The sequence below is a fragment of the Phyllobates terribilis genome, unplaced genomic scaffold (genome assembly GCF_046119375.1).
Source record: "Phyllobates terribilis strain yellow unplaced genomic scaffold, ASM4611937v1 Scaffold_1__5_contigs__length_1240528914, whole genome shotgun sequence".
NCBI lineage: Eukaryota > Metazoa > Chordata > Amphibia > Anura > Dendrobatidae > Phyllobates > Phyllobates terribilis.
This window is the reverse complement of record NW_027362761.1, coordinates 808,300,999-808,877,714: the sequence shown is the minus strand read 5'-3', so window position 1 is coordinate 808,877,714 and position 576,716 is coordinate 808,300,999. Positions and strand designations below refer to the sequence as shown.

Genomic DNA, 576,716 nt, shown 5'->3' with positions numbered 1-576,716 from the left:
TGGTTTTTGTTAAAAGTGATTAAAAAATATTATGTGCCTCAAAATGGTACGAAAAAAATCTCCAACTTGTCCTGCAAAAGATAAGCCCTCATACAGCATGTTTGCCAAAAAATAAAAAAGCTACAGCTCTAAGAATATGGTGACGAAAAAAAATACTTTTTATAAAACAGGCATTTTTACTGTGTGACAGCAGCAAAACCTAAAAAAATAACATATTAATCTGGTATTGCTGTAATCGAACCGACCCGAAGAATAAATCTGCTTTATCACTTATACCGCACGGTGTGCAAAAATAAAAATAAGGACTATTCTTCTACTGCTGTCCATTTGTTCATTCTACCTCCCAAAAATCAGAATAAGGCTCGGCTCACATTTATCCTGTGCTCTCCACTGAGGCTTACGTCTGGATTTCCGTGTAAATTCTTCAAAACCGTGATTCAGACAAAACCCCCAACAGAAGCACTCACTTATGAGGCAGATGGAGTCACTGTGGACTGGTCTCTGTTCCGGCAATGACCCATCGTTTTAGGCTTCTTTTTAGCACACAACTGTGGGTGACCACAGTTCTGTGAATGCCTAAAAAGATGGATACCACCGGAGCAGATGCCAATCAGACTCCAAAGTGTCTCCATCTGCTTTATTATGAAGGGAGGTTCCGTCTGGGGTTTTGTCTGAATCACATTTTTGTGGGATTTACTCGGAAATCCTGAAGTAAGTGCTTAGTGTTGAACATGAGAAGGTGATCCAGCCTTATTCTGGAAGGGATCGAAAAATGTTATGTACCCCAAAATGTTACCAATAAAAATCCTAATTTATCCTGAACAAAACCAGCCCCCACTCAGGTCCGTCATCTGTCATTGGAACTATAGCGGGTCCCACGTTACTGATAGAACAAAGACTCTGGAAAAGCGACATGGCTCTAGCCCCTTCCAATAAAATCCAGTGAATTCTGAGCTCCCAAATCCAAATGCCCACCTCATTCTGAGCCCCTCTGTGCCTAAACCATAGTAAGCGGCAACATGTTTGGCATTATTGTAGTGGGGAGAGAGCACTTAACAATTTATGGGGTGTGTATGGCTAGAAGCACAAGCTGGGCACAATGTATGGGGGCGCTACAATATATGGGAGCATTTCACTGTAAGGGGGCACAATGCATGGGCAATAAATGGGCATATTTGCAATTCTCCAGAATAAAGCCTGGCATGGATGTTACAAAATAGTCACTGCAGCCGTAGATTAATTCATTGAGAAGTGCAATTTCTACAACAGGGTCACTTTTGAGCTCCGCAAATGTCGCCCGCAAACTATTCTAGCAAAATCTGTGTTCCAAAAGCCAAATAGCTCTCCTTCCTTCGCAGCCCTGACGTGTGGCCTAACAGTAATTTCTGGCGACATGTGGGGCATCACCGCGTTTGGGAGTAAGTGAACAATAAATGATGGGGTCCAGTTTCACCTATTTACGCTTGAGTACCTGAAAAATTTGCAGCAAATACAATAAGTACATTTTTACCACTAAAATGTCATATTTCCATATCTCAATATTATAAAATTCTGTGAGGCACCCATGGGTTTAAAATATTCACTACATCCCTACATGAATTTATGACACAGTGAAGTTTCCAATATGGGGTCACCTGGGGGGGTGGGGGGGTTCTGCTGATCTGTCACCTCTGGGGTTTGGCTAATGGAGCCCAAAATTCATTCAAATGGAATTTGCATTCTGAAAGCCAAGTAGCGCTCCTTCCCATCCGATCCTCGCCATGTAGTGTACAATCACATGGTGTATTGCCATATTTGGGAGAAATTACATAAAAAGTGTGGGGTCCAATTTCTCCCATTACCCCTCATGTAAATTAAAAATTTGGTGCTAAAATAGTATTTTAGTGTAAAAGAAATTTTTTTTCTCACATCTAAATGTTATAAAGTTTTGTGAATCACCTGTAGGTTAAAAATGCTCAGTACACCCTGTTATGGAGACCCTCTTTGCTTTTAGGGAGAACTTTGGAATAGACAGCAAAGGGTCTTCACATTGCCAGTGAGATTCAAATTAAGATACTTCATCGATGAAGGAAGAGAGACAGAATACATGTGACATGCATTGTCAGCAGGTAGAGTCTTCCTCGTGTGGCAGCAAAGACTCGCCATATTTATTAGCTAGACAGAACAGAACTTCATTGTTACAGAAAACCGAAATAGACTTATTAGTAACAAATTTCCCTTGGCTCAGCATAAACCTTCTTGTCAAGGACTTTTCAGGAAACAAGTATCTTTGTCAGACATTCCGCAATGTAAAATTAGAAAACACTCAAGCAGACTTCATACATAGCAAAAATATAAATTGTTTTTATCTAAATTAATAATGATATCTAGATATTAAAAAAATAACCACAACAATTCCTCCCTTTTTATTATTTTACAAAAACAACTATAAAAGCCTGGAGGGGACGAATCCCGTTCACTGACAAATATCTTGCTTGTAAATCTCATCATATATGTTTATAGGAGAAGTGGCATTATATTTTGCAGGCCTGTGATGCTAAATCTTGTGTGTTTTCTTGCATAATCTCTTAATAGCAAATATACTAATCCTGGCAACTATATACACTAGTAATATAAAAATCCCTATTCGTAGAATACCTTGTAGGATACCCATTAGCCATCCACCTATATAATTGAACCAATTGACAGGATTAAGAAATGAGAAAGTGTCACTCCACCAGGAATCTTCGTTGACATGATGTTCTTGGAGCCCCGCATCCCTCATTTCTCTAACTATCTCTATCTTGGTCTTTACCTGGAAATTTCCGGCAGGGTCTATGTAGTGGCAAGAGGTAGGGCCTATTATCTGACACATCCCGGACTATCTAGCAGTCAAGTAATCTAGCACTATGGAGTGTTGGTTAGTAACTGCAATTAGTTGTTTCTGTACAATATTAGATGTATTGAGAATGTCAAGAATCTGGAAGATCGGGTCATCTAGATAATCTACAAACTTATCCCACATTTGCATTATGAATGGGTAAATGAATAAAACACTAAAAAAATTGTTAGCCACCCCCATTTCTACAAGATGTGGTTTACCATTTGGTCTGGGCTTTTCGTCTGCTGCTAGTCTGTACAGTTTGTGTAGCGGGATTGCTTTAATGTCTACTCTTATGTGTGGTACTATAAAAGTAGAAGGTGTCAGAAAGGCCAGTGTGCAAACTCCTGTGAAATTGTTGGGTAACCACTAGTGTTGAGCGAGCACTAAAATGCTCGGGTGCTCGAAGCTCGGGCCGAGCTCGCCGTGATACTCGGGTGCTCGACCCGAGCAACGAGCCCAATGTTAGTCTATGGGAGACTCGAGCATTTTTGCGGTGGCACCCCCGGCAGTCTTTTAAAAGCCTAACAAGTGCCCAAAACGATAGTGACAGTGCTCAAATGACATGGGGACAGCATGGGAATCGCCCCAGGAAGCATTTCTGACCCCCAGGTCACTGCTGTCAACAACGTGGTCAGAGGTATTAAGCCACTTTTACAGGCTCACAATAAAACGAAAGTGAAACTTTTTTCCTGTGAAATATGTTAAGGAACATCCTTTCCAGGGAAAAGACTTGTGTATAAGTTAAAATAAATGACCAAAAACAAAAATACTCCTCCACACCTTCGGCTATGTTCACAAGTAGCATTTTTTATGCGTTTTTGCACTTTTGTATTGCTTTCAACTATGACAAATGCATTCACCGGGAAATGTCATTTTAACATTTTACAACCTTATCTGGCCATGTGCTGTGTGACACATGCATAAAGTGCTGAAAAGACATGGGAACAGCATGGGGAAGACCCCTGGAAGCATCTCTGACTCCCAGGTCACTGTCTAAAAGTGTGCCCATCATAAGTGATCCTTGCCGCATCAGAAGATGCAGACTTGCAACTATCCCCATGCAAGTTCTAGTCCCAGGGCAGTGTTCAATTGTACCTCCCCCATTCCTTGCAATACAAGCGCAAGTATGCAGCCTGCCACCCACCCACCCCCAGGCTGCAATACCATACTGCTTGCTTGCTTGAACTTGAAATTGGGCCTTTTAGGCATGTGGAGGCGGAATCTGGCCACCATGTCATGGCTGTGTTGGCGGCCTGGAATCCATACTCAGTCCCCAGCCGCCCGGCGGCCGGGTGTCCATACTCAGTCCCCAGCTGGCCCGCGGCCGAGTGTCCACACGGTCCCCAGCCGCCTGGGGGCAGTCGGGTGTCCATAAACGGTCCCCAGCCGTCCCCATTTCTCCTTGGAACATCCCCCCACACACTTTTCTTAGCCCGGCCTGCTTTAGGCAGCATTGGACGAGCCCACCAGAGAACCAGACTCCTCCGGTGGGCCCTGACTTCTCCATCGGTGGAGTTGAGAGTGCCAAGGTGAGGAGCATGATGATGATGACAGAAGTTAGCATCTGCTATGTTTTCTTTTAATGCAAGTGTAAGTGTGCAGCCTGCCACCCACCCACCCCCAGACTGCAATTCCATACTGCTAGCTTGCACTTGAAATGGGGCCTTTTAGTTTAGAGGAGGCCGAAGCTGGCCACTACCTCATGGCTGCTTCGGCAGCGAGGTATCCATACTCAGTCCCCAGCCGCCCCTATTTGTCCTGGTGTGCCTTATACATAAGATTAAGCGCGTATACCAAAACATTACTTGTGCCCTCCCCAGTGCATTTAGTGGGAAGGAGAGCCTATTCCGCTGTAGTGTGTGCATGCCAAACCCCTGTTCATGGTACATGCGAAGATGCCTCCCACCTTGCACCTGTCGTTGCAGACTTGCAACTATCCCCATTCAAGTCCTTGTCCCAGGGCAGTGTTCAATTGTACCTCTCCCATTCCTTGCAATGCAAGCGCAAGTATGCAGCCTGCCACCCACCCACCCCCAGGCTGCAATACCATACTGCTTGCACTTTAAATTGGGCCTTTTAGGCATGTGGAGGCGGAATCTGGCCACCACGCCATGGCTGTGTCGGCGGCCTGGTATCCATACTCAGTCCCCAGCCGCCTGGTGGCCGGGTGTTCCCGCCTGCTCCCCAGCCTCCAGGGGGTGGCCGGGTGTCCATACTCGGTCCCCAGCCACCCCTATTTGTACCGGTAACCTTTCCCACACTTTTCTTAGCCTGGCCTGCTTTAGGGCAGCATTGGCCGAGCCCACCGGACTATCAGACTCCTCCGGTGGGCCCTGGCTTCTCCATCAGGGGAGTTGAGAGTGCCAAGGTGAGGAGCATGATGAGGATGATAGAAGTTAGCATCTGCTTTGTTTTGTTGTAATGCAAGCGCATGTATGTAGTAGCGGCTAGGCCTGAGGAGGTCAACGTTTTGGCGCATATCCTACCTCCTCCGAGGATTGCTGGATGTTTTCCTGCTACTATCCAAGTTCTATGACTCCCGTTAAAACAAAGCTTCAGGTGATAAATGATGGATGAGGTAGTGGCAAAGGAGAAAGAGCAGGAGGAACAGGGACCATTCACATCAATATCAGGCCAGTCAACCAGATATGTCTTGTAGGATATGTTTCTGTAACAAAAGGAGCGGTTCGGCTACACAGTTATAGGGCATACAGTGAGTGCAATGCCTACCAAAAATTTCGAGGCACTCCAATGCCCCTTGGAAATGACATGGAGGTCAGAGGGCGTTAACTAAACCTTTTTTTCCATTTATAGCAACTGGGTCTCCTGTGCACTGTTGGCCTAAGCAGTGAATGGAAGGCTTTCCAAAAATTATGAGGTACTGCAATGCCCCTTACAAGAGGCATGTGTGGCACCCCAGGGGTCTGGTCACCACAGTAATAGAGATTACGTCGGAGAGCAAGTGGGAGGTTTCCTGGTCAGGATCCCTTAAACATGCAACATCCTCCTGCCCCAGTCCTGGGAGGGGAGAATTCTGCCCTTATAAACTGGATCTGGGGTGGGGTTGAGTGAGTCAGAGAACAGAGAACAGTCAGAGTGAGAGCAAGGAAAAGTAACAGCAAGGAGCTCTGTAGGAGCTAGGAGCTAAAGACGAGGGGCTGGAAGCTGAGCAGAGCTCGCCCTGGCAGAAGACAAGAGGAACCGGACACAGGAGTCCGAAGCTGTGAGTACTTATATATCCAGCAGCAGAAACCAGCCGGCAGGGGATTTCAGGTCCTCTGGCCATAGAAGCCCGGAGGCTCAGTCACAAGCAAGGGACCAGCACCGCCGTCGTGGAGCGGAGGCTAACAGAAGGCCCCAAGTCACAAGCCATACGGGTGAGCACTACACGGTACACTCAGGGACGTGGGCTACTTCTACCCACTTACAGCAAGGTAGCCAGGAAGAGTGCAGACAGACGGGGAGTCCTACAACTCCACCTGGCCAGGGGAACTCCTGCTTGCTCACAGACTGACCAGGCCTCTTATGCTAGCCAGTACTCCCGGGAGGGTCTACCTTATAATCATCAGTAAAGACCCTGAACTGCACTGCAAAGACTGTGAGTCGTTCCTGCTGCACTCGTGCACCATCACCCCCATCATCCACACTCACTGCCCTGAGGCTATACTCCTCCCGAGGGGAGTTATCCCATTTTATGCTGCGCACACAACACCAGCCTCAGCGGTCTGCCTCGCAGCGGTGGTACTCCCTGACCGCAATCCACGGGTGGCGCAGTCGGACAATTAACCTCAAAACCTAAGAAAGATTGCCACTTGTTTGACCAGCCTGAGCCACGGGACCGGGTCACCGCCACGGAGACTACAGACCCCAGAGACCCGGCACCGGGTATCCCACACACGTGTACACACGGCCCAGGGGGCGCGTCACATGCAGTACAGCATATTACAAACATAAGTCCCATTATTGGGGAGTGGGTGTCCCATAGTATTTGCTTATGCCTTGCAAGCAAAAGCTGCCAAAAATTAGGACGGAGCAACTTGCAATGCCCCTTACAAGAGCCATGCAGTACAGCATATTACAAACATAAGTCCCATTATTGGGGAGTGGGTCTCCCATAGTATTTGCTTATGCTTTCCCAGCAAAAGCTGCCAAAAATTAGGACGGAGCAACTTGCAATGCCCCTTACAAGAGCCATGCAGTACAGCATATTACAAACATAAGTCCCATTATTGGGGAGTGGGTCTCCAATAGTATTTGCTTATGCTTTCCCAGCAAAAGCTGCCAAAAATTAGGACGGAGCAACTTGCAATGCCCCTTACAAGAGCCATGCAGTACAGCATATTACAAACATAAGTCCCATTATTGGGGAGTGGGTGTCCCATGGTATTTGCTTATGCTTTCCCAGCAAAAGCTGCCAAAAATTAGGATGGAGCAACTTGCAATGCCCCTTACAAGAGCCATGCAGTACAGCATATTACAAACATAAGTCCCATTATTGGGGAGTGGGTCTCCCATAGTATTTGCTTATGCTTTCCCAGCAAAAGCTGCCAAAAATTAGGATGGAGCAACTTGCAATGCCCCTTACAAGAGCCATGCAGTACAGCATATTACAAACATAAGTCCCATTATTGGGGAGTGGGTGTCCCATAGTATTTGCTTATGCTTTCCCAGCAAAAGCTGCCAAAAATTAGGATGGAGCAACTTGCAATGCCCCTTACAAGAGCCATGCAGTACAGCATATTACAAACATAAGTCCCATTATTGGGGAGTGAGTCTCCCATAGTATTTGCTTATGCTTTCCCAGCAAAAGCTGCCAAAAATTAGGACGGAGCAACTTGCAATGCCCCTTACAAAGAGCCATGCAGTACAGCATATTACAAGCATAAGTCCCATTATTGGGGAGTGGGTCTCCCATAGTATTTGCTTATGCTTTCCCAGCAAAAGCTGCCAAAAATTAGGACGGAGAAACTTGCAATGCCCCTTACAAGAGCCATGCAGTACAGCATATTACAAACATAAGTCCCATTATTGGGGAGTGGGTCTCCCATAGTATTTGCTTATGCTTTCCCAGCAAAAGCTGCCAAAAATTAGGACGGAGCAACTTGCAATGCCCCTTACAAGAGCCATGCAGTACAGCATATTACAAACATAAGTCCCATTATTGGGGAGTGGGTGTCCCATGGTATTTGCTTATACTTTCCCAGCAAAAGCTGCCAAAAATTAGGACGGAGGAACTTGCAATGCTGGCACCCTGGTGGTATAGTGGTGGTGGAGGCTGAGGATAAGGAGAAGAAGATTAAACAGCCGAAACGAGGAAGCGTATACCCATGTGTGGGTGTGAAGCAGTGCATGTGAATACACCTCCCGAAATAACACAGTGGAGTTGACTTTATGTTACTCTGCTGTCATTTGGTGGTGATGAGAAGTCTGGCCCAATCCAGCCCTTGTTCATTTTGATAAGGGTCAGCTTGTCAGCATTGTCAGTTGACAGGCGAGTGCGCTTATCAGTTATAATTCCCCCAGCGGCACTAAAAACACGCTCCGATAACACGCTAGCGGCAGGGCAGGCCAGGACCTTCAAGGCGTACAGAGCGAGTTCATTCCAAGTGTCCAGCTTGGATACCCAATAATTAAAAGGCACAGAGGAATCACGGAAGACGCTGGTACGATCGGCAAGGTACTCCCTCACCATCTTTTGAAACTTTCCACTCCTTGTGAGAGTACACCGCGCCTCAGGGCCTGTAAGCTGGGCGGGTGTCAGAAAACTGTCCCAGAACGTGGACAGTGTTCCCCTGCCTATGCTGGATTGGAGTTGCATCTCTCTCGCCTGTACGCCTTGGTTGGGCAACGAACTGTGACCTCTGCCACTAGCGTGTTCAGATGGGAATTTTTTTAAGAGTTCTGCAGCAAGGGCCTTCTGGTATTGCCCTATTTTTGTAGACCTCTCCACCTCAGGAATAAGAGAGTGAAAGTTCTCCTTGTAGCGGGGGTCTACAAGTGTCACCAACCAGTAATGACTGTCACCCAACATTTTGACAACGCGAGGGTCACGGTTAAGGCAGCGTAACATAAAGTCAGCCATGCGTGCCAGACTGGTAACGGGGAAGATTTCCGTGTCCTCACCAAGATGACGACTGACCATGCTCTCCTCCTCCTCCTCCTCTTCCTCCTCCCCCCTGTCCTCAGGCCACCCACGCTGAACCGACGGTATGACACTTGTACAGGTACTACCGTCTACAACGCATGATAGCAGCTCCTGTTCTTCCTCTTCCTCCTCCTCCTCCTCCTCTCCCTCATTGTCCCCCAATGCACGTTGGGATGAGATGAGGCTGGGCTGTGTGTAATCGCCCGCTACGGCTTCTTGATCCATCTCATCATACTCTGGCTGCAATGCCTCCTCTTTAATTCTCTGCAGAGAGCGTTGCAAAAGACAGACAAGTGGGATGCTGACACTATTGATGGCGTCATCGCCACTCACCATCTTGGTGGCCTCCTCAAAGTTTGTCAGGATGGTACATATGTCAGACATCCAGGTCCACTCCTGAGGTCTTATGTGTGGAGTCTGACCTGAATATCGACGGCCTTGTTGCAGCTGGTACTCCACAACTGCTCTCTTCTGCTCACAAATCCTTTGCAACATGTGGAGGGTAGAGTTCCAACGTGTGGGGACATCACACACCAGTCGGTGTGCCGGAAGCTGCAAACGCTGCTGCAACACAGCTGCAACACAGCAAGGGCGGCGGAAGCTGTAGCCGACTTGCGAAAATGAGCTGACAGGCGGCGTACTTTCACGAGCAGATCTGGCAACTCGGGGTACGATTTAAGAAACCGCTGAACCACGAGGTTAAGCACATGAGCCAGGCATGGTACGTGTGTGATCTCACCTCGCCTCAGAGCCGCCACCAGGTTACGGCCATTGTCACACACGACCATGCCGGGATGTAGGTTCAGCGGTCTCAGCCACAGATCTGCCTGCTCTTTCACAGCTGTCCACAACTCACAAGCAGTGTGAGGTTTATCACCTAAGCTTATGAGTTTCAGCACAGCCTGTTGCCGCTTGGCGGAGGCAGTACTGCAATGCTTCCAGCTTGTAACTGATGTGGTGATATCTGAGATGGAGGCTGAACATGAGGAGGAGGAGGAGAAGGAGGATGCGCAGGAGCTGTACACTGTGTGGGCAACTCTGACTGACATAGGGCCCGCAATCCTCGGTGTGGGGAGGATGTGTTCCGTCCCAAGGTCCGACTGGGTCCCGGCTTCCACTATGTTTACCCAGTGTGCCGTCAGAGAGATGTACCATCCCTGGCCACAAGCACTTGTCCACGTGTCCGTTGTCAGGTGGACTCTTCCAGTAACTGCGTTGTTGAGGGCACGGCAGATGCTTTGGGACACGTGCTTGTGTAGTGCGGGGATGGCACACCGGGCAAAATAGTGTCGGCTGGGGACCGAGTACCGAGGGACGGCCACCACCATAAGATTGCGGAAGGATTCCGTCTCCACCAGCCTAAAAGACAGCATTTCCAATGCAAGCAGTCGTGAAATGTGCGAATTTAGGACTGTGGCCTGTGGGGCGTTAGCTGCGAATTTCCGCTTTCGTTCAAAGGTCTGGGATATGGACAATTGAACGCTGCGGTGGGACGTGGACGTGGACGTTGATGCTGTTTCTTGAGAAACTGCCATAACAAGTGAAGACTGAGAGGAGGGGGCATCTTTACATGCAGTATGGACAGGGGATTGCCTTGCACACACAACAGGGGGTTCTATTGCACGCACAACAGTGGAAGAAGCAGTGGTGACACCCGCTGACACTGGTCGTGGACCCTGGGTTTCGCCCCACAAAGTCGGGTGCTTTGCTGCCATGTGCCTGATCATGCTGGTGGTGGTCAGGCTGGTAGTTTTGTCACCCCTGCTGATGCTGGCATGGCAGGTGGAACATATGGCCTTTTTGGGGTTATCAGCAGAGTCTTTAAAAAAATTCCAGACTCTGGAAGACCTACCGCTTGTACTGGCAACGTCCCTCGTGTTGGTGTTACGGGGAACGGTTGCCTGCCTTCTGTCTGCGGCCACCACACTGCTTCTTCCTGCCTGTTGGGGTACTCTGCCTCCCTCCCCCTGTGTACTGCTGGCCTCACTCTGCATGTCCTCCTTCCACGTTGGGTCAGTTACTAGATCATCCACCACCTCCTCCTCTTCCACTTGCGCACCACGATCCTCCTCCTCACTTCCTGGCAATTGTGTCTCGTCATCATCCACCTCTTGTGACAGATTGCCAACGTCGACTTCCTGTGGCCGTGGCTGTTCAAATATTTGGGCATCGCAACATGGGATCTCCTCTTCCACCACTTCAAGCGTATCAGGCGAGGGGCCCAAATATGGAAATGGACCAGTGAACAGCTCTTCAGAGTGTCCAAGTGTCGGATCACTTGCTGTCTGACGACACTCGGCATGGTGGGAGGAAGGAGCATCAGGGTGAGGAGGAGTATGCGGTCGAGACTCACGGCTACTAAGAGTTGACCGTGTGGAAGACAGACCGGAGGTGGTGGTGCCCAGGTAACTGGAAGTATTGTCTGCTATCCAATTAATAACCTGTTCACACTGATCAGTTCTCAATACTGGTGTTGTTCTGTGCTTCCCTAGTAATTCGGTCAAGAAGTGGGAGCGAGAAGATGTGGCTGTTGGTTGTGGCACATTTTCACCTTGGCCACGGCCCCGTCCTCTGCACGAACCATCACCAGAACGTCCACTTCCACGTCCCTTGCCACGCGCCTTGTCCATTGTAAATGAAGTAAAATAGCTTACACTTGCACTATCAATGGAAAAAGGGTAATAAAGAGTAGATTAGAACAGTGGAAGAGGAAAACCACAGTTATTGTTTACTGGGGTATACCACACTTTTTTAAATAGAGATATTTGCGGCTGAACAGTGAGCGACACACTCAAACTGCTTTTTTTTTAGATACCAAAGGCCCAAAACTGGATAGTACAGCGATTTGACCCGTGGAACTGCGAAACCACACTGGGATGTCGGGCCTACACAAGACTATTTTCAACAGATATATTTTTGTGTCACAACAGTCAAGAGACACTACTGTTTTTCTTTACGGAAAAAACTACCAAAACCTGAAAAATAGAGATTTTTTACCGTGGAACAGCAAAACCACAGTTATAATTTACTGGTGTATACCAGGCTTTTTAAAACATATATATATTTGCGGCTGAACAGTGAGCGACACACTCAAACTGGTTTTTTTAGATACAAATGGCCCATAGAACTGCAAAACCACACTTCTATTTCTCTGGCCTACACCAGACTATTTTCAACAGATATATTTGTGTCTGAAAAATCAGAGGCACACTTTTTTTTGGGGGGGGGGGCACCAAAAGGTTAATAAGATGGGTATTTGTACATTGTGAAGGAGGAAAAAAAAAAGAGGATTTAGATAAAAAAAAGGATTTTTCCTGGCCCCCGGGACCTGGAGCTAAGTCCAGCAATTTCAGCAACAGGAGCAGCACACAGGACTGTAATACAGCGTTTGCTGGTATAACCACTGCGTCTCCTATACAGCCTGCCTGCCTGCCTGCCTGATATACCTGGGATGGATATTAGTCCTGAGAAGGACTGTTTGTTTGATCTGGCAGCCTTTACAGACCCTACACTAACTATTTTGCAGGATATATCTCTCCCTAAATCAGCAGCGCTGTCCCTACACTGTCTGATCCGGAGCGACTGTGTCCAAGATGGCGGCGCCCGGTTTTAAATACTCGAGGTGACGCTGTGCGGCCAGCCAATCACTGTAATGCCCACAAACAACATGGCTGCGGCATTACAGTGACTGGCTGGCAATCCCTGCATGTTCATTGGCTCTGTAAAGAGCGCCAAACATGCAGGGCGGAGACCCGAGCTCCCGCCCGAGTAACCCGGAAATGCTCGGTGCTCGCCGAACATCCCGAGTAGCGTGATGCTCAGGCGAGTACCGAGCAGTGTCGAGCATGTTCGCTCAACAGTAGTAACCACTTCTAAGCCTGATGTCCACATACAATATATAAATTCTCTGGTGCTCCAACAGTGTTGTTGAACAGACTAGCAATCCATTTAGATAACACGGTGGTGCTTAATTTTTACAGAATTTTTCCCTGATACTGAGTGTCATTTGAGGTAAAACCTGATATTAGATTTTGCAAGGTGACATTTACACAATGAAGCTTAGGATTGAGAGTGGCATCAACCGCTATACACTGCGTAGTAGTGGTAGCAGATCCATTACACTCCGAATAGCCAGCTATAGAGAAAGGAAACCCTCTGGATTTTATCTGAATACAGCTGCAAGAGGTAAAGTTCGGATAACAGGAGAAGTCGACACGACTGGTCGCCCAAGGCATTTCAGTCTGACTTAGAGGTGGACCACTCCTGTTAAACAACAACCATGGCTCAGTCACCCAAGCAGCTACAGTTAGACCTACAGCCTTCTTTTTCTTTGTTGTTCTTAATCTAATAGGAAAAGTGTAGTTACTTAGGTAAAACATTTCATTCAAAGTCACTGGAATAGCTACAATGGTGGCCAAAAGTATTGGCACCCCTGCAATTCTGTCAGATAATACTCAGTTTCTTCCTGAAAATGATTGCAATCACAAATTCTTTGGTATTATTATCTTCATTTAATTTGCTTGCAAGGAAAAAACACAAAAGAGAATGAAGCAAAAATCAAATCATTGATCATTTCACACAAAACTCCAAAAATGGGCCAGACAAAAGTATTGGCACCCTCAGCCTAATACTTGGTTGCACAACCTTTAGCCAAAATAACTGCGAACAACCGCTTCCGGTAACCATCAATGAGTTTCTTACAATGCTCTGCTGGAATTGTAGACCATTCTTCTTTGGCAAACTGCTCCAGGTCCCTGATATTTGAAGGGTGCCTTCTCCAAACTGCCATTTTGAGATCTCTCCACAGGTGTTCTATGGGATTCAGGTCTGGACTCATTGCTGGCCACCTTAGAAGTCTCCAGTGCTTTCTCTCAAACCATTTTATAGTGCTTTTGGAAGTGTGTTTTGGGTCATTGTCCTGCTGGAAGACCCATGACCTCTGAGGGAGACCCAGCTTTCTCACACTGGGCCCTACATTATGCTGCAAAATTTGTTGGTAGTCTTCAGACTTCATAATGCCATGCACACGATCAAGCAGTCCAGTGCCAGAGGCAGCAAAGCAACCCCAAAACAACAGGGAACCTCCGCCATGTTTGACTGTAGGGACCGTGTTCTTTTCTTTGAATGCCTCTTTTTTTTCCCCTGTACTCTCTATGTTGATGCTTTTTCCCAAAAAGCTATACTTTTGTCTCATCTGACCAGAGAACATTCTTCCAAAACATTTTAGGCTTTCTTAGGTAAGTTTTGGCAAACTCCAGCCTAGCTTTTTTATGTCTCGGGGTAAGAAGTGGGGTCTTCCTGGGTATCCTACCATACAGTCCCTTTTCATTCAGACGCCGACGGATAGTACGGGTTGACACTGTTTTACCCTCGGACTGCAGGGCAGCTTGAACTTGTTTGGGTGTTAGTCGAGGTTCTTTATCCACCATCCGCACAATCTTGCGTTGAAATCTCTCGTCAATTTTTCTTTTCCGTCCACATCTAGGGAGGTTAGCCACAGTGCCATGGGCTTTAAACTTCTTGATGACACTGCGCACGGAAGACACAGGAACATTCAGGTCTTTGGAGATGGACTTGTAGCCTTGAGATTGCTCATGCTTCCTCACAATTTGGTTTCTCAAGTCCTCAGACAGTTCTTTGGTCTTCTTTCTTTTCTCCATGCTCAATGTGGTACACACAAGGACACAGGACAGAGGTTGAGTCAACTTTAATCCATGTTAACTGGCTGCAAGTGTGATTTAGTTATTGCCAACACCTGTTAGGTGCCACAGGTAAGTTACAGGTGCTGTTAATTACACGAATTAGAGAAGCATCACATGATTTTTCAAACAGTGCCAATACTTTTGTCCACCCCTTTTTTAGGTTTGGTGTGGAATTATATCCAATTTGGCTTTAGGACAATTCTTTTTGTGTTTTTTCATTGAAGACAAATTAAATGAAGATAATAATACCAAAGAATTTGTGATTGCAATCATTTTCAGGAAGAAACTGAGTATTATCTGACAGAATTGCAGGGGTGCCAATACTTTTGGCCACCACTGTAAATAAGGCATAGTATTGGAGGATATTGGACTATGGGTGCATATCCAACAGTTCTTAGGACGGTCATTAGAGTTCATGTCTTGGAGTAAGACTTGGTGTTGCTTTATCAGTTTGTTATCCCAGTTCTCTTTAAGTACTTCATGGAGAGTTAGGGCAAAGGGTACGGTTGCTATCACCATAGTCCAAACGAACAGGGTCATCATCTTTGCCGCTGCTGGGGTTCAAAATCTTTTTACAATGGCTGGCGTGGATCCAAGTGTCCTTGCCTTGAAGCTTGACCGAAGTGGCAGTGGTTAACAGCACTTGGAATGGTTCACTGTATCTGGGCTCCAGTGGTCTCCTCATATGTCTCTTTACCATGACCCAGTCTCCTGGTACCAAAGTGTGAGTGCCGCTGAGGCAATTGGGGTCTGGGATAGAGGAAAGAACATGATTATGAGTAACAGTCAAATGTTTATGCAACTCCAGAACATATTCAGTGAGAGAACCATAGGAGGCCTGCAGCTGCTGTGGGAAATACAACCCTGTCTTAGGGACACTACCAAACAGTATTTCATATGGGGACAGCTTCTCCCTCCCCCTTGGGGCGGTCCTCACTGAATACAATGCTATGGGCAAACAATCTACCCAGGACAAGTGTGTTTCTTCCATGCACTTTTGAATTTTTAGTTTCAAGGTACCATTGAGACGTTCCACCTTCCCACTACTTTGTCGATGATAGGGAACATGGAAAGCCTGTTCTATCCCAAGAGTGACCATGATTTGTTTCATTAGTTCCCCAGTAAAGTGGGTTCCTCTGTTACTTTCTATAGTTTCGGGCACCCCATATCTACAAACCACTTCACTGATCAATTTTTTAGCAGTAGTTTTTGTGTTTGCTTTGTCACGGCCCAAGCTTCTGGCCACCCAGAGAAAAGGTCAGTGCATACCAGGGCGTATTCATAATTACCCACCTTAGGTAGCTAGCTGTATGTAGTCCACCTGCAGTCTCTGAAATGGGTAATCTGGTTTTGGTGTGCATTTTCGTGGGACTCGAATAGGCCTACCAGGGTTATGTTTTGCACAAACTAGACATTCTTGAACATACTTTGCAGCCGTATTCAGGAACCCTGGGGCACACCAGTTTTGTAGCACCACTGCACACATAACACCCTTTGAGTTATGCACTGGAGAATGTGCAAGGGCAGCCATCATGGGGATCAGGCAGCGTGGAAGGCAAATACGTTTATTTACCTGCCATACCCCTGACACTGACTGTACGGCGCCCACTTTGACCCATGCATTCTGCTCTTGGGGGGGGGAGCCAGGGTCTGGAAGACCTGCAGTAGTTCGAGGTCCATGGCCACTGGGACCGGTGCAGGGGATGTCTCCTTATTTGAAAGGGGGCTTCCTGCACTCCCTGACTCTGAGTCTCCTGGGGTTCCCGCACTTGCGATAGCCAGTATCTCTGTCAGAGGTAATCGTGCTGCTTCCTTAGCCGCCTGGTCAGCCAAAGCATTCCCTACTGCAAGGGGAGTTTGTTCCCGAGTGTGTGCTGACACTTTGACTATGGCTGCCCTTCGGGGAAGGGTGAGTGGTGTGAGTAGCTTCTCTACCGCTTGCGCATTCCTTATAGGTTTGCCAGCAGAGGTCAAGAAATTACAGCTTCGCCAAATGGCACCAAAGTCATGTGCAACACCATAAGCATATTGCGAGTCAGAAAATACATTAATTTCTTTACCTTTTCCCAGATTACACACTGCAGCTTGCGCAGAGCAGCTGGAGGGGAGTGGTTTTTGTATCACTGCCTTACCATTGTGGACTACTGCATACCCGGTGATGAATCGTCCTTGTTCACTGTCCCAAGCTCTGGAACCATCTACTAAATACTCAGCAGTGGGGTTAGTGAGTGGCACATCAGTAATATTAGCCAAGCCCTTTATTTCAGCTTCCATCAATGCCTGACAATAATGTTCATGTGCCATATCAAACTGAGCTTCCTCATCTGCTAATTTGAAAAACAGGGGCAAATCTTGGCTCATGGTCTCTCCCTCTTCCCCATCCTGATACTTTCCTCCCTTTTCTAAATCCACTGGTAGTAGTGTAGCTGGATTTAGAACATTACAGCGTTTGATAGTTATATGGGGAGGAGGAAGGAGTGAGACTTCACATTTTGTCAACCTTGATGCTGAGAGGTGACGGGTCTGAGCCTGTCGAAGTATTTCAGATACAGCATGAGGAACTTGAAGTGTGAGGGGGCTTCCTAACACGATGTCCTTTTAACAAGTTCTGAAGCAGCTGCCACAGCTCTAACACAAGTAGGAGAACCCATAATGACTGGATCAAGGGTTACAGAGTAATACCCTAGAGGGCGCTGCCTACCACCATGTTCTTGGGTAAGGACACCAGACGCATGTTCAGCGTGTTCGTGGCAGTACAAAGTAAAAAACTTGTCATAATTCGGTATACCTAGAGCTGGTGAGGTAGAAAGAGTGAGCTTGAGGGTGTGAAATGCATCAGTAGCCTCAGAATTAATGGTGAAAGGCTCAGCTTTGAGGCATTGAAACAATGGGGCCATAATACTAGAGGCATTTCGTATCCAGAGACGGCAGTACTGGACTAGGCCCAAGAATAACCGAAGGGACTTGGTAGATCTAAGAAGGGGTATTTTTAGTATAGCCTCAATCCTCCCTGGGCTGAGATGCTTAATGCCCGGAGACAGGCAATGCCCAAGGAAAGTGACTGTGGACTTGCACAATTGGAGTTTATCTTTTGAAGCTTTGCACCCATTTTCTGCTAAGAATATCAGCAGAAATTGAGATTCATTGTGGCATATCTGGTCAGTGGTGCAGCAAAGGAGAAGGTCATCCACATATTGTAAGAGTATGGTGGATGAATCAAAGGAGCACCAGTTATCGAGTACAGTCTTTAGGGATGTGGAAAATAAGGAAGGGGAGTTAGAAGCTCCCTGAGGAAGGACTGCCCATGCATACTGAGCACCTCTGTGGGTGAAGGCAATATAAGAGGTACACTCCACGGACAAGAAGACAGAGAAAAAAGCATTGGCCAGATCAATCACTGTGAAACAGGTGGCTGTGGAGGGGACCTGATTCAGGAGAGTATGGGGGTTGGGTACAAGTGGAGTATCCACTATAGTTACTGCATTAACTGCCCTAAGATCATGTACCATACGATAGGCTACTGGTTGTCCAGGTGGGGTTTTCTTTTTGACTGGGTACAGGGGAGTGTTAAATGGGGAGATTATAGGAATAACTAGACCTCTTAACAAAAGCTCCTGGACATTCTCATGTATTGCTGCATCCTGAGCAGCACTTAAAGGATACTGCTTTATACAGGGGGTTGGGCACCTGGTTTAAGTTTTACAGTCACCGGAGGGATGGCTAGTTTTCCCACATCAAGTAAACTGTACATGACTAGTGGTCCTCATGGGGAACAGAGGCACCCTGGGTGTTGTCCCTGGGTGTGAGGACCCACAGGACCTGCAACTATTAACCCCAGGTGGATTCTGATGACCACAATGTCTACAAGTCCATGCCATTGACCCAGCATAAGGCGGGGGTGCTGAAGGGGGTGCAGAATTTACATCAGGTGCAGAGACTACAGGGGTTTGAGAGTTTTTCAAACTATCATAGATTACATAGACAGTTCCATGCCTGGTTTCTTCTGATTTATGTTCACTCATTGAGAGACGTTTTGCTACTTCTAACCACATCCTAGCCTAGTCTAGTTTGTTTTTATCTTTCAACCATCCTTCCGAATTGCAGATATATTTCTCCCATTCCTTCTCCTCCAAATTTCCCCACTTTCCCATACCAAATTTCCTCAATATTATTTCACATCCCTCTACTGCTTCTTTCCCTTTCAGTCTCTCCACTATCTCACATGCTGGGACTGGGGTCACGCCCTTTAGGTTAGTCAATTCCTTACTGTTGCCAGTCCCCATGACTGCAACCACTGTGCCAGAGTTCACGCAGAACTCTCTTCAGCACACCTAGAGCCTCTCAGACTCTAAATTTGATCCCATCCCAGTCTCCTCTGATCCTCGAAAGACGGATCTGATCCTGTCCCAGTCTCCTCTGAGCCTCGGAAGACAGATCTTTAAGGAAGTACTAACACCGATTTTCCAGCCCTGTGAGCTAGGGAGATTCTTACACACTACCAAACAAATAACAATACCAAGCCTTCTGCTCCACTTACTATTGCAATTATTTCTACATGATCCCAGTTCAAAGGTTTTCCTTCTACACCTTATAATTGTCATGCAGTGCCTTTACATCTGCAATAAGTGTTATTTTTTATACTATATGTTTCCCAGTCTGGGTATACAGGCTAAGCAAGAACTTCAGCTACTATGATTTTCCTTCTCTTGAGCTTACACAAAACAGAACACAGACACTGAGGACAATGATTCTGATTAATCAAAAACGACTTAACAATACGTCAATCATTCAATGCACACTGCACAATCGCTGATATTAATCCCCCTGCTTTATTTGGGCTAAAAACTGCATTCAGTTACCCCTTTCTTGAGGGTGCCCTTATCAATTTACAGGGGAATTCAATACACTCAGAGTACTACCTTACCATGAAGGATTCCTCTGTTATAGGCAATCACACTTCCCTGATCATCTTACGGACTGATTTTCCTCTCAACCACATGTGAAGGAACACACCTAATGGGATCCCTTATCAAGCAGAGACCGTAGTCCCTTATTGGTCAATCAAAAATCATTCAGTCCCATATTCAAGAATCTTCATAGTTTACAATATCATACCAGACATTTATGACGTAGACAAAACAAACAACATAAAACAATCCTCCGACTCCTGAAATATACAGAAGAACTGCGGAGGTGCCTAATCCCAACACGCTGGGCAAGGTTGATTACTTGTCGCTTCATTCAATTATCATTCAACCGTCATTCAATCGTCAATCATACATTGAAAAACCACATTGAAACATATAAGACAACAAATTCAATCACTGGCAAGGGTTCAAAAATGATTGTCTTGTTAGGACCACCAATTACCCGTCCTGGAGCCCTCTAGGTAGTACTGAATTAGTAGTAATACAAGGGATTACTTACCGCGGATTTTATTCAGTAATTCCCAGAGAGATCCTTGTTGACGGGTCCAGAGGAGGTCCGGTTATGACAATCCCAGGTTTCAGGCACCATGTACTGTTATGGAGACCCTCTTTGTTTTTTGGGAGAACTTTGGAATAGACAGCAAAGGGTCTTCACATTGCCAGTGAGATTCAAATTAAGATACTTCATCGATGAAGGAAGAGAGACAGAATACTTGTGACATGCATTGTCAGCAGGTAGAGTTTTCCTCGTGTGGCAGCAAAGACTCTCCATATTTATTAGCTAGACAGAACAGAACTTCATTGTTACAGAAAACCGAAATAGAGTTATTAGTAACAAATTTCCTTCTTGTCAAGGACTTTTCAGGAAACAAGTATCTTAGTCAGACATTCCACAATGTAAAATTAGAAAACACTCAAGCAGACTTCATACATAGCAAAAATATAAATTGTTTTTATCTAAATTAATAATGATATCTAGATATTAAAAAATTAGCCACAACAACCCCTATATGAATTCCTTGAGGGGCCCAGTTTCCATCAAAGTCTGCATTCTAAAATGTCACTCCTTCCTTTCCGAGCCCTGCCATGCGCCCAAACCGTAGTTTTCCCCAACATATGAGGTATCGGCATACTCAGGAGAAATTGTACAACACATTTTTGGGTCCATTTTCTTCTTGTACCCTTGTAAAAATAAAAAAATTGAGGCTAAAAGTTAATTTTTTGTGGGAAAACTGTGATTTTTTTTATTTTCGAAAAAAACCTCAGAATCACTTGGATCCGTTGAAGCGTTCCAGACTTATTACCTCATAAAGTGACACTGGTCAGATTTAGAAAATTTGGCCTGGTCATTAATGACAAAATTGGCTCCATCACTAAGGGGTTAAACCAGATAGTTATACCACACAAAATAGTCAATAAATAACTTTCCTATATACAGTATCTACTTTATATCAGCCTCATTTTAAAACATTTTTTTGTTAGAATGTTAGAAGGGTTAGAAACTTTACTAGCATTTTTTGTTTTCTTTTTTTTTCAAAGAGATTATGAAATCCTATTTTTTATGGACCTATTTAGTTTTGAAGGGACTTTGAGGATCCTATATATCAGAAAACCTTCAGAAGGTATACTATTTTAAAAACTGCACCCCTCAAATTATTCTAAACTGCTGTCAGGATAAGTTGAAGTTTTAATTGGTAGCATTTTCGGGAACATAATGTATTTTTGATCAATTTCAATATAAGGCTAAGATCATATCAATCCTGTGCTGCATACTGAGCACTAACTTAGGAGTTTCCATCTAAATCCACAAAAAATGTGAATCACATGAAACACCCAAAGGAACCAACTCACTATACAGTAAGGCCACGCTCGCACAATCAGTATTTGGTCAGTATTTTACATCTGTATTTGTAAGCCAAAACCAGGAGTGGAACAGAGGAAAAGTATAATAGAAACTCGTGCACATATTTCTGCATATATCACCCACTCCTGGTTTTGGCTTACAAATACAGAGGTAAAAAGCTCACCAAATATTGAAGATGTGAACATGGCCTAAAGAGTTGGATACCGCCAGAATAGAGGCCTAACGAAGTCCAAAGTGACTCAATCAGCCTCATAATATTGAATGGTTTCATCTGAGTACAAATTTTTTATGTACTGCTATTTTTGCACACTAAAAATTATTTTTTTTATATTAAAAAACAGTTTTTTCGTTGCCATATTCTAAGAACTATATCTTTTTTTACTTTTGGCCAACTGAGCTATATAAGTGCTTTTTTGAGGGACAAGACAAGGTTTTTATTGATCCCATTTTGGGGTGTTTGAACTTTTTTATCTCTTTTTATTCAGTTTTTTCGGATGAAGAATGAGGATAAGGCATTAAGTTATTGTTTTTATTTTTTACACCATTCACTATGCAGTAAAAGTGTGAAGACAGATTTATTCTTCGAGTGACTACGATTATAGCAATACCAGATTTATCAATCTGATTTAGCATTGCCATATTTTGAGACCTGTTACTTTTTTACTGACAGAGCCATGCAAGGGTTTGTTTTTTGCAGAACCAGTTCACATATTCATTCATCCTATTTATGTACGAGGTTTTTTTTTAGCACTTTTTATTCCAATTTTTGTGTGTCAGCATGATGAAAAAGCTATATTTTACATATTTTTTTATGGTGTTCATTGTATGGTTTATGGTACAGTTTTAAAGGTTGGGTCGCTGTACGGAATAAATAACATGACAGTTATATAGTTTGAGTTGTCCTGGATGTGGCAATACCAATTATGTGTAAGGTTTTTTTTATTTTATTTTTGCATAAAGGTTTATTTTTTAGTGGCAAAACAGCTTTCTGTGATTTTTGTGCACTTCATGGTGTTTTTTTTACATTTTTACAAATTTTATTGATTACTTTTGTAAATTTTTTACTTACTCCTACCATGGGACATGAATAGTTTTACTTTGATCGCTGGTCTCATGCACTGCGGTACTATGTTCCATTAAGCCTGGCCATTTTTAAAAAAAAGTAGCAGTGTCAGTACAAGAGGGCCTAAATTTTTGCACCAGTGTGGCTTGTGCAAAAGTCTTTGACTTTTTAAGCCACGTGCACACGTTCAGTATTTGGTGAATTTTTTACCTCAATATTTGTAAGCCAAAACCAGGAGTGGGTGAAAAATTTAGAAGTGGTAACATGTTTCTATTATACTTTTCCTCTGACTGTTCCACTCCTGGTTTTGGCTTACAAATATTGATGTAAAAAAACTCACCAAATACTCACCGTGTACATGTGGCCTTAGAGAACAAAATGAAATAAGACATGTTGGTTCCTTATCTTCCCTGAAATCATGTGTCGAGTGAAGGGTTTGGAGCCTGCAGACACATTAGACTGTCATCCAAACCTGTCGATGTGTATGGGGGCCTTAACAATAAAGGTGGTTGTCGAAGGCTATTATTCTGTTTTATTCATTACATTTAGGCCGTTTCACACATCCGCATATCTCCGGTACCGGAAAAACAGGTACCGGAGATACCCGTGTCCCGTGTGTCACACGTGTGGCAGCCATGTGCCTCATCAGGATCACACAGACCGGCACCTGGGAATCAGCGGTACAGTTAGCGCTGTTCCCAAGCACCTAGTGCTGAACACTGCCCTCATCATGGTTCCCTGCTGGCGCTGCAATCAGCACCAGCAGGGGCAGTGATGAGGGTAGTAGTAGTCTGCTCCCGGTGTCCACCTGTGTAAAAATAATAATAAAATAATAAAATCCATATACTCACCTCTCCTAGGTGTCCCCCGCTGTATCCATGCGACCGCAGAAGCCGAGGTGCCGGGGGGAATAGAGCTTTTTAAAATCCCATGGCATTTTCATCAAATAAGCCATACAGTGGCAAATACAGTTCACACATAAAAAAGTCCTCATTGGACAAATTGCAATCCAGCAAATGGATACATGAGATATCAAAACAAGGCTCTTCCAAAATTGTACGGGGTCAGAATCCTGAGTATCTACTACCACATATGTTTTGACTTAATCATTGATAGATATATGAAATAAACACTTTGGATGACACAAAGCATCTAATTTTTATAAATATGAGCACCATTAGCATTTTTATGCACTCTTCTTTTTAACTAATTAATTTTCTGTGTAAATTAAAATATGACCATGGAGCAGTTTTTTTTCCTTTTTGCTTCATAGCATGTTGAATGGTTTGTTTTTAGTAATGCTCTTTGTGTTTCCTGTTTGACAATCATTTAGGCTCTTTCAAAAAAAAAAAATTGGTTCAAAATAAAAGAGGCAAATCCTAAATGTGTGGTTTATCTTTAGAACACTTGAAGCTCTTTCCTGAGATATTTATTTTTATACGCTTTATTTCAGATTGATGTCATAGATACAATACTTACATGGGTAAACAGGAAGGCTTTTTACCATGTAACAAATTCACTAATAAAAGATAAATTCTGCTTTAAAAAAACGACTTCTTCATTGTGACCTTCTTCTTAAAAGGATGGTCCGAAACTAATACTGATTTAATCCTAAATGTTTATCTACAGTGGGGCAAAAAAGTATTTAGTCAGCCACCAATTGTGCAAGTTCTCTCACTTAAAAAGATGAGAGAGGCCTGTAATTGACATCATAGGAAGACCTCAACTATGAGAGACAAAATGAGAAAACAAATCCTGAAAATCACATTGTCTGATTTGTAAAGAAATTTTTTTCAAATTTTGGTGGAAAATAAGTATTTGGTCAATTACAAAAGTTCATCTCAATACTTTGTTATATATCCTTTGTTGGCAATGACAGAGGTCAAATGTTTTCTGTAAGTCTTCACAAGGTTGGCACACACTGTTGCTGGTATGTTGGCCCATTCCTCTATGCAGATCTCCTCTAGAGCAGTGATGTTTTGGGGCTGTCGCTGGGCAACACGGACTTTCAACTCCCTCCAAAGGTTTTCTATAGGGTTTAGATCTGGAGACTGGCTAGGCCACTCCAGAACCTTGAAATGCTTCTTACGAAGCCACTCCTTTGTTGCCCTGGCAGTGTGCTTGGGATCATTGTCATGCTGAAAGACCCAGCTACGTTTCATCTTCAATGCCCTTGCTGATGGAAGGAGGTTTGCACTCAAAATCTCACGAAACATGGCCCCATTCATTCTTTCATGTACACGGATCAGTCGTCCTGGTCCCTTGGCAGAGAAACAGCCCCAAAGCATGATCTTGCCACCCCCATGCTTCACAGTAGATATGGTGTTCTTTGGATGCAACTCAGGATTCTTTCTCCTCCAAACACGCCAAGTTGTGTTTCTACCAAACAGTTCTACTTTGGTTTCATCTGACCATATGACATTCTCCCAATACTCTTCTAGATCATCCAAATGCTTTCTAGCAAACTTCAGACGGGCACGGAAATATAATGGCTTAAGCAGGGGGACACGTCTGGCACTGCAGGATCTGAGTCCCTGGCGGCGTAGTATATTACTGATGGTAGCCTGTGTAACGTTGGTCCCAGCTCTCTGCAGGTCACTCACTAGGTCCCCCCATGTGGTTCTGGGATTTTTGCTCACCGTTCTTGAAATCATTTTGACCCCACGGGGTGAGATCTTGTGTGGAGCCCCAGATCGAAGGAGATTATCAGTAGTTTGTATGTCTTCTATTTTCTAATTATTGCTCCCACAGTTGATTTCTTCACACCAAGCTGCTTGCCTATTGCAGATTCAGTCTTCCCAGCCTGGTGCAGGGCTACAATTTTGATTCTGGTGTCCTTTGACAGCTCTTTGGTCTTCACCATAGTGGAGTTTGGAGTGTGACTGTTTGAGGTTGCGGACAGGTGTCTTTTATACTGATAACAAGTTCAAACAGGTGCCAGTACTACAGGTAATGAGTGGAGGACAGTGGAGCCTCTTAAAGAGGAAGTTACAGGTCTGTGAGAGCCAGAAATCTTGCTTGTTTGTAATTGACCAAATACTTACTTTTCAACAAAATTTGAAAAAAATTTCTTTCCAAATCAGACAATGTGATTTTCAGGATTTGTTTTCTAATTTTGTCTCTCATAGTTGAGGTCTACCTATGATGTCAATTACAGGCCTCTCTCATCTTTTTAAGTGGGAGAACTTGCACAATTGCTGGCTGACTAAATACTTTTTTGCCCCACTGTATTTATTGTAATAATCTACTTGATTTTCTAGTATACTTTAATTAAAAATTCCTTATTCTTTCCTCACTACTCTAACGGTTTTTTCCTTACCAACTTCCTGTTTGATTACATTTTCTTTGAGAATCTCCTGTGAATGTTGGGATACTCAAACGAAACATCATCAGGGTTAAGAGGCTGCAGTTACAATTACAGCCTCTGTCCGCACACTGAAACGAAGCATCAGTGGTGTCAATTTCAGGGGCTGGGCTAGTCCCTGCTCTACTGCAAATATGTCGGTTGTCAATTCCAACGCATGCTCCATAAGATTTTGTCACTGTGCAATATTCTTTTTAATGCATAGTGTCAAGGATGACACCGGAGAGATTGCGCAGAATTCCACCGTTGCCACCAATTTGTTAAAGATCGCAGCCAGGGGAGTCCTTCACTTAACCCACCTCGCTGTTATCTTTGGAGCGAACAGCTCTCTGCTGCCCCTTATCGTCTGGACAAGTACATGATTGGCCGACAATTAACGAAGGAGGCCGCAGACTGTCACCACTACTAGCATGGTTATTGGGAAACTAGCAGTCAGCGTATGGTATATACACCTCAATTCCAACTCATGGAATATATGTATATACACCTTGTACGGCAGCGCTTGTCATCATCCTGGGGGTTACTCGCTTCGCTGCGTCAATAAATGCACACCTGCAATGTCTCTACGTTTTTCTCACAATACAGCAGTTTATTATGGCACTTCATAAACCGCTGTTCACACACATAATGTCCATCTTAGTTTGTCACCGGCATGTTTACACACTTAACATCCGGGAGTCTCTCAAATAGCAGACAGGCCCAATTGGCCCAGGACACAGCCTTCAACAAGGTAATACTATCAATGACCATAACACAGTCCATGTAACAAAGTGTATTACCTTTGCCGGGTTTAGTTGCTGCAGTCCATTTAATCCGCCACCACTGTGGCTTTGTGGCTTCCCAGTTAGGGGTCTCCAGCCGTCGTTCCCTCAAAGGCCACTGACATCCACACCGGATCCAGGCTCTGCCTTTCAGGACTCTTCCTCAAGCCTCTGCCTTCCAAGGCCACTAGCATCCACACAGGATCCAGTCTTTGCCTTTCAGGCTGCCAGGCTTCACTCGGCCTCACTAGGCCTCTCACAAACGGTGTCCCACACACACGGAGCACAGGCCTCACGCCTCACACTGAACACACCTGTCTCAAATTAAGCAGGGTTTATATATGCATCCCGTGCACACACACACATACACATACTGACTGGACCTTTACTGTGTGCATCAGGAACTGTGTGATGTCACGGTCATGTGACCAGTCAGTTAAAGGGGAAGGTACATGGTCCGGTAAACACATCCTGGACCATTTACAGTAATGCTAGCAAGCTGCTGCATTACATATCCCCCCCTCTGTTCAAACTTGTGGGGTTGAACACATAATATACACAATAACATTATAACCCCCAGCTCACATAGAGACCATGTACTTTACAATTGTGCTACTCAGCCCCTGGAACCTTAGTCAATGACATTAGCCCATTCCTTAGGGACCCATCATTTGTCACTGTCACTGACTTCGTCAGGCCACCTTTCCGGGTCGTAACCTTGTCAGGTCTCCCCCGCTCCCAGCGGTCAATCGAAACCCTGTCAGGTCTTCCCCGCTCCCAGCGGTCAATACAGCAGCGCGACTCACATGCCCTGGTATCTAAGGTCCGGTTCGACTCCGTACTGTCCCGTCCTCTATTGGGTCGTTTGTATGGGCTGCTCAAACCTGAGTTACTGGAGGTCTCACTACCTCTAAACCCACGCCCACTACTCTCAGGACATCTTGAAAGGTCCCTAACTTCAGCTGTAGCTGTTCTGTTATTTAGGGGGCCCTTTTTCTGTCGGGTCTCACTATTTCTAGACGGCTTCCATCTTCTGCTGCTCAGATGATGCTGTCTATCTACTCGCAGTCTAGCGAGATTCAATTGTTCTACCTCCTGCAGGTAGGTCACTCGGTACTCAATCAGCATGCATATATATTCTAGGCTTTCTTCTGTTCCTACAGCGGAGAAGGACACCATGCCGTCTTCGTCTGGTATCCAGACCTGATGATCACGTGGACTGCTTACTTTCACCACACCAGACTTCTTGACCATCATCTGCATGGCTCGACCGCTTCTCCCAATGAGCTTTCTCACCAGAACATGAGGCACCCGGATGACCTCTTCACGCATACTGTGAGCTTTCCTCCTAAGCTCCAATGTGCCCACTCGGCTCTCAATAGCCAGTCTCTCACGCTTCTCTTGCTTCCACTGGGTTTGTAGCAACTCCTTGAGCTGCTTGATCTTGGCTTCGACATCCACCGAACCCTCCGAGCCCACATCACTCGAGGAGGTATCTGCTTCATACCTCCCATCACCAGCGGTCAACTCCTGGCCCTGGTCTGTGGCTTTTCCGATGGACTCCTCCATCCTCTCTCGCTCAGCTTCCATCTTGCTGACTGTTTCCTTAAGGTACGTCTTCGCCTTCTGGAGAGTATCACAGGACATCTGTAGCTCCTTCACCTGAGCTTCCAGATCTAGGGTCTTTCCCCGGAGATTATCATTCTCCTCACGGGTGTCTTGCAGAGTGGTCTCAACCACTTGGCGCACTTGCTCTGCACCCGCCTTATCCTCCTCTAGTTTTTTCTTCACCTTGAGGAGATCCTCATAATCCCTCTTACTCTGTTGCAGTTCCCTACTGCGTTCACCACACTCCTTCTTGGAGTCACACAGCTCCCGGTTGAGCTGTTTTCGCAGTCGTTCTAGGATTTGTTTGCGTCCAGAAACACCATTCTGCCGCGCCTCCTTCTCAAGCTTCAACTGCAAAACCTCTTCCTGGATTTTGCGGCGGTCCTCCTTAATTGCGTAGAACATTTCCTTCCACTGGTTAATTTCCTCATTGCTTCCCTTTAGATCTCGCTGTAAGTTCTTCACAAGCTGGTGTATTCTCTGCTGTTCAGACTCCAGGATCAACTGGTCTGAGGACACGTTCCCCAGGTTTTCACATAATTGCTGCCCGTCACTCTGACCCTGCTGGCCGATAGGTTCCAGCTCTTGGTCACGACTGGCCGCCTCCTCTTTCAGGGCTGTCAGATCCTTCTGACTCGGTACCGTACCGGAGGTTGCTACTGGCAACGTCACCTCCTCTTCTACCTCTAATGGAGGATCCACACTTGAAGCAAAGGCACACAGTACTACCCTCTCTTTATTTTTATTTTCAGCCAAGTCTACGGGAGCAACCTTTTTGTGGCCCTTGCGCCGTCTACGAGATGGGGACTCTCTCACCTCGTCTAGCCCCTCCTGACTGACCTCTCCTTCTACTTTCGTAGTGTCACCGTCAGCTACGGGGTCTGTGTCACTCCCCATGGTGTTGTGGACTAACAGGTCACCTCCCATTTTGACGTCACCCCCTTCTACTGGAGTTACCCCGTTATCAACGGTCACATTGTCATTTTTAGGAGGCACCAACCCACCACCAGTAACAATTTTCAGTTTTCTACACTCCACACTATTGTGAAAATCCGCCCCTTTTTTAGACTCCGTCCCCTTTTTAACAACCACACCGGCAGGGTAATTTTTACACAAAAAATCAGCAGTAGTCTTAGGACTCAGTTCACAACATCTCTTACCACCTCCCCGGGCACTCTGGGACAACACTGGCGCCCCCGGAGAGTCCATAGAATGGTCCACTGCCGCCATTCCATATGGTGCCCACAGCTCCTGCGGTTCCTGCACCATGTCCAGTAAAAGTTTCCCAAATACCTGCTCTGGTCCCAACCGGCCCTTCAACCGCTCAATAGCTCCAGACAGATCTGCTGCTTTGCTCACAGCCATTGCGGTACGCTGTTCACACTAGAACTTCACCGCTCTCCCGGAAAAAATATTCGTGGCCTCGCCGAGCCACCGCAAACCAGGTTTGAGTGCGACAACAATCTTCGCAACCCCGCCGAGTTGCCGCAAGATGCTTTAAACTTCGTGAGCCCCGCCGAGCCACAGCAAACCAGGTTTGAGTGCGATGCCAATCTTCACAACCCCGCCGAGTTGCCGCAAGATGCTTTATCCACACTCGTCGTCCTGTGCCGTTGACGCTAGCAACCGGGCTGTCGTTGCTGCTAGCAACCGGGCTGCCGTTGCCCGCATCCTCGAACCATATGCACGGCAGCGCTTGTCATCATCCTGGGGGTTACTCGCTTCGCTGCGTCAATAAATGCACACCTGCAATGTTTTTACGTTTTTTTCACAATGCAGCAGTTTATTATGGCACTTCATAAACCGCTGTTCACACACATAATGTCCATCTTAGTTTGTCACCGGCATGTTTACACACTTAACATCCGGGAGTCTCTCAAATAGCAGACAGGCCCAATTGGCCCAGGACACAGCCTTCAACAAGGTAATACTATCAATGACCATAACACAGTCCATGTAACAAAGTGTATTACCTTTGCCGGGTTTAGTTGCTGCAGTCCATTTAATCCGCCACCACTGTGGCTTTGTGGCTTCCCAGTTAGGGGTCTCCAGCCGTCGTTCCCTCAAAGGCCACTGACATCCACACCGGATCCAGGCTCTGCCTTTCAGGACTCTTCCTCAAGCCTCTGCCTTCCAAGGCCACTAGCATCCACACAGGATCCAGTCTTTGCCTTTCAGGCTGCCAGGCTTCACTCGGCCTCACTAGGCCTCTCACAAACGGTGTCCCACACACACGGAGCACAGGCCTCACGCCTCACACCGAACACACCTGTCTCAAATTAAGCAGGGTTTATATATGCATCCCGTGCACACACACACACACATACACATACTGACAGGACCTTAACTGTGTGCATCAGGACCTGTGTGATGTCACGGTCATGTGACCAGTCAGTTAAAGGGGAAGGTACATGGTCCGGTAAACACATCCTGGACCATTTACAGTAATGCTAGCAAGCTGCTGCATTTCAACCTCCAATAATGTCACTGCGAATTCCACGATAACTCAAGAAAGATTATTAGCTGCCACCACCAGAAGAGTTTTATACAGGCTGACTGGAGGCCTGGTATGTAGCGTATGGCTTCGACACATGGATTACAGAACAAAAGGAACTGAACTTTTAAATTTTATATTTAATCGAAAATGAGGCAGTGTTTCTGAAAAATATACAAAAGATTTTACAAAGGGGACAAAATACAGCTACATAAAATAAAATAGATAAAACAAAAGAAACTTACTACGCCGCTCACAGAGATAACTCAGCTAGCGGAAGCAATCCGGTTGAAAATGTCTTGTTAACGGGATCAAGCCTACACTGACATGTATCTTTATCAGCATTGAACACAGATCATAATTTGCCCTGATATATTATGAGCACTTGAGTTACACCCACACCTCTCCCCCCGTGATGACTTCACGTCGTCCCGATTGTGGACTGTCCTCAGCCCTTCAGAATTTTATGAAAATCCCAACTTATGCGATAACTCCTCTCTGGATGATCACAATAGTGTGAGATTGCCACATATTTTTTATTGGGATTTTACCGTTACCCGGAGACCCAACATGACCTGGCTGTTGTCAGCGGTCTGTCTACTATTGATTTGTGGCTTATAGGCAGGGATTACAGTTATGAGAAAATATGCATCTTCTTCCCTGGTTCGCACGGACGCTAAAAATGTATTTCTCATCACTGTCGGATTTATACAAACTTCGATATTCAACATTCTGTGGTGATAGCAGGAGTTAAGGAGGCAGGCAGTGTATGTGGCAGACAGCAGTGCATGATAAAGCACAAGAGGGTCCATTGAAAGTCCTGTTAGTATAGGTATTCCACAACATATATATATATCCATCTGAACTAACAGTCCTTCTGAGGACCAATCCAGCTGCATATAATCAGTGCTAGGCAGGAGTTAGGCAGGCAGGCAGTGTTTGTGGCAGACTGCAGTGCATATTGCGCAAGAGGGTCCACTGAACGTCCAGTCTGCTGCTGCTGTAATAATTACAGATATTTGTAGACATAGCCCCAGATATAAGGGGCCAGGGCAAAAAATTTTTTTTATCTTAATCCTGGTTATTTGCTTAAAAAGCAATCCAGAGTACACCATTTTTCTGCTCCATTTGCTTGTTCTCACTGCAGAATAAAGCCAGATCTGTTCCATATTTCAGCGATAAAAATCCAGAAATTTAAACTGAACGTGGAAAATATTGGCCTCCCTTTCCATTCTGTTGCAGTGTGTCAGTCAAGCTATTCACACTAGGTGTCTGTGAAGAATAGTATTAGCAAATTACAGACCTGATGTTTAAAACCATGGTTCTCTGTCAGACATATCACCTATAAGACTGTTCCAAAATCAGACATTTCTTCCATTTCCATTCTATTGCAGAGTGTCGGTCAAGACATCGAGTCTAGGCTGGCTACTGTAAATATAACCCCGTAAAAAAACCACAGTGTCACCTGACTCCAATATGCATTTCCTGAAGATAAAAGGGTTTCCACTGCTGTGTTTATGTGTAAACACCTGTACCTTATTATTGTCCAACCCTTTGAAAAGACTTCCCCTGTCTCAATTACCTGTTCAAACTATAACTCTTTTTCTATGCACAATAGACATCCTCATTAGTACTGACTGTTTATTAAAAAAAAAAAAAAAAAATTCTGGGTGGGGACTCTGCATGGGTCATATGACTGGGGATCGCTTTCTCTGAGTCATAACATGGCATCCACACCTGTACGGTACCTCTCTAGCCTTCTGATTAATTTACGTATATATTAATTCAGTCACTTTGTACCTTGGAGTTTTAGGGATTTCATGTTCACTATTCAGGTTCCATGTGCATAAGAACTAAAGTTATAGCAAGAAGGGCTTTATAGCACTGCATCTTTAGTAATAAATATGGTTATTGTTTATTGTATAGTGATATTTTTGGTTCAAGTACAAAGCTACTATTCAAACTACTCTCCAGAAATGCCTGAAGCAGACTATATCTTTTATAACAAAAGTTTAATAACAATGTTCCCTAAAAAAGTAGAAAAATGTATGGCCCAGTGAATCAATCTATATAATTGGTTATATTTTATAGCTTTTTCTTTTTTCTGTTTCATAAAGACTTTTATGTCTTGTGCCTAAATATCATGCTGCCTAAATATCCATTGGTGTTAAAACTTTCTATCTTCCATTCATACACCATAAAGCACAGCTATTGTGGCTTCTAGTTTTATTAGAACTATAAAATATAGCATTTCTATATGTAGCCTAAGGTGACCATAGATCTCATATACACTTTTAAGAAAAGCTTAACTTGGTTACAAGTCCTATTTAAAGGGGTAATTTAACTATAAAGGTTAAAAGAGTTCTCATGTGACTTGTTGCTACCCATTGATTTGAGCTGTAATCTGATGAACATATTTTTCGGCCCTTATATTTTCAGCTTTGATGACTAGATCGGAAGACTATTAGGCTATGTTCCCACGATGCGCTTTTGGTGCGTTGACGTTGCAGAATTTCTGCACCTATTATTTAAATTAGGTTACTTTCCTTTTGTATTGTGTTTTTGTGTGCGTTTTTTTAACATGCGTTTTTATCGTACTTTTCAAACTGCTGTTTTAGTCTCTTGTTGGCATGTCATGCTTTAAATAAAGCGGCTTTGTTTTTGATACTTCCTGGCATTTGGCTTGGACAATACTTTATTTACATACTTAGGTTTATTGACATACTTCCAACACGAAAACGCACTAAAAACCAATGTTGCGTTTTTTACCTGTGGATTTTTCGCACCTAATGCAAGTCTATGGGGTAAATCCGCACATAAAACTCAACATACCCACAAGAAAAATGTAAAATGTAAATATAGCAGTGTCAAAAACGCACGAAAAGCTCATCGTGGGAGCACAGCCTTATGATCAGAAGACTGCCCTATATTAGTTAACCATGCCCTAATCGGCATATACAAAGATGTCTCTTCTATGACTACAACGTGCGCTTAGATACACATGAGCTATTGTCAATCTTGTACTTCAGCTTTCAGCTTCATTTGATATCTTAAAAACTATCATCCTCAGTTAAATGGTTCAGGAACATCCAAACCTTGGCATCACCAGCAGAAAACATAAAGTTGTCTATAGATCAGGGGTCTCAAACTCAGCTGGGCATATGGGCCGCACACGTAAAAACATTTAATTTGGGGGGCCGCATTATTTGCATGACAAAGTGACATTTTTAGTGATACCATTTTATTTTCTATACACCTTTTGAACTGGTCCTCATCTTGCAGACATGGTCTCCCCTCCAGGTCCCCCATATTGCAGACATGGTCTCCCCTCCAGGTCCCCCATATTGCAGACATGGTCTCCCCTCCAGGTCCCCCATATTGCAGACATGGTCTCCCATCCAGGTCCCCCATATTACAGACATGGTCTCCCATCCAGGTCCCCCATATTGCAGACATGGTCTCCATATTGCAGACATGGTCCCCATATTGCAGACATGGTCTCCCATCCAGGTCCCCCATATTGCAGACATGGTCCCCCATCCTGGTCCTTATCTTGCAGAAATGTCCCCCATCCAGGTCCCCCATATTGCAGACATGGTCTCCCATCCTGGTCCCCCACATTGCAGACATGTCCCCATCCAGGTCCCCCATATTGCAGACATGGTCCCCCATATTGCAGACATGGTCTCCCCTCCAGGTCCCCCATATTGCAGACATGGTCTCCCCTCCAGGTCCCCCATATTGCAGACATGGTCTTCCCTCCAGGTGCCCCATATTGCAGACATGGTTTCCCCTCCAGGTGCCCCATATTGCAGACATGGTATCCCCTCCAGGTCCCCCATATTGCAGACATGGTCTCCCATCCAGGTCCCCCATATTGCAGACATGGTCTCCCATCCAGGTCCCCCATATTGCAGACATGGTCCCCCATCCAGGTCCCCCATATTGCAGACATGGTCTCCCATCCAGGTCCCCCATATTGCAGACATGGTCTCCCATCCAGGTCCCCCATATTGCAGACATGGTCCCCCATCCAGGTCCCCCATATTGAAGACATGGTCCCCCATATTGCAGACATGGTCTCCCATCCAGGTCCCCCATATTGCAGACATGGCATCCCATCCAGGTCCCCCATATTGCAGACATGGTCCCCATATTGCAGACATGGTCTCCCATCCAGGTCCCCCATATTGCAGACATGGTCCCCCATATTGCAGACATGGTCCCCCATCCTGGTCCTAATCTTGCAGACATGTCCCCCATCCAGGTACCCCTCCCAATCTTGCAGACATGTCCCCCCACCCAATACTGCACACAGGGTCCCCGTCCCCCCCAATACTGCGCACAGGGTCCCCGTCCCCCCCAATACTGCGCTCAGGGTCCCCGTCCCCCCAATACTGCGCACAGGGTCCCCGTACCCCCCAATACTGCGCTCAGGGTCCCCGTCCCCCCCATACTGCGCACAGGTCCCCTGTGGTGTATTTCACATGACAGAAAAAAAAAAAGATTCTCACCTGTCCTCCGTTCCCTCGGCATCCTTTCTGCACCTGTGGCCCGCAGGCACAGACCCCGTAACGATCGCGGCTCTCTCCAGCAGCCGCCGACATCAGCGCTGTAGTGCAGTGTATTGCCGCGCAGAGACCGGCTCTCTGCACAGCAATACCAGTGTCAGCCGCCGGCCTATCAGAGGCCAGCAGCTGACATCTGCGCATGGCAGTGACGTCATACGCTGCTGCGCTGGGACGCAGGTGTCAGCTGCTGGCCTCTGATAGGCGGCGGCTGACACTGGTATTGCTGTGCAGAGAGCCAGTCTCTGCGCGGCAATACACTGCATTACAGCGCTGATGTCAGCGGCTGCTGGAGAGAGCCGCGATCGTTACGGGGTCTGTGCCTGCGGGCCGCAAGAAGCAGCCGGAGGGGCCGCATGCGGCCCGCGGGCCGCGTGTTTGAGACCCCTGCTATAGACTAAAGACTTAATTTCCTTTATGGGATCTCTGATTAACATTTTAAATTAAATCCAGTCTTTCAATTCTAAAAATGGGAGTGTTATTCATTTTTTTATGGTTTTTCATTGCCTTATCTAACTTCATAGAAAAGTTGGTGGCAAAAGAAAGATAAAAGACAAAAAAAAGAAAATTGACATGGTGTAGATACATACATACATACATACATTTCCATACCATCCAGGGCTGTGGAGTCGGTAAGCCAAATCTCCGACTCAGACTCTTCAATTTCCATGACTCCAACTCTACGACTCCGACTCTCTCATACATGGCTCATGTTTAAGTGATAAATTTACTGTAGCACAGATTCATCTCAGCTAAAAGTCTAGACCCTTAGATCAGGAATAGGACAGACATTTATAGGACATGTCATAACTTTCCCAAATTCTTATGAAAAAAATATTCCCCACAAACTGCATTGAATTACTGTACCCAATCTATATATATATATAATTGTCTTATCCCGTCTATCTGTCTGTCTGTCTCTCTGTCTGTCTGTCTGTCTGTCCAGGAAATGCCGCGTCGCTCATTGGTCTGGCAGCGGCCAATCAGCGCCGCGGGATTTCTGAAAAAAGATGGCGGCCGTTAGCGGCTCATCTGCGGGACGGAGCTGAGCGGCGATGCAGTCGGGAGATGAGCGCCGCGAGGCGCTCATCTCCCGGCCGGCAACAGCAGAAGGAACCCGACCGCCGGACCCATCTGCGGGACGGAGATGCAGCCGGGAGATGAGCGGCGCGAGGCGCTCATCTCCCGGCCGGTATCAGCGGAAGGACCGCCGGCGCCGCTGCAGGTCGGGATACTTCTGCTGCGAGCGCCCGCTATGTCCCGGGTTCTCGCAGCGGAAGTAACCGCACAGGCAGCGGCGCTCCCCGGTCCTCACCAAGACGATTCGATGATTGGTCGCGGTCTTCGGACCCGACCAATCACTGATCTTAGCGCAAAACTTAAACACCGCTGTGCTGATTGGTCACCGACGCTGCCCGCGACCAATCACGGATTTGGGCGCCACATTTAAATATCGGCCGCGAACAATCAGCACAGCGGTGTTCAAATGTGGAGCCAAGATCGGTGATTGGTCGCGGGCGATATTTAAATTTGGCGCCCAAATCGGTGATTGGTCGCGGGCAGCGTCCGCGACCAATCAGCACAGTAGTGTTTAACTTTGGCCGCAAGATCAGTGATTGGTCGCGGGCCAAGTCCGCGACCAATCAACGATTTGTGCGGCACATTTAAATAGCGGCCGCGACCAATTGGACCCGCAGCACCGCTCCCCGGTCCTCCCTTCACGCCCTAGCCGCATGGATGTCAGCGGCGCTGCCTGTGCAGATACTTCCGCTCCGAGAAGCCGGGACATGAGCGGGCGCTCGCAGCAGAAGTATCCGGACCCGCAGCGCCGCTCCCCGGTCCTCCCTTCACACCCTAGCCGCTGATGTCCCCACAGTATCTGCATGGTGTTACAAAGGTCCGGACATTTGTGTTAAAAATCGCTGATTGGTCGCTGGCGCTGCCCGCGACCAATCACCGATTTGGGCGCCAAATTTAAATATCGGCCGCAACCAATCACCGATCTTGGCTCCACATTTAAACACCGCTGTACTGATTGGTCGCGGACGCTATTTAAATGTGCCGCCCAAATCGGTGATTGGTCGCGCACAGCGTCGGCCCACCAATCAGCAGAGCGGTGTTTAACTTTAGCGCCAAGATCACTGATTGGTCGCGTGCGGAGAGCGCGACCAATCAGCGAATCGTATTGGTGAGGAGCGGGGAGCGGAATCGTATTAGTGAGGACCGGGGAGCGCCGCTGCCTGTGCGGATACTTCCACTCAGAGAAGCCGGGAGATGAGCGACTGCTCGCAGCAGAAGTATCCCGACCCGCAGCGCCGCTCCCCGGTCCTCCCTTCACACCCTAGCCGCTGATGTCCCCACAGTATCCGCATGGTGTTACAAAGATCCGGACATTTGTGTTAAAAATCGCTGATTGGTCCCTGGCACTGCCCGCGACCAATCACTGATTTGGGCACCAATTTTAAATATCGCCGGCGACCAATCACGGATCTTGGCTCCACATTTAAAAACCGCTGTGCTGATTGGTCGCCGACGCTGGGCGCCACCAATCACCGATTTTGGCGCCACATTTAAATAGCGTCTGCGACCAATCAGTACAGCGGTGTTGAAATGTGGAGCCAAGATCGGTGATTGGTCGCGCCCGGTCATGTCCCGGCTTCTCGGAGCAGAAGTATCCGCACAGGCAGCGCCGCTGACATCCATGCGGAAGGGAGGACCGGGGAGCAGCGCTGACATCCATGCGGCTAGCGTGTGTAGGGAGGACCGGGGAGCGGCGCTGCGGGTCCGGATACTTCTGCTGCGAGCGCCCGCTCATGTCCCGGCTTCTCGGAGCGGAAGTAGCCGCACAGGCAGCCGCTCCCCGGTCCTCACCAATACGATACGCTGATTGGTCGCGCCCTCCTGACGCAACCAATCAGAGATTTGAACGCTGAATTCAAACACACTGTCCGCTGCTTAGGAACACGGCGCGCGACATTTAAAACCTGCTTCTATGATTGGTCGCGGACGCCGCCCGCGACCAATCACAGATTTCCGCGACAAATTTAAACACGCTCTCCGGCCAATTACCGCAACATTTCAAATATCTACGCCACGTACGGGAGATAGCATGGTTAACTCCGCCCATGTGGTCATGTGACTCACAAAATGCTCATAACGTACTGAGCAGGTTTTCTCTGTCACACTGTGCGAGGGACTTCAGTCAAACTGTGCGAGGGACTTCAGTCAGACTGTGCGAGGGACTTCAGTCAGACTGTGCGAGGGACTTCAGTCAGACTGTGCGAGGGACTTCAGTCACACTGTGCGAGGGACTTCAGTCACACTGTGCGAGGGACTTCAGTCACACTGTGCGAGGGACTTCAGTCACACTGTGCGAGGGACTTCAGTCACACTGTGCGAGGGACTTCTGTCAGGTTTACTGAACACGTTCTGCCAGTGACAGCACGCTGAAGAGATACTTCTTTACGCTTCCTGTTTTATAATGGGTCGTAAGCGAAAATACGCCATGGAGGAAGACAGAAAAGCAGCAGAAGCAGCAAGAAAACGACAACGTCGAGAGCAACAGACACCACAACATACTGCCGCCAGACAAGCCCAGGATGCAGAAGCTCACAAAAAACGCCGGGAACAGGAGATACCGCAACACACTGCCGCCAGACAAGCCCAGGATGCCGAAGCTCACAAAAACCACCGGGAACAGGAGATACCGCAACACACTGCCGCCAGACAAGCCCAGGATGCGGAATATTACCAAAAACGCCGGGAACAGGAGACACCGCAACACACTGCCGCCAGACAAGCCCAGGATGCGGAAACTCACCAAAAACGCCGGGAACAGGAGACACCGCAACACACTGCCGCCAGACAAGCCCAGGATGCGGAAGCTCAACAACAACGCCGGGAACAGGAGACACCGCAACAAACTGCCGCAAGACAAGCCCAGGATGCGGAAGCTCAACAAAAACGCCGGGAACAGGAGACACTGCAACACACTGCCGCCAGACAAGCCCAGGATGCCAAATCTCAACAAAAACGCCGGGAACAGGAGACACCGCAACACACTGCCGCAAGACAAGCCCAGAATGCGGAAGCTCAAAAAAAAACGCCGGGAACAGGAGACACCGAAACACACTTCCGCCAGACAAGCCCAGGATGCGGAAGCTCACCAAAAACGCCGGGAACAGGAGACACTGCAACACACTGCCGCCAGACAAGCCCAGGATGCGGAATCTCACCAAAAACGCCGGAAACTGGAGACACCGCAACACATTGCCGCAAGACAAGCCTACGATGCAGAATCTCAACAAAAACGCCGGGAACAGGAGACACCGCAACACACTGCCGTCAGACAAGCCAAGGATGCAGAATATCGCAAGAAACAACGGGCGCAGGACACACCGCAACACACTGCCGCCAGACAAGCCCACGATGCAGAATCTCAACAAAAACGCCGGGAACAGGAGACACCGCAACACACTGCCGTCAGACAAGCCAAGGATGCAGAATATCGCAAGAAACAGCGGGCGCAGGACACACCGCAACACACTGCCGCCAGACAAGCCCAGGAAGCGGAATCTCACCAAAAACGCCGGAAACAGGAGACACCACAACACACTGCCAGCAGACAAGCCCAGGATGCGGAAGCTCACAGAAAAATTCGGAAGCAGGAGACAACACCACACACTGCCGCCAGACAAGCACAGGATGCAGAATCTCAACAAAAACGCCGGGAACAAGAGACACCACAACACACTGTCGCCAGACAAGCCCAGGATGCGGAATCTCACAGACAACGTCGGAAACAGGAGACAACACAGCACACTGTCGCCAGACAAGCCCAGGATGCGGAATCTCACAGACAACGTCGGAAACAGGAGACAACACAGCACACTGTCGCCAGACAAGCACAGGATGCGGAATCTCACAGACAACGTCGGGAACGGGAAACACCGCAACACACTGCGGCTAGACACGAACACGATGCAGAATCCCATAGACAATGTCGTCTGAATGAATCTCCAGAATCCAGGACACACCGAGAACAACACGATCGACAAATTTATCAAAAAAGAATGCTCTACCAACTAAGGCAAACCCAGCAGAACATTCAACAACTTGCACGTTACGTAACAGACAATGAAACTATCATTATTCAACACTACTGTGGGAAGATGAATGTAGTTTGTTCAAAATGCGAATCTATGAATTTTATCGAGGAAAAACCATCTGACAATCAGTTTACTCAATGCTGCCAAAAAGGAAAAGTGATGCTACCAAGATGTCACTACTCAGATCTGTTTGAGCAGTTGATGAAAGGAACGCATGAACACAGTAGAAATTTTATGGAAAATATCAGAAGTATCAACAGTTCTCATGCGTTTGCTTCATTTGGTGCCAACATTGCACCGCCCCCTGGATTCGGACCGTATTGTTTTAAAATTCATGGCCAGATCTACCACCGTACTGGAACACTTCACCCAGAACTAGGACAACCACCAACATTTGCACAATTATACATCTTTGATCCAATTGAGGCTACAGAACAAAGGATGAACCGAAAAGAAAATGAAAAGTGTAATGCAGAACTGATGAACCTAATTGCCGTACATTTACAAACAATCAGCCCATTTGCTGCCGCATATCGCATGCTAAAAGACGTTGAAGCTGAGGAGGAACAGAGAGCTATACAAAATGGGACGGAAATGCCTTCTATTATCATGGCCATTAAACAAGAACGTCAACAAGATCCCCGATGTTACAACAAACCACGTGTAAGTGAGGTCGCAGTTGTTTTTCAAAACGATGATGGAGAGCCTCCTTTTCAAAGAGATATATTAGTCCATCTTAAGCCAGACAAAAACAACCCTTTCATTCCTAAAACACAACGGATTAGCATTTTGCACAGCAACCTTGATGCTCTTCTGTATCCGCTATTCTTTCCAAGCGGTGATCAAGGGTGGCATGAAAACCTACACCAGCAAGGAACTTCAAGAAGAATTACACAACTACAGTACTACAGTTTTCTTCTGTCTGTGCGAAAATACTTCAATCCTATTTTAAACGGTGGGAAACTGACACAACAGTACTTAGTAGACGCATACGTTAAAATTGAAGCAAATAGGCTCAATTTCATAAGAAGAAATCAAAAACAACTTAAAGTTGAAGACTACTGTGTTCTTCAAGAACATTTGCAAAAACAATCCATTCAAAAAGGAATTCCAATTGGAAAAACAGTAATTCTCCCGTCGTCCTTTGAAGGTAGCCCCCGTAACATGCAACAGCGTTATCAAGATGCAATGGCAATAGTAACAAAGTATGGAAGACCTGACATTTTTTTAACAATGACCTGTAATCCTAAATGGCCGGAAATTACAGAAAATCTACAACCCTAGCAGCAAGTTGAACACAGGCCGGACTTAGTTGCACGTGTATTTCGACTAAAACTCAGCAGCCTTTTTGAAGACATCAAAAAAGGCCTTTTTGGAACAGTCGTAGCAATGGTACACGTCATAGAGTTTCAGAAACGAGGTCTCCCACATGCGCATGTACTAATTATTTTAGACGCGAATTCCAAGTTTCGCACGGAGGATGAAATTGACAACATAGTGTGGGCTGAAATTCCTAACCAAGAAAAGTATCCTGAACTGTATAATATTGTAATCTGTAATATGGTTCATGGCCCATGCGGTGTAGCAAATCCAAAAAGTCCATGCATGGAAAACGGAAAGTGTACAAAAGGGTTTCCAAAGCAGTTGAAACAGCACACTGTTAAAGATTTGGACGGCTACCCATCCTACCAGAGACAACTGATTGATAACATTGTACACAACAAAAAGATTATAAATAACTCATGGATAGTTCCATCAACCCGTACTTATTAAAACGCTACAACTGTCACATCAACGTTGAAATCTGCGCTTCAATAAAAAGTGTTAAATATCTTTTCAAGTACATCTACAAGGGGCATGACAAAGCTAACGTCGAAATCCAACAAAAACCAGTCAATCACGATGAATCATCAAGGTTTGTTGACTCAAGATATGTCAGTGCTCCAGAAGCTGCTTGGAGAATATTTGCATTTCCAATGCATTCACAGTCCCATGCCATTATACGTTTAGCTATTCATTTACCAAATCAACAGCAGCTTTATTTCTTTGAAAATGCTCAAGTCGAAGATGTCTCCAAAAATTTAAGCACAACGTCAACATTAATGGAATGTTTTTTGCTGAACCAACGTGACGAAAACGCAAGGCAGTATTTGTATCGAGAGATTCCAGAGCATTACGTTTGGAATAAAACTTGGAAGCCAAGACAATGAGGACTTAGCAGAATAATTGGACGCATGTATACTGTTAGTGTCAAGGATCAAGAAAGATATTGCCTTCGGCTGTTACTACTGCATGTCAAAGGAGCTAGAAGTTACGAAGATTTGAAAACAGTTAATGGAGTATTGCACGATACATTTAAAGCTGCAGCTTTGGCTTTAGGACTTCTATTGGATGATACTATGTGGACACTTACTTTAGAAGACGCAGTTACTCTACATATGCCTAAGAAACTTCGTGAATTGTTTGCCTACATTTGTGTCTTTGGACCGCCTACAAATCCGGCTCAACTTTGGACAAATTTCAAAGAACATATAATTGAAGATTACTGCTTACGTCTTCACAACAAAAGTGGAAATTGTCACAATTGCGAATCTTATGCCATGCAAGATGTCCAAAATATCCTACTACTGCATGGAAAAACGTTTTCAGGCTTTAATTTGCCACAGCCTGCAAGTCAAGTTGCACAAATTCAAGAGTATGACGAAGCTTATGAATTATTGTTGGCAACAGAGAAGAAAAACTTCTTAAATCAAGAACAATGGATTGCATATGACACTATTGTGAGCGCTGTAGAAAACCAAGCCGATCCAACGCCAAAATGTTTCTTTATTGACGGTCCTGGAGGCAGCGGTAAAACATACCTCTATGAAGTTTTAATGCATCACGTTAGAGGGTTAGGAAAAGTCGTATTGCAATCGGCTACAACAGGTATTGCAGCAAACCTTTTACGAGGAGGTCGCACTATGCATTCACTCTTTGGGATACCAGTTCCGGTCAATGAAATCTCCGTTTCCAGAATCAAACAAGACACATTTGCAGGAAAACAGCTGAACAGTGCAAATCTTTTGATACTTGATGAGTGCACCATGGCGCCCAAATATGCTTTGAGCTTAATTGACAGACTTCTGCGTGAAGTTATGACTACAAATATTGCTGAAAAAAATTAAATTCCTTTGGGAGGGAAAGTTTTTGTCCTTGGCGGAGATTTTAGGCAATGCCTTCCAGTTGTACCGAATGGAACAAGAACAAATATTATCGAGTCAACCTTAAAAATGTCAGACATTTGGAAAGAGTTTAATAAACTACAACTAATTAACAACATGCGATCTTCTGACCCAGAGTACAGCAACTGGCTTCTTAAACTTGGTAATGGTGAACTGAGCAATGAATATAACCTTGGAGAAGACATTATTGAAATACCAGAAGACATGGTGTGCACTGACTGCATCGTAAGTGATGCTTTTGGACAATGCGTTGAAATAGATGTAAACGACCAAAGCAGTGTTGAGAGGGCCTCTTCCTATGCAATTCTCTGTCCCAAGAACGATGACGTAGCTCTGCTAAATTCCCGTGTGATGGATAGAATGCCTGGGGAGTATAAATTATACAAAAGTGATGATTCGGTGGATGTCGACAATGAAGATGAACGAGAGCATTATCCAGTTGAATTTTTAAATAGTGTTACGCCATCAGGAATGCCATTCCACAGACTACAACTTAAAGTTGGAGCAATCGTAAAGCTGCTTCGGAATCTAAATACAAGAAATGGTCTATGTAATGGAACTCGCCTTATTGTTACTGGACTCCATTCCCACATAATTCAAGCAACAGTGATCACTGGATCTGCAAAAGGAGAGGAAGTGTTCATTCCACGCATTGATTTATGTCCTTCAGACACCAGTCTTCCATTTAGGCTTCGACGTCGACAGTTTCCAGTAAAACCAGCATTTGCCATGACAATAAACAAGTCACAAGGTCAAACTCTACAACGTGTTGGCATATATTTACCGGAGCCCGTTTTTGGACATGGACAACTCTATGTTGCATTTTCAAGAGTTAAAATGAGATCCAATGTCAAGGTGCAAGTTTTGGATACCCATTTATAAGGAAAAGTTGCTTCCAGATAGTCCAAAAGTATTCACCAAAAATGTCGTGTACAAAAATATTTTAGGTTGATATTGTTAATAAATAAATTATAGGGTCGTACTTCTTTTGTCCGATAATTTATTGTAAAATATTGCTACATATTCATGGAATGGTTTATATATTTTGATCATCTGTTTAATAATTTTGTTCCGTTGTATTAAGTTCTATAACCAATAATAGTTAATAAAGTATTATTCTGTGTATTCATTGTATTATTGTTAAATCTTCATAGCGGCATCTGCAGCATGTGCTACTAAAGTGAATGCAGATTTGTGCCTCTCCACGCACTTAGTCCCGGCGTGGAAAGCAGCGAATCTACAGACAGCAGCTAATCACAGCAGTATCTGAGAGCGCGTGCTGTGCCTCACATCCTGCGAGGAGCTGCTGAAAACAGGACAGACAGCGCTAGAGCAGAGAAAGGAAACAAGGGGAGGATTAGGGTTTAGTTTTTGAACTGTGCTGTAGAGATGGGGGAATGAGTAGGTCATGCAAAACCAGGATAAGGGGGCCATACAAGCTAAGATGAGGAAGGCGTACAATCCAAAATAAGTCAGCCATACAAACTAGGATTAGAGGAATGAGGCAGCCATACAAACCACATTGACAGACCGCGCTGTGGATGCTGGATGTGACACGATGACGGATAACCCCGGCCACAGCCCGTCATTCACTGTGGTGTGCGGAACAGCAGACCCCTGGCTGCAGCCGCAAATAGTCGTGATGTAAACTGAAGCAACATGCGGCTGCAGGCGGGAGAATTACGTGCTGGCTGTGCGTCGTCAGCGATGTTGTCACAAGCAGGATTGACAACATGACGTAATGACAAAATTCATTAGGGGCACCGAGGGGATACATTGTGAAGTTAATTAAAAGTAGTGCACAACCCATTTAAACACTGCTTCGCTGCTTAGTGGCGCCCGGTCAGCCGCATGCATATTCTAGATTACCCGATGCATTAGAATCGGGCCACCATCTAGTTTATTATATATTTTAGGTGTTGGAGTCGGTCCATTTTATACCGACTCTGACTTCACCAAAATGGGCTCCAACTCTGACTCCACGGGTCTGACTCCACAGCCCTGATACCATCAATGCAAAAGATAACCTGTACTGGCTAAAACCACCTCAACAATGGGCAAAAACCCTGATGGTAGAGAAAGCTAGGCCTTCATTCATATTTGTGGAAAAAAAGCTGTCATGGGATTAGTCAGAGGCATGGTGGCAAAGAATGGCAAAAGGGGGAAAGATTTACTTACTTTCTGTGGATTGAGATATTCCTGTTTGTATTTAGAGGTTGAAGATGTAAAGGCGTGCATTTGGTCTGGGCAATCCTCTGTGAGCTATTGCTGTCAATACCTTCTGTACTGAGTTTGCCTTAGCATGGATACTACACATTAGTCTAGAGCAGTGGTTGCCCCAATCGTTTTTAGTTTGAGGCCACAGCCCCACTATCAGTATTTGGTCAGTATTTTTTCTCAGGAGTGGGAGCCAAAACCAAGTGAGGAACAATCAGAGAAAAGGTATAATAGAAACACGTCACCAATTCTCCATTTATCACCCACTCAAGGTTTTGGGTCCCACTCCTGAGAAAAAATACAGACCAAATACTGATAGTGGGGCTGTGGCCTAAGGCCACGGCCCCACTATCAGTATTTGGTCTGTATTTTTTCCTCAGGAGTGGGAGCCAAAACCAAACAAATACTGAAAGTGGGGCCGTGGCCTAAAAGTCACATTCAGCTCTGAAAGATGGATGAGCCACAGTATTTGCAGAGGAATCGTAGAAGCCCCCTGTGTGCCTCTTTGAAAGTTGTAATCCCTCGAATATCCCCGTTAAATAATAATACTTCAAATGCCCCTTTATAAAGTCATAATGCCATGAGTGAAGTCTTATAAAATAATAATGGCCTAAGCCCCCCTTATAAAGTACTGGAGCCATTAGTGGCACTTTATAAAACAATAATGCCAAGTGTCCCCAAATAAAGTAATAATCGCCATATTGCCCCATTATAAAGTAGTAAATCCATGAGTTCCCCTTTGAAAAGTAATAATGCCACTTGTGTCTTATTTGAAATTAATAACGGCCTGAATGTCCCTTAGAAAGTAATAATCACTCCCAAGTACCCCCTTAAAAATAGTAGGGATCAAGCTTAGAGTTCCTTCTCAGAGTTGACACTATGGCCGTTTCGCCTCCCACGTGACCTGTAGTAGCTGTAGAAGCGTCACTTTGGAGGTGAAACGACCATAGTGCCGACTCTTTGAGAAGGAGCCCTAAGCTTGATTGCCCTTATGATCATGGAATCTTTCAATATAGAATAAAAGCGATACGAAAATTATCAGGTGAGCGCCATATATATTTTCTGGATTTCTATTCTATATGAGGATCTGGGTCTAAAGCACAGCAGTGACCAATAAAGAACAGTGTATTAGGCCGGGGTCAGATGAGCGTGTATACAGTATACCTGTCCAATTTTCATCCAGAAATCCATATTGTCATCCGTGTACCATGCATGTGTCAGTTTTTTACATCTGTGTGGCATCCATAATTATACATCAACATTTTAAAATGTAGATGATGAAATTCAAATTCTTAAGGTAATAATGGAAATGTATCCATAAATATGGGATGGAATACTGATAATCCTTAAGGGATCTGATTTCTTTGCGCACAGACTTGAATGGGAATTTCTAATCTGATATATGGAACAGAATAGTGAATGCTGCGATGTTTCTCACAAGGACACTGTCACCTGTGTAATCCCTGAGAAAGTGAAATTACATGTGACTCGCCCCCTGGGCCGCGTGGGGAACCCGGAACCGGGCCTCTGGTGGGATGCTAGGGGTGGTAGTCTCAGTGTGGCGGCGACCTGGTCCGTGGCTCAGGGTGGTCAAACCAGTGGCAGGCTTATTAGTATGATAATTGTCCAACTACGCCACCCGTGGATTGCGGCCAGTGGGGACCGCCGCTGCAAGGCAGACCACTGAGGCTGGTATTATGTGTGCAGCTTAGAATGGGATGACTCCCCACGGGAGGAGTATAGCCTCAGGGCAGTTAGTGTGGATGATGGTAGTGATGGTGCACGAGCGTCCCAGCACTGGTAGTGCTGGTGCGGCAAAGAAGCACAGAGACGTGTAGTGCAGTTCAGGATCTTTACTGGTGTTATAAAGCAGACCCTCCCGGGAGTACTGGTTAGCAGTAGAGGCCTGGTCAGTCTGTGAGCAAGCAGGATCTCCCCTGGCCAGGCGGAGTTGTAGGCCTCCCCGTCTATCTGCACTCTTTCCTGGCTACCTTGCTGTAAGCGGTTGCAAGTAGCCCACGTCCCTGAGTATACCGTGTGGTGCTCACCCGTATGGCTGGTGACTTGGGGCCTTCTGTTAGCCTCCGCTCCTGGATGGCGGCGCTGGTCCCTTCCTTGTGACTGAGCCTCCGGGCTTCTATGGCCAGAGGACCTGGAATCCCCTGCCGGCTGGTTTCTGCTGCTGGGTGTATATCAGTCCCCACAGCCTCGGACTCCGGTGTCCAGTTGTAGTGTCCTCAGCCAGGGCGAGCTCTGCTCAGCTCCAGCCCCTGGTCTTCAGCTACTGTTCCTACAGAGCTCCTGATGTATCTTTCCCTCTCCAGGCTCTGACTCTCCTAATCCCGCCCCAGACCCAGTTTATAAGGGCAGATTCCTCCCCTCCCAGGTCTGGGCGGGCAGTGTTGCATGCTTAGGACTCCTGACCAGAGAAACCTCCCACTTGCTCTCAGACATAATATTTCTATTACTGTGGCAACCAGACCCCTGGGGTGCCACATTCCCCCTAGTAAATTTTAGTACTCCGGGACTAAACACATTTTTAAAGAAACATAAATGCAGGGTATAACGAATAATACACTAACATATTTACAAGCAGCTTTAGTTGTTAGAGGTCACGGCGTGTCCGTAACCGGGTGTCCATATCACCCAAGGTGAAGTTTTAAGCGAGGTAGGGGACCTATCCAAAGCAAACCCCTTGCGTTGGCCTTGGGCGTGGCTGCAAGGCTGAAGCTAGCTACTTTGGGCCGCAAGGAGGCCACGCAAGACAGGTTTTCTCTTCCGCGGCCGTCTTCGCAAGAGGCACAATGTGCAACTATCTACAAAATTGTTCCGGTTATCCAGCATCCATAACATGTTAGTCCAAAGAACCCTGCAGGGTAACTGAGAAACATAATTAATAACAGGCAACAACAAAAACCATCAACATTTCTCAATAAACAGGTAAATTTACAGTGCATTACTTTATATTTTCCAGCGAGCGGGCATCTGACCTCTAGTGACTCTAGTGGACCTACGGAGCTCACTAACTGGTTCTGCACTACAGGGTGTAGGGGATGTTATAGGTAAGCTGGGCAGCTGTCTGCGCACTCTTTGGCTCACTAGGGGCACGGCAGGCTCACTACTAGCAGAGGGTTGATTCTCCTGGTCTGCTGGTATGGATTCTTCTGCCTCCTGGGCCGGCTGCTCTTCCAGCTCTACCTGGTCTTCTGTAGGCACTTGAGGGGCTGGCTGGAGAAAGGTGAGGACGGGCACCACGATAGCATTGTTTACTTGTGTCCAGGACCGGGGAAAGTCTCCGAGTACGGTGCTGATCATTTCCTCCTTTTCCTCTATGGGTTGAGGGTCTTTCTGATCTTCATCCGTGCTTTGCAACTTCTCGGGGCACTTTTTCAGGTTGTCTCTGGAGACAGTGGCTGTGGTCTCTCTTCCATCCTTGCTGATGACGTACACCTTTGGATTATTGTGGCTTGAGGGCAGTACGGTGTACGGGTCCTTTACCCACTGGTCGTCCAACTTATGGAGCCGCCTTTTTCTTTTCAAGACCTGCTCTCCAGGTACCAGGGGAACAGCGGGAGCATGTTGGTTATAAGTCCTCTCCTGCCTTTCCCTTGATTGACAGAGACTTCGCTCGACGCTCTCCTGTACTTTCCGGTACTGCTGCTGCCGTTCTGTATCCCAGTCTGCCTCTGGCGAGGTGTCCTCGGGTGTCAGGACTCCCATATCCAGGTCAACAGGCAGCTTACCAGGTCTTGCTCGCATTAGGTAAGCCGGGGTACAGTTGGTGGAACCTACCGGGATGTGGTTATACAGGTCCACCAGATCGGGCAGTTTCTCAGGCCACAGACTGCGTTCTTCCAGGGGCAATGTTTTTAGCAGATCTATCACCACCTGGTTCATCTTCTCGCAGAGTCCATTGGTTTGAGGGTGATAGGGCGTTGTTCTTATCTTCTTGCAGCCATACAGGTTACAGAACTCCTGGAAGACCTCCGCTTCGAAGGCTGGTCCTTGGTCTGTTAACACTTGCTCCGGGTACCCATGTGGACGGCAGAAGTGCTGCTGGAAGGCTCTAGCTGCTGTTTGAGCCGTTAAGTCCTTGACGGGAACCACCACCAGGAACCGGGAGTAGTGATCTACGATTGTGAGGGCGTAGACATACCCAGATCTGCTTGGAGCCAGTTTCACATGGTCCAGGGCTACCAGTTCCAGTGGCTGTCTGGTGATGATGGGCTGCAGGGGAGTCTTCTGGCTGGCACGGTCCTTTCTTCTTAGGTTGCACGGGCCACAGTCTCTGCACCACCTCTCGATGGCTCCTCTCATGCCTACCCAGTAGAACCGTTCACGCAACAAGTACTCCAGCTTCTTCCATCCAAAATGTCCTGCTCCATTGTGGTATGCCTCCAGAACCATAGCCGCGTCTCGTCTTGGGACCACTACCTGCCAGGTCAACTCATGTGTTCGAGAGTTAACCATTCTCCGGCACAGCATCTCCCTGTAGAGAAACAGCTTACTTTTCTCCTTCCACAGTTGCTTGGTCTCCTCCGGAGCGTCTGGGTCAAGACGGGCATCAGCCTGTGTCAACATTTCCTTCACCAGACGGACTGCGGGATCACTGTCTTGCGTTTCCGCCCAGCTGTAGTGGGGCAAGGGATTGAACGTCACAGAGCGCCTGTCCTTCACACGGTGGGAATACAGGGTAATCCCATGACGGTGGAACGCAGGGAGCTCGACTTCTTCCAGATCTTCTGGATCTTCCCCTATGTCCGGTAAGTTTGGCATTCTAGACAGGGCATCCACGTTGGCATTTGAGCGTCCCGCCCGGTATTTAATGGTGAATTCATAGTTGGACAGGCGGGCCACCCATCTCTGTTCCAGGGCACCGAGCCTTGCAGTGTCCAGGTGTGTCAACGGGTTATTATCCGTGTACACGGTGAACTTGGAAGAGGCAAGGTAATGCTTGAAACGTTCGGTCACTGCCCACACCACTGCCAGGAACTCCAGCTTAAATGAGCTATAATTCTCAGGGTTCCTCTACGTGGGCCGTAGCTTTCGGCTGGCGTAAGCGATTACCCGTTCTTTCCCCTGCTGGATCTGGGACAGTACGGCTCCTAGCCCGATGTTACTTGCGTCCGTGTGGAGGATAAAGGGCTGGCTGTAGTCAGGATATGCCAGGATTTCATCCCCCGTTTGGGCCATCTTCAGCTGGCAGAAGGACTCCTCTTCCAGCTTTTCCCACCTGAAGGGCGGCTTCTGGTTTTTAGCTTTCCGAGATTGACCTATCAGGAGGTTCTGCATAGGGGCTGCCATTTTGGTGAAACCGGGAATGAATCTTCGGTAGTAGCCTACCAACCCGAGGAACTGCCGCACTTCCTTTATGCTGGAGGGTCTTGGCCAGTCCTTAATCATGGTGATCTTATCAGGGTCGGGAGCCACTCCGTCAGCACTCACCACGTGTCCCAGGTACTGCACCTTTGGTTTCAGTAGATGACACTTTGATGGTTTCACCTTTAAGCCGTAGTTTGCCAGAGCTTCAAACACTTCGGCCAGGTGTTTCAGGTGGTCCTCGTAGGTCTTGGAATAGACGATGACATCGTCCAGGTATAATAGGACCGTCTCGAAGTTCCGGCTAAGGACTCTTCTATCCTTGGTAACGGGTACGCATCTTTGTGTGTGATACGGTTGACCTTCCTGTAGTCTACACACATTCTCATGGTGTTGTCTTTCTTTTTCACTAGGACTAGTGGAGCTACCCAGGGGCTACAGCTGTCCCTAATTACCCCAGCCTCCTTCATGTCTTTTAACATCCCCTTGGCGTGCTGATAGTGTGCAGGGGGTACGGGTCGGTATCTCTCCTTTATGGGAGGATGGTCTCCCGTGGGGATGTGATGTTCTACCACCTTTACTCGCCCGAAGTCTAGCGGGTGTTTGCTAAACACTCTTTCGTACTCCTGAACCACCCGGTAGACTCCCTGTTTTTGGTGTGAGGGAGTGGAGTCAGTACCTAAATGCAGTTGCTGGCACCAGTCCCCCATTTATTTCTTAGAGCCGTTACCTTCCTCTGGTTGAGATGGAGGCAAGGGTTACACGGCCTGTACAGAGTTCTGGTTTATGGTGAACAATTTGGCTAGCGTGGCATACCGGGGCAGGTATACTTCTCTCTCCCCGATATTTATGATGCAGACGGGCACCCTCCCATGGCGTACATCAACCACCCCCCGTGCTGTCAAAATGGTGGGCCTACAGTCTGAGTAGACGGGTTCTACCATTGCTTGGTAGTCTCTACCTCTTAGACCAATAGCTGCCCGGCACCAAATCATCATCTCACTTTTCGGGGGCATGGCAATAGGGAACGGGTCACACATTCTCACGCTACCAATCTCACCACCAGATAGTTCCACCTGTTGCCGTTTCATCAGTGCCCGGATCTCTTTTTGGAGGACACGCTGCTGGCTGGAACTGGCGTCCTTGGCAACCTGTTGCAAAATAAGAATCACCTCTGCAAGACAGTTTTCGATTACGTTAGTACCTAGGGTTATTTTTGGGTGACTCTCGCGACGGTCAATGTCCACAATGATCAGTCCTTGTGCCGGCAGTTCAACCTTACCGACCTTGATGGTCACCTCTTTAAATCCTATCTGTGGCACGGGCTGACCATTGCTGGCGATAATGCTCAGGTCGTCATCTGGGTAGCGGGTTATGTCCGAGTCATTCCAGTACCGCTTGAAGAGCACGTACGGGATGGTAGTCACCTGTGACCCAGTGTCTAGTAGGGCACTCATAGGAATGCCATCCAGTACCACAGGCAAGACCGGACGTCCCCCTACGTATTTATCACGCCAGTTCAATGGGCCTGATGATCTTATGCCTGGTGGTTGGCCCTCTACCCCAGGTTGTGCCCGTTTAAACTGACAGTACCTTGCCATATGTCCGGGTTGATTGCAGCGGCGGCAGATGGGTCGTCCGTCCTCGTTGTACCGGTCGCTGGGTCTTCCTCTGGCCTGTGGGGTCCTCCTCAGTGGGCGCCACGGGACGTTCTCCGGTCCGGATGCCAGCTGGATCTTTCCTGGAGAAGAGACCTGTAAAGACTGCACAGTTCTGGTTAGCGCGGCAACGCTCTTAGTCAGCTCTTGGACCTGATGGTGCAGGTCTGTAGCCGGCTTATTGTTCAAAGCCTGCGCATCAGCTCCCACAGGCCCTGCAGACAAGGGCGCCGCGTCCTGGTGATAAGTGATAGCAGGGCGCCTGTGGGTCACAGCGCCACCTGGTGCCGGTTCTCGGAGCACCCGGATGGCTCTGTCCTTGAACTGTGCAAAGTCCAGGTCAGGGTCCTGTAAGGCCATTGCCCGCAACTGGGTTCGGTGGGCGTTGCACAGTAGGCCCTCAATAAATTGTTCGGTCAACAGCTTGTCTTCATTCCCCACGCTGTCAGGGTCTGCCTGTTTAATGGCTCTCAGGGCCTCTTGTAAGTTTAGAGCATAGTCCCTTATACTTTCATGTGCCCGCTGTTTGCACCCGTAAAATCTGAGCTTTATTTCGGCTGAGGTGCGGGTGTCAAATGTGTCTTTCAGCCGGGCTAGTATTTCTCTGACAGTCCTCTTCTTCCCAGGTGACCAGGACTTTACCTCCCTTTGGGCTGCCCCGATTAACTGGGCCACCAGGATGCTCACTTTTTGCTCTTCCGTGAGGGGGTATACCTGGAAGAGGCTATCCAGTCTTTCCCTAAAGTCACTTAGGGTATGTGACTCCCCTGAGTACTGGGGTAGCCAGGTTGCCCCCGGGATATAGGGCATGGTGAATGGCATGACCGCTGCAGCGGTTGCGCTGGCGGCCGGTGTGGCGGTGGAGCTCCCCTCGGTATCCGACATCCTTCTACCCCCCTAGTGGACCGTGGCCTACCTTGCGATGCTCTTCTTCCGTAGGCCGTGGCTCCGCAGTCAATCATTGGGGTAGGGGAACTGGCGTCGCGCTCCGATGACGTCAGCGTCGCTCTTCCTCCCTTCCAGGACCTTGCGCAGCGTCAGTGCGTGGGGCGGAACTTCGTATCTCGCGCGCTTTCGGCGTCCACGCCCCTCTTCTTCCCGCGCGGCGTCCTGAAGATGGCGGGAAGCAGCTGCGGATGGCGGGAAGACGGCAGAAGACGGCGGGAAACGACCCAAGATGGCGCCCGATAGCGGGAAACGACTCCGGACGGCGGGAAACTTCGCCACAGGTAAGTACAAAAGTCTTTTTCAGGCACGCAGTACCCGGTGGTTGCGGGCACGAAATCCTGCCGACTACGCCAAAGTTGACTCGCCCCCTGGGCCGTGTGGGGAACCCGGAACCGGGCCTCTGGTGGGATGCTAGGGGTGGTAGTCTCAGTGTGGCGGCGACCCGGTCCGTGGCTCAGGGTGGTCAAACCAGTGGCAGGCTTATTAGTACGATAATTGTCCGACTACGCCACCCGTGGATTGCGGCCAGTGGGGACCGCCTCTGCAGGGCAGACCGCTGAGGCTGGTATTATGTGTGCAGCTTAGAATGGGATGACTCCCCACGGGAGGAGTATAGCCTCAGGGCAGTTAGTGTGGATGATGGTAGTGATGGTGCACGAGCGTCCCAGCACTGGTAGTACTGGTGCGGCAAAGAAGCACAGAGACGTGTAGTGCAGTTCAGGATCTTTACTGGTGTTATAAAGCAGACCATCCCGGGAGTACTGGTTAGCAGTAGAGGCCTGGTCAGTCTGTGAGCAAGCAGGATCTCCTCTGGCCAGGCGGAGTTGTAGGCCTCCCCGTCTATCTGCACTCTTTCCTGGCTACCTAGCTGTAAGCGGTTACAAGTAGCCCACGTCCCTGAGTATACCGTGTGGTGCTCACCCGTATGGCTGGTGACTTGGGGCCTTCTGTTAGCCTCCGCTCCTGGATGGCGGCGCTGGTCCCTTCCTTGTGACTGAGCCTCCGGGCTTCTATGGCCAGAGGACCTGGAATCCCCTGCCGGCTGGTTTCTGCTGCTGGGTGTATATCAGTCCCCACAGCCTCGGACTCCGGTGTCCAGTTGTAGTGTCCTCAGCCAGGGCGAGCTCTGCTCAACTCCAGCCCCTGGTCTTCAGCTACTGTTCCTACAGAGCTCCTGATGTATCCTTTCCTCTCCAGGCTCTGACTCTCCTAATCCCGCCCCAGACCCAGTTTATAAGGGCAGATTCCTCCCCTCCCAGGTCTGGGCGGGCAGTGTTGCATGCTTAGGACTCCTGACCAGAGGAACCTCCCACTTGCTCTCAGACATAATATTTCTATTACTGTGGCAACCAGACCCCTGGGGTGCCACACATGCACCTTGACTCCAGTTCTGTAGTGTTTGGATGATGCCTTATGTTACAGTGATTTTCCTATTTCGGGATAAACCGTTTCAAAGAGCTGTTAGGTGGGAACTATTCTAATTTGCACTTTCTAGTCTCACCGTCAGATCAGTATTTATTTGCAATAGTACATAAACTACATTTATCACAAGAGATTGAATAATTATGGTTATAATGCTGGAAATTAATTTACCATGAACTTTTCAGTTGCAAAATGATGTGCAAACAGGTAAGTGTTTAACGATTGAACTGGAAAGAATGAAGAACTGTTAACAAAATATTTCAAACTAGTTTTCATATATGTTTTTCCTATTCAGCCAGTCAAATACATCAAAACCAATGGGATAAATAAGGCTATGTTCATATGTTGCGTTTTTGCGCATTTTTTTATACTATTTTTATGCAAATTAAAAGCGGATTTTTACAGTACCAGAAAAAGCTGAGATTTCAGAAATCTCATGCACACGATTGCTTTTTTTCTCCAAAATGAATTGGAAAACTGCTGCTTTTTTGAACACTTCAGCATGTCAATTCTTTCAGTGTTTTTGCAGTGTTTTTCACCATAGAAAGCAATGAGTAAGTGCAAAAATGCAACCAGGCTTTTTTGCTGCTTTTTTTGGTGTATGAAACTATCTTTACTAAACATATACTGTAGACAAATGACACATATAATCTGTACCAAAAGTGCAGCAAAAACTGCAGGTTTTGGCTACAGAAAAAAAAAAAAAACGCAGCAAAAAAGCAACATGTGAGCCTCATTTTTGTATCTATTACTCAGGTATTCAATGACCAAAACAATTTTTTCAGTAAAAACAATATCAAATTAAATAATAATATTATTATTATTATTATTATTATTATTAATAATAAATCATGAGAGAAAAATGAGGCTAAAATAGTAATTCTGGCATTGGTTTTAAATCAATAAAAATAAATTAGACTTTCAATTACTTTTTGCATTTAAAAAAAAAAAAAACACACACACCGCGGTGAATGAGTCCTAAGCACAGACAGAGCAGGACTTCACTGATGAATTAAGTGGACTTGTTCCCTTTTGAATGCATCTGGTAACCTTGGTTACTGGTATTTAATGGGTTAATCCACAAACTGTCTCTGTGGTTTGAGCTAGGAACTCCATAGTGAAAGGACAGGAGGAAAGAAGGAGGGGGAGGGTGTCAGTGTTGTACACATACTGGCAGGTTATGCAAATTCTTACAGAAAAAAAAAAAATTAATTCTAAACTTCCTGAGACTTAGATACTAAAAAGTCAAATAAGGAAATAATGACTTACAAAATACTGGGACCTCCGGCAAACATTTGCAGGTTAGTTTACATGCATTCCTTTAAATAGTAAATTGACATACATACTGTATTTAGACGGAGGAATCCTGCAAGTATGGAGGATGTATTCTCATAGCCAATGTACAACTCTACACCGTATACAAGTGCTTCTCACTAAATTAGAATATCATCAAAAAGTTAATTTATTTCAGTTCTTCAATACAAAAAGTGAAACTCATATATTATATAGAGTCATTACAAGCAGAGTGATCTATTTCAAGTGTTTATTTCTGTTAATGTTGATGATTATGGCTTACAGCCAATGAAAACACAAAAGTCATTATCCCAGTAAATTAGAATAATTAACAAAAAACACCTGCAAAGGCTTCCTAAACATTTAGGCTGTGTGCCCACGTAGCATTTTTCAAGCGTATATGCTGCGGAATTTCCCGCAGCGTAAACGCTTGAAAAACGCATGTATATCCGCACCCCATGGTCCCCAATGGGATTCCGCAAGTTCTATGCACATGCTGCGGATTTTTCCGCAGCGTTTATGCCACATTCAAAAATCCGCAGCATGTCATTTAATTTTGCGTTTCCGCAAGCGGAATTGCCTTTGTCCAATGCATAAAAAACGCAAGGCAATTCCGCATGTGGAAAACGCGTGATAAATGCGTGCGGAATTCCGCATGCGTTTTTCCGGGAGAGGACTTGCATTTATGCAGCAGAAATTTTCTGCTTCATAAATGCAACGTGGGCACATAGCCTTAAAAAGATCCCTTAGTCTGTTTCAGTAGGCTCCACAATCATGGGGAAGACTGCTGACTTGACAGATGTCCAGAAGGCAGTCATTGACACACTCCACAAGGAAGGTAAGCCATTAAAGCCCTGAAGGAGAATGTCCGGCCATCTTTTCGTGACCTCAAGTTGAAGCGCACTTGGGTTATGCAGCAGGACAATGATTCAAAACACACCAGCAAGTCCATCTCTGAATGGCTTAAGAAAAACAAAATTAAGACTTTGGAGTGGCCTAGTCAAAGTCCTGACCTTAATCTGATTTAGATGCCGTGGGATGATCTTAAAAAGGCGGTTCATGCAGGGAAACCCTCCAATGTGGTGAATTACAATAATTCTGTAAAGATGAGTGGCCCAAAATTCCTCCATAGCGTTGTAAAAGACTCATTGCCAGTTATCTCAAACGCTTGATTGCAGTTGTTGCTGCTAAGGGTGGCCCAACCAGTTATTAGGTTTAGGGGGCAATCACTTTTTCACACAGGGCCCTGTAGATTTGGATTTCTTTTTCCCTTAATAATAAAGACCTTCAGTTAAAAACTGCATTTTGTGTTTGTGCACTGTCAATGTGACGTCAGCGCCACAGTCAATGCCAGAAAATGTGAGTAGTGGCGTATACTCCCCGGTGGACCTGTAGACTGTGAGCACAGTGTGGTTTGTTTGTTTTTTTTAAACCAAATTGAATCCAGAGATGAAAACCCATTTCATTTGTGCCAAAAAAACATGTTTTTCATGCTTGCATCACATTTTTTTGTGTTTTAGACACATTTTCAACATGCTAGGAGTGGGGTCATGGCATCATAAAGTGGACAGAGTCTAAATTGCGAACCTGTGAACTAGATCCAAAAATCTCCAAAAAATTGTTGAAACCTTGTAGACCAGAGTAAACTAATAAATGGTGTAAGCTTAGACTAGACCAGATTTACCAATCAGCATTAGGGCAGGTGCAGACTACCATAGATTCTTTCATCCCAGAGAATCAGGCAGATTATGCAAATGACACTGTGCTCAAGCTCTGATCAGAGTGTGAGCAAAGTGTGATCTGATTCTTTCAGGATGAGAAGATGGAGAAAAGAATTTCTCCATCTTCTCCAATCTGTCAGTCCGTGGAAATCGAACTGTACTCGGATGTCATCCGAGTGCAGTCCGATGGTTTCCATGGACTCTTGACTTGTATGGCCGAGTGCAATCCGAATATCGGATGAAACGCGGGCATGCAGCAATTTTTACCTTGGACTGTGCACGGCCCCACAGACTAACATTGGTCCGAGTGCGATCCGATGTTTTGTCGGACCACACTCGGACCGAAAATACAGTCGTCTGCATGAGCCCTTATACACTTTGATAAGTTTGAATAATTTTACAACTGTGTAGTCTAGGATTACACTGTCTAAAAGTGAGGTAGTTTTAGTATCAGTGCCATTTTAGTTGCAGTAACAGGTTGGAGTGAGTCCCTTATTACAATTGTGTTCTGTGATGTAAAATGTTCTGTATTGTGAAGTGTCATTGTGACACAATATGAACCATAACTACAGGCTGCACAGAAGGGTTTATTTTCTGTGACTGGTCCTCAGATCAGATGGACTTGGGCAACCACAATCGTTGGTCGACGATGAGCAACAGTTGCTCAGATGTAGCCGATAATGGATGTGACAGGCACTACTGTCTCTTAGGCTACTTTAATTATAGGCTACTTTAATTATGCAAATTGCCTCTTCAGAGAGGAAGAGGACTAGAACTCTAGTGCCACCTATAGGAAGTAGCAATCCTAAATGTCAATATCGACCCTTTAGCGAGTCTTGCCACAAAGGCCAAACCAGAATCTCAATTTTCAGACAGTGTTTCGGGGTGCTGCCCCTCATCAGTGTAAAGTGCGAGATCTGGTTTGGCTTGGAGAGAGGTGTCTGACTCGGATCCAAAGGGTAACTTTCTCCTTATGGAGAGTGACATGCCAAGCCTGGCATGCCAATGTGAGGAGACTTTTAAGCCTTGCAATGTTCCTCTGGGAAATTAAATATGCTAATTGCCTCTTCAGAGATGAAGAGGACTAAAACTCTAGTGCCACCTATTGGGAGTAGCAATCCTAAAAGTCAATATCGACCTTTTACCGAGCCTTGCCACATAACTTAGGATAAATGCCAAACCAGAATCTCAATTTGCAGACATTGTAGATCTTAGGCTACCTTCACACATTCATGTATTTTTTACCAATCTTGACAAAAAGACAGTTTTTTTTGTCATATATCATTCGTATTGCCGCCATGTGGCATGAGAATCTGGCTTTAAAGTTTATTGTAAATGAAAGGAGATGTTACCAGTGTAAGACATGTAGATCAGGAGAGCAGACTGTCAGTCATTACATGTCAACACACAGGTAACTCCCCCTTTTATTTAACCCCTTTACCCCCGAGGGTGGTTTGCACGTTAATGACCAGGCCAATTTTTACAATTCTGACCACTGTCACTTTATGAGGTAATTACTCTGGAACGCTTCAACGGATCCCCCTGATTCTGAGACTGTTTTTTCGTGACATATTGTACTTCATGATTGTGGTAAAATTTCTTCGATATCACTTGCGTTTATTTGTGAAAAAAACTGAAATTTGGTGAAAATTTTGAACATTTTGCAATTTTCAAAATTTGAATTTTTATGCCCTTAAATCAGAGAGATATGTTATACAAAATAGTTAATAAAAAACATTTCCCACATGTCTACTTTACATCAGCACAATTTTGGAACCAAAATTGCTTTTTGTTAGGGAGCTATAAGGGTTAAAAGTTGACCAGCGATTTCTAATTTTTCCAACAAAATTTACAAAACCATTTTTTTAGGGACCACATCACATTTGAAGTCACTTTGAGAGGTCTTTATGACAGAAAATACCCAAAAGTGACACCATTCTAAAAACTGCACCCCTCAAAGTGCTCAAAACCACATTCAAGAACTTTATTAACCCTTCAGGTGCTTCACAGGAACTTTTGGAATGTGGAAGAAAAAAATGAACATTTAACTTTTTTCACAAAAATGTTACTTAAGACCCAATTTTTTTTATTTTCACAGGGAGTAACAAGAAAAAATGGACCCCAAAATTTGTTGTGCAATTTCCCCTGGGCACGCATATACCCCATATGTGGGGAAAAAACACTGTTTGGGCTCACGGCAGGGCTCGGAAGGGAAGGAGCGCCATTTGACTTTTTGATTGTAAAATTTGCTTGAATAATTAGCGGACACCATGTTGCGTTTGGAGAGCTCCTGTGTGCCTAAACATTGGAGCTCCCCCACAAGTGACCCCATTTTGGAAACTAGACCACCCAAGGCACCTATCTAGATGCATAGGGAGCACTTGGAACCCCTAGGTGCTTCACAAATTGATTCGTAAAAATGAAAAAGTGTTTTTTTTTTCCACTTTTTCATTTTTACGAATCAATTTGTGAAGCACCTGGGGGTTCCAAGTGCTCACTATGCATCTAGATAGGTGACTTGGATGGTCTAGTTTCCAAAATGGGGTCACTTGTGGGGGAGCTCCAATGTTTAGGCACACAGGGGCTCTCCAAACGCAACATGGCGTCCGCTAACAATTTGAGCCGATTTTCCATTCAATTTGTTAGCGGACACCATGTCGCGTTTGGAGAGCCCCTGATGTGCCTAAACAGTGGAGCTCCCCCACAAGTGACCCCATTTTGTAAACTATACCCCTCAAGGATTTTATTAAGGGGTATAGTGAATATTTTGAACCCAGAGGTACACACAGAATTTGATAACATTAGGTCATCATATTGAATAAGTTATCATTAGTCTTGAGCGCAAGTGCTCGCTACTTGAGTTTTCATCGAGTACTCAGGTATGCACCATGTACTGCGTGTGCTCGAGTGACATGCTCGACTCCCTGCCCCGCATGTTTCACGGTTATTAGACACCCAAAAAAAACCATGCGGGGATAGCTCGTGCATGGCAGGCAATCCCCGCAAAGTTTTTTTTGGCCGCGAAGCAGATGGGGCGGAGACTCGAGCATGTCACTCAAATACCCACGATACTCAATGCATACCAGAGCACCCGATGCAAACTCAAGTAGCGAGCACTTGCGCTCAACACTAGTCGCCATATCGTCATCTTTTTTTCTTACTTTTGAAAAAAATCCCAACCCCATCACAACCCTAACCCCAAACCTAACCCCAACCCCAGCCCTAACCCTAGCCCAACCCTAACCCTAGCACAAACCTAACCCGAGAGTTTATTTTTTACGCCGTTCCTCGTGCGGTATAAGTGATTAGACGACTTTATTCTTCGGGTCGGTGCGACTACAGCGATACCAGAATCATATGGGGTTTTTATGATTGACAGCTGTCACACACTAAAAGACGCATTTTTTGTAAAATCTAGTTTTTGCATCACCATATTTTGAGAGCTATAATTTTTCCAGATTTTGGCAGACAGTCATGTGACAGCTTGTTTTTTGCAGGATGAGTTGACGTTTTTATTGGTGCCATTTTCAGGCACGTGACGTTTTTTGATCGCTTTCTATTCCGATTTTTGGGAGGCAGAATAGACAAAAACCAACAATTCAGGAATTGTTTTTTTGGGGTTTTTTTTATGCCGTTCCGCGTGTGGTAAAATTGATAAGGCAGCTTTATTCTTTGGGTCAGTGCGTTTACAGCGGTACCACATTTATATCGTTTTTCTATGTTTTGCACTTTTACACAATAAAAGCAATTTTATAGAAAAAATTATTTTTTAGCATCGCTTTATTCTGAGAGCTATAACTTTTTTATTTTTCGGCTGATGGAGCTGTATGGTGGCTTGTTTTTTGCGGGACGAGATGACGTTTTCAGCAGTACCATATTTATTTACATTCGTCTTTTTAATCGCGTGTTATTCCATTTTTTGTTTGGCGGTATGGTGATAAAGCATTGTTTTTTGCTTCGTCTTTTATTTTTTATTTTTACCGTGTTCACTGAAGGGGTTAACTAGTGGGACAGTTTTATAGGTCAGGTCGTTCCGGACGCGGCGATACCAAATATGTGTACTTTTATTGTTTTTTTTTTTTTTTTATAATAATATTTATTGATGGGTACATTATATTTTTATTTTTGGTGGATTATTTTTTTTATTTTTTTTTTTTATATTTTTACAATTTTTTTTTTTTTTTTTTCACTTTATGACACTTTTTTACTTTGTCCCACTATGGGACTTTCACTTTTTTTTCTCTGATCGGCTGCATGGCACAGGAATACAGCACCATCCCTGTGCCATGCAGGCTGTCAGTGCTGGACAGGGAGAAGATAGTTTGGAGATGCACTGCGCATGTCCAAAAAATCTTCCTGCTGTCTGGTGACCCAGATGTTGTCATGACGACATCGGGTCGTCATGGCAACATCCTGGAAGCCGCGGCAGACATCGCTGGAGGTCGGAAGAGGAGGTGAGTATCGGCGATCACCTCCCCTTGCCACCGCAATGCTGCGATCGACTGCGATCAACTTCGATCGCAGCATTGCGGGGGTTAATGTTCTGGGAGCGGTGCGGACCGCTCCCTGCACATAGCCCTGGGTGTCAGCTGTGACAATCAGCTGACACCCGGCGGCGATAGTGCCCGCACAGCCTGTGTGCGGGCGAAATCGCCAGGGCGTACTAATACGTACCAGGTCCATAAGGCCCAGGGCACAGATACGTACTAATACGCCCTAGGTCGTAAAGGGGTTAAAATAAGCTCTAGAGGCAGATTCTCAGGGAGGTCTATGTCCGGCCCATAGATCTTAACAGGTCATTTACAGAGTAAAAAAAAGTGAATTTCTTTGGAATTAGACATTGGATCGCAGATTCCTATGACCTGCATGCCCATATAGACTGCTTGGGAGGGTTGATCCTACTGACAGATTTCCTTTAAGAAAAGTTGTTTTCAGTTTCTGATGATATAGACAGTTAGCAATTAACTTTGTTTTCCTTCTCAAAATTGCCCTCTTCAAAATTACGCTTATTGAGCCTCTCTATGGTCATTACTGATGGCAGGATATGCTAGTTGATGTCCAGTGGAGACACCGTGTACCATATCTAAATTTATGAACTGGCATAGCATATGAGTGGCAGCAATGACAGATTCATTTTTCTCCCAAGACAGAACATAAGCCCTAGAGCTTTTGTGTCTGTACATTTCTGTGGGTCTGAAGAAATTTATTTTATGCGATCAGTCAATAAATGTTTGAGGATAAAACACCTTGAAAAGTGTTAGTATGAGCCATCTCTCCAAGTAGGTAATGATGGATTTGACATATAGAAATTGCTATTTATGCAGTTCTCTAAAATTTGATGTAACTATAATATGAATAACATAATGTGTACATTCTATAAATCTGCTAATAGTCAATTGGGAATGTGGTCATTCTGGATCTTCATTATTATATTTTAAAGGGCACTTGTCAGTCGACTCACGCGGCCCAAACCATGGCAGCATGAATCAGAGCCTAGCTGCACGATCACAACTAGGTATGTTTTTCTCTGCAACACTCCGACATTTCAGAGAAAACATAGTGCGGTCTTGTGACAATAGGAATAGAAGAGACTAGCCCAATGCCATTGCCGGCCAAATTCTCCCGGCACCGCTCCAGGTGATTGATAGGTCTTTTCCATGTGTGTAGATCGGAAGAGATCATCAATAAACTATTGCAGTTTGGGGAGAAGCCGGCCGGGGATGGTGGCTGACTAGTCTCATCTATTCCTATATTCAAACAATGCTAAATACTTTGATGCAATAATGTAGCCAAGCTCTGATTCATGTTGCCCATGGCTTGGGCAGAATATATTGACTGATAGGATTCCTTTAAAAACACATTTATGTACTGTATTCCATATACAGTACAGACCAAAAGTTTGGAGACACCTTCTCATTTAAAGATTTTTCTGTATTTTCATGACTTTGAAAATTGTACATTCACACTGAAGGCATCAAAACTATGAATTAACACATGTGGAATTATATACTTAACAAAAAAGTGTGAAGCAACTTAAAATATGTCTTATATTCTAGGTTCTTCAAAGTAGCCACCTTTTCCTTTGATGACTGCTTTGTACACTCTTGGCATTCTCTTGATGAGCTTCAAGAGGTAGTCACCGGAAATGGTTTTCACTTCACAGGTGTGCCCTGTCAGGTTTAATAAGTGGGATTTCTTGCCTTATAAATGGAGTTGGGACCATCAGTTGTGTTGTGCAGAAGTCAGGTGAATACACAGCTGATAGTCCTACTGAATAGACTGTTAGAATTTGTATTATGACAAGAAAAAAGCAGCTAAGTAAAGAAAAACGAGTGGCCACCATTACTTTAAGAAATGAAGGTCAGTCAGTCCAAAAAATTGGGCAAACTTTGAAAGTGTCCCCAAGTGCAGTTGCAAAAACCATCAAGCGCTACAAAGAAACTGGCTCACATGAGGACCGCCCCAGGAAAGGAAGACCAAGAGTCACCTCTGCTTCTGAGGATAAGTTTATCCGAGTCACCAGCCTCAGAAATCGCAGGTTAACAGCAGCTCAGATTAGAGACCAGGTTAATGCCACACAGAGTTCTAGCAGCAGACAAATCTCTACAACAACTGTTAAGAGGAGACTTTGTGCAGCAGGCCTTTATGGTAAAATAGCTGCTAGGAAACCATTGCTTAGGATAGGCAACAAGCAGAAGAGACTTGTTTGGGCTAAAGAACACAAGGAATGGACATTAGACCAGTGGAAATCTGTGCTTTGGTCTGTTGAGTTCAAGCTTGAGATCATTGGTTCCAACCACCGTGTCTTTGTGCGACGCAGAAAAGGTGAACGGATGGACTCTACATGCCTGGTTCCCACCGTGAAGCATGGAGGAGGAGGTGTGATGGTGTGGGGGTGCTTTGCTGGTGACACTGTTGGGGATTTATTCAAAATTGAAGGCATACTGAACCAGCATGGCTACCACAGCACCTTGCAGCGGCATGCTATTTCATCTGGTTTGCGTTTAGTTGAACCATCATTTATTTTACAACAGGACAATGACCCCAAACACACCTCCAGGCTGTGTAAGGGCTATTTGACCAAGAAGGAGAGTGATGGGGTGCTACGCCAGATGACCTGGCCTCCACAGTCACCAGACCTGAACCCAATCGAGATGGTTTGGGGTGAGCTGGACCGCAGAGTGAAGGCAAAAGGGCCAACAAGTGCTAAGCATCTCTGGGAACTCCTTCAAGATTGTTGGAAGACCATTTCCGGTGACTACCTCTTGAAGCTTATCAAGAGAATGCCAAGAGTGTGCAAAGCAGTCATCAAAGCAAAAGGTGGCTACTTTGAAGAACCTAGAATATAAGACATATTTTCAGTTGTTTCACACTTTTTTGTTAAGTATATAATTCCACATGTGTTAATTCATAGTTTTGATGCCTTCAGTGTGAATGCACAATTTTCATAGTCATGAAAATACAGAAAAATCTTTAAATGAGAAGGTGTGTCCAAACTTTTGGTCTGTACGGTATGTAGCAATAATATCTGAAACTATATAATGTAAGAGAAACAGGTAAGCTGTGTAATTTGTACCCGCATCATTTACATGGAGAGATAGGATGACAGTACTAGCTGTACTAAAATGATTTATGAGGAAATGCTAGTACTAGTACAACCCCTGGCAAAAATTATGGAATCACCGGGCTCGGAGGATGTTCATTCAGTTTAATGTTGTTGAAAAAAAGCACATCACAGACATGGCACAAAACTAAAGTCATTTCAAATGGCAACTTTAGGGCTTTAAGAAACACTAAAAGTAAAACTAAAATCAAGATTAAAAATGTGGTACTCAGTAAGGGTAATGAACATCTTCCAAGCCCGGTGATTGCATAATTTTTGCCAGGGGTTGTACTTGTACCTACAGAATTTACAAGATGTGTTACCTTTCTAGGATTCAGCGCTGGACACTGCGTACACTTCCTGAGGCTGGCTTGCCATGGCTATCAAACGGGCACTTCTGACAACATGCCCTATATACAGCTGAGTATTCAGGTAGCTGATGTCCTTGCTACTACAGGAAACTGCTATCGCAGATCAGTTTTACTCACTGCTAAGGGACAAACTCAGTGTTGCTACCTTGTTGGGGTTTGCAACATTGCTCAAGTCTGCTATTCATCTATCCATTGAGTCTCCTGGCTCACCAATCTCTGCTATTTTGCTGGGCTCTGTTTTACTGCTTACCACAATTTCCCAGAGGGATCCATGACATACTCTGCTCTATCGCATCGGTAAGACCTCTCTATTGTTCTGCTACTTTGACTCTGCCTCATCAGTCTCCCTATGCTAAGACTCCGGCTTCCTTGTGGTCATCTACTCAACTTCTTCAGTTACCGACCAGTCTCTACAGCTTCTGTTTTTCCAACCTGACCATCCCGCTGACATAATGACTTTTGTGTTTTCATTGGCTGTGAGCCATAATCATCAACATTAACAGAAATAAAACACTTGAAATAGATCATTCTGTCTGTAATGACTCTATACAGGGTCGGACTGGGCTGGCGGGATACCGGGAATTTTCCCGGTGGGCCCCGCCCCCTGCTGCAGAGGAGAGGGGGAGAAGAGAGCAAAAAAAAAATCCTGCGGTTTTAAGGGGCACGGGCGTTCATTACCTGAACCACCGCGGCGCACGTCCCTGTGAAGTAGCTGAAGCTGCGCGTCTCCCTTCGCTGGCCGGCTTATGACGTCATCGTCATGCGCCTGCTGTGAAGGAGGCGCGCAACTCAGGAGAAGGAGGACGGCGCACGGGATCGCAGGAAGGTAAGAGGTGTATGTGTGTGTGTGTGTATGTAATGGTCTGGGCCCCTGGCTGGACACACAAGGGGGGAATCCCAGCTGGACAGTGGACAGACAAACAAGGTGGGAAGCCCAGCTGGACAGATACACAAGGTGGGGAAGCTCAGCTGGACAGACACACAAGGTGGGGAAGCCCAGCTGGACAGACACACAAGGTGGGAAGCCCAGCTGGACAGACACACAAGGGGGGAAGCCCAGCTGGACAGACACACAAGGGGGGAAGCCCAGCTGGACAGACACACAAGGGGGGAAGCCCAGCTGGACAGACACACAAGGGGGGAAGCCCAGCTGGACAGACACACAACGGGGGGAAGCCCAGCTGGACAGACACACAAGGGGGGAAGCCCAGCTGGACAGACACACAAGGGGGGAAGCCCAGCTGGACAGACACACAAGGAGGGAAGCCCAGCTGGACAGACACACAAGGGCGGAAGCCCAGCTGGACAGACACACAAGGGCGGAAGCCCAGCTGGACAGACACACAAGGGGGGAAGCCCAGCTGGACAGACACACAAGGGGGGGAAGCCCAGCTGGACAGACACACAAGGGGGGAAAGCCCAGCTGGACAGACACACAAGGGGCGAAGCCCAGCTGGACGGACACACAAGGGGGGAAGCCCAGCTGGACGGACACACAAGGGGGGAAGCCCAGCTGGACGGACACACAAGGGGGGAAGCCCAGCTGGATGGACACACAAGGGGGGAAACCCAGCTGGACACACAAGGGGGGAACCCCGGCTGGACACACAAAGGGGAACCCCGTATGGACACACAAGGGGGGAACCCCGTATGGACACACAAGGGGGAACCCTGCCTAGACACACAAGGGGGGAACCCTGGCTGGACACACAAGGGGGGAACCCTGGCTGGACACACAAGGGGGAACCCTGGCTGGACACACAAGGGGGGACCCTGGCTGGACACACAAGGGGGGACCCTGGTTGGACACACAAGGGGGGACCCTGGCTGGACCCAGGCAAAGGGGGGGTGGGCAGGATGGATATATGGGGGGGCAGGCTGGACTCATGGAGGCCAGGATGATATATGGGGGGCAGGCTGGACATATGGAGGTCAGGATGGATATATGGGGGGGCATGCTGGACACATGGGAGGCCAGGATGGATCTATGGGGGGGGGCAGGCTGAACACATGGAGGCCAGGATGGATCTATGGGGGGGCAGGCTGAACACATGGAGGCCAGGATGGATATATGGGGGGGACAGGCTGGACACATGGGGGGCTAGGATGGATATGTGGATAGGCAGGCTTGATACACGTGGGCTAACATAAATATATGGAGGGGCACGCTGGATATATGGGGGGTGTCAGGATGGATATATGAGGAGGCAGGCTGGACACATGGAGGCCAGGATGGATATGTAGGGGGAGCAGGCTGGACACATGGATATATGGGTGGTGCAGGCTGGACACATGGAGTCCAGGATGGATATATGGGGGGGCAGGATGGATATATGGGGAGGTGTCAGGATGGATATATGCAGGGGGGGGGCAGGATGGATATATAGAGGGTAGGCTGGACACATGGAGTCCAGGATGGATATATGGGGAGGCAGGCTGGAAACATGGAGGCAAGGATGGATATGTGGGGGGGGGCAGGCTGGCAACATGGGAGGCTAGGATGGGTATATGCGAGGGGGCAGGCTCGATACACGTGTGCTAGGATAAATATATGGAGGGGTCAAACTGGACAAATGGGGGACAGAAGGGATATATGCAGGGGGGTGTCAGGATGGATACATGGAGTCCAGGATGGATATATGGAGGGGCAGGCTGGAAACATGGAGGCAAGGATGGATATGTGGGGGGGGGGCAGTCTGGCCACATGGGGACTAGGATGGATATATGGAGGGGGGAGGGCAGGCTCGATACATGTGGGCTAGGATAAATATATGAAGAGGCCACCCTGGACATATGGGGGCCAGAAGGGACATATGGGGGTGCCTGGCTGGACAAGGGACTTAATTACTGTTTGGGGGCCAGATTGAGGAACATACTTTATTAGTTTATGGTGGCCAGTGGGGAACATTATTACTTTAGATTCCAATTATTATTATTACATTATTACTTCAGTAATATAATTTACTTTTTAGGAAACTGTTTTCCATGGGATGGGACAAAAGAGGAGTCCTGTTACTGTGCTGGATGGCACTATGTTGCTTTTTTTCTTCAACTGGTGTAGTGTAGAAGTCGGGGGGGAGTGGGAATATTCTCTAGAAGAGATCAGTTATTGATAACTGTGTGTTATTTTCTGCATAGTCGATTCCTGGCTGGAAGAAGTGATGGCCGTCTGTGCCTGATGAAGAAGAAAAGCGAAGATGAAGGACTTCACCTAGAGACGTCACTGGTGAGTCAGTGTATTACATGTACACTTACACTACACACGTGGTCAAAATTGTTGGTACCCCTCGTTTCATGAAAGAAAAACCCACAATGGTCACAAAAATAACTTGAATCTGTAAATTACAAACTTTTGAAAATGAACAAATGAAAGTCAGACATTGCTTTTCTGCTTCCACAGAATTTAAAAAAAAATTAACCTCATGAAATCGGCCTGGACAGAAATGATGGTTCTTCTTAGCTTAATATTTTGTTGAACAACTTTTTGAGGCAATCACTGTAATCAAAGGATTCCTGTAACTGTCAATGAGACTTCTGCACCTCTCCACAGGTATTTTGGCCCACTCCTCATGAGCAAACTGCTACAGTTGTCTCGTGTTTGAAGGTTGCCTTTTCTACGTTTCAGCTCTTTCCAAAGATGCTCAATAGGATTTAGGTCAGGGCTCATAGAAGGCCACTTCAGAATAGTCCAATGTTTTCCTCTTAGCCATTCTTGGGTCATTATCCTGTTGCAAGACCCATGACCTGTGACTGATACCAAGCTTTCTGACACTGGGCAGCACATTTCTCACTAGAATCCCTTGATAGTCTTGAGATTTCATTGTACCCTGCAGAGATTCAAGACACCTTGTGCCAGATGCAGCAAAGCAGCCCCAGAACATAACAGCCTCCCCCCTGTTTCACAGTAGGGACAGTGTTCTTTTCTTGATATGCTTCATTTTTCTGTCTGTGAACATAGAGCTGATGTGCCTTGCGAAAAACTTCAATTTTTGTCTCATCTGTCCATAGGACATTCTCCCAGAAGCTTTGTGGCTTGTCAACATGTAGTTTGGCAAATTCCAGTCTGGCTTTTTTATTATTTTTTTTTTCAACAATGGTATTCTCCTTGGTCGTCTCCCATGAAGTCCACTTTGGATCAAACAATGACAGATGGTGCGATCTGACACTGATGTTCCTTGAGCTTGAAGTTCACCTTTAATCTCATTAGAAGTTATCCTGGGCTCTTTTGATACCATTCATATTATCTGTCTCTTTGATTTGTCATCAATTTTCCACGTCCAGGGAGGTTGGCTACAGTCCCATAGATCTTAAATTTCTGAATAATATGTGACACTGTAGTCAAAGGAACATAAAGCTGCTTGGAGATGGTCTTATAACCTTTACCTTTAACATGCTTTTCTATAACTTTCTTTCTAATCTCCCGAGACAACTCTTTACTTTGCTTCCTCTGGTCCATGTTGAGTGTGGTACACACCATGTTACCAAACAGCACAGTGAGTATCTGTAGCCCTATATACAGGCCCACTGACTGATTACAAGATTGTAGACACCTGTGATGCTAATTAGTGGGCACAACTTGATTTAACATGTCCCTTTTGTCACATTATTTTCAGGGGTACCATAATTTCTTTCCAGGCCTATTTCATGAGTTTAATTTTTTTTTTAAATTCTGTGGAAGCAGAAAAGCAATGTCTGACTTTCATTTCTTCATTTTCATAGATTTTTAAATTTATTATTACTTTTGTCAGATTCAAGTTATTTCTGTGACCATTGTGGGTTTTTCTTTCATTAAACGAGGGGTACCAACAATTCTGATCACTTGTGTGTATAGTATATACAGAGCTCCTGTGTATGTCACTGGTGATCACTGTATTACGTATACACTATATACAGAGCTTCTGTGTATAATGTCACTGGTGTCCACTGTATTACCTGTACACTATATACAGAGCTGCTGTTTATAATGTCACTGGTGATCACTGTGTTACCTGTACACTGACACTATATACAGAGCTCCTGTGTATAATATCACTGGTGATCACTGTATTTATTACCTGTACACGAACACTATATACAGAGCTCCTGTGTATAATATCACTGGTGATCAATGTATTACCTGTACAATGACACTATATACAGAGCTCCTGTGTATAATGTCACTGGTGATCACTGTGTTACCTGTACACTAACACTATATACAGAGCTCCTGTGTATAATGTCGCTGGTGGCAATAACAGTGTTGTTAGTATTGTGGTTTGTATTCATGATCAGTATTGTAGTATTTGGTCACTTTGGGGTGGTAATATGTGGTCTGGTCATGGTGTGGCAGTATTTGTTCCTTGTATGTGGTATTATTCAGTCACTATGTGATGGTAATATGTGATCTAGTCATGGTATGGCGATATTTGTCCCTTTTGTATGTGGTATTATTGGTGTTGATATAGTGAACTGTGTTGTGTATGGCGGTCATTTTGTTCTTGCTGATATTAACTAGGAAAAGATTTTTTTCCATTAGGCCACAGCCCCACCATCAGTATTTGGTTAGTATTTTTTCTCAGGAGTCGCTGCCAAAACAAGTAGTGGGTGATAAATACAGAATTGGTGACTTGTTTCTATTCTACCTTTTGTCTGATTGTTCCTCATCTAGTTTTGGCTCCCACTCCTGAAAAAAAAATACTGACCGGATACTGACCAAATACTGATAGTGGGGCCGTGGCCTTAGAGATTACATACTTGAACCAGAGCAGCAGAGATGCACTTACAGGGGTTCTCCGGTGAAAACAAGTAATCACCTCTCCACAGGATCAGTGATAATATTGATTGGTGGGGGTCTGACTGCTGGGACACAATTGGCAGAATGTGGAGTTTTTCTCCCCATTAGACTGGGGCTCATGTGAGATGCGACCACTGATCCATTCATTCCTAAAGTGGCTGTGAGCGCTGCTCTTTTTTGGAAGCCCCCAAGAGAATGAATGGAGCTGCGGTCAGACGTCCCACCTGCCGCTGCATTTTAAAATGGGGATAAGTGTCCTGTCAGGGATAAAACTTCCCCATTCTTCTGATAGGTGCGTTTTCCAATGTTCGGACCCAAGCGATCAATAAGTGATCACCGATCCTGTAGAGCCCATGGATCGGTGATAACTTGTTTTAACCAAAGAAGCCCTTTAATGCAAACTACCGTAATTGTACATCCCAGTTAGTGTCGCACAGTAGATGTGCAGGAGCCGCCAGTCAATGCTCCACTATAACAGGGATAGCGAATAACAGATATTTGCATATGGCTGTAGGTGGGCCCCTAGAGTCAGTTCTCCCTGTGGGCCCCAGACACCCCAGTCTGAAATTAATTAACTTTTTGATGATATTAGAATTTTGTGAGAAGCACCTGTATGTATATATATATATATATATATATATATATATATATATATATATAAATATATATATTGTAAGGTGGCTAATGGTCGCGTAGCCAATGGGTGGTATGTATCACAGAGATGGCTGGTCTCTGATGTAACCCGGGGTATTTTCTCTAGTGCATGCGCGCACTAAGAAGACTAATTGGTGCATCTGGGACTGGGTTACGGGTAGCTGTGAAGAGTTGGGCGGGTCTAGCTACCCACATACCTCACCTCGGGGTGTGGTTAACAGCCTATATAATGGAGGCTGTTTGTCACATGGTCTGTTTCGAAGGAGAAGGCCTCCTGTGTGTTGTCTCCAGACTGAGCTGTGTGCTGGATATGTACCAACCTGTGTGATCACAGGTCCGGTTTACCAGAATCTTTGCTAAACGGACGGTTTTCTTTAGGTTTTTGCTTGCCCTAAAGGCTGTTTGTTTGTCTTTTACTTTCTGACCGATTTATAAAGCAAATAAACATCTCTGGACATTTAAAGGAACATGCCTCCTATTTGCCTCACATCGCAAAAGAGTGAGTACAATCCCTACAATTGGTGGAGAATGCAGGCAGCGTTCCCAGCAGACACGTGTGACGGCTTTAAGAAGGATTGCATGTCCTGGCTGAAGTCTGCTATAAGTCAGCAAGTGACAAAATGGAGGACCTGCTGAAACATCTGTTACAGGCGCAGCAGACACAGCAAGCGCAACACCAGCATATGCTACAGCAACAACAAATGGTGCAACAAGAGACCACTAAGCTGCTGACGCAGCAGATTCAGCTCCAGAAACAGCAGCAACAGGATCAGCATCGTCAACAGCAGGAGCAGATCGAGTTGCTTGCAGAGGCGGTCCGTGGCACAGTGACAGCTCCGACAAGGTCAGTGGGCGACTTTTCCATCCAGAAGGCAGTAAGGGTAGCCCTGTAGAAAATGACCTCGGGGGATGATATAGAGGCCTCTGACGGTGTTTGAAAGGGTCGCTGAGAGAGAGACTTCCGCCAGAGCAGTGGGCGGAAGTGTTGGCACCATACCTGACAGGGGAGCCCCAGAAAGTGTATTATGACCTAGCTTTGCAGGACTCTAAGGAGTATGGCAGACTAAAGACTGAGATTCTGGTGCGCTTGGTGGTGACAATGACTGTCAGGGCACAGCGGGTACACCGCTGGGTGTATTACCGAGATAAAACCCCCCGCTCCCAAATGTTTGACCTATTGCACCTGGTCCAGAAGTGGCTGCAGCCGGTGTCCGCTACACCTGCGCAGATCGTGAAGCAAGTGGTAATGGACAGATTTGCTCACTCCCTGCAGAGATCAATACAGACTTGGGTTGCCCAGGGTTATCCCCAGGATGCTGATAAACGAATTGGACTGGTCGAGAGATACCAGGGGGTTGAGGGGTCCTAGGGAAGGCAGCCCACTCCATACTGGGATCCCAACAGGGGGTGGAGGCCCAAAAGGGGGTGGAGCGTCCAAGGTCCAAAGGTCCACCCTTCGGGTGATGTCATTTGCTGGAGGTGCCACGGCCCAGGCCACATAGCCGCCCGTTGTTCCCTGACCCCCGAGCAGATGGACTGCAGCATAGGTTGCCGCTGTTCGTATTACGCGTATCCAGCCTACAGTGTGAACTGTCCACCCAGCAAGGGGCCACAAGCATGTCCCGTGAAAGTGAACAGGCGGCAAGTAACGGCATTGCTGGACTCCGGGAGTCTGGTGACCCTTGTGAGGGCCACTCTTCGACTCCAACTGATCCCGGGGGAAAAAGTCGGCGTACGGTGCATTCATGGCGATGCTAAGGACTATCTTCTGGCCAGAATGGACCACGGTACTGAGTCCCACGAGTTCAGGACTTGTTGCACCCTATCATTATAGCCCGGGACTTTTGTTTATTTTGGGATCTGTGGGGGAAGGGTTCGCTGGCGCGGTGAAGAAACCAGGTAATCCTGAAGAGGTATCACCACACCCAGAGTCAGATGGGTTTCCCTTTTGTGTCCTTTGGAGGGATGAGGAGGTAGTGTCCCCTGAGTCTGACATTCCTGAGTTAAGCTATGTGCCCACGATGCAGAAATGCTCCAGATTTTTCCTGAGCGTTTCTGCATCTCCCTGGCAGAAAAAACGCATGCGGATTTTACATGCGTTTTTTTCAGCCAGGGACAATCGTTTGTCATGCATTTTGCACATGCAATTTCGCATGCAGGTTATCAAGCGCTTTCCAAGCGATTTTAGCATCACTTAGAAAAGTGATTGACAACTTGGTCACACTATATAAATCCATGCAACCGGCATGGATTTTATATAGTGTGACCAAGTTAGTTAAAAAAAAGAATAAAAATGGTAAAAAATAAAAAAAAAAACATTATACTCACCTTCCGATGGCCCCCAGTCTCCTTCTCCGATGCGTCCGGTCTCCCCGGTGTTTCGCGGTGGTGTAAAAGGACCCTCTATGACGTCATTTAGTCATGTGACAGGTCACGCGACCGCCAGGCGCCAGCAGTCGCGTGACCTGTCACATGACTGAATGACGTCATGGAAGGTCCTTATACTGCATCACGAGACACCGGGACACCGAGCCAAAATGTACCGGATAGAAGAACGCGGGCCATCAGAAAGTGGGTATAATGTGTTTTTTTATTTTAAATTTTTATTTATTTTTTTACTGGTACTATGGTACCCGGGTCTTGATGAGAGTCTCCTCTTCTCCAAACCTGGGTACCATCCGCACATTGAATCGCTTAATATCCGCATGTGCACATGTAGTCATGCGGATATTAAGCGATTCAATGCAAGTCAATGGCGGCGAAAATGCCGCGATTACGCAAAATAATTGCTAGTGCTGCGGATTTTTCCGCAATGATAATCCACAGCGGAAATTTCCGCATGATGTGCACAGCACATGCGGATCATCATTGGGGAACATAGCAGACCTACTAACAAGCGTTTTTTAAGCGTTTCTGCGCCGGAATTGCTGCTGCGGAAATGCTTAAAAAACGCATAGTGGGAACACAGCCTTAGGGGTGACCAGTGAGAATTTTGGGTCTGCCCAACATAGGGACCTAACGCTGAAGGAAGCCTACTGTTACGGATCCGGGTATTGGAACCTCTGTGCTGTAATGCAAGGAGGGACTAGAGGGCGTAACTAAGTGCCTACCCGGACCGACCCTGGCCACACGGTGGCTTAGTCGACTCCGTGAACCAAGGAGGGACCGGGAAGGTGAACCAGGTGCCTCTCTGGGATCGACCTTGTGTGAGAGCAGGCGACTCCCACGGGACTGATGGCTGAGGCCGACAGGCACAGCATATGAGCACGGCTGGTAGACAGGCAGGTGATGTGGGTAGACAAGCAGGCAGGCACGGCAGGTAGACAGGCAGGCGGGCACGGCTGATAGACAGTCTGGCGGGCACGGCAGATAGACAGGAAGGCGGGCACTGGAACCTGAGGGCTGAGGAAAGTGTTAGCACACAAACAACAACCTTGCACAGGCACCTTCATTTTGGAGAAGGTGCTTTATATAGGAGCAGTCCTCCGGCCATTGCCAGGGGACTCTTTAGGACGGCGCACACGGCCCCTTTAAGAGGGAGGGAGCGCACGCGTGCATGCCCTCAGTACAGTGCCCAGGGAACTGCGCATGGTGCGCGCACCCCGGGCAGATGCAGCAGGGGAGCCGGAGGACGCCGGACCGGGACCGCGGCGGTGAGGGGATCGGCGTCTCTGCCCGGAAGGAGGCAGAAACGCCGATGCTACAAGACCCCCCCCCTTTACATCTCCTCTTCTTTAGGCCCACAAGAAATTTTTCTAGAAGACGAGGAGCATGAATGTTCGCCCTGAGCTCCCAAGACCTCTCCTCAGGACCAAACCCCTTCCAGAAAGTCTTTCCTCTTACCCTCTTGAGGGCCAAAATGTTCTCTACTTCAAAGACGTCCTCAGCGGAGACTGGAGCTGGAGTGGTACCTGGATCATCAGAAAGGATTAAGGACAACAGGCTTGAGGAGACACACATGAAAGGAATTGGGAATCCGTAAGGAGGCAGGGAGTTTCAGCTTGTACGCCACTGGATTTATTTGGTTCAGAATCTCGAAAGGACCGATGAACCACGGGCCCAACTTGTATGATGGTATCTTAAAACGGACATATTTGGAGGAAAGCCAGACCTTGTCTCCCGGACGAAATAGAAGAGGGTCCAGACGTCTCTTATCAGCATGCTTCTTCATCTGCTCGGAGGACTGAAGAAGCGCAGATCTAGTGTCTTCCCAAATCACCGAAAATTCACTGACTAGAGACTCCGCGGCAGGATTGTCCACTAAAGAGGAGGCGGGAAACGGAATTCAGGGGTGTCGACCGTAAACCACAAAAAACGGAGACTTAGCAGAGGACTCACTCGGCCCAAGGCATAAGTTCTACCCAATCGCTATGGTGAGCATTGACAAAGTGCCAAAGAAAACTGGTAAGTATCTGATTAATACGTTCCACTTGACCATTGGACTGAGGATGATAGGCCGAGGAAAAGTCCAAAGAGACATCCAGCAGCTTGCACGTGGCTCTCCAGAAGCGAGAAGTGAACTGAACTCCTCGGTCCGAGACAATGTGGAGGGGTAAGCCGTGGAGACAAAAGATGTGACGGATGAAGTCCTTAGCCAGCACAGGTGCGGACGGAAGACCAGGCAGAGGCATGAAGTGAGCCATCTTGGAGAAGCAGTCAGCGAACACCCAAATGGCGGTAGAACCGGAAGATACCGGAAGATCAGTGATGAAGTCCATAGCAATGTGTTGCCAAGGAGCAGAAGGGACGGGAAGAGGAAAAAGACGACCAGCTGGAAGGTGCCTAGGTATCATGTTACGGGCACAAGAGGAACAAGCCGCGACAAAATCCGCAACATCCTTGGGCAGGGTGGGCCACCAATAATGTCGGACAATGAGCAGAAGCGTCTTCTTCTGGCCGGCATGACCAGCCAGTTTGGCCGAATGACCCCAGAGTAAGACCCTCTTCCATCCTGAGCCGCTACAAAGGTCTTACCAGGAGGTAGATCAGACAGGTCAAATGGAGCAACAGTCATTATTCTGGAGGGGTCAATGATGTGTAGAGGCTCCTCCTCTTGGTTGGTAGACAGACAAGAGCGGGATAGAGCATCAGCTTTAATATTCTTGTCTGCTGGGTGGTAATGGAGAGTGAAGCTGAAACGAGCAAAGAACAAAGACCATCTGGCCTGACGCGGATTTAGTCTTTGGGCGGTCTGCAAGTAAGCGAGGTTTTTTTATGGTCAGTGTAGATGACCACCGAGTGCAGAGCCCCCTCAAGCAAGTAGCGCCACTCCTCCATCACTAATTTGATGGCCAGCAGTTCTTGATCTCCTATGGAGTAATTGTGCTCGGACGAAGAAAAGAGTTTGGAGAAGGAGCTGCAGGTCACCATTCGCCCGGACGAGGATTTCTGGGTGAGCACTGCTCCGGTCCCGGAGGAAGAGGCATCAACCTCCAGGAAAAACTGTTTATTGAAATCAGTACGATGTAGCACTGGAGTGGAGAAGGCTTGCTTAAGAGAGACAAAAGGCATTTTCCGCCTCGGAAGTCCATTCCATGGGATTTGCTCCTTTATGGGTGAGAGCAGAGATGGAAGCAGTCCGGGAGGAGAAATGAGGAATGAAGAGGCGGTAATGGTTAGCGAATCCCAGAAACCGCTGAATAGCCTTCAATCTCTCAGGTCAGGGCCACTTTAAGATGGCAGACACCTTCTCGGGATCGGCAGTCCGGTCTCAGAGATGATATACCCCAAAAATGGTAGTGAGGTCTGCTCAAAGAGGCATTTCTCGTACTTAGCATACAGGCGATTCTTCCGGAACCGCAGTAGTACCTGATGAATATCCCTCCGGTGAGAGGGCAGATCAGGGGGGAACACCAAGATATTGTCCAGGTACACCACCACGCAGGAATACAGGAGATCTTGGAAAATGTTGTTTACTAACTCCTGGAAGATGGCTGGAACATTACAGAGACCGAAGGGCATCACGCGGTACTCGTAGTGACCATCCCGAGTGTTGAATGCCGTCTTCCACTCATCTCCCTGGCGAATCCGGACCAGATATTACGCCCCACGAAGATCGAGCTTTGTGAAGATCTTCGCGCCTTTTAGGCGGTCAAACAGCTCCGAGATGAGAGGCAAGGGGTACTTATTTTTTAGTGTAATCTGGTTTAGGCCCCTATAGTCGATACATGGAAGAAGAGAGCCGTCTTTCTTTTTGACGAAGAAGAATCCTGCTCCAGCCGGAGAGGTGGATTTCTGGATAAATCCCCTAGCAAGATTCTCTTCTATGTATTCAGACATAGCACGGGTCTCGGCCAGCGACAAGGGGTAGATTCGCCCACGAGGAGGTGAAGCACCAGGTATTAGGTCGATGGGGCAATCATACGGCCTATGAGGTGGTAGTGTCTCTGCCTCCTTTTTATCAAAGACGTCCGCATTTGACCATTAGGGTGCCGGCAGGCCAGGTAGGTTAGCTGGAGTTGACGGAGGTCAAGCAGGACGAACCGGAACCAGACAGGACTTATGACATTCCTGACCCCAACGGAGCACCTCACCCGAGCTCCAATTCAGGACGCGCTCATGTCTCTGTAACCAAGGCAGGCCAAGCAAGAGGGGATAAGAGAGACCGGACAGCACGTAAAAGGAGATGTTCTCCGAATGTAGCATTCCCACCTGAAGAGTTACAGGTTCAGTGGCAAACAAGATGGTCTCAGAGAGAAGCTTTCCATCCACAGAGGAAACCGCTAAAGGATCAGCCAGACGTATGGTAGGAATCTGATAACGCTCCACAATGGCCTGTTGAATGAGATTCCCAGCAGCTCCGGAATCCAGATCAGTCTCGAAGAAGCGGGTCTCATCACCGGTAACTGAAATGGACAGAGTCAAGGGCGGAGAGGAAGAACTCTTGCCTAGGATGACCTCTCCGAGCGGTCCTGGATACTGGAGTTTCCCGGTCTCACCGGACAGGAGCAGATTTGATGCTCTAAACTGCCACAGTAGAAGCAAGTCCCCTCGGCGTGGCGGATCTCCTGACGAGACTTGACCATGTTAACTTGGTCTATTTGCATAGACTCTGGAGAAGACACCGGAGGGGATGCTGGTTGCGAGACTGGCCTTTTCTCACGGGTCGCCTCCTTAGAACGCTCCTGAAAACAGATGTCGATCCGTGTAGCTAATGACACCAGGTCGTCCAGAGAGGGAGGTATGTCACAACCGGCTAGCTCATCCTTAATCCGTACAGGAAAGGCGCTCCCAAAAGGTGGACACCAGAGCCTCATTGTTCCAGACAAGTTCAGATGCGAGGGTGCGGAAACGCACGGCATACTGTCCCATAGAGACACAGTACAGTGCCCGGGGAACTGCGAGTGGTGTGCGCACCCCGGGCAGATGCAGCAGGGGAGCCAGAGGACGCCGGACCGGGACCGCGGCGGTGAGGGGATTGGCGTCTCTGCCCGGCAGTAGGCAGAGACGCCGACGCTACACCTTCAATAATGTCACGGTCATAAATGGGGTGGCACAGGAGCCCGGGGCTGACACCAGGTTTCCCTCTTTTATGATAAGTGGTGAATTGTTGTACCAGGTCACGAAAGTGAGGGAAGAGCTGGTGGAACAGTTAATAGTGCCGGGTCATTATAGACGGAAGATGTTGGACATGGCCCATTCGTTTATCTTGGGGGGGACATCTAGGGGTGAAAAAAAACACAGGAAAGGATTATGCAGAGGTTCTATTGGCCCGGGTGTCACCGGAAAATAATAAAGTATTGCAGGTCCTGCTCCAAGTGCCAGTTAACCGCCCCCACCTCTCACTTTTGAAGCCCCCTCGTGCCATTGACCATTATTGAAGTGCCATTTGAGAGAATGGCCATGGACTTGGTTGGTCCCCTGGTTAAATCTGCTCTTGGGCATAAATATATCTTGGTCATCCTGGACTATGCCACACGCTATCTGGAAGCAATTCCCCGGTGAAACTCGCCCGCGAATTGGTCCACTGTTTTTCCCGGATAGCTTTACCAAGGGAGATTCTGACCGACCAGGGAACACCTTTTATGAGTAAGGTGATGAGGGAGTTATGCAAAGTCTTGAAAATCTCCCAACTGTGGACTTCAGTGTACCATCCTCAGACAGATGGCTTGGTGGAAAGATTTAATAAAACGCTGAAGAGTATGCTGAGGAAGGCCATAGAAAAGGAAGGTAGAGACTGGGACTGTCTCCTCCTGTATCTGTTGTTCTCCATCCGAGAGGTTCCACAGGCCTCTACAGGGTTCTCGCCATTTGAACTCCTGTATGGCCGACATCCGCGAGGTCTCCTGGATGTAGCAAAGGAAACCTGGGAAACTGAAGTCACACCCCACAGGAGCGTCATCGAGCATGTCACTCTGATGCAGGAGAGGATTGCGAAGGTGATGCTCATCGTCAAAGAACATCTTCTCCAGGCAAAAGAGGCACAGGCCAGGGTCTACAACCGCTCAGCCAGACTGCGGCAATTCAATCCTGCTGACAGAGTCCTCGTTCTGATACCTACCGTGGAAATCAAGTTCTTAGCCAAGTGGCAAGGACCGTATGAGGTGGTGGAAAAGGTTGGCGAAGTGAATTATAAGGTTCACCAACCGGGACGACATAAGCCATACCAGATATATCACGTCAACCTCATCAAGCCATGGCAAGACAGATGCAGTGGAAGCTCTGTGCTTGCTGGTCATACCAGAAGGTGAAGTTGGAGGGGTTGCAATAGCGGAGACGCTAACGAAGGAGCAAAAATAGCAGTGTCGCGAGTTGCTGCAGAAGAACAGGGACCTGTTTTCAGAATTGCCAGGCTGCTCAAGCATCATAGAACACGAGGTTCTGATGGAGCCACATATGCGGGTGAATTTGAAGCCCTATCGGATACCTGAGGCCCAACGAGAGTTGATCTCTAAAGAGGTGGCTCGTATGCAGAAACTCGGTGTTATTGAAGAGTCCAAGAGCGGTTGGTCGAGCCCGATTGTACTGGTCCCAAAATGCAATGGCGAGTGGAGATTCTGCAATGACTATCGGAAATTGAATGAAGTCTCCAAATTCGACGCGTATCCGATGCCGCGTGTCGATGACTTGATCGAGAGACTTCGGCCAGCAAGGTACATAACCACCTTGGATTTAACAAAGGGATATTGGCAGATCACCATACACAGGGAGCCAAAGAGAGGACTGCATTTTCTACGCTGGATGCTTCCAGTATGTCCGGAAGCCGTTTGGACTGCAGGGGGCCCCTGCAACCTTCCAGAGAGCTATGGATCGTATCCTTGCACCCATACGCTGCCGTGTACCTGGATGATATTGTTATTTTCAGCCCGGACTGGGAGAGGCATCTGGAAAAGGTCCAGGCGGTGTTTGATGCTCTAAGGAAAGCGGGGTTTTCAATAAACCTGAAGAAATGTGCCAAGGGGAAAGAAGAAGCCAAATACTTGGGTTATGGAGTGGGGAGAGGCGAGATCAAACCCCAAATCAGTAAAGTGGAGGCAATCCAAACCTGGCCGAGACCGCTGTCAAAAAAGCTGGTTAGAGCCTTCCTGAGGATTGTGGGATACTACAGGAGGTTCATTCCAAACTTCGCCATGATGGTCGCACCCCTGACTGACCTCGTTAAGGGGACGAAATCAGCTATGGCCAAGTGGACTCCAGAGGCGGAGTCGGCCTTTCAAGAAATGAAGGTGGTGCTGTGGTTGCCCCCGACTTCAAGAATGAGTTTATACTCCAGACAGATGCCTCAGATGTTGGTTTAGGAGTAGTCCTTTCCCAGGAGATACACGGGGAGGAGCACCCTGTCCCCTACCTGAGTAGAAAGCTGTCCTCCTGTAAGAAAAATTATTCGGTCATAGAGAAGGAGTGCTTGGTCATAAAGTGGGCGGTGGACACCTTACGGTATTATCTGTTAGGTCGAAAATTTAGATTAGTATCCGACCATGCCCCACTCAGATGGATTAGGGAAACAAAAGGAAAAAATGCCAGGGTCACCCGCTGGTTTTTAGCCCTACGGGACTTCAACTTCCATGTAGACCATAGAGCAGGAAAGCTACATGGTAATGCCAATGCCCTCTTGAGAATCTCCTGTCTGGTAGTAGAAGGGCCAAGCCCCACGGCTTTAGGCAAAGGGGGAGGTATGTAAGGTGGCTAATGGTTGTGTAGTCGATGGGAGGTATGTATCACAGAGATGGCTGGTCTCTGATGTAACCCGGTGTATTTTCTCTAGTGCACGAACGTACTAAGAGACTAATTGGTGCACCTGGGACCGGGTTACGGGTAGCTGTGAAGAGTTGGGCGGGTCTAGCTACCAACATACCTCACCTCTGGGTGTGGTTAACAGCCTATATAATGGAGGCTGTTTGTCACACAGTCTGTGTTTGGAGGGAGAAGGCCTCCTGTGTGTTGTTTCCAGACTGAGCTGTGTGCTGGATACATACCAACCTGTATGACCACAGGTCCAGTTTACCAGAGTCTTTGCTAAAAGGACGGTTTTCTTTGTTTTTTCCTGCTCTAAAGGCTGCTTGTTTGCCTTTTACTTTCTGACTGGTTTATGAACCAAATAAACCTCTCTGGACATTTAGAGGAACGTGTCTCCTGTTTGCCTCACATCACAACTGAGTGAGTACAATCCCTACAATATACAGTGCAGACCAAAAGTTTGGACACACCTTCTCATTTAAAGATTTTTCACAGCATCTTGCAGCGGCATGCTATTCCATTCGGTTTGCGTTTAGTTGGACCATCATTTATTTTTCAACAGGACAATGACCCCAAACACACCTCCAGGCTGTGTAAGGGCTATTTGACCAAGAAGGAGAGTGATGGGGTGCTACACCAGATGACCTGGCCTCCACAGTCACCAGACCTGAACCCAATCGAGATGGTTTGGGGTGAGCTGGACCGCAGAGTGAAGGCAAAAGGGCCAACAAGTGCTAAGCATCTCTGGGAACTCCCTCAAGATTGTTGGAAGACCATTTCCGGTGACTACCTCTTGAAGCTCATCAAGAGAATGCCAAGAGTGTGCAAAGCAGTCATCAAAGCAAAAGGTGGCTACTTTGAAGAACCTAGAATATAAGACATATTTTCAGTTGTTTCACACTTTTTTGTTAAGTATATAATTCCACATGTGTTAATTCATAGTTTTGATGCCTTCAGTGTGAATGTACAATTTTCATAGTCATGAAAATATAGAAAAATCTTTAAATGAGAAGATGTGTCCAAACTTTTGGTCTGTACTGTATATGTATATATAAATCACCCCAAGAATGCAGCGATGACTCATACAAGAAGTCACAAAAGACCCCTTAACAACATCCAAAGAACTGCAGGCCTCACTTAAGGTCAGTGTTCATGAATCCACCACAAGAAGAGGCTGGGCAGAAATAGCATGGCAGAGTTCCAAGATCAAAACCACTGCTGAGCAAAAAGAACATAAAAGGTCGTCTCAGTTTTGCCAGAAAACATCTTGATTATTATCAAGACTTTTGGGAGAATACTCTGTAGACTGACAAGACAAAAGTTGAACTTTTTGGAAGGTGTATGTCCCATTTAATCTATAAAACAAAGTAGAATAGGGGCGCAAATGGTGCTGTTGCCCAATGAAACAATGGTTGAATAATAAAAAGGACGCTCACCTTGTCGTGTTGTGATGATGCACAACACATATAAGAGCTAATGTGGAGAGCTGCAGATAACACTAACCCTAGCAGGGTTTCCATTTAATCTGGCGTAGAAGTAGCACAACATACCAACAGTAAAATATGGTGGTGGTAGTGTGACAGTCTGGGGCTGTTTTTCTGCTTTAGGACCTGGAAGAGTTTCTGTGGTAAATGGAACTATGAATTCTGCTGTCAACCAAAAACTTCTGAAGGAGAATGTCCGGCCATCTTTTCGTGACCTCAAGATGAAGCACACTTGGGTTATGCAGCTGGACAGTGATCCAAAACACACCAACAAGTCCACATCTGAATGGCTTAAGAAAAACAAAATTAAGACATTGGAGTGGCCTAGTCAAAGTCCTGACCTTAATCTGATTGAGATGCTGTGGAATGACCTTAAAAAGGTGATTCATGCACGGAAACCCTCCAATGTTGGCTGAATTACAAAAATTCTGTAAAGATGAGTGGGCCACAATTCCTCCAGAGCGTTGTAAAAGACTCATTGCCAGTTATCTCAAACGCTTGATTGCAGTTGTTGCAGCTAAGGGTGGCCCAACCAATTATTAGGTTTAGGGGGCAATCACTTTTTTCTCACCTGGCCCTGTAGATTTGGATTTTTTTCCACTTAATAATAAAGACCTTCAGTTAAAAACTGCATTTTGTGTTTACTTGGGTTATCTTTGTCTAATATTTAAATTTGTTTTGTGATCTGAAACATTTAAGTGTGACAAACATGCAAAAGAATAAGAAATCAGGAAGGGGGCAAACACTTTTTCACACCACTGTATTATATATATATTATATATATATATATATATATATATATATATATATATATATACACAGCGGGTGAAATAAGTATTGAACGCATCACCAATGTTCTAAAAAAATATAGTTCTAAAGTTGATTTTGACAAGAAATTCACCAGATGTCGAGAACAACCCATCCAATCCACACATGCAAAGAAATAAAACCGCAGATGTCCAAAAACGGCTTCCGCAACTCCTGCTTCTGCTGTTGAAACTGTTGCTGCTGCTGAAATTGGATCAGGAGTTTGTCAGTCTCCTGTTGGGTCTGCTGCTGCTGGACTAATTGCTTAACAAGCTCCTCCATGCTTTCAGACTGTGTTCGCAATGCTATAGCTGCCTTTACCCAGGACATTCAATTTTTACACTGCAATTGCCTGTGCTCTCTGGGACTTAACACCTGCATTACATTCACCAATTGTAGGGTTTCACTCCCTCTTGTAGGCTTTAGGCCTTAAGTAGCGTTCACATAGGCAATATAGTTTTGGTCCAAACACGTGCTTTTTCTATTGCTTTCCACGAGTTGCACAGAACCAAAACAACAAAATCAAACATAAATCCCTAGCCTTGTCCAGGGGCTAACTAAACAGTATAGACCCTGACAACTTCAGACACCACTGAGCTAGCCTCAGTTCGGTCAAACAAAACTGCTATCATCCATCATTAATCACTGATACTTGCAGTTTGGTGCACACGGCTGTGCAGTCTCTTCTCAAAGAGATTCTGACTTGTTTCTTTCCTTAACTTCAAGACACCTCCAGTCTGCTCAGCTTCTCCCAGCAGATTAACTTAGATAAACACCTAGCCTGTATATATGCAGGGCTAGCCAGGTGTACTAATCAATGCCTGCAGAGCTAGGATTTAACCCTAGCCTAGCTGGCATTGCTACAATATACAGTCATGGCTGAAAGTGTTGGCATCCTTCAAATTGTTTCAGAAAATGAAGTATTTCTTCCAGAAAATTATTGCAATTACACGTTTTGTTCTACACATGTTGATTTCCTTTGCGTCTATTCGAACAAGACAAAAAAAAATGGAGAAAAAAGTCAAATTGGACATAATTTCACACAAAACCCCAAAAATGGGCCAGATAAAATTGGCAACAGGAATTGACTCAGGAATGTATCCTCCAGAGGTTTTACTGCCTCGGTTGTCACCGAGAAATCAGGAACTATTGTAGGTCTTGTCCCACCTGCCAGCTGACCTCCCCGGTGACTCACTTCCGTATTCCCTTAGTGCCGTTACCCATCATCAAGGTCCTGTTTAATCGCATAGCAATGGATCTAGTGGGACCCCTGGTCAAACCCGCCAGAGGGCATCAGTATATCCTGGTGGTCCGGAGGCCATTCCACTATGAAACTCCTCCGCTAAGTGTATAGCTCGGGAGTCAGTCCATATCTTTTTCAGAATGGGGTTGCCTAAGGAGATCCTAACGGACCAAGGGACTCCATTTATGTTGAAGGTGATGAGAGAGTTGTGTAGAATCCTGCAAATTACACAACTCAGGACCTAGGTGTACCATCCACAGACGGACGGGCTGGTCAAAAAGTTTAATAAAACCTTAAAGGCCATGCTTAAGATGGTCGTAGAGAAGGACAACCGAGACTGGGATTGTAACTGCCTTACCTGTTAATCTCCATCAGAAAAGTCTCACAGGACTCCAACGGTTTTCACAGTTTGAGCTTTTGCATGGCCGACACCCCCTTTGACTCCTGGATATAGCAAAGGAGACCTGGGAAGCAGAGGCTACACCCTAAAGGAGAGATTTAGTATGTCACTCAAATGGAAGCAAGAATTGCTGAAGTAATGCCCATCGTGAGAGGACACCTCCTCCAGGCGCAAGAGGCGCAGTCACTGGTGAACATCTGGTCGTTGTTCGGTAAGGGTGAGACAGTTCAGCCCTGGAGACCAGGTGCTAGTACTGGTACTAGTTTCTAGTTTAGTACTAGTTTCTGGCCAAATGGCAGGACCCCTTCAAAGTGGTCGAAAAGACTGGTGAGGTAAATTATAAAGCCCACCAAAGGAAGCTCTGCCAGATATACTACATCAATCCGATCAAGCCATGGCGAGATAGAGACCCCATGGAAGCTCCAAGTTTTCTGGAGTTATGCGAAGATGGACATATGCAAAGATGACGTGAAAGATGTCAAGGTCGCAGAGACACTGACACCTGCCCAGAAGCAGCAGTGTCAGAATTGCTTCATTGGAATAGAGACCTGTTTTCAGAGTTGCCAGGTTGTAATCAGATCACTGAACAGGAAGTCCTCACGGAGCTGATCGAGAGGTAATCTTGAAGGAGGTGAAATGAATGTTGAACCTAGGTGTCATTGAAGAGTCCAAGAGAAGCTGGTCCAGTCCCATGGTCTTAGTGCCAAAACCAGATGGAGAATTGCAATGACTACCGAAAGCTGAATGAAGTCTCTAAATTTGATACATATCCAATGCCCTGTGTCGACGAGCTCATTGAAATTCAAGGGCCAGCCTGAAACATTACCACTCTGCACCTCATGAAAGGGTATTGGTAGATTCCCCTCTCCAAGGATGCCAAGGAGAAGATGGCCTTTTCAATGCCATATGGTTGTTTCCAGTATGTCAGCATGCCATTTGGGTTGCAAGAAGCTCCAGCTACCTTCCAGAGAGCCATGGACCCGAATCCTAGCTCCCCACAAGAAGTAAGCAGCAGCCTACCTGGATAACATTGTGATCTTCAGCCAGGATTGGGGAAGCCATATAGGCAAAGTCCAGGTGATATTTGATGCTTTAAGGAAGGAACGGTTTTCCATCACCCCGAAGAAATGTGCCATGGGGATAGAAGAAGCCAAATTCTTGGGCTTTGTCGAGGGCAGGGGTGAGATCAAACCCCTAGTGAATAAGGTTGACGCAATCCAGAACTGGCCACAACTGCTCTCAAAAAAGCAATTCACAGCATTTCTGGGCATCATGGGTTACTACTGTCAGTTGATCCCTAACTTTGCCATGATAGTGGCACCTCTGATAGACCTCCTTAAGGGTATAAAGTCAGCTATGGCCAAGTGGCCTCCAGTAGCTAAGACAGCGTTCCCGGAACTGAAGCCAGTAAACAGCCAGTGTTGGTGGACTTCTCCAAGGAGTTTGTGGTCCAGATGGGCGTATCAGATGTCGGATTAGGTGAAGTTTTGTCTCAGGAAGTGAATGGCAAAGAACACCCGATAATGTACCTGTAGCATCGGCGTCTCTGCCCCTTGCTAGGCAGAGACGCCGTCCCTCTCACCTCCCCGCTCCTGGCGCGGCGTCCTCTAGCGCTTCTCTCCCCGCTGCTTCCGGCACGCGCTCCTTCCCCGGCTGTGTGCTTAGGGCGCGCGCGCGCGTGCTCCCCCTCTCTTAAAGGGACCGCGCGCGCCATCCTAAGGAGTCCCCGGCCAATTGCCGGAGGACCTCCCATATATAGGCACCTCCTCCAAAATGGAGGTGCCCAAGCAAAGTTGTTTGCACTGTGTCTGATCTGTGCTTCAGCCCTCAGGTCCCGCTGCTAGCCTGACTTCTCGTCCTGCCTGCCAGCCTGTTATCTGCCCGTTACCTGCCAGCCTGCTCACCTGGAGCGCTCACCTGTTACCTGCCTGTTACCTGCCTTGGCTATCTGTCCGCTCACCTGGGAGCATCCGCCTGCCTTGTCTGTCAGACCGCTCACCTGGGAGCGTCCACCAGTTACCTGCCAGTTACCTGCCTCGTCTGTCTGGCCGCTCACATGGGAGCACCCGCCTGTTACCTGCCTCGTCTGTCTGCCCGCTCACCTGGGAGCACCTGCCTGTTTCCTGCCAGCCTGCCTGGAGACCCTGTCGTCACTTGCTGTGACCACCTTCCTGGTAAACCTAAAGACTGCTACTTGCCCTGCTTTCTCGAACTGTGACCACCTGTCTGATACCAGAGACTTCCGCCTGCTTGCCGCGTCCATCCGCCATACCGGTCAGTCCCAGCCATCTGACCCGTGGGAGCCACGTGCTCTCTTACAAGGTCGTCCCCAGAGTAGCACCTGGTCCTTCAGCCCGGATCCTCCCTGGTCACGGTGTCGTTTGCTGCCGTACGACCAGGGTCGGTTCTGGTGGATACTTAGTCATGCCCCTCTGGGTCCTTCCTTGCACCTCGGCACAGAGGTTCCACCACCCGGACCCGTAACAGTACCTGAGTCGGAAACTGTCTCACTGTGAGCAAAACTAGTCTATGGTGGAGAAGGAGTGTTTGGTCATCAAGTGGGCGTTGGACACTTTAACATGCTACCTATTAGGCAGGTAGTTCAGGTTAGTTTCAGACCATGCCCCGCTGAGGTGAATGCGGAGGTAGAAGGGTACAATGCCCGAGTGACCAGGTGGTTCCTAGCACGTCAGGATTTTAGCTTCCATGTAGAGCATAGGCCTGGAAAACTACATGGAAATGCGGACGCACTGTCAAGGGTCCACTGTTTGATGGCGGAAGGTGCCAAGCCCACGGCTTTAGGCGGGGGGATGTAAGATGGCATCTGGACAGGTCACCGAGGGGAGATATGCATCATCGAGGCTGGTAGCCTCTGTGATGTAAGCCTGGAAAAGCAGGTTCCAAACATGTATAGGGCGTGTCAAGGGCTGGGTTTACGAGCAGTCAGAGAGTTGGGTGGGATTGGCTGCACACATATTCCCACCCCGGGGCGTGGTACAGCAGATATAAGGAAGTACAGCTGTATCATTAGGATACAACGTGCGCAAGGTCTCTGCTAGAGGCTGAGTGAATGGCTGACATTTAAATGGGTGAGCCCGGGCTATACATGAACTGTTTATTCTCCGTTTTGGTTCCGTTATAACTTTTGAACCCAGAGGAGTTTTTGTTAAGATGGACGGTTTATGGAAATGTAATAAAATGCATGTTTGTTCTGAACCAACGAACTGAATCTTGTGTGTTCACCAGCTTCTACCAGAAAGCCCATCAAATAAATCAAATTTCCAATACATAGAATGTATAAAGTGCCTTCAAAGGAAGAGAAAAATGCAGTATCAAATAGATAAAAATCACATGAGGCTCATAAGCAAACGTGCATATAGTTTAAATTGATCCCACATACAGTTGTGCTCAAAAGTTTACATACCCCGGCAGAATTTTTCCTTTCTTTGCCTTGTTTCAGGAATATGAATGATAACAAAAAAACTTTTTCTCCACTCATGGTCATTGGTTAGGTGAAGCCATTTATTGTGGCTTCACCCAAACTACTGTGTTTTCTCTTTTTAAATCTTAAAGACAACCAAAAACATATAAATGACCCCGATCAAAAGTTCACATACCCTGGTGATTTTGACCTGATAACATGCACAGAATTTGACACAAAAGGGTTTGAATGGCTACTAGAGGTAACATCCTTATCTGTGACCTGTTTGCTTGTAATCAGTGTGTGTGCATAAAAGCTGAGTGAATTTCTGGGATCCAGACAGACTCTTGCATCTTTCATCCAGCCACTGACGTTTCTGGATTGTGAGTCATGGGGAAAGCAAAAGAATTGTCAACGGATCTATGGGAAATGGTAGTTGAACTGTATAACACAGGAAAGGGATACAAAAAAATATCAAAGGAATTGATAATGCCAGTCAGAAGCATTCAAACTGTGATTAACAAATGGAAAATCAGGGTCTCTGTAAAAACCAAACCACGGTCAGGTAGACCAACAAAAATTTCAGCTACAACTGCCAGGAAAATTGTTCGGGATGCAAAGAAAAACCCACAAACAACATCAGCTGAAATTCAGGACTCTCTGAAAACTAGCGGTGTGGTTGTTACAAGATGCACAATAAGGAGGCACTTGAAGAAAAATGGGCTGCATGGTCGAGTCCCCAGAAGAAAGCCATTAATGCGCAAATGACACAAAGTATCTCACCTACAATACGCCAAACGGCACAGAGACAAGCCTCAAAACTTCTGGAATAAGGTAATTTGGAGTGATGAGACCAAAATTTTTGGCCAAAACTATAAACGTTACATTGAGAGAGAGGTCAACAAGGCGTATGATGAAAGGAACACCATTCCTACAGTAAAGCACGGAGGTGGATCACTGAAGCTTTGGGGATGTGTGAGCTACAAAGGCACAGGAAACTTGGTAAAACTTGAAGGAAAGATGAATGCAGCATATTATCAGCAAATACTGGAGGCAAATTTGCACTCATGAGCCTGGAAGTTGCGCATGGGACGTACTTGGACAGTCCAACATGACAATGATCCAAAACACAAGGCCAAATCGACCTGTCATTGGCTAGAGCAGAACAAAGTGAAGGTTCTGGAGTGGCCATCTCAGTCTCCTGACCTCAATATCATTGAGCCACTCTGGGGAGATCTCAAGCGTGCAGTTCATGCTAGACAGCCCAGGAATTTACAGGAACTGGAGGCTTTTTGCCAAGAAGAATGGGCAGCTTTACCATCTGAGAAAATAAAGAACCAGCTCCACAACTACCACAAAAGACTTCAAGCTGTCATTGATGTTAGAGGGGGCAGTACACGGTATTAAGAATTGGGGTATATGAACTTTTGATCAGGGTCATTTGGATGTTTTTGATTGTCATTAAGATTTAAAAAGAGAAAACACAGTAGTTTGACAATAAATGGCTTCACCCAACCAATAACCATGAGTGGAGAAAGTTTTTTGTTATCATTCATATTCTCTGAAACAAGGCAAAGAAAGGAAAAATTCTGCCAGGGTACGTAAACTTGTGAGCACAACTGTACATAGGGAATAATATAAAGTGCTTAATGCTCACTTCTCTCTTTCTGACCACAACCTACATACATTCTCTTCCGCACAATCCCCACTCCACAAACTTGCACACCCTTGCAGAAAAATCAAACACCTTGACCTACACTTACTCCCTAAATCCCTTCTCCCTCTTACAGACATTAGTCTCTTACACAATGCAGATGTTGTTACTGCATTATATAACACCACAGCAGCTGCAGCTCTCAATTCGGTCACCCCCCTCACACATAGCAAAGCTCGCACATTCAACAGGCAACCCTGGCACACCAACCTGACTAAAGAACTGCGACGGGCCTCCTGGGTTGCTGAGCGAAGATAGAAAAGGTCCCACCCCAACGAGCACTTCATCGCATTCAGACAGTCCCTCACTACTTTCAAGTCCACGCTCTCTGCAGCAAAACAAACATACTTCTCATCTCTCATATCCTCTCTGTCTCACAACCCTAAACAACTATTCAATTCTCTCCTCCGTCCTACAGCGCCTCCTCCCTCTCCTCTCATATCTCCGCTTTGCCTCTTTCTTCAAGCAGAAAATTGACTCCATCAGACAAAGCTTTTGCCTAAAATCACCACAGCCCCTCCTTATATCTACTCAACCCTCCTCCTCCAAAACCAGCTTCTCTACCATTACGGACGATCAACTTTCCTCTTTACTCTCCAAATCACACATCACCACCTGTGAACTTGACTCAGTCCTGTCCCACAACTGGTGTGTTCCCCTCATGCTTCAAACATGCCTCGATCACACCCATCCTCAAAAAGCCCTCCCTTGACCCATGCTCTGCGTCTAGCTATCGCCTCATATCACTTCTCCCCTATACCTCAAAACTACTGGAACAACACGTCCATTTTGAACTGTCCTCCCACCTCTCCTCCTGTTCCCTCTTTGACAGCTTACACTCTGGATTCCGACAGCACAATCCCACTGAAACTGCCCTGACTAAAGTCACCAATGACCTACTAACTGCCAAATCCAAGCAACGCTACTCTGTCCTCCTCCTCCTGGACCTGTCATCTGTCTTTGACACAGTGGACCATTCCCTCTTACTACAAATTCTCTGATCTCTTGGCATCACAGACCTGGCACTATCTTGGATCTCCTCATACCTAACAGACAGGACATTCAGCGTTGTAACATCCCTGGCGGCGTGCTTGCATGGTGCACCACCTCCCACCATGCAAGACCGCAATCTTACCTGTCAGTCCATGCTGCACTCTTTGCTCCAGTACCTGCTGTGTCCGTGTCTTGTCTGATTGCTTAGGGCATCGGCGCAGCTTTCTGCTTGTTTCTTATAGCTACCGTGTGCACAGTCCTAATGCGTCCCCAGCCTATTGCTATGAGTCACTAGATACTTAAACCCCCTCCACCCAGTAGGAGGGTCCTGAGCAACACTTTCACTCAGTTTGTCTTTTGAAACTGAGTTGCCAGGTCCTGTCCTGTATCTAGTCTGTTCTGCCACCCTGGGGGCTGAGTACCCAGGGCCGCTACCTGTACCTCTGACTTTTAGTCTGTTTCCGCCACCCTGGGGGCTGAGTTCCCAGGTTCGTTCCTGTATCTTGTTCCCGGTTCAGTTCCTGTCTGAACAGTGTCCTAGCCCGTTACTTGTTTCTCTCTATGTCTGTACCTTCCCTTTTCCTGCAGTGTCTGAACCTGCATCTAACTCCAACTCGTTGTCTCTGTACTTCTGTTTGTGAGTTTTGTGTCCACTCGCTACTTCATTGTAAGTACCTTGTGTGTATCTGGTTCTGCTTGTCCCCTTTCCCTGCCTCCGTATCTACCTCCTGTGTTCTAACCATCTTCCTGTATTTTCCAGTCTGTTCCATGTGAACAGAGCCCTGTGCCGTCTGCCTTCACCTTCTGCTCTGTTCTGCTCCGCTTGTTTACCGCACCTGCGGTTCTGTTCTGCTCTGCTTGTTCACCGCTCCGGCAGTTCCGCTCCGCTCTGCTTGTTCACCACACCTGCGGTTTTGCTCCGCTCTGCTTGTTCACTGCACCTGCGGTTTTGCTCCACTCTGCTTGTTCACCGCACCTGCGGTTTTGCTTCCCTCTGCTTGTTCACCGCACCTGCGGTTTTGCTCTGCTAGTCCACTGCACCTGCGGCTCTGTTCCTGTATCCCAGTCTGTACTGGTCCCTATACAGCCTGCGTTCATACCTGCCAGTATCTGCTTGTCTGCATTCCAGCCATGCCTGTCAGCACCCGCCTGTCTGCATACCAGCCATGCCTGCCCGTAACCCACCTGCCTTCATAACAGCCGTGCCTGCTAAGTACCCACCTGCAGTCATACCAGCCGTGCCTGCCAGTACCCACCTGTCTGCATACCAGCTAACCTGCCTGTTCCTGCATTCCCCGGTGTGGGTCAACAGCAGTGACCGGGGTCTGACCTGGAATAGCACCTGGTCCCTCTGTTCGGTTCCTCCCTGGTTCACGGAGTCGACTGAGCTGCCGTGCGATCTTGGTCGGACCGGGTTGATACTTAGTTACGCCCCTCCAGGCACTCCTCGCTTCATGGTCCAGTGGGATCACTAATCACGCTCACGCCAGTCAGTCCGGGCGCGAGCGTAACAGTTTGCTCAGGCCATGGTTCCCGTTGAGCCCCACAGCCCTTCGCTCTCAGAGACATTTGAATCCTTGTCTGGCGAATACGTGCACCAAGAATAATTTTTTTCTCAAGCTGAGGTCCAGGCGATTTACGCACCAGCCCAAATGGAGCTATCAGCACTCGTTCCTGCCACGGTATTATGGGGATCAAAAACAAAGCCCTGCGTTTGTGGAGCAATGTATGCTGCATTTCAAATTCTATGCTCACTATTTTCCCACTAATCGGGTGAAAGTAGCATTCATGATGTCCTATTTAGCGGGTGATGCCTTGAATTGGATCACCCCCCTATGGGAAGCATGGGATCCTAGCGTCTTTGAACTGCAGGCCTTCCTGGTGGCCTTTCTAATGGTCTTCGATGACCCTAACCCTGAGGCTTCTGCTAATGCTTCCATTCCCAGTATCCCGGAGCAGCCCCGATGGGTTATGTGTGTAGGTAGCCTACCAGTTCTCCAGCCTGAAGAGACTGCTGCCCACACAGAATCCACACAGGATGACAATGCTCCACAGAATACTTTCCTTCCCAACCTCAAGAGGCAGTCCAGACGTGCAAGGTGTAGAGGTAAACCGTCACGCCATGTTCTGTCCTCCCAAAGACCTCCTGTTCCCCAGCCTGTAGAGGCAGCTCTCCACACAGAATCCATGAAGGATGACTATGTTCGTCAGGCAAAGCAGAGGCCAGAACTCAGTCACAAAATCGGATTGCGGTCCCGCTGCGGTTGTTTGGGACCCCCTGACGGTCTTTGTCCAGCGAAGGTTGGAGAATCCCAAGACATTACGCCTGTAGGAGAGGCTGCCCTTGGCATTAGTGTTTCCTCTACACAGATGACCATGACTGTCTCCGTGGCAAGTGAAGGCCTCGGATTAACCGGAAGTTTTGGGCTTAAAGCCTTGAAGAGTCGGTGTTTGATTCCCGTCCGACAACTCCAGAAGCCGGTTTGGGCATTGTCAGCGGAAGGACGAGCCCTACTCAGAAACAGTCAAAATATGTCTGTACAAATTAAGCTCCAGATTGGAGCATTACACATGAAGAAGTTCACATTCCAGGTGCTGTCTGGTTTACCCACAGGTCGTCCAGAGCCGAGAGATCTAGTGCCCGCTCAGGTCTGGAGATCCTGCATTATGTTTCCTGGGGAACTGCTGAGGTGTAAGGGGTGTCCACTCCCCATATCTGCAGCACAGTCAGCAGTTTCTTCTTCTTCTTCACAAGATCTGCTAGTCGCTGACTCGCTGTGCGCTGAACTCTCCGAAGGAAGGGAAGCGGAGGCATTGTCCCCACACAGTCTCGACGATTGTACCAATGATCTGGCTTTAGGCACCGCCCCGCCTCGCAGACGTGTCATCTCAGAAACCAGACTGAGGTTGGTCCCTAAGCAAGGATCCTCCATCTCTAACAAATCTGGCAATAAGTCCATCAAGGCGGTGGCTACCTCCAAGTCTCTGCACCCCTCCAACCTGGTGGAGGACCTCCAGTTGTCCCGTGAATCCTTTTGGGTACTTCCTGATGATAACAAATGGAAAGAGACTTTTCTGCACCCTGTACCTGGTACTTCGCCCGCTTCATCCAGTAAGCTTGGCAAAGTGCATGTCAAGGCGGTGGTTTCCCCCGAGTCTCTGCACCCCTCCAACCCGGTGGAGGATCTCCAGTTGTCACGTGAATCCTTTGGGGGTGCTACCCGATATTAATAAGTGGAGAGAGACTTTCCTGTGTCCTGTTCCTGGTACCTCGCCCACTTCATCTGTTGCTGAGGATGGCCCGATGGAAGGAAGCATCCTAGTTACCAAGATGATGAGACTAGCTTTGTTCCCTCTAGTGGACAGAAGAGGAAATCTTCTTAAGGAGAAGGATCGGCCTCCAAATTCTCTGCAGAGAATCATTGCTGGCTGGAGGAAGAGGGGGCGTAAAGGGGGGGGGTACTGTAACATCCCTCGCGGCGTGCTTGCATGGTGCACCACCTCCCACCATGCAAGACCGCAATCTTACCTGTCAGTCCATGCTGCACTCTTTGCTCCAGTACCTGCTGTGTCCATGTCTCTTGTCTGATTGCTTAGGGCGTCGGCGCGGCTTTCTGCTTGTTTCTTATAGCTACTGTATGCACAGTCCTAATGCGTCCCCAGCCTATTGCTGTGAGTCACTAGATACTTAAACCCCCTCCACCCAGTAGGAGGGGCCTGAGCAACACTTTCACTCAGTTTGTCTTTTGAAACTGAGTTGCCAGGTCCTGTCCTGTATCTAGTTTGTTCTGCCACCCTGGGGGCTAAGTACCCAGGGCCGCTACCTGTACCTCTGACTTTTAGTCTGTTCCCGCCACCCTGGGGGCTGAGTACCCAGGGCCGCTACCTGTATCTCTGACTTCTAGTCTGTTTCCGCCTCCCTGGGGGCTGAGTTCCCAGGTTCGTTCCTGTATCTTGTTCCCAGTTCAGTTCCTGTCTGAACAGTGTCCTAGCCCGTTACTTGTTTCTCTCCATGTCCGTACCTTCCCTTTTCCTGCAGTGTCTGAACCTGCACCTAACTCCAACTCGTTGTCTCTGTACTTCTGTTTGTGAGTTTTGTGTCCACTCGCTACTTCATTGTAAGTACCTTGTGTATCTGGTTCTGCTTGTCCCCTTTCCCTGCCTCCGTATCTACCTCCTGTGTTCTAACCATCTTCCTGTATTTTCCAGTCTGTTTCATGTGAACAGAGCCCTGTCCTGTCTGCCTTCACCTTCTGCTCTGTTCCACTCTGCTTGTTCACAGCACCTGCGGTTTTGCTCCGCTCTGCTTGTTCACCGCACCTGCAGTTTTGCTCCGCTCTGCTTGCTCACCGCACCTGCTGTTTTGCTCTGCTAGTCCATCGCACCTGCGGCTCTGTTCCTGTATCCCAGTCTGTACTGGTCCCTATACAGCCTGCGTTCATACCTGCCAGTATCTGCCTGTCTGCTTTCCAGCCGTGTCTGTCAGCACCCGCCTGTCTGCATACCAGCCGTGCCTACCAGTAACCACCTGCCTTCATAACAGCCGTGCCTGCTAAGTACCCACCTGCCGTCATACCAGCCGTGCCTGCCAGTACCAACCTGTCTGCATACAAGCTAACCTGCCTGTTCCTGCATTCCCCGGTGTGGGTCAACAGCTGTGACCGGGGTCTGACCTGGAGTAGCACCTGGTCCCTCTGCTCGGTTCCTCCCTGGTTCACGGAGTCGACTGAGCCGCCGTGCGACCTTGGTCGGACCAGGTTGATACTTAGTTACGCCCCTCCAGGCACTCCTCGGTTCATGGTCCAGTGGGATCACTAATCACGCTCATGCCAGTCAGTCCGGGTGCGAGCATAACAAGCGTCTCCCACTCACACACCACCATCTCATCTCGCCCCTATCTGTCGGTGTCCCCAAATGTTTAGTTCTTGGACACTGCTCTTCTGCATCTACGCCTTCGGCTTGGGACAGCTCATAGAGTCCCATGGCTTTCAGTATCACCTCTATGCTGATGACACACAGAGCTACCTCTCTGAACCTGATATCACCTCCTTTCTTACCAGAATCCCACAATGCCTGTCCGCCATCCTTCTTCCCTACTAGATTTCTAAAACTTAACATGGATAAAACTGAATTCATTATCTTTCCACCATCTCACTCAACCCTCCCATCTGACCTATCCATCATAGCCAATGGCTGCTCGCTCTCTCCAGTTCCACAATCTCGCTGCCTCGGGGTAACCCTGGACTCTAATCTCTCTTTCAAACCACATATCCAAGCCCTTTCCACTTCCTGCTGACTCCAACTCAAAAATATCTCCCGGATCCACACATTCCTCAACCATAACTCTGCAAAAACACTAGCGCACGCCCTCATCATCTCACGCCTCGACTACTGCAACCTCCTGCTATGTGGCCTCCCCTCTAACACTCTCGTCCCTTCCAATCTATCCTAAACTCTGCTACCCGATTAAATCCACCTGTCCCCCCGCTATTCCCCAGCCTCTCCTTTCTGTCAATCCCTTCACTGGCTCCTCATTGCCCATAGACTCCAGTTCAAAACGCTAACCATGGCATACAAAGTCATCTACAACCTGTCTCTGTTAGAACCCTCCTGTTAGTTTTTTCTATCTTGTGTTTTGCGGTCACGTGACCATCTGCCTATATATTCCAGCTCCGCCCTTCTGGCTTTGCTGGACTTCAGTGTTGTTTGACTGTCTCTCTAGCCAGGTGCTTCGGTGCCTATCTCTGTCTAGTTCGCTTGGTCCTCTGGGACCTCTAGTACTTTTTGTCAGTTTGTCTTTTGTGTTCTGCAGCAACTTCTGTTAGGAGGTGTCCCATTTTTGTCCCAGTCCTTAGTACTTTTAGGGACCCCTCCCTTATTTCTATAGGTCTTCGTTCAGACTAGCCGAGGACAAAGGCGGGTCTGTTCACTAGTAACAGGCAGCCCGCTACATCGTAGGGATTCAGCTTAGTCTTACTGTAGGGACAGCTTTCCCCTATCTTTCCTTAGTTTATGTTGCAGATCATAACAGTCTCCTCCATACATCTGTGACCTCGTCTCCCGGTACTTACCTGCACGCAACCTCCGATCCTCACAAGATCTCCTTCTCTACTCCTCTCTTATCTCCTCTTCCCACAATCGCATACAAGATTTCTCCCGTGCATCCCCCCTACTCTGGAACTCTTTATCCCAACATATTAGGCTCTCGCCTACCGTGGAAACTTTCAAAAGGAACCTGAAGACCTACCTCTTCCGACAAGCCTACAATCTGCAGTAACCACCGCTACATCATACTGCTGCATGACCAGCTCGGCCCCCACCTACTGTATCCTCACCCATCCCTTGTAGATTGTGAGCCCTCGTGGGCAGGGTCCTTTCTCCTCCTGTACCAGTCGCTGACTTGTATTGTTCAAGATTTGTACTTGTTGTTTGCTATGAATACCCCTTACACATGTAAAGCGCCATGGAATAAATGGCGCTATAATAATGAATAATAATAATAGTGCAATGAACAGACATGATAAGGGTCTACTACTAGTGAAGTACTGTAGTAAGCATGATTATAATCGTCAGTAAAAACCCCACATTGCATTGTGTCATTGCATTATATCGCCCAATTGAGGGTGCGCCTGAATCCTGATTTGAGGGGGCTTCAGGCGGAACCACCAAATGCACTGCAGAAACGCAGTGAACAGGGCCAGAAGTCTGGATTTGTATGGAGCAAACACGCGCTGGTAACTTACAGATCCCTCAAACTAGGTTCACACCATGTTTTAGCCACACGTCAGTGACTCTGTACGTGCTTCCGTCTGAAGTCTTGGAATACAGGATTCAGGCGTATCCACCAACAGGAACTTTGACTTAAATGCAGCAGACAGTCACTTTGTGCCCTATGTAACCTCATTTCCAACAAAGTTCGTCTTTTTTTGGAGGGCACAATAACGTGGTGGACTGTGCTTTTGTGCACATCAGAAAGACGGAATTTGCTGAAATTGAGGCCAAACAGAGCACAAGGTGTCTCCGTCTGCTTCATTAAAGTCAATGGCCCTGCCGGTGGGTAACATTTTTTCAGTTTCAGACGGAAGCCTCGAAGGAGTCACTGGCAAAGACTTAATGTGAATTCAGTCTGAGATGAAGTAAACACTGAAACATGGCATCTAAGTGGTCATGCGACAGGGTGTCCTCTGTCCATTGAGCGACTTCTAATGACAGTCACCTTGGAGGACCAGACGTACCCTCTTGTTAGTCAGTGGTGTGTTGGGTACCCCTGTGGTATGGCGTGATACATTTGGCTCCTATTATAACTGGAGGTCACAATTTAGATGTTTACACCGTCCGAGTAGATTTTCTGCTCAGAATGCCAGGAAAGATGAGAGCAGACCGCCCCTAATGAATTATATAGGGGCATTGCGAATATATCGTGGTGTATGTCATTTTTCTAGGAAAAATAGTGCGTCATAAAACAGATTCTGCCACGGAGGCTCCTAATGTAGATGGGCACATAGCGATATTGGTCGTCTAACTTTATTGAGCGTTACAGGATGGCACATTCCAGGATTGGGGATGCTTGGGGGGGCACATAACATTACCATGGAGTACAGTCCAGACTGGCATTCCAGGAGCCATTGTGCCCTGACAATACAACAAAGCAGAGAGGGAAGTGACCATCCATTCTCCTCTGCTGCCAGGGGAGCGACATAGGAGCCAGGCAGTGTCATCACAGCGGAGGGGGAAGGGAGGGACGGAGGGAGAGGGAAGATCTCCGACTGAGTCAGGAAGAGGGAGGAGGAATAAAGATTAAAAATGGCCACCAGCAGCTGCTGGCAATAGCAACAACTCCTGACTTTCCGGGATAGGCAGAGTGGCCGGGCAGCACTGATGGAAGGGAAGAGGGCAGAGAGCTGGCACTGATCTGCGGGCACACACTGGATCCCAGGCAGCCTCAGCCCCATTCCTTTCTCTCCTCACCTTGACACTTGGATGATCGCATTGTTTCCTTCTGATCAGTACATTGTACCCGCACTGGCACCCGGTACCCGTGGATTTACCTAGGAAGAATCGGTGGGCATGAGCATGCCAGGAGGAGCAGCAGCCGGTGCACTGCATTAAAGGAGGAGGAATTAAATAGCCCCTCTCCATCCTGTGCCACCCTGCACTGAGGTGAGTGGCCGTGCCATGATGAGTGCTGCCCAGTAGTCGTGTGCCATCCCTGGAGACCTGGGCCTGCTACAGGCAGGGCAGCAATGACTGCAGCTTGGTGTGTTGTGGCCTCTGCAGATCTGGGAGCCACTCAATGCTCATGGCTTGTGTGCTTTACAGCATCCATTGTCACCTGTTCTGGGCTACATGCCCCCCTAGCCCACCACTGCTGGGTATAACATCCTGTCCCCAGTGCTCTGATGATGACCCAGCATGGTCACTAATGAGCAGAAGTGGGATTTCATGCAGAGCATTTCCCCATCAGATCTGCTCTGTCTGGATGAATAGGAATGACCAGTTATTACAGCACCAATGGGAGTTGTGATCTGGTGCAGCATAGACATCTGGAGTGGTGGGGAAGCGGGCACCCGCTCATGTCATGGCTATAGAATCCATGTCACAATAGTGCTGGTCTCCACTTGTGAACCAGACAGCTCAGGATGAACAGTGCTTTTGGTTCTATAGAGATGGGAAAATACAGGATATTTTAGGAAGATTGTAAGGTGAATTGATTCTGCATCCATAACTGCCGTTTGATAAGGCGTCTTGTTATCTAATACACCAGGCATACAGATAAGTGGGCACATTTTACAACTGGCAGTGTCACAGATCATGATCTGGTCTCCGTCCTATGATCTGAGAGTCGCCAATAGCCCACCTACTATAGACTGGTATCAGGAATCCTATTACATTGCTGGATGGCATCATTGGTATGTTGCCCCCACTGGATAGGGAGGAATGTGATGTCTTGGTGGAGAGATTGTGCCTTGTTCTCCATTTATTCTTTCTAACTTTTGCCTGATCAGTCGTGGGATTTATTAAGGTCTCCCCTTGTTTTTAAGCTAAGCAATAAGGAGCAGACTGAATGTAATTTATTACCGGCTATTAATATAGCACCAACATAGCCTAGAGCGTTGTCCAGAGAATGGGCTCTATAGGGGAGGCTGCAGACTGTAGGTCATACAATGGGAGGAGACCACCTCAGACCTGTCCTAGTAGCCTGGAACACTGTACTGGCACTGCAATATATATAATGCATTAGTAATTTTTAACCATTTGCCGTCTGTGTAGAAGCCTGGCTTGATGCTACAGAGGGTATGGTCTTGGCCGCTTTCCCGTCAGAGCTTGACCTCCTCTAATCTGCTGAGGTGCATTGATTGTGTGGATGGATCATGTGATGCTGCTAGTTCCTCTGAGTTCCATTAGGCTTTTTCTTTTCCCAATCCATCTGATTATCTCTACCATGTGGTTCTATATCAGGCCTATATGATGCCTACTTACTGCAGTCATTAGTGCCGGAAGGGTCTTCTGGTCACATATATCTGACCCTGGTTTATAAGGTTATACTAGGAATCTATAAGGGAATTGCCCAATCACAATATATAATGGTATTGATGCAGCACTCGGGTGATTACATTCAGATCTGCTGGGAAGTCCACGTTGTCCTGCAGATCCGTTATTTGACTCGGCAGTTTTATGACATCCTGTGGCCTGGAGTCCATTGACAGATCTGCAGCTTGACATGGTTGTTCTGTTTTAAGACCTCATTCAGATGTAAAGTTTTTCTTGTACTTGCATTTGAATGAACCCTAAGATTGCCTATACAACATCGAAAGCCGTTAAAGGGGTTGACCGGCCAAAGGGTACAAGTCTACTTTCACCCTATGACTGCTGGCATCGGAAGTGGATGGTCATGTAACCACAAAGTATGTATACTTCGGCCACATTCCTACTAGACATGTCTGGCTTTGCTCAATACAGTTGCATTGAGTGAGGCTGTGCACATCTAGTTGGCACGTGATCGCATTTATGCGAATCATACTTGGTCACACATCCGCTGCTCTCAGTGCCGGCGCCAGAGAACCCTCATGGTGTGCAGTATGAGTGATGTGAGGATGCAAAAGTCTGCAGTCACATAGACTTGTACCCTATGGCTGGTCAATCCCTTTAAGTCTCATTCAGATGTCTGTGCAAATTGGTCCGAGATTGGATCGCAATGCACAGACTGTCCACAGGTGTGACACCCATTTCTCCCACCTCCTATACACATGTATGCTAGACTAGGCCAAACCTGCATATGTTCTCAGGAGTAAACCACCCCGGAGGATTAGGCATGTTCAATTTCATCAATGCCAAAAACTCTCCTTTGCTTCTACCATTTGCCACTGGGGAACTTGGAGATTTGGGACACCTCCTACACATTACATCAGGGGTCTCAAACTCGGCTGGGTATATGGGCCGCACACGGAAGAAAATTTAATTTGGGGGACCGCATTCTTTGCAGGACAAAGTGACATTTTTAGTGATGCCATTTTTTTTTCTATACACCTTTTGAACATTTTTGCTGTTTATTTTTTATAGCTTGGGTCGTTATGGATGTGGCGATAATAAAACATGCACTTTTTTTGGTTACTTTAGTTTAGATATAAAGCAGCATTTTTAGTGGCAAAATATTTTTTCATGCTTTTATTTTGAAGTTTTTCTGCCAAAATCTTGTAGTAATGTGCCCCACCCTGGTCTGCATCTTGTAATGTCCCCCATCTTGTCGTAATATTCCATACTGGTCCCTATCTTGTTGTAATGTCTCCCATCCTGGGCCCCATATTGTCGTAATGTCACATACCGGTCCCCATATTGTAGATATGTCCCCATCTTGTAGTAATGCCCCATCCTGGTCCCCATCTTGTAGGAATGTCCCATCCTGGTCCCCATCTTGTAGGACTGTCCCCAGCCTGGTCCCCCTCTTTTAGGACTGTCCCCAGCCTGGTCCCCCTCTTTTAGGACTGTCCCCAGCCTGGTCCCCCTCTTTTAGGACTGTCCCCAGCCTGGTCCCCCTCTTTTAGGACTGTCCCCAGCCTGGTCCCCCTCTTTTAGGACTGTCCCCAGCCTGGTTCCCCTCTTTTAGGACTGTCCCCAGCCTGGTCCCCCTCTTTTAGGACTGTCCCCAGCCTGGTCCCCCTCTTTTAGGACTGTCCCCAGCCTTGTCCCCCTCTTGGAGGACTGTCTCCAGCCTGGTCCCCCTCTTGGAGGACTGTCTCCAGCCTGGTCCCCCTCTTGGAGGACTGTCTCCAGCCTGGTCCCCCTCTTGGAGGACTGTCTCCAGCCTGGTCCCCCTCTTGGAGGACTGTCCCTTGTGCTGTTCTACACATACAAGAGAAGAAAAGAAAAAAAAAAAAGAAGATTCTTCTCACCTGTCCTCCGTTCCCTCGGCGTCCTTTCTGCACCTGTGGCCCGCAGGCACCATAGACCCTGATCGCGGCCCCGTCCAGGAGCTGCCACATCTGCGCTTCAGTTCAGTGTATTGCCGCGCAGAGACCGGCTCTCTGCGCAGCAATACCAGTGTCAGCCGCCGGCCTATCAGAGGCCAGCAGCTGACATCTGCGCGTGTCAGTGACGTCATACGCTGCTGCGCTGGGACACATATCAGCTGCTGGCCTCTGATAGGCTGGCGGCTGCCACTGGTATTGCTGCGCAGAGAGCCGGTCTCTGCGCAGCAATACACTGAACTGAAGCGCAGCTGCGGCAGCTCCTGGACGGGGCCGCGATCGGGGTCTATGGTGCCTGCGAGCCGCATGCGGGCCCCGTGTGTGAGACCCCTGCATTAGATGATGAATTGGTCTGATATTCATCAAGTGTATGGCCACCTTAATGGAGCATTTAAAAATATATATTTTTAGGGAAGTGTAAGCCTCTGTTAACATATACGTCATGGTTTCCATTACATGTAGAAACCACGAGACTGTGCTGGATCTGTTACTTTTACAGGAAATACAAATGTGTAGGGAAAAATCATGTGGCCGACCAACAAGCTATGAGAAACCCCACACCATATGCAGTGTGGGTAGCACCGCATGATAGATGTATGAGAATCGCTGGATGCCCAGCTCTCTGAGGGCACATCAGCCAAGTGCTGGAAGTTGCCTTCAAGGTGGAGATAATAGTAGTATGCCCTTACAGCGCAGGCTGTTTGTGTACCGGGATGTCCACTAAGGAGAGAAAAGAAAACTCTTGTGGTTTGCCACCGATTTGTCCCTTTCTGCCACTAGTGAAATTGTGTAACCTTTAGTTCCATGTAAGATAACAGACTGTGAAGCATTAACATAGGATGGATATTAGTGTAAGGAGCAATCGTATCTATGAATATTGCATATAATAAAAAAACAAGAAAATGTGAATTCAACATTATTTCACTTTTACCAGGGATGTAGGTATTGTGACTGCTACCTCTGCGCTCACATTTGGGCTTGGCGCCAGTCTTACTGTAAAATAAAAAGTATACAGCCCTCTGTATATGAAATAACAATATTTTTTACAGTTAAATAAATGGGATAGGCTAAAAGAACCCACTGTTGGCCTCCATCTTGTAAATGGAGGTCTAACGGAACCCGCTGTTGGCCTCCATCTTGTAAATGGAGGTCTAACGGAACCCGCTGTTGGCCTCCATCTTGTAAATGGGGGTCTATTGTAAAGTATACTCCTGATAAAGCTCCCAGTGTATACTATAGGCTAAGCTCCCAAACCCAGTATGCGCTCCGCTTTAAGCAGGATTCATGCAGCCATGTTTTGTGGTCTGAGTAGAGACTGCAATGTGCGGACCTACTGTGGGTCTCCTGACCTGAACTCGACCGCTTAATACAGGGGCTTGTGAAAGTATTCACCCCCTTGGCATTTTTTTGTGTTTTGCTACCTCATAATCTGGAATTTCACTTTTTTTTGAGGATTTGCATCAGTTCATGTAGAGAACATGCCTACACTACAACTGTGAACATCTGGTTTTCTTTTTTTTGTGAAGCAAACAACAAATAGGGCAAAATAACTGAAAATTTCAGTTTGCAGAACTATTCACCCCCACCCCACCCTAAAGTCAGTACTTTGTAGACCCTCCTTTTTCAGCAATTAAAGCTGCAAGTCGCTTTGGATAAGTCCATATGAGCTTGCCCATTCCTCAAGGCAAAACTGCTCCAGCTCTTTAAAGTTAGGCCTCGAGGTTCAAATAAACTGAATTCTTTTCCAAAATACATCTGTTGCATAATTGCAAAGGGAAGAAGAGGAGCCTGATTTATTATGGGTTCCATCAGGGTTCTGTTATGTGTCCGCTTTTAGAATAGAGGAAAAAACGCATCATGCAGAATTTTCCAGTCTAAAAACTAATGCAAAACAGGACCCAGACAGAACCCTTAGGCGACGGCCCCACTATCAGTATCCGGTCAGTATTTTTTCTCAGGAGTGGGAGCCAAAACCAGGAGTGGGTGATAAATGCAGAATTCATGCACTTGTTTATATTATACCTTTTTTCTCTGATTGTTCCTCACCTGGTTTTGACTCCCAGTTCTCAGAAAAAATACTGACCAAATACTGATAGTGGGACCGTGGCCTTAGTTGGTTTCCTCTGGTGAATAGCAATCTTCAAGTCTGACCACAGATTCTAAATTGAATTATTAAAGTCTGAGCTTTGACTGGGCCACTCCAAACATTTACACGTTTCCCCTTAAACCACTTGAGTGTTGCGTTAGCAGTTTGTTTTGGGTCATTGCCTTGTTGGAAGGTGAACCTCCGTCCTAATCTTAAATAACTGACAGACTGAAATAGGTTTGCTCTAAAATACCCCTGTACTTCACACCATCCATCTTTCCCCTCGACACGGACCATTTTCCCTGTCCCTGCTACCGAAAAACATCTCCACAGCATGATGCTGCAACCACCATGTTTCACTGTGGGGATGGTGTTCTTGTAGTGACTAGCTGTGTTGGTTTGATACCAGACATAATATTTACTTTGGTGGCCAAAAAGTTAAATTTTGGTCTCATCTAATCACTGGTTGTAATGTAAAAGGGGAGGGTGAATACTTTCGCAAGCCACTGTATATGCCTATAAGGCTGTCGAGTTTCGGTCCGTACATCACGGTCTGTGCTCGAACCACGAAATCTGAAGGTCTGAAGCCGGCTTAAGACTGTAAGTATTTTCATAACAACCAAGGACTGTATATTTGCGGCGCATGGCTGTGGGCTTTTATCATGTGCAGTTGTAAGTTTATTGCACAGGGTTAAAGGTGATGTCCACCTTCAGTAAAGTGGTCACAATAGTGTGTAAAATACATAAAATAAATATCTCATCATGTACTCGCCCTTCTTGGGTCCAGCTCCGGTTTCCCATCTCTGCAGAACATTTTCCCAGAAGGATTGTTGTTTGTCAAGGTGTTCATTGGCAAAGATCAGTAGTTCCTTTTTATGTTTTTTCTTCCGCATTGTTTTCTTCCTTGGCCTTCGCCCATAAAGCTCTGCTTGGTTTAGTGTGCAGCGTATGGTACTTGTTGAAACCATGACCCCAGACTGTTCTAGATTGGCTTTCAGGTCTTTGGATGTTTTGACGTGTTTTTTTTTTTTTTTTTTACACCATTCGCACCAACCTTCGAAGACATCTCTTGTCAATTTTCCTCTTTCTCCCACGTTCAGGGAGGTTCTTGACGGCTCCTTGCCTGGCAGACTTCTTAATAACATTGTGCACTGTTGAAACTGGGATACCACGGTCTTTGGAGACCTTATACCCTTTGGAAGTCTTGTGTTTCTAATAATAGCAGTTCAGATATCCTCAGACAGCTCCTTTTGTCTGCACCATTATGACAAAGGAACAGGGCCTACCATGTGACTGGTTAAAACAGTGAGGTCATCATTCATTGGCTTATTCATGTCACATGGGCACCGACCATTAATCACAGGTGAATCTTTGTGATTTACCACAGGCAAGTCAAAATATGTTTCCATACTAAATTAATGTAAAGGGTGCCAATACCAGTGACACAGCAAGCTTTATGTTTTTCTAGTTTTCCCTCCCATTGTTTTTGGTTTTAAATGATTGTTTATCATTTGCTCTTTTGTATTTAACAGGAGTGCTCTATACAAAAAAACTGTTTCCCTTGATTCATTTTTTTCTGGATATATATTCCACATTATGTAGTTAAACTTCATGGGTGCCAATACCGATGAGCAGAACCGTAACATTGGTAAAAAATGAACAGCACATGGACCAAACAGAGAAAGCACTAGGACCAAAATTACGTTTGTTTGACCCTGCCCTGAGTTTTTGGAGCAAAAACTCTACAGTCAAATCTTGTGGTGTTTCTGCTCTAAAAGCTCAATGTGAATTCACCCTAAGGCCTGGACATTAGGGAGTTGAAGAACCGAATAGGTTGGCAGCCTTGATATTCACTTCTAGATCAGTCTGGTTCATGCGGTTTAATTATAAACTGAATCTGAACAGTATTAAATCAGTTATTGGTTGGCGTACTTTGTAGCAGAAGCATGCTCCACAATGTTCATCCATTTTGTGGTACATGGTGTTGCGCATTAGGCTACACCCCCTTAGTCAGGCAACATGTAAAAAGTATCTCAAATATAAAATTAATATGATGCAAGTCGTGAAACACAGAATATTAGTGAAATTTGCCCAATACACCAATGTGTCAGTTTCTCTTTAAAGCACTCTGTCGGCAGGTTTTTACAGTGTAATCTGATCACCGTAATGTAGGGGCAAAGAGCCTGATTCCAGTGATGTCTCACTTATTAGTCTGTGTCTTGCTGTTTCAATACAATGAGTGTTTTATCAGTGGGAGATTATCACTACAGGACAAGCTGCCTTGTGCCTCCTGGTCCAACCAAGCCTCCACCACAGATTAGCTGCTTTCTGTCACTATACAATGGACATGCAAAGCTGCCAATCAGTGATGTGGGCGGGTCTGCTAATTCTGCAACAGAGAAAACTGTGACTCTATCATAACTACAGTAAACTAACATAGCTGGAATCAGGGTCTCTGTTTCTTCATCATGCTCCTGTCAGATTCCCTGTCTGGTTTACACTTTTGTCCTGAGAAACACACTTATATGCGAGGGGTTCTACTAAAAAGGTATCTTATGTGTCTGTACCCAATGTCAGTAGTATGTGTTTTGCATTAAAGCGCACCTGTCAGCAGGATTGTGCTCAGTAAACTACACACAATGCCAGGTGGGCGACATTACACAGATTAATATGATACCTTGGTTGATGAAATCAGTCCTGTGGTTCTTGTGTAATCTTTACATTCAGTTTGGAGATAATGATGTGCTTGTGCTACGGGGCGGCCTGTGGGGTGGGCTCTATCTGGTGCTCTGCTTATTCATCTCCAGTCTAAGAGCAGAAAAATACCAGCACCTCTGCACCATTCATAGCCCTTGCAGCATACCAGTATATCTGTGGGATTCTTTTACACACCTCCTCCCATTTTTAACCTGGTGCTATTGTCCCTGTTGAAGCGCGAAACGGCCATCGTCCCAACAGTGTATCACATGCTCCCCTGCCTATCTGTTTTTACTATGGATCAAGAATAAAGGAGTGTTTTTTACATTTACCAGTGAGTGCTATTTTTTTTTTCTCTTTTAAGGCCCTTACATATTCATCTGTATGCTCATATGGCAGCTCACTGTGCCTTTACTGACCTGCCTCCTATTTTACATAATGAATCTAGTAGTGTGGGGCTAGGTAAGATAGGAGGCAGGTCAGTGAGCGATCAGTGAGCTGTCATAAGAGCATACAGATGAATATGGAAGCAGAGCACCAGATAGAGCGCCCCCCACTGGCCACCCCGAAGCATGAGCATATCATTATCTCCAAACTGAATGTAAAGATTACACAAGAACCACAGCACGGAGTTCATCAACCAAGGTATCATATTAATCAGAGTAATGTCGCCCACCTGATAGTGTATGTAGTTTACTGAGCACAATCCTGCTGACAGGTGCGCTTAAATAGGTTTGAAATTGCTGATGTTGATATGTTGTGTTGGAGGATATATGTGTTGCTACTTAAAGAGAACCTGTTCGCTTAATCCAGGTCCCCCAAACCGCCACCATGTATTTGTTGATCCTTTTTACTCTCCCTAGCAAGCCCCCTTTTTGTGCCTTACTGATTTCTGCATATACCTAAAATCCGTTTTATAACTGGACTTGTGATATGCTATTTAATGGGTGACTATTTAGAGGGGGGGGGTTGTTTTCCCCAGACTAATCGACCCTCTAATTGTGTTCTCACACCCACAGTGAGTGATCTGATGCAAGAGCGGCATCAGCACTGTCTCTTTTGAGGATCTCTGCCTCTCTGACCATGCGCAGTGAAGCCTGGTGTGCACACCCCGGCTTATCGGAGCACTGCGCATGCATAGGGAGGAAGCGGTGACATAGGATTCAGCCAGCCATTACCGCTGGCTCTGGAAATCACATGGGTGGCTGAGTCCTGCTTCCCTGGCCATGCGCAGTGCGCCGATGAAGCTGGGGTGCGTACACCTGGCTTCGGTGAAATGTCAAGGTGACAGGTGTATGTAAACGGCCAGCAGTGATGTCGCTCTTGCAAATCATGTCACTCATGCCCACAGGGGCGTGATAACATGATTATTCTGGGGAAAATGGCCTCCCCTACGACTAGTCACCCGCTAATTACCATATTGCCACCGCAGTTATAACATTGGTTTTAGGAATATGCAGAAATCAATATTCCACTGAAAGAGTCTTTTTAGTAATGCCATAAAAGGGATCAATAAATACATGGTGGTGGTTTGGTGAAGCTGACCAGTTCCCTTTAACAACAAAAAAGCTCTAACCGTAGTCTTAAAAATATGAATGTACTCCAATGTCCTGCACTATAAGTATTTTTCTATTGAAACTGTAGGTTGCCATGAGGCTATGTGCCCACGATGCAGAATTGAAGCAGAAAATTTCCGCAGCGTTTCTGCATGTTCTTGGCAGTAAAAACGCTTGCGGATTGTACACGCGTTTTTACATGCGGATTTGACTTGCTTTTTTCAAATGCATTGTGACCTCAAATCCGCATGCGGAAACGCACAAATAATGGACATCCTGCGGATTCCGCAGCATGTGCACAGAACATGCAGATTTTCATTGGGGATCATGGGGCACGGATTACCAAGCGTTTTTCAAGCGTTTACGCTGCGGAAATTCCACATCAAAAACACTTGAAAAACGCATAGTGGGCACGCAGCCTCAGATTAGGCTTGTAACTCGGTCAGATTTCTGCCAATCAACTATATACCAAGTTGATCGGTCTATTTCAGAACCTTTTTATATGGGCTGATATAAACTATACCTGGACAGAGTGTGTTGTGTGTTTTTTTTTTTTTTTTTAAATTGAAAACACTATACAGCATGGATGGTGTCGGCAGCATATGTACTGCCGACAATGATGATTCATAGGTTTAAATAAGTGATCGAAATAGCCAATAAAGGTGCATTTTGCTCATTTGCTGGCTGATTGGTGGGATGTTTACATGGGCTATTGATTGTGGATGAGTGTTCTTATGAATGCTCATTCAACCAATTTATTGGACTGTTAAAGGACCTCACGGAAGCTACTTATATTATGTTATGGGCTTACCTGGGGAAGTGGATTCTCTAAGCTGTAGGTCAGGGTAAGCAACATTGACCAAAGACGATGGAGCAGCGGAGCGGGATGGCACATGTATTAGTGTTGAATGGGACAACATGGTATGCAAGGTGACAGGCTGACAAGTGGAGCAGGAAACACCATAAGACACGGAGCCAGGAATGTGTGGCTTTACTCATGAACAGTAGATCAATAGTCTATAGCAGACAGATGGTTAAAAGCAGAGTTGTATGTTATCAGCAGACAGATGGTCAATCCCCGAGACGTATGCAGTCAACAGCCGTGATGCACAGGTCCAGTGGCTACTTGCATGCAGAAATGATTACACACTATTGCAGCAGAGTTGTGTGCATAGCTCCAGTATTTGCAGGGAATAGTTTGTTATGCTTACAGCAGACTAATGGTTAACTGCAGATCTGAGCTAGGAAGTAATTGCAGATGGTGATAAACTAGCAGAAGTTCACTGAAGAGATTATTAGCTAGCTGAGTGAAGTGGATGGTGAGGCAAACTCCTAAAAGTACACGTGGTAACAGAATTCCATGCTTACTGAATACTCAGCACATAGCTCTTGGAGTTTGGCTTAAATAGTTATTTCAAAGGTGGTTGTTGGGAGACTACAATAACCTGTCAGTAACAGACTTACACAAAGGAAACTAGCCCCATGGGTTGGAACCAGAAGCCTGAGTTAGAACAGGCGAGTAACCTTTAGGAACCAACTTTACATTGTTCATGGCCCAGTCATGAAGTACCGTACTTCCATGTGTATCAAAGAAAATCTAAAGTTTGCCGTATAGATTTATTTTGTGTAAGTCTTATGGCAATACCTGTTAGGAAATGAATGAGCTTGTCTTAAATGTTGATGTCAGATTTCCTAGCAAGTCTCTATGGAATGAAGTTGCAGCAGAAGAGTTTTACAAGGAAGGCTTAAATATCTGGTCACATCGCCTCTAGGGTAATGTTGTAAACTAGACATGAGCACATTCACACGCCTTTCATTTTTGCTCTTGTAGAAAGTGGAAGTCATGCCATGGTTTACTAAATGGTGTATCCTCAAGGGTCAAATTCATGTTTTGTACAGTGTATAGACTGCATTCTGCATATTGCTATCTTTATTAAGGGGAATATGTCATCAGAAAATGACCTTATGTTTTATATCTGGCTTTTTTGTTCCATTTACAATACATTGTATCCCCAATAGAAAGTACTCTCCTCGGGAGAAGTTTTTCCTATTGTGATAAATATCTATTTTCATGTCCCCATTTCCCGACAAGTGTTCCAGTAGTTAGAACAACTGCACTCATTTTATCAGTGGCTCGCTTTATAACTGCACTACAAATCTCTAGCATGAAAAGTTGGATGAGTGCTATGGATTTAGTGTTCCATCCTGTCCTACAATGGCTATTGATTTACATCATAACCCTTTAACTCAGTCTGTCTGATTAGGATGATCACCATTATATCACACATCCAGATTCTAGCTGCTGCAGCATAGTTAAAAATAAAAAAAAAAGTTAAATGGGTTATCTAGGTTTGGCACAAAAGTCTGCAGACAGTGACTGTCGTGTAGAAAAAAAAATCATAATAAGAATCATTTCAGAACTTTTTCAACCTTTTCTGTCACCTAGGATCTGTACAAATCAATTGAAAAACAAACTGGAATTTTTACAGTTTCGGGTGGCTAAAATATTGTGGTTGCATAAATATGCACCTTATTTAAATGAATCCTTTTTGAAGTAGCCTTTAAATTTATGACAGCATTCAGTCTTTTTGGGAAGGAGCCTATCAGCATGGCATATAGAATTGTCAGTCTTTGCCCACTCTTCCTTGTAGTAGCGCTCTAAATCTGTCAGATTGGAAGGGCATCTCCTGTGTACAGCACGCTCGTCAGGTCAACACACAGATTTTCAATTGGATTCAGGTCTGGGCTCTAGCTGAACTTTTCCAATACTTCAGTCTTCTTCTGGTGAAGCCATTATTTTATTGATTTGTGCTAAAAGATGAAGATAAAGAAGAATTTTACATTTTAAGCAGAAGCCTGAAGGCTTTGATGCACAATTACTTGATATTTGTAACTGTTCATAATTCCCTACACCTTGACTAAAGCTCCTGCTGAAAAACAGTCCCAAAACATACTTGCATGCATACACCATGCTTCACTGTGGGTATGGTCCTCTTTTGGTGATGGGCAGTGCTGGCTTTGAGCTAAACATACAGTACAGACCAAAAGTTTGGACACACCTTCTCATTTAAAGATTTTTCTGTATTTTCATAACTATGAACATTGTACATTCACATTGAAGGCATCAGAACTATGAATTAACACATGTGGAATTATATACGTAACAAAAAAGTGTGAAACAACTGAAAATGTCTTATATTCTAGGTTCTTCAAAGTAGCTACCTTTTGCTTTGATGACTGCTTTGCACACTCTTGGCATTCTCTTTATGAGCTTCAAGAGGTAGTCGCCGGAAATGGTTTTCACTTCACAGGTGTGCCCTGTCAGGTTTAATAAGTGGGATTTCTTGCCTTATAAATGGGGTTGGGACCATCAGTTGTGTTGTGCAGAAGTCTGGTGGATACACAGCTGATAGTCCTACTGAATAGACTGTTAGCTGTTTTTTTCTTGCCATAATACAAATTCTAAGTAAAGAAAAACGAGTGGCCATCATTACTTTAAGATATGAAGGTCAGTCATTCCGAAAAATTGGGAAAACTTTGAAAGTGTCCCCAAGTGCAGTTGCAAAAACCATCAAGCGCTACAAGGAAACTGGCTCACATGAGGACCGCCCCAGGAAAGGAAGACCAAGAGTCACCTCTGCTTCTGAGGATAAGTTTATCCGAGTCACCAGCCTCAGAAATCGCAGGTTAACAGCAGCTCAGATTAGAGACCAGGTCAATGCCACACAGAGTTCTAGCAGCAGACACATTTCTTCAACAACTGTTAAGAGGAGACTTTGTGCAGCAGGCCTTCATGGTAAAATAGCTGCTAGGAAACCACTGCTAAGGACAGGCAACAAGCAGAAGAGTCTTGTTTGGGCTAAAGAACACAAGAAATGGACATTAGACCAGTGGAAATCTGTGCTTTGGTCTGATGAGTCCAAATTTGAGATCTTTGGTTCCAACCACCGTGTCTTTGTGCGACGCAGAAAAGGTGAACGGATGGACTCTACATGCCTGGTTCCCACCGTGAAGCATGGAGGAGGTGGTGTGATGGTGTGGGGGTGCTTTGCTGGTGACACTGTTGGGGATTTATTCAAAATTGAAGGCATACTGAACCAGCATGGCTACCACAGCATCTTGCAGCGGCATGCTATTCCATCCTGTTTGCGTTTAGTTGGACCATCATTTAGTTTTCAACAGGACAATGACCCCAAACACACCTCCAGGCTGTGTAAGGGCTATTTGACCAAGAAGTAGAGTGATGGGGTGCTACGCCAGATGACCTGGCCTCCACAGTCACCAGACCTGAACCCAATCGAGATGGTTTGGGGTGAGCTGGACCGCAGAGTGAAGGCAAAAGGGCCAACAAGTGCTAAGCATCTCTGGGAACTCCTTCAAGATTGTTGGAAGACCATTTCCGGTGACTACCTCTTGAAGCTCATCAAGAGAATGCCAAGAGTGTGCAAAGCAGTCATCAAAGCAAAAGGTGGCTACTTTGAAGAACCTAGAATATAAGACATATTTTCAGTTGTTTCACACTTTTTTGTTAAGTATATAATTCCACATGTGTTAATTCATAGTTTTGATGCCTTCAATGTGAATGTACAATTTTCATAGTCATGAAAATACAGAAAAATCTTTAAATGAGAAGGTTTGTCCAAACGTTTGGTCTGTACTGTATGTTATATGATTTATACCGACTTCTAAATGTGATTGGCTAGTTTTGAACATAACCACACATTCAATTATAAGAGGGTATTCACATTTATGCAACCACAAATTTGTTATTTTTATTCCCCCCTCACCACCCTCAAAATGATTTATTTTTTCAAATTTTTTTACATGCCATTTTGACAGGCGTGTAGATTTTTACAGCCACTGTATATGATTTGTGTTTTTTTTTTCCTCTGTGCGTAGTTTGTAATGCTATCAGAAAACATTCATACTATGGATCTGTTCTGCATCTGATGGCTGGCTTAAAGGAGTTTTCCGGTCCAAATTGAGTCTGCAGTCACTCTGTGTGACTGCAGACTTATGAATACCCCCAGCGCACGTGATGTTCGCTGCGGGGGTTCGCCGGTTTCAGACCCGGGACGAGGGGGTATGTATGAGTTACACATACTCCAGGCCAGCGGGCGCGGCCTTGCTCCATACACTTATATTGAGCGAGGCTGCACCCCGTCTAGTGACGTGGACGGTCAGTGGGCGTGGCCAACTAGAAGGTGCGGCCTCGCTTAATACAAGTGTATGAAAGTGAGGCCGCACCCACTGGCCGGGAGTATGTATAACACATACATACCCTTCTTTCCTGGCTCGGAAACTGGCAGATCCCCACAGTGCCATGCCATCACTTTATTATTAAGATGTATCCAATGGCACTCGTGCTGATACTGGGGATGATATGTTTGTAGCTCTACTTTAGTGCTTCATCACCTTTTATCTCCTCTTTTTTTTCTTACCCAGGGATTTCCAGGGCACAGTCTGTGCAGTGAGCTGCAGCGTGGTACCATGCAAGTGAATAGGGCTGGCTGCAATTCCCTGCACAGCTTAGTATCCGGGAGCCCTACTCTATGGGGAAAAATTACAAGAGTATTCAACACTGCAGCTACTTTATACTCGGGACCCACAGAGAGCAGTGGAGGTTAGACCTCACTCCACATATCCTAAAGTGATGGCATATCCTAGAAATATTCCACCATTTTATTAGATGGGAATAACTCTTTAAAACTTATGTCTTTGGCTCATGTAGGGATAGGTTGTCTTGTACACTTCACGTATAGAAGATGGCTGTGCAGATTTTGTAAATTGGATTTCCATGTTTCTCAAGGCTTGATAAAGGATCGATATTGACTTTTAGGATTGCTACTTCCTGTAGGTGGCACTAGAGTTCTAGTTCTCTTCCTCTCTGAAGAGACAATTTGCATATTTTCCAGAGGATCATTGTGGCTTACAAGTCATCTCACCTTGACATGCTTAACATGTCACTCTCCGTAAGGAGAAACGTTACATTTTGGATACCGATCAGACGCCTCTCACCCAGCCAAACTATATCTCACACTTTGCACTGACGATGGGCAGTACCCCAAAACACAGTGTCTGCAAATTGAGATTTTGGCTTTGGCTATTATCCTAAGTCATGTGATAAGGCTTGTTAAAGGGTCGATATTGACTTTTAGGATTGCAACTTCCTATAGGTGGCACTAGAGTTGTAGTTCTCTTCTTTTCTGAAGAGACAATTTGCATGTTTCTCAACAAATACACCCATAACAACTCTAAATCTGGCACATACTGTATGGGAAAGAGAAATGATCCCATAATCCACAGGTCTTTTTTAATTTTATTCTTGGTCAGTCTCATAGGATATTCACGGCCGCTGAACGTGTATTGTGTAACTCGATTCACGTTGCAGGATTTTTCCCCTCTTCGAAAACTGAATATCCTGCTCTGCCCCCATTAATTACAATGAATTAGCAGACGAGTGCAAGTTCTGGAAACCTCAATCCCGGTCAAGTAGTAGAAACCACATTATGCTACATCTATCCACCTTGCTATAGAGAACAGATGTACGGTCTGCTGTACAGCTGTGCAGCTGTGCCTACTGAAGCTACATAGGTGGGGCTGCAGTAGAGGATTGGGGGTTTTTGGAGGGTATGAGCGACGTAGCCTCTGATGTTGAAAGTTCAGAGAGAATCTGGAATGTTGTCCATATTTTTATCATCAGGCTTCAGAGAAACTAATCTCGAAAAGCTTATTACTCATTGTACAACGAAATGGAAGATGTTATCTTATATTTACCATGAAGCTCCAATTTTCGGAAGTCGATTGTAAACATGGCGCACACTGGCCAACCCTATGCAGATGTTGGCCGGGTCAGATTTTACCCACCTTGCGCCTCAGATGAGTTTTCACACACTCAGGAAAGACTTCAGAATAACAATCCATTTTCTATATTGCACCTCACACTGTAAATCACAGTACTGATTTACAACTTGGTCGAGGAGCCATAAAATGCTTTGTCCTGCTTCTTGTGCAGAAATGACCTTTGATTCTCAAGTTGCAGTTTTTTTTAATGTATAACAAGACCTATTTTTGCTATTCCCTGACGATCCCCCTAGTGCACCCTGCCTGCACAATCCAATTTTTCCAGTCTTCAAACTTTGCATGTTATACGCACTAGACCGTGGCTACATGACAACTTTGGTAAAGATTACTCTATGCTGCTGCTACATCACAGCATAAAACAGGTTAATGAGGTCGGATTGTTACCCACAGGGTGCTGCCAACCCAGCTAGCAAGTAACAAAAAAAAAATGCAAGTCATGTGACTTGTGTCGTGTGCAAAGTCGCCATATAACCCCTGCCTTAAAGGGAATCTGTTGCCAAGTTTTTGCCACCTAATCTGAGAGCAGCATAATAAAAGACCAGAGACCAGTGATGTATCACTTACTGGGCTGCATAGTGTTGTTTTTGCAAAATCACTGTGTTATCAGCAGGGAATTATCACTAGAGGACTAGTAAACCTGCTGCCAGGTAGTCAAGCATATTCATGAGCTCTGTATAACCCCGTCCCCACCACTGATTGGCAGCTTACTGTGTGCGCTGTGCTGTCAATCAGTGGTGTGTTTGGGGTTATACAGAGCTCAGCATTCAGAGAACTGGAAGATCTGCAGAAGATAAAACTGTGATTTTTACCAAAATGGCAGCAAGCAGCTCAGAAAGTGACACATCGCTAGAATCAGGGTCTCTTCTCCTATATCATGCTGCTGATGGGGTAAAAAACCTGGTGACAAATTCCATTTAAGGACAGTAGTATGCTGAACTGCTTGAGGTATGTTTTTAGGCAAATAATCTACCAAGGCGAAACATATGCAAATATTTAGATATTCTGAACTTCACTTAATTTTTATTTAACTCAAATAACTATTGCAAAGATGGATGTGAGAAAACCTAGATAAGTTCTATTGAACGCTTTTCCCTGTAGATCGATGCTTTAGCTGCAGGCCTTATTAATCTGAGACTGACTGGACGCTAGCCATGCATTGCCTGAAAACCCCAATTAAAAATTTGTAGCTGTAAGGCCGTATCCCTATTAACTCATCTGTCCCGAGTGATTCCATGGATTAAAGTTTATTTGCATAAAATTGGCCAATTATAGTATAAGGTTACATTCACACTTCTATTTATCTACTATATCTCGAGGTTCAAATAAACTGAGTTATTTTCCAAAATACATTTGTTGCATAATTGCAAAGGGAAGAAGAGGAGCCTGATTTATTATGGGTTCCATCAGGGTTCTGTTATGTGTCCACTTTTCGAACAGAGGAAAAAGCGCATCATGCAGAATTTTCCAGTCTAAAAACGAATGCAAAACAGGACCCAGACAGAACCCTTAAAGGGGTTATCCGAGACACTGGGATTTTTTACTATGGGGCTAAGAATTTACTGAAGGGTAGTTGCTAACTACCTGCGATGATGCGTTCAGGCGGCGATTCTCTGGCTTCATTTGACCTCATGTCAATAGAGCAGCTCTTCCTCTTACGGGGTGCTATGTCAACAGGACATCACCAAGCAGCACAGTGGCTCAGCGGTTAGCACTGCAGCCTTGCAGCATTGGGGTCCTGGGTTCAAATCCCACCAAGGACAACATCTGCAAGGAGTTTGTATGTTCTCCCTGTATTTGCGTGGGTTTCCTCTGGGTTCTCCGGTTTCCTCCCACACAACAAAGACATACTGATAGGGAATGTAGATTGTGAGCCTCAATGGGGACAGGGCCCATAATGTATGTAAATTGTCTGAATTGCAAATCACTGCAGAATATGTTGGTGCTATATAAATAAAAAGATTATTATTATTATGTCATGCCGATTGATAGCCGGCTTCCTGCTGCCTATCAGAGCAGAAGCATAAGAGAAGAAGCTGCTCTGTCTACATGTCCCTGGAAGCAGGAGCAGTCCATAACCACCCTGAGCCAGAAGAGATTATCGCAGGGCAGAACAGGCAGGTAGTTAGCAACTACCTAATGTTAAGTTCCTAGCCCCATAGGTAAAAAAATTCAAAGTCCAGGATAACCCCTTTAGTAGTCAATGGGGCTCCTGCTTTGGTTTGTAACAGTTATGTAGAAGATCCAGTTTGGGCATTAAATTTTAAATTAACTTTTGTATGTTCCTCAAGAGAGAACAAACTTAATGTTAAAGTGGACAAAGTGAAAGTAACTTCAAAAAAGTGTTCGACTTATTAAAGGAAACCGGTCACGTCCCAAAACGCTATTAACCTGCAGATATGGGGTTAATCTGCAGGTTAACAGTGTTCCAAAGTTGTACAGCCGCTACACTGAAATCCTGGCTACCAGGGGGACATGAACTTTATTCCTCCTGGCAGCCTCCGGCTTTTAGACGTAGAAGTGTAGCCTCCGTCACCACTCAGTACATAGTGAGCGGCAGCTGTAACTATACCTTGGCACTGACTGACAGTTGGCTCTGCCGGCAGTCTGTCAGTGCCAGGGTGAGGTTACAGCCTCTGCTCACTATGCACTGAATGGTGACTGAAGCCACATCGGCCGCGCCTCTGTGACTGAAAGCCGGAGGCTGCCTGGAGGAATAAAGTTAATTTCCACAGGTAGACGGATTTCAGTGCATTTGACCATACGACTTTGGAACGTTTTGGGACGTGACAAGTTTCCTTTAAATATACGTTTGCTTTTGATCGTTGAGCTTGAGGGTATATAGTTTTGATTTGATTCCTTATTTTCTTGTAAAAGCCGTTTAATTGCTGCCAGGTAGAACTGGTGTGAATTGATTCTTACATCCCATTCCATCGGCTGTGACAGTGGTCTGTCTCCGCTGCCTGGAAGCTGGAGTACTGACTCTCACCTGCCGGCAGCCGCTGCTCTTCTTTAACTGGCCTACCTAATGTCACCGTAGTGGTGTAATGCCAGGCCAGCAGGTAAGAGGTGGTACTCTAACTCCCATGTAGCCACCACAGACCACTGTTGTGGCCGATGGAACAGAGCGTGCTAATAAATTCGCACCATCTCTGGTGCCAGGATCACTGCCTACTGACTGCCAGCTCCACCTTATCCAGACTTTGGAAGCTGACCAGTCAAACAGCTGTGTTTCTGTGAATGACCATGTGTGTACATAGGCCTCCACACACAACACCACGGCCGCCACAAAGATGCCTTTCTACCAGCAAGGAAGGATACGATAAGCCACGCTCATTTCTTAAACTTCTCTTGTAATATGAAAGCTGAGCTCTGATTGGTTGCTATACGCAGCAAACACTGGTATGATGAATAAGGCTCAAATAAACATTACTTGTACAATTCACACAAGGAAAAAAGGGTCCTGTTATTCGTCATTATCCTGTATGAATTTACAGTACATTACATTACATTTGTCACGATTCCTCCTCTCAGTATCGTGACAGGCAGCTCAGCTGTCAAATCTGAGGTTTGGGCTTGCTGAGCTGTCAGTGTGGTGGGTGACTGGTCTGTCACTCACCACACATCAGGGCCGGGGGTGTTGGGCTTCTTACAGGTGTCTCCTGTTCAGAATGATTCCCAGGCTATTTAGCTGGATGTCTGCCCCTTGTCTCTGTTAGCTGTAGCTTTGTTTTTGCAGGTGTGTTCTTTGCTCTGTGTCTGATTCCCTGCTCTTGTTGCCAGACCTAGGATTTGTTGTGACTACTTTTGTGTGTTTATCCCTTTTGCTCTTGACGCTCACTGACCCCGGGTACCTGATTAACCTGACTTTGCCTCTGACTATTCGTTTGCCTTATCCCCTTATCTTGTCGTATCCTCCTGGCATTTAGACCCCGGACTGTTACTTGACCACGCTTCTGTATTGCCCCTCTGTACTACAAGCCTTTGACCTCGGACCTCCTGACTAACCTTTCTCATGGCTTGTCTGTGAGTAGTGACTTGGCGTCACAGACATGTAACTGCCTTCCCCTTGTGCAGTTTTAATAGCACCAAATACAATGGCAATTGTGGTCACGTTTTGAGAGCTTTTAGGTAGCCAAATTAATTTAATGGACCCAGGTAACAAGTCTTCTTCTTCAAGTAGTCCTAGAATTTTGATATTTTTAGATAGTGTAAGAACAAGGGTCTCCGCAGTTTATTATGAATCATTCATTATAAAGCTGTGGCCATGAGGGGATCGTCACTCATTTTTCTGAAGTGATTGCAGTATCATGATAGATGGCACAATTGATTTTCCAAGTATTGTGTGCACAATGATACTTCAAGGTGACTGCGTATAATATAAGAGGAATACTCTTGGGCTGTATAGGTCTCTAATGGCACTAGGGAGGACATGAACTACATATGCTTTGTCATGACTAGTTGGGCCATATAGTCCTGGAAAACGCATTCTGATATACAGTACAGACCTTCTCATTTAAAGATTTTTCTGTATTTTCATGACTATGAAAATTGTACATTCACACTGAAGGCATCAAAACTATGAATTAACACATGTGGAATTATATACTTAACAAAAAAGTGTGAAACAACTGAAAATATGTCTTATATTCTAGGTTCTTCAAAGTAGCCACCTTTTGCTTTGATGACTGCTTTGCACACTCTTGGCATTCTCTTGATGAGCTTCAAGAGGTAGGTACCGGAAATGGTCTTCCAACAATCTTGAAGGAGTTCTCAGAGATGCTTAGCACTTGTTGGCCCTTTTGCCTTCACTCTGCGGTCCAGCTCACCCCAAACCATCTCGATTGGGTTCAGGTCTGGTGACTGTGGAGGCCAGGTCATCTGGCGTAGCACCCCATCACTCTCCTTCTTGGTCAAATAGCCCTTACACAGCCTGGAGGTGTGTTTGGGGTCATTGTCCTGTTGAAAAATAAATGATGGTCCAACTAAGTGCAAACCGGATGGAATAGCATGCCGCTGCAAGATGCTGTGGTAGCCATGTTGGTTCAGTATGCCTTCAATTTTGAATAAATCCCCAACAGTGTTGCCAGCAAAGCACCCCCACACCATCACACCTCCTCCTCCATGCTTCACGGTGGGAACCAGGCATGTAGAGTCCATCAGTTCACCTTTTCTGCGTCGCACAAAGACACGGTGGTTGGAACCAAAGATCTCAAATTTGGACTCATCAGACCAAAGCACAGATTTCCACTGGTCTAATGTCCATTCCGTGTTTTGTTTATCCCAAACAAGTCTCTTCTGCTTGTTGCCTGTCCTTAGCAGTGGTTTCCTAGCAGCTAAATTACCATGAAGGCCTGCTGTGTATCCACCAGACTTCTGCACAACACAACTAATGGTCCCAACCCCATTTATAAGGCAAGAAATCCCACTTATTAAACCTGACAGGGCACACCTGTGAAGTGAAAACCATTTCCGGTGACTATCTCTTGAAGCTCACCAAGAGAATGCCAAGAGTGTGCAAAGCAGTCATCAAAGCAAAAGGTGGCTACTTTGAAGAACCTAGAATATAAGACATATTTTCAGTTGTTTCACACTTTTTTGTTAAGTATATAATTCCACATGTGTTAATTCATAGTTTTGATGCCTTCAGTGTGAATGTACAATTTTCATAGTCATGAAAATACAGAAAAATCTTTAAATGAGAAGGGGTGTCCAAACTTTTGGTCTGTACTGTAAATCTGATCTGACCTTTTATGGAAAACTTTCTAGAATGTCAGTTACTACAAGTGCTAGCAAGAATGATGCGGATAAAAAAAAATTCTCTTCTCTAATAAAGCCAAATACAGTTAGTTTATGCTGGGTTTAAGCTTGTCTGCTGCAGAAGTTAGAGGACCTTTCACCAAATATTTTCTTGTTTAACAGGACACATGATGTAATAGTGACTGTAGAGCTCAATAAAACACTTTGTTTTTTTAATTTTGCCTCTCTGCTAATGTCTCCGCAAACAATCAAAGTATTTGGCACATAATGAGTTAACCTTTAAGTCGCAGCGGGTGCTGTCAGACAGTTTTCACTGGCTGTGTCTACTTCTCCCTGTATGTTGCTGACCAATCACAAACAAGCCGCAACATCATAGAGCAAGAATATGCCCCATATTAACTTAGACCAGGCTTCTCAGTGTGTGAGATGTAATAGTACAGCCCTGATCTCCTGGTCTAACCTCCTGAATGATTAGAAAGTGCTGGGAATAGAGCACAGATGGCTAATACCTTTCAGACAAGGTCCAAGCAATCAATGTGGGCAGCACAGCTGAGTTTAGCAGTGTCACAATGCAACAATGCCAACCTTTTTATCAGCTCTCCACCTCAGATTTAATGTCCCCCTCCCCCCACCACCACCACACTGCTTATCCTGAGCTGGGAGCTCAATAGTGTCAGAAATCACACCTATGCCAGTTACAGTAACTTATAATCACTCTGCTGTGAGAGCATAGCAAGCTTCTCCTGTGTGAGACATGAGACATATGACAGCCTGCTCTGCTAATACCATGGCCTTTATATGAAAGATGTGAGTCATCTGTGCTCTACTCCCATCACTTTCAAATGATGCAGGAGGATACATCAGGAGATCAGGGCTATAGATCCTTAAATAAGTTGTCCACTATTACTTTGATGCATCATTCATAGGATTAGGGCATCAATGTCTGATGGCCAGGGTCCTGCACCCGGCACCCCCACCGATCAGCTGTTATCGTTGCGGCAGCCTCCTGTTTAAATCAATGGGAGGTGGATGTGTAGTACCCCGCGGCGGCCACTACAACTAGATGGCCAAGCATCGCAAGCAAGTACTTCCGGCCAGCGGCCACTGCTGGCACTGATAACAGCTGATCGGCAGCAGTGACGGGTGCGGGACCCTGCCCGATCAGACATTGATGCATCAATGTAAAAGTAGTGGACAACTTCTTTAAATCTCACACACTGAGAAACCGGCACTTCGCTATTGTGGGAGTGTGTTCTTTCTCCATTGTGTTGTTGACTGCCTATGGTTAATCAGCATCCTGTGCCCAATTCAACATGATAAATTTGGTGAAACGTCCTTTTTAAATGGTCGATTGGCTACATGCACACTAATTCACAATTGCTTCATAGTCTGTTTAGACCTGCCGACCAAAATTCCATGCACACAGGGCAATGTGCTGCCGACATCAATGATTTTTAAGCTGGCTTTACAATCATCGCATCCAATGAGCAAGCGTTTTGCTTGTAAATGCAGCTTTCTCCTCAAAATTATGGGTGACAACCAAGCCTTCATTTATGCTGTTCAGGATAGCTTCATACACCTTGAGCTGTATTCTTATCATGTTTTTGCCCTATTTATTGTTTCCACCGGGAAAGCTCCAGATGCATATGCAAACATCCCCATCGGACTCTACTGCCAGAACGAGGCCAAAACAGTATTTTTTTGGCTTCTGTCTGACCTAGTATATTTTAATTAACTTGTAAGTCTATGGCTTATGGATACCACTGAGATTTGTCAGAGCCTCTGTTTAATATAAGCGTCAGGGGCTTTGGGTGACCAATGCGTAACAGTGGCAGTGGTCCATTTACGCTGTGGATTTTCTCCATAGCCATTTGAGATTTCATCCACAATGCAGGTACTGAAATATGTGGCGGATTTTCAGTTTGTAGTGTAGCTGAACAAACCCCGATCAGTGTGATAAAATGAGTTCCATTAGGTTGTTACCTATTACAGTAGTGTGTGGTCCTTTTGCGGTGGCCCATCCTGCTTGTTTTCGATATATCTTTATACCGTTGGATTTGCGTGTTTTCTGCCGCCCTGTTTACATGAATAACATCGCTCCTGTCTGGCATCTGTTGAGCAGAGCGGCAGATAATGCTGACTCAAGCTTGTTCTTTCAAGACTTCCTTTTTATAGTTTCCTGATGCTCCTGATGGTTGATCAGCTGACCTTTTATGTATGCCTCAAGGAGCAACGGCTGCACATAAATGCTAGTCAATAATTCCGTAGAAAGGGAGGTTGAGGCATTGACGGCAATCAATAACGTTTTACAACTGAAGTGTATATATGGGTGTATGATATATAGACGCTGCAATGTCAGACGTTCCAAAGGCTATTCCTTCAGTATCTAAGGCACGTTGTACTGTATGCTCCTAATACAGCCGTGGTACGAAGGTCTGAGAAGCTATAAAACGACCAGGGGCGTAGGGAGATGACTGACCACTTGCAGGGGCTGCACATAAAAAAAGGTTTTATATAACTCAGTGCAAGCAACCTTGAATCTGTGCCACTATCCATTTTTGTAGCTGCCCTGAGCAAAATTAAAAAAGCACATGTACCGTAAATTACAAAATGCAGCAGTCGACAGATTGTAGATCATTAGGCAATACAACTCCTTATAGTGATGACAACTTGGCAAGTGCTAACATGTCAAGTAAGATAATAATTTAATTGTGTCATTTATAGGACGCATGCACACAACCGATTTTCTCATACGAGCTCCATCCGTGCTTTTCACAGATTCCACTTGTACCTATGATATTCTATGGGGTTGTGCAGATGTCCGGTTCTAAGGGTCAGATCAAAATCAGCAATGCAAGTTTATGGGTCAATGAAAAAAATCAGACCGACCGCACTTGGATTTTCAGGAATTGACAGAATGGAGAAGGTGAAGAACCTCCTTTCTTTTATTTTTTTTCTTTTCTTTGCTCCTCTCTCCGCGTCCAAGAAAAACTGATGCCACTCTGATCAGAATAATCAGACCGTTTTTCTCTGATTTGGAGTAAACGGTCGTTTGACCCTACCCATACTATGATAATTTCGACAATGGCTTCTTCGCCTACCTTTACCATAAACTTACATGTTTACCTCAATGGAGAGAGGGCTTGTTTTAGTTCATGGGTTTGATTTCATTGACTTTAATCTTTTCATCATTCTTGACAGTACGTCATCTTGTGTAAACTGGACATGTGCTGCCGAGAACAATGACAGCCTATGTACAGCGATCTTTAGTGATCATTCTGTGCTCATCGAAAGTGTGGTTCGCCCGTCAAAACAGGCTGTTGGACGACTGCCAATTGGCTACCTAGAAGCCAATCAGCGATTTTTGTGTGTGGGTCGGCCATTGTAGACAAGCTCTTTATTCTAGGCTATACCTTACGCTCAATTTATCAATTTATAGTCATGGCTATTCATAACATCCCCATCTCCCTCCATACACATGCCAGAAAAGTCTACCTAGTGGGAGAACATGTAACAGTTTGTTTCCCAAAGGGCAAAAGGATTGGGCAGTTGTAATCCAACATCAGCCATCGGAGGTGGCGGTGGTTGAGTTGGGAGGTCCCCATACACCTATAAGAACGAAATTGTCGGGTTTGGCCACAATACATTTAATGTATGGCCAGCTCAAGGGTAGAGGGCTGTCATTGGTTTTATGTACATGGTCTTCGTCTTGTGTGTCTTTCATAAATTAGTACAGTGTTCTTTGACGGTTGAGATCAGTTTTATTGGCGAACAATCAATTAAAAGTATGGGTATGATGATTTTATTATTATTAATTCTGGAAGAAATCTGCTCATAAAAGTGAGTATACTATGCCCAGTTCTGTAGAAATGATCCTAACAATAAGCTGGCTGCTACCCTTTATGAATATGACTTTTATTGGAACCCAATTGCCGTGCGAGTGTTTGAAGCCACGGTGCTCTGATGCCCTGGTTAAGTCTTCATGACATGTGAGTACTTCCATCTGCAGCGCAGTACTTCATTTCATTTTATCTCTCACTCCAACACGAGACTAGCGCAGTTTGTAAGAGTATGTTTGGCTGCTTGCCCTACTCAGCTTGGTGCTTGCACTCAAACCCTCCTCTTCAGGAAATGCCATGCTGGAGAATCCCCTGTAGTAAACAGTGGCTCATTATAGAATATGCGCACTGGAACTATATATCCAACGTATTTAAATGTGTGCCAGCTCTAAACTTGCTATAACAGGTAAATGTCCTTTATTATTTAGGTCATTTTTTTTTAACTGAACATGTGATACTGTTTATGCGCCTATTTTATTACTGTTTGCACATGAAGCTTAAAGGGTTTTCCATGACTGTCTAGAAATAAAACCATGGGTTTACCCTAGCGAAAAGAATGGTCCCAAAAAACAAATCACTCTGAATAATTGACTGTTTCCCAATTTTTTACTACTGTTCTGTGAATTTTAGACATCCACTAGTGGCAACACGATGGCTCAGTGGTTAGCACTGTTGCTTTGCAGTGCTGGTGTCCTGATCCCACCAAGGACAACATCTGCAAAGAGTTTGTATGTTCTTTACATGGTTGCCTGGGTTTCGTCCAGGTACTCAGATTTCCTCCCACACTCCAAAGACCTACATCAGATCCCACTCAGACACATGTTCACACTGTGATCACACTGTGATAAGCATGATCTGATGAGAGCAAATACGGTCATGTGACCTGAGCCTTAGATTGATAGCAGAACGGAGAGCATGGGTAGGGTGGTAGATAGAATTGTGGAAAGAGATGTAGGTTGGTGCAGAACTGTGGAGAAGTTTGTGGGTGAGAGTGCTAAGTTAATATTGTACTCTGTAGTGGATGGGCTACCAGTGCAATGACTGGCACAGAGTGGAGGCATCAGTGTAGCGGCTGGATAGAAATACGATTCTTGCTGCTGCTTTTAGGATAGATTTGAGAGGGGAGGGCTTAGTAAGAGGGAGACCGGTTAGTAGAGAGTTGTAGTAGTTCAGACGAGAATGATTAAGAGCAACAGTAAGAGTTGTTGCAGTCAAAGGTAAGAAAAGGTCAAATTCTAGAGATATTTTTGAGGTTCAGGTGACATTAGTGAACGAGTGATTGGATAGAGGGAGTGAAGGAAAGATCTGTGTCCAATAAAACCCCAAGACAGTGAGCATGCTACTTGCGAGTTATGGTAGAACCACACACACAAATGGCAATATTGGGTACAGGTAGGTTAGTAGACACACAATTTGTTAAGTTTTTGACATTCCGTTTTTAGATGGAAGGACATAATGTTAGAGACTGCAGATAAACCATTCCTAATGGTGACAGTGATTGATAATGTCTGTTAAATGCTGTGAAATGTGTTGCTATGTATGTAAGAGAAATGAATAAATATAGGGAATCTCCAACTACTCTTCCAGCTTTGGATGAATGCGCCAAGGAAAGCTGTACAGACGGCACGGTGGCGCAGTGGTTAGCACTGCAGCCTTGCAGCACTGGGGTCCTGAGTTCAAATCCCACCAAGGACAACATCTACAAGGAGTTTGTATGTTCTCCCTGGGTTTGCGTGGGTTTCCTCTGGGTTCTCCGGTTTCCTCCCACACTCCAACAACATACTGATAGGGAATCTAGATTGTGAGCCCCGATGGGGACAGTAACGATAATGTATGTAAAGCGCTGCGGAATATGTTAGCGCTATATAAAAATAAAGATTATTATTACTCCTCCCTGCATGCACAATAGTAATAGATTACTGAGAAGCCTGGCTGAGTTCAGCTAGGCATGCTGGTTAATGCTGCTCTGGCACTGGGATTGCCTAGAAGAAGCACAACGTGTAAAAAAATTTGGGGGCTATTGTAAAAAGAGGAGACATCTTTTTAACAAAAAGTAGCATTACCATCAAGCTAAAGCAGTTTTTTTTTGCAAGCCCCATTACGTGAACATGAAGACAAAACAAATGAGTCCGAAATAAGATAAGGAGGTAAAAATGTTTAACTTCTCATCTTATATACTGTTACTGGGTAAAAGAGTGCTGTTATCAGAGGGCCTTTCCTTTTGCCCATCTGATAACTTTAATGAATTTGTCTTGTTTGTTCGCCTAAAAGACACGTTGTCTTGGAATCTCTAAACAAAATCCCCTCTGTTATTACCGCAGAAATGGTGACTCCACACACTCAAAAAATACTTTACCTTCTATTCATTCAGACCTAAACCCAGCTTCCAGTTTTATTTATTTTATTCTCTTTCAGGTTTATTAATAAGATTTCACAATATAAACATAAACCTCACTGTTACAGAACATAACACTAAAAGGTTTTATGAGTTTGTCATCAGAAGTGCTGACAAAGGTGGGATGATTGATATACTCCTCCTGATTTTGGATTGCAAAGTACCTGTTAGGGTTTTGGGTGACACTATGATGATCCGCTTACATCCAACCCCTGTTGAATACGCGGGGGCCCTTGTTCTGGAATCACATCCCTCACTTGTAATTTATCTCGTTATGTTGATGTACAGTACAGACCAAAAGTTTGGACACACCTTCTCATTTAAAGATTTTTCTGTATTTTCATGACTATGAAAATTGTACATTCACACTCTTGGCATCAAAACTATGAATTAACACATGTGGAATTATATACTTGACAAAAAAGTGTGAAACAACTGAAAATATGTCTTATATTCTAGGTTCTTCAAAGTAGCCACCTTTTGCTTTGATGACTGCTTTTCACACTCTTGGCATTCTCTTGATGAGCTTCAAGAGGTAGTCACCGGAAATGGTTTTCACTTCACAGGTGTGCCCTGTCAGGTTTAATAAGTGGGATTTCTTGGCTTATAAATGGGGTTGGGACCATCAATTGTGTTGTGCAGAAGTCTGGTGGATACACAGCTCATAGTCCTACTGAACAGACTGTTAGAATTTGTATTATGCCAAGAATAAAGCAGCTAAGTAAAGAAAAACGAGTGGCCATCATTACTTTAAGAAATGAAGGTCAGTCAGAGCGAAAAATTGGGAAAACTTTGAAAGTGTCCCCAAGTGCAGTTGCAAAAACCATCAAGCGCTACAAAGAAACTGGCTCACATGAGGACCGCCCCAGGAAAGGAAGACCAAGAGTCACCTCTGCTTCTGAGGATAAGTTTATCCGAGTCACCAGCCTTAGAAATCGCAGGTTAACAGCAGCTCAGATTAGAGACCAGGTCAATGCCACACACAGTTCTAGCAGCAGATACATCTCTTCAACAACTGTTAAGAGGAGACTTTGTGCAGCAGGCCTTCATGGTAAAATAGCTGCTAGGAAACCACTGCTAAGGACAGGCAACAAGCAGAAGAGACTTGTTTGGGCTAAAGAACACAAGGAATGGACATTAGACCAGTGGAAATCTGTGCTTTGGTCTGATGAGTCCAAATTTGAGATCTTTGGTTCCAACCACCGTGTCTTTGTGCGACGCAGAAAAGGTGAACGGATGGACTCTACATGCCTGGTTCCCACCTTGAAGCATGGAGGAGGAGGTGTGATGGTGTGGGGGTGCTTTGCTGATGACACTGTTGGGGATTTATTCAAAATTGAAGGCATACTGAACCAGCATGGCTACCACAGCATCTTGCAGCGGCATGCTATTCCATCCGGTTTGCGTTTAGTTGGACCATCATTTATTTTTCAACAGGACAATGACCCCAAACACACCTCCAGGCTGTGTGAGGGTTATTTGACCAAGAAGTAGAGTGATGGGGTGCTACGCCAGATGACCAGGCCTCCACAGTCACCAGACCTGAACCCAATCGAGATGGTTTGGGGTGAGCTGGACAGCAGAGTGAAGGCAAAAGGGCCAACAAGTGCTAAGCATCTCTGGGAACTCCTTCAAGATTGTTGGAAGACCATTTCCGGTGACTACCTCTTGAAGCTCATCAAGAGAATGCCAAGAGTGTGCAAAGCAGTCATCAAAGCAAAAGGTGGCTACTTTGAAGAACCTAGAATATAAGACATATTTTCAGTTGTTTCACACTTTTTTGTTAAGTATATAATTCCACATGTGTTAATTCATAGTTTTGATGCCAAGAGTGTGAATGTACAATTTTCATAGTCATGAAAATACAGAAAAATCTTTAAATGAGAAGGTGTGTCCAAACTTTTGGTCTGTGCTGTATGTTTGCAAAAATATGTTGTTATAGTAAGGTCTTATAATGTTACGCTGGTAGTTTAAAGCACCACTCCAGCTTTTTTTTTTTTTTTTATTGCTAGATTGGTGCTTTAATCCTAAGTCCCCTGTCCCCCTGTCTTATACTCGCCTTCCGGCATTTTCCCCGTTTTTCGTCGCCGCTCCGGCCCCACGGCGCCCTCTTGTGACAGTAGCTTCTGACTGGCCAGAAGTCAGTAGCTATGTGTAAAGCTCTCAGTGTAAGTCTATGAGAGCCAGAACGAGGCTCTCATAGTGACCCCTGGCTCGCTCCAGCAAACACTGGAGAAGCCAGCAGGTCACAAACCTCCGGAGCGGTGACTGTAGAAGGGCAAGACGCCGGAAGGGGAGTATGAGGGTAGGGGCAGGGGATTTAGATTTGAAGCACCAATCTAGCGGCAAAATTAAAAAATAAATAAAACATTGGACTGGTTCTTTAATTCCAAAGGATATAATTAAGCCTTTATCTTAATCATTGGGTCATTTTGGAGGTGGTGGCCCTTTATTCGAATATCCCACATAAGAAAGACCTATCTATCTGTAAGGGTTAATCACAGTTTACTGTATTGTTGACGATTTGTGATGTAATATATATGATCTGGCCAGCAGAGTTCAGCAGAGAGGCCTGAGTTGCAGTGCAGGGGTTTTTCAGTTGGTGACTGTTGCTGGGGGAGTTGAAGAACTGAGTGAAGCTACGCTTTGTTGGAAAAAGGTCTGGATAGAGCGGTGTAAGCTTGGATCTGTTTTTGGTGACTCTGGGACGTGTTGTTCGGCTTGACATGAGCCGACTTGGGGAGGACAACCAAGGACACAGTATCTTGGGCTAGGCCATGTGAGGCTCTATCTCAAATGACTTAGGGAAGCCCTGCTTTAGAGAGATCAGCATTCTCTAAGAGATTCAAGTCACCGTTTATTTTTCGGGACTCAGCCCAGCAAGGACCCTTCTACTTCAGTCCGAGGACGTAGCGGTGCCATCTTATATCCAAATACATATGCGCATATATAAATAACCTTTATAGAGGTTTAGTTAGGAAAAAAGGCCTCTTCTGTAAGAGACACTTCAAAAACTGCTCTGAGTAGGTGATTACTAACACCACAACACTTTCGTTTTATGGATTTATGCATAGAAAGGGTTAATTGCGTGTATTTTTATTGCATTTAACTGTTAAATGTAACTGTGTGTATGTACTCTCTTTATTATTGAGATTAACTGCTGTCATTGTATTTATTTATACACGGTTTACCTACCATCCTTTCCTTTGGTTTCTTTATAAACTGTTTAGTAAATATTTATAATATATTATCTAATCTTTGAGCGTGTCTGCTGATTGCTGCTTCACCTCTCGTTCTGGGCCGTTTCTCGTCCACGTTTCATATATACCATTCAGTTTTGGAGTAAATCTAGCTCTCCAAACCTTTAAATATGATGAAATGCTGTCATTTTTCTATTCTAATTGTGGTGAAAATACAATATCTGTAATTTCACTAAAAAAAAAATACTATTTTTAAATCAAATATTTCATATCATTTCATGGAGTATGACGAGAAGGTAAATGAAAAGGGCCATTATTTTTACCAGAAATAAAGTGCTGATCTTGTTTTATTCTTCTGGTAGCCATGCACATTAGCTGTATACTGGCCAAACCCATCAACTATCTAATGGGTCAGGCATAATGAATTTCAATATGCCTCATATTTTACTTCCCAGGGGAGGTAGGCCACTACCAAAGGCAGCAACTTATTAAAGGGAAGCTGCCACCAGGTTTGCCCATATGAGATACGGCCACCACCTTTCAGCCCTGTTATACAGCATTCTAATCTGCTGTATATACGCCCACAATCCGACCTGCAAGACAAGAAAAAGACCTTTTATTATACTCACCTGCGGGACGGTCGGGTCGATAGGTGTCGTTGGTCTTGGTCCGGCGCCTCCCTTCTCCTTTCAATGCATTCTTGCTTCGTGTGGATGATGCGTCCCTACGTCATCCACATAGTGTTCCCGGCATTGTGCTCCTGCGCAGGGCTACTTCTCTGCCCTTACCAGGAAAGAGAGAAGCACTGCAGTGCACATGTGCTGGAAAAGGTCAAAGAGCCTCATCGCATGCCCACTGCAGTACTTTACTCTGCCCTGGTCAGGGCAGAGAAGTAGGCCTGCGCATGAGCGCGATGCCGGGGAACACTGTGTGGATGATGTGGGACATGTCATCCGAATGAAGTACAGAAGGAGGAAGGCATCGAAAGAAGGGAGGCGCCGAACCAAGATCAACGACGCCCATTGGACCAAATCTTTTGTTGCAGCTCGGGTTGGGGGCATATATACAGCACATTAGAATGCTGTATATGAGGGCTGAACAGTGGTGGTCTTCTCTCATATGGGACAAACCTGGTGACAAGTTGACTTTTACCCTTACAAGGAGGACTGTGTATGGTGAGCATGGGCTGAATGAGCGATTGGCAGGTCTATCTTAACAAATAACATCTGTATGTAAAGACCAGTTGTTAAATTGAATTTTTAAAACTCATACTGCAAAAATAAAAAGAACAACTTTTTTTTTTTTACATCTGCATCATTTTTTAACCTACTTCATTTGTTTTGTTGTTTAAGTTTTAACCCTTCTAAACACATCAGCAATTTTTCATTTTTTTTCAATGAAAATTACAAAACTTATTTTTTTGGAGGGACCACTTCACTTTTGAGGTGACTTTGTGGGACCTATACGTCAGAAAACCCCAAAACAATATCCTGTTTTAAAAACTGCACCCTCTCAAAGCTTTCAAAACCGCGTTCTGAACGTTTGTTAACCATTCGTTTGCTGCTTTACAGGAATTGCCGCAAAGCGGAATGAAAAAAATATAATTGTAGGGAAGGTGTTTCCAAATTGTGTTTTCCCAGAAAATGTTACTTTAGCCCTCAACTTTTCACTTCCTGAAGAGTAATGGAAGAAATTACAAAACAAAGGTCCATTCTCTCTTATTCTGTCGTTCATAATCATCATCATCATTATTATTATTATTATTATTATTATTACTATATTTTTATATTTGTTTGAAACGGTTTTACTTTAGTCCCTCTATGGGGCTTCAACTTTCTATTGTCTGATTGCTGGTCTAATACTCCACAATAGTTATGTGCTACAATGCATTAGACCTGTCAGGGTCACACTGACAGGATGCCTGTTAGACCCTGCTTGTGGCAGGGTCTAACAGTCCACCATACCTGGCAGACCAGGAGGTCATTATTTGATCTCTAGTTGCCATGACATCTATCAGCATCCCATAATCGCGTTGGAGGGGGAATCAATATGGTGAGAGGAAGCCCCTCCCCTCACAACCATCACCATCTGGATCTTGCAGTTGCTATTGACCACCGCTTGTAAAGGGTTAAACAGCCATGGACGCTGCTGGCACTTGCCCTTACTGTTACTCCAGGAACTTGGCTGTCGGTTGTGCTCTCAGCAGTGTAAACACAGTTCCTGTCCCTGCATGCTCATCATGTTGGACCTGTACATCATATTGTGGAAACCCCTTCCCCATGATTTACATGTATGTCCGTAAGGTTTTAACCTTATAAACAGGTCCTATCTTGCTGTATGCCTTGGAAATGCCTTTAATAAACTGTGCAGTTAGTTCGGTGAAATCTGATGACTGATCCGTTTTATTGGGAAAAATAATGCTGCTTGCAGTGGAAAATTACAAAAATAGAGTAACTTTTACATTGAAAGCTATTCAGGCAACGTTGATCAGTGATGGAACTTAATAAAATATCTTCCACCAGAAGACGGTCTGACAATTCATACTGCAGTGCTGGATTCAGGCAGCCAGAACCAGGAGGGTTGCCATGTTTTCTTTGCATCTGAGTGATTTTTTTTTTCCCCTTTTTGCTATGCAGTGCTCGATTTGTCTCAAAATGTCATTATTCAGAAAACTTAAGAGATGCAGTGACTTCAGCCAACATGACTATGATTTACCCAGTGTTTTTTTTTTAAAGAACCCAAATAGCATGCTTCTTGAATCCCTGTAATAATTGGATTAAAATCACCATTCAATGGTTTGTAAAAATAGACAAAATGATGGATTGATCTGGATTGCCAGTCATTCAGGTTGTGGTGCTGCTCGTCCTGAAGAGAGCAAGTCTTGAATCTTTTTTTTTTTTCCGGTTTCTATTTCTTTATCATTTTATGCTATTTATTAGAGCTGGTAAAGAACCATTGTATTTCATTATAGACCTGGGCTTTTAGTAAAGACTGATGCTCTGGAACACATTCATGCATATGGTTGGCGAATTCTGTAGGCAGTTGGGTACAAATTGACAGAAAACATTGTCATTCATTCCTAAAGGGACCCTAAGTATTACACATTGCAGAAACATCCCATTGGAAGGAATTTGACCATAAAATGGGAGTATACTATATTTGGCATATAAGGCTTTTATCTATTAAGATCAGTCACATTAGGAACCTTTACATTGACCAAGAAGCAATAGTCCAAGTGGAACATGGTGACACGGCATGGTTCAAAGTAGAGCGCGGCATCCGACAAGGCTGCATCCTGTCACCATCTTTCTTCAATTTATATGCCGAAACTATTTTCGGGAAGGATGGACTTGCCGAAAAAGAAGGAATCAAAATTTCTGGATGAATCATGAACAATCTTAAAAACGCAGATGCTACAACAATGATGGCAACAAGCGTAGATGGAATGAAGGACTTATTACGGAGTGTTAAGATAGAAAGCTTGAACATGGGACTGCTACTCAAAACAAAGAAGACAAACCTTGACTACTGCCAGATATGACCGGGATACATTTGAGATGGATGGCGACGAACTGGATGTTGTGAAGGACTTCAACCTACTCGGATCAGTGATCACTCAAGATGCAGCGACGACACCAGAAGTCAATAGGAGAATGTCTATGGGCAAATCAACAATTAAGTCATTGGACAAGGTCTTCAAATCAAGCAATAGATCACTGGCGACAGACACTATTCGTACATAGTCTGGTCTTTTCTGTGGTAACATGCGGATGTGAACCTGGCCCATTAAAGAAACAAGACAGAAGAAGAATCAGCGCCTTTGAAATGTGGTGCTGGAGAAGGTTATCAATACCATGGATGGCAAGAAGAACGAACCAATTTTGTAACAAATCTAGCTACCCATGTCACTTGAAGCATGGATCACCAGGCTACAACTTGCCTACTTTGGACATCTCCTACAAAAAGAGCAAACACTGGAGAAGGACATCATGGTCGGAAGAGTACAAGGAACAAGGCGAATAGGAAGATCAGCAATCCACTAGCTTGATACAATCAAGATAACTACTGAGAAGACCCTAGTAAACCTGTCTAGGCTTACACTGGATCGACCTACCTACAGATCGCTCATCCATCAAGTCGCAATGGCTCGAGATCGAGCCGAAGGCCGTTAAATAAATAATATCTATTAAAGGGAATCTGTCACCCCCTGGGAGATATCAGACCTCTACTATGGGCATACAGGTTATAGAAATGTAAATCTATACATTCCTGTATTGCCCATATTAGCGGTCTGCTTGCAGAGAAATGTGTTTTTATAAAATCTGCTCTTGCATGCTTGGCGTCCGGGGAATGCCAAGAAATCCCCGCCTGTCTGATTAGGAAGCCCAGAAATCCCTGCCTATCAGTTTATTTTGCATATTCCCCCACCCCTCCACTACGCGTCTCACTCACTTCCTGCACATGCACACATCGCCGCTATCATCAGGTGCACTTTTTTTTTCCTCCCGGCCCAGGTTTTCTCTGCAGTGTTCTAGTGCGCAGTCGCTGGGGAGTCACTGTGACTTCCGGGCGCCTGCGCACTAGAACACTGCAGAGACAATCGGGGGCGGGAGGAAGAAAAAAGCGCTCCTGATGACAGCGGCGATGTGCGCATGCTAGGATAAATAAGGTGGAAATAATCTATGAACGTATGCCATTATCCAGTCTTTTGGGCTGCACAGGACTTCAGTCTTTATTAACATATTAAGCCCTATCTGTGCTCGTCCGGCTGGCATAGCTGAGGATTTATTACACTGCAGTTTATCTGCATTCTGGAAAAGGACACTGGTTCGACAAACAATGAAGGTTGACATTTCCTGACAGCAAGCATAGTTCTTGAAATTGGAAAGGCTTTGATATATAAAGTTCATAAGAACGTTGCCAGACTTGTCATTATGCAGTAATCTTTGGACAGAACAAGCCATCTTTAGAGAGGACCTGTCACAAGGCTAAAAGTGCCCAGTGTTTGCCCTTATTTTATTCCTGCTGTTCCTATGAGTATGTGGGTATACAGTGGTTTACATTTTTATTTTTTAATCTTCCATATGGTTCCAGAAACATTGGCCTTTTTATTTGGTGCTGATTTTTATGGTCTTTATGAAATGGGTGGTACTTGCAGGTTAATGATGCAAAGCAGTCTAAAGACCTGCCCCCAAAAAACTCTGTGAGCCGTGCCCCCTTGATAAATAAATAAAATACAAATTCATAAATAAAAAGGCCTGTATCTATAAAACCGTATGGAGGATTTCAACAAAAACAAAAAAACTGAATACACCGGAGCAGCCAGAATAAACTAGGCGCAAAATATGGTTACTTGTGTCCTGGTGGCAGGTCCTCTTTAAGGCAAAATTCACGATTTTGAAGTAGATTTCATCCTAGGCATTGCAAATCGTGAAAGCCGCACTGGACACACGTGAACTTGACATGCTGAGAATCGAAAAATCTGCACCACGCGCACAAAATAACTGCAACGTGTGCATAACATTTGCTGAAATCTCATCTGCTTAGTGGTTACAGTATCTGGGTATGTTCACACATTGCCTTTTTTCTGCTTTATTTTCCTCCCACTTTAGTCAAAAATAACCCCCGCAGCATTTAACTCTACCAGTGAATTACCGTACATTTCTGGAATTTCATGCGCAGGTTGCTTATTTTTTCCTTGCAGATTTGAACAATCAGAAATGTTTTATTTTTTCAAATCTGCAGCATGTCCATTCTTTCAGTGGTTTTGCACCATTTTTATCCATTCAAATGAATGCGGAAAAATTTATAAAAAATGCACGTATTTTGCACAATGTTTTTTTTTTTTCCGGGTAGTTTATGTTTTTTGTATGTGGAAAAAAAACTGACCGACTTTTCAACCTCTTTTTTTTTTTTTTTTTTTTTAATTTATTAGATTTTCTTCAGTTTTTGGTCAGCGTGTCCGTATTTACCATCAGCGTTTCTCACATCCTAAAACCCCCGCCCCCCCCACCCCCCACCCCAAAAAAAGGAAACAGAAACCTCAGAGGTTTTTCCATGCATTAGCCATTGAAAGTGGGCAGCACTGGGGTGCCATTAATGTGCTGAGTTTTTCATTGATCTACCACATATACTTTTCTTGGCAAGATTGATCTGTGACTCGGATCAAAAACACGTCTTGTGGTTTTTTTTTTTGTTGTAGAAAGTGCTTATTTAGTGAAGATTTTAAAGCGGCTTATCTGCAGCAAAATACACGTGAACCACGGGACCTCATATACATGAGATGTATGTAGCTGTCGGACGAACAATTGGCTTGGAGCTATCCCTCCCGACTCTTTTATACACAGCAGCACTCACTGTGCCGAGCTCGTCTTTGTTCTCTACTAAAGAGACGCTCAGAAGGTGGCTTTACTTGCTGACAATAAAAGGATCGGCAGTTCAAAATCATCATCCATCCATCCATTAATCATCCATCCATCCATTAATCATCCATCAATCCATTAATCATCCATCAATCCATCCATATATTCATTAATCATCCATTAATCACCCATTAATCATCCATTAATCATCCATCAATCCAACCATTAATCAATTATCCATCCATCAATCATCCTGCCATCAATCATCATCATGGAAGAGTAGGGAGGTCCAATACACATTAGACTGTCAGTCGAGTCAGTGATATTTGCTGGTGAGGCTGACCTTAGCTTAATGAGTATGGGGTTTACACTGGCTGACCCGCGGTTGTTTAATGCCTATTTAGACAGGCTGGCCACTTTCCTGCGCCCAGAACGATCGTTCTTTTTAACATTCTTTACTCATACAATATCATTATTCTTGGCAGCATATCTTCTATTTACACAGGACGATGTCCTTCTGAGAACAATGAATATTAAGCGAGCATTAAAATTATTTCACCTGACGAATGAGCATTTTTGCCTGTTCGTGGGCTGATTAGCAGCCTGTTTAGGCTTGTACCTAATTATTGACCAAGTTGTAAATTCATCCTAATTCCTTCTAGAATTATAAAAATCCTTATTTCCTAAATTTATATTTATGGGACTCCGATCCTATTAGTAGAACCCAAAAAAGGATTCATTCCAGAGTGCTGCCCATAACACCTTTTTATATTTCTTTCCATAGTGAAGAAATTACCTGTAGATACAAGTGTTTCAACCAAATCTATTCATTCATCCATTATAAACAGTGATGACAGAGTCCATTGCAAGTGTCTACCACTTTTCTAGAGACCAAAGATTACATATGAAGCCACATTAAAATGTATTGCTATCGTCTTGCTGGTCCACTGCATAAATGTAACTACTCTTCAAATCTTGCTGTTTCAATAAAATCAGTGTTTTATCAGCATGATATACACTACAGGACTAGGTGTCTCGTGCCTCCTAGTCAACTGCTTTGTGTAATCCTGCCCCCATCACTGACAAAAAGCTGTTCATCTGGTGTGGGCATGGTTATACAGTGCTCAGTATTCTGGGCACTTCTAGATCTGTAGAAGAGAAAACTGATTGCATCACAATAACAGCAAGCAGACCAAAAAGTGATACATCGCTAGAATCAGGGTCTCAGCAACTACAGTATGCTGCTCCAAGATTACATAGCAAAAGCCTGGTGACAGATTCCTTTTAACTGTAGGCAAAATATTTTTCTACACCATAAACTTTGTAACTGAATTTGACATTCTCTGTTTATTCCATTTATGATATAATTTTATACATACAGAAAATAAAAAAAACCGCAGAGGAAGGTTGGGCACTTGGCCTTTCTGTCTTGATCCCATCAGCAGCTTTGTTCCGACATCTTGATGCTTTTTATTAAACAGGATGCGCGGTGCGTAGAAAAAAACCTTCCTGAAATCATGCGGTTTGACAGCTCCTGGCGTGCTTGCAAATGAAACATGTACTTTTCATGCTCTGTTTGGCTCCTTCCCCCTAGTAGTCTTATAAAAATACCTTTTACTTTATGATTGATGATCTCTGAAGGAGCGAACAGCAAGGTGTAAGAATAACCATAGAGCACCTCAAATTTATCTAAAAATTCTTAATTGCCTGAACACTATTAATGGCATTTCCATTTCCAAACAAACAGATGAAAAATTGATAGACGGTCATCTGTGAAACTGAGCATGACCCCGATTGAAGGTAGAGCAAGATGTGATGACTCCGTTTTGTAACTCGTGTGGTACGAGCATGTATGACACTTAAGTAATAGATGATCCATTCTCCTTTTCCTACCACTTACCACAGTATTGTGAGTGGTGCCAATGGCAGTGTTTCTAGATGTGTATAAACAATTAGCCATAACCTTAAGGCTGTGTGCTCACAATGCGGATTTAATGCATTTCTGCGGCGGCATGGAAGGTCCTTTTACGTTACCGGTACCCTCCACGGAGCCAGCAGCGACGCCAGGAGCAGGCCGAGGCCATCAGAAAGGTGAGTATAAGGTTATTTTTTACTTTCAAATTCTTTCTTTTTTTTTTTTTTACATTATGTTGGTCACACAATATAAATCCATGCCAGTTGCATGGATTTATTTTGTGTGACCAACTTTCAAGCACTTTTCCAAATGATGGTAAAATCGATTGGAAAAGTGCTTGACAAAAGCATGCAAAATCGCATGCTAAAAATACTTGACAAACGCTTGACCCTGGCAGAAAAATCGCATGTACAATCCGCATGTACAATCCGCATGTACAATCCGCATGTGTTTTTTTTTGCCAGGGAGATGCAGAAACACTCAGGAAAAATCCGGAGCATTTCTACATCGTGGGAACATAGCCTGAACTCTTTCGCTGCCAGGGGGTTTCAACATTTTGCACCTTTTTTCCAATTTTGTAGTGTGAAAATTAAACCTAATTTACTAAATAATTGATATTAATCCCCAAAACCTATATATTTTTTCTGAAAATAGACACCTGCCACATTTTGTATAATGTGCCAAGTGAAATGTTGACAGACACCTTCATGTCATTTTGCGTAAGGGTTTTTTTTTTATTTTGCAAAGCAAAAATGCATAAAAATTAGATATTGGAGACCCAATGTGACCCAAATAGAAAATTAGATACTACTTCTCTTTAAAATAAAAGTTTGATATGTACAGTGTCTATGTATACCACCAAGGCCTATGTCTACATCTTTATATAATCTTCAGAACTGGAGACAACAAAAATCTGGTTTGATCCCAGAAAATCAAGTCTACAATGTGTCACTTTTGCTTCAAATTTTTTTTTCTAAGTATAGACTTTTCAAACTGTTTACATAAAGTGTCGTTAAAACAGATTGTCATCACACACAAAATGGTTAATTGTTATTTTCCATGTGTTTTATTTGTGCTGGGATCATTTTGTTTTTGTGTTTTTTTTTTTCTTTAAACTTAGTTGTTTTTTTTTAGATATTTCATGGTTTATAAATTTAGCAGCAAATTTTCAACTTTTCAAGAAACTTTCAGAAAACTATATCCCCCCCCCCCCCAAGAAAAAAAATCACTAAATGTATTGCAGTAAGGTACAATAGGGAGTTCTGTTTGTCTCCTAGAGCTCTCTGTCCTGAGTTATCTCAGCTGTTTTGAGTTTGTCACTCCCCTCTGGTATAAATGCTCACCTCTTAGCTTGAGTAGTTGCCAGTGATAGCTTGCTATAACCTGGTTTGGAGCTGGAGGTGTGAGCTGTGTGAAGAGAGTTGTCTAGGAGTCGTCTCTGGAGATATCTGTTTGGAAGTTTTAAGTTTCTTCCTTTTAGCTTATCTCCTATTTGGTTAGCCTCACGTTTTCCGTCCCCCTTTCTGTAGTCTGGGAGTGCCTTTGAGTGATTGCTGTTATTCTTGTCTGTTTCATTTTGTGTCGTTATGTTAGAGCAGGGCTAGCATTCCTGCTGCCCCTTTCACTAATCGGGATCTTTCTTTGGGTAAGACAGGGATAGGAACGGGATTGCTGCACGGGGGTGAAAGAACCCATCTAGGGAGCTTAGGGTTGCACAGTGCAAGTGTCAAGGATGCCCCCTTTTAATCTTTCCCTAGTGGCAGAGCTCCCCTTCCCTTCTGTCTCGCTGTGCGCTGTCTTGCTTCTGGCAGAAGTTTGACATTTATAGACACAAAATTTTGCTATATACAGATACAAATCTGATGCATAAAGACACACAGCTCTGCAACATAAACACACATTACTCCACTACACACTTAGCTCTACTACATATATACACACAGCTCTGCTATGCACGCACATCAGCTGTCACGTAGAGCACAAATTTTAAATGAAGTGTATCCATTACCGCACTAATCTGATTACATCACCTGTAAGGTTGTTCAATTACTCAGGACATATCGTTTTAGGCCTCATGCCAAGTCGGCTGTGGTACACGTATGTGCTTTATCCATTTTTTTTCACAGCTACAACACAAACCCATTATAATCATATGTCCGTGTATTTTCACGGACTGTGTATACGTTTTTTTTTTCTGGTATCACAGATGAAAAGGGCCAATACAAGTCTATGGACCCATGAAAAATACGTACAGCAGATGGATGTCTACATGTGTACAGTCCATGTGCTGTTTGTATTTAACATTAAAAAGGATAGGAGAAACTTTTGTCATTTATGTATTTATCCATATGATGGTCCCAACCCCTTTTATTAGGCAAGAAATCCCACTTATTAAACCTGACAGGGCACACCTGTGAAGTGAAAAACATTTCCGGTGACTACCTCTTGAAGCTCATCAAGACAATGCCAAGAGTGTGCAAAGCAGTCATCAAAGCAAAAGGTGGCTACTTTGAAGAACCTAGAATATAAGACATATTTTCAGTTGTTTCACACTTTTTTGTTAACTATATAATTCCACATGTGTTAATTCATAGTTTTGATGCCTTCAGTGAGAATGTGCAATTTTCAAAGTCATGAAAATGCAGAAAAATCTTTAAATGAGAAGGTGTGTCCAAACTTTTGGTCTGTACTGTATATAAAATCTGAAAAATATTAAGAAAATCCGTATACATATAGACCACCAAAACAGTGTAACGTGCTCAAAACAACCAGTGCTCATAAGAAAAGGATTGGTCTCACCAATGGTGTATGATCCTCAATTATCCGTGCAGGAGACGAAGGAGTCAGTGGTCACAAGGACTCAATCTGTCATACCCTGTCATGCCCCATGCATTGCTCCTGCCCTGACTTTCTTAGGGTCATGACATGACAGGTCAGACCCTCAACTTATAGTTACTTGTCACTGCAAGAACCTTGGTATATATTCCCCCCTCCTTCTTTTATCTTCAGTTATTCCCCTGATGAATCCTCTGAATAGAGGAAGAAACGCGTAGGAAAGAAGACATATTGTTTTGGAGGTTCACCTAGACAGTGCCGTGCTTGGGTACTGCCCCTTGTCAGGGCAGGAGCAATGCATGGGGTATGACAGGGTATGAAAGATTGAGTCCCTGTGACAATATAGTAAGAAGGAATAGAGGTACAGAGAGATACATAAAATGCATGTACACTAATGCCAGAAGCCTCACCAACAAAATGGAGGAATTAGAATTAATTTTGTTGGAAAATAATTATGACATAGTGGGGATATCTCAGACATGGCTGGACGAGAGCCATGACTGGGCAGTTAATTTACAGGGCTATAGTCTGTTCAGAAATGACCGTACAAACAAGCGAGGGGGGCCATGTGTTTATATGTAAAATCATCCTTAAAACCCATCTTGCGGGAGGATATATGTGAATCTAATGAAAATGTAGAGTCCCTGTGGGTGGAGATAATGGGAGGGGGAAAAAATAATAAATTACTGATAGGGGTTTGTTATAAGTCTCCAAAAATAATGGAAGCAGCGGGTACTAAAAGAATTAAGTAATGTGATAGACAGACCGCTGTATCTTATATTCAAGCACTCTTTATGGACAGGGACTGTCCCACTAGACTGGCGCCAAGCAAATGTGGTACCAATATTCAAAAAGGGGTCTAAAAGTGACCCTGGTAACTATAGACCAGTAAGCTTAACGTCTGTTGTGGGTAAATTGTTTGAAGGATTTCTTAGAGATGCTATTGTAGAATATCTTAATGATAATAACTGTCTAACTCCATATCAACATGGATTCATGAGGGATCGCTCCTGCCAAACAAACCTGATCGCATTCTACGAGGAGGTGAGCTCACAGCTGGACCGGGGAGAGTCAGTGGATGTTGTATACCTTGACTTCTCCAAAGCGTTTGATACCGTGCCACACAAAAGGTTGGTATATAAAATGAGAATGCTTGGTCTGGGGGATAATGTGTGGAAGTGGGTAAATAGCTGGCTGAGTGATAGAAAGCAGAGGGTGGTTATCAATGGAGTAAGCTCAGGGTGTGTCAGGGTTACTAGCGGGGTGCCTCAAGGGTCTGTCTTGGGCCCTATATTATTTAATATATTTATTAATGATCTAGTGGAAGGGTTGCATAGTAAAATAGCAATATTTGCAGATGATACTAAACTTTGTAAAGTAGTTAATACAGATGAGGATAGGGCACAGCTACAGGAGGATTTAGATAAATTGGGGAGTTGGGCCAAAAAATGGCAAATGGGGTTCAATGCCGATAAATGTAAGGTCATGCACATGGGAAAGAAAAACAGCAGTCACCCATACATATTAAATGGGAAACCGTTGGGGAAATCTGACATGGAGAAGGACCTGGGCGTCTTGGTTAACAGCAAATTAAATTGGAGTGCCCAGTGTCAGGCAGCAGCTGCGAAGGCAAATAGAGTCATGGCATGCATCAGAAGAGGAATAGGGGCATATGATGAGAACATTGCTCTTCCTCTGTATAAAGCGCTGGTAAGGCTGCACTTATAATACTGTGCACAGTTCTGGGCTCCGGTGCTCAGGAAAGACATATTGGAGCTAGAGAGGGTACAAAGGAGGGCGACTAAGGTAATAAAGGGAATGGAGAGACTAGAATACCCAGAGAGGTTGTCAAAATTAGGCCTATTTATGTTGAAAAAGAGAAGGCTTAGGGGAGACCTCATAAACATGTATAAATACATCAGGGGGCAGTACAGAGATCTCTCCCATGACCTGTTTATACCAAGGATGGTGACAAAGACGAGGGGGCACACTATGCGTCTGGAGGAAAGGAGGTTCCTGCACCAGCATAGAAGGGGATTCTTTACGGTCAGAGCCGTGAGACTCTGGAACTCTCTGGGAGAGGAAGTGGTGATGTCCAACTCACTTAATGAGTTCAAGAGAGGCCTGGACGCCTTTCTTGAGAACAATAAAATTACATCTTATGCTTAGTGATAGTTAATTAATCCAGGGATTTAATCTGACTGCCAGATTGGAGTCGGGAAGTGAATTTTTCCTCAATGATGTAAATTGGCCTATACCACATGGGTTTTTTTTTGCCTTCCCCTGGATCAACGCTGCGGAATAGCTGCAGTGCACAAGAAATAGGCTGAACTGGATGGACGCTTGTCTTTTTTCGGCCTTATAAACTGTGTAACTATGTAACTATGGAGAATATCCTCATAAAGCAAATAGATGAAGCAGCGACTCAAGGAGAAGTCATTATTATGGGAGACTTCAACTACCCTGAAATATATTGTGGAACAGAAACCTGTAGTTCAAGCAAAGGTAATAGGTTTTTGACAACTATGAGAGACAATTACCTTTCACAACTGGTTCAGGACCCAACAAGAAGGGGGGCACTGGTAGACCTAATATTAACCAACAGGCCAGACCGCATATCAAATATACGAGTTGGGGGTCACTTGGGTAATAGTGATCACAAAATAATAAGTTTTCATGTATCCTTTAATAAGATGTGTAGTAGAGGGGTTACAAGGACACTAAGCTTCAGGAAGGCAAATTTCCAACGGTTGAGAGATGATCTTAGTGCAATAAACTGGGACGATATCCTGAGACATAAAACTACACAAAGCAAATGGGAGACATTTATTAACATCCTGAATAGGACCTGTGCACAATATATACCCTATGGGAATAAACATGCTAGAAATAGGAGGAAACCACTATGGCTAAATAGAGCTGTAAGGGGCGCAATAAGTGACAAAAAGAAAGCATTTAGAGAACTAAAGCAAGTAGGTAGTGATGAGGCATTAAATAAATACAGAAAATTAAATAAATTCTGTGAAAACCAAATCAAGGCAGCAAAGATTGAGACAGAGAGACTCATTGCCAGAGAAAGTAAAAATAATCCCAAAATATTCTTTAACTACATAAATACTAAGAAACTAAAAAATTATAGTGTTGGCCCCCTTAAAATTTAGTCTGGGTGAAATGGATGAAGAAAAAGCCAATATGCTAAATGATTTTTTTTCAACAGTATTTACACAAGAAAATCGCATGACAGAAAACATGATCAGTGATGACAAAAATTCTCCATTAAATGTCACTTGCTTAACCCAGCAAGAAGTATGGCGGCGTCTTAAAATCACTAAAGTTGACAAATCCCCGGGCCCGGATGGGATACACCTGCGAGTACTGCAAGAATTATGCAAAGTCATAGATAGACCATTAATTTTAATCTTTAAAAGATTCCATAATAACAGGGTTTGTACCACAGGACTGGCGTATAGCAAATGTGGTGCCAATATTCAAAAAGGGGACAAAAACCGAACTTGGAAATTATAGGCCGGTAAGCTTAACCTCTACTGTGGGTAAAATCCTGGAGGGTTTCCTAAGAGATGCTATACTAGAGTATCTGAAGAAGAATAACCTCATGACCCAATATCAACATGGGTTTACGAGGGACCGTTCCTGTCAAACTAATCTGATAAGATTTTATGAAGAGGTAATTTCCGGACTGGACCAAGGAAATGCAGTGGATGTTGTGTTTATGGACTTTTCAAAAGCTTTTGATACGGTTCCACACAAAAGGTTGATACATAAAATGAGAACAATGGGGATAGGGGAAAATATATGTATGTGGGTTAAGAACTGGCTCAGTGATATGAAACAAAGGGTGGTTATTAATGGAACACACTCAGACTGGGTCACTGTTAACAGTGGGGTACCACAGGGGTCAGTATTGGGCCCGCTTCTTTTTTTATTAATGACCTTGTAGGGGGATACAGAGTAGTATTTCAATATTTGCAGATGACACTAAACTCTGCAGGGTAATCAATACAGAGGAGGACAATTTTATATTACAGGAGGATCTATGTAAACTAGAAGCTTGGGCTGATAAATGAGAAATGAGCTTTAATGGGGATAAATGTAAGGTAATGCACTTGGGCAGAGGAAATAAAATGTATAATGATATGCTTAATTGTAAAACACTGGGCAAAACTGTCACTGAAAAAGACCTGGGTGTATTGGTGGACGACAATGTCACGTTTGGTGGCCAGTGTCAGGCAGCTGCTGCAAAGGCAACTAAAATAATGGGATGCATTAAAAGAGGCATAGATGCTCATGAGGAGAACATAATTTTACCTCTATACAAGTTACTAGTGCGACCACACTTAGAATACTGTGTACAGTTCTGGTCTCCGGTGTATAAGAAAGACATAGCTGAACTAGAGCTGGTGCAGAGAAGAGCGACTAAGGTTATTAGAGGACTGGGGGGGGTTCTGCAATACGAAGACAGGTTATTACACTTAGGGTTATTTAGTTTGGAAAAACGAAGGCTTAGGGGTGATCTTATTACTATGTACAAGTATATAAGGGGACAATACAAAGACTTTTCTACTGATCTTTTTACTCTGAGACCTGAGACGGGGAGAAGGGGGCATCTTCTACGTCTGGAGGAAAGAAGGTTTAATCATAATCACAGATGCGGATTCTTTACTGTAAGAGCGGTGAGACTATGGAACTCTCTACCGCATGATGTGGTAATGAGTGATTCACTACTAAAATTTAAGAAGGGCATGGATGCCTTTCTTGAAAAGTATAATATTACAGGTTATATTATGAGATTCCTCGATAGGGCGTTGATCCAGGGAACTAGTCTGATTGCCGTATCGAGTCAGGAAGGATTTTTTTTCCCCAATGTGGAGCTTAGTGTTTGCCACATGGGTTTTTTTTTTTTTTTTGCCTTCCTCTGGATCAACATGTTAGGCTATGGGTTGAACTACACTGCTCAAAAAAATAAAGGGAACACTTAAACATCAGAATATAACTCCAAGTAAATCAAACTTCTGTGAAATCAAACTGTCCACTTAGGAAGCAACACTGATTGACAATCAATTTCGCATGCTGTTGTGCAAATGGAATAGACAATAGATGGAAATTATTGGCAATTATCAAGACACCCTCAATAAAGGAGTGGTTCTGCAGGTGGGGCCCACAGACCACATCTCAGTACCAATGCTTTCTGGCTGATGTTTTGGTCACTTTTGAATGTTGGTTGTGCTTTCACACTCGTGGTAGCATGAGACGGACTCTACAACCCACAGAAGTTTCTCAGGTAGTGCAGCTCAACCTGGATGGCACATCAATGCGAGCTGTGACAAGAAGGTTTGCTGTGTCTGTCAGCGTAGTGTCCAGAGGCTGGAGGCTCTACCAGGAGACAGGCCAGTACACCAGGAGACGTGGAGGGGGCCGTAGGAGAGCAACAACCCAGCAGTAAGACCGCTACCTCTGCCTTTATGCAAGGAGGAACAGAAGGAGCACTGCCAGAGCCCTGCAAAATGACCTCCAGCAGGCCACAAATGTGCATATGTCTGCACAAACGGTTAGAAACCGACTCCATGAGGGTGGTATGAGCGTCCGACGTCCACAGATGGGAGTGGTGCTCACAGCTCAACACCGTGCAGGACGCTTGGCATTTGCCACAGAACACCAGGATTGGCAAAGTCGCCACTGGCGCCCTGTGCTCTTCACAGATGAAAGCAGGTTCACACTGAGCACATGTGACAGAGTCTGGAGACACCGTGGAGATCGATCTGCTGCCTGCAACATCCTTCAGCATGACCGGTTTGGCAGTGGGTCAGTAATGGTGTGGGGTGGCATTTCTTTGGAGGGCCGCACAGCCCTTCATGTGCTCACCAGAGGTAGCCTGACTGCCATTAGGTACCGAGATGAGATCCTCAGACCCCTTGTGAGACCATATGCTGGTGCAGTTGGCCCTGGGTTCCTCCTAATGCAGGACAATGCCAGACCTCATGTGGCTGGAGTGTGTCAGCAGTTCCTGCAAGATGAAGGCATTGAAGGTAAGGACTGGCCCGCCCGTTCCCCAGACCTGAATCCGATTGAGCACGTCTGGGACATCATGTCTCGCTCCATCCACCAACGTAACGTTGCACCACAGACTGTCCAGGAGTTGGCAGATGCTTTAGTCCAGGTCTGGGAGGAGAACCCACAGGAGACCGACCATCCACAACCTCATCAGGAGCATGCCCAGGCGTTGTAGGGAGGTCATACAGGCACGTGGAGGCCACACACAATACTGAGCCTCATTTGACTGTTTTTTAAGGACATTACATCAAAGTTGGATCAGCCTGTAGTGTGTTTTTCCACTTTAATTTTGGGGGTAACTCCAAATCCAGGCCTCCATTGGTTAATTAATTTGAGTTCCATTGATGATTTTTGTGTGATTTTGTTGTCAGCACATTCGACTCTGTACATAACAAAGTATTCAATGAGAATATTTCATTCTTTCAGATCTAGGATGTGTTATCTCAGTGTTCCCTTTTATTTTTTTGAGCAATGTAGATGGACTTAGTCTTCCTTCAACCTTAAAAACTATGTTACTATGTAACTGGCTCCTTTATCTCCTGCACGGATAATCGAGGTTCATCATACACCATTGGTGAGACCAATCCTTTTCTTATGAGCACTAGTTGTTTTGAGCACTTGCACTTTACACTGTTTTGGTGGTCTATATGTATTCTGATTTTTTTATTTAATATTTTTCAGATTTTATATATATATCATTAAAAGTGTTTTTATGTATATTTCTCTCCATGCTGGTTTAATTGATTTATCTAGAGAATGTGTATAGGTCTGCTTTCCTAATAGACCCCTGCTTTTTTATTTATCTGATGTCGTACATCTTTTCACATATTTATTCATATTATTCACATTGCACTTTATGCTATTGCACTGTCCCATTATAAATGCCCCTTCCCTCTAAAACCTGTCTTGGGCATCCTACTACAGTGCCTTGAAAAAGTTTTCATACCCCGTGAACGTTTCCACCTTACACTCAAACTTAAATCTATTTTATTGGGTTTTCATGTGATATACCAACACAAAGTACAGTAGCAAGTATTTGTGAAGTGTAAAGGAAATGATACATGTTTTTTTTTCATATTTTAAAAATGAAATTCTGAAAATTGTGTCTTGCATTTGTGTTCAACCCCTTTAGTCTGATACCCCAAAATAAAATCCTGAGCGACAAATTGCCTCCAGAAGACATAAAATTAGTAAATGGAGTCAACCTGTGTGTAATTTATTTTCAGTATAACTACAGCTGTTCTGTGAAGGCCTCAGAGGTTTGTTTTGAGAACATTAGGGATCAAACAGCATCATGAAAACCAAGGAACACACCAGACAGATCAGGGATAAAGTTGTCAAGAAAAGTAAAGCAGGGTTAGGTCATAAAAAAAGCAAAAATAAACAACCTCTGAATATCTCACCGAGCACTGTTCAATCATACTAAAAGTATGGCACAACTGAAAACTTAACAAGACATGGCCATTAGTCGTATACTCCACAAATCTGGCCTTTTATGGAAGAATGGCAAGAAGAAAACCATTTTTAAAATCAAACCGCAAGAATTCCCATTTGCAGTTTGCAAAAACCCATGTAGGGGACACAGCTAGCATGTGGAAGAAAGTGCTCTGTTCAGATGAGACCAAATTAGAACTTTTTGGGCTAAATGCAAAATGCTATGTGTGGTGGAAAACTAGGTTTATGAATATTGCTTCCTATACTATTAGGCTGTGTGCCCACGATGCGTTTCTTAAGCGTTTCCGCAGCGGCAATTCCGCTGCAGAAACACTTGGTAGAAGGTCTGCCATGGTCCCCAATGATAATCCGCATGTGCTGTGCACATGCTGCAGAAATTTCCGCTGCGAATTATCATTGTGGAAAAAAACGCAGCACTACCAATTATTTTGCGCAAGCGCTGAGTTTTCGCCGCCATTGACTTGCATTGGACCACATGTCATCCGCATCACTGCATCTGCACATGCGGATTACATGCGTTTCAATGTGCGGATGGTACCCGGATCTAGAGAAGAGGAGACTCTCATCCGTACCTGGGTACCATAGAACCTGTAAAAAAAAGAATAAAATAAAAAATAAACATTATACTTACCTTCTGATGGCCCCCGGTGTCTTTGTCCTGGCTTGCCGGCAGATCGAGGTGTACTCAAAGATCTGCCATGAAGTCATTTAGTCATGTGACGGGTCAAGCGACCGCTGACGTCGGCAGGTCCTTTCAGTGTACCACGAGCTGGCATGGGGAGCACTGAATATTCATGCTCCTTAATAGCGTCACACAGTGTAGCCGCAGCGTGGCTCCTGCTGTTGCCGGAATCGCCTGTGCCCGCTGAGCGTGGGGAGGGGGTGAATATTCATGCCCTTTAATAAGCGGGCACACGAGATAGCCCGGCAGCAGCAGGAGCCGCGCCGCGGCTACGCTGTGTGCCATCTATGAAGGAGCATGAAGTCCCTGCTCCCCGCGCTCACAGTCCCGGCGTGGGGAGCAGTGACTTCCGGCTGCTGATCTCTCCTTGTGAGCCGCGCATGGCAGTGATGTCCTGCACGGCTTACATGGAGAGATCAGTGCGGGCAGACAGGACGCAGTGCTGGAGGAGAGAAGAAAGGTCAGTAGGAGTGTTTTTATTTTTTTTTTATGTGCAGCATGATGGGGATTAGGCGGACCATACATACCAGGGTAAGGATGAGGGGGCCATACATACCTGGGTAAGGATGAGGGGGCCATATATACCAGAGTAACGCTGAGGGGGTCCATACATACCAGGATACCGCTGAGGGGGGCATACATAACAGGATAAAGATGAGGGGGCCATACATAACAGGATAAGGATGAGGGGTGCCATGTATACCAGGATAGGGATGAGGCGTGCCATGCATACCAGGATAGGGATGAGGCGTGCCATGCATACCAGGATAGGGATGAGGGGTGCCATGCATACCAGGACAGGGATGAGGGGTGCCATGCATACCAGGACAGGGATGAGGGGTGCCATGCATACCAGGACAGGGATGAGGGGTACCATGCATACCACGATGGGGATTGCTGTGCCATGCATACCAGGATAGGGATGAGGGGTGCCATGCATACCAGGATGGGGATTGCTGTGCCATGCACACCAGGAGAGGGATTAGGGGTGCCATGCATACCAGGATAGGGATGAGGGGTGCCATGCATACCAGGATAGGGATGAGGGGTGCCATGCATACCAGGATAGGGATGAGGGGTGCCATGCATACCAGGATAGGGATGAGGGGTGCCATGCATACCAGGATAAGGATGAGGGGTGCCATGCATACCAGGATGGAGGGGTTCCATGCATACTAGGATGGAGGGATGCCAGGTATACCAGGATGGGGATGGGGACCACGTATAAAAGGAAGGGGGGGGCATGTATACCAGGATGGGGGATATTGTCAGAATTGGGGGACATTACCCCTATACCAGTGTCAGCATAAGACCCTCTCCCCCTTTAAAAGTGCATCATGAACACATTTTTTGCTTACATTTTTTTTTTTATTTTCCTCCTCTAAAACCTAGGTGCGTCTTATAGTCCGAAAAATACGGTAAATCCATGCCGTTTGCATGGATTTATATAGTGTGACCAAGTTGTCAAGCACTTTCCAAGTGATGCTAAAATCGCTTGGAAAGCGCTTGACAACCCGCATGCGGAAATGCATGTGAAGAACGCTTCACTTCCGCTTCTACCTGGCAGGAAAAACGCATGTACAATCAGCATGTACAATCCACATGAACAATCCGCATTGGTTTTTTCTGCCAGGGAGATGCAGAAACGCTCAGGAAAAAATCCGGAGCATTTCTGCATCGTGGGCACTTAGCCATAACCTTTTCTCGCGTATGTATTTATGGGTCTTTGAGAATATTTACCACTTATATTATGTGATCCATAGAGGCTTATGGCACTTGTTTATTTCATATATGTATAACAAGTTTCTGATGTAACTACTCTTTCTCTATGCTTTATAATGCACAATGATGTTTTTCCACTCATATTCCTCCTTACTAGACCTCAATATTTTGCATATTAGGTATTTTTAATCACTTTTATAAATATATATGTTTTCAAAGCTCTTGGTGGTTTGTGGCTACTCCATATATACAGTGGTTTCACATGTTTTTTTCAGTCTATAGGGGTGCTCCACCATTTTACTCTTTTAATCCAATTAAGGGGGAATACCTAAATTGGTTATGTTCCTAACCTTGTTATACAATTTGTGCTCTTTGTCATTGTGTTTGACACTAAAATAGTCACACAATGGGTTTTCTCAAATTTGAACAGTTTTCCATTTGATTACTTCCCTGAAAAACTTATTTTTATTAAACCGCTTGGAGCAATTCTAGATCAACCACTTTCGAAACCCTGCACATGGCTATGTACACATTGGGTGATCATGCTTGTTGCATTGATGTTTACAGTTGTTAACTATGCCAACCAAATATTGGTTTTGTGTGTCACAATTTTTATGCATGAAGCCACCACATATAGCAATATACACTGCCTGTACATTAATAATCTATAACTTATCATTCTCATCGTAGTGGAATTTAATCTGATGTTAAAACACTATTCAAGACAAATCCTAGTATAAACAGTCTTGTTTCTAGTCATTAGCATAGGAATCATTGCCATGCTAATATTCCTTCCATATCCTCGATTAGGGCAAATCGATGTCATGGGGTGGAGGAGTCTCCTACTTAAGGGAGCAGCTCTCAGTCTGACGGACTTGTGTGTTTATTACATGAATGGCCATTTATCAGAAAGCCTGCCATCTAACTATGGGCACTGAGATGAAATGTCTGGCTCACTGCAGCATTCCAGGCCAAATGAATTGCTTCCTGGGGTAGGTGTATACATGCTGTCAGCTGAAACTACGCCTTTGACCATATTTATCATTGTTTTACCAAAATCGATTATATTGTGTTGCAAAATGGCATAATGAAAACATGAAATAAGTTAACATGTAAGCCTATCCAAATTAGTATCAGGAGATTCAGAGAGCACAAACTATGATTCTGTTCAGCAGCTATGCAGATTACTTTGCCATAACAAATTAGAATATTATCATTCATAATAAATAATAATATTAGGACCTCTTCTTTCTATAGCACCCTCTTCATATGTTAGCTCAGAGATTTATATTCGGATTCAGCTATGGGCTCTGGCTGGGCCATTCTAAAAGTTTGATCTTCCTTTGGTGAAGCCATTCTTTTGTTGATTTAGAGATATATTTAGGGTTGTTGTCGTCATGCTGACAGGTGAAATTCACCTGTATCTTCAGCTTTTTACCAGAGGCCTGAAAGTTTTGTTGCAAAAGTGACTGATATTTGAAATTGATCATAATTCCCTGCATCTTGACTAGAGCCCTGATTCCAGCTGCCAAAAAACAGGCCCATGGTATAATGCTTCTTCTACCATGCTTCATTGTGGGCATGGTGTTCTTTTGGTGATGCACAGTGTTGGCTTTGTGTCAAACATACTTTTTGGAATTTTGGACAAAGTGCAACCTCCTCAGATCATAGCATGTTTTCCCACATGCTTTTAGTAGCCTTGATGTACGTTTTAACAAAATATAGCCAAACCTGGATATTTTTCTTTGTGAGAAAAGGCTCCCATATTGCCACCCGACCCAACAGGTCAGACATATGAAGAATACAGGAGATTGTCACATACAGTACAGAACCAGTACTTGCCATAAATTCCTGCAGCTCTTTTAATATTGCCTGCCGAGCCAATTTTCTAATTGTCTTTTCATCAATTTTTGAGGGACGTTCAGTTCTAGAGAATGTCACTGTTATGCCAAATTTAAAGGAAACCTGTCATCATGATTTAGCCCTATAAACCAAAGGCATGGCTATAATGGCTCTGTGATGCTGATTAATATGATACCTGTGGTGAGTATTAAAACAATCACTCAGCGGATCTCTTTACAACAGGTATCATATTAATCAGCATCACAGCACCATTATAGCCATGTCTTTAGTTTATAGGACTAAATCCTGATGACAGGTTTCCTTAAAGCCACTTCTCGTGACTGTCTTCAGTGTTCCATAGTATATCGAATGCTTTTTAGGAGATTTTTTTTTGTACCCTTTTTTTGTAAACAGTCTCCTAACTGATAACTAATAACGAGATTCCTTTTGCTGTGTTGTAAGCTGTTTAAAGACCATGGCTTTTACTGTAAAATGCAACTAAGAACATACAGGAAAATCTATTAGAACAACTAAATTTTACATGAGGCTAATCTGAATTACTTGTAATCATGGCAGGTATATACTGTCTACTATTTTTATGTATTTTACTCACTTATTTGACACCATTAATTCCACAGCACTTTAGAGACATCAACATCACTGTCCCCATTGGGGCTTAAAATCTAAATTCCCAATCAATCTTTGGAATGTAGGAGGAAATCCATGTAAACACAGGGAGAACATGCAAACTCCTTGGTGATGTTGTCCTTGGTGAGATTTGAACTCAGGCCCCCAGTTCTGCAAAGCAACAGCATGAACCACTGAGCCACTGTACTGCTCTATTTAACATGAGTTTGGTATTGTCGCATTCTTACTAACCCATACGAACACTAAATCGTTTTTCATGTCACATGATGATCAATATTAAAAAAGATATGGATATCTAAGCCATAATGGCAGACCAATTCCTGCACATACCACTCTCCTCTGTTTTACCTGAATGCATTTTGTTGGAAATATATTGTGAGTAAGGAGTCTGCAATAGACTTTAGTCTGCAGTGCATCGCCTAAGTGTATCGCTTAAGTGTGCAGATATGAATTATACCAGAATTTAACCAGAAGGGAACTGAAGGTAACAAGATCCACAGTCACTGTAAACAATGTTTCTGTTTGTTTTCACTGTCACCACTATAATCCTTTACTTTTTACAAACCCCTCTAATCCCTACACCTAGTAATGAACTGGTTATCTCTCCCTCCATCCTCCCCTTCCATCTCACCTCCTCCTCAGAACTGTTCTTCAACATACAATCCTATGTCTCCAAACACAGACAGCCACCTCATGCCCTCTCCTGCTCCTACCTGATAACACTTTCTCTGGCCCTCCTCACCACATCTCCACAGTCACTTCTACCTCTCATCCACGATCGATCACTACTTTACGCAACCTCTCTAACCTTATACCCATCTGCCCATCCCCCAATTCCCCAGTCCCACTAACAGAAGCTCTATGGAACGCTCGCTCTGTCTGCAACAAACTTTCCTACATCCATGATCTTTTCATTGCTAACAAACTTTCCTTCCTCGGCATCACGGAAACCTGGCTCACCCCCTCTGACAGGCCTCTCCAGCTGCACTTTCTTATGGTGGATTAAATCTTTCTCACACACCCCGCCCCTGCAGCAAGCATGGTGGAGGAGTTGGTTTTCTCCTGTCAGATAACTGCTTCTTCACCCTCCATTACCCTCTCTTCTTTTGAGTTGTACTGTGTGTGCATCTACTCTCCCTCCTGCCTCCAACTGGCTGTTATTTACCGCTCCCAGGACCAGCCACCACCTTCTTCGAATATTTCACCACCTGGCTACTTCATTTCCTCTCCTCTGACATCCCCACTATCATCATGGGCAATTTCAACACTTCTCCCTCCGCTGTCTCTAAGCTTCTATCTCTCACTTCCTCCTTCGGCCTCGCTCAATGGGCTTCTTTAGCTACTCACAAAGATGGCCACTTTCTGGACATCATCTTCACCCGCCTCTGTTCCCTATCCAACCTCTCTAACTCACCTCTCCCTCTTTCTAACCACAACCTGTTACATTCTCTTCCCTCTCCTCTCCAGGTGCACAAAAGTCACTCCACAAACCTGCACACCCTCGCAGAATTCTTAAACACCTTGATCTACACTCACTCTCTGAATCCATTCTCCCTCTTATGGACATAAGTTCCTTACACGATGGAGATGCTGCTGCTGCTTTATATAACACCACAATATCTGCAGCTCTTGAATCGGTCGCCCCTTTCACATATACCAAAGCTTGCAAAATCAACAGACAACCCTGGCACACTAATCTGACTAAAGAACTGAGGTGGGCTTCCAGGGTTGCTGAGCAGAGATGGAAAAGATCCCACTCCAATGAACACTTCATCACATTCAAACAGTCCCTCGCTACTTTCAAGTCCACACTCACTGCAGCAAAGCAAACATACTTCTCATCTCTCATATCCTCCCTGTCTCACAACCCTAAACAACTATTCAACACTTTCAATTCTCTCTTCCGTCCCCTAGCGCTTCCTCTCTCTCCACTCATCTCAGCTGAAGACTTTGCCTCATTCTTTAAGCAGAAGATTGATAAAATCAGAGAAAGCTTTGGCCTACAACCCCCACAGCCCCTCCTCATAACTACTCAGCCCTCCTCCTCCAAAACCAGCTTCTCCACCATTACAGAAGATCAACTTTCCACTCTGCTCTCAAGATCACAACTCGCCACCTGTGCACTCGACCTGATCCCACCCCACCTCATCCCAAACCTCACCACAGTCTTCACCCCAACCCTAATCCACCTCTTCAACCTATCTCTAATAACTGGTGTCGTCCCCTCATGCTTTAAACATGTGTCAATCACACCCATCCTCAAAAAGCTCTCCCTTGACCCATCCTCTGCGTCTAGCTATCACCCCATATCACTTCTCCCCTATGTCTGAAACTGCTGGAACAACACGACCTGTCGTCTGCTTTTAATACAGTGGACCATTCCCTATTACTACAGATTGTCTCATCTCTTGGCATCACAGACTCGGCCCTATCCTGGATCTCCTCATACCTAACAGATCGAACATTCAATGTCTCCCACTCACACACCACCTCCTAATCTCGCCCCCTATCTGTCAGTGTCTTGCAAGATTCAGTCCTAGTGCTCCTGCTCATCTCCGTTTACTCCTTCGGCCTGGGACAGCTCATAGTCTCATGGCTTTCAGTATCCCCTCTATGCTGATGTCACACAGATCTAACTCTGGACCTGATATCCCCTCCTTACTAACCGGAATCCCACAATCGTCTGCTATTTCATCCTTCCTCTCTGCTAGATTTCTAAAACTTAACATGGACAAAACAGAATTCATCATCTTTCCTCCATCTCACTCAACCCCCCCAACGGACCTATCAGTTAAAGTAAATGGCTGCTCACCCTCTCCAGTCTCACAAGCTCGCTGCCTCGGGGTAATCCTTGACTCTAATCTCTCCTTCAAACCACATATCTAAGCCCTTTCCACTTCCTGCCAACTCTAACCCCAAAATATTTCCCGGTTCCGTACATTTCTTAATCAAGAATCTGCAAAAGCCCTAGTCCATGACCTCATCATCTCCCTCCTCGACTACTGCAAGCTCCTGCTCTGTGGCCTCCCTTCTAACACTCTCGCACCCCTCCAATCTATCCTAAACTCTGTTGCCCGACTAATCCACCTGTCCCCCGCTGTTCCCCGGCCTCTCTCCTCTGTTAATCCCTTCAGTGGCTCCCCATTACCCAGAGACTCCAGTTCAAAACCCTAACCAAAGCCATCCACAACCTGTCTCCTCCATACATCTGTGACCTAGTCTCCTGGTACTTACCGGCATGCAACCTCCGATCGTCACAAGATCTCCTTCTCTACTACCCTCTTATCTCCTCTTCCCACAATCGCATGCAAGATTTCTCCCTTGCATCCCCCCTACTCTGGAACTCTCTACCCCAACACATCTGACTCTGACCTACCGTGGAAACCTTCAAAAGGAACCTGAAGACCTACCTGTTCCAACAAGCCTACAACCTACAATAACCACCGATCCACTATACCACTGCACGACCAGCTCTACCACCACCTACTGTATCCTCAACCATCCCTTTGTGAGCCCTCGTGGGCAGGGTCCTCTCTCCTCCTGTACCAGTCGGTGACTTCTTTTGTCTAAGATTATTGTACTTGTTTTTTATTATGTATACCCCTTTTCACATGTAAAGCGCCATGGAATAAATGTCGCTATAATAATAAGATTATTATTATTATTTGTTGTTTTTGTTAATCTCCGTGACAGACAACTATTTAAAGTAAGTTTAAATGTGATTGGCTAATTTTGAACACAATCACATCCACAATTATAAGAGGGTGGTTCACACTTATGCAGACACATAATTTTAGTTTTCTTATTTTTATTTTCCCCCTCAAAATGATTTCAATTTGTTTCTCAATGTAATGTTATGGGTGACATTAAGGGTGTAAAAAGTGAAATGATTCTTATTGTTTGTGTGATTATATTTAATTTTTTTTACAAGACAAAAACCTGGCATTTTAACAGAATTATTAATAATTTCTTCACACACTGGCTGTCTGATCTTTTCAGCATTGCTCTGGCCTCTGATTATTTTTTATTTTACTGTTTTTGTTGTTTTATAATTAGGACTAAATAGTAAAATTTTCACATTGGCTTGCTTTTCATTCATAGAGGGAAATAGATCTGCATGTTTTACTGACCATGATGGGCAAATTCTTGTTTGGATGTGATCCTTTTCTCATGGTCCTCCATTTTCTTTTGTACAGGGATCACAGGCAAAAAATGAACTGACAATCTCTCTTTGGAACAGCTCCATTATGATGCGGCAGTACTGGCTTCCGTGTTCTGGATAGAAGCGTATCTTGCTTCCTTTATAATATCCAAGGTCAGTGCTGTTTCATTAACATTCATTCTGTCTCGTGTTATGTTTGAGATCTAAGCAGTAGGAATTGTTACAATATGTGCAGCCACATAAGATTATATATATATATAGTACAGACCAAAAGTTTGGACACACCTTCTCATTCAAAGATTTTTCTGTATTTTCATGACTTTGAAAATTGTACATTCACACTGAAGGCATCAAAACCATAAATTAACACATGTGGAGTTATATACTTAACAAAAAAGTGTGAAACAACTGAAAATATGTCTTATATTCTAGGTTCTTCAAAGTAGCCACCTTTTGCTTTGATGACTGCTTTGCACACTCTTGGCATTCTCTTGATGAGCTTCAAGAGGTAGTCACCGGAAATGGTCTTCCAACAATCTAAGAGATGCTAACTTCTTGTTGGCCCTTTTGCATTCACTTTGCGGTCCAGCTCACCCCAAACCATCTCGATTGGGTTCAGGTCTGGTGACTGTGGAGGCCAGGTCACCTGGCGTAGCACCCCATCACTCTCCTTCTTGGTCAAATAGCCCTTACACAGCCTGGAGGTGTGTTTGGGGTCATTGTCCTGTTGAAAAATAAATGATGGTCCAACTAAACGCAAACAGGATGGAATAGCATGCCGCTGCAAGATGCTGTGGTAGCCATGCTGGTACAGTATGCCTTCAATTTTGAATAAATCCCCAACAGTGTCACCAGCAAAGCTCCCCCACACCATCACACCTATCCTCCATGCTTCACGGTGGGGACCAGGCATGTAGAGTCCATTCGTTCACCTTTTCTGCGTTGCACAAAGACACGGTGGTTGGAACCAAAGATCTCAAATTTGGACTCATCAGACCAAAGCACCGATTTTCACTGGTCTAATGTCCATTCCTTGTGTTGTTTAGCCCAAACAAGTCTCTTCTGCTTGTTGCCTGTCCTTAGCAGTGGTTTGCTAGCAGCTATTTTACCATGAAGGCCTGCTGCACAAAGTCTCCTCTTAACAGTTGTTGTCGAGTTGTGTCTGCTGCTAGAACTCTGTGTGGCATTGACCTGGTCTCTAATCTGAGCTGCTGTTAACATGCGATTTCTGAGGCCGGTGACTCGGATAGACTTATCCTCAGAAGCAGAGGTGACTCTTGGTCTTCCTTTCCTGGGGCAGTCCTCATGTGAGCCAGTTTCTTTGTAGTGCTTGATGGTTTTTGCAACTGCACTTGGGGACACTTTCAAAGTTTTCCCAATTTTTCGGACTGACTGACCTTCATTTCTTAAAGTAATGATGGCCACTTGTTTTTCTTTACTTAGCTGCTTTTTCTTGCCATAATACAAATTCGAACAGTCTATTCAGTAGGACTATCAGCTGTGTATCCACCTGACTTCTGCACAACACAACTGATGGTCCCGACCCCATTTATAAGGCAAGAAATCCCACTTATTAAGCCTGACAGGGCACACCTGTGAAGTGAAAACCATTTCGGATGACTACCTCTTGAAGCTCATCAAGAGAATGCCAAGAGTGTGCAAAGCAGTCATCAAAGCGAAAGGTGGCTACTTTGAAGAACCTAGAATATAAGACATATTTTCAGTTGTTTCACACTTTGTTGTTAAGTATATATTTCCACATGTGTTAATTCATAGTTTTGATGCCTTCAGTGTGAATGTACAATTTTCAAAGTCATGAAAATACAGAAAAATCTTTAAATGAGAAGGTGTGTCCAAACTTTTGGTCTGTACTGTATGTGTATGTGTGTGTGTGTGTGTGTATGTATATGTATGTGTATATATATATATATATATATATATATATATATATATATATATATATATATATATATATATATATATATATATATATATATATATATATATATATATATATACACACACACAGTACAGACCAAAAGTTTGGACACACCTTCTCATTTAAATATTTTTCTGTATTTTCATGACTTTGAAAATTGTACATTCACACTGAAGGCATCAAAACTATGAATTAACACATGTGGAAATATATACTTAACAACAAAGTGTGAAACAACTGAAAATATGTCTTATATTCTAGGTTCTTCAAAGTAGCCACCTTTTGCTGTGATGACTGCTTTGCACACTCTTGGCATTCTCTTGATGAGCTTCAAGAGTTCTAGCAGCAGACACATCTCTTCAACAACTGTTAAGAGGAAACTTTGTGCAGCAGGCCTTCATGGTAAAATAGCTGCTAGGAAACCACTGCTAAGGACAGGCAACAAGCAGAAGAGACTTGTTTGGGCTAAAGAACACAAGGAATGGACTTTAGACCAGTGGAAATCTGTGCTTTGGTCTGATGAGTCCAAATTTGAGATCTTTGGTTCCAACCACCGTGTCTTTGTGCGACGCAGAAAAGGTGAATGGATGGACTCTACATGCCCGGTTCCCTCCGTGAAGCATGGAGGAGGAGGTGTGATGGTGTGGGGGTGCTTTGCTGGTGACACTGTTGGGGATTTATTCAAAATTGAAGGCATTTTGAACCAGCATGGCTACCACAGCATCTTGTAGGGGCATGCTATTCCATCCGGTTTGCGTTTAGCTGGACCATCATTTATTTTTCAACAGCACAATGACCCCAAACACATCTCCAGGCTGTGTAAGGGCTATTTGACCAAGAAGGAGAGTGATGGGGTGCTACGCCAGATGACCTGGCCTCCACAGTCACCAGACCTGAACCCAATCGAGATGGTTTGGGGTGAGCTGGACCGCAGAGTGAAGGCAAAAGTGCCAACAAGTGCTAAGCATCTCTGGGAACTCCTTCAAGATTGTTGGAAGACCATTTCCGGTGACTACCTCTTGAAGCTCATCAAGAGAATGCCAAGAGTGTACGAAGCAGTCATCAAAGCAAAAGGTGGCTACTTTGAAGAACCTAGAATATAAGACATATTTTCAGTTGTTTCACACTTTTTTGTTAAGTATATAATTCCACATGTGTTAATTCATAGTTTTGATGCCTTCAGTGTGAATGTACAATTTTCATAGTCATGAAAATACAGAAAAATCTTTAAATGAGAAGGTGTGTCCAAACTTTTGGTGTGTTTGTGTGTGTGTGTGTGTGTGTATAATATATATATATATATATATATATATATATATATATATATATATATATATATATATATATATATATATATATATATATATATATATATATATATATATATGTATGTACTGGTCTAGTGTTTCTATTAGGATAGTATTATGTTGCAGTTTATATCTGTATGTACAGCAGACCTCCATTAAAATTATACAATTTCCAACTAGAGAGACATATTTTTTTTCTAGCTTAACAGCAGAAATGTAGTGAGTATTTTAAAAGGTTCTTCTCATTTTCTGATAAATCTCCCTAACATTAATAATAAAACGGTACATCTTATTAAACCTCTTGAACATTGCTATGCCATTAATAGGACAATATATCCCTATGTAGAAGTCTCACTAGGTGTCCCTCCTTGCATGCTATGTAGTAGTAGAACTTTGAAGGTAATTATCGAGGAAATTTACTGTCACTTGTTAACTATTAGCTTACACATTGTATCTATTCTATAGGTCCACAGCTATTTTTGGTTGATGGCTGTTCAAATAAATGGCATATACAGTCTATGAAGAAAATGTTGTTTTCTTTAGTACATCACTGTTATTTTAAAGAAATGTCAGTATTCTAAACATTTCCTGCAGTTCACTTTTAAAATGCAAATGTACTCAACTTGATGTATAGAATTTCTCTAAATTACTTATGATGATGGTGCCCAATGCTATCACTGCATGTTGAAAATATGCACAACATAAAGAGTATGTGCGTTGGTGTGATTTTTTTATTTTTTTTTAGGACCCATTTACATTGGGTGATTATCGGGACATCTCATTTCCTCAACAGCCAATCGCCCAATGAATTGGCAAAACGCATGTTCGTCCGGTGAAATGATTTTTGTACTTAAAAATCATCGTTCTTGGTAGCACATCGTGCTGTATAAGCACTAGATGTGCTAAAGTGAACAATAATATTCTATGTGCCGAGAACGATCATATTAACGATTGTCCTGTGCACATGGAAATGTAGTCGGCCTGTCTGAACATGCAGCTGATTGATGGTCGTTTAATAACCGCAATCGGTGAATGTAAATGCACCCTAAACTGTTCATGTTTTAGGCTAATTTATCATTTGATGTGGCTATATCTACTTTTTTTGTATTTGTTCTTGCAGTTATGATTACATAGTGAATACACTCAAGGTTACAAGCAGAAGCATAGTATCTGCTTTACAGATCCTACGTGTCTGTTTTCCAATGTATGTACATCAAGCAGTAGCAATAAATCTTTTGAAAATGTCTGTCTCTGTCCTTGACTTCACCTTGCAACACATTGTGGTAGACGTCCCCTCTAAGCTGTGCTGCAAAGTGCATTAAATTGAATTGTGGCAAAGAAGAAACATCTGAGCTTTGTACAGTAGATTGCAGGTAAACTGCTCCTATCTCAGTACCTAAAACCTAGTTGACTTCAATTACTAGTATGGTAATTCTCCCTATTCTCTTATGGAAAACAAAGATTTAGCTTAGAGTGTAGCGTCTATTATATTTCTGTGTGTGTTCAAAGAAAGGATTGAAACTTTCAGAGCGAGATCCCCTGTGTGTTTATCTTTGGCGATGAAATCTCATCTCTCCAGTGGCTTCTGCTTGGTAGAGGTTGAGAAACCATGCCAACTGACTAGTGTGTATGATATATATATAATATGTATACGTACACACATATATACAGCAGGTGAAATGAGCATTGAACACATTTCACCATTTTTCTAAGTAAATATATTTCTAAAAGTGCTATTGGCATGAAATTCTCACCAGATGTTGATAAAAACCCATCCAATCCACACAGGCAAATAAATCAAACCATAGATGCCCTTAAATTAAGTTAGGTGTAATAATCAGAAATGACACCCAGAAAAAAGTGTTGAACACGCTTACTGAAATGTAATACTTCGTACGAAAGCCTTTGTTGGTGATAATAGCGTCAAGATGCCTCCTGTATGGAGAAACTAGTCGCAAGCATTGCTCTGGTATGATTTTTGTCCCATTGTTCCATACAAACACTTCAAATCCTGAAGGCTCTGTGGGCTCCTTCTATGAACTCTGAGCTTTACTTCCTTCCATAAATTTTGTAATGGATTCAGGTCAGGTGATTGGCTGGGCATTCTAGCAACTTTTTTTTCTTCTCTGAAACCAATTGAGAGTTTCCTTGGCTGTGTGTTTGAGATTTTTGTCTTGCTGATATGTCCACCCTCGTTTCAATGTTGTTGAGCAAACTTTAAACGTGCTTGAACATGCTTTTTGTTCAGCAATGGAGTCTTGCGTGGTGAGCGTGCGTGCAAGTCATGGAGGTTGAGTGTATTACTTATAGTATTCTTTTGAAACAATTTTACCTGCTGATTCCAGGTCTTTCGGTAGCTCTCCACAGGTGGTTCTTGCCTCTTGGACAACTCTTTTGATATTTCTTTTCACTCCTCTGTCTGAAATCTTGCGGGGAGCACCTGGTCGTGGCTGGTTTATGGTGAAATTATGTTCTTTCCACTTCCGGATTATGGCCGCAACAGTGTTCAATGGAACCTTCAGTAGTTTAGTTTACAAATTCTTCTGTAACCAATGCCATAATTATGTTTTGCAACAATAAGGTTGCGAAGGTCTTGAGACAGCTCACTGGTTTTACCCATCATGACATTTCTTGTGTGGCACCTTGGTAATGAGACACCTTTTTATAGGCCATCAATTGAACCAACTGATCTTATTTTTCACTGAGTGGCAGGATTGCTTTCTAATTACTGGTAGATTTCAGCTGGTGACATGATTTTCCATGGCTGTTTGCACCTCTTTCTTCATGTATTTAGTACTTGTTCCCTGTGTCATTTCTCATTATTACACATACCGTATTTTTCAGGTTATAAGGTGCACTCCCCCCCCCCCAACTTTGGGAGAAAAAATGGAGTGCGTCTTATAATCCGAAGGTATGTTACCTAGGGGGCGGCAGCAGGGGAGCCGGGGTCGCTGATTCAGGAGGTCGGCGTCAGGAGGAGTGGGGCAATGATGTGGGCCTCGCCCTCCCAGAAAAACGTTGGCGCCTGTAAGCAAAGGTCCCCACTCCCGTACATATCCCTTCAGTGGGCTTCGGGAAAATGGCCACCTGAGGCAGCGCATGCGCAGATTGAGATTTCATGAGACTAGGTCTCGTTTCCCAAGACCTCAATCTGCGCATTCGCTGTCTCCGGTCCTTGAGACAATCGTGTCCAGCGAGCCAGGTGCTGCCAACGCCAGCACTTCTTTTCAACTGAATGTACATTCGAGGATACACATTCCATTGAATTGATTTGTTTTTGGCACAAAGACCAACTCTGCACCGCAATACCAATACCAGCCACTGGGCAATGACAGGCAAGCAGCTGACGTCGGCGTACCAGCGCGGCCTCACACTACGTCATTGCTAGGCACCCCTGCTGTGGAGCAATAAGAGGATGCTGTTTGCCGAGGAAGCGAGGTCAGGTGAGAAGAATTTTTTTTGTGTATGTAAAGAGCAGCAGAATGGGGGACATTGTTACAAAAAGGGGACCTTGCTATAAAATGGTTACAGGGTGGGGACATTATTACAGGCTAGGGGATCATTATTACAGATTATGGAATCATTGTGACAGGACATGGGGCTTTACCACAGGCTTGGGGACATTACAACAGGTTTTGAGACATTATTACTGGATGGGGGAGATAATTACTATATGGGGCTATTTGCAAAACTATATGACTGAAGGGGGCCAATTGGGGGTCAAAAAAAGGAACCATTTTTAAAAAGAAAAGTAAAATAAAGAATGAAAAAAATAATGGAATAACATGCTGTTTTATGTAAAAATTGAAGTAAAAGCGAAGACCTGTACCATAACCTATTTTATAAACACTATTAAAAAGAATAAAAAACACGCCATAAAACAAATGATGATCTGAAAGTCATATAGAAAAATAATTGTATCAATGAAAACGTCACCTTCTCCCGCAAAGAACGCGGCCCTTCATATTCAATTTCTATGTGCAGCCCATTTACCCGGCTGAGTTTGAGACCCCTGTGCTATATATTATAGATTCTGAGCCTGCTCCAAAGCCCCTGACATGCTAGATCTGTTATGGGGTGTTAAGAGGTTAAACCCAACAAAATGTTTCTCTGCCACACACACTCCTTATAAGCCAGGACGAACTGCAAAGCACTTGCTGGAGTACCGCGGCCTATTTTTCTCATATGCAGTGTTATGTTCCATAAGCTGATGCTACAGTTTAGCCCCTGTCAAAAGTTAGAGAATAAGATACGCCATCAGTTTGTGGTCATGGAAAACCTGAGTTTTCAGGTAACTTTTCAGAAGGGTATGTGCACACGGTCAGGAAACGGTGCGGATTGGACGGCGTGCAAACCGCAGGGTTCCACATTACAAGCAAAGTGGATGGGATTTCAAGAAGTCCCATGCCCACTATGCGTCTCCGTGCACCTGCGGATCACCCGCAGACACAGACATGCGGTGCGTCTTTACAGACCGTAGCATGTCAATCTCTCTTGCGGAGTCGCTAGTCTCCGCAAGAGAAATTATATCCGTGCAATGTATAGGATGCGGTGAATCCGCATGCTTCAATGAACACGTGTGGATTCACCTGCGTGCAGCACTTTGGATGCAGCATAAAGTATACTGCATTCAAAGCGCTGACCGTACTGATCGTGTGCACATACCCTAAGATGTCGCCTGTGTACAAGAGGAATAACACTATTTCTGGCCATTATATTACTTGTAGTCTTCATTTTTCACCAGCTTTCCCCTCTGTAGGCTAATTTTCAGTTGTCTCTGAGCTGGGAGGAGGAGACTATCTGCTATATTGTCGCCCATTCACATTACATTGTATGAGAGGGATTACTGTTCTTATTCCACTGTAGCAGCAGTATGAAAGACATTATTCAGCAGTACTGAGCTTTGTGGCTGTGAATGCACCACCAAATATGATAAATCCTGATTGAAGCTCCAGCGCAATCTGCCTAATTTCTCATTGTGCCTAGTGCTTCTTCCTCCTACTCATTTCATAGACTTTAATAGATAGTTTAGAAAGCCTGTATTATGTGTGTTGCTTTGACCAAGACTGAGTTGAGCTATTTTTTTAGGGTGATGTATGAAAAGGTTATTGAAACACCAGTGACCATTTAGCACTTGTTTTTTTTTTTTTTAAATATCTTTATCTCTTGTTCGCTAGGCTGTCACTGATGCTTTGTAACAAACTCCAGCTGCAAGAAGGACTAAGGTTTCATCCTCTACATGCCAATACTGCTTCAATTCAAAGACATTTGCACCATTTTTAAAATCTCAATGAACTGGCTTTACTTTTTAAGGATTATATTTGCAGAGCTGCATAGGTGAACGTTCACTATAATAGTTTGTGGGGTTTTTTTTTCCCATTTGCTGCTAGAATGGCCAAAGAGGGCAAATTTTCCATAATCTCTTAAAGGCTAGACAATACTGTAGTCAATATAATACCGTATAGGTCACAGTAAATAGCAGCCTGCTGAATAATTTTGTGGATAAATCCAGGGGATTGAACAATTTCCCCTGGCCCTTGCAAGTTTTTCTTATAATTTCCTCTTGCTTAATGAAATTGATTCTCATACTAATATTATACTGAGAAATTGATATTTATACAATTCCATTCTATAATGCTCCCTTTATTGGAAGTTATCCTTTTTTATCCCATAGTATAAAATATGAATTGTTTGTTTGGTTCAGCAGTGGCCTCTCTGTGTAGCTATCCAGTAATGGGAAACTGGAGGATTATGTATGGTGTGTTAACATGATAATAATAATTGCCATATCGGATAGAATGGATAGGTAATCTTATTACTGTAGGGTATGAACTTTTTGTCTTCTGGCCAAATGTGTAATGTGATTTAAGCATGAAATTGTAAAATTTAATTCCTATCCACTTCTGGAATGACTGCGTAGGCCAGAAAGAAGAAAAGCTTCTTTGGGATGAGCGCACAGTATAAAGACTGAATTCATAAAGCTTTGTCCTAGCACAGACTGGAAAATGAAATAGAAACGGAACTGATTGCTCCTTACAAAAATGCCATTAAATCAGATTTTTACATTTATTTTTAAATATGTTGATTTTTTTTCTTTCAATTTTTACTATCTGCATTTAAAAAACAAACAAAAAAAACACAAAACAGAAATCTTGCAATCCTCACATTGGCAACTGGGCGTTATGCTGGAGACTCAGACTTCCTGATCTTTTCAGAGGACATTTCAGCAGACTCATTATCATCAGACAGGATTATGATGAAGGGTAACACCTCTATACATAGCTGATAACACAGATCCACTGTAGGTGATGTTACAGCTCCCACACCCTTCACACTGCTCGCAACTGATTCCAGGACAGTTTATCTTTTTCTTCTGTTCCCCCTCCACAGACTTTAGAACTTATTCGCTGCATTTGCTTTTTCTTATGTATCTCTGGCCAATCAAAACATGCCTGCACCAACAGCGCAGTTATACAGTGGTGGCCAAAAGTATTGGCACCCCTGCAATTCTGTCAGATAATACTCAGTTTCTTCCTGAAAATGATTGCAATCACAAATTCTTTGGTATTATTCTCTTCATTTAATTTGCTTGCAAGGAAAAAACACAAAAGAGAATGAAGCAAAAATCAAATCATTGATCATTTCACACAAAACTCCAAAAATGGGCCAGACAAAAGTATTGGCACCCTCAGCCTAATACTTGGTTGCACAACCTTTAGCCAAAATAACTGCGAACAACCGCTTCCGGTAACTATCAATGAGTTTCTTACAATGCTCTGCTGGAATTGTAGACCATTCTTCTTTGGCAAACTGCTCCAGGTCCCTGATATTTGAAGGGTGCCTTCTCCAAACTGCCATTTTGACATCTCTCCACAGGTGTTCTATGGGATTCAGGTCTGGCCTCATTGCTGGCCACCTTAGAAGTCTCCAGTGCTTTCTCTCAAACCATTTTATAGTGCTTTTGGAAGTGTGTTTTGGGTCATTGTCCTGCTGGAAGACCCATGACCTCTGAGGGAGACCCAGCTTTCTCACACTGGGCCCTACATTATGTTGCAAAATTTGTTGGTAGTCTTCAGACTTCATAATGCCATGCACACGGTCAAGCAGTCCAGTGCCAGAGGCAGCAAAGCAACCCCAAAACATCAGGGAACCTCCGCCATGTTTGACTGTAGGGACCGTGTTCTTTTCTTTGAATGCCTCTTTTTTTTTTCCTGTACACTTTATGTTGATGCTTTTTCCCAAAAAGCTCTACTTTTGTCTCATCTTACCAGAGAACATTCTTCCAAAACGTTTTAGGCTTTCTCAGGTAAGTTTTGGCTAACTCCAGCCTGGCTTTTTTATGTCTCGGGGTAAGAAGTGGGGTCTTCCTGTGTATCCTACCATACAGTCCCTTTTCATTCAGACGCCGACGGATAGTACGGGTTGACACTATTGTACCCTCGGACTGCAGGGCAGCTTGAACTTGTTTGGATGTTAGTCGAGGTTCTTTTTCCACCATCCGCACAATCTTGCGTTGAAATCTCTCGTCAATTTTTCTTTTCTGTCCACATCTAGGGAGGTTAGCCACAGTGCCATGGGCTTTAAACTTCTTGATGACACTGCGCACGGAAGACACAGGAACATTCAGGTCTTTGGAGATGGACTTGTAGCCTTGAGATTGCTCATGCTTCCTCACAATTTGGTTTCTCAAGTCCTCAGACAGTTCTTTGGTCTTCTTTCTTTTCTCCATGCTCAATGTGGTACACACAAAGACACTGGACAGAGGTTGAGTCAACTTTAATCCATGTTAACTGGCTGCAAGTGTGATTTAGTTATTGCCAACACCTGTTAGGTGATTTTTCAAAGGGTGCCAATACTTTTGTCCACCCCCTTTTTTAGGTTTGGTGTGGAATTGTATCCAATTTGACTTTAGGACAATTATTTTTGTGTTTTTTCATTGAAGACAAATTAAATGAAGATAATAATACCAAAGAATTTGTGATTGCAATCATTTTCAGGAAGAAACTGAGTATTATCTGACAGAATTGCAGGGGTGCCAATACTTTTAGCCACCATTGTATATGGTGTACGCCCAGTTAGTTGAAGGGAGAATTTGCACCATTGTTACCAGTGGGCAAAACTTTGGAAGAGAGGGACACAGAAGAAAATGAAAAACTGTTCCAGTATCAGTGGAACTTCAGCAATTGGAGAAGGTACTCAGTTTAAATAATGATAATAAAAAAAATCCACTGAAATGTCCTCCTTTAGGCCGGGGTCACCCTAGCGTATTGCATCGGATGCGATATGCTAATGACACTCAGCTCCTGCTCTGCTGTGAGCGGGAGCCAAGTGTCCGTGTTCTGTGCTCATATTCTCTCTCACAGAGAGAAGCACAGCTGCGGAGGGGACGAAGAAATTAATTTCCCCATCTCCTCTGTTGCTGGCGTCGGCGGTAAATCGCACTGCACTCGAGTGATATCCGAGTGCAGTGCGATGTTTCACATACACCTATAGTCTTTTATATGGGTGCATGTGATCCATATTGAGCATGCAATCACAGCATGCAGCATTTTTTTTTTTCCCGTCCGATTGTGATCCGATTGGAGCAGGAAAAAAAAAAACACCATTGAGAACAGAAGTATAGGTACAAATGTAATCCGATTTTTAATCTGATTGCATTTCTTTGATTTAATCGCAAGTGGGAGCGAGCACTTACTTTATAAAGATAACGATATGAATAATATACACTGAGCACATCATGGAATAGTGGCTGCAGAGCTGAATATAACACAGTTTTTTAATTTCTTATCTGCATTGCAAAGATATTAGCATAAATTTCAATTACAAGCGAAGACCAAGGGGCTGATAGTAAAGATTCATTACTGGGGCGTGTATTTATTCCCCATCATGACATTGACTAATTGTAAGCAAGAGGCCTTTTGCACGGGGAAAAAAAGAACACTCCCCCAGAGAAAGCCATGTGAGACATGTAAGGATACACAGCCTTGCTCGTCTTTGTGACCTGACTGTAATGGCACACAGTTCTGCTTTACTCTACACAGTAGATATCAATAAACACCTATTGCAGTTTTCATCTTATTGCAGTTAGTGTTGGGGGGGGGGTAGTAAAACACAGCTGACAATGTGCTAAGATAAAAGCTGCACTAGGTGTTTGTAATGACCCAGCAGCTCTGTTCTGCTTCCCCTTATCCCACACTGTGTCATTACAAACACCGATTGCAGCTTTCATCTTAGGGCAATATTAGCTATGCTCTACACCCCCCCCCCCCCCCACTGACTGCCCTGGTTTGAAAGCTGCAGTAAGTGTTTGTAATGACACCTAGCTTTGCTGTACTGGACACAGTAGATGACAGCTGTGAGATCACACAGGATAGCAGGGTTGTGAGTCATTACATGTCTCACAGAATGTTTTTTTTACACCTCCATAGTGCTTCTTGCTTATGCTTGGTCAACATCATATAGGAGAAAAATTACACTCCCCCCAGAGAAAAATCTCTGCTAATGACCCTTTGATTGTTGCATAAATTAAAATCTAAACTTTACAAGTTAATATGTCCACAACGGAAGTAAGAAATTAAAGTTTATTTTATTCAGCCCTGCAGACACCATTCCATAATGTGGCAAGCTTAATATGCTATAATTGGTGAAAGGCCTTCTCTAACGTAAAAAAAACCTGGTATAAATAATAGGCCATTTTTGGATGACAAATTGCATTTAAATTAAACCTGAACTGATTGCGTCTTCAAGAAAATCTGTTAACCGTATTTTATACTCCAAACTAATGGCATGCATATAAAGATGTTTTTAACATGTAATTCTTGTAGAAATCCATTTTCCTGTTGTAAGGTCTCATTCAAATGTCGGTGTTTTTCACTTGCGCAAAAAAAAAATGGTACCGGTGTGATGAGTGTTTTGGATCCGTGTGTCCTCAGTGTCTTTCATGTGTAAATCAATGGCAAAGCTTCTCTTATCCTTTGCATCGTTAAACACGGATCGCAAATGGATGCCATCCATGTGCTGTTTGTTTTTAATGGACCCCTAGACTTGTGTTGGCCCTTGTCCTCCGTGCTGCTGTGCCTTTGTGAGTTTTGCACACACACATGTTCTATGGAAAATACACGAACACGTGAACAGCCCAATAGTATATGATGGGTGCGTGTTGTATCCATGAAAAATATGGACAGAACATGTACGTGCAACACGGATGTCTGAATGGGGCCTTAGAGAAATTCATAGTTGAATTTGTATGCTAATGAGATGCATGTATAGTGGGTGGGCATTGCAATTACAGCTCTCCTGCTTCTGTCTCTGACAGGTCACTCATGTTTCAGTGACCTGTCAATCACAGACTGGAGGCAGGCAGTGGGCAGGTAGTAGGCCGAGGCACAAAGGGGCTGTAAGTGTACAGCCCACCCACTGCACTTACAACTCATTAGCATACAGTTTCAACTATGGATTTCTTTAAAACAGCAAAACGGAACTCTCCAAGAAAGGTAAGGATTTAATTAGCATTAAAGCACCGTTGTATACATGCCATTAGCTTGGGTTATAAAATCCTGATGACAGGCTCTCTTCGAAGGAATTATTTTAAGGACTAGGCACGACTTGGCCAAACCACCTGATTTCACAGGTTTGTCAATATTTTGTTAAACCCTTTATTTCCCAACATCTATTGCTGTTGGAGACCTCTGATGTATACTGCTATATAGGCATCCAGTGGCCTACATCGACTATAGGTATACATGATAAGTATATTGCATGGTACACTTTTTTTTCAGGATGCATATAATTGACTATATAAACCATTGTTTCCCAAACCCCATCCTCACGGCCCCCCACAGGTCATGTTTTCAGGATCTCCTTAGTATTGCACAGGTGATTGAAGTATCATCAAGCCATCAGGAATTCTCTCACCTGTGCAATACTAAGGAGATCCTGAAAACATGACCTGTGGGGGGCCGTGAGGATGGGGTTTGGGAAACACTGATATAAACCCTTCAAGGTATGTTAGTATAATATTGCATTTTTGTACCATTTTTACAGTATAACTTGAGGTTGTCTTGGAATGCATATTGACATTATTGGGCAGCACGGTGGCTCAGTGGTTAGCACTGCAGCCTTGCAGCACTGGGGTCTTAAGTTTAAATCCCACCAAGGACAACATCTGCAAGGAGTTTGTGTGTTCTCCCTGTGTTTGTGTGGGTTTCCCCCGGGTTCTCCAGTTTCTTCCCACATTCCAAAGACATACTGATAGGGAATGTAGATTGTGAGCCCCAATGGGGACAGGGCCCATAATGTCTGTAAAGCGCTGTGGAATTAATGGCGCTATATAAGTGAGTAAAATTTTAATAAATCTGCACAATGGTGGTAATGGGTAGCTTTCACCAAGCACAATTCTGCAGTTGTAAATTATTAATCACTAGATGGTGATCCGATTCTAACGCATCAGGTATTGTAGAATATGTATGTAGTTTATTCTGTCATCCTCATTGGCGTATTTTCGCTTACGACCCATTGGAAGACAGGAAGCGTAAATCGTGATAGCGTACAGTAAAGAAGTATCTGTTCAGCGCGATGTGACTGACAGAACGTGTCCAGTAAATGTGAGTGAACTATGTGGCACTGTGACTGACAGAACTTGTCCAGTAAATGTGAGTGAACTACGTGGCACTGTGACTGACAGAACTTGTCCAGTAAATGTGAGTGAACTACGTGGCACTGTGACTGACAGAACGTGTCCAGTAAATGTGAGTGAACTACGTGGCACTGTGACTGACAGAACGTGTCCAGTAAATGTGAGTGAACTATGTGGCACTGTGACTGACAGAACTTGTCCAGTAAATGTGAGTGAACTACGTGGCACTGTGACTGACAGAACTTGTCCAGTAAATGTGAGTGAACTACGTGGCACTGTGACTGACAGAACGTGTTCAGTAAATGTGAGTGAACTATGTGGCACTGTGACTGACAGAAAGTGTTCAGTAAATGTGAGTGAACTATGTGGCACTGTGACTGACAGAACGTGTTCAGTAAACGTGAGTGAACTACGTGGCACTGTGACTGACAGAACGTGTTCAGTAAACGTGAGTGAACTACGTGGCACTGTGACTGACAGAACGTGTTCAGTAAACGTGAGTGAACTATGTGGCACTGTGACTGACAGAACGTGTTCAGTAAATGTGAGTGAACTACGTGGCACTGTGACTGACAGAACGTGTTCAGTAAATGTGAGTGAACTATGTGGCACTGTGACTGACAGAACGTGTTCAGTAAACATGAGTGAACTGTCAGTCACAGTGCCACATAGTTCACTCACATTTACTGAACACGTTCTGTCAGTCACAGTGCCACGTAGTTCACTCACGTTTACTGAACACGTTCTGTCAGTCACAGTGCCACGTAGTTCACTCACGTTTACTGAACACGTTCTGTCAGTCACTCACATTTACTGAACACGTTCTGTCAGTCACAGTGCCACGTAGTTCACTCACATTTACTGAACACGTTCTGTCAGTCACCGTGCCACGTAGTTCACTCACGTTTACTGAACACGTTCTGTCAGTCACAGTGCCACGTAGTTCACTCACGTTTACTGAACACGTTCTGTCAGTCACAGTCACTCACATTTACTGAACACGTTCTGTCAGTCACAGTGCCACATAGTTCACTCACATTTACTGAACACGTTCTGTCAGTCACAGTGCCACGTAGTTCACTCACATTTACTGAACACGTTCTGTCAGTCACAGTGCCACGTAGTTCACTCACATTTACTGAACACGTTCTGTCAGTCACAGTGCCACATAGTTCACTCACGTTTACTGAACACGTTCTGTCAGTCACAGTGCCACGTAGTTCACTCACATTTACTGAACACGTTCTGTCAGTCACCGTGCCACGTAGTTCACTCACGTTTACAGAACACGTTCTGTCAGTCACAGTCACTCACATTTACTGAACACGTTCTGTCAGTCACAGTGCCACGTAGTTCACTCACATTTACTGAACACGTTCTGTCAGTCACAGTGCCACGTAGTTCACTCACGTTTACTGAACACGTTCTGTCAGTCACAGTGCCACGTAGTTCACTCACGTTTACTGAACACGTTCTGTCAGTCACAGTGCCACGTAGTTCACTCACGTTTACTGAACACGTTCTGTCAGTCACCGTGCCACGTAGTTCACTCACGTTTACTGAACACGTTCTGTCAGTCACAGTGCCGCGTAGTTCACTCACGTTTACTGAACACGTTCTGTCAGTCACAGTGCCACGTAGTTCACTCACGTTTACTGAACACGTTCTGTCAGTCACAGTGCCACATAGTTCACTCACATTTACTGAACACGTTCTGTCAGTCACAGTGCCACATAGTTCACTCACGTTTACTGAACACGTTCTGTCAGTCACAGTGCCACGTAGTTCACTCATGTTTACTGAACACGTTCTGTGGTTCAAATTCCGCGCCAATTTGTGGCCGGACTGCGCCTGCTGCTGATTGGTCCCGGGATTTCCGTTACAGACAAACAGACAGAATTAGACGATTATATGTATAGATAATTGTGATTGTGATCCCAGTGTCCAGCAGAGCTGTAGGCCCCGCTTTATCAAGAATGATGAAGGAGTGTGTTGGGAGTCAGACTCCTTCATTTATGACACGCCACACCAGAAATCCTACTCCAGTACTTGTAAAGTAAGATTTCTGGTAAAGGGAACAACACACCTCATCATGAATTAGATGAGCTGCGGCAATGCATCAGCTCTGCCTATACTGGTTGATCTGGGAGAAATAGGCATGAAAATGCAAAAGTTGCTAAATGTTTGCAACTTTTCAAAGCAATTTACCCAAAAATTCTGGTGAAATAGCCTTGATGAATCTGGAATACTCGATTACTGGGCAATTTGCTTTATATTTTGTGCCACTCTATTGAAGACCTTTTATGGCCCCAGGTTTCTTAACACTTAACTGACACATTGATGTTGATTCATCAAAACTAGCGGAGTTTATGTTCGTGCTATGCCAGTTTTTAGGACTAAAAGAGGAGCCAAATTCATTAGGAGGTGCAAGCTGCTTTAACCCTTCACGACATTCACCGTACATGTATGGTACAAGTTGGAAGTGTGGTACAGCCAGGACCCGCCTCTACCAATCACGGGTGGAGCGGAGTTTTGCTAACCTGTTAAATGCTGCTGTCAAACTCTGACAGCGGTATTTATCAAGTGCTGTCAGGGTGGTGCATCATTCCACCCGTCCGTGATGTGATCGCAGATCGCTAGAACAGCCAGGGGTCTGCTGAAGACCCACGTGCTTGTCATCACGGGGCTCCTTTGAAACCCTACATTCACTTTATGCGCAATGCTATGTGTGTAAATAGCACAAGTGATCGGACGATTGCAGCTTCAAGTCCCCTAAGGGGACTAACGAACAGTGAAAAGTAAAAAATATATATTTTAAAAAATATGGATTTTTTTTTTTAAAACATAAGTTCGAATCACTCCCCTTTTTCTTCCATTAAAAATAAAGAATAAAAAGAAAATGTACAAATGTGGTACCGCCACATTCATAAAAGTTAGGTTTAGTTTTATATTTTGTTAGATCTATCGGTAAACGCTGTAAAAAAAACAAAAAAAAAAGAACGCCAAAATTATTTTTTTTTGGAGTGCTGGAATTCCACAAAAAAGGATGTAACAAGCGATCAAAATGTCACATCTATCCCAAAAAATGGTATCAATGAAAACGTCATCTCATCCCACCAAAAAAAATAACTGTAAAGAAAATGATGGGCTTAAGTTTGAAGAAAAAAAAAATGGACCAATGGATGAATAAATTGCATTCTGATTATCTTGGGCTTCATAGTTGTCGTAAATTGAAAGCTCCTGTTGCATTATTTACTTGCAGCAATGGCAGGAACACCAGTTCTGCGCCGGCTTGTTTCTCGCACATCCTAGGTTTATTATAGTGTGTGCCATGAATACATGTGCCGCACTCGGCACTGAGGAGAAGCTGGCACACTGTGAGGAGACTTGTCCTACCAACCAATCACTGTACAGCTTTCATTTTACCTCAGCAATTTACAAAATGAAGGCCACGCTCTGGTTGCTATAAATCCTTGAATATATCCAATATTCTGGTAATAAGTTAGGACTTCCTGTTATTACATGTAATCGTGTGAAGTCTGGGGATGAGTTGGTAAATATGGGCTGACAATAGGTTGCTGAGAGGTGTTGGTAGAACGCGGTGTATGGAGAAGTCATTGTGTGCTTTGGAGTCTCCTTGTGCATATATATAATGAGTAAAAATACAGCTTTTATTTACTCTATACTAACAGGCAGTGAGGGATAAGATCAGGCAAAGAACCACAAGCCTACGTAGTTGTTTCATGGTAATATACAGTGTGTGTATGAGCCGCATTATGGGATTAAAAATATGGCCATAATGTGGAAAACTGTGCCATGGGGTTGGAAAGCCAAGGTTCTGACTAGTGATGAGCGAGCATGCTCGTTTAACCCTTTAACCGAGCATGCTCGGATGTTATCCGAGTATCTTGTAGTGCTCGTTTATTATGTTCGAGTCCCTGCGTCTGCATGATTTGCGGCTGTTAGCCTCAACACGTGAGGATTCCCTGTCTAACAGCCGCAAATCATGCAGACGCAGGGACTCGAACATCATATACGAGCACTATAAGTTACTCAGATAACATCCGAGCATGCTCGGTTAAAGGGTTAAACGAGCACGCTCGCTCATCACTAGTTCGGACGCCTCTATTTCTTCACGCTTGGATTTAAAATAAATGGTCAATGATTAATAATAACAAATTTATTGTAGTATCATCACGTTTTTTTTTCGATAAATGCATACCTTAGTTTGATACAACATAAAATATGATCATATTACTAACATTTCTAAAGTTGTCTAATTTCCTATGAAAGGTGATGCATTTTTAAAGGGGTATTCTGAAGCCACCTCCTGAGGACGATACTCTTGGGGTCCTTTTTCTATGAGCCAGTTTACCTGGGTGACTACTCACATGGCACTTTATTGCACATAGTTATTGTCTATTTTCTTCAGTATATTCTTTTAAAGCCACGTTCAGTATTTTACATCAGTGTTTGTTCCACTCCTGGTTTTGGCTTACAATCAGAGAAAAGGTATAATAGAAACACGTCACCACTTCTATATTTATCACCCACTCCTGGTTTTGGCTTACAAATACTGATGTAAAATACTGACTGTGTGAATGTGGCCTAATATTGCATTATTTACTATCTGTACATGTGCATTATTGCACCTTTCTTCTTTGCTGAACACTACATGACATCACTTTAGGGGTAGTATCCATACATACTTCCCTCAGATATCCACCACATTAACATGGGACTATTGGTTATCGTGCTGGTGACATGGGTTGTATCCCAGTACAATTTTTTGCCTGAAAAACAGGTTCTAAATTGTTTTTCTTTTATCTAGATTTGCGTGTTTGTTACTTAACAATTACTTTGGTTGCATTTCCTAAATTTAAAAAATATTTTGTACGTCTTTTCTTTTTCGTCGTGTGTGGCAGCCGTGTGCCGCATCAGTTTCACACGTACCGGCACTGTTCCCAAGCACCGGGTGCTGAACGCTGCCCTCATCATGGTTCCCTGCCGGCGCTGCGATCAGCACCAGCAGGGACAATGATTAGAGTAGTAGTGTCTGCTTCCGCAGTGTCCACCTGTAAAAATAATAATATAGAAAATCCATATACTCACCTGTCCAAAGTATCCCCCACTGTAATCCATGCGAACGATCAAGCCGGGGAGAACGTATCCCAGTGATTCTGAGACTGTTTGTTTTTTTGTGACACATTGTACTTTGTCAGTGGTAAATTTAGGTCTATATGTAATGCGTTTATTTGTGAAAATATCGGAACCTGGACACCATTTTTGAAAAATTCACAATTTTCAAACTTTTAATTTTTATATCTTTGAACCAGTTAGGCATGTGTAGCACCCTGAGGATTCGGCTGCTACAGGGGTATTGCACCTCAACCCAGAGGTGTGATATTCCACTCCCGGGTAAGGAAGGAGTGTGGAACTGAGCTCAGATAGACTGCATGCACTACATACATCCCATTCCAGAGGAGCAGGCCGACGGTACTCCCACTTAGAAATGTGCAGGTACAACCGAGCCTGTTCCTGGCTGGAGTGGGAGGGGGGTGGTACATCCCATGTAGTGTAGGGGCAGATAGGGGGAGCAGTCTGGGTAGTGATAGGAGCTCATTGGGTGCTGGTCACCTGAGCTCACACATAGAGGGATATATAAGGAGGGCACCAACTTAGATCAGGGTCAGACGCTGAGAACAAGTCAGTTGGAGAGGAGAGAGAAGGAAACAGCAGCCCTGGAGAGAGAGAGAGTGGAGCAGAGAAAGACCCAGAGGGGGAAGACTGAAGGGACCCAAGAACCCAAATTAGAGCACCGGGTGAGGAGTCAGCATCAGGGTACCGGAACCCAAGCTGGTGGGGGCAAAAACAATCCCCAGCCAGAGACCGGAGACCGTGGGCAGTGTCTGTCACGGTCACCCACCACATTCACCCCGAAGGCACACCACATGCAGGGTCAGGGAACCCAGGGCCAAGGGTGTCCCAAAAGAAGGCCCGAGGGAGCTGGACCTAGGTGAATCACTGGTGGGGACGGCTGAAGAAAGGACAGAGGGAGAGCTCAGGGCCACGCTCCGGACTTGTTTGGGGGTTGGCCGGATCCAGGACCTGGTGGACGCAGCACGGCTCGGGTGGTCACTAGCAGCTGGAGTGACCAGTACAACATCTGCAGTAAGTAAACACCCTTAACTGCATAACCCGAGTCTGTCTTCATTGCCGGCTGCATCGCACCACCACAACCCCCATCCTCTGCGCCTGTCCCCTCTGAGGCTATACCCCTCCCGTTGGGGGTTATCTCACCAAGCTGCGCACCCACCATCAGCCTCAGCGGACCCTGCAGCAGCGGCGGCCACAGTGACCGCATCACAACGGGTGGCGTAGTCGACACAAAAGAACTTTAATAACATCTGTAGGACTGCCACATAACACTTAGCTTGACGCCCTGGGCACGGGACCGGGTCACAGCCGCTCGGAGACTACAACCCCCCCCATCTGATCCGGTGCCGGGTATTCCCCTCAAAAAGGAATATGTCCCAGGGGGCGCGTCACATGCTGTACAACATAATTAATATATAACATTTCCCATGTGTGTACTTTACATCTGCATCATTTTTCAAACGTCATTTTATTTTGTTAGAATGTTAGAAGGGTAAAAAGTTTAGCAGCTAATTTTTAATTTTTACAAGACACTTTCAAAACCTGTTTTAGGGACCTATTCAAATTTATATGTATGGACTTTGTGGGGCCTATATATTGGAAACTCCCCAAAAGTGATACCATTTTAAAAACCACACCCATCAAAAACGATCAGGAAATATTTTAACCCTTCAGGTGGTACACAGGAATTAATGCAAAGTTGAATGGAAATTTTTTTTTTTTAAATTTTTTCCATTTTTTTTTCACTTTTACAAGGAATAGCACAAGGAAATGGACCCCACAATTTGTTACCCAATTTCATGTGAATGTGCTGATACCCCACATCAATTTGTACAAATGGCCAGGCTCGGAAGGGAAGGAGCACCATTTGAATTTTGGAACACAAATTTGATTGAAATAGATTGCGGGCGTCATGTCACATTTTTCACGGCCCCTATGGTGCCTAAACAGCAGTAATCTTCCAAAACTGACCCCATTTTGGAAACGACACTGTCAAGGATTTTAACCAGGGGTATAGTGAGCATTTTGAATCTACAGGTACTACACTGAATTTGATAACATTAGGCTGTCATATTGAAAACTTTTCTTTTTTTTTCTTTCACGAAAATGTTGCTTTAGCCCCAAATTTTTCACTTTTGCAAGGGGTGGACCCCAAAGTTTTTTCACACTTTCTTATGAGCACTGTGATACCCCACATGTAGCCAAAAGTTTGGACACACGGCAGGGCCCGGAAGGGAAGAAGCGACATTTGGTATTTGAAATGTAAATTTGGCTGGACTAGATTGCAGATAACATGTCTCATTTGAAGAGCCCCTCAGGTACCAAAACAGCAGAACCCCCCCCCCCATAAGTGACCCCATTTTGGAAACTAGACCCATCAAGGAATTTATCTATTGTGTACTGAGGATTTTTAATCTATAGGTGATTCACGACATTTTAAAACATTTTAGATGTGAAAGCAAACAATTACATTTTTTTTCTCACTAAAATACTATTTTAGCGCCAAAATTATAATTAACACGCGTGGTAATAGGAAAAAATGGACCCCATAATTTGTTATGCAATGTTTACTGAATGAGGCAGTACCCCATATATGGTTGTACACTAAAGTTTGAGCACACAGCGGGGATCAGATGGGAAGGAGCGATAGTACATAGTACATAGTTTGTAAAGCCGAATAAAGACTTGCGTCCATCAAGTTCGACCTGTAAGTTCTGTAGTTGCTAAAGTTGATCCAGAGGAGGGCAAAAACCCCAAATGATTTAGCCAATCTTCACCTGAGGAAAAATTCCCTCCCGACTCTGAAACCAGCAGTCAGAATAAATCCCTGTATCAACCTACTATTTTATTCTATTTTTAAGTATATGCAGAAATCTGCCTGGTATCTAGAAAAGCATCCAGTCCCCGCTTGAACTGGTGTAGTGAATCCGACATTACCGTCTCCTCACTCAGTGAATTCCATATTCTCACTGCTCTTACCGTAAAGAACCCCTTCCTATGCTGGTGCTGAAACCTTTTCTCTTCCAGTCTTAGTGAGTGCCCTCTTGTTACCGTAATATCCCTCCTTTTGAACAAATCCCGGGCAAGGTCTCTATACTGTCCCCTAACATATTTGTACACATTTATTATGTCCCCCCTCAACCTTCTCTTTTCCAGGCTGAATAGTCCTAGTTTTGCCAACCTCTCTAGGTATTGCAGTCCCTCCATTCCCTTTATTAATTTTGTTGCCCTCCTTTGTACCTTTTCAAGCTCATTTATATCCTTTCTATATATTGGGGCCCATAACTGAGCACAGTATTCCAAGTGTGGTCTGACCAGTGCTTTGTACAGTGGAAGAAGAATGTTCTCATCCTTTGCAGCTATACCTCTTCTGATACATCCCATTACCCTGTTTGCCCTTACAGCAGCGGCCTGACTTTGGGCACTCCAATTTAGTTTGCTATCAATCAAGATGCCCAAGTCCTTCTCCATCTCTGAATTCCCCAATGATTTCCCATTCAGTGAGTACTGGTGACTTCCATTTTTCCTTCCCATATGTATGACCTTACATTTCTCCTCGTTAAACCTCATTTGCCATTTAATGCTCCACCTACCCAGCTTATCCAAATCCCTCTGAAGGTCTTCACTATCCTCTTTTGTATTAATTGTTTTACATAACTTTGTGTCATCTGCAAATATTGATATTTTACTATTTATCCCGTTGACTATGTCGTTAATAAAGATATTAAATAACATTGGGCCTAGTACAGACCCCTGTGGTACCCCACTAGTGACGCTTACCCAATCTGAGTATATTCCATTTATAACCACCCTCTGCCTTCTATCCTTTAGCCAGTTAGCTACCCACTTGCAGACATTTTCCCCCAGCCCCATCATTCTCATTTTGTATACCAACCTATTATGTGGCACGCTATCGAACGCTTTTGAGAAGTCGAGATACACGACATCCACTGGTTCCCCCTGATCTACTCGAGAGCTAACCTCCTCGTAGAAGTCAATCAGGTTTGTTTGGCAGGAGCGATTCCTCATGAATCCATGTTGGTTCGGGGTTAATAGATTATTAGCGTCAAGATGCTCCATGATTGCCTCATTAATAAAGCCTTCAAAAATTTTGCCCACAACGGACGTCAGACTCACCGGCCGATAGTTTCCGGCGTCACTTTTTGCTCCCTTTTTGAATATTGGCACTACATTCGCCTGTCGCCAATCAAGTGGTACAGACCCAGTCTCAACAGAGTCCTTAAATATAAGATATAACGGTCTATCACATTACTTAGTTCCCTTAGTACCCGTGGGTGTATGCCATCAGGTCCTGGTGATTTGTTTATTTTAATGTTACTGAGGCGTTTCTGTACCCCAGCTTGGATTAGATTTGTCATACTTAGTGGAGGATTAAGCTTGTCACTTCTCATTTCGCCTGTTAGTTCTTTTTCCTTTGTGAAAGTTGACGAAAAAAATTTATTTAATAGATTAGCTTTATCCTCATCTTTCTCTATGATTTTGCCTTCATCACTTTTTATCGGTCCAATATTATTCGATTTAATCCTTTTACTATTTATATACGTAAAGAACAGTTTGGGATTTGATCTACTTTCCCTAGCAATACGTCTCTCTGTTTCCTCCTTTGCTATTTTTATTTGTTTTTTGCAGGTTCTCGTTTTTTCCTTGTAACACATTAGTGCCTCCTTGCTGTTTTCCTGTTTTAATCTCTTGAATGCCTCTTTTTTGCTATTTAACGCCCCTTTTACGTTCTTATTCAACCATATTGGTTTCCTCTTATTTCTGGCCCTTTTATTCCCATACGGTATATACCTCTCGCACTGAGTATTCAGAATTCTTTTGAAGGTTTCCCATTTACTATTCGTATTTCCTTGATTAAGAACTTTGTCCCACTCTATAAGTTGAAGGTTTTCTTTCAGCTGATCAAACTTCGCCCTCCTAAAGTTTAATGTTTTAGTTGTTCCCTTATTGATAACCCTACTGAAGGGCATTTTGAAATTGATAATATTATGATCGCTATTACCTAGGTGCCCCCCTATCTGTACCTCAGTTATTCTATCAGGCCTATTAGTCAATATTAAGTCCAACACTGCCTTCCCTCTCGTTGGTTCCTGCACTAGTTGGGAGAGATAATTATCCTTGATATTTGTCAAGAACCTTTTTCCTTTCTGCGATCTACAGGTTTCTGTTTCCCAGTCAATATCCGGGTAGTTGAAGTCCCCCATTACAATCACCTCATTATGTTTTGCTACTTTGTCTATTTGTCCTAATAGCAGTTTCTCATTCTCCTCTGTTATATTGGGTGGCTTATAGCAGACCCCCAGTAATATTTTATTATTATTTTTTGCCCCCTCTATCTCTACCCACATGGACTCGACCCCCTCTTCTCCCTCTCCTATATCTTCCCTTAGTCTGGGCTTTAGACGTGACTTTACATATAAGCAGACTCCTCCGCCCTTCCCCTGTTTCCGGTCCCTTCTAAATAAACTATAATCTGTTAAATTTACCGCCCAGTCGTAGCTATCGTCTAGCCAAGTCTCTGTTATACCTACGATGTCATACCTCTCCTCCGATATAAGCGCCCGCAGCTCATCCGCCTTATTGGTCAGGCTTCTTGCGTTGGTCAGCATGCAAGATAAAACTTTGGGGTTATTTAGCATCCTATTCTTCTCTAACGATCTAACTGTACTATCCCCACCCCCCTCTCCACCCTCATTATATTCACTTCTCCCCTTCCCCCTTGCTTGCCTCACATCCCACCTATTTCCTTGGTTTCCCCCCCCCCGTCTCTAGTTTAAAAACTCCTCCAACCTATTAGCCATCTTCTTCCCCAGCACCGCTGCACCCTCCCCATTGAGGTGCAGCCCGTCCCTACGGTAGAGCCTGTAGCCGACAGCGAAGTCGGCCCAGTTCTCCATGAACCCAAACCCTTCTGCCTTGCACCAACTCTTTAGCCACTTATTCACCTCCCTAACCTCCCGTTGGCGCTCCTGTGTGGCTCGCGGGATTGGTAGTATTTCTGAGAAAACTACCTTGGAGGTCCTTGCCCTAAGCTTCCTACCTAGATCCCTGAAATCATTTTTAAGGACCCTCCATCTACCACTCACTTTGTCATTGGTGCCAATGTGGACCATGACCGCTGGGTCTTCGCCAGCCCCACCCAGTAACCTGTCAACCCGATCCGCGATGTGCCGGACTCGAGCGCCAGGGAGGCAGCACACCGTTCGGCGATCCCGGTCTTTGTGACAGATTGCCCTGTCTGTCCCCCTAATAATAGAGTCACCCACTACCAGGACCTGTCTAGCCTGCCCTACACTTCCCCCCTCCCCCTCATTACTGGAGCATACACTCCCCCGGCGGTCAGAGGATCTGTCGTGCTCCAATAATGCCGGTTCTGAACCAGCCTTCCTATACTTCTTCCCTCTATCCCTTCTAACCGTTACCCAGCTCCCTGCCTGTTCAGCCTGCGCTTCCCCACTAAGCTCCACCCCCAGTGTTGACCCATTGAGTGTCTGCTCGGTGAGCAGCAAACTCCGTTCCATGTTGTCGATGCTCCTCAGTACCGCTATCTGAGCACTTAGATCCAGGATTTGGGCTTCCAAGTGCACGATATGCTCACATCTCTCGCAGCAGTATGGATCCCTGAGCGGTAGCACAGGGAATGCATACATTGCGCAAGATGTACACTGCACGGCACCGGCCAACATGGACGTCATTCTAAATATGGGGATACAGTCAGTATATATGTACAAGTACAAAACACAATTATTTATATATAGGTGATACTTGGCTTTTAGAATGCCGATTCCATTTGAATAGATTATTGGCTCCATTAGGCTAAGTGCCCACGATGCAGAAATGCAGCATATTTTTTACGTATCTCACTGGCAGTAAAAAACGCATGCGGATTTTGCATGCATGAGGGTTATCAAGCGCTTTTCCAAGCGATTTTAGCATCACTTGGAAAGTGCTTGACAACTTGTTCACACTATATAAATCCATGCAACCGGCATGGATTTATATAGTGTGACCAAGTTAATAGTTAAAAAAAAAGAATAAGAATGGTAAAAAATAAAGATTATGCTTACCTTCTGATGTCCTCCCGGTGCTTTCTCTGCTCCGTCCGGTGTCTTGGGCGGCTCGCGGTGGTGTGAAGGACCTGCGGTGACGTCATTGAGTCATGTGTCAGGTCACATGACTCAGTGACGTCATGGCAGGTCCTTCACAACACTGCGACCCATACAGCAGACGAGACGGAGCGGAGAAAACACCGGGAGGACAGGATTACAGCGATCCCAGATTTATATAGATTTTTTTATGTTTTGCTGCTATCACACAGTAAAAATGTTTTTTATAAACAAAATTGTTTTTTCATCACCATATTTTGAAAGCTGTAACTTTTTTTTTATTTTTTGGAGGACAGAGCTGTGTGAGGCCTTATTTTTTGAGCGTCGAGTTGGAGATTTACCATTGTACCATGGCACCATTTTGGGCCACATAACTGTTTTTGATCACTTTTTAATCAGATTTTTCAGATGCAGAATGAACAAAACTAGCAATTCAGTTACTGTTTTGTTTTTTTTCTTTTTTTCTCCGTCCACTGTGCGGTAAAAGTGATCAGTCCAGTTTTGTTCTTTGAGTTAGTAAGATTACATCGATACCAGATTTATATTTTCTTGTGCTTTGATACTTTTACAGACTAAAATCAAGATTTTACAAAATTAATTTCTTTATTCATCGCCATATTCTGAGAGCTGTAACTTTTTTTTATGTTTTTGCTGAATAAGCCACATTAGGGCTTGTTTTTTGCTGGACAGTTTTGCGTTTTCATTTGGACCATTCTTTTTTTTACATATGACATTTTGATCACTTTTTCTTTATTTTTTTTTGTGTCAGTATGGTGGAAAAGGGACATTTTTCGAGTGTTTTTTTTTTTTACAGATTGTGTCGTTCCGGACGCAACGATAATGTTTATGTGCACTTTTGTTTATTTTTCGTGGTGTATATATATATATATATATATATATATATATATATATATATATATATATATATATATATATATATATATATATATATATATATATATATATATTCACTTTTTGATTTAGTCCCACTGTGGGACTTTGATCGTTGGTCTCATGCATTGCAGTACTTGGGTACTGCAGTTCTGGAGACCTGTAAGACCTTGCTTATAGCGGAAACTTGCAAGCAACCGTACCCTGGGGTCATCACATACAGTGGGTACGGAAAGTATTCAGACCCCTTTAAATTTTTCACTCTTTGTTCATTGCAGCCATTTGGTAAATTCTAAAAAGTTAATTTTTTTTCTCATTAAAGTACACTCTGCACCCCATCTTGACTGAAAAAAAAAACAGAAATGTAGAAATTTTTGCAAATTTATTAAAAAAGAAAAACTGAAATATCACATGGTCATAAGTATTCAGACCCATTGCTCAGTATTGAGTAGAAGCACCCTTTTGAGCTAGTACAGCCATGAGTTGTCTTGGGAATGATGCAACAAGTTTTTCACACCTGGATTTGGGGATCCTCTGTCATTCTTCCTTGCAGATCCTCTCCTGTTCTGTCAGGTTGGATGGTGAACGTTGGTGGACAGCTATTTTCAGGTCTCTCCAGAGATGCTCAATTTTGTTTAGGTCAGGGCTCTGTCTCGGCCAGTCAAGAATGGTCACAGAATTGTTCTGAAGCCACTCCTTTGTTATTTTAGCTGTGTGCTTAGGGTCATTGTCTTGTTGTAAGGTGAACCTTCGGCCAAGTGTGAGGTCCAGAACACTCTGGAAGAGGTTTTCATCCATGATATGTCTGTACTTGGCCGCATTCAAGTTTCCTTCAATTGCAACCAGTCGTCCTGTCTCTGCAGCTGAAAAACACCCCCATAGCATGATGCTGCCACCACCATGTTTCACTGTTGGGATTGTATTGGGCAGGTGATGAGCAGTGCCTGGTTTTCTCCACACATACCGCTTAGAATTATCACCAAAAAGTTCTATCTTCGTCTCATCAGACCAGAGAATCTTATTTCTCATAGTCTGGGAGTCCTTCATGTGTTTTTGAGCAAACTCTATGCGGGCTTTCATATGTCTTGCACTGAGGAGAGGCTTCCGTCGGGCCACTCTGCAATAAAGGTCTGAATGGTGGAGGACTGCAGTGATAGTTGACTTTGTGGAACTTTCTCCCATCTCCCTACTGCAACTCTGGAACTCGGCCACAGTGATCTTGGGGTTCTTCTTTACCTTTCTCACCAAGGCTGTTCTCCCCCGATTGCTCAGTTTGGCTGAACAGCCAGGTCTAGGAAGACTTCTGGTGGTCCAAAACTTCTGCCATTTAAGGATTATGGAGACCACTGTGCTCTTAGGAACCTTGAGTAATGCAGAAATTCTTTTGTAACCTTGGCCAGATCTGTGCCTTGCCAAAATTCTGTCTCTGAGCTCCTTGGGCAGTTCCTTTGAGCTCATGATTCTCATTTGGTCTGACATGCACTTTGAGCTGTGAGGTCTTATATAGACAGATGTGTGCCTTTCCAAATCAAGTCCTATTAGTTTAATTAAACACAGCTGGACTCCAATGAAGGAGTGGAACCATCTCAAGGAGGATCACAAGGAAATGGACAGAAAGTGACTTAAATATGAGTGTCTGAATACTTATGACCATGTGATGTTTCCGTTTTTCTTTTTTAATAAATTTGCAAAAATGTTTACATTTTTTTTTCAGTCAAGATGGGGTGCAGAGTGTACTTTAATGAGAAAAAAAAAATAAACATTTTAGAATTTACCAAATGGCTGCAATGAAACAAAGAGTGAACAATTTAAAGTCTTGGTTCCCTGAGGTTATCGGCACCCACGATTACGATCACGGAGAGTCAATCCTGTCAAAGGGGGACTTTTAACTCCATTTTAACCACTTAGATACACCTGTCGTGTTTGACAACGCTATTTAAGGGGTTAACAGTAGCAAAACCAGCCAAAGCCAATGCCGCAGGTTGTCAGCTGTCATATACAGCAGGGGCACTATTCATTTATTCCTCTGCGCTGTTAAAAAAGCGGAGCTGAGGAATGAGGCCCCTTTAATGACCTCCGTTAAAAGGCATATCAGCAGTCGTTAAGGGGTTGATTAGCATTAAAGTAAGCAAGTTTGCAATTGATTTGCATTTTCCATCTATCATTTTCATGTAATGAGAGCATTTATCTTTCATAGTATACGGCTGTTTTCCATGACGTATTTACATTCTGGTAGAGAGGTTAACTCGTAACTAGTGATGAGCCCAAGTGCTCGTTACTCGAGTTTCGCTTGTGTGCTCGGGAATGCACTGAGTAGCGCGGGTGCTCGAGTGAGATGTTCACGTCCCCACAACTGCATGTTCCGCGGTTGTTAGCCACAAAACATGGGGGGATTGCCTAACAAACACGGGCAATCCCTTCATGTTTTGTGTCTAACAACTGTGGAACATGCGGCCGTGGGGATGCGAACATGATACTCGAGCACGCATGCTACTGCATACCTGAGCACTCTTGGCAAACTCTAGTATCGAGCACTTGCGCTCATCACTACTCCTAACATCCCAGTCAACTTTTTCGAGCCCATTGATTTCTATTCAGCTGTTAGCTGCTCATCCCCCTCACTCCCTCTCTGCTCCTGAGGAGCTGTTCTTATCTATCTTGTTTAATTACAATGCCTCTAACACCCAGCATCATGGCTCTCACTGTCCTGAGCTGTCTGAGTGCTGAAATGCACTTTTATCTCGATGTGTAAATTTAACAACCGCATACCTCCCAACTTTTGAAGAACAGAAAGAGGGACAAATTATGTGGTGCGCATAGCGCGCCTCGGCAAATTTTGGCCACGCCCCTGGCCACACCCCAACCCACGCCCATTTACCATTGTCTTTCTCCCCTGGCAGGACGACTTGTCAGAGGGACGCTGGTAGTGAGTGGAATTCAGCAGACTGCTTAGACTGCAGGGCATAGACCCAAATCCAGGACTGCTCACTGTATCCAGGACAGTTGGAACTAGAGATGAGCGGATGGATTCCCGGGTCTCCAGTCCAGCGTCCAGATCAGTGCTTCCTGGTGGCTGGACCGGAGGCAACAATTCTCTTATCTTCCGGGGCAGCGCAACGTCACATGTGCGTCCTGTTCATCTCTTGTTGGGACCTGTGGATTATTTTTTGTTCCTCATTCACAGTTGAAGCCGCCAGAACATTCTCATCATTTTGTAGCATTCATTATACAACATCTGGCTTTTTTGTGTCTGTAAGGGTATGTGCCCACGATGCAGAAATGAAACAGAAAATTTCTGCAGCATTTCTGCATCTCCCTGGCAGAAAAAAACGCATGCAGATTGTGCATGCTTTTTTCCTGCAGAATACATGCGGATTCACATGCGTATCCACATGCGTTAACACATGTGTTTCCGCATGCGGACTGACAAGCACTTTCCAGGCAATAGCATCACTTGGAAAGTGCTTGACAACTAGGTCACACCGTATAAATCCATGCAAACAGCATGACCGTAAAAATAAAAAAATAAAGCTATACTCACCCCCGATGCCGCCGCGTGTGTTGTCGCGCTGCTTCCGGGTTGCCGGCATCTCGCGAGACAGCCTGCGGTCACATGACCGCGACGTCATCTCAGGTCCTGGAAGGAGAAGCGCTGCAGGGGCCGCCGGACAGGTGAATATAAGCTTTATTTATTATTTTATTCTTTTTTTCACAGGTACAATGGTACCCAGGTCTGGATGAGAGTCTCCTCTCCTCCAGAACTGGGTACCATCCGCACATAGAGACGCATAGAAGCCGCTTGTACAAATGTACAGACACGGATTCTATGCGTCTCAATGCAAGTCAATGGCGGCAATTCCGCTGTGCTTCTGCAAAATTAATGAACATGCTGCGGATTTATGAGCGCTGCAGAAACGCTGCGGAAAAATCCGCAGCATGTGCATTGACATTGTGGAATGCCATTGGGGACCATGGGGTGCGGATTACCATGCGTTTTTGATGCGTTTCCGCTGCGGAAATTCCGCAGCGGAAACGCATGAAAAACGCATCGTGGGCACACAGCCTTTAAGGCTGTGTTCACACATTGCAGAAATACTGTGTTCTTTGTTTTCAGCAGATGTCTGCACCAAACTCCACAATAACAATCTCTTCCCCCTTATTTGATGTGTTTCTGGTGCTGATGCGAAGCTGCGTTTTTAAGGTGCTAACAGCCGCGACACATGCAACCGCGGCGGCTCAAACTTAGATGCCAAACACGCCGAAAATACTCGGCGAACACCCGAGCGTGCTTGCTGTAAGGGTTAACACTACACGCTCGCTCATTACTACTCTGCGGTTTTGGAGCATTTATCTCTATAGGCTCCTTCTGAAAAAAACTCATGGAGAAAAAAAACGCTGCTGCATTTTCAAGTGTAGAATAAAAGTTTTTTTGTACTATTAAAAAGAGTTAAAAACTCTGCTTCATATCTGCCCCAAAATCGCATCAAATAAGTAGGAAAACGCATAAAAGAAACGCAGCAAACACACACTAATCAGAGAATATTGTTACTTTGCTGTATGGTGCAAACACCTGCAGCAAAAAGAACGCAGCATTTACGCTACGTGTGAACACTGCCTCAGCATTACAGTTTTATTACATTTTTTATGGGTTTAATAAAAAAAAAATATCAATCATTTTTTTTACGCCATTTACCGATCCCCATAAATAATCTTATCGCTCTGTTCTGCGGGTTGTTACAATTACAGGGACACCAAATATGTCCATGTTATTTACTGATTTGTGATGTTCATTATTTTTTACAAAACGCAAATGACAATATTTTTTTAATTATGAAATGTTTTTCTTTATTATTTTTTAGCAATTTTATAGTCTGAAAAAAATCTCTCTTTCTCCCTGTAAAGTAAAATTACATATATAGTATCTAGCAGTGTTTTTAGATCACTACAATAAGCCTATAGTCAAAGCCTGCAGTACAGGTCCAGTAGACAGAATTCTAGCAATTATTTCACTAGAGCTGGTGGCTCAGGAGGATAAATGTCTGTTGTGTCAGTAATGGTTTAAGGTTGTGGGTTCAAGACTCACAGAAAAAAAATATATATATTTTTGTAATTGTTTACAAATTTACTACTTTTATTTAAAGGATCAAAAAAATTATTTTCTTCAGCTCAGTATACAGGCACCATAAAAATACATTGCTATACACAATGTATTTCTATGGAGATGTATACTCTGCTTCTATACTGTCTGTGCTCCTTGACTCTACAATGCATTGACTGCATTGTAGAGTCAAGTTAACCAAATCCTCCTATTTTCACCTTTGGTAGCTATAGCTCAGTGGTTAGAGCTACAGCCTCTGCACACGGAGTTCTTTGTTTGAGTCCTGGCAGATGCGATCACAGGAGAAAGAAGAGGTGAGTATAATATAATATAATATAATATATTTTAATTTATTCACTGACCAGTGAGTGGCCCTGCCCCCCGAGGAGGAGCTACAGAGCCATGAGAGGTGAGTATAAATATAATCCAGGAGAACAGCTGAGCCCTGACGGACGGTTGGGAGCTATAACAGTGTAGTAGACTTCAAAACAAGCCACTATTAGCTGAATGTGTTACAGCAGAACTTGTGCTGAGCTTTATAGTTCTACTAATATTAGTTCTACTAGTCATCAGAACTGTCACTCAAAGAGGAATGCCCATCCTGCCTGAAATCAGGAAGTAAGGAGACAATAAAGTTGTGAAATTCTCAAAGACAAGAGAATAACTCTTTAACCAATGTTAATAATGGATGATATTTTTTAATAGCTGTAGCATTCTTTTACCCACTCAAACTCTAAACAAAACTGGCTCTGTCTCAGACTCCATGTTTCTTACTTTACAGCCATGGGGGGAATCGTATCTAATTTGGTAATTGTTGACCTTTATTTGCACTTATGAGGTAACTAGATGTGCGTTTACTCTGCATGATTATTGTGAACAAGCTAGTTCCTAGGAAGGCTAGTGTCCAGATAATCGTGCAGTGTAAACAGGCAGCCAATCAACCCACAAACTAGCAAATGCTCTTTGGTTGGTTGAAATGGTCTCTTGTGCTGCAGAAAAGATCCTCATTCTTTTGTAGCACATCTTCCTGTGTGAACAGAACTGCCGAGAACAATGGCAGGCTATGAGCATTGAGCGATCCTATTGCTGATCGTTCAGTGCGCATCTGAAACGGAGTAAGCCTGCATAAACAGCCTATTAAATAGCTGCCGGTGGTCTCTTAACACTGTGCATCGTGCAGTGTAAATGGACTCCAATTTTTTATGGTCTTTGAGACAGGGAAATAACCCCGTGAGCATGCTGTTATCATTCCCAATATAGCCAATAATAATGTAATTTTCTTTTTAGCAGAGTATTAATTGTTGCATAGAAATGATAGCTGGCTAGGTAGCTGAATTAAAGCATTTTTATAGTTAAAGGGGTGGTCTGAATGCAAAATAATTTTCATTTTTTTTCTCTACTTCCTTTTTGATAATGCTTCGTTTGAGAATCCCAGTGCATGCTGGGATACTCAAAGCGTTATCAGGGTGCAGAGGCTGTGGTCACTGCCGCAGGCCTTGCTCCATCCCTGAAACGAAGCTTCATTTGTGACGCTCATTTCAGATGCGGAGCTAGTCCCCGCTCGCTGTGCACCTGCAAGTGACGCCACTGGTCTCTGCATGCCAGGTACTGTGGCACCGCTCTATTGCCAGCTCGTTCTGATGTGAGCTGGCAACAGAGAGTGCGCTGTCATTGTGCACATCGCACAGTGTGCAGGGACTAACCCAGCCCATGAAACGAGCGTTACTGATGAGTCTTCGCTTCAGGGAGGAGGTAAGGGCTACGGCATTGACCGCTGCATCTGCCCCCAGATCGCTCTTCATTTAAGTATCCCAGCATCATCAAAAAGGAAGTGTGAAAAAGAAATGTAAGTATATTATAAAATAGTTTAGATTATGGCATTAAAGAGGGATTTAGAGTGAAAATTACTTTGGCCTTCAGACCAGCCCTTTAATTTTGAAAACATGGTTCTATAATTGATTTTGAACATTCCTATATGGAAATAGCCATTTGGACTATTTTTGTATCATACCGTACTGCATGGGGGAAAATATGTCATATGATATATACAGTACAGACCAAAAGTTTGGACACACCTTCTCATTTAAAGATTTTTCTGTATTTTCTTGACTGTGAAAATTGTACATTCACGCTGAAGGCATCAAAACTATGAATTAACACATGTGGAATTATATACTTAACAAAAAAGTGTGAAACAACTGAAAATATGTCTTATATTCTAGGTTCTTCAAAGTAGCCACCTTTTGCTTTGATGACTGCTTTGCACACTCTTGGCATTCTCTTGATGAGCTTCAAGAGGTAGTCACCGGAAATGGTCTTCCAACAATCTTGAAGGAGTTCCCAGAGATGCTTAGCACTTGTTGGCACTTCAATTTTGAATAAATCCCCAACAATGTCACCAGCAAAGCACCCCCACACCATCACACCTCCTCCTCCTCCATGCTTCATGGTGGGAACCAGGCATGTAGAGTCCATCCGTTCACCTTTTCTGCGTCGCACAAAGACACGGTGGTTGGAACCAAAGATCTCAAATTTGGACTCATCAGACCAAAGCACAGATTTCCACTGGTCTAATGTCCATTCCTTGTGTTCTTTAGCCCAAACAAGTCTCTTCTGCTTGTTGCCTGTCCTTAGCAGTGGTTTCCTAGCAGCTATTTTACCATGAAGGCCTGCTGCACAAAGTCTCCTCTTAACAGTTGTTGTAGAGATGTGTCTGCTGCTAGAATTCTGTGTGGCATTGACCTGGTCTCTAATCTGAGCTGCTGCTGTCCTGCGATTTCTGAGGCTGGTGACTCGGATAAACTTATCCTCAGAAGCAGAGGTGACTCTTGGTCTTCCTTTCCTGGGGCGGTCCTCATGTGAGCCAGTTTTTTTGTAGCGCTTGATGGTTTTTGCAACTGCACTTGGGGACACTTTCAAAGTTTTCCCAATTTTTCGCACTGACTGACCTTCATTTCTTAAAGTAATGATGGCCACTCGTTTTTCTTTACTTAGCAGCTTTTTTCTTGCCATAATACAAATTCTAACAGTCTATTCAGTAGGACTATCAGCTGTATATCCACCTGACTTCTGCACAACACAACTGATGGTCCCAACCCCATTTATAAGGCAAGAAATCCCACTTATTAAACCTGACAGGGCACACCTGTGAAGTGAGAACCATTTCCGGTGACTACCTCTTGAAGCTCATCAAGAGAATGCCAAGAGTGTGCAAAGCAGTCATCAAAGCAAAAGGTGGCTACTTTGAAGAACCTAGAATATAAGACATTTTCAGTTGTTTCACACTTTTTTGTTAAGTATATAATTCCACATGTGTTAATTCATAGTTTTGATGCCTTCAGTGTGAATGTACAATTTTCATAGTCATGAAAATACAGAAAAATCTTTAAATGAGAAGGTGTGTCCAAACTTTTGGTCTGTACTGTAGATCGAATTATAAAAAGCTTCTATATACAGCTCTCATCATTTTTATGTTGAGTGATGCATTTTAATGTGGATATGGTTCTTTTTTTATGTCTTGATGGTGCTCATATAAAAAAGAATAACCATTTAAAAATGTTCCTTTATACGGTCTGGGAATTTTTTCCATCAGGATTCCTTGTGACCTACAGACAGCACTGGACTGTGCAGTGCTGTATATGAGCAGATTGTATGGCGAGGCTGTGTATAAAGCTGTATACTATACATATTGGAAGGAAGAGGAGCAGCATGGTGATTTTGCGGGGAACAAGTGTGAATACAAGTAGCATTATCGGCTCAATACAAAAGAAATGTACTATAACGCCTCAGTTTAGCGTGAAAATATGGTGTAAGTGTGCAGAGAAAAACCTGATTGTTGCTATAATACTGGAGGCTTGTTTTAAATGGATTAAGATTTCTTCAATTCCTGTTGCTGGTGAATTTTTCCTAATGGGCAGATTAGCTGTTAAACCATCCAGTTTGTCTTAAAAGTTGTTAAAGGGAATCTGTCACCATCTTTTTGCCTATATGAGAGCAGCATGATATAGAGGCAGAGATCCTGATTCTCAGAGACATATCACTTACTGGGCTACTTGCTGCAGTTTTGATAAAATCAGTTTTATCTGTTGCAGATCTATCAGTTCTCTGAATGCAGAGCTCTGAATAACCCCGACTACATCACTGAAGTACAGCTTACTGTGTGCGCTGTGCACAGGTAGAAAGCCGCCAATCTGTTGCGGCGTGCGGATGTTCATACAATTATTGTAAATATGGAGGACTACATGGTCAGTGGATTTTCTAGTCCTCTCTGATGATCTTCTGCCGATAAAACAATGTTTTTATCAAAACCTACAGCAATCAGCCCAGTAAGTGATACATCCCTGGAATCAGGCACTATGTTATGCTGCTTTCAGATTAAATGGCAAAAAAATATTGACAGATTCCCTTTAACAAATCTGGACTTTCTTCCCTTTTATGTAAAAAATATATAAGGAACATAAAAATTGTGACCAACAAAAGAAGGATATTGAGAAATCTACCAAACTTATACGGACAGATGACACATCACTGGAATCAGGGTATCTGTCTGTACATTATGCTGCTCTTAGATTAGATGGCAAAAACGCTGACAGATTCCCTTTAAAAGAAAATTAAAGCTTTGAATACATGTTTAAATATGATCAGTGTTTTATCAGCAGAGGATTATCACTGTCTGACTAGGACTCACGTGCATGACAGTCCAGCTAATCTGCGTAACACCACCACTGGCAGTTTTCTGACTAAGTACACAGAAAGCTGCCAATCAGGGGTGTGGGCGGGGTTATACACAGCTCAGCATTGTGAGCACTGCTATATCTACAGCAGAGAAAACAGATGCCATCAAAACTGCATCAAGCAGTCCGGTAACTGATACATCGCTGGAATCAGGCTCTCTGTCTTTATGTCATGCTGATCTCCGATTACACAGCAAAAACCTGCTGACAGATTTCCTATAAGGTGGAGCTAATTATGTGAGCTAGGAATTTGGATAGTGAGCCTTATAGTGTATTAGAGCTGATGTAAGTGGTTACAGTCCGTTTACTGCACTGGCAAATAGAACTGTAGAAAAGCAGCAGAAAATGAATGGGGCTTTACACACAGGGGAACCATATTGCCTGCACAGAAATCTGAATATTCAGGTAATACAGGTATAGGACATTATCTTTATTATCTAATAGCATTGGCCTGAATGAGACATTGGGTAAACCAAAAGGTTAGATAACGATTTTAAATATTATTTTTGTCAGCCTTGTTTGACGTGTAAAATATTGATACTATTTGATAGCTTTCCGTATTCCCTCTGTCTTAAGGTGTGTTTTCTTTCTAACATCCATTGATGTTGGGGGGTTAATAAAACTGGTGAAATCTAAAAGTGGAACAGTTTGACCTACGGCTATAATTTTTTTTAGTGCTGGAAGTGCTCGACCAGAAGCAATAACTCTGTTATAGTGCTGAACTGCAGTAATGTAAAGGAAAATACATATTTAGTACAATACGGTTTAGCAATGATATGGCTGTTCACTCTCCTAAAAATTCATCATTGCAACACCACTATTGTTGTACCAGGTGTGACATTCGCTGTGATGTTCCCCATGAAATGTAAAGTGGCTCTGTCACCACATTTCACAATGCAGACTGTGCATTATTAAATAGATCTTATACCTGTTGAGTCTGGTATGCTTACATTAAAAAATCAAAGTCAGAATGCCCGTATATTCTTTTTGAAAGATTTATTGTCTGGTATTAAAACAAGCATTTTTATATCCGGTTTATGCAGCCATTCTGACATGGATTTTCAAAGTAAGTACAGTAAATCTGTCTCATCAAGTCTAAGAAATCTTGACTGGAAGATTTTAAATTTTTGTGCCCCTCCCCCACCCCTCCCCCACCCCCTTCTTCCAAAAGAGATGTACTCGCGTATAGCTGTTCTATTTATGTAGCCATATGATTGTTGGACAAATTGTTGTTTTGAATGACACCATTCATTTTAGCATATTAAATACTGAAGAATGGGAAAAAAAACTCTGAATGAGCCTTCATTTCACACAGCCAATGTTGGGAGAGAGGCAGTGCAGCAGAGCTGACCACACTCTGAGATTAGAACTACAACTGCAGATGTGTTTGTAATGAGACAAAGTTCTGCTGTACTGTCCCTCCCACCACACTGGCTGCCTATGAGCTGGAAGCTGAAAACGTGTTAGTTGAAATCAAGCACAGCTCTGCAGCAGAGCTGACAGGAGAGCTGCAGATTGTGTTTGTAATGAGACAAAGATCAGCTCTGCTGATTGTGATTATAGCTGTCTATCATTACATGTCTCACACTGGTAACGTCTCCTTTCATATAAAATTAGCCCTGGGGGCAGATTCTCAGAGATCCGTGTCCCACCCATAGATCTTATAAGCTCATTTACATATTAAGAAAAACGTGCATTCTCTGGACTAAGACATCGGATTACAGATATGAAGATATCATATTATTCAGCTTCCTATAACCTGCGCGCCCATATAGACTGCTTAGAATGGTTGATCCTACAGATAATTTATTTTAATAGGGAAATAATGGGGACAAACAGATATACATTTTAATAAAAATCTGTAGAACCATAACACTGCACACTGAAGTTTTTGGCTACAGTCAACAAACTTTTATTTTTTCAACCGATTTTAAAGGGGTTTCCCGCTGCGTTTATAAGGGTGCAGAAGGAAAACCAGAGTATGGCTACATTAAATAAAACCTTCATCCTTTTATTCAGCCATAAATCTTACACATGGGCAGCAACTTCTTGGTAAGGCGAAATGTTGTTACTTGTGTCTAATTTCTGGCTGTATACATAGAAGAGATTTTTTTAGGCCTAGTTCATTTATATCCTAAACACTGTATTCAAAAAGTAGGAAGAAATATCAACTATCTAATATCAAATATTGTATTGATTAAATAAATGAGAAACAAATTAAAAACCATATACAACAAAAGACATGATATAAAAACGTAATAAAAATAAGGGGGAGGGGTAGAGGGGCATGCTCCAATGCAAAAGATGGGCTAGATATCACAACTCTTACAGTATATATGCACACATGCAGCAGTAATTAATTCAAAAATCTATTGCCATAAATTTATAAAGAGTGTATTTCATATAATATGAGGGTATATATTGATAAATAAATATCAGGTGATAAAGATGGAAAAGGGGTGTATAATTAACCCAAAACTCATTGCACCATACCAGATGGCAAAACGCCCAAAGTAGATGGTTTTGAAGTGATCTAAATGAATACATGTTGCTAACCATAGGGGCACGCCACAGCCCTCTTCACTCCACTCCAGTGCACGTTTCGCTGCCGCTTCATCAGGGAGTATTTGATATGTTTATTTCTGCCTGCTTTTTTAATAGTGTTTAGGAGATATATATTATAATTTTTTTTTTGTATTGGGAATTTGCTTCTCTTGTAGGTTGCCAGTTCTCATTTATTCTGTTCTCTAATCTGATCACTTGTGTCTGAGTTTCTATCTAAACTCTCCAAAAATGGAATTCAGACAGAATAATTGAGTCCAAAGCCACTCTGTCTGCCCAGTTTGCCTCTGTTCCAGCGATGTATGTCTTTTTTTAGGTGGGTGCAATAAAATGCGTTTTAGACTTAAAAAGATAGACACCGCTGGATCGAATGCCAAACAGAGCTCAGTGACTCTACATTATACTGAATTGCTCTCCTAGGGTTCTGTCTGAATCCAGTTTTTCTGTGATTTCGATGGAAACCCCAACGCAGTGCTCATAGCTGAAGCATGAAGACTCATTGCATTCCACTCCTGTTGGTGACAAGTGTGCGGCTTGCTGCTCTAGGCATCCTCGCTGCCGGCTAACCATTAATAAATCCTTTAGGCTGGTCATTTCCATATCTCTATTCACCAGCACTAGAGCTAACATTCATCATTTGGTAAAATTAGTCTTCACAGTCCCAGAAGCACAATGACTGCCACTTCACTTACATTGATTTCCTTTTCTTATTAACTTGGTTCATTGCCGTAAACTCTTTGACTTCGTCTTGAAGTTTAAACTTGAGACTGAAGTGTGTTTTGGCAGTGGCTAGTTGTTAATGCTGCGTGATGCAGTCAGTCTACAGGTTAATTATTAGTTAGAATAAAAGCCATCTGTCATAGTTCCTGTAGTCGCACTTCCTAGGAAATAGGACTACATGGACAGTCTCTGTCATGATGTCTTGTCATTGATTTGTACCAGTTAATTAAATGATTGTATCTTGTGTTGTTCATCCGAACAGAATGTGAACACATTCACACACCTACACGACAACGAAAAAGGAAAAAAAATATTGTTCCTCTGTTTTGGCAATTCCCACCTCCCACGCTTAGCCTCCTAAAAACAAGATATTCACTACTAGAAGACTGCTTCATCTATTTTTCCATTTTTTGAGAAGTCTGATTGTATGTCACGCTGTTATACCTGGTCTGAATGATTTTAATTTTTTTTCTCCAGAAACCTTTTTTCTGATGTCTTTTACGTTCTATGGGAAGCAGAGCGGAAAGCAAGTTTAGCAGTGAGAAGTAGGACGACTTCCATCTGTAGCTTTGATGAGAAGAAATAAAAGGTAATATATTTTTATGATATTGGGGGTTCACTTTATCCTGCATTCACACATCCAATGTGTCGCGATCCAAGTATAAACCGTGATGCACAGACAGGCTGCGGGTCTCCTGACCCAAACTTGACAGCCTCATAGGCATAAATGAGACTGTGACGTTCAGGTTGTGAGATCCGCGGCCGATCTGTGAATCGTGGCCCATACTCGGACTGTGACACATGGATATATGAATGAGGCTTTACAAACGGAATAGATTTAGGGTGTCCACACTGTATTTCATACTAGGTGCCCCAGTCATTTTAGACTGATGATCAACAGGGCCGTGGCAGCAATGTGTAATTGGTTATGGACATGAGATATGTTCATGGGTATTTATGTGCGAGTCCTTGCTGCTGGCTTGCCCGCTACACCTGCAAGATCTTCAGAGAGGAGACAGTGAGGATACTGACACTGTGCGCATGCTGCCAGGCTCAGGCAGTGTTGGTGCGCGCCCATATCGCAGGTTGAGTTCAGGCAGCGCTCCCTTGTCTATCATAAGGGAAGGAAGTCTCAAAAATGCTAATTGTGGAGTGTAATGGTGCACTAAGCCTGTGGCCACGCCAATAGTGCACCACTTGCATTTGATCGAAAAGTCATTTTCCCAATCACCATGCACTAAAATGCATGGTTTATTATGATTTTATAGGGGCTAAATCCCCTATATCACCATACAGCTAGTTTTAATATGCACTTTAGGGATGACAGACTTCCTTTAAGGACTTTTTTTTTTATGTTCTGAACGTCTGCTTTTGTCTGGCAGAGGCTCTTGGCATTCAGCAGTCATTGCCATGGCACTGCAGATGACTTCAGCTGTTCTATCAAATTGCTGGCACAGAAATGCGCCAAGGAAGCCACAGTGTGGGCTCTGACCTGCCACAAGTATGTGTTTGGGCGGATGGAATGGCGTAGCCTCACACACAATCCTGTAGCTGGGTTCCTAGAGGAAGTCGCAGTCAGCTGTTGCTTATACCCATCATATTGGTAGAATATTGCATTTCATGCTGCAAGCATATTCTGTGACAGTACAAGGCAGATGAGCGCTGTAATGTGTAACTGATGCTAGCTTATCCTCTTCAGCAAAGCTATATACAAATAGTTTAGTAAGTGAATGTATTCTCTTCTGTATCCTGTCTAGAAAAGCCTGCTAAAGTGAACAATGTGCTACTGGTTTCTGCCCAGACACAAACCACTATATTTGCCATATTTTGGAAGTCATGATTTTCTTTTAAACAAATCTATTGTGACAATATGCAACGTTCAAGGAGAAAATCTTTCTTATCCTTACAAGGAAAAATTACCGTAGTTTTCAAACTTTCTGCATTTAACAAATATCCAATAAAACAAGAACAATTTTATATAGTTAAACACAACTAATTTAAGTAACAAGTGGTTTCTCCAGATTCACCACAAAATGCTACCAGTGCAATCTCCGAATTATTCCACCCTTGAATAGTATCTCTCATAAGAGCACATATTTGCAAATAAATCATTGTCTCAAGTTCACATGCTGCAACTATTGTCATTGCTCGTATCTTGTATGCTTTCCTAAAAACTATTGTCACACAACTATTGTCCAGTACAAACAAGGGTCAGGAATGCAGGTACGGGCTTGAAGTAGCAGATATGACAGGATCCGGATCACTGGCAGAATGGATACCGGTCTGGATTCAGACGGGGGGGGGGGGGTTGGGGGAATTTAGGATCAGGTTTCAGGTTCAGACAGAGCGGTTACTTGAACACAGGACAGACTCTGGCACAAGGTCGCAGGGCGGGTACAGGAACACAGAACAGGCTCTGGTACAGGGTAGCAGGACAAGTACAGGAACAGAGGGACCTAACAAGGGACTAGTGGGCTAAGTCACACTAAACACTAAAGTTGCTCAGGCACATCCCTACAGGTGAAGGTGCCTTAAATACCTGTTGCCTCCCAGGTATAGGCTGGGGGCATTTCCGGAGTGTGTGCACTGCTCCTTTAAGAAGCGGGGAGAGCGCGTGCCCTGAATGCGCTGTTTGGAGACATGCGCAACGTGCGCAAGCCCTGAAACCTGGAAGCCGGGGCAGGAGACACCGCAGAGTGGCTGTGGTGGTGAGCATGTCGACGTCCCTGCTGGGGGGAGGGAGAGAAACCATGCTGGGACACTGACGTTACAACAAGCTATGGTACAACGATTGCAGTTACAATAAGAAGAATACAATTATTGTAACATGTAAATGCAAGTTTTGGGAAGGCTAATTGCATGCTATATCAGGCATCGAAACTTCAAACAACTGATCAGGAAGAACTGCAAACAGTTGATTGGCAAAGGTGTCCAGTGTCGGATTCCCCCTGATCTAATATCAATTACTTATCCTAAGGATAGCCATTTTATATGATGAATGCTATATTTACAAAACTTTTATTTTGCTTTGCTTCATATAGTGTTAACGTATTCCAGCAATAGTGCTAACCACTGAGCAACTGTGTTGCCCAATATGCAACAAAACATTAAGCTTTTTAACTGTTGCAAATTAGTAAAATTCCTTTTACAGCGTTTATGACCTCCCAAACATTTAACACAGCAGGGCAATTAATCTTAAAATGGGACCTCTTTAATCTGTTGCAAACATGTTAACCCCTTTCTGACATCTGCCGTACATGTACGACGCAAGTGGGAAGCAGGTGTATGGAGCGGGCTCATAGACTGAGCCTGCCCCATACCCAGAAGATAATGGCTACATGTCACAGTCAGGACCAGCCTCTAACTTATATGGTTGTAGCCAGACTCCATCCACGACTGTTAACCTGTGAAATGTGGCTGTCGATCTCTGACAGTGGCATTAACTGCTTGCCGGAATGGAGGCACGTCATTCTATGTGCCCATTGGCCAGCCCTCATTCGTCTATGTGGGCAGAAAAATAAAAAGTTATAGCTCTTGGAAGAAGGGGAGGAAAAAAGCAAAATCAAAAATTGGCCATGTCTGGAAGGGGTTAAAGAACAGGTTCCCTCGTTCAATTCACATAAACCGAGTTTTTAGCTAAGGGAACACATGTCTTGTATTACAATTAAAGCTGAAAAAGATCTGAAGATTGAGCAGATTAGTAGGGGTTTAGCTCCTATGTTCTCTGCACAATTTCTTATGATTTGTTTCTAGGATCATGCAAAAATGATGTGTACTAATGGGAACCAATTTTTCACAATTCCCTTTAATTATAATTAATTATCCAATGCAGAAAACTGGTACCAAAAGTTGGTCTGCAAGACCAGCATTACTTAAACAGCCTATGGACTTCAGTGGTCCTGAAGCTTCATGCCTCCTATGGTTTACATCTTCTCTAGCAGCAGATCTTGCGGAGAATTGATGACCACAATGGTAAAGTGATATGATCAGTGACCAAATTATATTAATATTCTACAGGCCCTTGGTTAATAATCCCAGGCTTGCTATGTACACATGTATTGTAGACCTGAAATATAAAGGTGTAAGCACAGTTGATTCTTATTGGTAGATTTTCTGTAGTAAAATAATTTAGTCTGTCATCAGATTAAATGTAATTATACCAGACCTTAAAAAAATAACACGCCTTCGAGCAACAGATGCAGTGCACAAAGCTTTTCCAGACTACGTAGTCTAAAAATACCATGCAGACCATTTGCTGACGCCCACTCATGTCTTCAAATGTCGTGTTTAAACATTATAATTAATTCTATGCTATTATTCACTTATCTCTCCACATGACTGTAATTGTGTATTTATGCTAATTCCTTGGTGTCTTCCTCCTATTGTCTTCTCAATTGCAAATTCACCTTTAAAAATCCAACCCACTGGTAGATTGCCTTGGTTGGATGCTAGGGTAAGGAAGGCGACATGTTTTCCAACCTGTTATTCTACACAGATGTTATGGCTACTAAGTTCCATCACTGTTTGCCATATTCAAGGTCTGCACCTCACTAGATCATCACACTCTGTCCTAAGCCCACCATACACAGTAGATGACTTTTGAAGGAACGTTTCAGCTCTCCCATATACTTGTGCACTCGTTCAGCAGAACCCTCCTGTGTCCTCTGAGACAGCCGTCACCAGACATGTCTGGAGGCATGCCCAATCGACATATCCCCCGACAATCAGTTGACATTAGACTAATGTGAATGGGGGCCTTTAGAGCCTATTAGATTAGATTTTGGCTGAATTTTTGGGCAGTATTTATCAACTGGTGATCAGCAACATGATTTCTGGTTAGTGGTCTTTTAACAGCTTGTTTAGACAGGGAGACTGCACAACGGATGTTTAAACAGGACAATATGCTGTCGAGAATGATGATCTTTTATGCAAACCAAAAAGATCATTTAATTGATCATTTAATTTAATTATGTGTCCTAGGAATGCTCATTCTGCCATAATCGTACATTGTAAATGTACCTTAACATGGTGAACCCCTGGTGCTCCCTCAATAGATGATAATGGAGACAGAGGTGGACACTGACTGCTGGCGGCCCCTGTGCAAGAAGTGTGTCTGGGCACCTCTCCTTTTATAGTGACAAATTATATATACTGTGTGTGTATTTACATATGTAGGTAAATGGCACAAAATGAGACAAAATGATCCCTTTAAAGAGTACAGTTCACCAATTTTAGTATGTTTTAAACTAGCCATATCATGGAATAGTGGCTAGAGAGCAGAATAAAACCATTTTTGTTTTTTAATCTCGCTTCTCTTTTGAGGAAATATTGGCTTGTAGAGTTTAGGTTATAATTTATGTCAAGTCCAAGAGGGCGTTACTGTAGATTTGTTTTTTCTGGGGATGTTTACTTCATTCTTTGGGGTGAGGGGCTTTGTATAATTTTAGACAGGTCTGCAGCTCCAGCTCTTCTTTCACAGCACTGTCAGCTCTGATATATCCCTCACACTGACTGCTGTAAGATGAAAGCTGAATGGTGTTTATAATCACATTAATCTCTGCTCTACTCACCGCACAGCTCTGCAGTGAAATCAGTACGAGCAGGGCTGTGTGTCACTACACGTCTCACACATGATAAAGATGAGAAAGATTGTTCTATACTATTGTGTGGGCATGTTCTTTTTTTCCCCCATGTTTCTTGCTGTCTGTTTATAATTGGTCAATGTCATACAGGTGAAGAAATACATGCCCCAAGAGAAGAATCTCTGGTAACTCCTCCGGACTTATCATAAATTATCTAGTGTTGAGCGAGTATGTTCTGTTAACCCTTTCGCCGAGTATGCTCGGGCGAGCACCGAGTAGTTACAGCTGCTCGATGTTATGTTTAAATCACTCCCGTGTGCATGATTTGCGACTGTTTGACAGCTTTATTACATGTGAGGAATGCAAAGGAAACAATCATTCCTCACATGTATTAAAGCTGTCGCAAATCATGCACGCAGGAGTGATTTAAACATAACACCGAGCAGCTGTAACTACTCGGTGCTCGCCCGAGCATACTCGGCGAAAGGGTTAACAGAACTTACTCGCTCAACACTATAATTATCACCTAAATTTTACAAGCTAATATCTCCAAGATGAGTAATTTAAAAAATAAAAACTGTTTTATTGAGCTCTGCAGCCACTTGTCAATGATGTGGCTAAGATGCTAAAACTGGTAAAAGTTCCTCTGTAAAGAATACCAGAAAACGGTATTCATATGTGCCTCATGACGTATTCCTTCAATGCAATGGGACAAACTGAGTCCAAAGGATGAAAGTTTGGACTACCTTTGATCTAAATTTTGTTTGTGTCCTTCTGTGCTAAACTACGCCGTTGTATCCAAAAACGTAAGGTCCCAATGCACAATACACTAAAGTTGGGTGAATATGGCGTTATTGGCAGGCTTGGCTTACAGCCGATCACATATTGGTGCTTGAAGACTCTAGCCTGACAAATGATGTCAAGGGAGAGAAGAATCTGGAATTTCTGACTTCAGATTGGCCTTTTGTTTTTGGTGAGATAAGCCGAACACTTCAATGTACAGTACAGACCAAAAGTTTGGACACACCTTCTCATTTAAAGATTTTTCTGTATTTTCATGACTTTGAAAATTGTACATTCACACTGAAGGCATCAAAACTATGAATTAACACATGTGGAATTAGCATATTGCAGGGGCATGCTATTCTATCCGGTTTGCATTTAGTTGGACCATCGTTTATTTTTCAACAGGACAATGACCCCAAACACGCCTCCAGGCTGTGTAAGGGCTATTTGACCAAGAGGGAGAGTGATGGGGTGCTACGCCAGATGACCTGGCCTCCACAGTCACCAGACCTGAACCCAATTGAGATGGTTTGGGGTGAGCTGGACCGCAGAGTGAAGGCAAAAGGGCCAACAAGTGCTAAGCATCTCTGGGAACTCCTTCAAGATTGTTGGAAGACCATTTCCGGTGACTACCTCTTGAAGCTCATCAAGAGAATGCCAAGAGTGTGCAAAGCAGTCATCAAAGCAAAAGGTGGCTACTTTGAAGAACCTAGAATATAAGACATATTTTCAGTTGTTTCACACTTTTTGTTAAGTATATAATTCCCCATGTGTTAATTCATAGTTTTGATGTCTTCAGTGTGAATGTACAATTTTCAGTCATGAAAATGCAGAAAAATCTTTAAATGAGAAGGTGTGTCCAAACTTTTGGTCTGTACTGTATGTAGGAGTCAGGAGAAAAAGCTTTGGGTTGAATGATCGGCTGAATCCTCTTTCCACCCACAGCAATCTATTGTACGGGGGCATAAAGAGGACCTTTCACCGGATTTTTTATTTAAACTAAGTACCTCACCCAGTTGTTGTTTTTACTGATTCTGGAACAGTTTTTCTTTATTCTTCTGGGCCCTTCTGTTCCCTTGGTAATTAAGTAAATTTTCCCTTCAACCAACTGGGCCGATATCATAGAACTTTTGTCTTACAGGAGAAAAATCAAATATTCACAGAGTAGTTCTGTGATATACGCCGGTTATTTGAAGGGAAAATTTGCATCTTCATTACAGCGGGTATAACTTTAGTACAGAGGGGCATAGAAAAAAAAAACATGTTTGAGAATCAGTGGAACAGTGGTAATTGGAGGAGATGCTCAGATTAACCCTTTCACGACATGCGCCGTACATGTACGGCGCATGGTGTGTCTCCCGCTTTGGCGTGGGCTCCGGCACAGAGCCCGCACCTTTCCAGAGACATGACAGCTGATCTGTACAGCTGTCATGTGCCCCTAACAGTCGCAGGTGGAATCTCGATCCACCTACGGCTTTCAAAATGTTAAATGCCGCTGTCAATCTCTGACAGCGGCATTTAACATGGCCGCTGCGGAAGAGCATCACTAGTTCCGCCGTGTTACATGACCGCAGGTCGCCGATGGGTTGGCATGAGACCCCTGCGGTTGTCATTGCCGGGATGCTATGAGCGCCACCCAGGGGTCGGCGCTCATAGCAAGTGAGCAATTCTGCTACACACAGGCGATCTGGTGATCGCAGCTTCTAGTCTCCTATGGAGACTATTGAAGCATGTAAAAAGTATTGTGAGGCAGTGACCGGGATTGTATACGAGGGACGTCATATCTCCCCCAGAATGTGTACAGAGACCTATTAAAACCATTGGAGTGCATTGCAGTCACAGGCACACCTGCAGCTGCAATGCAGGAATGAAGGTGAGCATTGACCTGATCAGACTACCTGGCTAAGGCAAATTACGTAAAACCCGTCAGGGCCTTCATTTCCTGGAGGAGGTCACAGGAGGCAGTGGGGCGGCCTCCTCCCTCCAACCCGGGTTTTCCAGTGGCTCTTGCCACAGGTCCTTTAAAACCCCTGCATTAAGGATTAGTGTTGTTCCATGGTGGAACCTGCTAGGAGCATAGCAGGATAGCGCAGCAGGATTGAGTGTGGCTGAACCCCCGCCTGGGAAGGCTCTGCACCTGTCAGACTTTGAGCGGCCCGGAAGCCGTTGTTTATGGACTCGTGTTAACCCGGCTGCGAACCGGAGGACTTTCTATTTACCCGTGAGTTGCTGAATAAAAGCTGTTTATGTTGGACTTGCTTGGGTCACTGCCTCAGTTACTGCACGGTGTGAACACCGCCGCCTTACAGTTTGGTGGAGAATGTGGGCATTGTGACTGAGGCATACCCCCACCGGCAGCTGCATGACCACAATCCGGCCGGTCACCTTTCAGCCCCACCCCGTGGACAAAATGGAGGAGCTGTTAAGGCTATTGGTCCTCACGCAGCGGCAGCAGCAGGAGCAGTTCAAGCAGGAGCAGTTCAACCAGCAGCAGGAGCAGTTCAAGCAGCAGCAGGAGCAGTTCAAGCAGCAGCAGCACACCAATGAGCTGATCGTGCAGCAGCTCACAGCCCTGCAGGAGACGCCGACGGCACCAGCCCCAGAACATCGAGAGGCCCGGGACAAGGTTCGCTCAGCGTTGAGGAAGATGGGACCGGAGGACGACGTGGAAGCCTTCTTTACCATCTATGAACGCACGGCAGAGTGGGAAAACCTACCAGCCGGCCAGTGGGCAGAAGTGGTGGCTCCGTTTTTGGTCGGCGATGCCCAAAAGGGCCTACTTCGACCTCAGTCGAGAGGACGCCCAGGACTACCAGAGGCTCAAAGGTGAGATCCTTGCCCGGCTGGGGGTCAATACATACGTGAGGGCTCAGCGTGTGTTTTCGTGGGCCTGTGTGGAGACCCGACCCGCCCGGTCTCGGGCTTATGACCTCCTGCAGCTAGTAAAGAGGTGGCTCCAGCCTGAGACTTTGTCTCCAGCCCAGATGGTGGAGAGGGTGGTGGTTGACCGGCTGGTGAGGACTTTGCCAGCTGCTATCCAGCGATGGGTGGGGCAAGGGGACCCCGGCACACTCGACCAGGTGGTCAGCCTGATCGAGCGCTACTTGGCCACTCAGGACTTTATCCGGGACTCTGCTCCCTCACGGCTGTCACGCCGATCCCTGCCAACCCAGAAGTCGGGAAAGGGGTCGCATCCCTCTGCTGGGGACAGTCAGCACCGTACCCGTGCTGAAGGAACCCCGGAGTGAGAGTGGCAGGAGACCGATTCCCTCCCAAACTGTCATAAGACCTAACAGTACCTCCATCCTTAGGTGCTGGAGGTGTCAGGGGCCGGGACATGTGGTTGCTAATTGTCCCCTGACTACGGAACCCATGGACTGCGGATATAGCCGCCAGGTCTCAATGTATGCCCAGACCGTCTGCACGGCGAGCGCCGACCCCCGGGACAGTGAACTCCAACTATGCCAGGTACTGGTTAATGGGTACCCAACGGAGGCCCTCCTGGACTCAGGGAGCCTCGTGACTTTGGTACATGGGTCGCTGGTGGCAGGAGACAACCCCAGTGGACGGCAAGTCGGGGTTGTGTGTATCCATGGGGACCTCCGAGAGTACCCAACTGTGGAGGTAGTTTTGTCCACGCCATGTGGAGATATAAAACATGTGGTGGGGGTGGTAAAAACTCTTCCCTATGGGACTGTGTTGGGAATAGACTTGCCCCTGTTCTGGACTCTGTGGAAAAACAAAATCCACTCCCCCCCGGTAAAAGTGTTACAGGCGCTGTACCCGATGAACCCGAGTCAGTGGAACCTGCCGTAGGGGTGTCCAACCTAGGGACAGAGTGTGAACCCGATAGGTTTCCCTTAGAGGTGCTGGCAGGAGAGGTCGAGCTGGAAGTGTCCCGGGACACGTTTGGGACGGCTCAGCTACAGGATCCCACCCTGACTCAGGCGCGAGAAAGGGTGTTAGAGGTAAATGGCGTAGCCCAACAGCCCGGTGCAGATGCTGAATTTCCACGCATGGTAGTCAACGGTGAGTTGCTCTGTAGGATAGATAAGATCAGGGACCAGGTCGTGGAACAGTTGGTGGTACCTCAGTCTTACCGTCGGGTGGTTCTAGATTTGGCACACACACCTGCTGGGTGGACACTTAGGGGTAAAAAAAAACGCAAGAACGTATCTTGCAGCGGTTCTTTTGGCCTGGGGTTTACGCGGAGATCAAAAGGTACTGCGAATCCTGCCCTGAATGTCAGTTGACCACACCCATCGCAAGTTTCCGTAGCCCATTGGTACCCCTGCCAGTGATAGAGGTACCTTTTGAACGGATTGCAATGGACTTGGTAGGGCCCATTGTAAAATCCGCCCGTGGCCACCAACATATACTGGTGGTCGTCGACTATGCCACCCGGTACCCGGAGGCTATACCGCTACGCCACACCTCGGCAAAACTGATTGCACGGGAGCTGTTTGCCATGTTCTGTCGCCTTGGACTACCTAAGGAGATCCTGACGGATCAGGGGACCCCTTTTATGTCCAAAGTGACAAGGGAACTCTGCAAATTGCTAAAAATTAAACAATTGCGCACCTCAGTGTACCACCCTCAAACCGACGGGCTAGTAGAGCGGTTCAATAAAACCCTCAAGTCCATGTTAAAAAAGGTGGTTTCTAAGGATGGAAGGGATTGGGACATGTTGCTACCCTATTTGATGTTCGCCGTCCGTGAGGTACCCCAGGCTTCCACAGGGTTCTCTCCCTTTGAGTTATTGTACGGCAGACACCCTAGGGTCTGTTGGACGTAGCCAAAGAGACATGGGAACAAGAGCCGACTCCACATAGGAGTATAATTGAACACGTGGCTAGTATGCAGGACCGGATCGCGGCGGTCATGCCCATTGTGAAAGAACATCTGTTAGATGCCCGAGCAGCCCAGAGGCGCACATATAATAAAAGACCCAGAGTCAGGTCTTTTAACAAGGGCGATCGGGTGTTACTACTGGTACCCACAGCCGAGAGTAAGCTCATGGCCAAGTGGCAAGGGCCATATGAGGTTCGAGAAAAAGTGGGGGAGGTAAATTACCGGGTGTATCAGCCCGGAAGGAGGAAACCTGAGCAGCTTTACCATGTAAACCTGCTAAAGCCTTGGAAAGATCGAAAGTGTTTAGTTACAGACGTCACCCCGGCATATCGCCAGAGAGTTCACTACCTTCAGCCAGGGAAGCGTCCGAGGGGGAGGTCAGGATAAGTGATGCCCTCACTAAACAGCAGCGACGGGAGACTTGCTCGCTGGTGCAGCACAATACCGACATGTTTGACATTGTCACCGAACCTGGGGTAAGGGTGCGAATGAGACCGTACCGGATACCTGAAGCCCGGAGGCAAGCCATCACGGCTGAGGTAAAACAAATGCTTCAGTTAGGCGTCATAGAGGAATCACGGAGTGAGTGGGCTAGCCCCATCGTACTGATCCCGAAACCAGACGGATCGTTACGCTTCTGTAACGATTTCCGGAAATTGAATGAAGTGTCGAAGTTTGACCTCTATCCAATGCCCAGGGTAGATGAGCTGATTGGGAGACTGTGGCAGCCCCAGTACTTTACCACGCTCGATCTCACCAAGGGTTACTGGCAGGTACCTCTCACAAAATCGGCGAAGGAAAAGACTGCCTTCATAACTCCGGAGGGTCTATATCACTATGTCGTCTTACCTTTTGGGTTACATGGGGCCCCGGCTACATTCCAGAGGTTGATGGACATAGTGCTCAAGCCTCATCAGGAGTACGCGTCATCGTATCTAGATGATATTATCATCTTTAGCACCGACTGGCATACGCACCTATCACAGGTACAAGCGGTGCTGGATTCTCTCAGAGCCACGGGGTTAACGGCAACCCCAAAAAAATGTGCGATAGGGCTAGAGGAAGACCGATATTTGGGGAATGTGATAGGCCGAGGAGCTATCAAGCCCCAAATCAATAAAGTTGAGGCCATAAAAAACTGGCCTAAACCGTCAAGTACAAGGCAGGTGAGGGCGTTCCTTGGCATCCTTGGGTATTACCACCGGTTTATACCTAATTTTGCTGGGCGAACGGCGGCCCTGACCGATCTCTTAAAAGGTAAAAAATCGGTAATGATTCTGTGGAACCCTCAGGCAGAAGAAGCTTTTCAGTCCATGAAGTTGGCCCTGTGTGGACAGCCGGTCCTCATCAGCCCCAACTTCAAGGAAACCTTCATTGTACAGACAGATGCCTCGGAGGTAGGCCTAGGGGCGGTATTGTCACAAAAAGTGAGTGGTGAAGAGCACCCGGTCCCCTACTTGAGTAGAAAACTTGTCCCGGCAGAGAAAAACTATAACGTGGTAGAGAAGGAGTGTTTGGCTATCAAGTGGGCCTTGGAATCGCTACGTTCTTATTTACTCGGGCGTCAGTTCCGCTTGATGACGGACCACTCACCCTTGGTATGGATGAGAAATGCCAAGGAGAGGAATGCGCGAGTCACCAGGTGGTTCCTATCACTGCAAAATTTCAGTTTCCCTGTAGAACATCGCCCTGGGAAGTTGCAGGGAAACGCGGATGCCCTGTCCCGGGCACCCTGTATGATGGCAAATGTTCAACCCCACAAGTTTGAACAGAGGGGGGGGGGGGATATGTGAGGCAGTGACCGGGATCGTATACGAGGGACGTTATATCTCAACCAGAATGTGTACAGAGACCTATTAAAACCATTGGAGTGCATTTCAGTCCCAGGCACACCTGCAGCTGCAATGCAGGAATGAAGGGGAGCATTGACCTGATCAGACTACCTGGCTAAGGCAGATTAAGTAAAACCCGGCAGGGCCTTCATTTCTTGAAGGAGGTCACAGGAGGCAGTGGGGCGGCCTCCTCCCTCCAACCCGGGTTTTCCAGTGGCTCTTGCCACAGGTCCTTTAAAACCCCTGCATTAAGGATTAGTGTTGTTCCATGGTGGAACCTGCTAGGAGCATAGCAGGATAGCTCAGCAGGATTGAGTGTGGCTGAACCCACGCCTGGGAAGGCTCTGCACCTGTCAGACTTTGAGCGGCGCGGCTGTTGCCCCCGGCAACCGTTGTTTATGGACTCATGTTAACCCGGCTGCGAACCGGAGGACTTTCTGTTTACCCGTGAGTTGCTGAATAAAAGCTGTTATGTTGGACTTGCTTGGGTCACTGGCTCAGTTACTGCACGGTGTGAACACCGCCGCCTTACAGTATATACACATATTTGGTATCGCCGCGTTCAGAATCGCCCGATCCATCAATATATAAAAATTAATACAATCGGTAAACGGCATGACGAGAAAAAAGACCTCAAAACGCCAGAATTACATTTTTTTTGGTTGCTGCAACATTACAATAAAATGCAATAACTGGTGATCAAAACACCGTATCTACCCCAAAATGGTATCAATAAAAATGTCTGCTCGGCGCGCAGATCCCGAAAAATGGAGACGCTATGGGTCTCGGAAAATGGCAACTTTTTTTTTTTAACAAACTTTTGGATTTTTTTTTCACCACTTAAATAAAAAATAACCTATAGATGTTTGGTATGTACGAACTCGTAATGACCTGGAAAAAACAAGCCGTTACACGTCCATATTGACGGAAAAAGTTATGGCTCTGGGAGAAGAGCAGTAAAAAACGAAAGTGCAAAAATGGAAAAGGGCCGCGGCGTGAAGGGGTTTTAAACTTTAAAAAAAAAAAAAAACAGTGAAAAGTTCCCTTTTAAGAATGGCACAGAAAGAAATGAGGTCAAACTGAGTCCAAAGTTTAACCTTTTGGACTCAGATTGCCTTGTTGTAGAGCAAGAACATCAGGGGACATGTCTGAATACTACTTTCTAGTATGGAGACTTGTTTTTTCCCTCCCCTCAAAGGAATGCCCATCATATGGAACTTGTCTAATGTGATCTTAGCCTAAAGTGTATTGGCATGTTAATTTGTAGCTAAAGTTCTTCTTCTTAATTAAAGAGGATGTCCACTACTTTATTGTTGAGAATATAGTAGTAGCAGACCGGGAACACTCGGCAGTGGTCACTAAAAAGTGTATACAGCTGCGATGTTCTGCTCTGTACACTGTTCAATTTCTGAACGCAGCCGGAACTAACAATTGCTGATTGGTGTGCTTCTGACAACCGGCATTTGTCCATTCTGATATTCATAACCTATCCTTAGAATAGGTCATCAATATGAAAATAAGGGACAACTCCTTTAAGGTACACTGGGCGTTCAAAGTCTGTCTGAGAAAGGGTTCCTTCAGACATCTGGTTTTTACATGTATGAGAAAAAAGGACCGATTTATTCTGATCAGAATTTGATCAGAGAGTGGTCTGAGTGTCTTACGTTTTTCTCACACCTGGAAATTTAAAAAAAAAAAGTTTCTCCATTCTGACAGTGTCATTCTAGTGCGGTCCGATGCTTTTTTTAACGTACACATTGACTTGCGTTGCCGATTTTGATCCGATGATTGAAGCACAATCAGACATGTCTTGGCAGTTTTCTAAATCACAGGCGCATGAATGACCCTATAGATTCACAGGTACAAGTGCTACTGATAGCATGCATATGTGAAAATCGAACATCTGAGTGAGCCCTAAGGATTAGTTTGTAGATTCTCCCTGTTTTTGTGTATGTTTCCCTTGGGTTCTCTATTTTGTCTTGCATAAAAAAAATCAGGTTAATTGGCTTCCTAAGAAATTGACCCCAGTATGCTTGTCTGAGATAACGATTGTGAGCCCCAGTGTAGACTGGAACCAATGTGAATGGTGACAATTTTTCATCTACATCTGTAAGGCATTTGTGGTACATCCTACAGACATGCCTGAAAAATCCAGGATTGGAATAACCCTGTAAGTTCCGACAATGGATCCTGTGATAATAATAAATTACATAATAAATTACTGTAGTGATTCATTTATAAGAAAAAAGGTTATTTTCAAATATTTATTACTCATCGATAATAGTATTGAAGTAATGAAGCGCAAAATCAAGAAATCAATTATTGATATGGATTTTCTGGTTGTCTAGGACTGTACAGTATTCAGATGTCATAACTTTTGTATGACTAGACATTGAATTGTTCTAAAAACAATTACTGTATTTTTTGGACTATAAGACGCACTTTTTTCCTCCAAAATTTTGGAGGAAAGTGGGGGGTGCGTCTTATAGTCAAATATATATATATATATATATATATATAATATATATGGCGTAACTGCCATGCGCCCTCACACTCTGAGATTCTGTGCCGGAATAGTCACTGCTCCCCACGTCGGGAATGTGTGCGTGGGGAGCAGTGACCATTCACTCTCTTTAATAGCGCGCACACTGTACCCGCAGCACAGCTCCTGCAGCGGCTCTGTCATCTGTGTGCCCTCTTATTAGAGCCCATGATTATTCACTACAACCCACATACCAGGAAGAGGAATGAGGGGGGGGGCATACATACCAGGAAGAAGGATGAGGGGGGCCATACATACCAGGATGAGGGATGAATGGTGCCATACATACCAGGATAGGGATGAGGGGGGCCATATATACCAGGATGAAGGGTGCAATAAATATCAGAAAGAGGGGTGAGGGGTGCCATACATACCAGGAAGGAAGAGGGATGAGGGGGGCCTTACATACCAGGATGAGGGATGAAGGGGCCTATACATACCAGGAAGAGGGATGAGGGGGTCCATGCATAACAGGATGTGGATGAGCGGTGCCATGCATATCAGGGTGGGGATGAGGGCCACGTATAACAGGAAGGAGGGGGCCATATATACCAGTATAGGGGATATTCACAGAATTGGGGGACATTACCCCTATAACAGTGTCAGCAGCAGACCCCCTCCCCCTTAACAGTGCATCATAACCACATTTTTTGCTTAAACTTTTTTTATATTCTCCTCCTCTAAAACCTAGGTGTGGCTTATGGTCCGGTGCGTCTTATAGTCTGAAAAATACGGTATATCTACAGAACTCTTTGCTTACCTAGATTTATAAAAATAAATTGAATGTGTCTTTTTCTTTCCCAAGCATACTGGGATATTTCAAGATGTATCCCACTCGGCCCCATTTTGCAAACAATTCAATATTACAAAAGACTATTGACCAGTTGTGTTTGGAGAAGCTCAATATCTTCTCTGCTTCATTTCCCAGTTCTTCTTCGATTTGTGAGATTTAATGATTAAAATGAAAGAGAAACTATTGCTGTGTTCTGCTCTCTCAGCATTAAACAATATATATACACACCTGTACTTTTGTACTTTAGTCTTAGGTTTTATTCACATTGCATTAATGGGATAGGTTTGGTGTATGCAGAAGAGCTGCCATTCTGCTGCATAAACTACTTGCATATGTGGGCCAGTATATATCTGAATACATGTTTTTAGTAGACTCTGCTTTTCTATGTAGTAGCATCCCCCAAATAACATATACCATGAAATATACTTATTTAAACATATCGGCCTATAGAAGCTACTTTATGCCTGTATAGTCCCATATGTCACAGGCTTACTGATGTATACCTCCAACAGAATGCTCGAACATGCTGTGAACATGACCATATTTATGTATGAATAGCGTATGTCCTTTCTATTCTTGTGTTTGGTATATCAGAATATATAACATTTCTGTGTTGTAACATTCTCTTAGAAAGGTACAAGCATATCATTCTTGATGTTCGTACAGTTTTAGTTGTTTAGGTCTTTGTGTCAACAACCTATACGGTTTCCCACAGCATTTACACTAAAAGTCCTAAAATGCTGTTGAAAGATGTATTTATATGATAAAACGCAGCTGTTATCAATATTTGCTTCCTTGTGCTTCCTTTCCTTGGGTGCTGCTAATCTGTGCTGGGCTTTAAAAATAATTGATCTCCCTCTCCCTCTGGCAGATGACAGTATAGTCCCTTCTCACGAGGTGTTCTAAGCTATACAGGCAGAGACATGCAGAGACATTGCTCCTTTTCTGACAAGCAGGGAAGAAAGCTGGTTTTAATTGGCTGCTCTGCCATCGACGAAAGATCACTATGTAGAGAAATGGCTGTGGGAAGTGTAAGTAGGCATGGATGTCCACCTGCCATCAGCATATTGCTATACAATCTCCACAGAGATCCTGTCCCTTGTTCTTCCTGGTGGGATGGCCACTGCATCCAAGCAGAGAATGAATTTAAGGGTAGCTGTCCATTCATATAGTCTATACCAGATATTGCAAAAAATTGTGCTTTTGTGGATCTATAGTTTGTCTTTTGACACCATGGTTATTGTCACATCTGTGTCTGAACACACTCCTACTTCTGCCTTTGTCGCTAGGCCGTACTGCGCTGCGGATGTCTCTGGGCAACGGCAGCGTCTTTCAGTTAAACTTTAGGATAGCTGGGAATTGTTCCCCTCCCCTAGTTCACATCTGTTTTGCCATAGGTGAGGCTCTCCCCTATTTAAACACCTGGCAGTCTCTCTGGCTGATAGTTATTAGTTACCCAGGTTTATACTCCTGATGTTCTTCTCTGATTCAATCTGTTTGATTCTTGCTACTATTCTTGGCATCCTCCTATGTCCTTATCTCTTGCTTTTTGTCCCTGACTTCGACCTCCTGGATATGACTAGGCTTAACGCCACTTCTCTGTGCCAGCTCGCTCCACCAGCCTGCAGCCGATTTTTGCACGGGAACCCAAGAAGCCCTGCTGAAGTTCAGCTCCCTGTATAAGGGTTAACGGGTGAAGGCCAGGGTTCCCCTGGAACCTGCTAAACGAATTGCATTATACAAAGCCTTTCCATGGAAGCCATGTTAAGTGCTGCCAGACTGCCAACTACAGTGCACTTTTACAGTTATTGGCCAAGTAATTGTTTGGGTGACAAGTTGTGTACCAATGCAACCTAATTTGCACAAGGATACAAAGTGACATTTGCCTTATTTCAATGCTTCAGTGTATCTTTACCTTTTTGGCTAAAGTTGAAAATGCCGTCCAGTCTTCCAGTATCACGTTATAGGGCAGAGGGAGCTAGGCTGATTGACATATTTGGGGCAAAAGATTCAGTATAATTAGATCTCAATCTTTTCTCATTCTGGGTGTTGGAGTCCAGTGGGTTGTCCTACTGAGTAGCCGCTTTCACAGTGTGAGTGATAACTGTCAATCACTGATAGGGACCAACCACAAAACCATTAAACCCATAATCCAAAATTAACTGCTTTGTAAATTGAAAAAAAAACATGAATGAAAGAGGAGTTTTTGGTCTGGTTTTGGGTTTCCACCCACACTTTCAGCAGAAATGAATGGTTAATCATTGCTCTATAACAATTGGAAGTATATATTTTAAATTTAATGAGCAAAGAAGTAAAAAAAGAAAATATTTGTCCCGAGTTCATCTTTGAGATTTATTAGATGTGACAACGTAATTTAGTTTTTGTAGGCATGCTGAGGGGCACTCAGCGTGCTACGATACTATCTCTCTTCTTTTTGGTACAGTAATGGGCTGATGAGAAAACATACGTTATTATGGCACACACACTTCCTCCTTTAGGAATGCCAAGGGTTGATCTCGCTAGAAGTCAATTTAAAAACTAAAATAACTTGCATCAAGCTGAACTTCATCGGAAAGCTTGCATTCGTTTTTTCATGTCTAAAATCTTTTACTTATTTTAACTACCGTAGTTATATAAGGGCCTGTTAACTAAATACGAAGCAAAAAAAGATGGGACTTCTAGTGTGACTAATGTATTTTAAAGTTCTTTTTGTGACTACTGTGCACTTTTGCAATATGATTATTGCAGATTAGCTACTAATCCAAAATGTTTGTGACTTCGATTTTGCATATGCCGGTCACCACTTGTCCACAGTCACTTACTTTAAGATGCGATACTGGCAATGACTTTGTGTGATGCATTTCACTGCTGATATTGTAGCCCTGTTCTTAACATTTTAACAACATCCATCTTACATGTCAATAGCCACCAAGGCATCTGTGTGATTAGAAAATTCAAATTGCTCCCCATTATGGAGAATAAAAAATAAAAAGTACATAATCTTTAATTGTATTGACCACCTTGCCTCCCACGAACATTGGAAAAAAAATCAATGATCATTTCTACCCTAAATAGTACCAATTAAAACAACAGTTCATCATATAAAAACAAGCCAAAGTACAACTCAATCAGCCAAAAAATCAAAGGCTTGGCTCGGGTTATGGTGGTACAAACATTATTTTTTTTAAGTTGTAAAACATGAAAAAATGTTTAGAGAACTGACTATACATTTCTATGTCAATTAAATAGCAATACTAAAAATTACAACTCATCGTCGACAAAAAATCGTCTACATGTCACCTACATGTACAGCATATCATATGGATCTATCATAAATGTATGAGATGGGAATAGCTCTTGAATACAAACTGTCTCTTCCCCCAACAACTGCTCAGTCCTGCTATTCTCTGATATTTGGAGTTGGGGAAAGTCAGAAGGCCATCAGCTTCTGTCTCCACCCATCTTCTTAATTGTTTCATTGAGTGTGTTTTTTTTTTTTTGTCTAACCCCTAAGTTTCAATTCTTATTAAGACTTGTTAATTCACTTGATAACAGGCTGAAATCATCATTTCTCAATAAACCTCCAGGCTGTAATGCAGCGACTTGCGGCATTACTGTAATGGTCCAGGGTGTGTTTTGACCGACCATGTACCTCCCCCAGGTGACTGGTCACATGACTGTGACATCGCACAGGTCTTGTGCACACAGAAGGTCTGATCACATGACTGTGACATCAGCACAGGTCCTGTCTGTGCACTAGAGGATATATAAACCCTGGTAAATTTGAGACATGTGTGAAAAGGCGTGAGGCCTGTTCCCTGTGTGGGACACAGTTAGCCAAGGGAGGCCTAGTGAGGCCTGGTGAAGCCTGGTGAAGCCTGAAAGGCAGAGGCTGGATGTTATGTGTGAAAACATACCAGTAGCCTTTGAAGGTCCGAGGGCTGGAAACCCCCATCTGGGAAGCCGTAAAGCCACAGCTGTGGCAGAACAAACCTGAAGCAGCTAAGGCTGGGTGCCCACGTAGCGTTTTTCAAGCGTTTATGCTGCGGAATTTCCGCAGCGGAAACGCATCAAAAACGCATGGTAATCCGTACCCCATGGTCCCCAATGGCATTCCACAATGTCAATGCACATGCTGCGGATTTTTCCGCAGCGTTTCTGCAGCGCTCATAAATCCGCAGCATGTTCATTAATTTTGCAGAAGCACAGCGGAATTGCCGCCATTGACTTTCATTGAAACGCATAGAAACCGCGACTGTACATTTGTACAAGCGGCTTCTATGCGTCTCTGTGCGGATGGTACCCAGTTCTGGAGGAGAGGAGACTCTCATCCAGACCTGGGTACCATTGTACCTGTAAAAAAAAGAATAAAATAACAAATAAAGTTTATACTCACCTTTCCGAAGGCTTTTCTCTGAATGCCGGCATCGCTTGAGGACCTGCGGTGACGTCACAGTCATGTGACCGCAGGCCCTTCACCGCTCTGTCTCGCGATAAGCCGGCAGCCGGGAACCAGCCAGGAACGAGCGCTGCTGCACACACCGGGGCCTCGGGGGTGAGTATAGCTTTATTTGTTTTAATTTTTACGGTTCACACTGTATAAATCCATGCCGTTTGCATGGATTTATATAGTGTGACCTAGTTGTCAAGCACTTTCCAAGTGATGCTATCGCCTGGAAAGCGCTTGTCAATCTGCATGCGGAAACGCATGTGAACCCGCATGTGGATCCGCATGTATTCTGCAGGAAAAACACATGCACAATCTGCATGCGTTTTTTCTGCCAGGGAGATGCAGAAATGCTGCAGAAATTTTCTGCTTCATTTCTGCATCGTGGGCACATAGCCTAAAACCCGGCAAAGGTAAAAACACTGATTGGTGTGGACATTTATATTGTTACCTAGCTGAAGGCTGTATCTGGAGCCAAGTGGACATTTCTGTCACTGGAAAGGCTCTTGGACATTATACAGTGCTGGCCAAAAGTATTGGCACCCCTGCAATTCTATCAGATAATACTCAGTTTCTTCCTGAAAATGATTGCAATCACAAATTCTTTGGTATTATTATCTTCATTTAATTTGCTTGCAAGGAAAAAACACAAAAGAGAATGAAGCAAAAATCAAATCATTGATCATTTCACACAAACTCCAAAAAAGGGCCGGACAAAAGTATTGGCACCCTCAGCCTAATACTTGGTTGCACAACCTTTAGCCCAAATAACTGCAAACAACCGCTTCCGGTAATCATCAATGAGTTTCTTACAATGCTCTGCTGGAATTGTAGACCATTCTTCTTTGGCAAACTGATCCAGGTCCCTGATATTTGAAGGGTGCCTTCTCCAAACTGCAATTTTGAGATCTCTCCACAGGTGTTCTATGGGATTCAGGTCTGGACTCATTGCTGGCCACCTTAGAAGTCTCCAGTGCTTTCTCTCAAACCATTTTATAGTGCTTTTGGAAGTGTGTTTTGGGTCATTGTCCTGCTGGAAGACCCATGACCTCTGAGGGAGACCCAGCTTTCTCACACTGGGCCCTACATTATGCTGCAAAATTTGTTGGTAGTCTTCAGACTTCATAATGCCATGCACACGGTCAAGCAGTCCAGTGCCAGAGGCAGCAAAGCAACCCCAAAACATCAGGGAACCTCCGCCATGTTTGACTGTAGGGATCGTGTTCTTTTCTTTGAATGCCTCTTTTTTTTTCCTGTACACTCTATGTTGATGTTTTTTCCCAAAAAGCTCTACTTTTGTCTCATCTGTCAGAGAACATTCTTCCAAAACATTTTAGGCTTTCTCAGGTAAGTTTTGGCAAACTCCAGCCTGGCTTTTTTATGTCTCGGGGTAAGAAGTGGGGTCTTCCTGGGTATCCTACCATACAGTCCCTTTTCATTCAGACGCTGACGGATAGTACGGGTTGACACTGCTGTACCCTCGGACTGCAGGGCAGCTTGAACTTGTTTGGATGTTAATCGAGGTTGTTTATCCACCATCCGCACAATCTTGCGTTGAAATCTCTCGTCAATTTTTCTTTTCCGTCCACATCTAGGGAGGTTAGCCACAGTGCCATGGGCTTTAAACTTCTTGATGACACTGCGCACGGAAGACACAGGAACATCCAGGTCTTTGGAGATGGACTTGTAGCCTTGAGATTGCTCATGCTTCCTCACAATTTGGTTTCTCAAGTCCTCAGACAGTTCTTTGGTCTTCTTTCTTTTCTCCATGCTCAATGTGGTACACACAAGGACACAGGACAGAGGTTGAGTCAACTTTAATCCATGTTAACTGGCTGCAAGTGTGATTTAGTTATTGCCAACACCTGTTAGGTGCCACAGGTAAGTTACAGGTGCTGTTAATTACACGAATTAGAGAAGCATCACATGATTTTTCAAACAGTGCCAATACTTTTGTCCACCCCTTTTTTAGGTTTGGTGTGGAATTATATCCAATTTGGCTTTAGGACAATTCTTTTTGTGGTTTTTTCATTGAAGACAAATTAAATGAAGAGAATAATACCAAAGAATTTGTGAGCCACTGAGATGGACTCGGTTATAGCAGTTATGAAGTATAATAAACTGCTTGATTGTGAAATACTGGAAAATGTGGCTGGTGTGCTTTAATTGACCCGGTGCAGCGAGTGTCCCCCAGCATGATGACTAACGCTGCCTTACAAGGCTGACATATATTTCTTCCTACTCCCCATTACACATAAATGTTCTGCCTAGGGTTCTTCTGTCTTTAGTTGAAATAGAGAAAGCCACTGCTATACACCAATAGCAGTGGCTTTTCTCCCAGGGAGCAAAAGGGTCAGGTGTTTGAAATCTGAATGCCTAATCCCGATCTTTCCCATCATAATCATCATCTGTTGGGAGAGACGGGAGGCCCCCATAAACATTTGTCAGTCTTTAATCTTATGTGTATGGAATCCTTGTTTGCTCAAAGCCCTCACAATCGACTGATATCCCATTAGGAATGATTTAAAGTGATTGTCCAGGATTAGAAACACATGACTGTGTTGTTTCAGGAAAAGCCCCACCCCTGACCATGGGTTGTGTCCTTCATTGCAATTCAGCCCCATTGAAATGAATGGAGCTGAGTTCCAGTCTCACACTCAACCCATGGTAAGAGTGCCACCGGTTCTGAAAGATGGCAGCCAAGTTTTTGTTTGGACAACTCTTTTAATAGGAAATTTATATACCTGCCAAGAACCTAAAGCTGCCAAAAATTGATTTTTTTTCCTACAGTCCATCCTGTGGGCATCTGAACCATTGCCTGTATATGCATTAGTGTTTTACTCCATGGTGTGAGCGGTGGATTAGGTATTACCTGTATGTACATGTTACCTGTCATGTTTGTCCTGTCTGTGATAATGGTGAGATTACTACTGAAATGTGATCTATATAAATGGCATTCGTCTTTTGTGTTGTGAACTTCAGTGTCAACAGTGAAAACTTGGATATTTTAGGATTTTTTTTTTTTTAATAAAAAAAAATCCCCTAAGTTCTTACAGAGCTTGACTGAAGCTGTACTTTTCTGCTGACACATTTTCTTTATCTTCCTGTAGGTGAAAAGGTTGCATTAACAAAGGTGCAACCATGAATATGGTGAAGAGAATAATGGGCCGACCTCGGCAAGAGGAGTGCAGCCCGCAGGACAACGCTCTGGGCTTAATGCATCTCAGGCGGCTCTTCACCGAGCTTTGCCATCCTGCCAGGCACATGACTCAGAAAGAACAGGAAGAAAAGCTTTACATGATGCTGCCAGTCTTTAATAGGGTCAGTCCTTGTTTGTACATTATTTATAAAATGATCCAATGGTTATCCGTCATTTGTCTCTTATTTATTCCCAGTATGATCAGGTAAAGCAGAGCAATGTACAAATAATATAACAACTGTTTTCTAGAGCTGCAGCTTGTACTCAAGAGCTTATTTCTTACGGTAATTGACAACCATAGCTGTTTAGAAACTTGGACTGTTTTTACACACAAATACACTTCCCTGCTCTCTCTTCCTTTTTCCACTTCTCATTAATTGTTACATAGTTCCCTTACCAAATAGACCTACAACTACTGCTTATGTCGGTTTGCCTTAGTACACTTATTTGCATTGGCTGATCGCATGCATTAAATGACCACCAACGGCTGCTTGTAAACTGATCGGCGGTCATTTAATAGCTGGGTCCAGCAAGCAAAAAAAAAATGGATCCGTTACAAATGAAAGAAAAACTGATCCATTACAAATGAAAGAAAAACTTTTTCCATAGTGTCTGCACCACTTTTTGCAAACGGATTGCTGCTGGATCCGTTCTATCTGATCACTACTGGAGATTTGAACTTGGCTTTAGACTGTATTTACATTGGTTGATCGCAGGCATTAAATGACCAACAATCGGCTACATGTAAATTAATACTAATACTCATTTGTCGAGTGATTGGCGGTCTGTCTAGACTGGCTGATGATCGGTAAATGAGCATTCCTAGGATCGCTCGTTCTTTATTATCAGCCAGGTAAATGCACCTTAAAATTTAGCTTTGGGAACACTTACATGACAGTTCACGTACACCATAGATCAAGGATGTCAAACTCAAATACAAATTAAAAACTTGAACAAAGTCGCGGGCCAACTTTGATATGTATTAAAAAAAAAAAAAAAGTCTACAATTGAGGAACTTTTTTATATCATCTAATATGGATACAAACTTAAAATGTACTTTGTGGGACAAACCCTTTAATCAATAAATCTTAAGAGACAGACCACATGACCGAAGCATTGGTATTTCATCGCAGGCAGGGGCGCACAAAGAAATCACAATGTCCCATAGCAGAAGCTCTAATTGGGTCCAAAAAAACCCAAAAAACGTAATGTTCAGTGGGGTCACAGAAGAGCATATCTCACAACTTTGCAGCCTTTATAAAGTAATTTTCCTCCTATTGAAGCCCTAGATTGCTCTTTCATTTCCCCCATTAAGTTGATGCCAACAAAAATGCCTCACAAACATGATATGATATCCCCAGAGTGAATTCCTTCACTGTGCACTCCACACGCACAGTATGGTGACCCCAACACAGTGTGATGCTCCAACTGTGATCTCCATACAGCCCTCTACACAGTATAATGGGCTTCACATAGTCCTCCATACTGTATAATGGCCCCACATAGTCCTCCATACAGAATAATGGCCCCACATAGTCCTTGATACAGAATAATGGCCCCACATAGTCCTCCGTACAGTATAATGGGCCTCACATAGTCCTCCATACTGAATAATGGCCCCACATAGGCCTCCATACAGGATAATGGGCCCCTCATAGTCCTTCATACAGAATAAATGGGCCCCACATAGTCCTCCATACAGAATAATGGGCACCACATAGTCCTCCATACAGTATAATAGGCCCCACATAGTCCTCCATTCAGAATAATGGCCCACATAGTCCTCCATTCAGAATAATGGTCCCACATTAGTCCTCCATATGACGTTGTGAGCCAAATATAATCACCCTGAGGGCCAGTTTGCTTGATCTATGGAATATGTGTCAATGTGGACTCCTCCTCTGAGAGTCCTTTCTCCAATAAATGGCAGGGAACCCCTGTAAAATATGGTGTCTAATCAAGTTTTAATGCATATGTATGTTGAGAAGGATGAGTTTTCTAATTTGTAAATTTAGGCATATAATAGGTTTCATTTTATTTTTTTGTTCAGGTGTTTGGAAGTGCACCTCCTAACTCAATGACTGAAAAGTTCTCAGACCTCCTACAGTTTACTACACAAGTTTCACGCCTGATGGTCACTGAGATACGAAGAAGAGCATCTAACAAGTCCACAGGTTTGTTGCTAGAATATATATCCCATTTTATTTGGCCTTATTAACACAATTGAACATCACATAAAATTTATTTTGAAATGTTCTTAACCAGACCTGGGCACAATGTGACCCTCAGCCACATGCAGCCCTTTAGCTGTTCTTGTCTGGCCCGTGGACTCACGTCAGGCCATCATATTGTGTGGGGGACTGTGTCGGGACATCATACTGTGTGAGGGACTGTGTCGGGACATCATACTGTGTGAGGGACTGTGTCGGGACATCATACTGTGTGAGGGACTGTGTCGGGACATCATACTGTGTGAGGGACTGTGTCGGGACATCATACTGTGTGAGGGACTGTCGGGACATCATACTGTGTGAGGGACTGTGTCGGGACATCATACTGTGTGAGGGACTGTGTCGGGACATCATACTGTGTGAGGGACTGTGTCGGGACATCATACTGTGTGAGGGACTGTGTCGGGACATCATACTGTGTGAGGGACTGTGTCGGGACATCATACTGTGTGAGGGACTGTGTCGGGACATCATACTGTGTGAGGGACTGTGTCGGGACATCATACTGTGTGAGGGACTGTGTCGGGACATCATACTGTGTGAGGGACTGTGTCGGGACATCATACTGTGTGTAGATGTAGTGTGTGGGGGGGCTGTGTGGGAACATCATAGTGTATGGGTGATTGTAGGGAGATCAGATTGCATAGGCTGCTTTATGGGCAAATCATACTGTGTGAGGAGCTTTGTGGGGACATCATACCGCGTAGGCTTTTTGGGAACATAGTTCGTATGGGGCTTTGGAGAAAATCATACTGTGTTAGGGGCTTGGTGGGGACATCATTATACTGTGTGGGGACATCCTACTGTTCGAGGGGCTGTGTGGGGGGGATATCATATGTTGTGACATATTTTGTGGGGACATCATACTGTGTGAGGATCTTTTTGGGGACATCATATTGTGTTGAGCGCTTTTGATCAAGATACAGGGGCAGAATAGCAGGAGCAGTATGATTTATAAAGTTTATAAAAAGCAGTAAATTATATGGTTTTAATTAGCTACTACAAGTAGGAATACATGGTGCAGTAAGCCCTATTGTAACCTGTATTAGCAGTTGCAGCTAGTCAACACACTTAATTCTGTTCAATTTTAAGAAAGAAAAATTGATATAAAACAATAATAATGAGTAGAATTAAGTTTGACCCTCCATAACAGTCACAGTATCTCATGTGACCCCTTGGAAATATTAATTGCCCATCCTTGTTCTTGATGCATTTATATGTTTAAATAGAATCTCCTGTGCTTCCCAAATCCGAGAGCAGCATAGTAAAGAGATCCAGCTCAAGTTATTACAGTTTCTATGATTTGATTAAATATTTTCATGTAAAAGCGGTTGCCGCCGGAATTGCAAACTATGATTATTAGCAAAATTTACAAACTTTCTGATGCTTGCAATAAACCAATGAAACCAGAACAATCTAAATAGTTCAGTACAATTAATACAACACGTGTAAGGTATAGGATAAAATACAATGAGAATAACATTATACACTAGTACCTTTTTAGATAGTAAAACTATATCCGCTGCTGGTATTCCAATATTAGTCTTGTGTATTGTCCTTGAAATTTCAATAGAGGAAGATGCGGCCACACTCGCTATAGATAGTTGGCAATAGTGTAAGTGCCTGTGAACCTGTATGGCATATAGGACAAGACAAGTGAATTAGCATGATAGTAGATTAGTATCGAATCAAGGAAATACTGACTACCGTTTGAAAATGACACCAAGTAGATTATAGTTAGAGTATCTGGAATAATCTTGCTTGTATGGATTCATCTTTGTGTTGATTGGAGTTCAAACTAAATTGCTGCTAAACATAAAGTGGTGGTAGTGAAGCTAAAATACAATCTAGGATCAAGGGTCCAGTGCCTTTGAGTGTACTGTAAGTTCCATGTGTGCATGGTGGGGAGATCAGCGTTCCTGGCACCTGTGTGTACGTTTCTTGGTACGGCGTGTGACGTCACTCGCTGCAAAGTATCGTGGCCTGAGAGACCTACTCTCTCAGGCCACTGTTCTTTGTAGTGAGTGACGTCACACACTATCCCCAGGAGCAGGAATTAATTTGAACCCCACTCAACACAGTGACACACAAGTGGGATTATCCCAGATATTCTAACCATATTCTATTGTAGTTGGCAATTGATTCTCTAGCAATTTAATGGCATACTGGATCACTAGTTTTGTCCTATATGCCTTTCTGGTTCTCAAACACACTTTTTCCAACTATGTATACCAAACACGACACCATCTTCCTCTATTGTAACATAACAAGTGGTTTCTCCAAATGCAATGCAAAATACCACTTTTATGATAACTGCATTCCCATCATTTTTCAACCCCTTCATGACAAGCGTCCTTAGTACTTGGTAGAAGATCTTTTGCTATGATGACCTGCAGCAAATGTGAAGCATAGCCAGACAAAGCTTCTGAAGATCTCCATGCCTGAATTCCAGAATATATACCTCTATTGACCCTCTCGTACTGGAAACCTGCATGAGGAGGGCAAGATGGATGAAATCAAGTATCTGGAAATCCGTGGAGAAATCATCATGCCTTCTGTAAGGAAGCATCATTGAACTTTCCAACAGGAATATGATCTCAATCATACCTCAAAATCCTCCAAGGCTTGGTTTCAGAAGAGGTCTTGCAAGATTCTGGAGTGATCATCAGTGACACCTGACTTGAATACCATAGAAAATTTTTGGTAGGAGTTGTAAAACGTGGTTGCAATATGTAAACTTAAGGATATTCGTGAACTGGAGACCATTGCCCATGAGGAACTCTACCAGAAGCTGGTAACTGGCTGTACAGTCATGGCCAAAAGTATTGAGAATGAGACAAATAGTAATTTTTCCAAAGTTTACTGCTTCATTTTTTGTAATGGCAATTTGCATATACTCCTGAATGTCAAAGAGTGATCAGCTTAACAGCAATTACTGTACTTGCAAAGTCAATATTTGCCCAGAAAATGAACTTTAACCCCCAAAACACATTTCAACATCATTGCAGTCCTGCCTTAAAAGGATCAGCTAACATCGTTTTAGTGATTGATCCATTAACACAGGTGTGGGTGTTGATGAGGATAGGGCTGGCGATCAGTCAGTCATTGTTAAGTAACAATGACATCACTGGACACTTTAAAAGGAGGCTGGTTCTTGGTATCATTGTTTCTCTTCAGTTAACCATGGTTATCTCTAAAGAAACATGTGCAGCCATCATTGCACTGCACAAAAATGGCCTAACAGGGAGGAGTATCGCAGCTACAAAGATTGCACCTCAGTCAACAATCTATCGCATCATCAAGAACTTCAAGGAGAGAGCTTCCATTGTTGTCAAAAAGGCTCCAGGGCGCCCAAGAAAGACCAGCAAGCGCCAGGACCGTATCTTAAAACTGTTTCAGCTGCGGGATCGGACTACCAGCAGTGCCGAGCTTGCTCAGGAATGGCAGCAGGCTGGTGTGAGTGCTTCTGCACGCACTGTGAGGCGGAGACTCTTTGAGCAAGGGCTGGTTTCAAGGAGGGCAGCAAAGAAGCCACTTCTCTCCAGAAAAAACATCAGGGACCGACTGATATTATGCAAAAGGTACAGGGAGTGGACTGCTGAGGACTGGGGCAAAGTCATTTTCTCTGATGAATCCCCTTTTCGATTGTTTGGGACATCTGGAAAACAGCTTATTCGGAGAAGAAGAGGTGAGCGCTACCACCAGTCTTGTCTCATGCCAACTGTAAAACATCCTGAAACCATTCATGTGTGGGGTTGCTTCTCAGCCAAGGGAATCGGCTCACTCACAGTCTTGCCTAAAAACACAGCCATGAATAAAGAATGGTACCAGAATGTCCTCCAAGAGCAACTTCTCCCAACCGTCCAAGAGCAGTTTGGCGCCCAACAATGCCTTTTCCAGCATGATGGAGCACCTTGCCATAAAGCAAAGGTGATAAGTAAATGGCTCATGGAACAAAGCATAGAGATTTTGGGTCCATGGCCTGGAAACTCCCCAGATCTTAATCCCATTGAGAACTTGTGGTCAATCATCAAGAGACGGGTGGACAAACAAAAACCAACAAATTCTGGCAAAATGCAAGCATTGATTATGCAAGAATGGACTGGTATCAGTCAGGATTTGGTCCAAAAGTTGATTGAGAGCATGCCAGGGAGAATTACAGAGGTCTTGAAGAAGAAGGGGCAACACTGCAAATATTGACTTGCTGCATTAACTCATTCTAACTGTCAATATAACCTATTGGTACTCATAATATGATTGCAATTATATTTCTGTATGTGATATAAACATCAGACAAACACTAATAAAAACCAGAGGCCAGCAGATCATGTGAAAATATAATTTTGGTGTCATTCTCAAAACTTTTGGCCATGACTGTATATCATGTTTGCAGTAGGTCATAACAGCAAAAATGCTCTACTAAATACTAAAGACTTGTCATGAAGAGGTTGAATAATTCTGAGACTGTAGTAGTCAGGAAAAGTGTCATTTTCTGTTGAATTTAGAGAAACTGCTTCTTTTCATGTGTTGAGCTAATTAAATTGTTTTTAATTAGTTTGTTGAAAACAGCAGAACGTTTGTCAACTTTGAATATGTATTTTAATGGAATTTAATAAAGAAGATATTTTTAAGAAGTGATGTATCGCGTGGTCTGTGGATAAAGGCTTGCGCAAATGCTTCTGCCTCTTCATGTAATCGCAGACATTCTTGAAGTTGTCGAGATCAGGGTTCTTGGGGCCATATCATCTCTTCCAGGACTCCTTGTTCTTCTTCACACTAAAGACAGTTCTTAATGACATTGGCTGCAAATTTATTCTGCAGCAGGACAAGGACCCCAAACACACAGCCAATCAAATGCCTCCCTAATGATCTTGCATGATAGATAAGTATCTACTTGTATTACTTACCATTGAGGACACCATCAGTCTTGACCAAATTACCAACTCCATTTGCAACCACCATGCTTTACTGTTCCCTGCAGTCATTCATTATTGTAGTGCTCTAGCCCTTCAGTAAACAAACTGCCTTCTGTTACAGCCAAAGATTTCACGTTTTGACTCCTCAGTCCAGAGCATAGTTGAGTCAATTGGCCTTGTTTCCATGTCGAAGTGCAATTCTTCTTCCATGAAGGCCACTTTTGGACAGACTTCTCCGAACAATAGATGGATGTAGTTAGATATCACTGGTTGCTGCCAATTCTGAGCTGATAGCACTGCTTGACATTTTTCAATTTCAAAGGGAAATAAGCATGTTGCATTTTTTATCTGCTTCAGAAAGTTTCCTAGGGCTAACCACTGCGTCTGTTGATCTCAGTGTTTCCATTTCTTGATATCCTCAATGCTAAAAAATACAGGTAGACCCTTATCTATCATGCAGTACCATGAGGGAGGCATCTGATTGGCCCCAAATTTATTCTACAATAGGACAACGACCCCAAACATACACCCAATGTCATTAAGAACTATATTCAGCGTAAAGAATTTCAAGGAGTCCTGGAAGTGATGATTTGGCCTCCATAGAGCCCTGATGTCAACATTGAGTCTGTCTGGGATTACATGAAAAGACAGAAGGATTTGCACAAGCTTACATCCACAGAAGATCTGTGGTTAGTTCTCCAAGATGTTTGTAACAACCTCCCTGCAGAGTTCCTCCAAAAACTGCTTGCAATTTGTACCCAGAAGAATTGATGCTTTGATGCTCATCTGAAGGCAAAGGGTGGTCACACCAAATATTAATTTGCTTTAGATTTCTGATTTGTTTACTTCTCTTATGTTAATTGTTAATAATAAACTATTCACACTTTTTTTTATTTTTTGAAGGCATTTTTACTTTGCATCATTTTTTCCTCACCTTTCTAAAGTCTTTGCACAGTACTGTAGATATAGCTGTCTAGGGGGGGAAGCTCATATAAATGATAATATTGAATCAAATAATAGAAAATTAGATCCCCAAGCGCCTCTCACCCTCTGTACTGTCCCTGAATAGGTTAAACAGCTATTCTTTGCTACACAATTGTCTCCCTTCAATTTTTTTTTCCGAGTAAAGAGTAAATAAAGCAAGCGGAGAATGTATGTAGTGGTGAAAATATATGTCTTGCTCTCTACACTCACTTCCATGAGAAACATCCAAGCAAGCAAAGAATAAAAGGAGAGTTCTTTTTTCGATTCTATGGGAGTTACAGAGCAGTCCAGCAAGCGTGCTTGGTTGTTTCTGTATGTCCCTTAGAAGTGAATAAAGGAGGCTGTTCTGAGATTTAATGATTCCAATCTCCATGTAGGTGCAGGTCCCAAACATGGGATCTCATCTATCAGTCATGTACAGTGGGTACGGAAAGTATTCAGACCCCTTTAAATTGTTCACTCTTTGTTTCATTGCAGCCATTTGGTAAATTCTAAAGTTCATTTCTTTCTCATTAAAGTACACTCTGCACCCCATCTTGACTGAAAAAAACAGAAATGTAGAAATTTTTGCACATTTATTAAAAAAGAAAAACTGAAATATCACATGGTCATAAGTATTCAGACCCTTTGCTCAGTATTGAGTAGAAGCACCCTTTTGAGCTAGTACAGCCATGAGTCTTCTTGGGAATGATGCAACAAGTTTTTCACACCTGGATTTGGGGATCCTCTGCCATTCTTCCTTGCAAATCCTCTCCAGTTCCATCAGGTTCGATGGTGAACATTGGTGGACAGCCATTTTCAGGTCTCTCCAGAGATGCTCAATTTTGTTTAGGTCAGGGCTCTGGCTGGGCCAGTCAAGAATGGTCACAGAGTTGTTCTGAAGCCACTCCTTTGTTATTTTAGCTGTGTGCTTAGGGTCATTGTCTTGTTGGAAGGTGAACCTTCGGCCATGTCTGAGGTCTAGAGCACTCTGGAAGAGGTTTTCATCCAGGATATCTCTGTACTTGTCTGCATTCATGTTTCCTTCAATTGGAAACAGTCGTCCTGTCCCTGCAGCTGAAACACACTCCCATAGCATGTTGCTGCCACCACCATGTTCCACTTGTTGGGTAGGTGAGGAGCAGTGTCTGGTTTTTTCCACACATACCGCTTAGAATTATCACCAAAAAGTTCTATCTACGTGTCATCAGACCAGAGAATCTTATTTCTCATAGTCTGAGAGTCCTTCATGTGTTTTTGATCAAACTCTATGCGTGCTTTCATATGTCTTGCACTGAGGAGAGGCTTCCGTCGGGCCACTCTACCATAAAGGCCCAACTGGTGGAGGGCTGCAGTGATAGTTGACTTTGTGGAACTTTCTCCCATCTCCCTACTGCATCTCTGGAGCTCAGCCACAGTGATCTTGGGGTTCTTCTTTACCTCTCTCACCAAGGCTCTTCTCCCACGATTGCTCAGTTTGGCTGGATGGCCAGGTCTAGGAAGACTTCTGGTGGTCCCAAACTTCTTCCATTTAAGGATTATGGAGGCCACTGTGCTCTTAGGAACCTTGAGTATTGCAGAAATTCTTTTGCAACCTTGGCCAGATCTGTGCCTTGCCACAAACCAGGGGAGGAGTCCTGAGGAGATAATTTGCATATTTCCACTGCATTTTGGGGTAAGTGAAGAGTCTCCGCGAGCTCAAAGAACACTGGATTTTGGCTGTTGGAGCTGAAAAGAGGACATCGGTAAACCAGGGGAGGAGTCCTGAGGAGATAATTTGCATATTTCCACTGCATTTTGGGGTAAGTGAAGAGTCTCCGCGAGCTCAAAGAACACTGGATTTTGGCTGTTGGAGCTGAAAAGAGGACATCGGTAAACCAGGGGAGGAGTCCTGAGGAGATAATTTGCATATTTCCACTGCATTTTGGGGTAAGTGAAGAGTCTCCGCGAGCTCAAAGAACACTGGATTTTGGCTGTTGGAGCTGAAAAGAGGACATCGGTAAACCAGGGGAGGAGTCCTGAGGAGATAATTTGCATATTTCCACTGCATTTTGGGGTAAGTGAAGAGTCTCCGCGAGCTCAAAGAACACTGGATTTTGGCTGTTGGAGCTGAAAAGAGGACAACGGTAAACCAGGGGAGGAGTCCTGAGGAGATAATTTGCATATTTCCACTGCATTTTGGGGTAAGTGAAGAGTCTCCGCGAGCTCAAAGAACACTGGATTTTGGCTGTTGGAGCTGAAAAGAGGACATCGGTAAACCAGGGGAGGAGTCCTGAGGAGATAATTTGCATATTTCCACTGCATTTTGGGGTAAGTGAAGAGTCTCCGCGAGCTCAAAGAACACTGGATTTTGGCTGTTGGAGCTGAAAAGAGGACAACGGTAAACCAGGGGAGGAGTCCTGAGGAGATAATTTGCATATTTCCACTGCATTTTGGGGTAAGTGAAGAGTCTCCGCGAGCTCAAAGAACACTGGATTTTGGCTGTTGAAGCTGAAAAGAGGACAACGGTAAACCAGGGGAGGAGTCCTGAGGAGATAATTTGCATATTTCCACTGCATTTTGGGGTAAGTGAAGAGTCTCCGCGAGCTCAAAGAACACTGGATTTTGGCTGTTGGAGCTGAAAAGAGGACATCGGTAAACCAGGGGAGGAGTCCTGAGGAGATAATTTGCATATTTCCACTGCATTTTGGGGTAAGTGAAGAGTCTCCGCGAGCTCAAAGAACACTGGATTTTGGCTGTTGGAGCTGAAAAGAGGACAACGGTAAACCAGGGGAGGAGTCCTGAGGAGATAATTTGCATATTTCCACTGCATTTTGGGGTAAGTGAAGAGTCTCCGCGAGCTCAAAGAACACTGGATTTTGGCTGTTGGAGCTGAAAAGAGGACATCGGTAAACCAGGGGAGGAGTCCTGAGGAGATAATTTGCATATTTCCACTGCATTTTGGGGTAAGTGAAGAGTCTCCGCGAGCTCAAAGAACACTGGATTTTGGCTGTTGGAGCTGAAAAGAGGACAACGGTAAACCAGGGGAGGAGTCCTGAGGAGATAATTTGCATATTTCCACTGCATTTTGGGGTAAGTGAAGAGTCTCCGCGAGCTCAAAGAACACTGGATTTTGGCTGTTGGAGCTGAAAAAAGGACATCGGTAAACGGCGCGCGCATTTTGAAGCATTTCACTGTTTTCAGAACATTAACAGTAAGAACATGGAAGAGTCCAGGAGCCATTTGGTGAGCTGCATATCCTGCTACATGTTCACAGACTTGCCAGTGGAAAAGCCAAACTTCACATGCCAGAAATGCAAGCTTGTGTCCCTGTTGGAGGAAAAGTTGCGAAATCTAGAAGAGAGGTTAACTACCTTGAAAATCATTAAGGAAGGTGAAGAGTTCTTAGACAGAGCAGAATTATCTCTTCATGATTCAGAAAGAGAAGAAATTCGAACTGCACCTGACGAAACAGAGGAATGGAAGCATGTGACCCACAGAAGCAGGAGGATCGAGAGGCAGTCAGCACCCATACTGCTCAGGAACCAGTACCAGGCTCTCACGCAGGAGAACCTTGAAGAAATACAGCAAGATAAGACTTTGCCAGCAATGAATAACCTTGTAAGCCCTCAGAATCCTCCTGGATGGAGAAAGAGAAGAATGTTGTGAAGAAAAAACGAAGAGTGGTGGTCATGGGGGATTCCCTGTTAAGAGGAACAGAGGCCGCTATCTGCAGACCAGACATAACCTCAAGAGAAATGTGCTGTCTTCCTGGAGCAAAAATTAAAGATGTGTCTGACAGGATATCAAGACTCTTCAGACCTACAGATCACTACCCATTCCTGCTAATACATGTGGGGACAAATGACACCGCAAGAAAGGACCTGGAAACCATCTGCAGTGACTTTGAAGATTTAGGCAAGAAAGTGAAAGAATTGGGAGCGCAGGTGGTCTTCTCATCCATCCTCCCAGTGGATGACCATGGAACAATGAGGTGGAATAAGATTCTACAGGTGAACAACTGGCTACGTCGATGGTGCCGTCAACAAGGATTTGGATTTCTGGATCACGGGATGAATTACCTATACGATGGACTACTTGCTAGAGATGGGGTGCACCTTACGAAGACTGGAAAACATGTATTTGGAAGTCGCCTTGCTACACTCATCAGGAGAGCTTTAAACTAGAACAATGTGGGAAGGGAAGCAAAAGGCCAGAAAAAGCCATACAGCTGACAAATACTATTGAGATCTCTGCTACTGGAAGTGGAAAGAAAGAACAAAGACAAAAAAATCTAAATAAAAATATGGGAGGAAGAGAAACCAATCACAAACTAAAATGTTTTTACACAAATGCACAAAGCATGGGCAACAAACAAGGAGAATTGGAACTACTAATGCAGGAAAAGAAATATGATGTCATTGGAATCACTGAAACTTGGTGGGACGATACACATGATTGGAATAAAAGGCTAAAAGGATACAACTTATTTGCAAGAAACAGAATTGATAAGCGAGGAGGAGGTGTCGCATTGTATGTTAGAAAAGCGTATATCTGCACAGAGATTGAAGCTTCAGAGACTGGGAGTTCTGTGGAAACTGTTTGGGTAAGAATACAAGGAGAGAACAACGGAAAGGACACCATTGTAGGCATTTACTACAGGCCACCTGGGCAAGCTGAAGATATGGATGAACTCTTTATGTATCAAATGACCAAGTTCTCCAAAAAATATGACGTAGTGGTCATGGGAGATTTCAACTATCCAGACATTTGTTGGGAATCTCTCTCAAGTAAAACTAACAGGTCAAGCAAATTCTTATCCTCTCTTGCTGACAACTTTATCTTCCAAAAGGTAGGGGAGAAAACAAGGGGATCTGCTACTTTGGATCTAATCCTTATAAACAGGGAGGAAATGGTTGAGGAGGTAAAGGTGGCTGGGACCCTAGGAGGCAGCGATCATGCGATTATAGAATTTTGGATAACTAGAGGAGGAAGACATGTGAAGACTCAAACTTCAAGGTTAGATTTTAGAAAGGCAGATTTTAAGAGACTCAGAAAGAGAATAGGAGGGATCCAATGGCTGGATGTCCTTAAGGACAAAAATGTCCAGGAAGGATGGGAAATTTTTAAAAATGAGATTCTCAAAGCACAATCGTTAACAATCCCGAAAAGTAGGAAGAATGGGAAGCATTTAAGGAAACCAGGATGGATGAACACAGAACTTAAACACATGCTAAAAAGAAAGAAAGAAATGTTTATTAAATGGAAAGAGGGAGGCATATCTAAAGAAGATTATAATGCAGTCTGCAGATCCTGCAGGGCACGTATCAGGTTAGCTAAAGCTAACAATGAATTAAGGCTTGCAAGAGATGTCAAAAGCAATAAAAAAGGATTTTGGGGGTATGTCAAAAGTAAAAGAAAAGTCAAAGATGCTATAGGATTTTTACAGGATGAAAATGGAGAAATGGTAAGAGAGGATGTTGAGAAGGCCGAACTTTTTAATTCCTATTTTGCATCTGTTTTCTCTCAGAAAGAAAATGTAACATCAACTGATTTTCACTGTCCTTTTAAAGGAATAGAAGAATCCAAGTTATCTGTAAACAGAAAGATTGTGAGGGAATATTTAGCTAACATAAATGAGTTCAAGTCTCCAGGTCCAGATGAATTACACCCCAGAGTACTGAAGGAGATCGTAGAAGAAATTTTAGAACCACTCTCCATAATCTTTGAAAATTCTTGGAGAACAGGAGAAGTCCCAGAAGACTGGAGAAGAGCAAATGTTCCTATCTTCAAAAAGGGGAAGAAGGTGGACCCAGGGAACTATAGGCCGGTGAGTCTGACTTCTATACCAGGAAAGATCTTTGAACAAATTATTAAACATCATGTATGTAAGTACCTGGATAAGAATGAAGTGATTAACCAGAGTCAGCATGGGTTTGTAACTAACAAGTCATGTCAGACCAACTTAATTTCCTTCTATGACAGAATCACTGACTGGGTGGATCAGGGAAATGCTGTAGATATAGTATATCTTGACTTCAGCAAAGCATTTGACAAAGTATCTCACACCATCCTTATTGAAAAAATGACCAAGTATGCAATGGACCAGGCAACTGTTAGGTGGATTCATAACTGGCTTAGTGATCGGACTCAAAGGGTGGTTGTAAATGGCTTCACATCCAGCTGGATGAATGTCTCAAGTGGGATACCACAGGGCTCTGTCCTGGGACCTGTATTGTTCAACATCTTCATCAATGATTTAGATGAAGGAATTGAGGGTAAACTGATTAAATTTGCTGATGACACAAAGCTAGGAGGGATAGCTAATACTAGAGAAGAGAGAGAGAGGATTCAAAAAGACCTAAATAAACTGGAGCAGTGGGCAGCAACCAACAGAATGGTTTTTAACAGGGAAAAATGCAAAGTACTACATCTGGGCAATAAAAATGAAAAAAGCATATACAGAATGGGAGGAATAGAGCTAAGCAACAGTACATGTGAAAAAGACTTAGGTATACTAACAGATCATAGACTGAACATGAGTCAACAGTGTGATGCAGCAGCAAAAAAGGCAAATACAATTCTGGGATGTATTAACAGAAGCATACAGTCTAGATCACGTGAAGTCATTATCGGTCTTTACTCCTCTTTGGTCAGACCTCATCTGGAATACTGTGTACAGTTTTGGGCACCACATTTTAAAAAAGACATAGACAAACTGGAACAAGTTCAGAGAAGAGCGACCAGAATGGTGACTGGTCTGCAAACCATGTCCTATGAGGAACGGTTGCAGGATTTGGGAATGTTTAGCTTGCAAAAAAGAAGACTGAGAGGAGACTTAATAGCTGTCTACAAATATGTCAAGGGCTGTCACATTGTAGAAGGATCATCTTTATTCTCATTTGCACAGGGAAAGACTAGAAGCAACGGGATGAAACTAAATGGGAGGAGACACAGATTAGATATTAGAAAAAACTTTTTGACAGTTAGGGTGATTGAGTGGAACAGGCTGCCACGAGAGGTGGTGAGTTCCCCTTCAATGGACGTCTTCAAACAGAGGCTGGACAGACATCTGTCTGAGATGATTTAGTGAATCCTGCTTTGAGCAGGGGGTTGGACCAGATGACCCAGGAGGTCCCTTCCAACTCTACCATTCTATGATTCTATGAATTCTGTCTCTGAGGTTCTTGGGCAGTTCCTTTTGAGCTCCTGATTCTCATTTGGTCTGACATGCACTGTGAGCTGTGAGGTCTTATATAGACAGGTATGTGCCTTTCCAAATCAAGTCCTATCAGTTTAATTAAACACAGCTGGACTCCAGTGAAGGAGTAGAACCATCTCAAAGAGGATCACAAGGAAATGGACAGCATGTGACTTAAATATGAGTGTCTGAGCAAAGGGTCTGAATACTTATGACCATGTGATATTTCAGTTTTTCTTTTTGTAGAAATTTTTGCTAATTTATTCTCATTTCTGTTTTTTTTTTCAGTTAAGATGGGGTGCAGAGTGTACTTTAATGAGAAAAAAAATGAACGTTTTAGAATTTACCAAATGGCTGCAATGAAACAAATAGTAAAAAATTTAAAGAGGTCTGAATACTTTCCATACCCACTGTATGATCTGTCATGCGGATACGCCTTAAGACCTCCTTACACACATTACTAATGTCTGCTGAATCTGCTGGTATTGTAAAACCCAATCCTTTTATAATTCTGGAGATAAGCTGCCACCAGAGTGGTTTGGCAGTGACTTTCCACCAGTGCTATGGAGTCGGAGTCGTGGAGTCAGAATCGGAGTCAGTATAAAATATAATAAATTGGGTACAGTAGTTCAATGCAGCTTGTGGGGAATATTGTTTCATAAGAATTTGGGAAAGTTATGAAATGTCCTATAAATGTCTGTCCTATTCCTGATCTAAGGGTCTAGACTTTTAGCTTAGATGGATCTGTGCTACAGTAAATTTATCACTTAAACATGAGCCATGTATGAGGGAGTCGGAGTTGGAGTCGGTGTCATGGAAATTGAGGAGTTGGAGTCGGAGGTTTGTCTTACCGACTCCACAGCCCTGCTTTCCACTCACCCCTTTGAAAACACATCAACTTTCAGCCAAGTCGAATGTTCATGTGAATTGGGGAATCGGGGGAGAGAGCCAACTGACGAATGAATGCTCACCCATTAGCCATCTTGTATATGGCAAGCTTTATATGTCTTGAGTTGGGAATACCTCCTTTAAGTTTATCAGCAAGATATTCTTGGACTTGTGAATACTATATGATCTTATTTAGAAATGAGCGAAGGCTTGATGTTTAGTTAAAGGGGTATTCTCATCTCCAAGATCCTGTCCCAATATGTAGTAGGTGTAGTAATAATAATATTAGCAAATACCTCCAATTAGAAATGTAGTATAGTTTTTCTGATTCGCTATCTCTTACCCCACGTGCAGGCATCGCAGGACCTTAGGTATTCATGGTTATGTCCACTGATAAAGACAGTTAGTTAGCTAGCTGCTAGTGGTCGTAACCATGGATACCTAAGGTCCTGCAATGCCTGCGCATGAGGTAAGAGAGATAGCGAATCAAAAATACTATACTATATTTCTAATTGGAGATATTTGCTAATATTTATTATTATTATTATTATTACACCTACTAGATATTGGGATAGGATCTTGGAGATGGGAATACCCCTTTAACTAGTATAACTAATGTGGGCATGCTTACATAGACTTGTCTACCCCACACCTCTTGGTCAGTACATATCTTCCATGTTAAGTACAAAAAATCTATACACATTTTATGCAACAAATTGATCAGATTCCTAACAGTTGATCTCTTTTCCAGAGGCTGCAAGTCGAGCAATAGTACAGTTTCTTGAAATCAACCAGAGTGAGGAGACCAGCAGAGGGTGGATGCTCCTTACAGTGATTAATCTCTTGGCCTCATCTGGGCAGGTAAGTTCTTTTTTGCTTTCCTATGGACCATCTACAATTCTATTCAATGGTGATGAATCACTTTGTTAATAATACTCATCAGGGGCACCCAACCAACATTTCCCACCCAAGAATGTTATCAGCCTCGATTCTTGTAGGTGTTCTTCATATTATTGAGTTAATGGGTGGCTCACTTTTCTGGTACCGTTCTGCTTTTTTAATAGATACTGTTAGATTATTATGGCCAGCATTACCATTCAATAGAATAACAAAGTGAACTGACTGAACACTTAAGGCTGCGTGCCCACGTTGTGTATTACAAGCGTATATGCTGCGGAATTTCCGCAGCGTAAACGCTTGTAAAACGCATGTATATCCGCACCCCATGGTCCCCAATGGCATTCCGCAATGTCAATGCCCATGCTGCGGATTTTTCCGCAGCGTATATGCTGCGGTCAAAAATCCGCAGCATGTTCATTAATTTTGCGTTTCCGCATGCAGAATCAATGTGCGGATGGTACCCAAGTCTGGAGGAGAGGAGACTCTCCTCCAGACCTGGGTACCAAAGAACCTGTAAAAAAAAGAATAAAATAAAGTTTATACTTATCTTCTGATGTTTTCCCTCCGTTGCGCTGTTTGTCTGAAGGACCTGCCACGTCATTGAGTCATGTGACCCATCACATGACTCAATGACGTCACCGCAGGTCCTGCACACAACAGTGTGAGCCGCTCAAGACTCCGGACGGGGCGGAGAATGCATCGGTAGGTGAGTATAAACTTTATTTTTTTATTTTTTACCATTCTGATTCTTTTTTTTAACTATTACTTGGTCACACTATATAAATCCATGCCGGTTGCATGGATTTATATAGTGTGAACAAGTTGTCAAGCACTTTTCCAAGTGATGCTTAAATCACTTGGAGAAGTGCTTGATAACCCGCATGCGGAAATGCATGCAAAGACGCTGCAAAGAAGCCTCACAAACGCTTCTACCTGGCGGGAAAACCGCATGTAAAATCCGCATGCGATTTTCCCGCCAGGGAGAAGCGTAAAAAATATGCTTCAGTTCCGCAACGTGGGCACTTAGCCTAAAAGGTCTTTTTATTAGTCTGAACAAATGAACCTAGATGAGATCACAACAATAGTGCCGCTTGTCCTTTGGCGCCTATTTGCTAGTTATGACAAACTTCAAAAGACCTATTGATAGGGAATTTAGATTGTGAGCCCCAATGGGGACAGCAATGATAATTTATGTAAAGGGCTGCGGAATATGTTGGCACTATATAAAAATAAAGATTATTAATATGAAAACGACACCAACAATATCCAACCCATTAGATTGACTACTTGTTTAAAAAACATCCATCTGGCATAATAATTATTTTTTTTTTGTGACTCTAAATTTGACAATTTATAGAACCAAATTGTATTCTGAATAGAAAATCCTAGTGTAGGGATATTCTAAAATTTTAATTTCAACGGGACAATAGATCATGACTTAATTTCTCGATCTTCAGTTGTTTTCACTTGTTGTCTTGTACTTATTTCACTGGGATTTCATATTTTATAATAAAACTTTAAGAGCCACAGAAAAATACACAATTTAAAAAAAAAAAAAAAAAAAAGCAATACAAAAAAACTATATAAATAGTGTTGTGATAATGCCCTGGGGTCAGTTGTTTTATCAGTACATTGAGCGCATACAGTGTTTATATAAGCTAGGTAGTAAATAGACGCGCTAAATTGTCAAGCCTTCCCCTTTATAGAGAATCAATGTATAATTATTTTTCCAATCATAGCAGTACCTTCTTCTAATGTTTGATATGGCTACAGTGTTTTATTTGTTTTTTTTTTCCTTAGAAAACTGTGGATTGCATGACTACAATGTCCGTACCCTCCACGCTCATTAAATGCCTATACCTGTTTTTTGACCTCCCGCATGTTCCTGAGGTGCCTGGAGGAGCAGAAAACGAGTTACCCCTGGCAGAGCGTAGAGCCTTACTCCAGAAAGTGTTTGTACAGGTAAAAATGGGAACTTCTATGAATACTTCTTCCATTACAGCAACAGGAAAAAATATTTTACTTTCTTTTATAAAGGCAAGAAATACTTTAAAAGCATTGGATCATGAGTGGGAGGAGGAAGAGGTAATTGGGGAGGGGAGGGGAAGGCTTTTTTAAAGTTTTGCCTGCCTTTACAAAAGTAAGTTTTCTATCCTGAGCTATCCTCTATTGTTAAAATGTATCTCTGGCAAATGACGGAATGGTGCTCTATACTATTGCAGGTTTATACATTCTCTATTCCACTATATGTAGAAAGAAACTTAAATTACAGCAGCCCTTTCCTCTCTCCCTGCTTTTGCCAGCTGCAGTAACTGATATTTAGTGAGAGGAATAGATCAGATAGAAGTATAAATAGAAAGACAAATGGAGATTGACAAACAGCAAGCATATCAAAAATGAAGGAAAAAAGAATGACTGTCTTTTTAAAGAGTTTGCTAATTAAAGGGGTTCTTCGGTCCAAATTGATAAGTCTGCAATACAAGTCTGCACGCAATGAGCGCTCCGAGAATTCGCCTGTTTCTGAGCCGGGACAGGAGGGTATGAATGAGTTATACATGCTCCCGGCCAGTGGGCATTGCCTCACTCCATACACTTGTATTAAGTGAGGCTGCGCCCTCTAATCGGTCATGCCCACTGGACGGCCAAGTCACTAATTGGGGCGCGGCTTCGCTCAGTACAAGTGCATAGAGCGAGGTTGGGCTCTGTCCGGGAGTATGTATAACTATTACGTACCCATCAGTCCCAGCTCAGAAACCGGTGAATCCCCGCAGCACACAGTACGTTCTCTGGGGGGATTCATAAGTCTGCAGTCACACAGATTGACTGCAGACTTATCAGTTTGGACCGGACAACCCCTTTAAGAAAGTGTGGAGATTACAGCAGTATCCTCACAGATAGAAATAAAGACTACCTTGCCTATCTTATATGTGTGTGTGTGAGCATTAGGGTAAATTATAATGTGAGATAGCAGGCATTTAGAGCTGGAGACCAATTTGTAGCTAAAGGCCTCGGCCCCACTATCAGTATTTGGTCAGTATTTGGTCAGTATTTTTTCTCAGGAGTGGGAGCCAAAACCAGGTGAGGAACAATCAGCAGAAAAGATATGACAGAAACACGTCACCAATTCTGCATTTATCACCCACTCCTGAGAAAAAATACTGACCGAATACTGATAGTGGGGCCGTGGCCAAACTGTATTTCTATCTGGACAACAGCTTGGAGGTAGACATTAAAGGTATATTAAAATAATCCTATACTGCAAAACAAATGCTGGCATAATCTAGTGATCACACATATCTTCTGCTTATGCTCTTTTCACTTTCAACTGCATTCCTTTATCAATTGGTACATTTTCCATCTCAAAAGAGAATTATATGTATCTGAAACAAGATATTTCACATTATATTAAAAAAGAAAAAAAAAAAGCTACTAAACTTCCCATCATATAAGCTCATCAACAAATCTTTGCTGTTTTCTGTGATTATTAGACTAAACTTAGGCCTGTCTTTTTTTTCATTGTTTTCCTATTGGGAAACAATATATTGTTATGTTGAATACTTTGCCCATTAACCTTTTTTTTACTTGCATGCATGTCGTGATGTAGCTATTATCTAATGTAGCGTTTATTTTTCATTACTGGTCAACCAGATTTCATTAATGTGTATACATCGTAGTTGCTAAAAGTAATAAATGTGACTTTATATTTGTTCTCGAACATTCTAGATTTCATGGATGGATTGCTTAAGGAATTTCTAGATAAGTCCAAGCTGTACCTTCTCTAAATTTGATGTTAATACTATGTATAGCACAAGTGATCAGACAATCGCAGCTTCAAGTCCCCTAAGGAGACTATTAAGCACAGTAAAAAGTGAAAAAAAAAACATACAATTAGAGGCGATCAAAACATTGTATTTACCCCAAAATGGTATCAGGGAAAATGTCCGCTCAGAGCGTAAAAAGTAAGTACTCACACAGCCCCATATCCACGAAAATTGAAAACGTTACGGGTTTCGGAAAATGGCGACAAAAGCAAAAAAAAATTTATTGCAATTTTCAAAACTTTTTTTCATCACTTAAATAAAAAAAAAAACTATACATGTGTCACGGGTGTGTCAAAAGTGACAGACAGTCGCCCTGCAGTTGGTTGCAGGAGATCTCTACGTTTGGCGTTACAGACATCTTCTTAGAGGCTGTCTCTAGGACCCAGCGGCTACCTCCTTCTGGCTAATTAACTCCCTGGCCTGGGTGTATAAATACCTGGTGGGTTCTAGAGGGATCTGCCAGCGATATTCATTACTACCTGTGAAGGCTTAGCATGAGCAGTACTTAGTCCTCTCTGGAGCTTGAGTACGCGTGGCATTTGTCTGGAGTTGTCTAAAGCTAAGCTTTTTCCCCCTGTTTGTTCTTCTATGTTGTCTATAGTGTTTAGTGGAAATCGACTAGTGCTCATCTCCTCCCTTCCCTAGCCTGAGCCGAAAGACAGGGCAAGGTACTTGAGCGGCGATTGGAGGAATTGCAATTTTGTTTGCAATTTCAACACACTTGGATTTTTTTCCCCCTTTCCAGTGCATAACATAATAAAATGAATGGAGTCACTCAAAAGTACAACTTGTCCCGCAAAAAACATGCCCCATACAGCTATGTGGATGGAAAAATAAAAAAAGTTATGGCTCTTTTGAAGAAGGGAAGGAAAAAACAAAATTGTAAAATTCCCTGGGGGTGTCTCATAAATAAATATTCCAATTGAAGACTGGTTATATTAACATGCAGGGGCTGCAAAACTATAGATAGGTAGACGTAAAATAATTCTCGACTGATGAAACAGTATTAAAAAGTTGGATCCAGTATAGGCAATATTCTTCTTTTGCTACAATATATATGTAGCCCAGGCTACAGTGAGAATTGTGTAGTTGCAGCTGATCTGTTTAGTTCCCAGGTCTGTTCAGTGAACTTGTTAAGGGGAATTTGTCAGTAGGATTTGCATGATTTAGGGGCGCAGCCTGATTCCACAGATGTGTCACTTACTGTACTGCTTGGTGCAATTTTGATAAACTATGTACACTATACATCGTCAGCAATCTGCCAAACAGTGGTGAGGGCGCGGTTTCACAGATTAGCTGGACTGCCTGGCATGGGACACCTAGTCCTGCAGTCATAATCTCAGGTTGATAAAACACTGATTGTATTAAAACTACAGCAAGCGACACATCCCAGGAATCAGGCTCTCTGTCCGTACATTGTGATCTCAGATTAAATGGCAAAAACTTGCTTACAGATTCCTTGTAATGGGTTATTCTGTTCTCCTGCCTTTCATGATTGAAGCAGGAATGTCAACATCAAAATTCCAGTTGCAAGAAATACAAGTAAATAGGAGTTAAGAAAACAGCAGAACTCCGAAGCGGTCGGCTTTTTCCAGAGCTCCATCTCCTGTGCCCGGCGTTCGATGGCATCTTCCAATTCTTTAGCCACGAACGGCTGAGATGGAAATACACGTCTATCTGTGCTAATTTAGGTCCATTTTGGCAGTGTCCATATTTCTATTTTTTGGCTTCTATTCACAGTACACACGGGAACAAACTTGCAAACTATATGTTAAACAGAGGCTGTTGACTGATGCCGTACAGTAAACTGTATTAGCATCAGGTGATGTATACAACATGGGCAGATGTGAAATGTATATATTTTTTTTTTTTAGAAGTAGACTTGGTGGCATGTTGCCAATAAAATGATTTAGCCGTTTTATCTCTTGGAGGAGCAGTACCAGGAATACTAAAGTCTAGTTTGAGTTCGAGTAAAGCCTTTTACTGAATCTGCATCAGAAATCATTATGTGTGCTGCTGCCTTTGCAATAGTTGTTTCCATCTGGCGTCAGCAGTTATCGATCTGTTTAATATCCCCACTGCAATTTCTTAATAGAATATTTGATAAGCCATCTGCCTCAATGATCATTCCCAGTCTAAATGAGAATTTTCAGTTCTAGCTTAAGAACTTCATCTTCATTATATTCTGTGGCAGGGAATTATTAAAAGTCTTTGTGTTGCTGGTATTAAAAGGAAATTATAAATTCAGAAGCCAAACTTTTACTTGTAACATTTTCATTGTTTGAAAAGTTCATATTAATCATAGAAAAATGACTTATTGTAATTATGCAATTATGTGGTAGGCTATGGCTTGGGTACGAGTAGGAGTGATATTTTCACATTTTGGTAAACTTTTTGACTAATCAAATGTTATTTTAAGAACATTGGGGGAAACTTGCTAAATATGCAGCAAAAACTGATATACATGCATGAGGGTATGTACAGTATATATAATGCCCTAGAACAGTGATGGCAAACCTTTTACAGACCGAGTGCCCAAACTGCCACCCAAAACCTATGCTGCCTCCCCCCCCCCCTCAATCCATGTATATATGCTGCCTTCCTCCCCCTCAATCCATGTATATATGCTGCCTTCCTCCCAATCCATGTATATATGCTACCTCCCCCCCAATGCATGTATATTTGCTGCCTTCCTCCCCCCCAATCCATGTATATATGCTGCCTTCCTCCCCCCCAATCCATGTATATATGGTGCCTCCCCCCCAATCCATGTATATATGGTGCCTCCCCCCCAATCCATGTATATATGCTGCCCCCCCCCCAATCCTAGTATATATGCTACCTTTACCCTCCTCAATCCATGTATGTATGCTGCCTCCCCCCCCCTCAATCCATGTATATATGCGGCCTTTCCCCCCCAATCCAAGTATATTTGCTGCCTTCCTCCCCTCAATCCATGTATATATGGTGCCTCCCCCCCAATCCATGTATATATGCTGCCTCCCCCCCAATCCATGTATATATGCTACCTTTACCCTCCTCAATCCATGTATGTATGCTGCCTTCCCCCCCTCAATCCATGTATATATGCGGCCTTTCCCCCCCCAATCCAAGTATATTTGCTGCCTTCCTCCCCTCAATCCATGTATATATGCTGCCTCCCCCCCAATCCATGTATATATGCTACCTTTACCCTCCTCAATCCATGTATGTATGCTGCCTTCCTCCCCCCCAATCCATGTATATATGCTGCCTTCCTCCCCCCAATCCATGTATATATGGTGCCTCCCCCCCAATCCATGTATATATGGTGCCTCCCCCCCAATCCATGTATATATGCTGCCTCCCCCCCAATCCATGTATATATGCTACCTTTACCCTCCTCAATCCATGTATGTATGCTGCCTTCCCCCCCTCAATCCATGTATATATGCGGCCTTTCCCCCCCAATCCAAGTATATTTGCTGCCTTCCTCCCCTCAATCCATGTATATATGGTGCCTCCCCCCCAATCCATGTATATATGCTGCCTCCCCCCCCAATCCATGTATATATGCTGCCTCCCCCCCAATCCATGTATATATGCTGCCTCCCCCCCAATCCATGTATATATGCTGCCTCCCCCCCAATCCATGTATATATGCTACCTTTACCCCCTCAATCCATGTATATATGCTTCCTTCCCCCCCTCAATCCATGTATATATGCTGCCTTCCCCCCAATCCATGTTTATATGCTGCCTTCCCCCCAATCCATGTATATATGCTGCCCCCCCTCAATCCATGTATATATGCTGCCTTCCGGCCCCCCAATCCATGTATATAGGCTGCCTCTCCCCAATCCATGTATATATGCTGCCTCCTCCCCAATCCATGTATATATACTGCCTTCCTCCCCAATCCATGTATATATGCGGTCTCCCCTCCCCTCAATCCATGTATATATGCTGCCTTCCGCCCCCCCAATCCATGTATATATGCTGCCTTCCGCCCCCCCAATCCATGTGTATATGCTGCCTCCCCCTCCCAATCCATGTATATATGCTGCCTCCCCTCCCCTCAATCCATGTATATATGCTACCTTCCGCCCCCCCAATCCATGTATATATGCTGCCTCCCCATCCCCCATTCCATGTATATATGCTGCCTCCCCATCCCCAATTCCATGTATATATGCTGCCCCCCCCCCATCCTACTGGCGCCGCTGTTCATCGCATACAAAAAAACAAACATTAAACATAATAAACGCTCCTACTCACCTTCCTTTCTCTCCCACGCTGGGTCCTATCCTGTAGCCGGCAGCTGAATCCAGCGTCCTAGCGATGGGGGCTCATGACGTCACTGCCATGTGCCCAGTCGCTTGTACGCTGACGCCGGCTGCTAGCAGCGTGCATTGCAGCGCACGGGCCTGACAAGTTTGTGCGCTGCTATATATTTCAGCTAGATGTGTGTCAGAGAACGCACATCTAGCTGAAGTAGGGGCTGGCGTCGGCGGGCTCCCGAGTACTCACCCGCCAGTCCAGTTCCAGGAGTGCTAGTGCTGCGGCGATGGCGTGCGTGCCCTTGCGGAGGGCTCTGCGTGCCCCCTCTGACACGCGTGCCATAGGTTCGCCAGCACTGCCCTAGAAGGTTATTTTTCACAATATACTGGTGCACAACTAACTGCAACTAATGTGGCATCAGAAGCGAAAATCTACCTAGCAAGATGCAACAAATTTATTACACAGCGTGCACCTCTGTAATAAATTTGTCACATTCTGGATGTCAAATTTTAGGAGAGTATTAATAAATCTGCCTCCATGATTGAGGCATGCACACTACACTACAGTTCTATACTTACTTAAAAGAAACCTAGAAGAAGAAAATGAGACCATTTTTTTTTACTTTCCAAACATGAAAATGTTGTCTGCATGGAGATCACTTGGTTCCAGCTGCGCAGCTGAAGGATTCTGATAGCAATAAGTCACTTAATGAATTCACCACATCTTCTCTGTGCCATGCACCTTGCCAGAAATCCTGCTCCAGTCGAGTGCTGGAGTAGCATTTCTAGCATAGAAAGTGCTGGCATATTTGGTGAATTGGATAGGCAGGCGTAGTCATATCCCGGCCAGCCCCAGCTGCTCCCAAACTCCTTCCATTTTCTTGAAGCTGCTTCAAACTGCCAAAAGTTGCAAGATTTTTGCACAAAAATTTAGCGACTTTTCAAAGCGTTTTATGCCAGTTTTCTGGCGCAAAAGCTTTGACTGTTTTCCCTCATAGATTTCATTCCATAGCTGAGTCAACGGTGCACTGGATAGAAATTAGAAGGGGGCATCACAATAGTTCAGTAGTGCAGCCTAAGACTTTGAGCCTGTAACTTCAAATGAATATACGTCACCATGGCGGAAAGTTATAGCTTTCCTTTATGCTATAAGAAAATAAAAATATGTTCAAAAATGCTACCGAGTGATTCACTCACTACTTTACCAGGAAAAATCACTGTAACTTCTGAAAGAGACTGTCGACCGTACTGTAATTCGGACTGTACATACTTTGGTTCATGGGAAGTGAGAGTGCAATGAACCTCAGCAACAGCCATGAGAAACATCTTCGCGCTGAGTGGTCGCCCCTTCGTTTGTCTCCACTACGAGATTAACTTGCTGCTCGCCTTTCTGTGTGGTGTTAGTTCTTGTGGTGCTTGCATTTCACTCCTGCTGAATTCCTTCTTCATTTGTTGACAAATGGACGTCCGAAACAATTCAAGATGTGGAACAGCGACTTCTGGCATCTCCACGTAAATCCTTGTACAGGCTTTACCAAGAGACGGGCATGTCGTGTTCCATATGTCAACGAGCGGCCAAGAAAGGTCGTGTTCGCCCATACAGAGTCACTCTCGTTCAGGAATTGAAAGGGCCTGATCAAGAAAAAAGAATTCGTAATTGCCGGATTTTTTCCCTTTGGGGCCATTTGAAGAGTTAGATGTACAGTAACATGACAGGCTTTCCGAGAGAACATACAGCGAGAAATTCAGGCTATAACCCCAGACGTCCAGCGGAATACATTTAACAATATGGAATGCCGTATGCTTGGATGAGAATGGTAGACATTCTCAACACCTGCTTTAAATAATCAGTTTCTCATGAACCTAGGTACAGTCCAAATTTCAGTATGGTAGATAGTCTCTTTTAGAAGTTAGAGCAACGTTTCCGGGTAAAGTAGCGAGTAAATCACCTTGTATAATAGAGTGAAAAGCAATTGCAAACTACATCTTCAACAGAGGAAGACCTGAGAAAAAGAAAAGGAGCAAAACAAGGTATGATATAAGTAAGACAGAGATTTGCATAAGGCATTCAATGAGAATTTCCTAATACTGTTAAATTATAGCAATAGATTAGTGTTTCCCAACTCCAGTCCTCGACCCACCAACAGATCATGTATTCAGGATTTCCTTAGTATTGCACAGGTAATAATTCCATCAGCTGTGCAATACTAAGGAAATCCTGAAAACCTAATCGGTTGGTGGCTCTTTAGGACCGGAGTTGGGGAACATTGCAATAGATTATTGATGTAGTAAGAGACCGGAAACTGCGATGATCAAAATGGAAAATTAGTTTTCTTTTCCATCAAGATTTGTGACTAGGTAAGCCCCTCTCCATATTGGTTTTCCATGTAATCTCTTCTTGCCTAAACTTTTCCTGATAATTATTTTTTTTCTTCCAAATTAAAGGCAATCATAGTTGTAATACAAGGCTGATGCACTTTAAACAACTTTTATACAGTCCTTCAAAATGGTTCTTGAGGCTGTCCATTGCTTCTGCTATTTATAGGTTGAGCAAAGATAGTTCATTTAGAATACATATTGAATTAAATAAAATGTCAAGTTTTAAGTGGTTTCCTAAGACTTCAAAGTAAAAGCATATTACTTTGCACATGCCAACAATTTCTATTCAGTAGGGCTTCAATTGCCAGAACCCAACGATCATCAAAATAAAGGGTTCAATCACTTGTCAAAGGTTGTTTCTATCACCTTCTGGTAGTAAAAACCGACCAAATTCAAAAAAAAAATTCAGACAAAAGTAAAAGAATTATTACATTTGGTGAATTAAGCTCTGACGCTTTAATAGAAGGAGACTCAAGTCTGCCTCACTGTTTTGACAACTATGTGAGACTTCCTGCTTAAGTGCTGTGAAAAACCACTGTGTGGGGGAGTTTATGGTCAGCCTGTAAATACAGGGAATTTTATGCTGCTGTCTTATTTCATGCAAGATGTAGTTATATATGTGGGAGTGTAAAATTGAGTCGTGTAGATTATAAAGCGTTAAGCTGAGGAGGCTAGAAAAAGTACACACAGAAGTAATAGGGTAATACTCTTCATTGTAGCTGCTGAGAGCTATCTATGTGTGTTTAATTTAAAACTCCTAACAACCCTTTACAAGCAGCAATGTCCTTCTCAAGTTCACAATCTATAGCGCACTGCTCTTCCTGTTTGTGCTCCAGTACGATTGGCATGGCTCTACTGCTGGCCCAAACTGTGCACCCTCTAATGCTGCAATCAGCAGCAGTTTTGCCTCTGTAGTATCTCCTCAGCAACATCGAGGAGCGCATGGGCATTGAAGCTGACCGGATCCGGATAGCTTCAGACTAGACCTTACACTCTCTATTGGAGAATGCTTGAAAGCGCTAAGCTCCTTGCCTAGGAGACCGGCAAATGCTGATGGACTCCACAGGTCGCTGGTAACCCAGTCTAAATGCAGGAATACATTTTAAATCCTCTTTTTCTTGAGAACAAAGAGCGTTTTTAAAATGAAGCAAATTGAAAAATAGCTTTTTTATAATAACTTTGCAATTTTAACCATTAAAGAGTTTTAAGAATAACCCTATAATTAATCCTTTACAAGTAGCAATGTTCTTCTCTAGTTAATTAACCCTGTACAAGCAGCAGTGTCTCCCTCAAGTTATTTAACAGTTTTAGAGTACAGTATCTCTATCCATTAGGCTGTAAAATACGCAGTGACATTCTATTATGTTGCTGATTACTAAACATAGAATACTGTTATTTAAGTTCTAGCTCCTGACTTGAGGTGAGGATTTTTTTTCCTCTGATTTGCATTTCATTAATTTGCAGCTTGGAGAGGAAGGGGGAAGATACATTGATTAATTCACAGTGTTTGCACTTTACCTTTTGCAAATTTTTGAAAAAAATGGGTAAATGGGTTCTCCCATTCTCTATATAGACCAATGTCGCTCAGTTTGGTTAAAGTGAAAGAAAAACCTGTGCCCTGGTAATACTGTGGGAAATCAATCAATTTACTAATGACATGCAGCAGGTGAAATAAGTATTGAACGCATCACCAATTTTCTAAGTAAATATATTTCTAAAGGTTCTATTGACATGAAATTCTCACCAGATTTCTGTAACAACCCTTCCAATTCACACAGGCGAAGAAAGAAGACCGTAGAAGTCCATAAATTAAGTTCTCAGAAATAACACAGGGAAAAAGTATTGAACACAAGAAGAGTGGTGAAAAAAGCCATATATAAAGTCATGACACCAGCTGAAATCTATCAGTAATTAGAAAGCAATCCTGCCACTTAGTGAAAAATATCAGCTGGTTGAATTGATGGCCTATAAAAAAGTGCCACACAAGAAACCTCTCATGTTGGGTAAAGTCATTGAGCTGTTTCAAGACCTTTGCAGCCTTATTGTTGCAAAACATACTGATGGCATTGGTTACAGAAGAATTTCTAAACTACTGAAGGTTCCAGTGAGCACTGTTGGAGCCATAATCATGAAGTGAGGAAAAACCATCATTTCACCATAAACTGACCAAGACCAGATGCTCCTTGCAAGATCTCAGACAGCGAGGTGAAAAGAAATATCAGAAGAGTTGTCCAAGAGCAAAGGACCACCTGTTGAGAGCTACAGAAAAACCTGGAATCAGCAGGTACAATTGTTTTAAAGAAAACTATAAGTAATGCACTCAACCTCCATGGCCTGTATGCATGCTCCCATGCAAGACTCCATTGCTGAATAAAAAGCATGTTCAAGTGCATTTAAAGTTTGCTCAAAAACATTAAGACTAGCCTGTGAAATGCTGGAAGAATATAGTCTGGTCAGATAAGACCAAAATTGAACTCTTTGGATGCCATAATACATACCATGTTTAGAGGTCAAAAGATGCTGCATATCACCCCAACATCTCCATACCAACAGTGAAGTTTGGAGGTGGGATCATCATTGTGTGGGGCTGTTTTTTAGCATATGGCACTGGAAAACTTCGTAATTGAAGGAAGGATGAATGGACATATGTACCAAGGCATTCTTGATAAAAATTGCCATCAACCAGGATGATCAAGATGAAATGAGGGTAGACATTTCAGCAAGACATTGATCCCAAACACACGGCCAAGGAAACTCTCAATTGGTTTCAGAGAAAGAAAATAAAGCGGCAAGATGGCCCAGACAATCACCTGACGTGAATCCAATAGAAAAATTATGGCGTGTTTGTGTGGAAGAAAGGGCCAAAATCACACCTGAGCAATGCATTCGACTAGTTTCTCTATACAGGAGGCGTCTTGAAGCTGTCATCACCAGTAAAGGCTTTTGTACAAAGTATTGTGTAGATTTCAGTAAGCGTGTTCAATACTTTTTCCCTGTGTCATTTCTCATTATTACACATAACTTCATTTATGGACATCTATGGTTTGATTTCTTTGCTTGTGTGGATTGGATGGGTTGTTACCAACAACTGGTGAGAATTTCATATCAATAGCACCTTCAGAAATATATTTACTTAGAAACATGGTGACAAGTTCAATACTTGTTTCACCTGCGGTATGTTTGAGAGAAGTCTATAATTTCATATACAGTCCCTTTTTTTTTTTTTTTTTTACTTTTTCCCAGAAGTGATATATTCTCAAATGGGTTTAAAACCTTGAGTTATACAACTTACTAATATACAAAGTGCTTCACTCTTCAGATATTTGTTCCAGTCCCGGGTCTCAGCAGGTCCACTTTTAACTGGTGATGTGTCGACATATGAAACACTTTCTGGTGTGGATCACAAGTCACCACTAAAGAACTGCTGGAAACCGGTACTTCAGATGATGATGATCTGAAGATCATGGCACTTTTGGCTTGTGGTGTGATATGGTATTGTCACGCTGTCTCTGTGTACTGGAGGTAGGGGGCCTAAGCTGACCCTGAGCTGGGGCCCTGACTAATCCCTCTACCTGGAGGTACTGTTAAAGGTACAGAGGTCCAGGCCGCCAGCGTATCCCCTACCTCCTGAGGATCCCTGCACCTAAGTAATCTAGTCCTGAGAAGGACCCCGATCACAACAAAAGGGGACAGGTAATAATATGCCAACACTCAGTACTTAGACGAACGAGACAGTACAAGGGTAAAACCAAAACCACCTTGCATACAAAAACTACACAACTACAACAGAGGGAACACCAATGGGAAAGGAGATAAATGATAAAGCGAGGAAGGGAAAAAACACTCCAAATACACTTATCTCTGAAACTCCAAATACCACGATCCGCTCTGTTAGTCTGCATGAAATGCTTTCACCGACACTTCCCTAACAGAGCAGCAGACATATGAAGGAATCTCACTACAGCAGAATTGATTGCAGCTGGGCGAGGCTGGACCTTTTCTAGCACAGAGAGAGAGAGAGTTAACTCCCTCACTGCCGAAAAGCACAAAGCACCAAAAACTCAGCTGCGAGAAGTCAGGCTGTGCAATCGTGACGATCTTCGTGGCGACACAACCATGACAGGTATAATGTGTCCTATCAATATATCATAGCATTCTAAGTTGTGGAGAGCCTCTGGTATTACTCTGTTATATTTGTGTTCATGATAAATAAAACTGTGTGTGTGTTGTGTGTGTGTGTGTGTGTGTGTGTGTGTGTGTAATATATAAATTTTATAATGTCTTTATTTTTATAAGAGGAAGATGGGGGTTATGTTGATTAATATATATACTGGTGCGTGTGTGTGTATATATAAATTTGTGTGTCTAGGTCGCAAGAAGAAGACCTATATGGTTGAAACGCGTAGTCTGTTCCTAGACAGCTGTGTCCTCTACACTGCCATAAGTGCCCACTGTATGTACATACCTGGTCCGAAAAGGAATGATGTTCTTTTAAGGATTGTTGAGGAATGAAAAGATTTTAAGAAAAATGCCGAAATAAGGGTTCATCTACTGGACTTTTATTTGTTTTGGTTCCAAGCGAGATACATGCATACATACATACATACATATACACACACACATATATATATATATATATATATATATATATATATATATATATATATATACACACTGCTCAAAAAAATAAAGGGAACACTTAAACAACAGAATATAACTCCAAGTAAATCAAACTTCTGTGAAATCAAACTGTCCACTTAGGAAGCAACACTGATTGACAATCAATTTCACATGCTGTTGTGCAAATGGAATAGACAATAGATGGAAATTATTCGCAATTATCAAGACACCCTCAATAAAGGAGTGTTTCTGCAGGTGGGGACCACAGACCACAGCTCAGTACCAATGCTTTCTGGCTGATGTTTTGGTCACTTGTGAATGTTGGTTGTGCTTTCACACTCGTGGTAGCATGAGACTGACTCTACAACCCACAGAAGTTGCTCAGGTAGTGCAGCTCATCTTGGATGGCACATCAATGTGAGCTGTGGCAAGAAGGTTTGCTGTGTCTGTCAGCATAGTGTCCAGAGGCTGGAGGCGCTACCAAGAGACAGGCCAGTACACCAGGAGATGTGGAGGTGGCCGTAGGAGGGCAACAACCCAGGACCGCTACCTCCGCCTTTGTGCAAGGAGGAACAGGAGGAGCACTGCCAGAGCCCTGCAAAATTACCTCCAGCAGGCCACAAATGTGCATGTGTCTGCACAAACGGTTAGAAACAGACTCCATTAGGGTGGTATGAGGGCCCGACGTCCACAGATGGGGGTTGTGCTCACAGCCCAACACCTTGCAGGATGCTTGGCATGTGCCACAGAACACCAGGATTGGCAAAGTTGCCACTGGCGCCCTGTGCTCTTCACAGATGAAAGCAGGTTCAAACTGAGCACATGTTACAGACGTGACAGAGTCTGGAGATGCCGTGGAGAGCGATCTGCTGCCTGCGACATCCTTCAGCGTGACCAGTTTGGCAGTGGGTCAGTAATGGTGTGGGGTGGCATTTCTTTGGAGGGTGTTACTCTCGCGCCTGGACTGACTGGCGTGAGCATGATTAGTGATCCCACTGTACCATGATCCGAGGAGTGCCTGGAGGGGCGTAACTAAGTATCAACCCGATCCGACCAAGGTCGCACGGCGGGTCAGTCGACTCCGTGAACCAGGGAGGAACCGAGCAGAGGGACCAGGTGCTACTCCGGGTCAGACCCCGGTCACAGCTGTTGACCCACTCCGGGGAATGCAGGAACAGGCAGGTTAGGCTGGCATACAGACAGGTGGGTACTGGTAAGCACGGCTGGTATGCAGACAGGTGGGTACAGGCAAGCACGGCTGGTATGCAGACAGGTGGGTACAGGCAAGCACGGCTGGTATGCAGACAGGTGGGTACTGGCAAGCACGGCTGGTATGCAGACAGGTGGGTACTGGCAAGCACGGCTGGTATGCAGACAGGGAGATACTGGCAAGCACGGCTGGAGTGCAGACAGGGAGGTACTAGCAATTTGGAGCGCAGGCTGGATAGTGTCCAGTACTGACTGGGAGACAGGAACAGAGCCGCAGATGCGGTAGATAAGCAGAGTAAAGCAAAACCGCCGGAGGACAAGACAGAGCAGAGCGAAACCGCCGGAGCGGTGGACAAGGCAGAGCAGAGAGGAACCGCCGGAGCGGTGGACAAGGCAGAGCAGAGAGAAACCGCAGGTGCGGTGAGCAAGCAGAGCAGAGCGAAACCGCAGGTGCGGTGGACAAGGCAGAGCAGAGCGAAACCGCCGGAGCGGTGGACAAGGCAGAGCAGAGAGGAACCGCCGGAGCGGTGGACAAGCAGAGCAGAGCGAAACCGCTGGCGCGGTGAGCAAGCAGAGCAGAACAGGGCTGCAGGTGCAGGCAGAGAGGACAGGGCTCTGTTCACATGGAACAGACTGGAAAATGCAGGAAGATGGTTAGAACACAGGAGGTAGATACGGAGGAAGGGAAAAGGGACAAACAGAACCAGATACACACAAGGTACTTACAATGAAGTAGCAAGTGGACACAAAACTCACAAACAGAAGTACAGAGACAACGAGTTGGAGTTAGGTGCAGGTTCAGACACTGCAGGAAAAGGGAGGGTACGGACTTAGAGACAAACAGGTAACCGGCTAGGAGACAGTTCAGACAGGAACTGACACTGCAACGAGATACAGGAACGAGCCTGGGTATACAGCCCCCAGAGGTGGAAACAGACTAGAAGTCAGAGATAACAGGCCTGGGTATGCAGCCCCCAGGGTGGCAGAAACAGACAAGATACAGGACGAGACCTGACAACTCAGAGGCAAGGAGCACACTGATAGATTGTGTTGCTCAGGCACCTCCTTCTGGGTGGAGGGGGTTTAAATATCCAGTGACTCACAGCAATAGGCTGGAGACGCATTAGGAGTGCGCCCACAGCAGTTATAAGAATCAGGAAGTAACCGGGCCGCCGCCCTAAGCAGTCAGACAAGAGACATAAACGCAGCATGAACTGGAGCAAGGTTTGCAGGCTGGACTGATGGGTAAGATTGCGGTCTTGCATAGTGGGAGGGGGTGCACTATGCAAGCACGCCGCCAGGGATGTTACAGTGGGCCCCACAGCCCTCCATGTGCTCGCCAGAGGTAGCCTGACTGCCATTAGGTACCGAGATGAGATCCTCATACCCTTTGTGAGACCATATGCTGGTGCAGTTGGCCCTGGGTTCCTCCTAATGCAGGACAATACCAGACCGACTGTTGCTGGAGTGTGTCAGCAGTTCCTGCAAGATGAAGGCATTGAAGCTATGGACTGGCCCGCCCGTTCCCCAGACCTGAATCCGATTGAGCACATCTGGGACATCATGTCTCGCTCCATCCACCAACGTCACGTTGCACCACAGACTGTCCAGGAGTTGGCGGATGCTTTAGTCCAGGTCTGGGAGGAGATCCCACAGGAAACCATCCACAACCTCATCAGGAGCATGCCCAGGCGTTGTAGGGAGGTCATACAGGCACGTGGAGGCCACACACAATACTGAGCCTCATTTTGACTTGTTTTAAGGACATTACATCAAAGTTGCATCAGCCTGTAGTGTGTTTTTCCACTTTAATTTTGGGGATGACTCCAAATCCAGTTTTTGAGCAGTGTAATCACATACAATACTGACCAAAAGTTTGGACACCTTTTCATTTAAAGATTTTTCTGTATTTTCATAACTTTGAAAATTGTACATTCACACTGAAGGCATCAAAACTATGAATTAACACATGTGGAATTATATACTTAACAAAAAAGTGTGAAACAACTGAAATTATGTCTTATATTCTAGGTTCTTCAAAGTAGCCACCTTTTGCTTTGACTGCTTTGCACACTCTTGGCATTCTCTTGATGAGCTTCAAGAGGTAGTCACTGGAAATGGTTTTCACTTCACAGGTGTGCCCTGGCAGGTTTAATAAATGGGATTTCTTGGCTTATTTATGGGGTTGGGACCATCAGTTGTGTTGTGCAGAAGTCAGGTGGATACACAGCTGATAGTCCTACTGAATAGACTGTTAGAATTTGTATTATGGCAAGAAAAAAGTAGCCAAGTAAAGAAAAACGAGTGGCCATCATTACTTTAAGAAATGAAGGTCAGTCAGTCCGAAAAATTGGGCAAACTTTGAAAGTGTCCCCAAGTGCAGCTGCAAAAACCATCAAGCGCTACAAAGAAACTGGCTCACATGAGGACCGCCCCAGGAAAGGAAGACCAAGAGTCACCTCTGCTCCTGAGGATAAGTTTATCCGAGTCACCAGCCTCAGAAATCGCAGGTTAACAGCAGCTCAGATTAGAGAGCTGCTTCTATATATATATACACACATATATATATATATATATCTCCCCTTCGAAAAGTAACATTTTAGTCAATATCTTACGGAGTACAAGAACAATTTCCAAAGATTTAACAAACCTGAGTTTCATAGAAATTTTTAAATATTGTTTGATCCATAACATGAAATTAAGGTTAATAATTAGTGTTGAGCGAGTATGTTCTGTCCGAGTACGCTCGGGCCGAGCTCCGAGTATTTATAGCTGCTCGGTGATGTGCTTGAATCACTCCGGTGTGCATGATTTGCAACTGTTTGGCAGCTTTATTACATGTGAGGAATGTGTAAGAAATAGACATTCCTCCCATGTAATAAAACTGTCAAACAGTCGCAAATCATGCACACTGGAGGGATTCAAGCATATCACGGAGCAGCTATAAATACTCGGTGCTCGGGCCGAGCATACTCTGCGAAAGGGTTAACAGAACATAACCCTCAACACTATTAATAATATAACTTTCAGTACAAAATTATTAGTTTTACTCACATTAGTGTGAGTTAGTTGATGTGAAAATGAATACACCCCTCATCAAAAATTACTACAGCTATTATTTTGTATGACCTCCATGATTTTTAAGGACAGGACAAAGTCTTCTAGGCATGGAATAAACAAGTTGGCGACATATTGCAGCACCTATCTTTTTCCATTCTTCAAGAACGACCTCTTTTACAGCCTGGGTGCTGGATGGACAGTGATGCTCAACTTGTCTCTCCAGAATTCCCCATAGGTGTTCGATTGGGTTCAGATCAGGAGACCTTAGCTAATTTGAATAAAACTGAAGATTTTGTAATGAAAGTTATATTATTAACCTAACTTTTATGTTTTGGGTTTAAAAAATATTCTAAGAAACTCAGTCTCGTCATAATTTTGGAAATTGTTCTCATTCTCAGTGAGATATTAATAAAATCTTACTTTTCAAGGGGTTGTACTCCTTTATGCTGAGCACTGTATTTATGAGAGATTGCTAATCTGATATGTCACAATACTTACTGTCAAGATCACTACAAGTGTCGTTTATGAGTAACAATTTTAAAAATCTATTCGATTGTAATACCTGTAATGACCAACATTAGGTGCAGGCCCAATTTACATGTTCCTATTAACCATAGTTATAATTTATCTATGAATGTTCCATTTTCATTGCACTTTATTTCTGTTCGGTAGTTGATATGGGTACAGCATTTGTTTGTTGCCACATGGTACCTGTATTGTGTACTTTTTTCCTCTTGGACTTAGCATTTGTTCTTCTCTTTTCCAGATTTTAGTGAAGTTGTGTAGCTATGTATCTCCAGCAGAAGAGCTAGCGCAAAAAGATGATCTTCAGCTCCTCTTCAGTGCAATAACATCCTGGTGCCCCCCCTACAACCTTCCATGGAGAAAAAGTGCTGGTGAAGTCTTGATGACTATTTCTCGACATGGACTTAGCTTAAATGTAGTGAAATATATACATGGTAATTAACAGAATCTTCTATGTTGTAATGTACACTACCTTAGGGAAATGACATAATTTAATTATTTTATATTAGTGGCTGTTTATTCCCATACATTTAAGTAGTATTGCATTTTTTACATCTTTAAATTATGCTATTTTCCAGAAAGCATTCTCTTGTAACCCATGCGGTGAAACTGGATGTGGTCACTTCATTATTCTTAGTAGGCTGAGACTTGAGGTCCATTTACACTGCACGATTATCATGGACGAGTGTTGGAAGGCTCATATAACAATAATCCTTCAGTCTATAAACAGGCTGCCAATCACTTGACGCTCATTCGTCGAGAGTATAATAACTTTTGGCTTTGCCCAGAAGATCATCATTCTTGGCAGCATATCATCCTGTGTAAACGGGACTTGCACTGGCATCCCATTGCGCACTGAACGATCAAATACTGATTTTTCAGTGTGCATCTAATGCCGGGTCTGCCTATAAACAGGTTGTTAAAGAATTGCCGACCGGCAAACATGTTGGCGGTCACTTAACACTGCATCGTGGAATATCATAAATATATATTATTTTTTATTATTTTTTTCAAATATGGTTTCTGAACTTGTATATAGCCTTCTGACTCTCACCTGACAGATGACGTTGGGAAAAAGGATCAGGCAACTTAAATTCAAACACCAGATATTATTCTCCAGGGACATAAATCACCTTCAGAGTTGTTTAATGACCACCATAGCCATTAGGTGGCTGTTGGTCGAACAATGGTTTGCTCGGCTGGCAGCCATTTCGGCCCGCTCTACTATACAGAGGAGCGCTCATTCATCTTTGTGTTCCTTATATGTCTCCCATACATATTAGACAGTGGGCCGAACCTGTCAATATCGGCGCGTGCGGACCGCATTAGTCAAATGCTTATGGAATGGGGGGGGATTAAGAGTGGCTTTCTCTCCATTGACAGCATATTTTTTTCTATTAAATAATGAATTTTTAGCGTTGCGTTCTTTAAATAAATGAACTAGTGCTGTATAAAAAAAACAACAAACGCATGAATATTTACACGAAATCTTGTGATGTTTTTTTTTTGAGATGTTTTATTTTTTTTTGCTATAGTCCATGTCTTTGTATAAACCTGGTCACTGTGTAAGAATAGATCTATAATCTTTGTGATCGTGTGATCTAATATCAGATATTGCTTGCTATACGGTGTCTTATGAATATTTTTGATCTGTATATTCTAAATATTTGTTGTGTTTAGTCCATATTACTTGTAATTTAGTACTAAATGAAAAGTGAACACAGATGCCAGCTGCAACCACTGATGATTCAGCCCTGTTGTCATACAATTGGAAGATTTCTTATTGAAGCTTTTTATATACAGGGTAGCTATGAAACGGAGATTTTCATCTGCCTTCATATCCGCCAGTTTCACCAATTCCTTTGTCTTGACTCTTCCTTACTAGAGGGAATGAGTCATCCCTCCGAGGAAAACATGGTCAGCGAACCCAGAGCATCCTGCTATGCAAGAGAAGAAATGACACACGCTTCATTTATTAAGTGTTACTTTTTAAAATAGGTGCTACATGTCTATTTTAGACCTCAATGCTGAATTTACGTCACCTGTCTCCTTACAGAGAAAGAATGCCTGGCCACATGTGTCCAAAACATGCAGCAGTCAAATGATCTGTCCCCGCTGGAAATTGTGGAGATGTTTGCAGGCCTCTCCTGCTTTCTAAAAGACTCCAGTGATGTATCTCAGACACTGCTGGATGACTTCCGAATATGCCAAGGATACGTCTTCCTCTCTGACCTCCTGCTGAGGTAACCCTATCAGCAACGCAACCATATGGTTTCCTGATTATAAATAATTATGCATGTGTATCTCCATCATGACTCTATCTCTATAGAGGTTATTGGATTTCACACAGTGTAGGTTGTTGTTGTTGTTTTTAATGTTAGGATTTTTTTTTTTTTTTTCAGAATAGGTATTGTACCTGTCTCCTGGCACTGTTATGTAGCGACTGTGTTCACTGCTGATTTTAAAAGTTTTGCAAATCCTGACACATAGTATGTACATAGGATATGACATCAATCGTGGGATTGGTAGGGGTGTGAGTGCTGGATCCACCTTTGATTCTGAGATCCAAGGCTTTTCTCTAAAGCCTCTTCTACCAACCAGGGATTGTGCGGAGAATGGCAACGTGACGCCTGTATCTAATCCCAATTTGTTACAATCCATGTATCTAATCCCAGCGTGTCATACAGTCCTCGCATCTAACCCACCGCGTATGATACAGCGAGCAGCACCAACTAACAGAGTCAGCACTGCCGGCCGTCCTCTGTGACGCTGTCCACATGTCAGTACCATTTTCCAGTCACTAATAAAATGGCTTTGCTTTGTGATTCTAAACTTCATCCTCCCTTATCCTTTTTGCAAACACCCAGAAGGAGAGTAGAGGAGCGATGTCACACACATGGACAGATCCCGCCCACTTTTACTGCAGTCGTAATATGAGCTAGCACTACACTTCGTTTTCATGGCAGATTTCAGTAGCTGTGTTATTTTGAGCTGGATAGGTGCATTGAAAAGTATCATCAACTGAAGCCAGTGTTATAAAACAACCCAAAAACATTTAACTCATACATGTCAAACTCTGGTCCGCAGGCCATATCTGGCCCTTAGGGTGATTATATTTGGTCCTCGACACCAGAACCACCTCCTCTATGTGGGGCCATTATTCTATATGGAGGACTATGTGGGGCCCATTATTCTGTGTGGAGGACTATGTAGAGCCCATTATACTGTATGGACGACTAAGAGGGGCCATTATTCTGTATGGAGGACTATGTGGGGGCCATTATTCTGCATGGAGGGAGGACTATGTGCGGCCATTATTCTGTATGAAGGACTATGTGGGGCCCATTATTCTGTATGGAGGACTAAGTGGGGCCCATTATTCTGCATGGGGGGAGTACTATGTGGGGCCCATTATTCTGTATGGAGGACTATGTGGAGCCCATTATTCTGTATGGAGGACTATGTGGGGACATTATTCTGTATGGAGGACTATGTGGGGACATTATTCTGTATGGGGGACTATGTGGGGCTCATTATACTGTGTGGAGGGCTGTGTGGGGCCCATTATACTGTGTGGAGGGCTGTGTGGGACCCATTATACTGTGTAAGGCCAATTATTCTGAATTGAGGACTATTTGGGGCCCATTATACTGTGTGGAGGGCTGTGTGGGGATCACAGTTGAGCATCATACTGTGTTGGAGTCCCATGCTTTGCCAGGGAAGTTGAGGGGGGGTACAGTAGGGTCATCATACAATACGTGTGGAGGGATCATACTGTGTTTGGGGGCACTTTTGTTGGTATCATACTTTATGGGGACAATGAAAGGGCAATCTAGGGGCTTCAATAAGAGGAAAATTAGTCTAAGAGCTGCAAAGTTGTGAGATATGCTCCTCTGTGACCCCACTGAATATTAAGGTTTTTTCTTTATTTTAATATCAAGGTTGGCCAGCGACTTTGTCTATCCCTGCACTGAAGGGTAGCTTTTTGGGCCACCTTGTACGGGTTATATCCTAATGTATAGCTTATGTTCCATGTTTTACTAAATATATAATATATATATAACTAATGTTGCATGTTTATGCATTGATTACACTACTGAAGTTTCTACACATGCTTGCTCACTCCACAGGGGCATGTATGGTGATTATTCTGTATCGAGGACTATGTGGGGCCCATTATTCTGTATGGAGGACTATGTCGGGCCCATTATTCTGTATACTGGTTGGCCCGCGACTTTGCCCAAGTTTTTTATTTTGGCCCACTGTGTGTTTATTTCAGTTTTACATCCCTGATTTCACTAATCTAGTGTCTATCAGTTTCAGGAATTAGTTTAGGTCTTAATGGGATTGTGTCCTCAGATGATGACCTACTGTTAAAAACTTTTAATTCTAAATATGTTTGGTGATTTTCCTTTTTATTTTTCTTGTCCTCTGTATCTATCTTTCAAAAAATTTTTTGGGGAAATCTTGCTGTTTTCACTTTGGCCAATGACCCTAATATTGGACTCTTACTTCCTGTAAATAGCGATCATTTTTTCAGTAGTCATCTCATTATTCTCACAGGCTCAATTGCAATGTATAAACTATGATACATCTACAGTACAGACCAAAAGTTTGGACACACCTTCTCATTTAAAGATTTTTCTGTATTTTCATGACTTTGAAAATTGCACATTCACACTGAAGGCATCAAAACTATGAATTAACACATGTGGAATTATATACTTAACAAAAAAGTGTGAAACAACTGAAAATATGTCTTATATTCTAGGTTCTTCAAAGTAGCCACCTTTTGCTTTGATGACTGCTTTGCACACTCTTGGCATTCTCTTGATGAGCTTCAAGAGGTAGTCACTGGAAATGGTTTTCCAACATTCTTGAAGGAGTTCCCAGAGATGCTTAGCACTTGTTGGCCCTTTTGCCTTCACTCTGCGGTCCAGCTCACCCCAAACCATCTTAATTTGGTTCAGGTCTGGTGACTGTGGAGGCCAGGTCATCTGGCGTAGCACCTCATCACTCTCCTTCTTGGTCAAATAGCCCTTACACAGCCTGGAGGTGTGTTTGGGGTCATTGTCCTGTTGAAAAATAAATGATGGTCCAACTAAACGCAAACCGGATGGAATAGCATGCCGCTGCAAGATGCTATGGTAGCCATGCTGGTTCAGTATGCCTTCAATTTTGAATAAATCCCCAACAGTGACACCAGCAAACCACCCCCACACCATCACACCTCCTCCTCCATGCTTCACGGTGGGAACCAGGCATGTAGAGTCCATCCGTTCACCTTTTCTGCGTCGCACAAAGACACGGTGGTTGAAACCAAAGATCTCAAATTTGGACTCATCAGACCAAAGCACAGATTTCCACTGGTCTAATGTCCATTAATTGTGTTCTTTAGCCCAAACAAGTCTCTTCTGCTTGTTGCCTGTCCTTAGCAGTGGTTTCCTAGCAGCTATTTTACCATGAAGGCCTGCTGCACAAAGTCTCCTCTTAACAGTTGTTGTCGAGTTGTGTCTGCTGCTAGAACTCTGTGTGGCATTGACCTGGTCTCTAATCTGAGCTGCTTGTTAACCTGCGATTTGTGAGGCTGGTGACTCGGATAAACTTATCCTCAGAAGCAGAGGTGACTCTTGGTCTTCCTTTCCTGGGGCGGTCCTCATGTGAGCCAGTTTCTTTGTAGCGCTTGATGGTTTTTGCAACTGCACTTGGGGACACTTTCAAAGTTTTCCCAATTTTTCGGACTGACTGACCTTCATTTCTTAAAGTAATGATGACCACTCGTTTTTCTTTACTTAGCTGCTTTTTCTTGCCATAGTACAAATTCTAACAGTCTATTCAGTAGGACTATCAGCTGTGTATCCACCTGACTTCTGCACAACACAACTGATGGTCCCAACCCCATTTATAAGGCAAGAAATCCCACTTATTAAACCTGACAGGGCACACCTGTGAAGTGAAAACCATTTCCGGTGACTAACTCTTGAAGCTCATCAAGAGAATGCCAAGAGTGTGCAAAGCAGTCATCAAAGCAAAAGGTGGCTACTTTGAAGAACCTAGAATATAAGACATATTTTCAGTTGTTTCACACTTTTTTGTTAAGTATATAATTCCACATGTGTTAATTCATAGTTTTGATGCCTTCAGTGTGAATGTACAATTTTCAAAGTCATGAAAATACAGAAAAATATTTAAATGAGAAGGTGTGTCCAAACTTTAGGTCTGTACTGTATATAGATAACACTAGAGCCACCATTCACAAAAGGTGATGCCACAGCTCACCACATCCTCCACCTCCCAGGACAATGACCCCTGCACAGATCACAGAGCATGCCTAGGAAATGCTCCTCACAGAAGCTAATGAGCATCTCCAGACACAAGGAGCTGTTAAAGTTATTTCTGAGTGTTGTTAAATGATGATGCCCGGATGAAAATAAAATAATGTAATTTGAAATGCATAAATGCATTTGCCCAGACTCTGAAAAAAAATTAACATGCTTTTAATAAACACCAAGTACATTACTTAATTTTCAACACTTCGCTGATCTCTGTACTTACTACTGTTTGGAGAGGTATATGAGCGCTGCAGACAATCACTGAACGTAATAAAGACATATTGGTCAGCACTGTATATGGCATGTCTGCTATTTATGAGCATAAGGAAGCTGATTTGCCCTATGACCTGCCCTCTGTATTACAGCAATAAGCTGCCACCTACCCTTTTTTTGGGGGGGCGGGGGGGACTTGTCGTTTACTAGGATCAGGGTAGATTTTCTTTTTTCCCTACTGGAAATAGCAAGCACAGATCTTGAAACTCGCATATGGTACTGGTGAAGATGCCCTTAAATAAGGTAAATTTGTCTGACTCAATTTACAGTAGTTTTTGTTCTAATATTTCCTTATGCCATTGGGAAAAAAAAAGATAAGCTGAGTGATGATAATAATACCTGATGGCCATTATTTAGTAAGTAATTGGTAGCAATCTTCTGACTTTGGTTGGAAAGACCTAATCCGCTTTCCTACAGCTGTAGATCCAAATGTCCCCAGGTTTTACTGCACTGATAATGTCGGTGCACACAGGACGCTGCTTCCTCCAATTGTTCCCAATGTTCTCTTTATCTGAACACTGCAGTAACCAGATTGCAGCTGCAATTATACTCTGAGAAAAGCCGCTTATCGCAGAGGTGCTTGATGCTTCACACTCTGAAACACAAGCCCGGTGAACGAGTGGACAGATATATAGAAAGTTCAAAGAAGCAGAAACCAAAGCACAAGCATCACTCTGCTATTACCAATAATATCTATACGGAAGATGGACATTTCTCAGCGTGGCTGGCTGGCAGCTCCTTACGTGCACTGAATGTAACTCCTACTCTTATGTTCTTGAGCTGGGAAGACTCTGCCATTTTATAGACAGAAGCCATTCTTGACGACAAACATGGTCTTAAAGTGATGTCAATCAGCCCGAGGAGTCAATGAAAGCTTGAATATCTTACATCCTGAAAGAAAATAAAAATAAGCATGCAACCAGGAACATAGCTATAGGCAAAAGAGCCTAGATGCCTTATGAGCTCCAAAAGATTTTTCTGTCCTATAAATGGCACCAGTATTTAAAATGGCACATCACCTTTCAGATAATAGGCCTTTCACAGCTTTAAAGGGAACCTCTCGGCATGAAAGTGCAGTGCAATCTGCAGGCATCATGTTATAGAGCAGGGGGAGCGGAGCAGATGGATATATAGTTTTGTGAGTAATGATTCAGAATAACCTGTGTTTTTATCATTCTGGGATTTTCCGTCCGGTCAGTCCGCCCACTGGACTGAAAATCCCAGAAAAGCAGAGGTTTAAATGATAAAAACACAGGTTGTACTGAAGCTTTTCTAACAAAACTACCGTATATATCAATCTACTCCTCTCCGCCTGTCCTATAACATGATTAGATTGTATTTTCATGGTAGAAGGCTCCCTTTAACACTGCAGTCTAGGAACGTCAATGTTTTCCTCTGGATACTATATGTGTGCCCTTTATTTCATTTTCATTGACTTTCCATTCCATTGTATCAAGTGAAAATAATACATATGGCATGTTTATATGGTAAAATATATTTAATGGTGCCTGAAAGTTTGTGAACCCTTGAAAATTTTCAATTTTTTCCCATAAATTTGACCTCAAAATACATCATATTTTCACACAAGTTCCAAAAGCAGATAAAAAGAACCAAATTAAACAAAAGGCTCAAAAATATTAAACTTTATGATTTTTTCATTGAGGAAAATGGTCCAATATTGCATGTATGTGAATGTCGAAAGAATTTCAACCTCTGCTTTAAGTATCTGGTGTCATTTTGAATTAGTTCTGAGCAATGACAGATTAAAAGTAATCAGCGCCTTGTGCAGTTCTATGTGGCCCCTTCAGTCACCTGATTTATTATGTGACATGTCACATGACAATAGGGGGTGGGGGGTTCATGGGATGAACACACAGGTGCTCTGGTGCATATTTGCATTTTTGGAGAGGAAAGGAAGCAGAGTGGTGTGCATAGTGTCAGATTCTTTCCCTTATGTAAACTGATAAGCCAGCACTGTGCCCCCCCCCCCCCCATTAACTAGAACTAGCCATTTTTTCCCTGCCCAATAAAAATTTAAATTAGCCGCTGTGCCTCCCCCCCAATTCATTGCAAAACCCTGTCCTGTGTCGCCCCCCCCCTACAATTACGCTTCTTCTTTCCAATTCGTTATAATTAAATGTCCTCTCCCCCCAATTCATTAAAACTACATGTCCTCTCACCCCCCAATTAATTATAATGGTATGATCTGTCTCTCACCCCAATCGTGCTTTCCATGACTTTATTAATAAAAATAAGATAAAAAATAAATCACCTATCTCTCCAGACAATCCTCCTGGTGCCTTTTCCCTCAGAGTTCTTTAAACCCTTCACGACCTTGGGATTTTCCTTTTTTGTTTTTTGCTCCCCTTCTTCCCACAGCCATAACTTTTTTTATTTTTCCACCAATATAGCCATGTGAGGGCTTGTTTTTTGCGGGATGAGTTGTAGTTTGGAACAACACCATTGATTTTACCATATAGTGTACTGGAAAATGGGGAAAAAAATTCCAAGTGTGGTGAAATTGCAAAAAAGTGTAAAAACACAATTGTGTTTTTTTTTTTTCATACCATGTTCACTAAATGCTAAAACCGACCTGCCATAATTATTTTCCAGGTCATTACGAGTTTGCAGATACCAAACATGTATAGGTTCTTTTTTTATTTATGCAGTGAAAAAAAATTAAAAATTTTGTAATAAAAAAAAAATGGCGCCATTTTCCGAGACCCATAGTATCTCCATTTTTAGAGATCTGGGACTGGGTGAGAGCTTGTTTTTTGTGCGCCGAGCTGATGTTTTTATTGATACCATTTTGGACTAGATATGAAATTTTGATCGCCCGTTATTGCATTTTATTGCAATGTTGTAGCAGCAAAAAAAACGTAATTCTGGCGTTTTGATTTTTTTTTCTTGTTATGCCGTTTACCAATCGGATTAATTCTTTTTATATTTTGATAGATTAGGAGTTTCTGAGCACAGAAATACTGTCAGATTGTCTGATCGCTTGTGCTACACATAGCAGGGCTTCAGGGTTGCTTTGGTGCTAGTAAAGTGGGAGATTTGTACAAGGTAAATGGAATTTTGAATAAGGAAGGCTATCACTCCATTTTATAACGCCATGCCATACCCTGTGGACAGCGCTTGATTGGAGCCAATTTCATCCTACAACAGGACAATGACCCAAAGCACACCTCCAAATTATACATGAACTATTTAGGGAAGAAGCAGGCAGCTGGTATTCTATCTGTAATGGAGTGGCCAGCGCAGTCACCAGATCTCAACCCCATTGAGCTGTTGTGGGAGCAGCTTGACCGTATTGTACGAAAAAAGTGCCCATCAAGCCCATCCAACTTGTGGGAGGGGCTTCAGGAAGCATGGAGGGAAATTTCTCAAGATTACCTCAGCAAATTAACAGCTAGAATGCCAAAGGTCTGCAATGCTGGAATTGCTGCAAAGGAGCATTCTTTAACGAAAGCAAAGTTTGAAGGAGAAAATTATTCTAATAAAAATCATTATTTCTAACCTTGTCAATGTCTGGACTATATTTTCTATTCATTTTGCAACTCATTTGATAAATAAAAGTATGAGGTTTCATGAAAAACACAAAATTGTCTGGGTGACCCCAAACTTTTGAACGGTAGTGTATTCCTACCTACAAGACCGCTTCAGCTCTATTTTTGTGGGTTTTCTCCAGTGAATGGTCTGCTTCAGGTCCTTCCACAAATTTTCTATAGGACTAAGGTCACGACTTTGGCTTGGCCATTCCAAAACTTTAAACTTTTATTCTTTTTTTAACCATTTTTTTGTTCAACGACTCATGTGCTTTGGTTCGTTGTCTTGCTGCATGATCCAAGTTCTCTTGAAATTCAGTTCATTGACGAATGTCCTGACATTTTTCTTTTAAAATTTTCTTGTTTAATTCAGAATTGTTCTATCAGTAATGGCAAGCTGCCGTGATCCAGATGCAGCAAATCATTTGTAAACCATGAAATTACCACCTCCGTGTTTCACAGATGGTATGAGGTTTTCTAATGCTGTAATGCAGTAGTTTGCGGACTCCAAACAAAACACTTTTCATTTAACCCCTTAACGATCGCTGATGCATATTAAAACGGAGGTCGTTAAGGGGCTTTATTCCCTCAAAGCCGTTTTATAACTGAAATCGGGAATAGTGTCTCCCCGAAGCGGCAAATCCTGTGAGTGTCAGTATAAAAAACTAATAAAAACGCCAAAAATGTCACTTTTTCATCATACTGACTCACAAAGTGAATAAAAAGCAATCAAAAAGTCATATGTAAAAAAAAAATGGTGTAAATTAAAACATCAAACTGTCCCGCAAAAAACAAGCCCTAATATGGCTCATTCGGCAAAAAAAATAAAAGTTACAGCTCACAGAATATGGCGATGCAAAAACAAATTCATTTTTGTAAAACATTGTTTTTAGTCTGTAAAAATAGCAAAACATAAAAAAACAATATAAGGCTGTGTGCCCATTATGCGTTTTTCAAGCGTTTTTGACACGGAATTTCCGCAGAGAAAACGCTTAAACGCTTGGTAATACATGCCCCATGGTCCCCAATGATAATCCGCATGTGCTGTGCACATGCTGCGGAAATTTCCGCTGCGGATTATCATTGTGGAAAAATCCGCAGCATGTCCATTATCTTTGCGGAAACGCAGTGTTTTCGCCGCCATTGACGTGCATTGAATCGCTTAATATCCGCATGACTACATGTGCACATGCGGATATTCTGCGATTAAGTGTGCGGATGGTACCCGGGTCTGGAGAAGAGGAGACTCTCATCCAGACACATGTACCATAGTACCTGTAAAAAAAAAAGAATTTAAAATAAAAAAAAAAAAACACATTATACTCACCTTCTGATGGCCCCCGGTCTCCTGTACAGTGCGTCCTGGCTCCCTGGTGGCTCCCAATGGTGTAAAAGGGCCTTCCATGACGTCATTTAGTCATGTGACACTTCACTCGACCGCCGATGTCAGCACGACTAAATGACGTCATGTAAGATCCTTTTACACCACCGCGAGCCACCGGGGAGCAAGGACGCACCGGAAAGAAGACCGCGGGCCATCAGAAGGTGAGTATAATGGGTTTTTTATTTTTTACCTTTTTTATTCTTTTTTTAACTATTAACTTGGTCACACTATATATATCCATGCCGGTTGCATGGATTTATATAGTGTGACCAAGTTTAGCGATGCTAAAATCGCTTGGAAAAGCGCTTGATAACCCGCATGCGAAAATGCATGCACAAACGCTTGACAGACACTTCTACCGGGCAGGAAAAATGCATGTAAAATCCGCAGCATTTCTGCATCATGGGCACTTATCTGTAATCTGTTATCGCTGTCATCGTACTGACCCGACGGACAAATCGGTCTTATCACTTTTACCACACAGTGAACGGCGCAAAATATAAAAAATAAAACCAATAGCTGAATTACTGGTTTTTATTCATTCTGTGTCTGACATCTGAATAAAAAGCGATCAAAAAATATGTACCCCAAAATGGTACCAAAAAAATCTGTAACTTGTCCTGCAAAAAATAAGCCTCATACAGCTCTGTTCGCCAAAAAATAAAAAAAGTTACAGCTCTTAGAATATGACGATGATAAAAATGTACTTTTTATAAAATAAGTATTTTTAAGCTTAGTGCCCACGATGCAGAATTGAAGCAGAAATTTTCCTGAGCCCCACAAGAATTGGTCATGTCCGTATTTTTTCTGGGAGTAAAATCTGCGCAGAAAAAATACGGACCATTTGCACAGAACTTGCAGAATGTCATAGGAAGTCATGGGATAAGGTATGCAATGCGTTTCTGGAGCGTTTACGCGCTGCAAATACGCACCAAAATACGCACCAAAAACACATCGTGGGCACACAGCCTTACTGTGTGACAGCATCAAAACCTAAAAAAAATCCATATAAATCTGGTATCGCTGTAATCGCACTGACTCGAAGAATAAATTTGTCTTATCACTTGTACCATACGGAAAAGGTACTGCTGTCTATATGTTCATTCTACCGCCCAAAAATATAAATAATTCTCGGCTGACATTTATCCTGCGCTCTCCGCTGAGCGCTTACATCAGGGTTTTCATGTAAATTCCCCAAACCCGCGATTCAGACAAAACCCCCGACGAAACCACTCACTTGGGAGACAGATGGAGTCACTTTTGACTGGTTTCTGTTCCGGCAGTGTCTCATCATTTTAGGCGTCTTTTTAGTGCACGAGTGTGGGCGACCACAGATCTGTGCATGCCTAAAAAGATGGATTCCACTGGAGCAGATGCCAAACTAAGTCCAAAGTGTCTCCATCTACCTCATTATGGTTGGTGGTTCTGTCAGGGGTTTCGTCTGAATCGCAGTTTTGTGGAATTTACACGGAATACCTGTCCTAAGTGTTCAACATACAACACAAGAAGGTGATCAGCTGTATCCTGGAAGCGATTGAAAATACTATGTGCCCCAAAATGTTACCAATAAAAACCCCTAATTTATCCCCACAAAACCAGCCCCCTCTCAGATCTGTCACTGGAACTATAGGGGGTTCCCATATTACTGGTAGAGCTAAGACTCTGGAAAAGTGACATAGCTTTCATCCCTTCAAATAAAATCCACTGAATTCGGCGCTCCCAAATCCAAATGTCCCCCTCCTTCTGAGCCCCAATGTGCCTCAACCGCGGTAAGCGGCCACATGTTTGGCATTATTGTAGTTGAGAAAGAGCACTTAACAATTTACGAGTTGCATATCGCCAGTTGTACAAGTTGGGTATAATGTATGGGGGCGCTACAATATATGGGGACACTAGACTGTGTGGGGGCACAATATATGGGAACTAAACTGGCATATTTGCAATTCTCCAGAATAAAGCCTCGTGTGGATGTTACAAAATAGTCACTGCAGCCGTAAATGAATTCATTGAGAGATGCAATTTCTAAAATGGGGTCACTTTTTGTTTTTTTTCTGCTGTTCTAGTAATTCTAGTTCTTACACAGTACATCTGGGTAAGGTATGCTCCTGGACTGCTATTTCTGCAACCCTTACAGCTGTAAATGTAAAATTTCAAATTGTGGTTAGTGTTCGATATGTTACATTATAAGGTGGGCTATACGTTTTCCCATGTTATATTACCCTATAGTAGGCCAGTGTATTACATAGGGAGTGACGCAGAATTTTTGTGATGCTCCATTTTCAGTGATTTGATTTAGTATCTTTATGTAAAAACTGTATTAATGCTACTAGGGCTGTAAGTACTTTTCTTGCTCACCAAAAGTGATTGACACTTTTCCTTAGAGATAAAACTAAAAAAAAAGTAACCCTATCAATCAGGGGGAAACCGCATTCACAGGCTTTCTCGAATTTAAGAATTGGAAGCTATAAGCCGCCAACAGGCAACAATACTACTGAAAACAAATATATATAAAAGGAAGGCAGCACTCCAATTTTAAAACAGTGGACTTTATTAAGCCGTTTGGGCTTAATAAAGTCCACTTTTTTCAAAACGTCTTTGATATTGGAGTGCTCCCTTCCTTCTACAACCCCTGGCAAAAATTATGGAATCACCGGACTCGGAGGATGTTCATTCAGTTGTTTAATGTTGTTGAAAAAAAGCAGATCACAGACATGGCACAAAACTAAAGTCATTTCAAATGGCAACTTTATGGCTTTAAGAAACACTAAAATAAATCAAGAAAAAAAATGTGGTCCTCGGTAAGGGTAATTTTTTTCAGACCAAGCATAGGGAAAAAATTATGGAATCACTCAATTCTGAGGAAAAAATTATAGAATCATGAAAAACAAACACACAAAAGAACGCTCTAATACATCACTAGTATTTTGTTGCACCACCTCTGGCTTTAATAACAGCTTGCAGTCTCTGAGGCATGGACTTAATGAGTGACAAACAGTACTCTTCATCAATCTGGCTCCAACTTTCTCTGATTGCTGTTGCCAGATCAGCTTTGCAGGTTGAAGCCTTGTCATGGACCATTTTCTTCAACATCCACCAAAGATTTTCAATTGGATTGAGATCAGGACTATTAGCAAGCCATGACATTGACCTTATGTGTCTTCTTTCAAGGAATGTTTTCACAGTTTTTGCTCTATGACAGGATGCATTATCATCTTGAAAAATGATGTCATCATCCCCAAACATGCTTTCAATTGATGGGATAAGAAAACTGTCCAAAATATCAGTTTAAACTTTGGCATTTATTGAAGATGTAATGACAGCCATCTCCCCAGTGCCTTTACCTGACATGGTGCCCCATATCATCAATGACTGGAAATTTGCATGTTCTCTTCATGCAGTCATCTTTATAAATCTCATTGGAACGGCACCAAACAAAAGTTCCAGCATCATCACCTTGCCCAATGCAGATTCGCGATTCATCACTGAATATGATCTATCATCTAGTCATCCACAGTCCACGATTGCTTTTCCTTAGCCCTTTGTAACCTTGTTTTTTTCTGTTTAGGTGTTAATGATGGCTTATGTTTAGCCTTCTGTATGTAAATCCCTTTTCCTTTAGGCGGTTTCTTACAGTTCGGTCACAGACATTGTCTCCAGTTTCCTCCCATTCGTTCCTCATTTGTTTTGTTGTGCATTTCCTGTTTTGTAGACATATTGCTTTAAGTTTCCGGTCTTTACGCTTTGATCTCTTACCTTGGTCTACCAGTATGTTTGCCTTTAACAACCTTCCCATGTTGTTTGTATTTGGTCCAGATTTTAGACACAGCTGTTTGTGAGCAACCAACATCTTTTGCAACACTGCCTGATTATTTACCTTCTTTTAAGAGTTTGATAATCCTCTCCTTTGTTTCAATTGTCATCTCTCCTGTTGGAGCCATGATTCATATCAGTCCACTTGGTGCAACAGCTCTCCAAGGTGTGATCACTCCTTTTTAGATGCAGACTAACGAGCAGATCTAATTTGATGCAAGTGTTAGTTTTGGAAATGAAAATTTACAGGGTGATTCCATAATTATTTCCTCAGAATTGAGTGATTCCATATTTTTTTTCCCTCTGCTTGGTCTGAAAAAAATTACCCTTACTGCATACCACATTTTTTTCTTGATTTCTTTTAGTGTTTCTTAAAGCCATAAAGTTGCCATTTGAAATGACTTTAGTTATGTGCCTTGTCTGTGATCTGTTTTTTTTCAACAACATTAAACAACTGAATGAACATCCAACGAGCCCGGTGATTCCATAATTTTTGCCAGGGGTTGTATATCTACTAGTATGTAACAATTTGGACAAATTGCTTAGAGGCCTGGCATCCACTGTGAGTATTAGTTAAATGGTGGTGTTCCAAAACATTCTTATATACACACGTGGTCAAAATTGTTGGTCCCCCTCATTTAATGAAAGAAAAACCCACAATGGTCACAGAAATAACTTGAATCTGAAAATGAGCAAATGAAAGTCAGACATTGCTATTTAACCCTGCTTCCACAGAATTTAAAAAAAAATTAAACTCATGAAATAGGCCTGGACAGAAATGATGGTGCCCCTGAAAATAATGTGACAAAAGAGACATGTTAAATCAAGTTGTGTCCACTAGTTAGCATCACAGGTGTCTACAATCTTTTAATCAGTCAGTGGCCTGTATATAGGGCTACAGATACTCACTGTGCTGTTTGGTGACATGGTGTGTACCACACTCAACATGGACCAGAGGAAGCAAAGGAAAGAGATGTCTCAGGAGATTAGAAAGAAAATTATAGACAAGCATGTTAAAGGTAAAGGTTATAAGACCATCTCCAGGCAGCTTGATGTTCCTGTGACTACAGTTGCACATATTCAGAAATGTAAGCTCCATGGGACTGTAGCCAACCTCCCTGGACGATGCCGCAGGAGGAATATTGATGACAAATCATAGAGACGGATAATACGAATGGTAAGAAAAGAGCCCAGGATAACTTATAAAGAGATTAAAGGTGCAACAACAGTGTCAGATCGCACCATCCGTCGTTGTTTGATCCAAAGTGGACTTCATGGGAGACGACCAAGGAGAACACCATTGTTGAAAAAAAATCATAAAAAAGCCAGACTGGAATTTGCCAAACTACATGTTGACAAGCCACAAAGCTTCTGGGAGAATGTCCTATGGACAGATGAGACAAAAATTGAAGTTTTTGGCAAGGCACATCAGCTCTATGTTCACAGACAGAAAAATGAAGCATGTCAAGAAAAGAGCACTGTCCCTACTGTGAAACATGGAGAAGGCTCTGTTATGTTCTAGGGCTGCTTTGCTGCATCTGGCACAGGGTGTCTTAAATCTGTGCAGGGCACAATGAAATCTCAAGACTATCAAGGGATTCTAGAGAGAAATGTGCTGCCCAGTGTCAGTTGCAGGTCATGGGTCTTGCAACAGGATAATGACCCAAACACACAACTAAAAACACCCAAGAATGGCTAAGAGGAAAACATTGGACTATTCTGAAGTGGCCTTCTATGAGCCTTGACCTAAATCCTATTGAGCATCTTTGGAAAGAGCTGAAACATGCAGTCTGGAAAAGGCAACTTTCAAACCTGAGACAACTGGAGCAGTTTGCTCATGAGGAGTGGGCCAAAATACCTGTTGAGAGGTGCAGAAGTTTCATTGACAGTTACAGGAATCGTTTGATTGCAGTGATTGCCTCAAAAGGTTGTTCAACAAAATATTAAGTTAAGAGTACCATCATTTCTGTCCAGGCCGATTTCATGAGGTTAATTTTTTTTTAAATTCTGTGGAAGCAGGGTTAAATAGCAATGTCTGACTTTCATTTGCTCATTTTCATAGATTTTTAATTTACTATTACTTTTGTCAGATTTAAGTTATTTCTGAGACCATTGTGGGTTTTTCTTTCATTAAATCAGGGGTACGAACAATTTTGACCACGTGTGTGTATGTATGTGTGTATGTGTATGTGTGTATATATATATATATATATATATATATATATATATATATATATATATATATATATATATATATATATATATATATATATATATATATTATATAGTGTGTATGTACTGTATGTGGGTTCTTCAAAGTAGCCACCTTTTTGCTTTGATGACTGCTTTGCACACTCTTGGCATTCTCTTGATGAGCTTCAAGAGGTAGTCACCGGAAATGGTATTCCAACAATCTTGAAGGAGTTCCCAGAGATGCTTAGCACTTGTTGTCCCTTTTGCCTTCACTATGCGGTCCAGTTCACCCCAACCTATCTCAATTGGGTTCAGGTCTGGTGACTGTGGAGGCCAGGTCATCTGGCGTAGCACCCCATCACTCTCCCTCTTGGTCAAATAGCCCTTACACAGCCTGGAGGTGTGTTTGGGGTCATTGTCCTGTTGAAAAATAAATGATGGTCCAACTAAACGCAAACCAGATGGAATAGCATGCCGCTGCAAGATGCTGTGGTAGCCATGCTGGTTCAGTATGCCTTCAATTTTAAATAAATCCCCAACACTGTCACCAGCAAAGCACCCCCACACCATCACACCTCCTCCTCCATGCTTCACGGTGGGAACCAGGCATGTAGAGTCCATCCATTCACCTTTTCTGCGTCGCACAAAGACACGGTGGTTGGAACCAAAGATCTCAAATTTGGACTCATTAGACCAAAGCACAGATTTCCACTGGTCTAATGTCCATTCCTTGTGTTCTTTAGCCAAAACTTGTCTCTTCTGCTTGTTGCCTGTCCTTACAGACCAAAAGTTTGGACACAACCTTCTCATTTAAAGATTTTTTTCTGTATTTTCATGACTATGAAAATTGTACATTCACACTGAAGGCATCAAAACTATGAATTAACACATGTGGAATTATATACTTAGCAAAAAAATGTGAAACAACTGAAAATATGTCTTATATTCTAGGTTCTTCAAAGTAGCCACCTTTTGCTTTGATGACTGCTTTGCACACTCTTGGCATTCTCTTGATGAGCTTCAAGAGGTAGTCACCGGAAATGGTTTTCACTTCACAGGTGTGCCCTATCAGGTTTAATAAGTGGGATTTTTTGCCTTGTAAATGGGGTTGGGACCATCAGTTGTGTTGTGCAGAAGTCAGGTGGATACACAGCTGATAGTCCTACTGAATAGACTGTTAGAATTTGTATTATGGCAAGAAAAAAGCAGCTAAGTAAAGAAAAACGAGTGGCCATCATTACTTTAAGAAATGAAGGTCAGTCAGTCTGAAAAATTGGGAAAACTTTGAAAGTGTCCCCAAGTGCAGTTGCAAAAACCATCAAGAGCTACAAAGAAACTGGCTCACCTGAGGACCGCCCCAGGAAAGGAAGACCAAGAGCCACCTCTGCTTCTGAGGATAAGTTTATCCGAGTCACCGGCCTCAGAAATTGCAGGTTAACAGCAGCTCAGATTAGAGACCAGGTCAATGCCACACAGAGTTCTAGCAGCAGACACATCTCTTCAAGAACTGTTAAGAGGAGACTTTGTGCAGCAGGCCTTCATGGTAAAATAGCTGCTAGGAAACCACTGCTAAGGACAGGCAACAAGCAGAAGAGACTTGTTTGGGCTAAAGAACACAAGGAATGGACATTAGACCAGTGGAAATCTGTGCTTTGGTCTGATGAGTCAAAATTTGAGATCTTTGGTTCCAACCACCGTGTCTTTGTGCAATGCAGAAAAGGTGAACGGATGGACTCTACATGCCTGGTTCCCACCGTGAAGCATGGAGGAGGAGGTGTGATGGTGTTGGGGTGCTTTGCTGGTGACACTGTTGGGGATTTATTCAAAATTGAAGGCATACTGAACCAGCATGGCTACCACAGCATCTTGCAGCGGCATGCTATTCCATCCGGTTTGCGTTTAGTTGGACCATCATTTATTTTTCAACAGGACAATGACCCCAAACACACCTCCAGGCTGTGTAAGGGCTATTTGACCAAGAGGGAGAGTGATGGGGTGCTACGCCAGATGACCTGGCCTCCACAGTCACCAGACCTGAACCCAATTGAGATGGTTTGGGGTGAGCTGGACCGCAGAGTGAAGGCAAAAGGGCCAACAAGTGCTAAGCATCTCTGGGAACTCCTTCAAGATTGTTGGAAAACCATTTCCGGTGATTACCTCTTGAAGCTCATCAAGAGAATGCCAAGAGTGTGCAAAGCAGTCATCAAAGCAAAAGGTGGCTACTTTGAAGAACCTAGAATATAAGACATATTTTCAGTTGTTTCACACTTTTTTGTTAAGTATTTAATTCCACATGTTTTAATTCATAGTTTTGATGCCTTCAGTGTGAATGTACAATTTTCATAGTCATGAAAATACAGAAAAATCTTAAAATGAGAAGGTGTGTCCAAACTTTTGTCTGTACTGTGTGTATGTATACATATATATAAACTTTTTTTAACTTCATCTTGTTTCAGGAAACAACAAATGTATGTAGCCACAATGATCATACCCCAACCCTAACTTTTATATTGAAGTATCTAATGAGCCTGTGCAAAGATCATTGTGAAGGGAGGGGGAGCAGGGTCAGTTGTGACATGATTGGTGGATCTTGTGGAAAGGAACTGCTGAAGGGAGACCCCGCAGATCCTTTCTGCTGCCACCTCTTGTGATTGATCCCCACCCCGCCTCCCACCTGATGTCACAGTTATGTCAGTCGGAGACCGTGGTACGGATCTGCCTTCTGCACCTACATGACGTTCCGCACCCCCCTGAGGGACGAGTAAGGTCAGGTTGGTACTTTATGCACAGACACTCCCTGTCCACACGGGTACAGGGAGGCAGCAGGGAGTGAGAAGAGGAGGCCCACCCAGTCACTGACGCGGCACCACACTCGCCCACAACCATGACAGGCGGAGAGGCTCCATTCACTAGCTCCAGTGAAGCAGAGCCTAGTCGGCCTGGAAGAGCTGCCACCAGTTTCTATTTGATATAATAACACAAGATTATTATTATTAATCAGCCGTGTACAAAAGGGTTTCCTGCCATTTTAACCCCTGCCTCTGCTGATAAGGAAACTGCTGTAAACTCTTCTCAACTTTTCTTTTTGGGAAAAGTCCTAGTGGCCAGTGTGAAAATTGTTATTTTTTTCTATATAAAGATTAATTCCAGAATAGATAGATAAATTGATTTAAATAATTGTTAATTTTTTAATGATGGCTTCCCTTTTAATCAATGCATAGCTTGAAATTCATTCTTCTACTGAGCCCTCTACGTCTACTATCTCATTTACTTTTTCATTATAACCCCCACAAAGGACTTTTTTGAGAATTTGTTCTTCCATTTTAATATGCATCAGTGAGAAGGTATCGGATTATGTCACACGGGCTCTTTTAACATTGTACTTTCGTTCTTCCTCATTATTTAGAATACAAATGGTTGGATGGATTAACGTGTAATATTATATAGAATATTTAATAAAAGAAGCTAACACTTCAACTGTATGTAAAACGAACAAACTGAATCTTGGCCATCTTCTTTTGAGACAATTGGGTAATTTGTGTATGTGATCAGCAACTTTCGATCTGACTGTGGAGTTGGTAAGCCAAATCTCCGACTCCTCAATTTCCTTGACACTGACTCCAACTTCGACTCCACGACTCCGACTCAGATTCCGATTCCCTCATACATGGCTCATGTTTAAGTTTAAGTGATAAATTTACTGTGGTAAAATGAAAACATCAGGTTTTTAATCATTATTATGATACAATAACCAAGCTATTTAGATAGAACGTTAAATGTATTTATTGGAATACAACTTTATAGATGCCCTCAAATCTAACCTAATTTTAACGCTAGAGAACAACCTCTCTACACTAACTTTTGGTTGGTGGCAAAGCAGTAATCACATGAGCAACATCTCTAACAATTTCAGGGTATAAAGGAATTGCCTAGTGCACAGTCAGTTTTGATGAACAACTGAACTCTTCTACTTCTTTGAAAGCAAGTGAAAAATTTTGTAATTCCACAATTGCCCCTTTTCCAGCACATCTCTTCAAGATGGAATAAATTTTAGGTGTTCTGGCAGCAATAGCCAATTTCCTCACTTTGCTAATCAGAGTTGCAGCATGTCCCTCTTGCAGACTATCTCTTATTGCCATTTGCAGCTTGTGCACAACACCGCGCATGTGATGAATAGGAGAGAGGTGTGAAGCAGCTTTAACAAGATCATATAATTGTAAAGAATCATTTTGCTGTTCTACTTTAGTAATATCTGTTTGTTCCTCCGTTATGGGAACAGGACTGTGGCCTTCTATCTTCAACATACTGAATCTGAAATGTTGTTCTAGCTGCTGTTCACCTTCATTATTCTCATTCATCAGTTTAATTTTACTTATAATATTTGAAGCATTTTCAGTTATAATAGCAAGAACATGTTCTTTTTTGTTCTTAATCCTGCTTTCCTGTTCACTCCAGCAGTTCTGAGATGAGTGCAGGCATTCCTTCCCTGTCTGTTTTTTTTTTTCTTTTTCCCCTTATCTGTAGAGGAGGAGCTTCACTACTAATCATATACATAAACTGCAGCACAGATTAATCTCGGCTAAAAGTCTAGACCCTTAGATCAGGAATAAGACAGACATTTATAGAACACTTTATAACTTTCCCAAATTCTTATGTAAAAATATTCCCCATAAACTGCGTTGAACTACTGTACCAAATTTATTATATATTTTATGAGTCGGTCAATTTTATTCCGACTTCACCAAAATGGACACCACAGTCATGCTTTCGATATGTATAGAAAATAAAAATAAGCTATAAAAGGATATTCATTCAAAATGGCCGATCTTCTGTGTATTGTATAGAACATGATATTGTAAATGTGTTAGGTGCAGACACTTCAACATGTTTTTGTGTAGACTGAAAAGTATATCTATAAAACTATATGCTTGTTCCCCCAGCACCATATGTCTTTTTCCGCTAAGAAATCATATTGTGCTCTATATTTAGGTGCTATTAAATGCATGCTGCATGAAGGAAATGTAATGCTGTCTTTCCTGTAGGCTAGAACAAGCTAAAGAGAACGAATCCAAAGACGCACTGAAGGACTTGGTTAACCTAATTACTTCTCTAACAACATACGGTGTCAATGAACTGAAACCAGCCGGTTTAACCACAGGGGCACCTTTTTTGTTGCCAGGCTTTGCTGTCCCGCAGCCTGCTGGAAAAGGTAAGAAACTGAATTTCCATGTGTTTGTTTGCTTTTTTTGCCAAATTATAACCTCCTTGTATATGTTATCTATTTAGATTCTGTGAGCTACGTGGTTAAATTGCGCAAAGCTTGGAGTCGTAAAAAGTGTATCGATAATCATATTTATGTGATGGGAGAAAATCACATAATAATATAGTGTTAGTGTATATTATCTGCAGAATGTACTTTAAACTACTCTTTCCAATCTTAATAACCATGAATGGTTGTTTTTGCTTTTTAGGTACTTTTTGCATTATGATTTATGCTGTTAGCTAAATCTCATGCTGTTTGTTAATGAAAAGGTATATAACCTTGTCAGATATTAATCAGGTGTACTTCTCAGCACAGTGTTCTTCCTTAACTTCCTTAAGACAGTATAATGAAAGTAATTTATCTACCCCTGTCTTTGGCAATGGGTGACTCTCATGAGGTTAGGAGGCATGGAACCATAGTAGTGCATAAATAAATGGTGTTTATTGGCAGTTTCTTACAGAAAGTTAAGTATCGTTCAAGCTACTTTTAATAAATGTACGCTCATCATTTGGGGCCGAAGGTAAGATATATGGTCTAGTCCAGTGGTCCTCAACCTATCTTACCTTGAAAGCCACATTCAGTTCTGAGAGATGGTCATCCAGCGCGCACACCATAGTGTCACCCAGAGCCCTGATTACCGATATAATAACAGCCAAAGCTTTCGCACAGAAAGCACCTTGTGCCACCTTCCCTTATGGGTAATTTGTTTACATACAGGGGTTCCCACGTCACCCCTTTTGGGACTAATTCTTGCATGAAGCACTCCCACCAAACCATCGCATTCAGCTTCAACACCACTCTAACTAATGGCATCATTCTGTGCAGGGCAACTTACAAAAGTCACAATCTGGAGACCTTGTCTTCATAGCTGGTTCTTGCAACTTGTGCTAATGCACCAAGTTGTTAGACAGCTGGGAGCCTCACATCATGGATCTGCGAGCCACATATGGCTCCCAAGCCGCAGGTTGGGGACTCTTGATCTAGCTCCCATTGAGCTCCCATTTTATGATTTATGCAAGGTATACTAAGCAACGTTGGTTGCACAACATTACGTCTCATATAAGGTGAGCAAACAAATGGCTCACTTTTTGTTGCAATCATAGACAATTAATAAATGCACTTTCACAGTCCAACATTGCAATGTTGCGCAGCTAAAGTTGCGCTGTGGTTGTTACTGTGCGGTATAATGGCACATCAACCCAAACATCTTTAATTCTTGTTTTTAAAAAAAAAGAAAAAATTCTGCAAAGTTGGATGGCCAAGTTTATTTATGATCGTTTAGATTTATTTTTTTGTTTGTGTAATGTCTTGCTTTTAATTTACTGATCTTCTCAATCAAAAATACTAAAGGAGTTGTCTCATCGCCCGTGACCTCCTTTAGGATTGTCACACCAATTTGCTTTCCCTGCACCATGGTAAATTTTGTCCAGGGAAGTTGTGGGCAATTGGACATTTCTCCACCTGTGCCCTCTGCAGGGAAAAAGAAGCATTTTTCCCTTCCTGATGGCTATTTACCTGGACTTGTAATATATAAATGGTTCTAATTTGCCAAAATAGGAGAATACTGCTTGTACAGAGTCCTGTGGTCACCGGACTAGTTCAGGACTGCTGACAATTAATACCACTGCGCAATAGGAACACACTTATAGATGTGTACCGGACATCCCCGTGTGTGCGGGAAGAGCAGGGAGGTGGAGAAGAGGGGCGACTTTTTCTCCGCCTCCCTGCTCTCCCCGCACACACTGGGATGTAAGTTACACTACAGTGGGCATACTGCCCTGCAGGAACTTTGATTGACAGAGGTCCTGGACTAGTCAGGTGGCTGCAGGCTTCGTTTTTTAAATACGTACATTTAGGCAACATTGAAAAGAGTATTAGACGAGCTTTATTAGCTTTCTACTAGCTTTCTAACGTCTTATCGGGGTAAATCCTGATGAAAGGTTCCCTTTTAAATGCAGATAAACAAGATATTAGGAAATAACATTAGTGTAAAATATGACACACCTGGTATCCTACCATCCAAATGGGTACTGTTTGAGGGTTAATTTATATCTGCAACATTGGCACTGTTGACCTCATATTGTAGCCAATGCAGGTGGTCATAACTCATGGCAGCTGTGGTGGACCATACCGCCAAAGGCTGGGAGCCGCCTGTGGTGTAGGTTGCTGACAATTAGTATAACTGAGGACAAGCTAATGTTGAGAAGACCTCTTCCCAACTTTTCCATAATTTTTTTTCTATTTTGTAAACCAAAAGAGTGGGTCCTTTTGAAATGGTTTGCTATGGAAAACCATGCAATGTCAATTACATACAGAGTAGACGAGGATCTTTATAAACAGCTTGGTCTATTGGAGAGTGTTGTGCACGACAATGTTTCATTTAAGATGACCATTTACAATATTTTGTCTACTTTCAGGTCTGAGTGTGAGGAACATTCAAGCTTTTTCCGTCCTCCAGAATGCGTTTCTTAAAGCAAAGACCTGCTACCTTGCACAGATCATCCTGGATGCCATCACCAATATATACATGTCAGACAATGCCAATTATTTCATTCTGGAATCCCAGCACACTCTATCCCAGTTTGCCGAGAAGATTACCAAAGTGCCCGATGTGCAAGTGAAATACTTTGAGATGCTGGAGTTTGTAGTTTTCAGCTTGAACTATATCCCTTGCAAAGAGCTGATAAGCGTCAGCATCCTTTTAAAGTCCAGCACCTCTTTTTCTTGTAGCATTATTGCTACCAAAACACTTTTAAAATTTATTCGGCACCACCACATTTTTAAAGATGTCTTCAAAGAGGTGGGACTTTTAGAAGTAATGGTCAACCTTTTGCACAAGTATGCTGCTGTATTGAAAGACCCTGCTCAAGCGTATATTGAACAAGGTAAAGTGGAAGTGGTATTACGAAAGAATATTTTACTGTAGCTTTAGACATGTATTACTAATATATGGTTAGATCTACTCAAATCAATTCTGGAGAAAAACTTTAAGTGCATTGAGTCATATCTTGTGCAGTATCTGTGTTGTGAAACGGTTTCACGTACAAGTTGGTGATTTCCCTTTTTTTTCTTAACCTCCACAATGATTTATGCTATTTAGAACAGATACACTAATGTATTGCTGGACTCAACCTAAGAAATGTATTATTTACGTCTAACTATGTGAAAGGTTTTCTATTGATGTCTATGGCCACTAAAATTGTCCAGTTGGCTCCTGGAATGGTCTCGCTGGCTCCTAGAATCTATAAAATCTTGTATTTCTATGTGCTAAATTAAAGAAACCTTCATAAGAGACTGCAGTTTCAGCATTTCAGGAGGTTTTGAAGGTTTATTTTGAGGTCTCTGTTTAAATGGGTTGGGCCATGAATAAACATTTATCACCTTTCCACAAGATAGTTAATAATTGTATGATCCCTGTGACCCCCACCAGTCACATGAACTGGGGACAGTGCCCCTCTTTTGAGTGGATCTCCATCTTTCCAGATTTTAGTTACGCCTTTGTATGTTTTATGACAAATGTATGTTGTATAGTTGTGTCGTTCACAATTTTTGTCATGAATGTGCTTTTGATAGGGTCCACAACGGTAATACAGTCAACTGAGGACCAAAGGCAATTGGCATTAGTGGTAATGGAAACTCTTACAGTTTTGCTACAAGGATCCAATACCAATGCTGGTAAGTTTACCACAATTTCTTGAATATGAAGACCTACCATAGAAAGATAACTTTTTGCTGGGAATCAACGTTATATTTATCATTTTCTTCACTTTTCTGGAAATTGACTATTATGTTGTGTTAAAAATAGTGTAAAGATATCAAGTAACCCGGTTGTTCTTCACCTGGTGGGATGTTGGGTTGGAAACTGTTTTGCCCTCCATTCCATGATCTTCACAGTTTAAAGAGTAGCTGTTGTTTTAATTTTTTTTTCATAACTCAATAGTATATGAGTATAAAAACCTTTGCATTGTATTTATCAGAGAAATCTGCTTCTTTCTCCTCTTGGAATGATCATTTTCAAAATTCTCAATTCATGGGTAGACTCTGCATTCAGTGAAGACAAATTCTTACATTACTGAGATATAGAAGATGGTAGTTGGTTTTTATAACATTCTATGTAGGGAGGGCAAAGGAGGAGGCTGGAGCTCTGCCTTTTTTCTTCTCCCTCCTCCTCCCCTCTCCACTCTACATAGGAGAAGACAGTTGCTGCTGATAAAATTCTATCTCAGTAATGCAGGGATGTCAAACTCAAACACACAGAGGGCCAAAATTAAAAGCTTGGACAAAGTCGCGGGCCAACCTTGATCATTTATTAAAAAAATGTCGTCTGCAATTGAGGAGATTTTTCCTGATCAAATATAATGATGAACTTTTTCATATGGAAACAAACTTATCCCAAGAACAAAAAACATTTTGTGTAATAGATCTTATAATAAAATATTGGAATAATATAATATGTTATGTAAAAGCAGTAAAAAGCATATGGCACAATGGCCTATTTTAAATATGTAATAACAAAGGATAAAAACCTTGAATGATACAGAAAATAAAGTATGATGCAAACCAAAGTGACCTCAAAACATAAAGATACCCCCACAGTGAATTCCTCCACACTCATGGTATGATGACCCTAATATACCCCCCCTTCAATCCTCCCCGAAAAAGAATGGTGACCGCATCACAGTATGATTATCCAACTGTAATGCCCACATAGTATAATGGCAACAAAAAGTGCTCCATACAGTATAATGGGCCCCACATAGTGCTCCATAGAGTATAACGGGGCCCTGCATTGCCTTCCATACAGTATAATGGCCCACAAAGAGTGCTCCATACAGTATAATGACCCCACAGTGCTCCATACAGTGTAATGGGCCTCAAATGGGTACATAGATAGGTTGAACTTGATGGACTCAGGTCTTTTTTTTTTCAACCTTTCTTCACCCATTATACACTTTGTCACTAAATTAACTAAAATTAAGACACAGTCCTCCACTCAGTATAACGGAGCACTGCATTGCCTTACATACAGTATAATGGCCACGAAAGTGCTACATACAGTATAATTACCTGACATAGTGCTCCATACAGTATAATGGCCCCACAAAAAGCGTTCCACACGGTACAATGGGCCCATATAATGCTCCATACAGTATAATGGGCCCCACCTTGTGCTCCATGCAGAATAATGGGCCCCACCTAGTGCTCTATACAGTATATTGGGCCCCACATAGTGCTCCATACAGAATAATGCGCCCCACGTAGTACTCCATACTGTATAATGCGCCCCACATAGTACTCCATACTGTATAATGGGCCCTACATTTAAAAAAATAACTACACACCCCTGCCTGGTCCCCTGCTACTTTGGTCTCTTTATGGTGTCTTCAGATCCTCTGCACATCTCGGCACAGCGGGCACATTGTAATGAAGTCACTGCGCTGAGTCGTCAGACGCGGAGGGGGAATGATGGAGAGGAAGTGTCAGCTGATGCTCTCTTTACCATCATTGATCTCAACTGTATCGGCATCCAGGATGCCGATACAGTTGAAAGTGCGATGAGGGGCGGGAGACCCGCCCAGCGTCGTGGGCCAAATGTACCTGGGGGACCCGCCTGTCGTCGTAGGCCAAATATGCTCACCCTGTGGGCCTGAGTTTGACATATGTGCAGTAATGTAACAATCTGTCTTCACTGAATACAGATTTTACCTGTGAATTGAGAATTTTGAGAAGAAAGGATTAGTCCTGGAGGAGAGAGAAGTTGATTTCTCCAATAAGATATATTACGGAGTTTCTTATTTTCATGTGTAATATTGATTTATGAAATAAAAAAGAAAACTTTTTACGTTTTGAAAAGCCGCATTTATTTCAGCATGGCATTATTGGCTTTCGGTGGTGACCTGACTATAAGACTCATCGAAATTTTAGATAATGGTGGTCTAAAGAATAAGGCTAATGATCTTTTCTCCTGCACTTAATATAATAGATGAAATAGTTATAAATTATAACTTGGTAATATCAGGAGTGCTGCTCACCAGGGTTGCCAACTTTTATTTTTAGTTTTTCTCGAGAGCTTATCAAAAATCACGGACAGTCAATATTTTTTACAGACACATTGAAAAACCATAACAACTCATTATAGGTGATATATATCTACAGCCTATATTTCTGATATGAAGACATTATCTGCATTCACTGTAAACTTATGGTAATTACAGTCAAAATAATCTGTATAAGTTTCTTCAGCTTCAAAAAAAAATCATGAACGTCTTAAATTTTTTTTTATAGACAGGTTAAAAAGTGTCCTATTTTTACGGACTATCCTGGAATTTATGGTTGGTTGACAACCCTGCTGCTTACTAGTGCACTTGCAGTAATAGTACAGTATATGTCTCATAGACTCCTGACTTGTTATGGCTGATTGAGGCTTGATCGATCATCATTTCTTTCTGATGTATACTGGGTGTCAGTGTTAATCATTTAAAAGCATTGAATCAGGATATCAGGAGGTTTACGGTCCCAATGCTATAAGACACTGTCGCTAGTCTGGCATGATGAGCTCAGTCTCCGTCAGATCAGGCTGTGCTTCTCACCAGTTCTAGCACATTGTCACAGTAACCTTGTTTTCTTTAGGTGTCTTCAGAGAGTTTGGAGGTGCGAGGTGTGTGCACAACATTGTCAAGTACCCCCAGTGTAGAGAGCACGCACTCATGGTGATCCAGCAGCTGATGTTGTCTCCTAGTGGAGATGATGACATGGGAACCCTTTTAGGACTGATGCATTCGGCACCTTCAACAGAGTTGCAGCTTAAAACTGATATTTTAAGGGTAAGGTGCTACCTTTATGTTTGTCAAATTTGTGACTATTCTATATTTTCTTGTCTCTTCGTGCTTAGTTTAATTTTCTTGATTTTTTTTCTCCACTCGAACAGATGGCAACATTCACAAAAATGATGACTCCTTCTCTCACTTCAGCTCTGTCTAGCTTTGTTTTATAATAAATTGCCATCACCGTTTCACATTTCCATAATCCAGCGTAGTTTAAATTAATTATATCGGTATCCGATAATAATTTTAATGTATCACACTTACTCATAGATAACAACATGACGAATAATTAACATTTCTATTTTTTTTTTCTCTGCAGAAACAAATTGAGCCCATTAAATGTCAGGTTCGGCAACATCCATAAAACTGATTGTATAGTAGCTTTGATGAGCCATTAGCACACTGTAGTGCACAGCAGATTTCAAGAACTCTTAACCCTGTTATGTCATTGCCCATATGGTAAAAAATTCAGTATAAAATGACTGAATCAAATCCCCCCATCACCTGCATCTTCTGAATAACAGAATAAAGGTCCCTTACTTAAATGGGAACTGTACATTCAATAAACTTTGCATAAATCAACAGTTTTGATGAATATAACAAACTTTGTAAAACATCATATCCGAGAATTCTCCGTACTTCTCCACTTATGTGACACTTTTCCACCTGCCTCCTAAACTCACCATCCTCTCTTTAAAAAAACACCAAAAAAACAGATCAACTTTGATTTGCTCAGTAAGGTGGCGGGGGTGATAAGTGAGAAGCAGCGTGAAAGAACCACTGGAGGGAAACAGAAAAATAGAGCTTTCTAACAAGTCTTTTACCTCCCCCCGAGCTGGATTCACATCTACACTGATCAGCACTGTTATGTAATGTTCTAAATACATTTACTGTTTTTCTCTGTATGCAAACTAAGGAATGAGGAGCTGTTTTTGTGCTGTGTATGCGAGAGATCATAGCTGCTAGTCTTATCCCACCAGCTCAGATTGAACTTGCAGAGGGGAAAAATGGTGTGAAAATGAAGGATACAAGTCACATAATGGACAGAAAAGGGTTATTCCTCATTTACACACACATGAAAACTTATTCTGAAAAGTTTCCTGAACGTATGGTTCCCCTTTAAAGCAGATCTAACATCAGCTTTCATAAAAGAAATTGTATAGATTATTACACAGATCTCATAGAGCAGATAAGGCTAGTGTACTTGCTGCAAAAATCCATCTCAAAATGGCCATATAATCTTTTTACTAAAGCTCTAACCCAATCTCTGCTGACCTAGCCTGATTGACAGCTACTTAGTTTCCCTTCTGCCTGCTGCTGAGATCTCATACTGCTCAGTACAAGCTGCAGCTCTCAGTCAGGCTGGGTGAGCAGAGACTGAGTACACTTGAACTAATGAGCTCTCTCAGTCTTTAGCTAGATTACAAATGATCACTTTATAACAAGAATTATTCAGACATTCTGACATGGATTTTCAAAGTAAGTACATCGGTATCATCAAGTTTAAAGAGATTTATTTAATAATGTATTTAGTTTGTATTGAGAAATCTGGTGACAGATCAGCATTAAAGGCCTATCAACGTATTCCTTAATTTATTATCAAAATTGTTCTTTAGCCGAGGAAAACAAACCTGCTCTCAGATGCATGCTGTTCTACATCAGTCAATAGTTTGCAGTCGGTAGACTGATTACAGTTTGGTGTAAAATGTACTGTGTAGCTTTCTAATGGTTTGTGAAAACGGATATTAAATTAAAGTTACCTGCAGTCATTCATGTTACTATAAGACTGCCCCATTACTAAAGCCAGTAATTATAGTAAGATTATATTAGGACATGACAAAACACAAACCGAATTCAAAGCACATAGGGGAAATTCATAAAGATTGGCGGTCTACATACCAGTTTTGATTCAGGGTCCGCTAACGCATAATGTGCGAAATTCATTACACGAATTTAATGCATCCTTCAACTTCTCGTGCCAGAGTCAGAGATGTGCTCCAGTCATTAGTAATGTAAATTATAGTGAATCAGTTGGACTATGGTAGGCCATACCCTTCCCACTAAAATCCACCCACTTTTTAAAAAGATTGCAAAGCTGGGGAAAAAAATACCAGAAGTTACACAATTTTTGGCTAACTAAATGTTATAGGGACATTTTTTAAATTTCAGTTTTCTGGTGTAAAGTGCTTCATACATTTTTCCAACCACCTCTTCCCCCCAATAAAAAAAATCCCACACATGGAATATATGATTTGCATGAATTTGATGTGTTCTTTTGATACTCTTTGACCCTGATTCATCAGAGTGATTATGCCAGAATTCTGGGGCAAATCGCTTTGAAAAGATGCAAAATTTTTGCGCAATGAGGGGTTGCTCGACGTTTGTTTAAGACTTCTGGCCGTTACTGGGGCATGATGGTGGAGTGCCATTGTTCATGACGCCACATCTCGTTTAATTCATGACAAGCTGTGATATTCCTTATGCCAGAAATCTTACTCCAGTCTCTGACTGGAGTAAGTTTGTTACATGGTGCATGGAAGTGAACAACACTTGCCAGACCCTCCAGATTTGTTATGAATCAGGAGCGTCTAACTCAACCACACAACCACATCAAGACCAGAGTGAAAATCACCAGTCTTGATGAATTGGGACCTATGTGATTAACTTGTCAATTTTAAAATGTGTGGAGCTGATCAAAAATGTTGTAAGATGTGCCACCGTTACAAATGCAACCTTTTTGGGTGCAAAATGTTGTTGGTGTAAGAAAGAGAAAACTGTCTGAAGTGCCTAGCAAGTTGATCCAAGTATACTATACCTTACGCACCATTTTTGCACAACTTTTACCATTCTTGCTACTTACTACTTCTCTCCTATTGTTTTTTATTTGGAGGAAGGTTGGTACATAATTTACAGTCATTAACATGATAGGTTATGTAATGAGACTTTGTTGTTTTTTGTGTGGGTGGGGGCTGAGATACCAATAAAACAGAAGAGTAGAGTATATTTTGGGGTGTAGTTGGAGTTAGTAATTAGAGTTTGGCATAGAAGAAGGCAGGTACAGTCTTTGGAGGTGGCATTATATGGAGACTTTTCTTACTTTGATGTATCTGTTTCAATTTGCTTGGAATCTAAAATGTTGTTTTTGTGGTTTCTAGGCATTATTAATAGTTCTGAGGGAAAGTCACCGAACAAGGACTGTTTTTCGGAAAGTTGGTGGATTTGTCTATGTGACGTCTTTGTTAGTTGCAATGGAGAAGTCTCTTAGTTGTCCACCAAGGAACGGTTGGGAAAAAGTCAACCAGAACCAAGTCTTTGAACTTCTGCACACTGTTTTCTGCACTTTAACAGCAGCTATGCGATATGAACCTGCAAACTCCCATTTCTTCAGAACCGAGATCCAGTATGAAAAACTGGCTGACGCTATTCGGCTACTTGGCTGCTTTGCTGAATGTCGCAAAATCAAACCATCAAATGTCTTCCCATCCAATAATCAACCATTTCAGAGACTTCTAGAAGAAGACCTGGTGCAGTTGGACTCGGTGTGCCCAGTATTGAGGCACTGCAGCAAACTTTTTGTATATCTGTATAAATTATCTACGGACTCATTTGACAGGTAGGTTTATTAACTCTCTATATGCATTATGGGAGGCATCTGAAGAAAATGATTAATGTGGTTATATATACCCGTAGTATTCAGTCATTCTATGACTTGTTTTGTACTTTTTTTTATCCTCCTGGTGGATATTTAGCTTTGTGTGATTCTTGCTATACAGTACATTTTGTATAATTAGTTCATATCTCAATAGTAGGTGCGAGAAATCAGATATAGTAAGAAATATTGTAATCACAAAAGCTTCAGCTAGAATATTTCTAACTAATATAAAATACAAAAAAACATGCAATTTCTCTATCTTAGAATTAATTTAGTATTTTTTTTCCTCATTTGTTTCTCTGAGTAAAATCCACTGAACGTTATTTATGTTACTAAGGTTAGGGGAGTGGCGGCAAGCAATTATTTAACAATTGTTTATCCATTTTTACCTTTACTAAGGCCTTGTTCACATAATGTTGCATTCACTTGTAACATGTATCCCAGAAATCCTCCAAACGTACACGCTAAACATGTCTGTAGGGCTCCATTTAGTTAGCCAGAGTTCAAAGGAGCGTCCTTCCGGCCTCAGGCTGGCTGCTATACTTTAGTATTCCACAAAAACAAAGGTATTGAAGAATGTAGTAAACTACACTGCTCAATCAGGAGAAAAAAAAACCCACAAACTGTGTGGTATACGTTTTTCTTTAAAATAGATTCCTATAGGTGGCTGTTTCCATTATGTCATCGGTCAAAGCCATCCACATATGCCATGATCTGTTCTCTCCACGTCCCCACTTCTCTGTAGTTCTAAGGTTTGTCCACCTCTGACAAGTTTGTAGCAAGCCTGCAGCTTGACAAATCCTAACAGTATGTCATGTACGCACTTAAAGGTTTCAGCTCTGCCTGCTGGTTCCAGTGGTCGTCACGAGACAGCAAGTATGTGATTTGCCTAGTTGCAGTCACGTGCCTTCTAGATTCTCAGCTGCTTCTCAATTGAATCTGTTGAACAAAGCGGTTGATTCTGGGAGTCTACATGTGACCACAACTATGTACGTCTCATATTAGCGGTCACTTGACAACTGCTGAATCTTATCTGTGTTTACATTACACTCTGTTAGGATTCTGCAACCTGTAGGTCTTGCTGAAAACTTGTCAGGGGTGGAAACTCCTTTGAGTAGTTGTTTAGGTGCTTTGTTTTCATGCTTGGTCTGGAATTGTGTTCGCTAAAACAAGGTAAAATGTTTCTTTAATAACTATTGTCGTAACTTTGAGTTTGTCAACGCCATTAATATTCTGACAAGACAGAAAACCAAACTTGCCGTCAATGTCTCCAGGTGAGATGTGTGCAGAATAACACTCCCGGGCATGTTCTTAGTCATTTGTCACATCATATTGAGGTGCTTTGTCTCTTACGTAACCTCCCTCAGATCTCGTCAAGTTATGGATTAAGATGGGATTAAATGAATCTGATGTAGCCAAGTTGTAAAAATTTAATCTAGTTCTGACATACTTAGAATTAGGCCACTTTCAGTATTTGGTCAGCATTTTACATCAGTATTTGTAGCCAAAACCAGGAGAGGAACAATCAGATGAAAAGTATAATAGAAACACGTCACCACTTCTGTATTTATCACCAACTCCTGGTTTTGGATTACAAATACTGCTGTAAGATACTGAACATGTGAACGGAGCCTTAAACTTAGAGTTGTCATCTAGGTGAATTAGAGTAGTCCTAACAAACTGTCAATCAATATTAAGTAACCTCAGAGCCTAGGCTGTGCAGCACCTATGCAATATCCTAATGGCACTATAGTATTTGAAGCAATAGCATTCACTGAACAGCCCTTTAACCCTGTTCAGGATCCACGAGGAAGCACACGTTTATCCAAAACATATTCCTTAACCAGAGATACCGATCTGTGGGCAGATGGGTTTCTGCCAGCCTCATCAGCCCAGTTTCCATCCATTGAGGGGTTGTTCTCATCCTTCATCTTCAGGATCTCCTGATTGATTGACATTTTGGGCCAGCAACATCATGGTGCCACGAGCCCAAACTGTGCGCTCTCCAGTGCTACACTGAGAGGCAGCCTCGCCTCTGCCACTTCCCAAAGTGCATTCACTAATTCAGCCACTTTAAGAGCAGGGCTTGCAAACTCTATAAGAAAGAGCTTAAAAGTCCTGCACTCCTTGCTTAAGAGACCGACTACCCCTGATAGACTGCAGAGGTGGCAACAAGCTGTAAAAAATAAATGTAAAAATCCCACCTTTCTTGAGAATGGAGATAACTTTTATTAAAGGGTACATTTCAAAGTTGCTTTTTTTTACATGCTCCTTTCAATTTTAACCATTACTTACTTGATAGTATCCCTTTAACGTAGGGTGCAGTGGACATATTATTGTTTCAAAATTTTAGGATATATATTTTCTGGTGTTTTTTTTTTATTATAAAAAATTCTGAAAATAAAAAGTGAATGAATTAAAGAGGTTGTCCAATACACCAATTACCCCTACTGATCGCTTGGTATCACCTCCCATGGCAGCCGGATGTAAACAGCATAGAGAGTGGAAATCACAGCTCTGTTTAGTGGCTGCTGCGGCCAGTTCCCACTATATTTAAAAGGAACCCGACAGTTGCTACCTGCTGCCCAACCCTCGGGCTGCATGTATCCGTCACTGGCTGCACGAGTCCAGCCAGGTATGTTTGACTCTGAAATGCTGCAGCCCCTGGAGTGACACTCTAGCAGAGTCCCTGCGGACCGGTATAGGGAGCGTCCTGCCACCCCAGGGGATCGGGTGGGGAGAAGCTGGCAGGGTTCCCATTAATAGGAGCTGATCTGCAGTACCCAGCAGCTGCCACTAAATGTAGCTGTGGCGTTCCGCTCCGTGTACTCTCTACATCCGACCACAGAGGTTATAACAGCTGATTGAGGGGGGTGCCAGGGGTCAGACCTCCACTTATGTGATATCCACGGATAGGTCATCAATATAAAATCAGTGTACAACCAGGTTTTGCCGCCTAATCTGACATTAACATAATGTAAGGGCAGAGACCCTGGTTCCAGCGATGTTACCTAGTGGGCTGCTTGCTGTAGTTTTGATTAAAATCACTGTTTTATCAGCAGGAGATGCTCACTAGAGGCCTAGTAAACCTGCTGCCATGTAGTCCGCTGAGCTCTGTATAATCCCACCCCTACACATAGGCAAAATCACTGCCAATCGGTGGTGGGTACTGGGGTTATACAAAGCTCAGTATTCAGAGAACTGGTAAATCTGCAGCAGATAAGGCAATGATTTTATCAAAGCTGAGGCAAGCAGCCCAGTCAGTGATACATCGCTGGAATCGGGGTCTGCCTCTATGCTGCTCTCAGATGGGGTAGCAAAAAAATTGGTGTTAGATTCCATTTTAATGGGCATGTCCAAGACTGGCATATTAGTTATATTGTAGGGCAGCACGGTGGCTCAGTTGTTAGCACTGCAGCCTTGCAGCGCTGGGGTCCTGGGTTCAAATCCCACCAAGGACAACCAAGGAGTTTATATGTTCTCCCTGTGTTTGCGTGGGTTTCCTCCAGGTTCTCCGGTTTCCTCTCACATGCCAAAGACATACTGATAGGGAATGTAGATTGTGAGCCCCAATGGGGACAGTAAGGTTGATGTTGTTTAAAGCCCATTACAGATATTACAGCATTGTTATAAATCTTCCCCAAAGTCTACTATCGTGTATTTTTTATCTTCTGATGCCTTTCGATTTGTTTGGACTACTGCCTAAAGCGGATCTGTCACCAGATTTCACGCTACTATCTGTATACATTATTAAATAGATCTGAAACCTGTCTAGGCTGGTGTATTGGCTATATAATTCTGATATTAAGATGAACATTTGAGTCTATCTATATGAGGGGTGCACAACCTTTTTTTGGCCTAAGGACCACATTGTCTTACTTAACTAATCTGGGGGCCTCACTTACCTTCTTTGACATTTGTGGCATATTAAAAGTATATACCGTAAATGTCTGATGGGTACAAATTCTGTTTACAGGACTCTTACCTCCAAAAATCAGCACTCTAATGGTACGTTCACACTGAGTTTTTGGACGAGGATTTAGAAATAGATTCTTCTCCTAAACTGACAACACAACCTGTGTCAGATATGGATTTTAATGGTAAAAGCTCCTTAGTGCACGCAGTGCTGTCTCAGATTGTGCACCCCTTGTTTATAGAATGAAATAGATCACAAGTCCAAGCGTATTCATTCTGCACCCTGTGTGACTGACAGCTGCAGCTTGTACTCGGCAGTATGAGATCTCAGCAAAGAGGAGACACACTGAGGAGCTGTCAATCAGTCTATGGGCAGAGAATGAGTTAAACTTTTATAAAGGATTATTCAGGCAGCCTGATATAGATTTTCATAATAGAGACTTCATCAGGTCTAAGAAATCTGTTTAGTAATGTATGCAGTTTGCATTGTGAAATCTGACTGATCCATTTTAAAGTACGTTCTCATACAGCAGATTTGCTGCAAAAGTCTATTTTATGCCAATGGGGTTGTTTCTGGATTTCTGCAAGCCTTATTCAGATATATGGAACAGTTGCAAAATTTTTGCAACATGTCTGCAGTGTCTGAATTTTTCCGGACAGACATTTTTATATCTTGTTTGAGTTTTCCTGTAAAATAGACATTTCAGGAGACTTACCCTGTCTGGTCAGCGCTCCTTAAATTTCTAGTTTAGTAAATATGTTCCTTTTCAGGGGGGAGCATTTCTGGAGTCTTTTTTTTTTTTGTGCTGTTCTCTCTTATTCCTCCTGAATAATTTGACTGTGGGGTGTCACCAGTTGGGGGGTGTTCATACACTGTCTAATCAGTGCTGACAATCTCCGATTAAGGGCACACTTTTTCGAATACTGATAACGCCTAGTTGTCAGTTTATTGATGCATTTCCAGGATGTGGAGCAGAGGAATGGAAAATTGCAGCGGTGTAAGAAGTGCTATTTTGATGCCCAATACACGTATTTCTAAGACTTGTCAGGAGTGCTGACTGATCCTCTTTAATGTGACTTGAGCATGCTTCCTCCATAAAGACTCATGCAGTTTTGAGAAATGGTAACATAGTTGTAGATACAGGACAGACAGGAAGAGCAAATGGGGTAGCACTAATTCTTGATAAGCTTCAATTCAGACTTGCACCCACAACGGTGGTTGAAGAAATCAGCATGTTTGTTTCCAATCTATGTACATCTGTCCTTTGCGCTGTGACTTTTCTGTGTAATTCTGTCCTTCGCTCACTATACGACTAACACAACTTTTTCGCTTGTCTTTCTAACTTTCTTCTATCCTGCTTATATCCATCACATCTGTAGTCGGGCAGAACAGATCCCACCTTGCTTGACAAATGAGACTACTCTCCCATCGCCATGGGGGACCCCAGCTCTATCCAGAAAAAGGTACTGATGCATCCATTAGAAGGGCTTAAGTAATAATTCAGCTTGTATTAAAGTATTTCTTCAATGATGGATATTCTTTTCACATTACTTGTGGTATCGAAAGTGTTGGGCTTAGTGCAACACAATGACCGTTAAAGGGATTTTTGTTTCTTCATCTGAGAGCATCATGATGTTATAGCAAAGACCCCGCCCTCACCACTGATTGGCCGCTTTCTGTGTACACTGTGCATAGACAGAAAGCTGCCAATCGGTGGTGGGGGCGGGGTTATACAAAGCTCATGAATATGGATGACTGCAAATAAGCATGATTACTAGTCCTCTAATGATAATCTGCTGATAAAACAGTGATATTATCAAAACCATAGCAACAGCCCAGTAAGTGACACATCGCTGGGAATCAGGGTCTCTGTCTCTACATTATGCTGCTCTCAGATTAGATGGAAAAAAAACTGATGACAGATTCCCTTTGAAGTTAAATAACTTCTCTTTTGTGAATTCTTCCTTATATCTTTCTCGCGTTTAGTGGGTTGTAGCTCATTAGCATCCTACATTTGTTGTAAAGGAAAGTGGCTATTATAATACCTGGGACTTTGGGGGAAATCTTGATTTTACAAAGCACCCAGTTTGAGCATATGGTGGGTTTGTTCTGATAAACAGAAGCCAATCTTAACAAGCAGAGCTGCAGTTTAAAAAAATAAAAATAAATAAGTGATGGTAGAAAGAACAGCCGTCCGAGCCTCTATTGTGACAGGAGGTGGATTCCTCACTGCTATTAGGAAGCCAATAGATTTGCATTGTATAGTTGTCAAACACTAGTACATCTTAATTGTCGCTAATGACTGTGAAAAGTCTGGAAAGCTACATTTTAACTGTTAAAAACAGTGAGGCCGACTTATGTTAGTCATAACTGTTTTGTCTATGGCCAGCACATAGAAGCACACATTTCTGAAGCTACAAGTCTGCAGTCACTCTGTGACTGCAGACTTGCGATTCCTTACATCACGTGCACTGCACTCCGTGAGGATTCTCCGGTGCTGGCGGTGGGTACGTGAGTGCAAGTATGTAATTTGCATACATGCGGTCACGTGCCGATTAGATGGGCGTGTAATTGCTCAATGCAAGTGTACTGGGTGAGGCTGGAAATATGCAAATCGAATACTTGCGATTACATGACCTCTCATTCCCAGCATCGGAGAATCCTCACAGTGTGCAGTGAGCGCAATCACAAGTCTGCAGTCACATAGAGTGACTCCATCATACACAGTTTTATAACTAGTATTTCTTTCCGCTATGCATTAGGGAGGCGTCCTACATGGTCAGAGCCCTCAATGTACACAGTCATACAGCTCCTGAATATACCAGTCTGCCACGTGCGTGATCCCATAAGAACATACTATGGAAATGCACTCTTCATCCAATGCTTAAGCCCACTGCTGCGATCTACTTTGCATTTTAACTATACTTTGTTTTGATCTCGGTCTCTGAATGTTTCGACATGTTTTTAATTATGCCGCTCTAATTTTTTCCTTCCTGAAAAACTGAAATTCTCCGCTATTAATGTGTTTTGTTACTCCTTTTTTGTTTTACAACGCCTCATTAAAATTCTCCTAAATGCCTAGAGAAAAGAGAAAACACAGACTCAAAGACGGTGGTGAATAATGCAGCAGATTTTCATTCAATTAAATATTTAGGCCGCTTTTATTTTTAGAAAGAGAGTATTTTCTATGGGATGGCGGACTCAAACATGCGAGGATCTATATTACTAATGCTGCCGGCTGAAGCTTTTTACTGGATGTTGTTAGTGTGGGATTAGTTTCATTTTTAGTTTCAAAATATAGGGTTAAAACTGCTTTTGCTTTAGGGTTTTTAGAGTATTTTTTCATTAAAGGGGTGGAATAAGGAGTCTGGCTAAAAAAAGTGTATTATTTTTACTTACTAGAGACAAAGCAAATAATTGCCCGTGCCTAGGAATGCGTTAAGAAAAGGCTGAGTTTTTATATGGGCGATGAAAAGCTAACAGCTTTGACTCCGGAAACCCTTAAAAAAAAATGTGAAGATATGGGACCCCAGGATGTTGTATGCTTTACCTCTTCCAGACCCATCCCCTCTTGACAAGTACATCTTAACACACTTACCATAGGACTTAGAGTTACCGCTATTTTTTTTTTTTGATAAATCAATAGTACACATGAAAATATGCCACTTTGTAATTTATCTTATCATAGAATTCTGTTTCTTTCTCTTCCTGGACTGATCTTTCACACTCAATTCATAACTAAAATGAGTAAAATCTGTATTCAGTGAAGACAGATTTCCCCATTACTAGGATAGGAGATGACAGTTGGTGCTTTTAAAATTCTATGGCAGGGAGGGGCCAGAGGCAGACACAGATATCCTACCACAAGTTCTTCTGAAAAGACATTCATATCTTTCCATTGAACCTTATAATCCCCAACTGTCATCTATCTCCGTAATGGGAAAATCTGTCTTCACTGAATAAAGATTTTACCTGTGAATTGAGAATGACTGACTGATCAGTCCTGGAGGAGAAAGAAGCAGATTTCTCTAATGATCTATTATAAAGCTTCTTATTTCCCCATGTATTGTTGAATTATAAAAAAAAATAATTAAAATGACGGTTACTCTTTACAAATTCGATATCTGTTGACTGAATGATTTTTTTTTTGGCTTACACCTATCTGTTGTGACTCCTCCATACACAGGAACGCTCAGAGGCCAGGCCAGACTTCTCTGGCAGCCGCTTATCTTTGCGCAGAACAAAAGGATTGGTTGTTGAAATTCAACAGGCTGGATCCATTTCTTCCCCAACGTCATCTATAGGGAGCGTCGAGTGGTCCCTATACACATGAGAATCTATTGTACATGGGGTCCTCTCTACTCTCCCCTACTGATAACAATAGTCTAATGATTAGACTGTTGGACGATTCTGCCGAAGTCCGCGAGTTCGACCGACTTTCATCAAAGTTGTTTGGGGGCCTTTCCACATCAACGGTATGAACCAAGCACTCCCTAAATGTATCTCCTGTTCCCTTACACCCACTGGTCATCGGATCAACTGCTTATCTGGCAATTTCTCTGACCACTTACAATTGCAGATAATTCCTGTTATTTCACTAGGCTCTCATTGTTTCGTGAGAGGTTTTTTTTGGCATCCTGTAAAAACAAATATACTGAAAAATACATAGCAAAGAAAATCTAACTGTCTTCTCAGTTCTACCATTTGATATAGACTGTCTTCTAGGAACCCATCAATAACAATTATTATTACAATATTAAAAGTAGAATTGACCTCCGTGCCTGAGATGCCCCTTGTCACTTTCTGTAACTCGATCATGTCTGCACTCTGGTTGGAGGCTCGTGTGCATCTTTGTCGCACTTTCCTCACACTACATGCCGTAAACACTTTTGCTTAGATTTTTAATTAACCTTTTTTTTAATCTTATGCTCATTTTCTCTTGCAGACATGTCTACCATACAGTGTCCACATCTTCCCTGATGCCTCCAAAAAACATCAGTGATCTCAAACCTCATGGTGGACCAGCGTCCTTTTCAAACTCAGATGCCGTTATCATACACCCGGGTGCCATGCTTTCTATGCTTGATCTTTTAGCATCAGTGGATTCAGATTCCCAACCTGAAGTACGTATTTCATAGGTTCAGACTAGCATGTTATATTCCAAACTAATTTAGCCATAATAATTTTTTTAGAGCGGTTTCATAAAAAGCCCTAAAAGGGAAGGATTTTTACCCCAAACTATTTTTATGTACACATGTAGTACTTGCAAAGACAAATCCTGCTATACCTTTAGCTAGCCAATCCGTTCCTCCGTTACTGAGAAATCTGTGTTTGAATCTATGTGCAAATGAGGCTGAAGAACTTTTGGACCATAAAAGCACTTCTCAAGCCTCTGTCACTGCAGCTCTGTTTTGCTGTCTTCTGCATGACTGACAGCCTCTATGCTGTGTGACTTTATGGTGGGACTTGTCTTTGCAAGAGCTACATGTGCATATACGTAGTTTTGGGTTTGAAATCCTGCTGACGGATCCCCTTTAAATGGGTGATCAAGGCTTGGGTTTAAGATCTGCAGTCACTCTGTGACTGCAGACTTGTGAATTCTCACAGCGCGCAGTATGCATGCCGTCAGGATTCTTCGATGCCTGCACTGGTAGCGTGACTGCAAGTGTGCTATTTGCATACATGCTGTCACGTGCCAACTAGACGTGTGCAGCCTCACTCAATACAAGTGAATTGAGCATGGACATGTCGGGTCTGAATGTGGCATGTATGCATATTGCATACTTGAGGTTACATTACTGTCACTGTCTACGCTATGAGGATTCACAAATCTGCAGTCGCATAGTGTCTGCAAACTTGGGCCCCAATCCTGGACAACCCCTTTAAGTTCATAAATTTCCTCTGTCCCAATGGCAACATGTTCCGTGCTCTGCCCTTAAAAGTAGCAAATCCCCATCTGCAGGAATCTCCACACAAAACTTCCATGTCAACAATTATTGAACAGAGCCTTACAGAAAATGGTGTCATGATGACATATGAGTAGTGCAGCCTCACCATCCATATCTATAACCCAATACTGGTAATCTACTACAAAATCATACTAAACATTGTTATTTTTGTAACCCTTTAAAGGAGTTTTCTGGGAGTACGATAAGTCATCGTTAGCCAGTTTGTCCGATCCATTCCAATGATTGAGACATACAGAGCAGTACTTGGTCTTGGTCACTCAACAATGTAAGCAGTTCATGGCTTGCATCAGGCCACTGCCGGAGCATATTTCAGATCTGTGGGGGTGCTGGTTGTCGGACCCCACCAGTCTCATATTGATGACCTATCCCACGGATAGACAATAGCTTACTCCTGAACAACCCTTTGAACTATTTTTACAGATCTATATAACCAAATCATTATAACGCCTTTATAAAGTATAAAGAAAATAGTGTCTGCAGCTTTGTTTGGAGAAAGGTGTGTGATGTAAGCATGGATGCCACGATGGTAAATGCAGAGTTATCCAGCAGTATAAACAGCATCCTATTAATAGAACTCATTACATTGTGGACTTTGTTATTCCATGAATTATACAATGTGGTTTGATGATTCCCTTTCTTTTTGTGCAGCATGCCTTGGATCTCCAGTTGGCCGTTGCAAACATCTTGCAGTCGTTGGTGCACACAGAGCGGAATCAGCAGGTGATGTGTGAAGGAGGGCTGCATGCCCGGCTACTACACAGATGCAGCGCTGCCCTGGCAGATGAGGACCATGCGTTACACCCTCCACTTCAGCGCATGTTTGAAAGATTGGCTTCCCAAGCGCTGGAGCCCATGGTGCTGAGGTATGTACAGTACTATTAAATTACTTACAAGGCAATTCGTTAAAAAGAACCCGTCGCCTCCAAAAATCTCAATTTACATGCAGATATTGGAATAATCTGCAGGAAAATAGCTTTTAACTCCTACCTGTCAGGCTCATTTTAAGGGTGGCTAAAGGGAGAAAATGGAGCTATGTTCTCCCTGCTGACGCTCTTTTCCAGCCATCGGGGTGGCATATAAGTCTGTAACAGTCACCACTGTCTATACAGTGAGCGTGCTATAATCCCTTCCCGGCACTATGATTGACAGCCTGCTGTGCAGCGTGTGTGTGCTGTGCATGTGCGCAGAGCAGGATGTCAAAGTGCTGGAGAGTATATTGAGTGGTGACTCTCACAGCTAACTGCACCATCCGGATGTCTAGAAGCAAGCGGCTACTTAATGGCTATAATTTCACTTTCTGCCTGCCAGACATGATTTTAAAGCTATTTATTTGCAGATTAACCCATTGTCTGCCGGAAAATGTGTTTTTTTGGACTTGATAGATGCCCTTTAACGAGGTAATACCAGAGAATAGGTGGTAGATGTGCAATTGGTGGGGGTCCTCCAGAGATTCTTAGAATGGTGGCTTTGTGTCCCTTGTGAAAGTATAGTGTGCATGCGTGACCACCACTCCCATAGACAGTAAACAAAGTGATGGTTATTCAAGCTCACGACTACAGGATTGTGGGACCCCTGTTCTTGGGAATGGGGGGCATGAGACCTCCACAGTACATGCCCTTGTCACCTATCCTATAGAGAACTCATATGCTGTCCTTGATAACCTGCTTCAACTTATCTTCTCTTTACTAAAACCTCCTTTTATTACTGATATACAGATAGATTATCTGTTTTTCTACGAGTCAAAGTGTAAATCCAAAAATATTCCAATTTAGATTTTTCAGACTGCTTGAGGAAAACTGTATGACCAGCCAGTGCTTCCCTTGGTAATAAAAGCCAATAGTAATGCCAAGTTATATGTAAATTGTTATAATGTGATAATACCGATAGGGGCCAATTAATCAAAGCTTTTATGCCAGAAAAGGGGCATAAAAGCTTTAAAAAGTTGCATGAATTTTGTGATTTTTGCCATTTTCCCACCAATTTTAATCCGCTCCTCTGAAATGGGAAGAAACTGAGCAGGATAGGGGGCTGTAGTCACACCCGCTTGTCAAATTCATCAATAATGTCCGCGTTTTGTACACCAGAAATGCTACTCCTGTCCCTGAATGGAGTAGTATTTCTGGAACGGTACATGCCACAGAGGAGATGTGTCAAATTCATGAAAGGGATTGTCCGGTCCCAATCAATAAGTCTGCAGTCACTTTGTGTAACTGCAGACTTATGAATCCCCCCATCGCATGCGCTGCGGGGATCCCCCGGTTTCTAAGCGGGGACCAGAGGGTATGTAATAGTTATACATACTGTCGGCCAGTGGGCGCGGCCTCACTTGCATACACTTGTATTGAGGAGGCCGCATCCTCTAATCAACCACGCCCACGCAACAGCCGCATCACCAGACTGGGTGCGGCCTCGCTCAATAGGACGAGCCCTGGCTGGGAGTATGTATAACACATACAATACCGCATTGTTAACACAGGGGACTTTAAGACCCCCATTCTTGTGATCAGTTTGGGTTCCAGTAGCTGGACCCCATGCAGTCATTTCTATCCTGTGTGTTTTTTTATGGGATAAACCCTTTAACCTATTATTGTAACTATTTTTTTATGATTCAATCCAGAGAATTTCTCCGTCTTGGTAATCCTTTGAATTGTGCAGCATGGGATAAACGTCTATTAAAACAGTATCGTGTCCACAAGCCCAGTTCTCTCAGCTACGAGCCAGAAATGAGAAGTAAGTTTATATATTCTTTAAACCCTATTTTAGAACATATATTGGTTTTTCACAGCATTTTACACAGTTGTTCTCATCAGTCCTTTTACCATTACGGTCAGAATTGACTTGACTCACCATGTTATACCTATTTTATAGATGGTCAAGGACTCTAGAATATAATTTAGGTTGGGAGAGGGGAGCAACTTTAAAAGAGGTTTTCCATTTTTTAGAATGCTAAATCATTGAGTAAATTAAAAGTTCTACGTCATCTAAATATTCTTTGTGGTTTAATTTTTCACAATTGTTATGATACTGGCAGCGTATAGACTAGATATAAGCATTTCTCAGCTGAACACAGACGTCCAGCTAGCTAGGAAGCTAATATATTTGTGTTTCAATTCCTCAATACTTTCTAGAAGTGCCTGATTCATCAAGACCGGTGATAAAGGGGCGTGCTAAACAAAATCCTATTCAAATAAAATCTCTTAGAATATAAAATCATTAATAACACCACGCGGCACGCCAGTCCTTCTCAGACCCTAGGTTTCGCCTGTCGGCTTCTTCCTGGGGTGAAACGCCCATGCTTTATGCTCTCTGACCTTTTCATCCTTATCCTTAAGCTAGTGTAAACATTTTAAACTTTATTATTGTTAATCTTTTAAACATATACAATACTAGTTAAAACTTTTATGTACATATTTTATCATACAATTAAGAAGTTAGGAATATATCATTTCAATAGTCTCTAATCAAAAGTGATAAAATACATGTAAATCATAATAATAAAGTTTAATTATAGTTATATAACCCCCTATTTTAGTATAGATTAAATATTCCGGTTTTGATGGATATTTTTTTGCAAAACTTCATTAAGACGAAGATGATGTCAGTGTGAACATGATCTTATTTTTTTCCTAGATACTGTATCTAAATGAAGACTTATATAAATAGTTGTAAATGCAACTTGGATTAACACAAAAATGTTGTTTTAAATGTATATACTACCAAAACCCCTATTTGAAAAAGTAACTGTAACCCATGTAAATACTATGACTAAGAAACATGTATGTAATATGAAAAATAATTAGGTAAAAAATAATAAGAACCGCACCAAAAACGCAGTAAAAATGCAAGCTTAACAAAAAAACTACAGAAAATATTTTAAATCTATAGTCAGATCTGATGGAATTAAAGTGTTTAATTAAAAATCCCCAAATTTTCCCTTTGGCTCATTTTACTGATGTGATCCTCTCCTCTGCAACTGGGTGTCATCAATTCCATAGGATAGAATTTGCTAACCCTATGATCTTGGTGGTATATCTTTTTTTAATGGGCCTATTCACTTTAATCTAATTTACTTTTACAAATATTCTTAGTGTTCAGCTATTCTCTTTATCAGTTTACATGCTATGTGCCCAACATAAGGGCACTCCAGGATATAATAGCCCCGTTTGTATTGCATGCAATGAACTCATTGAATTTATATTGGTTTTTATTTTTACTGTCTGAAAAAACATGTTAAATATTTTAATTACTCCTTTGTCCCGCCTCCCTACATGCTGTGCCACTGAGTCACGAAAAAAAAATGCCTTTGCCTAAAGGCAAAGATGAATCCTTAGATTTGATACAACTGTTAGGGAAGATTCTTGAATCGCCAAAAATTTGAGGCTGATCAGAAACCGGCCACAATATCGGATATTGTTTCAAGAGGTGTCAATGTTTTGCTATATTTTTAATTAAATGCGCATCTGTGCAATAATTACCTTATTTTTCAGACCATAAGACGCACCTAGGTTTTAGAGGAGGAAAATAGAAAAAAAATGTAAGCAAAAAATGTGGTCATGATGCCCTGTTATGAGGGAGGGGGTCTGCTGCTGACACTGGTATTGGGGTAATGTCCCCCAATTCTGTTAATATCCTTCAACCTGGTATGTATGGCCCCTCCTTCCTAGTATACGTGGCCCTCATCCCCATCCTGGTATACGTGGCCCTCATCCCCATCCTGGTATGCATGGCACCCCTTGATCCCCCATCCTAGTATGCATGGCACCCCTTGATCCCCAATCCTAGTATGCATGGCACCCCTTGATCCCCCATCCTAGTATGCATGGCACCCCTTGATCCTGGTATGCATGGGACCCGTTGATCCTGGTATGCATGGCACCTCTTGATCCTGGTATGCTTGGCACCCCTTGATCCTGTTGAGCATGGCGCCCCTTGATCCACCATCCTGGTATGCTTGGCACACCTTGATCCTGTTATGCATGGCACCCCTTGATCCTCCATCCTGTTATGCATGGCACCCCTTGATCCTCCATCCTGTTATACATGGCACCCCTTGATCCCCCATCCTGTTATACATAGCACCCCTTGATTCCCCATCTTGGTATGCTTGGCACCCCTTGATCCTGGTATGCTTGGCACCCCTCCATCCTGGTATGCTTGGCACCCCTTGAGCCTCCATCACGCTGCCCACAAAAAAAAATAAACAATCATACTCACCTCCTCTCTAGTCCAGCGATGCGTCCCGCTCTGCTGCCGACACTCTCACTGTGTGAGCCGCTCATGGCAGGGCTCACATGGCGTCCCTGACATGCGCCCTAAGACAGTGAAGTGCTGTGCCGGAATAGTCACTGATCCCCCATGCCGGGACCGTGGGCGTGGGCAGCAGTGACCATTCACACTCTCCAATAGCGTGCACACTGTAGCCGCAGCGCAGCTCCTGCTGTGCTCGGCTGTCAGTGTGCCCGCTATTAAAGACCATGGATATTTACTACAACTCATGGGAGTGGGTTGTAGCGAATATTCATGAGCTTTAATAGCGGGCACACAGACCATCGAGCGCAGCAGGAGTCGCGCTGCGGCTCCAGTGTGCGCGCTATTAATGAAAATGAATATTCATTGCTCTCCACGCCCATGTGCATGGGGAGCAGTGAATATTCATTTTCTTTAGCAGCGGGCACAGCGTAAGCTGCAGCAGGCGACTGCTGCCTCCTGTGCCCCGCTCCTCCTCTACCGCTTACCCCCACCACCCACAGCCACAGAACATATGTTCGGACTATAAGAAGCACCCCCCACTTTCCTCCAAAATTTTGGAGGAAAAAAGGGTGTTTTAAAGTCCAAAAAATATGGTAATGTATTTTTTTTTTTTTGCATATTATCATGATCAATTTTCAAGAATGTTGCCACTAAATTCTCATTTTGTACTTTACAGAGAAATTGACTCTCTCAATGTTATATTTTCTTTCTTCAAACCTATCTTTAGTAATTAGTTATTGTGAAATAAAATCATCATTATTGGACCAATAGGAATTTTTTGTATCAATGGACTATGGTGACAGCTAGAGAAGTCTATATATTTGTTACCATCAGTTGGATAAAAGTACGGTAATTGTAAGTGCTGCTTCCCCCTCTCCCCCATAACATAAAATCTCTCTATCTAAAATATACACTAATTACGGTATGTTCATGAGTAAAGTTGAGATATCTGGTGTTTTCGTACAATACGAGGGTCAGTCAATAAGTAATGCCTCCTATTTTTTTCTCCTTTTAATTGGCAAGAAATTCAAATGCAATTACATAGGTTGAAAACCACAACATTAATGATTAATTTGTCACTTTTCAATATAATCTCCATCCAATTCCACAGTCTTGGTCCACCGTTTAACAAGGGCATGTATTCCAGAATGGTAAAAAGCATTCTTGGGACCCACCGTGCACAAACTTTTCTGTATCCCAGTTATCCAATAATTGTCATCACACTGCCTTTACTGAGGCAGATAATGCCACACAATTCATCTGCAGTCACCCGGCGGTCACCACGAATGATGTCATCGACTCGCTGAATGTTGCTTGGAGTCACTGCGGTTACTGGCCTGCCACTCTGCATTTTGTCAGCCAACGGTGATGGCCCTTCAGCTGTGTTACAGCGACGAACCCATCGTCTAACAGTACTGACATCCACTGTTGCATCACCGTACACATTTTTCAGTCTCTCATGAATTCGAATGGGCGTTTCACCTTCTGCATGCAAGAATTCAATCACAGAACGTTGTCTAATACGAACATTGATGTCAGCCATTTTGCAAACGGATACAGTCCTGCCACCTGTTGGTGCAGGAAGTTGCAATTGCTGTGGATTGGAGAAGAAGGTTTGAGGAATTGTGCCAAATTTGAATATTTAACATAACTACCTTATTTAAGGAGAAAAAAAATAGGAGGCATTACTTATTGACTGACCCTCGTATATGAATAATATCAAATTCTGAGGACTCCCCCTAACATAATATGAAAAGATCATCAATGTATCTTTTAAATATCCTAATTTTTTTTAATTAGTTTAATTTTCATAATTTGTGATGGACTTCCCCTCCCAGACCACAAGATACAAATTTGCATAACAACTGGGTGTGAATTTCGCACCCATCGCTGTACCCATGGTCTGAAGGAAGTCATGTCCATTATAGCAAAAAGAGTCATAATTCATACAAAATTCAATCAAATTACTCCTAAAACGTACTTGTTACAAAGCCAGGTCTCCATTACGATCCAAAATGCGTTATATGGCTTGCAAGCACAAATTGTGTTTGGGGATGATATGTCTCAGGTTCAAAATAGGGTAGTGGCATTAATTGTTATATCATTTAGTATTTTGCTTTGATGTTGTGAGTGTCTCAAATACGGTATGTTAGCATATTGATTACCTATCAATATATTCTTATGCAGGGCTGGTCAGGGAGTCGATTCCGTCTAAAATTGGTCAACCTGTAGGATTTTTCTTATTTGTATGAATTTTGCTAAATTAATATATCGCCTTCATTTTTGGGAACTGTATATTAATATACTTAAAAGGGTTGTTCAGGACTTTTAGATTAATGGGTTATTTTTTAGTATAGTTTTAATATGGTATATCTTATCGTTGAAGGTGAAACACCTGCCACCCTGCCAATCAGCTGTTCCCGTTGCGGACTGCAGCCGGATGTGCTGAGTCGCTGAGATGCACAGCACAGTTCCATCAACTGTGTAGTGACTGCTGCCATGTACTTCACATCTACCCTCTATTGATTCTACTAAAAGGCGAATGTGCAGTAACCAGCCGCAGCCACTATACGGTTGAAGGAGCTATTCTGCGCAGCTCCGTAACCCTGCAAATCCGGCTGGCTCCTGGAACAGCTGCTGGGCAGGGGGGTGCTAGGTGTCAAACCCCACCGATCAGATATTAATAACCTATCATAAGGAACGGCTATCAATATAAAAGTCCTGAACAACCCCATTAAAGGCTTAACTAATGATAAAGACTTTCTTTCACTTCTGCCAATATTGTTCTTAAATCCTCTTTGTATTTTTCTACTCTGTTGTTTCTTATTTTTTTATATGTGTAAGAATCAGATAAAAGTCTACACATCTCCTTCACGTAGTCTGTTCTATTCAAAATCACATCTCCCCTTTTATCTGGCGCCGTTTTAACAATACTTTTGTCCTTCTGCAAATCGCGTAACGCTTCCCTTTCATCCTATGATAGATATTCCTCTTTTTATTCCTGATTATTTCAGTTTCCCTCATCTGATTAGTCACCACCCTTTTGAAAGTTTCAATACAATAATTGTCGCGGTTCTTAGATTTAAAGCCAAAAAATCTGATTTTATTCCTATTATGTTCTGTAATGCTGATGTTTTAAAAATACTTTTTCATGTTCAAAGAAAGAAGAATCTATTTTTGAACATCCATGTAAATGGTGTATTTGTCAGAGTAGGTATCCGGTCTAAACCAGAGACTCTTGATAAACATCTTATTGTGAGAATCTGACTTTTTTATCTCTTGGTCTTTCTGTTTTTCTTTCCTATTCTAATTTCTTTTTTATTGGAGTTTTTTTAATTGTTCTCCCATTGTAAAGTGGTTGGAGTTTTGACTTTAATTCCTCATAATTTGATGGGAAAATCAGTTGTGTAAAAATTGTGACATTCATTTTGTGGCGATAACGCCTAGTTTCCTAGAACGTTCTAAAACTTCTTGTTTATTCAGTATCTATATAAAATCGAGAAACCACTAAATAAGGCCTGCACTGTGATTATTTTGAGAGTACACCTAAATGTTACTGTTTATATTTTCCCTTTCTCAGTGTGTTACTGGCAATAACCATGGGCGTAGTTCTGTGTCCAGATGAGTAGTTAATCAGATCTTTTCCTCTCTACCAGCACAATCTAGCACCTGAATTTAATTTTACACCCCTTTGTTATAATAAAGTTCAAGTCTGCTATGCAAAAAAGAGAAGGCACATACTCACGGATCCCCCGCTATTCCACTGACTAGGTCCCCCGCCACTCTCCACACCTTCTCTTCTAGCCTGGTCGTCTCCTCACTGCTACACATTGGTCCTAATGATTGGCTGCAGCAGTACACACCAATTAGGCTGGAAGATATGGAGAGTAGAGCAGCTGGGGACACGGCCAGCGAGGGTTTATAGGCGCCAGGGGATCTGTCGGTGAATATACACTGTTTCTTGTTTATATCACACTTAGCCTATATGTTTGTTATAAGCAAGGGGTAGAATACCTATTTAAAGGGAATCTGTCAAAGTTTTTACTATGGAATCTGAGAGCACCATGATGTAGCGGCAGAGAGCCTTATTCCAGCAATGTATCAGTTACCAGGGTACTTGATGCACTTTGATAGAATCACTGTTTTCTTTGCTGTTCATATAGCAGTGGACAGAATGCTGAGCTGTGTATAACCCCGACCACACCCCTGATTAGCAGCTTCCAGTGTGCATTGTCAGCAATCTGCCAATCAGTGGTGGGGGCGGGGTTACACAGGCTGGCTTGACTATCTTGCACGTGACACCTAGTCCAGCAGTGATAATCTCCTGCTGACAAAACACTGATTGTATTGAAACTACAGCACACAGCCTAGTAAATGACACATTCCTGGATTGCCCCAGCATTATGATGTTCTTAAAATAAATAGCAAAAACCTGCTTAGTGATTCCCTTTATTGTATAACTAGATGCCAACGCACCCTTAACGGGGTTTTCCCATGAAAAAAAGTTCATTTTAATCAATACATCTTGGACTAATAATAACTTTCACAATTGGATGTGTTTAAATAAAATGTCCCTGTGCTGAGACAATCTTATAAATGTGCCCCTGCTGTGTACTGTGTAATGGCTGTGTCTGACCGTACAGGAACATGGTCTGATCATACCACATCTCCTGGGCAGGGGAGGAAGGAAAAGAGTATACAGACATTACAGCACGAGATCACAGCTGATTCTTTCTTTGAAGTAAAACATTGTTTAAAAACAGGCAGGGAAATGTTTTACCCCACAAAAAGAATCAGCTGCAATCTCCTGCAGTAATGTCTGCATACTCTCCCCCAACCCCTCCTGCCCAGGAGATGTGGTATGATCAGACCATGTTCCTGTATGGTCAGAGGAAACGATAAAGGCTAGCACTCAACAAAGTGGAAAGGCATGGTGCTAGTGAAGGGAGCCAGTGGTTCCGTCAGTAATAAACCATAAAAATCACTGCACACGTAGAGAGGTATGGTATGCTTTAGGTGAAACTTTATTTAAAGGGTGATGCTTGAGGCGACTAGTGGACGTTTCGGCCAACACTGTGGCCTTGATCACAATGTCGCAAGTGGATAGACGTATCCGGGAAAAAAAGGAGAAGAATTACCAGTCAAGAAGAAGTGAGGGGCAATTCTTAGATAAGGAAACCAATCCGGTAGGAGGTGTCTGGGTATAGACACGGATGGAGTATGCCCGTCAGTTAGAAAAGTGCTGGGTGTCCTGGAGACAAGGACCACGTCTGCTGGGAAATTGTAAGTGGCGGACAGAGAAATATGATCTGGTGCCGTGCTGCAGTTGGCTCTGTCCTGTGTGCCACGTGTATGGGATATATTTTGCGAGATAGTGTGGTAGGCGATAATGGCCAGCCCCATAGATTAAGGTCTCGGCAGGTGCGGTGATCCAGAGAAGCCTGTACAGGGATCCGTGTGGATTTAAATGTTCTGAACCTGTCATTGCTGGTTCCAGTGGAGGACGCTGTAGGCAAGGCTGTCAGGGCACAAGTGTGACAGACAATATTTTTCTGTCCTCCACTTAGAATTTCCCAGCAGACGTGGTCCTTGTCTCCAGGACACCCTGAACCCAGCACTTTTCTAACTGACGGGCATACTCCATCCGTGTCTATACCCTGTACGGTCAGACACAGCCATTACACAGCAGGGGCACATTTATAAGATTATCTCAGCACAGGAACATTTTATTTAATCACATCCAATTGTGGAAGTTATTATTATTCCAAGATCTATTGATTAAAATCAACTTTTGTTCGTGGGAAAACCTCTTTAATGTCTCCAGTTAGACCATTCACAAGTTAAATAGTGTATATTTAATGCCTCTCCTTGTACTTTTTTTAAATTATTTGAGGCAGGCTGAGGGCTTATTTAATTAGATTTTCCACTCCCTTTTCTTCTTTTAGCCCTATCTATTCTTACGGATAGTCTGTTGATCTAATTTTGTAGATATTTTAATCAGGTCTTGTGTTTTTCTTTCCTCCTCCGCTTTACATTGTGTATTTGCTGTTCAGCTTCCAAAGTTTGAACTTGTCAGGTCAGCCCATATGTTCCCAAATTACAGTTTAGTGGTAGATGAGATGGATGTGCAATCTGTAGATTATCTACGGATCCTGAGTCTTCCCACGCACGGTGTCCCACGTTTCCTAATACAATGCTGACATATGAATGTTCTCATCATCACAGTGTGCAACCCAGAGCTTTCCACTCCTCACAGCACTCATGACATCACTTCAAATATCCCTGACTTATCGATCACTACTGGTTCTGTAAGGAGTCTTGTAGCTCATCAATGCCAATTGGCACTTTCCAAATCCAGCTCCCTTATGTTTTGTAATAATTATTTGGTTAGTTGCTTAAAAAATAATAAAATTAGGTTAACAAGTGAGCCTCTACCTTCATCACTCTGAGTATAGTACAGTTATCAGAGCCGTGTCTTGTAACCTTCGAGTTCATTAGGCCAATTTCATCCCTTTGGAAGTGGTCAACATATGACTGCAAGCAGAGATCTTGATAGAAATGAGAAATTAATGCAAAAGGTATATAGAAAAGTTATTTGACTTTTTACTATTCAAAAATTAGTATTTGCCAAAACTTTAGTGCTACTTAAAGGGAATATGTCAGCAAGTTTTTGCTATGCAATCTGACTGCAGCATGGTGTAAGGACAGAGACCCTGATTCCAGCGATGTATCCCTTATTGGGTGCAGCAGTTATGATAGACCCAGTTTTCTCTGCTGCAGCTCTAGCAGAGCTCAGTTGGTGAGCAGTGTATAACACCAGACACACTACGGCTTTCTGTGTACATTGTATAGTGACAGAGCGCTGCTAATCTGTGCTGGGGGTGTGGTTGGACTAGGAGGCATGAGGCCGGTTGTCTTTTACTGATAATCTCTTGCTGATAAAACACTGATTGTATAGAAACAGCCTAGTAAGTGATCGGTCACTGGAATCAGGGTCTCTGCTCCTACATTATGGGGCTCTCACATTAGCAAAAAACTGGTGACAGATTGCCTTTTAAAGGGGTTGTCACATCTTAAATAGATAAAGTTGCAAAGTGCTAGTAAGAATAAGCAACTTTGCTACTTGCTTCTTCTCAAGAACAGAAGGATTTTTAATTTTGTGTGCTGCTGGTTGCCTATGTTTCTGGCCACCTCTGCAGTCTGTCAGCAGTGGCCGGTCTCTTGGGCAAGCAGCGCAGCGCTTACAGGCTTTTTGCTAGCTCTGCTCTGAAGCCGGCTGTACAGCTGGATCCAGCCATCTTGTCTCTGCTTGCAGCATCGGAGAACGAACCATCCAAACTGTCAATCGGCTGTGCCCCACTGCTGCCAACTGGAGGCCGAGAATCAGATTAACGGGGTGACGGGGTAGCAGTACAATTTATTTTGAAGTTCAACAATATGTAATTTAAAGCATATAATTCTAAAACTGACATTGAAATAATAAAAATGTGTTTAAGTATTTTTAATTAAATTCAAACATTGAAAAAAAAAAATGAATGTAAATATATTTTATTCAACCCAATCATCCATCCAGTTAAAGGCAATGTCTGAGCGCTTCCTTTTTTATTAAACCGGTGTTCCCAGTGGTTTTTACTGCCACCTAGAAATATTATCATAAAGTGCTACTCATATAGTGCTACTCATATATATACAATATATATAAAGTGCTACTCATATATATACAAGCCCAGCAGCAAAAATGCTAAAATGCTTTCACATGTGGATCCAGGCCATGAACTAAATGATGTACATTTACATATTTGTGCAATAGATTTTCTTAATGCTTCTTATAAAGCCTCAGTGTTTCCAATCTCACTAGCTTCGTGAACCATTCAGCAATAAGTATGTTACCCGTAAGCAACACCATAAAAGCATTCATATGTCACCTGGCTGATTAAGTGATGCTCGGTGCCAGCGTTGTGAATAGAAACGTAGCAGGGTAGAGATCAGGTATGGCTGCTTCTTTTATTTATTTCAGCTCTGACAGTTCTCTTTCCGTGCCCCACACAGGTAGCATGATCATGTCCACAGAGGGCTTGGGCTCGGACAGCGTGTTCTGCGTAGGAGAAGACAAACATTATCGGATAAGCCGCAGCTTGGTAAAATCGGCAGAAGGATGCACCGTGCCCCTCACCAGGGTAAAGTGCCTGGTTTCTATGACTACACCACATGACATTAGGCTTCATGGATCATCAGTCACTCCTGCCTTTGTGGAATTTGACACTTCTCTGGAAGGCTTTGGGTAATGTTCTTTTTTTTTTTTTATACAGTTTTAATTTGTTATCCTATAACTGTAATGATTAAATCGGATCGTTCACGTTAGTGTCTTTTAATGCCATTTTCCTGTTTTAGTTTGCTTTCAATCGTATATTGATATGATCCTATCTCAGATTCTTTCTAGAAGGAATCTGTTATCAGATTTTGCTCCCCCACATAATGTAGGAAAAGATACCCTGATTCCAGTGATATATCACTTACTAGGCTGCTTGCTACATTTTTTTATAAAATCATAATTTTATCTGCTGCAGATCTTCCAGTTCTCTACATGCTGATCTCTGGATAACCCGGCCCACACCATTGATTGGCCGCTTTCTGTGTACACTGTGCATAGGCGGAAAGCTGCCAATCAGTGGTGGGGATGTGGTTGGACTATCTGTTAGCAGCTTTAATGATTTTATAAAAAATACAGCAGACATGCAGCCTAGAAAGTGATACAGCTCTGGAATCAGGTTCTCTTTCTCTACATTATGCTGCTCTCAGATTTGGTGGCAAAAACCTAGCAACAGATTCCCTTTATCACCAGAAAATGATCTAATGTTTAAATCCGTTTTTTGCGTTTAAATGTATTTTTAAATTATTTTTAGCAACGTTCTTTCATATCACAATCTATGTGAAAAATATAAAAAATAGAAATTTAGCAATTTTCCCACTGGACAGTGGGGCTTTTTTAGATTCTAACTTCCTCTTAGTTTTCAGGAAATACATATGTACATTAGCCACAATGGACAGACTCTGACCCTATTGTTTGTGTTGAAGCATCTAATGAGCGTGTGCAAAGATCATTATGAAAGGAGGGGAGCAGGGTCAGCTGTGACATTGCCTACCATGACTGGTGTGTTATCAGCTGTATATGGAGGTCTTACTTTCCATTATAATCAAAGGATGGGAAGTCTAAGACAACTCCTATGGTCAGGTAAAAATTGCAAGATTACTAATTTTTTCTTGTTGTATTTTTTAACCGCTTCCCGTCACTACACTGCCTAAATACATCCAGTGGAACACTCCATTTACCATTAAGACGTGATTAGGCATATTGAGATTCTCCCCAGAATAGCGGTATTGGGGCCCCGAACATCAGGTGCCACACACTCACACTTTGGAGTTGGGAGAGGAAAGCAACAGGAGTTATGCAGTAAATCATTATGCTTAATAGGCTTTTCTTCCATGTTCAACCATCTATGTATTAGATCTCTCCAAAGTTGTACACTTTATCTGTCTGTGTCTGCCCCACAGCAGGCAGGCCTTTGGCTTGATTAATTCTCGATTGTATTTTCCATAATGGGGTCACATATGTTGGTAGCACCCCAGGAGCTTGGATAATGGCGTTCACATTCTATTCTAGCCCCAAAAATATTTTTTTTGTAAATTTCTTGAAACCTAAAAATTTGCCGTTTTAAATACCCTTCTAACATCCGAAAAAATAAAAGGATGTTTGAAAATTGTTGCTGATGTAAAGTAGACTTATGGGAAATGTGCCACACAAAAAAAAGTTTATAAATAACGACTATCTATTTTAAGAGTACAAAAATTCAGAGTTTGAAAAATTAGCAATTTTCGTGAATAAACACAAAACATTTCGATCGACATTAAATTTACCCCTAACATAAAGGAAAACGTGTCATGGAAAAATATTCTCAGAATCACTGGGATATATTGAAGTAATCCAGAGTTAGAGGCCTATATTGGCTCTGTAACTAAGGGGTTAATGAAGATTGTGATCTGAAAAAAAAACGCATTGCTTGATATTAAAAAAAATATATATATATACATGTGACGCAAAAACCTGATTTAAACAATAGGTCATTTCTGATGATCGCTTCACTTTAAAAGTCAGCACAGTTATGGTAAGTAATTGTAGTGCTATACAAGCTGTATAATTACCTTTCCATGATCTAGGTAGGTAGCAGGCATAAAATAATGGCAGATTTCACCCCACTCTGTTCTTTGCGGGGTGCAGCACTCAGCAGTCACTGCTGTACTCTAATCATGCTTGCTGTAAATCAAGGGTCTCCAGTCTGCCCTTTTAAAGGGGTATTCACAGCAAGTCTGGAAATGATCCCCTATCTACACTGTGTTCCAAATTATTATGCAAATAATATTTTCTCAGATTTTCCCAAATTACCTATATGAATTGCAGTCATTGTAATTTTCCAGTCAAATAACTATTAGAGTACAATTGAAAGGTTTTTGTACAAACTGCCTATGATAACAGTATATTTTAAAAAACTCAAACTGCACTCAAAATGCATGTTCCAAATTATTATGCACAGCAGAGTTTTCAACCTTTTCGTTTTAATAAACAACAAAAAAATGGTCATTTTTGAAATTATAAGCATTAGCAGGTTATTACAAACTGAAATCAAACAGTTTTCAACTCAAAACTTTATTCTAGGTGATGTTACATTTGCACATAGGACCCCTTGTTCGAAAGGAGCTTCTGAACTCTCTTGTCCATTGAATTTGTCAGGTTTTGGATGGTTTCTGCTTCAATTGTTTTGCATGAGGACAGAATACCCTCCCAGAGCTGTTGCTTAGATGTGAACTGCCTCCCGCCATCATAGACACTCCTTTTGATGATGCTCCAGAGGTTCTCAATGGGGTTGAGGTCAGGGGAGCATGGGGGCCACACCATAAGTTTGTCCCCTTTTATGCCCATAGCAGCCAGAGATGCAGATGTGTTATGTGCAGCATGAGACGGGGCATTATCATGCATGAAAATGATCTTGCTGCGGAATGCACGGTTCTTCTTCTTGAACCATGGAAGGAAGTGCTGTTTGAGAAGCTCAACATACATTATGGAGTTCATGTTTACCCCTTCAGGGATCCTAAAGGGGCCGACAATCTCTCTCCCCATGATTCCAGCCCAAAACATTACTCCACCTCCTCCTTGTTGGCGCCGTAGCCGTGTTTGCATGGGGTGTCCATCAACCAGCCATCCTCCACTCCATCCATCTGGACCATCGAGCGTTGCACGGCACTCATCGGTGAACAAAACAGTTCGATGGTCCAGATGGATGGAGTGGGCATAAAAGGGGACAAACTTATGGTGTGGCCCCCATGCTCCCCTGACCTCAACCCCATTGAGAACCTCTGGAGCATCATTAAAAGGAGTGTCTATGATGGCGGGAGGCAGTTCACATCTAAGCAACAGCTCTGGGAGGGTATTCTGTCCTCATGCAAAACAATTGAAGCAGAAACCATCCAAAACCTGACAAATTCAATGGACGAGAGAGTTCAGAAGCTCCTTTCGAACAAGGGGTCCTATGTGCAAATGTAACATCACCTAGAATAAAGTTTTGAGTTGAAAACTGTTTGATTTCAGTTTGTAATAACCTGCTAATGCTTATAATTGCAAAAATGACCATTTTTTTGTTCTTTATTAAAATGAAAAGGTTGAAAACTCTGCTGTGCATAATAATTTGGAACATGCATTTTGAGTGCAGTTTGAGTTTTTTAAAATATACTGTTATCATAGGCAGTTTGTACAAAAACCTTTCAATTGTACTCTAATAGTTATTTGACTGGAAAATTACAATGACTGCAATTCATATAGGTAATTTGGGAAAATCTGAGAAAATATTATTTGCATAATAATTTGGAACACAGTGTAGTTGAATTAGATGGAGATAGCAGCGTGCTACGCTCAGCTGGTCTTTAGCACTCCCAGAAGAATGAATGGAGCGGCAGTGTGCATGATCAACCATCGATCCATTCACATAGGTCTCCTCAGAGCCCCAGATCTTGGAATCAGTGGGCGTCCCAGCGATCGGGAAGTCATTCCCTATCCAATGGATAACTTCCAAGCTTGAGAATACCCCTTTAAGCTGGAGGTGCTCCGTGATTGACAGACTGGGGATTATCGGTGGATGTCTACCACCAGGCTATTCCCACCTTTCACAATAACTGGTCTCATTTATATAATATATAGCCTTGAGTGACATCTTATACCATACAACCTACATGTCCATGGAGCATAGTATCCTACTGGCAGCTCCAGTATGGTACTGTCCATATGCAGATTTCCACCAGTTTTGAGGACAGGTGTCTGGATGTCCACAACCCCCTCCTCCTTCTATTTCTACATGCCCACACCCAAGAAAAAGTGGCAGAGAAACCCAGTACTACCCGTAGACTGCCTTCACTTACTGGACACACAGACCTCACACCCAGTATGGATTACGGGCGGGGTCTCATAAGAAAAAGCCTGAAACTAAGTGCAGACGGCAAACTGCATATCAGGGGGGGTCTGACAAATGTGGCCTGATTGAGTCTGATTGAAATCTGTCTTACCATCTGTCTAGCTAAAGAAATGATCACATTATTGGGAGTAGGTAACAAAGTGAGCAGCCACATTGAAAATTCTGTTAATTATTTGAAATCCAAATATTTCTTAGTCAGTTTATAAAGATCTTTTCTTTTAGGAGCAAGCAATATTCCTATGACCAAAAAGTATCTGGCTGAATAAGAGAGATGCACCTAAGTATCACGAGATAAACCAAAAGACAAATGGTGCTACAAAATATCTCACAAATATATCAACTTTATTACATATTAAATACAACTGATTTTGTTTTAAAAAAGAGTAACTTAACGGAGGGCTAACAAACCTCCTAAGGCTATAAACAGTATATAATTAATATGCCCACATATCTATTACAGTGCATTCCCTAATGGCTAACCTGTACATCAGACAGAAGAGTATAGAAGGCAAACTTACATAGTAATAATGTGGAGCCCTGCGCCCCCTGTACCCAAACTGTTTATATGGTCATGAAAGATCATGTCAGCCACACCTTTACTCATTCAATCTGTTGCTCCGAGATTGAAAATATTGCTTTTTTAATTAATATGCAAATGAGTCTGGAGTGCACTGGGCATGATAGTAGCACTTCCCAAGCCTCTGTTTCACTGGCACTATTCCCCTCTCAGTCCTACCTTCCTCTGCTAGTGAGCTGCCATGAAGCTGAAAAAGGCCGGGCGGGGAACTGAGTCAGGGAGGCAGAGGCTTGGGAAGTGCTCTGACACTTACTGAGCACTTGAGCCCCATTTCCATATGAATTAACAGCAATTTTTCAGTCAGGGGGAAACAGATTTCGTCCTTAAATGTGTGGAGGGCATTATCTTTCACAGAGTGACATGGCCATATAAGTCATTTCTTTTTTGGGGAGGGGGGTGGATTGTGCTGAAAGATTCCCTTTGTATAGCGAAAGTGGAGTGTGAAATCTCAGTTTTTCGAGATTTGGGGAAGGATTTGGAGTTTCCACTCAGTTTCTGCTCCGAAAACTCAGCCAAATGATTATTTTCTTCCTGGTAAGCTTTAGCTGTCCAGTATATGGTATAATAAGTTAGTCTTCAGCCACATCTTGCTCAACAACTATGTCATCTCTGGAAAGTCCATCCTATGTCCTCTTTAGTAATTCTGGTGTGAGAGACCAGATTCCCAAAGCTACAGACACCATTGGAGGTTTTGACACTATGCATGGCTGCATATATAGAATGAATGATAATTTACATTGTTATGGGGGATGGGCCCTTCCCTGTAGTTCTTCACAGCTGTAACTGCAGTATATTGGTACTGTGACCAGGTATGGGGAAGTATGGCCTCTTTTTTTTCTGTGATGTGCATCTGTAGCTCCAGTGTATGAGGAGAGGCTCTTGTTATATACCGGCATAATTCTTCTAGTACATTCTGCTTCTTTTTATTTTAGCTTCCTTTATAGAAACATCTGTGTTTCAGAAATCCTTGAAATGAGTCCAAGGCTTTAGAGACTGCAATGTATTCTCTCCTCTCTAATAGGTGCCTTTTCTTGCCAAGTTTGGCGCCTCACAATGCACCGAACAGTAATGCAGTCACCACCGGGCTTATGGACGGCACAGTGCTGAGTGGCATAGGAACAGGTAATGAATTTCCTCACCAAGTCATTAGAATGAAGACAAAGGCATGCACACTGAACACTGACATTTTATTTGGTAATATAAACTAAACGTGCTATTTAAAGGGGTTGTTCGGGTAATATTTAAATTTTGCCTTGGAAGCAGGATATGTAAAAAATACCTTTACTCACCTACCGGCACCCACATGGATTAAGCGCAGGCTGTTCTGTAGCCTGCAAGGCTGTGGAGTCGGTAAGCCAAACCACCGACTGGAACCAGAGAAGGGAAGAGCTAGATGGGAATCAAGCAGGTAGGAAGGTGTATATAAATGATTGGCCCCGCTGTGAAGCACTGAGCGCCTGTACTTGGTTTGAACAGTCATTCTGTGCTGACAGAGTCCCTTTAATAGAGCAGTGATGTCACCGTTACACCAGCCTCTGGATCACTGTGGCCTGTGATTGACTGCAGCAGTCAGGTGACATTTAGCAGGAGGTCATCGTTAGTCCAGCGGCGGGTGGAATAGAGATAATCACCGATTCTTGTCTCTGTGCAGAGCACGGATCCAGGCGAGTTCCGGTTGGTATTATTGAGTTTATGTATACAGTCCCCTGGGCAAAGTTATATTTTGCCCGGGTAACCCATTTAGTGTATTCTTATTGCTACAGAAGCACTTTCACAAGATGGCTAACCTGAAGTAGGAGAAATGTAGTATAATAATTTAAAGAAAGAAAAAAGGTATCATTTAAGATCAGCAGACGAGAGAGGCATACATACATAGACATACATAGTAAGGTGCAGGTCTTCTGAAGATGCAGCTTGGGCATTCTTCCCAAATGATGGAGGACCACCAAAAAGATTAGCAATTGATAGGACTCTGTTCACTTTTAGTGTTACTTCTTCTTTGCAGAACAGAAGTTCAGTGTGTAAAAGTTTTGTTAATCCTTGCACAAGATAGTTATAAAAGTGTATTCTCAGGATTTGACATATTCATTTTTATCTTCGTGTAGGGGAACATCTTTTCCCACCTCCATCTGGATTAACATATTCCACGTGGTTCTGCATTGAGCATTTCAGTACGCCACCCAATAACCACCCGGTGCGACTGCTTACCATTGTCCGACGAGCAACCTCCTCTGAGCAGCATTACGTCTGTCTAGCCATTGTACTTTCTGCCAAGGACAAGTCCCTGATCGTGTCAACAAAGGAAGAACTACTTCAGAACTATGGTGACTATCCACTTCAGCTCAGTCATTCCACCGGATCTTTTTACCAGACTGGATATTATAGTATGATGCAATAAAATAAGGCTCTGGGCTTATATTAGACAGCTATACATTGGTTAAAAGAAAAAAATGTATTTAAGTTTGGTGGGGAGGAATATTATAGAAGGTTAAATCCAGAAAAACTCCAAATTTGCTTTTGCTGAGGCATCTACAGGTTATCCTGTCACAGTAGTATACCCAAAAATCCTAATGCTCTACACATAATTCAGAATATAGAGAACTGTTCCCTTTGTCCATCATCCAGATTGGATGAAAGCTACTCTTGAAAGTTTCATTGGATGATTTTGGTCAGATTGTAGCAAGTATTAATGCACCCAGTTGATGCAACTGAGATGGGATTAGAATTCTTGTACTGATTCACTTGTCTGATATCTGCCACATTATCATGTATCCAGCTCTGCATAACATGGGTATTTGGGGGTATGATAAAGTTGAAAACAGTGCCAGGTGCCAATGTAAAGGGTAAAGGACGGTTCACTGTCACTCTTATTAGAGCACTAGATGCCCCCGTCCCCCTTTATTATAGGACTTCAGTAGGTTCAACCTCAGGGATAGTGTTGGGTTGGCTCTGACCGGATGTCAGAACCACAGTTGGACCATCCTATTTTATTTTTCTTTGGTATAGCACCATTATGTATATTACTTGTACATATTGCATTTTTTGTGTTTGCAAAATTATCAAACGCCAATCTGCAGCTTGTACTGAGCAGTGTGAGATCTCCGCAGGGAGGAGAGACATCGAGGAGCTGTTACTCGGTTAACATGGGTGGAGAATGAGTTGAAATTACATAATGGATTACACAGGCATTCTGACAGATTTTCAAAGTATGTGCAGCGAACATCATTATCAGATCTAAGTGATCTATTCAATAATGTAGAATACAAGGAAAATATATGGTCTATATAAGCATTATGAAGACAAGCAAGTTAATTCTTTATTACCAGATTACAGCTCTAAACCATAATGGGGGAAGTTTGCATTACCTGACAAGTTACCTTTTTACCTTTCCAACCTCCTAGGACTATGACTTTTGATTTGCTCACCATTATGGTTTTAAATAATATATTTTCACATATTTATTCTGCAGTGGATGACTTTAGCGAGGAATCTTCCTTCTATGAGATCCTACCTTGTTGTGCCCGATTTCGATGCAGTGAGCTGATAATGGAAGGTCAATGGCATCACTTGGTTCTAGTCATGAGTAAAGGCATGCTGAAAAATAGCACCGCTACTCTCTACCTTGATGGGCAGCTGGTCAGTACTGTAAAGGTAAGTTTTTCTTTACTATAAATTCATAGTGACCATGTAACCTATTGTAGATGAGCACCCAAAATTGACTTTTCAAAGAATCTGTCACAGGAAATCTGATGTGGATATAAAGGAACCTTTTAAAAAGGTTGTATCTTGGAGAGGTCTTACTGTACTCAATTTTCTTCAACTAGTATTCATCTTTTATCAAGTTTGAAATTATGTAAACTTTTAACTAATCCTTTTTTATTTAAATTTCCTAAATCATTAATACACATGAAAATAAGAAACTTTGTAATATCTTATCAGATAAATCTACTTCTTTCTCCTCCTGGACTGATCATTCAGTCTCAATTCATGGTTAGAAGCTAAAGGTGCTTTAATACTGATTAAATCCTTACCTAGCTTGTAGAAATCAGTTCTGCTGTTTTAGTGAAATCCATAGTTAGATATTGTATGCAGTTGAGTATCAAGTGCGGTGGGGTGGGACAGTGAATTTACAGCTCTCCTTCCCGCCCTCCCTATTTTCCACCTGCTGCCTGCCTCATGTCTCCGACAGACAGACAGATCTCAGGCAGGTCACTAAAACGGGACTGACCTGTCAGTCAGGGACAGGAGGTGGGTGGATAAGGCAGGAGGGCAGGAGAGCTGCATGTGAGATGTCAAACCTCACTGCACTTGCAACTTATTAGAATCAGTTTGAGGTATAAAATCCTTGTGACTGGTTCTCTTTAAGTGTAGGTGAAGATAAAACTATTTGCTCCATATAAATTTATTTTAAATCTTATAACTATTTATTTTTTTCCAGTTTAAAGAAGCACTCATTTTGCCTTTCTACCAAGCTAATTTTTCTGTTTTCCATTAAGTCTATGACATTACGTGATTCGAAACAGACTAGCGGATTCCTTCTAAGCTCTATGTAGAAACAGGAGATCAATTTTCTCTGCACAAGTCATGAGTCATTGCAAAAATCTATGGCAAGAGGGAGAAGCGGAGCAGGTGGGTCAGAAGTTGAAGAGGAGACTGATACTTCTTGTTTCTGTATCATTCAACTCTTCAACCTCTGACACAGCTGCTCCGCCATTCCCCCATCATAGACTTTTGCAGCAACTCGTGACTTGTGCAGAGAAAATTGACCTCCTGTTTCTACATAAAGCTTAGACGGATTCCGCTAGTCTGTTTTGAATCACATGATGTCCTAGACCTAATGGAAAAGAGAAGAATTTTCTGGGTAGAAAGGCAAAATGAGCAATTGTAAGTACACAGTGCTATATAATATGATGATTGCAATATGTTAAGAGGATAAAAATTTTGATGGGAATGCTTCTTTAACAATAGAGTTTCACAAAAAATTAGAGTGTTTTTATGAAATGTAGCAATGTATTCCATATTTTCTAATCTCTACAGCTCCATTATGTACACAGTACTCCTGGTGGGTCAGGTTCAGCTAATCCACCTGTGGTTAGCACCGTCTATTCATACATTGGCACTCCTCCAGCTCAACGCCAACTCTCTTCCCTTGTTTGGCGCCTGGGACCAACTCACTTTTTGGAGGAAGTCTTGACTGCCGCCAGTGTTGGAGTCCTTTATGAACTGGGACCAAATTATGTTGGAAGCTTTCAAGCAGTTTGTTCTCCATGTGAGTTTTTTTTTTTTTGTTTAGTTGACGATTTGTGGAACATTGCAAAATGGTGCGCTTGCCAAAAATTATACACTGTGAAATACTAACTGTAATGGAGTAATACTCCCCACTCTCCTACCGTTCATCTGCCGATTCTTCCCTGGTCCTCAACAGTCTTTGGTTACCCAGCTCCAGTGATGACGTGACTGCTGCAGCTAATCACTGACTGTTGAAGTGACATGTTAACACTCCTGACTTCTAAATTGTGGTCAGTGATTGGCTGAACTGCAGAAGTTACATGTCTAGTCTACATGTCATCGCTGTAGCTGGTTTAAAAAAGGCCAACGTGGGGACCAGATAAGCTTTGGCATGGAAATGGCAAGGGGTTGGTAAGGTGAGTCTGCTAATACTCTAAACAATTGTAAGCTTCTTTGTGTGTGTGTATTTAGAGATAGATATATCTATTTATTCGTTCTAGACCCAGATAATTGACTTTTTATGTATGTCTTGTGGCTCTGTTCTTAGCGTCCCCCACTTAACAAGGTGATGGACAAAATTTCCACTTCCTAGTTTCATAGTAAAGTGTATTGCATGATAATTTCTCATGAAATGGCAAAATGATGATAAGGTTGAGAAAACTAAAAAAAGACATTACGAACCACAAAGTCTAGCAAAAATTACCTTTTCTTTTGTTCAAAAGGGTATATTTTTTTAAAATTTTCTTTTATTTGGCGTAAGTAAAAACCTGTGCTGTTTTGTATTCTAGTTCCTCCGTTTTCTGTATTTTAATTTTCGTCCGTTATACCGAGGTCTCAAAGATTTTATTTATATAACATACAGAATGATAAAATATACATAATATGAACGTCATTTCCATTGGAGGCATAAATACATCGACATTTGTTTTGTATTGCAGGCAAGGATTCCAAATCTGAATCAGGTACTCCTTCATTGGTATCTCTGGTGCCTGAAGAAAAGGTGTCCTTTGGTTTATATGCGCTTTCTGTATCTTCTCTAACTGTGGCAAGAATAAGAAAAGTTTACAACAAACTGGACAGCAAAGCAATTGCTAAGCAGGTAAGGTTCATCATGTAGCTGTGTGTGATCTTCTAAAATTATGTGATTTTGATTTTTTGTACATGTTCTAAAATATGGCAGCAATACAAACACTAAAAAATAGCATATATGACCTATACAGATATTAGTGATCACTTTGGTACCAGTCTAAAGGAGAAACTTTGAAAAACAATGGATCACGACCTTTAATGGTGTTTTTACATGCAGCTGTAAGCTGCTTATTTTCTGTCCTTTTTCTGGATGACGAATTCATATTACACTAGCAGAAAGTGCATGAGATTGTACTACATCTTATCCACATGCTGCTCTGAACTTGGCCTGCAGTGCAGATTTTAAATTTTCAAAATTTAGGTCTGGAATTGGTTGCAGATTTGATTCGAATTTTCCAGTGAGTTTAGTGAGGAATAGTGTTGAGCCACCCCCGTAGTGTTCGAGTTCGGTTCGGTTCGTCGAACACCCGTGTGTTCGCCGAACTGTTCGTCGAACTGTTCGTCGAACACCTTCGAACACCGTTAAAACCAATGGCAGGCAAACAAAAACACATAGAAACACATAGAAAACACCTTCAAAGGTGTCCAAAAGCTGACAAACTGCTCAGAAGACATAACTAACACATGGAAAAGTGACAAGTACATATAGTCATGCGAAAAGAAAAGAGGTGGAGGAGTAAAAGGAGGGGGAGACACAGATATAGGCATGTCATGCCCTTCTAAAATCCAAAAAGTGAGAAGCCGACACGGCCAGTCCGCTCCTGCCCGTGCCACCTCCGTGTCGCCGGGTTTGTGCCAGAGCCGCGGTGAACCCTGACGGCCAGCCCCCCTCTCCCAATACTGGTGCCTGTCCGCTGGTGGGTCGAGCGAGCCCCCCTGTGGTGGAGGCAGCTCTAAGCTTTTTAATTTAAATTGTCTCTCTAATTTGAATGAATACACTTTAAATCCATTTACAAGGATCTATTGGAGGGCAAGTCTCATGCCAGCAGCCGCGGTAATTCCAGCTCCAGTAGCGTCCACTAAAGCTGCTGCAGTTAAAAAGCTTTTATAAGGATCGAGCTCGGCTGTCCACCGCAAGGCATCCTACTGCCAGTCCCAGCCCCTATGCCTTGGGGTGCCTCCTGATGCTCTTCACTAAGTATCCCATGGTCCCGAAGCATTTCCTTTGAAAAAATTAAGTGTCTAAACTACAGGTGGTGCAGCTTGCTTAACAGCCGGGATAATCCGCTCACTAGCAGACACTGCTACTAGGCACAAAGTATTTCCTGGGCTAGATGCAGTTAAAAATTTGTAATTAGATACTCTCGTTGGATGCTGAGAAAGCATTCCATAGAGTCTCCTGGCACGCCATATATGATTCTCTTAAAAAGCTTGGGGTAGGGGTCTAGGGGACCCTTTTATAGCCAAAATCACGGCCCTGTATCGCAATACGTCACCTAGGCTGAAGATAAATGGAACTGTAGCACCCTGAGGGCTCGGTTGCTACAGACGTATTGCACCTCACCCAGAGGTGTGATATCTCACTCTCAGGTAAGGATGGAGTGTGGATCAGGACCCGACACCTGCATGCATTACACCACATTGCCGTGGGGCAGGGCGACCAATATGCCCCTGAGATGGGCACGACAGTCCCTGTCCCTGGCTGGAGTGGGGGGAGGGAACACTGAGGAAGGGGAACCCTGTAGTGCAGGAGCAGGGAGGAAGCAGTTCCTGGGTGCATTGAGAAGGGAGTATAAAAGGTGGGCACCATCTTAGTTCAGTGCAGAGAAGTCTGAGCAGAAGTGGCAGGGAGCAGGGGCTCTGCATGAGCTCTGCTCCGGAGGCGGGCCTAGTAACAGAGGCCCAGGCCTGGAAGAGGGAGAAGGAAGGAAGAGGAGCGGAGAAGGCTCCAGGAACGAGGAATGAAGGGATCCCAGGGGTGCGGACGGGCGAGTCGCCACCGCACGCCCGAATCCACCTGCGTGGAGGGGTCAGGCCAAAGGGGGAGACCGGTCCCCGAACTAGTGGAGGCAGGAAACGACCCTCAGCTAGAAACCGGAGGCTCTGACATTTTATGTGGCGCAGCCCCTCGCTACACCCGCTAGGAAGGCACCACATAGGGTCAGGGAAACTGGCGCCAAGTTTACCAAGAGGAGGCCCGAGGCAGCCGGACAGAAGTGTTGGTAAGAAAGGCCAGACAAAGGACACACAAAGGGGGTCCTGTGAAGTGCTCCAAAGTTATCTGGGAGTTGTCTGAGCCCCTCACCTGGTGAGCACAGTACGACGTGGGCAGCCGTTACCTGCAGACGTGGTCTGGATAATAAGAACTGTGAGTAAAGGCCCTGAACTGCATCACTGACTCCGTGTCGTTACTGCTGCTGCCCTGCACCATCACCCCCATCCTCCGCATACACTGCCCTGAGGCTATACTCCTCCCGTGGGGAGTTATGCTACGCTCTGCTGCACCCACAACACCAGCCTCAGTGGTCTGCCCTGTAGCGGCGGTTCACTCTGACTGCAATCCACGGGTGGCGTAGTCGGACATTTAAACATGAAAACCACATAAATAGTTCCGCCACTGGTTTGACCGCCCTGAGCCACGGAACTGGGTCGCCGCCACGAAGACTACAACCACCAGCATCCACCAAAAAGGGTCCGGCTCCGGGTGTCCCAAGGCCCAGGGGGTGCGTCAGAACATTTTCATCACCTTTCACAATCACCAATGGGACAAGGCAGTGATGTCCTCTGTCCCCTCTCTTATACATCCTAGTGACGGAGCACCTGCTCTCATCAATTCGCCATAACCCCAATTTTAGGTGGATTGAGGTGGGAGGCACCGAGTACAAGTGCTCTCTATTTGCTGATGATGTCCTAGTATATATCACTCAATCACATATATCCATCCATGCTGTTATGGCTGAAATAGATCACTTTGTTACATGGTAAAATTTTAAAATCAATGCAGCGAAGTCTGAGGCCCTCGATGTCTCCCTCCCCAAATCCATATAGGATTCCATCCAGTCCAACTTTCCCTTTGCCTGGCCCTGACCGGGTATCAAATACTTAGGAATTCCTATTCATAGAGACCTCTCCCATCTATGTTATCTTAATTTTGGGCCCTTTATTGAACAACTCCATACAGACCACGGTTGGCAAGTTAGAACTGTAAGATTCACTACGTGAACCACTGGTGTTTTGTGGAAAAGCACATGTACACTGCGTTCCAAATTATTATCCAAAAAGTGTTTAGGAGTGATAAGGGAAGAATTTGTTTGTTTGTCAGTTAAACTCATTGATGGTGATGTGTGTCAGGGCTCTTTATATCACTGTAAGCAATTGCAGACACCTGTGCTAATTAGTTTGGCAGGTGTGTCCAATGAAAGGCAAGACTACTTAAGAAGGCTCTCTCACATTATTAAGCAGCCTACATTTTCTGCCAAAATGGGAAAGAAAAAGGATGTGTCGGCTGCTGAGAAGCAACAAATTGTGGAGTGTTTAGGTCAAGGCATGACTACAATCAACATTGTGCGATGATCAGGATGAAGTGTCTTGGCAATCAAGAAGTATGTAGCTGATTCACAGTACACACGTGTGCGTGCTGATAAGGGCAAATTGAGGACTCTTTCCTACAGGCAATTACGTCAGGTTGAAAGAGCAGCGGCAAAAAAGCCTTGTCATAGCAGTAGACAAGTTTTTGAAGCTGCTTGTGCCTCCAACGTCCCCCGAACAACAAGATGCAGGGTCCTTCAGAGGTTTGCAGCTGTGCATGCGCCATCCTGTCGACCTCCTCTATCCACTTCACACAAGCAGAAACGGCTCCAGTGGGCCAAACATTACATGAAGACTGATTTCAAAACTGTTTTGTTCACGGATGAGTGCCGTGCAGCGCTCGATGGTCCAGATGGATGGAGTGGAGGATGGCTGGTTGATGGACACCCCACGCAAACACGGCTACAGCGCCAACAAGGAGGAGGTGGAGTAATGTTTTGGGCTGGAATCATGGGGAGAGAGATTGTCGGCCCCTTTAGGATCCCTGAAGGCGCTAAAGATGAACTCCATAATGTATGTGGATTTTCTCAAACAGCACTTCCTGCCATGGTTCAAGAAGAAGAACCGTGTATTTCACAGCAAGATCATTTTTCTGCATGATAATGCACCATCTCATGCTGCACATAAAACATCTGCATCTCTGGCTGATATGGGCATAAAAGGGGACAAACTTATGGTGTGACCCCCATGCTCCCCTGACCTCTACCCCATTCAGAACCTTTGGAGCATCATTAAAAGGAGTGTCTATGATGGCGGGAGGCAGTTCACATCTAAGCAACAGCTCTGGGAGGGTATTCTGTCCTCATGCAAAACAATTGAAGCAGAAACCATCCAAAACCTGACAAATTCAATGGACGAGAGAGTTCAGAAGCTCCTTTCGAACAAGGGGTCCTATGTGAAAATGTAACATCACCTAGAATAAAGTTTTGAGTTGAAAACTGTTTGATTTCAGTTTCTAACAACCTGCTAATGCTTATAATTTCAAAAATGACCATTTTTTTGGTCTTTATTAAAATGAAAAGGTTGATCGAAAAGTTTGGGGGATCTAAGAGTGTGGCAACCCAGTAGTCATGATTACTTCGAATTCTGACAATATGAGGGTCATGCTGCAGGTAGTGCAGCAAGAAGGCACTTATGTGCCTTGCGCATCTCGGAGCCCCGAAATTATTTTCCGGGCTAGATGCAGCTAAAAATTATTTTTAATTTTAAATCTGGTGAAGCTTTAGTATAGATGGCCTAATAGGATCAGTGCTGCACACTGCTACAAAGCCCAAATTATTTTCCAGTCAAGATACAGATAAACATGATTAGTAATTTGAAAGCTTAAAACGGTTGGTAGGGTGATTTTAACCAATCATCAAGCTTTTACTCTCCCCAGGATGACACAGGGGTAGAAAAGTCGTTTCGGATCCATGATTTGTTCATCTTTATGAACGTGAGTCTGTCTACATTATCAGTGGAGAGCCGCGTGCGCTTATCTGTCAGCACACCACCAGCAGCGCTGAACACACGTTCAGACAGAACGCTGGCTGCGGGGCATGACAAGATCTCCAAGGCGTAAGTGGCTAGCTCCGGCCATTTATCCAGATTGGAAGCCCAAAAAGAGCAAGAGTCCAGTGACACAGTCGTGGCTTCAATGTTTACTTGGAGATACTCCTGTACCATCGTCTCTAGGCGTTGACTGTGTGTCAGACTTCTTGTCTCCTGTGGCCTTGCAAAGGATGGGCTAAAAAAGTGGTGAAATGATTCCGCAAAATTGATGTTACCAGCAGATACTGTGGTTCTGTTACGGTTTGAGTGCTGAACACTTGACGGTCCCACGGTTGGCAAGTTGGAACTGTGAGATTCACTACGTGCACCACTGGTATTTTGTGGAAAAGCACATGTAAGATTCTGCAACAGTCTCTGCTGATACTCCTGCATGCGTGCATCCCTTTCTATGGCAGGAATAATTTCTGCAAATTTACTTTTGTACCGGGGATCTAACAGTGTGGCAACCCAGTAGTCAGGATTATTTCTAATTCTCACAATTCGAGGGTCATGTTGCAGGTAGTGCAGCAAGAAGGCACTCATGTGTGTTGCGCATCCAGGAGCACCAAGTCCCTGTTGTGTTGGTGGCGAGGTAACAATCATGCTTCCTTCCTCTGTCCTCTCCCCCCAACCTCGCACAACAGAAATGTGATCAAGGTCTCCCTCATCTGATGAGTCTTCCATCAGTTCGTCCTCCACTTCTTCCTGGGCTCCTGCACCTTCCTCACTAGTTTGGCTGCTACCATGCGCCCTGGTAAAACCATCTCCCCCACCCTCACATGCCTGCCGCCTTGGTGCTGCCGACCGTCTGGACCTTGCAGATGTTAGCCCTTCCGCATACAACTCCTCCTCCTCTACTTCCTCCACCTCCTCTTGTGCCACCACCTGACTCCGAATTCTGTTTAACATGTGCTCCAGCATGTAAATCACCGGAATAGTCATGCTGATAATGGCATCGTCAGCACTAAACATCTTCGTCGCCATTTCAAAACTGTGCAGAAGGGTGCATAGGTCCCTGATCTGAGACCACTCCTCCAGCGTGATTTGCCCCACCTCTGAATCTTGTTGGCCCAGGCTATACGTCAGAACGTATTGCACCAGGGCTTGTCGGTGCTGCCACAGTCGCTGCAACATGTGCAGAGTTGAATTCCACCGGGTAGGCACATCGCATTTTAGCCGGTGAAGTGGCAGGCCCAACGACTTCTGTAGAGATGTAAGTCGCTGAGCTGCGGGATGCGAACGGCGGAAGTGAGCACACAGCGACCGTGCCCTCTGCAGAAGGCCATCTAGTCTGGGATAGTGGGCTAAAAATTGCTGGACAACCAGGTTCAACACGTGAGCCATACAAGGCACGTGTGTGACATTGCCCCGGCGAAGGGCCGCACCCAGGTTTGCAGCATTGTCGCACACGGCCTTCCCTGGTTTCAGGTCCAGTGGAGACAACCATTCATGAAATTGGTTCTCCAGAGCTGACCACAACTCCTCAGCTGTGTGACTCACATTTCCCAGACATTTCAATGTAAAAACCGCCTGATGACGTTGAGCCCTACTGCCAGCATAGTAAGGAGGTGTGCAGGATCCCTTCTGCGCAGTTAGAAAGCTTGTGGCATGACCAGACAGGCTTTGGGTGCAGGTGGAAGACCGAGAGGAGGTTGAGGAGGCAGAAGCAGTGGAGGAACTTTGACATAAAGAGGATTGACGCACAACTCGTGGGGACGGCAAGACTTGGACAGCAGCCCCTTGTCCTGCTGTCACCATAGTTACCCAGTGCCCAGTCAGCGACATGTAACGTCCCTGTCCATGCCTACTCGTCCAAGTGTCTGTGGTGAAATGCACCCTGTCACACACAGAGTTTCTCAAAGAAGCGGTGATGTTGTGTGCGACATGCTGGTGGAGCGCAGGCACACCTTTCTTTGAGAAGTAGTGCCGACTGGGCATCTGGTACTGGGGCACTGCGACGGACATAAGGTCTCGAAAATCCTCTGTGTCCACCAGGCGGAAAGGCAGCATTTCTGTAGCCAAGAGCTTGCAGATGGTGAAATTCAACCTCTTAGCTTTCTCATGTCTAGGAGGAAATGGTCTTTTACTTGTCCACATCTGAGGGACCGAGGGCTGGCTATTGTGCTTAGACGGGGTTGATAAGGGTGTCCCCGGCAAACTGCCGGTCTGTGAGGAAGATGCAGGCGGACATGTTAGGTTGCCTTGATCCAAAGGTGGTGCTATCGATGTCGGACAGCGCTCAACACCAGCTGGTGTTACCACCTCCAAAGAAAATGATGACCTGCCAATCACGCTGGCTGTTGCGGGTAAAGAGGTGGCAGGTCTGCGCCCCAAAACAGGTGTGACTGCTGTCCCCCCAGTCACAGAGGATGAAGAGGCCGCGGATGCACAAGATATGGCAGACGGTGATTGGCCCGGCCAGCTAGGCCGCATTGTAGCACACTGAGCTTCCACTGCAACTTATGCTTCATGTCCATGTGCCGGTTCATGCATGAAGTACTCAAACTATGTATTTTTTGGCCTCTACTTAGCTTTTGCTGACAAATGTTACAGATAACACGAGTTGGGTCATCTTTATCGATCTGAAAAAATGCCCAGGCTATGCAAGGCTTAGCACCCATGCGACCTGAAGAGCCACCACGACTTGTGGTGAGAGGCAGAGTTGTGTTTGAGGATGCAGTTGTTGACGTGCTTCCAGTACTACGTCTCTGTCCAGGAAGGCGCAACCTGACCTCGTCGTCACTAGCATCTTCCTCCACCTCCTCTGCTGACCTCATCTCTTGGCTGACTGTGGGTTGACAGTAAGTGGGATCTCCGACCTCATCATCATCACCCTGTGCGTTATCACACCCGTCGTCCTCAGAGCCAACCTGTTCCTGCCCTGACAAAAAACTAAAGTTGTCGCTCCAATCAGGTATTTGAGTCTTATCATCGTCTTCCTCATTGTCTCCACCAACAGGAGTTACAGTTTGGGAATGAGGGTCTACATTATGGTCAGAACCTTCTGCGTCTGGTCCTGGATCCGACTCATAAAGATTCTGGGCATCAGTGCAGATCATTTCCTCGTCTGGATTCACAGAAGCGCTGGAGTCGACCTCTGATTCCCAGGCTATAGTATGAGTAAACAGCTCTGCAGACTCAACCATCTGTTCTACCTCATACTCAGACGGGCAGCTGGAGATTTGGGAGCTGTGAGGAAGCAAGTGCGATTTGGGTGACACCTTTGAGGACTGGAGTATTTGTGATGTTGAAGTTGATGTGGAGGAGAGCCCACTTAAAGGAGCACTTGATATCCGTTGAAGCACCTGCTGTTTTTGTGCCTCATCTGGAATTTGTAGCGATTGGCGTGGCCGTAAGAAAGGGATCTTATCACATTGTCCGCTAAAAGAAGTAGACATTTTAGTTTGGCTGGAAGATGGTCTTTCTTCTGCAGATGTTACTGTTGCTTTAACACCTACCCCACGGACACAACCTTTTTTCCCCTTCCCAACACGCCTATTCCCCTTTCCACCAGCAGCAGGCCTTTTTCCACTCATTTTGGTGGTTAACTAATTCACAACTCTGGAGTTGTTTGCACAAAAAAACAATGGATGGTAACTGAGCAGAGCTGAGTGGCCAAACTGTGGTATTAGGCCAAAACTATTGGCTGGGTTAGATGCAGAAAAAAATTATTTTGAATTTGCAACCTGATGGAGGTCAGTATAGATGGACTAATACAAATAGTCCCACACACTGCTAGAAGCCCAAATATTTTTTCAGAGGTACTGTAGATGCAGATAAAAATTATTTTTAATTTGCAACCTGATGGAGGTCAGTATAGATGGACTAATAGACCAAGTCCCACACACTGCTAGAAGCCCAAATATTTTTTCAGAGCTAGATGCAGAAAAAAATTATTTTTAATTTGCAACCTGATGGAGGTCAGTATAGATGGACTAATAGACCAAGTCCCACACACCGCTAGAAGCCCAAATATTTTTTCAGAGCTAGATGCAGAAAAAAATTATATTCAGTTTGCAACCTGATGGAGGTCAGTATAGATGGACTAATAGAATGATGCTATGCCCAAAAGATTTTACTTCACTAGGTGCAGTAAAAAAATTGGTATTCTATACACAGGTGGTATATCTTGCAACACAGATAGGCTACTCCACTGACTAACACACTCTGCAATAGGCCAAAAAGGATTAGCTTTGCTAGATTCAGCCAAATGCTGTGAAAAAAACTTGCACAGCACTGGCACAGACCTGCCTGGCAAAAACTGATAGGAACTCATGTAACCTAGTCCTGAAAAGGACTGCAATTACAATTAGTCTTTACTCCCACAACCTATCTATTTAAGAGCACAGACCTCCCTGATAAAAGTCGTAGGAAATGCTGTAACCTAGTCCTTAAAAGGACTGCAATCACAACTATTCCCTACTCCCAAGCTATCTGTATATTTGTGCGAAAATTGGCTTGAAATTAACAAGGTATAGCGCACACAGCAACAGCGGTGCCGTCTAACACGCAGCTGCAGCAGTGAGAAAATGGTGGCGACGGGGAAAATGGCTTGGTCTTATAGGGCAAGGACATGTGACATACACTGCCAATGACACATGCCCTTGCTTGTGTGAAAAAAAGCACTTCGCTCCGTGTGTGCGCTGCTGATAGGCTGACAGATTGCACCTCCCCACTGCAAATGCGGGAAAGAGAAAAAAAAATGGAGATCTTCATTGTTCCTGCAGAGATCCATCCTCTGCCCCTCCCCCCACCCCGCTGTACACTCAAACTGCGTATTAACATTAATTTTCATCATTACTGAGAAAAAATCCAGTTATGATTTTGGTGCACGAACAGTTATCGAACATAACCTCGAACAGCCGAATTTTTCTCAAATTGTTCGTGTTCGCCGAACGGCTCGAACACCGCCCAAAACAGCTCGAATTTGAGATTGGCGAACAGTTCGAGTAGAAGAACGCTCATCTCTAGTGAGGAAGTCAAAGTCCACAGCAAACTTCATTTGTTGCAGATTGCTTCAACAACTCATCAAAAATTAAAATTTGCGAAAATAAAAAACAAACAACAAACCTAAAACTATACACATCTCACCTAACCGCTTCTGTGGTTCATTTGCTTGGTCATCTTTTGGTCTGTGTACAATTTGGCCTCCTGCAGTGCCGTCTAGTTCCATGTGACTGCTGCAGCAATGTGTGACTGTACGTAATAACAGGAAGCCCACCCACTGTATATGAAGATGGATATGGACTTTGCTCACAAAAATGTAAAGTAACTGTGAAGTTAGGGCCACTTTGTGAGTTATTGTCCAACAGCAGGCGGCAAAAATTACATTAGAGATGCCTGTAACTTTATATGTGTTGTGTTTGTAGTTGGCAATATCATCTCATGAAAATGCCACGCCGGTGAAGCTGCTGCATAACTCAGCTGGACATTTGAATGGCCCTGCTCGGACAATAGGAGCAGCACTTATTGGCTACCTAGGTAATATGTTTTCTTCTGTTCTCTTTTCTTCTCAATCTCACCTCCCCCTTCCTTCCTCACCTTTCTCCCCTCCTTTCCTCTTCTCCCCTCCTTTGCTCTTCTCCCCTCCTTTGCTCTTCTCCCCTCCTTTGCTCTTCTCCCCTCCTTTCCTCTTCTCCCCTCCTTTCCTCTTCTCCCCTCCTTTCCTCTTCTCCCCTCCTTTCCTCTTCTCCCCTCCCTTCCTCTTCTCCCCTCCCTTCTTCTCCTCCCCTCCCTTCTTCTCCTCCCCTCCCTTCTTCTCCTCCCCTCCCTTCTTCTCCTCCCCTCCCTTCTTCTCCTCCCCTCCCTTCTTCTCCTCCCCTCCCTTCTTCTCCCCCCCCTTCTTCTCCTCCCCATCCTTCTTCTCCTCCCCTCCCTTCTTCTTCTCCCCTCCCTTCTTCTTCTCCCCTCCCTTCTTCTCCTCCCCTCCCTTCTTCTCCTCCCCTCCCTTCTTCTCCTCCCCTCCCTTCTTCTCCTCCCCCCCTTCTTCTCCTCCCCATCCTTCTTCTCCTCCCCTCCCTTCTTCTTCTCCCCTCCCTTCTTCTTCTCCCCTCCCTTCTTCTTCTCCCCTCCCTTCTTCTCCTCCCCTCCCTTCTCCTCCCCTCCCTTCTACTCCTCCCCTCCCTTCTACTCCTCCCCTCCCTTCCTCCCCTCCCTTCCTCTCCTCCCCTCCCCTCCCTTCCTCTCCTCCCCTCCCTTACTCTCCTCCCCTCCCTTACTCTCCTCCCCTCCCTTACTCTCCTCCCCTCCATTACTCTCCTCCCCTTCCTCTCCTCCCCTCCCTTACTCTCCTCCCCTCCCTTACTCTCCTCCCCTCCCTTCTTCCCCTCCCATCCTCTCCTCCCCTCCCTTCCTCCCTGTATTCCCTTCCTTTCTTTCCTTCCTGTCTCTCTTACCTTTCCTTTCTTTCCTCTTGTTCCTTCCTTTCTTCCTCTCCTCCCTTAACTTCCTTTCCCTCCCTGTAATTGATGGCCAAGAACGCATATCTAGTTACTTTCTCAATTCCATCTTTTGCTTAACTTAATTGTTTGTCCACTTTAATAGCGTGATTTCCGTTTGTTTTCCTGTTATATCAGTGTACGTAAATGTACCGTAATTACAAAGCACCAGACTGTTGCCTCCACTCTTTCACTTAAGGTCGCATTTTCAGGGGGACAGATAAGTTTTTAGCAAACAAAGCTAAAAGGAACCAGTGGGTTAACTCAAAACCAATGTCATACGTGTTACTGAAAGTGTTTCCTATTTTAGTGATTTTTCCACTTTATGATGAGTTAGTGGCATTATTGAAGCTAGTTGTGTTTTACTTTAGGAGTAAGGACATTTGTCCCCAAACCTGTGGCCACAACCCTACAGTATATCGGAGGTGCAGCTGCCATTCTTGGTCTAGTAGCAATGGCATCTGATGTTGAAGGTCTGTATGCAGCGGTTAAGGCGCTTGTTTGTGTGGTGAAAAGCAATCCACTGGCCAGCAAAGAAATGGAAAGGATTAAAGGATATCAGGTATGCTGGATATGAAAACAATGACTGGGCTAATTGCATGAAATATAATGCAGCATTTGTCCGTAATATTATACAATTCTTGTAACTTCGCTGAGTTTTATCATAACTGCACATGCCACATACATGCTTCATCTGTTTGTCTGACCAATTCTCTAAATGATCGGGTACCACCTAAATATGGTGAAGCTATCCAAATATATAGGTGGAACCAATGCGTGAAGCATAGTATTTTAGAATAATTGAGCTACAGAAAAGTGAAGTTAGGCTGAAATAATTACAACCAATATTATAAAAGAAGTTGTCCACTACTTTTATATTGATGACCCAGCCATCAAGTGGGTTTACATTAACTGATTTACATCATTAAACAACCATTAATCGGGAAATATTTACTGATCGGCAGTCATTTAAAGCGAATCTGTCAGCAAGTTTTTGCTATCTCATCTGAGAGCAACCTGATGTAGGCAAAGAGATGCTGAATCCAACAATGTATCACTTAGTTTACTGGGTGCAGCCATACTGACACAATCAGAGCTTTTAGATTTAACAATACAGCGGAGCTGAGGAAGCTAACCCCGCCCACACCAGGTTTTGTATATACAGTGTCCATAGACAGTGAGGTGCCTATCACAGGAGGGGGCGTGTCAGACTAGCATGCAGGCACTGCTGTGTCCCAGCAATGATAAGCTCCTGGTGCTAAAACAATCAATGCAAGCAAACAAAACCACAGAGCTTGATTAGAGAGGCATTGCTGAAATCTGTGTTTTAATCCCTACAGCATACTGTCTTTAGATTACACAGCAAAAACCTGCTGACAGATTCCCTTTAATAGCTTGTTTATACAGTAAGACTGCGCTTTACAATACACACTGGACGATGTGTAGTAGATCGTTCAGTGCACACAGAGTGCTATTGTTCTCAGCAGCGTAAGTCCTGTTTATACAGGACGATGCACTGCCGAGAATGATGATCTTTTGTGCAGAACAAAAGATCAGTTCATCTGATGAACAAGTGTTTTCCTTGTTCATCGGGTGATCAGCTGCCATTTTACACTGTAAGATATTCATGAACTAGCATTCCTAGGAATGGTCGTTCGTGATAACCTTTTAATGTAAAATGCATCTTTAGGATAGGTCCTCAGTATAAGATCGATGGGGATCAAACACCCTGCATCACCACCGATCGTTTGTTATTACCTACGGCGGCCTGATGTAAACACCACAGCTCTTTATACTGAGGATTGTCTGCTGCTGGGTGCTATAGGACAGCTCCTAAGAAGAATAGGAGATGACCTGTACTTCCCAGCAGTGGCCACTAGACAGTGTTTGGACCTAGGTCATCAATTTAAAAGTAATGGAAAACCCCTTTAATAAATATTAAATAAAAAAAAAAAAAATTAAAATAAGAATGAAAAATAATACATAAATAATATCAATTAAAACAAAAATATTATTTTATTTGTCCAAACATTGGAAATTTTTATACGCTAATTATTGTGTAGCTACCTACATTTATCTGGGGCTGTAGTTAATGGCACTGAAGATGGCTGAGTATAAATTACTAGTGAATTTCATAGGCTTGAATGGGATGTAAAGGACTTCTAAAATATGTTCTGTATGTTGGAATTTTTCTTTTTGTACAGGGGGGAGTTGTCTATCTTTTTATAAGATTTTTAAAGTTTTCAATTAAAAAAAATAATGTCCGAATGACTTATAAGCTTAATAAATGGTGGATTCCTTTTCCATTTGAGTATAAATCTGGTTACTCTCCAGGCGATATTTAATAAGCATGGTGTGAATCGGTTACATAGAAGAGAATATATTGCTGATGAAGCAATAGAGTTGGCTATATGAACATGCAGAGACCTCTAAAACATGTAAAGTACCCTGCAACAATATCAAATATTATATTTCTCTCCTGCGGACCTGTATAAATATATTTATTTTAGTCTAGGTTCCCCCACCAATCTACAGCATTGTATTAGCTCTGGCATGGCTGTAGGACTCATTTGACATTGAGTGGTAGGGAAAGGCACATTTCTGTAATTATTGCAAGAATTGATGATTAGGTGTAATGGACCTGAGGCTTAGTAAATACATGTATACTTTGTGGATTAAGTAAATATTCATCACGAAATGCAAAATTAGCATTTTCCTCCATATATTTTTGCCTGAGGCTACGCACATTCATCATACTGTTGACAGCCTTTGTGAATTCTGTCTACGCTCCTAGGAAAGGAAATCATTTCGACCAAAACTAAAAGCAAAGTGTCATTAACAAGATGTGGTGACTTCAAGGTTGTTGTAAATTTTAGGTTAATTGGGTTCACATTGTATATCACATGGGAATATATATGTTTTTTTGTGTAGCGCTGGTGGTTGGGAACAGCAGACTGGAGCGTATGCTGGATAGACAGAATATACTGACAACAGTGGGCTGTACGGGTGGTCTGGACAGTGTGGCTGCCCCAGGGTATGAAGGCAGTGGGGTGGAGAGGAAGCAGTACCCCCTGCCCACCAGCCCCTCACACTTCGCCACCTTCATGTCTGTCTTTTTGTGCATACGGATTGTTCTATACTAGATTGCCAATGGTCTCTAACGTAGCCCAATCTGTTATTGGTGTCAGGGTGGTTTTGTAATCTATTCATGTATAAATCATGAGTTTTGTCTGCGTACATATTACACAGTATGCATTCATTCTATTCTGTCTTTATTGTAGCTGCTGGCAATGTTACTGAAGAAGAAGAGAGGTCTGCTCAACAGTCACATTTTACATCTCACCTTCTCCTTGGTTGGGACGGTGGACAGTGGTCATGAGACATCCATTATACCCAACTCCACAGCTTTCCAAGACCTACTTTGTGACTTCGAGGTTAGAAACCTATAAATAAACCTTTTAGCAGTGGTTGAAAATTTTGCTCTTCACTTAATGGAGTTGTCCAGGACTGAGATATTGATGACTCATCCTAAAGATAGATCATCAGTATGAGATCGGTAGTGGTCAGACACCTGGCACCTCCACTGCAGCTGCCGAAATTACACAGGTCACGGTATCGGAAGACCAGAGCTCTGCACATTGTTCAGTGCCCGTTCTTAAAGGGGTTGTTTGGTCAAAAGTGATAATTCTGCGGTCACTCTGTGGCTCCAGACTTATGAATCCCCCCAGCGCATGGACTGTGCATTGCGGGGTTTGCCAGTTTTTGCCGGTTGTTACGACCACTAACAACTCGCTGACTAACCATGGATACCTAAGCTAGATGCAAGAGCATCGGATGCGATATGCTAATGACGTTCGGCTCCTGCTTTGCTGTGAGCGGGAGCCGAGTGTCAGTGCTCCGTGCTCTGGTCCTCTCGCACAGAGTATCGCAGCACAGCTGTGGAGGGGACGGAGAAATCCATTTCTCCATCTCCTCTGTTGCTGGCATCAGTGGGAATCGCACTGCACTCAGGTGATATCTGAGTGCAGTGCGATGTTTCACATGCACCCATAGGCTTATATGGGTGTGTGCGATCCGAATCCAGCCTGCAATCGCAGCATGCTGTAATTTTTTTTCCAGCCCGATCGCAATCCGATCGGAGCTGGAAAAAAACGTCACTAATCACACACTCATGGGATTAAATTGGTCCGAATGCAATCCGATTTTTTATCGGATTGCATTCGTCCAATTTCATCGCAAGTGAGAGCGAGCCCTAAACTAGAGATCTTACACTCTCTCATAGGCTGCCTTCAAATAATGGAGCTTAGGGAACCTGACAGATCCTCTTGAAAGACTCCTGTTTTAATGGAACCACATAAACTTTGAAATATACATAAGGGAAAGAAAATCAAGTGTACAAGCTAAGAGATAGATGTGTGCATAATTGGAAACGGGGATCATTTAACAGTCGACATTTACAAAATTAGAAGTGAAAATATGGAACCCCCCTAAAAAGTGGGGTATGCATTGCCTCAATACCATAAATACAGTTAGACAAAAATATATCTAATATCATATAGTAAAGGTATTCTATGTAATTATTAATGTCATGCCCTTCTATGTATTTTAGGTCTGGCTCCACGCACCGTATGAGCTCCATCTTTCACTGTTTGAACATTTCATTGAGCTCCTCACTGAATCAAGGTGGGTTCAAATGCAATAGAAATAATGTGAAAGCGGAGCTCTTGACTGTTTTGAGCCCTTGCCAAACACCATTACATTAGCAAGTAATGAATGGGTAAATCAACCATCTCTTTTTGATGGTGTTCATATGTCATGAATTGGCCAAAAATGACAGGCTCCTTTATTCATAATGGGACTCCCCCTTGTCTCATTGTATGAAATTCTGAATGAAGGCTTAGACCTCGAGAAACATTTTTTGTGACTTATTGTTGTCTTGTTACAGTGAAGCGGCAAAGAATGCAAAACTCATGAGGGAATTTCAGCTGATCCCCAAGTTATTACTGACTTTGCGAGACATGTGTCTGTCACAACCCACCTTATCTGCTATCAGTAATGTCTTGAGTTATCTCCTACAAGGTTTTCCAAACAACAATGACCTGCTGAGGTAATATTTGTGTCCATGAACTGAAATGTAAAAAGGAAAGTAACAACTTTATTATACACTGATTTAGAATAGGTGCGAATCGATTCATCGGACCGGGTCCTTCGGCAACGTCGGTAACCTGTGGCCGCTGGACAGGAGTCGTGAGAACTGCTTCTTGCCTGACAGCATCAGGGGCTCTTCTTTTGATTAGACAACCTAATACAATGTCAGACGTGACACATATGAGATTGCGCTAGGCTGACTAATCAAAAGAAGAGCTGCCGTTGGGGTGGGTAGAAGATATCACTGGTCCTGTCTGAAGATGTGGACTATAGACCACTTGTTGCAAATCGATTCACGTCAATTATAACATGGAGGTTTTCTTATGCGTTACATTGTACCAGAGTGGAATAATTGCAATAATTAATCATTTTTTTTAAGGTTTGGACAGTTCATCTCATCTACGCTGCCAACCTTTGCTGTGTGCGAGAAATTTGTTGTCATGGAAGTAAATAATGAGGAGAAGCTAGAGCCAGGTGAGGAGTTTTAATTCTTCTATTTTGCTGCCATCTCTTCTCTTTGGAATCAGGAGCTACTTTGTTATAGCATTACATGAAGGATAACCTAATAATGTTCTAAAGACATTTTAAAGACCGGTTTCTGCCATGCTGAATATTCATGATGTAACCGATTTGCTGCAGTTATTTAATACCTTTATTCATATTTACAACCCAATTAGGAACTGAAGATGACTTTGGAGGACTTGTTTCCGCCAATCTTATTCTTCTAAGGAATAGGTTATTGGATATGCTGTTGAAACTCCTGTATACTACGAAAGAAAAGACCACTGTAAATCTTCAGTAAGTAGCCCATGATGGCATGAGGGGGGAAAATAATGAAGGATAGTACAAAGTAAAATTTTGCCCTTTGCGCACATCCTTAAATGGCAGATTTTTAGCTGCCATTGATTTTATACTTGATCCCAAATATAGTATTAAAGACTAAAACGTAATGACTGGTAGAAATACACTGTGTGCACAATTATTAGGCAATTTGTATGTTTGCAATACCTTTTATTATTAAACAACTACAGTGCTGTCAGTCAGTCCGAAAAGTTAATAAACCTGAATATTTAAGAAAGTAAGTTTGTCTATGTGGTGGTCAAAATTATTGGTCAACTATTAGTGTGCAGAGTTATTATACAACTAACCATGTAGTCTGTTAGTTTCTTAATCTGTTGACCATCAACTTTTTGGACAGCGCCAACCACAGCCTCACAGACACTGTTCAGAGAGGCGTACTGTTTTTCTTTACCGAAAGCACGTACTTCGATGTATGCGATGAAGCGTTGTCCTGCATAAAAATCATGGCTTTCTTGAAAGTTGCAGCCTTTTTCCTTTACCACTGCTTGGAGAAAGTGTTTTCTAAAAACTGGCAGTAGGTTTGGAGTTGATTTTGACTCCATCTTCAACCCAAGAAGTTCCAACTAGCTCATCTTTAATAATACCAGTCCTTGCTGGCATCTGAGCATCGCAGTGAAGGTCTGTGTCCGTTATTGATCCATCCATCCATGGGCCCATCCATCTAGTATGTCAAGAGTCCCTCTGATCTCATCAGTCCATAAAACCTTTGATAAATCTGTCTTCAGATATTATTTGGCCCAGTCTTGAAATTTCAACCTCTGTGTTTTGCTCAGCGGTGGTCGGGTTTCAGCCTTTCTTACCTTGGTCTTGTCTATGAGCACTGAACACCTGGTACTTTTGGGCACTCCAGGGAGGTTGCAGTTCTGGAATATGACTGCACTGCAGGATAATGGCTTCCTGGTTGTTACGCACACGCCCGGACTGACTGGCGTGAGCATGATTAGTGATCCCACTGGACCATGAACTGAGGAGTGCCTGGAGGGGCGTAACTAAGTATCAACCCGGTCCGACCAAGGTCGCACGGCGGCTCAGTCGACTCCGTGAACCAGGAAGGAACTGAGCAGAGGGACCAGGTGCTACTCCAGGTCAGACCCTGGTCACAGCTGTTGACCCACACCGGGGAATGCAGGAACAGGCAGGTTAGACTGGCATATTGACAGGTGGGTACTGGCAGGCACGGCTGGTATGCAGACCGGTGGATATTGACAGGCACAGCTGGTATGCAGACAGGTGGGCACTGGCAGGCACGGCTGACATGCAGACAGGTGGGTACTGGCAGGTAGGAATGTAGGCAGGATAGGGACCAGTACAGACTGGGATACAGGAACGGAGCCGCAGGTGCGGTAGACAAGCAGAGCGGAGCAAAACCCGCAGGTGCGGTAGACAAGCAGAGCAAAGCAAAACCCGCAAGTGCGGTAGACAAGCGGAGCAGAGCAAACCCGCAGGTGCAGTGAACAAGCAGGGCAAAGCAAAACCCGCAGGTGCGGTGAACGAGCAAAGCAAAACCGCAGATGCGGTGAACAAGCAAAGCAGAGCAAAACCCGCAGATGCGGTGAACAAGCAGAGCAGAAGAAAACCGCAGGTGCGGTGAACAAGCAGAGCAAAGCAAAACCCGCAGATGCGGTGAACAAGCAGAGCAAAACTGCAGATGCGGTGAACAAGCAGAGCAAAACCGCAGATGCGGTGAACGAGCAGAGCAAAACCGCAGATGCGGTGAACAAGCAGAGCAGAGCAAAACCGCAGATGCGGTGAACAGGCAGAGCAGAGCAAAAACCGCAGATGCGGTGAACAGGCAGAGCAGAGCAAAAACCGCAGATGCGGTGAACAGGCAAAGCAGAGCAAAACCGCAGATGCGGTGAACAAGCAAAGCAGGGCAAAATCGCAGGTGCGGTAAACAAGCAGAGCAGAGCAAAAACCGCAGATGCGGTGAACAAGCAGAGCAAAACCCGCAGATGCGGTGAACAAGCAGAGCAGAAGGTGCAGGCAGACAGGACAGGGCTCTGCTCACATAGAACAGACTGGAAAATACAGAAAGATAGTTATAACACAGGAGGTAGATACGGAGGCAGGGAAACGGGACAAGCAGAACCAGATACACACAAGGTACTTACAATGAAGTAGCGAGTGGACACAAAACTCACAAACAGAAGTACAGAGACAATGAGTTGGAGTTAGGTGCAGGTTCAGACACTGCAGGAAGAGGGAAGGTTCGGACATAGAGAAAAACAGGTAGCGGGCTAGGACACTGTTCAGACAGGAACTGAACCAAGAACAAGATACAGGAACGAGCCTGGGAACTCAGCCCCCAGGGTGGCAGAAACAGACTTGAAGTCACAAATACAGGCAACAGGCCTGGGTATACAGCCCCCAGGGTGGCGGAACAGACAAAATACAGGACAGGACCTGGCAACTCAGTTGCACAGAACACACACTGAATGAAAGTGTTGCTCAGGCACCTCCTACTGGGTGGATGGGGTTTAAGTATCCAGTGACTCACAGCAATAGGCTGGGGACGCATAAGGACTGCGCACACAGTAGCTTTAAGAATCAAGAAGTAACAGCGCCGCCGCCCTAAGCTAGCAGACAAGAGACATACAAACAGCAGGTACTGGAGCAAAGTGTGCAGCCTGGCCTGATAGGTAAGATTGTGGTCTTGCATGGTGGGAGGTGGTAAGCCATGCAAGCATGCCGCCAGGGATGTTACACTGGTCTCTTCAGGTTTAATTCTTTTCATGTCTTTGGCAGTTAATGTGCATCTTTTTTTTTTAAAGGCTTTATTTTCCATTTTTGAACACACTAAAAATGTTAACATCAACCATTAGAATCATACAAGTGATGTAATAATGATCAATGTCCACTGTAGCCAGTTAATATGCTACTGACTCTAAATCGATATTGTATACTTGCATAGAAAAGCATTAACAACAAGTAAAGAATCCTATCCATACACTCAATACATATAACCTCCTGCACAACACCCAATTAAACCAGTCCTCATGACCATCCATCTCGTCTCCCAATATGTCATTAAGTAACACCTTATGCAAATATGTTATAGAACTACCGTATTTTTCAAATTATAAGACACACTTTTTTCCCCCAAAATTTGCGGGGAAAATGGGGTGCATTTTATAATCCGAAAGTAGCTTACTGGCTGCGATGGAGGGGGGTCCCAGGGTTGCTGCTGCAGGAAGTTTCTGGCAGTGGCAGGAGTGGGGTGATGCTACGGGTCCCAGGCTGGTAGGAGGGGGTGTTCGGAAGTGCTGGAGCTCCGCTGACATTTTGTGAAAGCCCAGAGCCCCCACACTTTCCATGCTTTTCAGTGCGGTGGACTTAGGAAAATGGCTGCAGGAGGCGGCGCATGGACAGAGAGATTTCGTCTGCCGAGATCCAGCCTCCCGAGATCTCAATTGCTCATGCTGCTTCGTATTCAATCTCATAAGGACGTATGAGAGGCTGCTGCCATCAATAAAGAATTGGTCAGTTTATTTTTTAGTGCTGTGATGAACTGTCAGGATTGTAGTGAACTGTGGATTTTATCTTAAGGGTTCACATCCAATTTATCAGTGAACGAATGTGGCAGCCTAAATGATGATTCTGTCACGTTTCACCTAAACCCACAAAAAAAGTTTGTATTAAGAAATGTTGATCTTCTAGTTTAGATTAGTTGATATACCATCATCGCCAAGCCATCTGGTAAGATCTACAGATGGGAAATTACCAAATGTTTTTTCTCATGTTAGGAGTAGCTGAGGAACTTAAAACTAATGTCCTTTTTCTTCTTCTTTCATTCAGAGCTTGTGAAGAATTAGTCAAGACTCTTGGCTTTGATTGGGTCATCATGTTCATGGAAGAACATCTACATTCAACGACAGTCACTGCAGCCATGAGGATTTTAGTGGTACTCTTGAGCAACCAGCCAATCCTCATTAAGTTTAAGGAAGGAGTGAGTGGGGGAGGATGGCTAGATCAAACAGACTCTGTGTTGACCAACAAGATCGGGACAGTACTAGGTAAATTTATAGTATATGTCGATATCATTCTGGTCTGTCTTGAAAACCCAATGTGGGTCTAGAAATGTGAAAGTTTAAACCCTTTTTTTTTTTCATATTGATTAGGACAATAAGACTGGCATGGACAGTGAGATCTATGATTCTGACTTTTATTTTTTATTATAAACAAAATAAATTGCAGGATGTTGATGAGTTGCTGTGACAGTCAGGGGTCTGCTGAAGTCCCTTGTGCCTGCCATGCCAATTCTCCTGTGAACACCAGCGTCTGACTGGTCTTCATAAGAGACTGTGATTTTTGCTATACATAGCAATGCTATGGAATTACTGTGTATAGTATACGCGATAGTATGTTTGCAGGTTCAAGTCACCTAAGGGTACTACCAAATACAGTAAAAAGTACAAAAAATTTTTTAAAAAAGTAAAAAAAAGTATAATATTCCCCATGTGTGGTATTGTTACGTCCGTAAAAGTCTGATCTATGAAAATTATAAAATTAATTAACTCGATTGGTAAACGGTGGAATGAGAAAAAAATCTAAATGTCAGAATTGGGTTTTTGGCCGGCACAACACCGCAAAAAAAAAAAGCAATAAGAGGCGATCAAAACATGGTATCTGCCTCAAAATGGTAACCATAAAAATATTGGCTCAGGGTACAAAAATTAAGCACTCACACAGCCCCATCAGCCAAAAATTTTAAATGTTGCATATCTCGGAGAATGGCGACAGAAACAATTTTTATTTATTTTTACAAATTTCCGATTTTTTTCTGCCACCTAAATAAATAATAAAAAAAATCTATATATATGTAATCTATGTATGCGTAATCATATTGACCTGGAGAATCCTATTGCCAGGCTATTTTTACTGTATAGTGAACATGGTAAAAAAACAAAACAATTGTGGCCGTGCTCTTTTTTGCAATTTTGCTGCACTTGGAAATTTTTTCCTGCTTTTCAGTACATCACATAGTAAAATAAATGACATTCAAAAGTACAACTCATCCCACAAAAAACAAGCCCTCATATGGCTATGTGAACAGAAAAGTAAAAAAGTTATGGCTCTTGGAAGAAGAGGAAAAATCTAAAACATAAAAATAAAATGGAAAATAGCCATGTTGGGAAGGGGTTAATGGGAACCTGTTACCATGAATAAAATTCCTGATCTGTTATAATAATGGAACACTGATTCTAAAAATGTAATTCTGATCTCTGAGCACTCTTCTGCAGCAGTGGTCTACATGCTGTAGGTTATTGAGTTATATGGGAGTCTTGCTGTAGTTTCCTTTAGGGTTGGAGTCCAGAGATACATTATAATCCACAGTCCAGATTGTTTGCTTGCTCAATGAGGAGTGAAAGTGAAAAATAATTACATTGTTAGAATCTTTGTCTCTTCAGCTATCCACACATTATCATACAGAAGTATCAAAAAACTTTGTAGATGGCTCGGCGCATTATTAGTGTAGAGCCCCAGATGTTAAGGTGATGAATGCCACTTCTGAGGTTCAAGGCTATTTTTCTTGTTGAATAATTCTCTTGAGGAATTAAATGTATTGTCCACTTTTGACATAATGAAGGTATCTCCACTCGTAGTTCGTTGTTGATGTCCCACTGGTGTCCTCCAAGAATCAAGTTAAAACTATTCACTCAATACTGAGAATCCTAGAAAGTAGTTGGCCACAGTGCACAATGTCTACGGTAATCTGTTTCAAAATCAGAAGAAAAAAAGATGGCACTCACCAATGGTGTTTTCTTCTTTGTTAACATCAATCCATAAAAAGCTTGTCCAATTATATGCAGGCTAGAGAGAGTGTCGGAGTGACATAAAATAACCTTTCTTAGACGCATCCTGCAACTTCATGTAATTAAACTTGCTTTTTAGAAATTGAAGTTAATAAGTAAGAAAAACATCATAGGTGAGTTCCATATTTTTTCTTCTGAATTTGGTCATTTGATACGATTGTTTTCTCACCAAACATCTTTATTTTTGTCCATAGTAGCCTTTAAGCTGTTATAGTACACAATTACTAGAGTAGTTTGAGGGATAGTGCTGATCTTTATCCACAAGAGAAATATGGCGTTTCAGTTTTTTTCTCATAGAGTTTGTATATGGATGCAATTAATGTTCTTTAGTTTGCTTTCAGAACTTGTATTATGTTACTTTAGTGACTGAGGTTGGCTTAGGATGGGAAATGCTAACAATGTCTATTTTGGGTTTAACTTAATGTGTTCAGAGCGCTGAGGTTCTCTGTTTTTGCCCTACAGGCTTCAACGTTGGAAGGAGTGCTGGAGGCAGGTCAACGGTCAGGGAGATCAACCGTGATGCTTGTCATTTCCCTGGCTTTCCAGTTCTTCAGTCCCTTCTCCCCAAGCACACTAATGTCCCCACACTTTACTTTCTGCTCATGGCACTGTTTCTGCAGCAACCTGTCACTGAACTGCCTGAAAACTTGCAGGTCAGTGCACCTGTCACCAGCAACCGAAGTAACCGGGGTTGCCAGGTAGGAATTAGCCAGTAAGACAAGTATATGTGTGTCCAATTCTTGGATTAGATCTTCATTCTTTATAGAGGTGATCTGGTTTTAAGCTAATAATTGATTGATACTTTCAATTGGAGTTACCTTTTGTCCTCATAATGCAGGATATAGGCCTATTTATACTAGCACTTCATTGCTGGCACTGGAAACCTGACGAACTCTGTTTTTGAAATTCAGTATTCTACCATCCTTTTCACAAGGACTTGGGCCAAATGGACCTTTTTTTTGTTCCTTAATGTGTTGCTTATTGCCCAGTATCATGGTGAGATAATGAAGTAGCCCGAAACTTTGCACTCAAAAAGCATTTTTGGATTTTTTTCTGATATGTTACAGGCGCTTACAGAGAAACCTGCATTAGCCTGACACATATCTACCCATGGCCATGAGATACTTTTAATACATTCTAATCCGCCGCTGTTCTCAACTAGATTCCAACTTTGTTACACACTTTCTTTGGTTTGGTCCAATTTAGTACCAGTACCCATAGAGTGGACTTTTTTATTTTTATTTTGTACTGCTGTGGCTGTGTTGATAAGCAAGACAGAATCTGGCATCAATGCCAGCTGGCATTTTTAACTAAAGTAATATGGTAGAATTCCATGCTCCTTGCATCATTAGATGGCACACAACATGGGGCCGATTCATTAAGATTGATGTCTTTAATGAAGGGCTTGCTGGGGTATGTGCACCAAATCCAGTAAGAGGCGCACAAATTTTGTGCATCTTTTCAGTGGCGTGTGCCTCAGTGACAGTCCTGATATCCAAATTACCGGAACTTTTCATGAATTTGATGGATAGCCATAGCCATGCCCCATCCTACCCTGGTTCCTCCCCAGTTCCACCTATTTTGGCAGAGCAGCTTTAAATTGGCGTGAAAACACCAAAAGCCGCAACACCGCGTTGCGCAACAATTTTGCAACTTTTCAAAATGTTTTACACCAGTGTTCTCGTGAAACACTTTGATGAATCTGCCCCCTTTATGTTTTTCTTCCTTAGTTTGACTTGGACTCCATCTGGACTTTTATCTTCGGGGTACCCGCGTCCAGTGGAAATGTCTTCTCCTCTATCCACAACGTTTGCACAGAAGCTGCATTACTCTTACTGGGTATGCTCAGGACAATGCTGAATTCTGTAAGTGCTGTTTGATATTATTACTTTAGTATACTTTTAGATTTAGCTTATTGCAGTGAAAGCTATGTAAGGATGTTTAATAAATAATGTAATTCCTAAGGTCTTTCTAATTTTATTCTTTTTCCATTTGACCATAGCCATGGCAGTCAGAGGAAGAAGGTTCCTGGCTCCGGGAGTATCCCGTTACATTGATGCAGTTCTTTCGCTACCTTTACCATAATGTCCCAGATCTTGCACCAATGTGGATGAGTCCTGACTTCCTTTGTGCCCTGGCGGCCACGGTGTTCCCCTTTAACATTCGACCATACTCTGAAATGGTAAGGAGCCAAGTGCTTTGCATTTACTTGCATTAACCCTTTAACATTATTTCTACCTCACCATATAGTTATCAGTATAATTGAGTACACCCCCTTTGAAAAGTAAAATTTTAACCAAGAAGTCACTGAGCACAAGAACAATTTCCATAATGTTGACAAGACTGAGTTTCATAAAACGTTTTGTAATCCATCTTTCTTACATTTTTGTATGGCTTTTGCTACAGTATTATGACTGATAAGTAAAGCTTTGTTGATCTTATAGTTTTCATCTTTTTGTGTAAAGAAATTTTCATCCTCAGGTTTTGCCACATTTCTCTTCCGCGTGGTGCTATTGCTGAAAGCATTAAATGGGAAGGGGTTTTCTTTATTAAGTAATGACATTTTATAGACAGCTGTCAGCTGGACAGCAGTTCAGTGAATAATTAGATTTACCTGTGGTTGAATTCTTGTTAATTAGGATTTTCGAGCCTATACTTGTAGCTTCGCTCCAAAGGCTTTCATTGGGGTGTCCTCATTTTGCCACATTGAATTAATTTTTTAGGAAAATTACTTTTTGGGTATGCAAAATTAGAAATCTTATTTGCCATCTATGGCCACATTTGAGTATTTTGTAGTATGGTATCCCGTAAAAAAATGTTCGTTTTGAAAGGAAACTAAAGGTTTTATTACAAATATGTTGGGGTGTACTGATTTATGCTGAGCACTGGAAATTTTGCGGAGTATCATGGAAGGTTAAAAGTATACTTCCATCTAGAAAAACCACAGAGGTTTGATAAGTAGCCAAAGTATGATAATGGTTTTGATACTTTTGCATTCAGCTGTGATTGCCTATGTTGCATAAGAAGGAATGTGAAGTGCCTCCATATTGGTTTCCATTTGAATAGTCTTCTTACGAATTGACAATTATTTTTTTTTAAGCATCAGCATGTTCTGTTGATTTGTATTTTCACAATTTATTTCTCTTCTCCACGTTACATATAAGCTTGTGCACATGAATATAGTACAGTATGAATAAATAGCATGTTGACATTCATCAACAAAGCTAATGAGTAAATAGGGACAAGAAAGCAATTAGTAAACCAAGAATCAAATGACCTTGATACACGTCAGTCTCGTAGGCTTGCAAACGGGCCATGTGTAAAATGACACCTAGCCGAACCCCTTCACGTAGAACGGCAAATGTCACATCACACAGCTGGGTTCTGTACATTTGAAGAACACCAATGTATCTGGCTGAGCTGTAACCTGTCTGCATGAATTCACATCTACAGATACAATCAGTGCTCAACCTTTCAATTTTTAATACACAAACATGCTATATGTAGATGACATGAGAGAGAATGGACACGTGTCACTGTGATTATAAATTTAGAATTAGTTTACATGACTTTAAATTAGATTACATAATTAATCTTTGACTTCTATTCTCACACTGTGTTTCCAATATACACTGTCTGTCAAAGATTTGAGCTTGTGGGTAGCCATTGTATTTATAGGACCCTATGGACTCGACAGATGCCAAAATTGTATAGGAAAGCATAGTATGCTGGTCTTTCCTAAACAATGGGTCACCACCTAAAACCTTGCATATATTGCCAGAGTAAGGATCGGTTCACACTCTGCGTTGGGGTCATTTAATAGGTTGTTTACACAAGCCAACCTCTCTTCAGATAGATTCCCACCTGAACAGTCGGTAATAAATTGTTCAGTGCACATAAGCTGTCACTGTTCTCTACAGCTAGCGGCCTGTTTACACAGAATGTTGCGCTGACCAGATGCGCAGCATAAAAGATCATCTCACCCGACGAGCGATGTTTTGCTCATACCTCTGGTGATCCGCAGCCTGTTTACAGTGCAAGTTTAACAAGAAACATGTTTTTCCACTTGTTCACCATAATCTTGCAGTATAAATGCACCTTAAGTTTTTTTGTAAAATGAACTGTGAGCTTCAAGTTCCATCTGGCCGAATGCTTCTGTGTTCGAAAGAGCTGAATGTACTTGTTGTTCGAGAATTACCGCTGCTTTTAGTGAATGTTGTCAACTATTTCTCCTGTCAGTGACTAGAAGTGATTTCCTATTTAGACTCTGTACGTCAACAGATAACACAATGGGGCACCGTGTTGTACCGACTTGACAGGAAGAATAGATCTGCATGCTCTGCTGTTTTAGCCCTTTAAATTTAGCAAGATGTCCGACAGAGGCTTCAAACTCCATCTTTGTCAATAGTGTAGGCAGCAATACTTGAAAATATGCAGTATTATACATTTCATTAGCTAATGTCATCTCTGAATTTCTATGGGAGAGCTTGGTGATGGATGGTTTACAGAGATGTGTTGAGTTTTGATGGCCGGTCTCTTTACTTCACAAGTGAGCAGTATTGGTAATGCACTGCTGTCGTGCTGACACGGCGTATAAAGATGTCTTTGTATTACTGATCCGCACATGTGCATGTGTGACAGATGGCGCTGAATAGGCCTCTTAGGATTAGAGACTGTTTCTACATGGTCTGGGCAGGCCTGTGCTCATTGTGTCAGTGAGCTGGGTTATCCTTGTTCATCTGCCTAATGTTAGCTAGGCCTCTGGTGCCAAGTAGTGGCATATTGCAGGTGGCTGTTACAGGGACGTCGCCATCTCTATGTACAAAGCTAATGTTCTGTTACTGCTCTATTGTCACCAATGACAAACTGATTATTTCGGTTTGTCAGGACACAATACGTTGCATATCTTCTGCTGAAGCCAAGCAAATATTTGATGGTGTGGCTATTAATGTCCCTTCTGGAGCAGTGTTTCATATTGAATAGCTGCATTGGCACTGGTGAGAACCAGATGGCAATACATGATAATGGCACAGTAATGTTATTGATGTACATGGAGTTACCAGGCCCTGAAGGCTAGAGGCCCAAAAGTTCTCTTTGGCCCATATAGGAAGACCAATAATTTTATTAAAGACTCATGATTGTGACAGGCATTGTTAGAGATCTTACACTGGGGCCCACAGCCTTTAACGAAGTTGTCTCATGAACAAAGTACGTAAGTACATTTTAATAGATCTTGGAATGATAACTTCCAAAGTTGGATGTGTTAAAAAAAGTTCCTGTGCTGAAATAATCTTATAAATGTGCCCCTGCTATATACTGTTAGTTTGATGTTTCCTACCATGCAGAGCTGCTCCAGTTTATGGTTGAGACATACCACAGTTCCTAGTCGGGGGAAGTAAGCATAAGTCACTTATGATAAGTGAGTATACCGACAACACATCAGAAACTCGCAGCTGCTGCTTTCAATAACACATTTCCCTGCTTGTTTTATTACAGGAACAAGTGTTTCTGCCACGTCTCCAGCCCTCTGAGCTCATCATAAATCAAGTCATTGATGTAGGAGCTGCAGTGGCAGGTGATACAGCAGAAATATTTACTCCTGTGATAAAACAGACATGTAGGGAAATTTGGTTGTGTGAGGGAACGTATCTCCCTGCCTTTTTGTTTATCACATGAGTGAGTGTTTCTGCCTTGTCACCATAAGTGGCTTATGCTTCTTTCCCTGGCCAGAAGCTGTGGTATGTGCCAACCAAGTATTGGAGCAGCTCCGTATGGGCAGACACAGCAAATAACAGTATATAACGGGCACATTTATAAGATTATCTCCGCACAGGAGCATTTTTTTTAACGCATCCAATTGTGAAACTTATTATTTCAATATCTATTGATTAAAAATGTATTATGTTCATTGGACAACACCTTTAAGTTACACCACTGTAGAAGTAGACTGGGTTTATCTTCTTATACAGATAAATATGTCACTTTACAATATGACATAATTGTTCTACCCAATAGCAAATTATAGTAGCGTAGTTGGATGAGATACTGATTTTACATTGGCAGTTGCCAGCTAATGCCTGTGTTGTGATTGTTTTTTAACCACTGGTGCTGTTTAACATATAATACTGTACCCATGTATATGGCAAATATCCTCCAATAATCTTTGTAGTCCTATAGACTTGTATAAGTGTTAATCTTGGTCAGTAATGAGCCTTACCTGCAGTGCTCACATATTGTTGTAAAAACTTAAATCACACACTTTATTTTCCAGGTCACTGACCTTGATGATGAGGTGGGATCGCCTGCTGAAGAATTTAAAGCCTTTGCATCAGACTCTGGAATGAACAGAAGCCAATCTGAGTACTGTAATGTCGGCTCTAAGACTTACCTAACCAGTCACCCCGCCAAGAAGTTTGTCTTTGATTTCATGAGAGTTCTTGTCATTGAAAACCTCTGCCTGACTCCCGCCAGCAAGCAAACTCCTTTGATAGACCATCTTTTAGAGGTAAATTGTTTGGTTGTGCCTGTGTATCTGCTGTAGTGGATGGAGAATTTCGACATTGTTAGTGTTTCAATACCGATAAGAAATACGCCATAAATAACCTCTATTGAGCAGTAAAAACCCTACAATCTGGTACAAAACTGCATGCTAGTGTTTCAGAAGCGGAAGAGTGAGCAAAAAAATAAACAATTGAGACTGCTTGAAGTTTTCCGTTGATTTTCTTTTGCTTGCATCATTTGATGCGTTCAATTCATTTTGATGTAATTGGTGGGATAAAACGGGATAGTAAGAAAAAAAAAAAGTCCCTGTTTTATTCAATCTTTAAAAACGAAGAAACAAATGCTAAAATATAAACCACCTGTTTTACTAACTTTGGATCTTTTAACACATTTTTTAAACTTGTGCAGCACTCAAGTTAATTTTTTTTAAATTTCTTCTACCAGTTTCCCAGGGCATATAATTTATCTAGTATTCCCTTATTTAATTGTTCCTCCCTACCTGAAAATTCATGGTATTCTTTTCGGTTGAGCCATGTAATCACTTGGTGAATCCCCTGGGAATTGCATGGCTTTATTTCTCACATTTCAGTACTGCCTGAAATTGCATAGACCGTACCACTGAAGTTCTCCATGCAGTGGTGGTGTGGGGTGCAGAAACTCCTATCACAGTTACTGCTAATGACTGCACATTGCCTGTCACATTGTTAAAATGTACAGTAGATGATCACACTTCAGCCTCCTGACTGTATGGTACTAGCTTCTCATATGGCACTGTCATGGCAATGACATGGTACTAGCTGCTCATATGGCACTGTACTTGATGCATCATGGGAAGAATAGCAGTAATTGAGGAATACAATCCAGGGTGAAATATGGGAATCGAGATGAAGGTGGAAGAGAAGAAAACGGGAGGCTGAAAGGGATTGTCAACACCTGGCGACAGTTTTGGCAAGCTGTGCAACTTGTTACATCAAATAACAGATGCTGTACCCCTACATCGTGATTAAAATATAAATTTTATAAAATATAGCTTCATAAAAAGTTGTATAAAATAAACATTTACAAAGGTGGGAAAATGCACAGACAAAAAAAAAAGATCTGGGTGTCAGCTTGTATGAAATGCAGTACATATGATACAGAAGTGTTAAAGTAGTATATTGGTCACATATAATGGCCCAAACAGTCAAACATTGACCAAATGCATAGAATATAGAAGCAACAAAGCCATAAAGTATATGTGTGTGTGTGTGTGTGTATGTGTGTATGTATGTATATAAATAACAAAGCTAAGTGCCAGCCCAACAAGCTCTGTGCATCCCAACATATACGCCTTCACTTCTTCCGGGTGGACCATGTTAGTGATATATGCACTTGGCACCTTGTTGTTTAGTACTTTGTTTGTTCTATATTCTCTGGCTCTCTTGTTTTTTGGTCTGTGGATTTTGCAACCTTTTATAGAACTTTTTATAAAGCTATATTTGCTAAAATTACTATTTTATCATCATGTAGTGTACAATATCTGTTCATCAGTGTAACCATTTGATATAGGTTGGCCTACTTTTATTTTTTTGTAGGGGTTCTAAAGCTGTGCAGCTTGCAGAATCCTAGCAGTGTGCAATATAACCATTGTTAGGATTAGGCTCCATGTGCTGGTTCCTGCAGTTGTCACATGATGGCAAGTCAGTGGCTCAGTGGTTAGCACTGCAGCCTTGCAGCACTGGGGTCATGGGTACAAATCCCACCAAGGACAACATCTGCAAGGAGTTTGTATGTTCTCCCCGTGTTTGTGTGGGTTTCCTCCGAGTTCTCCGGTTTCCTCTCACACTCCAAAGACATACTGATAGGGAATGCAGATTGTGAGCCCCAATGGGGACAGTGCCCATAATGTTTGTAAAGTGCTGTGGAATTAATGGCGCTATGTAAGTGAGTAAATAAATAAGTATGTGTGATGAAAGCCGGCCGGTGGGTGCAGCTCTCTGGCGCCCCCTTACCTCTCAGGTCAGTCAAGGTACTGCACCTAGAGAAAGTAGTGCCAGGAAGCTGCAACCAGCGCAGGGAACACGGTAGTGTGTTATCCCTTCAACGTCACTAAACCGTAACGTCACTACACAGCACAACTCGCTAGCGCCCTCTTAGCCTCAGGTCAGTCAAGGAACTGCACCTAGGATAAGCGGTCGCCAGGGAGACTGTCCTGTAACCTACTGGGTATCGGGGCCCTCTGTAGTGAGGGCGGTATATATATCTTCCTTGGCCGCGCCAGGAATATATATATCTGAACCTCCGACCGTCACTACCAGCCTTCCCCAATCCCCAGTTGGTATGCTGCCACCAGTCCCTATTTTAGATATACGCCCAGTCCGTGAATGGGCCTATATCGGGTCAGGAACCAACCCTGGGTAGCGTTTTTGGCTTGAGCCGAGCTCACACGGACGTGTGTTCGTTATGCAGAATAAAAGGCAGGCCCACAATTACTTGAGGTAATTGATTATAATAATACACTAGATACACGATATACAACTAAATATACACAGGTATAAGGTCAGGCTAAACTATACAACAATGGAATACAACACACAGAATCACCACAGCATATCAGTTACCGGTTTCTTGATTTTCTTGTGACGCAGGGAGAGGATTCTGCGGTCGCAGGCACGGTTCTTTGTTACAGGCTGAGGCCTACCACCGCATGGTCAAACTGCTCCTCCCCTTGGTGGCCTCAGCTGGTGCTCAGATGTTCAGCACACCACTCTTGGGTCAAAAACTGACTTGTCTCTTGTCTGTCCTGCTATCTTACCTGCCCCGTCCCGCCCACTGCTGGTGAGGTCAGCTGGCTCAGTCTCCACCCTCAGGTCTAACTTCGATCAGAAGCCCAAATTCTATGGAACCCAATAACTTCTTCTGGGATGGTCTCATGATACCCCCAGGGGTTCCCATGGATTCGGGCCGCCGTAACCGACCTTTTGATATCAATTATGATACCATACGGTCCTCAGGAATGGCTCCGCGCTATATCTTGGCTTCCAGAGCACGTACAAACGTCTACCGCGGAGGCTTGTGTGCGCAATGGCTCCGGGACGCCGTGATATTTTTTTATTGGCCCATCCCATGCAACATGCGTGTACTTTTCATGTTTCTATATCTTATGCCTCCATGCTTGTGACAGACAAAGAAACTAGTCCTATGGGACAAATGGTCAGGTACAGATAGACGAAGCACCCCCCCCTGCTGGCTGTGTTTCCTCTCGAAGTCTTTGAAGCTCCTAGCATTCAAGTGTTAAGTAGGCTTCTTATCTTACAGGAGCCTGGATGGGGGGAAACTATCTAGTTGACGTTTTAACAGAAGGTCCCAAGGGTGGGGGCTGCTGAAGTGTGGCCATCCCTGGATATGATTTATCATTACCAAGATGGCGGCTACAGGTTCATCACACCTCCCCCTATACGAGGGCGCGAGGGGGTAGCACATTCCTGTGTTCCCCCGTGCGTCCTTCTGCACCCTCCCCTTGCCGGGATAACCCGTCAGCGTTACCGTGGTCACGGCCTCTTCTGTGGCGAATGGAGAAGTGGTACTGCTGGAGAGCGAGGCTCCAGCGTAGCAACCTGCCATTCGACCCAGAGACCGTGTGTAACCAGCTGAGGGGGTTGTGGTCCGTCTCCACGGTGAAATGGCTCCCGTACAAGTAGGGCTGCAGACGCTGCAGGGCCCATACAATTGCCAGGCATTCTTTTTCCACCGTGGAGTAAGCCACCTCCCGGGGCAGTAGCTTCCTGCTCAGGTACAAGACAGGATGTTCCTGGCCTGTCGTGTTGACCTGACTTAGCACAGCACCGAGGCCAAAGTCACTGGCGTCGGTCTGTACCACAAACGGCCGGTCGAAGTCGGCAGCTTGCAGTACAGGGGAGCTACTTAGGGCGGCCTTGAGTGCCCCGAAAGCTGTCTCGCAGGCGACTGTCCAGTCGACTGCGACGGGCAGCTTCTTCTTGGTGAGGTCCGTCAGGGGCTTGGCCAGGGTGCTATAGTGTGGGACGAACCTCCTATAGTACCCGGCGGTCCCCAAGAAGGACATCACCTGCTTTTTGGTCCTAGGAGTGGGCCAGGATGCGATGGCATCCACTTTCCCAGGTTCTGGCTTCAGAACCCCCCCGCCTACCCGGTGACCCAGGTAGAGGACCTCACTCATGCCCAGCTGGCACTTTTCCGGCTTGATGGTCAAGCCTGCCCGGTGGATCCGACCGAGCACCTGCCGCAGGTGCTCTAGGTGATCCTCCCAAGTGGGACTGAAGACTGCAATATCGTCCAAGTACGCAGCCGCGTACCCTTCAAGTCCCTCAAGCAGCGTATTGACCATCCGCTGAAAAGTGGCAGGGGCATTCTTCATGCCGAATGGCATCACTGTGGACTCGTACAGTCCAAAAGGGGTGATAAAGGCAGAGCGTTCCCTTGCCGCGGGGGTCAGAGGAATCTGCCAGTACCCCCGGCTCAGATCCATGATGGTCAGGTACTTAGCCCCGGCCATCCGATCGAGCAGGTCATCGATGCGTGGTATGGGGAACGCATCGGTGGCCGTTACAGCGTTGAGCCCCCGGTAGTCCACGCAGAACCGTGTAGTTCGGTCCTTCTTTGGTACGAGGACTACAGGCGAGGCCCACGCGCTGCTGGATGCCTGGATCACCCCCAGCTTCAGCATCTCGTCTATCTCTTGGCGCATGTTTCCCTGCACCTCGAAAGAGACCCGATATGCTGAACGCCGGATCGGCGGGTGATCGCCAGTGTCCACGTCGTGGACAGCCATCTCAGTCCTTCCGGGCAGGCTGCTGAACAGCCCCCGGAAGGGGTGCAGGGTGGTCCCCAGCTGGGACCGTTGGTCCTCCGTGAGCTGGTGGCCAACCCCCACATCCTCGATGGACCCACCCGCCTTGGCTTGGGTGAGCAGATCCAGGAGGGTTTCTACCTCTCCTTCCTCGGGAAGGTTGCACACTGGGTGGGCAGTCGCTTCCCGCTCATGATGAGCCTTCATCATGTTCACGTGGAAGGCCTTCCTCCTTCCACGGGCGTGATCCAGGGTGACCAGATAGGTGACGGCATTGAGTTTCTGGTGCACGAAGTAGGGACCTTCCCAGGCTGCCTGAAGCTTGTTCTGTGGTACGGGGACCAGTACCCACACCTTTTGACCCACCTGGTAGGTCCTCTCACAAGCATTCTGGTCGTACCACCGCTTCTGGTCGGCCTGGGCCTGGGCCATATTGTCCTGCACCAGCTTTGCCAAGGCCATCATCCTGTCCCGGTGGCGCACGACATACTCGATGACCGACACCTCGGGGGTGGCCAAATCCCCTTCCCATGCTTCCTTCACCAGAGCCAGGGGGCCCCGTACCCGTCGCCCGTACAGGAGCTCAAAGGGGGAGAACCCCGTTGAGGCCTGCGGAACCTCCCGGTAAGCAAATAGGAGGTGTGGGAGGTAACGCTCCCAGTCTCTCCCGTGGGAGTCGACCAACATCTTAAGCATCTGCTTTAAGGTGCCATTGAACCGCTCACACAGGCCATTAGTCTGTGGGTGATACGGGCTGGCCACCAGATGTTGCACCTGCATTTGCTTACAGAGGGACTCCATCAGCCGCGACATGAACTGGGTCCCTCGGTCGGTGAGCATTTCTTGGGGGAAACCCACTCTGGAGAAGATCTCCAGTAAGGCGGTAGCCACCTTGTCGGCCCGAATGGACGACAAAGCTACCGCTTCCGGGTACCGGGTGGCATAGTCCACTACCGTGAGTATGAAGCATTTCCCGGAGTGGCTGGGAGTGGACAGAGGTCCAATAAGATCCACAGCGACCCTCGAGAAAGGCTCTTCGATGATTGGCAGAGTTACCAGTGGGGCTTTGGGGCGCGGCCCCGCCTTCCCCACCCTCTGACAGGTGTCACACGAACGGCAGTAGGCACCCACCGCGGCTCCCATCCCAGGCCAGTAGAAATGCTGAGCTATCCTGGCCTTGGTTTTAGCGATCCCTAGGTGTCCGGCCATCGGAATCTCGTGTGCGATCCGCAACAATTCCGCCCTGAACGGATAGGGTACCACTAACTGTCGGTCCCTGGGCCACGCCTCCGGTGAACCCTGCTGGACCGTTACCCGGTACAGCCGTCCCTGGTCCCAGACCACACGCTCGCAGTCTGACTCCATGGGAGGCTGTGCCGCCTGTTCCTTGAGAGCTTTCAGGCTGTCGTCTGCTTCCAACGCAGCCTGAAATTCCTGACTTGATGTGGCCAGAATCGACGAAACTGCCACATCCTCTGTCAGCCCCTCCGGGCATGTCACCTGGCCGCTGTCTGACCCGGCAGACACTTGGTCAGAAGTGGGGAAGCCGTCGGACCTCTGCAAGGCTCCTTGGGCTCCGGCGCTCCCACTCCTGGTGACAGCGGCTATGACCGCTGTGACCGTGGGTAGTGCCTGCTTCCCCTCTGTTTCTGACCAAGCCGCCCGATCAGGCAGGCTTCCTAGGCCTTTGGACATCTCGGATGTGGGGAACTCCTGCCCTGGGGTCTTACCTGGCGGCTCCTCTCTTGGGACACCCCCACCTCCCATGGCCTGTTCCTCCCCCTGCAGTGGGCCTATACTCAGCAGCCTGGATACCCCTGGGAGCCCTACACTGCCGGTAGCTGCCCCCCTCTCCATCCCTGAGCTTCCCTCTACAGAATCCTGCCCGCCCCCTCCCTCACCGGAGGACAAGAGGTCACGGCACGCCGGCTGAGCACCTCTGCGGGCATCCCCACACTCCCCACCTGCTTTCACTAACCCTGTTTGTGTTGTGTCTGTGCAGGTGTTACCCTCAGGTTTCACTCCCTCCTCCTCAGCAGGACACACACTACATACAACATGGTTGGCATTAGCAGCAGACAAATCAATACACTCTTGGGGGGCCGAACTTGGGGGTTCAGAGGGTACATACTGCGATACTAGACGCCCCAAGTCGGTCCCTAATAAAACATTTGCGGGAATATTTGGCGTTACTCCCACCTCCCGCATCCCCCTTCCGGCACCCCAGTCCAAATACACCATGGCAACGGGAAGTGCCGGCTCCACGCCTCCAACCCCGGAGACGGAAAGAGTCTTTCCTGGTACCAAGTCCTGGGGGGACACCACCTCAGGCCGTACCAGTGTTCGTTCAGCGCCCGTGTCCCGCAGTCCCATGACCGCAGAACGGCCTATGGTGACGGGTTGGATGTTGTCCAGGGACCTACCACCACCCCCTCCCACACACAAAACATTGGGCGCTCTCTGGGACTGGGATGGGGTCTTTTGGCGCTGGGGACACTCAGCCCTAAAGTGTCCTGGTTTGTTGCATAGATGACAACGTCTTACGTCTGGTCCTTGCCTGGAGAGGGCAACAGGGGGATACACCCCTTGTGTTCTAGGGGCCGGGGAAACAGGGGCATGACTGGGCTTACCCCCTCTCCAGGTGCTGCTGGCAGTCTTCTTCAGCTCAGGCGCCCTGTTATTGGCATACTCGTCTGCCAGGGCGGCTGTAGCAGAAGCCCCTGTTGGTTTTCGGTCACGGAGGAACTGTCGGAGGTCCTCTGGGCAGTTCCACAAAAACTGCTCCGTGACGAACAGTTCCTGGACCTCCTGGCGGGTAGTAAGCGCTAGACCCGAGGTCCAGTGCTCTGCGGCTCTCAACAGCGCCCGCATATGATCGGTCCAGGTGTCCTTGGGGCCACGCAGCAGGCTCCGGAACTTCTGGCGGTACGACTCGGGAGTGAGGTTGTACTGCCGGATCAGGGCCCGCTTGATGCAGTCGTAGTTCTGTACCTCCCCGGCAGGTAAGTCCCCCAAGGCATCCAGGGACTTACCCCTCAAACGGGGGGTCAGGTATCTGGCCCACTGATCCCGGGCCAGATGGTGCTGAAGACAGGTCCGTTCAAATGCCACCAGAAAGGAGTCCAGGTCCCCATCCTTCTCCAGTAGAGGGAAGTCCTCAGCTCGGACTTTGGACGACTTGGTCTCCTGATGGGTTGGTTGCTCTAGCGGAAGCCCCCGCTGGGCCAGGTCCAGTTGGTGCTGGCGCTCCGCAGCTCGCTCTGCACGCTCCGCAGCCTCCCGGCGCTCTGCAGCTTCACGCTCCGCAGCCTCCCGGCGCTCTGCAGCTTCGCGCTCCTCCTCCGCTGCCTTCTCTGATGCTGCCAGGAGGGTTTTGTAGACGGCATCGCCATGAGACTGGAGACTTGCCATAGCCGCTTGTAAAAGGGCTTGTGATCTGGACAGGCTGGGCTGGGTAGGTGGTGGGCAGCCCACTGCGGGACCGTATACTGGGGACTGGCTCCCTGAGGTGCCCGGGCTGGACTCCTCCTCGCCATGAGTAACAATGTCCTCCCCTCCTGCCACACGGACCGTAGCATTAGCCTCCTGCAGGGTCTTGCTCCTGGTGCCGTCTGCCATCTTGGTAACCGACACCGCTGCAACCCTGAGTTTGCACACACCTTGTTATACTTTTAGCCTGACCGTCTAACGTTGGGCTGACCTTAAGACTCCAGCAGTGGAAGTTACCACTGGCAGTCTTTAGTGCCTGGGAGTAGGGGTCCCACAACACTATTATTCTGCAATCCCACCGCTCTGCCACCAATGTGATGAAAGCCGGCCGGTGGGTGCAGCTCTCTGGCGCCCCCTTACCTCTCAGGTCAGTCAAGGTACTGCACCTAGAGAAAGTAGTGCCAGGAAGCTGCAACCAGCGCAGGGAACACGGTAGTGTGTTATCCCTTCAACGTCACTAAACCGTAACGTCACTACACAGCACAACTCGCTAGCGCCCTCTTAGCCTCAGGTCAGTCAAGGAACTGCACCTAGGATAAGCGGTCGCCAGGGAGACTGTCCTGTAACCTACTGGGTATCGGGGCCCTCTGTAGTGAGGGCGGTATATATATCTTCCTTGGCCGCGCCAGGAATATATATATCTGAACCTCCGACCGTCACTACCAGCCTTCCCCAATCCCCAGTTGGTATGCTGCCACCAGTCCCTATTTTAGATATACGCCCAGTCCGTGAATGGGCCTATATCGGGTCAGGAACCAACCCTGGGTAGCGTTTTTGGCTTGAGCCGAGCTCACACGGACGTGCGTTCGTTATGCAGAATAAAAGGCAGGCCCACAATTACTTGAGGTAATTGATTATAATAATACACTAGATACACGATATACAACTAAATATACACAGGTATAAGGTCAGGCTAAACTATACAACAATGGAATACAACACACAGAATCACCACAGCATATCAGTTACCGGTTTCTTGATTTTCTTGTGACGCAGGGAGAGGATTCTGCGGTCGCAGGCACGGTTCTTTGTTACAGGCTGAGGCCTACCACCGCATGGTCAAACTGCTCCTCCCCTTGGTGGCCTCAGCTGGTGCTCAGATGTTCAGCACACCACTCTTGGGTCAAAAACTGACTTGTCTCTTGTCTGTCCTGCTATCTTACCTGCCCCGTCCCGCCCACTGCTGGTGAGGTCAGCTGGCTCAGTCTCCACCCTCAGGTCTAACTTCGATCAGAAGCCCAAATTCTATGGAACCCAATAACTTCTTCTGGGATGGTCTCATGATACCCCCAGGGGTTCCCATGGATTCGGGCCGCCGTAACCGACCTTTTGATATCAATTATGATACCATACGGTCCTCAGGAATGGCTCCGCGCTATATCTTGGCTTCCAGAGCACGTACAAACGTCTACCGCGGAGGCTTGTGTGCGCAATGGCTCCGGGACGCCGTGATATTTTTTTATTGGCCCATCCCATGCAACATGCGTGTACTTTTCATGTTTCTATATCTTATGCCTCCATGCTTGTGACAGACAAAGAAACTAGTCCTATGGGACAAATGGTCAGGTACAGATAGACGAAGCACCCCCCCCTGCTGGCTGTGTTTCCTCTCGAAGTCTTTGAAGCTCCTAGCATTCAAGTGTTAAGTAGGCTTCTTATCTTACAGGAGCCTGGATGGGGGGAAACTATCTAGTTGACGTTTTAACAGAAGGTCCCAAGGGTGGGGGCTGCTGAAGTGTGGCCATCCCTGGATATGATTTATCATTACCAAGATGGCGGCTACAGGTTCATCACAGTATGTAATTTGCATAGTTGCACTATAGATTCTATTGAGAAGTGACTGCAACTCGGCAAATCACACACATTGTTGTGACAACCTCTGGAACCAGGAAGCAGAGCTGAATCTTAGCGGTGTGTATATTACAAACTGTTAGGATTCAGCAATTTTCTAAGGGATAGACAACCCTTTAAACGATTTGGGAAAAAGTACACTATAGAAGAGAAGTGTACAGTGTGTTAGGTGGTCAGATGGGGGAGGTGAAAGGATGAAAAAAAATATTTGCTGGGCTGTTACTTTAAAGGGGTTGTCTGGTCACTGTGTGACTGCAGACTGCTGAATCGTGCGCAGACACGACTACCCTATGTTCCCCATGCGGGTTGTTGGTTTCTTGACTGATACTTGCAGTCACGTGTCGGCGAAACTTTGGGCTTTTTTCAATTCTCTTCTATTGAGAGAAGCCGGTGAGGCTAGTCAGCACATGACCACAGGTATATGAATCGGTTACATGCGGTCATGTGACCATGCATGTGCAATACAGGGGAATATAGGTATCGAGCTAGGTCACGATGATTTGGCAGCCTGCAATCTCATTTGATTTGGCAGTGACTGCCGGCTTTTCTTCTGAGACTGGACAACCCTTTAAAAGGAACCGGTCATCTCCACAACCGTTATTTATCTGCAGCTATAGGTGTAATCTTCAGGTAAATTGCATTTAAATAATGTCTGGAAAGCTTAATGGAGCAGTTGTTTCACAGAGAAAATAAAGTTTTATTCTTCCTGCAGCTGCTGGCTTCCAGTCATGGAGGCAGTTCAGGGAGCCGTTATAGTCATTGCTTACTATACAGTGAGCGTGCTGTAATCACTCTCCTGCACATTAATAGCCTTCTCTGCACATACATATGCTGCACACGCTGCAGAGCGAGCTGTCAGTCACTGTGCAGGGGAGTGATTACAGCAGGCTGTAACTGTAACTGTTCCCTGTGTGTTGTAGAGTTTACTGTGCAGGGATTGAGAAGAGGGGAGAAGGAGTTGAGTTGTTCTCATCGTGTATTGACCGTGATGAATCCTATGGTATTTGCCACTATAATAGAAGTTTTACCTTTGCACATGATGATAATGAGAGTACTGCTGCCTCAATGTAAACAGCATATGCTAAATAATAGTGTCCAACAGTGCAAATATGGCAATCTAGTGAAATGGAGAATTTTGAGGACACCACCAAGATAAAACGTATTAAAAAAAACAACAACCTTAATTTAAAAAATAGTGCCCTTGCTGACAATACAGACCCATTACCCTAGAATGCCATTGCATATTTTAATTGATGTTTTGCAGGCTTCTCCTGAAAGATCTACAAGAGCTCAGCAGAAGGAATTCCAGACCTACATACTGGACAGCGTGATGGACCATCTACTGGCTGCTGATGTTCTGCTAGGTATGTATTCCAGAAATGTAGACCCACTCATATCATCATCTCCTTTTTATTATTATTTTTATACTATATATAGTATTTGTGGTTGATTAAAGCACCACTCCAGCTTTTTTTTTTCTTTAGTGCTGCTTCTAATATAAGGCCCCTGACCTAGTCTTATTCTTATCCGCTGCTCTCCTCACCTTTTATCACTGCTGCTCCTGTCCCGTGGCGTGACCACAACTTCTGTCTTGCTGGATTTCAGAGGTAATGGTCACAAGCTCTCAATGTAAATCTATGAGAGCCAGAACGAGGTTCCTTATAGACTTACATTGATAGAAGGTGAAGACGGCAGCAAATAAGTATAAGACTAAGTGCAGGGACCTTAGATTGGAAGCACTACTCCAGCACTGCAATAGAAAAAGCTGCAGTATTGCTTTAAATACGCTATTATTAATATGATTGACTTTTTTTTTTATTAAATTCCAATAAGGCAGCTTTTAGGATATTGGATTTTGTCTATTAGTACAGCTGAAGCTAGAATGTTCTAGTAACGTCATCGTTACTGCCATAAAAAAAAGTAGGGCACATAATTACTAGCTTCCAGCTTTCCAGAATAAAACAATATCATTTGCCTTACATTGGTGTTCCCATTACTAGGGTAAACCAGTCTGTGTTCCTACCGAGTGTCTTATATTGTTGACTTTTTTTGGCTTAATTTATTGGAGGTTGTGTCTATCTGTACTTTACATATAGTAGTTTAGATATTTTAGCACTGTAGGCTCATTAGTCTATTGATTTACCATTTAAATAACAAAGTACAGTTTGTATAAATCTACTTGGGGACTTTTACCTCCAAATAAGGTTAAAGGGATCCTGTTGTGTTGTACATTCAGTGTGATCAGTCACCAGCATGGTATAGAAAAGGAGAAGCCAAACAGAATATGTAAATTTGTTGGAAAAGTTTCCATAAAATTTAAATTTCATTTATTGAAATCTCTGGCGTTTGTATGCACATGAGTCCAGTGGGTGGCCCTACTGAGTGATTGTGCATGCACAGATAACTGTCAATCATACAGGTAAGACTATCAATCACCGAATATGACCACCCAAATTTGGCTGTGGCACCCCTCTTAATGGAAACCTTTTTCTCTATTAGAATAGTAGTATTTAGGCGCGGGATCACTTCCTTTATTTGTGATGGAAGGTTGGATGGCCAATGTTCTTTACCACACAAGAAATGACTTTCTTGTGTGGTAAAGAATTTTTTCTATGGCCAGATGTAATGGAGGAGAAACTCCAATATCTCACACACCCTAAAACACAAGATTTGGTATTCAGAGGCAGTCGGATGTTATATACCTTTCTAACCAGCCTACCCACGTTGTCCCATAGATCCCCCAATTCTGGGACATGACCCGAACATATAGACCAAATCTGCCCCTTCTTCTCTACATTTTGGACACTGATCATCCAATCTGAGATTCATTTTCAGCATAATTTTTAGAGATCTATATACTCTATGGATAAGAAATAATTGTGATCTTCTATGCGCCACATTATTAGAAACTTTCCAGGGGATTCAAAAATAGCTTCTGAGGAAATGTGCCTTATATTCCTTTTCCTAGACCTGTTCAAGACCATGGGATCACCCAAAATATTGGATAACAAAGATTTGTACATTAATTTAATCAGGCCTCTAGCTGCTTTTTCTTGTACAATATAGTCCAGAAGCCTGTTGAAAGAAATAGTGAGATTGGATATACTTTCCTGGGCACTTATAGTGTGCCTTAACTGTAGATATTTTAGAAGTCTGAGTTCGCAACTGGAACATCTGTTTTAGGTGATCAAATGTACAGAAGTGTCCATCCAAATATAACTGATATAAATATTTCAGCCCTTGTTTCCTCCAATCTCTAACCCCCCCCCAGATGACCGTGCTCCCTCAAGCCTGGATTATTCCATATAGAAGTATATTTAGAATAGGCCCCCATACCCCACAGCTTTTTACAGGTCCACAACACTTTATGAATAAGAGCAAGGAGCAGGGCATTACTGGATTTGGCTTTGAGTATATTTGACTCTAGGAGTTCCAAAATATTATCCCCTCCGCACAGGTATTTAAGTACCACAGCCCCTTCATCCATAGTCTTCTTCAATGCCCATCCCCTGAAATGTTGGAACTGAGAGGCCAGACAATCCGCCCATGCATTAGGAAGAGCCAAGCCGCCCTGATTATTGGGCAACTGTAAGTTTTCCAGCTTCATTCTAGGGACACCCTTTTTCCAGACCAGGTCCTGGAAAATATTACGGTATGCATTTTTTTAAGCCAGTGCTTTGGGATCCAAACTGGAGAATTATGTAGGGCATAGACTACAGAGAGCTTCAGGCACATTTTAATGATGTTGCAAAGGACAGAGAGGGAGTTTCCCCCATGCTCCGACTTTATTTCTTGACTTAACTACCAGACGATTCAGGTTTAAAGGGATGTAGTTATTAACCTCGCTGGTAACATAAATGCCTAGGTATTTGAACTCTTGCACCACCAGGATTGCTAAAGATTCATTTGATCGAAGATATCCAGGGGGAGCAAAGCCGACTTTGACCATTTAATATTTAGGCCAGAAAAGACCCCAAATTTAGAAATGGTATCCACCATTAATAGGAGCGAGATATTCAAATGACAAATCATCTGCGTTCAGGGTGATCCATTCCTCTTTGCCACCATATTTAAAGCCCCTAATATTTGGGTGTTGTCTAATGATGCAGGCTAAAGGTTTTATTGCAATAGCAAAAAGCTGGGGCGATAGAGGGCAGCCATGCCTTGTTCCCCTAAAAAGACCAAATTTCTTCTACTCATCCCCGTTAACTCTTATTCTAGCTGTTGGGGTCTTGTACAGTAGCATTACTAATTTGATAAAATCACATGTAAAGCGCCATGGAATAAATGGCGCTATAATAATAAATAATAATAATAATAATTAGGCCCAAATCCCATTTTCCTTAGCACTGCCCACATATATTTCCACTGCACACTATCAAAAGCCTTTGTAGCATTTAAGGAGAGAGCAGCTTTATTCTTGGGATCAGGCTGTACTTCTTGCAAATTCCAAAATAGCCTGCGTTGGTTAATGGCAGTCAACTTAGATGGTATGAAGCAAGCTTGATCTGGATGTACTGCCGACGTTCTCACAGAACTCAACCTATCAACCAGGATTTTTGTCAGAATATTGACAGAAGTCGTTATTAGTGAAATGAGCCGGTATAATTCTGGTAATTCTTTATTTTTCCCTTCCTTGGGTGTTACCACTGTTATAGCCTCATATAGTGATCTTGACAATGTCAGTTTCCAAGTAGCTTGGTAAAAGCTCCTCCTCAAATATTTTAAAAATCTCTACTCGGAGGTTGTAAACCCAGCGGCTTTATCATTTGGCATTTCCCCTACCGCTCGTTGAATCTCCTTCAGGGAAATCGGCAATTCTAAAAAATCTCTATCACCTTCACCCAAAGTTGGAAGTTTAATCCTAGTTAGGTAATCTGCTAGTTCTTCTCCCGAGTACTTTGCCCCAGACGAATACAAATTGGGATAAAAACTATGTAAAGTCTGTAAAACTGGTGTATAAAATCATACTCTCTCTGAACTTGGGCCATTTTGGTTTGTAAGCGGCCAGTAGTTTCTCCCTTCTCATAAAACTGCTGTTTTAGAAACATTCTTTTTTTTTGTCAACTTGTTCTATTTGAAATAATCTGTGTTGCTTTTGGGCCTCTTTCCATTCTATTCGCCGGGTTATTATCCTGGGTAAACAATGTTTCGGTCTCTTTTTCGCAAATTATCTTTTATCAGTTTAATCCCTGAGATCAAAAGGCCTTCATAGCGTCCCAAACCACATTATTAGGGGCCGAATCCAAATTGATATCAAATAATTCCCTAAGTTTCCTCCTAATGGGTAGTACAATTAATAATTTTTAAACCAGAATGGATTAAGTTTCCTGCATATTGAATAACTGGATCTTAACGGGGCCGCCTCCACCTGTAACCAGAGGGGGTGTGATCCAATAGAGATCGAAGAAAATATTCAACTTAAGAAATTAATGGAGTCATTTAAGAATTGCATAAGGCTAGACCAATCTTTGATAGAGATTGATACGTTGATGAGGCACAAGAAAAGACCTTTACGTTTGGAAACTTCTCCCTTCAAGTGTCAAATAGTCCCACCTCTCTGTTGAGGCCGGCAAGGTATTACACCACTCCGTAAACCTATCACTTCCAGGGTTGCAAATATTATTAAAATCCCCAGGATCGTTAAGGGTTAAGGGTACAGGTGCTTCTCACAAAATTAGAATATCATCAAAAAGTTAATTTAATTCAGTTCTTCAATGCAAAAAGTGAAACTCATATATTATAGAGTCATTACAAACAGAGTGATATATTTCAAGTGTTTATTTCTGTTAGGGTATGTGCACACAATGTGGATTAGAAGCAGAAATTTCCTAAGCGTTTTTGCCTCTCCCTGGCAGAAAAAAACGCATGCAGATTTACATGTGTTTTTGACGTGTTTTTACGTGCGTGTTTTGAAGTGTTTTTGATGAATGATTTTTGGAGATAAATAAAGTTATTTAGTGGGACACAACTTAAGCCCTTGGATTACCAAGAACTGGCGTGAGTATATTGGTTAATTTAATTGATTAAAGAATGGGTCTGTTGTATTTCAAATAAAGTGTTTACACTGTGTCTGTGTGTTTCTTTACTTTGTTTGGTCATGAAAAGGTCTGATTGACACCTTGACATCACCAAACAAAAGAGCTGGGTGTCACCTAGTCCCATTCACCCAATCTTCATTAGCATTTCTATTCATGTAATTTATGCGACTGCTGTGAGCTGTTTTTTCAGCCTGGGAAGGTGCCTTTAGGCAAACATTTCCCTGGCCATTTAAATAAAACGAGTGTCCCACGACGATCCGGGTCACTTCTACAACAGTGACATCAGCCATCACTGATGTCACTGCTGTAGAATACAGCACTGTATACTGACAGGGGTGTAAAATCACCCCCTGTCAGTATACATGCTGCAGGAGGTCACTGGGGTTCATCAGCTGATGATCAGCTGATGAGCCCCAGTGAGCTAGAGTCCATGGGAACATTCTTGTGAATGTCCCCACGGTAAGCATCAGCTTATCGGTCATGAGACTGATCAGCTGATTACCGGCATAAGCTGATTGCTGACGTCACCGATCAGCTGATGGTCTCGTGACAATCAGGTGATCAGTGACGTTACTACAGGTCCTGGAAGTACACTGCGGGGCACGAGCCTGCGCCCTGCAGTGTACCGCTGGCTGCCGAAGAGGAAGCATCATCGAGGAGGACACCGGGGGCCGCCGGACAGGGGAGTATAAAGGTTTTTTCTTTTATTTTTACTTTTTTTATTTTTTTTTTAACTACCGCGGGCACGCGGGGCTGTACAGCAGAGTGCTGTACTTGAAGTACGACACTTGGGAGAAAATGAACTTAATTCTTCCCGGGAGCCTCCGGCTTTCAGTCATGCAGACTCTGCTACAGTCATTACTCACAACACTAAGAGCAACAACAGTAAACTTACCTCAGCACTTGGACTGACAGTCAGCTCTGTACTTGTTCACTGCTGAGGTGGCTGTCAGTCAACATGCCGATGCATGCTTAAAGCAGCCGCTCACAGTATCAAGAGAGATGACTGAAAGCCAGCGGCTCCTGGGAGAAATAAAGCTCATTTTCTCCCTGATGCCACAGGTTAATATTGTTATCTGACCTAACATGTTCACTGTAATGCTTGTTCATATTCGTTTTCATTTTTATTTTTTCTTTCTTCTAGGTGAAGATGCTTCCTTGCCGGTGACGACTGGTGGTAGTTACCAGGTGCTGGTTAATAATGTCTTCTATTTCACCCAGCGAGTTGTGGACAAGCTGTGGCAAGGAATGTTTAATAAAGACTCCAAAATGGTAGTAGACTGTATCATCCAGCTCATCTCACAGGTGAGGGACAGACTACAGGTATTGAACCGTTTTGTTCTATTTTCTTTATTTTTTCTCTTATTTTGGGACAGTGGGTGGTGGTGTTGGGGTAACACGTTTACTATGTTTTTGTTTTGTTTATTAAAACTACCCCGTCTTCATGCCCTATTAGGACGTAATGATATAAAAGGGGTTCCCCTGCTCTGGACCTCCTTTCTAAGATAGAAATAAAAGCTGTATCCACTCTATAGTCTATTTCTACAGTTTGGCTGATTTTTTTCCTGCAAACTCCTATTTTTGACCAGAGTGCCCGGTAGCACCAAACTGAAAGTGATTGATTCTCTAATAAGACAATCCCTTTAAGGCTAAAATGGTAAACAAAAAGTGTGGTAAGAATACACCGCCAATGTAATAACAGTACATGGAACTTTGCTGGATGACAAGAGAACATTGGCAAAATCATAATTGCAACACATTCACAATCTGTAAGAGAATAAAGTCCGTGCTTTGTACAAAAATCATTCCAAGGCCTATTGGCTATGAGTTTTGCCATGATACATATAGAACTTATTTATTTTGCCAAAGTAACTTACTGCTTAAATTAGGCTGCTCAATTTCTAGGGGTGACTAAACAATGGTGCCTTAAAGGGAATCTGTCAACAAGTTTTTGCTACCTTATCTGAGAGCAGCATCATGTAGGCAACGGGAAGCTGAATACAACGATGTATCACTTAGATTACTGGGCGCAGCCGTTCTGACACAATCAAAGCTTTTAGATTTAGATTTAAGCAGAGCTGAGCAAGCTGCCCCCGCCCACACCAGGCTCTCAGTGTACAAAAAAATCTACAGGAAGCAAAATGAACGTAAACCGTGCTGCAAATTGTTGGGTTTTTTTTCTCTGTATTTTTTGCATTCTGTGCAAACCTGGATGTGGCCTCCCTTCCTAGAGCTGGATGGTACATTCAAAAAGCTTCCCTTGGCTGGTGTTCACAGTTAGGAACCCAGTCCTTTGTCTGCCCTTATTCACACAGAGGTCAATTTTGACACATGGTAAAGTTTTTAATATTAGACCGTGTAGGACTATCCCGAACGGGTTCACCTTGTCGCTGGTGGGATAGCTTTTATACTATTTTTGATCAAAAACAGTGTTACTAAGAACCCTACTTCATCCAAATGCACTTGCTTTTTATTTATAGCGGGGTTTACGTTCATTTTGCTTCTTGTAGGTTTTTCTGATTCATGGCCATTGTGAAATATGCATTTATGTGCTGCATGTATACCAACTTAAACCAAGCTCAAATTTATTTATTTTTTTTCAGTGTACAAAGTCCATAGACAGTAAGCTGCTTATCACAGGGGGAGGGGGCATGGACTAATGTAGTACTCAAGTGACACATCCTTGAATTCTGTGTTTCAGCCTCTATCTGTCATCAGATTACATAGTAAAAACCTGCTGACAGATTCCCTTTAAAAGCAAGTACTGGGGCAGGGATCTACTTTTGAATTTATAGTTTGTCACAAATCCACCTCACTAAACAAGTCATTCGACTTTATAGAATAACAGTGAGGTGTAGTGTAAGGCTGGGTTCGCACATCGCATAAATAAAACTTTGATGAACCAGTCCACTTTACATGCAGATTTAATTATGGTTTTGCTGAGGAGGTCATCCACTGCTTTTCGACAAAACGAAGGGCATGCTGGGCATTTATAAAATGTCTATAATTCACCGGCATTTTTTTTCTTTATACTAAATGTGGTTTAAGATGTGGCTTTACAATACATTTATACCGACACTATGCTGATTTTACATGTTGGTTGGATATACACCATCAATGAGTTGTTATAAAAGTCAACCATATTTTTAATCACAATTATGCTAAAAAAATGATCTAATGAATCTACATCTGGGTTATAGGACGACTTGCTCACTCTGTGCCATCTCTATGACTTTACAAAAGATTTCCTAGATTGTAATATTACTCTATGTTTAATCTTGTGAACCACAATCCAAAATCTCCAACAGTGCCCCTACTATAACAGGTCTTTAGTAATATCAACCTTCTCAGAGGGGCCAAAGGGACTCCGGGGCCAGGATGCGACTAACTCCTGCATTCACTATAGTTACAGTACACCTCTTGTTGCTACCCCTTACTATAATGTTGTATGTGAATTAATTTCTACCACTTTTTTAATGTTTATCAATATTCCATATGGATTCAAAAGGGAACCTGATGCTTTGTATATACAGTCTCTTTATAGAGCAAGAACAGATTGATAGTTTTATGCAAAAAAAAAGTATAATATTGTATTTTATTCAATTAATTCCCTGTTTCCTGTGCTTAAGAGTCCAGTGGGTGGTCCTATATAGGGAATTACAGTTATCTCTATATGCACAGTCAGACAGAGTAGGCTCTCCGTCATGGATTAGGACTGCCCACTGGACTCCTAAACACAAAAAGGAGGGATTTAAATCAATGAAGTTATACTGAATGTTTCCCACAAACTGTATATCACTCTGTTTAGTTTCTTCTACTATAACATGCTGCTGTTCAATGTGATGGGTTCCCTTATTCATACTTCCATGATTCACATGGGCTACAAATGATGTATGCTGCATGTTGGTCCAGGCCACAGTAGGACATGATTCCATTTTGTTCTGTGGACTACTGTTCTGCATAAAAATGGACACCGGCAAAAGGCCACTAGACTACAATGTGTACTTGTGCTGTCTTTGTGAATAAGGACTTGGTGAACAAAAAGTAAAGCAAAAACAAAAAAAATTATTGTAGCGTTGAAGTCCCACAGAAAATTAAAATTCTTCTATCGAGTCTCTGAAACCAAGAGCAGCTTTTATGTCTGAAACAAAATAACACTAAAATGAAGTCACTTTTGTTCATGAATGATCCGATGCAATGAATTTGACAGGTTGTTTCTTATCCTTCTTATTTTCTCTCACAGTCTAAAAGACGTTCCCAAAGTGTGTCTCTTGAAGCGATCTATAACTGCTTGAACCGAACTGTACTATACCAGTTCTCCAGAGCCCACAAAACTGTGCCTCAGCAAGTAGCCCTTTTGGATTCTTTGCGAGTACTTACAGTGAATAGAAATCTGATACTAGGACCTGGGAATCATGACCAAGACTTCATTGCATGCCTTGCCCATTGCCTGATTAACCTCCACATGGGAAGGTAGGTTGCTATTCTTATTACACTTATTCTGCGTTTATCACACTAGCTCTAGAGAGGTTACCCTCACCTACTGTATCCTCACCCATCCCTTGTAGACTGAGCCCTCGGGGGCAGGGTCCTCTCTCCTCCTGTACCAGTTTGCCGTTGCGCTTTTGTTCAAGATTTCTATAATTGTTTTTGCTATGTATACCCCCTTTTTCACATGTAATGCGCCATGGAATAAATGGCGCTCTAATAATAAATAATAATAATAAGATTTATCATGCAGATAATTGCATTTGACATCCCACATTTCAAGACAAAAAAACAGGCCCCCACAATAGATTAGGTTGCTGGGAGATTAGTGCACAATGACTCGCCCCTTTCAGATATGTCCCTGTGAGGAAGGGGCAGCACTGCTGAGTTTAGCTGTATCCCATTACAAACCCTTCTGTCAGCTTTTCTCCTCTCATAGCATTGTCACCTCTGCTGTACTGACCCCCCCGCCCGCCTGTTTAGCGATCACTTCTGGACGAACATCTCCAAAAAGTAGATGTGTGTAGCTGAATCCTATTGGTTGTTGCCAGCTCTTAGCTGATGGCACTGTTGGACACCTTCTGATTTTGAAGGGAAGTAAGCATAAAATTCCTTAGCTGACCACTGCGTCTACGATCTCCCACATTGCCCATTTCTTGGTGCTTGTTCAAAAGAGCTTGAACTGCACATACATCTTGAAACCCCAGACTGTTTTGAAATCTTTGCCTGGGAGAGACCTTGCTGAGGCAGTATAATTACCTTCTGTCTTGTTGCTATGCTCATTCTTGCCATGGTATTATTCTCTGCGACTGAATATTTTTCACAAACTCACCTGTGTAGCAGATTTTGGCCGTTACTCAGCCAGTTTTAAGCCTCCTGCACTACAATTTCTGTTTCAGTTAATGACTGTGTTTCAACCTCCATATGAAAATGACGATCATTATCACCTGATTGGTATAATTGGTTACTCATGAATCCCTGACTTTGTGCAAGTTTGCCTAAAACAATTGATTTGATTTAGATTTCTCTCTTGTTCATTCAGATTGAATTTTGTTAATTGATAAAAATAAATGAACTCTTCTATTTTTTAAAGCATTCTCACTTTGCAGCACTTTTTCCACAGCAGGCTAAAACTTTTGCACAGCACTGTAATTGACCAGAGCAGCTAACAACTGATTATCCAATATGGTTATGATTTTGAGAACCGCATTAATTATTACCAGACTGAACCCTGCTAATAAGACTTGTACACAGCACAGTTCTCGCCTAAGGGTATGTGTACACAGTCAGGAGCTGCAGCGTCAAACACGCAGCGGCTAGATGTTACAGCATAGTGGATGGATTTCTAGAAATCCCGTGTCCACTATGCGTCTGCGGGTCACCCGCAGAAGCTGACATGTGGCGCGTCTTTCCAGACCGCAGCATGTCAATTTCTCCGGCCGGTCTGCATGCGGGCTTTCCCCATAGACCTTACCTCTATGAGAAAAGTCCGCAGGTGAAAAAAAAATTGGCGCCGCTCATTTGCATAAAATGAGCAGAAGCCGCCTGCGTCTATTCTGCTGTGTCGGGGCTGTTGGCGGCTCCAGATGGTCTGCACATACCCTAATACTCCCTTTCGGTGGCCAAATAATGCCCCAATATAAAGGTAAGCTTCACTAATGCACATATACACAAACACCAGTACAGATCCAGGCACACAACTATTTGTATGGAAACTAAAAACCAGTAGTGGTCAACTCACTACCTTATGGGGTTTCATAAGCTTCACTGGATTACATGTAGGAACCATGTCCTCCACACTTGAAGCCAACTGGTGATCTTGCATGTGCCTTCACTCTCCATTATAGTAAATGTGAGATCGGAGGTGCCTTCCTTTAAGCCCACAGTTGCTTGAGCTATCCTGGCATGAAAGAAACACTGTGGTCACCATTGAATTTCTTTTGTAGACTTACAAATCCACATGCTTTGGTGTGAACGCCTGTTTGCTGGGTGAAAAATCGAAATCTTGGTTCAAGAGACAATATTTTGTCAGTATGTACTCTACAAACTGCAAATACTTTGAGGGGACATGACTTCATAAAGTTGTGAATAATTTTAACGTTTGTTGCTATCACTTGGGAGATTCTTCAAACCAGGATTTTGGATTTCTACAGTAACGTTCTGTACTTCCGTGCTCCAAGCTGGGCTTGGAATTAATGAAATTTGACATTCTTTTTTAAATCCCTTTATAATGTATCAGATTTCCATTTTGACATTTCCAGTAGTTTAGAACAGATCAAATTTGGTATTCACTTAATCCGCCACAAGATATGTAACCATGGCAATCAAAAATATGGGTTATTTTTTTTTCCCGGATGTGTATGGCAATTGTTGGGTGAAATACAGCTATTTAGAATGTATTGTAAAGCTTTTATTGTAAATCTCATGATTGTTATGGAAATATGTAAGTAGCCTGCAGGTTAACTCATACGGATTTGGAATTTGCAGTTTTCAATTACTTTCAAGGTAACACGAATCTGAGGTTAGCAGTGTAGAAAACATAATTGTTTCGTGTTACCATGGAAACATGAGCTGATCGCCTTTAATAGAGCACTGCAGTTTGTAGTATTGGAGTGACAAATCATATATAATTGAGTCCTGTGTCGTATTGTAGCAACCCTGATGGCTTTGGACTGGAGGCTGAAGCCAGGATGACCACCTGGCACATCATGATGCCCTCAGAGGTAGAACCTGATGGAATATACCAGGATGTTAGTGAAGGTAAATACTGGAATGCCAACTACTGTCATATTAAACTATGTTTAACATAAAATGATTCCTTATTTTTATCTTTTTTTGTGTACTTTTTAGGGTAACATTGCTAAGAGGAATAGACATCATAATATTCAGTGTCAAGTCATTCCATGTCAAGTGAACCAATGAATATTTCCACTATATTTTTAATTCTTTTGAGAATTTGTTCTTTGGTAATACTGTGTTAGAGGATGCAAAATGTGAAGATTTTTTTTTATTTTTTTTTTATTAATTTTCAAAGTTGTGAAAAAATGCGAACTTCTGTGCTGCATGGCTTTACATTTCTCCTAATAACTCAGGCAAGAAATAAAATAGAGAAATGGGAAACACACACCATTCATCTCAGAACAGTACAGGCTTTCAACAGATATGTCACAAGAGTATCTTTGTTAATATCTTACCTATGGGGAATCAAACTCAAAATTGCAAAACTCATTTCCGAAAAATCAATATGATATTAAATTTGCAAAAAAAATCACATGTGTCTCCTATGCTCCTAGCCACATCTGTACCAAAATTCAAGTTGGGCTCTCAATGGGATCATACTTAAAAAAAAAAAAAAAAAAAAAAAAAAAAAAAACCTTTATATAAATAGTTTCAATTAGAAAATCTTGAATTCAGATCTGTTCAGCCTGTGGTCTAAAAGTGTAAGGTCTATGTTTTCCAAATTAAAAGCAGTTTTTTTAGATATTGGGAGGGTGGATGGATGCTTCAGCTGCTTCTTCACACGACAGACAGCTGACTGGACCGTGAGATGAGCTTTATACACCCTCAAATCTTCCTGCTTAGACTGCTCTCCACCAATCCAATCACATCTTCCAGATCTACCCAGATTTCAGACCAAATCTTAACACCCATGCAACTTTTCAACTGGAGTGAGAAAAATATTCCTAACATCCAGTTCATGTACTGTACAAACCAGGACTACGGAGAGTTTGTTAAAACATTGGTGATAGGAAGCAGAACCCATTAAAGGGACTCGGCAATACCACACTTTTATTCCATTGAGTGAAGCAGAAATAAAAAACAGGATTTTTTCATTCAGCAAAATGGCACAAGATTGGCAATGGATGACATAACTGGCTATGTGACCTGTGAGTATGATCAGCACGGGTGGCTAATGGACTCTCCAAAGATTATGATAATGTAGAAGTGACTTTACTCTGTCGCCTCATTGGGGGACACAGGACCTTGGGTGTTATGCTGCTGTCCACTAGGAAGCGACACTATGCATAATCTGAAAAAGATTAACTGTGGCTCCTCCCCTGCAGTATACACCCCTGGACGGCATCAGCCATCTTCAGTTTTTGCTTAGTGTCGCAAGGAGGCACACCTCAGACCTTCACTCGTCCCTCGCTTCAGCACGGGATTACAGATGAAGAAAAGAGGGTCTCTTAAGAGACCCCCGGCATGGCTCCTTCCTCTGCCCCCTACTATGGGGTGCACAGTTGAAGTTGAGATGGCGTAGCCACCATGCTGCTCCTTCTCCGGCCCCTCGGGTCAGGCTCGAAGTTGAGAACCCCCCTCCTTCCCCAATTCCCTCGGTCTTGGTCCGAAGTTGAGGCGAGGACAAAAGCCCCCTGACGGTGACAGCGGCACCCTCCCTAATCCCCTGGGGGTATTAGGTTGAGACACCATCAGGTAGGGCCTGGACGGCAGCATCTGCAGCTCTTACCAGCCAGCACACTGCAGCCGAGGACCAGCAGCAATGCAGGAGCCCCAGTCTGTCTGTGGGATCCTGTAGGAGCCGGGGGGAGTGCAGGCAGCCATGGCACATACAGGCACAGGCCTTCACAGGCTCTGCACCTGCGGCAGCTTTCTCCCTAAAAGCGCCTAAGGGGGACTCTCTTCAGAGCCCACCGCCATTTTGCCTTTCAATCCGGGGGGTTCTGGTTCCGGTTCTGATCCGGCCCCCCCCCGGACTACCGCGCCGGCCTGGAGCCCTTTTGGGCATAGAAAATAAATTTAGACCGCGGCTTCGGCCTAGCCGAAGCTACCCCCCATTCTCCACCCCCCAGCCCGCCCCCCGGATGACGATTTTGACACTCTGCGGTGTCACACAGGGGGCGGATCTAGGCTGCAGGGCGCACATCCCCATAGAAACTGCCGCCCTTGCAGCGCTCCGCCCCCCTTCTCCTTCACCTCAGGATACAGGAGAAGAGTTACGGCGGCCATTACTGCTGCAGGACATTCACAGGCCAGCCAAGTCTCCGGGGAGGCACAGGACCAGGCTTTTTTCAGCGCTGCTCACAGGGGCACATTGGTGGGGTAAGTTCTCAGCTTGAGTTACCCCTCAGCTGTGAATTTTCTAATACTCTGTATCCTCCTCTGCACAGTTAGCTCCCCTGCATAGCCACTCCAGGTGCACTATGCCGGGCTCAAAGTCTAAGAAAACCAGGCAGGACTGCTTTTCCAGAGTGGTGAGAAGCCTGCAGTAATGCTCTTCCCAGCGGCATATCCGCATTGCGAGGATTGTACGCAGACTACTGTGCCAGAGTCCCAAGCAGCCCCTACTACCCTTCAGTGGAATGGGCCACTCAAATGTCACAATCTATGACAGAGTCCATAGATAACATGACCGACAATTGATTCAGGCTCTGCAAAGTCATACCTCTGCTAGACTACCCAGCAAAGGGAAAGTCTGACTCAGCCACATACTGACCCAGGCACATGCAGGTCAGGGTCAGGACGCAAGCGCACCCATAGGTCACGCTCATCTGCGTCATCACACAGCACACGGTTATCCCTGTCTAGGGACAGATACCGTAGTCCCAGGTCATCTAGACAGTCCCCTACCAGGGACAGGGATTATATTTCTCCGCACCATTCCCCGTCCAGAGAAATACTCCATTCTGATTCACTTAGGAGACACCTTTGTGACACACAGGAGTCAAAAGATTCCGACTCAGACAAAGAAACTGATGGATCCCTAACTCTAAGCCCACCTAACAATACAGCGCTAGTTGAGGACATAATCTCGTCCATACATCGGGTGCTGGATATCTCTGATCCGACCCCGGACGCACCACAAGATAACATTTCATTTGAACGAGCCCTGAAGCCGCCTAAGTTTTTCTTGAATCATTCAGAATTTAAAATCTATCCTCAAAGAATGGACAGACCCACCAGCAGTGGACCCCCCAGTCTCCAGGCTGGCAGCACAGACACTTCTTTCACTGCCAGATAGCTCAACCCTCAGGGATGCAGCAGACCTGCAGGTAGAAAGTATGGCTCGTTGAATTTGCGAAATCACAGGAGCCTCCCTAGCTCCCGCGCTCGCTTCAAGTCTGGGCAGCCAAGACCATACTGGCTTGGGCAAAAAAATCTACATACTGACCTCCAAACTTCTGCCCATGAACTGTCGGAACAAGCAGTTCAAATACCAGTTGTGGCAGATTACATGCTTCATGCAGCTCTGGATTCTGCAAGAAGTGCAGCGGGGGCAATATCACACGCCATCACTATTTGGCGTATCCTTTGGCTGCGTGAATGGAAAGCGGACGCAGCCTCTAAGAAGTCCCTTACGCAGCTTCCATACCTCAGCGGTCGGCTTTTCGGTGAAAGGTTGGACACAATGATATCCAACGCCACTGGGGGTAAGAGTACCTCTCTTCCCCAACTGAAACCCAAACACAATTATAACAAGCGTAACCAAGCTAGATTCCGATCCTTTCGGAACTCTTCCGGCTGGTCCGTTTCTCGGCCAGCACAAAATAACAGCAGCTTCACACGCAGGGAAGACTCGAGATCGACACAAAAGTCGGACAAGCCCTCGCAGTCAAATGCAGGCCAATCAAAAAGAGGGAAATCCAAAAAATTTCTCCTCATCATGACTCACGAACTCAAAAAGACACTCCACCTGTAGGCGGCCGACTTTTACTCTTTCATCAAGTCTGGCTACCTATTACAGAAGACGGGTGGGTCAGGGAACTAGTATCTTCAGGATACAAAATAAAATTTACTTCCAACTCACTAAACAGATTCCTTATATCTGTTCCCCCAAAACCGCCAGAAAAAGCTTTTCACCTAGCGGTCTCCTCGCTCCTTCAAGCACGTGTCATAATATGTGTCCCAACAGCCGAGCGCTTCCAGGGGTTCTACTCCAATCTATTCGTAGTCCCCAAGAAAGGAGGTGGGGCATGGCCCATACTCGATTTAAGACAGCTCAACAAATATGTAAGAGTACGTCACTTCCGTATGGAGTCTCTTCGTTCCATCATTGCATCCATGGAAAAAGGAGAATATAGACATACAAGATGCATACCTGTATATACCGATTGCACCTGCCCATCAGAGATTTCTGAGGTTCGCAATCGACCAGGACCACTATCAGTTCTTGGCTCTCCCGTTCGGACTCGCCACGACCCCCAGAGTGTTCACCAAAGTCATGGCAGTCACCATGCACGTCCTACACTCCAGAGGCATAGCGGTCATTCCATATCTAGACGATCTCCTTCTCAAGGCTCCCGCCTTCAAGGACTGCCAACTCAGTGTCTCAATCACGATCGACACTCTGAGTCGCCTGGGCTGGTTAGTCAACCTACAAAAGTCGTCACCAGCCCCAAACCAGTCTCTGACATTCCTGGGAATGCTAAATACCTCCAGGGGTCTAATACTCCTTCCCAAGGACAAGGCAATGCCTCTCCGTTTAGGAGTTCGCACCCTTCTCAGCAAACCCCCTCGATCTCTCCGGTTTGCCATGAGAGTCCTTGGCAGGATGGTGGCGGCAATAGAAGCGGTTCCATTTGCCCAACTTCACCTCAGACCTCTCCAATTAGACATTCTCAAGTCATGGGACCCTTCTTCCCTCGACAGGAAGTTCCAGCTGACGTTGTCAACCAGGAAGTCTCTTCACTGGTGGCTCAGCCGGTCCTCTCTGACAAAAGGGAAATGCTTTCTCCCAGGTCAATGGAAGGTCCTGACCACAGACGCAAGCCTGACGGGTTGGGGTGCAGTACACCTACACCACAGAGCACAGGGCAAGTGGTCCCCAGCGGAAGCAACCTTGCCCATCAACATCCTGGAGATTCGTGCCATCCTCCTGGCGTTGAGAGCCTTCCATCACTTACTGGCAGCCTCTCACATCAGAGTACAATCGGACAATGCCACGGCCGTGGCATATGTCAATCACCAACGGGGAACCCGCAGTGCCAGAACGATGCAAGAAGTGACACGCATCCTTCACTGGGCGGAGAAAACGAGCTCCATTATCTCTGCGGTCCACATTCCGGGTGTAGACAACTGGGAAGCAGACTTCCTCAGCCGGCAAGGAATAGACTCGGGAGAGTGGGCTCTCCATCCTGAAATCTTTCAACAGATCTGACATCGTTGGGGTACTCCGGACGTGGACCTAATGACGTCTCACCTCAATGCAAAAGTCTCCAACTTCATGGCCAGATCACGCGACCCGTGAGCGCTAGCGGAGGACGCCCTGGTTCAGGACTGGACCCAGTTCCAGCTCCTGTACATTTTTCCACCTCTCCCCCTGATTTCCAGAGTGGTGAGGAAGATCAAACAGGAGGGAGTACCAACCATCCTAATTGCACCGGACTCGCCCAGGCATACACGGTACGCCGACATCGTACGACTCATAGCAGACGTTCCCTGGCGTCTTCCCGACCGCCCGGATTTTCTGTCACAAGGCCCGTTCTACCACCAGAACTTAGAGGCCCTCAATTTGACGGCGTGGCCATTGAGACCTGGATTCTAACCCAGGCAGGTTTTTCGCCAGATGTCATTGGAACCATGATCAGAGCACGAAAACCAACCTCTGCCAAGATTTACTACCGTACCTGGAAAGCCTTCTTTACCTGGTGCGAATCTCGTAACCAAACCCCACTACCCTATTCCCTACCTAGGGTACTCGGTTTTCTCCAATCGGGCCTGGAAGCCAGACTATCCCTGGCCTCCCTTAAGAGCCAGGTGTCAGCCCTTTCAGTGCTTTTTCAAAAGTGCATTGCTTACAAACCGCAAGTAAGAACATTCTTCAGGGGGTTTCCCGATTGGTTCCCCCCTACAGACATCCACTAGAAACGTGGGACCTCAACCTGGTGCTGACTGCATTGCAGGAATCACCCTTTGAATCCCTTAGGGAAGTCCCACTCCGTCTTCTATCACAGATGGTGTTTTTTTCCTCGTGGCAATCACCTCGCTACGCAGGGTGTCTGAACTCACAGCACTCTCCTGCACACAGCCCTTCCTGATTTTTTTCCAGGACAAGGTAGTCCTCCATACGGTTCCATCCTTCCTTTCGAAGGTTGTGTCCAACTTCCATCTCAATGAAGAAATTTCGCTACCATCCCTCTGTCCGGTTCCGGTTCATAGAGTGGAAAAGGCTTTCAATATGCTTGACCTTGTCAGGGCATTGCGTATCTATGTGTCTAGCACTGTGCCCTTCCGGAAATCTGATTCTCTTTTCCTCCTTCTGGAAGGTGGCCTCAAGGGTCTGCCAGCTTCTAAAGCTACCCTTGCCAGGAGGATCAGATCCACCATACAAGAGGCCTACCGCCTCAAAAATTCTCCTCTTCCAGTAGGCATTACGGCACACTCTACACGTGCGGTAGGGGCCTCCTGGGCCATTCGGCACCAGGCTTCGGCACAAAAAGTGTGTAAGGCAGCCAACTGGACCAGCCTACACACGTCTACCAATCACTATAGCGTTCATACCCAGTCCTCAGTAGATGCGAGCCTGGGCAGACGTGTTCTGCAGGCGGCAGTACCCTAATTATAGGGACCCGTCTACACAATATTCGTCCATTGCTTCCCACCCAGGGACTGCTTTGGGACGTCCCAAGGTCCTGTGTCCCCCAATGAGGTGACAGAGTAAAGGAGATTTTTGTGTACTCACCGTAAAATCTTTCTCTTAGCCTCTAATTGGGGGACACAGCTCCCACCCTGTTGCCCTTCTGGGCCGTTAAGTTGAGTTCTCATATTGGTTTTCCTGTGAGTTCTTATATAGTTGCCTTTTCATAGGCATGACTATGTTATCTATGTTACGTTCCTCCTACTGCTTTTGCACAAAACTGAAGATGGCTGATGCCGTCCAGGGGTGTATACTGCAGGGGAGGAGCCACAGTTAATCTTTTTCAGATTATGCATAGTGTCGCCTCCTAGTGGACAGCAGCATAACACCCAAGGTCCTGTGTCCCCCAATTAGAGGCTAAGAGAAAGAGATTTTACGATGAGTACACAAAAATCTCCTTTTTTGCACCTTCTGGTTCATCCCCGTCCTTTGCGTATCCAAGAAAACCAGACATATTAAAAATAAACAAAAATCAGATATAACCCAAACCCCATAATAGCCGTACATACTGACAATAAAGAAAACAGCCATTGTTAGTAAGAGATTATGGACCAGATTAAATCTCGCCCAGTAGAAGGGATAAATTGATGTTAAAAGCTCAGTTTAAAGACTTACTATTAATTGTTCAGACTAGTTCATTTTGTTTTATTTTAAAGCTTGATAACTTAACTACTATACTCTCTTTAAAAACTTGAAAAAGGACATGTCTAGTGTTTTAATAATAAAGAAAAATGTATACATGTATATTTAACTATTTAATATTGTTTATTTTACTTTAGTATTAAAATCTGATTAGGATGAAACTGTATTTAGAAAATCACACTTAAAAATATGATCCCAAGGAGAGCCCAACTTGAATCCATGTGCAAATGTAACCAAGAACTCAAGTAACACATATGCCTTTTTTTGAAAATGTTATAACATATTGTTTTTTCAAAATTGCGCATCAAAATTTTGAATTTGACTCCTCCAAAAACAAAATATCAACAGTCTTGTGACATATCAAATTAAAGCCTGTACCTTTCTAAACAAAACGGTGCCTCTTCCATCTCTTTATCTTATTTCTAACCCGAGATATGATAAAAAATGTAAGATCATACAAGTTCAGAATTCTGACTTGTTCAAAACTATAGAAATCTATAAAAAATTAACTAATGAAGATAAAAATTCGAAATTGTTTTTGTAAATCACTGAAGTAGCACTTGAAAAAAAAAATCTGAAACATCGGGTAAAAAAAAATTTAGATTTGGATCACTTGACATGGAACAACCCTAGCGTTTACAACGAAGCTGGGGACTAAAACAACAAATCATTTCAAATTTTAAGTTTTAGGGGGCCTGCCAACAAATGTCCATAAAAAAGATTCTTACGTTATAGGTGGTCAATCAGTAAATATCCATGTAAAAGATTTCTAAGTTATAGGCGGTCTACTAACAGATATCAGTGGAGAGGGTCCACTGACAAATGTACATGAAAACCTATTTTTAAAGCTAAAGGTGGTATAAAAGTCATAAGGAACCTAATGGCAAATGTCCTTGAAAATACATCCTATATTTTAGTCCATGTGCATATTTTCATGAAATTATTTTAAAATTAAAAGGGATTATCTATTACATGTCAATGAAAACTATTTCAAAGTTATAGGTGGCCCACAAACAAATGCCCCTAGAAATGATTGCTAATTCATCAATAGTCCATGCAACAAATGTCAATGTAATGATTTAGAAGATATCAAGGGTCCACCAACAAATGTCCATGGAAATGATTTCTATGTAATATTTGATCTACCAACAAATATCCTTAAAAATGATTTATAAGTTATAGGCCGTCCTAGAAGAAATGGAAATGATTTACAAGATATCGAAGGTTCACCAATAAATGTCATTGAAAAAGATTCTCAAGTTAAAAGTGGTCTACCAACAAATGGCCCTGGAAATTATTTCTATGTCCTTGAAATACATCCTGAAGATATAGTTGAACCACAAATAAATATCAATGAAAATAATTTATAACTTTATAGAGGGTCTACCAATAAATTACAATGAAAATTATTTTGAAGTTTTAGGGGTCAACTGACAAATGTCCCTGGAAATGATTTCTGAGTTATAGGTGGTCCACGAACAAATGTCCCTGGAAATAATTTCTAAGTTATAGGTGGTCCACCAACAAATGTGTATGGAAATGATTTCTATGTCCTTGAAATTGATTCTGAAGATATAGTTGAACCATAAATAAATGTCAATGAAAATAATGTCTAACTTCATAGAGGGTCCACTAATAAATGTCCATGAAAATGTTTTCTAAGTGATAGGGGTTGACTAACAAATGTCCCTGGAAATGATTGTTAAGCTGTAGGTGGTCTACCAACAAATATTCATGAAGACCATTTTTCTATAAGTATGGCTAGTTATCTAAGAAATATGGATGTGTACTAATGTATCAGGCCATCAGAGATGTTTTAAACTCTCATTTCTTTTCTTTTCAGTAAAACTACATTTTATATTGATATCACTCAGAAAGGTATAAAGGGCACTGATTATGTTTTGCAGGGCGTCAGCTCCTTTTAAAAGCGGTCAACAGAGTTTGGATTGAGTTGATTCATAGCAAAAAACAAGTTCTGGAGGATATGTTCAAAGTGACATTTCCTGTCAATGAACGAGGACATGTGGACATTGCTGTTGTCAGGCCATTTATTGAAGAGGCAACGTTACGTGCTTGGCAAAATCATCTTGGTAAGCCATTTCAATGAGATTGAATTTATTTTGTGGAATTGTTTTTATTTTGTTTGAAATCTACCAAAATGTTGTTTCTGAATACTCAGCGCTCCCTTTAACTCCTCCTAGAGTTCTCAGTTCCGACCTTTTCCTGGTCCTGCTGAATTAAATAGCAGGACATTGTGGTTGTGAAGAACATCGCTAATGGATGTTGGTTTCATGTAGACATATTTAAGCTTTACCTTAAAGCTATGGTTTTCTTCAACAGCCTACGAGAAGAAGTGTATCAGCAAAGGGGAAGCGCTGGTCCCAAGCTCTCAGTCTAAATTGTCACGTGTCAGTAGTGGCTTTGGTCTTTCCAAACTAACTGGATCAAGAAGGAACCGTAAGGAAAGTGGTCTCAACAAGCATAACCTCTCCACGCAGGTATTCTTTTAATTGTTACTGATGAGCATCTTTTTCAGTAATATTACTTCTGTTTTGTATTGAGGGGTACCTCTTAGTAAATTTTTCACAATTCTACAGTGTCCTGAACTTTCTTCTATGGTTTGAGAATACAGCATGTGTGCAGCTAGAATTTGTTACGTCTTCTATCATTTTCATCCACTTTAAGAATAGTTTTATATAACAGATATAACTAGTATTTTGGACAACCTAAGATTCATTTTGTAGAATGTACAATCCATATTATCAGCCTCCATTAGCTGAGCCCATGTCGGTGCATTAGTAAATGTTTGCTTAATTGCTTATATGAACCCAGTGAAGCATTTTTGCTCGGTAGCATTGTCAGTAAAGTGCTATGCCTGTATTTATTTTGTTACCAAGGAAATCTCCCAGTGGATATTCACTCACATTGCTGTTGTACGTGACCTTGTGGACATGCAATATAAGGAATACCAAGAGGTAAGGACAAACGTTTTCTTTGCAGAGCAATACTTATGTGGCTATATTGTGTACAGACTGGCTTTTTAAACAGGACATTGACTCAACAACCTTTAGCTCATTATCCTACATGTACTTTGTATACATACATTTTTCTATTTTTATGTATTTTTAGTTATTTATTTTTTTAAAGATTTTTTTCATCTGATTAAGTGTGATAACAGGCTGCAGTTAATATGAACATTATGTACAGTATGTGTGTATGTGTATATATGTATATGCATGAACATGCATATTATCAAGTAAACTAATGAAATTCTCAATATGAGACACATTACCCCCAACTGCAGTATTTCTTGATTAGGAGAAGCATGATTAAGGCCGGGTTCACATTACTCTTTAACCTCACGTAAATGTCTCCATCGCGACTCACGTCTGAAGCCCTGGAAAATTGGATTTGGTTATATTTGCTGACTGGTTCATTGACTGTAGTGATGCAGACACATTGGACAACGTTTTCAGACATATCCGCCTACTTGACGCAGATTCGAAGATGCAGTCAACCACGTCTTGGAACAAATGGACATATTCGGCCCAAATGAATGTCCGACCGAGCACAGAGTGACTTGTCTGCATCATTACGGTCAATGGCTCCATCAGTGCATATTCTTGCGTCCCTTTTTCCAGGGCTTTAGATGTAAGCCCCGACGGAGCCACTGAGGTTAGGGTGAAATGTGATGTGAACATAGCCTTACAAGAGTTCTGTCTTCAGCAATACAATCCTGCTATCTCAGCACATAGCATTGCTATCCTGAATAATGTGCTTTATCATGTAACTTACCCCAGTAAGACCTGCTCCTGTGCAGGTTGTTACAAGGAGATGCAGGTACACAGTAGTGCATTAGTAACTTCTTTTGTGGCAAAAGGTTCCATGTGTTCTGCTTTAATGTATACTTTTCTCTGCTTTTAAAATAAACAGCGTCAACAAAATGCCTTGAAATATGTGACCGAGGAATGGAATCAGATTGAGTATGAACTACTTCGGGAGAGAGGGCTATGGGGACCACCCATCGGCTCCCACCTGGATAAATGGTTGCTGGAGATGACCGAAGGGCCTTGTAGAATGAGAAAGAAAGTTGTGAGGAATGACATGTTCTATATTCACTATCCTTACATTCCTGAAATGGAGCAAGATAGTAACACACTGGTAAGCATCTATATCAGCAGGGGTCCTATCATTGGTCTTTACTATTGTATGTTGCTGTCATTTCTATTAGAGTGGAATTTATTTTATATTTAATGTAAAATACAATATATATCAGTATACTTTAGTTGTCTCTCTTAAGAAGCAAACATTTTAGGAATTGTGTTGCATACAGCATGGAGATCATGAATCTTCTATAATCCCTCTCCTTGTACTGAACTGTTTATCAATAGGATTTAATTATTGCCAGAAGTATAATGTACCTATCTCATGTTAACCCAATACCCAATTTTTTAGTCTGACTTTCCATGTACACTGCCCGAATCATCTGATGGGGTCTTCACGGTATCTCTTGAGCAGGTAAAAACTTAGTAAAGAAGTCTTCTGTACTAAAGAGCATCACTAGAGCATGTTCTAACAAAGCTTTCTGAAGCGTTCATTCAGCCTGCTCTGCGTATGTATAATAACACAACTAGTGCCTTTCACCTTAGTATCCTTGAGTACATGAGTTCCACTCTGAAAATGAGTATAGCATCAATGAGTTTTGTGCCAAGCGATCCAAAACACCTTGCTTGATGCCATCAAATGTGTTTTATTTCTAGTTCTGTAATGTCATTATTTGTATTTTAATGTGGTACAGGATTTAGGATGGTGCCAGATTTACATAATTAAAGGCTTTGTAATGTCAATTAAAAATAAGTGTCATTATACCTAAAATACAAAAATATAAAAGTTACTGGGGAGATCTTTTAATGCTGCTATGCCAGTTTGATGGTATAAATACATAAATACGTTGTCTCTTAACTAAATACCATGTTTATGAAGCCCCTGTGCCACTTTTTTCTGACACTTAGAAATGTATTTAAAATAAATAGTTAAAACTTTATAGCTCTGCCAAGAAAAATATTATTTCAAAAACTTTGAAAACATAATGTCTGGTCCTAATCTCCAAGGGGTTATTCAACTAAAATATATATCTTCAGGTCAGAGAAAAATTGAGAACATACTTTATATTATATCTTGCTATATTAATCACATCTAACTATATACATTTGTGTATATATATGTGTGTATGTATCTATATATATATATATATATATATATATATATATATATATATAATGTGTGTGTATATATATATATATATATATATATATATATATATATATATATATATATATATATATATATATATATATATATATATATATATATATATATATATATATATATATGTGTGTTTGTATATGTATGTTTGTGTGTGTGTGATACACTCCTCAAAATTGCGGAACCAAGAAGGAAAAGTCATGGCGATATAGTAATCACAGGATGGATAAACTTGTTAATGATATGCAAATGAGGAAAATATGGAAACAACATTTTCAAAACTTCACAATTTTTTTTAGAATCAAATCTGAGTGCCACACACAGAAATAAGAGCATTTATACACCTTGGCATGTTATCAATAAGATTATTAATGGCTGTCTGAGTAATAGTTTGTCACAGTGAATGCACTTGGGCATGCGAATCTTCAAGATCCGCTGCTGCTGGCAGCTCCCTTTTCAATTGCCGACCAATGGTGTTCCAGATGTTAGCGATGGGAGGCAAATACGAAGATGCTGCAGGCCATCATAACACATTTAGGCCATGAAAAGATGCTCAAAGTAGCACGTGCAACCTGTGGGACTGTCGAGATCATGTTGAAAAATGGCTGTAATTCCGATTCAATGACAAAATCAATGTAATACTGAGTTGTTAGTGTACCTGGAATGAAGATGGATCCAGCTACCATACATTATGCCAAGCCACACCATAATCCCAGGAGTATGTGAAGTTCCCTTGTGGAGGACTCCTCATGGAATTTCCCATGTAGTCTTTTCGGATTCGGAAAACTGGAGAATAGTGATCCATTCAGTAATGCAAGTGAAATTTGACATCACATACCAAGCCTAAGGCATCAAAAAGTGTCTATACACCATCAGAAGGCATTTGTATGACTTTGAGCTACGAGCCAGACATCCAGTTACAGGTGTTCCATTTATCTCAAGCCACCTTCTCAAAGGCTATCATGGTGCAGAGTAAGATAGCAGTGGAGGCTGGAATAGAGGTCTATCCTCTTCAGCAATAAGTCCTGGACACAATGATAGCCGGAGATTGGTCTGGAGACCACATGGACAATGCCATGAATATACCTTCACGTGTAAAATAATGTACTTCAGTTATCAATGGTTCTCTGATCTGAAGATATCAGTACAGTCACATCAGTGCCACTTTCTGCTAGGGCTTTGTCACAGGAGAGTGTTTCCTGTATTAGCAAGCATATCATTAGTGCAATGTGTATGGGAGATGCAGCTGGCTGGTTCACTTGAGCAACTAAGTCATTCCTCTTCTCTCTTTTAATTCGCTCTGATGGAGAACAAGGCTGGCTTAGATATTGAAATGAGAAGTCAGTCAGCCTCCTCCACACTGAACACTGATCACACATGCCCACAGGAAACTCTGTCCCTTTTTTCACCCAGGCCTACAACTGATATCTATGGATTTGTTGAATCAGTAATAAAACCAGTTAATTGCATATTTTTTTAGATTTGAAGTATAATTAAGTATATTTTTAACTAGCCAACCCTTTTAATTTTTCCTGCTGTTTTCTATTGTCTCTCTCTCCTGCCATCTCATCTCCATGCTATTATTTTTATACATTAATGACTAGAAGGGGCAACTTTGGCTTTCTTATTGTTCTCATCCTATAGGCCAGGGGAGCACAACCATTTTGGTCCAAGGGCCACATTGTCATACTAAAACAATCCCAAGGGCCAAAAAAATAAAGTAATACTTACATGAATACAGCACTAAAACCTCCATCAGTTCATTATTACATCAGCAGAACCACAGTTAGTTCATGAATACATCAGCAGAACCACTATCAGTGCATGAATATAGCAATATAGCACCAGAACCACAATCAGTGCATTAATACAGCACCAGAACCACCATAAGTACATGAATACAGCCCCAGAACCCTCATCAGTATATAAATACATCACCAGAACCATCATCAGTATATAAATACATCACCAGAACCATCATCAGTACATCAATGCAGCACCAAGCTTAGTACAGTGATAAATTGCAATGTCAGGTCAACCCCCATCATATACATTTTTATCACATAAACTTGCAACTTCTAGTATGTCCTTAACATTGGTAAGGGGATACTAGAAGTTATCAGCCATCATCAGACTGTGGACTATACAGAAACCACAGTACTGATTAGGCTAAGTCAGTATCACAAATAAACATTTACATTCAGATACCTTACAGATTATGTCTTCTCTGATTGGAGTTGTTCTCATCCCTTTTGTCTCTATGTAGTACAGATTTCATGATGAGATTTCATGCCCACAACTTGTCTCTGCAGAATTCTCTTTTACTGAATTACAGCTAACACACTGTCCTCCCTTATGAACTTTAGCTGTCTCGCTGTCCTTCCTTACGAACTATGGCTTACACACTGCTGTCCATCATGTTGTCCCTATCTTCATTATCCCTCCATGCTGCTACCTCTCTATACTGTGCCACCTTCGCAAATTTTTCCCTCCTTTGTACATTGTCCCCACCATACTGTGCCTGACACTTAAAGTTCCTACTATCTTTGGCTCCATAGAATTCTTACCTTCCCGCCATCTTCGCTGCCTGTTTCCCACAACAGTGAAGGCAGACCTTATCAAGCTGATGCACATCATATCATGGTGTGGAGCTGATAACTGCACCTCTGCCCCTGTCCTGGCGCTCATGTTTTCAAATGGACTCGTTTCTGAAAGATGCGAGTACAACTGAATGCAGAAAGAAGGGAGCTGACTTTCTACCGGTTCTCCGAGCTGCTGCCAGAAATTCTTTGGTGGGCTACAAGTTGTGCAGGTGTGCTGTAGGCACTTATTTTTTCTCAAATCTTTTTGAGAAGACTTTTGTTAAGGTCAGGATCTTAGCTACTATAACAGACTTCATCTCATTTCAGTAGAACATTGATAATCATTTCTTTGCCAGCAATAGCTTTGCATTGTGGTAAGCTAGTGCTGAACCTTTGCCACATGGAGCCACACACTCACTGTGCCTAATGAGAAATCTAGCCTTTATTACCTGCAATGATGCCACTTACTACGTTGTAGCCCACCACTGTATTGTATTTTTTCTAGAACTATCCTATCTCAACACTATTGATATAAGAAGCAAGAAACTATCAGATAATAATGTTATGGCGTTAATAGTTTAATAGTTTTGACCAACACAAAATGGCATCTAACATCATTTTTTCTAAATATAAATTTTAACATTATATACATTGCATTTGTTACAATCAGTTCTTGTAAAATCCTAGCTCTGAATCGAGTACTCTCACTGCAATGTAATATGTGTGTGATTGCTAGCGCCTGGGGCAAGGCAATTGTTTCACTCCCTAATCCACTAATATCTCCTGAATGCCCACTTAAAAAAGTAATCTCACTTTAAAACAAATTAAAAAGTAATGATACCCCTGAGTGCTCCAAAAGGAGTAATACCAACGTTGTGCCACCCCCATAAATTAGTAAAATTTATATGGGCCTATTCCGAGAAATGGAGTTTTCTTCTTCTCTAGACACAATGTGGACTGGCAAAAGGCTTTTCAGTCCTGTGATTTTCTTGCATTGCCTATGCCTTGACACTGACGTCTTGTAGGCCACCACAAGGATCCAACTGCATTGAAGCCAATACATTTCAAGGTGGCACTCAATCAGGTCTTCAATGCTCATAACTCCGCTTTTTAATATTTTGCAGAAGTAAAGAGTGTTGTGCCTGGGGCGACCCTCCTGTGCCCCTGCCACTCTATGACACTTGCCCCGTGTCACCATTTCTGATAAATATTAACAAATTTTAATGTTGTCCTTATTGGTTGTAATATATACTAGGTAATGATGTAAAGTCCCATTACATTAACCACTGCCATACCTTCTGCTCTGAAGAAATTACAATATGTAGGGAGAATATAAGCCGAGGGTACAATGCCTTTAAGTATGAATGTTGGCGATAACCACAATCGTAATTCAGTGCATTTTATGTTCATTTTCAAGGATGTGGGAAGTATTTCTCTCAGCTTCTGCATGAGCTAACTGCTAGCCTGAGCACTTAGTCTAGAGCCGGGGGCTAAAATACTGTTTGTTTCCAGAGTTTGATTAGATGGTTTTTATTTGATGCCGCCATGCCAAACGTGCCAAGATGACCGACTATGGAAACCAGCAAGTTCCAGTTTACAACAAGGCGTTACATTACTCAGTGCTGAGAACTTCTGATCAGAACGATCCCTATATTTGAGGCATTCACATGGTTTGTTAATCAGATATAATGAGACATTTTATAGGGGTCCTATATTTGTCATTAAATTATTTTTTTTGGTGTATATTTTTGCCATAAAGTGTGCTACACTGATAGTCATGGGAAACACAAGCGCAGGTTAGACAGTCCATTGCTCTGGTTGGACTTATTGCAGTGCACAGATATCTTTATTATTATAGCGCCATTTATTCCATGGCGCTTTACATGTGAAAAGGGGTACACATAATAAAAAAACAAGTACAATAATCTTGAACAAAGCGAGTCAGCGACTGGTACAGGAGAGGAGAGGACCATGCCCTCGAGGTCTCACAGTCTCCAAGGGATGGGTGAGGATACAGTAGGTGAGGATAGAGCTGGTCGTGCAGTGGTATAGTGGAGCAGTGGTTACTGCAGGTTGTAGCCTTGTCGGAAGAGGTGGGTCTTCAGGTTCCTTTTGAAAGTTTCCACGGTAGGCGAGAGTCTGATCTGTTGGGTTGGAGAGTTCCAGAGTAGGGGGGATGCACGAGAGAAATCTTTTATGCGATTGTAGGAAGAGGAGATAAGAGGTGAATAGAGAAGGAGATCTTGTGAGGATTGAGGGTCGCCTGTTGGTAAGTAGCGGGAGACTATCTTCTCTAAGTTCATACAGAACGCAGGACAGGTACAATCATGGAAGGTATCGCACATAAAGCTTGGGTAATCAAAACCTTAGTATCACATAACCAATGAGCCCTGCTCTGAAGATGCACATTGTACATTTATTCCCTCCTTTTCTGGATATAAATAATGAGATCAGTATGAACATACAGTGTCCATTTTAGGACATGATCAGATATCAAAATCAAACATCAGAATGATGAGGCTAAATACCCTGTTTGAGAACTAATTCTGACGAGTGACTTTTACAACTGTAATAATAATAATAATAATAAAAAAAAAAGTAACTGTTCGCTGATGGGACTTGAACCCAAAATTCTATGTCCCAAAACCAGTGCACTAACCACTGAACTATAAACTCAGTTGTAAAAACCTAGGAGTTCTATTTGGTTATATGATTTTCAGTGCAAACTTGTCTAAAACTCATTGGGACTTATGCACAGACTACAAGCAAGCCAAATTCAAATGATGTTTGATTTTGATGTGCGAGTCTGATGTGTGACTTTCTTCAAACATCAGAATCACAATGACTTTGTCACCCTGAGTATTTTCTTGGTTGATCTCATAAGACAATAAAAGCTATCAGTTAGTATCACATGATTGGATAGCTTAATGGTAAGGCATCAGTCTCTGAAGCTACAGTGTTAAGAGTTCAAATCTTGATAGGAATAAGATTTTTTTTTTTTTTTTTAAATTATGACTATTTAACACACAAACTACAGGGGTGTTTTACTTTTAATATCTGACACACTGTCATCCTGATGTGTTAAGAGTTTCAGACACGCTGTCTATTTGCATGGTAAATTACATAGCCAAAGTAAATTGGGAGGCAATAATTTACTACATATCTATTTCCAAGTGACTTTATATTTGCATAATTTCTTAAAGGGGTCTAATGATAAAATGTCTTTATTGTAAATTTTTATTTCCATCCACCCAAGTACTGGCAGTAAACTCCAAATTTACTTTTGCTATGTAATTTAGCATGCAAATATACAGCGTGTCTGAAACTCTTAACACATCAGGATGACAATCAGAGTGTCAGATATTAAAAGTAAAACACCCCTGTAGTTTGTGTGCTAAATAGGCATAATAAAAAAAAAAAATCTTATTCCTATCAGGTTTTGAACTCTAACACTGTAGTTTCAGAGACTGATGCCTTAACATTGCGCTATCCAGTCAAGTGATATTATCTGATAGCTTTTCTTGTCTTGTGAGATAAACCATGAAAATACTCAGGGTGACTAAAAGTCATTGTGATTCTGATGTTTGAAGAAAGTCACACATCAGACTCACACATCAAAATCAAACATCATTTGAATTTGGCTTGCTTGTAGTCTGTGCATAAGACCCAATGACTTTTAGACAAGTTTGCCCTGAAAATCATATAACCAAATAGAACTCCTAGGTTTTTACAACTGGGTTTATAGCTCAGTGGTTAGTGCACTGGCATTGGGATGCAGAATTTTGGGTTCAAGTCCCATCAGCGAACAGTTACTTTTTTTTTTTATTATTATTATTACAGTTGTCAAAGTCACTTGTCAGAATCACTTGTCAGAATCACTTGTCAGAATCAGTTCTCAGACAGGGTATTTAGCCTCAAACTGACATCATTCTGATGTTTGATTTTGATATCTGATCATGTCCTAAAATGGACACTGTATGAACAGAATATTGTACCATGTAGACTTCAATATATGTTTCCTTTTTTGTTATTATGTACAACACAGAAACCTGCGCGTTACCGTCGTGCCATTAGCTATGACAGTAAAGATTATTACATGCGCCTAATGCCGGGAAACCCAGCAGTGTTTCAGGATACGGTAGAGGAAAGCTCGGAAGGGGAAGCTGCCCAACACGAGCCAGAACATGGAGAAGACACCATTGCCAGAGTGAAAGGTAACGTAACTAGCATTACACTCTATAGGACTCTACAACTCATCAGGTCTTTTCCTGGAAAACTACCTAAAAATGTTAAAAGTAGGCACTGGATAGTTACTATATGAATATTAAGGACAGGATTGACTGCCATGATAAGCGCGAGGTGAGGTGTTCAGGGTTTTTCTCTCCATGGTTAGTGATGTATTGACCTGTAACGGTTGCCCATAGGCTCCTAAAGTGTTGATAGTGATTACTGATTATACACTTATAAACTTTCCAGTATTATACATTGATTCCATGCATAAACCATTAATATGTGATTGGTGGAAGTCTACCCCACTGATCAGCATCTGTACTGTTAGACAGGACAATGAAGAAACAAAGTACAAATTCACTGTAAATTTACAATTAAAATGAAGTGGGACTTCTATGACAAATGCCCTGTTTTGCCGCAGCATGCCCCTATTTTTTCCACCCAAGAACACAAAAAATATCATGATTGTTTCAGGCCTTGTGAAAGCACCTCTGAAACGATCAAGATCAGCTCCTGATGGAGGAGAAGATGAGAACCAAGAGCTCTTACAAGACCAGCTAAGTGAAGGCTCTTCCATAGATGAAGATGAGAAGATGGACAGTACTACACTTCTGAGACTTCTTGAGGAAGGAGAGAAAGTAAGTGAATAACTCTGGAATTTAATAAGTGGACTCCACAGCACAAATGTGAATAGATCCGAACACAATGGAAATCTGTCAGCAAGTTTTTGTTATTTAATCTGAGAGCAGCATAATGTAGGGGCAAAGACCCCGATTCCAGGGTTGTCACTTACTGAGGTGCTTGTTGTAGTTTCAATAAAATCAGTGTTTTATCAGCAGGAGATTATCACTAGAGGACTAGTAAACCTGCTGCCATGTCGTCCTACGTTATTCTTGAGTTCTGTATCCGCCCCCACCATTGATTGACAGCTTTCTTTTTACACTGTACCTTTTCTAATCAATGGTGTGGGTGGATACAGAGTTCAGCATTCTGAGAACTGCTAGATCCAATGCAGAGAAAACAGTGAATTTATCAAAACTTCTCCAAGCAGACCTGTGAATGACACATCACTGGAATCTGTCTCTCTGTCTCTACATGATGCTGATCTCAGAACACTTAGCAAAAACCTGGTGACAGATTCCCTTTAATTAGAGTCTGTCACCAGGTTTTTACTAACCCATCTGAGAGCAGCACGATTTAGGAGAAAAGATCCTGATCCAGCAATGTATCATTTACTGGGCTGTTTTCTGTCACTTTGATGAAATCACAGGTTTACTATCACATATCTACTAGTTCTCTAAATGCTGAGCTCTGTATAGGCCGCCCACACTACTGATTGGCAGCCTTCTGCCTATGCACAGTGTACACAGAAAGCTGCCAATCAGTGGTGGGGGCAGGGTTATACAGTGCGTGAACATAAATCCTCTAAAAACCAAATTTATTAGTTTACTATTAAAAAACCCCAAATAATCCCATGTGATAAGGAAAATCTAATTCTGTCACAAACTGTGACTAGACAAGGTAGGAGAGAGAATATAAAAAAACAGCAACTCAACGGGATTCAGATATACCCAAATGATGCAAGTTATGGACAATATACTTAAATTTGCCCTGTTGATAGCCTGAAAAGATCCTGCCTGGCGTGGGGGTTGGCAACCTAGATACGATTTTGGCGCCCTAGTTCCTGGGCGGCTGTCCCTCACTTACCCTGTTATGCCCTATGGAGTGAGCTATACACAGGAATGAGTCACTGCCTGCTCTAATACATTGTACAAACTATTTATAATTGAACAGATAAGTAAGACATGATAAACAAGCTTATCTCTTAAAGGGGTATTCCCATCTCCAAGAGCCTATCCCAATATGTAGTAGGTGTAATAATAGTAATATTAGCAAATATCTCCAATTAGTATAGTATTTTTGATTCGCCAGCTCTCTTACCTCATATGCAGGCATCGCAGGACCTTAGGTATCCATGGTTACGACCACTAGCAACTAGTTAACTAACTGTGACTTTATCAGTGGACGTAACCATGGATACCTAAGGTCCTGCAATGCCTGCACTTGAGGAAAGAGACATAGCGAATCAGAAAAACTATACTACATTTCTAATTGTCGGTATTTTCTAATATTATTATTATTATTACTACACTTACTACATATTGGGATAGGATCTTGGAGATGGGAATACCCCTTTAAGTCTGGAAGCTCCCTCAACGCGTTCCCCCATCCTGTCAGTTCATCAGGAGGCAAGATATTGGAGTGTCCAGAGAAGATCAAAGATGCAGTGGATGATGGCAGGCTGTGACAGAGCTCATGAATATGGAGGACTACATTTCAGCAGGTTTACTAGTCCTCCATTGATAATCTCCTGGTGTTATAACAGTGATTTTATCATAAACTACAACAAGCTATTGCTAGAATCAGTGTCTGTGTCTCTACATTTTGCTGCTCTTAGATTAGTTGGGAAAAACCTGGCGACAGATTCCCTTCAACTGTAATAATATTTAATGAAGTTCAGTTTTTTCTTTTTCTTCTTACACATAAGATCAGTGTATCTTCTGCACTTTCTAATACCATTGCACCACCTATTGGTGGAGATGTCATAATGAAAATATTGTGCCAGTTTGCTATATGAGAAAAATAATTTATTCTTCGTCGTTCTGTAGTTTAGTTTGTTCCCAATACTTAATGAAAGTTCTATTGTTTGCTTACCATGTCTTATAAATGAATTTCAGATTCAGCACATGTACCGCAGTGCAAGGGTTCAGGGCCTAGACACTGGTGAAGGGCTCCTGCTGTTTGGCAAAGAACACTTCTATGTTGTTGATGGGTTCACACTGACCGCCAACCGGGAAATTCGGGATATTGAGACTCTACCAGTGAAGTAAGTGGCTCTCTCACCATCTAAAGACAAAGTGGAGATCTACCATCATTGTAAGGTGGCTCCATGCTTACATGGTTTATGCAGCATGAGCTATATGATGCATATTTTCGGAGTTGTCATTTAATTGCTTTTAATGGCATTTTTCTTCTAGTATGCATGAGCCAATTATTCCTCGTGGAGCAAGGCAGGGTCCCAGCCAACTGAGGAGAACTTGCAGCATCTTTGCCTACGAAGATATCAAAGAAGTTCATAAACGGAGATATCTATTACAGGTAGAGTTAGAACAGATTCAGACGTGCAGCTATGGCTGAACATGATTTATCTATGACTGCTAACATATTATAAGCCTTGATTGGGGGAGTCATGGAAAAATCAGTGCTCTGAAATGACAGATCATCACCATAAAAAAAAAAATCCTCTTTGATTATTTTATATTGTAATGTGAAAAAATAGGAAAAAAATAAATATCTTCGACATGGTTGACTTGTGGAAACTAATGTATATAATATATTAGTAAGTACAGTATATTTACTACAGGATCTGCAACAGTAGATTTCTGGCGCACCAGTGCATAAGGGGTAACCCAGCGTGTCAGTGTTTGGCTAACCCGCAGGTTTTTCTGTTCTCAATGTATGGGTATAAGGATTTTTTTACATTTTTATTTTTCCACGGTGCAGACATTTACATGTCAGGGAACTTCAGATTTTATGTGGACTTAAATGTGTGCTTCTAAATTCACCTAAAGCTCTGATTGTGTATACGCACCCTGAGGGTAGGGTCACACGACCGTTTTCTCCACATCCGAGAAAAACGGGCTGATTATTCTGATCAGACTTGGATTAAACTTTGATCAGCGTAGTTTCCGTTTTTCTCAGATGTGGAAAAGAAAAAAAAATGCAATCCGATGTTTTTCACAAACCCATAGATTCTGACATTTGGATCAAAATCAGACATTTCTCCAATTTTATTCCGCCCCATAGAATATCATAGGTACCAGTGCTATCTGTGAAAACCACGGATAGCACTCGTCTCAGAAAATCGATTGTGTGCACGAGTCCTATGGCCTCAATTAATCACTTAAGATTTTTTTTTAAGCCCGTTTTATCTTTTTTTGTCTTGTGGTATCCACTAACGTTCCTTGCTCCAAATTCATGAATGAATTTTGTGCAAAATCAAAAATTTTTCTCTTTAACCCGTCTTGCAACTTTTTCATGGAAAAAGTCACCTGTTCCACTAAAGTGTCACAAAGATTGTGTTCATATTTCATGCATACATAAAATCACTCCAGGGGAGAACTCGAGTAAATTTGCAACCAAATTTTTTGCAACTTTTTGAAAAATAATTAACCAGGATAAAAAACGTAAACTCCATCCAAAATGGTCAAAAAAAAAAAATAGATGAACACATAAAAAGGTGACAAATGTAAAGAAAAATATGTTGCAATCAATAAAAAAAATGCACAAAATTTCATGCATGCATAAAATCACTACAGGGGAGGACCAGAGTACATTTGCAACAAATTTTGCAACTTTTTGAAAAGTTGCAAATGATTAACCTGGATAATTTATTTGGAAACCCTAAACTCTGCCCAAAATGGCAGACATCAAAAATCATAATCAAACACATAAAAAATTGACTTAAAAAAAAGGTGCAAATACAATAATGAATTGAGCCCTAACTGTTTTTTACATCATGTCAGTGTCTGGGGTAAAGAAAATTGGCATGATGCAAACCAGCAGAGTAAGCTTTGTATCCCCAAAGAAGTAATATGTGGAAGTTTGCATTGTTCAATATTGGTTTAATACTAATAATATATGTATATTAATCGCTGCCTCCTGGGCATTTTTTGACAGCAATACATGACTTGGCTTTATTGCAGTACACATGTAAGTGTTACATACTGTATGCTGACACTCGGCTGACAGCTGCACATATTTGTTGCCCCTATTAATATATATGTTATTACTCATTGGCTGTTAGCCATCATTGACCAGCTGTCCATTCTCAGAGTCAGACTGCACGTGGTTATGTGCCTTATGAATATTTAGGGCTTGTTCATAGAAAGGTTTTACGGTTGTACTGCAAATCTATGTACTGCTTAAATGGAATCTGTCACCAGGTTTTTGCTAACCCATCTCAGAGTAACATGTTGTAAGGTCAGAGACCCAAATCCCAGCGATGTATCACTTACTGGGCTGGTTACAGTAGTTTTTTTTTTTTTATATAAAATCACTGTTTATCTGCTGCAGATCTAGCAGTTCTCTGAATGCTGATCCCTATATAACCCCACCCACACCACTGATTGGCAGCTTATTGTGTACACTGTGCATAGGCAGAATGGTGGGGGTGGGGTTACAATGCACTCATGAATATGGAGAACGACATGGCTTTAGATTTACTAGTCTTGTAGTGATAATCTCCTGCTGATAACATAATGGTTTTATCAAAACTACAGCAAGCAGCCTAGTAAGTGACACCTCACTGGAATCGGGGGTCTCTGCCACATAATCCGAGCATCATGATATAGAGGCAAAAACCTGCTGACAGATTTTTTTTTTTTTAATTAATGTATATCCTAAAATATATCCATAGTATAGGACGTATAGTTTCAGAAAAACTGATGTCCTTTTGTGAGGTAGGCATCATTTGTCAAAAAAGGAATGTTGACAAATGACCAGGAACAATCAAGGCAGAGGATACCTTATAGTAAAACTTTAAGTGACCCACCAAGGTAGCACTGGTCCATGTCAGCACTCCATAATATCTTGGGACAGGATAAATAAATGATTTACTAACTTTCCATGTTTTAGAGGATGGGAGCGAGGTGAGACCCTCATGTCCATCACAGTGTACTAACATTATAGGAAAGTGAGAGCGAGGGTGGTGGAGTAGGGCCTTGCTGAGCTTCTGAACATCCTTAAACCAACCATAGATAGTATGGTATTAATCCCTGAAGTTACCAAAAGGTGTCGGCATATAATAGAATCATGGATCACCTGCTCTTAAGCGGTTTTAAAGACCACAAATGTTAGATAAGTTCTCCAAAAAAAGGTTTTTCAAACATGGAAAACTTTTTTACAGATCAAGGATCTGATCGTTCCAGTAGGCCACCAGAATAGCAGGAAGATGGAAAACGGGAGATGGCTTAACCTCCTTGTTTGGTGACAGCGCTGGATTGGGGATATTGGGCCTACTACAGATTATAATTGTGGGATGGGCAATAAAACCTCTTCACAATATCTTTGATGCTGCCATGTAGGTACATAAACCAGGGCATGTCAAATGGCTGGTGTTGCAGCATAGACTAGTTACGGTCTCCTCTCTGCTAGTACACACTCTCCGCTTTGATTGTTGCTCTGTCTGACATGCAGCCCGACAGCTGCACATGCAGATCAAGGCTCAGTGGGCTAGCAGTGAAGATACTGTGGCTAGTTCCCCTGCAGCACCTCCAAGATGACTGGAGGAGTGAGCACGGTTCTTTTGAAAGTACATTTTCTCTATCATACCAATGATTTAACCAGGAGCATGATTGTATGACCAATGTCTAGATACCGACATGACACTGACACGTTCACATCAGATCTGTGCAGTCAAACTATGCTACTTTTTAATTTGTCTCATTGTAGCCAATTGCTGTTGAAGTCTTTTCAGCTGATGGACGCAATTATTTACTGGCTTTTCAAAAGGGAGTTCGGAACAAAGTTTACCAGAGGTGAGTCTGAACAGCCATGAAATAAAGCATTTGATTCTTGTCAGGCACAATATGAATCTTGTATTGTTCGTGTGCTTTGGGCAGTAGCAATCTGCTAAAATTTTAGGCTTATCAGCCCCCCATGTAGCTGGTGCTGCCACTTGTTGGTACTGGAGGAGAGTATTCCCTTTTTTATAGTGAACTTTAAAAGCCGCCGGGGACCGAGGTGCACTGTAGACTAGTTGGACAGGCAAGTCCCTGGCTGTATCTCCTGCCCTCTCCTCTGGAGTGACAGTTCACTCAGTTCATACAAGCACTCATGTACTGACCTCTTACGCAAGGTAAATGGGCGGGAGAAGGTGTCGGGAAATTACATAGTCAGCCATACGGGTCGGTCTCTGACTGCTTTCAAACTATGTTTTTTCTGAAATCATATGGCAAGTATCTGATACATGCTGCACCTAGATCGGGCAGCATGTGTCAGCTGTCAGGTTCCGTTTGATATAGAAATGTACAAGTAAAGCACATAATTGGTGGCCATTCTAATGCTGGTGAAATGGATGACTTTTAACATACAACTAATCTGGTCCCTTTTTTTCCCACAACGCAGGTTTTTGGCAGTGGTGCCATCTTTGACTGACAGCTCCGAGTCCGTTTCAGGGCAGCGTCCGAATACCAGTGTGGAGCAAGGGTAATATATTTGTTCGTGCCCTTTTATACTATGTAAACATTGCACATTAATATGAGTAATATTACAGATAAAACATCACTGATTACATTATAAAGCTGTATTCTATTATTCACTTCACTGTTATCTCTTACTATGTTACTATCTGACCCTAACAAGAGATTCTTATAGTCCCCAATCAGATTCCAGCTCTTATTCTTCAAAGGCTTTTTGGGATATAAAAACTAGAACCTGATTGGGTGCGTTTGTTGCAATTGACAACTGTTCCACTTTTTCTGTGTACTACCGAGTGCTGCTAGAATTAATAAATCTGTGTTTTAGGCTATGTGTTTCTTGTGTTGGAGGCTCTTTTTTTTAGAGACAAACAGACAGCTACCGGGTATTCTTGGGACTGTATCATTTTATATATAGATATAGATAGATAGATATATAGATAGATATAGTGTGTCTATATATAGATATATACAGTTGTGCTAAAAAATTTACGTACCCCGGCAGAATTTTTCCTTTTTTGGCCTTATTTCAGAGAATATGAATGATAACAAAAAACTTTTTTCTCCACTCATGGTTATTGGTTGGGTGAAGCCATTTATTGTCAAACTACTGTGTCTTCTCTTTTTAAATCTTAATGACAACCAAAAACATCCAAATGATCCTGATCAAAAGTTCACATACCCTGGTGATTTTGGCCTGATAACATGCACAGAATTTGACACAAATGGGTTTGAATGGCTGCTAAAGGTAACATCCTCACCTGTGACCTGTTTGCTTGTTATCAGTATGTGTGCATAAAAGCTGAGTGAGTTTCTGGGATCCAGACAGACTCTTGCATCTTTCATCCATCCACTGATGCTTCTGGATTGTGAGTCATGGGGAAAGCAAAAAGAATTGTCAATGGATCTGTACTATATAACACAGGAAAGGGATACAAAAAAATACGAAGGAATTGATAATTCCAGTCAACAGCGTTCAAACTGTGATTAACAAATGGAAAATCAGGGACCCTGTAAAAACCAAATCACGGTCAGGTAGGCTAGCAAAAATTTCGGCCACAACTGCCAGGAAAATTGTTCTGGATGCAAAGAAAAACCCACAAATAACATCAGCTGAAATTCAGGACTCTCTGAAAACTAGCGGTGTGGCTGTTACAAGATGCACAATAAGGAGGCACTTGAAGAAAATTGGGCTGCATGGTCGAGTCACCAGTAGAAAGTCATTACTGCGCAAATGCCACAAAGTATCTCACCTACAATATGCCAAACAGCACAGAGACAAGCCTCAAAACTTCTGGAACAAGGTAATTTGGAGTGATGAGACCAAAATTTAACTTTTTGGCCACAACCATAAACGTTACATTTGGAGAGAGGTCAACAAGACCTATGATGAAAGGAACACTATTCCTACAGTAAAGCACGGAGGTGGATCGCTGATGTTTTGGGGATGTGTGAGCTACAAAGGCACAGGAAACTTGGTAAAAGTTGAAGGAAAGATGGTCTGTACTGTATATCTATCTATCTATCTATCTATCTATCTATCTATCTATATATATATATATATATATATATATATATATATATATATATATATACACAGTACAGACCAAAAGTTTAGACACACCTTCTCATTTAAAGATTTTTCTGTATTTTCATGACTATGAAAATTGTACATTCACACTGAAGGCATCAAAACTATGAATTAACACATGTGGAATTATATACTTAACAAAAAAGTGTGAAACAACTGAAAATATATCTTATATTCTAGGTTCTTCAAAGTAGACACCTTTTGCTTTGATGACTTCTTTGCACACTCTTGGCATTGTCTTGATGAGCTTCAAGAGGTAGTCACTTCACAGGTGTGCCCTGTCAGGTTTAATAAGTGGGATTTCTTGCCTTGTAAATGGGGTTGGGACCATCAGTTGTGTTGTGTCACCAGCCTCAGAAATAGCAGGTTAACAGCAGCTCAGATTAGAGACCAGGTCAATGCCACACAGAGTTCTAGCAGCAGACTCATCTCTACAACAACTGTTAAGAGGAGACTTTGTGCAGCAGGCCTTCATGGTAAAATAGCTGCTAGGAAACCACTGCTAAGGACAGGCAACAAGCAGAAGAGACTTGTTTGGGCTAAACAACACAAGGAATGGACATTAGACCAGTGGAAATCTGTGCTTTGGTCTGATGAGTCCAAATTTGAGATCTTTGGTTCCAACCACCGTGTCTTTGTGCGACGCAGAAAAGGTGAACGGATGGACTCTACATGCCTTGTTCCCACCGTGAAGCATGGAGGAGGAGGTGTGATGGTGTGGGGGTGCTTTGCTGGTGACACTGTTGGGGATTTATTCAAAATTGAAGGCATACTGAACCAACATGGCTACCACAGCATCTTGCAGCGGCATGCTATTGCATCTGGTTTGCGTTTAGTTGGACCATCATTTATTTTTCAACAGGACAACGACCCCAAACACACCTCCAGGCTGTGTAAGGGCTATTTGACCAAGAAGGAGAGTGATGGGGTGCTACGCCAGATGACCTGGCCTCCACAGTCACCAGACCTGAACCCAATCAAGATGGTTTGGGATGAGCTGGACCGCAGAGTGAAGGCAAAAGGGCCAACAAGTGCTAAGGATCTCTGGGAACTCCTTCAAGATTGTTGGAAGACCATTTCCGGTGACTACCTCTTGAAGCTCATCAAGAGAATGCCAAGAGTGTGCAAAGCAGTCATCAAAGCAAAAGGTGGCTACTTTGAAGAACCTAGAATATAAGACATATTTTCAGTTGTTTCACACTTTTTTGTTAAGTATATAATTCCACATGTGTTAATTCATAGTTCTGATGCCTTCAGTGTGAATGTACAATTTTCATAGTCATGAAAATACAGAAAATTCTTTAAATGAGGTGTGTCCAAACTTTTGGTCTGTACTGTGTGTGTGTGTGTGTGTGTGTATATATATATATATATATATATATATATATATATATATATATATATATATATATATATATATAATATACTGCTCAAAAAAAGTAAAGATAACACTCAAATAACACATCCAGGATCTGAATGAATGAAATATTCTCATTGAATACTTTGTTCTGTACAAAGTTGAATGTGCTGACAACAAAATCACACAAAAATCATCAATGGAAATCAAATTTATTAACCAATGGAGGCCTGGATTTGGAGTCACCCCCAAAATTAAAGTGGAAAAACACACTACAGGCTGATCCAACTTTGATGTAATGTCCTTAAAACAAGTCAAAATGAGGCTCAGTATTGTGTTCGGCCTCCACGTGCCTGTATGACCTCCCTACAACGCCTGAGCATGCTCCTGATGAGTTTGCGGATGGTCTCCTGTGGGATCTCCTCATAGACCTGGACTAAAGCATCCACCAACTCCTGGACAGTCTGTGGTGCAATGTGACTTTGGTGGATGGAGAGAGACATGATGTCCCAGATGTGCTCAATCAGATTCAGGTCTGGGGAACGGGCGGGCAAGTCGATAGCTTCAATGCTTTCATCTTGCAGGAACTGCTGACACACTTCAGCCACATGAGGTCTGGCATTGTCCTGCATTAGGAGGAACCCAGGGCCAACCGCACCAGCATATGGTCTCACAAGGGGTCTGAGAATCTCATCTCTGTACCTAATGGCAGTCAGGCTACCTCTGGCGAGCACATGGAGGGCTGTGCGGCCCTCCAAAGAAATGCCACCCCACACCATTACTGACCCACTGCCAAACCGGTCATGCTGAAAGATGTTGCAGGCAGCAGATCGCTCTCCACGGCGTCTCCAGACTCTGTCACGTCTGTCACATGTGCTCAGTGTGAACCTGCTTTCATCTGTGAAGAGCACAGGGCGCCAGTGGTGACTTTGCCAATCCTGTTGTTCTGTGGCGAATGCCAAGCGTCCTGCACGGTGTTGGGCTGTGAGCACAACCCCCATCTGTGGACGTCGGGCCCTCATACCACCCTCATGGAGTCGGTTTCTAACCATTTGTGCAGACACATGCACATTTGTGGCCTGCTGGAGGTCATTTTGCAGGGCTCTGGCAGTGCTCCTCCTGTTCCTCCTTGCACAAAGGCGAAGGTAGCGTCCTGCTGCTGGGTTGTTGCCCTCCTACGGCCCCCTCCACGTCTCCTGGTGTACTGGCCTGTCTCCTGGTAGCGCCTCCAGCCTCTGGACACTATGCTGACAGACACAGCAAACCTTCTTGCCACAGCTCGCATTGATGTGCCATCCTGGATGAGCTGCACTACCTGAGCAACTTCTGTGGGTTGTAGAGTCCGTCTCACGCTACCACGAGTGTGAAAGCACAACCAACATTCAAAAGTGACCAAAATATCAGTCAGAAAGCATTGGTACTGAGATGTGGTCTGTGGTCCCCATCTGCAGAACCACTCCTTTATTGAGTGTGTCTTGATAATTGCCAATAATTTCCATCTATTATCTATTCCATTTGCACAACAGCATGTGAAATTGATTGTCAATCAGTGTAGCTTCTTTAGTGGAAAGTTTGATTTCACAGAAGTTTGATTTACTTGGAGTTATATTCTGTTGTTTAAGTGTTCCCTTTATTTTTTTGAGCAGTGTATGTATGTATGTGTGTATGTATATGTATATATATATATATATATATATATATATATATATATATATATATATATATATATATATATATATATATATAAATATATATATATATAAATTTTTTTTTTATTTTTTTCTATTAGAGATACATATAGATATATATCATCTTGTCATGATGGCTACTATAACATTTTTAAATATTCTAATTTTAAGAAGCTGGCTTTAAATATTGTGGTTACTACATAGGGAATATAAGGCATGGGATCGTTCTATTATGCACTATATTAAGATAAAGACAAAGAAAAAAGTGATGCTTTGAAACTGTGTATAAAGCCCCAAAGCTTCACATTAAAAGCATAAAGACGTGTTCCTTTGTCTGTCAGTGCAATCATTAAGTTCTTCGTTTGCTGCAATTATATTGGAAAGCCGCTAATTATATTGTCAGGGAAAAAAAATGAAGAGGCCAAACAAAAGTTGTTGTATTCATCACTGCAAATTACTGCACGCTCGCAGGCTTCTTCCAATAAAGAACAGATTTAAGAACATAAATGCATGAATGTTTTCTAGTTTGTTAATCTTCTTAATAGCTGTCTAAGCAAGGTGCTATTATACATATTTTTGCAGATTTGGGTAGTGTTGAAAAAACACTTGCTTCTTGGAAGCTGTCAACAAGTAGGTTAACTGGTGCTGATGTTTGATAAAGAGCATTTCCACCTATAACATACAAAATGCATATGTTAGTAAATCAGTGAAAGCCAAAGTTGATATTTTTTCCAGCAACATTATCATATGTTCTGTTGCAGTGGACTTTTGTTTGTCACTTTTTAATTAGCTTTTCAGAAAATGATATCCAATGCCAAATCAATAACAAAGCGATAGTAAAGATACAAAGATGTTATTTCAAAAGTGCCAACCAATATGGCTACACTTGTGTTGCTCTTTTCTGCACATGTGGCCATTTCTGTAAAAACGTTGGGCCCGGTTCCTTAAGACTGGCGTTGTACATTATACTGGAGTAGAATGCGCCAAATTCATTAACAGGCGCATGTCACCTCATAAATTTGGCGCATCTTCTCTGTGGTGTGCACCTTGCCAAAAATATTAGGGACCAAAGTAACATTTCTGGCGTGAGTTGCGTCACTAAAGTGGTGTGTTGGCCAGATGGGTACTGCCACGACCTCTGTATACTCCACCCACTATGGTGGAGCTGGCCAGGATTGGCATGACACCGCCAATAGTCGCAAAATGTGCTCAAAAATTTGCAACTTTTCAAAATATTTTACTCCAGGAAAAAAAGAAATGTGAATAGTGTCTAATTACTATTAGTCATGTAAGAATTGTTCATATAAATTGCATTATGTATCTTGTGTTTTCCTCTGTATTTTAGGTCTGGGCTTCTCAGCACTTTAGTCGGAGAAAAGTCTGTTACACAGAGATGGGAGGTAAAATGAAAGCACATTATGGTAGCATTTTGTTGTTGAGATGATAAATAAATCACAATATATTAATGAAGCATTTTATTGTCCAGCAGAGATAATATAATATAGAATTTTGCAAGAGGATGCAAACAGTCATATTAGGATTCATATTCTATGGATCTATGGCACTAATAAAAAAAAAAAAAAAAAAAAGTACCTCTGTGAGATTTTAATTCGGCACGTCACATATCATGGTAGAGAATTAAAATAAAGAAAAAACCTTAAAATTCAGTGGGGTCACAGAGGAGCATATCTCACAACTTTGCAGCTCTTAGACTAATTTTCCTCTTATTGAAGCCCCTAGATTGCCCTTTCATTGTCCCCATAAAGTATGATACCAACAAAAGTGCCCCCAAACACAGTATGATCCCTCCACACGTATTGTATGATGACCCTACTGTACCCCCCCCTCAACTTCCCTGGCAAAGCATGGGACCCCAACACAGTATGATGCTTAACTGTGATCTCCACACAGCCCTCCACACAGTATAATGGGCCCCACATAGTCCTCCATTCAGAATAATTGGCCCCACACAGTATAATGGGCCCCACACAGCCCTCCACACAGTATAATGGGCCCCACATAGTCCTCCACACAGTATAATGGGCCCCACACAGCCCTCCACACAGTATAATGGGCCCCACATAGTCTTCCATACAGAATAATGGGCCCCACATAGTCCTCCATACAGAATAATGGGCTCCACATAGTCCTCCATACAGAATAATGGGCTCCACATAGTCTTCCATACAGAATAATGGGCCCCACATAGTCCTCCATACAGAATAATGGCCCCACATAGTCCTCCATACAGAATAATGGGCTCCACATAGTCCTCCATACAGAATAATGGGCCCCACATAGTCCTCCATACAGAATAATGGGCTCCACATAGTCCTCCATACAGAATAATGGGCCCCACATAGTCCTCCATACAGAATAATGTCCCCACATAGTCCTCCGTACAGAATAATGGGCTCCACATAGTCCTCCATAGAGAATAATGGGCCCCACATAGTCCTCCATACAGAATAATGGGCCCCACATAGTCCTCCATACAGAATAATGTCCCCACATAGTCCTCCATACAGAATAATGTCCCCACATAGTCCTCCGTACAGAATAATGGGCTCCACATAGTCCTCCGTACAGAATAATGGGCTCCACATAGTCCTCCATACAGAATAATGGGTCCCACATAGTCCTCCATACAGAATAATGGGCTCCACATAGTCCTCCGTACAGAATAATGGGCTCTACATAGTCCTCCATACAGAATAATGGGCCCCACATAGTCCTCCGTACAGAATAATGGGCTCTACATAGTCCTCCATACAGAATAATGGGCTCCACATAGTCCTCCATACAGAATAATGGGCTCCACATAGTCCTCCATACAGAATAATGGGTCCCACATAGTCCTCCATACAGAATAATGGGCTCCACATAGTCCTCCGTACAGAATAATGGGCTCTACATAGTCCTCCATACAGAATAATGGGCTCCACATAGTCCTCCGTACAGAATAATGGGCTCCACATAGTCCTCCGTACAGAATAATGGGCTCCACATAGTCCTCCATACAGAATAATGGGTCCCACATAGTCCTCCATACAGAATAATGGGCTCTACATAGTCCTCCATACAGAATAATGGGTCCCACATAGTCCTCCATACAGAATAATGGGCTCCACATAGTCCTCCGTACAGAATAATGGGCTCTACATAGTCCTCCATACAGAATAATGGGCCCCACATAGTCCTCCATATGGCGTCATGGGCCAAATATAATCACCCTGAGGGCCAAATTCCAGAGTTTGCCATGTGTGCTTTAGTGAGTTCCTGATCCGGCACCTTACGGATACTGGTCCCTTACTGTGTATGTCTTTAGTCTTTCTTTTCTTTTCTACTTGTTTTCTTGAGAACCCTGGGGTTTTGTTTGGAGCTAATGCTTGATACAGCTTGTATTCCTACAAATCACTGCCCAGCATGGCCCAGAAATCTGTGCTCATGGCTGGCATGTTATTTGTACCTCATTTCACCCCAGCAACACCTCAGAGATAAGCTCCATAAAATCAGTGAGAATGAATGTTCGCCTCTCTGGTGTGTGTCTAATCCTTGTCTCCTGTGTCCATTCAGAGAGGAGAAATCAGCAATTTCCAGTATTTGATGCACTTAAACACCCTGGCAGGCCGGTCATACAATGATCTCATGCAGTACCCCGTCTTCCCATGGATCCTGGCAGATTATGACTCTGAGGTAATTGTGGCTTGTTAAACTGATAAATCTTTTGTTTCAAGACTCTATCACAAACCTTCCTAAACAATTGATATGGGAACAGTAACAGATCTCGCCTTCTGAACACGTCAGCCTGTTTACACCACATTATTGCCCGACACTTGGTGTATTTGCTTCGAAAAGCTTATGGAGTATATGGGAAACATATTCATAAAGCTCTATTTACTCGACAAAACCTAAAAGTGTTTTTTTGGCTTCCTTTGGGCCAGTGTATATAAATATACTTTTTTTTACTATGTAAGAAAGTGTAGAAAAGAAAACTATGCTGTTTATTTCATAGAGACATATCTTAGAGCTTTCCATTAGAGATACACATGAAGAATTCCTTCCAAAGTATATATCATATGGAAGGCTCTAATGAGGTGTGAACCAGGCCTTGCACGCATGCATTAACGGACATGGTAACTCCTCCATCGTTTACATAGGGACCACTTGAATACTGCATCTTGAAAGCACCACTCAAGTGTTTTTTTTTAATCTACGCTTTGGGTGGTGTTAAGTTCCCTGCCCCTAGCATTATACTTACCAGCCACAGTCTTCATCTGTTATCGGCACTGCTCCGGTCGTCTTCTGCAGGTTATGACCTACCGGATCACTCCAGTGGTTGCTGGCCGAACCAGAAGTCACTACTCAATGTAAGTCTGATAGACAGAATGAGGCTCCCATAGACTTACACTGAGAGCTTGTGACCGTTAGCTCTGACTTCCGGTCAGTCAGAAGTTGCAGTCACAAGATGGCGTCATGGAACCGGAGTTGTCCTGGGAAGAGCTGAATACAGAGTCTGGTAAGCATATTACTAGGGGAAAGGAACATGGATTAGTGATATCACTACACTGTTTTTTTTATTATTTCAGCGCTAGAGTGGTGCTTGAAATGTCATTTCACGCCTGTACTTCACACATTGTAAATATACTGATACATTGTAGCAAAGACAAGTGAGATTGCTTCGCTGATGGATTTAGCACACAGTGTTATGATCTGCTACAAGCACTAAGGAAAGAAAGGAGATCTGTCCCTACAATAGAACTAAGCTAGATTCCTACGATGTAACGGGGAACCTGATCCTGCGATCAGACCCGCTAAAGTCCTCGGCTAGTCTGTACGAAGACCTATAGATGCAAGGGAGGGATCCCTACAAGAACTAGGGACTGGGATAAAGTTGGGCACCTCCTAGCAGAAATTGTAGCAGTAAAAGACAAACACACAACATAGAACATAAAGGTCCGAAGACCAAGCTAAACAGACTGAGAAAGGTAACTAAGCACCAGGCTAACTTAAGAGTAGAAATTACAATGAAGTCCAGCAAGGCCAGGAGGGCGGAGCAGGATTAAATAGGCAAACAAGGTCATGTGACCAGCAAGATAGAAAAAACCTAACAGGAGAGTTCTAACAGTACCCCCTCTTCTATGAGAATCCTCCGGATCCCCTAGGCCCAGGCTTATCAGGAAACCTCTTGTGAAACGCTCTGACAAGTCTGGAAGCAGAAAGAAATACCCCCTTAGAATTTAAACAGGCAATACGGGCGTAACTGACCTTTTTTTTTTCTTTGTTCATACGAAGTACACAGTTCTTAATAAAATGATCAGATTTTCCGCAATAAAAGCACAAACCTTCAGAAGATCTGCGGTCTTTTTCCTGAGAGCGGGGTGCCATCGCCCCGATCTCCATTGGCTCTCCAATGTCAGTACAGACCCTCTCAAGACTCGGAGCTGACATGGCAAAGGATTTACTCTCATTAACCCTTGCACGCAGTCTCCTGTCCACCCGTATAGCTAATTGCATAGCCTCCTGCAAGTTTCCAGGTGTGGGATAAGCAATCAGCAAATCCTTAACCCTTTCACCTAGCCCCGCAAGAAACAAACTTTTCAAAGTTGAACCGTTCCACTCCACCTGGGCGGACCACCGACGGAAGTGAGAACAATATTTTTCCACATTACCTGATCCCTGCCTCAAATGTCTTAATTCAGTCTCAGCTGATGAGACACGATCAGGATCATCATACAACAAACCCAAAGCAGAAAAAAAACTTTCCACTGATCTAAAGCATGGATCACTAGGTTGGAGAGAAAAGGCCCATCCCTGAGGTTCTTTGCGCAAAAATGACATTATGAACCCTATGCGCTGTGATTCATCACCAGAGGATCTGGGTCTCAAACGAAAATACAAAAAACAAGCATTTTTAAAGGAAAAAAATTCCTGTTGATCACCAAAGAATAAATCAGGCAAACGTACCTTTGGCTCCACAAAATGTGCTCCAGAACAGCTACTCACGTGTTGTTGGAGCTCGGCCACCTCCAGAGAGAGTCCCTGCAGGCGTTGAGCCAAATCCTGAACCGACACCATGATGGAAACTGGAAGTCTTTCCTTAGAGATATTTTTTGGGCTGTACTGACTGTTATGATCTGCTACAAGCACTAAGGAAAGAAAGGAGATCTGTCCCTACAATAGAACTAAGCTAGATCCCTACGATGTAACGGGGAACCTGATCCTGCGATCAGACCCGCTAAAGTCCTCGGCTAGTCTGTACGAAGACCTATAGATGCAAGGGAGGGATCCCTACAAGAACTAGGGACTGGGATAAAGTTGGGCACCTCCTAGCAGAAATTGTAGCAGTAAAAGACAAACACACAACATAGAACATAAAGGTCCGAAGACCAAGCTAAACAGACTGAGAAAGGTAACTAAGCACCAGGCTAACTTAAGAGTAGAAATTACAATGAAGTCCAGCAAGGCCAGGAGGGCGGAGCAGGATTAAATAGGCAAAAACGGTCATGTGACCAGCAAGATAGAAAAAACCTAACAGGAGAGTTCTAACACACATCATATTGTCTAGACTGGAGAAAATTCTCTGCGTTCTTATCCTGAGCTTTATGGTTCATAATTGTATTCCCATAACCATCAAACTGCTAGAACTGACAAGGATGGCTGATCGTCCCAATCAGATGATGTCGGTGGTTGTCACCATTTGGGATGTGGAAGCTTTTATACCGAGATAACGGAATAGATTATAAAAAGTCTTGTATGCGGTGTTGTGTTTTATGCAGCCTTGTATATTATGTAGATTATTTATATGAACATTAGAGATATCATGAGGCAAATACATACCACAAGTTAGGATTTAATCCTGCTTGTAATAAACTTGTGAGTTTTCGTATCTTTTTGCCTACTTAACATTTGAAATATTTTAGAAAATCTACTTTTAATTATTGATGTAAGCTTTTCTTTTAATCTTTTTTTGCAGGAACTGGACTTGACAAACCACAAGACTTTTCGAAACCTTGCCAAGCCAATGGGAGCACAGACTGACGATCGATTGGCACAGTATAAGAAGCGTTATAAGGATTGGGAAGATCCCAATGGTGCGTTTTTGTAACAGCAAATTTATAGATCCTGTGTCAAAAGTCTTGCCTACACCTACACCATTGTAGAGTCTCGCCTAAACTATGGAGGTGCATAGGGATCATCATGTGGTGCCAACATAGGGTCAGCTGTGGACTGTCTTTGTAAGGGCAGGAGTTCTGGGGTATAGGGTCAGGTGATTGATGTTTTATTCCCTGTCTGAATCCAGATTGCTGAAAAGACTGACATGGTGGACCAGCATTTACTTCTCAGGTGAGATCTTTCCATACTTTGAGTTTAATAAGATGAACTAGATGGTTGAAGATCTTGCCTATTTACATACAGAGTCTGAAATATAGGCACATTAAATTCGGATGGATACATGTGCAATACTCAGTCTCTTTCAAAAGTATGTGGTCTAGCATCTTTGTCTATTTATTTATATATATGTGGATACATGATTGATAATACTATACCGCATGGAAACAAATCAAATACATGGGACCACTGTTGATATATCCCCTGATCATTGATTTATATTATATTATACGTAGCATTAGAGAGACCACTGATCACTGTAAAACAAAAGCACGAGTAATTGAGTTTGTTCATGAATATATATGTATCTGATTTCTATGTATGGCATCCTATTTTGTCCATTGCTTGAGGATCCATTAATAATACATGAATTGGGGGAGTAAAAAGCCACTGATATTGTGAGATATTATCCCTTTGGACTGAATGGGAATAGGTCACATTGAACTGAAGGACCAGCCAAAGGGATGGCTGTTTAATAGAGTGGCTATTAAGTACGCAAGCTAATATTTTTTGATTATAGAAGGTTCTAGAGGCTATTGTTTTGTTGTCTACTTTATACTATGGATCTAATGATAAATTTGGATATTATTTGATTATATATGTATCCAGTATTGTCCTAAACTAAATTTTTCTAGTTTGTGGTGTCTCTTTTTGAATAACATTTTTTAATATTTTTTAATATAATATTAATAAAATAGTAATTTTAATATAAATCTCTATTTGGCTTTGATAGATAATCTTTATGAGATAAACATTGGAATTTTTTGTTGCTGTATCTCACCTAAACTATGTGAAGAGCAGGGACGTAACTACCCCGGACGCACATCCAGTTGAAGTGTACCTTTGGGTCCATGCGCGGCAATATACGCTGCTGGCCAATCAGAGGCCAGCAGCTGACGCCAGCGTGCAGATGGCTGGGGGCGCAAGGCAGTGACGTCATGCGCTCCCTTCACTTGCATTGTGAAGTCAGCTGCCGGCTTCAGAAGAGGAGAGTATAATGGTTTATTTTTTTCTATGCATTAAAGAACAGCGGCAGAACGAGGGATATATATATACCAGGATGGGGGGATATATATACCAGGATGGAGCCCAGGTTAGGGGACATATTACCAGGATGGGGCCCAGGATAAGGGACATATCTTGCACTGGAGTCTGTTGGACTTTATTTACGCCACTGGTGAAGAGACTTGCCTACACATATACCAGTTCTGTTCATGGTATGCTATGAATTAGCCATTGTAAAGATAGACCCATGTCATAGAAATGGTTAGCATTTAGGCTATGTGCCCACGTTGCATTTATGAAGCAGAAAATTTCTGCTGCATAAATGCAAGTCCTCTCCCGGAAAAACGCATGCGGAATTCCGCACGCGTTTATCGCGCATTTTTCGCGCGTTTATCACGCGTTTTCCACATGCGGAATTGCCTTGCGTTTTTTATGCATTGGACAAAGGCAATTCCGCTTGCGGAAACTCAAAATTAAATGACATGCTGCGGATTTTTGAACGCGGCATAAACGCTGCGGAAAAATCCGCAGCATGTGCATAGAACTTGCGGAATCCCATTGGGGACCATGGGGTGCGGATATACATGCGTTTTTCAAGCGTTTACGCTGCGGAAATTCCACATCAAAAACGCTTGAAAAACGCTACGTGGGCACACAGCCTAAACCTTCATTTTGTAAAGCGCATAAGATGATTATTCGCAGTCTCTAGTTGTTGTTTCCTTTGACACCGTTTTCATACATTCAGCCTCATATACCAAGAAATCAGATTGTCACTTGGGATTGAGTAGATCATACAGTTAACATGTAGTCATATTCCTTAAAGGTGTTGCAAGAGGTTAGAATAATATAACTACTCTTCTCCAGAAACAGTACCACTCTTGTCCATAGGCGGTGACTTGTCGTATTGTAGCTCTGCTCCATTCACTTCATTATAACTGGAATGCAATGCCAGAGACAAACTATAGACAAGAGTCACAATGTTTTTTGATGAGGTTCTTTAAACCCTTTAAGTCTAACTTAACACTGGGAAGCACAAATTTTGGTGGTAATAGAATAAAGCAAGTATTATTGGTCAAGGCCCGAGTACCAATTCAATAGAAGCATAAACTTGGTATCTGTACCATGCTCTGTGTGCATGCTCAGACTGAAGTTGTGCACTTCTCGGGGGTCCGAGGACCAGTGGCTGTTAAATATAAAAAATGAGCCGGAAAGTTTAGTTACTCTGTAATCGCTATATTTTTTTTTCTATCAATACAAGTTTTTCTTGTTGTGTTGGTCCCTGAGTGAATTCTTAATTTCAATCTGTATTTGCAAAGTTTACTAATTATACCTATTCAAAACACTGACTGAGAGATATTGGCTTTTACTGACAAATAATTTTTTCAGGTATATACATCCTTGTAAACCCTTCCTTGTTTGCATCACTGTCATGTTTTATTTACACAGGAGAGACACCAGCTTATCACTACGGGACTCATTATAGCTCCGCTATGATTGTAGCATCCTATCTAGTCCGAATGGAGCCATTTACTCAGATCTTCCTCCGGCTTCAGGTATTCACTGTGAATATAATGGCCTCATGTGATCTATCTATACTGTATCTGTTTGTTATCCAGAGGTGTGTTAGCCCTTAAATTCCACAATTTGTCATTATACCAATTCAATAGATTCTTGAACCACCTAGAAAGAAAAAAAAATGTTTGGTCTATATGGCTGATGGTATTCGTTAAAGGGGGTGTCCGACATACAAATTCATTTTCATCCTATATCCCTATCTATTTAATGCAATAATCTAAATTATTTCTAATATACTTTAATTAAAAATTCTCTATCCTTCACTATCGCAGCCTTTGCCCCCTGTGCGATATGCACAATGACAGCGTGCTCTCTTGCCGGCTCAGATCAGCCATAACAAGCTGGCAATAGAGTGCACTGTCAGTGCGTGTTATCAGAATACCTGACATGCAGAGTCTAGCGCTGCTTCGCAAGTGCGGCACTGGTTTCTGCACGCCTGGTATTCGTTTTAAAACGTGCACTGACAGTGTGCTCTCTTGCCAGCTCGTTACTGCTGATCTGAGCTGGCGAGAAAGCACACTGTCATTGTGCACATCACACAGTGACAGAGCAGGGACTAGCTCAGCTCCTGACACGAGCGTCACTGACTGTTCATTTCAGGGATGTACAATGGCTGCGGCAGTGACCTCAGCCTCTGCACCCTGATGATGCTTAACTTTAGTATCCCAGTATGCACTTGGATTCTCAAAGCCTCATCAAAAAGGAAGTGGGGGAAAGAAAGAAAAGCAGGTACATAGTGCAGTTAGGGAAGGATAGGGAATTTTGAATAAAAGTATATTAGAAAATAGTTTTGAGTATAGCATTAAATAGATAAGGATTTAGGATGATAATCAATTTGCATATTGAACCACCCCTTTCAGGCATCTGTGAGATTTATAGATTTTTTTTTTTTTCATGTTTGTTGACCTGCTCATTACATACATTTCAGAGATGTGTCCGATCTATGTATCCGAATGTACACTGCTCAAAAAAATAAAGGGAACACTCAAATAACACATCCTAGATCTGAATGAATGAAATATTCTCACTGAATACTTTGTTCTGTACAAAGTTGAATGTGCTGACCACAAAATCACACAAAAATCATCAATGGAACTCAAATTTATTAACCAATGGAGGCCTGGATTAGGAGTCACCCCCAAAATTAAAGTGGAAAAACACACTACAGGCTGATCCAACTTTGATGTAATGTCCTTAAAACAAGTCAAAATGAGGCTCAGGATTCTGTGTGGCCTCCACGTGCCTGTATGACCTCCCTACAACGCCTGGGCATGCTCCTGATGAGGTTGCGGATGGTCTCCTGTGGGATCTCCTCCCAGACCTGGACTAAAGCATCCGCCAACTCCTGACAGTCTGTGGTGCAACGTGACGTTGGTGGAGGGAGCGAGACATGATGTCTCAGATGTGCTCAATCGGATTCAGGTCTGGGGAACGGACAGGCCAGTCCATAGCTTCAATGCCTTCATCTTGCAGGAACTGCTGACACACTCCAGCCACATGAGGTCTGGCATTGTCCTGCATTAGGAGGAACCCAGGGCCAACCGCACCAGCATATGGTCTCACAAGGGGTCTGAGGATCTCACCTCGGTACCTAATGGCAGTCAGGCTACCTCTGGCGAGCACATGGAGGGCTGTGTGGCCCTCCAAAGAAATGCCACCCCACACCGTTACCGACCCACTGCCAAACCGGTCATGCTGAAGGATGTTGCAGGCAGCAGATCGCTCTCCACGGCGTCTCCAGACTGTCACGTCTGTCACATGTGCTCAGTGTGAACCTGCTTTCAACTGTGAAGAGCACAGGGCGCCAGTGGCGACTTTGCCAATCCTGGTGTTCTGTGGCAAATGCCAAGTGTCCTGCATGGTGTTGGGCTGTGAGCACAACCCCCATCTGTGGACGTCTGGCCCTCATACCACCCTCATGGAGTCGGTTTCTAAACGTTTGTGCAGACACATGCACATTTGTGGCCTGCTGGAGGTCATTTTGCAGGGCTCTGGCAGTGCTCCTCCTGTTTCTCCTTGCACAAAAGCGGAGGTAGCTGTCCTGCTGCTGTTTTTTTCCCCCTCCTACGGCCCCCTCCACGTCTCCTGGTGTACTGGCCTGTCTCCTGGTAGCACTTCCAGCCTCTGGACACTATGCTGACAGACACAGCAGACCTTCTTGCCACAGCTCGCATTGATGTGCCATCCTGGATGAGCTGCACTACCTGAGCAACTTCTGTGGGTTATAGAGTCCATCTCATGCTACCACCAGTGTGAAAGCACAACCAACATTCAAAAGTGACCAAAACATTAGCCAGAAAGCATTGGTACTGAGATGTGGTCTGTGGTCCCCACCTGCAGAACCACTCCTTTATTGAGGGTGTCTTGATAATTGCCAATAATTTCCATCTATTGCCTATTCCATTTGCACAACAGCATGTGAAATTGATTGTCAATCAGTGTTGCTTCCTAAGTGGACAGTTTGATTTCACAGAAGTTTGATTTACTTGGAGTTATATTCTGTTGTTTAAGTGTTCCCTTTATTTTTTTGAGCAGTGTATTTAATCTTCAGTCGTAGCCAATAGTTTTGAGACTGACACAAATTTTGGTTTTCATAAAGTTGTCTGCTTCAGTTTTTATAGTGACATTTTACTCTGGAAGAGTGATCAGATGTATTGCAAAAAATTGCAAAGTCATTTCTTGCCATGAAATTTAACTTAAAAGGAACCTGACCACTTACCCAAGTCATCCAAATTGTTACTATGTATTGCTCTGTTAATACCATACCTAACAAGCAGTTTTTATTGTCTAAAGGATTACTGAATGTTGCAAAAAGCTATTTTGTAACTTTGGTGTCAGTATACGAATTAGTGAATGATTAGTCGTGGGGGCGTTATTTTCTCCCAGACTGGTCATTCCACTAATCATGAGGCAGCGGTGAAGTAGAACTCAGCCAGCCATTATGATACGCAGTTTCCCCCTGGGCATCCGCAATGAAGCCAAGGTGCATATACCCGGCTTACTATGCATTGTCAGGGAGGCAGAGACTACTTCACATATTGCCACCAAAGTTCTAAAATAGTTGTTTTGTAATATGCTGTAAACCTTTTGACAGTTAACTGTTGTTTATTATTTAGAGCAGTGGTCGGCAAACTTTTTTGCACCAGGGACCGGCTTTAAGCAAGACCAGTTTTCAATGGCCCGGTGGGGGCGGGGCTTTGGTCATATGTGGGTGGGGTTATGGAGGGGTGGAGCTTAGTGCATACTTATCATATAATTATGACATTTATAATGAGAATGTGATTCAACTTACCATAGGTTCAGAATGAGTGGGAGCACCAGGCTTGTTTCCCTGGATCAGTGGGAGCACTGGGCTTGTTTTCCTGCAACAAGACGGTCCCATCTAGGTCCCATCTGATGATGATGACCACTACTGCTGCTACTGGACACAGCCACTGCTGCTATGAATTTTCACTGTTATTTGCTTTTTTCACTTTAACCAGAAAATCTGCTGCTGGGCCCCACGACACCAGAACACAGCTACAGGAGTCATAAGGGTGGGACACCTGACGTCATATCTAGCTGCCCATTAGCATCCAGAGCCCCTCCCCCTCCAACTCGCAGCTAGCAGGAGGGGAAGGAGCGCTGGACACACATGACCTGCTTGTCCCTGCTCCTGCCTGAGCACATTCTGCGAGTAGGGCCGCATGGCTAATTATCTATTCACTGCCAGTCCCTCCTCCTCTTTTCTTATAGGCTACTGATCACATGCTGGCTTTCTCCCTGCTGATCCTCTACAACTGTCAGCGGCACCGCGGACCGGCTGAAAAACCCCAACGGCCCGGTCCTGGTCCGCGGACCGGCGGTTGGGGACCTCTGATTTAGGGTATTCACTTAGCAATAATTACAAGGTCGCAGTTTGGGGGACCTGGCCAAGCTCAGGTTCCCTTTAACCACAAAATCCCATTTCCACTAAATTTCAGTCCTGTCAATAAAATTACCTGCTTACTTCATTTCAGTGATCTTTTCCTTAGTTTAGGAAAAAGTGTTAAAGAGAACAAGGCAGCTGATGTCATTCAGTCATGTTGATTGAATTATAAGCGCAAACTGGTTGCTTTATAAGGGGGTTGGTGCTTAAAGGGGTTATCTGGTCAAAAGTGATGTCTGCAGTCACTCTGTGTGACTGCAGGCTTATGAATTCCCCCAGTGCAGGCACTGTGCGCTGTGGAGATTCGCCGGTATGAAACCCGGGACCAGAGGGTATGTATAAAATATACATACCCCCGGCCAGTCAGCGCCACCTCGCTCCATACACCTGTATGGGGCGAGGCCACGCCCCGTTTAGTGACGTGGACAGTCGAGTAGAAGGTGCGGCCTCGCTCAATACAAGTGTATGGAGAGCGAGGCCACACCCACTGGCCGGGGGTATGTATAACGTCATACTGACGAATACCCGCAGCGCACAGTGCCTGCGCTGGGGGGATTCATAAGCCTGCAGTCACACAGTGTGACTGCAAACTTATCACTTTTGACTGGACAACCCCTTTAAAATCATTGTCTTTAACAGAAAAAGACCATCTGTCAGTAGGACCAACCCTTATAAGCTGTCTATATGGGCACACAGGTCATAGAAAATTGAAATAATGATACCTTGATATCTGCGATCCTGTGTCTTATTCCTGAATTATCCACATTTTCTTATGATCTATGGGCCAGACACAGATCTGAATGATTATCTGCCTCCAGGACTTATTTTAAATGAAATGGGGAGTTACCAGTGTGAGACATGTAATGGTTGCTCTCTGCTCTCCTGATCTCACAGGCAGCTAGTGTTGCAATACAGTAGAGCTGTGAGAGCTGCAGCTGCAAACTTGTTTGTAATGAGACAAAGTTCAGTTCTACTGTGTTGTTACATGTCTCATCCTTTTATTGAAAATAATCTCTGGAGGCAGATTCTAATGCCGTTCGGTGTCCAGCCCATAGATCTTAAAAGCTTGTTTACGTATAAGAAAAACATTGATTTCTCTGGAATAAAAAATAAGATTGCAGATATCAAGGTATCATTTTATTCAGCTTCCTATGACTTACATGCCCATATAGACTGTTTAGTAGGGTTGAGCCTACTTACAGATTTTCCTTTTAACCATGGTTACCTCCAAAAAACATGTGCAGTCATCATTGCTTTGCATCAAAAGGACTTTACAAGCAAGAGCATTGCTGCTTGTAAGATTGCGCTTATATCTTGTATTGCTCTCGCTAATCCGATTGCACTTATCGGATCATCGAGAGGTTAGTTTCTGTGAAGAATGCTTTAGGGCACTCAGAGTCTAGCCAGTGCCAAGGCTGTCTCCTAAAGAGGATTCCGCTACAGTATTGGTTCAACACCAATAAATAGCTTGTTCAGGAATCGCAGCAGACGGGTGTCAGTGCATCTGCATGCACAGTGAGGCTAATGCTTTTGGAAGCCGGCTTGGTATCAAGAAAGGCAGGAAAGAATCAACTTCTCTCCAACAAAAACATCAATGACAGACTGACATTCTGCAGAAAGTAGAGGTATTGGATTGCAGAGGACTGGGGCAATGTTACTTTCTCTGGTGAAGCCCCCTTCAGACTGTTATAGTGATTGTCTGGAGAAGAAAAGGTGAGCACTACTATGAGTCCTGTGTCTCAGTAAAGCAACATGAGACCATTCATGTCTGGGATTGCTCCATCCAGAGGAGTAGGCTCACTCACAATTTTGCCTAAGAACAGTGCTATGAATAAAGAATGGGATCTAAACCTCTTCCAAGAGCCATTTCTCCCAATGATCCAGGAGCAATTTGGTGATGAGCAATGCTTTTTCAAGCATGATGAAGCACCATGTCACAAGGCAAAAGTAAATCCAAGCACTGATTAGGCAAGAATGGATTGCCTTCAGTCAGGACTTGGCCCAGAAACTTATATCCAAGAATTGCAGAAGTCTTGAAAAAATAAGGGTTAACATTGTAAATATTGGGTCTTTTAATAAACTTGATGTATTTGTCAATTTAGAAAAATATGAAATGGTTATAATTTCACTCAAGTAACCATAGAAATATCTGAATAAAGGGTCTAAAAACAATGAAGTAGCAAGCTTTATTAAAACCAAAATGTGTGTCATTCTCAAAACTTTTGACTGTATATATCCAGGACCTTTTAGAGAAATGTGTGTTTTTGTTTTTTTTAATTTAAGTATAGATATTCATCTTTTTTTTTCCCCATTGTAGGGTGGACACTTTGACCTGGCCGATCGAATGTTTCACAGTGTTCGTGAAGCCTGGTACTCTGCATCCAAACACAACATGGCCGATGTGAAGGAACTCATTCCAGAGTTTTTCTACCTACCAGAGTTTCTTCTCAACTCCAACAACTTTGACCTCGGTATAAGATGCCATATTTTTAAATAATACTTCTGTAATAATAATTCAAAGTGAAATGGCTTGGAGATTTTTCTTTTTTTATTACTATCCACATAACATTTTTGAAATCTTCCAGTTTTCACACTGGCTACCAAATCAGGCACAATAGACTGTGGTCTGTAGCTCACTTTTCAGATATGCTGTACAGACTAGTCTCATTACTTCCAGTAAACTGTAAGGCCTAATTCACAGGTCCATGTCTCCAGTACTTGTGCTGACAGTTTTCACACGTACTGTAGACACTTACACATGTAGACCCATTCAAATTAATGAGTCTGCGCACATGTCATTGTGTTTCCATGGACTGTGTGTCCATGGCAAAACATGATGACATGTCCTTTTTTTATATGAAGTACGGACCACAAAACGCCCCACACACGTGCACACTGATGACACAGATGACATCCATGTGTCATCAGTTTGACAATAACTGGCGCCTGGGAATCAGCAGTATAGTTAGCGCTGTTCTCAAGTGCCGGGTGCTGGAGGCAAGTCTCATCATTGTCCCCTGCTTATACTGCGATCAGCACCAGCAAGTGACAATGTTGAGAGTAGTATTCTGCCCCCATTGTCTCCGACAAGTGTAAAAATTAAGAATATAAAATTAAAAAAACATTATACTCACCTTTACACCTAATTCCCTGTAGCCATTGTTCCCTGTAAACAAACCAAAAATAAAAAAGAACAATATCCCTCACCTTTCCGAAGATGAAATAATCCAGTGTCCCACGCCGTAATCCATTTGACCGACATTTTTTCATCAGCGTGCGCGTTGACTTGAGGCGACTACACACGGTGACTTGAGGCACATTTTTGCTCTAAAAAATGTTCTTGTTCGGATATTCAAACAATTTTTGCCTTTTTTTTCGATACATAGGGATTAAGTTTTATATAATTTTTATATTTTTTATGCTGATATAGGGAGAAATGTAAAGAAAAATAAAGTGTCTATTTTTCACTTTTTTGTTTTGTTTTTTTTTACGACCACAAAGGATCACTAAAATAATTTTATATTGCTTTCCTATTTCCGTAGAAACTATATTTATACATGGCATAGTTTTGGGTTTGTCTTTTTTTTCAATGAAGTTGGTGATAGAAACTGCAAATCAGACTGGCAGTGTCTTTGTTTTAAATATTTATGCTTTTTTTATTTTTAATTTTTACTTTATTTAATTTATTTTGCATACTGTGCCCTCCATAAAGTCTTTAAAGATCTTTAGAGGGCATTTTAACATATTAATACATTTTTTATTGTTGATTTACCATATAACTGGGGCTATTATATTAGCCCCAGTTACAGGAGAATTTCAGCCTCCTGCTTGCATAGCAGAACTGACTGGGTCTCCTAGGACACAGCAGCTCTTTTTCCCTCCCTAATACCCAGTGATCACATGCTCATTGGGTCCAGAGAAGAAAGCATGGTTAGTGCCATTGCTTCCTAATCTACTGTATATACACAAGTACTGGTTTAGCACTCTGCAGACAGTCTTTCAGAAGGTAATGTACCATGTCCATCTTCTCTTTAGGGAGTCTGGCTGTGTCTGACAGCCAGCTTCCCACCCCCACATCTGCATGATCTTGTGCAGGCTGCTCAAAATTTTAGAATGTCAATGCAGTGCAATATGTGGATTGCCCAGATGTTTATAGTCTATTAGCAGTCCAGATTAGATAAATTGCACTGTGGGTTTTTTTTATATAAAGTCGACCAGGAAAGTAAAAGTACAAAAAAGTTATAAAATTTCCAGCACTGCATGTTCTTGGGATAGGCCATTAGTAGAAGATCAAGGTGAGCCCATCTCCTGGCACCCCGGCTTATCAACTGTTTGAAGGGGCCACCACCCTCCAATATAAATGAACTGGAAAGCCCCTTTAAATTTTATTTCACATGCTTAAGCAGAATAAATGTAATATAAAGACCAGAGAAAATAATGTCTGTTAAGTCTGTCTGCATTAAGGGTAATATACCGTACCTGATATTTGTAATTAAAGAGGCAGTCCCATTAATTTTTAATTCCCTAAACCTGTGTAAATGTTAATGTAGTGTCAGGGTGTTAATATGCTCACCGATCGCTGTGTTCTCTGGTATCGAGCACCGTTCCACTCCTCTTCTAAATGATATGACTGCTCTTCAGACTCTCTGGGTCACTCTATACGTGAGCCGGAAGTCTCTTTTAGGCCATGGCCCCACTATCAATATTCGGTCAGTACTTTTTCTCAGGAGTGGGAGCCAAAACCAGGTGAGGAACAATCAGAGAAAGGGTATAATAGAAACAAGTCACCAATTCTGCATTTATCACCCACTCCTGGTCTTGGCTCCCACTTCTGAGAGAAAATACTGACCGAATACTGATAGTGGGGCCGTGGTCTAACAGTGTAAATTTATGAAGCCTCATTCCGATACTCCATAGGCTTACACTGTAAAAGTCACTTCTGAGTCACACGGAGTGCAGTGTGACCTGGAGTGTCTGAATCGCTGTCACTCAAAAGAGGAGCAGAATGGCGATCAGTGAGTATATTAATAAGTATTAAACACTGACCGTCACTTCCAAACAGGTGCATACTAAGAGTAGCCATCTCCATATAGAACTAACAAATAAAGTTGCACTCTGTATCGCTATAGCATGCAAACATAAAATATCTGAAATTACATAACTGCTCTATACTATAGGAAAAAAACAAAGATACTTAGCCATTCTGCTCTTCTGAGTGACAGTTTTGTGCTATCAGTGAGTATATTAATACACTGACACTACATTACACTAACATTTACACAACTATAGGGAATAAAAAAATAAATCAGGAGCAGTTGAAATATGTATTTCACTTTAGAAAATAAAGAAAGCCAATGTTTAACACCGGCAACTTTATTACCATTAGAAAATCCTTTTCAAATGAACCAACTAATTAGCCAATATTTTCTGTCAATTACTTTTTTTTTATTTTTGTAGGTTGTAAACAAAATGGAACTAAGCTTGGTGATGTAATTCTACCCCCATGGGCAAAAGGGGACCCCCGGGAATTTATCCGCGTGCATAGAGAGGTAAAAGGAGACTGTCATATATGCAATATATTCCAGGGACATTTTTTAACTAAATAGAGCTGCTCCTATATAGTGCATTGTGAATAAAGAATGAAAAAATAATGAGAAAAAAAATCAATAAATGAAACAATTTATATATATTTTCATCTTTAATGATTGTGTTTTTTGCTTGTTTAGAGCGTACTATATAGATATTTTGATGAATGTGTAGTATTTTAGCTGATAATGTGTCACAAATTTCAGTATAAAGGTTCTTACTGTTCACTCAGGCTCTGGAGTGTGACTACGTCAGTGCCCACCTACATGAATGGATAGACCTGATCTTCGGGTACAAGCAACAGGGGCCACCTGCCGTAGATGCCGTCAATGTTTTTCATCATCTCTTCTATGAGGGGCAAGTGGACATCTACAACATTAATGACCCTTTGAAAGAGACTGCTACCATAGGCTTTATTAATAATTTTGGACAGATCCCTAAGCAGGTAAAGCACATTTGACGTATTTTCATTTGTGTCAATTTTAAATGCAAGAATAAATTTAAGGGTCCTAACATGGTTTTGATGACAAAAAATAACTTTTCTATCCATTCTATCTGACCATATGTTATTTTAATACTATGATTTAAATTGTGTATGTTGGGGAGTTGAAGGGCAATGGTGGTCTTCCCATCTTCTCACAAACATACATTTTTTGTAAAGTGAAGTGTCCGTCTGACCTGTTTTGTATAAATGACATTTTTTCGGGCCTTCGGTTTGTAATTGTTGTTTGGGAACGTGCACTCAGATGCAAGAAGAACCAAAACTTGATCCAGTGTAACGTTTCGGTCTGACACTCAGACCTTCATCAGACAGATTACTGGTGAGCAGTGTAGTATGTGTGGACAGCGCAATGTGGATCATGAGTGGATGTGTACATTGGTCTGTCACCCTGATCCACACTGCGCTGTCCACCCATTCTACACTGCTTTCCAGCAATCTGTCTGATGAAGGTCTGAGTGTCAGACTGAACCGTTACACGGGATTACGGTTCTAAATAAATCATGTTTTGGGTCTTCTTGCATCTGAGTGCCATATTCTGTCTTTTATATTTGGATGGAGTGATACCCTATGTGGGCTTCTTTCATATAAAGTGATTTATAACCTTGAGTCACTTTATGTTTAAGATGCCAATCCACCAGCTGGGCTGTCCAAAACTCTGAACTGGAACCACCTGAATAATTAAACATCATTAACCCATAACTTTTTGATTTTAAATATATGAATCCAGATTCTTGGTAAATGTATTGTCTAACCCCATATATACGGTATTTATATATTTTTTTACTGTTGCCAATAGTGTAAAATAACAAAATGTGTAACACTGACAATAGCAGTCCTCTGCCGCTATCGCGCCTGTTCCCTCTCGGGCTCTGTTTACCAGCTCTATTGATGACACGGCATGCCGACACTTGACTACTGCAGCCAATCACTGATTGTAGTTGTAGTGGTTGACCCCAATGAAGTCAATGCTGCAGAAATCACGTGTTGCCACTACATTGCGGCGGGGGACCTGGGAAGCCTTGGCGCAGGAGTTTCTTTTGTTATTTTAAACCACAGACAGGCAGTTGTTTGTTAAAAATAAAAAGTTTAGGGGTTGGCCAACTCTTTTAATGGCTTTGTACAATTTTTAATGTCAAATAGGTAGCAACGCTCAATAAAATATTTAAGTTCACCATATTCAATCTCCAAACTTTTCTCACTTTTCTATTTTTTTTTCAGCTTTTTAAAAAGCCACATCCACCAAAACGTGTTAGAAGTCGCATTAATGGAGACATGTCATCAATATCTATGCCCTTGGGTTCTGCATCTGACAAGATTTTTTTCCATCACTTGGACAATTTGAGACCCTCCCTGGTTCCAGTGAAAGGTAGTGCACACACATCATTAAAGGAGAGCAAAGCCTGTTCTTACACAACTACACTATCACATAATCACAGTGTAGTATTGGCCATAAGATAACACAATATTGCGACAGCTTCACTATAGAGAGCATCCTGTAAATACTTACACTATTGTGGCTTCATCAGAAATTATCCTAGCTTATCAATGTTTATTACCTAATTACCCAGAGGGTAAATAAACCCTAAATAAGGGATGTATTAAAACATGACTTTTATTGTATTTATTTTAAAAGTAGTAATTCCGATCTATCAAAATATAAAATAAATTAATCCGATTGGTAAACTGCATAACGAAAAAAAAAAAACAATCAAAATGCCAGAACTAAATTTTTTGGGCTGCCGCAACACTGCAATAAGAGACAATCAAAATATCGTATCGACCACAAAATGGTATCAGTGAAACGTCCGCTTAGGGCGCAAGAAATAAGCCCTCACCCAGCCCCAGATCACGAAAAGTGAAAACGTTACGGGTCTCGGAAAATGGCACCAAAAGCAAAAAAAAATTTTGTTACAAATGTCCTAATTTTTTTTTCACCACTTAAAAAAAAAATATCTACATGTTTGGCACCTTTGTATTTGTACTGACCTTGAGAATCATATTGCCAGGTCAGTTTTACTATATAGTGAGCATGGGAAATAAAAAACCCAAAAAACAATTGTGAAAGTAGCACCATTTTCCAATACGTTATGTGGTAGAATGAATGGTATCATTCAAAAGTACAACTCATCCTGCAAAAAACAAGCCGTCATACGGCTATATTGACAGAAAAATAAAAAATTACGGCTCTTGGAAGAAGGTGAGGAGAAAACGGAACATGGCCCTGGAGTGAAAGGGTTAACTTTTCACGTTAGAGTGACATAATTGCAAAAATAATGAAGACTATGAATACACAGGCCTAATATATCTTATCTGAGAAATTTGCTTCTTTCTTCTCTTGTATTAATTTTCCACTCTCAGTTCCTGGTTAAAATCTGTATTCAGTAAAGACAGATTTCCCCATTACTGAGATAGGAGGTGACAGTTGGTGGTCATAACTTCTATAAAGGGAGGGTCTAGAGGCAGATACAGATATTCTGCTGCGAGTTCTCCAGAAACAACAGTTCTCCATAGAACTGTATAGGCACCAACTGTCATCTGTCTTAGTAATGGGAAAGTCAGAATGACCAGTTCAGGAGGTGAAGAAGTGGATTTATCTAGTAAAGATACATTACGAATTTTCTTATTTTCATATGTACTATTGATTTATGGAAAAACAAAACATAAAGTGACGGTCACTCTTTAAAGGGAGCTTGTATATTTATGTGCATAAAAACTATCATAATAAAGTCATACATGGACGCACACATACTAATGTGACATCATTGCGCAAAAGCCTGTTATTACACTTTGATACTTCTGTATGTGATGTATAGGCTTGTTTTGTAAATAATTTTAAGTCTATCATCCATGTGTTCTTTTAACCTGTGTCATTTTTTCAAGAACTGAAAGAGCCCGTTGGTCAGATTGTTTGCACAGATAAGGGAATTCTGGCTGTAGAACAGAACAAGGTTCTCATTCCGCCGACCTGGAACAAGACTTTTGCATGGGGTTACGCTGACCTCAGTTGCAGATTAGGAATTTATGAGTCTGACAAGGTTTGTTCATTTTCTGCTGGGCCAAAGACACTTTGTAATCTATATTGGTACAAAGTATTGAAAGTATTTGCCTTGTTTTGCAGGTAGTTGTCGTCTATGAATGCTTATCTGAATGGGGGCAAATACTCTGTGCCATTTGCCCAAACCCAAAACTGGTAATCACTGGGGGAACAAGTACAGTAATCTGTGTGTGGGAGATGGGAACGTCTAAAGAAAAAGCAAAATCCCTCACATTGAAACAGGTTTGTAAAAACTCCTGCTATGTAATTTAAACCACAGCAGTAAAGCTGTGTAGTCTGGACCTCCTCTTATAGCAACATTTTGCCTGTAGTCTAGACCTCCCTTATAACAGCAATCTGGCTGTAATCTGAAATACCACCTAATAACAATCTGGCTTTGTTGTCTGTAACACCCGATATAACATCTGTCTGATCTGTCTAGTCAGTATTTTACACTTTTAGAACTGTCCAGCTGGTTCTGATCCACTCCCTTAACCAAATTCTAACTGCAGTCTGGATTTCACTCAATAATAGCATAACAGCTCTTTATCTATGTAGTTTTGACCACAATCTATAACAACCATAAGGACCTCCCCCTAAAACATTAGTCTAGATAAGTAGGGTGGACTTTGCTAGTAACAGCCATCTGCCTATGTAGTCTGGATCTCCCCCTATAACAGCAGCCTAGATATGTAGTCTGCACCTCCCCCTATAACAGCTGTCTAGATAAGTAGGGTGGATTTAGCTTATAACAGCCATCTGTCTGTGTAGTCTTGACCTCCCTTTAAAACAGCAGTCTGGACCTCCTCTTATAACAACAGTCTTCATACGTAGTCTGGACCTCCCCCTACAACAGCAGTCTAGATACCTAGTCTGGACCTCCCCCTAAAACAGCAGTCTAGATTCGTAGTCTGGACCTCCCCCTACAACAGCAGTCTGGATACGTTGTCTGGACCTCCCCCTACAACAGCAGTCTGGATACGTAGTCTGGACCTCCCCCTACAACAGCAGTCTAGATTCGTAGTCTGGACCTCCCCCTACAACAGCAGTCTAGATTTGTAGTCTGGACCTCCCCCTACAACAGCAGTCTAGATTTGTAGTCTGGACCTCCCCCTACAACAGCAGTCTAGATTCGTAGTCTGGACCTCACCCTACAACAGCAGTCTAGATTCGTAGTTTGGACCTCCGCCTACAACAGCAGTCTAGATACGTAGTCTGGACCTCCCCCTACAACAGCAGTCTAGATTCCTAGTCTGGACCTCCCCCTACAACAGCAGTCTAGATACGTAGTCTGGACCTCCCCCTACAACAGCAGTCTGGATACGTAGTCTGGACCTCCCCCTATAACAGCAGTCTGGGTACGTAGTCTGGGTGTATAGTTTAGATCTCCCCTCATAACTGTCAGAATGTGTAGTCTGGATCCCCCTATAATCTGTACTGCCTTCTATCTCAGAAGTCCTGCTGTGGATCTTTTCTGAAATGTGTTGTCATACCACAAAACTATGCTGTAGACATGTCAACCTGACATGGACATATGAGCGCTGCATCCAATCACATACGTGTCCTGATATTTCTTCCTGTTTTGGTTTGCAGGCACTGATTGGACATACAGACACCGTTACATGTCTGACCGCCTCCTTGGCATACCACATAGTTGTCAGTGGCTCACGGGACCGTACCTGCATCATCTGGGACCTAAACAAGCTGTCGTTTGTGACACAGTTACGTGGCCACCGAGCTCCAGTGTCTGCTCTATGTATAAATGAATTAACGGTGAGTGTCTGGATGTTGGTGTAGATTACAATGTATAGAGTAATGATAAATAATATGTGGTGGAGATTACAGTGTATAGAATGATGATAAATAATATGTGGTGGAGATTACAGTGTATAGAGTAATGATAAATAATATGTGGTGGAGTTTACAGTGTATAGAGTAATGATAAATAATATGTGGTGGAGATTACAGTGTATAGAATGATGATAAATAATATGTGGTGGAGATTAGTGTATAGAGTAATGATAAATAATATGTGGTGGAGATTACAGTGTATAGAGTAATGATAAATAATATGTGGTGGAGATTACAGTGTATAGAATAATGATAAATAATATGTGGTGGAGTTTACAGTGTATAGAATAATGATAAATAATATGTGGTGTAGATTACAGTGTATAGAATGATAAATAATATGTGGTGGAGATTACAGTGTATAGAGTAATGATAAATAATATGTGGTGGAGTTTACAGTGTATAGAGTAATGATAAATAATATGTGGTGGAGATTACAGGGTATAGAGTAATGATAAATAATATGTGGTGGAGATTACAGGGTATAGAATAATGATAAATAATATGTGGTGGAGACTACAGGGTATAGAGTAATGATAAATAATATGTGGTGGAGATTACAGTGTATAGAGTAATGATAAATAATATGTGGTGGAGATTACAGTGTATAGAATAATGATAAATAATATGTGGTGGAGATTACAGTGTATAGAATAATAATAAATAATATGTGGTGGAGATTACAGTGTATAGAATAATGATAAATAATATGTGGTGGAGATTACAGTGTATAGAGTAATGATAAATAATATGTGGTGCAGTTTACAGTGTACAGAATAATGATAAATAATATGTGGTGGAGATTACAGGGTATAGAGTAATGATAAATAATATGTGATGGAGATTACAGGGTATAGAATAATGATAAATAATATGTGGTGGAGACTACAGGGTATAGAGTAATGATAAATAATATGTGGTGGAGATTACAGTGTATAGAGTAATGATAAATAATATGTGGTGGAGATTACAGTGTATAGAATAATGATAAATAATATGTGGTGGAGATTACAGTGTATAGAGTAATGATAAATAATATGTGGTGGAGATTACAGTGTATAGAATAATGATAAATATGTGGTGGAGATTACAGTGTATAGAGTAATGATAAATAATATGTGGTGGAGATTACAGTGTATAGAGTAATGATAAATAATATGTGGTGCAGTTTACAGTGTATAGAATAATGATAAATAATATGTGGTGGAGATTACAGGGTATAGAGTAATGATAAATAATATGTGATGGAGATTACAGGGTATAGAATAATGATAAATAATATGTGGTGGAGACTACAGGGTATAGAGTAATGATAAATAATATGTGGTGGAGATTACAGTGTATAGAGTAATGATAAATAATATGTGGTGGAGATTACAGTGTATAGAATAATGATAAATAATATGTGGTGGAGATTACAGTGTATAGAGTAATGATAAATAATATGTGGTGGAGATTACAGTGTATAGAATAATGATAAATAATATGTGGTGGAGATTACAGTGTATAGAGTAATGATAAATAATATGTGGTGGAGATTACAGTGTATAGAGTAATGATAAATAATATGTGGTGGAGATTAGTGAATATAGTAATGATAAATAATATGTGGTGGAGATTACAGTGTATAGAGTAATGATAAATAATATGTGGTGGAGATTACAGTGTATAGAGTAATGATAAATAATATGTGGTGGAGATTACAGTGTATAGAATAATGATAAATAATATGTGGTGGTGATTACAGTGTATAGAATAATGATAAATAATATGTGGTGGAGATTACAGTGTGTAGAATAATGATAAATAATATGTGGTGGAGATTACAGTGTATAGAGTAATGATAAATAATATGTGGTGGAGATTACAGTGTATAGAGTAATGATAAATATGTGGTGGAGATTACAGTGTATAGAGTAATGATAAATAATATGTGGTGGAGATTACAGGGTATAGAGTAATGATAAATAATATGTGGTGGAGATTACAGTGTATAGAGTAATGATAAATAATATGTGGTGGAGATTACAGTGTATAGAATAATGATAAATAATATGTGGTGGAGTTTACAGTGTATAGAATAATGATAAATAATATGTGGTGTAGATTACAGTGTATAGAATGATAAATAATATGTGGTGGAGATTACAGTGTATAGAGTAATGATAAATAATATGTGGTGGAGATTACAGTGTATAGAGTAATGATAAATAATATGTGGTGGAGTTTACAGTGTATAGAATAATGATAAATAATATGTGGTGGAGATTACAGGGTATAGAGTAATGATAAATAATATGTGGTGGAGATTACAGGGTATAGAATAATGATAAATAATATGTGGTGGAGACTACAGGGTATAGAGTAATGATAAATAATATGTGGTGGAGATTAGTGAATATAGTAATGATAAATAATATGTGGTGGAGATTAGTGAATATAGTAATGATAAATAATATGTGGTGGAGATTACAGTGTATAGAGTAATGATAAATAATATGTGGTGGAGATTACAGTGTATAGAGTAATGATAAATAATATGTGGTGGAGATTTCAGTGTATAGAATAATGATAAATAATATGTGGTGGAGTTTACATTGTATAGAATGATGATAAATAATATGTGGTGGAGATTTCAGTGTATAGAGTAATGATAAATAATATGTGGTGGAGATTAGTGAATATAGTAATGATAAATAATATGTGGTGGAGATTACAGTGTATAGAATAATGATAAATAATATGTGGTGGAGATTACATTGTATAGAATAATGATAAATAATATGTGGTGGAGATTTCAGTGTATAGAGTAATGATAAATAATATGTGGTGGAGATTAGTGAATATAGTAATGATAAATAATATGTGGTGGAGATTACAGTGTATAGAGTAATGATAAATAATATGTGGTGGAGATTACAGTGTATAGAATAATGATAAATAATATGTGGTGGAGATTACAGTGTATAGAGTAATGATAAATAATATGTGGTGGAGATTACAGTGTATAGAGTAATGATAAATAATATGTGGTGGAGATTAGTGAATATAGTAATGATAAATAATATGTGGTGGAGTTTACAGTGTATAGAGTAATGATAAATAATATGTGGTGGAGATTACAGTGTATAGAGTAATGATAAATAATATGTGGTGGAGATTTCAGTGTATAGAGTAATGATAAATAATATGTGGTGGAGATTAGTGAATATAGTAATGATAAATAATATGTGGTGGAGATTACAGTGTATAGAGTAATGATAAATAATATGTGGTGGAGTTTACAGTGTATAGAGTAATGATAAATAATATGTGGTGGAGATTACAGTGTATAGAGTAATGATAAATAATATGTGGTGGAGATTTCAGTGTATAGAGTAATGATAAATAATATGTGGTGGAGATTACAGTGTATAGAATAATGATAAATAATATGTGGTGGAGATTTCTGTGTATAGAGTAATGATAAATAATATGTGGTGGAGATTTCAGTGTATAGAATAATAATAAATAATATGTGGTGGAGATTACAGTGTATAGAATAATGATAAATAATATGTGGTGGAGATTACAGTGTATAGAGTAATGATAAATAATATGTGGTGGAGATTACAGTGTATAGAGTAATGATAAATAATGTGGTGTAGATTACAGTGTATAGAGTAATGATAAATAATATGTGGTGGAGATTACAGTGTATAGAGTAATGATAAATAATATGAGGTGGAGATTAGTGAATATAGTAATGATAAATAATATGTGGTGGAGATTATAGTGTATAGAGTAATGATAAATAATATGTGGTGGAGATTAGTGAATATAGTAATGATAAATAATATGTGGTGGAGTTTACAGTGTATAGAGTAATGATAAATAATATGTGGTGGAGATTATAGTGTATAGAGTAATGATAAATAATATGTGGTGGAGATTAGTGAATATAGTAATGATAAATAATATGTGGTGGAGATTACAGTGTATAGAGTAATGATAAATAATATGTGGTGGAGATTACTGAATATAGTAATGATAAATAATATGTGGTGGAGATTACAGTATATAGAGTAATGATAAATAATATGTGGTGGAGATTACAGTGTATAGAATAATGATAAATAATATGTGGTGGAGATTACAGTGTATAGAATAATGATAAATAATATGTGGTGGAGATTACAGTGTATAGAGTAATGATAAATAATATGTGGTGTAGATTACAGTGTATAGAGTAATGATAAATAATATGTGGTGGAGATTACAGTGTATAGAGTAATGATAAATAATATGTGGTGGAGATTAGTGAATATAGTAATGATAAATAATATGTGGTGGAGATTAGTGAATATAGTAATGATAAATTATATGTGGTGGAGATTAGTGAATATAGTAATGATAAATACACTGTGTTCCAAATTATTATGCAAATAATATTTTCTCAAATTACCTATATGAATTGCAGTCATTGTAATTTTCCAGTCAAATAACTATTAGAGTACAATTGAAAGGTTTTTGTACAAACTGCCTATGATAACAGTATATTTAAAAAAAAAATAAAACACTCAAACTGCACTCAAAATGCATGCTCCAAATTATTATGCACAGCAGAGTTTTCAACCTTTTCATTTGAATAAAGAACAAAAAAAGGTCATTTTGTAATTATAAGCATTAGCAGGTTATTACAAACTGAAATCAAACAGTTTTCAACTCAAAACTTTATTCTAGGTGATGTAACATTTGCACATAGGACCCCTTGTTCGAAAGGAGCTTCTGAACTCTCTTGTCCATTGAATTTGTCAGGTTTTGGATGGTTTCTGCTTTAATTGTTTTGCATGAGGACAGAATACCCTCCCAGAGCTGTTGCTTAGATGTGAACTGCCTCCCGCAATCATAGACACTCCTTTTGCTCCAGAGGTTCTCAATGGGGTTGAGGTCAGGGGAGCATGGGTGCCACACCATAAGTTTGTCCCCTTTTATGCCCATATCAGCCAGAGATGCAGATGTGTTATGTGCAGCATGAGACTGTGCATTATCATGCATGAAAATGATCTTGCTGCGGAATGCACGGTTCTTCTTCTTGAACCATGGCAGGAAGTGCTGTTTGAGAAACTCAACATACATTATGGAGTTCATATTTACCCCTTCAGGGATCCTAAAGGGGCCAACAGTCTCTCTCCCCATGATTCCAGCCCAAAACATTACTCCACCTCCTCCTTGTTGGTGCCGTAGCCGTGTTTGCATGGGGTGTCCATCAACCAGCCATCCCCCACTCCATCCATCTGGACCATCGAGCGTTGCACGGCACTCATCGGTGAACAAAACAGTTTTGAAGTCAGTCTTCATGTATTGTTTGGCCCACTGGAGCCGTTTCTGCTTGTGTGCAGTGGATAGAGGAGGTCGACAGGATGGCTTACACACAGCTGCAAACCTCTGAAGGACCTGCATCTTGTTGTTCGGGGGACGTTGGAGGCACCAGCAGCTTCAAAAACTTGTCTGCTGCTATGACAAGGCTTTTTTGCCGCTGCTCTTTTAACCTGACGTAATTGCCTGTAGGAAAGAGTCCTCAGTTTTCCCTTATCAGCACGCACATGTGTGTACTGTGAATCCGCTACATACTTCTTGATTGTGCGATGATCAGGATGAAGTGTCTTGGCAATGTTGATTGTAGTCATGCCTTGACCTAAACACTCCACAATTTGTTGCTTCTCAGCAGCCGACACATCCTTTTTCTTTCCCATTTTGGCAGAAAATGTAGGCTGCTTAATAATGTGGGACAGCCTTCTTAAGTAGTCTTGCCTTTCATTGGACACACCTGCCAAACTAATTAGCACAGGTGTCTGCAATTGCTTACAGTGATATAAAGAGCCCTGACACATATCACCATCAATGAGTTTAACTGACAAACAAAAAAATTCTTACCTTATCACTCCTAAACACTTTTTGAATAATAATTTGGAACACCGTGTAATATGTGGGGGATTTCTCCAGTAATATGTATTCTGGAAAGTGATATGTGAGCAGATTCAGAAATGAGAAGAACCTGTAATACAGATCCAGTAAGGTTATATTGGTTTACAAAACATTTTTCTTATACCTCTGAATATTATCCAGCTTTTTCAACCTCTGAGATCTGACCTATACGTCTACAGTAATATCATAGTAGGAAATAACCTAAAATAGTGAAGCTCCAATGTCCCCGTCTCCCAGTAAAGTTCTACCTGTGTATCTGATTCGTTCTAGGGTGACATTGTGTCATGTGCCGGTACTTATATTCATGTCTGGAGTATTAATGGGAACCCGATTGTCAGTGTGAACACATTTACTGGAAGAAGTCAACAGATCCTGTGCTGCTGCTTATCTGAAATGAATGAGTGGGACACACAAAACGTCTTTGTCACAGGACATTCAGATGGAGTTGTGCGCGTAAGTGAATATTTTAAATATGTTGTCCGAGGCTAAACAATGGATGACCCTATTCATAAGATAGGTCATCAATAGGAGATTCGAGGGATCTGAGACCGATCAGCTGAAATCTGCTCCAGCAGAGGACGGATATAAGCAACGTATGGGGCTGAATACAGCAGTTTGTTGCTTAGTGGCTGCTGCGGAGTACTGCACTTCACATAAGTTATTTTATGGTGTGAAAACCATGCAGAATGCTGTAGTGTTACTTGTTCTCTTAGTTTTGGAGGATGGAGTTTTTACAAGTGCCAGAGACGCCGGCGCCAGAACCAGCTGATGCCATGGAACAGCCAGATGAATGCTCAGAGACACAAATAGGTATGTGGGCCTTATTTCTCACATTTAATTTGCCTGGCATTTTTTTCCTCCTATATTCTGTAACGATTAGTGCTCCGTGCAGTTCTGTGATGGTCTAATTTGCCTAACCATGCAGGACATGAGGCTCAGGAAGATGACAGCAGCGATTCAGATGTAGAAGATCAGAGCTCAAGCCAAGACACCAGGCAGAAGGACAGCCAGACTCAGCCGAGCAATGTCACTCCCAGGACAAGAGCATCATCTGCCAGAGCCGGCCTGGCAGCTTGGTCAGCAGACAGTGGTTCAGATGACTCCAGACGTTGGTCAGATCAGCTCAGTTTGGATGAAAAAGATGGCTTTGTCTTTGTTAACTATTCTGAAGGTCAATCAAAAGTGCAGTTCCCACAGGTCCAAAGTGGTGGTCAGGCAAGCCAAACTGAGGGCCGCCACTATAACAAACTGAAAACTGGTAAGGGTACCTAATGACACTATCATTTATGGGAAATCTGTTCTCTAGTGATGACCACATTTCTGCAAACTGTGTAAAAATTTCTAGTGTACAGGAACTGCATCGGCTCCTCCTTAGAGTAATTTTTCTAATTCTGTACAGTAGGCCATTGATGGTCCTTTTATTGGGATTGTCCACTGAAGACGGCTCTCTTCTTAATGGTAGCTAGCCCAACAATCAATTGATCAACCCAGACCTGACTTCTCTAACCCATGGTTATTGCTGAGAACAGCTACAGAGTGCTGGAACAGATGCTTTATATTGCCCCAGTAGTAATGGCAGAGCAGTCCTGCAGCAGCTGCTCATCCCCCTCAGCTGATTTCAGCAGGACCAGATGACCATCTAATGCATATGATGGGGCCTGATGTGTCCTAGGGGATGCCACTGGTGCTGATATAATTTATTACAGAAGGTTAGGTTGGGTTCTGATGCAGAATGTGGTGCTTTATTTCAGGATACAGGTGGGAGCGGCAGTTAGTGTTTAGAAGTAAGCTTACTATGCATACAGCATTTGATCGGAAAGACAACGCGCACCCTGCCGAGATCACAGCACTGGGGATATCCAAGTAAGTGCTTATATTACAGATGTATTGTTATAGTCCATAGTGTATATGACATCAAGTTGTTTTCCAGGAAGAAGGATTTAGATTTGGAATATACTGTCATCTTGTAGACTTCTGAAATAGAGCTCCACACAATGTGATAATGGTGGCATGCAGTGTATTTATCGCATAACACTACTGTAAGGTGCCTCCATCAGCCAGACCCTCCCTCATTATTAAGTGCTCATGTAACTATGGCTGAATTTAGGAGTTCAGTTTACTTCTCATGTATCACAGTTAGTATGCTTTTTTATGCTATATTTAACTATATTGGCTTTTATTCATTGTTTGGGGAATAACCAATTAATAACCTGTCTGCAGGATAGGCCACTAATATCAAATAGATGGGGGACCAACCACCCTGCACCGATCTGCTTAAATTTGTTCTGGTACTTCACTTGAATAGGAGATATAGTTTACTACCTGGAATCGGCCACTAAACAATGCACAGGCCTGCTGTGTTCCACCCCGTAAATCACTTGGGCTATGTGCCCACAATGCAGAAATGCTTCGGATTTTTCCTGAGCGTTTCTGCATCTCCCTGGCAGGTAAAATGCATGCGGATTGTACATGCGGATTGTACATGCGTTTTTCCTGCCAGGGACAAGCGGATGTGAAGCGTTCTTCACATGCATTTCCGCTTGCGGGTTGTTGTCAAGCGCTTTCCAAGCTATTTTAGCATCACTTGGAAAGTGCTTGACAACCTGGTCACACTATATAAATCCATGCAACCAGCATCGGATAAAGACACCGGGGGCCATCAGAAGGTAAGTATAATGTATATTTTTTATTTTATTCTTTATTTAACAGGTACTATGGTACCCAGGTCCGAAGGAGAGTCTCCTCTTCTCCAAACCCGGGTACCATCCGCACATTGAAACGCATGGAATCCGCATGTACAGATCCAGTGATACGGATTCCATGCGTTCCAATGCAAGTCAATGGCGGCGAAAACGCCGCGTTTCCACAAAATAATTGGTAGTGCTGCGGATTTTTCCGCAATGATAATCCGCAGCAGAAACTTCTGCAGCATGTGCACAGCACATGCGAATTATCATTGGGGAACATGGCAGACCTTCTACCAAGCGTTTTTTAAGCGTTTCTGCAGCAGAATTGCCGCTGCGGAAATGCTTAAAAAACGCGTAGTGGGCACACAGCCTTATATCCATTAACTGTCACATAGCACAGCCCCTGACTAGGGGAGGAAGCATAATTCACTTATGATAAGTGAGTACACAGACAAAACAGGGGCTTGCAGCTGCTACTTTCTGAGATAATTTCCCTGCCTGTTTTATCATGAGTGAGTTTCTGCCCCGTCTCGAGCCCTCTCAGCTCATCATAAGTGAAGTCAGTGTTGTAGAAGCTCTCGTGGCTGCTGAGCTTATATGATATTGACTTCATCTATGATGAGCTCACAGGACTGGTGATGCAGTAGAAACACTCACTCCTGTGATAAAAGAGGCAGGAAAATGTGTTACATCAAAAAGCAGCAGCTTTGAGCCCTGTTGTTTCGTCTGTATACTCACTTATTAGAAGGAACTTATTCTTCCTCCTACTTCCCCGACAATAATTAGACAGAGCCATTACAACAGTACATAGCAGGGGCACATTTAGGAGATTATCCTAAGCACAGGAACATTTCTTTTAGCATATCCAGTTGTGGAATGTATTGTTATTCCAAAATTTATTGATTTAAAATGTACTTTGTTCGTGGGGCAACCCGTTTAAGGTCACTTTACCCAATATACTTAAGAGCTTTTTTTTCTCTTAGAACTTTTGTGACAAACTTTAGTCCATTTTACATTCTCCATTATTCTGCAGGGATCACAGTAGAATCTTGGTTGGAGACAGCAGAGGACGGGTGTTCAGCTGGTCAGTAAGTGATCAGCCGGGTCGATCTGCTGCCGACCACTGGGTAAAGGATGAAGGGATGGACAGTTGTTCGGGGTGTGCAGTGAGGTTTTCCCTGACTGAGAGGAGACACCATTGCAGAAACTGTGGGCAGCTCTTTTGCCAAAAGTAAGTACTTGTCCTCCAAGCTTTGCTCTTTTTCTACTTTCTGACCTTATCACTTTCTATTTTCTGTGTAACATAGACTCTTTTTATAGATTGTATGGCTTGCCATCATAAATTTATATATTTTACCCTTCTATCATAAAGATCTCTCTGGAGTAATGCAGTCTTGCTCATAGGATGATGACTGAGGCAGATATTTAGTGTAGGAAAGAGTAAAACTATTTTCATTAATTGACTTTTTAGACACATCTTACTGTATGTAGCATTCTTGTGTGAGGGCACAAGTTCATAAAAAACCACATAACTTGTTTTTGGAGTGTGGGAGAAAACTGGATCAACTGGAGGAAACTCGCACAAAAGCTAAGATATTGCACCACATTAGTAGCTCCTAACATCTGGTTGGGTCCTTGAAAGATCTATAATATTGAGTGGGCAAGTGGTCGTCTAAGGTGCCCATACACCTGAACAAGTGGACCCCTATGTCTCACATGAAAGTTCGGCTGAGAAGAGGCGGGAAAACCATTGTCAGACACCTCTGGCAGGGGCTTATCTCCTGAAGAAAAAAAAGATTGATTGTCTGACTTCAAACTGCCCAGTAAATCTTTCTTGACATCATCTTTCATTAAAGTCAAGAGGCCCCTATACAATTTGATAGTTGCCTAGTATTGTAGTCGGTGGGGGGGTTCAGTAGACTTTAATGTGTACGGGGCCTTAACCTTTCTACTTCGCATCTGCTAGCACTGGTCTTATTTTATGGCTAAAGACAAAGAATAGAGACTTGTAGAAGAATTTGTGAATAAAGTGCAAGAATAAGGTTAAATAAAGTTTGTCGGTGCAGCCTTTGCATGGCTGAACTGTTCAGTGCACCTTCCCACCTACTCATTTTCCATCGGTTCTCCTCTTCCTTATTCCTTAGCTCTTGGATCATGATTACAATCTGTCTTCTCCTTATTTTTGTCGTCTTCAGGTGTAGTCGATTCCAGTCAGAAATCAAGCGGCTGAAGATCTCTTCTCCAGTGAGAGTGTGTCAGAACTGTTACTATAATTTACAGCATGAGCGGGGCTCAGAAGAGTCGTCCAGGAACTAGACATCCCTCCGCCATTCTAATGACCTAGGACACTCCACGTTGTGCTGTAACCAACATTCTTTCCAAACGGGTTGGAACGTAAAATAATCAGTTTACATGCCACTTTTGATTTGTGTTCTGAACACCGCAAGAAAAAGGGATCACTCGACTCACTGATGACTTTACCTTGAAGTCAATCACTGAGACTTATGGTGAACTTCTACATAATCTAGTTCTGCTGCTACATCTGCTGGATGAAGAAAGTGCCCAACCAACAGCTCTCATACTACCTTGTGTTTGTTTTTGTAGAGCAGTCCCTCCGCGCAGTAACCCTATAGATAGCTTTTCGGACAAATAAGCCGCTTACGAAGAAATGACTCAAAGTAGTGTACAGTTTATTGTAAATAAAATATTGGCCTTTTTATTGAAATCTCCAGTATAACTTGCCTGTTACATGGGACTAAAGGAACTCAAGTAATAGATCATCAATATACTTTTGTCTGTACTGTCGTTTTGTTCTGCATCTTCTAACATGTATGTATTTTAAGGCACCTCTTTTACATCGACTCTCGCAGACCAACCCTACCAAAAAGCATCATGGGGATCTTCTCGCTTAGGTTCGGCACTATTCTATAACTAGTGCTGCAATTTCCAACCAACTTCAGGTCAGAATCAGTAGCTCTCAGTCCATCATAAAGTTTTAGTATCTGAATTCTTTGCATGTCTAGGGGTTCAGGGATTGTGCACTGTGTGATATTAAAACTGCACACATGTGACCCATGTCTGTGAAATGTGATGTGAAGACGATTGGGAAGTACTCCAGTGTTGTGTTACCTCCCTCACAGATAGACAGCCCAAGTGCATCACAACGTAGCCTGCCTTCATGGGGATGAAAAGGTTCAAGGGAATATGGCAGTAGGTTTTTGCTGAGAAATCTGACAACAGCATGATGTAGGGATAGAGACTCTGATTCCTGCAATGTATCACTTGGTTTACTGGGTGAAACAATTGTGATAGTATCACAGTTTTCTCTGCTGCAGATTTAGCAGAGCTCAGATTGTTGAGCATAACCCCGCCCACACCCCTGATTGGCAGCTTTCTGTGTCCCAATGTATATTGACAAAAAGCTGCTAATCAGTGGTGGGGCGAGGTTGAATTAGGAGGTACTAAACACTTAGTCCTCTAGTGATAATCTGCTGATAAAATTGATTTTGACACCGCAATACACAACCTAATAAGTGACACATCTCTAGAATTCGGGTCTAAGTCCTTACAGCATGCTGCTCTCAGATTACATAGCAAATCTCTAGTGACCGATTCCCTTTAAGCCTTGGATTTGATAAATGTCATTGTGCCTCGGTTTTAATGACACTCGCAAGCCATGATCAATCACAGAGGCACAGGAATAATGGACTGTATATATCGGGTTGCATTGCTGATCGTTCCATTCATAGCACAGATTTTAGCATTCATTTCTTAGTGAGTACAGTTGATCAGTGCATAGTCGTGTGTAGCAGCACAGGCCATTTTTGAATAAAGGCACATGACATTTTTTTTAAATGAAATTCTATGAATTTTAACTCCTTTCTGTAAGAGGAATTTTCAGATTGCCGCTGAGACGTGATCACTCTAAAGATTTCTGGAGGCCTGTGCTAATATTCTATAAACCGCGAAAATGAATTACCCCAGTAAAGCAGTACAATGACCGATCAAATCAGCTGCTTTATAGTTGAGTAGATTTTTATCATTATTTATTATTAAAATATTTTTTTATTCAAGGCCTCATCTAATCTGGCGTTATATTGAAAACTGGCCCCTTCGAGCGTTTGTCTGCTGAGATCTCTCATGAAGGCCTACGGTCATTGAAACAATTCCCACTTTTCAGTTCTCCACTGACCACCTTGCAGAATCTTGTGGTGCCTTGTCGACCGCTTATTGTTCTCGGCAGTCAGTGAGATATAATCATTTATTACTCCGTTCCATGATTATTACAATGCACAATCACATTTTGTATCCCATTTACCTAAAATGATATGACATAAGACAGTAGGTGTCCCACGTAGACCTAAGACAAAGAAGAGCTTTGGTACTTTTCATGGCGGCTATCTAAGTGCTTCCTCACATTTCCAGACATTCAGTTTCAAAATCTTAAGGTCTGATTCCTTGCTCTGGTTGATCAATAACGGTTGTAATACTCTCCTTCACTTGTCAGTAATTCTGTTAGTTCTATGATTGTTAGAACTAAAAAAAACCTCTAATATAATCATTCTTAAAATATTTCTCTTTCTTCAATAATTACCAACATTGCTCAAAGGTGTAAATTGCCGCTAAATACAAACTATGTAAAATCTTGCTTTATTTGCCAGGTTTGCACTAGCCGGACATTCTCTATATTTTTGTGCACCTTCCAGCCATTCTGTTTACTTGTCAAATTCCCATTTTCCTATTGAAAATGGATGGGGCTTATTGATGGGGGTATCGCCCACGGACCACTGGATAGTCTATTCCAGTTTTGTACATACGTATTGGGTGATATGCCTTTGAGCAGTGTTAATATTAAGCCCTCAGTGGTGCTTTTATTATTCTACAGATGCATGAATTCCAAGAAACTCTACGAATGGGCAGGAAAGAAGGGGGATCAAATGGTTTTTTTCCTAGAAAAATGTATACATATATGATGGCCTATTTCTGACCATATACCATAAAGGAACAGGAGACCAGTTTAATCCTTTGGTAAATGTCCTAACTATTCACATACTTCTACAAACACCCATGTATCCGCCAGTATATTTGTAAGTTGTAATCTGATTGTATTGTCATGCTTTCCGGGCTTTGTAAGAGGCTCACCCTCAGTCCCATAGAACACTATCAATAAATTATTTTGCACCTTTATGTAATATAGCAGTAGTAGCCAAATTTTATTTTTGTTCTGTATCATTTCGAGACTCATTTGAATTCATAACGAGAAAAACAAAAAAAAAAAGTGTATAAAAAAAAAATATTTATGCAGTGGAAAGAAGCAAAAAATTTTTAGGAAGTATTTTTCATTTCAGCAAGTTTTGTTACTTGTTGCATGAGTAATTAACACAGCTGACTTTTTGTGTCAGTGCAATGTAAATTTTATTTTGTCCTGTTATTAACATGTACGGCCTTACAGACAGCCATGTGTAGATGGCAGCAGATAGCTTGCGATGACTGAAGAGAGGAATTTTGTACTGTATTGCAGAATTCAGTAGTTTTTTTGGTGGTTAAATGTTCACAGCCTGGAGAAACGAGCGTGCAGTCTGTAATATCTGAATGTTTATTGTATATCTGTCTCAAAGTCAAGAAAGTAGAGTAACACAATTACAATACATGACTAAATGCAATAGGTCAGGTACTTAAGTTAATTTTTTTTCATTATAAATAAATACCTGCTATTTACCACCAATACAATCGCTGTCTCTTTCTTTCTTCCACAATGCCAATCAATGTATATAAGGGAATCCTTTATTCCTTTACACCCATCAAGTCAAGGTCTACTGGACCACAGGTTATTTGGTGTCAGCCTGTGTATATGGAATGATCAGTTGGTATATATGTGTGTAAGGCATGGTTCAGACATGCATGTTTCATATAGGAACCGCATCTTCCAACCCAAACTTCCAGCCTTACAGGTGTGAGTGAAGTTCGGCTCTGTAAATGCCTCAGTCCAGGCAGTGTTGTCCGTAAGCAGTGTGAATTTCTATATAGTTACTTCTCGTATCGTATATGTTTATTTACTTTTCAAAAAAATTAAGGGGGATCACTTGCATCTCGCAGTGTAACCCAAGGCAGTTATACTTCAGCGATATGAATCAGTAAAGAAGCATACGCGATAGTGAATCAATATCCCCTGCTGCTTCGGTGTAAATGAAAGTGGCAACAATTATACTAGAAAGGCAACAGAACCCTCAAATAGGTAATGGTGATTACGGTGGTGGCCTTGATTCATCAAAGAATTCTGGCATAAATCTCTTTGAAAAGTGGCAAAATATTTTGCGCAACTCATAGTTGTGCAAAAATGTTGCCACTTTTGTTGCTTTCACACCAGTTTTGCCCAACTCTGCCAAAATGAGTGGAGCTAGGGCGCAGCGAGGGTGTGATGCCATAGCAAGAGCTTTGGCCTTCCTTATACCAGAAATCTTACTCCAGTCACTGGCGGGAGTAATATTTGTGGCGAGGTGCACACCACTTGTCAGATGCTCCCAATTCATTAAGGGGCATGTGCCCCTTAATAAATCAGGAGTACCTGACTCCACTACGCCCCCTCATCAAGACCATCATCAACATTGCAGGTCTTGATGAATAGGGGCCTCAATCCCTTCTTATCCTTCCTGTCCGATTCTTCTCTAGTTTTGCTAGCGTTCTTATCACTGGTAGCATGAAGCTTTACATGCAGCTCCTCTATGATGGCACAATCCATATGTCCTGTCGCAAAAAGGTTTGCTGTAAACCAGGTATGAGACAGCATCCAGGCTTGGGTGAAGCAAGTAAATCTTTTATTCTACCAAATACAGGGCAACGTTTCGACCAGATACAAGTCTTTGTCAAGCAAGGTTTGCTGTGTCTCAAAAGCAGGGAGCAGATGCCAGGAGACTGGACGTTATATGAGGAGAGGTGGTATCTGCTACTTTGTGAAAAGAGTAACACTGCCAAAGCCTTAAAAAATGACCTCCGGTGGGCTACTATTGTGCATGCTTCTGACTAACCTGTTGGAAGAGTCCATGAGAGCCTGACGACCTCTAGTGTAGCCCAGTACTGTGCTGCTTGATTATCATTTACCAGAGAACCAGGTCTGCCTTTGGCACCCTGTTCGACAGGCGGAAAGATGAAAGAGTGGAGATGCTGTGTTGAAGGTTATGCTGCAACATCATCCAACATGACCAGTTTGGAGGTGGTCAGCAATGGTCTAGGGAGGCAAATCCTTGAAACCTCCACGCCAACAGTACCCGGACTACGGTTATGTACCAGGATGAAATAATTAGAGCCGTTATCAGACCATAGGCCAGGTTTAAACAAGTATATTTCACAGTCCATATACAGACCGCAATTCCCAGCATGACTGTAGGTGTACCGACATGAGCTTATAGTCTCATGAGCTCAAATGAGGTTGTTGGTTGAGGTCAGGAAACCTGTGGTCAATTTGGGTCCTGCAGTCCATATACGGACCATGAGATACGCCCGTTTGAACCCAGTCTTATGCTGGCGCAGTGGACTCTAGGTTCCTCCTGGTGCAGGACAATGGGCAGTTCCTGTATGACATTGAATGCATGGAGTGGTTCTCATATTCACTTTATCAGTTCATCCGACGGCACCAGTTAGTCACAAGCTATCCCGGAGTTCACTGATGCCCTGATAGAAGATCTGGGATGAAATGCCACAGGACAGTCGTTTCATCAGGAGTATACCCAGATTTACTGGACGTTTGCATAGAGCCACATATGGGCCCAAAACACTACAGAGTGTTACGCAAATACGAGGGTCAGTCAATAAGTAATGCCTCCTATTTTTTTTCTCCTTAAATAAGGTAGTTATGTTAAATATTCGAATTTGGCACAATTCCTCAAATCTTCTTCTCCAATCCACAGCAATTGCAACTTCCTGCACCAACAGGTGGCAGGACTGTATCCGTTTGCAAAATGGCTGACATCAATGTTCGTATTAGACAACGTTCTGTGATTGAATTCTTGCATGCAGAAGGTGAAACCCCCATTCGAATTCATGAGAGACTGAAAAATGTGTACGGTGATGCAACAGTGGATGTCAGTACTGTTAGACGATGGGTTCGTCGCTGTAACACAGCTGAAGGGCCATCACCGTTGGCTGGCAAAATGCAGAGTGGCAGGCCAGTAACCGCAGTGACTCCAAGCAACATTCAGCGAGTCGATGACATCATTCGTGGTGACCGCCGGGTGACTGCAGATGAATTGTGTGGCATTATCTGCCTCAGTAAAGGCAGTGTGATGAAAATTATTGGACAACTGGGATACAGAAAAGTTTGTGCACGGTGGGTCCCAAGAATGCTTTTTACCATGCTGGAATACATGCCCTTGTTAAACGGTGGACCAAGACTGTGGAGATGGATGGAGATTATATTGAAAAGTGACAAATTAATCGTTAATGTTGTGGTTTTCAACCTATGTAATTGCATTTGAATTTCCAGCCAATTAAAAGGAGAAAAAAAATAGGAGGCATTACTTATTGACTGACCCTCGTAGGATCCACCTGGGATTTAATTTTTCACTTTTGATTTTTTTGTTAGAGCGATTGGGAATTTTGCCCTTGATTTTGGTTTCTATTGGCCATTGATATTTCATTCTTCTCAACTTAAATCACACATCAGATCATATTATCCTTTGCACAACATAAATGTGTTGAATCGAAAGCATGCAGCTTTCCAACAAGAAAGTTGGAGAAGTTATCCTTAAATACATTTACAAATTTATATAAAATAAAACAGACACGAGCAAAGTTTTACTATTCTTTATTTTTGTATAAACACAAAGAAAACAAATATTTACATTTTAAAGAATCAAACCTAAAAATAATATTCAAGTGTTCCTTAAAATTAGTTTACATACATGTCTGGCACCAATAAGCAGCAATTTTATCGTTTCAATAAAAAAAAAAATATTGCTTGTTATACTTTTTTTTTTTCCTAAAAAGTCAACAGAAAAAAATATATATTTTGTTTCCCTTGTCTTTGTGCTTAGATTTACTAAGGTTACTTTGGTCTCTTAAAAATAAAAAAAATATATATAATCTTGGAAGTTAAATAAAATCTTGGACGCATGTTTTTTTGTTTTTCAACTGTACCATGAAGTAGGTATGTTCACAGAAAGGCTACATGTGCTATCAGAACGTGAGGGGACTGCTAAATATTACTCTAAAAGTAGGAAATCCATGAATTTTTCATATACTAATTGTAATTACTGAGGAATCTGACAAACTAAATAAAAGACATCCGTTTTTCACGTAGGTGTTGTGTTGTTCACGGATAGAGCACATACTCATTTTAGGCTATAGTGCTGTTCACATGTCTGGTATTTTTGTCGACCGCCCAAAAAAAATAAATAAATCAGACATTATGTTCGTTCGTTTTTTTTTTTTCTGTTTGTTTTTCTTATCAGCGCCAAGGATTAAAATCGTACATATCTATAGGTCTGTGAAAACCATGTACAGCACACCTATGGCAGCAGTGTACAGTATGTGATTAACATTATAAAAAATGGGAACATTTTTACTTTATTTGTCCTTACATGAAAATGATAGTGAAACCTGACACACTGACGGCTTTATTGCGTACATGAGAAATCACGGATGTTGGGATGAGACCTAAAAGGAAAGTTTGTATACGACTGATTAAAAGCTGGGCACACTTCAAATTATAGTCTGGGCAGTACGGTGGCTCAGCGGTTAGCACAGCAGCCTTGCAGCGCTGGGGTCCTGGGTTCAAATCCCACCAAGGACAACCAAGGAGTTTATATGTTCTCCCCGTGTTTCCTTGGGTTCTTCGGTTTCCTCCCACACTCCAAAGACATACTGATAGAGAATGCAGATTGTGAGCCCTAATGGGGACAGTGATGGTAAAGTGCTGTGGAATTAATGGTGCTACACAAGTCAGTAAAATAAATAAATAATAGTCTATTAACTGCTAATGTGTATGGTGGTGTTCCTACTATTCGCCAATGATTGATGTCGTGAGAAAGGAGGATCAGACATATTGGATTTCACAAGTTGTGGAAATCTCTATATGTTCCCATGGAGATTATGCCTCAGATTTTACCTCACACAATTATAAAATGCTAAATCTGTGGCAATATTAAGCATTCTACCCCGGCATGCAAATCTGTTCTTTCCAGATCCCAATTACACCCAGTGAACGATATCTTCTTGTAATCAATATTTCATGTGTAAATATGGCTTCCGATCAAGCGGTGATTCTAAAGCTGTAATTTAGACATTAAAATGTGATGAAATCATGTAGTTCATATACATTAATAAATCTGGGAAATCTGTGAGAACAGATCATTCAAGACTTTTTCCCTTTTCACCCTTTGGATTTGGATGTGAGATATATGAAAATAGCTAACTATAATGAATAAATGTTGCTAACCGTCTTTTTAATTGTTTCCTTTTATGCCCCTTGAAAGCAACAGTCAGAAACTTTGTTTGCCCTGTGGCTATGCTTCATAGGTGTGTTACTAGATGCAGTGCGCTGCCAGTGTGGGGTACACTGTGGGCCCGAATCATTAATACCAGCATTATACAGTCTAGTCGTAATGTTGGACATGCTGGAGTAAGAGGAGCCTAATTCAGTGAGCGGTAAAAGCCACTTAATGAATTAGGTGCATCTTACAACAGGCGTGCACCTCCACCAGAAATGTCAGGGGCTGGAGTAATATTTGTGCCATAAGGTCCACCACAACTTTTCACTGATTTGTCAGGCAGGCTTTGCTATGCTCCATTCCCAGAAAAGCTCCAAAAATGTTGTGAAAATGCCAAACATAACTTTTTTGAGCACCTTAGTGTTGTGCAAGAAGTTTTTGACATTTAAAGGTGTTTTATGCCAGAAGTGTCAAAAACAACTTCATGAATTAGGGCCCTAGAAGTCCAGTGTATTCATGAGCTGCACTCCCCCCCCCCCCCCCCCCCCCCATCCTTCTGATACTGATTGACATATTTTGCCTTACAAGGGCAGGGTCACACGACCGGTGTTTCAACAGCAGAAAAAAAAAATGGTGCAATTATTCTTATTACAGTGGCATCAGGTTTGTCTCGGCCACGGAGAAGAAAATAAAAAATGTGTCTCCACCTCCTCCATTTTGCAAGTCCGTGAAAATTGGACCACACTCAGATGTCATCCAAGTGCAGCCTGATGTCCTTCACGGACCCATAGACTAGCATTGCCAATTATGATCCAACACTCAGACATGATGGAACAAAAATCACGCCTGTGCACAGTCCCATAGAATAGCATCAGTACAAGTGTAATCCGTGAAAACCATGGATTGCGCTCATACGAGAAAATCGATAGTGTGCATGAGCCCTAACGACAGGTGCAGATAGCTGTAGATTCTCTCATCCAAGAGAATCGGGCCGATGATGCAAATCTCACTCTGATCAAACTTTGATCAGAGTGTGAACACAGTATGCTCCAATTCGCTCTATTGAAAGAAACGGAGCACACAGGAAAAGATGGAGAAAAAAATTTCTCCATCGTGTCAGTCCATGGAAATTGGACTGCACTCAGATGTCATTCGAGTACAGTCCAATAGTTTCCATGGATTCATTGACTTGCATGGCCGAGTACAATCCAAATATTGGATCAAACTCTAGAATGCAGCGATTTTTTTCCTCAGACAGATCAAAATCGGAAGTGTGCATGGCCAAACATTGGTTAGAGTACAATCTGCTTTGTCGGATCGCACTTGGACCGAATGTACAGTCATCTGCACCTGTCCTAACTGTGCATAACACTGCAACTTCTAAAAGGTTTCATAAAAACTATTCCATAGTCAGACATAAATTACAGATCACTGAAGTCAGTGGATATATCACTAAATCGCGCGGCTGTCGAACAGGTTCTCTCCAAGTCTGTTTTTCCTGTTCTCTTGGTTATGGCATTGGCTAAATGTTTTGTTTCCAAGGGTGACATGAATTTTTAGTGTTTTAAGGTGGCAAAAGCTAAATCAATGTTTACACAGCACCAATGCACGGAAAGGCTTCTAAATTACTATTCCATACATGTAACAGTCCCTTTAAGTTCTGTTGCGGAATGAGACATTTTATCAAAGATTTTTCATGATAAGAATAACCGTCATAATGTGTGATATCCCTATTCATTCAAAGGTCACCATTCGTGTAATCACCTAGTTCATTGCCTTACTTAAAGGGGTTGTCTGTCATCTGATAAAGTTTGCAGTCACTATGTGCCTGGAGACATTTGAATCCTTACAGTATGGTATTACCGGTGAGAGAAGGTGGTTTTCTCTCATACTTCTGGCCACATAACGACTAGACGTGCCAGGCTTCTCTCAATGTAAGTGAATTGAGAGAAGCTGAGCACATCTAGTCAACATGTGACCGCATACTTGCAGTCACGTGATCACCCACTCTCAACTGTCAATACCAGAAATTTCTGACGGTGTGCGCAATGCACACTGTCAGGATTCAGAAGTGTGCAGTCGCATAGAGTTACAGCAAAACTCCTTTAAATATCTTAGCCATTATCATAGTCCATGTACAGCTGTGAGTCTCCTGGCCAGAACTCAACGGCCTCATATATGGCTATAGCTATTGAGTTGAGGTCGGCCCGCACATTGCAGTCCATTCTTGGACCATGAAAGTCTGATGTCACTAATGAATTCCTACTAAAGACTAGAGCTCTCCAAACACCACATGGACTTGCTCATAGGCAGCTCCCTACTGTAGGTAACAGAGTTGAAGTCCACAAATATCTCAATGTCTGTCAGTAAAAGCCAAATTTCCAAGCACCAAAAAGTAAATGCTGCATTTTTAAGATCAAACTTTGTCTACTGTCTCTATGCCTAGCAAAACATAAAAGTTAGACTTTAAAAATAACCATGGTGCCTTGAAAATGTGTTTTTTATTAATGCTATTCAATTGTTACATGTCTGTACCTCCATGATGGTATATGCTTATGGAAGAACTCTGATATATGTTGATAGATTTAGACCTGAAGAACGAACTACATTGTGTGGGAGATTTAAAGGGGCTATCCAGGACTATATTACTATTTTACTGTAGGCCAAAGAACTAACAAGCAGATAGTTGATAACCACCTGCCTGTTCTGCCCAGCGCAGATCTCTGCAGGCACAAAGAAGTCATTGACCACTCTCCTGTTGGCAACTCTGCGACTTCCGTTGACGTCATGAGTAGAGAGCAGGGGCTTCTCTTCCGCTCTGCTGTGTTTACGGGGTGGGAAGCCAATTGTCATTCAGCATAACATCGACAGTCGAGCCCTGTCGACAGAGCAGCCCGGAAGAAGAGCTGCTCTATTGACGTGGAGCAACTGAATCGCCGGCAGGAGCGGTCAATGGCCGCTCTGAGCCATATAAAACGGGCAGGTAGTTGCTAACTAGTTAGTAAAAAAAAAACAAAAAAAAAAAACAGGCAGGTTGTTACTATGAGACGAAAAATTAATTTAGCTCTGGATAACCCCTTTAAGACTTGTGCCTTTGTATCAGGGACATGAAGAACTACAACTTGTCTTCTAATAGTGTATATGTTTTTTTTTTATTAAAGATAATGTAAATATTTACAATAAAATAATGAATTTAAATTAGAAAATAGAAAAACTGACAGACAATAGGAAGCAAATGAAAAAAAAATGGTGGAAGTGGGTTGAAACTGAATGTAAAGACGTGTGCCCAGTTGAACAGGCGCTGTACACTACCAGAAGGTTCTCAAAAGTAGGACTACGCACCAGTAGGAAGAGGGTTATAGTTTGCCTATTTCACTATTTATATAGTAATGCTTTGAATGCAATACATTTTGCAACTTACTGAAATGCAATTCTAACTAGCAATTCAATAGTATAATTACCATTAGATGTAATCTTCTCTTTTATGAACTACAATATAGAGTCCTATATAGCATTAATGACAGTAATACAACCCCGTCTACAAAAGGGTTTCCTTTACTAATTCTGACGTCCTTCTGTTCTTCTACTTTTAGCTCCAAGGCCTTTAGAGAACATTAGACATGGACTTGACTGTGGGCTACAAGACACGTAATAGTGGTCTATCTAAATTAGCTGCAATTCTTTCTATATATAAACTATTAGGACCAACATCGTCCGATAGCAATATGTATCCAGTGTTGAACTGGCCATAATGATTGCCAAAGTATCTCAAGCTGCACTTCAAACCCAAGTGAGTCTTTAGAGGGAAGCCCCCACTAGTTCATGGTCTTCATATTCGCAATCCTTGCACAGGTCTTCTCAATGGCGAAACAGCCTCCCAAAGTGCCAAGGTTGTAGCTAGAGTCTGAACGGGACCACACATGAACAGCCAAATCAGTGTCCTCTCGTTCTTGGACTTTCAGACCATTCCAATCCAAGTTTTAGTTGCTAAAGGAATTTTTAATTGGAAATAAAAGCTATTAATTTACAATGATTGAAAAAGTCATCCTCTTTTTACTGGAAACACATACTACACAAGTGGAGTGTCCTAATAAAAGCCACAGGAATCCCATGTACCTCCATAGGTAGATGCAGGCTGTAGGTGAGTGCTCTAGAAGGCAGCCTGTATTCTGCTGATTGAGTGTACAAGGAGATGCAGGGGTTGAAGACGGGGGTGCGGGGAAACCATCAACCATAATGCAGTAACCTCCTTTTGTAGACATTTGTAAGCTCTAGTAAGAAACCATGACTGATCCATCACATCTAGGAAGTCTTTAAAACTAAGTCAGTGACATAAGCAATGCTATGGTCACATCACGTTTTATCCACTAGTCAGTGGCTCCATTGGTGCTTACGTGGGAAGCCCTAAAATATGGGACTCGGAAGGTTTGCGCTGATGGGGCCATTGACTTTAATGATGTATAACTTTTATGCTCTGTCAGACATTTTTGGCAGTATCGGCATATTTGAGGTGGGCGCCAAAACGTGGCCGACTGCATTGTGGTAAACAGGGAGATAGAGACAAAATTCATGTCCAACAAAATGCAAAGTGACTCTGTTTGTATCATTAGTCAATGGAATTATCAGTGAGTACACAAGAATACCGTTGTTCAGGGTTTCAGGCGTAAGCCCAAAAGGATGCCCTGACGAGTGGATTAAACAGGATGTGAATGTAGCCTAATATACTACAAACTTGTCACATCCTTCAAATGTTTTTAATTTTAGAAGTGGGCTTCATAATATTAATCACACAAAGTAATATCCAGTAGTAAATTCTATAGTGAAAAAAGAGGAAAGTAGATTCAGCTCACCTGATTGCTGTAGGCTTTGGAAGGAAGCACGGGTACGTGTGGCCTCACGTGTTTGCATGAAAAAAAGTTGAAGAAACCAGCTTCCAAAAGTGCAAATATTTATTGAAGCAAATCCACACAGTTTAAAAATTTCCAAATTACATCGGGGAATCTCACATGGAAAAAACGCAACACGTTTCGAACAAAGAGCTGTGTTCTTTGTCAAAGCTGACATGCATATGACACTCTATAGTATTATATCCAATAACAACCAATCAGATCGATATGCTTGGTCACATGAGAGTGTGAATAGGGTGCATAATTAGTGTGAGCCAATCACATAAAATGGAAAAAACAATAAAACCATTATAGAGAGAAAGAACAAGAAAAGAGTTAAAATTCATTTTAACATGAAATGTTACATGAAATAGATAAAATAAACTGACAGAAACATGAAGTAGAATCAATAATGAAACATGATTTCACAGCGTGCATTGAGTCTGTCTGGGAAGCGGGATCCAAGGTTATACCGTCCACAATAATTCTAATGGACTAGTCATGTCATTGCAGTACAGCCCTCAGTTTAATATAATCAAATCTATTTTTTTCAAACACATATCCATTTTGTATGAGGATGCAACTTTATCTAACATTTTACAATCCAATTCCTCTGTAATAGCAAGGAGAGGTGTCACTATTGGTAACATCGTTTCACCGTCTTTTTTCTCCTCTAATAAATTAAAAAGTAATACTTGGCTAAATCACTCTGGTTTCTATAAGTGCGGCCAAAATAGATGTCGGACATGCAAATATACATCAGCTACTAAAGAATTTTTCAATTATAACCACACAGAAACTTTCAAAATCAAAGGATACATAAATTGTAACAGCACGAATGTGGTTTATATAATTCTATGCAAAATTTGTGATCTTATATATGTTGGTTGCACAACAAGAAATCTTAAAGTTCGCATTTCAGAACATTTAACTGATATATCTTCTCTTTCTAGTACCAACCGTAATATTTCACATGCCTCTAGGCATTTTATTCAATTTCACCAGAGATTGTGCAGTTCTCTACAGGTCATTGGTATTGAGAGGGTTAAACCTGCACATCGAGGAGGAGATTCCAGACATCATTTACTCACCAGAGAAGCATTCTGGATTTACAACCTTGGATCCCGTTTCCCAGACGGACTCAATGCACGCCATGAAATCATGTTTCATTATTGATTCTACTTCATGTTTCTGTCAGTTTATTTTATCTATTTCATGTAACATTTCATGTTAAAATGAATTTTATCTCTTTTTTTGTTCTTTCTCTCTATAATGGTTTTATTGTTTTTTCCATTTTATGTGATTGGCTCACACTAATTTTGCACCCTATTTACACTCTCATGTGACCAAGCATATCGATCTGATTGGTTGTTATTGGATATAATACTATAGAGTGTCATATGCATGTCAGCTTTGACAAAGAACACAGCTCTGTGTTCGAAACACGTTGCGTTTTTTCGATGTGAGATTCCCCGAAGTAATTTGGAAATTTTTAAACTGCGTGGATTTGCTTCAATAAATATTTGCACTTTTGGAAGCTGGTAAATTCTATAGTCAGTTCGTCCAGGTGGGTACAGGAGACCCTTTCCTTCAGTTCCCAAAGAAGACCAGTATTCCCACTATACATTTAATAACTGTATTCTTCGTATAAATTCACAGATTTTATGCTCAGTATTATAAAAGGGTTTTAGTGCAGACACCGGCTATATATGTAAGAGGACGGAACAACACTGCACAAAAGAAAGACAACGTGTATCCTGTACTAATGCCCCAGGTTCCTGCCAGGGTACCAGATCACATGTAGATACATTTCCGCAGTCTAGAGACAGGATTCAATCTACTTGGACAGAACCTAATAAGTTCACAGTTTTCAGCAATGACAACTTCTGCCACCATTTCCTGTAGCAGTATTTTGGTGTAGGTTGTCATCAAGTACCTCCATCTTTCTTTGACTTCCTAAAGGGGTTTTCATGGCTGACATGAGTCCGTGAGTGGACCATATGAATTGCATAGCTGTAGTCACATGCCGACTACATTCTCCTGCACGTCCCTCAAAAGAACATTGAGAAAAGCGTCTGAAAATTTAGTCGGCCCATGACTGCAAGTACGCATAGATGCAGTCACGCGACCGCCAACTTGCGATGCCAATACAGACGAATCGTATTGCACGCTGACATAACTCGGCAGACCACAGTCATATAGAGTGACAGAGAACTTCTTTTCAGACTGAGAAACCCCTTTAAAATAATATGATTTTACTTCTGATTCTGAAGACAAGAGAGCAGCAGTTCCACCATGTCCACCTACTCTAGTGCTGCCCTCACAAATCCATAGAGGCCGACATCCCAATACACGGGAGTTCTGAATGACCTGATGAGTGTCATCTATACAGTAAATAAATACCAGAGATTTATTGTATTGCTTTCTAAATTAAAAAGAAAAAACAAATCTATAAAAAAAAAAATTCTGGTGGTCATTTAAACATTGAAATACATAAAATCTATCCCCTAAAAGATGAATCACGTTTCCCTCCATTCAGCAGGAAGAGGGGAGTCAAAAGTAAACAATATGTCTGCCCTTTCCTACCAGAAATTGTGCATAGTTTTATCACTCAAGGAACTGCCTTCATTCTTCAGTATACTCTCATGGAAATTAAAACTAGTGGAAAGTTATCGTTCCAACGTTCAGAGCTTCAGGCAGTCAGTAGATCTGTTTGTTTGAAGGACCATGTGTGGGAAAGATGAGGCAGCCATGAGCCTTATCTACTGGGGACTAGCAGGGGAAAAATGACTGACAGTCTTTGGTTGAATGCTCTGGAGTCAGTGCAGTAGCTCTGGCGCCATATAGTATATGGTTATGTTACAGGTCAGAAGTTGCTCCTTAGAGGACCCCTTTCTCCATTAAGTGGGTCTTCAACACTTTGTAGATGTTTAATTGTTGCTCTGGCTGTAGTGTTAAAAGTTGCTGCAGGACTTTGCTGGGATTTGGACCTCTGGACATAGAGAAAGAAAAGGTAGAATTAAAAACATATACTTATTCATGATCCGTGACTGGAAGCGACTTAAAGGACCTGTCACCAGTTTGAGTATGTTAAACTTACCTCGTCAGAAGTACACTCTGTGAGACATGCAGTGACAGACAGCCCTGATCTCTACTACTGTGTAAAATAGAGCAGCGATGAGTGTGATGACAAACACCTCCAGATCTCTTCTCACGGCAGTCAGTGTGGGGGAATAGGCACAGCTGACAGATGCAAGAGCAGAGCTGCAGCTTCAGAGGTGTTTGTGATAACACAGCTCTGCTATAGGCTCACTTCCATTGTACTGACTACTGTGAGATGAAAGCTGAAGGTGTAATCACTCAGGTCTGCTGTATTCTTCACGGTAGGTGCAGAGATCAGGGCTGAAAGCAGGACTGTCTATAATTACATCTCACAGGAGAAAGCATGTTCCTCTGACCTTCTGGAGAGGTGTTCCCCTGTATGAGGTGTTCTGCTTATTATTGGTGAACGTTATGCAGGGGACACAGTCAACGACCCCAGAGAAGAGTCTCTGGTAACGCACCCTTCGACTTATCAAACTATAACCTATAGTTACAAGCAAATATCTTCGCAATAGAGAGGAGGAATTAAAAAATAAAAAAAGACATTTTATGCAGCAGCTATTACATGATGTGGCCAGTTTTGCATGCTAAAAGTGGTGAAAGATCCTGTTCAAGAAGTTATTCACAACATCAATCTTAAGGAGCGCACCACTCCCTGCCTGTAGGAGGGATGCTGCGCTCCTGATTGACTGAAAGTTCAGACCAGAGTCATCCTTGAACAGCTGAACTGTGCGCGCTTCAATGCAGCAAGCAGATGCAGCTTTGACTCTGTAGCATTGGAGGAAAGCAGGGGCACTGTAGTGAGCTGTAACAAATACAATTTTTTAACCATTTAAGAGGTTAAAAAAACATTTAAAAAGAAAAGGTAATTTCAATTTCTTCCCTGCAAATCAATAGTACAACTGAAGATAAAAAAAAAACTTTGTAATATATCTTATCACAGAAAAATGGCTGATTTTCCTTCTGGCTTGATCATTCATCCTTAATTCAGAGGTAAAATCTGACTTCAGCGAATACAGGTATGAGATGACAGTGGCTGCGCATAGACATCTATGCAGAGGGGAGGACGTGGAGAAGCTACAGGCAGACAACTTTTTTGCTGCAAGTTCACTTGAAATAAGTAGATTATGAGCCCCTTTGGAGAAAGGGACTCATGTGAATGGTGACAATCATGGTACAGTGCTGTCGACAATATATAAGCAACAGCAAACCAATATTAAAGAGAACCTATTATTCTAATTTATTGCTATATGTTTTACATTTATAAATGTGCTACTCTCGGGAGTGGGGGGGTCAAAACCTCAAGTGATCGCTCAAAACTCAAGTCAGCGCAGCAGCGCTCAGCTCCTGCATGTGTCCGTGCACAGAGCAGTGTACCGGCTCAATACAAAGTCTATGAAGCTGTACTTCTGTGTGCACGCCGGACTTAACGAAGGGGAGGTTTAGAGTAGAATGTGCTGAATCCATTAAGAAGTGCACAACACTTAGGCTATGTGCCCACGATGCAGAAATGCTCCGGATTTTTCCTGAGCGTTTCTGCATCTCCCTGGCAGAAAAAACGCATGCGGATTGTACATGCGGATTGTACATGCGGATTGTACATGCGTTTTTCCTGCCAGGGACAAGCGGATGTGAAGCGTTCTTCACATGCATTTCCGCATGCGGGTTGACAAGCGCTTTCCAAGAGATTTTAGCAACACTTGGAAAGTGCTTGACAACTTGGTCACACTATATAAATCCATGCAACCGGCATGGATTTATATAGTGTGACCGAAAGAATGGTAAAAAATAAAATATAAATATATACTTACCTTCTGATGGCCCCCGGTGTCCTTATCCGATGCGTCCTGGCTTGCCGACAGCTCGCGGTAGACTAAGCGGTCGCGTGACCCGTCACATGACTAAATGACGTCACGGCAGGTCCTTTTCAGACCTTCGATAGCTGCCGACAAGCCAGGACGCATCAGATAAAGACACCGGGGACCATCAGAAGGTAAGTATAATATTTATTTTTTATTTTATTCTTTTTTTTTACAGGTTCTATGGTACCCGGGTCCGGAGGAGAGTCTCCTCTTCTCAAAACCCGGGTACCATCCGCACATTGAAACGCATGGAATCCGCCTGTACAGATCCAGTGATGCGAATTCCATGCGTTCCAATGCAAGTCAATGGCGGCGAAAACGCCGTGCTTCCGCAAAATAATTGGTAGTGCTGCGGTTTTTTCCGCAATGATAATCCACAGCGGAAATTTCCGCAGCATGTGCACAGCACATGCGGTTTATCATTGGGGAACATGGCAGAGCTTCTACCAAGTGTTTTTTAAGCGTTTCTGCAGTGGAATGGCCGCTGCGGAAACGCTTAGAAAATGCATAGTGGGCACACAGCCTTAATAAATTCGGTGCATCTTCTCAGTAGTGTGTACCAGAAATGCTACTTCAGTCAAGGACTAAAGTAACGTTTCTGGAGTAAAAAGCACCACCACTATTGATGACTTTGAAGAGCGGGCATCGCCATGCCCCTTCCTATTCCACATCCTCCCAAAATCCGTCCAATTTGATGGAACTGCCAGAAACAGGCGTGAAAACGGCAAAAGTCGCAACAGTTTTATGTAACTACAGGTTGCACAAACATTTTGCGTAGGGTTTTATGCCAATTTTTTGGGGTAAATACTTTGATTTATAAGGGCCATAGTCTGTCTATTGAGCCCGTACATTGTTCTGTACGTAATAATGCTAATACAAGAGCTAAAAGTTGCTGCTTGCAGAAGTGAGCGCAACAGAGTAGTGTGTTGAGCGATCAGTAGAGGTCTCATGATTCTGACCCCTAAAGACCAGCAGCACGATTAGAGGGGTTTTCAGAAAACACTTCAGATTGACAGTGGCACTTAACTAGGTAACAGCCGCGGGTGGAACACGATAGATCAGCTGACATGTGCCCGGTTTAGCGCGGGCTCAGCGCCGGAGCCCGCGCTGAACAGGGGGTGATGACGTGGTGCGTACTATTACGTACCATGTCATAAAGGGGTTAAAGAACAGTGAAATTGCTTAATAAAAACAAAACGCAATTCCACAATTGTTTTTTGGGCTTTGCTTTTACAGCATTCGTTCTGCAGGTCAGTACAATTACAGCGATACAGTAATTTGTATAGTTTCTATTTTTATTGATTTTACTACACCATTTTGGGATAGGTACGGCATTTTGAATTTTTTTGGCAGACGTTACGGCGACCGTTTTACACAGTTTACTGATCAGGTTAATTTATTTTCTGTTTTGATAGATCGGGCTTTTAACAACACAGCATAACCATGTTTATTTTTTACATTTTTATTTCATTTCTTTAGGAAAAGAGGGCTGAATCAAATGTTATATATTTTTTTTTTTTTTAGTTCCTTTTTTAATTTCCTTAGGGGACTTGACTCGGCGATCATCTGATCCCTTGTAATCCCACAATATTGCAGTGTGTGAGAAAAATCAAGGTGTTCTATGAAGCCAAGTCACACGCTGGTGTTCACAGGGACACAGTCATGTCCGGCACTTGGGCTTTCAGCAGTTCCCAGGCTGCCACGACAATCCATCGACACCCAACGATCACGCTGTGGGGTGGCAAGATGGGCATGTAGAATGGCACGACCGCTGGCCGTGTACTTTAAATGCCATTGTAAGAGATTGGCAGAGGCACTTAGGGGTCTAACAGGAGCTCTACTTGCTCCTGTTAGAGGGAGACGCTGGCTGTGCAGCATAGCTATTGCCTACTGGGTACAATGCAGGCTCAGCTTCTGAGCCAGCACCGTGCACAGAAACCTGACATATTACATCTAATGTCGGGAAGAGATTAATAATGCAAAACATTAGATATTTTGCATCTGTATTGTAATCTGACTCTGAAGTTATTCTCTATTAGTTTTTACGGATCAATGTTACAATGTACAATTCATCAGTAAAGGAGATATGAAAACTGTAAACCACAAGTATTTATTTTTTATACAAAATAATAATTATCTGTATCATTTTATGCTAAAGATAATACAAGATGGGAGACTTCCTACCTTATGAAGCTGGCAATATACACATGGACAAAGGTGGCCATCAAATACTGACAGTCAAATCGGTCCATAATCCCTCCATGTCCAGGAATCGTGTCAGCAAAATCCTGGAAAATATAATCACACATTCTTTATTTTCAGTATGTTATATATAATCCTTTATTTTCAGTATGTTATATATATATTGAATTCAGGTTTTGATAAGGAAAGAACTTAGAACATAACATAAACCACTTATCAGATGCATATGCATACTTCTAATCAGTACATAGTAATAATATCTAATATATATGCACTAGTTTGGACTTCAATCAAGAGAGGGGATAAATCGCAAGAGATCATGCCAAACAACAAGAGAAAAAAAGAAACGATCAAAAAATCCCAAATAGTGTAAGATATAATATATGAAGCTTTATTCAAAGACGCTAAAAATTACAGGTAAATGGAGGATGGTAACATAGAAAAACATACATGTGACAAAAAGGACGTGCATACCACACAGGATTGAATCAAAGCATCCAATATATCACATAACATAGTGGACACCAAAATGTGTCATTATTCAAATTGTGCCGTATTGCAACACCCTATTTGTCCTGAAACTAAAAGTATGATATTAATACAACACATATACCTGCATAGCCTAACGGTAATTGACAATAATTAATAAAAAAGACAGGTTAGTGTATCATATACCTGATGAGATATGACCACGGGGGGGCAACAGATTCAGTGGGTGGGCGCGCGTCCACCCCAACGCACGTTTTGGCAGAGCCTTCGTCAGGTAGTTAGTAAAGAAGGAGAGCTTGAAAGAAGCCTCATTTGCTGCATTTGTGGTGCAGATGCTGATGTATTTAGCTAACAGCATTTCTAAACTGGATACAATTATATGTGCTCCTCAGATGAGACCAGGACTAGCTATATACAGGTATACTAGCTGAGTATAGACAAGAATTTTCTCAGTTACTGACAGCAAGCTAATATCTCAAAAAAACGTCATGAAGTGATACAAAAGTATATTAGAAAGTGGGGGAATTCTTCATTTGTACAGAGATTACACTTTATTTCCAGAAATGTAAAAATTCTTTAAACCCAAAATCACCCATGGCATTCATATACGTCATGGAACAAGCTATACCTGATGTGGTTTACATTTATGTTATAAATATCACACGGCACAGAAGATGGTCATCTTGGTGGTGAAATAAAAAGCACATATGTGCCGTACATTGTAAATCCATAAGCATTAATATGGAGTTCGTCCCCCCTCTGCAGCTACAATAGCTTCCACTCTTCTGCAAAGGTTTTCTACAAGATTTTAGATTGTTTGTGGGAATTTTTGCCCATTCATCCAGAAGAGCATTTGTGAGGTCAGACACATGTTGGATGAGAAGACCTGGCTCGCAATCTCTGTTCTAGTTCACCCAAAAGGTGTTCGATGGGGTTGAGGCCAGTACTGTTCAGCCAGTCAGGTTCTTCCAAACCAAACAGACCTGGTCTTTGTGGACTTTGCTTTATCTAAGGCACATCCATGCTGGGATAGAAAAAGGCCTTCCCCAAACTGTTCCCACAAAGTTTGAAGCTATAATTGTCCAAAATGTCTTAGTCATCAATATTTCCTTGTAACAGAATTAAGATGGCTAGGCCACCCCTGAAAATCTACCCTATAGCATTATACAGCCCTTACCAAACTTTACCGTTGGAACAAATAGTCTTGTAGAGAAACATTCTTTTGGAATCCACCAAACCCAGACTCATCCATCAGATTGCCAGGAAGAGAAGCGAGATTTTAGTTACTCCACAGAACACGTTTCCACTGGTTGAGAGTCCAATGGCAGTGTGATTTACACTACTTCAGCCAACGGTTGGCATTGTGGTTGGTGATGTAAGGTTTTGATATATCTGCTTGGCCATAGAATGCCATGCCATAAAGTTCTCAATGCACAGATTTTGTGCTAATGTTAATACCAGAGGTTTGCAGTTCTGTAATTCTGGAATTTTATACAGATGGAGTGAACAACCCAAATTCTAAACTTTTAACTTTAAATAGTGTTCTATACATTAACAAAATAATAAAATAACTACAGTATTTTTCAGACTACTACACGCATATTTTAGCAAAAATAAAAACCAGCTAAAAATGCCAATGTCTGTATACATGCTATTTTTGCCACAAAAAAATGCAGGATTTTACAGTACCAGCAAAGTGAATCAAATTTCTGAAATCTCATCCACATGTAGTGTTGAGCCACCCCCGTAGTGTTCGGGTTCGGTTCGTCGAACACCGGGATGTTCGAGGAACTGTTCGTCGAACTGTTCGTCGAACACCTTAGAACACCGTCGAACACCGTTAAAACCAATGGCAGGCAAACAAAAACACATAGGAACACATAGAAAACACCTTCAAAGGTGTCCAAAAGCTCACAAACTGCTCAGAAGACGCTTTCTTTAAAAAAGCCGGCCGGCAATTCAGCAGCGGCATACACCGGTACCCGACAATTTAGACATGAAGGAATAGAGCATCACACATAGATTAGATAGATAGAAACATGTCAGTCACATATATATGAAGTACAGTGACAGTGTTGCTTACTGTACTTGTAATTTAGTGTAAAGGATTTATTAAAAAATATAATAGTGTTTTCGTGCACCGTCTCTTTAAAAAAGCCGGCCGGCAATTCAGCAGCGGTACCCGACAATTTATAACAGACAGAATAGAGCTTCACACTTAGATTAGATAGATAGAAACAGGTCAGTCACATATATATGAAGTACTGTGACAGTGTTGCTTACTGTACTTGTCATTTACTGCAAAGGATTTATTAAAAAAAATAATAGTGTTTTCATGCACCGTCTCTTTAAAAAAGCCGGCTGGCAATTCAGCATCTGTACCCGACAATTTAGAATAGAAGGAATAGAGAATCACACATAGATTAGATAGATAGAAACATGTCAGCCACATATATACGAAGTACAGTGACAGTGTTGCTTACTGTAATTGTCATTTACTGCAAAGGATTTATCAAAAAAAATAATAGTGTTTTCATGCACCGTCTCTTTAAAAAAGCCGGCCGGCAATTCAGCATCTGTACCCGACAATTTATAACAGACAGAATAGAGCTTCACACATAGATTAGATAGATAGAAACATGTCAGTCACATATATATGAAGTACAGTGATAGTGTTGGTTACTGTACTTGTCATTTAGTATTAAAATAAAGGATTTATTATTAAAAAAAATTGGCGTGGGGTTCCCCGTAATTTTAGTCTCTAGCGGAGGTTAAGCAGACAGCTGGGGCAGATGTTTGAAGCCTGGGAAGGGGGTAATACCCACGGAGCTTCCCAGGCTACTAATATCAGCCCCCAGCTGAATACATAGCCTTTACTAGCTATTAAAATGGGGGACCCCCCCAAAAAAATGACGTGGGGTCCCCCCTAATTTAATAGCTAGCAAAGGCTAGGCAGACAGCTGGGGGCTGATATTAATAGCCCAGGAAGGGTGCCATGAATATTGGCCCCCTCCCAGGCTAGAAACACCAGCCGTCAGCCGCCCCAGAAATGGCGCATCCATAGGATGCGCCAATTCTGGCACTTAGCCTCGCTCTTCCACGCTGCCCTGGTGCGGTGGCAGGGGGTAATAGGGTTGGGGTTGATGTCAGCTTATAATGCCAGCTGACATCAAGCCCAGGTTAGTAATGGAGAGGCGTCTATAAGACACCCCCATTACTAACCCCATAGTCAAAGTTAAAAAAAACACAAACACCCAGAATAAAGTCCTTTAATTGAAATAAAGACACAATTCTTTATTGTTCTAAATTAAACCATACTTACCGTCACACCCATTCCAGCTGAAGCCAACGATCTCCTGCAATAAAAGAAAAATAATAAAGCAACCTCATCCTTACCTTTCCATGGTTCCCAGGACAGCTTCAGCTCTGCTACATCGAGATGACAGGCTGGACCGCAGCAGAACGCTGCCATCCAGCTTGCCATGCCGCACACACTGAGAAGCGCAGGCATGCTTGCGCTCTTCAGTGTCTGACTGTGACGGCATCCAGATGAGCCGACAATGAACTCGGCTCACCTCATGTACGTCACTGACAGCGTGGGAAAATTCTCCTGCACTCAGCGCTTCAGCGTGAGAATTTTCCCACGCTGTCAGTGACGTGCATGAGGTGAGCCGAGTTCATTGGACATGACCTCGGCTCATCTGGATGCCGTCACAGCCAGACACTGAGTAGCGCAAGCATGCCTGCGCTTCTCAGTGTCTGCGGGATGACAGGCTGGATGGCAGCGTTCTGCTGCGGTCCAGCCTGTCATCTCGATGTAGCAGAGCTGAAGCTGTCGTGGGAGCCATGGAAAGGTAAGGATGATGTTGCTTTATTATTTTACTTTTATTGCAGGAGATCATTGGCTTCAGCTGGAATGGGCGTGGCGGTAAGTATGGTTTAATTTAGAACAATAAAGAATTGTGTGTTTATTTCAATTAAAGGACTTTTTTCTGGGTGTTTGTGTTTTTTTTAAATACTTTACTAGAAATTCATGGTGGTCATGTCTAATATTGGCGTGACCCCATGAATTTCGGGCTTAGGGCCAGCTGATAATGCCAAGCTGGCCTTAACCCCTTTATTACCCAGTGAGCCACCGCACCAGGGCCCTGGATGAGTTGGGTACAGCGCCAGAAGATGGCGCTTCTATGAACGCGCCATTTTCCGGGGCGGCTGCGGACTGCAATTTGCAGCGGGGGGGGGACCCAGAAAGCTTGGGCCTCCCTGCGCTGCAGATTCCAGCCCCCAGCTGCCTAGTTGTACCTGGCTGGACACAAAAATAGGGCGAAGCTCCACGTATTTTTTTTTTAAATTCATGAAATTCATGGAATAATTAAGAAAAAAAGGGCTTCCCTATATTGTTGTGTCCGGCTAGGTACAAATAGGCAGCTGGTGGTTGGGAGCAGCCCGTTCCTGCCTGTTGTACCTGACTGGACACAAATATAGGGCGAAGCCCCACATCAATTTTTTTTTCATTATTTCATGAATTTCCTGAAATAATTTAAAAAAAATTGACGTGGGGCTTCGCCCTATATTTGTGTCCAGCCAGGTACAGCAGGCAGGGACGGGCTGCCCCCAACCACCAGCTGCCTATTTGTACCTGGTTGGACACAACAATATAGGGAAGCCCTTTTTTTCTTAATTATTCCATGAATTTCATGAAAAAATTTAAAAAAAAAATGCGTGGGGCTTCGCCCTATTTTTGTGCCCAGCCGGGTACAACTAGGCAGCTGGGGGCTGGAATCCGCAGCGCAGGGAGGCCCAAGCTTTCTGGGCCCCACCCGCTGCAAATTGCAGTCCGCAGCCGCCCCAGAAAATGGCGCGTTCATAGAAGCGCCATCTTCTGGCGCTGTACCCAACTCATCCAGGGCCCTGGTGCGGTGGCTCACTGGGTAATAAAGGGGTTAAGGCCAGCTTGGCATTATCAGCTGGCCCTAAGCCCGAAATTCATGGGGTCACGCCAATATTAGACATGACCACCATGAATTTCTAGTAAAGTATTTAAAAAAACACAACACCCAGAATAAAGTCCTTTAATTGAAATAAACACACAATTCTTTATTGTTCTAAATTAAACCATACTTACCGTCACGCCCATTCCAGCTGAAGCCAATGTCTTCTGCAATAAAAGTAAAATAATAAAGCAACCTCATCCTTACCTTTCCATGGTTCCCACGACAGCTTCAGCTCTGCTACATCGAGATGACAGGCTGGACCGCAGCAGAACGCTGCCATCCAGCCTGTCATCCCGCGGACACTGAGAAGCGCAGGCATGCTTGCGCTCCTCAGTGTCTCGCTGTGACGGCATAAAGATGAGACAAGTTCATGTCCAATGAACTCGGCGCACCTCATGCACGTCACTGACAGCGTGGGAGAATTCTCCTGCACTCAGCACTTCAGCGTGAAAATTCTCCCACGCTGTCAGTGACGTACATGAGGTCAGCTGAGTTCATTGGACATGAATGACCTCACCTCATGCACGTCACTGACAGCGTGGGAAAATTCTCACGCTGAAGCGCTGAGTGCAGGAGAATTTTCCCACGCTGTCCGTGACGTGCATGAGGTGAGCTCATTCATGTCCAATGATCTCAGCTCACCTCATGCACGTCACTGACAGCGTGGGAAAATTCTCCTGCACTCAGCGCTACAGCGTGAGAATTCTCCCACGCTGTCAGTGACGTGCATGAGGTGAGCTCATTCATGTCCAATGAACTCAGCTGACCTCATGTACGTCACTGACAGCGTGGGAGAATTCTCACGCTGAAGTGCTGAGTGCAGGAGAATTCTCCCACGCTGTCAGTGACGTGCATGAGGTGCGCCGAGTTCATTGGACATGAACTCGTCTCATCTTTATGCCGTCACAGCCAGACACTGCAGAGCGCAAGCATGCCTGTGCTTCTCAGTGTCTGCGGGATGACAGGCTGGATGGCAGCGTTCTGCTGCGGTCCAGCCTGTTATCTCGATGTAGCAGAGCTGAAGCTGTCGTGGGAACCATGGAAAGGTAAGGATGAGGTTGCTTTATTATTTTTCTTTTATTGCAGGAGATCGTTGGCTTCAGCTGGAATGGGCGTGACGGTAAGTATGGTTTAATTTAGAACAATAAAGGAATGTGTGTTTATTTCAATTAAAGGACTTTATTCTGGGTGTTTGTGTTTTCTTTTAACTTTGACTATGGGGTTAGTAATGGGGGTGTCTTATAGACGCCTCTCCATTACTAACCTGGGCTTGATGTCAGCTGGCATTATAAGCTGACATCAACCCCAACCCTATTACCCCACTGCCACCGCTACAGGGCAGTGGGAAGAGCGAGGCTAAGTGCCAGAATTGGCGCATCCTAAGGATGCGCCATTTCTGGGGCGGCTGACGGCTGGTGTTTCTAGCCTGGGAGGGGGCCAATATTCATGGAACCCTTCCTGGGCTATTAATATCAGCCCCCAGCTGTCTGCCTAGCCTTTGCTAGCTATTAAAATAGGGGGGACCCCACGTCATTTTTTTGGGGGGTCCCCCATTTTAATAGCTAGTAAAGGCTAGGTATTCCGCTGGGGGCTGATATTAGTAGCCTGGGAAGCTCCGTGGGTATTACCCCCTTCCCAGGCTTCAAACATCTGCCCCAGCCGTCTGGTTAACCTCCGCTAGAGCCTAAAATTATGGGGATCCCCACGCCAATTTTTTTTTAAATAAATCCTTTATTTTAACACTAAATGACAAGTACAGTAATCAACACTGTCACTGTGCTTCATATATATGTGACTGACATGTTTCTATCTATCTAATCTATGTGTGATTCTCTATTCCTTCTATTCTAAATTGTCGGGTACAGATGCTGAATTGCCGGCCGGCTTTTTTAAAGAGACGGTGCATGAAAACACTATTATTTTTTTTTAATAAATCCTTTACACTAAATGACAAGTACAGTAAGCAATACTGTCACTGTACTTCATATATATGTGACTGACATGTTTCTATCTATCTAATCTATGTGTGATGCTCTATTCCTTCTATTCTAAATTGTCGGGTACAGATGCTGAATTGCCGGCCGGCTTTTTTAAAGAGACAGTGCATGAAAACACTATTATTTTTTTTAATAAATCCTTTATACTAAATGACAAGTACAGTAAGCAACACTGTCACTGTACTTCATATATATGTGACTGACATGTTTCTATCTACCTAATCTATGTGTGATTCTCTATTCCTTCTATTCTAAATTGTTGGGTACAGATGCTGAATTGCCGGCTGGCTTTTTTAAAGAGACGGTGCATGAAAACACTATTATTTTTTTTAATAAATCCTTTACACTAAATGACAAGTACAGTAATCAACACTGTCACTGTACTTCATATATATGTGACTGACATGTTTCTATCTATCTAATCTATGTGTGAAGCTCTATTCTGTCTGTTATAAATTGTCAGGTACCGCTGCTGAATTGCCGGCCGGCTTTTTTAAAGAGACGGTGCATGAAAACACTATTATTTTTTTTGATAAATCCTTTACACTAAATGACAAGTACAGTAAGCAACACTGTCACTGTGCTTCTTATATGTGTGACTGACATGTTTCTATCTATCTAATCTATGTGTGAAGCTCTATTCTTTCGGTTCTAAATTGTCGGGTACCGGTGTATGCCGCTGATGAATTGCCGGCTTTTCATGTTTCACTGTTGGCACTGTTCCCATCGATTTGGGCAATCACTGTAATGCCACAACCACCATGGCTGTGGCATTACAGTGAGTGGCAGACAATCCCTGCATGATTGGTGCTCTAAATAGCGCCAGACATGCAGGACACGCTTTTGGTGCACGAACAGTTATTGAACATAACCTCGAACAGCCGAATTTTTTGCAAATCGTTCGGGTTCGTCGAACAACTCCAACACCGCCCAAAACAGCTCGAATTTGAGATTGGCGAACAGTTCTAGTCGAACACCGCTCATCTCTATCCACATGCTGCTTATTTTTTCATTGTGATTTTGAACCAATTAAAGCATTTTTTCAAATCCGCAGCATGTCAATTCTTTTACCCGCTAAAACGAATAGGGAAAAAAACGCAAGTGAAAATGCATCTAAAACACAGTGCAAAAAAACGTGTATTTTACGCAGCATTTTTATAGCCAACAGTATAATTTTTGCAGCAGAAAAATCTAAAACGTGCACATATCCCTGTTATCCAAAGTCAGGGGGGTCCAGTAGCATCAAATCCTCTGACTGCTTCCTTGACCATCAGACAAAGCGCTTATAAAGCCCCATGCGGAGTCATTGAGAGCTGTGCATGAGTGTCACTTGCTTCCAGCAAGAAAAACTTGTCCTCAGCTAAGTGAGCAGAACAAAATGATTTTCCGGCTTCAGTCGTCCTCTGTGCTTACAACTGGATATGGAGACTATCAGGCAGACTAAGAAGAACGGGTTTACAAATGAGCAAGAAAACGGGACTGAGGTTGGGTAAAATTTAGTCTGTCTGCCGGACAAGCTTTTATTTTTTCTTTCTGCAGCCCTACTCCATGGCTGAGAGAGCACATCAGGTCACAATCCTGCTCTTCTGACAGTTGAGACACAGGTCTCAAGGTGTGTTTCTTCAGATCGCTGCCCATCCTGACACGTGACTATGATGGCTTGCTGCTTGAAAAGTGTCACAGAGGATGAATGTCTGCTATATATTCCTTGTTAAATAGCATTCCTCACCAGACAGTACATAACTAGATTACTAAATGGGAGGTGGACTTGGAGGGCACATGCGACAGAGCTTCCTGAAACAATACATAGAATGTGATCTCTTCCTGTTCTATAAACTCTACCGCGATGGAGCCTGCTTACAAAGTCCTCACGCTTTGGTACATGGTCCCTGTGGGTACAGCACATATGGTCATTCGAGAATCCCGCTAATTGTTTCCGGGAGAAACAATGATATGTTGTACGTTTGGTGGACTTTCCCTCAGGGCTCTCGTTTCTGGTCTTGTGTATATAAAGCAGTTTTCCGTTTCCCACCTGATAAGAGATTTCTGGGAAGCTCAGTTACACCACAAATCATCCAGCTACTCACCCAAACTCCTCATTTTCTTTTTCTTAGCAGCAAAACAGACAAAAGCCCATTCGTGGAGAAAAAGACATATACCATACCTGAAATTTCTATCCCGAATAAATACAACTCAGTAGTGTCTAAAATGACTCTCAGGCTAAATACTTCAGGATCTGGGGCTCTTTGATAACACCTGCACATTCGCATAAACAAAACGCCAGACTTTCTTTTGGTTAATCATACATAATATCCTCGTCAATTCCTGATCCTAATTATTCCATTGTCTGTGTGACCCTCATACTACCCTCTTCCTCCTAGTTTTTTTCTTTGTACGTTCTGTGCGGTTTTCTTTGTATGGTCATTATTATATGATCTATTAACATATTGAATATATAATTGACTATATTTTTTTTGTTCTGTTAAAACAGAAAATTCAATAAATATATTTGAAAGAGAAATATGTCACATCAGAGGTTTGTCACAGCAGACTCACATCAAGGCAAATGCTCTCCCTCATCACCAAATAACTCCACACTGGGACAGCGCCATTTTTGACCTGAAAGCATTTTGCGCCTTTCTGGTGAAACCACAACAATCTATTCAATTGTAGCATATTTGGGCAAATTTTTCCCAATACCACAGATCAGTTTTGGTAACTAGTCTCTTCCATAGACCCCCACCATTAATGGCATTTAATTAGTATAAAATAATGTTTTGCTATTTTCTGTTTAGACGTGGACTGCGTCGCATAGTCCGGTACGTTTTATAGACCAAAACATATACAAGTGGGCAGTTCTAGATAGAAAAAGGCAACAAGTCATAGCATAGATGACATTGTTTTCTGTAACAGAGGACCCGATGCTGCTCTGCCCTTATCTATACAAGAGATAGGGACCGTCCCGATTGGGTACACCTTGTCGTGGTGGAATGGCTTTTACATGGTTTTCATGAATAGAGTGTTAATTAACTAACCTATGTTATTTACATGTACAATTACTATTTATTCATTTGCTTACTACAGGGTATTTGCTCCTTTTGTTTTTCACTTTGGTTCTGTCTGTTAAATGCCCACAGTGTGAATGCACACCTATGCATTGCACTTATACCAACATATGCTCCGGCTCAGTTCTTTGGGGATTTTGTTTTCAGTAACAGGCAATAAAGACTTACCTTTATTTTAAAGGCTCGCTTGAAGCCACTGGCAAAGAAGCCTCCAAATGGACCTATCAGTGAACCAAATGTTGATAGAGCAATACTGTGTATCTGAAATGGGTACAGGCGAACTGTTGTCTGGAAAAAAAGAAATTAATGTCAATAGTGCTGCGAAATTGATGCATCTTACCCAAACTTTCAGATAATATACAGAATAAGTCTGCATATAGATGACTGCACAATCCCAGTGTAAAGCCATAAATGCTGCACGAAAGGGGGTCACAGCAGATACAGAAAGCAAAGGTTCACATACTTTTATAGATATTGGATCATTAGCCTCGTTTAAAGTAATGATAGTGTCTAGTATTTTTGACTAATTTGTTTGATTTCACGTGTGTGAAAATGTGATGCAGTTGCAGGTTAAAGGTCAGCAGAAATATGGAAAATTCTGAATGGTTCAAATTTTCAAGCACCATTGTGTGTGCAAGTGTTACATTAGAGCCTGCTTTGTGTATCTAAGTTTAATACACTGCATCATTGTACAGGGTTATTACTACGGGACTGCACTGCAGAGCTGGCGGTCAGTCAGTGCCGGGGCGAGGTTACAACCGCCACTCACTATCTACTGAGCGGTGACGTAAGCCGCGACAGTGACAGCTCCGGGACCGAGAGCACAAGGGTGCAGGAAGGAACAAAGTTTATTTCCTCCCGGCAGCCGGGCTTGCAGTGAGGCGGACGCAAGGCTTCAGAATGTTATTAACCAGCTGACTAACCCCAAATCTGCAGGTTAATAGCATTTTTTTCACATGACAGGTTCCCTTTAATCTGCAGACATGGGGTTTATCTGCAGATTAATAGCGTTTGGGGGCACGACAGGTTCCGTTTAATTCTGACCTCTGAAAGGACCACAATTCTTCCAATATCACATTTCTAATGTTCACATCAGAAATATTCAGTGAGCGCCATAGAACACCTACCCATCCCAGAAGTGCCTGCAGATATGATGGAACGGTGTAGTCATGGAGTCTGAACAGCTCCGATGGTTCACAGCTGGTCGAGAAGCTGTTGGTTTCACTGTTATAATCCGCAGGACACACAAAGTACTCGAACTGTGCCAGAATGTATGAAAACTGGAGGAAAGAGCAGTAATTGAAAATTAAGAAATTAACCAAGAAGTAACAGAATGAGGAAAGATTCGTCCATAAACTGTGCCTCTCCATAGGAGATCATTGTATGTTTATCAGGGGGGGGTTGTCACATAAATTAAGTTTTACCAAAATGCTAATAATCATTATTTCAAAAATACTATGTACGGTTTCCAGTAAAAAAAAAAAAAAAAATTTTCAATTTTTGCATTCTTAGCGTACCCCTCAGCTAATCTGTGCAATTGTGGGTGGACTGCTAGGTAGTGTCACTTAGAAATCAGAAATGGATCCTATCTACAACTCCGCAAACCCCTCACATGCACTCTATATGGCTTTTACTCCTCCTGCTCCACATTATCACCAGACAGTCACCTTCCTGTTTTGGTAGCTATAAACATGGTCTCCAGTAGGTTCCCTAGTCAATCTCCTTCTTCCTCTGGAAGTTCTAAACAGTTTCCAGCAAGATTCCATTCTCCTATTTGGCACTTGAAAACACAGTCCTCAGTAAGTCTCCTTCCCCCTCCTGACCCAAAATATGGTAGTGATAAAAAGTAGTCTGCAGAACGTTCCTCTGCTGAAGTAGTATGAAGTAGTAGTATTTGGTTGCTCACAAGTCAATCCTCGGAAGAAGACTTCTCAGGTTTTCTAAACATTGCTTTGCTGTAGCACCGGCTCCGCTCCTTTCCTGACCAGCAGTGTAGAAGGAATTTCTATAGGCTGCTGCTCAGTGAATAGAGGATCTCAGCCAAGATTAGAAATGGATGCAGATCTGGCAGTGGGAAGAGTGATTGATCATGCATGTCCTCCAGCACTGAAGAAGGATGTGCGCATTGCTTGTGCAATTATAATTTCAATACCAGATGGAGCCATACTACATGAGTAAATGTCGCTCCATGACTTATATATACACGTCAGAGTCAGTGATTGTGGAGAGGGGTCAGGAGCTGAGCTGGCTCCATCAAGTGCAGATACCAGCTGTGTTACATAGCCGGTATCTGTCTCCATCAGCATCCATCAGAATTGATAACAGACGCATGCTTAGCAGAGCAGGGACTAGCCCAGCTCCTGAAAAGAACGTCACTCATGACGCTTAGTTTTAGGAATGGGGCAGAGACAGAGGCAGTGAATGAAACCTCTGCCCCCTGATGACTACTTTATTGACTATCCCAGCATGCACTGGGATTCCCAAATGAAGTGTCATCAAAGAGGAAGTAGTAAAAAAACAAACAACAAAAAAAAGTGTGGCAGGGACTTTTTAATTAAAGTATATTAAAAAAAAAAGATTAGATTAATGACATTAAATAGATAGGAATTTAGGAGTAAAATAGATTTTAGTTTCAGACCAACCTTTTAACACTGTACAACGAAACTCAAAAATCAAAGGGTAAAAGAAGCTTTTTTCCCCACCATTTCACAGCACTCTTTCGCCATAAAAACATCCGGCCGAGAAGAGCAAATACACTTAATTTTAAAAAGGCAAACTTCTCCAGGTTGAAAGTTTCACTTCAGGACATTAACTTGGAACAGCTACTGTTGGATATTTGTAGTGATAAAAAATGATGAATGGGAGGACTTAGGCCCAAACTGGTCAATCAGACTGAAACATTTATTCCCATAGGTAACAAAAATTATACCTTACATGGCTTACACCTGTGGTTAAGCTTATTAATGACAAAAAAAGAGCTCAGCCCTAGCATTTACAAGTTATACAGAAAGTAAAAACTAGAAGAGTCACTTGTAGTGAAGGATCTGGGTTTACGTGTGTATCACAGATTAAATAACATCATGTAATGTCAATCAGTGGTTTCTAAGGCCATCAGGATAACGTCAAGTATTAAAGGGTTGTCAAATTCTCAGTCCTTATGTTTCCCCTTGTAAAATAATAGCACCTATACTCACCTCCGATGCCGGCGCTGTTCCAGCGGTGTCTGCACTGGCTCTCCCGAGAAACATTACATCATGAAATCTCTGTGGTCAATCAGTGCAGGCTCCACTTTCCTCTCCTACAGATGAATCACATACATATTGAGGAAGAGAGAAAACAGCAGCTCTCACTTCCTTTGGATGTATGTGATTTGACTGAAGGCGGGGAGAGTGAAGACAGCACTAATTGGCTGCATGGATCACGTGACATAACGTTTCCCAGGAGAGCTAGTGCAGACTCCACTTGAAAAGTGCCGGCACCAGAGGATAGTATAGGTGCCATTATTTTACAAGGGTTGATGTAAATACTTTTATGCCCAAAGATGACAAAAGTATTCTCGGAGTGATACCTTTATTGGCTAACCAGAACAAAATATATATTATCAAGCTTTCAGAGCACCTCCTTCTTCAGGCAGGTTCACAAATGAATTAAGATGATAAGAGCACTCAGCACAACATTTAAGCGTTATTGAAACACAACATTTGTTCAAGGGTTGATGCCTCTTAAAGATAAGCCAAGAAATCAAATTAGGGATTTTGTTACAAATGGAGAGGCAGTGACAATGTTCTCTTAGTTATCTGGAGTTCATCTCGTGGAGGTGTGAATTGTATCCATGTAGTGAGTCATAAATCCAGGTGTTAAATTGAGTCCTATTGTCAAAGAATTAAAAATCCCTAGCAGTTTGAATTCCCAAATTTTTCTCTGTCGTTCTTAAAATGACCATCTTATTAATTCATTTGTGAACCTGTGCTCTCAAAGCTTGCAAATATATATATTTTTTGGTTAGCCAATAAAGGTATCACTCCGAGAATACTTTTGTCATCTTTGTGCATAAAAGTATTTACATAGATTTTTCTGGCTAACACGGTACCACAATATAATATTTTACAAGGGGAAACATATGGATTGGGAAGGGGTTGTCCGAGTAGTGGACAACCCCTTTTACATTTGACATTATCCAGCTGGCCTTATGAACCAGTGATTGACATTACATGATGCTATTTAATCTGTTAGTTCGCATTATTCTCCTAAGGATATACAGCTGGCCGATGTGTCAGTTGGCGGTTTTCTCATAGCAAACAGAGCAGCGTTTGGCCAAACAAGTGCTCCTGTGTATAAGATTCTTCGGCTGATCGTTCAGCCGACAGGCATCAAATTTATATGGTGGCCTTAAATAATGGAGATATCTATTTATTTATTCACAAATAAATACTTTGGATGTGCTTTTGCTGAATACTAGTTTGCCTTTTTTTTTTTTTTTGGAGAAGTATAGTGAAATTCTTAATTACCGTATCTGGATCGCTTAACTGATAATGTTCGCAATACAAATAACAAACTTGGAGTACTCACCATAAATCCAAATATTATGGTCAGAAAGAATCCACCAATGAAACCTTCCCATGTCTTTTTGGGTGACAGCTAAAAGATCAAATAATCGCAATTAAAATGGTAAAAATGGAAATGATATAATAGCATTTTTATTTTACATACAGCTAAACCTATGGACAACATATGGGAATGGGGGAAAGGCAATGCCAGATCTAATGGTATCAATGTGTTCATCACTTAGCAGCATAAAAACACTAAAATGAGATCTTCACACAAGTCTTCTTCAAGATACATAGTATTAACCTATCGTCTGCAACTTACCTTTATTAATGGGGTCCTACCGAAGAAGAACCCGAAAAGATAAGCCATGATATCATTACAGATAACAATAGAAACTGGAACTAGAAACCTAGAAACATGAAAGAAACATATTAATACAACAGATATTTCTTTCTCTGCCATGAATGTTGTGCAATTAAGCAATGTGTTTCTTTTTTTTACATTTCTTGTTTCCTATGGAATTTTATAGAAAAGTAAAGGACTATGGAAAAAATGATTTTATACAGTTAGAAATTACACATCCAATGAAGATTGAGGGGAAAATTCAAACAAACCATATTAAAGGAACTGTCCAAACATGAGGCTAAAATTATATGTCAGTACCTACAAGGGATGATTACCTGCTAATATTTTTTTCTCAGGTCTTGCTGCTTGGCTGCTTTTTAGCTCCGCTCCATTGGATCAGAACTGTGGTCTGTGACTACCACTTAGCTACAGAACCTACAGGGAGTCAGATATTCTGAGACACACCCCCTATATGATCATTGGTTCAGGCTGCAGCTTCCTAAGCCCCTCCCCCAGTTCTGCTCCATTTGATTGGCTGCTGTATATTAAAACCAGTCCAACACAGGCTCACCAGGAAATCAATGTATAAGGGCCGGATTATCTGTTTGGTCAGGACAAATGCTAATAAAATACAGATTACTAATTCCCCAGTTTAAAAAAAAATAAGGTAAATGGCACATACATAATGAGGGAAATCCACATTAGCAAAAAAAAAAAAAAAAGAGAAAATGAAAGAATGTACAGTTTAAAAGAAATGTATTCACCAACGCTGACTATACCTTACAACTATAAAAATTGCCCTGAACAATTGTATATTTCAATATTGCAATTCTATTTAATTACAGTATTGCAAAGAATAATCTTTTAAAAATGCATATTCAAATACAATGCATATTTGGTTCCAGTTTTCTCCATGTGAACGATCAAACCATACAAAAATGTAAAAAAAAAAAAATCCCTTGAATAAGAATATAGTGAAACTTGCAGAGAAACAGCAAACACTTTATATAGTGTTATTATTTATATGTTTGTATATAGTGTTATTATTTAGTGTTATTATTTATATGTTTGTCCACGTAATTTCTGTATTTTCTGCTCTATGTTGTGCAATTATATTTTGGTAGATGTCTTGTACTTTTGTCACTTGATGGCAATTATCTGTTTATATTGCAGAATGTATCTCTCTATGTAATCTCTATTTCAATTTGTGGCCTTGAAGGCCTGAGTTCTATGCAATTATCCATTATATTTGGTAGGGTTTTATTTATGCCACTTATACATTTTTGCACCCAGTACTTTATGGCATTAATGTTATTACATTGCATTACCTGCTTTCTTATATAACATTGCTACATTACATTCACAATTGTAGCTCTATAGTCTGGGCTTTAAGCCAGAGCCGGTGTCAGCACCCGGGCAAGTGCCGGGCCCCTGAGCAGGCGGGGGGCCCACTCGCAGGTCGGACACCCCGCCGGGCTATGGGCGGAGGAGAGCGGTGCCAGCGCCTGCCCTTCTCCCCAGCTTGCTCAGGGCCCCGGCAGCCGTATACTTACCTCTCCCCGTGCCTCCGCAGATCCGCTGTCTTCCTGCTGTGCGCTCCCTGTGATGTCTTTCTACCGCGCCCTCCCCTGAGCCGTCACAGGCAGCGCAGAGCGGGATGACACCGGCGATGCTGGAGTCCAGACCTGAGCAGCGGCAGCAGGTGAGGAGGAGTGAGGTGAGTATTTGATTTTTTTAATGTATGGAGGTATGGGGCATTATAAAGAGGGGGGGTGACATCCTGCATGGGGCATTATAAAAAGGGAGGGGAGGGGAGAGGGGAGTGACATCCTGCATGGGGCATTGTAGCGCCGGCGTCCCTGCCCTCTGCTAGGCAGGGACGCTGTTCCCCTCACCTCTCTGCTCCGTGCCCGGCGTCCTCCTCCCGCTCTGCTGGCAGCGCGCGCTCCTTCCCGGCCACTGTGCTTAGGGCGCGCGCGCTCTCCCTCCCTCTTAAAGGGGCCGCGCGCGCCGCCCTAAGGAGTCCCCGGCCAATGGCCGGAGGACTTCACCATATATAAGGCACCTCCTCCAAAATGGAGGTGCCCGAGCAATGTTGTTGCACTGTTCACTACTCTGCTTCAGCCCTCAGGTCCCGTTGCCAGTTACCTGCCAGATACCTGCCAGCTTGCTGTCTTATTCCTGCCTGATATTCAGCTACCTGCCTGCTAGCCTGAGGTCCGACGGTCTGCATTACAACTCCTGTCAGTCTGTCTAAGGACCAGCTTGCCCGCTCACCTGGGAGCGCACATCAGCTACCTGCCTGCTTACCTGAGGTCCGACGGTCTGCCTTCCAACTCCTGTCAGTCTGTCTATGGACCAGCTTGCCCGCTCACCTGGGAGCGCACATCTGCTACCTGCCTGCTAGCCTACCTGGAGGCTCCGCCGTCACGTGCTGTGACCACCTGCCTGTCCAGTGACTCCTGCCCGCTCACCTGGGAGCGCTCATCTGCTGCCTGTCTGCTAGCCTACCTGGAGGCTCTGCCGTCACGTGCTGTGACCACCCACCTGTCCAGAGACTTCTGCCCGCTCACCTGGGAGCGCTCATCTGCCGCCTGTCTGTTGGTCTTCCTGGAGGCTCCGCCGTCACATGCTGTGACCACCCGTTTATCCAGAGACTCTCGCCTGCTCACCTGGGAGCTCACATCTACCATGAGCCGCCACAGGTCGTACCAACCCTTTACCCAGAGACTGCCCCGGTCACTTGCCGTGACCATCTGCCCATTCTTCCAGAGACTGTCCCGGTCACCTGCTGTGACTGCCTGCCTGGTCGCCACCCGCTCCCTTACAAGGACCGCCCCCTTGTATAGTAGCTCAGAGGTTCCGCCTCCCAGACCCGTTACAGTTTGCTCGGGCCATGGAACCCGGTGGCACCCAAGCTCCCTCGCTCTCGGACCTGTGTCATGAACTGTCCCGTCAGAGGTCCCAACAGGAGTCCATCCTGGGTCACCTGCGGAATGTCAATTCTCGCCTGGACACTCTGACTGCTCCGCCAGCAGCCTCCGCCAGTGCCATGACTCGCAATCCGGCAGCTCCGCTGCCCACTAATACCATGGTATCCTACCCCGGACCCCGGCTTTCTGCACCTCCTCGCTTCGGAGGCGACTCCGCCCAGGCTCGGGGCTTCATAAATCAGTGCACCCTGCACTTTGAACTCCTGTCCCACCAGTTTAACTCCGACCGGGCCAAAATTGCCTTCATCATGTCCCATCTCACCGGGGAGGCCCTGGCCTGGCTAAATCCTCTATGGGAGAGAGGAGACCCCCTGGTGTCCGACTTGCCTGCCTTTCTCACGGCTTTCCGGAAAGTCTTCGACGAACCCGGACGGAAGACCTCATCCGCATCATCACTGCTACGCCTCCGTCAGGGAAGTCTCACCGTGGGCCAATATGCCATACGGTTCCGTACCCTTGCCTCGGAGCTGGCCTGGGATAACGACGCTCTGGTATCCGTCTTCTGGGAGGGTCTGTCCGGCCGTATTAAAGATGAACTTGCCGGTCGGGACATTCCTACCACTCTCGATGACCTAATAACTCTTGCCACCCGGATTGACCTACGGTTCCAGGAGCGTGCCAAAGAGGTCACCCGTGAGAGGAGGTTTCCACGTCTAGCTCCTACTTTTCAGAAACCCGTCACTCCCTCCGTCTCTCCCCAGGTACACTCTCCTGAGCCTATGCAGGTCGACCAGACCAAGATGGTCAAAACCCGTCAGGACTCGCCGTGCCGAGGGGAGCTGCTTCTACTGTGGCAGTAAGGAGCACCGGATCCGTGCCTGCCCGGAGAGGTCGGGAAACGCCTGTGTCTAGGTTCGCTCAGAGAGGTCGACCTAGACAAGAATAAATCCTCTCCATCTCTGCTGCTGTCAGTCTCAATCGTCTGCGGGGAGAACCGTTATTTCGAACTAGCCCAACTTGACTCTGGAGCAGCCGGGAATCTTATTTCACAGTCCCTGGTAGAGAAATACCGCATCCCCACCAAACCTCTGGCTGTACCCTTGTCTGTTGCTGCCGTGGATGGGGGTCTCTTACCACGCCCCATCCAACTCATCACCGAATCCATTACTCTGCAGGTGGGAATGCTGCATTCTGAGAGTATCTCCTTTCATGTTCTGCCTGGACTCTCTCACGCCCTCTTGCTAGGTCTACCTTGGCTCCAGAGACATGCACCCGTGCTTGACTGGCAGACCGGAGAAGTCCTTCGCTGGGGACAGGACTGCCATAAGACCTGTCTGGTTCCCGTCCATCCCGTCCGTCCTTCTCCTACCCCAGCTAATCTACCTGGACTTCCGATTCCTTATTGGTCTTATGCTGATGTCTTTAATAAAAAGGAGGCAGAGACACTACCCCCTCATAGACCATACGACTGCCCTATCGACCTGTTACCCGGTACTACTCCTCCCCGTGGGCGTATTTATCCATTATCCGCTGCTGAGACCTGGTCGATGTCCGAATATATTGAGGAGAATCTGGCCAGGGGATTCATCCGGAAATCTACCTCCCCGGCGGGAGCAGGCTTCTTTTTCGTCAAAAAGAAGGACGGCTCTCTCCGTCCCTGTATAGACTATAGAGGCCTTAACCAGATCACGGTGAAGAATAAGTACCCCCTTCCGCTCATTCCGGAGTTATTTGATCGTCTGAGGGGGGCTAGAATCTTCACCAAACTGGACCTCCGTGGGGCGTACAACCTGGTTCGTATCCGTCAGGGGGATGAATGGAAGACGGCATTCAACACCCGGGACGGCCACTATGAATATCTGGTAATGCCCTTTGGTCTCTGTAACGCTCCTGCCGTCTTTCAAGAGTTGGTCAATGACATCTTCCGGGACCTTCTCTACTCCTGCATAGTGGTGTACCTGGACGACATCTTGGTCTTCTCTCCGGATCTCCAGACTCACCGGAGGGACGTTCGTCAGGTCCTGCTCAGGCTCAGGCAGAATCACTTCTTCGCTAAATACGAGAAGTGCCTCTTTGAGCAGACCTCGCTTCTGTTTTTGGGCTACATTATTTCTCAGACCGGCCTACGAATGGATCCAGAGAAACTGTCTGCCATCGAGAAATGGCCTCGACCGGAGGGGTTGAAGGCCATTCAGCGGTTCCTGGGCTTCGCCAACTACTACCGCCTCTTCATACCACACTTCTCTTCCCGGACAGCCCCAATTTCCGCGCTCACCCGTAAGGGTACTAATCCCAAAGAGTGGCCGCCCGAAGCAGAGGAGGCCTTTCTTTCCTTAAAACAGGCCTTCTCTTCCGCCCCGGTGCTGCATCGCCCGGACGGCAACAAGCAGTTCTTCCTGGAAGTTGACGCCTCCTCCTCTGGAGCCGGAGCGGTACTTACTCAAAAATCATCTTCCGGGAGGATGGTAACTTGCGGCTTCTTCTCTAAACTCTTCTCCTCCTCAGAGCGCAATTATTCCATAGGAGACCGAGAGTTATTGGCCATCAAACTGGCATTGGAGGAGTGGCGTTACCTGCTCGAGGGGGCTCTTCACCCGGTAATAATTTACACTGACCACAAGAACTTGGCTTACCTCCAGCATGCCCAGAGACTTAACCCGCGCCAAGCCCGGTGGTCCTTGTTTTTTGCTCGCTTTGATTTTGTTCTTCATTTTCGCCCGGCTGACAAAAACGTCAAGGCGGACGCCTTGTCTCGATCCTTTCTGGTGTCTGATCTCGAGGAAGATCCGAAACACATCATCGATCCCGCCAGAGTAATGCAGGTGGCTCCCGTGAGTCTAAATCGTCTCCCTCCCGGAAAGACGTTCGTATCAGTACCTGATCGGGAGAAGATCCTTCACTGGGGTCACTCGTCTAAACTGGCTGGCCACGCCGGTCAGAAAAAGACCCTCCAGCTTATTACCCGGCACTACTGGTGGCCTACCCTGCACAAGGACGTAATAGACTTTGTTTCTGCCTGTGTGTCCTGCGCCCGCAACAAGGTTCCGAGACATCTGCCAGCCGGTCGCCTCCTTCCGCTTTCTGTACCTGCTGCCCCCTGGCAGCATATAGCAATGGACTTTATAACTGACCTCCCTGTCTCTGCCGGTTGTACGGTCATTTGGGTGGTCGCTGACCGCTTCTCCAAGATGGCTCATTTCGTTCCCCTGCCAGGCCTCCCGTCTGCACCCGAGCTAGCTAAAGACTTTATTCGTCACATCTTTCGTCTTCATGGCCTGCCCCTCCACATCGTGTCGGATCGTGGGGTACAGTTCACCTCACGCTTCTGGAGAGCCACTTGTAAACTGCTAGACGTCACCCTGGACTTCTCTTCCGCTTACCACCCACAGTCCAATGGTCAAGTGGAGCGGATCAATCAGAACCTGACCAGTTACCTCCGGCACTTCGTTAATGCCCATCATTCAGACTGGGTGGATCTCCTACCATGGGCCGAGTTCTCTTATAACAATCACGAGAGCGAATCCTCCTCCAAATCCCCGTTTTTTGTAGTCTTCGGTCAGCATCCTCGGATTCCTTTTCCTGTCTCCACCTCTGTGGACAACCCGGCTGCGGAATCTCTCGTTAGCAAATTTTCCTCCATTTGGGAGAGTACCCGATCCGCACTCCTTCAGTCGTCCGAACGGATGAAAAGACACGCTGACAAAAAACGCCTGGATCCTCCACAATTTCGTCCTGGAGATAAAGTCTGGCTCTCGTCTAAATATGTTCGACTCAAGATACCTTCTTACAAGTTAGGGCCTCGGTTCATCGGTCCTCTGGAGGTCATCAGTCAGATCAACCCGGTGGCCTATAAATTGAAACTCCCGGCCAACTTACGGATCCCTAACTCCTTCCATGTATCTCTCCTCAAACCTGTGGTACTTAACTCTTTTTCCAAGTCTACAGGTACGCCTCCTGCTCCGGTTTCTGCTGAGGACGAGTTTGAGGTAGAGAACATTCTTGCCACCAAAAGGGTAAGAGGAAAGACCTTTTTTCTAGTAGATTGGAAGGGGTTTGGTCCTGAGGAGAGAACGTGGGAGCCCCGGGAGAACATCCATGCCCCTCTTATCCTTGCTAAATTTCTGTCTGGCCTAAAAAAGGGGGGGCCTAAAGGGGGGGGTACTGTAGCGCCGGCGTCCCTGCCCTCTGCTAGGCAGGGACGCTGTTCCCCTCACCTCTCTGCTCCGTGGCCGGCATCCTCCTCCCGCTCTGCTGGCAGCGCGCGCTCCTTCCCGGCCACTGTGCTTAGGGCGCGCGCGCTCTCCCTCCCTCTTAAAGGGGCCGCGCGCGCCGTCCTAAGGAGTCCCCGGCCAATGGCCGGAGGACTTCACCATATATAAGGCACCTCCTCCAAAATGGAGGTGCCCGAGCAATGTTGTTGCACTGTTCACTACTCTGCTTCAGCCCTCAGGTCCCGTTGCCAGTTACCTGCCAGATACCTGCCAGCTTGCTGTCTTATTCCTGCCTGATATTCTGCTACCTGCCTGCTAGCCTGAGGTCCGACGGTCTGCCTTACAACTCCTGTCAGTCTGTCTAAGGACCAGCTTGCCCGCTCACCTGGGAGCGCACATCTGCTACCTGCCTGCTAGCCTACCTGGAGGCTCCGCCGTCACGTGCTGTGACCACCTGCCTGTCCAATGACTCCTGCCCGCTCACCTGGGAGCGCTCATCTGCTGCCTGTCTGCTAGCCTACCTGGAGGCTCTGCCGTCACGTGCTGTGACCACCCGCCTGTCCAGAGACTTCTGCCCGCTCACCTGGGAGCGCTCATCTGCCGCCTGTCTGTTGGTCTTCCTGGAGGCTCCGCCGTCACATGCTGTGACCACCCGTTTATCCAGAGACTCTCGCCTGCTCACCTGGGAGCTCACGTCTACCATCAGCCGCCACAGGTCGTACCAACCCTTTACCCAGAGACTGCCCCGGTCACTTGCCGTGACCATCTGCCCGTTCTTCCAGAGACTGTCCCGGTCACCTGCTGTGACTGCCTGCCTGGTCGCCACCCGCTCCCTTACAAGGACCGCCCCCTTGTATAGTAGCTCAGAGGTTCCGCCTCCCAGACCCGTTACAGGCATTATATGGGGGGGGGGGGAAGTGATATCCTGCATGGGGCATTATATGAGGGGTGACATCCTGCATGGGGCATTATATGGGGGGGAAGGGACATCCTGCATGGGTCATTATATAGGGAGGGGGAGGGACATCCTGCATGGGTCATTATATAGGGGGGTGACATCCTGCATGGGGCATTATATGGGGGGGGCGACATCCTGCATGGGGCATTATATGGGGGGGCGACATCCTGCATGGGGCATTATATGGAGGGGGTGACATCCTGCATGGGGCATTATATGGAGGGGGTGACATCCTGCATGGGTCATTATATGGGGGGGGTGACATCCTGCATGGGTCATTATATGGGGGGGGTGACATCCTGCATGGGGCATTATATGGGGGGTGACATCCTGCATGGGGCATTATATGGGGGGGTGACATCCTGCATGGGTCATTATATGGAGGGGGTGACATCCTGCATGGGTCATTATATGGAGGGGGTGACATCCTGCATGGGTCATTATATGGAGGGGGTGACATCCTGCATGGGTCATTATATGGGGGGGGGGGGTGACATCCTGCATGGGTCATTATATGGGGGGGGGGTGACATCCTGCATGGGTCATTATATGGGGGGGGGTGACCTCCTGCATGGGTCATTATATGGGGGGGGTGACATCCTGCATGGGTCATTATATGGGGGGGGTGACATCCTGCATGGGTCATTATATGGGGGGTGACATCCTGCATGGGGCATTATATGGGGGGGGGTGTGACATCCTGCATGGGGCATTATATGGGGGGGGTGACATCCTGCATGGGGCATTATATGGGGGGGTGACATCCTGCATGGGGCATTATGTGGGAGGGGGAGGGGACCAGCCTGCATGGAGCATTGTGTGGGGGCCAGTATTCCGTATGGAGCGTTATATGAGGGCCAGTATCCCGTATGGAGTGTTATATGGGGGCCAGTATACCGTATGGAGTGTTATATGGGGGCCAGTATCCCGTATGAAGCGTTATATGGGGGCCAGTGTGCCGTATGGAGCGTTATATGGGGGCCAGTGTCCTGTATGGAGCGTTATATGGGGGCCAGTGTCCTGTATGGAGCGTTATATGGGGGCCAGTGTCCTGTATGGAGCGTTATATGGGGGCCAGTATTCCGTAGGGAGCGTTATATGGGGGCCAGTGTCCTGTATGGAGCGTTATATGGGGGCCAGTGTCCTGTATGGAGCGTTATATGGGGGCCAGTGTCCTGTATGGAGCGTTATATGGGGGCCAGTATTCCGTAGGGAGCGTTATATGGGGGCCAGTATTCCGTAGGGAGCGTTATATGGGGGCCAGTATTCCGTAGGGAGCGTTATATGGGGGCCAGTATTCCGTAGGGAGCGTTATATGGGGGCCAGTATTCCGTAGGGAGCGTTATATGGGGGCCAGTATTCCGTAGGGAGCGTTATATGGGGGCCAGTATTCCGTAGGGAGCGTTATATGGGGGCCAGTATTCCGTATGGAGCGTTATATGGGGGCCAGTATTTCGTATGGAGCGTTATATGGGGGCCAGTATTCTGTATGGAGCATTATATGGGGGCCAGTATTCTGTATGGAGCATTTTATGGTGGCTAGTATACTGTGTGGAGCGATTCGCCGGTTTCTGAACTATTGTGGAATTTACAATAGATATCACTCATGTAATGTAAGCCATAATCATCAACATTAACAGAAATAAACACTTGAAATAGATCACTCTGTTTGGAATGACTCTATATAATATATGAGTTTCACTTTTTGTATTTAAGAACTGAAATAAATTCACTTTTTGATGATATTCTAATTTAGTGAGATGCACCTGTATGTACTCAAAGGCTGCACATCATAGTGGTAATAATACAATAGCATACTCACAGACCATCCCCCGTTGTTATACTGTAACTAAGTGTGTATTTGTGTACTTGTAGGTAGTACTGATGTGATGATGCTACACTACAGATAGTATGTTTTTATGTTCTATTGTGATCATGTCATAATTTATAGTAATTGTATGATTGATTGTATGATTGTGATTCCACGCTGATCATACAATTACAATGTGTTTTTATAGGCAATTCTAGGTGCATTTCTAAACTGTGCTTTAGGCTGTGTGCCCACGTAGCGTTTTTCAAGTGTTTATGCTGCGGAATTTCCGCAGCGGAAACGCTTGTAAAACGCTAGGTAATCCGCACCCCATGGTCCCCAAGGGGATTCCGCATGTTCTATGCACATGCTGCGGATTTTTCCGCAGCGTTTATGCTGCGTACAAAAATCCGCAGCATGTCATTTAATTTTGCGGAAGCGCAGCGGAACTCCCGCCATTGACTTGCATTGAAACGCATAGAAACCGCGACTGTACATTTGTACAAGCGGCTTCTATGCGTCTCTGTGCGGATGGTACCCAGTTCTGGAGGAGAGAAGACTCTCATCCAGACCTGGGTACCATTGTACCTGTAAAAAAAGAATAAAATAACAAATAAAGTTTATACTCACCTTTCCGAAGGTTTTTCTCTGAATGCCGGCATCGCTTGAGGACCTGCGGTGACGTCACAGTCATGTGACCGCAGGCCCTTCACCGCTCTGTCTCGCGATATGCCGGCAGCCGGGAACCAGCCAAGAAGCAGCGCTGCAGCCACGCCGGGGCCTCGGGGGCGAGTATAGCTTTATTTGTTTTAATTTTTACGGTTCACACTGTATAAATCCATGCTGTTTGCATGGATTTATACAGTGTGACCTAGTTGTCAAGCACTTTCCAAGTGATGCTAAAATCGCCTGGAAAGCGCTTGTCAATCTGTATGCGGAAACGCATGTGGATCCACATGTATTCTGCAGGAAAAACACATGTACAATCTGCATGCGTTTTTTCTGCCAGGGAGATGCAGAAATGCTGCAGAAATTTTCTGCTTCATTTCTGCATCGTGGGCACATAGCCTTAGGTGGGATTCACAGGTCCACCATTTATGGTCGGAATAAGGACAGTGATTTCTGGATTGGCTGTGGGTCACAAAACACATGCACCCAATCCCTCGGAATTTTTAATATCTGGTACCTGCCAATGCTGAGATATCAGAAGTTTACTTAAAGGGGTATTCCCATCTCCAAGATCCTATCCCAATATGAAGTAGGTGTAATAATATTATTAGCAAATACCTCCAATTAGAAATGTAGTATAGTTCTTCTGATTCTCTATGTTGCTTTCCCAAGTCGCAAGGCAATGCATTAGCATAGGTATCCATGGTTATAACCACGTATATAGTAACGGTTAGTTAGCTAGTTAGTTCTTAGTGGTCGTAATCATGGATATCCAAGTTACTGCAATGCACTGCATGGGGTAAGCGACAGAGAATCTGAAGAACTATACTACATTTCTAATTGAAGGTATTTGCTAATATTATTATTACAACTATATATATATATATATATATATATATATATATATATATATATATATATATATATATATATATATATATATATATATATATATATATATATATATATATATATTGGGATAGGATCTTAGAGATGGAAATACCCCTTTAAATCTTATTAGTCTTTAAAAGTAAAGCCCAAACTGTAAGCCTATACATTAAAAGTGTCTCTTCGCCCTACCTTGGCAGAACTGCTGTAATGGCAGAAAGTAGCCTAAATATCCTGTTCTTAGCAATAAGCAGAATTTGTGCTTGCATTTGATATTTAGAGTGCTGCAAATAGCAAAGTCATAGAAAATACTTGTCCTTAAACTCGTTCTTATACACAAGAAATCTCATAGTGGAGTCGCTGAGTTGGGCAAGTTACATTACAGTTCTATAAGAAAGGTATATAATTAAGCAACTAAAGAGTAATTAAAGAAAATATCTGCAACCAAGTGAGAATCATCTGCAGGGGGCGCTATCAGCTGGATACAATAGGTCTAGGCAACGCTAAATGAACACAGCAAATATGGCACTCACACAGATGTCAGATCTTACCAGATAATCCCTTCAAAAAGATTTTGGATGATAAGATGAGACTGTGTGACAGTGATCAGCAAAGTGACATGAGTCCATCCAAACTGTTAATAGGGGAGACAACACAACAGTCAGCATATAGGACACAACTATGCAAGTAGCAAGGACTTTTTACACAGAAAAATTGACAAATGCAGGATTGGAGAGATGTCAATTACAGTAAGAACATAGTAAAAGATGGAGAAATACACTGCTCAGCATTCAGACTGCAACAGCTAGAAGGAAACATTATGGAAATCACAGGATGAATAGACATATTAATGATATGTAAATCATGAAAAAATGGAAACAAAAGTTCCAAAACATCTCAATTAATTCAGTATCGAGAATGAAGTACACGCCCTTAATGGCCTTGACAAGCTATCAATAAGATTATTAACTCTGGTCTGAGGAATGTTCTGCCACGCTGAGTGAACTTGGCCAAACAAATCATCAAGATCTGCTGCTGGCAGCTCCCTTTGCAATTACAAGCCAATGACGTTCCAGATGTGATCGATGGGAGACAAGTCAGGAGACACTGCAAGCCATGGGAAAACGTTTGGGCCACGCAGGCTTCTCACAGTAGCAAAAGCAACATGCTGCCCGGCATTACGTTGAAAAACATCTCCTGGTACACTTTGGAGAAATCTCCATATCACTGGTTTCATGATTGGTCCGTTCTGTACTGCCAATGAAATGTCACATACCAAGACACAGGCTGTGTGTTAGATGTCCAGCTGCAAATGTTCCATTGACTTCAAGCCACTGCTCTCAAAGACTATCATAGTGCAGAGCAAGATGCAATGAAGGCTGGAATGAAAGTCTAACCTATTCAGCGACAAGTCTTGCTTTTGTCTTGGACACAATGACAGCTGGAGATTTGCCTGGAGACCATGTGGGCAACGCCATGAAGAAGTCTTCAAGAGGGAATGTAAAAGTGTCCCAAGAGCCATTTTTCAATATAACACCAGGTCACATGATGCTCGTGCTACTGTGAGCAGTCTGCATGGCCTAAACATGCAACCCTGGCCTGCAGTATCTCTTGACTCGTCTCCCATCGAGCACATCTGAGACATCATTGATTGCCAATTGCAAAGGGAGCTGCCAGCAGTGGATCTTGATTATTTGTGTGGCTAAGTGCAGTCAGTGTAGCAGACCATTCCTTAGACATCCATTAATAATCTCATTGATAGCATACCAAGGCGTATAAATGCAGGCATTTCTCCACACAGTGCTCATTCTCTAAAAGATAAATTGAAATGTTTTGAAAATTTGTTTCCATTTTTCATCATTTGAAGATCAGTAATACCTCTTTTGTTTCTGTGATTTCTATAACTACACGACTTTTCCTTCTTGGTGTTGCAATTTCAATTTTGAGGAGTGTATAAAAACTATGGAAGGGTGTCTTGGTCATGTAATGGATGGACACACAGCTGCACAGCTCAGTACATGTCATAGCTGACAACTGTACTGTAACAGCAATGAGCCGTGCGCCTGGGTGTCCGTCACATGACCAGTATTTATATATCCTCAGAAAGTGACAATGAAAGGTACTAAAAAATGAGGAATTCGCATGAAGGGAAATTTTCATTTAAAGGGTTTGTTCCAAGGTTGATAATTAGCCTCTATTAATCATTGAAGCGAAGGTGTGCATGCACGAAGTCAACTACATTCAGACGGGACTCTTCAGAGCCAGGTACCCAGGATCAGTGAAGGTCCCAGTACATGGTTAATTATATCCCGTACTATGGATAGGGAATAATTTCCAAACTTGTCACAAACCCTTTAATGTCGGCAAATGGAAAGTACAGGAAAAAGTGACATATACACTAATACAAACACAATTTACACGCAGCAGGTCATGTGGTGCATTACTCAAATTCTGGACTTCTCTACTTCCAATTTACCAACCTGAGTAAGGCACACAGAGAACAGCGGGCACTGCTGGATAGTTGGATTTCACCTTGCATTTGACGTGCCAGTTTGACGTATGTGACGCGTGTTCATGCATATAAAGGGACCTGTTACTTGATTCTTGGTGTCCAAACCACGGGCGGCATGAATCAGAGCCTGACGTATGACTGCAGCCAGGCATGTTCCTTTCTGAAACGCTCTGGCATTTAGCGCAAACTACGGCTGCGTTCCAGGTGACTGACGGGTCTCTCCCATGTTTGTACATAGGGAAAGATTTGTTAATCACATAGAGCCACATCGGACGACTTTCTTCAGCAATCGTGCAGCTGTACGCAGCCTCTGGTCCGGGTTGGGCAGCATGAATCGACAGGCAGGTTCTCTTTCAGGAATTCATAAGACCCTAATTACCAGATAAATGCTAGAACAGTATCATTTTGGTTTCTGCCACGCTGGAAAAACATTTTTTTCTGATGTTTGGTAAAGAACAAACTTTTCCACACAGAGGTATTCAGTAACGAGCAAAAAAAAAAAAAAAAAAAAAGCAAACCTAAACGGTCTCAGCGTGTGGCCGCACCCGCAGTCTCCTTAACCATCAGCACATGTTAGAGTTCAGCTCTATATTCTAAACAATGGGAGAAGCATGCGAGGCGTCACCTCCACATCTGCCAATTCCCAGAAAGATCTTCTCATGTAAACGGGGAGGAAAGCCATCAGCCATCTCCCTATAAATATGCACGCTGTATTACAAGGGTGAAAACTCCGAAGAGTGTCACCAGCCTGCACAAACACCCAGGCTACTGCATCCACACAAATGGCACCCTAAGGGCTCGTACGCTTGGCTGGATTTTCAGTCAGAGTGCAATCCGACAAAACATCGGATAGCACTTGGACCAATGTTGTTCCGTCAGGCCGTGCACATATCCTAGTTTATCCTTGGGCTGGATATGTCCTAGGAAAAAATAAATGAATAAAAAAAATCGCAGAATGCAAGATTAGGATGCATAAATTAGATTGCACTTGTCTATTCAAGCCAATGGGTCAGTCAAAAAAAATCAGACCGCACTCGAATTACATCTGAGTGCAGTTGGATTTTCACGGACAGAACAGAGAAGATGGAGAAAACTCTGAGCACCACTCTGAGCACCACTCTGAGCACCACTCTGAGCACCACTCTGAGCACCACTCTGAGCACCACTCTGAGCACCACTCTTCTTGGATGATAGAAAATACTGTCGTGTGACCCTAGCCTAAAGCAAACCTGTCAACGTGCCAATGGGTATGTTCACACACAGTTTTTCCTTCCCGGTTTATGCACAAAAATCTGTGTTGGTAGGAAAAACAATGCATAAAATATGCGCTTTTTTAACGCATTTCTCATACATTTTAGCCTTTTTAGGCTATGCATTTTGTCTTCATAGCTTTCCGCAGGCAGGTGTGAAACAGGCAGGTCTAGATCTGCCCTCTTGTATCTCGCCTCCCTGGCACAAAAGGGAGGCGACATACAAGAGTTAGGGACCACCTTAGGTACACCTTATTGCGGTGGGATGACTTTTACACTTTTTTGATCAAAATAGTGTCAATCAAGTCCCCCATGTTATTTACTATTTACTTACTGCAGGGTATTGTCCTTTTTATTCTGAGTTTTGGTACTGTAAAAAGTACATTTTTTCCACACAAAAAATAAACCTGCATAAAAAATTCTGTAAAAACGCCACCTGTGAACGTACATTAACTGTTCAAAACTGCTACTATAGCATTACATATGCAAAATCCTTTGTTCTATTAATGTCATTTAAAAGGGTTGTCTCGTTATCATAAAGGGTAAAATTGCTAAGTGCATGTAAAAACAAACAACTTTGCAATTTATTTCTTATTAAAAATACTCTCCCATTCCCCATTATTAGGGCTTTTTAGTTCTATAGTTTACCGTTTTTTTTTTGCATAGGTTACAGGCCACCTCTACAGTCTTTCACAGGTGGCCAGTCCAAGGAGTGCAGGGCTTGCAAGCTCTTTGCTAGGAGTTGGTAAGCGTTGCTCTGCAGCTGGCCGGATGAATGTTGTTACCTCGAAGCCAGGCACAATAACAGCTAATCCAGTCCAAGTATACTGCATACAGCAGCAGAGAACTCATCCTTATGGACTGCAGCGACGATGTGGTGAGAAGTGCAGGGAAATTCAGCTCTGCCTTAATTAAATGGTATTTCTCATGCTTTGGATGAAGTTGAGCTTTATATATTGAGTTAATATTCAAACTCCCTGGATTAAAGACCTGTGCACATAAGGCTGATCATGCAAAGACATGGCAAGGGATACCATTAGCTTCTGCACAGAGGAATTGATACAAACCATGTAAAACTGGAGGCGGTATTGCTTCTTCACTAGGCTCAATACAAACATGCAGAAACCTATGTGACAAAAAAAAAGAAAAAGGGTTAAATATTAAGTATTCACTTAAAGGGAATCTGGCACCACATTTGACCTAACTAAACTATTAATATGGGCATACAGATAATAGACTGCTGAGGAGAGTGATCCTAGAGAGTGATCCCTCTGATATGGGTGTATGCCCCATATCAGATGCCTTGTTAGGCTATGTGCCCACGAAGCAGAAATGCTCCAGATTTTTCTGCATCTCCCTGGCAGGAAAAACGCATGCGGATTGTACATGCGTTTTTCCTGCCAGGGACATGCGGAAGTGAAGCGTTCTTCACATGCATTTCCGCATGCGGGTTGACAAGCGCTTTCCAGGCGATTTTAACATCACTTGGAAAGTGCTTGACAACTTGGCCACATTATATAAATCCATGCAGACGGCATGGATTTATAAAGTGTGACCAAGTTAATAGTTAAAAAAAAGAATAAAAATGGTAAAAAATAATATAATAAACATTATACTCACCTTCTGATGGCCCTCGGTCTCCTCATCAATGCGTCTTGGCTTCCCGGCGGCTCGCGATGGTGTAAAAGAACCTTCCATGACGTCATTTAGTCATGTGACATCGGAAGGCGAGTATAAGGTTATTTTTTATTTTAAATTCTTTTTTTAACAGGTACTATGGTACCCGGGTCTGGAGGAGTACCCGGGTACCATCCGCACATTGAATCGCTTAATATCCGCGTGTGCACATGTAGTGATGCGGATATTAGGCGATTCAATGCAAGTCAACGGCGGCAATCCCGCAAAATGAATGAACATGCTGCAGATTTTTCCGCATTGATAATCCGCAGCAGAAATTTCCGCAGCATGCGCACAGCACATGCGGATTACCATTGGGGACCATGGGGCACGTATTACCAAGCGGAAATTCCGCGACAAAAACGCTTGAAAAACGCATAGTGGGCACGCAGCCTTATTGAGAAATCACGTTTTATCACTTTATATAAATGACCTCTTCCAGGCTATGGGGAGGAGAAGCTTCCTGGAAGACTATCTCTCTATTTTTACTCAGATGTAGACTGCCTCTGCGTGTCCGTCTCCAGTAAGCGTATACGCCCGAAAGTTATGCACGACAGAGCGCATGTTCGCTCTCTTGGCATCATCATAGCTTATGGCCCCATCAGTGTATACACCCAAATCCCGTTTTGCGAGGAGTTCAGACATAAGCCCCGAAGGGAACAACGAACGGGTGCCAGAACAGTGTGAAAGCACCCAAAATTCAATCAGTATTCTATCACAGAAGCAATTCATTTTCTGTTAGATCTATAATTAAAAAAAAAAACAAACCTTAGGCAATGTACACACTGTGCGTTTTTGCGGCCAAAAACACTAGGGAATCCTTGTGCCAGCTAATGTAATGACCATCCTGAAGTGCTGTGCACATGATCAGGAATTTTCCTGTCAGGATCGTCATTGCATTTAAATCTGCAGTATGTCAATTCTTTGTGCGTTTTTGCAACGTTTTTTTCACTCACTGAGTCAGTCAAATCCGCAGCAAAAAAGCAAGTATAAAAATATACCGCCTCAGATGCAAGCATAGTGGACATGGGATTTCTAGAAATCCTATCCACTATGGTGTAACATCTGGCAGCTGCGGGTTTGATGCTGCCTAAATACTCAGCATCAAACCAGCAGCATTACCTGATCATGAGCACGTACCCAAGCTCGCAGAAATTTCTGTAGATGAGACGCTAGTCTCCACTGCAGATTTTGACAAATTTAAATGTCATTACATGCAGTGGATTCGCATATACTGACAAAACAAGCACGGCATTAGGATTAATGGGATTAGGGTTAATGGGATTAGGTGCCGCTGACACCTAACCCTAGCTTTAGTAATGAAGAGGTGTCAGCCAGACACCCTCATTACTAAGTAAAGAGTTAAATAAACACACACACTGAGAATAAAACACTTTATTTGAAATAAAACAGACACATTCTTTAATCATTTAAATTAACCAATATACTCACCCCAGGTCCGACGGTAATCCAAGGGTTAAAGCGATGTCCCACGATACTTTTTTCCAAATATCTTTATTTAGCTCCAAAAACTCATCAAAAACGCACCAAAATCAGGGCAAAATGCACGTTTTTGCAGCAGCGTTTTTGCTGCCAAGAGATGCAGAAACCTTGCAGAAATTTCTGCAATGAAATACTGAACGTGCACACATACCCTTACTGACTCACACACTTTGATACGAACTAACTAAAAGCAAGTTACAAAGTGCTGCACTGACTGAAACGGCTTCTACATTGACTCCATTAGGGGCTGTGTAGTTTGATCCTGATAACTTAGGACAACTTGGTAGAAGTCCTAAATCATCAGAATCACCAAACTACATTCAGCACAATATATAGCTAAACAACATACATACAGTACGATTTCAGAGCATGTATATGTATAACCATCTACAGGACAAGTTCAGGTGCTGAGTATGACATCTGTATTACTTGCTGACTGCCAGTAAATATATACACTAGTGCAATGGTTGAGCACGGACATAAGCTTAAAAACATAGAATTAATGTAGAACTATTCACACTGAAGTGATAAATAATGGGATCACACCACGTGTTAATGTAGTACACAATGGCTACTCACCTACAACATAAAGTGCAAACGATATAAAGCGATGATAGCGGATGAGGAATTGGAGAGATTCTTCCCTTTGTACAAATGTTGCAAAATAGTCCGCCAAAGTCTCCCCATAGAAAAAGTAGTTAACACATAGAAGAAAGTACCTGAAATAAAGGACATTAAGAATTTACAATTTGACAGTGGTCATATTCGGTGATTCTACTGTGGCCATACAGTGGGTGAAATAAGCATTGAACACGTCACCAATTTTCTAAGTAAATATATTTCTAAAAGGTGCTATTGACATGAAATTCTCACCAGATGTGGGTAACAACCCATCCAATCCATATAGGCAAAGATATTAAACCATAGATGTCCAGAAATAGAATGAGAAATGACACAGGGAAAAAGTACTGAACATGCTTACTGAAATTTATGTAATACTTTGTACAAAAGCCTTTGTTGGTGATGACAACTTCAAGACGCCTCCTGTATGGAGAAACTAGTCACATGCATTGCTCAGGTGTGATTTTGGCCCATTCTTCCACACAATCACTCTTCAAATCCTGAAGGCTCTGGGGGCTCTTTCTATGAACTCAGAGCTTTCAGTCCTTCCATAAATTTTCTATTGGATTCAGGTTCAGTGACTGGCTGGGCCATTCTAGCAACTTCATTTTCTTTGTCTGAAAACATTTGAGAGTTTTGTTGGCTGTGTGTTTGGGATCATTGTCTTGCTGAAATGTCCACCCTTGTTTCATCTTCATCATCCTGGTAGATGGCAGCAGATACTTTTCAATAATGTCTTGGTACATTTGTCCATTCATCCTTCCTTCAATAATATGAAGTTTGCCAGTGCCGTATGTTAAAACACGGCCCCACAATATGATATTCCCACCTCCAAACTTTACTATTCGTATGGTGTTTTTAAGGTGATATGCAGTGCCTGTTGGCCTCCAAACACTGAGTGTACGATAGCATTCAAAGAATTCGATTTTGGGCTCATCTGACCAGACTATAGTCTCCCAGTATTTCATAGGCTTGTAGGCTTGTCTAAATGTTGAGAAAACTGTAAACAAGCTTGAACATGCTTTTTGTTCAGCAATTGAGTCTTACATGGTGAGCATGCATACAGGTCATGGAGGTTGAGTGCATTACTTAAAGTTTTCTTTGAAACAATTGTACTTGCTGATTCCAGGTCTTTCTGTAGGTCTCCACAGGTGGTCCTTGGCTCTTGGGCAACTCTTCTGATAATTCTTTTGACTAGTCTGTCTGACATCTTGCGAGAAGCACCTAGTCATGGGTGGTTTATGATGAAAAGTGATCTTTTCACTTACAGATTATGGCCCCAGCAGTGCTCAATGGAACCTTCAGTAGTTTAGAAATTCTTCTGTAACCAATGCCATCAGTATGTTTTGCCACAATAAGGTTGCAAAAGTCTTGAGACCGCTCACTGGTTTTACTCATCAGGAGATGTTTCTTCTGTGGCACCTTGGCAAAGACACACCTTTATACAGTCATGGCCAAAAGTGTTGGCACCCCTGAAATTGTTTCAGAAAATGAAGTATTTCTCCCAGAAAATCATTGCAATTACACATGTTTTGTTATACACGTTTATTTCCTTTGTGTGTATAGTAACAACACAAAATAACAACAGAAAAAAGGCAAATTGGACATAATTTTGCACAAAACCCCAAAAATGGGCCGGACAAAATTGTTGGCATCCTCAACTTAATATTTGGTTGCACACCCTCTGTAATAACTGCAATCAATCGCTTCCTATAGCCATCAACAAGCCTCTTACACCTCTCAATTGGAATTTTGGAGCACTCTTGTTTTGCAAACTGCTAAAGGTCTCTCACATTTGAAGGGTGCCTTCTCCCAACAGCAATTTTAAGAGCTCTCCACATGTGTTCAATTTGATTTAGATCCGGACTCATTGCTGGTCACTTCAGAACTCTCCAGGACTTTCTTTCCATTCATTTCTGGGTTTTCTTGAAGTATGTTTGGGGTCATTGTCCTGCTGGAAGATCGATGACCTTGGACGTAAACCCAGCTTTCTGACACTGGGCACTGCATTGCGACCCAAAAACCTTTGAGAATCTTCAGATTTCATGACATCTTGCACACAGTGAAAACACCCAGTGCCAGAGGCAGCAAAACAACCCTAAAACATCTTTGAACCTCCACCATATTTGACTGTAGGTACTGTGTTGTTTTCTTTGTAGGCCTCGTTCCATTTTCAGTAAACAGTAGAATGATGTGCTTTACCAAAAGGCTTTCTCTTAATCTCATCTGTTCACAAGACACTTTCCCAAAAGGATTATGGCTTACTCATACATTTTGGCAAACTGCAGTCTAGCTTTTTATGTCTTTGTCAGCAATGTGGTCCTTCTTGGTCTCCTGCCATAGCGTTTCATTTCAATCAAATGTTGAGGGATAATTCATATGGACACTGATGCACCCTGAGCCTGCAGGATAGCTTGAATTTCTTTGGAACTTGATTGGGGCTGCTTATTCACCATTCGGACTTCAGTGCATTGCAACCTTCCATCAATTTTTCTCTGCCGTCCACATCCAGGGAGATTACCTACAGTGCCATAGGTTGTAAATTTCTTGATTATGTTGCACAGTGTGGACAAAAGAACATCAAGATCTCTGGAGATGGACTTGTAACCTTGGAGGTTTTGATATTCTTCAAGTTTGGTTCTCAAGTCCTCAGACAGTTCTCTTTTCCCCTTTCTGTTCTCCATGCTTACTGTGGCACACACAATGCAAAGATTGAGTCAACCTCTCCCATTTTTATCTGGTTTCAGGTGTGATTTTCATATTGCCCACACCTGTTACTTGCCACAGGTGAGTCTGAACGAGCATCACATGCTTAAAACAAAGTTGTTTACCCACAATTTTAGAAAGGTGCCAACAACTTTGTCCAGTCCATTATTGGGGTTTTGTGTGAAATGATGTGCAATTTGCCTTTTTTTTTTCTCTGTTTTTTGTGTTGTTCCAATACACACAAAGGAAATAAACATGTGCATAACAAAACACGTGTAATTGCAATAATTTTCTGGAAGAAGTACTTCATTTTCTGGAATAATTTCAAGGGTACCAACACTTTTGGCCTTGACTGTATAGGCCAGGGGTGTCCAAACTTTTTTCTAAGAGTGCCAAATTTGATGAAGTGAACATGTGCGAGGGCCGATCATTTTGCTTGACATTCTTTGGACCATTAAAATGAATGCAAATAAACTTTTTTTGCAAAGTTTATTGAAAACGGCATACTTTTTATTTTGTGACTTGGATGACAAATCTAAACAGGTGTTTAATCAATCTGCCTTAAAGGGGTTAACCCAGACATACCCCCATTCTCACCCAGGAAGCCCCTCCCCGACTTGAGCATCGAAGCAGTTTATGCTCCAATGTCCTACTTTTGCCCTGCACTAAATTGCGCAGAGGAAAGGCATTTTCTGGAGTTCTAGTGACATACCCGGCTCTCCACGGGGCTGGCAGAAAGCCCAGTGACGTCACCGGCACTGATGGGCGGGCTTTATCACCAGTAAACCAGCTAGAGCAGCGCTAAAGCCTGCACATTAGAGCCGGTGAAGCCTCCTACCGGCAGTGTGTCATTGTAAATAGCACAGGGCAAGGGAGCACATCGGAGCATGAGATGCTTTGATGCCCATGGCAGGGGGGCTGCCTGGGTGAAAAAGGGGGTATGTCTGGGTTCTGAACTTGGACAACCCCTTTAATATAATAAAAACAGGAAACTGAGATATCTCAGGAACATTTTAAAGTACATTACACAAAGTAATGTAAGGTTGTCTGTCAACTTATAAGTTCAAAAAATGTGAACAGGAACATAACAGCAAGTATACATGTGTTCAAATATATAACTGTCTATCCAACTGACATTAATTGAGATTTTACAACATATTAATCTCAATTAAAAAAAAGAAACTAGCCTGCACTAATGTGAAGGGTGAAACTGGGATCTGGACTGCAGCACATAGACTAGGTCTGGTTCAATGGCCGTGGTTTTGATGCGCAAAATGTCACGCAGGTGAGAGTCACTTAGTCTTGTCCTCACGCGGTTCTTGTTAAAGTTCATAACAGAGAATGTCTTCTCACACAAATATGTTGAGCCAAACAAGCTCAGGGTTTTCTTAGCCAATGTTCGAATCTCTTGAAACCGGCTCTTATCCAGTTGGCGGTAAAAGTTAACAAGAGAGAGCTGTTGATGACGACTGCGTAACTCGCTGTCACAATGTAGCTCAATGAGCTCGAGCTGCAACTGATCAGGAGCATTGTCGGGGTCAACAGAGAATGGAGAGGAGAAAATGCTGATCTCCTTTTCAATAGCTGCAAAATCTTGAAAGCGCCGTTGAAACTCCCCAGCCAGAGATGTGATGTCTGCTGCATACCTGCTTATTTGCGCATGGATATCATCCTGTGGAAAACTGTTAATTATTTCCTGTAGCGCTGAAAAATGGATGGTATTGGGCGGTGTTTGTGACAACTGCCTTAGGAAAAGTTGCAGCTTTGTTCCAAAGGCTTTGAGGTGTGAATAAAGTTGGTTCACCGCTGCATCTTTGCCCTGAAGATTCATGTTCAGTACATTCAGATGCTTTGTTAGGTCGACTAGAAACCCCAAATCAGCCAGCCAAATTGGATCAGATAGTTCTCGCATCGTTTGTCCCTTTGTTTCCAAGAATTCTCCTATTTCCTTTCTGAGAGAGTAGAAACGTTGCAGTGCAGACCCCCGACTGAGCCATCTTACATCGTTATGATATGAAACATCTTCATATTCAGCCTGGATATCCAGTAGAAACTGTTTAAACTGGCGGTGGCACAGGGCTTTAGAGCGGATAAAATTAATGGTCTTTAGTACCGGTTTCATAACATGATCATATTGGAGATGTTTAGCACAGAGAACTTGTTGATGAATGATGCAATGAAGTTTAATAGCTTTGCCTCCTTCTTCGCTCACCTTGTTACAGATTAGGGTTGATAATCCACTTCGTTCACCAGTCATGGCAGGTGCCCCATCAGTAATAATCCCAGTAACTTTGTTCCAAGGCAGTTTCATGTCATCTATGGCAGAACTAACAGAATCAAATAAATCTTTCCCTCTTGTTTGATCCTTGAGGCTCTGGAGGTCAAGTAGCTCTTCAGTCACATTCATTTCATCGTCCACCCCTCTTAAAAAAATCAGCAACTGAGCCGTGTCAGATAGGTCCGTGCTTTCATCACAGCCTATTGAAAAGAAGTCAAAATCAGCTCCTTTTGACATTAACTGTCTCTTAATATCCGATGAAATTTCTTCAATTCTCCGTGCTACAGTGTTACGAGCCAGGCAAATGTTGGAAAACTCTTGCTTCTTCTCGGGACAGACATTCTCTACCATTTTCATAACACATTCTTTGATAAAGTCACCTTCTGCAAAAGATTTGCAATTTTTAGCAATTAACGCTGCCACCTCATAGCTCGCCTTTGTGGCATTTTCATTTGACTCACGGGCTCTTGTAAAAAATCGCTGTTGTGACAATAAAACAGCTTCAAGTTGCTTATACTTTTCACTTCGGTCGTGCCCTGTTAGCTTGTCGTATGTGCTATGTCTCGTCTGATAGTGTCGCTTGACATTAAATTCTTTATAAACAGCAACGGTCTCTTGGCATATCAGACAAACACAGTGATTCTTTATTTCAGTGAAAAAATATTCTACTTTCCACTTGTCCTGGAAGCGGCGGCCCTCACTGTCAACTTTTCGTTTCTTATTTGTAGTTGCCATTATAAAAATTGGCCAGAAGGGGAGAGATTAAAAGGCGCAGAGGGTGGAACAGCAAAAATAAGATACTGCTATATGCTTTATAACACAGGCAGAGAATAGCAAGCTGTGCAACAGTCGCACATCAGATAATGGAATTATAGCACAGTGACAGGCAGTCAGGGGTTAATGAAGGGTATGACAGCTTGCTACCACAAGCTTGTGTGAGAGCCCTGCTGGCCTAACCTTTCTGGAGGTGTAAGGTGGCGCAGGGACTTATATATAACTTAATATATATATTATTTATATAATTTTACACAACTAAGCTGAGGTCTTCAGCCTATCTGACCTCTGAACGTCTTACAACCCCTGGGGGCTGGAGATCTCGCACGTCGCGAGATCTTGGCTGGCCGGTTGCCGCCGCTCAGTACTCCGGCGCAGGGAGAAGGAAAGCCGAAATCTCGCGATGTCCGAGATTTCGGCTCTTCTCCCTGCGCCGGAGTACTGAGCGGCGGTGGCGACGAGAGCGGCGGTGGCGACGAGAGCGGCAGCGGCCGCAAGGTACATGCTGCTGGATACCTGGGGGCCTTATTAGTCCGGACCGCGGGCCGCAAATGGCCCGCGGGCCGGACTTTGGACATGCCTGGTATAGGCCATTAGTTGAACCAGCTGATATTTTTCACTAAGTGGCAGGATTGCTTTATAATTACGGATAGATTTCAGCTGCTATCATGACTTTCCATGGCTTTTTGCACCTCTTTCTTCATGTGTTCAATACTTTTTTCCTGTGACACTTCTCCTTTTTACACATAAATTAAGTTATGGACATCCATGGTTTAATCTCTTTGCCTATGTGGATTGGACGGGTTGCTACCGACATCTGGTGAGAATTTCATGTCAACAGCACCTTTAGAAAATATATTTACTTAGAAAATTGGTGACGTGTTCAATACTTATTTCACCCGATGTATGTATATACATACACACACTTTATATAGATATATATGTTTTAAATGTAAAAAAAGAAATAAATCTGGCAGCAGGTTTTTGCTATGTAATCTGAGAACAGAATGAGGTAGGGACAGAAACCCTGATTCCAGCAATATATCACTTTCTTTACTGGGCGCAGCAACTATAATAGAATCACAGTTTTCTCTGCTGCAGTTGTAGTAGAGCTCAGTTGTTGAGCAGTGTATAACGCCACCCACACCACAGCTTTCTGTTTACATTGTATAGTGACAGAGTTGCTAATCAGTGTTGGGGTGTGGCTGTACTAAGATGCAATGATCCCAGTTGTCCTCTAGTGATAATCTCCTGCTGATAAAACACTGGTTGTATTGAAACAGCAAAACACTACCCAGTAAGTGACATCACTGAAATCAGGATCTTTTCTCCATCATGCTACTGTCCGATTACATAGCAAACATCTGGTAACAGATTCCCTTTAAAAAATGGAAAAAAAACAACACATATTTAGTATCATCAAGTCTGTAAAAGTTCATCTATAAAAGTATTAACATTATTTAAATCATATGTTAAAACACCAAAAAGAAAAAAATTGTAACACCAAAACTGCTGTTCTTTGGTCATTGCACTCCCCCTCCACCCTCAAAATTACAGTAAAAAGCAATTTAAACATTATACGCATCTCAAAATGGTATCAATAAAAACTACAAGCCTCACTGATGGAAAAATTTAAAAAGTTATGGGTCTCAGAAAATGGCCACAAAATCCAATTTAGTTTTCTTACAAAGTTCTGAAGCATTGCCAGGTCATTTTTTCTGTTATTGGTGTATTTTTTTCACCACTTCACTCCATTTTTCAGTTAATTATATTGCAAAGTGAATGAAAACTCCAACACGTCCTGCAAAAAGAGACCTTGTATGTCTAAGTCGTCTGAGACATTAAAATGTTATGACTCTTGGAAGAATGGGAGAAAAAATGTAAAAAAAAAATGAAAAAACGGAAAATGAACTCTTATGAAAGGGGTTAAAAATTCTCATGATTTCTTGTAGTTAGTCTATAGTTTTATTCTTCTATTTAGTCCATAGTTTGTTTTTTCCTGAAACACTTGTGACACTGTAACGGCTAGAAATAGGACAGCTGCCAACAGTCCTGAATTTGCCAGTACTAATGTTTCATACACAATCATAAAAATTTGGTGGCTGTCCCGGGCTAAAATAGGCATTATTTGTTTTGGGGTGCTCTCGGGTGGAGTTAGGGATGTCTCTCCCGGGCTGATGGTGGAACCAGAATGCTGCTATTTTTGCCAACAGCAATGTTGGGAGCTATGGAAGCAGCAGTCTGGGTATGCTATAAAGTACCTGGATATATCTAGATATCATAGTAGATGCATACTGCTGAACTGATTCCACATATAGCAATATGTACATAGAACGGCAATATAGTGGGAAGAGTCATCTGCCAGCGTCTTGTTCTCCTGACCTCATGAGGTCAACATGGCATCTTATCAGTACCATCGCTCCTCCTGAGTCCTGACAAAACAATTTTGGTTCTATGGAGATATTAGGAATTTCTAATGATACCATACATATCATGGTAATCCAATATCATGGTAGGATTTCATGCCATATTATGTTATCACCTATACCAGTTTACTCAACTTTACCCATGTCTGAAGAAGGTCTACTCCCCATGTACCACTCTGTGATCTGAGCAGTCTTGGTGGAACCAACTCCCCTACAATATTGCCACATCATTCAAAATCAAAAAATGTCTACGGCACCGGATGTCCTCCTCCAAGGAATCTCTTTATTGGTTACAGCATACAAAAGGTAAAAAGTGCATGCAACGTTTCAGCCACATGGGGCCTTTTTCAAGCCAAATATAGTAACCAAATGCACACCTACTACATTTGACTTGAAAAAGGCCCCGAATGGCTGAAACGTTGCATGCACTTTTTACCTTTTGTATTTTTTTTATTTTACTCATCTTGACCATTAAACTGCCCCCTTCGGCCACCAAATAACTCTTTGTAAGGCAACGACGAGAACTAGGGGCAAATACGACAAGAAAATGGCCCTTAATCTTATGAAACATCTTTTTGAACATAGCACAAGTGTTTTGTGATCCTCTCTAGTGTTTGCTCACTACACCCTGGCAGCAGAACAATTGCAGGATTTTTCATGCCATGTGTTAGCATTCTGTCGAAGTCACACTGTGTTCTGGCCTAATTCAACCTGAAGTGAAAGGAGAGAACCTGAAGGAGCATGCCAATTCTCTAGCGGAAATACCGGCGTCCAATACAAAGCTAAATCTCATGAATGAAATAATGCAGATGTTCATTCTAATTACAACTGGAGGGTAAAATCACTTCTTGCTTCATTTAGGAACAGACTCAAACCAGATGCTTTAATACTGTATTATGGCTACAGATATGAGTAAATGTTCTTAGGAAATGGTGATACTACAAAAAGTGTTTAGACTTTACCCTATGCATTGCAAATAGCCAATCCATGGCTGCGCAAACTCAATAAAGTAGCAATCCAGCACTTAGGGTTTAAAGGGAATCATGTCACCAGCTTTTCCACCTTATCTGAGAGCAGCATAATGAAGAAACAGATTCTGATTCCAGTTGTGTCATTTACTGAGCAGTTTGCTGTAGTTTTGATAAAATTACTGTTTTATCAGCAGGAGATCACTACAGGACTGTATAACTCTGCTCATACAACCGATTGGCAGCTTTCTGCCTATGCACAGTGTACAAAAGAAAGCTGCCAGTCAGTCATGTGGGCAGGGTTATACAGGGCTCAGCATTCAGGCAACTCCTAAATCTGCAACAGATAAAAGTGACTTTATCAAAACTGCAGCTAGCAGCCCAGTAAGTGTTACAAAGCTGGAATCGGATTCCTTTTAAAAAAAAAAAAAAACATACTATATTTACATCTTCTTGGGAGACACACTTTAACTGAATACTCCAAAGAATGTGTCATAAACCACTAATGCGTTTCGAGCCGAAAACAACGCTCGTTCACAGCATAAGTCATAGTGTGAACAAGAGCGGTTCCAAGCTTGAAGCACATTGGAGATTTATGGCGTATACTTTGGAGTATTTCATTACAATGTGCCTCCTAAGAAGATGTAAATAAACTATTTCAAGTTATTAAACCCGAAGTGCTGGATACATGAGCGTACCTACCGTGGGGCAAGGGGGGGGCAACTGCCCCCCCCCCAGAAGCAGGTATGCAAGCCACACACCAGGGCCGGCGTCAGCACCCGGGCAAATGCTGGGGCCCTGAGCAGGCGGGGGGGGCCCTCACAGTCAGCGCCCGCTCCCCCCCCCCCCGCTTGCTCAGGGCCCCGGCACAATACTTACCCCTCCCCGTGCCCCCGCAGCAGCTCCTGCATCCTCCGCGGCTGCTGCACTGTGATGTCTCAGGTCAGAGGGCGCGGTGACATCTTTACACCGCACTCTCTCCTGAGCAGTCACAGCGCAGAGCGGGATGAGGCCGGCGACACTGAAGTTCGGAGCAGCGACAGGTGAGACGTGAGGTGAGTATTTTATTTTTATTATATGGAGGCCTGTGGCAATATAAGGGAAGGGGGTGAGGTGGGGGTGTGTGACATCCTGCATGGGGCATTATAAGGTGGGGTGACATCCTACATGGGGCATTATATGGGGGGGGCGGGGGACAGCCTGCGTGGGGCATTATGTGGGGGGGGGGGGGGGGCAGCCTGCATGGAGCGTTATATGGGGGCCAGTATTCTGTATGAAGCGTTATATGGGGGCCAGTATCCAGTATGGAGCGTTATATAGGGACCAGTATCCTGTATGGGGCATTTTATGGCGGCTAGTATACGGTGTGGAGCGATTCGCCGGTTTCTGAGCTATTGTGGAATTTACAATAGATATCACTCATGTAATGCAAGAAGTGAAATCTTTGCATTGTAATATATATATATATATATATATTTTATATATATATATATATATATATATATATATATATATATATATATATATATATATATATATATATATATATATATATATATATATATATATATATATATATATTATATATTTCTCTTCGGTATCTGTGACCATGGCTTGCCCCCCCCCCCCTAGTTTTGATCCTGGGTACGCCCATGGCTGGATAACTACTTTATTGCCAAGGTAATCCATACATGAATTGCAGGTGGAAGTCCCATATCTGGGAACCCATAAGAAGAGGGAATCTATTACCCCATTCCAACAGGAAAGGTGGCACCAGAAGAGGCCACTATACACTTTTTTGGATCCCCGAGAAGGATCATGTGAAATATATCACACATGTGCTTAAGAACAAAAATGGAGTATTCTCACATAAGGCATTTCAGTAAGATAAAACTTAATCTAAAAAAATTAGATGTCCTCTCTAAATGTGTTGTCTGAATCGTGGATAGGCTTCAAATGCTTTCTTTCTAGTTCCCCATTTGCTGAGTTTAGTCTTTTTTATTGTGTGTATTTGTACTCTTCCACTAAAACTCCAGCAGAATATCACTTTGCTAGTTTTTATTTTTCTCTTAAATGTATGGATAAAACATAGATGCAAAGCTTCTATCAGCTTTAAAAATACTTTTAGAAATCACAACGGAAAGCTAACATTTTACCTACCAACTAAGAGTCCTGAACCATGGTAGATCATAAGACTTGTAGAATCTGTGGCCAATGGATATTATTTCATGGAAGCACTTCACTTGGATTGCAGATACCTGAAAAAGAAAAGTAAGTGTTAGTCCTTTAAAGATCAAAGTAGGGTACAAAAGGGCTGTGGAGGGGATTTGCTTGCCCCCATTTCCCTCACTGGTGATGGATAGCACTGGCTTGTCTGAGCTTGCTCTGCATACAGTTCGGCTATCAATCACAAGTGAGGGGGCGGGGCTTGAGAAACCATTGGGTGGAATGGTGCCCTGAGCCTCTCAGGCACACTAGGGGAGCACTGAGCATCCTGATTAGCAGTTCTGATTTAACTTCAATTTCCGCAGAACAGAGGCAACAATTACAACACTTAAGATACATTCACACAGTGCAGCCACGGTGCCTTTTTTTCCAAAATCGTGGAGAAACAGTAATATTTTTGCTACGAGTTTCAAAGTTTGCACACTGGCTGCAATGTGTGAATGCAGCCTAAAGGTGCATTTTAACTGGTCAATTATCATGAATAAGTGTGCCTAGGAACGCTCGTTTCCCAATAATCAGACAGTAAATAAGCTGCAAAACGCTGGTTCCTCAGGTGAAATGATTTACGAGGCCTGTGTAGGACCTGTATTTACGAGAACAACCAAAGTGTACAAGTACAGAACAATCTACTAACGAACATTCTGTGCACATGGAAAGTATGGTTGGTCTATCTAAATAGGCTATTAAACGACCACTGATTGGCAATCATGTAGCCGAGCTGCCGTTTTTTAATGGCCACATATTACGCAGTATAAACACTGCCTAAAGAAATCATGTTTATAGGGGCTACATACACCCTACAAGTTATGAGCTTATGCGCTTTGTGTATACTGTCAGTTTATGCTGACATACTCCATATTATATTACACATATACACATGGGCGCACACACACACGGTGGTAGATCGGCTGCTTAACAAGAATGTCAAAGGACTGCTTTTCATTTACATCTTCAGCTGGTTTATTACAACATGCCTCAAACCAGTCCAAAACAAAATAGAAATATTCAGTCTTGTGGGCCTAAATAAAACAGAATACATTACAGTCCATATAACTGCGGGGTCTGCCCGCTCAAAAATCAGGGTACAGCTCTTTTAAAGCACACCTGTCAGCAGGATTGTGCTTAGTAAACCACATACACTGTCAGGTTGGCGCTGTTACACTGCGTAAAATGATACCTTTGTTGATGAAATCCGTCCAGTGGTTCTTTTATAATCTTTATTTTCATTTCTGCCATAATGATATGCTCGTGCTTCGGGTTGGCCTTTGGGGAGGGTCTGTAACTGGTGCTCTCATTATGTATTCGTATCTCTGGCCTCTGACAGGTCACTGTGCTTTCAGTGACCTGCCTACTATTTTAAATACTGCCTTTGTAATTTCTGCGGCAAAGTGAAAATTTACATCCCCAAAATTGGCGCCGCCGCCCGTGCATGCGGTTGCCGAGAGATGCTACTGCGCATGCGCGAGCACCATTTTGCTAGAGGAAAAAGAAACTTGCCTGCAGCAATATGGCTCCAGCTGCCGCGCTTGCGCAGTAGCATTTCTCAGCAACCGAAAGATGCTACTGCGCATGCAGGGATGCGCTTTAAGCAAGAGCCCAGCTGTTCAGGTCAGCTCTTCTTCAGAGCACCTACTTGGTTAAATCAAAAGGCTTCACTTTTACTTTCTGGACAATAAGCTAGGGTGCAGATATGGTGAACAGCCGCCCCGCCCAACTCTTTGGCTGTTCACAATAATTCTTGCCCTGTCATGACCGATTAACTCCTCTCAGCACATAACATGCTGGAGCAAACTTCCAGGTTCATATGACTGAAGCCAATAACCTCAGTGAAACATATCTCCCCTCCAGCACATTACCAGCGACCCTCTTACAAACACAAACATGCATTATATATATTTTTTATATTATTTATACATATCTAAAAATCAAAAAGTAGGAAACAGCACAAAAATTATGTTTTTGGTGCAAAAAAAGCCCCCCAGGTACATACCAGTCCTTTAGATATCCATGCAAAAATGGAAGCAGCACATAAAGTAGAGTAAAGTGATAAGGTTTAATAGCCCATATGGCAACGTTTCGGTCAAAAATCTTGAGAAAGGTCCACAGCTGCTACTATTAGCCGAAGCCTAGTGTTTTTCACACACAGCTTTGGAGGACCACCAACATGAAAACAGGCTTGCACGAATTGGACTTCTCTGTTACTCTCCATGTGTGGAAAAAAAAACTTTTTGCCTATTAACATAATACACTGTGTACTTTTCAGAAGCGTTTCCCTCATAAGTACAATAAGGCGCGTGCCCACTATGCGTTTTTCAAGCGTTTTTGCTGGAATTTCCGCAGCGAAAACGCTTAAAAAACATTTGGTAATACGTGCCCCATGGTCCCCAATGATAATCCGTTTGTGCTGTGCACATGCTGTGGAAATTTACGCTGCGGATTATCATTGCGGAAAAATACGCAGCATGTCCATTAATTTTGCAGACACGCAGCCTAATTGCCGCCATTGACTTGCATTGAAACGCATATTATCCGTGTCAGCACATTTGCACACACGGATATTATGCTATTCTATGTGCGGATGGTACCCGGGTCTGGAGGACAGGAGACTCTCCTCCAGAACCGGGTACCATAGAACCTGTTAAAAAAAAGAATTTAAAATAAAAAATAAAGATTATACTTACCTTCCGATGGCCCCCGGTCTCCTCAGCGATGCGTCTGGTCTGTTGCATGGGTCGCGGTGGTGTGAGGACCTGCCATGACTACATTTAGTCATGTGACAGGTCACGCGAAAGCTGACGTCGGCGGTCGCGTGACCTGTCATATGACTCAATGACGTCACCGCAGGTCCTTTCACACCACCGCGACCCATACAACAGACCAGCCGGAGCGGAGAAAATACCTTGAGACATCGGAAGGCAAGTATAATCTTTCTTTTTTACCATTTTTATTCTTTTTTTTCTTTTAACTATTACTTGGTCACACTATATAAATCCATGCCGGCTGCATGGATTTATATAGTGTGATCAAGTTATCGAGCACTTTTCCAAGTGATGCTAAAATCGCTTGGAAAAGCGCTTGACAACCCGCATGCAGAAATGCATGTGCAAAACGCTTGACAAACGCTTCTACCTGGCGGGGAAAATGCATGTAAAATCCGCACGTGTTTTTCCTGTCAGTGAGAAGCGGAAAAAATATGCAGCTTTTCTGCATCGTGGGCACTTAGCCTAACACATTGAAATATTCAAATGTGAAAACCTCTTTAATTAATGCATACCATTATACAAGAACGAGAGAAATCCCGTTTAGAGCATTTTCATAAATTTTTCAATGGAAATCAAGACAGGAACACGAGAGGACTTTGCCTTCTCAATGACAAAGCAATTAAGACTTGCCTTTGATAACATGAAGGTCCAAGTTCAGCATTTTGCTTTATGTTAAATGGGAAAACAACCATTATGACTGCCACGTTCATGCTAAATGACAGTGCCATATTTGTATAGGTCATGGATAACCTCTACTCAATAAGGCGCAGCAAGATCTTTTATTAAAAGGAACCAGTCAACTCTCCCGACATGTCAGTTTTAGAAAATACCTGTATTCTCCATGAAATAACAATTCTGGGAGCATCTTTTATTATAACTTTGCTTTGTGCCATTCCCCTGTTATACCTCCTAGAAATGTATGAATAAACTGAAAACTGGGTATTAACAGTACAGGGCATGTCTCAAAAGTGTGCCATGGTCCACTCAGTGTTGAGAGTGTCACCCTGTGCAGACACACCCCTTTGACAAAAGGAATGCTACCACCTAGTTGTCAACTCACACAAACTAGAATTGCTATGCCATTTACTAAAACAGACATGTTAGGTGAGATAACAAGTCCTCGTTAACTAGTATCCAACCTAACAATTGTGTGTGGCATGCCGATCGTTATCCGGTCTTCTGATGAAAGTCTGCAGTCATTTTATGTGACAGCAGACTTTTGAAGCCTCACGGCTTCAGCATCTCACCAGGATTCGCTGGTGTTGGAAAGTGGGAGCGGGTCTTCACTTCACCTTAACCCCTTCACCACCCAGCCTGTTTTCACCTTCTTTTAACCAGTGTCACTTTATGTGGTAATAACTCTGGAATGCTTCAACGGATCCCAGTGATTCTGACTGTTTTTTTGTGACAAATTGTACTTTATGTTAATGGAAAATTTAGGTTGATATTTTTTGCGCTTATTTGTAAAAATATCAAAATTTTGTCAACATTTTTTTAAAACTTTGCAATTTTCAAACTTTTATGCCCTTAATTGAGATATTTATTAACTATTTTGTGTGATATAACTAACAGTCACCACACGTCTTTTCCAACAAAATTTACAAAACCAATTTTTTTTTAAGGGACCACATCCCATTTGCAATGGCTTTGAAGGCCTATGGTGACAGAAAATACCCAAAAGTGGCACTATTTTAAAAACTGCACCCATCAAATTGCTCAATACCACATTCAATAAGTTTATTAAGACTTCAGGTGTTTTACAGGAATTTAAGCAATTTGGAAGGAAAAAATGAAAATGTAACTCTTTTTTCCCACAAAAATGATACTTTTGTGAAAATGCAAAATTTGAGGCTAAAGTAACAGGAGAAAATGGACAGTACAATTTGTTGCGCAATTTCTCCTCAGTACGCTGATGCACAGGGATATGTGGTGGAAACCCACTGTTTCGGCGCATGGCAGGGCTCAGAAGGGAAGGAGCGCCATTTGACTTTTCAAACGCAAAATTGGCTGGAATAGATGGCGGACACGATGTCATGTTTGCTGAGCCCCTGATGTGCCTAAACAGTGGAAACCCCCCACAAGTGACCCCATTTTGGAAACTACACCCCCTCAAGGAATTTATCTAGAGGTGTAGTGAGCACCTTGAACCTGCAGGTGCTTCAAAGAATTTTATAACATTGAGCAGTGAAAATAAAATAAAGAAAAAATAATAATCACATTTTTCTCACAAAAATGTTGCTTTAGCCCCAATTTTTTTTTATTTTCACAAGGTTAACAGGAGAAAATGGACTCCAAAATTTGTTGAGCAATATCTCCTGAGTTCACGGATACCCCATATGTGGTGGAAAACTACTCACTGGGCACACGGCAGGGCTCGGAAGGGAAGGAGCACCATTTGACTTTAGGAGAGCAAAATTTGACTGGAATAGATAGTGGATGCTATATCACGTTTGCAGCGCCCCTGATGTGCCTAAACAGTGTAAACTCCCCAGAATTGAACCCATTTTGGAAACCACACCCCTCAAGGAATTTATTCAGATATGTGGTGAGCTCCTTGAACCCACAGCTGCTTCACAGAATTATATAACGTTGAGCAGTGAAAATGAAACAATACATTTTTCCCACAGAAATGTTGGTTTTGCCCTGAATGTTTCATTTTCACAAAGGTAACAGGAAAAAAATGAACCATACAATTTGTTGTGCAATTTCTCCTGAGTACGCTAATACCCCATATGTGGTCAAAAACTACTTTTGAGGCACAGTGCAAAGCTCAGAAGGGAAGAAGCACCATATTGAAGTTCAGATTTTACTGGAATGGTTTGAGGGTGCCATGTCACATTGGTAGAGCCCCTGAGGTGCCAGAATAGAAGAAATACCCCATAAGTGATGTCATTTTACAAACTACACCCCCCAATGAATTCATCTAGGGGTGCAGTGAGCATGTTGACACCACATGTGCCAATTTATACCATTAGGTGGTGAAGAAAAAATAATTACATTTTTTAATGCTAAAATGTTGTTTTAGCCCCAACTTTTTAATTTTCATAAGGGCTAACAGGAAAAAATGGACCTCACAGTTTGTTGTTCAATTTCTCCCGAGTACGTCAATACCCTACATGTAATTGGTAGCTACTTTTGAGGCACAGTGCAAAACTCAAAAGGAAGGAGTGTCATAATTTAGTGCAGATTTTACCATTATGGTTTGCGGGTGCCATAACCCACTGGGAGAGCCCCAGAGATGCCAGAACAGCAGAGCTTCCCCTATAAGTGACCTTCATTTAGGGGTGCAGTGATCAAATTGACATCACATGGGGTGAGGGGGGGGGGTCATAGAATCTTACACCATTGGGCAGTGAAGAAAAAATAATTACAATTTTACCACAAAAATTTTGTTTTAGCTCCAGATTTTACATTTTCACAAGGGAAAAAGGTTAAAATGACACCAAAATTTGTCACGCAATTTCTGCTAAACGTGGAAATACCCCATATGTGGCTGTACAGTACTGCTTAGCCATACAGCAAGACTTGGGAGGAAAGGAGCGCTATTTGCCTCCGGAGCACAGATTTTCCTAGAATAGTTTGCAGACTCCATATACAGAGCCTCTAAGTGCCAGAGGAGCAGAATCCCCCCACTCCCACACCAAGTGATCCCATTTTGGAAATTATACCCCTTTGGGAATTTATCTACAAGTGTAATGATGATTTTGACTCCATGGGTCTTTTGCAGAAACAAGCAGCAGTGGCTGTTGCTGAGTGAAAATTGTAAATCTATTGTAGTGAACAGTACGTTACACCTAGCTCGTGCTTTTGGAGACACGCACCATAAATTAAGCAGACACACAGGGGGTCTCAGAAGGGAGGGGGTATTTGGCTTTGGGTGTGCAGAATTCGTTGGATTTCTTTTGGGGGGCGAGGAGCCATAGCGCTTTTCCAGAGCCTTTATGCTACTATTAACATGGAAGCCCCCTATATTTCCGGTATCAGATGACGGACCTGAGTGGGGACTTACTTTTTTGTGGATCGAGTTGAAACTTTTATTGTGAACATTTTACATAACATTTGTGATCACATTTATCCCGCTGTCTACGCTGAGCCCTTATATTGGGGTTTCCATCTAAATCTCCGAATGACGCGATTCAGATGAAACTCCCGAGGGATCCATTCACTATAATGAGGCAGCAGAGTTTCTCTGGACTCCGTCTGGCCTCTGTTCAGCATTGTCCTACTTTTCAGAGTTTCACAAAACTATGGCCGAAAGCGCTTTTATGCACACCTAAAGACATGGACACCACCAGGTCATAGGCCAGACGGGGTCCACGGTGCCTCCATCTGCCTCATTATAGGCAATCTTCCGCCAGGGTCTGAATCACGTATTTCAGAGATTTATAAGGAAACCCCGGAGTAAGCACTCAGCGCAGAGCGCAGGATAAGGGCTCTTTCACAAATCAGTGTCTCCGGTACGAGTGGTGACAGTTTCCACACATACCGGAGACACTGACACACGCAGACCCATTCAAATGAATGCGTCTGTGCACACCTCAGTGTGTTTTCATGGACCATGTGTCCGTGTGCTCCACACGGAGACAAGTCCGTTTTTTTGTGGATACACTGTCCGCAAAACATCCCACATGGATGGCATCCGTGTGTCATGTACCAGCGCCTGGGAATCAGCGCTACAGTTAGCGCTGTTCACAAGCGTCGGGTACTGAACGCTGCCCTCATCATGGTTCCCTGTCGGCGCTGCCATCAGCACCAGCAGTGACAATGATGAGAGTAGTAGTAGTCTTCTCCTGCAGTCTTCCCATCTGTAAAAAAAATAAGAATAAAATCCTTATACTCACCTCTCCTAGGTGTCCCCCGCTGTAATCCATGCAACCGCTGAAGCCTGGGAGCCGGGGAGAATGAGCGGCTCCGGAGCTGCGCTCATTGAGTGACCGGACACCACTCCTGAGCTGCAGCTCCGGAGCGGCTCATTCTCCCCGGCAGCAGCGATCACATGGATTACAGCGGGGGACACCTAGGAGGAGAGGTGAGTACATGGATTTTATTATTTTATTCTTATTTTTACAGGTGGACACTGCGGGAGCAGACTACTACCCTCATCATAGTCCCTGCTGGTGCTGATGGCAATGCCGGCAGGGAACCACGATGAGGGTAGTGTTCAGCACCCGGCGCTTGGGAACAGCGCTAACTGTAGCGCTGATTACCAGGCACCGTCTGTGTGATCCTGATGCGGCACACGGTTGCCACACTCGGACACACGGGACACGGATATCTCCGGTACTAGCTTTTCCTGTACCGGAAATATGCGGACGTGTGAAACCGGCCTAAATGTGAGCCGAGACACACAGCAATCTTTGGGAGACAGAATGAACAAATCAGCAGCTGGTGAAGAATTGGTTTTATTTATTTTTTACACTGTTCCTCGTGCGGTATATGCGATTAGACGACTTTATTCTTCGGGTCGGTGCGATTATAGCGATACCAAATTTATATCGGGTTTTTATGTTTGGCTGCTGTCACACACTAAAAGATCCTTTTTTTTTTTTTTTTTTTTTGCATCGCCATATTTTGAGAGCTATAATATTTCCATATTTCTGCCGACAGTCATGTAAGGGCTTGTTTTTTGCGGGACGACTTTTATTGGTGGCATTTTCGGGCAAGTGACATTTATTGATCGCTTTCTATGCCGATTTTTGGGAGGCCGGATGAACAAAAACCAGCAATCCCGGAACTGTCTATTGGGGGAAGGTTTTATGCCACTCCGCGTGTGGTAAACTTGATAAGGCAGGTTTATTCTTCGGGTCAGTACAATTACAACGATACCACATTTATATAATTTTTTTATGTTTTGGCGCTTTTACACAAAAACTATTCTATAGAAAAAATAATTATTTTTCCATCGCTTTATTCTGAGAGCTACAACTTTTTTATTTTTCGTCTGATGGAGCTGTATGGCGGCTTGATTTTTGTGGGACAAGAAGACGCTTTCAGCGGTATCATTTTTTTTTACATTATTCTTTTTTTATCACATTTCATTCCACTTATTTTTTGGCAGCATGATGAAAAAGCATAGTTTTTAGCCTCTTTTTTCATTTACTTTTTTATGGGGTTCACTGAAGGGGATAACTAGTGGGACAGTTTTGTAGGTCGGGTCGTTCCGGATTTGACGATACAAAAATGTGGGGTTTTGGGGTTTTTTTCTTCATAAAAATATTTATTTAAAATCGGTACAATATATTTTTATTATTTTGTGATTTTTTAAAAAAATATTTTTACAATTTTTTTTTACTTTGTCTCACTATGGGACTTTCACTTTTTGCAGTCTGATCGCAGTTATAAAGCATAGATATGCTTTATAACCTGCCAGTGCTGCAGACACAAGTTAGTTAGATCATGCACAGGGCATGATCCAACTAACTTGCTAGCGCCTGGTGAGCGGATGTCGTCATGACATCGGGTCACCATGGCAATAATCGGGTCTTCGCGATGACGCCGATAGGAGTGAAGACGGAGCCCCCTCCCTGCCTTCTAAATGCTGCAATCGGTATAGATCGCAGTATTTAGCGGGTTAAACTGCTGGAAGCGGTGCGGGCACTGCTCCTGGCAGTGAGTGCTGGGCGTCAGCAGTCATATCAGCTGAACACCCGTTAGCGATCGCGCACACAGCTCCTGTGCGTGCATAGTCGCCATGACGTATTCATACGTCCAAGTTCGGTAAGTACTTACCAACCTGGACGTATGGATACGTCCAAGGTCACGAAGGGGTTAAGCATGTGATCTGCCTAAATGCGGTCACCTTCCGACTAGACATGCAAGTGACAAATTGAAAACTGTAAATGTTAGCAAATGAGCAATAAAAGTAAGAATTGTAGCATTGTAGCATTTCATCACAGCATTTCAGTTTGGGGTTCATTTAAAGGACACTTTTTTTTTTTCTAATCTTGGACAAACGGCTTGAATACTTAACATGCTGGATAACTTACCAAAACTAATAGCATAGCAGGTCCCAAGTAGATGAGAAAAAAAAACAATGTAATCATGGTTAAGCTAAAAATTCCCCGAATCCACCAGTTTTTCCATCTGAAATATAAAAAATAGTAATAATTCTTATTCATTTGATCACAGAAAGCTGATTTATGTCAAACTTTGCCAATGATATGAAAATACAGCAGAGCAGATGGGGTGAACCTCAAGCAAGCTAGTCGTCTAAATTACCAGCCACCCTTTAGTCCCAGTCTGGCTGGTTACCTAGGCAAGAAGCATGCGGCACAAGCAAGCTCTATCCTTTACAGCCTGAAACTAGCCGGATCACTGGATCTGACCAGCCTCGGTGCTCCTGTGCTTCTCCCATGGTAAAGAAGCAAAGCGGACTTTGTTAACAGCCTAGGAGAGAGCACAGTTAGAACGAGCAAAAAGACCATGCCGCTGGTCTGAACTGTCAATCTTCAGTAGTGAACCACCCCTCAGCCCAGCAAAACCAGGAGGCAAGGAGTGGTGTGCTCCTGAAGCTGCATCTTGAGACAACCCCTTTAACAAAAAAGATTTCTCTCTTATAATTTATGTTAAATAAAACTCCCATGGTCTTAGAGCAAAATAGACACACAGACTAAATGGATGAAAAATGAATCCATGCAAAATATGGAAGAGATCAAAAACTATATTATCAAATGGATAGCGGTAACGAGTACTACGGTATTCTCCAATAACCCTGGAGTAAACATCTAAAAGAAGCACAAAACAATATATGGGTACTTAAGAGAGCTCAAACTATTTAAGTTTTACATCTTGGAGCAGAAGTAAAAGATATCGGTACAAGTCTCATGAGCAAAGATATTTTGGGATAAGTAGGAAACCGTAACCAATGCTCTATACCAGAAATACAGCCATGTTGAAACCGCCTGCTATAAATATCCACCTAAATTGAAGTGTAAACTGTTCTGAATTCACTGTGCCTTGATTTAATCATTTCTGAGGCCTTTTGAAATAGCTTGGAGAGACTGGACCAAAAGAAGGTATTCAAAAGAACCCAATTACCATGCTCTTGAAAAGACTAGTACATTACAAAACTGAACTGTACCCCTAAAAGAGATTAGAGGCTAGAGTTTAGAGATTAGAGGCTAGAGCTTAGAGATATACAAAACCCCTGGCAAAAATTATGGAATCACCATAATGTTCATTCAGTTGTTTAATGTTGTTGAAAAAAAGCAGATCACAGACATGGCACAAAACTAAAGTCATTTCAAATGGCAACTTTAGGGCTTTAAGAAACACTAAAAGAAATCAAGATTAAAAATGTGGTACTCAGTAAAGGTAATTTTTTTCAGACCAAGCAGAGGGAAAAAATTATGGAATCACCCTGTAAATTTATTTCCAAAACTAACACCTGCATCTAATTAGATCTGCTCGTTAATCTGCATTAAACAACTGAATAAACATCCTCCGAGCTCGGTGATTCCATAATTTTTGCTAGGGGTTGTAGATAGCTAGCTAGAGATAGCTAGCTAGAGATAAACTGCCACTTTTATAGTCATTAGTATTAAACTCATACTTTATTCTCACTTGTAACCAAACTTTAAATTATTGATACACATAGACATATGTACCTGGATGACATGCCGGACAGAGCATTGTTCAGCAGTTGTGGGGTGCTATCAGTAGGGGCAGAGACATCAGCAACATCGCCTTCAAATGCGGAGTCTGCGTCTGCCTCGGCATACTTGTCCTCCACCGCTTCCTGCAGAAAAGGAATAAACATGTTAGTGCATTCTTCACTTATCACATCAAAAGTACTTGATATACAACCTATGTATACAGTATTTATTTGCCACCCTGAAACCCAACACGGCCAGGTAGTCAGGAGACTCATGATTAGTATAAGTGCCAGGCTGAAAAATAGGGGTTTTCAGAAAGGATTATGGGATTTTGACACATTAAAATCATTTCTAATGCTGCTATTGACATGAAATTTTCACCAGATGTTGTTGACAACCCATCCAATCCACAGAAAGAAATCAAATCATAGATGTCCATAAATGAAGTTATGTGTAATAATGACACAGGGAAAAAGTATTGAACATGCTTACTGAAATTTATTTAATACTTCATACAAAAGCCTTTGTTGGTGATGACAGCTTCAAGATGCCTCCTGTATGGAGAAACTAGTCTTATGCATTGCTCAGATGTGATTTTGGCCCATTCTTCCACACAAACACTCTTCACATTCTGAAGGCTCCGGAGGCTCCTTCTATGAACTCTGAGCTTTAGTTCCTTCCATCCATTTTCTATTGGATTCAGGTCAGGTGATTGGCTGGGCCATTCTAGCAGCTTTATTTTCTTTCTCTGAAACCAATTGAGAGTTTCCTTGGCTGTGTGTATGGAATCATTGTCTGGCAGAAATATCAACCCTCGTTTCATCTTCATCATCCTGGTAGATGGCAGCAGATTTTTATCAAGAATGTCTCAGTACATTTATCCATTCAACCTTCCTTTAATTATATGAAGTTTGCCAGTGCTGTCTGCTTCACTGTTAGTATAGTATTTCGGGGTCACATGAAGTGGCAGTTGGCCTCTAAATATAGTGTGAATCTAAAGAGTCCAATTTTGGTCTCATCTGACCAGACTATATTTTCCCAGTATTTCACAGGCTTGTCTAAATCTTGTTGAACAAACTTTAAATGAGCTTAAACATGCTTTTTGTTCAGCAATGGAGTCTGAGCATTAGTGTTGAGCGAGTATGTTCTGTTCCGAGTATGCTCGGGCCGAGCTCAGAGTATTTACAGCTGCTCGGTGATATGGTTGAATCGCTCCCGTGTGCATGATTTGCGACTTGACAGTTTTAATACATGTGAGGAATGTCTATTTCTTACACATTCCTCACATGTAATAAAGCTGTCAAACAGTTGCAAATCATGCACACGGGAGCGATTCAACCATATCACCGAGCAGCTATAAATACTTGGAGCTCGGCCCGAGCATACTCGGCGAAAGGGTTAATAGAACATACTCGCTCAACACTAGTGAGCATACATACAGGCCATGGAGGTTGAGTGCATTAAGGCTATGTGCCCACGATGCAGAAATGCTCCGGATTTTTTCCTGAAGATTTCTGCATCTCCTTGGCAGAAAAAACGCATGCGGATTATACATGCGTTTTAACTGCCAGGGACATGCGGATGTGAAACGTTCTTCACATGCATTTTCGCATGCGGGTTGACAAGCGCTTGACAACTTCATCACACTATATAAATCCATGCAAACGGCATGGATTTATATAGTGTGACCTTAAAGAATGGTAAAAAATAAATCTATACTTGCCTTCTGTTGGCCCCAGGAGTCTTTATTCGCTCCGTCCTGGCTTGCCGGCAGCTCGCGGTACACTACACTGAAGGACCTGCCGTCACATGACTGACGTCAGCGCAGGTCCTTCAGTCCACCACGATCTGCCGGCAAGCGAAGACAAGCGCACCGCGGGCCATCAGAAGGCAAGTATAATATTTATTTTCTATTTTATTCTTTTTTTTTTTACAGGTTCTATGGTACCCGGGTACTGCATGTACAGATGCAGTGATGCGGAATCCAAGCGTTCCAATTCAAGTCAAACACAGCGCTTCCGCAAAATAATTGGTAGTGCTGCGTTTTTTTCCGCAATGATAACCCGCAGCGGAAATTTCCGCAGCATGTGCACAGTACATGCGGATCATCATTGGGGAACATGGCAGGCCTTCTACCATGCGTTTTTGCAGCTGCAGAAACGCTTAAAAAACGAATCGTGGGAACACAGCCTAATAGTTTTCTTTGACACTATTGTACCTGCTGATTCCAGGTCTTTCTGTAGCTCTCCTCAGGTGATCCTGGGCTCTTAGACAACTCTAAGGCTGTGTGCCCACTATGCATTTATTTAAGCATTTCCGCAGCGGCAACTCCGCTGCAGAAACGCTTAAACGCTTGGTAGAAGGTCTGCCATGTTCCCCAATGATAATCCGCATGTGCTGTGCACATGCTGCGCACATGCTGCGGAAATTTCCGCTGCGGATTATCATTGAGGAAAAATCTGCACCAATTATTTTGCGGAATCGCGGCATTTTCGCCGCCATTGACTTGCATTGAATCGCATAATATGCGCATCACTACATTTGCACATGTGGATATCATGCGGGTCAATGTGAGGATGGTACCCGGGTCTGGAGAAGAGGAGACTCTCCTCCAGACCCCGGTACCATGGTACCTGTAAAAAAATAAAAGAATAAAATAAAAAATATACATTATACACGCCTTCTGATGGCCCCCGGGCTTCATAGCGATCCGTCATGGTTCCCCGGCAGCTCGCGACTGTCTAGGACCTGCGGTGACGTCATTTAGTCATGTGACGGGTGAAGCGACCGCTGACGTCGGCGGTCGCATGACCCGTCACATGACTAAATGATGTCACGGAAGGTCCTTTTAGACCACCGCGAGACATCGGGGACACCGGACGGATCGGATAAGGACACCGGGGGCCATCAGAAGGTAAGTATAATATTTTTTACCATACTTTTACGGTCACACGATAGATAGATAGATAGCTAGCTAGATAGCTAGATAGATCTATATCTATCTATCCATCCATGCCGTTTGCATGGATTTATAGAGTGTGACCAAGTTGTCAAGTACTTTCCAAGTGATGCTAAAAATCACTTGGAAAGCGCTTGACAACCCGCATGCGGAAATGCATGTGAAAAACGCTTTACTTCCGCTTGTCCTTGGCAGGAAAAACGCATGTAAAATCCGCATGCATTTTTTCTGCCAGGGAAATGCAGAAACACTCAGGAAAAATCCGGAGCATTTCTGCATTGTGGGCACTTAGCCTAATAATTCTCGTCACTCCTCTGTCTGAAATCTTGCGGGGAGCATCTGGTCGTGGCCGGTTTATGGTGAAATTATGTTCTTTCCAATTCTAGATTATGGCCCTAACAGTGCTCACTAGAGCTTTCAATATTTTAGAAATTCTTCTGTAACCAATGCCATCAGTATGTTTCGCAACAATAAGGTTGTAAAGGTATTGAGACAGCTCACTGGTTTACCCATCATGAGAGGTTGCTTGTGTGGCACCTTGATAACGAGACACCTTTTTATAGGCCATCAGTTGAACCAGATCATATTTTTTCACTAAGTGGCAGGATTGCTTTCTAATTACTGATAGATTTCAGCTGGTGCTATGACTTTCAATGGCTTTTTGCACCTCTCTTTTTATTCATGTGTTCATTACTTTTTCCCTGTGTCATTGCTTATCATTGCACATAACATCTATGGTCTGATTTCTTTGCCTGTGTGGACTGGATGGGTTGATACAGACTTCTGGTGATAATGTCAATAGCACCTTTAGAAATAGATTTACTTCGAAAATTGATGACAGATCCAATACTCCTTTCACCCGCTGTATGTATGTATGTATGTATGCATTTTAATATCATTTAGCACTCAGCACATGAGGAATGAAGATGCCGTCAAAACCCTAGGCAATAGCAGCAGAAAATAGTGCCCCTTTAAACATTTTACCAGCAGCTGTTATTGTAGGTTTGGGCCACCACTGATACTTAAAGGGGTATTCCCATCTCCAAGATCCTATCCCAATATGTTGTAGGTGTAATAATAATAATAATAAAAAAATAATACATAATAATATTAGCAAATACCTCCAATTAGAAATGTAACATAGTTCTTCTGATATACTATGTCACTTACCCCATGCAGGTCATTGCAGTAGCTTAGGTATTCATGGTTATGAGCACTCACATAGTGACAGTTGGTTATTACTTGTTAGTGGTCGTAACCATAGATACCTAAGCTACTGCAATGCACTGCATATGAGGATAGGATCTTGGAGATGGGAATACCGCTTTAAAAATTCTGCATTCAGGCTCACAAAGCAGGGGACCCAGCTCATTGATGTCTATATGCACTAAGGGGACATGTGGAAGGAGGGTGTCTTGGCCAAAAAACAAAATGGTGATCATCAGCAAGTCGGATTCATTTTGGGAATAACTGAACATATCAGAAACAGTACTATTGCTAAAACTAAATTGCAGATAGACTGTCAGATTAAAGAGAATCTGTCAGCAGGTTTTTGTCACCTCATCTGATGGCAGCATGATTTAGTCAGAGACCCTGAATACAATGATTTATGACTTTTTTTTTAGATTTAGCAATGCAGCAGAGCTGAGAAAGTTTCCCCTGCTCACACAAGGCCCCCCCCCCCCTCCCAAAACAAGTTATCTTCTATGCATGGGATATGGGATAATTTGCTAACTGGTGGGGGTCCAACTACTGGGACCCCCAGCGATTCCGAGAATGGGGCTCTGGAACCCTATAAATCCTGCTCTGCAGCATCGTCTTGAAGAAACTGGAGATGTGCATGCTTGACCTCAACTTCTTTCATTATCAATGGAACTACCCAAAATAGCAGAGAATAGCTTTTATCTTTGTCCATAAATCCTATAGACAATGAATGGAGAGGAGATGGAGCGTGCGCACCTTCTGCTCCAGATCAACCATGTGCACCACCTACAGAGCCCTGTTTTCAGAGTTCCAGAACGCCATTCTCAGGGTTGCTGGAGGTCCCAGCAGTCGGACCAGCAGCAATCAGCAAGTTATACTATACCCCCAGAATAGGGGAGAACTTGTTATTTTTTTGGTATATTTTATTCTCAAGTAAATTATAATTTAAAGGGATCGTGTCATCTGATTCATGCTACTCAAATCGTAGACCGCATGAAACAGAGCCTGGCTGTACGATTGCAGCCAGGTATATTTTTCTCTGAAATGCTCCAGTGTTTCAGAGTAAATATAAGGTACTTTAAAGATCCGGCTGATGACCATAACCACAGAAGAGACTAGACCGGCACTGTCCTCGGCTTACTCTCCCCCAGTGCTTCTGCATGTGATTGACAGGTCTCTCGTTTGTGTGTACATAAGGACCAGGGCTGTGGCATCAGTAAGCCAACCCTCCAACTCCTCAATTTCCCTGACTCCCGACTCCACGACACCACAGCCTCACTACTGAGCGGGTACATGAAGTGCAGCACAGATTCATCTCAACTAAAAGCCAAAACCCTTAGATCAGGAACAGAACAGACATTTATATTCAGCAAATACTACATTGTACTACTGTACCAATTTTTTATATATTTTAAGAGTCTGAGTCGGTCCATTTTAGGCTGCGTGCCCATTATGCGTTTTTTTAAGCGTTTCCGCAGCGGCAATTCCGCCACAGAAACGCTTAAAAAAACTCTTGGTAGAAGGCCTGCCATGTTCCCCACTGATAATCCGCATGTGCTGTGCACATGCTGCAGAAATTGCCGCTGTGGATTATCATTGCGGAAAAATAAGCAGCACTACCATTAATTTTGCGGAGTCACGGCGTTTTAGCCGCCATTGACTTGTATTGGACCGCATAACATCAGCATGACTACATGTGCACATGCAGATATTATGCGGTTCAATGTGCGGATGGTACCCTGGTCTGGAGAAGAGGAGTGTTTCAGAGAAAAATATATCTGGCTGCGATCATGCAGCCAGGCTCGGATACATGCTGCCTGCAGTTTGGGACACATAAAGCAGGTGACAGGTTCCCTTTAATGTGCAACTGTCATTTCAGGAGAACGTCTCCTCCCACCTCCATAGAGTTTTATAAACAGCAAATTCTGTAAACTGTAAATTCCTATGTCATAATCTAAAAATCTGTTTTCTATGAATACAAATGATACCCATGAATTGAGAGTGCACGATCAATCCAGTAAGAGAAATAAGCAGATTTCTTTTTAAAAGTTGCTTCTTTTCAAGTGTACAATTGTTTTATGGGGAAAAAAAATAATAAAACGATGGTAACTATTAACAACCAACAACTTATACCTTACAAGTCATACATTATAAATTCTACCAGGGAGAGCTGAGCGAATGACAGCTTGAACTATATTGATAGCTGGGTGAAAGTAGCCCTATAAAAGAGCCTTAAAAAATAAAATTATGAAAAATCTATAGTAAAGTAGTGTTAAATAATGAGAATGTATTTTTTAAAGTTTTGGCAATCTTTTTTTCCCCCATATCACAATCTTTATTAAAAAAACAAAAATTAGAAATCTTGCAATGTTCACACTGGCCAATGGAGATTTTTTTTTTAGATGATAACTTCCCGTAGTTTCAGGAAATTCACACATACATTAGCCACAATGAACAGACTTGACTCTTTTGTATTAAAGCATCTAATAAGCGGGAGCAAATGGTCATTGTGAAAGGTCAGAGAGCAGGGTCAGTCCTGACATCACTGATTGTGACTGGTGGATCCTGTGTTATCAGCTGTATATAGAGGTGTAACCTGTCATTGTAATCCTGCCTCTGATGATAAGGAGCCTGCTGAAAACTCTTCCTAAAAAGGACACACAGCATGAAAACACTCTAAAATAGCTTCAATGCTAGTGTGATAATTACATGATTACTAAATTCTTAATAAGCATGAAAAAAAAAATTGCTGACATTTTTAAAAAATGCACAACACAAAAACCTGATTTTAACAATAGGTTATATTCTGGTGACACATTTTCTATAATAATTCCTAACAATTGTTTCAAATTTCACCCAATGAATCATCGTTTTGGCTGAAATGGTCAACTTTAGACTTTTTTTTTAATAGGGTGTACTTTTTTATTTTTTTTATTTTTAAGGTAGCCACATGCAACAGACAGACAAATAGAAAATGATACTACCTAACTGTGAAAAGATGTTAGGGGACGGCCATATTGACTGAACATAGACAGCTGCCTTTCTGATAAAAACTAGCTTTGTACTATGGCCATAGCTTAGCATTCAAGAATCTGCAAGTAACATTGCCAACTTCTGAGTACATGCTTAGGAAACTTGAGAAGCGCTCCAGTTTGGCTGCCATTCCAATTCTTATCAAGCAGAGTTACTAGTTGGCCATGTGTAAATAGCAACTTTGACACCAATGCCAAGACTAAATGCTACAAGAATCAACCCATGCTAAAGTCAAGATAACAGGAAGCGAGCGCTGTCAATCAGAAACAGTGGTAGGGCCCCAATATGCAAATGAGGAGGTGTAAGGGTGCACTAAACTCTCGGCCACACCAAGGGTGCACTGAAGCTCTCTTATTTGCATATCAATTAAAAGTTATTTTCTCAGGCATAGTATCAGTAACAGGTACAGAGTTAGTATGGTTGTTATATGAGCTAAATCCCCTACAACACTGAATAGTCCATTTAAAATACATTTTGAGGGTGATGGACTCCCTTTAAAAAGCTGTGAACTGCAAGAGTTTCCTGCTGAATTGGATCAAACACACACAACAGTACAGCAGGATAATAAGCCGGAGTGGGAATTTTTTACATAGACTCTTGGGAAAGCTTTACAGGGGTTACCAGAATTGGAGAATCCCTTTTAGAAATTCTTCAAACATAAGCCGGTCACAGTAAGGTCTCCAATTTATCCCTGGAAGAATCAATTAAAATGCAGAGTAAACATTTTAAGAAAAAAAAAAAAAAAAGGAAAGCTAGATCTTAAGCAGAATCCAGTGGGTCTCTTATCTAACATTTTACCAGCTACTAATTCAGATTATGCTAAAACTTATTCTGAAACAATCACAAAAAATTAACACAATCTGTGACTGTGAATCCTCATTCACCAACAATGCACAATAGGGAAAAAAAAAAGGACTGTGGATTAATGTGTTAACACATGGCACGGGGAAGAGATTCCATGGAAAGTGTTAATCCTCCAGTGATAAAACGTTTATTGGCAATGGATCTGAAGTCCAGTGTGGGACAGGAGAGTTGACTTGACAGAGAACCAAGGGGGATTAGTCAGTCCACTATCCACTCCTTTGTTTACCTAGGGCACAATGCCATGTGCTCAAACAAGATGCCTCTGTAGGAGCGGGCGCTCACCAATCAGCCCTAGCAGCTATTAAATGTCACAGGCAATTCATATTTGACAACATAAGGCACTGGATGCTTAGTAAAAAAAAAAAAAGTATTTTCAGCACAAGAAAAATATATTGTTTAATAATGAAACTATGTCATTCTGTTCCCTTCAATAAAAAGTAATCTGTGAATCTTCTTGTAAGGTCAGCGTAAGATGAGAGTATGAAAAACCGTCAGTTTAGTTAAGAAAACACAACCAATTTTCATCCGTCCATTTTTTTTTTTTTTTCTACATCCGTGTGATAACCATGTGCAACCTATTTTAATACATCTACATTTAAAAATGTACATAATCAAATAGTTACCTAGATTGATAATGGCATCTGCCATTATGTACAGTGGTAAAAAAAAAAAAAAGTGTTTGCCCCCTTATTGATTTCTTATTCTTTTCATGTTTGCCACACTTAAATGTTTAAGATCACAAAACAAATATAAATATTATACAAAGTATCTCATACCATCCTATTGAAAAAAAATGACCAACTATGGAATGGACACGGCAACTGTTAGGTGGATTCATAACTGGCTTAGTGATCGGACTTAAAGAGTGGTCATAAACGGTTGCACATCCAGTTGGAAGAATGTCTCAAGTGGGGTATCACAAGGCTCTATCCTGGGCCCTGTGTTGTTCAACATCTTTATCAATGATATAGATGAAGGAATTGAGGGTAAACTGATTACATTTGCTGATGACACAAAGCTAGGAGGGATAGCTAACACTAGAGAAGAGAGAGAGAGGATTCAAAAAGACCTACAGTACAGACCAAAAGTTTGGACACACCTTCTCATTTCAAGTTTTTTCTGTATTTTCATGACTATGAAAATTGTACATTCACACTGAAGGCATCAAAACTATGAATTAACACATGTGGAATTATATACTTAACAAAAAAGTGTGAAACAACTGAAAATATGTCTTATATTCTAGGTTCTTCAAAGTAGCCACCTTTTGCTTTGATGACTGCTTTGCACACTCTTGGCATTCTCTTGATGAACTTCAAGAGGTAGTCACCGGAAATGGTCTTCCAACAATCTTGAAGGAGTTCCCAGAGATGCTTAGCACTTGTTGGCCCTTTTGCCTTCACTCAGCGGTCCAGCTCACCCCAAACCATCTCAATTGGGTTCAGGTCTGGTGACTGTGGAGGCCAGGTCATCTGGCGTAGCACCCCATCACTCTCCTTCTTGGTCAAATAGCCCTTACACAGCCTGGAGGTGTGTTTGGGGTCATTGTCCTGTTGAAAAATAAATGATTGCCCAACTAAACGCAAACCGGATGGAATAGCATGCCGCTGCAAGATGCTGTGGCAGCCATGCTGGTTCAGTATGCCTTCAATTTTGAATAAATCCACAACAGTGTCACCAGAAAAGCACCCCCACACCATCACACCTCCTCCTCCATGCTTCACGGTGGGAACTAGGCATGTAGAGTCCATCCATTCACCTTTTCTGCGTCGCACAAAGACATGGTGGTTGGAACCAAAGATCTCAAATTTGGACTCATCAGACCAAAGCACAGATTTCCACTGGTCTAAAGTCCATTCCTTGTGTTCTTTAGCCCAAACAATTCTCTTCTGCTTGTTGCCTGTCCTTAGCAGTGGTTTCCTAGCAGCTATTTTACCATGAAGGCCTGCTGCACAGTCTCCTCTTAACAGTTGTTGAAGAGATGTGTCTGCTGCTAGAACTCTGTGTGGCATTGACCTGGTCTCTAATTTGAGCTGCTGTTAACCTGCGATTTCTGAGGCTGGTGACTCAGATAAACTTATCCTCAGAAGCAGAGGTGACTCTTGGTCTTCCTCTCCTGGGGCGGTCCTCATGTGAGCCAGTTTCTTTGTAGCGCTTGATGGTTTGTGCAACTGCACTTGGGGATACTTTCAAAGTTTTCCCATTTTTTCGCACTGACTGACCTTCATTTCTTAAAGTAATGATGGCCACTCGTTTTTCTTTACTTAGAATTTGTATTATGGCAAGAAAAAAGCAGCTAACAGTCTATTCAGTAGGACTATCAGCTGTGTATCCACCAGACTTCTGCACAACACAACTGATGGCCCCAACCCCATTTAAAAGGCAAGAAATCCCACTTATTAAACCTGACAGGGCACACCTGTGAAGTGAAAACCATTTCCGGTGACTACCTCTTGAAGCTCATCAAGAGAATGCCAAGAGTGTGAAAAGCAGTCATCAAAGCAAAAGGTGGCTACTTTGAAGAACCTAGAATATAAGACATTTTCAGTTGTTTCACACTTTTTTGTGAAGTATATAATTCCACATGTGTTAATTCATAGTTTTGATGCCTTCAGTGTGAATGTACAATTTTCATAGTCATGAAAATACAGAAAAATCTTTAAATGAGAAAGTGTCCAAATTTTTCGTCTGTACTGTATATAGTAATAAACAGTTCCAAATGTCACAAATACTAAGACCGTCACAAACATTAGGTAATTATACAGTCAAAAGACAATATATCTAGTGACATATAGGAGTGACAATAGTCGAAAAAGATCAAAAAGCTACTGTAGCAATAAACTGTATGAAGATGGCAGTTAGTAAATCATGTGGAAAACATGAATGTATGATATACGGTAAATGTTAAGCCCCGGTGAAATCCCCAAATGAAGTAAACAAAAGGAACAAAAAGCATGAAATTAAATCATAGGTTTTACACACAACAGAAGAGATCTCCACACAATTTCATAAATATTATACTAACTTATATAACTTAGATGGGCCGCCGGACAATACACCCCCACCTGAAAATGCTGCGCCTTTTTCTGAAGATACATCTTCAGCATCCTTGATGGACGAACCCCTATCATATTCTGAGTTATCCTCAGCAGTCCCATCATTGGCGAGCGGAAAAAGTCCCGGACCCGACGGGTTTACTGTAAAATTTTACAAGACATTCCTTCCTCTTCTCTCCCCCCTTACATTAGCATTGTTCAACCATGCTACCAACATTAATCCATTTCCCTCCCAAACTACAGAGGCGCATATCACAATACTCCCTAAATCTGGTAGGGACCCCCTCCTTTGCTCAAATTACAGGCCTATTTCTTTGCTGAATGTCGACTTAAAAATATACGCAAGAATATTGGCAAATAGACTCCAGCCCCTACTCTCTAACCATATTCATTTGGATCAAGTTGGGTTCATGGTCGGTAGAGAGGCCCGCGATAACACACTAAAAACCATTGATATAATTCGCTAAGCTCAAACAAGAAACATACCTCTTAATACACTGTCACTCGACACTGAAAAAGCGGGTGACAGAATATCATGGTCAGCCATCAAAAAAACTCAATATAGGAGAACGCTTTATAGCTAAAATAATGGCCCTTTATTGTAACCCTTCAGCGAGAATAAAGATAAATTAAACCATGTCCCCATCATTCACAATCTCTAATGGAACAAGACAGGGGTGCCCTCTCTCCTGTATATCCTCGTGATGGAACATTTACTATCCTCTATTCGTGATAACCCTGATATTAAAGGGATCACTATAGGGCAAAAGGAATATAAATGCTCCGCCTTTGCGGATGATGTCCTTCTATACATTACAAGCCCACATACATCAATTCCATCTATCATGGCTGAAGTGGATCATTTTGGCACATGGTCCAATTTCAAAATAAACATTTCAAAATCTCAGGCTCTCAACGTTTCCTTGCCAACTACAACTCAGACTATCATCCAATCAAATTTTCCTTTTTCTTGGCCATCACAGGGTATAAAATACTTAGGGATACACAAACAAAGTGACCTTTCCTCGACTGTTTGACCTCAATTACAAACCCTTACTTGGTCAAGTCCATAAGGACCTTAATTCATGGACAGTGAAGGATTTCTCATGGTTCGGCAGAGTAAATATATTAAAAATGAATATTTTACCTTGACTGCTTTACCTTTTTTCAAACTATCCTGACCAGAATCCCTTTAAATTTTTGGAAACATCTACGTAGTAGCTTTTGTAAGTACATCTGGCCGACTGGTCGTCCACGTATTCGTGGTGATATATTAGTCAGGTCTAAACAGATGGGAGGCCTCTGTCTTCCGGATTGTAGAAAATACTACATGGCGGCAGTCCATGCCAGAATACTCAATTATTTTCACCATTAACATGGGAAGCTTTGGGTTCATATAGCACAAACTATTTGTCCAAGGGCATTAACTACACTCCCCTGTAACCCACATACCGAAGTCCTTAAACCCTCTCAACAATTCTACAGTACATACTGTACAATGCTATCCCTACGTCGAGACAATAAGATCTCTTTAATTGACCCACAGGGCCCATTATACCCAATCTCAGAAGTAAATATCACCCTCTTCACTTTGCTCATGTACTCTCGAACGCATCTTTAATACCCCTCAATGAGATATTTCAGGACTGCTCTATCCCTCCAAGAGCCGACTATGACTATAGAAAATTGCAATATTTCTATTCCCACGTTAGAAAAGATAGATGGCTCAATAGGGATCTTACAAATTTTGAAAAACTGTGCCTGTCTTCGTCTCCACCCTCGCACTCCATCTCATTGCTCTACAAACACCTAATGGCCCATACTACAACTGTCAGACCACCCTATTGCGATGCATAGGGAAGAGAACTGGGCAAATCTTTTGAAGACTCACAATGGGCAAAATGTTTTCAATTTGCTCACAAAACATCAATTGCAACCAAGCCTCAAGAGACATCCTTTAAGATCATCTCCAGATGGTACCGGGTTCCCGTATTACTTCATAAGTGGCTTCCCGTAGTATCAGACAAATGCTGGAGATGTGGAGTGGAAGAGGGGACGATGACACACATTTGGTGGAGCTGTCCCATAATAAGAGGTTTCTGGACTCAGGTAATTCAGACTATTAAAAAAATGACTAGTCTTTCTGTGCCGACTCTCCTGAATCTCTTCTGCTCTTTATGATCCCAACTAGTCTCACCAAATACAAAATGTCTTTAATAAGCTACCTTATACAGGCTGCTAAGAATGTCATTCCTTGTCACTGGAAAAGTACTTCTCCACCTACTCTTGAGGAGTGGTTCTCTGAAATAGCCCTTCTAAATAGGATGGAACATTTGATTGTCCAATCCCCCACTGACTGTGATAGATACTGTGAGACTTGGAGAGACTGGATTGAATTCCAGGAATCCGATGCCTACCGCCTTTCATCAGACTGATGTGACCCACCCTTTTCTCTGGTGCGTTTCTTCTCTGCCCGGATTGTGCTCCGTGTTGGTTCGCGCCTGGCTGCACTATGTATGGTTTCCACTGGATTTTAGTAACTTCATAATTGTAATACCTATGGTCTAAAATGTTCCCTTCCTTCCTTATTATTCCTATAACTTGATGTTTTTTTAGATGTTATTCTTATATTCTATGATATATTAATGCAGATATTGTCCTAGATATTCTCTTTTTTTTTTAGTACTTTTGTAATTGAAAATTATTTAACCTTTCAATAAAAATGTAATTTTGAAAAATTAAATCATATGGACTGCTTACCCATGATAAAGTGCCTGTGTAAAGTCAACAGAGGGTCCCCAACGCATGTGCTTCCTCAGGGAAAGTAAACAATTACTCTCCTTGAGAAGGCACACGCAAAAAGCACAAAACTAGAAGAAAAAAAATATTTTAGTTTTATTTTCCCCCTCAAAATTATCTAACGTTTGCTTCTCAATGGATTTGTGCAGATTATGAGGGACATTAAATTTGGGAAAAAGATCTGAAATTATTCTACTTGGTCTGAATTTTTTACGTGACAAAAACCTGGAATTTTTACAGGATTGTGTACTTTTTATGTCCACTCTACAGCTATGGCAGAGTGCGTAAAGGGGTTAAAGAGTACCTGTCACTAATTCAAAAAGTAGTACGTTTTTACTCTTATTTCATTCTCGCTTCTTCCTTGATTATTCCAATTTTTGGGTATTTTTGTTTTTATTCATTTATTTTTTTAAATCTACCATATGGGTCCAGAGATATTGGCCTTTTTATAGTCTTTACTAATGGGGTTTTGCTCACAGGGTAATAATAGGGAGAATCCTGAAGACACCCCACCATAGAGAATCCTGTCTGACACACTCCCTTATTAAGGACCATAAAAATAAGCACTAAATAAAAAGGGATAGATCTCTGGAACCTTATGGCCGGTTTAAAAAGAGAACAGAAATTGGAATACTTGGGGAAGCAGCGGGAATAAAATCAAAGCAAAAGCTGGCAACTTTTGACCCGGTGACAGGTCCTCTTTAAGGCATCTGATAAACAAAGGTATGTAAAGCGTCTGAAATCAATGAAAATTCATTTGTACAGAGAATTCTATATTAGTTTGAGTATATAAAAACCCAATATACTACTATCTGTTCAATCAAGTCGATACAGGATGAGAAACCTATACAACACACTCATCCAGTCTGCATTAGACTGTGTACACTGAAGGCCCCGTCACACTAAGCGATGCTACAGCGATACGACCTGTCAGGGATTGTTGCTGCGTCGCTATGTGGTCGCTGGTGAGATGTCAAACAGTCAGATCTTCCCAACGACGCAGCAACGATGCGGCGACCCGTAACGATCTGTATAACGATGCACGCCTATGTGTTTCTGTGTCTGAGTCGTCAACAAGGTCGTTGGTAAGGTGTCAAACACACCGATACATGCTACCCAGCGGGACCTCAACGATCAAAGAAATGTCCAGACCATTCCGACACGACCAGAGACCTCACAGCAGGGGCCTGGTCGCTGCTAAGAGTCAAATGTAGCGAGATCGCTGCTGAGGTCGCTGTTGCGTCACCAAAACTTGTGACTCAGCAGCGATCTCGCTTAGTGTGACGGGGGCTTTAGGGTGGTAACCTGTAGGTTTTTTTCACACGACCATAACTACTGGTATGTTATCACTTGTCTTGAAATTAGACTAAATGATACAAGAAAAAACAAGTGTATCATCACACTACTCGGTGACAAACCAGAAATAAGACTCGTACCGCGTTTTACGTTCTTACTAATGTTATCAATTTGCAATAGTACTATACTAAAAAAGGTACAAAGAAAAACAATAATCAATACCAGACATAGAAATATAGGATCAAATATGTACAGATGTTACCAAGAGGATAGTAATAATACAGATATATATGAAATCATGCGACAGTTGTAGATGCCCCAATACACGCTGATAATGATGTGTGACCACTGCTCCTCACAGGGGTTGCACTGCTAGGTTAAAAAGTGGACACCAGGGATCCCCATTCTAGTGCCCCATCCTAGCGCCAGCATTGCCAGAGGTGGTGCACACACAGATTGATTTCTCTGCTCAATGACGTTACTTGGAAATGATTGTATATGCCCAACCCCAGGTAATGACTGCGCCTGTGTGACATTTTGGCCAGAGGAGGGAGGTCACTGAAAAAGCAGTCATAGACCGGAAGCAGGCAAGTGGCGAACAACATCTAGAGTGGCAGGGAAAGACCAAGAACAGCAGCCAGACCGCTGCACTTGTGCATCATTAGCATAAAAGGGATTTCTTTAAAAATATATATCAGTTCCAAAGTGCCAATGCAGCCATGTCTTTAGTCAAGAGTCCAAAATCCTGGTGACAGGTCGTCTTTAATGTTATGGCAGATCTGTGCACATTGCACTGCTGATGCAATAACCAGTCACACAAATTAGAAATCCAGTATGGCAGGATATGACAGAGCGGCTGACATAGCTGGCAGAGGTGTTCCCGGGGTTGTAGCGTGGCTTGCTCTGTTGTGTAATAACTGCATTTTCACTGCTTGTATTTTGCTTCATCCGGTATAACACAAAGTTAGATGGAACCTGTCTGCTCGTTCATTCTGCTCGAACCACGGGGATCATCAATTAGACACTAGCTGTAATATTGCAGCCGTGTCCGATTCACTCAAACACTGCGGCATTTCAGAGAAAACATTCTTTGATAAGCTGGCAGGGGACGGTGTGCCTCGGAAAGCCAGTCCCCATACTGATGACTGACAGGTCCCTCCTTATATGTGTGTAAGAGAGAGAGACCTGTCAGTCAAAAAGAGCAGGATGGGGAGAAAACACAAGGGACCTACCTCAGACCAGTCATCCGAAGAGCAGAGTCTCTTTTTAATGTGTAGGAACGTGAATCAGCCAGTGTCTGTAATAGTACGCACCACGTCGGCAGCGCGGGCTCCGGCGCTGAGCCCGCACTAAACTGGGCACTGATTTATACAGCTGACATGTCCCCGCAACAGCAGCGGGGGGAATCGCGATCCAGTGGTCGGCGCTCAAAGCAAGTGAGCAAATCTGCTACATACAGGCGATCAGCTCATCGCCTGTATGTAGCAAAGCCGATCAGGCAAGTGCTACTTCTAGTCTCCCATGGAAGCACTGAAGCAAGCAAAAAGTTAAAAAAAAAAAAAATGGTTAAAATCACCCCCCTTTCACCCCACACAAAATTTAAAAAAAAAAAAAACACACATACACATATTTAGTATCACAGCATTCAGATCGCCCGATCAATATAAAAAAAAGAATTAATTCGATTGGTAAATGGCATAGTGCGAAAAAAAATTCTAAACGTTATTTTTGGTCGCCGCAACATTGCAATAAAATGTAATAACGGGCGATCAAAACATCGTATCTACACCAAAATGGTATCAATAAAAACGTCAGCCCCACGCGCCAAAAATGAGCCCTCACCCAGCCCCAGATCCTGAAAAATGGAGACGCTACAGGTATCGAAAAGTGACGACTTTTATTTTAGCAAACTGTGGATTTTTTTTTCACCACTTAAATAAAAAAGAACCTATACATGTTTGGTGTCTACGAACTTGTAATGACCTGGAGAATAAGAATGGCAGGTCAGTTTTAGCATTCAGTGAACGTAGTATAAAAAAAAAAAAAAAAAACACACAACTGTGGAATTGCACTTTTTTTGCAATTTCACCGCACTTGGAATTTTTTTCCCGCTTTCCAGTACGCAAGATGGTAAAACCAGTCATGTCGTTCAAAAGTACAACTCGTCCCGCAAAAAAATAAGTCCTCACATGGCCCTATTGAACGAAAAATAAAAAAAGTTCTGGCTCTGGGAACAAGGGGAGCAAAAAACGAAAACGGAAAATTCTCCGGTCATTAAAGGGTTAAAGGCACAAGATGGCTAATTAAATCAGAAGTCATGTGTCCAGCTCAGTGTCTGAGCCTGCATCAAAATCAGGGTCACGATATATGATGTAAACTAAAGGCAGACACACATTCTGCTGCAAGTTCTCCTGAAACCACAGTTAGGCTATGTTCACATGTTGCGCTTTTGCTGCGTTTTTCTCCGCAGGCAAAGCCTGCTCTCTTGGCAGTAAATAAGCAGCTCAAAAAGCAGGTTTTGCTGTGTTTTTGTTGCGTTTTTATTGTCTCTAGTGCATGCTGATAACGCTTAGTGCCCCCCAAAAAAAGATGATGCAACTTCCTTAAGGTTTTGGAACCAAAAACGCAGCAAAACCTGGTACCTGAGTTTTTTTGCTGCGTTTCTGCACTACTCATTGCTTTCTATGGGTGAAAAAACGCTGCAAAAACGCAGAAAGAAGAGACATGCTGCAGTTTCCAGAAACGTAGCAGTTTTCCAAATCAGTCAGGAAAAAAAAACACCAGTGTGAGCATGAGATTTCTGAAATCTCATAGCTTTTGCTGATACTGTAAAACACAGCTGTAAATTTGCATTAAAAAACGCAACAAAAAAATAAAAGAAGTGCAGCAAAAACACGTGTGAACATAACATTGTATGGTTATACTGTAAGGCTATGAACACCAACTGTCATCTGCTATATCAGTAATGAGAAGAAAGATTTTTCCCATGAATTGGGAATTTTGTGAATGAATGATCAGACCTGGAGGAGAAAAGCAGATTTCTCTTACAAGATACATTACGCAGTTCCTTATTTTCCCAAGTACTACTGATTTATGAACATTTTTTTTTTTTATTAAAAAGCTGGTGACTCATTAATATCAGTTCTGTAATTCAGTAAGGATCTGATCATATCTGCGTTCTTCATATTACATTGCTCTGCTCCATTATAGGAGCAGTACAAGGAAAATGACGCCACATGACGTAACTGACTATAATGTCTATCATGTTTCCGCTATGATGTCTGTGCTTTTTCCAGTCTAAACAGTGGAGCATTTTGTACTAGTTTGTCCAGAGTTTTTAACAGAATTTGTGACAAAGACTCTATTTACACCCAAAAAGTATCATGATTAACTGGTGAGACAGAGTTAAAATGTAGCAATCAGGAACGGGTTTAGTTACAAATAGGCTACTCATTCCATATGAATAGCAGATCTGTGTATAAATGCACTGCTCTGCTCCCCACGTCCCGGCACTGTTCACACTATGTATAGGTGAACTACATGGCGTCCGCAGCACTTGAGATCAAAAGGTTTATGATAATTTGTCCGGTATGAAGGTAATTAATTTCCAAATAGTCTGTCTTTTAGAAGCCTGTTGTGTGGTGGGATGAAAGGGTCTAAAAGGCTCACCACAAAAATTTCTGAAGGATGGCTTTTTAACTGAAAGGTATCTGCATTCTCCTTGTTTAGTGCTAGTGTAGAGGAGGTACACAAGCGAGCAAGCAAGCAAGCACGCACACTTCACACCAGAGTATAGCCTAAGCTCAGCCTCTTCACCAACCTACCACTTGCCTGTAATCGGGAAATGTGAGAACGCTTGGCTCATTTGTGATTGTGAAGGACAGAAATGTTAACATAGATCGAACAGGTTCCACGTTCACACCATATCACAGTGATTGGCATTTTGGAGGCACAATGGAGCATAAAATGTTGATTGCTTGATGCCAGTACTTTTTAGTATCTGTTCAAATAAGCTGCCCCTCCTCATATCCCAATTACCACCACTTAGACCAGTGCCCCATGGTAATATGGTATGTACCACGAAGTAAAGCTGGCACTTTTGTGCCTTCCCAAAGGAAAACATTGATTCTGAAATTTAATTCAAGGGGTTGTATAGTCTTAAACTACAAGTCTTCAGTTACTCTGTGTGACTGCAGACTTGTGAATCCTCACATCAAGCGCACTGCACGATGTGAGGATTCTCCAACACCAGTAGCAGCCGTTCTTCCGTTCTTGTGCCCGCAAGTATGCGATTTGCAGACTTCTGGCCACACTTGCATTGAAAGGGGCTCCACCCATCTAGTCGGCATATGACCGCATGTATGCAAATCACATTCTTGCAGTCAAGTACCCACCACCAGCACCAGAGAGTCTTCACAGTGTGCATTGCACACAATCTAAGAATTCACAAGTCTGCAGTCAAATAGAGTGACTGCAGACTTATAGTTTAAGACGGGACAACCCTTTAACTGATGGCTGTTTCTGTGTTGGCATGGAGTTTTAAGGTGGCTATACACTTTAGATCAGTGTTCCTCATCTCCGGTCCTCAAGAGCCACTAACAGGTCATGTTTTCAGGATTTCCTTAATATTGCCCAGGTGGGAATTACATCACCTGCACAGGTAATAATTCCACCACCTATGTAATACTAAGGAAATCCTGAACACATCATCTGTTGGTGGCTCTTGAGTACCCAAGTTGGTGGAACACGGCTTTAGGGGGGTTTCACACGTCGGGATATTTCCGGTACCAGAAAAACAAGTACCGGAGATATCCGTGTCCATGTGCACTTGTGCCACATCAGGAGCACAAGTACCAACATTTGGGAATCGGTGTACAGTTACCGCCGGGTGTTGAATGCTGCCTTCATCATTGTCTCTTGCTCGCCCTGTGATCAGCACGAGCAAGCGACAATGTTGGGAGTAGTGTCTGCTCCCGCAGTGTCCATGTGTAAAAATAAGAATAAAGTAATAAAATCCTTATACTGTCGGAAATGTCCCCCGCTATTCAGCATCCGGCGCTTGGGAACAGCGCTAACTGTACACTCATTCCCAAGCGTCGGTACAAGTCACACTGATGACACACGGATGTCATCCGTGTGTGTCCAGCGTGAGACATTTTGCGGACCGTGCATGTAAAAAACGGACATGTCTAGGTGTGGAGCACACGGACACACGGGCCGTGGAAACACACTGATATGTGCGCAGACCTATAGATTTGAATGGGTCTGCGTGTGTCAGTGTCTCTGGCACATGTGGAAACTGTCACCACACGTACCGGAGACACTGACGTGTGAAAGAGCCCTTAGATGAATGTTGGCTACATCCACTAATGTCAGCAGAAGCGGATGACCAATTAAGGTTATTATGGCAGTGTCCTGACATTCTATAGACTGCAGATGTCAAAACAAAGCAGGGTTGGACATGCAGGTTTTAAACATGCCTGATTTATTTGGTTCTTTTCAGAGAGAAGCCCTTGTCAGATGTTTCTTGCAGTGGATTACTCCTCCCTGTCCACAGAGAATACAGGCATACATGTGTATGGGGAAGAGGGTAGGGGATGGAAGGCATTGCTGTCTAAGGTGTAATGCCACCTTTAAGAAAAAATAAAAATCTGTCACCAGGTTTTTGCTACTGCATCTAAGAGCAGTTTAATGTAGGGTCAGAGACACTGATTCCCGTGATTTGTCACTTACTGGGTTGCTTACTGTAGTTTTGATAAAATCATAGTTTTATCTGCTGCAGATCTAGCAGTGCTCTGTATAACCCCGCCCAAACTACTGATTGGCAGCTTTCTGCCTATGCACAGTGTACAGAGAATGCCATCAATCAGTGATGGGGAAGGAGTTATACAGAGCTCATTAATATGGAGGACTACATGACAGCAGGTTTACTACTCCTGTGGTGATCATCTCCAGCAGATAAAACCGTGATGTTATCAAAAACTACAGCAAGCAGCCCAGTGAATCATGTCAGGAATCAGAATCTGTCTCCACATCATGCGGCTCTCAGATAAGGTGGTAAAAACCTGGTGACCGATTCCCATTAGAATCAGATATCTATGTACAGTAGGTAGAGGTATATGGAGTGGACCTTTCCAAAAGATATATCACATTCAGCACAGCTAATAAAAATGAGAACAAATGATATTGTGCACAAAATGATCAATAACATATCTGCTTTCATAATGTAAACTGTACTTTGAGTTGCTGTCAAAAAGTGACTGTGCCGCCTAATTATAGAAATGTGAATTCTGTAGATGATCTACAGAAAGTATCATCTGTAACTATAGTAAATGAGTATGGCCATCTGACATTACAGATAGTGGATGCATGAGCCCATGTGTAATGCATGCATAAGAGCTGACTGGCACAGTAATTACCCAGCAATAGACCACTTTTTCTCCATTACATAAAGAGGTAGATTAACCAGTTCAAGACCAGGTTATTTTTCCCTGTTCATGACCACACTTTCATTTTTTTTCATGCATGTGGTTTTAAAGGGAATCTGTCACTAGTTTGTGCTGTCATCTGAGAGCAGCGTAATGTAGGAAAAGAGACCCTTATTCCAGCATTGTATCACTTAGTTTATTGAGTGCAGCGGTTGTGACACAATCAGGGTTTTTAGATGAAGCAGAGCTCAGAAAGCTAACCCCGCCCACAGCACAGCTTTCTGTGTACATTGTATATTGACAATAGCTGATAATCAGTGCTGAGGGCAAAGTCAGACCAAGATGCAGTGTAGTCCACGCAGTGATAAATCTCTTGCTGATAAAACACTGAAACAACAGTACACAGCCTAATAAGTGACAAATCCCTGAAATCAGTTTCAGCCCCTACCTTACCATGCCCCCAGATTCCCTAGCAAAAACCTGCTGTCAGCTTCCCTTTAAGAGTTCCAAAAAAAAATATTCATTCGATATTCAAATAATTTTTGCCACTTTTTTTGTGGTATGTGTCATTTTTGCATATTTTTTTTTATACTGGGGAAGACTAGAAAAGAAAAAAAAACAAAAAACAAAAAAAAAACACATGGATTTACATATTTTTTTTCACAACCACAATGGACCACTAAAATACGGTTTAACGTTGTGGTCCCTTACCATAGAAATTATTTTTACAAAGTGGACACGTTTTGTTCAGTTTTTTTTTTTTGCCATGGGAATGAGTCTAGGAACTGTTACGTTTCTAGATCTTTTTATTTTCTTCCTGTTTTATATATTTTTTTTTATATCACAAACTGTGCTTCCCATAAGGTTATCAGAGACCTGTAGAGGGGCATTTCAACACTGAAATACACTATTATTATGACGGATTTCCTCAGTCATTTGAGACTACATATTTGCCAGGGCTGTGGAGTCGGAGTCGTGGAGTCTGTGTCCATTTTGGTGGAGTCAGAGTCGGTATAAAATGGACAAACGCCAACTCTTAAAATATATCATAAATTGGGTACAGTAGTTCAATGCAGTTTGTAGGGAATATTTTTTCATAAGAATTTGGGAAAGTTATGAAATGTCCTATAAATGTCTGTCCTATTCCTGATCTAAGGGTCCAGACTTTTAGCTGAGATGAATCTGTGCTACAGTAAATTTATCACTTAAACATGAGGGAGTCAGAGTCGGAGGTTTGGCTTACAGACTCCACAGGCCTGACATCAGCCCCAGTTACAGGGCAATCTCTGCCTCCTAACTGAAATACAGAGCTGAACCAAGGTGCAGCAGCTCTTGCTCCTTTCCAGCACCCAACGATCACTGAGGCTGGAGGAGGAAGACCTGTTTGCTATACTGTGAACACAGCACTCATTCAATCTTGTGCGCACAGCGATCAACAAGGCAGAGGTGGTAATAAACCATCTCTGCCTTCCCAATGGGGAGAATAGCTGTCACCGACAACAGTTTCCCCGCTGCTGCAGTACTCAAAAACCGCTTTGAATCTGCTTTTGAATACTGCACATCAGCTCTTATTCATTTCATTAAGAGCTGATCTGCAGTACTCATGATCGGCAACTGTAGAGTGTACGGAGCCAAGCTGTTTTGTAAATAGTTTTCCAATTGGCCACGGTTTCTTAATTTTTCGGAGTAAAAAATAAAAAGTATAGAAAACACTAGTAAAAAAAAAAAAAAAAAAAAAAAAACACCAGAGAATACTAAGAAAAAAAAATGCGGCGGTTTAAAACATCAAAAAGAAAAAAAAAAATTTTGAAAAAGAAATCTGAAAAAAAAAAAAAGCCAAGTGTTTTCTGGAGCGCCTTCCTATTAAAAAACTTGGCAGGTTTGCCCACCTGAAAGCGAAACTAAACTTTAGGCAGTTTTTCTCATATGTTTCAGGACCTTTAATTCTGAACAGATTAGTAGGGATCTGAGTCCAGAGCCACTTAAGATCACTCAAAATTTCTGAGCTGCGCACTTCTAACAGGTGACAGGAGCACACAGCTTCTGCCAGAGTGTGTGCACACAGTGGAGTACAGATGTGGTAGAAAGCCTAGGACTTTCTAATGCATTCATACTCCACTGAATGCACGATTACATAGCAAAACCAGCTGACAGATTCCCTTTAAAGGTCCTAAAACATATAAATAATCTTCAAAGTGTAATGATTGTACATATGGCATACATTTAATTGTAATAGCATATATAAAGGAAATGAAGGACAATCACTGACACCTGTATTAAGAATTATTATAAGATCAGCAATAAGATAGATCTATCATTTTTGTTAGTTATTTTTTGCACTTCTATTCGGCAATTGTTCCGATTAGACGGGAAAGAACAAGTCATATTATACAGATCACATTAATGCGGTGTGGTGACATATCCTCTGCAGAGGATGCCATGTTCAATCATCATCAAAAGCAATTCGCAGGACTATCTGTTCTCATAGCTTAGACCAGTGGTGGCCCACCTGTGATTAAAAGAAGTCAGTCACCCCCAAAACTTAAAATACTTATGCAGTCAAATGGTGGGTGGACTTCGCTTCTAAAAAAATCGTCCCTGTAGTGTAGTTTTCAATTGCTATTAATTTCTTATGCAAATGAGGGAGCTCTGATGCACCATTCCGCCTACTCATTTACTGTGCAGCACATCTCTCCTTATGTTGATTGACAGCGTTTGCCCAGAGTGAGCACTGCATTAATTGTAGGGGTTATCCAGGACTATAATGTTTTACTGCAGGTCAAAAAACTAACAGGCAGGTACATGCTAACCTGCCTGTTCTGCTCAGCGCACATCTTTGATTCTGTACCTTCTACTGACATCGCAATGACAGAGCAGCGGCTTCACTTCCGCTCTGCTCTGTTGACTGGGCGTGACTGCCGATGTCACGCTGATTGACTGCCAGCTCGCCGTTGCATAACTGCGGAAAGATGGGCTGTCAGTCAGCATGACGTCGGCAGTCACACTCTGTTGACAGAGCAGCCTGGTAGAAGAAAAGCTGCTCTGTTAACGTGGAGCGGCTGAATAGCCAGCAGGAGTGGTTGGTGACCACTCTGAGCCGGCTCCTGTTAACTTTTTTACTATGAACCAAAAAACTATTTAATCCTGAATAACCCCTTTAAATTCTTGGCCCTGGACATCCACAATGACACTTCAGGAGTCCTGCAGCGCCCCCACGCAGTTATCACCCTCTACTGTCTGCTGCGGCTGCTCACGACACTGATACATAGAAGTGAACCTGGATCCAGCAGTCAGACACCACTGCCGCTGCTGCTCTCTCGTTTGGTGGGCTGAAATTTTCACATACCACCAGACCTGAGAATAGACAGGATGGAGGTGTTGGTTTGCTCCTGTCCACACAATGTGCTTTCCAGGTCATCCCCCCGGTTCCCTCACTTATGTTTCCTTCCTTTGAAGTCCACACCATCAGACTCTTTAAACCCTTTTCCCTGCGAGTGGCTGTCGTGTATCTCCCTCCAGGCTCCTCCTGCCAGTTCTTGGATCACTTTACCACCTGGCTTCCTCACTTTCTATCCTGTGACATCCCCACCCTCATCATGGGAGACTTTAACATCCCCATCGATGATCCCCTCTCCCAATCTGCCTCTCATCTACTTTCTCTAACCTCCTCATTCTGCCTCTCACAGTTTACTAACTATCCTACGCATGAAGACTGGAATACTTTGGACCTAGTTTTCTCCAGTCTCTGCTCGCTGCATGACTTTACTAACTCCCCTCTCCCGCTCTCGGACCACAACCTTCTTTCCTTCTCTGTCAAGAACTATCTCCTCACCCAGGACACCCCCCCCCCACTTACCACAATTATAGGAATACACGTACCATTAATACCCAGCACCTTAGGGACAATCTCCTCCCTCTCCTGTCCAGACTTATCATTGTCACACTACAATAATACACTGAAGAGTGCCCTAGATGAAGCAGCACCTTCAACACGCAGAAAGATCCGACACAGACAACGGCAGCCCTGGCACACGATGCAGACACGCTTTCTTCAGTGTTGCTCAAGGTGTGCTGAGCATCAGTGGGGAAAATCTCTTTTAGCAGAGGATTTCATCCACTATAAATTCATGCTCAAAATCTATAACTCTGCCCTTCATCTGGCCAAACAATCCTACTTCACCACCCTCATCACTTCACTGTCCAACAATCCAAAAAGACTTTTTGAAACCTTAAACTCCCACCTGAAACCTAAAGCACAGGCCCCTATCACCAACCTCAGCGGTGAGGATCTGGCCACTTATTTCCTAGAAAAAAATCAACCACATCCATCAGGACATCTCAGCCCAATCTCCTCAGTGCCTGGATCCCCTTCCCTGCCGCACTTCAAGCTCACTAGCCATCTTTGAGTCTGTTACAGAAGAAAAGTTACCCACCTCCTCACCTGTTCTTGGCCTACAACCTGCAACAGGGACCCCATTCCCTCACATCTCCTGCAGTCTCTCTCAAAGGTGGTCACCACTCACCTGACTAAAATATTTAACCTCTCTTTTTCTTCAGGTATCTTTCCCTCCTCATTTAAACATGCCATCATAACCCCTTTACTCAAAAAGCCATCCCTGGACCAGAATTGCACTGCTAACTACAGACCTGTCTCTAACCTTCCTTTCATCTCTAAACTCCGGGAACGCTTGGTCCACTCCCGTCTAATCCGCTATCTCTCAGATAACTCTCTCCTGACCATGTACAATCTGGTTTCTGCTCTTCAAACTCCACTGAAACTGCCCTCACTAAAGTCTCTAATGATCTACTAACAGCCAAATCCAAAGGTCACTACTCCCTGCTGATTCTCCTGGATCTCTCTGCAGCATTTGACACTGTGGATCACGAGCTCCTCCTCACTCTGCTCCGCTCTATAGGCCTCAAGGAAACCGTTCTCTCCTGGTTCTCCTCCTACCTCTCTGACCGCTCCTTCACTGTGTCTTTTGCTGGCTCCTCTTCCTCTCCTCGTCCCCTTACTATCGGGGTCCTAGGCCCCCTCCTCTTCTCTCTATACACTGCCCCTATTGGACAAACAATCAGCAGATTTGGGTTCCAGTATCATCTCTATGCTGATGACACCCAATTATACACTTCTTCCCCTGACATCACCCCTACCCCAATACAAAATACCAAGGATTGTTTGTCTGCTGTCTCTAACATCATGTCCTCCCTCTTAAACTGAATCTCTCCAAAACTGAACTTCTTGTGTTTCTCCCCTCTACTAACCTAACATCGAAATTACCTTGGAGGGTTCAACCATAACCCCCAAGCAGCACGCCCACTGCCTTGGGGTCATATTCGATACTAAACTTTCCTTTACTCCCTATATCCGATCACTCACTCGCTCTTGTCACCTGCACCTTAAAAACATCTACAGAATCCGACCTTTTCTCACCTTTGAAACTGCTAAAACTCTAAGGCTGTGTGCCCACTGTGTGTTTTTTAAGCAATTCCGCTGCAGAAACGCTTAAAAAACGCTTGGTAAAAGGTCTGCAATGTTCCCCAATGATAATCCGCATGTGCTTTGCACATGCTGCGGAAATTTCCACTGCGGATTATCATTGCGGAAAAATCCGCAGCAATACCGATTGTTTTGCGGAATCGCGGCGTTTTCGCCGCCAATGACTTGCATTGGACCGCATGACATCCTCATCACTACATCTGCAGATTCCATGCGTTTCAATGACATCATGGCAGGTCCTTTCAGTCCACCGCGAGCTGCCGGCAAGCAAAGAGGCATCTGATAGGGACACCGGGGGCCATCAGAAGGTAAGTATAATATATATTATTTATTTATTTATTTATTTTACAGGTACTATGGAGAGTCTCCTCTTCTCCAAACCCGGGTACCATTCTTTTATGGTCACACTATATAAATCCATGCCGGTTGCATGGATTTACATAGTGTGACCAAGCTGTCAAGCACTTTCCAAGTGATGTTAACCCATTACTTGCCAAATTAGCAATTTTCATTTTTTGTTTTTTTGGACCCAATTAGAAAATCTTAGTTGCTAGAAGCAAAAAATTAGGCGTCCCAAAAAAGGACATTGGTAGATAATGGGTTAAAATCGTTTGGTAAGCGCTTGACAACCCGCATGCGGAAATGCATGCAAAAATGCTTCACTTCCGCTTGTTCCTGGCAGGAAAAACGCATGTAAAATCCGAAGCATTTCGGCATCGTGGGCACATAGCCTTACTGTCGCTCTTATTCACTCTCGTCTGGACTACTGCAACTCTCTTCTGATCAGTCTCCCTCTTACAAAACGTTCTCTTCTCCAATTCGTCCTGAATGCGGCAGCCATGGTCGTATTTCTGTCCAGCTGCTTCACTGATGCCTCCATCTTGTGCCAGTCATTACACTGGTTACCCATTCGCTACAGGGTCTAATATAAACTCATCGCTCTCACCCACAAAGCTCTCCACAGTTCTGCACCACCTTATATCTCCTCTCTCATCTCTGTCTATCGCCCTACATGTGCCCTCCGTTCCACAAATGACCTAAGACTAACATCTCCCATAATCCGAACCTCCATCTCCAAGACTTCTCTCGTGCTGCGCCAGTTCTCTGGAATGCTCTACGCCAGACGATCCGATTGACGCCTAGCTCCCACGTCTTCAAGCGAGCTTTAAAAACCCATCTCTTTAAACAAGCCTGCTACCTCAAATACCCAGTAAACTAACTTTCCCCTGTTCCCTCCTAAATATTATTCAAAATCTGCTCCCTACTAGTCATCTGTCTCTACATCCTCCATGCACATGATAATTGCACTTAAACATACTGGCTGATGACCGGATCATGCAGCCTTATATGACAATCCCTATTTATTATAATTGCCTGACCTGAAAGAACAAGCACTTTTCACCTATTGTGCCCCCCCATTTCTTTGTAGATTGTAAGCTTGTGAGCAGGGACCTCGCTCCTAATGTAACTGTTTAAACTGTCTCAGGCTATGTGCCCACGATGCAGAAATGCTCTGGATTTTTTTCCTGAGCGTTTCTGCATCTCCCTGGCAGAAAAAACGCATGCGGATTGTACATGCGTTTTTCCTGCCAAGGACATGCGGATGTGAAGCGTTCTTCACATGCAATTTCGAATGCGGATTGACAAGCGCTTTCCAAGCGATTTTAGCATCATTTGGAAAGTGCTTGACAACTTGGTCACATTATATAAATCCATGAAACCGGCATGGATTTATATAGTGTCACTGAAAGAATGGTAAAAAAAAAAAAATATTATACTTACCTTCTGATGGCCCCCGGTGTCTTAATCTGATGCGTCCTGGCTTGCTGGCAGCTCGCGGTACACTGAAGGACATGCCGACGTCAGCGGTCGCGTGACCCGTCACATGACTAAATGACGTCACCGCATCGGATAAAGACACCGGGGGCCATCCGAAGGCAAGTATATATTTTTTTTTATTTTATTATTTTTATTACAGGTTACTATGGTACCCGGGTCCGGAGGAGAGTCTCCTCTTCTCCAAACCCAGGTACCATCCGCACATTGAAACGCATGGAATCCGCATGTACAGATGCAGTGATGCGGATGTCATGCGGTCCAATGCAAGTCAATGGCGGCGAAAACACCGTGCTTCCGCAAAATAATTGGTAGTGCTGCGTTTTTTTCTGCAATGATAATCCGCAGCGGAAATTTCCGCAGCATGTGCACAGCACATGCGGATTATCATTGGGGAACATGGCAGGCCTTCTACCAAGCGTTTTCAAAGCGTTTCTACAGCTTAAAAAATGCATAGTGGGCCTTACCTAGTAATGAATTTATTGTCTGTACATGTCCCCGCTTAATTGTAAAGTGCTGCGGAATATGTTGGCGCTATATAAATAAAAATTATTATTATTATTATTATGTGTATCCAGTGGCTGCTGCAGACTGGAGAGGGATGGGATCTCACCCTCACTGATACCATGTCTGCATGCTCGCTGGGCTCCTGCAGTGTCAGTGTGCACATGTGTACTCGCTTTTGGCACTCTACTCTGATGGAAGGTACAATACAAAGTAATTGAGGGGGCAGAACGGTGTAGGGAGCGCTTGGTCTCATCAAGTGTGCACCAGAATGCTCGCATTTGCACTAGAAAATAAGCACTTTCTCTGAAAAAATATTCAAGAGGAAATTATGCTACAGGGATGATTTTTTGTAGGGCTTAGCACCCAACATGACTGCATCAGTTTAAAACAAGTATTGGGGGTGACAGAATGAACTTGTAGATGTTACAATGAGAACCAGATGTTTTCAATGTTAGGTAACCAGGTTCAAGTCTCCTAGACTTTGCCTTGTGCCAATTGTGACATCACTGCTGTGGACAGTAATTGACCAATATGGTCATGTGTCCAAAACGACAGTCTATCAAGTTGCTCAATTCAACAAGACCCAGGCATTTCTAGCTTACAAATATTAATGAAAAATATATTAGGGTACTGTCCTATGTAGAATCTCTGCTGCAGACCTACGTAGAATCTCTGCCTCGGACCTACCACAGTGACATCTATTAGGGTACTGTCCTACGTAGAATCTCTGCCTCGGACCTACCACAGTGACATCTATTAGGGTACTGTCCTACGTAGAATCTCTGCTGCGGACCTACCACAGTGACATCTATTAGGGTACTGTCCTACGTAGAATCTCTGCTGCGGACCTACCACAGTGACATCTGTTAGGGTACTGTCCTACGTAGAATCTCTGCTGCGGACCTACCACAGTGACATCTATTAGGGTACTGTCCTACGTAGAATCTCTGCTGCGGACGTACCACAGTGACATCTATTAGGGTACTGTCCTACGTAGAATCTCTGCTGCGGACCTACCACAGTGACATCTGTTAGGGTACTGTCCTACGTAGAATCTCTGCTGCGGACCTACCACAGTGACATCTATTAGGGTACTGTCCTACGTAGAATCTCTGCCGCGGACCTACCACAGTGACATCTATTAGGGTACTGTCCTACGTAGAATCTCTGCCTTGGACCTACCACAGTGACATCTATTAGGGTACTGTCCTACGTAGAATCTCTGCCTTGGACCTACCACAGTGACATCTATTAGGGTACTGTCCTACGTAGAATCTCTGCCTTGGACCTACCACAGTGACATCTATTAGGGTACTGTCCTACGTAGAATCTCTGCCTTGGACCTACCACAGTGACATCTATTAGGGTACTGTCCTACGTAGAATCTATGCTGCGGACCTACCACAGTGACATCTATTAGGGTACTGTCCTACGTACAATCTATGCTGCGGACCTACCACAGTGACATCTATTAGGGTACTGTCCTACGTAGAATCTATGCTGCGGACCTACCACAGTGACATCTATTAGGGTACTGTCCTACGTACAATCTATGCTGCGGACCTACCACAGTGACATCTATTAGGGTACTGTCCTACGTACAATCTATGCTGCGGACCTACCACAGTGATATTGGCCGCAGTATTTATTGCTTTGGAAAACATTGCAAAAAATGTGCAGAGGAGCTGTATTTTTGCTAAGTGAGAATGTACACTAAAAGGGAAGCAGTAACACTGAACATGTAGTCTGATCTGTCAGCGATGTTATAGAGCATGGGGGGTGCTGAGCAGATTTATATATACTTTAGTGGGAAAAGTATGTGTGGAATTATATTTATTAAACTTCTAATTATTCTGGGCTTGGGAGTCAAGGTGGCGGCCCTAATCAGTGATCTGAGCCACCTATACACTTCTCTTCCAGTGGTTATGCTGGACCTTATGGTTCTACACTATGGAACTCCTTAATCAGATAAATTCTTCTATACAGCCCGAATTTTACCGTGTGCAACTATCTTGGTTGAACAGCTGTTAATTCATCCAAAGTTAATCACATCAACACAAATATTACATATAAACCTTATATCATGATATTTGGTTGATATGATTTTTTTTTTTTTTTTTTAAAGGGTCTGTGCATGTTGCACAAATATAAAAATATAATGTATATTTACCTCCTGGACCGGCGCTGCTCCTCTTCTCCAAGTCTTGTGTCCCCCGCCGGTCTCATGACAACAGCGGACAGATATATTGCAGCCTTCACAACCATGTCCAAGCACAACATTTAGCATGAATAAAAGAGGACACAGCACTGTATGTTGTACGTGCACCAACCACAGCAAGTGTATAATCCCAGCAAGTTAGGAAAGTCACCATCTAATGGTCATAAACCTCAAACAGTCACTTCATAGAACGTCGTTACAAAAGAGAAACATGGGTCAGAAGGACGGTCAAATGTCATGGGATATTTTAAAGACTATGAAGAAAAACACTGACAAGTCAAGTCACGGTATCAAACAATGGGGCAAATCTAATATTGACACATGATCGCCTGGTCTACAATCAGAGCAACATCCCCGTATCAAATTATTCAGTCTGTGTTCACATTTAGACGGCATAACACAAAAAGAAGACTTTTAAAGAGACGCCACAAACTTAGGACCTACGTCATCGCCCAAGTCCCAGGCTGCGTCCCCCAAACATAGCAGGAGGCAAAGCATTACTCTGCCTGGAGTCATTACAGCATATAACAAGTTTGCATACCATGGCAATAGCTTTCCCTACACTAGCTTGGCAGTCTCCTTAAAGGAGCTGTCCAGGCTCGGGACAAAAGTCTGCAGTCACTCTGTGTGACTGCCAAATCGTGACTTTTACAATTCACCAGTATTTCTGGTGCAAACGCACAGCCCCCTAACCACATGTATGGGATTTTCTTACTTGCTCATTTCCCAATTAGTCTCATCCCTTTTCTCTCAATTCACTTCTTTTGAGGGAAACCAAATGGGACTAGTGGTCACGTGATCACAAGTATACAAATCACATATGCGGTCAAGTGACCACGTGAGCGGACTGGGAAATCGTGAAAGTGTGCATAGCACACACTGTCAGAGGAGCAACTGCAGACTTATCCCAAACCTAGGCAACCCCTTTACACCCCTTCATCAGAAGCCTCTTAGTCAGTAAAGCAGTCTCCTACTTTGTACTGATGATGAGCAAGTACCTAGAAACAGCCATATGCAAATTTAGATCTGATTTAACTTTATATCCCAAGTCATGTGGCAAGGGTCTTTAAAAGGTTAATATCAACTTCTAATAGGTAATAGAAACCCTCTTCTCTCCTTCTGTGAATAGGCCATTTGCACATGGCAAAAGCATGATCACGTATAGCAGACTGGTTGGTGTAGGGGCGTATGAGTATCCTGCTCAGACATTGAAAATGCACCGCCAGATAATGGAGTACATATATCAATACAGCAGGGCTGGACAAATCTTAGTCAAATCCTACAAGTTAGGAGCCAGCAATGACGCTCCATGCAGACCCAGCTTTGACTATTGCCAACAAACTGTTACCAGGATTTTTGATACGAGCCATACATCACACAGTAGTGGCAACTAAATCCCCCAATAGTAGTAAAAGCAGCAGGCTCCTCACCTATCTGCAGTAGTTATAGCGGAGTCCCCGATTTCCCAGATACACGTTTGCCCAGTGGTAACAGCTTGTCCCACTGTCTCCACATTAGATTGCCCAGCCCCTTTACCTGGATAGTAAAATAGAGGCATGCCAGCACCTTTCATCCACCAAAAGCAGAATCAGCATGACCCCCGCCTCTCATCCAGCAACAGAGCCAGTGCATGCAGCCACCGGTCATCCAACAAAAGCAGTGTCAGCATGCCCCTCGCCTCATCTAGCAAAAGAGCCAGTGCATGCAGCCACCGGTCATCCACCAAAAGCAGTGTCAGCATGCCCCTCGCCTCATCTAGCAAAAGAGCCAGTGCATGCAGCCACCGGTCATCCACCAAAAGCAGTGTCAGCATGCCCCCCACCTCTCATCCAGCAATAGAGCCAGCAGCATGCTGCCACCTTCCATCCAGCAGCAATGGTGGCAGCATGCCCCCCATCTTTAATTCTGCAGTAGCAGAATGCCACTCCCCATGCATACTACCTGTGTAGGAAGTAAAATCGGAGTAAACTGCAGTCCTGCCATATGTCTAGCCGAATCTTTATGGATATGAAGGAGTGTGAATATTCTAAACATTGCTACCCAGCTGTCCTGTATACTATAGATACAGCATGATGCCACATATAATGGGCATATTACTGGGAATTCCTATGAGTTGCAAGCAGTGGTGAGAGGTTTGAGGTCGCCATTACACACGTCACTGGTGGGGGCACTGTGAGTAAATACTGTACATCACATTAACGCCTTCCAGAGCCGCTCTGAGGTTAAGCTGATCTTGAGAGATGCTATAAGGACATCACAAATAATTAAAGCAGAAGCTGTGATCGGGTAACGCCACTGGCAGTCGCTGGCTCTCCGTTATGTAAGACGTCCTACCCGATCAGCATTTCCTTTCTGGAATAACCAGATCTGATTGATGAAAGTGAAATGTCGGTTTACAGATCAGCCGGGTAGAGAGGCATCTCTACAGAAGAACATGGCCATCTCCACACCGTCACAGAATAGTGGATCCAGCACCCTCCATCTCATGCCCCTCACACCAGGAGAAGAATGCCACCCTTTAGGGCGGTAATAGCTGAAGGGATCAGAAACTTTGCTCGATTTCACATATTTAATACAAATTCAGTAAAAAAAATGTAAAAAAAAAGCGCCAGTAAAAGTAGATACAGTACTTTTCCAGTAAAGTGACAAACATGATGGAAACCTGACCATTAGCAACCACTGCGGTCTGTGGGCAACTGTTAGTGTCCAGTACATGCCATTATTTGGGTTTCCCAGTCTCCATGACCTGCACCACTCCACTGTAAAACTACAACCACATCTCATTTCCAGTAGCAGAAATCTTCAAGGGTCTGTCCATTTTTAGCAGAATCTTTCAGACGTGACAAGAAATGGGTTTAGAGCCCGTCCATTATAGAAAATGAGAAGTCCAAAGCCCTGGAGTCCCCTGCTGAGATGCAGCCATACTGGAGAGACACAAGTCCAAAGCCCTGGAGTCTCCTGCTGAGATACAGCCATACTGGAGAGAGACAAGTCCAGAGCCCTGGAGTCCCTTGCTGAGATACAGCCATACTGGAGAGAGACAAGTCCAGAGCCCTGGAGTCCCCTGCTGAGATACAGCCATACTGGAGAGAGACAAGTGCAGAGCCATGGAGTCCCCTGCCGAGAAGCAGCCATACTGGAGAGAGACACAAGTCCAGAGCCCTGTAGTCCCCTGCCGAGAAGCAGCCATACTGGAGAGAGACACAAGTCCAGAGCCCTGTAGTCCCCTGCCGAGAAGCAGCCATACTGGAGAGAGACACAAGTCCAGAGCCCTGGAGTCCGCTGCTGAGATACAGCCATACTGGAGAGAGACAAGTCCAGAGCTCTGGAGTCCCCTGCTGAGATACAGCCATACTGGAGAGAGACAAGTCCAGAGCCCTGGAGTCCGCTGCTGAGATACAGCCATACTGGAGAGAGACAAGTCCAGAGCTCTGGAGTCCCCTGCTGAGATACAGCCATACTGGAGAGACATTACTGCATTTACTCCATGCAGAGGAAAGAACATGTTGTTTGTCCTTGGAACAGCCAATCAGGAGGCTTCCTAAAGTGATAGGAATAATCTGATTGGTTGCTACTGGCAACAGCACTGCTTTTTTTTTTTTATCTGCCCTAGTTTTCATGAATAAACTTTATGTGTCAGGTCAGTGCACAATCACGGAATGAGGCCGTGGCCACCGCGCGCACAGGTGACACCGTGACACGGTCGCTGGGAAGGTAGAGGCACTTACTTTGTCGCCGTTATGGTCGCGCTCGGCGTCCCCGCAGGGCCCTCTCCTCCGCAGCTCAGACATGTCACACACGACGTGAGGAGGATGAGGCGCAGGTAAGTGCGAGGAGATCACGGGGATCTGCAGGAGGCGGAGCACACTGCACCCGGAAGCATGGCACACGAGACGCTGCGGGCTCCGGGCTCCGGGCTCCCGCCTCTCTGCTGCTTGGGACAGTCTTCCCGAGCTGAGCGGTAAGGAATAAGCGGCTGGTTGTCACTAGTTACCAGGAGAAGTGAGGACACGTAATGTCCTGGAGGTGGCGCTGTCACTGCACTTCAGCCCTCCTCCCGCCCACACTGCTGACAGCAGGGCGGGGACATGGCGGAGCCCACAGATCACAACACAAGGAGCATTGCAGGAAGCCGAGGAGGGGCCTCAGGGGACGCACAGGGTCCTGGATGAGGGGAACAGGGCCTGAGAAAGGGGTCACACTGCCCGGTGGGAAACAGAAGTACAGGGCCCCGAGGAGGAGGCAGCAGGAGTATACAGGGCCCCCAAGGAGGAGGCAACAGGAGTATACAGGGCCCCCAAGGAGGAGGCAACAGGAGTATACAGGGCCCCCAAGGAGGAGGCAACAGGAGTATACAGGGCCCCGAGGAGGGGGCAGCAGGAGTATACAGGGCCCCGAGGAGGGGGCAACGGGAGTATACAGGGCCCCGAGGAGGGGGAAACGGGAGTATACAGGGCCCCGGGGAGGGGGAAACGGGAGTATACAGGGCCCCGAGGAGGGGGCAACGGGAGTATACAGGGCCCCGAGGAGGGGGCAACGGGAGTATACAGGGCCCCGAGGAGGGGGCAACGGGAGTATACAGGGCCCCGAGGAGGGGGCAACGGGAGTATACAGGGCCCCGAGGAGGGGGCAACGGGAGTATACAGGGCCCCGAGGAGGGGGCAACGGGAGTATACAGGGCCCCGAGGAGGGGGAAACGGGAGTATACAGGGCCCCGGGGAGGGGGAAACGGGAGTATACAGGGCCCCGGGGAGGGGGAAACGGGAGTATACAGGGCCCCGGGGAGGGGGCAACGGGAGTATACAGGGCCCCGAGGAGGGGGCAACGGGAGTATACAGGGCCCCGAGGAGGGGGAAACGGGAGTATACAGGGCCCCGGGGAGGGGGAAACGGGAGTATACAGGGCCCCGGGGAGGGGGAAACGGGAGTATACAGGGCCCCGAGGAGGGGGCAACGGGAGTATACAGGGCCCCGAGGAGGGGGCAACGGGAGTATACAGGGCCCCGAGGAGGGGGCAACGGGAGTATACAGGGCCCCGAGGAGGGGGCAACGGGAGTATACAGGGCCCCGAGGAGGGGGCAACGGGAGTATACAGGGCCCCGAGGAGGGGGCAACGGGAGTATACAGGGCCCCGAGGAGGGGGCAACGGGAGTATACAGGGCCCCGAGGAGGGGGCAACGGGAGTATACAGGGCCCCGAGGAGGGGGCAACGGGAGTATACAGGGCCCCGAGGAGGGGGAAGCGGGCGTATACAGGGCCCCGAGGAGGGGGAAGCGGGCGTATACAGGGCCCCGAGGAGGGGGAAGCGGGCGTATACAGGGCCCCGAGGAGGGGGAAGCGGGCGTATACAGGGCCCCGAGGAGGGGGGAAACGGGAGTAAGGGGCCACCGAAGAGGGGGAAATCGGGAGTATGGGGCCCGAGGAGGGGGAAACAGGAGTATACAGGGCCCCGAGGAGGGGGGAAGCTGGAGTACAGGGCCCTGAAGAGGGGGAAATGGGAGTACATCGCATTGAGTAGGTGGTCAAACTGCCAGGAGGTAGTCTAGAGGACATAGTCTAGAGGATGGAACAGACTTCCCCGAGAGGAGGTGGCGCATGGCCCTGGAGAAGTGGTAAATCTGCTTAGAGGAGGGGGAAACGGTAGAACAGGGTCCTAAGATATGGATCAAACTGACTGGGGGAGGGGGAAACCTGGGTACAGGACCCTGAGGAAGAGGTCAATCTGCTGGAAGAAGGGGGGAACAGCACCCTGAGGAAGGGGTCAAACTACCTGGAGGAGGGGGCACACGATCCAGAGGATGGGGAAAACTGCCAAGAGAAGAGATGGTACAGCCTGATTTTTCATTTGTTATAGAATTAGAAATGGTACAAGAGCAATTCTTGTTCTCCAGAGACACTAAATCAGCAGTAGATGCGTCAAGATATGACTGCCTCAAAATTAAAAAAAACGATCAGCTGATTTGGGGTCTGGCTGCACGGTAGCAACCAGGTATATTTTTTCTGAAACGTTGCAGTGCTTCAGAAAAAGTGTTTAAAGATGCAGCTGGGGACTGTAGTCGGGGACGAGACTAATCCGATGTGGCTCCCAGCTAGCTTCTTCCCACACTGCTCTAATTTAATGATAGGTGTGGCATGTTTCTGCATTTGTAAAGGGCCCACAGAATCGACAAAGTTATTGTCCAGATTGCCAAATCCATAACTCTCCGGATCCCAATGTGGTATAACCCCGGTTCTGACAACATTATCTGAACTTTTGTAATGACCCAAAATGGGTGGATCTTGGATTTGCAAACTGCATTGTGTGAACGGGACCCAGACAATGGAACACAAATGGCCAGAGGTCTCACACAACATAGACCTCAAACCCATTGTGTACGAACATCCTGATCTGTGAGCCCAGAGTAAAAATGACTGTAGCAGATTGATTGGTGTTCAGGTGGACATACAAGGACCAGACTCACCCCCTCAACGCCAATACCACTTCCCACCAGAAATGACCCAGTCGATACTTAACACGGTCCTGGAATTGGAGACAATGGGTGTGGTCATAAAGGGAAATTCAAACTGCAACAACCCTCTATGGCCAGTGAAGAAGGAGGACACCAATGCGTGGTGTCTCACAATAGACCTACGTGTCCTTAACAAATACACCCCGATGTTTGCCCCTGTTGTTGCACAGACTCCTGACATAATGACGCTGATAAGTGGCAAAAGCCGTGTATTCTCAACCATTGATGTCGCCAACGGGTTCTTTTCAATCAAACTCGCAGAGCTGTAGGTACAAATTTGCCTTTACAGTGGGGAACAGTACATGTTTGATGTACTTCCCCAGGGGTTCCACTGCAGTCCTACGTATTTTCACCAGGCATTGGCGGCTGTACTGAGCGTGTTTTCCTGACCGGAATGTCTCCTGCAATTTGTAGATGACTTGCTCTTGCACACAGAAACCATGGAAGAACACTTGGTTCTGTTAAGGGAGCTGTTGGGACTCCTAGTCAAATCTGGACTCAAGCTGAGTCCTCATAAGGCAAATTTGACCAGGGCAAAGGTAATTTTTCTTGGGGTCCAGATGTCATTTGGAGCCAAAGGAATTGTGGCAGCCCGAGTGGAAGCAATGGTTACGTTACCTCGGCCCAGCTCTCTGCAGGACTTGTGGAAGTTCCTGGGAGTGACCAACTTCATGAGGGAGTTCATAGAAGATTTTGCTGCCAAATCGAAACTCCTCTATGAACTCCTCAGAGAAGTACCCTCAATTAAGGAATGGTCAAATCCACAGGAAGAGTCCTTTTCAACTCTGAAAATTGACCTCTCTTCTGCGCCTGTATTGGCCACCCCCAATTCTGATGGGGAAATGGCCATCCAGGCACATGCTGGGACGGAGTCGATCTCTGTTGTCCTTCTGCATTAGATAGGACACGACAGTAGACTGCTGGGATACTTTTCCCGGCTCATCTTGACTGTCGACCGATGGTTTGACGAATGTGCCAAGCAACTGGCTGCCATACATTATGCTGTCAAAACCACAGAGCATATTGTAGGCTTCAGACCCCTCACTTTGCAGACTTCGCATTCCCCTTTGGTCCATTTGCTCCGAGAAACACTCCCCGGAGTCTCCCAACAGAGATTCGGGAGGTGGATCATGGACCTCAGCGGCTGGAATCTGAAAGTGGACCACAAGGCGAAGTATGTTCTGTCCCAGTTTTTAAACATGACAGGGACAGAACATGACTGTGGACATTCATCACACATCGCCCTACCACAGATGTTCAGGACCGACAACCATCCGGAAGACCGTCATCCTTGTTGATGGCTCCCGATTTTGTCTGAATACCGCCTACAATGCAGACCAAAAGTTTGGACACACCTTCTCATTGAAAGATTTTTCTGTATTTTCATGTGTAATGCACACGCCTGGGCTGAGCGGCGTGTGCGTGTGATTCCACTGGACCGTGCCGGAGAGTGAATGCCTGGAGGGGCGTAACTAGGTATTCACCCGATCCGACCAGGGTCGCACGACGGCATACGACGCCAGTGCACCAAGGAGGACCGAGACACGGCTGTTGACCCACACAGGGGAATACAGGAACAGACTGGTTAGGCTGGCACACAGACTGGTGGGTATAGTCAGGCAGGCGGGTATGCAGGCAGGGGGGTACAGGCAAGCACGGCTAGAGTGCAGACAGGGAGGCGCTAGCAGGTAGGAACACAGGCGGGATAGGACCCAGTACACACTGGGACTCAGGAACAGAACCACAGATGTGGCGGACAAACACAACAGAGTGAGGCCGCCCAGAGAGGTGAGCGAGAGCAGGGCAGGACGAGACCGCCTGGAGCGGTGAGCAAGAGTAGAGCAGGACGAGGCCGCCTGGAGCGGTGAGCAAGAGTAGAGCAGGACGAGGCCGCCTGGAGCGGTGAGCAAGAGTAGAGCAGGACGAGGCCGCCTGGAGCGGTGAGCAAGAGTAGAGCAGGACGAGGCCGCCTGGAGCGGTGAGCAAGAGTAGAGCAGGACGAGGCCGCCTGGAGCGGTGAGCAAGAGTAGAGCAGGACAAGGCCGCCTGGAGCGGTGAGCAAGAGTAGAGCAGGACAAGGCCGCCTGGAGCGGTGAGCAAGAGTAGAGCAGGACAAGGCCGCCTGGAGCGGTGAGCAAAGGGAGAGCAGGCTAGAACCGCCGGAGCGGTGAGCAAAGGGAGAGCAGGCTAGAACCGCCGGAGCGGTGAGCAAAGGGAGAGCAGGCTAGAACCGCCGGAGCGGTGAGCAAAGGCAGAGCAGGCTAGAACCGCCGGAGCGGTGAGCAAAGGCAGAGCAGGCTAGAACCGCCGGAGCGGTGAGCAAAGGCAGAGCAGGCTAGAACCGCCGGAGCGGTGAGCAAAGGCAGAGCAGGCTAGAACCGCCGGAGCGGTGAGCAAAGGCAGAGCAGGGGGGACAGGGCTCTGTTCACACGGAACAGACAGGAAGGGAAAGGCAAAACCAGATACCCACAGGGTACTTGCAGTGAAGTAGCGAGTGGACCACAAACGGGAGTACAGTGACAACGAGCAGGAGTTAGGTACAAGTTCAGACTTTGCAGAAAAAGGAAAGGTACGGACATAGAGAAACACGGGAAAACAGGCTAGAAGAGTATACAGACACAGAAGCAAGATACGGGAGCGGGTCTAGGAATGCAGCCCCTGGAAGGTGGGAGGAACAGGCCAGGAGCGTGTTCAGACAGGACAGACTAGATACAGGAGCGGGTCTAGGAATGCAGCCCCTAGAAGGCGGGAGGAACAGGCTAGAAGCGTGTTCAGACAGGACAGACAAGATACAGGAGCGGGTCTAGGTATGCGGCCCCTAGAAGGCGAGACGAACAGGCAAGGAGCGTGTTCAGACAGGCCTGGAAATACAGCCTCCAGGATAGGCAGACAAGAGAACACAGAAGGGGACCTGGCACATTCAGAGTGAAAGACCACACTGAATGAAACACAATGCTCAGGCAGGGATTCATTGGAGCAGCTGGGTTAAATACCAGATGACAGCAATAGGCTGAGGACGCACAAGGGGTGTGCCTGCAGCAGGTACAAAAAGCAGGAAGTGATCGGGCGCCGCCCTTAAGCAGCAGACACAGAGGCAAGCAGACAGCATGGAGGGAAGCCAGGCTAGCAGACTGGACTGGAGATCAAGTGCGCGCTCTTGCACAGTGGGAGATGGACCACTATGCAAGGACGCCGCCAGGTATGTTACATCATGACTATGAAAATTGTACATTCACACTGAAGGCATCAAAACTATGAATTAACACGTGGAATTATATACTTAACAAAAAAAGTGTGAAACAACTGAAAATATGTCTTATATTCTAGGTTCTTCAAAGTAGCCACCTTTTGCTTTGATGACTTCTTTGCACACTCTTGGCATTCTCTTGATCACCTTCAAGTGGTAGTCACCGGAAATGGTTTTCACTTCACAGGTGTGCCCTGTCAGGTTTAATAAGTGTGATTTCTTGCCTTATAAATGGGGTTAGGACCATCAGTTGTGTTGTGCAGAAGTCTGGTGGATACACAGCTGATAGTCCTACTGAATAGACTGTTAGAATTTGTATTATGGCAAGAAAAAAACAGCTAAGTAAAGAAAAATGAGTGGCCATCATTACTTTAAGAAATGAAGGTCAGTCAGTCTGAAAAATTGGGAAAACTTTGAAAGTGTCCCCAAGTGCAGTTGCAAAAACCATCAAGCGTTCGAAAGAAACTGGCTCACATGAGGACTGCTCCAGGAAAGGAAGACCAAGAGTCACCTCTGCTTTTGAGGATAAGTTTATCCGAGTCACCAACCTCAGAAATCGCAGGTTAACAGCAGCTCAGATTATTGACCAGGTCAATGCCACACAGAGTTCTAGCAGCAGACACATCTCTACAACAACTGTTAAGAGGAGACTTTGTGCAGCAGGCCTTCATGGTAAAATAGCTGCTAGGAAACCACTACTAAGGACAGGCAACAAGCAGAAAAAACTTGTTTGGGCTAAAGAACACAAGGAATGGACATTAGACCAGTGGAAATCTGTGCTTTGGTCTGATGAGTCCAAATTTGAGATCTTTGGTTCCAACCACTGTGTCTTTGTGCGATGCAGAAAAGGTGAACGGATGGACTCTACATGCCTGGTTCCCACCGTGAAGCATGGAGGAAGAGGTGTGATGGTGTGGGGGTGCTTTGCTGTTGACACTGTTGGGGATTTATTCAAAATTGAAGGCATACTGAACCAGCATTGCTACCACAGCATCTTGCAGCGGCATGCTATTCCATCCGGTTTGCGTTTAGTTGGACCATCATTTATTTTTCAACAGGACAATGACCCCAAACACACCTCCATGCTGTGTAAGGGCTATTTGACCAAGAAGGTGAGTGATGGGGTGCTACGCCAGATGACCTGGCCTCCACAGTCACCAGACCTGAACCCAATCGAGATGGTTTGGGGTGAGCTGGACCGCAGAGTGAAGGCAAAAGGGCCAAGAAGTGCTAAGCATCTCTGGGAACTCCTTCAAGATTGTTGGAAGACCATTTCCGGTGACTACCTCTTGAAGCTCATCAAGAGAATGGCAAAAGTGTGCAAAGCAGTCATCAAAGCAAAAGGTGGCTACTTTGAAGAACCTAGAATATAAGACATATCTTCAGTTGTTTCACACTTTTTGTTACGTATATAATTCCACATGTGTTAATTCATAGTTGTGATGCCTTCAGTGTGAATGTACAATTTTCATAGTCCTGAAAATACAGAAAAATCTTTAAATGAGAAGGTGTGTCCAAACTTTTGGTCTGTACTGTACGTGACAGGATTTGCTGTGCTGGATGAGACCACAGGCACCCAGAGTCTCTAGTCAGGTTGCCAGGTCACATGTTGGCACAATGGGCTGAACTGGAGGCTGTCAAGAATGCTCTCCTCCTTCAACCTCCAGGAAATTGGACTATATATAGCGACAGTTCATATGTAGTTCGATCTCTCACCCTGCACCTGGACACATGGAAGAGAAGAGGATTCGTGGACAGCCAGAATAAACCTCGGGCTCATGTACTGATCCTGAAAGAATTGTTGGAATGGGGCATGGCACATCCGGCGGAGGCTACAATCATTAAAGTTCCAGCACATCAAAGAGGAGAACAGCCTTTGACCTTAGGGAACAATAAGGCTGACAAATTGACCTAGTTTGCCGTAGTGTCTGGGGTCCTTCGGGAAACCATGTACTGGACAGATTCCTGCAGTCCAGATTGCAGTGAAACAAACCAAACTCAAAGAAGGCCCTGTGTCATTTGAGGAGGAACAGGTAAAAGATCCTCTTCTAAGGGCTCACATAACAGATCCACAGGATCCCTGGACAATACTTCAGGCGATCCTGTGTCTTCATACCAGTACACATCTTCCTCTACCAGTAGTCCCGCAGCATATGCAAGCGGAGCTGACGAGACTAAGTCATCAATTGTTTGGACATCTTGGCCGGGACAAGCTACTGTCCCTTCTAAGGGACAAACTATACTGGTGTACAATGTCCAAAACGGTAGAGGAAGTCACCCAACAATGCCTAGTATGTGCTCAGGTTAACCCAAGGGCACCAGCCATAAAGCCTGTGCTGCAGCGAGTTCCACCAGCAGAGGGTCCATGGTCCACAATCCAGATAGATTACATCGGACTATTACCAATGGGAAGTCGTAACTGCCGTTATGCACTGGTTGGTGGTGGATGTCTCCAAATGGGTAGAAGCCATCAATGATTCCGCTACCACTACTGCCCATGTTTTCTGGGAACAGGTTCTGTCACGATGGGGTATCCCCAGAGTGATAGAATCAGGCAGAGGGACACATTTCACGGGTAAGGTCATGAAAGCACTTGGTGGACTTCTGGACATAAAGCAGAGGTTTCATGTCCCTTACCACCCTCAGTCAGCGGGCATTGTGGAGCGAATGAACCGCTCCCTCAAAACACGGCTTTATAAAGCACTGTTGGAGAAGGGTTCCTCATGGGTAACGTTCCTTACGGCAGTGCTGATGGGTATCCGAGCGACAGAGGCAACCAGTACTGGTATAATTCCATTCGAGCTGATGACCGGATGCAAAATGCCCTTGTGTCTACCAAATGAGCCCAAAATATCTGAGCCAATGAAGAACGCCATTGCCAGAGACGTGTTTCTCCAACAGGTTCAAGAGAACCTGAAAGAGTTTCTGTCTCATGCAGCTTTATGGTTGCACAGACCGTAGCTACAGGGGTAGACACCTATGCCCTCTGTAGGGGAAAAGGTAATGGTGAAAATGTTCCGCCGATCTGGTCCATGAAATGCCAATTGGAAAGGACCTTACCAGGTCCTTGAGGTAATGGGTGACACAATGCTGAAAGTACAGAGGCCGATGAGATCTAAAAAGAGTTCCCGTAGGCGACAGGAAACTTTTTGGATCCACATCGACCAGGCAAAGACCACCCGAGCCTTGCCAACTCAATAATAGCTTAACAAAAAGAGTTGGGTCGACGGGGTTGGTAGGTCGAAGGTGGATCCCTAAAGTTTATCATTCAAAACATACATAATGCCATATTCCAACCAGTCAAAACTGCACCTGGATTCTTGCAGCGTTTCTACCCATCAATATGAGAGGACGGTTAGAGGCGGGGCAAGAGGTGAGAAAAGAGGATCCTCTACACAGGAAATACAGGGGTTTTGAGATTTAATCCATGGGATTGGGCGGAGGTGCATTGGGAGTAGGTGCCCTGAACACTGTGGATATGGAAGTCCTGAGAAGTAAACTTGGGGACGTTGCATGCATGCTGGGGAGGATTCAGAACTTGGCTTGATGTAAATCATGTGTTAAAGGGTTTACAGCATTCGCACATTGATGCCACTACCTCTCTATCTTCTGCTGTACGAGAGAAGTTTAGAAGATTAGTCGCAGGACTGGTGGAAATGCAAGACAGCGTTCAGTTTGCCCTAGCAAGTACGCTGGTCAAGTGTGAACTCTAGGACAACTTGAAACATATTGTGTCTTTATTCTGGGGCCACTACCCATTTAACCTCTAACAAAGGGTAAATTCCCTTTGTAGCCAACCACACTAACTGGTAGGGGGTACAGTGCCTATAATCTGGGAAATTGTGGTGAATAACCGGACGGTACTTAATTCACAGCTCCCCTCAGACATCCTAACTTATGAGGGAGGCCATCCTTATCTGTTTGATACAGAGGTATGTGGGAGGTAAGAGGATGCCATCCTCTGCCTAGGCAGCCAGGAGCGGGAGCTTAGACACCAGTGTTGGGACTCCGAGGGGTCCTATGAGATGAAGGCCAACCCAATACCGTCCTCTCGATTGCTATATATGGACCAAGGGTATTGGTACCAAGGGTAAAATATGACCTATAACATATATGCAAGTAACTGCACCGAAAGAGGAAAAATCCTCACAGTAGCACATTGCACCCTTAGTCCTGTTCTAGGTCTGGATGTCGCAGAAAAGTAGGGAAGAACTCCTGTAACACCAGAGAGGACACCCGACATCTGCCCTGAAACCCCTGTGAGATTTCAGAAGATTCCTCTTTGTTTTGTCAGCAAGCGTCTCTTGTTGTATTTCAGTAAAGAAGACAGGATACTCCGAAATCTTCAAGACACTGAGATCCAGCTTGAGCATGGCAAAACAAAGACTCCATAGTGTCTTGGTGTCACGGGTGTGTCGCCACGAAGATCGTCACGATTACACAGCCTGACTTCTCGCAGCTGAGTTTTTGGTGCTTTGTGTTTTTCGGCAGTGAGGGAGTTAACTCTCTCTCTCTCTGTGCTAGATGAGGTCCAGCCTCGCCCAGCTGCAATCAATGTTGCTGTAGTGGGACTCCTTCAAATGCCTGCCGGTCTGTTAGGGAAGTGTCGGTGAAAGCATTTCATGCAGACTAACAGAGCGGATCGTGGTATTTGGAGTTTCAGAGCTAAGTGTATTTGGAGTGTTTTTTCCCTTCCTCGCTTTATCATTTATCTCCTTTCCCGTTGGTGTTCCCTCTGTTGTAGTTGTGTAGTTTTTGTATGCAAGGTGGTTTTGGTTTTACCCTTGTACTGTCTCGTTCGTCTAAGTACTGAGTGTGGGCATATTATTACCTGTCCCCTTTTGTTGTGATCAGGGGTCCTTCTCAGGACTAGATTACTTAGGTGCAGGGATCCTCAAGAGGTAGGGGTTACGCTGGCGGCCTGGACCTCTGTACCTTTAACAGTACCTCCAGGTAGAGGGATTAGTCAGGGCCCCAGCTTAGGGTCAGCTTAGGCCCCCTACCTCCAGTACACAGAGACAGCGTGACATTTTCACCGACCACTTAGATTTTCTCCAGCTACCATGGATCCAGTAGCCGGTCTAGCTCGGCAGTTGCAGAGTTTGTCCATGGAGCTGGCGGACGTTAGGTCCAAGGTTTTGTATCCTCAGGAGCAAGCCGGACCAGAACCTAAAGTAGCTCTCCCTGACAGGTTCACTGGGGGGCGGGACAAGTTTTTTGTTTTCCGGGAGGCATGCAAGTTGTACTTTCGGCTGCGGCCTCGGTCATCGGGGAGTGAAGAACAAAGGGTGGGAATTGCCATCTCGCTCCTACAAGGGGACCCACAATCTTGGGCGTTCTCTCTTCCCCTAGGCTCTCCCGTTCTCCAGTCAGTGGATAGGTTTTTTGAAGCTCTGGGTCTCGTATATGATGACCTGGATCGGATCTCCCTTGCTGAATCTAAGTTACGTAGGATCCAGCAGGGAGATCGTCCGGCGGAGGAATTCTGTTCGGAGTTCCGTAGGTGGGCCACTGACACCCAGTGGAATGACCCGGCTCTTAGGAGCCAGTTTTGTCAAGGTTTATCCGACAAATTACAGGATGTGTTGGCACAGTATGACTCTCCCGCGTCACTGGAAGCCGCTATGGCCCTTGCTATTCGCATTGACAGACGGCTTCGGGAGAGGTGCGGGATAACTCCACCCCCTGTGATGACTCCACCTCCTACAAGGTCCCCTCATATGGTGGTTCCCCTGGTCAGTCCAGAGGAGCCTATGCAATTAGGAGGGACATCATTTCGGGGGAGGGGACCGGTGGTGCGCCATAAGACAGGAAGGTGTTTCTTCTGCGGAAGAAAGGGACATTTTATTGGGGGGTGTCCATCCCGTCCCTTGCAGAGTGAAGAGTCGTCGGAAAACTGTTGATCCCAGGTTGTGTGGTGGACGGCAATCTGGGAGTAGGTATTTCGTCCCTAGGTTCGTCACAGTTTCTCGTTCCGGCGGAGGTGGTGGTGGGTACGAGAACTGAGAGGATATCTGTTCTTCTGGATAGTTGGGCCGGGGCTAATCTGGTGGACGCTCGGTTTGCCCGGGTTCAAGGTATGCGATTGAGTGAGTTGGCTAAACCCATCCCCATATTCTCGATCGATGCCAGGCCTCTCGGTCAGGGAAGTTTTTTGCAAGCTGTGCATAACATAAAACTTCAAGTGGGGGCGATACATAAAGAACTGTTGTCTTGCTACGTGTTGGAGGGTCTTCCCACTCCTATAGTGTTGGGCCTTCCTTGGTTAACTAAGCATAACCCGGTTATTAATTGGCAATCCAGAGAGATAAGCCAATGGAGTAAATTCTGTAATAAAAACTGCATGAATACGGTCATCGGTGCGGTTACTCCTAGGGTCTTGCCTCCATTTCTGGCGGACTTTGAGGATATATTCTCGGAGAAAGGGTGTCAGGAACTACCTCCTCATCGCGAGTATGACTGTTCTGTAAAACTGCTCCCTGAGGCCAAGTTACCTAAAGCTAGGTTGTATAACCTTTCTGGTCCTGAGAGGCAGGCCATGAAGGATTATATTTCAGAAAGTCTGGCTAAGGGGCACATTAGACCTTCATCTTCACCGGTGGCCGCGGGGTTCTTGTTTGTTAAGAAGAAAGATGGAGGCCTACGCCCTTGCCTGGGTTTCCGTGAACTTAATCGGATTACGGTCCGAGATCCGTATCCGCTCCCACTTATTCCCGATCTCTTTAATCAGATCGTGGGCGCCAAATGGTTCTCTAAGTTGGATCTCAGGGGGGCGTACAATCTGATTAGGATGAAGGAGGGGGATGAGTGGAAGACGGCGTTTAACACTCCGGAGGGGCATTATGAGAACCTTGTCATGCCATTCGGTCTGACTAATGCCCCGGCGGTGTTCCAACACTTTGTTAATGACATTTTTCGCCGCCTGGTGGGACAG

The 576,716-nt window shown here is 43.2% G+C and overlaps 2 protein-coding genes across 8 annotated transcripts; one reads left to right on the top strand and one right to left on the bottom strand.

Moving 5' to 3' along the window:
• Positions 1–100,653: 100,653 nt before the first annotated feature.
• WDFY3 (WD repeat and FYVE domain containing 3) lies at positions 100,654–454,378 on the top strand. 7 transcript variants are annotated; one of them, XM_073637116.1, is made up of 68 exons: positions 100,654–101,069; positions 160,495–160,613; positions 202,107–202,218; positions 225,573–225,783; positions 227,712–227,835; positions 242,591–242,700; positions 244,540–244,701; positions 262,854–263,046; positions 264,669–264,855; positions 285,195–285,361; positions 287,833–288,300; positions 288,989–289,090; positions 292,046–292,239; positions 295,395–295,852; positions 301,187–301,270; positions 304,753–304,930; positions 306,425–306,639; positions 308,394–308,506; positions 319,076–319,307; positions 325,143–325,243; positions 326,227–326,445; positions 327,591–327,772; positions 329,159–329,390; positions 330,289–330,449; positions 340,867–340,978; positions 342,306–342,496; positions 345,216–345,368; positions 346,544–346,617; positions 346,880–347,041; positions 347,462–347,556; positions 347,760–347,880; positions 351,739–351,956; positions 354,219–354,409; positions 355,487–355,621; positions 355,759–355,938; positions 360,028–360,261; positions 371,669–371,768; positions 377,590–377,768; positions 380,689–380,918; positions 383,587–383,693; positions 393,078–393,260; positions 393,511–393,668; positions 394,068–394,145; positions 395,104–395,331; positions 395,626–395,688; positions 403,063–403,231; positions 403,722–403,885; positions 405,986–406,134; positions 406,286–406,406; positions 409,761–409,846; positions 410,436–410,516; positions 416,488–416,542; positions 418,719–418,838; positions 422,119–422,236; positions 424,986–425,092; positions 431,339–431,492; positions 434,479–434,570; positions 434,840–435,052; positions 436,328–436,475; positions 437,990–438,144; positions 438,228–438,386; positions 439,737–439,916; positions 446,232–446,414; positions 446,675–446,771; positions 446,887–447,219; positions 447,713–447,824; positions 449,682–449,879; positions 450,844–454,378. In XM_073637116.1, the coding sequence occupies exons 4-68, from the start codon at positions 225,604–225,606 to the stop codon at positions 450,962–450,964; spliced, it is 10,569 nt and encodes a 3,522-aa protein (XP_073493217.1). In that variant the 5' UTR covers positions 100,654–101,069; positions 160,495–160,613; positions 202,107–202,218; positions 225,573–225,603; the 3' UTR covers positions 450,965–454,378. The 7 variants fall into 7 exon arrangements, with proteins under 7 accessions (XP_073493217.1, XP_073493216.1, XP_073493214.1 ...); XM_073637115.1 differs by having other exon boundaries at positions 354,219–354,454; positions 377,590–377,750; XM_073637113.1 differs by having other exon boundaries at positions 354,219–354,454.
• An 11,976-nt stretch (positions 454,379–466,354) lies between these two features.
• CDS1 (CDP-diacylglycerol synthase 1) lies at positions 466,355–564,095 on the bottom strand. The gene is made up of 13 exons (XM_073637112.1): positions 563,756–564,095; positions 528,341–528,471; positions 526,721–526,817; positions 516,907–517,004; positions 505,553–505,692; positions 502,861–502,919; positions 498,583–498,665; positions 486,539–486,626; positions 486,239–486,307; positions 482,797–482,949; positions 481,838–481,957; positions 471,107–471,210; positions 466,355–466,950 (listed from the first exon to the last, which is right to left on the bottom strand). The coding sequence occupies exons 1-13, from the start codon at positions 563,816–563,818 to the stop codon at positions 466,839–466,841; spliced, it is 1,317 nt and encodes a 438-aa protein (XP_073493213.1). The 5' UTR covers positions 563,819–564,095; the 3' UTR covers positions 466,355–466,838.
• Positions 564,096–576,716: the final 12,621 nt, after the last annotated feature.

Bases quoted from the DNA above. Each gene is read 5' to 3' on its own strand.
- WDFY3 (XM_073637114.1), top strand. From the start codon at position 225,604: ATGAATATGGTGAAGAGAATAATGGGCCGACCTCGGCAAGAGGAGTGC. The intron at 225,784-227,711 runs GTCAGTCCTTGT...TTTTTTGTTCAG, and splicing joins TGCTGCCAGTCTTTAATAGG to GTGTTTGGAAGTGCACCTCC. The intron at 355,939-360,027 runs GTAAGGAGCCAA...TTTATTTTCCAG, and splicing joins TTCGACCATACTCTGAAATG to GTCACTGACCTTGATGATGA.
- CDS1 (XM_073637112.1), bottom strand. From the start codon at position 563,818: ATGTCTGAGCTGCGGAGGAGAGGGCCCTGCGGGGACGCCGAGCGCGAC. The intron at 517,005-526,720 runs GTAAGTTATCCA...TTTCTTTTTCAG, and splicing joins CTGCTATGCTATTAGTTTTG to GTATCTGCAATCCAAGTGAA. The intron at 471,211-481,837 runs GTAAGTCTTTAT...TATATTTTCCAG, and splicing joins AGCGAGCCTTTAAAATAAAG to GATTTTGCTGACACGATTCC.